The 537,265-nt window shown below is 38.3% G+C and overlaps 3 protein-coding genes, 2 long non-coding RNA genes and 1 other non-coding gene across 11 annotated transcripts; 3 read left to right on the forward strand and 3 right to left on the reverse strand.

Moving 5' to 3' along the window:
* Positions 1-29,510: 29,510 nt before the first annotated feature.
* LOC147584262 (uncharacterized) lies at positions 29,511-204,618 on the reverse strand. 3 transcript variants are annotated; one of them, XR_015247185.1, is made up of 12 exons: positions 204,482-204,618; positions 189,310-189,423; positions 159,723-159,813; positions 154,061-154,140; positions 134,360-134,516; positions 123,417-123,549; positions 88,866-88,957; positions 73,844-73,919; positions 67,436-67,662; positions 34,912-35,232; positions 31,106-31,248; positions 29,511-30,027 (listed from the first exon to the last, which is right to left on the reverse strand). It is a non-coding gene; the product is annotated as an uncharacterized LOC147584262 (long non-coding RNA). The 3 variants fall into 3 exon arrangements; XR_015247112.1 differs by lacking the exons at positions 29,511-30,027; positions 31,106-31,248 and having other exon boundaries at positions 34,122-35,232; XR_015247146.1 differs by lacking the exons at positions 29,511-30,027; positions 31,106-31,248; positions 88,866-88,957 and having other exon boundaries at positions 34,122-35,232.
* LOC112861810 (U6 spliceosomal RNA) lies at positions 57,775-57,883 on the reverse strand. Its single transcript, XR_003223703.1, has one exon. It is a non-coding gene; the product is annotated as a U6 spliceosomal RNA (small nuclear RNA).
* BEX4 (brain expressed X-linked 4) lies at positions 181,562-181,941 on the forward strand. Its single transcript, XM_086718814.1, is given in 1 exon segment — positions 181,562-181,941. A coding segment is annotated over 1 exon segment (354 nt). The 5' UTR covers positions 181,562-181,587.
* Positions 204,619-206,844: 2,226 nt separating the features above from the next.
* On the reverse strand, positions 206,845-377,397 carry LOC147584263 (uncharacterized). 4 transcript variants are annotated; one of them, XR_015246604.1, is made up of 8 exons: positions 377,206-377,397; positions 359,649-359,719; positions 359,025-359,090; positions 327,708-327,902; positions 321,141-321,359; positions 260,918-261,974; positions 220,175-220,347; positions 206,845-207,000 (listed from the first exon to the last, which is right to left on the reverse strand). It is a non-coding gene; the product is annotated as an uncharacterized LOC147584263 (long non-coding RNA). The 4 variants fall into 4 exon arrangements; XR_015246511.1 differs by lacking the exons at positions 206,845-207,000; positions 220,175-220,347 and having other exon boundaries at positions 260,921-261,974; positions 377,206-377,393; XR_015246540.1 differs by lacking the exons at positions 206,845-207,000; positions 220,175-220,347; positions 321,141-321,359 and having other exon boundaries at positions 260,921-261,974; positions 377,206-377,393.
* A 210-nt stretch (positions 377,398-377,607) lies between these two features.
* On the forward strand, positions 377,608-450,921 carry ELL2 (elongation factor for RNA polymerase II 2). Its single transcript, XM_025924379.2, has 12 exons — positions 377,608-377,928; positions 395,351-395,398; positions 420,541-420,662; positions 425,441-425,604; positions 432,178-432,437; positions 435,827-435,951; positions 436,108-436,195; positions 438,030-438,603; positions 441,199-441,265; positions 444,691-444,862; positions 446,901-446,945; positions 447,036-450,921. The coding sequence occupies exons 1-12, from the start codon at positions 377,782-377,784 to the stop codon at positions 447,150-447,152; spliced, it is 1,929 nt and encodes a 642-aa protein (XP_025780164.2). The 5' UTR covers positions 377,608-377,781; the 3' UTR covers positions 447,153-450,921.
* Positions 450,922-505,385: 54,464 nt separating this feature from the next.
* GLRX (glutaredoxin) lies at positions 505,386-513,500 on the forward strand. Its single transcript, XM_025923613.2, has 3 exons — positions 505,386-505,688; positions 510,077-510,196; positions 512,246-513,500. The coding sequence occupies exons 1-2, from the start codon at positions 505,482-505,484 to the stop codon at positions 510,188-510,190; spliced, it is 321 nt and encodes a 106-aa protein (XP_025779398.1). The 5' UTR covers positions 505,386-505,481; the 3' UTR covers positions 510,191-510,196; positions 512,246-513,500.
* The last annotated feature ends 23,765 nt before the right edge of the window (positions 513,501-537,265 follow it).

Below are 537,265 nucleotides of genomic sequence, written 5' to 3' on the forward strand. Positions count from 1 at the left end.
ACAAAGGAAAGGATTGTTATGTGACATAAGAGGGGTTAGTTAATGCTACGGTGGTAATCATATTGCAATATATACATGTACCTCATCAAATTTTTTAATCCACATTTACACATTCCTCTTTGAAGAACACTTCAAGTGACACAGAGGATACCTTTCTAACCAAGAAAACATCTATCAACCTGATAAAGTCTTAAGCCCCTTAGAGAAAAAGAGACTTCTTTCTTCATTTCTACCTAGTCTTCAGGTATCATACTTTGTGTACCTCATGGGTGATGAGCAGGTCTGATAGACTGAGAGACTAAGAGAAAAATTACCAGGTGTACTCACAACTGCAAAGAAAAGACCTTCCCCCCCCCGCCGTTCTGGAACCAGCCAGGGCATGCCCAGTTGTGGTCTGACCTAAAGGCGGGAACCAATCAAGTTCTGCTGAGTGGTTTGAAAAAAGGCGGGAACCAATCAAGTTCTGCTGAGTGTTCAAATTTAAATGTCAACCAATAACAGCTCTGTAACCGCAACAAAATCCCTAACTTGTTTGTGCCTGTCTATAAAAGAAGCTGTAAGATCCTCGCTTGGGGCCTCTTAGCGTCACCGGCAACGAGTGCGCGGAGGACTGGGTTCGAACCTGCAATAAACGACCCTTGCCGCTTGGCTTTGACTCTGGACTCTGGTGGTTTGTTTTCAGGGGGTCTCTCGAATCGGGGCATATCAAGACCCCTCCAGTATTCCAAGTGTGGAAATGATCCTCTAAGATTTGAGTGGCAATGTAGGGAACACAGACAAAGGCTAATCTCAGATAACAGGTTAGGGAAGCACTCAGCCAACAGTTGTTTTGGTCTGTGGTTAGAGGCATTTCTGTTCACTCTGCTTTTATCCTTTTACGAAATCTGGAGAACTTTCCATTTCTTTATACATTTATTATTTTGAAGTTCCAATTCCTCCACCTCCTTCTTTACCCCTAAGCACTTAAAACATTTGATCAGTTTTATAGCAATATGTAGTTAAACATAAAAGAACAAGTGTGTTATTTTCACCTATTTCCAGTGACAATTTAAAGACTATTTTCTACCAATTTTTTCTTGTTACACCCACACTACCTCTGCCCCCCCACAGTGTTTCTTTCTTTTAAAAATGACTCCAGATACATAATACAGATGTGCAATAGAAATATACACCCTTTATCAGTCAAGATAGGTTGACTACGTTGTAGCACCAGCTCCAAACCTCATTGGCTTAAAACAAGAAGGTTTGTATCTTAGTCATAATACATTTCCCTCAAATGCCAGCTGAAGGCTCTGCTTCACATCACTTTGTCCTCACCCAGGGACCCAGCATGAGAAAGCAGCCACTGGCTACATTGCCAGTTGCCAAAGGAGAGGGTGAAAGCAGCACTGCCAAAATGCACAGGTTCTTAAACTTCTACCTGGAAAGGATACATGTGTCACTGCCTTACATTTCTTTGGCCAAAGCAAGGTGTATGACCAAACCTAACTTCAAAGGGGCAGATAAGTACAATATTTTGCAAGTGGGGCACTATTAGTAAACAGTTATACAGTCTATTATACACACTCAACTGAAGAGTTGTAACACATCTACTCTTCTCTCAAAATCCCTAGTGATGGAGGTAATTCCTGTACATTTTGGCCAGATGCTGTTTAGAAAAACATCTCAATCCTGAGATTCAGTTTCAAGTCATTGTCTCAACTTCACGCTGTATGTTTGGCTAACAGCTAATGGGGTCACATTTTGTGGATAAATAAAGGTCATCGTCTCATTAAATGAATGTGTTTCAGACCACAGAAAATGTGTGACATGGTTACCAAGGTTCTTCACTTATAATGAAGGTCTGAAAATGTCACCAGGGGAAACCAGGAGCCAATTTCAGGCTGGAAGAATTGGCTCCAATTGTGATTGTGCAACAGTAATTATGCAGTTGTTTTCCATCCCTCCTCCCTAATGTTATGCATGTCAGGAAACATGCTGTTCCTTTTGAACACAAATTCTACAGGGTTCAGAAAGCTATTTGGGGGAAAACCAGGAAAGAAGAAGTTGGAATGGGAATAGTGAAGAAAATATAAGGTCAGGAATCCTGAGCTTCCCTGTATAAAGTGACCTCAGCTTACTCAGTTGCCAATCAAGTGTGGATTTATATATCTGCAGTTTATCCATCCCCATCAGTGAAACCATGATATAATAATACGCATTTTGTTTTTGTCCCCAGTTTCTAGCACAAAGCTTCCAAAGGCCGTGGGAGTTTCTTTCTTTCTTTTTCTTTTTTTTTAATGTTTATTTATTTTAAGAGAAATAGAGAGAGTGGGGAGGGGAGAGATGGGGGGGCTCAAACACAATGTGGGGCTCAAACCCATGAGATTGTGACCTGAGCCAAAACCGCAAGAGGGACATTTAAGTGACTGAGCCAGCCAGATGCCCCCTTAGGAAATTTCTCAGTAACAAGGGTGAGAGGAGCATCTTTCAGCCACACCTGACTTTATGCTAATAAGGTGACCGTGCCTGGTTTCCAGAGGAACCAAGGGTGAGATGAAAGGGTCGGAAATTTCATCCCCACCCCCTGACCTCCAGGGAGGTAAGAAGGGTTGGGAGTGGAGACAAACACTAATGACCAATAATCTAATCAAGTGTGTGGATGAAATGAAGCCTCCGTGAAAAGCCTCCCCAAAGGGGTTTAGAGAGCTTCTGGGTTGGTTAACACCTGGAGGTGCTGGGAAGGCATAGAAGTTCCACATCCCTTCTCCCATATCTTGCCTTGGGCACCTCTTCCATCTACCTGTTCCTCAGTTGTATGCTTTTATAATAAACCAATACTCTATGTAAGTACATTCTTTTCCTGAGTTCTGTGAGCTGTTCTTTCAAATTATCAAACCTGAGGCAGGGAATTACAGGAACCTCTGATTACAGCTGGTCAGTCAGAACCCCAGGTGACAACCTAGACTTGTGACTGGCATTCTAGGGTTGAGCAAAGGACAGTCTTGTGGGACTGAGCTCTTAAACTGTGAGGTCTGAGCTAACTCCAGGTCATTAGTGCCATAAGTGAATTATAGGACATTTAGCTGGTGTCCAGAGAAGTGAAAAATTGGTTGGTGTGGGAAAAACCCTATATATGTATATATACTTGGTACCAGAAGTGTTGAAGCTAGAGGAGAAAAGAGGAATTTTTTCGTTCACCATTTTTGTAGTCCTGGTCATGTGTGTAGATTAGACTCATGCTATTTTTCACCTAGACTATGACAGCAGCTTCCTACTTTTCTTTCCCCTCCAATCTCTCCCTTTCCACTCCACTTTCCCTGCAGCAGTGAGAATATTCTTACCAAAGCCCAGTTCTCATGGTGTCAGTTACTAAGTTTCAACAACTTAAAGCCAACCTACTTTTCTGTCTGTATTGTTTCAATCTACCTTCTCAGGTTTAATGAAGTATACAATTAAGAATTATGAGGGGCGCCTGGGTGGCGCAGTCGGTTAAGCATCCGACTTCAGCCAGGTCATGATCTCGCGGTCCGTGAGTTCGAGCCCCGCGTCAGGCTCTGGGCTGATGGCTCAGAGCCTGGAGCCTGCTTCCGATTCTGTGTCTCCCTCTCTCTCTGCCCCTCCCCCGTTCATGCTCTGTCTCTCTCTGTCCCAAAAATAAATAAACGTTGAAAAAAAAAATTAAAAAAAAAAAAAAAGAATTATGAAAGGAGAACCTGGGTGGCTCAGTCAGTTAACTGTGGGTATCTTGGTTTCAGCTCAGGTCATGATTTCATGGTTCATCAGTTCAAGCCCTGTGTCAGCTCTCTGCTGTCAGTACAGAGCCTGCTTGGGATCCTCTCTCTCCCTCTCTCTCTTCCCCTTTCCTGCTTGCAGGCTCTCTCTCTCTCTCTCTCTCTCAAAACAAACATAAAAACAAAAACAAAACACACTGTGAACCTAAAAACAAGGCGGCCAGGAAAAAAAAAAATGATGAAAATTTCTCATCTTCAGACATGCCCTTACTTTGCAAGATATAGGTATACCTACTCTTCTCCTCAAGTTTATAGATCTCTCTGACCCAACTGGTTTTTGAAGGACTCATAGTAACAGGCCTTCTAAGAGAATTGGGAGACAAATACATCTTTAGCCAATTCTTGATTAATAGTTACATACATTGTATTTAAAAACAAATGTAGGGGTGTCTGGGTGGCTGTCAGTTAAGCAACCAGCTTCAGCTCACGTCATGATCTTGTGGTTTGTGGGTTTGAACCCTGCACTGGGCTCTTTGCTGACACCTCAGAGCCTGCTTCGGATTCTGTGTCTCGCTCTCTCTGCCCCTCCCCAATTAGCACTTTGTCTCTTTCTCTCTCAAAATTAAACAGACATTAAAAAAAAATTTAATTAAAAAATAAAAATAAATGTAGATCACTTAAAAATTACAGCCAAACATTCAACTATGTCAGGGTGAGGTCAAAGAAAAAGAAGAGAGATGATCATATTAAGTTATAATCACAGCAAAATGGTGAACTGTATTAATGACCAAACACAAATGTATCTTTAAAAACACACCTCAGTTTAGACTTGAGTAGCCAATAAATGTCAATTCTAGTTAGGCTTTATTTTAATTAAATTTTGCAATCCATCCCAATTGACTTGCCTTGGGTAAGGAACAGTTTGTAATAATAAATAGAAAAGAATGGTGTCTTTACTGGTTTGAAGAGAAAAAGAAAGAGAGAGAGTGAGAGAGCAAGAGAGAGAGCAAGTGAGAGAGAAGACAAGAAAAATAAATCAGAGCAGTTTTTGTTTGTTTGAGTAATGCTCTGGGTTTTCTCTATGACCTAATCCCTGTTTCAATCTTTGTTCCCAAACTCTTCAGTTTACTCTCCAGAAACTTCATCTCCATGATAAACAATTCTATATTCTCATTTTTAAAAAATTTTTTTTTTTCAACGTTTATTTATTTTTGGGACAGAGAGAGACAGAGCATGAATGGGGGAGGGGCAGAGAGAGAGGGAGACACAGAATCGGAAACAGGCTCCAGGCTCTGAGCCATCAGCCCAGAGCCCGACGCGGGGCTCGAACTCACGGACCGCGAGATCGTGACCTGGCTGAAGTCGAACGCTTAACCGACTGAGCCACCCAGGCGCCCCTATATTCTCATTTTTATCTTTGCTATACTTTGTGCTCATTATTAAACCTAAATTCCTTTATAGTCCTTTCTAACAGAATTTGTTTATTTCTTAATGTGCCTAGTAATTTAGATGGGAAGTGAGTCCAAGTTCCAGACAACTATTTTCAACCTTCTTCAAACCCTGGAGCTGCTGAGCCTCATGTTTGTTACTCAGCCTTACCACTGTCTATCCCTCTCACAGCTGTTGTCATTCACCCACCTTTTGGGCACTAACTGAGCTTTCCTTCAGACACTGTCCTCTACCCTCAAACGTCTTACTTTCTCTAACCCATAAACTCTTAGCAAATGGCCTTAACTCCTACTCAGGGAAAATAAGCCATCATATTGGAACATCATACCCTCAACTTCCCACCACCAAATCCCTAAACCCTCCCTTTCTCCTCCCTCCTGTTTCAGTGTGGAGGTTGTCTTTTACCATAAAAAACCATCTCTCCATTTTGGCTTAGATTCTTCCCAGAGATCATGCATAATAGTATCAATTCTTCTCCCTTTTATCTCTCTCTCACACACACACACTTCTTCTTCTCCCCACATTTCCCTCTTACCTACTAGCATTAAGCTATATGCTCACTCTCCAAACTTAAATAAACAATGAAAAAAAATCGTCCCTAACTCCATAGCCTCCCCATCCATCATCTTATTTCCTTGCTTCCACTGTTATGTTTTTTTATTTGACTTTATTTTCTCCCCCCGCACCCCCCTCCCATTCTTCATTCTAAATCTGGCTGCTGGGCCCACTGTCCCACTTGACATTGCTTTTGCCAATGTCATCATTTTCCTCCATGATACTACATCCACTGAATACTTTTGAATTCTCAGATTACTTAATGATGTGGAGAAAAAGGGCAAAAAAATGTAGAAAAAGTTAAGTTTCCTTATAACTTACAGCCCACTGACAAGTACGTGGGACAGGAAGAGTGACCTTCCTCCAGGAACTCAACCTCCTAATTGAGGTCTGCTAGAGGCAAAAGGCAACCTTAGATTGACATTAGCCCAACCTCCAGGATCCTGTAAGTCTTCTTTAACATACAAAAATCCCTTTGGAAACTTCATTTATTTCTATCCCCCTCAACCCCCCACTGCCCCAAGATATATGTTAGCAATCATTCTCCAAACATATGGCTCCCTGATATACATCTGAAGGGTCTCATGACTAAGGATTTACTAGACAGTAGTAAATGACCTTATCTTACATGGCAGCTAGCCCCTCAAGGTCCTGAAAACTTTGCTTCCAAATTTCTTAAAGATTTACAGCATTCCTAACCCCCTCTCAATTTATAAGTGTATCATCATTCACTCTTCACAATCCCAGTGCAGCTCTTTCAGTCCATGAGTTCTGTCCTTGTGCTTTAATAAAACCACGTTTTTTGCACCAAAGACATTTCAAGAATTCTTTCTTGGCTGTTCACTCCCAGACCCCCATGTTACATCACATCATTAATGACTCAGCATCTCCAATTCATTGCAATAATCCTTTTCTCTTAAAACCCTGTCTGGGCATCATCTCTTTGCAACTCTTTTCCTGTCTCACTTGTTGGTAATTGCCTCTCATGAACCATTGAATATTGGGGTCTTAAATGGAGGACTATGTCTCAAGTCCTTGCCCTTCTCACCTTACCCTCTCTTTACATCATCCATTCCTAAGGCTTTGTAGTATATACCATTGGTGGTCTGCAGGTCCCCTCAATCCACCTTAATAGTCTGTGGGCATCTACCCTAGTTTTTGTCTGCTTTTGCTTTCACTGGCCTCTGGGAACTGCCAGAAAAGTTTCGGTAGAGTTCTGAGGAAATGATCTAAGGGCCTAGAGATGTGGGCATGCTAGACTGGTTCTGTTATAGAATACTGGAGAACCCATCCAATGATAGAGGAGGAAGAAACCTAGGCCTGGTTGTTGGTAGATCAGTTTGGTAGTTGGTACAAACTAAAAGTAGATTGGTCTACTGCTGGTCTCCCACACACTGTGTAACCCAGACATTGCTGTCATGATGGAGAATGGACCAGTCCCTTGAAGGGACTTTTAAGGTGCCAGCTTAAAGATGATACACTGTGATGCTGAGGTGTTGCTTTCACAATGTAGCATATACTTTATGCCAATGGTCATTATGTGTTGTCCTGTCTCTGATAGGTAGAATATATCAATCTGGAAGCCAAGGAGTGCAATTAGAAAGACTTCTTCAGTAATGTCATTCCCAGTGACCCACTGGTCACTCGGGAAATTTGTGCTTTTTAAAACCAGACCTAAGATACCTCATCTCTATGGTGACCCATATTGGACCCATAACTTTCTTATGAGCTCCAAATCTGAATATATAACCTATTTGATCTTTAAATTAGACACCTCATAAGCATCTGAAACCTCATAGACCCATGGTGACTACACTTATCATGGTGAGCACTGAGTAATGTATACAATTGTTGAATTGTTATATAGTATACCTGAAATTAATATCATACAGTACGTTATTTATCAATTAACAAAACTATCACACTCATGGCAAAAAAATCTTAATATTTGTTTGGTATGTATTCCTTATAAAAATAGTTCTCTATTAAAACATATCTTGTCTCAAGCTGTTATTTAAAAGAGAGACATATAAAGTAGCATTATAAAATGCCTAATAGTAAACAGAATTCTGAGTATTACCAGCCACCAATAAAACTAATCCCAAGGTTCAGAAGTAAATAAGTACTTACAAAATTAAAAAAATACAATACCAGAAAAATAGACCCACACCTGCACATTATATGGAATCTATGAGATATCACTGGAAAAGCAGCAACCAGGTTATCTCCCCTCTGTACACACCTCTATATCCTGCCAATGAAAGACTTTTTGCTGGCACCTGCAGGGTCTTTTTCCTTGAAGAGGCAATGTACCTTCTTCCAAATAAGCGTACTCTAAGAAGGGGAATGTTCTCTCCCAGTGTGACTCAGGAGCTCCCTACTCTACCCTAAGCACTCTGAAGTCAGCATCCTTCTCCCAAGGAGCACATGCCAAAGATCCACTCTGGGGAAAGTCATACACTTCCACGTGCTGTTTGCAAAAAAAACTGCAACACTCAGTTCCTCTCACTCTCCAGTCTGTGGTCAGGAGAGGGTTTTGTTTTATGGGAACCCAATACCGCACTCTCTCAACCCCTCTCTCTATCTTTCCCTTTTGTCTCTCCACAGAAAGGGTTCCCTCCCCTCTGAGACACCACTAGAAGGAGCCCCTTCTGCTAGTACTCAGATCAATTTCCTGCGTGTTCCAAGGTATCTGACCTCAATACAGCTTTGTTTGAGGGACAAGGAAAGCACAACATGCCCCTACTTCTCTTCTATCTTAACTCCTGCCTCTTGAAAGATTGAAATCTTGCCATTTGCAATGGTGTGGATAGACCTAAAACGTATTATGTTAAGTAAAATAAGTCAATCAGAGAAAGACAAATACCATATGATTTCACTCATATATGGAATTTAAGAAATGAAACAGAAGAACATAAGGGAAGTGAGTGGAGAAGAGAGAAGAAAACAAACCACAAGAGATTCTTAACAATAGAGAACAAATTGAGGGTTGATGTAGGGATGTGGGCAAGAGATGGGCTAGATGGGTGATGAGTGTTAAGGAGGGTCATTTGTTATGATGAACACTGGGTGTTGAATGTAAGTGATGAATCACTGAACTCTACTCCTGAAACTAATATTGCACCACAGGTTAACAACAAAAATTTAAAAACAAATACAATCTTTCACATTGCATTATAAATATGTTTAATTAGTTCAAGTCATTTTAAAAATAAGGAAGCGGGCACCTGGGTGGCTCAGTCGACTAAGCTTCTAACTTCCACTTAGGTTATGATCTCATGGTTCATGGGTTCAAGCCCTGCATCAGGGTCTGTGCTGACAACTCAGAGCCTGGAGCCTGCTTCAGATTCTGTGTTTCCCTCTCTCTCTTCCCCTCTTCCACTCACACTCTGTCTTTCTCTCTCTCAAAAATAAACAATAAACATTAAAAAATTAAAAAAAAATAAAGAAGAAGCATACCAAAAGGCATGTCATGCTTTACATGTCAAATGTTTGAGACTGACTGTTCATGTGAATGCCTTTTCAACCTATGATATGAAAGAAGTGTGAGTTATACCAGATATTAGACATTCAAGCACATGTATTTGTTCAGGCATTCCTTCTCTGAATATTTATTGAATGCCTGCTCTGTGACAGGGAACTTTCTAAAGTCTGAGCATCAAAGATAATAAGGAAGTTTCTGATCTGAGTAACTGGGTGAATGGTGATGCTGTTAACTGAGATGGGAAAAACTAGGGAGGGACTGGTTATGGCAAAATAAAAATACTTTTAATAAATTAAAAATATTATAAAATCACACATTGTGGAGTATTATTCTTGTTACTTCTATTTGAAATCCATTATCATTATTTACCAAATGGCAAGAAAATTAGAGTTGACAGTCCTGGAAGGAAAGCCAGAAGACCAGAGATCTACTTGTGGCTGGATAGCTAAATGGCCTTGAGCAAAACTCTTCCTTTCTTTTGGCCTCACATTACTCATTTATAAAGTAAGGTCTAAATGTCACATAAGATCTCTTCTGGGTTAAAAATGTTTTTACTGGGGCGCCTGGGTGGCGCAGTCGGTTAAGCGTCCGACTTCAGCCAGGTCACGATCTCGCACTCCGTGAGTTCGAGCCCCGCGTCGGGCTCTGGGCTGATGGCTCAGAGCCTGGAGCCTGTTTCAGATTCTGTGTCTCCCTCTCTCTCTGCCCCTCCCCCGTTCATGCTCTGTCTCTCTCTGTCCCAAAAATAAATAAACGTTGAAAAAAAAAATTTAAAAAAAAAATGTTTTTACTGGGGCGCCTGGGTGGCTGAGTCGGTTAAGCGTTGATTTCGGCTCAGGTCATGATCTCAGGGTCATGAGGTTGAGCCCTGCTTCAGGCCCTGTTCTGGTCTTGGAGACTGCTTAAAATTCTCTCTTTCTCTCTCTCCCTCTGGCCCTCCCTAACTCGCATGTGTGTGCTCGCTCTCAAAAAAAAAAAAATGTTATTACTGTTTAGGCTTAAATTCTGTAAGGGCATGAACATTCTCTGGGTGCAGGAATCTACATTCTGTACGTGTCTTCAATTTTTATGAAAGTTTGGAGGGTTTTGAAGAGAATGATTAAGCAATTACCCTTGACCTAGCAACTCCACTCCTAGGTTCTTTCAGCTGCCTATCAAGTTATAGGCCACACTTTTTTTTTTTTAAGATTATTTATTTATTTTGAAAGAGAGATAGTGTGAGTGGGGGAGGGACAGAGAGAGAGGGAGACAGAGAATCCCAAGCAGTTTCCACACTGCCAGAGCAGAGCCTGATGTAGGGCTTAAACCAATGAAACCCTGAGATCATGACCTGAGCTGATACCAAGAATCGGACACTTAACCGACTGAGCCACCCAGGCGCCCCTATAGGCCACACTTTTGCATATCTCTCAGCAGCAAAATGAAATTTAACTTCAGCCACTTATGGGTAGCTTCCTTGTCCTGGCCTGTAAAGCACATAATTGTTGCTATAAAAGGAAATGCAAGGAGGAAAGAGTTTATTGTGTACTAACATCATAATTTTGAAATTAAAGGATATTTTAAATAACCACTCCACCCAAAAGAAATGGAAACTTATGCTCACAGAAAAACCTGTGTGTAAATGTTTATAGTAGCTTTATTCATAATCACCAAAACCCAGAAACCACCCAAATGTCCTTTACCTGGTGAGTGGTTAAACAGACTGTGGTACATGCCCATGATAGAATACTAGCCAGCTATTAAAACAACAAGACAACATAGATGAATCTCAAATGCGTTATGCTAAGTGAAAGAATTTAGACTCAAATATTACATACTATCTAATTCAATTTATATAATGTTCTAGAAGAGGCAAAACTATGGGTACAGGGAACAGATCAGTAGTTGCCAAGGGTTATGATGGAGAGGTTGACTACAAAGGTGCAACAGAAAAAAACATTTCGGGGTGACAGAATTTTACCCTCATTATGGTAGTTTTATATACGTCTCTTCATTTGTCAAAACTCATAGAACTGTTTGCCAAAGGGAGTGGATTTTCCTGTCTGTAAATTTTTTTTAATTCTGAGAAAAATATGACATATCCCAAGACATATTGTCTCAAGCACTTGCACTGAGTTAGGAATGGGAAATCAAAGGTCAGATCAAACATGGAGCGATATCGTGGAACTAAGTCAGAAACCCTAAACGAGCCCAGAATCAACATATAACCTCACTAGCCCCATAGCTCCTTTTCCTGGAAAACTGGCATCAATAAAATAGTACCATTCAGGAATAAATGTATCCAGTATATTTATTAAGCAACCATTGACTAAGGACTCTGTGGGTTAAGAAACTGTTTCAGGGAGAGGGAAATTAATGTAAATCAGTAGCTCACTGAAGCTTGCTGAAACCACAGGGACCAGTGAGGCTGCGCAGACTCACTGTTAGATATCATTCCCATGGAAATATCAGATGGATTACATCTCCAAGAAAGGCGTCAACATACTAAACTGGAAAAGAAAGTGATTTGCAAAATACAAATTGAAATTTATTTCCCTATCCACCCTCATACACATAAGCCCATCAAGCCAGTGCAGAGCAGCAGAACTGAACAAGAAAGCCAAGCCATCAAGAGTCATCTATGTTGAAATGCTGACCCCTTGTGTCTGTAAGACATTAAATCATGTGATTCTGTGCTTAAACACTTGATCTGTTTTTTTTGTTTTTGTTTTTTTTGGTTTCTTTTTTTTTTTTAGCTGTTTGTGTAATAATGAAGGAACCAATAAAAACAAATTTCAAATAGAATTCAGTCTGTGAAATTGTGCTTGACACAGAAAACATGTTGGCTCTCTCCATTCACCTCAGCCTATCTGCCATGCACAGGTAGGTAATTCTAGTAACTAGTCACTTGTTCCATTTCTCCCAAGAAGGATACAATCATCAGAAGCAAATTAATCCAGTATATCCCCACAAACCCAAACAAAAATAAATGAAGACATAAAAGAGCCGATTTCTCATTAAGTCACAGTCCAATTGTTAGAATATTTACTCTGCCAGCCACCTGATTTTTACTCATTCTAATCCTAATTCTTTTTGTGGCATAGGAGCCACTACTTGCTTTCATGGCTAATACATGATTTGTTTCATGTGGTTGACGCTTTATTTAACCTTGGACTAATATTTAAAAAAAATAACTTGATTCACGAGAAAAAATTCATAATGGGAAAATTTTTCAAATATCTCATTTGCTCATCCATTCATCAACATGTTGAAATACTGGCTATATGCCAGACTGTACAAGAATAACCTTATTCCTTCCTCATCCCAACACCCCCTGTGCTCTTATAAGTGCCTCCCATCAGCAACTGTGTGTGTTTGCTTTAGGGCTTGTGTACTGTTAATATTGTTCCTTGCGCCATCTCCCAATCTGCCTCAAATGTGGGTCTGCCTTAAAATTATCCCCTTAACCATTCAGGACTGTGAGTTCTATCAAAGCCACAGAGGTAAGTGTAAAATTATAGACAAGTAGGATTTTCAGCCCAAGGCTTTCAGTCATCAATCAACTCAGCACATATGTATTAAGCATGGGTTTATCTAGGTGCCGGGATATTGTTTGATCAAACGTCAATAAAGCAACATCTTTTGTACATCATGCTACTACGTTCTGAACCACCAAGTAAAATAATGCTGATTAAAATGTACTACGCCTAAAATGATAGTCCTCTAGTTTGAAATTTATTTTGTAAATCTTCAGGGATTTCACAATTTTGTCTGCTTTCAGCTGCAAAGCTTAGCAAATTATAGGCCACACATGTGTGTGTATCACCACAATGAAAACTGAGCTTCATCTATTTATGGGCAGCTGGTTTGTATAGGGGCTATAAAACATACAGTTGTTGTTTTAAAATGAAATGTGGAAAAGAAAAAAAGCCTGTTAAGTATAAATATCATAATTTTGAAACTACAGGATATTCTAACTTCCTCCCTTCCAAAAATGTAGAAAGGAACTTATTTCAGAAGACAAGACAGAACTTTATTTTTTTTTTTTTTTAATTTTTTTTTTCCACGTTTTTATTTATTTTTGGGACAGAGAGAGACAGAGCATGAACGGGGGAGGGGCAGAGAGAGAGGGAGACACAGAATCGGAAACAGGCTCCAGGCTCTGAGCCATCAGCCCAGAGCCTGACACGGGGCTCGAACTCACGGACCGCGAGATCGTGACCTGGCTGAAGTCGGACGCTTAACCGACTGCGCCACCCAGGCGCCCCAAGACAGAACTTTAAACCAAAAACATTTTGCTTCATTAAAAAAAAATCAATAAATTTTCCTTCTTTCTCATTTTTCCATGGACCGTCAAAGAATTTATTTTGGCCAGGTGCCAGTACTGCGAGGGTCATTTGGAAAACTGCAGTCTAGAGCTGAGGTCTTCACATTTTTTTGCTCACGCATCCCCTAAAGGAATTTTTAAATCTATATATGTCTTATTTTTAAGGTGAGATTAATATTTTTCACTATCACATCATTTAAATAACTATAAACTATGTATAGGTATTTTGTAAATGTTGCTATCTAAAAGTGAAACTTTTATCATAGCTTGTTTTAAGAATGCTGAATTGCAATCATTCTAGTGGCAAATTATTTGTTTCAATACCAAACATAAGCCCCACTGCCTTATTCCCATGCCTGTCTTCATACACAGTAACATTTTGTTTCAATGCTTAATCATAATATTGTAATTTTAAAGAGATTAAAAATTTGGTTAATGTTTATTTTTGAGAGACAGAGAGGGAAAGGGAGAGAGATAGAGGGAGAGACAGAGAGAGAGGGAGAGACAGAGAGAGAGAGAGCAAGCATGAGTGGGGGGAGGGGCAGAGAGAGAAGGAGACACAGAATCCCAAGCAGACTCTAGGCACTGACTGAGCTGTCAGCACAGAGCCTGATACGGGGCTCAAACCCACGAAGGCAAGATCACGACCTGAGCCGAAGTCAGCCACTCAACCAAGCCACCCAGGCGCCCCTCAAAGACATTTTAAATGACAATTAAGTCCATTCATGCAGTACCAAAAATGTACCTAACTCAGGAAGCAATGATAACTTGAATAACTATAACCGGGTTCCTGCACACTCAGGCATTTGCAGCATGACCAACAATAACTGTGAAACATAGGTCAATATTAGTGAAGTGAAATTCCTGAGATTTGAGAAAATATTGTTGGGTGACTTCAGTGAGAGGCAGATATGTGGGCAGTATGACCAAAGAGCTGATCTCTGCTCACTTGAGAGAGAGAGAATTCAACTCCATCTTATTTATGACTCCAGCTGCCTTTCCATTTTAGAATTATAACCCGGCCCTTAAAGACTCTCGCCACATACCTCAAATATGGGCCTTCAGAAAAGCAGGCAGGCAGTAGACACCAGGCAGTAACAGGTCTCCTCTGGATAGTGGTTCTCCCAGGGTGATTGCCCGGCCAGCAGCCCGAGCCTCACCTGCTCCCTTGTTTGAAATGTAAAGTCTCAGCCCCAACACAGGCCTGTTGAATCAGAATTTTGGGAGTAGGTCCAGCACACCCTCCTTTAATAAGCCTTCCAGGTGATTTCCATGCAAGCTTAAGTTTGAGAACCACTGCCTCTGGGAAACTCCAAACCAAAGAGGAAAAGGAAGACTAAGTCATTCTGTGTGTTTCCTTTTTATTAAGCCATTTGCTTGTAAAGTCTTATTTAAATTTCCAGGAGGAAGTAAGGAGGGAAGCCTCTGTTCGTGCTTGAGCCAGAATGTCCGGGAGGGCTCACCTGGAGGCCATTGTGGTGGCAGCAGCAGCAGTTGGTGAAAATCCCCAAAAGGAAAAAGAATCTTGGAGAATAAGAGCCATGGGTCCAACTTGGCTTCCCTTGGAGAGTTGTACACTATCACCCCCAATTGTTGAACTTAGGAGTTGTTAGATGGCTTTCCTGGGGCACTGTTTTCTAAGGTGAAGGTAATGTGGAGTTTGGGGAAGATGTTCATTCCACTAAATCATATTGTGAGAAAGTTCTTCCCTTTTCAATTTCCCTACACGCCTCAATATGTCTAAAGAAAGTCTCCATTTGGTGTCTTCAACACATCTTTACACTTTACCAAAAAAGAAGGAGAGAGTAAGAGAGACACAAAGTAAACAAAAGAGAGAAAGCCTTAGGCTCAGTGCCTTGGCAAGCTCCAGCTTTTAACTAGTTCAATAATATTTTCTTCTTTTCACCATTATTTCTTTTTGTGGCCCTCATCTATTGTGGCAAAGGATACTGGTTTTCTATCTGAAGTCATCATCTAAAATTCTCACTTAAAGAAAGTTTACTAAAGTAAAAGGTACACCATTTAAAAACAACATGAAGAAAGTTATCGTAGAAGTGTTTTAAGGATATGGTGTGTAAAAAGTAACCAAGGCTGTAGGGTACTACCCTGGCACTTAAACTAATGACACTTCAAATTCAACTCCTCTCTTCAAAGAGACAATTGCTGTTTCTAATTCAGCCTGCAGGCTGGCTTTCAGAAAACCATACACAGACTACCTTGAGCCCTATTCAATCAGTTAGAACAGTTGATTTAAACGACGATGACAACAACAACAAACAAAACAGAGGTAAAGAGAAGAACATCAAATAATAGAAGAATGTGACCAAGATTTTTAGAGTACCATTTTTAAGATAAAAACTTGAATTACATTTATGGTAAACCATTCTTTCTAATGAAAATAAGAAGACACAACTGTCTCCATTACTAGTAGCAATTAAAATGCAAATAATTCCCACTGAGCATCATGATTATTTACATGCTGTGCACAAATTATCTTTCTGTATATAATCTTGTAAGCATTTGGGTTTAACAAGATATGGCTTTATTCATCCTACAACCAGGATTTCTCTACTTCACTATTTCTGTTTTTTTGTTTTGTTTTGTTTTTGTTTGTTTGGTTTTTTTTCATTTAAATGCATCTTAAATATACTCACCGATGCTTCCCTTGGCATATGTGATTATGGTAGCTTTTGGATACAAGTTACTGACTACTCAGTTAAGTTCTATTATCATTCTGCATAAGGTTCAGCATATACAGTTACAGCTGTAATGTAGGTCATTTCTTTTTAAAATTTTTTTGACATTTATTCATTTTTGAGAGACAGAGACAGAGCATGAGCCGGGGAGGGGCAGAGAGAGAGGGAGACACACAATCTGAAACAGGCTCCAGGCTCTGAGCTGTCAGCACAGAGCCCGACGCGGGGCTTGAACTCACGAACCGCGAGATCATGACCTGAGCTGAAGTCCAACACTCAACTGACCGAGCCACCCAGGCACCCCTGTAGGTAATTTCTAATGAGAAAATTGTCATAGCATGTATTTCATAGAGTTTGAAGCAATTCTTACATGCTTACTGGTTGGGAAGACATGGAAGTTCTTATAAAGTCAAATGAGTGATAATAGAAGCGGGTATACCATCCTCCTCTAAAGACTGATCCTTCAGTGAGGGCAGAGGTTCTGCAACTAGAGCTCTTTTGGCAACCAGAGAGGCTTTGACTGGATTCTTCTCATTAACCCTTTGTCCTACTGGGATCCAATAACCACCCAAGTAAATGAACACGATGAATGTTACTGGATTCAGAGCCTATTACGAGCCAGCAAGCTGATTCAATCCTTATTAACAACCCATGGTTCCAGAGATTTTGAGCCAGGATTGCTGAGTTACTAACTCATTAAAAATGAACAGAAATAAAAATGGAACCAGACTGAGTGCGACTCAGAACAAAGATGATAAACGTGTTAACCACCAGAGGGGGTTGAGGGCAGAAGGAGCCAGCTGCTTTTAACATCAAGTTCCTTCTACAAAAAGACCTGAGCTGAAATGGAACTGTTTGCCAGAGGCTCCTAGAGATAAAGATGGGCTCCTGCAGAAAATGTTCCACATTCTGGGAAGTAAACAGCACAAATTAGATAATATTGTGTCCTTGTTTAATTGTTGCCATTATGTGTTGCAAAATATAACTTGAGGCAAACAGCAAAGACATATCTTGCCTGAATTTCCTTCTTTCTCTACACGCTGACTGCTTACAAAGCCTTGCCCAGTCATCTTTTCCTGTTTCATAACCAAATGCTGTACAGTTTTTCTGTCATGCTTTTCCAGCTAAAAGGCCATGAGTTCTGGCAAGACTTTAAGTGGCTGGAGGTGGAAGATACGATCCCACTGCACAGAACTGGAGGCATTTTGTCCCTTTCTGCCTACAGCTTTCCCATCCATCTCCATCAGGAACCTAGGGAGACTTCTCAGAGGGTCACCTGCACACTGCTCCTCCAAGTCAATCACAGAACCCACCTCAGCAACACTCCAAAGACAAGGACTAGCATGACTTCACTTGCATTGCACAATTGTAGCTGTATAATTTGCCTACATACCTGTGACTTCAGGTTCTGTATCAAGTGCTCTTGTTGCTTAAACTCTGGGACTTTGTCCAAATATGGCTATGTTTCTTAAAATCTGGATTTCTCTCTATTTTCAGATTTTCCCCAGCTCATTGTGTGATGTTAGCCTCATCACTTCAGTCTTCCACTCGTCCATGTCCTATCTATGGCATGCAATGTTATGATCAATAATTATGAGACTTAAAATACTTCATGAGGATAGTTGGTATCCTTCACAAAATTCTAATGAGGAAGGTTTTGTTATTTATACTGTTTTTACATTTTGGTTTCATTTAATAGATAACAGACACCAAGATGTTGGAAGGATTTTGCTAGGATAATGTGTTATCGTATTCAACTTGGCACTACATGTTCAAAAGCTTCTGATTGTGCTCTTCCCATATATACTATTCAAATCAAGATGTATAGCTAAAAGTTAGCATTGGCATCTGGCAGTAGTCAAGATGTTCATAATCACCATGAAAGCCAGAGACCTGGCCCTCATTATTTTGGCAAGATTAGGAAAGATGTTTCATTATATTTTTGCTCAAGTAATAGTTTGTATTTCCAAGTTAAGTGCCCGTTTTGTTGCTACTTATGAAATTTAACAGAGTGTCCATGGGCAAGTGCAGGGCCAGGCAGTTGGAGAAGCCTTCACCACCACAACACACACAAAATGAAACCTCCTAAAGAGCCAGAATAGCACATGCATGAAGACAGAAACAAAGAATTGGCCTTGCCAGGGGTACCTGGGTGGCTCAGTCGGTTAAGCATCCGATTTCGGCTCAGGTCATGATCTCGTGGTTCATGGATTCAAGCCCCGCATCCAGCTCTGTGATGACGGCATGGAGCCCGGAGCCTGCTTTGGATTCTGTGTCTCCCTCTCTCTATCCCCATCCCTCACTCACGGTCTGTCTGGCTCTCTCTCTCAAAAATAAATAAACATTAAAAAATGTTTTTTAAATAAATAAAAATAAAAAAAGAATTGGCCTTGCCAAAGTCCAAAGGTCTGGGCAAGAATGCCAGGAGCCAAATCTCTAGGGCACAAACAACCAGGCAGAAGGTCTCCCAGGAACAGGATGTTCTGCAGCATTTCCAATTACCCTGGCCTCTGGGCAGGGCATCTGCTGCTCACAATGCAGCCTCATCCCAGGGCTCACCTCTGGGAAGAGCAACAGGATATACCTCAGAAAAAGCAGCAAGACCATCCACCAAATCACATTTCCACAGATTGAGAATTTAGTCTCCTTAGACTGAATCTCAGAGCAGTTTTCTCTGAGGCAGAAGTGATACAAACAACTTTGCCCCCTCCGAACTCAGTGTTCAATACTTTTCCTTATCTAAATATACTGTTAAGGGGCGCCTGGGTAGCTACATCGGTTGAATGTGTGACTTCAGCTCATGTCATGATCTCACGGTTCATGGGTTCAAGCCCCGCATTGGGCTCTGTGCTGACAGCTCAGAGACTTGAGCCTGCTTCAGATTCTGTCTCCCTCTCTGTCTGCCCCTTCTCCGCTGTGCTCTGTCTTTCTCCCTCTCAAAAATAAATAAACATTAAAGAAAAAAATAAATTAAAATAACTAAATATACTGTTAAGCCCTGTGAGTTACTTGCATTACGACCACACCCTATGGAATTTGAAGTTCTATTAATACGTAGTAAACCAAGATTATAAAGGAAGAGGGAAGAAGGAAATTAATAATAAGTGAGGCAAACCATAGTGAGGGCAGACAAAATAGCATGAGGTAGCATCTAGCATTAAGCCATAAATCAGAATTACGTAGCAGCAAGCAGATTCTTACCTTTGCAATATTTGAAACCAAACTTTGAAATGCATTTGAAACGAGAGCGAGATAAAACCACGTCCTTATTTTATTTATTTATTTATTTATTTATTTATTTATTTATTTATACTTTTTTGGTGTTTTCAGCCTAATGCCTGGAAGATGGTACTGAGAATTTCTTGATGATTGCAGTCTAACAACTGTAGGGCCATGATTTCCAAGAATAAAAATATGGACACTGTTAGTAAAGTCTGTTAACTCCTTTCATTTCTCATTTCAAGACTGTGCCTCCATAAGGGATTCTGAGTAGACTAGGCTGAAACAGCCACACACACACCCCAACACACACACACATTTTTGAAGGGTTCCTTAGCTATGAAATCATAAGAAAGAATTCAGGAACTAATGTCTTGCATGTGTTCAAAATGCTTGGGATAGTCTCTTAGGTTCATCTCTCTGATAATGCCCACATGAGTTTATAAAGTTATACACAGTAACATGATGAAGAGAGAGGTAAAGTGATTGGTGTGATGTCAAAAATCAGGTCCAAAGATATCTAGATCTGTAACTGAAAAAGATTCTGTCTATTCAGGTTGCCAGTCTCATAACAGAGCAGGACAGCCGTGAATTTTGCAGTATCTTTCATCTGAAAAGATGGATGCCAAAGAGGGAATTAACATTCCACTGCATGGAAGCAGTACTATAAGCATACTACACACTGATGCGGTTCCCTGCATGACAGGAGATTTGCCTGATGTCCCCAGATTCCTCCAAGCATGGATAGAGTCACAGGAATGAAGACCTCTTGTCTCCCAGCTTGTGTGTTCCAGGCTTTGTGACATCTTCTTCCCAGTGTGACAATGAACACATATGGTGTCCAAATTATTTGTCCCTTTCTCTAACATACTAAGAAAATCTAAGGAATCGATTGCCATTGTAAGATAATAAATATGATTTTACCTGTCATCAATCATTATTACATAGAAATATAGAAGATCATAGTTGGCTGTTACGATGAAATGAGACTTTCTTCTTCTTCTCTTGGTTGAAAATAGGGGAGGGGAAATCAGGCTAAAGGAGTGTGGCAAATTAAAGGAATGGCATGTTAAAGTGCGTGTGTGTGTGTGTGTGTGTGTGTGTATGATTAATTTCTGCTTTCATACTGGAATAGACTCTTGGAAACCCCATAGTAAGTTTTACTTACAGCTCAGTTTCATTTTCAGGTTTTCATGGTCTCAGGGCTAACGTCCTCTATATAAATTGAAACCCCAATGTTTTCCAAATATCTTTTCAAATACTTTTAACTTTCTAAAGATGAAGTGTAAATCTATAACTACTGCAAAACATCTCTGAGCCTAGTGTCTCGCATATATTTAGTGTATGATTAACACTTCCTGATATTTATGTTCCAATTTATTCCCCAAATATACTTTCTGATAATTCATTTTGTGGATAGGGTCTTGCACACCTTGATTAACAGATGAGAGATCTAAGTTTGCAGACGTTAATGACAGAACCAGGACTAGAACTTGAAATCCTCAACTCCAAATCCAGGGCTCTGAGGTGCACCGTGTATTTTCTCCCCAAACACTATTATTGAAATTGATCAAATATTTGTGAATCATAATTAGTTATCTGGAAAAGCACATTTTGGACAAATGGCAGTAATAGTAAAGGTCTTACTATAAAATTTGCTTTACGTGAGAAACTGCAGAATGTTTTAATCTTTTGCATTTGGTATGTTCCTTCCTGGGAAGCCACCTCTAGAGGGCAGTGCACTCTTCATAACAGATTCTCTGGAGTTTAAAGAACTCCCAGGAGTGAAAACCTAAAATGTTTGACATACTTATTAAGAGCTTTAAATCAAACAGGACACACAAATATCTTAGGTCCTGTACCCTTTTTGCCTGTGTAGGAGAGAAAGACATTGAAATAGGTATGTAGCTTTGGCCTTTTCTCTTCTTTCCTCCTTTCCCAAATCAAAGGCTCTAATATTTAAAATAAAATGAACTTGAAACTTCCCTTATAAGACCAACCTAACACTCTGAAGTAAAACATTTAATTTTAAAAGCAGAAGTAAAATAAAAAGGGAGAATGAGATGAGTGCACAGAACTACCGTCAGCTGAGTATTGCTGGAATCCAAACATTAGGAGCCAAGGCCTAGGAAGTAGGCAAGAATAGCCATGCATGCCTGGAAAGGAAGTTGCACTTCCTCATGTGGAATCCAGGAAGCCATGGAATGGCTTAGCAGAGAGGGACAGGCTCAGATTTGTGATTTATATGGGTCATTTGAGTAGCTCTGCTAAGAGCAGAATGGAGGGGAGCAAAGTTAGAAACCAGGATAACAGTTAGGAGGCTGTTTATTAATTCCACGCAAGAGAAATTACATTTGACGTGGGATGGCAATGGTGGGAGTGGCCTGGAGAGATGGGTTTGAGAAACCCAGAGGAGAAGAAACTATGAGGCTGTAATGCTCAGTTGGGTGAAATGGGCAAGGAAGAAAGAAAAATCCCAGCTAACATTTTATGACCCTGGTCACTGGGTAAAGACAGGTGGAACAACAAATAAAAATTGAGGTTAGAGGCAAGTGCTACTTAGATTTTGTGAAATCAAATTTGAAATATCTAAAGAGAACCCAAGTGAACAAGCCTGACAGGTAATGGAATTGGTAAGTCTGAAGTTTGGGGAAGAAATCTGAGTTGGGGATTAAATTAGAAAGTTATTAGCATACAGGTGGTAGTTGAACCCCTGAGAGTAGATAAATTCACCCAATAAGAATGTCAATAGGGAGACTCTTCTCACTATTGTGAGCTGAAAGTGACACTGAAAGTGAGCTGAAAACAGACGCCTGGAAACGTGAGTATGTAAGTGGTGGGTAGAGAGAGGAGCCTATGGAGGAAAAGAAACAGAAACAAGAGAAACTGGGAAAATATATTACTTTGGGGGACAGTGCTGCACATAACCAACATTGTCAAATGCTCCCTAAATGTATAGAAATACAAAGAAAAACATGGCCACTGAATTTTGTAATTACAAGAATAGTGGTGGCCTTAGGAGAAGATGCCAGGTTTCAGGAGGTGCAGAGTGAATGCATGGCTCATAAAGTGGTCACATTGAGTTCAAATTACTCTTAAGAAATTTGGATAAGAGGAAAGAAAATGTGTGACATTTTCCAGGGGACATGAGGCCAAAGGTAGATTTATTTTCCAGTGAATGGAAGCCGAATAAGCTTGTATTCTGAAGGGAACACACTTGTGCAAGAGAAAAGGATGAAGTTTCAAGAGGGAGGTTGACTGTGGAGCCTGATTTGGGCAAGTATTAAGTGGTGGGCTCAGAACAAAAAGGGGGACCGCATCTTCTCAAACTGGAGAAAGGTAATGAGGGGTATGGAGAAGGCAAGAAATTAAAGGAGCTCATGCTCAGTTGCCTCATTAGCAGGACAATTTATTGAGAATTTTTTTTTCTTACTCTTATTACTGTAGTAGTCTCCAATGAAAGAACAAGTCAGGCTTTGTGTTGTGTTTTCCTGGTCTTGCCTGGAAGGGCTAGAATGACTTTTGTGCTTCTTGGGCAGAAAGTGAGTTTCTGGGATACCAGGATGGCAAGCTTCCTTCACAGGCTTTCCTTTGAAGTTGCTATTTAACTGAGATTCTACAAATGGTCATTAAACTTCCACATGACTAGGTTCATACCTAAGGAAGTGGAGGTAGACGTGGTATTGAGGTTGAAGAGGGTGGGTGACAAGACCCTAGGGGTGACTTTTTTGGAATAGGAAAAGGGGCTAGTGGTAGCAAGTTGTGCAAGTGACTGAAGGCCAGGCCCTTCCCTGAAGCATCACAGGATCTCTGAAGAGGTGGCATATGGTTGTAAGGGGTCCTGAGCTCCCCAGTTGTGAGACTTGGGCCACCATTGTTGAATTGGGCCAGAGGTGGAGCAGGGTGGGTGGCCTTGGGGATTAGAGACTCTAGCCATAGAATGGAGTCTGGCCCAGATAATAAACAACTAAGCGGTGACCATGATAGGCTGCAGAAGGAATGTCTGTCCTCAAATTTTGCTGAGCAATCCTTCTGGGATGCCTGATAGCCCCTAGAGAGAAGGGGTTCCAATAATGACTGCTGCTGAGCACTGCCACTCTTGAGAGAGATTTTTGAACTTAATTTTTTTTTAGAAAGTGCATATGACATTTCTTGCACTTGAATATCATGGAGAACGTTTATTCTAAAATCCCTCTGTTTTCTTGATAAAGCAGAAAGTTTGCAAATAGTAGGGAGAATATGTATGGAATGAATGTTGAATTGATAGTTTGAGACATATAAAATCCCTTTTTAAATGCAGAGTCTTTAGACTCAAGAAATCAAAGAATGTTAACATCTGAAGAGACCTGCTGAACTCTCTAATCTCGACTTTGTGTCTCTCTTCCACACATATATTTATAGATGACAAAGCTCAGAGAAGCTAAAGGTTGTATCTCAGACCAGGCAGCATAGCAGAACTTCAGCCTGTTTTCTCTCATTCTGTCTGCCCTTTCCAGCACCCATCTGGAGTGACACCCCCTTACCCACCGCTATTGCACCACAGACTCTGTCCTGACTTCAAGTCTTACCACAGAAGGTAAGACCAGCTTGGGCAGTCTAGCTTCCTTCTCACAGCTGACCTCTGGCAGCAGGACAAAGGCTTTGGACCTGGTTCCAGGCCTTACCTGATGGCTGGGAGGCTGCCCTTGCCAGAACCAGGCAGATGCAGGTCTTAGCTGTGCAATGCACAGGGAGGAAGGAGGGAACTGCAGACTCAGAGAGCAGAAAAGGCCCTGCGCCTGCCATTCCTTTCCCCCAGTTCACTTACATGAAGGGAACTCAGGTGAACCTAGGGAATCTAAATCAGTAAGAAACGCCTGATCATTCTGGTTTTTGTTTTTCCAAGCTCCTTTTCCAAACATACAGCTTCTCATCTGACTGCAGAAAACAGAAAATGCCTCTCTGTATTAAGATCCCCACCGAGAACACCCTGTACAGGTCACTGTAACGCGGACACACACTGAGTTCAGGAAGTGCTGACAGAGGCAAAGGAACCCTGCGCTCCTGCCTCCTGTTAACTGGCCACTCACTACTTCATGCTGAGGCAGGGGTGGGGAAGCAGCACTCTGTACTTAACTGATGGGACATTAATGGAATCAAGGAATGCAAGGAGAGAAGCTATAAAAAGACTAGGGCTTCCCTTATAAAATTGGCAGCCCAAGCACCAGGTCCTTCAGGAGAGGAAGGGCAAACAACATGGACCAAAGTAGAAATCCACACCGTGAGCGTGAGTGCCGGTGACCAAAAGGAAACCACGTGGCAGAAGCTGACGGCACAGATGGGGTCCAAGTCAGGAGACCAAGTTAGGTGGGGAAGGAGAAGACAGCCTGGGTGCAGCCAGCCAATGCCCACATCAGTTTGCTGTGTGAGCCAGTTAATTTTGTCAATTATCCTTCCCCTGATTTGCACCTAGAAATAAAACCACTCCATTGCTTTGAATTCCTAGAGTTCCTATCCTTAGGCCATCCCCAAGTCAGGACCTATAAGCCAGAATTTAGTCTCAAAGATCTCTAAGACCAGGGCTTGAAGAAGGAAGGTAAAAATATTCTGCATGCAAAATGACTTTAAGGCCACATGATAAATTCTTATTTTAATAGTTATATGCTTATTTTTACAGTCACATACTAATTATAATAAGCAATACTAATTTTCCCCTTGTGATAAAAAATTTTACTCAAGTTAAAAAAAAAAGTTTGAGTCAATTTAGAGAAAATTATCCTGACAAAAATAATGAAGGTGTTATAAAACAGCCTGAAATCTGGGAAATGCTACCAGGGGAGCTTCCCAAACAATGAGCAGTGTCAGCTGCGGTCAGCTGTGTCTCACTGTAAGCCTTGAGAAAGAACGCACAGTTTGACGCATCATGTTATAATAAACAGTGTGAATCTTCCTACCCTGTGTAGACATCCTGGAGGTTTGTTTTTCTTTTGTTTTGTCTTTGGGGGGGGCTCTTTCTTGATCTCTTGTTTAAACTCCTCAGACAGGAGTATTTTGTTTTCCCATTTTACAGTTGGGGGACTCCAGGTCACTTACAGAAATGGTGGTTAGGAGAGCTATGAAGGGCTTCTGGTAAATAACAAAGGCCTCCTACAAAAAAAAAAAAAAAAAGAAAAAAAAAGAACAAAGCGTAAGGAGTAACTGTCCCACCTTCCAATGACATGATGAATGCTAAATACGAAGGCCACATTAATTTGCATAGGTGATATAAGATAGACTTTGGCCCACAAATGGTTATACGTGCATCTTTCCTCTTCATTTCTGACCAGAAATGCAAAACCAGTTAGAGGAGGATTTAATGCATAGTGATCTGTGCATTAGAAAGCATTCCAAATTGGTGACATTTCTGTCTACACACCTAACCAGGCAGAGATATTAACTGGGTCCAGTGCCAGGATAAAGTTGAAATTCAGAAAATAATGTTGTCAAAGCAACAATTTCCTTAAAGTACAGCCTTTGTTTTAGGTAGTTTCTTTCAAAAGAAAATTAATAAAAGCAAGAAGAATTAGATCTACTTCACTGCTGGTGAATATGTAGAAATAAAGAGAATAAAGCTGCGATAGGGCATGAGCTGATCCAACTGAAAAATAAAAACATGAGTGATTTGGTATTTTGTCTAAAGGAATTGAATTTTTCTCAATAAACTGACCAAGTTTATTAATGCTTTTGGTATAATCTCTGCCTGCCTTTCCTGGCTGCTTGCTTTTGAAGTGGGGATCCCACAAAACTCCCCTCTGTCAGCTTCTTCTACCTCCTTCTCCAGTCTGTTTATGGGGTTCTGCATGTAAGAAAGGGAATGACAATGAAGCAAATAATCTGACAAGGAAAGAGAAGAGAACTGGAAGTGGAGATACTAGAACTGAGTGTTAGTCTCTCTCCAACTTGTGGCTGAAAGTTTTATATTCTGGGAGAAGTCACTACATCTGCCTAGTCCTCAGTTTTCCCGTGTATAAAAAAGATGGCAGGACTCCTGAGTCATGGAATATTCACCAGACTCCACAGGTTATGTAAGAACTACCTAAAACTTCTAAAATAAAATTCCCCTAAATGTGATGAATATGTAACTTCACTTTTCTGGATAGAGAACCCATTATTTTCATCTGATTTGCAAGTGTCAATAACCGCAGCCTTAGATGACTTTTAAGGTCACTTCCTGATCTCATATTTTATTATTGCCACAGGCAGAGAATCACAGGAAGCAATAAACGGGCATGGATCAGAGTGACAGAAAACAGGCACGGAAGTTATTGCTGTCCTTATTCCTCCACCAATGCTAAGCATCTATCGGTTTTTTACCTATCCCCAAAGTCACTCCAGGATCCACACACCCATAAATAATGGGCTACTTCCCCGGAATAAGGGAATCCTGTGTGCAGAATACAAGGTGTACTACATTTGTTGTTATTATATAATAAAAGGATTTTTGGACATTCACAAACTAGATTTCCAAGATTCGTGCCACATATTATTTCAATTAGCTTTGTCTGAAAGGAAAATCCTTCATGACTCTATCAAGTGAAGCTACGGAATGAGTGAAGCCATATGTTGATTGTTAGAGGCTTCTTAAAAGCGAATGGTTTTGATTGCCTTCTAAAAGTACAGAGGCCAATAAACTGAAAGGGAACTGGGGAGGACAGGGGTGAGAAGTAGCAACAATAAAATGATGAGCTATTGAAAAGATATGGCAATTAAAAATCCAAAATTGGCACATTCGTCCATAAAGTAAAGCCCCCTGGAGACACCACCACATTCACTCTGTATTTACTAAGCTGAGAAAGGCAAGCCGACACTAACCCTCTCTGCTTCCTTGTTGGCACAGTAATAAGGAAAAGACAGAGGAAGATCTTCTCTTCTATCAACATCTGAAAGCCCAGATAATGCTTACCAGACATGGGAAGAAAAGAGGTCTTAGTTTCAACCATATAATACTACTATGGTCAAATATTGGCAATGTCATATGGTGCAACCTAGTATACAGAATGCCTGCTGAGCCAGGACATTCTAGCTATTTTGGCATTAGCAAGGTGTTCCTGACTCATCTTTCTTTGACAGAAATGATTAAGACTCTAGCGAAAAAGACAAGAGATGGGTAAATTACTGTGAAATCAAGTTGGCCCATTCTTAATGATTATTAAAGTTCTTTAAAAAGAAAGAAATGTTAAAATTTCAAGATCTCTCTGAAAGTAACTCAGGAAACAGAGTTATGCTTTTTACAGAATTCAGTTATTAACAAATCTCTGTCCAGAGCCTATTTTCCACAAAGCACAGGTTGCTGGCTAATGGGATCTTTGCAGTGTTTCTTGGGATTGATCTTAAAGGAATAGAGAAATTCTTCAATAAATAGGGAATAGCCATTACCTTAGAAATTATTTGTGAACAAAGAAAGGCTTCTGGATCATTGGCATCATCTGTGAAATTGTTAGATTTTTTTCTTTTTTTTTTAGTCTGGATATACCATAACTAATATCCAATTGCTGGCTATATAGGTTATTTCTAATCCATTTACATGATCAACTTTTCTATAATTAATAATATTCAAAACTAAAAATAGTAGGAGTTGGCATAAGATTATTCTATGTAAAGGAAGTTTGACAGCTATTAGAGTTTAAAAGTTAGTTTACAATTTCTTATAAGTTTAGGAATGGATGAAAGAAGCATTTGGCCAGGCTGCTCAGCCTCTCCCAAGCAAGGAGTTTCTTGGTTCCTCCCTAATAAGTCTTATCCATGTGGTGAGACTAGGGAAGGTCTTCATCTCCTACCAATCCAAGGGAAAATCAATTACCTTTATAAACTTTGTATTTAAATTATTTTGTAACTCAAAGTTCCTAGGTTTCCCTTAGAGAATTTATCAATTAAAAAGATCATTTTCCAAATAGAAAAATTTCAAGTATTGGGTAGCTTCCGCTGCCCCAGTTTTCTAGAAATATAACTAACATAGAACACTGTATTAGTCCAAAGTATATGACATAATAATTTGATATGTGTATATACTACAAAACAACTATGTAGTTAAGTTCAGTTAATATCCATCACTTCATGTACCTTCAGTATTTTTTTTCTTGTCATAAGAACTTCTCAGATTTACTCTCTTAGCAACTTTCAAGCACACAATGCAATATTCTTAACTATGATCAGCACGTTATACATTACATCCCCAGGACTTATTTATCTTATAACTAGAAGTTTGTACCTTTTGACCTTCTTCCCCCATTCTTCCCCCATGCCCTGCTGCCTCTGGCAACAACCAATCTTTTCTGTCTATAAGTTTGGTGTTTTTGGATTCCACATATAAATGAGATCATATAGTATTTGTCTTTTCCTGACTTATTTAACTTAGACTAATGCCCTCAAGATCCATCTATGTTTTTGCAAATGGCAGGATTTCCTTTTTTAATGGCTGAATACTATACCATGAAATATAAATAAATATAAGAAATATAACATTTATATATAATATATTATGTTTATATTTAATATTAATATAATATTTATATATAATATATTATATATAAACACAATTTGTCCATTTATATCTGTGGATGGACATTTAGGTTGTTTCCACGTCTTAGCGATTGTCAACAATGCTGCAACAAACATAGGGATAACATGTCTTTTTGAGACAGTGATTTCATTTGGAAAATACCCAGAAGTATTGGGGTTGCTGGATCTTATAGTAGTTCTATTTTTAATTCTTTGAGGAAACTCCATTTTGTTTTCCATAATGGTTGTACCAATGTATATTCCTGGCAGCAGTGTACAAGAGTTCCCTTTTCTCCACATCCTTGTCAGTAGTTGTTGTCTCTTGTCTTTTTGATGATAGTCATTCTGACAAGTGTAAGGTGATATCTGATTTCGGGTTTGATTTGTATTTTCTTGATAATTAGTGATGTTGAGCACTTTATCCTAACACCTAGTGGTCACTTACTACTAGGTAAGTGTTTTCTTTGAAAGAATTTCTATTCAGTTCTCCTGCCTAGTTTTTAATTACATGGGTTTTTTTTGTTTGTTTGTTTTTTTGTTTTTGTTTTTTGGGGTTTTTTTTTTTTTTTTTTTTTGCTATTGAGTTGTATGAGTTCTTTATGTATTAGGGATATGAGCTCCTTATCACATACATGATTTACAAATATTTTCTCACATTCTGTGGGTTGCATTTTCATTCCATTGATAGTTTTCCTTTACTGTGCAGAAGCTTTTTAGTTTGATGTAGTTGAAATTGTTAAACCTTGACAGTAACCACTGCAGCTATTGTTGGGAGCAGAAAATTTCAGGGGCATGAAGACTAGACCTCAACTTACAGTGTTAGCATTTCTGGTTACTGGGCCTCTTAAAGAAGGGCAACAGCACAATAAAGATAGGCTCTGGCTTTGTTATTTTTAACTGCAGCTCCCCAGGGTAACTAGGCAGTGGAGCCTATGTTCTAGAGGGGCCACCAGTAAAATTTACAACCTCTGTCAGCAGACGCAGGGTTCTTGTTGGTCGACATTCCAAGGAAGGCCCATCTGTTTGTTCAGGTTTTTCCTGAGGGAGCCAGAAGGGGATTGATTCCGTTTCATAATAAGTTGAAGTCACCTAATAAGAGAAAGCTTTGTGGTTGAGTCAAAATATTAAAAGAGATAATATGCTGACATTCATACAATTTTAAAATTCACAGCTTTCACCAATTTAATCATACACATGTTGTCACATTGTTTCTGAACATTTCTCCTATTAGTGCAATAGTGAGGTCAGTTGTACCCCCACAGGTGTGAGTCCAAGGAGAATTCATACTCTCCACTGGACCCTCAGTTATTATCAGTGAATCCATGGGTATTATTAATAATAATGTTAATAATACAGCACCTGGGTGTCTCAGTCGGTTAAGTGCCAGACTTTGACTCAGTTCATGATCTCACAGTTTGTGGGTTCGAGCCCACATCAGGCTCTGTGTGGACAGCTCAGGGCCTGGAGCCTGCTTCGGGTTCTGTGTCTCCCTCTCTCTCTGCCCCTCCCCTGCTTGCCTCTGTCTCTCTCTCTCTCAAAAATAAATAATCATTAAAAAATTAAAAAAAATATTATTAATAATGTAAAGTAAATAGTAATAATAATAAATTTGGATAACAATTACAAGTCTAGGTAAAATTCTGTACCAATAAGATATTGTTCTTACCATTTGGGTTGGAGAAAAAGAACTCATGAAGCTATTTTTAAAAGTTACCAAATAAAATACAGATAAGCTTTTAGCAACAATTCCTAAAATGTATAATATGATCAATAATTAGTATTGGGGAAAGAGAAAAAGGATCTCAAATGGGATCGGGGGGAACGAGGAAACATTAAGGAGGCAGAGTTTTAACTGATGGCTTCTTGTTTGGTTTCATCTTACCACAGTGAGAGAGAAAAGGTAAAGGGTACCAAGAGGAGAGCCAGGAGAAGCAAAAAAGAAGGAGCAGAAAATGGCATGTTTGAGAGTTAGTGTGTATAGAACAATTTGGCTAGAAATAGAGAACCAAATTATTTCTGGGTATAGGTAAAAGCTAACTCTAGTCTTAAGTTAGAGGGTTTGGAATGCTGTTGGAGGTAATATAACTTTTTCTCCAGTAGTGGGTTAGTGATAAACATTGGTAAAATGTTAACTTGCTTCCATTAAGATAATTGGCCTGGAATCTACCTTGGTTTCTGATGCTCTGAATAGAGAAGTACACAAATGTCCAGAAGAGAAATCTAGTAGCAAATAAAGACTCCATTTTTTAAAGTAGGTATTTCACATCCAAAAAAAAGGAAATAATAGCGAAATTCACTCATGTTTCCAACCTGCAAAGGCAAATCAAAAGATGACTCCATTCAGCACATTAAAAGGCTCATCTAGGCTTTCTGGGCTATTCCCTGTGGTCTGAGAGGTTGGTTAAGTGGCCTGACAGAGATGACAGATGCTTTGAGTTTTTAACAATTTTCAGAAAAGCAGTTAGAAATAGAAATTGGTATCACATGAATAAATCTTTAATAGTCAATAAAAAGGCCAAGGGAAGCTCAGCAGCACAAGAACGAAAGACAGGAAAAGACCAGATAAAAGTTGGGCAATTTTAACTAAAGCCACTCATTTCCTCACTTCTGAAACAGTTGAGTTGCTCATAGACTTCCGGGCTGATTAGTGTCATCTGGTGAAGGAAGCAGGATGGCAGGAAAGCAGAATGATCGTCTTCATAATAACTTAGGTCTGTATAGCACTTTATAAACTGTATACTTTCAAGTATGTGATGTGATTTAAAATGCTCAAGAATTGGTAGGGTCAACAGGATGGGTCTTATCCTCATCATAAAGATATAGAAGCTCTCCGTACCTATGTAAGCAACCATCCTTAGCTATTCCTGGAGTAAGTTGTTAAATCAGTCTTCCAACTTGTAGTTCAGTGGGCTTTTGACCACAAAATTGTTTCCTCTCCCTTAGAGGCACAAAGCAGTTAAAGGGATCCATATAAAGAAAACTTTCTCTTTTATTTTGTTTGTCCCTAAATGTCTTATAAACTTCATAACTGTTTCTAGAAATACTTTTCCTGCCTGAACCCACTAAGTTTAGGCCAGAATGTGGCAATCACTGTACCATTCTCAAAGAAAAAGAATTAATGCCCTAAGGCATACTTTGTATAATGAATTGACATCTCTCCTAGGCAAAGCATGGCACTAGTTAGTACCCATCCTTGGGACAATTGAGAAAACAGTTACTGAAATAGTTGCCTATGTTCTCAGGTTTGGATTAAGAACCCTGGTAGTACACTTATCTTTGAAAAAAGAAGCCCCTTGATGACAGGAAAGCAGTTATACACTTCCTTCCCCACTTATACACTACAGAGGCTTATATAATAAAAGGACTGATAACGATAACAGCTGTCATTTACTGAGAATTTACTAGATGCCAAGGACTATGATTAAGTGTTTTGTAAATGTTACCTGATTTAATCTTCATAATAACTTTGGAAGGCAAGTGTTACCATTATTGCCATTTACAGATGACAACTTTGAGGCTCAGAAAAATCAGTGAACCTCGCCCAAAGTCACACATGGAATAAGGGGTAAAATCAAAATTTAAACTGAGGTCAGTTTCACTCCAAAACTGTTGCTTTACCCATTATACTAAGCTGCGTTGGATGACACACTATTGTTACAACAGGATGAATGCTTCTCTTCTACCTCATTCTCAGCTGTTTCAGAGAAAGAGCAGGCTCATAGGCAGGCTGACAAAAACACTGGTTGGGCATCAAATTGGCCCTAGACTTTTGGATCAAACTGAACGTAAGTATAAAATCATGAATTATATAAGAACGTAACTTGAAGGAATTTCAACAGATCATAGATTCCTTCATTCATCTGAATAATATTCACTGGGAATCTACTGTGTGCTAGATAATGAGCCAGATGCTGGAAAAAGAAAAAAATTATTTTTTTCTCTCTTTCTTTCTATCTTTCTTTCTTTCATCTTTCTATTTTAAATGTGATGAGCACTGGGTATTATATGTAAGTGATGAATCACTAACTTCTACTCCAGAAACTATTACTACACCATATGTTAACTAACTTGGATTTAAATAGAAAGATGAAAGAAAGAAAGAAAGAAGAAAGAAAGAAAGAAAGAAAGAAAGAAAGAGATGAAGGGAGAGAGGAAGGAGGGAGGGAAGAAAGGAAGGAAGGAAAGAAGGAAGATTATTGCAATAGATTGAGAAAGAAAGGATGAGGAGCTGAGCTGAAGCAGCAGCACTAGAAGAAATGGGTTGAAGAGACATAATAAAAAAAGCCAGTCAACAGAAGTGAACTTTACTATCAGAGGAAGCATCTTGGCAGGTGATAGGGAGAGAGGAAGAGTCAGGAGGATCACATCCAGGTTGTTGGGATGGGTGGGACGAGTGACTGGGCAAGGCAGTGAAAAGATGCATTCAGTCAGGAGTAGTTTGAGATAGTGGTATCTGTAGAACCCCAGTCAATGTTCTGCAGGCTTTAGATAACACGGAGAGACCCAGTTATGTAACTCATCAAATTGGAAAATTGTACCCCCAGCAAAAACAAAATCTGCCCATTGGTGGCATCCAGGTGGTCATTTTTCTCATCATGAAAAACACTGGCATTTTGAATTTATATTACTCTTTTTAAAAGATGGGAGCTGACTTGCTGCCAACCACAAATAAACTGTATAGGAATTATCTCTTTAACATATATATGTTTTTCATAGAGATTCTAGTCTTCAGCTCTAATTTTCTACTGATCAACCATTTCTAATGCAAATATACAAAGGATCATATGAAACAATGGCCAACTTATATGTGAGAACCTGTTTACTCTTGGGGACCTGGGTGGCTCAGTTGATCAAGCCTTTCACTCTTGTTTTAGCCTCATGACATGATCTCACAGGTTTGAGTAGTCAAGCCCCGCAACAGCCTTCACCTGCTTGGCATTCTCTGTCTCCCTCTCTCCTGTCTCTGCCCTCCCACACTCACACTGTCTCGTCTCTCTCAAAAACAAACAAACAAACAAACAAAGAACCTGTTTACTCTTGTCACTTCATAAAAGTTAAGTGGAATCTGGTCAAAAAGATGGGGTTAACAGTAGCATACCTTGTTGTGAAGGAAAAAAGAGTCCTTAAATAGCACACATTAAGAAACGATCTTTGTATATAAAAACTTGACAAAAAAGTTGTTTTTAAATGTTTAATTGGTCATCAGGCCCTTAGGGTGCAGTGTTACAGTAAAAAATGAAGAACTAAAAAATACATTCATCTTTACTCACCGTAATTACTTTGAATTGCAAATAAAAGATTACCACAAGGATAATATGAGGGAGGAAATTCCTTCTATGTTAAAGATTAAAGAGTGAAGGTAGGGTAGAAATGAACTGATAAGTATCATGTGTGTCTGAGTAAGCAAGAAAGGTGAGCCACAGAGAATCCTTAAAGAACATTGTAATTATGATTAGGATAAAGGCCCATTCAACTAGGCAGTCACATCTGGCTTCTAGTGATAACAGTCTGCATAATGGAAATAATAAGTTAAGGTAGTGAGATTGTTGAAGTCTCTTGTGAATATTAGACTTATTTCCTCAGTGAGTCAGACTTAGAATGTCAGAGAGATCAATTTTTGTGAATACAATTAATAAGGTAATTAAAAATAGAGACAGCTCAAGAGGATATTGCCTGATAATTAATAACCAGCTGGAAAGGATGAGGATCCTGGGAAACAGTGAATTAAATAAAGATCAGCATAAAGAACTTCTATCAATAAGATATGGGCTATTCTTTAGGCAACCAAAGGTTAGTATTTGAAGGCCATCTGCTAACAAAACATAAACAGGGATTCTTGGAACTGTATGTCCTATAATCTTATGTCTTAGAGAGCCCAGAGGAAGGGTACTATAAATAGGTGGGAAAATAGAAAGGGGGATAACAACGTGCGTAGAAAAGAGCACCTCGTCTGGAGTGAGGGTCCTCTCTCACCTCTGCTAGAGATGAGCTGTAGAAACTGGAATGAAGCACTTCACTTCAGAGCCTCAATTTCTTCATGGTCAAATTGGATGGTTCAACTCTATGACCTTTACGGTTCCTTGCAACTCTAAAATGTGAACTATAAACACAGTTCCTTAACAACGACAACCAAAAAAAGCTAAAAAAATAAGTACTCGAGCCAGAAAAAAGAGTGGTAATTGTTGGCTGTTGGTGTTGAACAGGTACCAACAGGCAATGAAGGCCTGGACTGTAAAGAAAAAAATTAAAAAGAAAAATATAAAAGGAATCATCTCATTTTCTCCAGTCATGCATCTGAAAAACAAAAATGAAAAATGAAGTGTGGTACTGTGGTTTATTTCTCTTTGTGGCTCCTGATACTTGTAACCAGATCACTTACCGTAATAAGCTACAACTATTAACAAAATGTCCCTTGTTATAAGAAACAACATAAAGCATTGACCTCAGAGTTCAATCCCTTAGTGACAATGTACTCTGGGAGCCAAAGGTTAAAAATTATAGGAACTTGTCCCACTAGAAAGTGTCTTTGCTAACCCAACACTCTGTGATTGGGTGAACACTTCTTTGAAGATAGGCATCAGATATCTTCTACATGCATAGGCAAGCAAGGAAACAAACAGGTACCTGTCCAGACCTCAGTTTACCTCCCACTTCTCCAAAATGCTCCAAATCCTGAAAATCCATGGAAATTTCTAGAAGTTCTGTTGCTCAACATGGACTGAAGGGTCAGTGGAGGATCAGGGAAAGGCAGATGAACTATAAAAGTCAATTTCCCTCAGACCAGGAAGCAAGCCTATTGGGGGTGGGGGTGGGGGTGGGGGTGGGTGTCGAGCAGGGAGGGGATTAAAGCCCTGACACAAAATGCTATATGAGAAGAGTAGCAGAAGTAAACTGACGGTCTCTTTCTCCTTGTAAATCCATTGTTAGCAGTTGAAGGGAGTCAAGTCTGGAGCCTGACATCATCTATCTAGTAGCGGAGCTGGGGGAAGCTATACATTCTGCCAAATTTGGTAACTTTTGGTAGTTTGAGGCAACATGAGGGTTTTTAAAACTAGCATGTAAAGGTATCAGAGGCAGCAGCATGGAAACAAGTTACTGAGACAAACAAATAATGAAGTCAAACTGTAGAGATTACTTCAAAGTCCGTGCCTACTGCAAACCAAAAGCATGACTCCACCCCCTTGCTCTTCCTGGGCCAAAGGCTGTTGTGTATTTGGGTAGATAAGAAGATCTGAAATGTCTCAGTGCTGAACTCTACCCAAGCGTCTCTGATGGTATGTTTGCTCTTTCCCAAAAGTACCCAGGCACCAGTAGAATTGGGTGAGAATGAATATCAAGGCCAGTTTTCAAAGGGAAAAGGAGACACTTGGCAATAGGCAGCTAGTTAGGCATGTGTAAGCAGAGAATGGCTCTCTTTGGGGCTGAGGGGGGTGAAGGGCAAGCTGTGAGGTAGGAGGGAAAGCTTCTTGTTGGTATCTCTGAAAATGACCACAGAAGCTTTGGGCACCTTCCGGCAAGACTGCCTCCTCTCCCTTGACTCACTGCACAGCCAACCAGCCTTTATACCACCCTCAGGGCCAACCAGGGACCTCCAAAAATGCCACTGAAGAATCATAATTCCCAGCCTTGAGGTCCCACTTGCATCCTTCTGTCCCAAGCAGGGCACTGGGGCACACTTTGAGAGGTGATATAAATTCTAAGAGTAGAATTAAATTAGTTAATACATATGGAAAGCACTTAGGAAATGGCCTAGCACAAAGTAAGTGCTATAGAGTTAGCCATCAATACCATCATTTCCCTGACAGGGAAACCAAACACAGAGAACCCAGACAGTCCAACTACTGAGTACAGGTTCATAACCCTCACTCTTACTCAACAAGGAAGCCAAGAAACCAAGTGTTGAGTGATATGTCAACCGTCCATCATGCAAGGGGAAGACTGATTTCAAATTTAGGGCTCTTGACTCCAGATCTGGTATCTTTCCACCTTACCCTGTGGCCCTGGGTTATCATAGCATGTATGAGAGAACAAGCGACCAAAGTGAAGAGGTGTCTGCAACACAGCAATTGATCCTGTCTTTGAACAGAACCGTGAATGTCTGTCTCTATGAGATTATGGCCCTCTGGATCCAAGAGATGTAGGAGGAAGAATAGAGTCAATCAGTCCAGAAGCACTGTTTCTAAAAATTCACTGAGCTATTACCATTAAGTTATGTCTGACTGGTGTGTTCTGACACATTAGCAAAGAAGTACTAGTTCCCCACAGGGAGTTCTTTGCATTTAGCCGTATATACCAACTTGTGCTTGAAGTCAAAATAATTGCCCACTCTTGCTCTGGAAAGTTTCAAACACACAGTGACTTGCTACGTGTCCAGAAATTGATCACTTCATCATCAAACGAACCAGCCAGGGGAGCAATTGCTCCAACAGGAAGGTTAACAGGCGAGAAAATGAATAGTCTCATGGTTACAAATGTATTCTGCTGCCATGACTAAAAATTGCCGTGATTTTTTTAAAGTTCATATGCCTAGATATTTTACTGCTGAAAATGTCAAGCCACTGAGCTATTGTTATAATAACTGACCGCTCCACGATAGCATTTCATGACTGTTTTTTCTGTTGTCAAGTAGTCAGCATTATAGATTCTGAATAAATTTGAGCTACTGCTGATCTGCTTTCCAGCACACAGCATTATTGGCTCTGAAGGAAGCATTAATGTTGCAGACTGTGAATGTATATTATGAATAATACCAGGGTACAAATATTACCAAACCTTTATATGTGCTCTTTGTTTCCTAATAAAACTCATGTAAGGTCCTCCAAGGGGCCTGTCTCAGCTAACCTCAGAATTCACTCAGCTTATTAAGTTAATACAGTAACTTGCCAAGTCAGGGCTTCTCTGATTGTTGCTGCATGCAGTAGGATGTGATGGTTTTTAGAAGTGGCTTATTTAAAAGCTTTGCCCTTCCTCGGAAGAAGAGTTCATGTAATATGACTAAGTTATTATAATCATCATCCATATTCATTAAATAAAATTATTTTTCAAGTATATTACAGAATAAATATGCTAGACTTTAATTCTAAAACAGGACAACACCTTTCTAATGCGGGTATGCCTCACTTTAAATAAACCAATGGTTTTCTGATCAGTTGACTGCATGTGAAAGGCTTTCTTGACAATGTCCAAGCTGGGTGAGTCCCTTGTTGGGTATCTGTTCTCTTACTAGCATCTGTTACTCAGGGGCTTTGTTGACTCATATATAGTCCCTCCTTAGGTACCAAGATAACTAGATAATCTTTTGAGACCACCCAGGTTTGGACAATTTTCATCCAACAATATCTAAAAAGAGATGTTATGAGTAACATTTCAGAAAATAAATGACCTTATTTGAGAAGAACCAAAGTAAAACTGGAGACAGAATTACTGGATAATGAAGTTAGATAAGTATCACTTACAGCATATGTAACCCAGGTGTGGCCTTATTTAATCTTTCCTCACAGAGAAATTAGTAAAGTCTTTGGCCCTGAGTGGCTTAGGTTGGAGTGTCAGCCCCTTTCTTGCATCATCCACCTTTGGGATTCCCAATGACACCCTCTATGGGGCTTTTAAGATTCTCTCTGCATTCTCTCAGCTTCTCCCTCTACTTACAGAAGGTTTTTTTGTTTTGTTTTGTTTTTTGTTTTTTGTTTTTATAGCAAATGCTGTTGAATTTCTTACTGCACTCTGCACTGTGGCTTTATCTCATACTGATAGTGTTGGTCTCCAATGGTGTGTTCTCTGCATCTAGTCCCAAATTTGCATATTTCCTCATTGTTAACCCGCCTCCTAGGTTAGGTCTCAGCTATATCTCACAATTCTTTTCAGCTGCACTGCAGAGCATCTCCTGGCTTCTGATACGTTTGGGAAAAGAGATGGGCAGAGAAGATGTCACTCTGAGCTCCTAGCTATGCTTCAGCTGAGGCAGTTCGGCTTTGAGCTCTATTACTTGTAGTGTTCTGTTGAGATTTCATTCCAAACAAGATCTCCTTGCAAACAAACAAACAAATGGAGAAGTTTGAATACTCCATGATTGAAAGCCTCCCTTTCTTCACAAAGTCACCACAGGGTCAGGGAACTCACTGTTTCTATTCATTGTTCTGTTTATCTATTGATGTGTTATAAAACCATTGGAAACTTGGCAGCTTAAAAAGGAAACCATTTTATTGTACCTCCAGATGTTATGGGTCAGAAATTCAGGCTGGGCTTAGCTGGGTGTTTCTTTTGTTCCCTGTGGTATTGAAGGAGTTCACTTGGTGATATCCAACTCTCAGGTGGGTCCAGGGCAGGGGCAAGGGGTCCAAAACAGTTTCACTGTCATGTGGCTTGATGGGGATGGCAGAAAGGGTGGGCTTACCTGGATCTGTCAACACAAGTTCCCACACAAGGCCTCTCTAGCATGACAGTGTCAGGAAAACTAGAACTCTTGGATGGAAGCTTATGGTTCCCTAAAAGAGTGTTCTAAGTGATGGGAAGTAGAAATGGAGACTATCAGGGCCTTGGCTCAGAAATTGGTACAGTGGTACATCTACTATTATTTTATTGGTTAAAGCAGTTACATGGATTCCCACATTCAAAGGAAAAAGATAGATCTCTCATAAGAAGATTAGTATATATATGAAGCCTTCTTTAAGATAGATACAGACCTCTACATGACCCAAATGGCCACAGCACCAGGGACTTTACTTTTCTCCTTTGTTTCTGTCTCGGTTCTCTTCTTGGTCTTGTACTCTACACTGGCCAAGAGGATCATCCACCCGAATTGACCCATACTTGCCAGTCTGGGGGAATAATAGCTTCACAGTGTCCATTATATATTTCTGAACTGACTTCCAAGAACACTGACTATTCCTATCAGTCATTCCAGTATACAAGATGAAGAGGTTTTTCTTTGACTAGGTTTGCCCTATAAGATACAGGACATCTAGTTAAATTTGAATTTTAGATAAACAAAAAACTTTTTTTTAAGTATAAGTATTTCCCAAATATTGCATGGGATATAGTCATACTAAAATATTGTTTGTTTAGTCTCATAGCCTTAATTATTTTGCTGACATGGCTAAAGCAATAACATATATATATATATACATATATATATACACATATATATGTGTATATATATGTATATATATATGTATATATATATATATATCAAAGTGCAATAATGGAGACAAAAATCACAGAATTTTTTTAATTCTTTGACTTTTCTTTCCCATTGCAAGAGGTTTATAATTCACTGAGTGGATGAGGGTGAGAGGAATATAGTTCTATCTGAGGTCAATCAAAGTTTACACCCACCACTTAGCCAAACTATATGTGAATGTCTTTTATTAAACAAAACTTTCTGTTTAGCAGTTGCTTCAATCATCCCCTTTCTAAGCTGAAGAAAATCTCTACATTTAAATATAGCTATATGAAATGCCCAGTCAGTCAAAATTATTTATTGTGTACAATGTGTTAACATAATTAACATGTGGTTCTTGCCTGGTAAGAGTTCAGAATCCAGGGGAGATACATATATCTAAATAGATAATCACATGCCAATGTGATTGATTTTCTAACAAAACAAAAGCAGAGTTCAGTGGGTGTGACTAATAGGACTCAGGGAGTTTGGGATCTTAAAGGAGGTAACAGTTGATCTGATCTTGAAAGACAAGTAAGAAATTCCCAGGCAGAGAAGGAGAGCAAAGAGATTCCCAGCAGGGATTAAAAAAAAAAAAAAAAAAAAAAAAAGTAATGAAGTCATGAAGGAGCTGCTATACTTGTGAAGCAGAGAAGGTTCCGGTCTAGTTGAAACTAGAAAGGAAGGACCAGAGTCCCACTCACTAGGTCTCACTCACACTACTACTACATAGGAAAGATTAGGGATGGCCTCAGTCCACGTCAAAACTCAGTAACAGCAAGACAAAGGGTAATAAGAGCAAGTGATCACAGGGCCCAACAAATAATCAAAGGTAAAAGGAAAGATGCCTAACTTCTGTAAGGATAAAAGTAAATTGCTGCTATAGCTCTAGAAACTTTTATTCCCATCTTGCTGCAGCAAAAGCCAATTTTCCATGTGAGGCTGGTTTGGAGGGTTGCATAAAATAATTGACTACCTTTCAGTTTTGGAGATGATGAGCAGAAACATTCCCCAGGTAGGGATTACCCTGCCACACTGTATGAGGAAAAAAAAAGAGCAAAAGCTTTTAATGATTTCATTACACATCCTGTGTGAGCAAGATTTCAATCTGGCTAGAAAGCAAAGATTCTGTGCCTGCTAAAGCCATGTATACTTGAGTATTGCATAGTCATAATATATGATTAGCAACAGCCTAGTGGTGCAACATCGGTAGGAGAACATCGTGAAGAGCCAATGTCCAAGTCTAACAAAACGACAGAAAGTGTCAATTATTTGATGTGTCTTTCATAACTGATCTTAATAAACGTAACTATTAAAACTTGAAAGACACAATGAGAGACCACTACACATCTACTAGAATGACTCAAATTAATATATATATATATATATATATATATATATATATATATATATATCAAAGTGCAATAATGGAGAAAAAAATCACAGAATTCTTTTAATTCTTTGGCTTTTCTTTCCCATTGCAAGAGGTTTATAATCTCATATAATCTCACTGAGTGGATGAGGGTGAGAGCAATTTAGTTCTATCTGAGATCAATCAAAGCTTACAACCACCACTTAGTCAAACTATATCTGAATGGCTTTTACCATATATGACAATATCAAATGCTGATGAGGAAACAAAGAGGCTAGAACACTTCTATTTTGCTGGTGAGAATTCTACTTTGGAAACAAGTTTGACAGTTTCTGGTAGATGTAAACTTACATGTAGGTTACCCTTAGAGACATGAAAAGCTATGTTCACACAAAGACCTGCATATGAATATTTACAACAACTTAATTCATAAATACTAAAAGCCAAAAACAAAACCAAATTTTCACCAACTAGTCAATAGATAAATTATGTTAGAGCCACATGGTAATAAAAAAGAAAAAACTACAGATACATGCACCAACATGGACGAATCTCAAGAGCGTTATGCTAAGAGAAAAAGGTTTGACTCAAGAGACTACATACTGAATGATTTAATTAGTATGCTATTATAAAAAAGGAAAAAAATTACAATAACAGAAATCGGATTGGTTATTGGTAGCTGGACAGGGGAAAGAGTTTACTAAAAAGGCTTATAAAAAATTATCCCAGATCTTGACTTTGGTTGTAGTTACATGACTATATAGATTTGTCAAAATTCATTAAACTGTACACCTAAAACACATGAATTTTATTGTGTGTAAATTATATGTCAATAAAGAGCAAAATAAACTTGTATCTTTAAAAAAGGAAAAAAAAATAACCAAACAAGATATGAGGGAGCATTGTCCTGAATTTTCATTTGAGTATTGGTTTGACTATTTCCAGCTCTGAAGCTTTTTGACCCTTATTTAAACTTTTATTGACCATAATTATATCCTAAAGATCATATTCAATGGCATACTTGAAAGTCTATCAGTCATTTGTACCAAGTTTGAGAGAATTTATTTCTATTGACTATGGCATCCACTGTATGTAATAAACAAACATCTCTCCTATGCAGCTACAGAGGCCCTAGTTGTGTGCCATCTTTGAAGAGATTGAGGAAATAGTCACTTAAATCATTTTCTGTATTTTATGGTTTAGATGAGGAACTGCAGTTGATTCTATATCTTATATACATTAAAACGCAAAAAAGAGACCTCTTGAGAATATTAACACAGTGGTAGCCAAATAAGTTGTGTATTTTGAGCACTTCATTTTATGAAGTAGTTCTGAATACCACAGAGGGAAACATGGAAAGGTTTCTTTTACTACTTTTTCTCTGCAACAGTGCTTTTGCTTTCTTAGTTAGACAAGTCTCCAAACACAAAGCCAAGACTAATTCACCAGGGCAGCCAGTGTTTCCCTTTGAAAACAGGTTTCTTATCTTTCTTGTTTTGATAGTCCTGGTGTTCTGATGTAAAACTCCTGAGGTGTTCCATCAATAGACTAGGCAGTGGTTATTTTATGAATAGCTAATCTAAGTTAATAAATTGCTCATCAAGGGGCAGAAAAAAATCAGTGGGTCTTGAGAAACACAACAAAGGAGTAACCCTTAGACGAATTTTCTACAGTGACATCTGAGGCATGTCTGGAGACATCTGGCACTAAGTTTACAAACAAGTACTCATCAAGTGAGAGGTAAGGAGAAAATCTTAAAATCCATGTAGCATTGAAATTTTAAAGCACAATCTTATTTAGGCAAGTTTTCCATTAAACTATGTGCTGTGAATGTATGTGTGAACTGCTGGTTATAATATTAGTTGATATCAATGTCTTTCACCCAGTGTTTCTGGCAGCAGTGCTTTTATGAAATATGCTGTGCCAACAAAGCAGTAACTAATGTGCAGTAGAGCAGGGAGGAGGCTCACAGCCAACAGGAGCATGGGGGCTGGGCGGGCATGAAGTACAACTTTACCAAAGAGCAGAACATTTTGATGTTTCCCAACACTGATTTGTTCTCCCAACCATTTCAATATGCTACTGGAAGCCACAGCCAAAAAGTTTCAAGTGACTTTATTAGAATATTTCAGTCTTATTAAACTGCCTTCCTTTTGGGTGCCTTGTTGTTTTGATCCCAGGTACTGAATCAATTAACAAATTAATAGGACTTTCTATAAATAGAGGATTCCTCTATTCTGCATTTAATTTTTCACACACACACACACACACACACACACACACACACACTTAACTTACGGTCCCAAGAACTTTGCATGTTATACAAATCTTCTCCCTGACTGAAATTGTTTAAAGTGGCTAATACCCGGACTCTTTATTCCAGTATTTGGCATTAAAACTATTATTAGTTTAAATTTCAATTTTAGAAGTCCTAAAAGTTGACTTATAGATTAAAGTTTCTTTTCATTCAACCCATAGCCAGTGGTTTCCGGTAGTCAGTGTATTTGTCAGGCATAGTCTGGATTTGTCCTCAGACACTGGAAAATGATGCTAATATTCTTAAATTACAGAATTTATAATAATAGCTAATCTTTACTATGTATCAGGCCCTGTCACTTTACTTGTATTAATTTATTTGGACTTCACAGCAATCCAGAGAAGTAGGTATAATTACTTTAACAATGAGAAATGAAGTCAAACATCCTTCTTGTATTTATAACCCTGTCTCTGCCATCTAGTTGAGCAATTATGCTTATCTTGTGTTAGACAATGAGAAACAAAGACTGCCTAATAGCAATTTGAAACAAAGATGAATTTATGGGATTTCCTGGCAAGGAAGATCTGCATTACTCAGGTCAAGCAGTTCTCTAACCAAGCAACAACTGAAAGGACCTGATTTAGAGTCAAAGGAGAAGAAAGGCAATATTCTAAGTCCAAGCTGCTAAATTGTGGATTATTTCCCTCGCTTTGCAAATAGTCATCTGCTGGTTTTACATCACTGATACAGAGAAGCCAGGTTTCTAAACAAGTCTAGGATGAGTTATGAAAGATTCCAGTGGGCACAGGGTCATCCAGCAAACATGCTAGATGCACATGCTTAAACTGTGGCTAGATTTCTATTTCACATCCAAAAGATACCAGGTGACAACACCACATCTTTATATTGTGGTAGGAATAGCGTCTACCTGGAGTGAAATGGAAGCGAATCAGGTGCTTCTACATTTCTCTATTCTCTGATGACACAGGCACACTCACTACAGAAAGGACCATATGTGATCAGCTCCAGCGATTTCTAATTTGCTTACAAGCTTCATATTTGGAAACTATTCTACAAACAGTGCTCCCAAGATTTATACAAAGTGCATAATAAACAGAGAAGGAATGTTTTTCTTGTGCCTCCTAGGATTTTAAGAACTTGGAATCCTGGCATGGCCATAGCACAACTCAAGGAACAGGGAAAAAAGAGCAGAAACAAAACAAAACAAAAGCAAGATAGCTATTTTGGACTACCTGAGCCTAGTCCACCTTTGGCCCTTTTGTCGCTAGCAAAGGACACCTTTCTAATTCCCACTATTTTAGGTTATTTTTCTTCTAAGTTAACAGCAGTACATAGAGTGTAAAAATATGCTGGCAGCTGGTGTAACTCCTGTAAAATGTCATCCCAAGAACAATGTTTCACATCAAACATGTAGGAGATGAGATAAGCACAGGCATTAATCCAGTACTCTCCCTCACCACCAGCAGAATGCCACAGCGGTAGCAAATCCATGAAACACAAGCACAAGTCTGTGGAGAAAAACCTCACTCAGGGTAGAAATAAGAAAATGTCTAGGGGCGCCTGGGTGGCGCAGTCGGTTAAGCGTCCGACTTCAGCCAGGTCACGATCTCGCGCTCCGTGAGTTCGAGTCCCGCGTCGGGCTCTGGGCTGATGGCTCAGAGCCTGGAGCCTGTTTCCGATTCTGTGTCTCCCTCTCTCTCTGCCCCTCCCCCGTTCATGCTCTGTCTCTCTCTGTCCCAAAAATAAATAAACGTTGAAAAAAAAAAATTAAAAAAAAAAAAAAAAAAGAAAATGTCTATTAGGTAGCTTCCTTCCTTAAGCCCCAATTTTTTCCTTTAGATTGTTCTTTTGTATAAGCAGTTGTTCCCTGAATCTCCCTTTCAAAAACTAATATTCCTGGAAAGAATAAGCACCTAGCCATATTAACTCCCTGGCCTAAACTTTCTGACTAATAGTGACCCTTTGTCAAATGTCACATTTCATAACGTACCAACTGAAAAAGAAAGCAGCCTAAATATGTAAAAACCATAATAATAACAACAAAACAACTAACTTTCAGCTTGTGCATTATAAAGAGTTTCTAAGATTGTTAAGTCATGGTTCACATTGAAATATTGTCTCGCCCTAGAACTCATATGATTTTAGAACTGACACTGGAGGACATAAAAATAATTCAAAATAACACAATACCCAATTACCAAAAAATCCAATACAGAGAAGCAATAGAAAAGTATCAGTTGGTGCCTAAGAGAGTGGTCAGCAAGCCAGTATGGAATGTGAAGTTGGGTCAACTGTCTAGGGTTCCTGTCTCTGAAAACTAGTTAGTCCAGAATGCAAAATGAGGCACAGATAGCCAAGACACATTTTCATTCAAACCCACATTATTGCAATAGTTTGGATATAGCCAGCACAGCTGATCAGACATCATCAGGAGAGATTTGATTCAACTGGCAGACAAGGGGTCAGAACTTTACCAAAATATCTCTGTTCAGTTTTTTTCACAGCATTCTTGGTTTATCCATTCTATATATTTTCAGCTGCTTGATTAGCATAGATTCACTATTCCAGTTGTCTTGCAGGAAACAAAAATTGTAAAGCCCTAGCCTCTGCACCCTGAGAATTTATCCTCTAGATACAGAAGAATGCTTCAATAGAAAAAAATTTGCAAAAGATTATAAGGGTATATGACAATGACCATAAAGTACTATCTTAAAAACAAATGCACAATAGCTGATTTACCTAAAAAAAGTAATCAAGTTAGGACAAATTCAATAAGAAAATATCTCCTGAATAGAGACAGTTTCTCTCACATTTTATTTTTAAAAAATTTTTTTCTCATCTTTTTTTAAAATATAAATTCAAGTTAGTTAACATATAGTGTAGTATTGGTTTCAGGAGTAGAATTTAGTGACTTATCTCTTACAAATAACACCCAGTGCTCATCCCAAAAAGTGCCCTCCTTAATGCTCATCACCCATTTAATCCATCCCTCCACCCACCTCCCCTCCAACAATCCTCAGTTTGTTCTCTGTATTTAAGAGTCTATTATGGTTTGCCTCCTACTCTGTTTTTATCTTATTTTTCTTTTCCTTCCCCTATGTTCATTTGTTTTGTATCTTAAATTCCACTTATGAGTGAAATATGATATTTGTCTTTCTCTAACTGACTTATTTTGCTTAGCATAATACACTTTAGTTCCATCTACATTGCTGAAAATGGCAAGATTTCATTCTTTTTGGTCACCACGTAATATTCCATTGTGTGTGTGTGTGTAAACATATATATATGTATATATATATATATATATATATATATATATATATATATGGATAATCAAATGTGTGTATATACACACACACATACACATACACGTGTGTGTGTGTGTATACACATTGTCTTATCCATTAATCAGTAAATGGACATTTGAGCTCTTTCCATAATTTGGCTATTGTAGATAGCACTGCTATAAACATTGAGGTGCATGTTTCCCTTCGAATCAGCATTTTTGTATCCTTTGGATAAATACCCAGTAGTGCAATTGCTGGGTCATAGGAGAGTTCTATTTCTAACTTTTTGAGCAATCTCCATACTGTTTTCCAGAGTGGCTGTACCAGTTTCCATTCGCACCAACAGTGCAAAAGTGTTCTCCTTTCTTCGCAGCCTCACCAATATCTGTTGTCTCTTGAGTTGTTAATTTTAGCCATTCTGACAAGTGTGAGGTGTTATTTCATTGTGGTTTTGATTTGTATTTCCCTGATGATGAGTGATGTTGAGCATCTTTTCATACGTCTGTTAGCCATCTGGATGTCTTCTTTGAAAAAGTGTCTATTCACATCTTCTGCCCATTTCTTAACTGGATAATTTGGTTTTTGGGGGTACTGAGTTTGATAAATTCTTTATAGATTTTGGATACTAACCCTTTATCTGATATGTCATTTGCAAATATCTTCTCTCATTCCATCGGTTGCCTTTTAGTTTTGTTGGTTGTTTCTTTCACTGTGCAGAAGCTTTTTTATCTTGATGAAGTCCCAATAGTTAATGTTTGCTTTTGTTTTCCTTGCCTCAGGAGACATTTCTAGTAAGAAGTTGCTCTAGCCACCAGTCAAAGAGGTTTCTGTCTGTGTTCTCCTCTAGGATTTTAATGGTTTCTTGTCTCACATTAGGTATTTCATCCATTTTGAGTTTATTTTTGTGTATGGAATAAGAAAGTGGTCCAGTTCCATTTCCATTGGTTTGGAAACCAGTTTTCCCAATACCATTTGCCGGAAGAGACTTTTTCCCATTGGATATTCTTTCCTGCTTTGTCGAAGATTAGTTGGCCATACATCTTGGGTCCATTTCTGGGTTCTCTACTCTGTTCCATTGATCTATGTCCTGATACATTTTAAAAGGGATTTTATAGACATGGATTTTCAGGAAGAGTGGAAGGTACCAGCATAGGCAGAGATACTGTATTGCTACAAGTAGAAAATTTTGTTATGGAGAAATAAAAAAGGATCTAACCAAACCAGAAAATGTAGCAAGCCTTGTAGAAGAAAATGCTGTAATGTGGAATCTGCAATTCAATTAGAGCTTTGTATGTTGGGTAGTTTTATTCTTAAAACAACATGGTTTCTCTTAAAAAGGAAATATTATTCTAAAATTTTGTGTAAGTCTTTAGATATTTTATAGCATTTATTTTCCCTCTAATTAAAAAAGTAACAACTCTTCTTGGTAGAAAATGTGAAAAATACAAAGGACAAAGAAGAGTTTTAAAATCTTCCATAATGCCACTACTTAGACTTCACTGTTAATGCTTACAGCCTTTCAATCATTTTATTCTCTGTGTGTGTGGTTTATATGAGATGCTTTATTGTATACAAAATAGATATCTTACTTCACATATAGTTTTATATATCTTTTCCATTTTTTTTTTTTTTTGAGGGTGGGGAAGGGCAGAGGGAGAGAGAATATCATGACCTGAGACGAAATCAGGAGTTGGATGTTCGAGTGAACCACCTAGGCATCCTGTATCTTTCCCACTTTTAATATTTTATAATTAACATCTGCTTGGGGCGCCTGGGTGGCTCAGTCATTTGAGCATCCGACTTCAGCTCAGGTCATGATCTCCCGGTTTGTGAGTTCAGGCCCCACATCAGGCTCTGTGCTGACAGCTCAGAGCCTGGAGCCTGCTTCTGATTCTGTGTTCTCCTCTCTCTCTCTGCCCCTCCCCCACTCGTGCTCTTTCTCTCTCTGCCTCTCAAAAATAAAGAAAACTAATTAAAAAAATTTTTTTAATTAACATCTGTGTTATGTGACATTTTTTGAGACTTTTTATATTGCTCTGATTTCATTAATACTTTTTCCCCAATTTCCATTATTTTTTACAAATAGGAGAAACTGTAAATAAAAGCTCGTTATGTTGTCTGAAAGGAATAATCCTTAGCTGAATGACTCACTTAGCTTGATATTAGCATATTTTGGTTCCCTAGATTAAAATATTCAGAGATGACTACATTAGTAAAGATTTGATACACCCTGATTCTGTGAGATGATAAGGGACTAACCCCTGACTATTAGTTCCAAATTTCTTCTGGGCTTTTAGAGTGTGTTCCTGTTTTACTTTGGGAACTAGAAGTCTTGTCTTCAAATTAATGATATACTTTTCTTTGCCATTGTCAGTGTCATTATCAAATCATACTTACGAAATAATTGGGTAACAACACCAAGGGCCCATTGGTTCAAAATTTTGTATTGTAATACTACTCTTCCATCACTGCCAAAGTCCAGCATGGCCCTCTTCCAAAATCAGTTGATCCTACTCAGGCACCAAAGCAGTAGTTCATTTTTACTACATCTTCATGGTGGGCATACCATTCAAAAGAGAGATATAAAAAGCACTATTATGTTAAATGTGGCTATCAAGATGACAAATATTTTTCTTCCTGAAAAATCTATCTATCTGTCTATATCTATCTGCCTATCTATCACCTCCATTATTCATTTGAGTCTATTATTGGAGATTTCTATCTATAGTTTACTTGCTTCAGTATTCAACATAGTAACTGACATCAGGAAGTATCTTTTCACTTAACAGTGAATGTTCCACAAATAGAGAAACATAACATTGGAGAATGTTTCCTTATTAACTGATGAAGCTTTCTTCTGGGGATGCTCACATGTCCAGCAGCTTTGGCCAGGTGTCATAAGCAGATAAATATTTTATGCCTTGCTCTCCCTCTATTTCTGAAAACTTAAGGAAAAGTTATGGAATTGAAACATTTCGACATAGGCATGAAAATGAGTCCAGGCAAGAAGGTATCTATGCTAGATGCTACATAGAAGTGTTTACCTTCCTCTATCATGTAGAGTAAGGTGACCCTTGCAAAGCCTGGTGGCTAGAAATGTTCAATGCAAAACTGGCAATTTTGACTGATGACTTAGTTTTGCTTTTAATGACAAAGTGTGTGGAACATATTACTTAGGTTTGGCCACTTGCAAAAATATTGCAAGACAAAATATTTTCAGCACTCAACAAAAATGCTTGCATATTATTCTATTAGACTCTGCAAAGGGAAATTTTCAGAGACTGGCAATTTCCTTTTGTTCATAGCAATATATGTTCCTTCTCTACGGATAGGGAAAAACAAATCAGATTTTTCTCAACTTCCTGGGAAATACAGTGAGAACTGGTTCAGCTATACTTATGTCAGTTGAACAAAAAGAGTCACTTAAAAACTTAATGCAATAGAGTTCACAGAATTTCAGGAGAAAACTAAAATAATCCCTGAGGTGAGCTCTATTGAGGAAGCATACTGCTAAATTTTTAAAATGGGAACAAGAGATTAGTTTTCTTCTCCATGCTCTCTTTCTTGTGTTTGTTCAAACTACCAAGTGAGTGAATATATAAAGGAGCTGTATATACAGATGAAAAACATGCATGCATGCGCGCACGCGCGCACACACACACACACACACACACACACAACAGTAGGAAAGCTTTAACTCAAGTCAATCCATGCATATAGAGCAAGAAAATTGCCCCAATTTTTTTTAAAGTTGTAATCACTTGAACATTTTGTAGAATAATAAATTATAAAGCCTGAGTCACCATGAGTTGATTCAGTAAAATGAATACTTTAATAGAATAAAACTTACAATAAAAATAGTAATTATGTGTAAGTATATGATAATGAGGCTTAAGCTTAAGAACTACACATATTCTAAATACTATTTAGCACAGCAATATTAAATGTTTCTGGCGTTCTCTGTAAGGAGAAGAAGAAACTGTATGGAAGTCCTTAAGAGTAATGGATCCACAATACAAGGTAACATAGAGAACGTGGTCTGCCCACTTTCAGGAAATGGGACTCCAGGGTATAAATGATGCAGCACTAAGAACCACAGATTCTTCTTCACCCCACAGTCATCTTTCCTCAGGGCTGCCCTGTTGCCCACATCCTGGGGAACACCATTAATATTATGTTCCATGTAAATGGTAACCACTGGAACTGTGCTACAGAAAATGATGTCTCCTACCCAAAGAAGAGTATCAGGAGGAGTTGGCTATTTTAATACCCTCTCCCCACGTACACTTCAATCTTTCATTCAAACATATATTCAACAACCATTTGTGGAGAATTGTTATTAGTTGATATTCTTTTAGTTAAGATGTAAGAAAACCCAATTCAAAGTAGCTTAATTAAAAAAAAAAAAAGGAATTTATTGTTTCATGCAACTGAATAGTCCAAGGGTATACTAGCATTAAGCAAATAGCTGGTATCATCAGAATCCTGTGTGATTTTCTCCACTCCTTGGCCCCACTTCCTCTGTGTTGACTGTAATTTGACAGTATTTTGTACATTGTTTAGAGCTGTACAAACTACTAGAAGACAAAATTTTCACTTAATAATCACTTTCTCCTTCCTTTATGAATTCTAAACTCAACATAATTATCTTGTGAGACATTAGCCTATCAGTCAATAGATGAATACACAACTTGAGGAATAAAAGTGACCACACCCATAAAAGAAACAGGCAATTCAGTCTGAATCAGGATTGCTGGGGTGGAGCTTGAGCACCTGCATTTTTAATAGCTCTCTGTGTAATATGTATGCATAAGATCACTGGTCTGCAAATTCAACACATAGCACTAAGAACTAGTTTTCCTACATTTGTGAAATGTCTAAAGGAATTCAATAGTTACTGTCATATCAAAATGTATCTAAGTTATACTACTGCCAAACTTTTTTATTTGTGGCAGTCCTAAGAGTGGATGTTTCACATTTTCTAAAACACATAGGATCCATAGAAGCATCTCAGCTGTTATTAAATTTAATTCTCTGTGTTTACTCCCACCTTCAGATAACTTTTATTCACATATAATTTTAGGGAAAAATCTGGGTAAAACTTGAAACCCCAGTATGAATTGTCAGAAGTATGTTGGCATAGTATTTTTGAGATATTAACATGTATTCCTTTTTTCTCCGAGCATTTCCTCCAACTCTTCCTCCCTTCATTCAAAGAATATGACTGAGAGGCAGGATAAAACAAAGCAAAAACAGAGAAGTCTAAGAGTCTTGCTGGCTATAGTTTTCAAGTACTTAAGAATTTAAGTGAACTGGGCCACCTGGGGTGCTCACTCAGTTGAGTGTCCAACTCTTGATTTTGGCTCAGGTCGTGATCTCATGGTTCATGAATTAGAGTCCCACCTCAGGCTCTGCACTGATAGCACAGAGCCTACTTGGGATTCTCTCTCTCCCCCTTTCTCTGCCCCTCCCTTGCTTGTGCATGCATGTGCACTCTCTCTAGCTCTCCCTCTCTCTCTTTCAAAATAAATAAATAAACTTTAAAAATAAAAAAAAGAACTTAAATGGATAATATCTGGAGTAGAGACAAAATACTCAGAAAAAATAAGAAAGAAAAATTCCATACCTACCACCTCCACCTACCACCTCTACCACACAAGAGAGAGACAATAGGAGACATTTTGGAAAGTCCTATAAGGAAGACCCGATGGGTCCTTGGAGAGAAGGCATAACTGTAATGAGTTTAAGATGAGAATACAGAAACCCAGAGTCTCTAGTGCTTCCTTATCCCAAGGCTTGGCACAAAAACAGCAAAAATTTTCCTGTGCCCCACTCACTCATCTCCACCAACACTAGCACAGAAGTAAGAGAAAGAGATGGAGAAGCTAAGAGAGCCACATGGACACACATAGAATTTTATACTGTCTTGACTCAGCTGACTAAAACTCTTGGTCATTTGACATGTGCTAAATCTGTCTTCCGGAGAAAAAAATGAACTTGGCAAAGATGGACTGTCATTTAAAGAGTGCAGGACCACAAAACTTGAGCCATTCCATTCCCAAAAGATAATCTGTATATATTACCCAGGGAAGAAAAAAAAGGATTATTAGACAAAGATTATTATTAGACAAAGCCTTTACATCTATTCATAAGAATTTTTATATGCTTGTGTATTAGGTAGCCACTGCTGCAATAACAAATTATCCCCAGACTTAATGGCTTAAAATTATAGAAATTATTTATTATCTTGCATGGTTTCTGTAGGTCAAGAATATCAGAGTGTCTTGGTCATGTCATTTTGGCTCAACTATGTTTGAAAGATCCCACTTCAAGATGGTTCACTCACATGACTAGCAAGTGCACCTTTACTGTTAACAATTGGCCTCAATTCCTCTTCTCCACAGAGTTGCTTGAGGGTTCTCATAACATGGTGGCTGGCTTCCCTCAGGAGAGAGGTTGAAGAGAAGGCAAAGCAGAAGCCACAATGTCTTTTATGACCAAGCTTCAGAAACTGTACATTGTAACTCCCTCAAGATCCTATTGGTTACACAGGTCAAGCCTACTGATTATGGGAGGAGATCACATAGGATCAAGAATACCAGAGGGTATGGCTCATTAGACACCACCTTGAAGGTTGACTATCACAGCTTGCTGCTTTGTAATATTTCCACTACATAATAAAGGATGTTTGACCCAAATGAAAAAAAAAAACATTCTAATAAATGTCATCCCTGTCAATCATATCAGATATAAAAGAGAAAAGGAGTTCACCTCACTGTGAAAAGGAAGCAGTGTATAGGTTGTGTTTTTTAAACTTAACTCTGAATGAACTTTTTCGTCCATTTCCCAAAGGCTATCATACCCATATCATGTGGATATAGAAATCTTCATCTTTGTTGCTTAGACCAAAAAAAAAAATAAAACATGAAACCTCGTCAGTAAAGCACTGAGAAACCAGTATGGATATATCTGATTTTAATTTTATTTTCAGTGGAAAATAAAAGAGGCATTGCTATAAAAATTCTTCTGATTGGGGCACCTAGGTGGCTCAGTTGATTGAGCAACTGACTCTTGGTCTCCACTCAGGTCATGATCATGGGGTTGTGGGATCAAGCACCACATTGGGCTCTGCACTGAGCATGGAGCCTGCTTGAGATTTTCTCTCTCTCTCTGCCCCTCTTCCCCATTCACTCTTCTCTCTCTCTCTCAAAAAAAAACAAAAACAAAAACAAACAAAAGTACACACACAAAAAATTAAAAAAAACACCAAGAAAGAAAGAAACAAAAAACCCCAGAACAAAACTGTTCTGATTAATATCCGTTTCCTAAAATCCTAACCTTCCACTCACTGCTTTATGAAAATAGTCAACTAACTTAGGACCCGGCAAGGAGAATGGAGTTTTTCCTGATCTCTGTCCAGAGAATTACCAGCAGCAACTGGTGTTTACCAATAACTAAAAGAGAATTTTTCTACTCCCGCATCTGTGCCCTGGTATTGCATAAGGCCCCCAAGCCTGCATATAACCGTGGAAAGGTAGGTAAAACACAAACAGCACAATGAAAGCTTAATTTTATCTACATAAAACAAAACAATTTGGTAACTTAATCCATTTGGCCACTACATTTAGTCAACTCAATTTTTTTAAAAAAGTCTTCAAAGAAGGTTTTAAACAAAATTATGTAGTAGACTCTTCTATTAAAAATAGCAACAATTGGGGTTCCTGGGTGGCTCAGTCTGTTAGGCATCTGAGTGGCTCAGGTCATGATCTCACGGTCTGTGGGTTTGAGCCCTGTGTTGGGCTCTGTGCTGACAGCTCTGAGCCTGGAGTCTGCTTTGGATTCTGTGTCTCCCTCTCTCTCTCTGCCCCTCCCCTGCTGGTATTCTCTCTCTCTCTGAATAAAAATGTTGAAACATTTTTTTTTTTAAAAAGAATAGGAACAATAATAAAATAAATCACTTGCATGTTAAGCACTATACTAGGCACATTTTTTTCATCTCATTTGTCTCCCCCAAAGAACTGAAAATTGTGCATTATTTCTAATTTTTACATGTGAAATTTCAGAGTTGGAAAGGTTAAATAACTTACCCAATAATATTTAGTAAAGCCAGCATTGAAATTCCTGACTCCAAAACCTATGTTCACTCCACTAAGCACATTATCTCCAATAAAGTGGTCTCCTTTTTGAACACAAGGCAAATTTAAAATATTTTGAGCAAAATATTTACAACAGAAATATCATATGCATAACATAGAAGTAGAAAAAAAAAAGTCAACTTTGTCCAAGCCATACAAATGGAATAAGCTAAAAAATTTTGCTTCATGTATTCAAGAATAGTATTTTACTTGTCCTTGTAATATAGTCATATACCCATAGTGTCCTAGTCCTTTGGAAAATGAGATAGTTCAAATAAATAAATAAATAAATAAATAATTTAAAACTGTATACATTTATTATTTTAGTACATAGACTTTGGAGTCAATATTAATCTATTCATGATTATATGATTACTATTTTATCGCTTCATTCTGTGCAGCTGAATCACTCCTCAGAAATTTTTTTGTTCAAGTATAATTAATATACAGTGTTATATTGGTTTCAAGTATAAAATATAATGATTCAACAATTCTATCCATTGCTCAGTGCTCATCATGCTGTGTACTCTTAATCCCATTCACTTATTTCACCCATGCTCCCACCCACCTCCCCTCTGACAACTACCACTTTGTTCTCTGTATTTAAGAGTCTGGGGTTTTTTGTTTGTCTCTTTTTTTCCTTGTTCAATTGTTTTCTTAAATTCCACATATGATTGAAATCACATGGTTTCTCTGATTGACTTATTTCATTTAGCATTATACCCTCTAGGTCCATCCCTGTTTTTACAAATAGCCAGATTTCACTCTTTTTTATGGTTGACTAATATTCCACTCTGTGTGTGTGTGTGTGTGTGTGTGTGTGTGTGTCTACTATTTCTTAAAATTTTTTTTAACATTTATTTATTTTTGAGAGACAGAGAGAGACAGAGCTGAGCAGGGGAGGGGCAGAGAGAGAGGGAGACACAGAATCCAAAGCAAGGTCCAGGCTCCAAGCCCTCAGCACAGGGCCCAATGCGGGACTCAAACTCATGAACCACGAGATCATGACCTGAGCCGAAGTCAGACACTTAACTGACTGAGCCACCTAGGTGCCCCTGCTATTTCTTTACCCATCCATCTACCGATGGACACTTAGGCTGCTTCCATATCTTGGCTATTGTAAATAATGCTGGAATAAACATAGGGGTCCATATAACTTTTCCAATGAGTGTTTTCATTTTCTTTGGATAAAGAAATTCCAGTAGTGGAATTACTGGATCATATGGTAATTCTATTTTTAATTTTTTAAGGACCTTCATAATATGTTCCACAGTGGCTACACCAGCTTGCATTTCTACCAACAATGCAAAAGGATTCCTTTTCTCTACATTTTTGCCAATACTTGCTATTTCTTGTGTTTTCGATTTTAGCCATTTTGACAGGTCCATGGTGATATCTCATTGTGGTTTTGATTTGCATTTCCCTGATGATGAGTGATGATCATTTTTTCATATTTCTGTTGGTCATTTGTATTCCTTCATTGAGAAAATGTCTATTCAGATCTTCTGCCCATTTTTAATTGGATTATTTGTGGGTTTTTCAGTGTTCTATAAATTCTTTATATATTTTGGATATTAACCCCTTATTGGATATATCATTTGCAAATACTTCCTCTCACTTAGTAGATTGTCTTTTGTTGATGCTTTCTTTCACTATGCAAAAGCTTTTTATTTTGACTTTTATTTCCCCTGCCTGAGGAGACTATCTAGAAAAATTTGCTACAGCTGGTATCAAAGAGATTACTGCCTCTGTTTTCTTCCAGGAATTTTATAGTTCACTTCTCACATTTAGGTCCTTCGGCCATTTTGAGTTGATTTTTGTGTATGATGTTAGAAAGTGGTCCAGTTTTCCCAGCATCACTTGTTGAAGAGAGTGTCTTTTTCCCATTGTATCTTCTTGCCTCCTTTGTCATCGATTAATTGACCATATAAGCCTGGCTTTATCTTCTCGGACTTCTATTCTATTCTATTAATCTATGTCATTTTTGTGTCAGTACCATACTGTTTTGATAACCACAGCTTTGTAGTATATCTTGAAACCTGGGACTGTGATACCTCCAGCTTTATTTTTCTTTTCCAAGATTGCTTTGACTATTTGGGGTCTTTTGTGGTTTCATAAAAATTTTAGGATTATTTGTTCTAGTTCTGTGAAAAATGCTGTTGGTATTTTGATAAAGATTGAATTAAATTTGCATATTGCTTTGACTTGTATGTACAATTTAATAATATTGGTTCTTCCAATCCAGGAGTATGGAACATCTTTCATTTATTTGCGTCATCTTTAATTTCTTTCATCAGTGTTTTAGATCTTTCACCTCCTTGGTTAAGTTTATTCTTAGGTATTTTATTCTTTTAAGTTCACTTGTAAGTGGGATTGCTTTCTTAATTTCTCTTTCTGCTTCTTCATCATTAATGTATAAAAATGTAACTAGTTTCTGAATATTAATTTCGTGTCCTATGACTTTATTGAATTTATTTATTAGTTCTAGTAGTTTTTTAGCGGATTCTTTAGGGTTTTCTATATGCAATATGATGTCATATGCAAATAGTGAAAGTTTTATATCTTCCTTACCAATTAGGATGCCTTTGATTGATTGATTGATTTTTTTTAATATGGAACACTTCATGAATTTGTATATCTTTCATGCACAGAGGCCATGCTAATCTTCCCTGTATCATTCCAATATTTTATTTTATGTGCTGCAGAAGCAAGCACTATTTCTTTTTGCTGTCTGATTGCTGCGGCTAGGACTTCCAGTATTATGTTGAATAAAAGGGGTAAGAGTGGACGGACATCCTTGTCTTGTTTCTGATCTTAGAGGAAAAGCTCTCAGTTTTCCCGTTGAGTATGACATAACCTGTGGGTATTTCATATTTGGCCTCTATTATATTAAGGTATGTTCCCTCTAAACCTACTTTATTGACAGGTCTTTTTTCAAATGTTTATTTATTTATTTTGAGAGAGCACCTGCGTGCATCCACAAACACATAGCACACCCACAAACACATGCATGGGAGAGGGGCAGAAAGAGAGGGACAGCACAGCCTGAGGCGGCTCAAACTCAGGTGCCATGAGATCATAACCTGAGCCTAAATCAAGAGTCAGAAGCTTACCCAATTGAGCCACAGAGGCACCCCATGTTGACAGTTTTTATCATGAATGAATGTTGTACTTTGTCAACTGCTTTTTCTGCATCTATTTAAGTGATCATATGGTTTTTATTCTTTCTTTTATTGGTGTGATGTATCACGTTGATTGATTTGCCAATAATGAAGCATTCTTGCATCTCTGGAATAAATCCCACTTGATCGAGGTGAACAATTTTTTTAATGTATTTTTGGATTCAGTTTGCTAATACATTATGGAGGATTTTTGCATATATGTTCAGCAGAGATATTGGCCTGTAGTTTACTTCTTTTAAAGTGTCACTGCTCAGAAATTTTTAAAATAGTTTTTTTGCAAATCTGAAAGGAGAAACAGTATTTTTTAAGTTGTTAGAATTCAGTTCTCCAATGACTTGTTTTCAGTACTGCTGTACCTCACCAGCAGCAGGCTGGCATTGATGAGAAAACAAAAATAATTATGCAATTATTATGAAACTCTGTTCAAAGGTACTTTTTACTTTACAAATGGCAGAGGAATGGGTGAAGAACCGGTCCCCTTGTCCCATATAATTTCCTCCAAAGTATCTGTAGACATATAAGAAAATTTATAGCATTAGTTCAATGTGCATCCAAGATTTTCGTGCTCTTAAGGGTCAGATTCCCTGTGCAGTTTAATAGCCAAAATCCTTCCCACAAAATAAGAAAAGGATGGAAATTCCATCTGAAACTCAAAACAGCTTTTTGAAAGTAAAAGTTTTTAAAGTTTAGCATATTCATGTCTTATTTCACTATCTTCAGTGTTTGGATAATTCCAACAGCAGAATTAGTACTCAAAAATCCCACCAGAAAAAGGGTTTCTGTTTCTAAGGCTACCAAAAATACTCCTTTTGTAGGATGACTTTCATCACTATTAAAGAGACAACAGATATGACTGCACTTGAAATACTCATCTTGCAAATTCCTCAGTTATTTGAACTTTTTGATCTCTTGTAAGTGCCACTACCTATACAAATGTGATTTTATTTTTTAGATGTGCCTAGACTTTCAATAGAATCTAGAACAGAGGTAGAAAAAGTTTCAATGTCCTCATTTAAAGAGCTTTCTCTAATTCTTACATTCAATAGAGGATTAATGCAAATAAAGCTGACGGTTACATGGAACCCAACACCCCAGGAAAGAATCCCAGAGTGTGCTTATTGGTTTTTCCTAACCATTTTCTTTATGGGCTCATTTCACAAGGATCTCACACCTTGGATAAAATACAGGTCTGAAGGGTCACTTGAATAAGAGATTTTCCTCTTTTAACACTGAATAGAAATTGAAGGCTTTGATATTGTCATGGAAATGACTCTGTAAATAGCACTCAAAGACCTATTTTTCAAACCAGAATGAGCTGGAACAATGTTTTCTTTTTCTTTTCAGATTATGAGATTGGAGTTTGGGTAGGGAGAACCTCTGGTCAAGATAGTGGGAGGAAATGGGGAAAAAAGAATGTGCCTGAGAGAATTCCTCTCACGTATGCCAGCAAATTGTATAGCACAGCTTTATTCAAAAAAGATGTTTGTCTTGTCCTTCAGGTACACGAATACACAGCTTGTTGAGAACTGGACAGGAAAGGTAAGAAAATAAGAAAGAAAAAATGGAACGGATCATTTGTCTCTGAGCCTTAGCTTTAAAAGGCAAGTTTCATGCTGGAAATGACACACACAAACATTAAAAAAAATTCTACTTTTGAAAGTAGGTAATTAATTTTTTAAGTAGGATTTGAGAAAGAAATCGATAATGTTTCAGCAAATATTTAAATGCCTAGTTAAATCAGTGTTTATTTTGGTGTTTGTATCATGTAGAATTTTATTTTCTGTTAACAAACTGTAAATAAATAAAACCTTTAATTCTCTTAATTAAAAAAAAATTAAAAAAGAATAGGTGGAAGCAGGGAAACGATAATGAATTGTTACTTTAAAAAATACCCTCATACAGAGACTATTAAATGGGATTTCAAGTGTTAGGATCTCAATATTATCTTAATTTCTGCCCTTCTTAACAATTTTTAAAAATAAAAATGCAAGGGTCCTCTCCATTTCAGACAAATCAAACATTTTTTAGAGAAACTAACTTAGAGAAAAATCCCCAGATTTAAACTTTGAGGATAATTTAAAGCTAATAATATTGATTACTGGTGCAAAATACGGTGTTTTCAAAGTCACGATACAGTCCATATCCTGCCTCTCACTTTAGGGGCACATTCTTTTATAAAACATTCTTATCAACTATTTTAATATTTGTTCTTTGAGTCCAAGAAAAAGGTATAGGAAATGCTCACAACATCCATCCATCAACCCCTCCTTGACCTTCAAGAAAAAGGTAATGTTTTGTCACTGCTAAACAGGCTTAGGGAATGCTTCTGTTGGTCACCTAGCTTGTGGCAACTAGAGGCAGTCTAAAAAGCATTTAAAGCATCTTAGAATGAGAGATAATGAACAGTTACTATTGAATTTTAACAGTAGGAGTTTCCATTTTAAAGTAGTCCAGCTAAATGGAATGAGTATCTAAATTCATTTGAATTCCATTAACTTATGCCCAAAGGCAACTCATATTATATGGACGCAGTCCTTCCAGTTGGAGTTGGAAGTACTCAGACTCTTAGGTGAGAAGCCTCTGTTTTTGTGTTAAAATCTGCAACTGGCTTCTCAGCCTCACTTTTAATTCAGTTGTGTCCAACCCAGTGAAAGAACAGAGTGGTTCGCTATTCTCTCTATTCAAAGACATGCCTTGCATTTAAAGGTTCATTCATAAATGTTTGAGAAGTGTGCTTTTAACATTAATCAAGAAATTACATAAAATGAACTGAGTGCAACCTCTATTGAAGATTAATATTTAACACAGAGCACCTATAAAGATAATGATTCTATCTTCAACAGACAAAAATAAAATAAAGCACTGAGTAGTTCACAAAAAAAAAGAAAGATAGAAAGAAAGAAAAAGAAGAACAGAGAAATCCAAAATAGCGATTAGGCAAAATAAGAAAAAAGAACTTTCCAATGACATAAAGATTGAAATTAAGATTCAGGAAACATTCAAATCCTAGATATATTTAAATTTGTCTCTATTTTAAAGAGGCTGAGTCCTTTCCTAGAAGCCTCATGCCGATATAAGGACTTAGGTAAAGGTGGGGAAAAGAACCTTCTAAAAAACATTGAACTTACAAAGGGCAGTAACAGGAACTTCTCTTGTAAGGAAAAATCTAATGCACTCTCCAGTGCCAAACACCTTGAGTTTAATCCTGTTAATCAAGCCTGAAATAGGGCAAAATCTTAAGTTTGTATAGGTCTTAATAGTTTACAAAGCTTTTTCAGTAAATCTATCCCCTTTAGCTATCTATTTTCTTCATGGCAATTGTTGATACCGTTAGGGTCAGGCATAAGGCAGGGTAAAGATAGGAGTCAGAGGCTAAAAAATTTTAGCCGTCAAAGGCTTTATTTGGGAACTAAGGTCTTGGGCGAGGTTCCATGACTCACGGAGAGAGAGAGAGAGGAGTCAGGGAAGTCGCACCCAGGTGTGGTGGGGTGGGGTTTTTAAGCTGCAGCGGTTAGGGGTTTAGGTTCGGGTGGGCCTTTTTCGAGTCAGGTCGTGCTGTCGCTCGGTGATTGGTTGACCTCCAATTCGTTCTGGCAGCTACTAGGGGCTTTTCCTTCGGTTGTGCTGGCAAGATGGCTGTCCCCTCTACTGTGGTTCCAAGGACATCCTAACAGATACCTGATATATTAGACATTTATTTTTTTATGTCTTTATTATCTTTGTCCTACTGCTAAAATGTCACTCCATAAAAGCAGGGATGTTACCCTGAATTGTTCAATTCTATATCCCCAGCATCTAGAACAGTGTTTGGTGCATAGAGGACAATAGATTATTTGTGAAGTGAATAAATTGAAGTGAATAAATTGAAGTGAATAAATTGAAGTGAAAAAATTGAAACCCCCTGGGAAAAAGACATGCATTTCTCACCACCTTTACAGATGAGGAAACCAAGACTCAAAACAGTAAATTATTTATAATAGTATAAGCAGTTAAGTGGGGTCAGAGTTATAATTAGAAAGAACCAGGTCCTGGGGCACCTGGGTGGCTCAGTTGGTTGAGCATTCGACTTTGGCTCAGGGGGTTTGAGCCCTGTGTCAGGCTCTGTGCTGACAGCTCAGCCCCTGGAGCTGCTTCAGATTCTGGAGCCTGCTTCAGAAAGATTCTCCCTCTTTCTCTCTCTCCTTTCCCCACTTGCACACTCTCTCTCCTTCTCTCTCAAAAAATAAACATTAAAAAAAAAAAAAAAAAAAAAAAAGGGGGCGCCTGGGTGGTGCAGTCGGTTGAGCGTCCGACTTCAGCCAGGTCACGATCTCGCGGTCCGTGAGTTCGAGCCCCGCGTCAGGCTGTGGGCTGATGGCTCAGAGCCTGGAGCCTGTTTCCGATTCTGTGTCTCCCTCTCTCTCTGCCCCTCCCCCGTTCATGCTCTGTCTCTCTCTGTCCCAAAAATAAATAAATGTTGAAAAAAAAAAAAAAAAAAAGAACGAACGAGTTCCCTTGTAGTACTATTTTTTTTGCTGACCTGTGCAAAGGGACTAGGTTATGGGTAGTCAAAGATTACTGCCGTCAGAATCAACCCATTTTCACTTTCCATGAAGATGAAAAGATTCAAGAAGAAAAAAATGAATAAATTCAAGTCCTCTAAAACAATAGGTACCACCCTTTCTCAGTTTTCTTTCCTCTTTGATCACTTCCTAAATTAAATTGCCCTGCTGATGTGTCTGTTGTCTCAGCACCCACTTTGCGTTTATGATTTCCCTCCTGGTATCTTATTTTCTATCCTATGTGATTACTATGGCTACAGGTATCATTTACTGAGCCCCTTTTACACAATATTAGTCATTTTCACTTGTTCCCTCACAACCAGGAAACTGCAGATCTATCAGGCTTCAAAGACAGGCTCTTTCCCCACCACATTGCCTCTATGAAAAGACCTGGCTCCTAGAGGCAGCTTTTGGGAGGCCTAGAACAGAGTCCCCTCTCACCCTTGACAAAGGAACTCAGCAAAAACTTAACCCTATACTGGTTAGCTGCAGGGGTGTTGTGGCATAGGAGTGTGACATGGGCAAAAGGACACCTGATTATTAGCCCTCCAGGATTCCTAACAGGTTAGAGGTATCTGAAACTCTCCAGCCCATCAGGATTTGATTTACAATTGCAGTGAGAAAGCAGGTAGAGATTCAACCAATAGTTATTTTAGCAGACTCTGACCCTGATGGTAATGGGTGGATCAACTTTATCCTTCTCCTTCATCAGTTACACCAAAACAGTTTTGTAAAGATAGCATGCTATCCTACACTTCCACCCCCTGCTCTTTCTTTCCTTTTCTTCTCAGTGAAACACTAAGTTCATTCCTTTTAGAGCTAATAGTAAGCAGCTGCAGAAGAGGACAGCTCATGATTCTCACATCCCTCCCAATAGCTCATGCAGATTCTGCCTCTAAACTGGTGCCTCCCATTTTCATTAGAGTCCAATCTGGTGCTTTCTAAACAATGGCTGAAGAAAAGAGATGGGGAGACACAAATATTTCATTCATTAGGTTTCTGTCCTTGAATATGCTGATCAGACCATAAAAATAATTTTTTTCTGAACCTGACCTTCAGTTACTAACATTTGGTGAAGTCATTTGAGAAAGGAACCAAGTTAAATAAACAGGTGCACTGGTGGATTTATGACACTGGACAAGCAAGATACAGATGCTTGGTATAAGGCCAAGTTCTGGGCTCCAAGGGGCTTCTGCATATGTATAAAGACAAATAGGAGGAGCTTCAGAAGCATGTCCTAGGACAGGGCTGAGATCAGGGTATTTCTTTCAATTGTTAAACAGTGTGTGCTGCGTTGAGCTTTAGTCTAGACAAGATGGAAATGATGCTAAGACTATTCATCAGCAAGGATGAACCACACAGCTCAAACAACAGAAAAAGCCCTGCCAATCAAAAGGTCAGAGAGATGGGAAAGACAGGGAGGTTTGGATCCTTCTTGAGAGTGAATCCAAATACCCTCAGCTAGGAAGATACTTGGAGTTATTGCATGTGCAGATGATGGAGATATTAGAGAACACCTAAGTCATGTATGTGCCTAGATACAAGGCAAAGAACCACTTTACATTTGAGCCATTGTGTCTTTCATACTCCGTTTTGGATAAATTTTGTTTAGGGAAGACCAATTAACCAACCTAGGCTTCAATCAATGTTAATTTTAGTTGCTTGTGGAGGCTAACATGATGAAAACTATAAACAAACAAACAAACAAACAAACCAGGCCCCATTCCCTGGATACTCTGATTTAATTGGTCAACAATGAAATCTTGGAATCAATTTTTTTCTTAAAATCTTTTAGGTGATTCTAAGGAGTAGCAGCCAAGACTGAAAAGCACTAACCTGACAAAATTAGCAATATTTTAAGTAACATATTTAGTAAATATTCCTAGAGTTGTGATAACCTCACAATGATTTTTTTTAAAAAGACAATATGTGGTTATATTGCAGTTATGATGAATATTTACAAGAGTCATGGAAACTAAAAAGCTTTCCTAGTATTACACCAATGGCTTACTGAGGGATGGCTATTCAGAAAGTTGTAAGAATGGGTACCTGAAGACTTCATGGGACATCGATGTCTTACAAGCCATACATTATTTACATCTAGACCCAAATGTGAGAGGGAAATACCTTGTTTAAGCCATTTCTATTTTACTTTTTTGTTATTTGCAGCAGTAATTAACTGCTAATAAATCCTAGTTAATTCAGGCTGCCTTCATCAGGATGTCTATCACATGAAGAGAGACTGCCCAAGAGTGAAGACAAAACAGAGGAAAGTAGAGCAAAAAGAAGACAGAATTCTGTTGATACAATTTGAGTCACTAGATCTAGCCATGCCTAAAGTCATACATTTCAATTTTTTAGTTGTATAAGTGAACCTATTTACTTTTTAAAGATATTTTAAAGTTGAGTTTCCGTCATTTAAAAGAAAAAGGTCCTGGGGCGCCTGGGTGGTGCAGTTGGTTAAGCGTCCGACTTCAGCCAGGTCACGATCTCGCGGTCCATGAGTTCGAGCCCCGCGTCAGGCTCCAGGCTGATGGCTCGGAGCCTGGAGCCTGTTTCCGATTCTGTGTCTCCCTCTCTCTCTGCCCCTCCCCCGTTCATGCTCTGTCTCTCTCTGTCCCAAAAATAAAATAAAAAACGTTGAAAAAAAAAATTAAAAGAAAAAGGTCCAGATCAACCTAGCAATCGTCAAGAAATATGCTCTCAATAATGTATTAATGTATATGACATTATTTTGATCAATTGTGGGCTATGGAATTGGGAGTAGGAATCAACTTATTCAGATCTCCAGATTGTCAAGCAAAGGAGAGATCTAAACTGACATCTTGGTTACATTAGCATCCACATTATTCCTTTACTGTGGGCATCTTATTTTTATTATTTTAAAATACCATATGGGACTCAAGTGGCTTCCAAGAGTTAAGACATTTCCCTGGAAAATGGTAATTTAAGATTTATCTGCCTTCAAATTAAAGGAGAGACCAAATGATTTTGAACGATGGGACTGGAGGCAGACCAGTTATGAGTAGGAACTGAGAAAATGGAGGCCTCGTGGCACAAGAAATAAATAGGAAGGGACAAAAGTTAAGAAAACAAATTCAATTTTTAGCTTTAACATATTTATGTCCTACTGGTATTTTATATTAGTAAAGTACTTTGCAGTTCATGACATATTTTCACACGCTATCTCATTTGACACTTAGCTATAATTCTTTGGAGTTAGTAAAGCAGGTAATTAGTTTCAGCATTTTACAGAAGTGGATATGAGGCTTAGTGTGATTATGGGTCTCACCCAAAGTCACATGGGTGTCAGGGAAGGGTTCAGAATCCAGATTTTCTGATTAACAGTCTAGTATTGATGTACCAGGTCTCTCTGTACACAGAGATTCACATATAAACAAAGTTTTCTTTTCAGCAACTTAACTCATTTGTTTGTTAATTTGACTTCATTGTTCATTGTTTTCTTTGAACTCATGACCTCTCCTGAGTAGTGATACAGGCTAAAAGACAGAACTTCAGCCTGAGATGAATCATCTTAATAATGCAGTATTAGAACCAAGGTGTGTGTGTGTGTGTGTGTGTGTGTGTGTGTGTGTGTTTATCAAGGGAGGGGAGAGAGGAATTATCAAAGACCCCCCAAAAACACAATCTTGAGTCTCATAGAATGGATTTATGTTAATTTTTCAAATATTTTGTTCCTTGCCTCCTCCAAAATGAGATCACCTCTCATTCATTCTCATACCAGTAGCCCTGATAATTTTACTAATTTGCCATTTCAAGGAGCCATGGGAAAAGAAAGGAAGTTGCTTTTAGACAGTGTCTTATTCAAGCAAACGGAAATGGTTTCTGAACCGCAGAAAACAAATAAACATGCCTCTCCCTGGAACTTCACTAGTGTTTGCCTGTTGTCTGGCACTAAAAAGTGTGCTTTAAAATAATGGTTCAGTGTGGGCCTGAAGATTCTGAATGCTAGTGGGGCTATCTAAACTCTAGAAGAGAGGATGTTGACTGTGTATAGGACCACTGAGCTTGGAAAAACTCCCAAATGCTGGGTGTAAAACCACATGCTAAATGTCTTTCCATACAGCAAAATGAAATGCCAAGTCCTTAATGGTCAGCTTTGCTTTCACAATTTCCCAAGTATGTTTCATTATTGCTCAAAATATAAGGCTAGCATACTATGTATATACCCATAGTATATGACATCCATCAAGACACAGATGCTTGGCATTCTGGTGACGTTGTAAAGCATTCTAAAGAACTATGCATTTTCTGTTATCATGTCCATTGACATACCTTTCATCCTTTACTTGTGAATTAAAAAATGTGTAGTTTGGAATTCTGTGGGATCCCATTGAATTCCTTAGGACCATGGTCAAACATAGCTAAATGGTTATCCTTTTCCATAATATTATTCTTGGGCATGGAAGGGAGTATCTTCTTAATAAAGGAAAATTGGCAAAGAGACTTCTTGCAGTGCAGTCCTGGTCTGGCACAAAATGTGAGGCACCGGGGATGCAAACATCTCATCTTCAGATCCTTACCTGGCAAAGATGCAAGAGGACATATTCCCTGGCATTGCTCAGCAATCTGCAGCACCATGGTAGGTCTCAGGTCTTTGGACTGACCTTCTCTCGGATGGTAGAAATCCAAAGTAAAGCAATGTGACCTGGCAAATGCAGGATCCTGGAGCAGAGCGTGTGATTTCTTCCATTCCTATGGAGATCCTCATTTGGCTGAAAGTCCATCCAGGGACAAAGTGTTTCCAGATCTTTGGCAGAAAAAGAAATGCCCTCTTTTCAACTTTCTTTATTTCAAAGAAGTATAATTCTGAAAAGAAAATGTGAGTATCTTCTATACTTTTGCTATGGCAATAACAGCCATATAGATCTTAATGCTTATACAATACTGGTGTTAACAGTAGCTACTTGTAAATAAAATCATTTAAAGAATATAACACTTGTTTTTTTCTAATCTATAGAATATAAGATGAGATAGTAAATGAAATATGTCTGCATATGTGTATATATGTATACATGTGCAAACATGTATGTGTGACATAAAATGTGATGAAATATGTACATATGCATACATGCATAGTATGTGTGTATGTGTGCACACATGGGGTGCATACATGGGGTGTATTGAGCATGCAGGATGCATGAGATATAATCACAAAAAGCCACTTTGTTTTTGTTTGCTGTCCTTTTTAGTTGGAGAACATCTTCCTCTACCCCTGGATAAAAATAAGCAATCCCATGCCTGTTCTTCCACATGATGTGGAAAATCCTACAATCACTTTAATTTGTAAAATACAATTTTAATCCAGAAACTAGAATTTTCAGGTCAATATATGAATCAGTGTGGTAAAAGCTGTCATTCCTCACTACTCTGCCCTCATCCCGTTTTATAGGCTTGTACATTCTTCTCTCAGCTACTGTGAAAATGGCCTATGAATGGCTCTGAGAGAATTCTCTCAGGAGAACTGCCATCAGCTGACAAGTGCCATCTTTCCTGGGAAGTCATGATACCACTCCCCTACCTCCCCCCCACATATGTATCAATAACTGATTTTAAAGGTACAAGAGGTCAGACCCTGGTTCCAGGGGAGAAAATTCTGTTGTGTAACTAAAGTTGCATGTACCCTGAAATCATACCCTGGCCCCACTTTTTTACTTTTCTTATCCTTAAACTTAATGACTTTTTCTGAAGACTCCTCAAAAATTTGTTAGTTCTGAATTTTACACTCACTCTCTGCTTCTAGAGAACGCAATGTGAGACAAGACAAAACAAAACAAATCTCCATTTCCATTTAAAGTTAAGATTTTCCACCACCCACTCAAGGTAGAGTTGTCTGCAGGAAGTTCACCAGCCTTCAGAGAAGGGGAGGCAGGTTATTTAATATTATATTTCCAGCATACCACTACTTTACTCACCACCAGCTACCACTAATTATCAAGTAATTTTCCTGTATCTCTTGAAATGAATATATTATTTTTTAAGACTACAAATATATTGTAATACACTGATATTTTCTGACACTGCTTCTGGTGGGGACAACATCTTACATAATCATGACATTGTATAGATTTTGAAGCTGTGTTGTTAGGACACACTCTCAACACTTTAGTCTCTGCTTCTCTATTTCCCATCCTATAATCTAGAATTTTACTTTTGGAAAGGTAAGAAGTTTTTGGTTTGTTTGTTTGTTTGTTTGTTTTCCCTTTGGGCTCTGATAATCTTTTGGACAAAATAAGCTTTACCACATTTATCTAATCATCTTTATTTTCCATATCTTTTGCTGTGTCTCCTAGAATTGCTTTTCTTCTTATTGGAATACTTCCTCCAAGAGTGTTTACAATGTGGTTCTTTGTGAGACAAACTTGGTAAGACTGAGAACATCTCCATTAAGCCCTCCTTGGTGCTACTGAAATCTGGCTGTGAGTGTCCTCTGGGTGGCAAGCACCAAATTTGGGGGTCCTTTGAGGGATGCCCCTCACTTTGGAGCCTCCACACTGCAACAGTGCACCTTTTGGTTGACCTCTTGTGAACCCCCCCAGATCTTGACCCAAAAAGTACACCCATACACTCTTGCTTCTGGGGTCTCCTGGCCTACCAAGAAGGGAGGAGGGAGGTTCTTTGAAGACGACACAAACCTGTTTATCTTCTCTTGGCCCACAGGAATCTCATTTATCCTCAGACCTCCAAAATGTTGGTTCCTCCAACTTACTGACTTCTCTCCACACTGGGTCCTTATGGGTGTGTTGTCCTGCCCACCTCTCCAAGGCAGGAAGAAGACACTGAACACACATTAGTTTCTTTCAAATTCTCTTTTATTGCTACTCCACTCTAGCACTGAGGGACTCATGTTCTGCAGCTCAGGAAGCCTTCTTTCATATTTTCACTCTTCCGTTACTGAAGATTAGGAACAAAACGCCTCTGACTTTTCAAGAGCATTACTAAAAAGTATGACAATGGAGTAAAGCCTTCAAAGTTTTGAGGAAAAATGTAATCTGAGGCAAAATAATCTAAACATTTATACTTTGCCAAGTTACGGAGAGAATAGAGATATTTTCAGACATAGAAGATCCCCAAAACTTTATCCAACATGTACTCTTTCTCAGAAAGTTACTAATGAATATATTACACTGAATTAAGGAAATTAAGGCAAGAGAAGGAAGAATGGGATCCATAAAACAATCTAACCCAAGAGGGAAGCAAAGGGAATTACCAGAATGATAACAGGAGATCTCAAGACCAGCCTTTTTACCACCTAGAGAACAACTTGTCCAGATTGGGGGTGAGAAGGCTTTGAGACAGACGTCTTTAAAAAGATGATACTGGCAAATCAAAACCTCAATAAGATATCACCTTACACCTGTTAGAGTGGCTGTTATAAAAAAGACAAAAAACAGCAAGTGTTGAAGAAGATGTGGAGAAAAGGGAACCGTTGTACACTGTTGGTGAGAATGTAAATTGGTGCAGCCACTGTGGAAAACAACATTGGGGCTCCTCAAAAAATTAAAAATTGAACTACCACATGGTCCAGCAATTCCACTTCTGGGTATTTATCCAAAGAAAATGAAAACACTAATTTGAAAAGATATATGTATCCCTATGTTCACTGAAGTATTATTCATAATACCCAAGATATGGAAACAACTTATGTGTCCATCAATGGATAAATGGATAAAGAAAATGTACACATACACAATGGGATATTATTCATCCATAAAAATAATAATATCTTGACATTTGCAACAACATGGGTGGATCTTGAGAGCATGAAGTGAAATAAGTCAGACAGAGAAAGACAAATACTATTTAATCTCATTTATATATAGGAGAGTTAGGGGACAGGTGAAATGGGTGAACAGAGTCAACAGGTACAAACTTCCAGTTATAAAATAAATAAGTCATGGGGATATATGTACAGCATGGTGACTGTGATGAATACCATATTATATATTTGAAATTTTCTAAGAGAGTAGATCTTAGAAGTTTTTATCACAAGAAAAAGAACTGTAACTATGTGAGGTGATGAATGTTAACTAGACTCAGTGTAGTTATCATTTCTCAATGTATACAAATATTGAATCATGTTGACACCTGAAACTAATTTGTTATATGTCAATTTTTTCTCAATTAAAATAATTTTTAAAAGATGACATTGTCAGAAAATGGAAGTGTTTGAACATGAGAGGAGATTTGCATAAGAGGAAGTTTGGAGCTAATTATGTTAAGAACACAAAAAATAAATATATGAATAAAATAAGACTATAACTCCAATAAAAACAAACCAAAAATATGCAGGAAAAGAAAAGTAATTAAACTGTAGTAGTACATAGTACATTTGTAAGTAGTTTACATAATGGAAGTAATGTAAATATGGAATATTTATCAAACCAAAATTACAGTAACACTATTTTAGGAGAATGCAAACAAACTAAAAAAACCTCTCATCTTCCAAAGTTTAAAGTTAAAGAATAATGACCCGATGTGACAAATTAAGAGCTGTTATCACGAGCATACTATTAAGAGATAAAAGTGTTTGTTTGTTTGTTTGTTTTTACTTTATAAAGTCTAAAAGAATAAAATAGTGTTTGTATCTGGGGTGCAGGAAATAGAAGGGAACTCCAATTTTTCATTTTTAAAATAGACTGTAGAATTCTTGAGTATTTGTATTTTGTACCTACATTTGATAGAAAATAAAAACTAAATTAAAAAATCAAAAGTTAAAATATGGATTAATAAATGTCACTGGAATAACTGGTTATCTATGAAGGAAAAGGAAAAGTAGGTTTCTACCTCTCACCATCCATAAAAATAAGTTCAAAATTATTATAATACCTATAAAGCTTTAAGCCTTTAAAAAAAATAGGTGAATATTTTTATGACATCAATCCAAGGCAGATTTCTTTAAAGGCAGAATACTATAAATGCAAGGGAAAATATTGATAAATCATATTGCACATTACAATAAAAATTTTCTGTACTACAAGAAAGTCACCATAAGCAATGCTGAGACAAGTCACAGATTGGGAGAAGATATAATTGCTAGAATATCCAGAATATATGTGAAATTCCTACAAATAATGATTAATGCAAGAAGTTCAATAGGGAAACAAATCAAATAATATAATCAGACAATTTGTTGAAGAAGAGATCTCAGCAACCAATCAATATAAGAAAAGACAGGCAAACATAAGGATCAAATTAAAACAAGGAGAAATCATTATACACCAATGGAATGAAGAGGCTGGGGGAGAACAATATGAAAGCTAATAACTCCAACTGTTGTAAAGAATATGGGGAAAAAGAATTTATGTACCATCTGTGGCAGAACAAATTGGTACAAATGCTTTGGAGAAAAATACACTAATACCTAGGAAAGCTGCAAATGTGCACATTAATTAAAGTTCTGATATATCCTTCAGACCCAGAGAAATTATTGTACCTTTGGCCAAGGGAAAGTCACAAAGATATTCTTTACTGCACTTTTTAAAATAGGGGGAAATGGTCAATAACCCCAATGTCCATAAACAAGGAATGGATGAATAAACATGGTGTGTTCATACAATGGGATACTATGCACCTGTTGAAATGAATGAACTAGATTTACATGGATAAATTTTGGAAACACACTACTGAAGACATAGGACCAAACTGAAGTTGTGACATGGTACATATGATTCCATATGTGTGAAATTTTAAGGCACAGCATAATACTATATATGTTCATGGATAGATACATACAGAGTAAAATCTGAAAACTTGCATGGGAATGCTTCCCAACAAATTCAGGACTGTGGGACTCTTGAGGGAGGGAAGGAGGAATGGGAAAAGAGATTGAGGAAGGACAGTATTAGATGCACTCACAATGCTTGATTACAAACGCCAAAACAAAAATGGTCTGAGGCAAATAAATAGAAGGCTAACATTTGTTAAATCCAAGGAGGTAGATATGTGGGTATCAGTTTTGTCTATTTCCTGCATGTTTAAAATCTTTAACAACAACAGTACAGAGGGATATGTGCCAACTATGAGAAGTCAGGCCTGTTTCTGGTGGCCACTAAACAGGTGCGTGCTCTCAGCCAAATCCCTTAGCATCTTCCAATCTCAGTTCCATTATTTGTAAACGGAGAGGAACAGCATCTCGCCCAGCCAGCTTCAGTGTTTAGAATATGACTAAATGAAATAATATATGTAAAGAGCCATTTCAAAAATTTTTTATAGCTAAATAATGAAAGAATTATTACTGTTTGCATGTTGACATGTAAAAAATGAATATCCATAAAAAATAATAATACTAGTTCAGGGGACTGATATCAACACGTGGTATATCTATTCTATGGGTTTTGTATTGCTGTTTTGACTGTACTCATCATCTTATCCTGCTCTGGAGGCTTGACAAGGAGAGAGAGAAAATGAATCCCATCATGGCTTCCAACTCTATCCCCTAAATGCTCTAAGGATTTGAAAGAGTAAAAGCACAAAGGTCAGCCAGCAACCAGTGGGAGAAGAACACACTGCATGTAAAGATGATATTTTAGGAAATGTCAGTTTAGTGAAAAAGACTGCTTGGCAAAGGAACACAACACTTGCTTCTACTTAGAGCTTTAAAAAATTTATTTTAAATAATAGCATTGGCAAAAATATATGAAGTGAAGAAAGAACAAAAGAAATAACTTTTTGCCTATGTATTCTTCTCAGTGAGGCTCCTCTTAATAAATGAACTCTCCTCAAAAACATTTGCTAGATAGAAGCAATTAAGGCCGAAGCTCTATCCTCTCTTCACTAATTAATTATAGCAAATGAGCCTGTAATGTGCATCATAACAACTTAATAAGCTGGGCCAAACTATTTTAGATTCTGCTATGCTAGTATTTCATCATTGCTGGGCTATTTAAATTAGGTAAGTACTATTCAAACATAAATAGCTTTTGAATTACCTGTGTCCTTCAAAATAAACTCTATGTCTTGAGCAGATGTGCTATTTATGTGGAAGGGGTGACAGCATCGAATGACCTAGAAGGGAAGACCGGGAAAGGAGGAGGAGACAGGACAAACATGTGAGCTCACATAAACTATCATATTCAGTAATATAATATCCATCCCCCCTGCAGCATATCACACTTGCTGACCGGATGCCATTCCAACAAGTTTTTCAGTATTTGTTGGACCTGAACAGTGGAGACTCCGATAGCTACGTTAGCCTCTCTCTTTTGACATCATTTGTTACGTTATCAATTCTCTCCTCAAATGTCTAAGTGAACTTGGATCAAAGGGTGACTAATACAAGCTCTTTAGCAATGTCTCTGCTTTTAATGAAACTTTAAAGGCAGTTAATGACTCACTGAGTCAATGAATAGACTTTGTACATCTGGGGATGAGTTAAAATATGGCTTACTGTCAATGAAAGAGGCGAAGACCCCAGACCAGCTGTGAATTATCTCAAACATAATTATCTGAAACTTTAAAGCGCTGGTTTCTTTCAAATCAAAGGTCATTGTGCCTTCCAGGTAGTTAACATCTGCTACTACCTCAAGGTGGTAATAGACTAACTTCAGCAAAAGTCAAACAGATTCTCATCTCTCCCTCCTTAAAGCACAAAGAGTTCATTGCCGATGATGGTATAACTCAGGCAATTCCAGAAGGGATGGAGAAAAGAGGGTGGTGTCAGAGAACAGGTCTAGGACTCAAGCTAGATCCATCAGGTGGTCTCTTCTGTGGACCCTTCACTCCTGTTCATCACTCATACCAAGTTTCTGTAGGACATACAGCTAGAGATTTTCACCATGGAGTGGAAAACACAGTGTAACAATTCTCTCAAAATGTTTTTGAAACATGAACCATTTAGAGGCAGAGGGAAACATACCAGTTTGAAAGACCAGAAAAAATTTTAAAAGCAAAGGCCAGTGACCAGGAGAAATAACTGTCTCGTTTCCTCTTTGTTTGTTGTCACACCCATCATCTCCATGAAGTAATGGGTGAAAATGGACACACACGCACACACACACACACACCTGATATTGGATCTAAGGACAAATTTTATAATGGCAGAAACTGTATTTCAACACATTTTTTGATGTTCCAAAATACATTTTACCCTCAAATTTGTGATACCCTAGGACAAGAAGTAAATATATATATCTGTGTATGTATATACATGCATATATATACATATATATACACACATATATATATGTATGTATATACACCCACACCTTTCAGGAGTTATTCTTTCAGTAAATTTTTTGGGCAGAATCAGGACTGAACTGTAAAACTGGGGCTCTAACTCATTTCTTCTCTCATGATTTTCCTCTCATTTCTTCCTCTTCCCTATGCAGGACCTATGTTAGCAAGTCCTTGATAAGATGCCAAAAGATAAACATTTCAAGTATACATCTATTTCTTAAAGTCCACTCCAAAATCTCAAATCCTCCAAAACTCAAATGGTATGGCAGTAATGATAGATGGACAGACATAGGGATGAGAGAGTAGACAGTCGAGCCGCAATGCCCAGTATATCACAAGTGACGAGAGATCTGCATTGTGTTCACGCTTGGTCAATGCAGTAGCACATTCAAAGGCATTCAAGCCCTTGAGAAATCTGTTCCTTGAATTATACATTTTTATAAAAATATTCTCTGTATAGAAAAATAACTAAGCAAGCAATTTGGAAAGACTTGGGATCAGTTTAAATCCCATCGATGCCTCAAAGGACATGACGTTTCAGTCAGCAATATACAACCAACTAAATTGTTTTCTCCAAAAAGGAGAGCCAGTACTTTTCTTTTTTAATGTTTATTTATCTTTGAGGGAGAGAGCAGGGGTGGGCAGAAAGAGAGGGGGACAGAGGATCTGAAGTGGGCTCTGTGGTGACAACAGCAAACCTGATGCGGGGCTCGAACTCACAAACCATGAGATCATGACGTGAGCCAAAGTTGGCTGCTCAAGTGACCATGCCACCCAGGCACTCCAAGAGCCAGAACTTTTTATATACCTTTGTCAGTCATTGTCAGGCAATAAATACACTAGGTATTTGCTTAAAATAAGAAAATGAGGACAGGGCCAGACAACCTAGCTTATTTTATTTCTGTGGTTCCTACTATTCTCTAGCCTTTCTTTTCTTGGCTGTCACGCTGCCCGTGTGGTCTTTAGCAGAGCCCAGAATGCTCCAATAACTCTGTTAGTTTAATGAGTTTATCCAACTCACCTAACCATGGAAGGCTTCTCTGAAGTTCCATGACTGTACTTCACAGAAGAGCTTGGCAGCCTTGAATTCCAATAATATAAAAGGCCTATTAAACAATAGCTCATTTGATTTAAATCAACTTTATCAATGTCATATCAACTCTAGAACAGCATTGTCATTTAGAAAGCAAGTTCCATCAGGGTGGGTTCTTCTCTAGGCTTGTTCCTTCTCTTAGTATTAAGGCTGACTGCCTTTTGAGGAAGATATAATTGATATAAAATATTTTCTCTCATCCAAAGACTTACATTAGTTATTCAAATTCCAAAATGACTATGCATAATCTTCCTTGAATCTGTTCACACTTACTATATATCAGGTTATTTAATTTTAGTGAAATCTTCCTCTTGTTTTGAGAGAACAAATGTTGTTCACTTTACTACCAGGTAACAACAATTTAAGAAAACAACTGTATTAGATTAGCCTAAAAGGAGGGAACTTATTTCCCCAATGACATTATATTGGTTAAAAAAAAGGGGGGGGGAGGGGCGCCTGGGTGGCGCAGTCGGTTAAGCGTCCGACTTCAGCCAGGTCACGATCTCGCGGTCAGTGGGTTCGAGCCCCGCGTCAGGCTCTGGGCTGATGGCTCGGAGCCTGGAGCCTGTTTCCGATTCTGTGTCTCCCTCTCTCTCTGCCCCTCCCCCGTTCATGCTCTGTCTCTCTCTGTCCCAAAAATAAATAAAAGTTGAAAAAAAAAATTAAAAAAAAAAAAAAAAGGGGGGGGTATGAAAATAGCTAGAGAAAAAAATAGGATAAGAAATTTGTTTATATGTTATTAGAATAATCGTGTTAGAACAAGTGGCAAAAATTACTTGTATATGGCCAACGAATACAACAGGTGCTCAACTTCCATAATCACTTAGAAAATGCAAATTAAACCATACTGCATCCTGGACATATACCAGAATGCCTAAAATGAGAAGATGGAAAGGAACAAAGAGAGGCACCATAACTCTCATACACTGCTGATGGACCAGAGAATCAGTGCAACTACTCTGGAAATCTGTTTGGCAAGTTATCTATTTAAACTGAATGCTCACATATCCTATTATCTGACAGCTCCACTTCTAGGTATATTCCCAACAGAAATACATATATACATTCACAGAACTACATGTATCAGATTGCTCATAGCAGCAATTGTAATAGCCTCAACCTGAAAGCTACCCAAACGTCCATCAACAGTTGAACGTATAAATATATTTGAGTTTATTCACACAGTGGAAAACACTACAGTTATGAAGGTAAACGATCTACAGTTACACCCAACAAAATGAATGAATCTCACAAATGTTGTGTTAAAGGAAAGAAGCCAGACATAAAAGCCATACACATTCTATGATACCATTTATACAAAGCACCAAAACAGGTGGAACAAATTTATGCTTTGTTGATGTTATTTGTTAACACTGGTGTGAAGAGGAAGTCAGTGCTCAGTGAATAGGAGTGCTTGCCATCCTCTATGCTTCCATGATCTCCTGGTGGGAAGCCCTACCCCAAACACTACACACATGCTAAAATTAAGACAGGTTTCCAAGTGAATTCTGATGTTGAAGCACATGACAAGCAGGCATGAAACCGTGGAGATGTACTTAATGCTGCTTCTAGTGGACAGAAGGACTGTGGGCTCCCCATCCCCCCAACACAGATGCCCTGTGACCCTTACTACTAGAGAAGTTTCTCTTTAATTCTTCCATTTCTATCCCATCAAAGCACAGAAAAATACTTTGATTTAGGCTATGATTAGAAAAACGTGTTGGGTGTGATGTGGTGGGGCCAAGGATTGGCAAGGTGGGTGTGGGGGGGGGGGGTGTACAAGAAGATGAGAAGACTTATTTAATGCATTTGCCAAAAACTATTATAGACATTTACTTCACACATAACACTTAAGGGAAGTTGCAGGTGGAAGTCTCCTTTCAATTTGTTTAAACTCTTCACAAACAGACCACATAAAGGCTAAGAAGATATAACAGAGGCTACTGCTGCAACTGAATACAAGTTACAACAAAGATAGCCCAACACATATTTAATGATGTGTATAAAGCTACTTGTGCTGAGTAATAATGGCAAATGGTACACATAAGTAGTTAAATAAGGATTATTCTTATTTGATCAGGTCTTTCTTATTTTTCTCTTCTTTTTATTAATTCTACACTTGTAATTTATTACATGGCAGGGACCTTTTTTTTTCCTTCTATCTTTGTGCCCCTATGACAGGAGCTGGTGCAAAAGGTTCTCAACAAATGATGTTGAACAGAAGCAATGCCAATATAGATTATTTATCTTAAAGCTCTTTCTCTCATCAGCGTTTCCTAAACTCTACCCATCCACAATGGCTGTGACAGAAGCCTTCCTAGGACCCCTTACCACAACTCTTCTGTCTTCTTTACCTTCTGACACTTTTTCAAGTGCTTATTACTTACCATCCACAACACCCACCCTTTTCCACCTACAATACTCACCTACCTAGTGCTCTGAGTTCAAAAAGTCTGGAATCAACAAAACTCTATGATACAGGCAGATGACCAATCAATAAGGGCTGTGCTTCTTAGCCCTGCCTGCACATTACAGTCCCTTGGGAAACTTTAAAAAATACTGATGGTTGGACCCAACTCTCAGAAATCCACATTCAGTTTGTTTGAGTGAATCTCTGGCAGCTGAGTTTTTAAAAGTGCACCAGTTACTCCTGATGTAGCCAGGGCTAAGAACCATTGCCTAGATGATGAACACATATTCACTAGACATGGGTAAGAACCATGAACAAAGGAGAGCACAGGAGAAAGGACCATAAGTATGGACTCTGGGCATCTTAAGAAATAAAGGAAGAGATGTAGTAGGGGTGGGGAGATAACCAATTCAGCAGAGGTCTGGTATGGCAGAGTTTGGGCTTTAATGAAAAGAAACTGACAACTCCCTGATATATCTCTGCTCAGTCCTAAGCAGTTACTAATATGTGAGATTCTTTCTGATGGTTCTATTCAGTGTATTTAAGTCCCAATTTTTTTCAATGTTCATTTATTTTTGAGAGATATTGCAAGCGCAAGCAGGGCAGGGGCAGAGAGAGAAAGAGAGAGAGAGAATCTCAAGCAGGATCCACGCTGTCAAGTGCAGAGCCCGATATGATGTTCAAATTCACAAACCGTGAGATCATGACCTGAGCCAAAATCAAGAGTCTGACGCTTCAACTGACTGAGCAACCCAGTGGACTGCAAGCCCAATTTTAATCTGGTGAAAAAAGGAAATAGAAAGGACAGAGCACATGTTTCGAGGAGTATTTTAGTAGTTGTCATGATTGCTTTTATTGTGAATTTTGGTTTCTAACAGTAAAGACTACTTTCCCAAGTAAATTTCAAGTGCAGGCTTTAGAACCAAAGAAACCTAAGTTTGAATGCTGATTTGATCTTTTTTAGTCACAGATCTCAGACAATTGATTCTCTGGGACTCAGTTATTTTCAGTCTATTAAATGGGGATGATAAAATCTACCTTGTGAGGCCTTATGAAGATCAAATAAGATAATAAAAAAGAATGTTCCTGACAGTTTGAAGATACACAATATTCTTTACCTTCCCCTCTAGATAAGACCTATCTTTCAGACCTGTATTGTCTAATATGATAGCCATTAGCCATGTGTAGCTCTTTAAATTTAAATTTTAATTAATTAAAAGTATTTACAATTAGAAATTTAATTCCTCAGTTTCCCTAGCCATATTTCAAGTGCTCAGTAGCCACATATGGTCAGGGATATCTACCTATAGTTTATTGGACAGCACATTATAGGCCATTTCCATCACTGCAGAAGATTTTAGTGAACAGCACAGCTATACTACCAGAGCTCACTTACATGCAGCTACATGAGATTCCATCCATAGAATTCACTGGCCAAGCAGAGAGGTACAGAGCTAAATGCTTCTATCAGAATATTCCATGAGTAACACACCTGCTTTTTCTTGGTGTTCACTTCCATAAAGAATGGGACATAAAAAGAAGATGTTGAGAAATTTGAAAATAAGCCTGGCTTACTTAGCAATTGTGCTGAGGCTGAGCAGGTTATGTCAGTCTTTAGCTTTGCAAAAGCAAATAAAGCCATCCAGGGTTGTCAAGCAAAGGCATATTTGCCATCAATTTATTTATTATTCATACACAGCTTCTAGGCACTGTACTGGTCAACTTTGAATTCATTTCCCTGGCAACCTGGGATAAATTAAGCAACATGACAGAGTCATGAGGCAGGGAGCCTTTTGAGAACATCTTAACCCATCATCTCAGACTTTGAAGTTGCCTTTTATCTTAGATACTATGCCTAAACCAGCCTGCCAATGTGTCATCTGAGGCCAACAGTCTCCAGATCACTAATTCAGGTCATGACTTGTTTAAACAAGAAAAGCAAGAATGTGATGGGTCACAGGGTGTGGTTGTGCAGGCTGTGCACTGCACAACTCCATGGAGTGTCATTTACATAGTTATCATAGATTTGAATATTCATTCTGACAATTTGCCCAGAAAATAGCAATAGTGTCTTAAACAAGGGTTTAACTTTTTTTTTTAACTTTCATTAAAGTTTTGTATATATTAGCCACGGGGTAACTGGGTGGGTGGGTTGCTTTAAAGCAGAAACAAACAAAAAAGTAAATATCCTTAATCTAGGGGTAATTCAGCAATGGGGCCGAAGAATGTTCTGGATATCCATAGCAGTCTTTGTTCCAAAGCTGCTGGAAAAAATCTGCCTCTTGATTAACAAAACTGGACCTCAACCGCTGGATTTAGAGATATTCACTGGTTCTGAACAGGTTTTAGCGCTGACACAGTGGTTCTCAAGCCTGGCTCTACAACCACTTAGGGAATTTAAAAAAATACTGTATTCTTAGAAACAAACAAACAAAAATGCAAAACAAAATCACAAACTTATAGATACAGGGAACAGACTGATGGTTGCCAGAGGCGAGCGGTAGGGGGTAAGGAAAATAGGTGAAGGTGGTCAAATTTCGGATTGTGAAATCAATAAGTCACGGGGATGTGACGCATGGTGACTACAGTTACTAACCACTGTATTGTATATTTGAACATTGCTAAGAGGTTAGATCCTGAAAGATTTTATCACAAGAAAAAAATTGTAACTATGTATGGTGATGGATGTTAAATAGACTAATTGTGGTGATCATCTCATAATCTATACAAACATCAAATCATCATGTTGTACACCTAAAACTAAAATAATATGGCAATTATATCTCAGTAAAAAAGAAATACTTGATTCTGAACTCTACCTCAAACCAATAAATGAGAATCTCTGTGGGTCCTGGGTACCAGTATTTTGTAAAAGTATACAAGGTGCAGCACTATGGATAACTGTTCCTCCAGCAGATGGAAAGAAGAGGAATCTGATATCCCCAGTCTGGGCAAGTTGTTAAAATGGAAGAAGATCTCTTAAATGTATTTTATGGAACTTTGAGTCAGTAGAAGCAAAGATAAACTGAAAGGAGACATTTTTGAAAAGTAAGCAATATGATCTGGTATTCATGATTGTGGAGTGGGTCTTTATCATTCAATTTTAAACTTTAGAACTGTACTGCAAATGTAAAGAAGTAGCATCAAACTTCATTGATAAGGTGTTATGGAGTGCTCAGGTTGTGCTTTAAGTATTTGAAGAAGCAGGGAAGTAAATGACCGAGAAGGAGAAGGGGAAGGCCCATTTGTGAATGAAAATGAGCCCTCCACTAAGTCCTTCATGCCAGAGGCTGGTGATGGCCTATAATATACCAAGTGCCCACTGACGTTCCCAGAAGGTGAATGGTCCAAAAGGAACAAAAGCTATAGTGTTAAGGCCTTTGCTTCAAGAATGTACAGAAGTTGCAAAATGCATTCCTGAAAGAATTCAGTAATAGGAGTTTCATGTGAATGAAACATGAGGTTGCCATGATATTGCTCAGGGTCCTTATGTAGCACATTTACATACAGGTCCACAATGATGCATCAGTGGCCAGAATCTGCCTACTCATGATCATATTCTACAAAGCCGTTGCAAGTTCCTTTACACCACTTTGTGTGGAACGTATCACACATGTCTTGTATTATGTTCAGTTGGATACCTATCAGCAGATGGCAGGGAGCATACTTTGTGCACTGCTGTATTTCTCCGGGTGGCTTGCACAGCACCTTCCACATGGTGAGAAACCTGTTAGAGAACTGTGAAGAACAGATAAGCAAAGAACTGACCAAAGGAAAAGCAGTGTAATCATTTAGTTCTGGAGTCAGCAGTTACCCAATGAATCAATAAAGAACAGTGCATGAGATTGTTGCTTTGAAGAATGCTACCAAAAAAAGAATGAGTGGTGGGGCTCTTAGGAGAAGACCCAGGAAGAGTGTCTTCCACCATCCGCTATCTCTATCTGGCTATAAATGGCAAGCAATCCTTAACAACCTTTTAAGCAACTAGTGAAACATCAACACTAAATTCAGTAATCTTGCCATTTCTTTTTTTTTTAATTTTTTTTTCAACGTTTATTTATTTTTGGGACAGAGAGAGACAGAGCATGAACGGGGGAGGGGCAGAGAGAGAGGGAGACACAGAATCGGAAACAGGCTCCAGGCTCTGAGCCATCAGCCCAGAACCTGACGCGGGGCTCGAACTCAAGGACCGCGAGATCGTGACCTGGCTGAAGTCAGACGCTTAACCGACTGCGCCACCCAGGCGCCCCAGTAATCTTGCCATTTCTATCACAAGATATCACAACTTTCTTTAACTGTGAAGTGGACTCTAACGGATATATTTAAATTTTCCAGGTGGGAATCTTTCCCTTTTTTAACCCAAATAGATGTTTAACTTGCTGATGTTCCTCCATGTAACATACAACATATTTAATGAGAAGCCAATAGCTATAGGGATCTCCCTACACTGGGAGTAGTGAACTTGAAGCATAGTAAGCCATGAGCCAGGATCCTTGTAAACTCAGATTAGAGAACAAGTTAATTTTTCCTGTCGCCCTGGACTTTTCTTCTTCATGAAGACCTGCACCTCAGCCCAGAAAAGAACAGCTCACTGAGAGCAACGATCCACACAGCTGCTACAGATGTGTTCCTTCTGGCAGTGCTACACATGCTGCCACCGTGTCCCTCTCCTGTCTTACAATCAATCAAGGACCATGTGGGATGCCTGTCCCGAGCATGCACAATAGAAAAGAAGACAGCATCAGACAGCACCATGTCCCCCACATGGGAAAGAGGCCATAATCATGTTATCAATTAATCAACCAAAAGTACTGCATTCCTGATGCCCCACATCTGTGCAAGCCCTGCCTGCTGCTGGTTTCTCTGGGGGAATACTGCAGAACATTCAGACCAAAGATTAGATCAAATAGTAACAGGAAAATAACAAGGAGGTATGTATATATTTCAATCACCTATACTGGCTTTCAAAATGGAGCAGCTCGTTGTACATCCAAAGAGTATCCTATGAAACAAACAAGGACAACCAAGCTGCTTGGGAAACAGAAAGATATCTTACTCATGTTTGTATCCCCAGAGTGTAACATGGTGTTCATGTTAAGTATCCACGATAGGTATCCAATAATGCTTGCTGAATAAATGAATGAATGAATATCTTACATGAAGATGGAATCAGAATAGCCCTTAAAACTTAACTACCTATTATAGCCTCCATGTAAAGCACAACAGCACTAAAATTCTGTGGATTTGGCCACTTGATATTACTACCTTGGCCACAGCTAATCGGTCCAGAGATTTGTGCTAAGGCCAAAGGATCATGTATAAAAGCCAAACTGCTCTGAGGCACTTTGGTTTAAGACATCTCAATAAAAGTGCCCCAGATTAGATAGTGGCCAGCAAACTCCATTGGATCCTCTCTCTCAGTGAGTACAAACACGAGTCGCACAGAAGAGTGGGTCATGGGCCCTGCTCTTAAATATGGCATGGTGATGGGCTTCTGGAAGACCAGGGTCCAGAGAGGCTGACTGCCAGTTTATAAGGAAGCCTATCACTCCAGGCAGCTTTTCCCTAACCGTGTTCTAGAAACAGAATTCTGAGAGATGTAAGTAGAGACTGCTTGATAATAGTCTGGGAAATGCTGAATGCCATGTCCTTTCTTGATTAGTCACAATATCCATTTGCACATTTAAGTCTCTTAAAAATCTTGCTACAAGAAGAGAGAAAGAAAGAAAGAAAGAAAGAAAGAAAGAAAGAAAGAAAGAAAGGGAGGGAGGGAGGGAGGGAGGGAGGGAGGGAAGGAGGAAGGAAGGAAGGAAGGAAGGAAGGAAGGAAGGAAGGAAGGAAGGAAGGAAGGAAGGAAGGAAGAAACTTTAATCCTACTTAGCAGAGGGCCCTGAAGCCTTTATGTTACAGCACATGTAACTGCTAAAGTGTAGGGTAGGATACCTGATTTGAGAAATGGTGCCCTAAAGTGACCTGGGTGGATCTTTCCTCATAACTTAAGTAAGTCTAACTAAAGTATTGCCTTAGTTATGAGGCTTTAAAATATTATCCCCAGGAAATGAGCCTCCGACTTGTAAGAAATAATCCACAGCCTTGGTCAAAATTAGACCGAACTCTTTTCTATAAAGCAAAGCAGTTGCTCAAATTGTAACATGAGTCAAAACTTTGGGTTCCAAAATTTTTAAGACTTCATGACTTCATTCAGGAATCCTAAAAACAACTGTGGTCATCATCCATTAAAAATGCAACTTTCACAGTGTTCCACAGACAGGGAGATAAAAGTCCTTCGAACTGATTTATTTTCATTAGCGCCTTGCCAGTAAATATGTAAACAATTTAAACCAGGCAAACACACATGCTGAGCATAATAAAACCCATCTTAATTGCTGCTTTACCAAGGAAAAGAACTCTGAGTACTTTGCCCAATAAATAAATGATCTATGATTCTTCTTGTCACTTTTCTTCTCTTCAGTAAGTTTAATAAATAAAAGTGATGGTTTTGGAAAGTTTTAGGTCAGCTCTTCCAATTGTAACATTCCTTCATTTAAATATCACCACAACATTCCAAACTTTGAAGCAAAAACTGTTTCCTACATTTATTTTGACACATATCATAAAGCAGCACTGATAAAGCTCAGTCCATCAGCTCTGGCTGGAATTTTCCCTGATCCATGCCTGCTTTTTACCTTTTACTTTTTTTCAGTTCCTTCCTTCCTCTCTCCAACCCTTACTCTGCCCCAGATTCTGACGCATTAAGCCCCTGGTAGGAAAATGAATTTTGTTTTTTAATCGTTCGATGCCTGCCACATAAGCTACAAGGAAATGCATTTTAACTCATCTAAAAATTCTAGTTAGGATCATGAATAACTGAAAAAGGCTTAGCAATGAGCAAACATGCCTCCCATAGGAGAAAAAAAGGTGAGAATGAACTCTAGTAGTTACAGGAACATAAATTTCCTGGTCTGTTAGAGATCAAAAACAAAATTAGTGTTTTAATGGAGAATTCATAAAGATAGAAGTAAAAAAACAAAACAAAACACCTGGGCGCCTGTGTGGCTCTGTCAGCTAAGTGTCCAAACAGCTCAGGTCATGATCTTGTGGTTCACAGGTTTGAGTCCTCATCTGGCTCTGTGCTGACTGAGAGCTTGAAGCCCGCTTGGGATTCTGTGTCCCCCTCTCTCTCTCTCTCTGCCCCTCCCCCATTCACACTCAGTCTCCCCCTCTCTCTCTTTCAAAAATAAACATTAAAAAAAAAAAAACAACTAAAAGAACAACCATCAATTCTCACTAGCTCCCAAAATAAAATAAAATATTCCTGAAATTAGAGTCTTCTCATCATTCAATGCCTACTTTTGGAACTAACAGAGTAACTCTGGACAAGGTTGTAATCACTGTCCCAGTAGTAAAATTCAAAGTAAATTTTATAAAATTATATATGTACATACATAGTACATGGCCAGCTTTCACTCTTAACAGCTACGGAGGCAACGATTCTTGAATTCAAAAACTGCTATTTAATGTGTCAACATGGTAGTAGGGATTAAATAAGAGGAGAATACAGTAAAGGTGACACATTTGTATAAGTTATTAGGATCAGTGAGGAGAAAGAAGAAAAGCCATCCAGAGGGAAGAAAACATGAGGCCAAAGAAGAAAACAAAAAGAATTTAGTTTCCATTCCTACTCCTTATAAACTGTATTAATATTCAGATTAAGCCCTTTATTGCTTCCACTTGTATTTCGTTTCTGAAATGAGTGATAACACAAAGCCACCTAGATAACATCAGAGCATACTAAGAGAGGAGAAAATATATACAGACGGTCACCAACTTTCAACAGTTGGACTCACAACTTTTTGACTTTTTGATGGTGTGAAAGCAACACACCTTCAGTAGAAACCACATTTTGAATTTTGAATTTTCATCTTTTCCCAGGCTATTGATATGCTGTACGATACGGAGCTGGGTGGTGGCACAGAGCCGCAGCTCGGGCAGCCGTGCGGTCGCGGGGTGAACAACCCAGACGCTCACAACCACTCTGTACCCGTTCAGTCATTCCGTTTTTCACATTCAGTAAATAGTCAAGATATTACATGAGATATGCAATACTTTATTATAAAATAGGCTTTCTGTTGGATGATTTTACCCACCTGTAGGCCAATATGAGTGCTCTGAGCACTTTTAAGGTAGGCAAGGCTAAGCTATGATGGTCAGTAGTTTAGGTGCATTAAATACATTTCTGACTTATGATATTTTCAATTTATAATGGGATTATTGGGATGTAACCCCATCGCAAGTTAAGGAAGATCCTGCAGTAGTTTTGTGCTTTGGAGAAAGGAGATGGACAGGGTCAGCACATGGACATTTTTGTAAAGTGGAAGGTCATTTCTATCTCTACATGCTCTTCCCAAGGTTTGGTCTCTCACCCTGAATTAGTTCAGAGATAAAACTATCTATTAACATTCAGATAAGGATTGGAGGCCATGGTAAAAAAAAAAAAAAAAAAAAAAATCGAGTTTATAGCAACACATTACTGATTTGATCCCACCCCATCCCATCCGACCTCGAGGAATTGCTGTGACTTGCCAGAAACGGCATTTCTCTCCTTTCTAGTGTGCGCATGTTTCCTAGCCTCTCGCATATAGTGTAAGAGGCAGGTAAAATGACATCGATAATGCATATAACAAAACATGAAATTTTATAGTATTCCTTTGAGATAAAATATACTGCTATAGCTTTTGATTTTAGATTTCAGATAATCAAGTTAGTACATTTCAAATACTTGCAAAAGAGAGAAATGCAACTTTTTCCGTTGAAAACTCCTTAATGTCCACAGCAATTATTCATTTGCCTGCAACTTTTTTTTCCTCCAAAGAATTTAATAGCAACAAAAGCAATAATGATAATAATAATTAGCACTTATGTACTAGGCACAATGGCATGGGCTTTACTTACATTATATCTTCCAAACTATAACAAAGGAACTATTATCATTTCTGTTTTACAGATAAGAAAATTGAAGCTTAAAGAGGTTAATGATTTACCTAAGATCACATGGCTCATAAGGAAGCTAAACAAGAATGTGAATTCTGCTCTTTAATTCTACTGCCCACACATCTTGTCCTGAAGAATTTGAGAAATGTAATAGGCATTACCACCTACCCATAAAAGGAGAGTACAGGCATTCTAATCATGAAATGTATAAGTGTTGAAGTTAATACACAGAGAAGTGTAATATATAGGAAAATGCATTCTAGGTAATTAGAAAATCTGACTCTTGATTTCAGCCCAGGTCCTGATCCCAGGGTCATGAGATCAAGCCTGGCATCAGGCTCCATGCTGGGTATGAAGCCTGCTTAAGATTCTCTCTCTCTCTCTGTCCCTCTCTCACTTGTACACATGTACACGTTCCTCTCAAAAGAAAGAAAGAAAGAAAGAAAGAAAGAAAGAAAGAAAGAGAAAATCTGATAAGTATTTAGAAAATTTGATACTGAACCCCTTCCATATTAGCCAAAAATTCCTAAAAAGGCCAATGAGGGTTCCCCACTGATTGTTTTAGGGCATCCATTTAATTTTTTTTTTTTTTAACGTTTATTTGTTTTTGAGAGAGAACAGAGCATGAACGGGGGAGGGTCAGAGAGAGAGGGAGACACAGAATCTGAAACAAGCTCCAGGCTCTGAGCGGTCAGCACAGAGCCTGATGCAGGGCTCAAACTCACGGACCATGAGATCATGACCTGAGCTGAAGTCGGAGGGCGTCCAGTTTATTTTCCTGAATACACACAGCTTTAATACAAAGGGACAAAGATAGATGGACAATCGAGGCTCTGGGCAATCAAACATATTTACATTCCTATAAATTTCATTTTAGGAAAAATCTACTCAAATATAAGCATCAGTTAAGTGTTTAACACATTTGACTTTAGAAACCTGAATTAAAAGCCAGGGTCACAAATGCAAAGCAGTTGTTTAAGTTAGGTGGGATAGTCATCCAAGTGGTGAAATTTAAGGAATACAGAAGACTCTTCTGCTTGAAATATTTTCTGTCCTCACCTGAATGTCTTCATCATACTTTGCCACACTTATGAGAATCTCTGTTAGACACTGATTTTGGAAATTCAAATGACAATATGAGCCCTTTATTCTTTAGTGCCAATTAGCATAACCTGATTATTTTGCTTTCCAACAGAAGTGGGAGTTTCTAGCCATTCTTAGCCCTGGTTGCACATTAGAATCACCTAGGGATATTTTAGAACAATGCCAATGTCTGGGCAACCTGGATACCAGGCAGCAGTATATTTTTCCAGCTTCCAAGGTGGTCCTAGTATGTGCCAGGCTTGAGAGTCACTAGTGTAGACACTCTATCTCCTGTAAAGAGAAAAAATGTTTACTAACCATGTTCACTTTTTCTGTGTTTTTAGCACTATATAGAAAACTCTCTTACAAAACTTAATACATAAATAACTCATTAAAATGTGAAACTTACCAAGAATTAACACTTAGCTCTCTCTGCTATTACCCACTCATCTATATATGGACAGTTGGGTTGCCTCCATATCTTGACTACTATAAATAATGCTACAACATAGGGGTGCATGTATCTTTTCCAATTAATGTTTTGTTTTCTTTGGGTAAATACCCAGTAGTGGAATTACTGAATCATATGGTATATCTATTTTTAATTTTTTGAGGAACCTCCATACTGTTTCCACAGTGACTGCACCAGTTTGCATTCCCACCCACAGTGCACCAGGGTTCCTTTTGCTCCACATCCTCACTAACACTTGTTCTTTCTTTCTTTTTTTTTTTTTTTTTAATTCTAGCATTGTGACAAGTATAAAGTGATATCTCACAGTGATTTTGATTTGCATTTCCCTGATGATTAGTGATGTTGAGGATTTCTTCATGTGTCTATTGGCTATCTGTATGTCTTTGGAAAAATGTCTACTCATGAGACCTTACTATTTGTGACAACATGTATGGACATAGACAGTATTATGCTAAGAGAAATAAGTCAGTCAGAGAAAGACAAACACTATATGATTTCACTTACATCTGGAATCTGAACAACAAAACAAGTGAAAAAAGCAGACTCTTAAATACAGAGAACAAATTGATGGTGTTCTGAAGACAGAGAGTGAGGAAACAGATGAAATAGATAAAGAGGATTAAGAGGTACAAATTTCCAGTCATAAAATAAATAAATCAGAAATGAGAAGTACAGCATAGGGAATATAGCCAATAATATTGTAATAATGTTGTTTGGCAACAGTAGCTATATCGAGGTGAGCACTATGTATAGAATTGATGAACCAATATGCTGTATACCTGAAACAAATATAACATTGTATATCAATTATACTTAAAAAAACATTTGTTGCAATACTTGTTCACTTGAAGAAGTGTACAATAGGGGCGCCTGGGTGGCGCAGTCGGTTAAGCGTCTGACTTCAGCCAGGTCACGATCTCGCGGTCCGTGAGTTCGAGCCCCACGTCGGGCTCTGGGCTGATGGCTCAGAGCCTGGAGCCTGTTTCCAATTCTGTGTCTCCCTCTCTCTCTGCCCCTCCCCCGTTCATGCTCTGTCTCTCTCTGTCCCAAAAATAAATAAAAACGTTGGAAAAAAAAAATTAAAAAAAAAAAAAAAGAAGTGTACAATACAAAGGTAAATTCTCATAAGTGATAGCAGAAACAGTTTCTTATAAATTTTTATATTCTCAGAATTTAGCACAATTCCAAGCATATAGTTAAGGTACTAAGTAAATGAGTAATATTTATTAAGTAGATGAATAAATGAATGTATGAACGAATGATAGTAACTGGAATTCATAAAGAATACAGCCTAATGATTATAAGGCAAAAACAAAAGGCATCCTTGGGCTTTCTTCCCTAAAGTTACTATTGCCTTTATGAAATTAGTAATCATATTCTTGGGGCACCTGGGTGGCTCAGTCAGTTAAGCGTCTGACTTGGACTCAGATCAAGATCTTGCGGTCCTTGAACTCCAATCCTGCCCTGGGCTCTGTGCTGACAGCTCGGAGCCCCAAGCCTGCTTCAGATTCTGTGTCTTCCTCAATCTCTGCCCCTCCCCCACTCATACTCTGTCTTGCTCTCTCTCTTTCTCAAACATAGATAAACATCAAAAAAATTTTTTAATCATATTTTTAATTCTATTTTGTCACTTCTTCCTTGGGTTTGATACTAAAACTGAGAAAAAAAAAAAAAAAAAAACTTCAGTGACTGTGAGTTAAAAATTCTGTTAGAGTCAAGTTAGAATATGGGAAGACCAGACACAACTTGCACTCATCCACCTATTCCTGGATTGTAGTTTTACATTTGATTCCTATTTCAGAAAGATGGGTGTTTGGAAACTACATAGATAATAGGTTGTAGGATTTTAACTCTAACCTGAAAATGAAGAAGAAAACAGAAGAAGGAATATAATCTTTAACTTGGCCTTAATATTGTCTGCATTCCTGGTGCTGAGATCATTTTATGCCTAGAGAGCCCAGATTCAACCAATGGATGCTTTTCTCCAAGTTTTGGGAAAAAAATTCAGTTACTGTACTGTAACTGTATAACCTGTACTGTAAAGTATAACCTATACTCATGAAACACAGGCAAGGCCCTTGTTACTACCACCACCATCTGGCTATAGTCGGCTATAGTAGCACCATAGTTGAGCTAGCTAAGTATGAGCTTCTCTGTAGCCAGAAAGGATATATTTGTTGAAGTCTGTTATATTCCAATCAATCTTCTTATTTCATCCCCTTTCATTTTCAGAGACCAGCTGCGAGTTCCCAGGACTCCTTGTAGAGTAAGCATGCATATTCTTTGGTTTTACTTATAGTTTTTCCCAATGAGTACCACTATGCTTTTGTTTCCCCTCTTCCAGTAAAATCTGAGATCCTTTGGACAGAAAGCAAGGTTGACGGCAAGGTGGTTAGATAAATTTTCTAGGTGCTATCAATCCCAGAAAGACTCTGTACTCTAGAATAATTTCTTAGAACATCTTGGCATTGATACACATATCACAAAGGACTTCATTCACTGACTTCTACCTTCCTAAAATGACCTTACCACTCTACCACTTACTCATAGGTATTTTAGTAAATCATACCCTTAGAAGATGGTTTTTGGATCTACCACATGTGTATGTTGGTTATAGTATAAAGCAGAAAAAAATCCAGGAAAGAGCAGACTTTCAGTTCTCAATGGGTAGGAAGCCTTGGTAAATATTAAGATTATTGACTCTGAGCTCAAATGAGTTGAATAAACAAAGTTCTGCCCAAGTTAGAACTGCTCTCTACTTTTTCTTTGGTATTTCAATTAATTGGTACCATTTTCTAGAAGTCAGATTTCCACCCAGACGTAGTCCCATTCTACCCTTCAGGGTCATCTAGTATCTAGACTGTTGCTGAAACAGGAAAACCAGACTTCAGAAGGAGACTTTTAAGAGAACATCCTGATGCAGACTGCCAGCTGCCTACCTTACATCTAGTCTACCCTTTTTTCTTATTGAAAGGATCCTGCTTTCATTCAGGATGGAATGAAACCTTGCTTGAAAACTACATTTCCTTTCCTCCCTTACATTGGAGTTAATCATGTGGCTTGGTTTTGCCCAAGAAGTAGAAGTTGCTGTTAATGTGTCCAAAAGAAGTCCCTAAAGGGGGAAGCCAATTCAGGAAGTATGCACCCTGATTGCATTAGGCCCTTCTAATTTTTCCTCCCTCAAGAATGAGGATTCAACAGCTAACCAAATGGTCACCTCCAAAATCTGAGAATGAGAATCACACTTACAGGATGGCAGAAGGTCCTGGAACCCTGAGGAATTTGCTGAGTCATCATGTTGCCTCTGGGCTCTCTAGTGCAGAATTTGTTTTATATGAGAGGAAATATACCCTTTTCTGGTTTAAGCCTGTTACTTGTGGCTAAATACAGTTTCTAAATGAAATAAGTTTGGTTCCAAAGTTTATAATGCATAACATTAGAGAATTTGAAATCATGTCGTTTGAGAAAGGTTGAAGTAACTGGGAATTTGTGTCTGCAAAATGAAGGATATGGAGAATGTAGAAAATATATTCAAATATATGAGCCACTGACATATGAAGAGACATAGAAGTCAAAGTAGGAAGGATGGGTAAAGGCAAAAGAAGCAGATTTTCAGCCAAACCTAAATGATCTTTCCAATAACCAAAGCTGGCTCCTCATGGATAGGGTTGCCATCACTGGAGAGGTTCAAGTATTACGATGAATGTCTGCTTCATGGAAATATGGTAGAGGAGATGAAAACACTGAATGAGACAGCTGGGAAGGGTGATGCTTACTTAAATTTCCACATCTAACCTAGAGAGTCTATGAATCTATGAGTTCCTAATACCCAATTTGCTTAAATACAAGAAATAATGACTGAACGCCTGTGAAGTAGGTTTTATTGCTTTGCTTTGTTTATTGTATTTACTCCACCTAAGATGTATGCCACTTGTAGGCCACTTCCAAAGTTAATTTTGGAGGTGTATTGTTTGTCAGAATTTTTACAGAGATTCACTTGCAGCTAGGACAATCTAAGCATTATTTATAAACACTTCTTACACCTTTACCACCTGCTGGGCACTGAGATTCATGCTTTAAATTGACTATCTATAATTTACAACAACCCTATGAGAAATGTAGTATTATTACTTCCCCTGTTACAGGAGAAAAATAAGGCAAAAGCTTAAATAATTTTTCAAGATCATATAGCTAAGAGTGATGCCAGAATGAAACTCAGCAATTAGACTTCAGAATCCCTTGATGAACATATTATACTCTATGCCTACTCCATATCTGGCTTCCAGAGGCATATCCGCATAAGGATCATAATAAATTTGCAAATGAATTACAGTAGTATAAAATCAACCCATAAACTATAAAGACAAATGCCCTATGTATTTGAATAGTTCTTTAGCAATACTTTCTTCTTTAACATTCAATGTCATTTTACCCTTATCTGTAAATATCACCCTGTGAAAAACAAATCTGGAATAATACACATTAAAATAGCATATGGAAGCTATGTGACAAAAGTCATTATTTAGTCCCTGGATAAATTGGTGAAGAGTTATGAGGCCAACCTTTCTCTACAAACAGCTACACTTACCTTTCTAAGGCAGAGAAGCCCCAACAGGAATGCGAATCTTCTTCCACCAATAAGTGAATAGAGGCCGACAAATTTAAAAATCTCAAAAGTGTAAGCAGGCAATAATTTTTCACAATAAATCAAAAACAAAATTAAAAAGCCACATGTCAATTCCATACCTGAAGAGCAAAACATCTCTTTTGCAAACAATTCAGACTCTTACACTGCCAGGTTAAAAATATGAATTGTACAAGTTGGCACATTACAATTATTTCATTGTAGATCATTGTTAGGATTTACAATTTGTCCTTTAAAGGCTGAAATACTTGATTAATTACTTAAAAGAAAAAAGTCACTGATATTACAACTAAACAAACTAAACTTTAATTATTAAGCACCTTTTTATTCTAACCCATTTCCATCTAGTTTTATTTTTAAGTCTTTTTTGAATGTTATCCTATTTTTCCACTTGTTCTAATATATTCTGATTCTGTCTTATTACGATTCTTGTCTTGATTTGTAATGATAAACTCAGGATTGGAACTTTGAAATCACTGACTTCCAACATGGCCAAATATATGACACATGTTTCATCTCCCTTTGGCACAAAAGCCTGGTGCATTCCGCTTCTCTCACCATGGATACCATTCCATTTAGTTCAGCCTGAACCATGCTGACTACAGACGTTGAAAGCCCAATGAGCTGTTAAAATAGTTTTCCCTCTCCTTACACTCAATCAATGTGCACCAAGAGATCAAGTAGCTAAATGAAATATACTTCATTTAGAATAGGTCCAAAAGCTTCAGGAGCAAAGGGGGAGAGAAAGAGAGAAAGACAGACTGAGAGAGAGAGAAGATTTGTAGAAATAAAGGAGAAGACAAGAATGCATGGTAATCTCTATCATATTTAGCAGTTAAGTTTATGGTGTTAATGGCAAAGAGCAGAAAGCCAGGAGGAAGCCCTTCTCACTGACTTCAAAGATATATAGATAAATAATTTGCTTTGGTGATCTGTCTCCTGGAATGAGGTGCCCTGTCTGTCATCACCAAGGGGCTACTGTGGGCTGAGCCTCTAAGCCAGGAATGTCATTCCTCTTGGACTCAAACAGCTGCTCTGTGGCACTGAACTCCTTGCCCAGGAGAGTAACCAGAGAAGTGGTAGTTTTCTTTGGAGATTGGGCATTAGTCCTTCTTTGCTCCCATAAGATAATCCAGCAGGTGCTTTTCTTTGCTCTCATTATCAGCAAACAGAAAAGGGTTGAATTTTCCTAAGCTACCAACAAGCCAAGAGTTTGTGTGGCTATGACAGCTGCCAAGTGATTTTCTGGGGGCAAAAATAAAATAACAGGAAGGAGAGAAGTCAAGTCAGCCCAGGATCCAGTATTGCTGATATCCTGAGAGGGAAGGAAAAATCAATGCTCTGACTGTTTGCTCCAAATTCCAACTAGGCATTTTCTACCTTTCTCTTGACCATGAGCAGGTTAAAAATGAATATGTTGGCACATGTGAACAAATGCTCACTCCAGGTTTTATGTTATAGACAATAACTCTTTAGTTAGTCATAACTAATCACTCCAACAACTCAGTCTTCTGAAACACAGTCATATACCAGTAAACAAAGTAAGCATGTAAACAAAACCTTCTGGGCAGCCAGAACATATGTCATAACAAAACTGTCCCAAAGCTGGGACAGTTACCCCAGGAGAGACAGCCAAACCTTTGCCCAGAATATGGCTCATTCTAAATAAGACCTGGTTCTAAAGTTTGGCTGTTTCATACTGCATCCTGCAAAGGTTAGCACCAGAAAAGCAAAGGGAGGTCCTGTCCAGGCAAGCGTACTGAGAGCAGTACAGAGGCAGCTTGCCCTCAAAGAGATGGAGTCAACGGTACCATACAACCCAAACGAGAACAACAACACAAAATAAAAATTGCAGGAGGGAATGATCTACCTACTTCTTCTTCAACAGCTTCCTTAATACAGTGCACTGCGCAGTAAAAGAAATCCTATTTTAATGACAATTCTGAATCATCAAGAAAAATACAAATGTTCAACACTTTGTTTCTGAAAGCAGTGGAGTTTTAATACTTTTTAAAATAAAGTTTTGGCACTTCAATAGATAAAGTTCCATTTTCTGGAACCTCCACTAATTACTGACATTATCATATGTCAACATCTATCTTTAAGGGATGTGGTCACTTTTCTAGCTGCCTAATATGTGGCCAGCACACAGCCAAGATGGAAAATGGGAAAGTGGATGAAAATGTCAAATTCAGATTACTACATGGTAAAGCTGGCCATTTTGGGGGGGTGGGGAGGACGGAGTCTTTAAAAAGGTAGATGCCCCAAACAGGGGTCTCACTCTTCTAAAACACGCTAGTGCCTATTCTCTCACCACACACAACAGCAACCGTGGTGCTAGAGCGAGGAGGGAGGGTCTTTTCTTTTTCACAAAGGACTTAGATTTGTAGCTTGGAATCCTAGCTGGTCTTCAGATTATTTGTTAAGAAGGCAGATTTCCAGAATCCACTCTTGGACGTGCTAGTTTGAGATATTTGGCAAGGACCCTAGAGTCTGCATTTTTTAAACCTCAGCCATGTTTAAAACCAATGATCTGGATGCTATGCTTTGGGAGACACTTAGAGTGCTTGGGCTTCTAGTTCAGCCACCTCCACCTAGAGGGATCTCTAATCCAAAGGGCAGTTGGTGCTGCTTCTTGAGATATGCTCATATTCCTGGCTCCCACTGTGGACACAGAGAGCTGAGTCTCCCATAGGAGCCTAGTAAGACTCCTAGCTAGCACCCTAAGGAGTTCAAAGAGATAAGACGGAACAAAGAACATAAAACTAGCCATAACTGTTTTTTCTATTATAAGGTGATGGATCTCCACTCACTATTACCACCAGAAAGTGTTTCAGAGGAAATAAAAAGGAAATTGGATACTTTACTATATCTAAACCAGTTATGAGAAAAATAAAGTTTTGTTCTTTAAGTTTTTTCAGGAAGCTGACACTGATGGTCAGACGTTCCAAGTGTAATCACTTTCAAATCTTCTGCCACTCTGCTTAATAATAGCACAAACTCACACTTAGGTACTGCTTAGCCTGTTTTGTCCCAAATAGTTTATTTGGGTATTCATACTCTCTGTCTGGCTTTGTTCTTTTCATCAGTTTAATTTTACACATAAATGCTATGGTCCCCTAGCTGCACAGATTTTTTCAAATACGATCTCATGTAGACCAAGTCTTTAAAATAAAATGAATCATTGATAATGAATTTGAATATACAAAACCATCCAGCATGGGTAGAATCAAAACCTGGTTATGCTTCTTTGGCAATTCAGCTTCCAGAGTGTCTACTCATTACCTTTATGGTTTTTTCCATTACATGAAAAGCAAACATTGATATCTCTGAGCACACAGAAAATTTCTTCTGCACAAACTAAGTAAGTTCTACTGGCAATGAGGCGGTGTGTTTAACCTCTTCCCTTCTATTACTTCACAGAGATAGAATATAGTGTAAGAATAAGGGAGGGAAAGTATTTAATTGTACACTTCTCTGCACAATTCTTATTATGAGTGCTAGAAAAGATAAGGATAAAGATGCTATAGATTTGTCTATAGATGCTACAAAAGTTTCAACACAATCATTAGGTTCTAGCTCCTTAGAGGTGGTGATTCTGGCTATTCACCTCTGGCACTATACAGTTATGCCCAAAACATTAACAACAGCATTGGTGTATTTGGGGCTGTATCCACTTTTTAGAAGTTTCCAGCCTTCTTTATCAAGTGACATTGTTTATATTCTTACTACATAGTAATACCCTAAATTAAGGGAACTAAAATTTTCTAGAACTTAGAAAGATTCCCAAACATAGCACAGTATGAATGTACATTAGATGAGTAGGGTAGATTGGGATTAGGGGAAGAAGGAAAAATAAGAGTTTTCTGGAGTCAACCGAAATAAACTGTGAGCAATTATCTGCACAAAAATGAGAAATACTTATTATCCTTGCCCTTAACTAGTAGACATATTTTGGATGTAATCTAAATAATGTACAAAATTCTCCCTTCTACATGCTAGTTTGTCATCCTTACTTCTTAAAACATACTCCCCAAAGCTATATTTATAATACATTTATGGAGAACTTACCCACATAGTCAGTCAATATATACTTAATGAAAGAAGGATAAACACCACGTAAAAATTACAACCTCACATCCCAAGCACAGAAACAAAGAATTTCACACTTTAAGAAAACTAAAATCTCTCATTTTACAGAGTACAGACTTTGTAGTGAGCAGAACTGGGCTAAAATTCTTGTTAGCTTCTAACAAACAAGTCTCAAACATTCAGCTCTGCCATCTATAAAATGGGGTTAACACTATTCGCAAACTTGCTGTAAAGACAAAAAATAATATCTGTAAATCTCTAAGCATAGTGTCTGACATATGATTTTCACAGTGTTGATAATGAGTTTTCTTTAAGAATACTACTGTGAGGGGCGCCTGGGTGGCGCAGTCGGTTAAGCGTCCGACTTCAGCCAGGTCACGATCTCGCGGTCCGTGAGTTCGAGCCCCGCGTCGGGCTCTGGGCTGATGGCTCAGAGCCTGGAGCCTGTTTCCGACTCTGTGTCTCCCTCTCTCTCTGCCCCTCCCCCGTTCATGCTCTGTCTCTCTCTGTCCCAAAAATGAATAAACGTTGAAAAAAAAAATTTAAAAAAAAAGAATACTACTGTGAGCAGAGTTAGTGATTTCCATCATTTTACATGTTCCAACTTGTTCCTGTATCAGATAATTATCCTATGACTTTATTACTTTCTTGGACATAATTTCTCAGAAAAATAAAGCACTATCTTCAGAATGAGTAAGATAATAAACTCCAAAATACAAATAATTTAAAACATTTAGAATATTACTTAATTCCACCGTTTGGAACTTTACTGAAATCTTGTCTCTATCAATGAAGATTTTTGGATTGCAAGGAACAGAAAGTTAAGTCAAAATACATTTATTAGAAGCATACAAGGTAGCTCATAGAATTGAAGGAAATGCTTTATACTCACACACTGGAGGACAGAACTATGTCACTGTAGGGATCAAGGTAGAGAAACTAAGGGACTATGTCTATGGCAATGTGGGCAGTACAGCTGGAATCATGTTCCCATACTTTGAGTAAAGGGGCACCTTATTTGATAGCCACACCAAAACAGGGTAATTTAACCTGGAAAAAAATCAGAGTAATTTAACCAAAAACAAACAAACAAACAAACCCAAAAACCCAAAAAGTTTAATCTTAGGGGCTGAGAAGACAAAATCCACAGATGTCCACTACATTTGATAAAGCCATATGCTTGGCTCTGGAGGATGCATGTCTCTATTTCTAGTTGGCAAAATATTTTCTATTAGTGATAAGTGCCAACTAGCATTTAGGAAGTCCAAAAATAAAATGCCTATGCTCCAGAAATTGAAGCTATACTTTATGTTCTATTATATATGTGGACAGGAATATAGCAATACTTAAAATAAGTATATGATTGCACACTGATTCCAGTTATTAATAAAATAAAAAATCACATGTATTTAGCAAAAAAATACTTAAAAGAAAATTTAAACTCAGTCAAGTTTAACTTTTCCTGACTCCACTAAGTCTAGGAACCATAAAGAGAGGAAATTCTTCCTCCATTACTCCAGGATTAGTGAGATAAACATTCTCCCAATCTCTTGTTAAGCCCCTGGTAAAATAATTCCTTCATTGATTTACTCAAATAAACAAGATTTCCACTGCCAGAGGGAAAAAGACCTTTCATTATCCTAAGTACTTCAATTTTCCAAAAACAATTCTGATGTCTGACCTGGAAAGGAAAAAAAGCAGTCGCTGCCGATAGATTATCATATTATAATGTGAGGTTCCTGTAGGAGGGTAGGAACCATATTTTATTGACCCTTATATCCGATGTTCCTAACACGGGGAGAGCACGTTGAAGGAATGCAGACAAAATTTATTTTACAAATGAAAGAGTAAATATTTGAACCTATTTCAAGAGCATTTTTTCTGATCACAACCTGATTGTCATTGTTGCCATATGAAGTATCTAAAAATGCGAAGAAACCTCATAGTTTTCAACATATAGAAAAATAATACAAAAGTCCCATAAAGACAGTACCTCTTAAGCTCAAGATGGTATTCATTTTTTGTTCAGCCATTAGCTTTTATTTGTTTGTTTTTTATATGTCTGCTATGTTCAAGTAAACAGGTGGCTGTTAAAGATCTAGATATGTAAATCAGAGCACAGGTGCCTTACACCTCCATTCTCAGATTTCCATTGAAATGTTCAAGGGTTATAAAAGACAAACGAAAATCAACTTCAAGTTAGAAACTGGGAAGATATCATTCACAAAGTAGAAACTGAGAGGAGTTTCAGCCATAGATAAAGTAGATCAGATAAAAGTGGATAAGACTAAAGAATAACTCGCAAATTCTCCTGTGCACAGTCAGCCACTTACTTGGAGGGACAAGAACTGATGGCTGGGGGATCTAAAACAGCCCAGAGTGAACACAGCCCTTAGGCTTCAATTTGCGGAGGTGGAACATTGGCATTTGAAAGGAGTATTTCTTGATGTCCCTGAACTCTGACAGAGGCCATACCAAGCAGTAAGACTACAGCTGGGAAGGAAGCAGGGCACAGGTGCAGCTTATATAAAGCACAAGGCAAGTTGGCTAAGAAACAGGCAGTAAAGAAAGCTGGACCCAGAAATCTGACACCTGCACAGCACCTTCACCAAATATGGAGGGAAAAGTACACAGTCAACATTTCTCTGCCCAAGTACCCAGTGTCCACCTCATTTCTTTCTCCTCACAGGCTGTGGAAGTTGGCTTTGTGGACCAATAACAAAACTGATATCAAGCTGCAGTCAAGGTTAAAAACAGAAATCTGGAGCCTAACCTACCAGTTTGTGAGCAGTACCAAACATGGGTAGTCAAATGTTCACACAAAAATGAGAAGCAGGGAGAAAAAGTACTGAAATAGAGTTATAAAAATATTCTATGGCATAATAAGTTGAAGGCAACATTCAAGATGAAAAAAAAAAAAAAGCAAGGACTATACCTACTATATAGGAAATAGAAGAAAATATTAGAAAATATGTGCTTCATGTCCCCAATAAAATTAAGAAAACATGAACTATAAAAGGTGAAATGAGGTTAGAGTACAAACTATATAGAGGTTTACTTGTGGAAAAGGCAGCAAAAAGAAAAGGGGGAGTGAAAGGGACCAAAAGAATCAATATCATAAACCCGAGAGTAGGCAATAAGGATAGAATCAACACTGCAGAAAATAAAATTAGTGATGTGAAGAATAAAATTAAAAGGTTCTTTAAGAATGCAGAGAAAAAGGACAGATTAAAAGATGAGAAAAAATGTTATTAATGGATGATAAAAAACAAAAATCCAATCTTACTATTATTTACACAGTATCAGAAAAATTAGACAGAAGCAATAAGTAAAGAAATAATATAAGAAAATTGAAACATGTTAGAACACAAAAGATTCCCTAATATGGCAGATTCCCAAAAGAAGACCAACGCCTCTTGAAATTTTAACATTTCAGGAGAAAGAATGAATGCTATGTGCATCCAGGCAGAGAAAAGCAAAGCTAGAAAAGTTAAAATAGAAATTTAATAAATTTCTAATATTATTTATTTAATAAATAAATTTCCATAAGCAGAGATGAGAGATTCAAATGCCACCCTCCTCATTAACTCAAGGGTTCAAAGGAACTCACAATTCCCATTAAAAGACAACTTAAAAACAAATATCAATAGAAAATAAGTAAAGGAGAGTGATAAGCAATTTACAAAATAAAATTAAAATTAATAATAAAATAGCAACATACATCACTTGTTTTGTGCCAGGTGCTGTTTAAATGGCTCAAACATATTACAAGTGTTCACATATATAAATGGCATTTACATAACTAATTACTCAATAAGTTTATCAGAAATTGAACCTCACCAGTAGTTAAAAAAAAATAGAAATTAAAGCAACAATAGGTTGTTTAAAAAATATATTATGCTATCAGATTGGCAATGATTACAACCATTAATTATAGCTATTGGTCCCAGAGCAAACATTCTCACTCATATACGTTGGTAGAAGAGTAAATGACACAACCAATCTGGCAGGAAGTTTGGCAAAACTTATCAAAACTTGATAAACTCATCTCCTTTGACCTCCCCCCCCCCCCCCATATAATTCTCTACCTGGAAACCTCTGCTGAAGAAATAATAAGGTTGTTGCAAAAAAAGTTATGTACAATCATTTCCAATGCAGTATTTTTATAGGTTCCTATCTTTATTCATTTCTCTGTTTTATTACATAGTATAAACATAGATATTAGGAAATATAGGAATAGATATATAAACATAGAATATAGGAAACAACATTAATATTTATCAATAGTAGATACTTTAAACAAATTATGGTATATCTAAATTGTGGGAAATTATACAGCTTTTAAAAATGATGACATAGGTTTGAATTTTATGACATTAAAATATTACCTGAAAGTGAAGAAATGTAAAACTGCGTATATAGCACAATATCATTTTTAAAAATACATATGTTCAGAAGGAAAAAGAGAGCAGAGGAAAAAGAACAATCTAAAAGGATATACCTCAAAAGGTTAAAATTTGTTAAACCTGCTAGTCGGATTACAGATGGTTTTCATTCTCTTGTTTTTACTTTTCTGAAGATCATTTGAAAAAATAACACTGTATCTAATTTTTTAAATTATGTGAGATGCCTTAAGCTGCTATCAGCAATACCTAAGGTTTTATTATTAATAAAAAACAATTAAAATGAAAGAAATAGACATACAATTTCAACAAATTAGAGGGTGAAGCAAATCTAAAGAACAAAAAGAATTAATTAAAGGTAAAAATATATTTTAATACATTAGAAAATGAAAGAAGAACAGAATTAAAAACAAATCTGTGAGCAAATTTTTTTGGATAAAAACAAGCTTTAGGAAAAATTAAGAATGTGTAAGAAAGGAGACAAATCAACATATATAGGAGATTTTTTCAGTTGCTAGAAATATTACATATAACTTTATGAAAATAAACTTAAAGTGTGAATACAAATATGTTTACAGAAAAAAGAAAATTTCTAAAATTGAATCAAGAAAATATAGACAAACCCATAAAGATCAATGATCACGAGAATTTAAAACTTTCTCAAAGATTATTATTAGAATATGGTTCTAGACCCCTTTAGTTTTTATATACAGATTATAGAAAATTTGCAAGGAATTGACAATTTTCAAACTGTTAGTAATGGCTTTCACAGGCTAGAAAAGAATGAAAAACTTCCGATACCATTTTAAGAAACTAATACATCTTATTTTGGACAAAATTAGAACACAGATATATCATCTACCCCACCAAAAAAAAAGCTCAAACTCACATTTGAAAAAAGGTTCATATATGTAAAATTCTAGCAGAGACAAACCAAGAATACTAATCTTAATAGGAAGGTTCTAAGGTGACTCATCATTTCAGAACCCTTCCTTTTAGGGCTATATTTCTCTCTCCCTGAAAAACGAGTCTCTTGAGGGCCGCCTCAGCACATGATGCAGATATGTGAACTCCCATTGTGGGCAGACTTCAAGCAGTTTTAGTTTCTGTTGAACATGAACAAATTTTAATCTTTCTAGGGGAGAGAAACTTCTAGGGTAGTAACTTCACTCGCCAGAAGAATCTGGGTCTCAGTTTCTCTTTGAGAAATGCTTACATAACTACAATTCAAACACACTGGGGTGCCTGGGTGGCTCATTCTGTTAAGTGTCTGACTCTTGATTTTGGCTCAGGTCATGATCCTACGGAATGTGATCAAGCCCTGGGTCTGGTTCTGCACTGAATGTGGAGCCTGCTTAAGATTTTCTCCCTCCCCCTGTCTGTGCCTCTTCCTCACTCTCATGTTCTTTTTCTCTCTAAAACAAAAAACAAAAAACAAAAAACAAAAAACAAAAAACAAAAAACAAAAAACAACAACAGCAACAACAACAACAACAACAACAACAAATATATATATATATATATAAAACTAAAAACACAAAATTACACACAAAACAAAAACCAGGCCATAGAATTCGGAGGAAGAAGATACTACTTCTGATAGGAAGAATAAGGGAGCAGGAAAAGCAACATTTGACTTGGTTCTTCAAATGCAGTGTTTGGACATGTTTGCATCATCCCACATAGAGAAGAATGTAACAAAGACAGGCAAAGAAGAATAAGAACCCAGGTCCAGTCAGTCATGATCATAATAAATACATTGTCCAACTTAGGGTTGCCAGATAAGATACAGGCTGCCAGTTAAATCTGAATTTTAGACAAACATAAAATTTTAGTATAAATTATGTCTAAAACACAGTATTTGGGAGAAACTGCCCGAGGACCGGAAGTGGAATATCAGAAAGTTCAAGAGGAATGTCTTTCACATGCTTTTTGGACATTCATGAAATATTTTGTTTTGACTAGCCTCCATTCCTTACCCCTCAACTCCCAAACTCAGAGGGATACATTGGAAGTGCCCACCCAAACACATTTCAGATACCACTAACTCTGGGCTGAGAAAAGGAAAGGACTCCTAAAGGAGGCAGTCCTAGAGAGGCAAGTGTATGTAGTGAGCCCAACTATAGTCTCTGACCGGGCATGATGCACAGCAAGCTCTCAGAACTGGCAAGTGTATGCAGGTCCAGGCCAGGAAGTAAACTTCCAGACTCAAGGTGAAGAATCTGTGAGTTTGGCAAAGACAGCCACTTTTCTTTGGACACATCGCTGAATTGTGAGTTCTAAAAAGGAAATAGAGCTATTAAGGTATTTGTTATTTCCACAAAACTGTGTCCAAAGATGGCTGTGATAAATATTTCCTAAGAATAGGTAATTCCAAAAACAGCCACAGTATAGCATAGCAGTTAAAAAGTTGAGACCTAAAGTCAGACAGAGCTGGGGGGTGTGAATCCCAACTCCATCCATTGTGGGTTAAATGAACGTGGGCAGAGTGCTTGTCATCTCTGCAGACTTAGGAGGATAATAACAAGGTTGTTAAATTAGATAATATATGTAAAGAGCCTAGCTCATAGTAGTTGCTCAATAAGAAGCAATTATTATAATGTTCCATTGTTTTTGATGATATCAAAAGGCAAAAGAAATCACAAGAAGGAGAACTGTTGATCTTTCTAGAATTTCTTCATTCCATTGGGAGAAATCACGGATCTTGTGGTTTAAAATCAAGGCCCTCATAATTGAGGATAAATTCCAGCTTTCTCAGGTGGTCCAATCTCCTGAGTGCTAGGATTATTCCCAGGTTTCTGCTGCTGGAAAAAGAAACCAGAGTTATCCTCAGAGGAGTCACCAGGGAGGAATGGAAGAAATGAGCTCGAGTCCTTGAATAGCTTCAAAACAGAAGGATTTTCAGAGGCAGGGAATTTCTTAGATTCCAAAAAGATATTTGAGAACTATCTTCCCCCAGAGGGAAGAAACTAGGTCATGTGCTCTTAACCCAATGAGGTTTAGGGTCACAGTTTAGCTGGCCTTAATTAGCTCCAAAAAAAGCCCAGAACTCCTGGGATTAATCCAAAATCAAGCAAGCAGAACTTCTAGTGGAGAGATCCAAGCTCCAAATGTAAGTACTAGTTTCAGGAGAATGAATTCAAATCTAGGACAGCTTCTGAACAATTACCATTTAACTAGCATTTACATGTCCTTCCCACAATTCTTTTTTATAGAAAAGGCTCAGTTGCCACCAGAAAGTTAAGTTCTGTGAAGGGATGGACTGTGTTTGCCCTTTACTGCTGTATGTCCAAGGAATGGCAGAGTACCTGGTACATAGTTGGTGCTCAATAAATATTCACTGAAATAAATCATTTAAAACCATACAATGAGTTAGTAAGAGGAGCTGGATGTTAACCCTGGTCTGACTCTAAAAATCACACTCACCTCTAAGTCATCCTACCAGCCAAGGCAGATGTAGGCCAGAATAGACCCCAAGGCAAACTCCTGTTCTGGCTGTCTCCCTACAAGCCCTCCTGGGGCCTACCAAACTGAACCAGGAGGGCTACTTGGAGGGGTACCCTTGGGAGAATGTATGAATCTTGAAATTCTGGCAGATATCACTAGTTGCCTCTCAACACCTATTTTTCCATCTTTCTCTTGCTACAAGATCTATCTAGATCTTGATCTAGATAGGTGACAAAGTTTCCATTTTAAAATATTCACCTTCTAACAATACTTGGTATCTTAATTATGGTAATGATTTAATATTGCACACAACTGTACACTTTATATGCATGCAGTTTATTGTACATAAATTATAAACACACACACAAACACAAAACACATACAGTCCCAGACTTCCTGTGATTCACTTCTGGCTAATGAGATGTAAGCCTAAGTCTACTAGATGGAACCTGCATCAAAGCCATTACATTACTGTTCAGTTGGAACAAACTTTTCACCTTTTGAGTTTTCCTTTTCTTTCTTCCTAGACATGGAACAACCATCCTGAGAGAGCAAGGACAAAAATCTCAAGCTAAGACTGGTGAAATAGGAAGCTAGAAGGAATCAGTTTTTGATGACTGTCTGGAGATGCTGAACCGCTTTGGTCTTCCCACCTCCTGATTTCGTGTTTTGTAGGCAAAATAAATCTCTATTTGATGACCTGATAGTGTATGGTTTCTTCATATGCTGCTTGCCATTACTCAATGACAATATTCCCAAGGAAAGCATAATGAAGATAACATTGCACCATTACTCAAAAATCTTCAATTGCTGCAGAGTATAATCCAAGGCCTCCCCAGTCTCATTTCCTACTTTTGTCTTCCATAAACATGCCCTTCCAGCTCCAACAGGCTTTTTGCCCTGCTCCAAACAAGTAATATATTTTAAGATTAATGTTGTTCTCTCAACCTGATATATCTTTCTTCCATAATCTTTTGCAGATCCTGGAAGATTCAGAAAGTTGATACAGGCCAGAGTTAGCCAGTGTAAGACTTGGGAAGAAAACTTATGTCTCCTGAATATAATCCAGACACTCTTGCCCTAAAGACCCATTTCTGGACTAGGAAAATCAAATTCTCTGCCAAGAGACATGATTTATTCTTGGCTTTTTTTTAATGTCAAAAGCTCTAACTTTATAGAAATGATTAATAAATTACATTTATTTGAAATATGTCAGAATGGAAAGGCTTATTTACAATAGCAATCATGAGAAAAACTAGAATTCTAAGAATGTATTTTCCTGTTCTACAGTGACTGATTACACATGAAGATATAGGGCTCCTGTTTTAAGTAGGCAATAGAACATATATGTGAATATGTTATGTTGTCTCATAGTAGAAACTATAAAGGCTAAGCATTGTGTTCTCACATTCTGTGTGGTAGCCAAACCCCAAAGTTATTGACCAAAATGTTTCATTTCCAGAGCTACTTATTATGTAACTAGGAGAAAGTAATTAAACCTTCCAGTTCATCCATCTGTCAAATAGAAAGAATATTATATTTGCCATCTGTCCAGCTTTTAGGTATGACAAATATTGATGAAAGGATCTAAATTAAATATGAGGCTTTATGTCACCTCATTTAAGAGTTTATCAGTATTGAAAATTCTACAAATCAATTTTTATTGTTTTTGTTGTTTGAAATATTTCAAATATAACAAAAGCTAATTTTTTGCTACTACTATCAGATGTTAATATTAGTCCATATTTACTTTATATTTATTTATTCTGTTAATAAAGTATTCCAAATACAGCTAAAGTTCTAATCCCACCCACATGCCTTCCCTCTCCTCTTTCCACAGAGGTGTTCTGAAGTTTTGAGGAATCAATTATATGTAAGACTGCATAATTTTACTACATGTGTATGCATAAATTAATATACAGTACTATTTTGGTTTTGAAGTTCCACATATTTTATATCATATATACATAACTTTTAGTAATTTGCTTTTTTTATTGAATATTTTTTCAAATCTATTCATATTGACACATACAGATTGATGTAAGTGCTTCATTTTAATTGTCAAATAATAATAACCTACAGTTAACTTATCCATTCAATAACCAGTGAACAATAGGTTGTTTCTCATTTTTTACTATTCTAAGCAATGGGTACCTATGTACACATACAGAAGTACTTCTGTAATATACATAACTGCTTTGCTACACTTTACTACAGTTTTATAAAATTATTTTAAAAGCCCTCTTGGAATTTTGATTGGGATGGCATTGAAGTGTTAGATAAATTGGAGAGTTTTAATACTTTTAGAAGTCTTCCTATTTATGAACATGGTATATCTCTGCAAATGTTTAAATCATTTCTTCTATGACTTTAAAGTTTCATAGGTGCGCCTGGGTGGTGCAGTCGGTTAAGCGTCCGACTTCAGCCAGGTCATGATCTCGCGGTCCGTGAGTTCGAGCCCCGCGTCAGGCTCTGGGCTGATGGCTCAGAGCCTGGAGCCTGTTTCCGATTCTGTGTCTCCCTCTCTCTCTGCCCCTCCCCCGTTCATGCTCTGTCTCTCTCTGTCCCAAAAAAATAAATAAATAAATGTTGAAAAAAAAATAAAAATAAAAAAATAAATAAAGTTTCATAATTTCATGCATGAAGAAAGGAAAAGTTTTTGTGACAGTTTTTTTCCTAGGCATCTTATACTTTCTCTACCTCTCTCTACACTACTCCCCACTCTCCCTGTCTTAGCTTGTTGCTCTTTTGAGTTATACTATTTTCTATATTGCATTTATACAAGGTCGTCCTATTACATACAAACTCTACTGAACTTTTTTTAATGTTTTTTTAAATTTATTTTTGAGAGAGAGAGAGGAGTGGGGGAAAGGCAGAGAGAGAGAGAGAGAGAGAGAGAGAGAATCTGAAGGAGACTCCAGGCTCTGAGCTGTCAGCACAGAGCCCAATGCAGGGCTCAAACTTGTGAACTGACAGATCATGACCTGGGCCAAAGCTGGGTGCTCAATCGACTGAGCCACCCAGGCGCCCCTCTACTGAGCTTCTTCAATATTGAATTTCTTTGTTAATTTTGTATTCAGAAAATCAGCTGAACACTATTTAAAACGCCATTAAACCACAAGGGAAGAGAACAAGAGAAGAAGAAAGGAAAAGAAAACTATAAAAACAATCATAAAACAAAGAACAAAATGGCAATAAATGCATACCTATTGATAATTACTTCAAATGTAAATAGACTAAATGCTCCAATCAAAAGACATAGGATGACTGAATGGATTAATAAGCCATACCCATCTATATACTGCCTACAAGAGACTTATTTCAGACCTAAAGACACACACAGCTTGAAAGTGAAGGGATGGAAAAACATACACCGTGCAAATGGAAGCAAAAAGAAAGTTGGGGTAGCAATCTAATGTCAGACAAAATAGACTTTAAAACAAAGACTAAAAAGAGACAAAAAGGACACTACATAATGATAAAAGGAATAATCCAACAAGAGGATATAACAATTATAAAAATCTATGCATCCAACATGGGAGCACCTAAAATACATGAAGCACCTATTAACGGACATAAAAGAAGAAATTGACAGCAATACACAAATAGTAGTGAACTTTAATACCCCACTTACATCAATGGATAGATCATCCAGAGAGAAAATCAACAAGGACAACAGTGGCTTTGAATGACACATTAGACTAGATAGACCTAAAAGATATATTCAGAACATTTCATCAAAAAAACAGCAGATTACACATTCTTTTCAAGTGCACATAGAACATTTTCCAGAATAGATCACATGTTAGGCTACAAAACAAGTGTCAATAAATTTGAAAAGATTGAAATCATATCATTCAACTTTTCTGACCACAATAGTATGAAACTGAAAATTAATCACAAGAAAAAGTCTGGAAAGTAAATAAATACATGCAGGCTAAATAACGTGCTACTAAATTATGAATGAGTCAATTAAGAATTCAAAAAGGAGGGGCGTCTGGGTGGCTCAGTCAGTTAAGTGTCTGGTTCTTGATTTCAGCTCCAGTATTAATCTCATGGCTCATGAGCTTGAGCCCCACATCAGGCTCTGTGCTGGAAGTGTGGAACCTGCTTGGGATTCTCTCTCTCTTCCTTTCTCTGCCCCTCCCCAACTCATGCTCGCTCTCTCTCTCTCTGTCTCTCAAAAAAAAAAAAAAAAAAAGAATCCAAAAAGGAAATTAAAAAATGCATGGAGACAAATGAAAATGAAAACACAATGGTCAAAAGTCTTTGTAATGCAGCACCAGTGGTTCTATGACAGAAGTTTATAGCAGGGGTACCTGGGTGGCTTATTCAGTTAAGCATCTAACCTTGGCTCAGTTCATGATCTTGCTGTTCGTGAGTTCGAGCCCTGCATAGAACTCTGTGCTAACAGCACAGAGCCTGGAGCCTGCTTTGGATTCTGTGTCTCCCTCTTTCTCTGCTCCTCCCCCACTCTCACACTGTGTCTCTCTCTCAAAAATAAATAAGCATTAAAAAAAAGATTTAAAAAAATGTAGAAATCTGTTGCATTTCTATACACTAATAATAAAGTAGCAGAAAGAGAAATTAAGAGAACGCATTTATAATTAAGAATACCATTTACAATTGAACCAGAAAAAAACACCTAGAAATAAATTTAACCAAGGAGGTGAAAGACCTGTACCCAAAACCTATAAAACATTGATGAAAAATTGAAAGGCACCTGGGTGGCTCAGTCAGTTAAGCATCTGGCTCTGATTTTGGCTTAGGTCATGATCCCACAGTTCCTGAGATCGAGTCCACAGCACGGGGCCTACTTGGGATTCTCTCTCTCCCTGTTTTTCTGCCCCTCCTCTGCTTTCTCTCTTGCTCTCTCTCAAAATAAATATATAAACTTAAAAAAAAAAGAAAATTAAGATGAGACTAATAAATGGAAAGATGTTCCATGCTCACAGAGTGGAAGAAAAGATTATTGAAATGTCCATACTACCTAAACAATCTACACATTTAATGCAATCCCTTTGAAAATACCAACAGAATTTTTCACAGAACTAGAACAAATAATCCTAAAATTTGTATGGAACCACAAAAGACCCTGAATAGCTAAAGCCATGAGAAAGAATAACAAAGTTAGAGGTATCACAATCCCAGATATCAAAATATACTACAAAACTACAATAAGCAAAACAGTATGGTACTGGCACACACACAAAAAAAGACACATAGATCAATGGAACAAACAGAGAACATAGAAATAAACCCAGGCTCATATGATAAATTAATCTATGACAAAGGACGAAAGAAGCTACAATGGGGAAAAGAAAATCTCTTCAACAAATGGTGGTGGGGAAACAGGATAGTTATATGCAAAAGCATGAAACTGAACCACATTCTCATACCATATACAAAAATAAAGTCAAAATGAGTTAAAGACCTAAATGTGAGACATGAAAGCATAAAACTCCTGGAAGATAACATAGGCAGTAATTTATTTGACATTAGCTGTAGCAACATTTTTCTCCATATGTCTCCTCAAGCAGGGGAAACAAAAATAAAAATAAAATGTTGGGACTACACCAACCTAAAAAGCTTTCACATAGTGAACGAAATTAACAAAATGACAAGGCTACCTACTGAATGGGAGAAGATATTTGTAAATGATATAACTGAGAAGAGGTCAATATCTAAAATACATATAAAAAAACTCATACAACTCAACATCAAAAAAATGGATAATCTTATTAAAAAATGGGCAGACCTGAATAGACATTTTTCCAAAGAAGACACACAGATGGCCAACAAACACAGGAAAAGATAATCAGCATCACTTACCATCAGGGAAATACAAATCAAAACCAAAATGAGTTATCATTTTGCACCTGTCAGAATGGCTAGAATCAAAAAGACAAGAAATAACAAGTGTTGGTAAGGATGTAGAGAAAAAGGCACCCTTGTGCACTGTCAGTGGGAATGCAAATTGATGTAGCCACCGTGGAAAAGTTGGAGTTTCTTCAAAAATTAAAAACAGAATTACCATATGATTCAGTAATTCCACTACTGAGTATTCATCCAAAGAAAATGAAAATACAACCTGGAAAGGATACATGCACCCTTATATGTACTGCAGCATTATTTATAATAGCCAAGTTATGGAAACAACACAAGTATCCATCTATATATGAATGGATAAGGAATATGTGATACACACACACACACACACACACACACACACACACACACACACACACAGTGGAACATTACTCAGCCATAAAAAATAATGAAATGTGCCCATTGGTAATGACATGGATGGACCTAGAGGATATAATGCTAAGTGAAATGAGTCAGACAGAGAACAACAAACACCACATGATTTCAGCCTATGTGGAATTTAAGAAACAAAACAAATGAACATAAAAAGAAAAAAATGAAAAAAATGAAAAGAAATTCTTAAATACAAAAAACATACTGGTGGTTGCCAGAGGGGAGGTCATGGGAGGATGGGTGAAATAGATAAAGGGGATTAAGAGTACACTTCTCATGATGAGCACTGAGTAAGGTATAGCACTGTTGAATTATATTGTATACCAGAAACTAATATAACACTATATGTTAATTATACTTTATTAGAAAAAAAAGAAAACATATTCTAAAGGTTCTCTTATCTACAAATATTTTTGGATTTTCCAAATGTCCTTGTCTGCAGATTGATTCCCATGGATTTTCTTTCAAACAAACATATTAATTGTGGAGTAGTACAATATCACTTCTTTTTAATCATTTTTCAAACTTTAGTTCTATATTATACTATAAATCTTAGCTGATAAAATCAAACAGGAAAAATAAATAAATCACTACTTTAAAAAATGAATTTCAACTACTAACAGGAATTTTAAAAAGTCATCTCACTTGATGAAGCAGCACATAATGAATACCTACTATCTATTAGTACAATTAGCTGTTTTTGTAGGACCTAAGGCCAATAGTCAAAATTAACTGTAAATACTTCAAGCAACTTCTTAAAAATGCAAATCCATGGTAATTTCCTAGTTTATTGTTATTTGTTTATCTAACCAATTTGGGATCATTTTACCAAAGACAGAGACAAACTCTAGACAGCTCTTTTCCCAAAAGATTATCTTTTACTCATGAATAGTTACATATTCATTAAGTAGATTATCATAAACATGAAAACCTTTTTCTAATGGAAATATTATTGTAAATGGTAAATTCCCACACTAATCCATAACATACCAAAATTAAGTACAAAACACCCTCTTTCAACTATATGGAACCATCATATATAACCTATTTTTATAGTGGTAATTTATAGTGCAAACATAGATAATCTTGGGCCATAACCATTTATCTACTTTTTAATTTAGACATTTTAGATAAGTTAAACTATTTTCATTTAATATTACAATACAAGCCTTGAGAAAAACAAATAAGTTTTGTTATTTTCTAGGAACTTTGTAGAACAGAAATCATAAAAATTCAGTCAATAGGGTTTTTCTACTCTGTATCTGTGTTCTCAAATTTAGTTGCTTAAGATAACCTAGACAGGGGTCCCTGGGTGGCTCAGTCGGTTAAGTGTCCAACTTTAGCTCAGGTCATGATCTCATGGTTGGTGAGTTGCAGCCTCACATTGGGCTTGCTGCTGTCAATGCAGAGCCCACTTCAGATCCTCTGTCTCCCTCTCTCTTTACCCCTCCCCCACTCACACTCCATCTTTCTCAAAACAAAAACAAAACCAAAAAAAAGAATCACCTAGATAACTATGGGAGGTGATGGATATGTTAATTAGCTTGATTGTGGCAATTATTTCACAATGTATGTGCATATCAAAATGTCAAATCCAATTCATGATCCTTAAATATATACAATTTTTATTTGTTAATTATACTTCAATAAAATGGGGAGGTGGGAAGAATTACATGGTGACAATATTAAAATTGTACATTGCTTCAATCTTTTGCCACCCTCATCCTCCTGAGATATTGATTCATAGTTCTAGTGTGGGATTGATAAATTTTCATTTTTAATGAGTACTCTTCCCTCAAAATGCTGATAGGAATTGACCGCAGTTCATACTATGAGAGGCACTTCTCTAGAATAAGTGTGCACCCGAGGTTGTGGTCTCTGATTTTCTAATCTTTTTACCACCAACATAAACCAAATTTTCTTTAAAGCATATTGGCTCAATTGGTATCCCTCTCATCTCTCCATCCAATCCTGATCAAGGAAAACAGCTTAGGCACCACTTGTAATTAAGATTAGCACCCTCCCTGCACCAGGTTCTTATTTTACGTAACCTCCTGGTAATTTCCTTTATTCTGACATCCGGTGCCTTAGTGACAGCATCTAAATCTGGAAAATGCCAAAATTCAATATGGAGCTTTTTTTGGCTTTTTTTTTAAGTGCTTTTATTTAAATCCAATCATTTTTTGCTCCACAATGAATATGATAAATCATAAAGTTTTACCCAGTGTCATTGTTTGTATGCTATTATATCATAATTATTTTTAATGGTTTTATTATGATATAATTTATACCATAAAGTTCACCCGTAGAAGTGTGTTCAAGTATACAATTCAATGGTACTTAGAGTTTTTTACAAAACTGTGCAACCATCACCATAATCTAACTTACAAACATCTTTATCATCCCAAAAAGAAGTCCTCCACCCATTAGCAGTCACTTCTCATCCTCACTCTCTGTCCCACAAACCCTAGTCAACCTCTAATCTACTTTTTGTCTCTAATAGATTTATTTATTCTGTGTTTTTTGTATAGACGTAACCTTATAATACGTGGTCTCTTGTGACTGACTTCTTTCACTCAGCATAATGTCTTTGAAGTTCATGCAAATTGTAGTATCCATCAGTTCTTCATTCCTTTTTTGGCCAGATAATATTTCATGATATGGGTATATAACATTATGTCTATCGCTTCGTCAGTTGATGAACATTTAGGCGGTTTCTAGTTTTTGGCTATTATGAATAATACTGCTGTGAACATCCATGTACAAATTTCTCTTTAGCCATATATTTTCAGTTCTCTTGGGTATATATATACCTAGGTATAGAATTTCTGGGTCGTTTGGTGACTCGATGTTTAACACTGAGGAGTTGTTAAAGTGAGGCTGCACCATTTTACATTCCTACCAACAATAAATGAGCATTCCAATTTCTCCACATCTTTAACAGCACTTGTTATTGTCTTTTTCATTATAACTATTGTAGTAAATATGTAGTATCTCATTGTGGTTTTGATTTCCATTTCCCTAATGGCTAAAGATGTTGGGCATCATTTCCTGTACTTTTTGGTAATTTGTATCTTTTTAAAAGAAATATCTATTCTTATACTTTGCCCATTTTAAAATTGGATTGTCATTTTATTATGGAGTTGTAACAGTTCTTTATAGAGTCTGGATTTATTTTCAAATATATGATTTGCAATTTTTCTTCCCAGTCTGCAGACTGTCTTTACACCTTCCTGCTGGTGTCCTTTGATGCCCAAAAGTTTTTTAATTTTGATGAAGCCCAAGTTAATAGTCTTTTATTACTTGTGCTTTTCCTGTTGCATCTAAGAAATCATTTCCTAACCCAAGATCATGGAGATTTACTTCTGTATATTCTTCTAAGTTATATTACCATGATGATGTTTACAGATGTGATTGAATGGGAAGAGAGATTTAAAGCGATATGATTAGAGAGCTATTAAGAGAAAACATTTCAATTACTTAATTTTACAGATAGTAATTACTAGGATTATGGGATAGTTCCTAGGCATTAACTCTAACTATAAATACATTGACAAAAAATAGATAGTACCAATAAAGAAAGAACTGCAAAGTCATGGTAGGCCTAAAGGAACTTCAAGGGTAGGTAGCAAACCTGGATTATTGAGAAGTCATAGGAAGACTTTGTGCCTCAGCACAGGGCAACTGTGGGGGACACTTGAATATAGCAGCTCTGACAGCTGTCAGCCATAAGCAAAAAGTCAAGAACCCCAACTCCTGCTCTCATACTCCAGGGCATTGGTGAGACAGAATGGAGTTATTTCCACGCTATACAAGAAGTAAAGGCTTGGAACTATGCAGGCTTGATCCTTCATTTGTCACTGTGAGAATGGGAGGTTTATTTTTCTTCAGATAGTAGAGAGCTATGTCTAAGCACAAGTAACTATCTGCTTTGTCACCATCCCTGGCACTCTACTGATGCTGGCTATCTCTCAGGCCCAATGGCCAAATGCCAAAGATGATTGATCAACCGTTCTCCATGTCCAGGTTCGAAGAAGGATCCAAAAGATATTATTATTTCATAATAGAAGGAACAAAGGTAAGGATAAAAGAAGAATTTACTGATGACCTGTCAAAGTAACTTTATCAGAAAAATAATTTTGAATCCAGTTTTTCCCCTTTATATTTCCTACATTGTGTGAAGAAGAAATGTCTCCTAATTCAGTGAATAGATTACCTATGTGAAAAATGGCAACTTATGTTGTTCCTTCCCTTCAAAACACAATACAAAATAATCATGCATAACGTTCACTGTGAACTATTTTGCACGACACATTCAATACGCTCATATTTTTCCATTTTGATATAATTTTATCTAGTTGTTCCTTAAAACAATCTTCAGGATAAGAATTTGAGTTTTGAAATACATCCAACTTTGCAAGCATGTTGCAAATTCTCTTAGTATTAATGTGACTCAGAATAGTTACCTCTTCTCAAATCCAGACTTTTAATATAGAAATGAATCATCCCATAATCCCGATCTTATTCTGTCATGCCCATCTATGCAAAGATGGTTCATAAGATTTGTGAAATTTCCTTTAGCTAAAGGGATTGCAAATGCAGATAATAGTCTAAAGGACAAATAAAATGTACTGAAGCAACACATTTAAAAACAGGTTTAATCAAGACAATAGCTCATTTGTTCATGTGGAGACTAACAGGGTAGAAGTAAGGAAAAGATATTAAACAAGAAATTAGAAGATCCAAATTCCAATCAAGACTATGCTACTATGTTCTTTTACAAACTTAAGCAGATTAATTAATTTCTCAGGGTGTAATAATTAGGAGTGTACAGAGATATGAGTAACAGGAAAACTGACCAAAAGTGGCTTAAGAAATAAAGAATTAATTGTCTCATGCAAGAGGAAAAGATATTGATACAGAAATACTAATTTGGTATAGTGGCTGGTTCCAATTATCAAAGATCCAAACTCTTTCCATCCTCCTACTCTATTGTCTTTCTATCCTTAGTCTTGCCATCTCATAGTCTCAAGATGGCTGCCAAGTTCCAGGTATCACACTCCCATTGAAAAATAAGATTCTTATATGTCTACTTTGTCTTTTAAATAATCAAATGGAATTTTTTCCCTGAAATAATCCAGCCGATTATCCCTTATATATTGTTGCCTAAAAGTTGGTCAAATGGCCACCTTTATATATGAGAGAATCTGGGAAAGTGAGTATCTGGCTTATCCAGCCTCTATAAAAGGAAACAGACAAAGGAGCCTCACGACTCTGCCTATAAATGTGAAAGTTGGGTAAACTGATCTCTCGGGTGTGGCTCTAGACTAATGAGTAACTTTTGAAAATAAAATGTCATGAAAAACAAGTGACCTGAATTCTACTTTACATATTTTAAGAGGTGTCAGTTTTTACCAAATCCCTGTGATAGCATTCTCTGTCATCTCTAACACAAAGCAAAACAAACATCCTCCATCCATGATTCCAAAATTCTAAAGTTAACAGTCTCTCCTCTTCCCTAGCTAGAAAAAAACAAAAAAATAAAAACAAAAATCCTTCTAAGTGGTCCAGACACTGAGTCATTCAATTTAACTGTGATGGGACTACATCTATTTTTGAGATTTTGTCATCGTGGTTTAAGAACACTAACTATCTGCAGACACTTTGAATATTTTTCCTAGCACAACTCTGAGTTTATGCTGCACTAAATTTAAAATGCAAAATTAACGATGTAAAAGGCTAAATAAATAATTCTATTATAAAAAGCACAAGTGATCATATTCTTAAAAAATTCAAAGAATTCAAAATGTATTGAATTTGTCCAAATGACATTCCATTTGTGTCTCATACTTCCGTGTGATATTACACGTATCTGTGCTTCATTTTTCTGAGAGTTACACAGCCACCCACTATTATTAAAAGCACTCCATCACCAAATAAATATGTATTCTGAAATTAAAACAAGATACTACACGAGAAAACTTTGGAAGCCAGAATGTTGCCAGCTGTGAGTGCCAGATGTGATTACAGAGCAACAGCAAACAATGATGCAATCAGCCTATTGGTTAGCCAGAAACTGTGAACACCCAGAAAAGGTTCTGTCTGAATACATACTCAATGGTGTGTTCCAAACTACTGTGCAAAAATGCTTGTTTTATCCAGATACTCTATGGGAATATTTAGCTGTTACATTGTAAATGCTGTTATTTTGGTTTCTAAAAATGTCATGACAGGAAATGATTTCAGGGAGGAGTTGCCAAGATGGCTGTTAGGCAAAAGCAAGGGTGGGGGGGGGGGGGCTGTTAAACCTAGAGAACAAGAAGCTGGAAAAGTTGAATACACCACTTACTATTTGCAATAAAGTAGATTCTTAAAATCCAAAAAAAAAAAAAAAAAGAAAAAAATTTTCCCCTCCAATTATCATTGCCAAAAGGATGACTATGGTTTAAAGAGTGCTTACTGCTCATTGTCACAAAGGTTATAATGTTTCTGCTCTTGGACAGTCATCAGGTTAATAAATGACTAAGAGAAGAAAGCCAGTTTATGTAGAGGAAAGAGATGACTCCTACCATTCCCTGTTTCCCAGACAGTACAGCAAATGGGCAGTTGCAGCCTTTTGCTAAGAATTTCTACAGGTTCAGAAATGCCCATTCTCATGGTATTTTTTTATTTTTTCCCTGTTTGAGAAGTACAAGGTGAGAATACCTGAGGACAGGTAAGAATAGAGGTTGGTCAGAAAGTAATTATACTTAATGCCACATTGGGAGTTTGACCTTCCTCAGAGGGCTGCTAAAGTAAATAGTTACAGTAAATATTAACTGAAGAGCTATAGAAATTCAAAGAAAAGAAAGGGGAATGGGAAAAGGAAGGAGGAAGGAGGGGAAACTAATTTTTTTTCCCTTGAAGAGATTCATGTTATAGAACAGCTCTTTAAGTATAAAATTCTTAGTTTAGCCAACTTATTTCTCATTAATGATATTTACTAATTATATGCCTATCTTTAAGTAATAAGTTGTTTTATTTTACTACTGTTTCTGTTAGGTCTGCAAATAGTCCGATATTACAACAGACCCCTAGGAAAATCACTTTAGATATAGAGAAAAAATAATGATTATGCCATAACTCATCAATAAAACTTTTCAGAAAAGGGTTAAACATATCTAATTTTACTTTCCTGTTTTTCAGGTAAACTCAATGTCCTCCCCTCTTCAACAGCAAGATAAATGAACTTTGTCAACCATTTATTTTTAGATTCCCACTTAAGATCCTTTACTATCCAGTGTGTTCCCCATGTGCTTTAAGGTATAAGTTGCATACAATTTTATTACTCAAACTATTATCCCTATATTCCCCCCATATTACACACTGCTTTACACATAAGTGTTGGCATATATATATATATATATATATATATATATATATATATATAATTGGAAGCTTCCATAATCTTTTTTTAGCCCAAAAAAATAGATAGTGAGTAAGGAAAGAGGGAAGGAGAGAAGGAAGAAAAAATAAGGGAAGCTAAGGGGCACCTGGGTGGCTCAGTCGGTTGAGCGTCTGACTTCAGCTCAGGTCACGATCTCATGGTTTGTGAGTTTGAGCCCCATGTCGGGCTATGTGCTGACAGCTCAGGGCCTGGATCCTGCCTCAGATTCTGTGTCTCCCTTTCTCTCTGCCTCTGCTAGCTTGTGTCTCTGTGTGTCTCTCTCTCAAAAATAAATAAACATTAAAAAAAAAAAAGGAAGGGAAACTAAGTCCATAAATATTTATTAAACACCATTGTTGGCAAATGTCAGAAAGGTGAATCAACTGCCTCTTATATTCATGTTCATAAAATGAAGTGATTTTAATTTTATTCCATATATATAATATGATTTTAACACAACAAAAGAGGAAAAATAAGAGCCAACAACACAATAATACAATTATAGGAAAATATTATCAAAAACTTTATGCCAACAAATTGGACAACATGGAAGAAATGGATAAATTTCTAGAAACATATAAACTACTCAAAATGAAACAAGAGGACATAGAAAACTTGAACATACCAATAACCAGCAAAGAAATTGAATCAGTAACAAAAAATCTCCCAACAAACAAAAGTCCAGGGCCAGATGGCTTCAGAACAAATTCTACCAAGCATTTAAAGAAAAGTTAATACCTATTCTTCTCAAACTATTCCAAAAAATAGAAATGGAAGGAAAACTTCCAAATTCATTCTATGAAGCCAGTATTACCCTGATACCAAACAGGGATACCAAACCAGACAAAGACACCACTAAAAAAGCAAACTACAGGCCAATATCCCTCATGAACATGTATGCAAAAATTCTTAGGAAAATACTAGCAAATCAAATCCAATAGTTCATTAAAAGGATCACTCACTGTGATCAAGTGGGATTTATTCCAGGGCTATAAGGGTAGTTCAATATTTGCAAAACAATCAACGTGCTACACCACATTAATAAAGGAAAGATAAGAACTTTCAACAGATGCAGAAAAAGCACTTGACAAAGTATGACAGTTATTCATAATAAAAAATCTCAACAAAAGCAGGGTTAGAGGGAACAAACCTCAACATATATGAGACCATATATGAGAAACCCACAGCTAATAGCATCCTCAGTGTAGAAAAACTGAGAGCTTTTCTTCTAAAGTCCAGAACAAAACAGGGATGTCCACTCTCAACACTACTGTTTAACATAGTACTGGATGTCCTAGCCACAGCAATCAGACAACAAAAAAGGAATAAAATGCATCCAAACTGGCAGAGAAGAAGTCAAACTGTCACTATTTGCAGATGACATGACACTCTATGTAGAAAACCTGAAGGATGCTACACACACACACAAAACATTGCTAGAACCGATACACGAATTTAGTAAAGTCACAGGATACAAAATCAACATACAGAAATCTATCACATTTCTATGCACCAATAATGCACCAGAAGCAGAAAGAGAAACTGAGGAATCAATCCTATTTTCAATTACACCAAAACCATAAGATACCTAGGAATGAGCCTAACCAAAAAGGTAGAAGATCTGTACTCTGAAAACTATAAAACACTGATGAAAGAAATTGAAGATAACACAAGAAAATAGAAAAACATTCCATATTCATGAATTAGAAGAACAAATATTATTTAAATGTCTATACTACCAAAGCAATCTACACATTTAAAGTAATCCCTATCAAAATACCACCAGCATTTTTCACCGAGCTAGAACAAACAATCCAAAAATTTGTGTGGAACCACACAAAAGACCCCAATAGCCAAAGCAATCTTAAAAAAGAAAAGCAAGGCTGGAGGCATCACAATCCCACACTTCCAGACCTCAATATTAGAGAGCTATAGTGATCAAGAGGATATGGTACTGGCACAAATATAGACACATAGATCAATGGAACAGAATAGGAAACCTACAAATGAACTCACAATTATATGGCCAATTAATCTTCAACAAAGCAGGAAAAAATATCAAATGGAAAAATGGCAATCTCTTCAAAAATGCTGTTGGGAAAACTGGACAGTAACATGCAAAAGAATGAAACTAGACCACTTTCTTACACCACACACAAATAAATTCAAAATGGATGAAAGACCTAAATAAAGACATAAAACCATTAAAATCCTACAGGAAGACATAGGCAGTAACCTCTTTGACATTGGCTGTAGCAACTTCTTACTAGATATGTCTCCTGACGCAAGGGAAACAAAAGCAAAATAAACTATTGAGACTATATCAAAATAAAAAGCTTCTGCACAGCCAAGGGAAACAATCAACAAAACTAAAAGGCAAACTACAGAATTGAAGAAGATATTTGCAAATGACCTATCTTATCAAGGGTTAGTATCCAAAATATATAAAGAACTTCTCAAACCCAACATCCAAAAAACAAATAACCCAGTGAAGAAATGGGCAGAACACATGAATAGACAATTGTGCAAAGAAGACATACAGATGGTCAACAGATACATGAAATGATGCTCAACATCACTCATCATCAGGGAAATGCAAATCAAAATCACAATGAGATACCACCTCACACCAGTCATAATGACTAAAATTAACAACACAGGAAACAACAGGTGTTGGTGAGGATGCAGAGAAAGGGGGACCCTCTTACACTGTTGGTAAGAATACAAATTGGTGCAGCCAGTCTGGAAAACAGTATGGAGGTTCCTCAAAAAGTTAAAAATAGAACTACCCTATGATCCAGAAACTGCTCTACTGGTCATTTACCCAAAGGATACAAAAATACTAATTTGAAGGGATACATACACTCTGATGTTCATTGCAGCATTATCAACAATAGCCAAAATATGAAAAGAGTCAATATGCCTATCAACCAATGAATGAATAAACAAGATGTGATATACATATACAATGGAATATAACTCAGGCATCAAAAAGAATGAAATCTTGCCATTTGTAATAATGTGGATGGAGCTAGGGAGTATTATCCTAAGTGAAGTAAGTCAGTCAGTGGAAGACAAATAATATGATTTCACCCATGTGTGAAATTTAAGAAGCAAAACAAACAAACATAGTGGGGAACAAAGAAAGGAAAACCAAGAAACAGACTCTTAACTACAGAGAACAAACAGGGTTACTGGAGGGGGTGGGGGGTGACTGGGGGGATGAGTGAAATAGCTAATGGGGATTAAAGAGTGCCCTTGTGATAAGCACCAGGTGTTGTATATAAGCAATGAATCACTGTATTGTACACCTGAAACTAATATTACACTGTATGTTAACTAACTGAAATTTAAATAACTTGGAAGAAGAAGAAAAAAAGTCTGGCTCAGGAAAAAATAAGTCACTCATAGTTACTAAATTTAGCACTTCACACTTTAATAAGTGTGCTTATCTAATTATTTGTTCATTTATTCATACATAAAAATTAATTTTATAAAAATATTTCAACAATTCAATAATCCCAAATATCAGGAAACTAAACCAAATTATCCCTCATTATTATTCTGGTATGTAATAGTTTTTAAATTTGGTTTTCTTTCTCCTATGTATTCCAAAAGCATCACTTCTGGATAAGCAGGTAAATAGACAATTGGGTTAAAATTAAAGAGTATAAAAAAGTCAACTAATGTGTTAAAAAAGGATTTTTCTTATTTTATTTTAAATAACTATTATAAAAATTAGACTGTTAATGGCATTGATTAATGTGTGAAAGAAAAACCACGCTTTACATTTTCTTTTACAGTGAATGAGAGACTATAACTCAAATAGATCTGGAACTTGATTTTTCATTTCTCCACTGAGTCAGTATTGATTTCTTTAATCTTTTTTAAGTCTTTTTTCATTCAACTAGTGTTGGTCTATTTTTCAGATCTGAGGCATTCCTCATAGAAATGCATTCCTTGTTTGTCAACCAACAATTTAGATAAATGTCAAGTTCACATACCTAAGGAGAAGAAAAGTGTTTCTAACAGCCATCCGTTATCAATGAGGACAGAGTTTGCTGTCATTTAAATGCTATATAGCACCGATACAACTGCCTCAGAAGTCTTGAAAAATAAATTTGTTTCCTGAGGCATCTAAAACACAAACATTAGAGGTCAGAAACAGAGTAATAGGGACTATAAACATACATGACTGCTTAGCTACTATTGTTCAGAAATTAAGTATAACTCAAGGTGTGGTAGGTTAATGAAAAGCTAATTGGATGGAGGAAGTAGCAGAAAGGAAATGTGTACTGTAGGTGAACAGCTTATAGACAAAATGTTACAGAGCTGAGGTTATGTTGCACCGAATGGACCTGAATTTATTCTAGATGTATTCTTGGCTAATTTTACTATTATGGTGAGATAATTAGCACTATAACACTGTAATTTACTGTTATTTATTAATTTAATATTAAATTCAACATTCCAACAAGAAAATCTTATATACAATTTGGGCCACAAACTAAAAACACATCATTAACCTCCAGGAATTTCTCTTCTTAGAAAAGAAACCATATTAAAAATAACAATAACAGGGGCGCCTGGGTGGCGCGGTCAGTTAAGCGTCCGACTTCAGCCAGGTCACGATCTCGCGGTCCTTGAGTTCGAGCCCCGCGTCAGGTTCTGGGCTGATGGCTCAGAGCCTGGAGCCTGTTTCCGATTCTGTGTCTCCCTCTCTCTCTGCCCCTCCCTCATTCATGCTCTGTCTCTTTCTGTCCCAAAAATAAATAAACGTTGAAAAAAAAATAACAATAACAACAGCAACAACAACTAATTGTAGTGTAGTATTTTAATTAAGTGATTTATAAAGCAAGTACTAATGACTGAAAAGAGGGTGACATCATAATATGAAAGCACTCTGGCAAGGATCTTATGGTAGATACTTGCTGGTTTGGTGCCAGCTGATGAAGTTCCTTTGGGAAACTAGGTTGTCTCAGTCCATGTGGATGGGTAGGCCTTCACCTAATACACCTAATACTTAATACAGGAGTCAGAATGCATGGCTCAGATCTGCAAGGTATAACACTTAGTTCCCAATACATATCAACTGATTCAGGGTTGGGTCTGTGAGCCTACTTGGCCACTTCAGACTGAATTCAGCTACTTGTTTGAAAGCCATAGTAACAAATGCTCTTTTCTTCAATCTACATGAACCCTGAGGAAATCTCTGGCAACTATCTTGTCTTCAGGTGTCATCTGAGAAGGTAAATAAGAATACTGTTGTTGCCATTATAAGTCATCACAAATTTGGTGGCTTAAAATAATAAAAATTTACTTTCTCATAGTTCTAGAAGCTAGAATTACAAAGTCCAGAATTAAAGTGTTTGCAGACCTATGCCCCCTCTGAAAACAATGGAAAAATCCTTCCTTGTCTCTTCATTGCTTCTGGTAGTTGCCAAAAATCCTTGGTGTACCTTGGCATGTAGATGGATTACTACAATCTCTGCCTCTGTCTTCACATAGAATTGTACTTGTCTCTCCTGTGTCTCTGTGTCTTGTGTTCAAATCTATGTTTCCTTATAAGGACTTTAGTCATTGCATTTAGGGCCCACCCTAATCAAGTATGATCTCATCTTAACTTGATTACAACTATAACGATCCTATTTCCAAATAAAGTTATGTTCACAGGTATCAGAGGTTAGGATTTTGACACAGTTTTTTGGGGAAACAAATAAAATACAACAAGCTAGAGATGACATGGTGCCTTTGATGTCATCTGTAATAACCCAATACTGCTTAATTTAGAACTAAAAATATATGTTTTGAATGAAATTAATTGTAATCTCCTTTTGTGAAGCATGTGACTGATGACACAATGGCACTTAGGGGTGCCTGGGTGGCTCAGTTGGTTGGGCAACTGACTTCCACTCAGGTTATGATCTCACAGTCTGTGAGTTCTGTGCTGACATCCCAGAGTCTGGAGCCTGCTTTGGATCCTGTGTCTCCCTTTCTTTCTGCCCCTCACCCGCTATCACTCTGTCTCCCTCCCTCTCTCAAAAAAAATAAATATTGAGCTGAGGAATAGAAGATAAGGGAAGATGGCACATAGGAGGACGCTGGGCTCACCTTGTCCAGCTGATCACATAGATTGCACCCACATTGGCCTAAATAACCCAGAAAACTGCCAGAAGACTAGCAGAACAGACTCTCTGGAGCCAAGCATAGACAAGAGGCCGATGGAAGAGGGTAGGAAGGGCAGACGCGGTGTGTGCTACACAGACTGGCAGGAGGGAGCAAGGGTGGTAGAGAGGCAGCCCGGCAGGCAAGGTAGAGCCCCCAAAGTCTGGCTTGCAAAAGTGGAGGGGCCAGACTGCATGAGTTCTGACAGCCAGGGGGACTTAACATCTGGAATGTTAAAAGTCAACAGCTCTGCTCTCAGAGCACGGGGAGGGTGAGAGGACACCAGGAGGGAGAGTTGTTGAGCCCAGGAAGACAGAGCTCAGCTCAGCGGGGGAACAAAGGTGCTGGCAAACACCATTTCTCTCTCCCATCCACCAGCGGAAATTCCAAAGGGAACAAGTTCCTGTCACCGAATTTGCTTGCACCACACAAATGCACAACTCTTTGCTTCTGTGCATCCATCCCTCCGAAGCGGCTTGCCTCCCTCCTGGTGCTGCAGGGCCCCTCCTGCAGGGGACCACGGATGGCAAACCTAGCTAAGCCTGCCTCTCCCGCTCCTGTGCACCTTGAGGATCCACCCCTTGGCCAGATCCCACCAAAGCAGCACCACAAGCCTGGCAGTGTGCAAGCAGCCAAGACAGAGGCCACACCCCTCCACAGTGAGTCCTGTCCCTGGGAGAGGGGAAGATAAAGTACACACCAGTCTGACTGTGGCCCTAGTTGTGGGCTGGGGGCAGACATTGGGTCTGACTGTGGCCCCACCCACCAACACAAGTTTCTCTGGACAGCACAGGGGAAGTGCCCTGCAGCATGGAGCTACTGCAGGGACTAGCCAAAACGATGAAATGGAAGAATTCTCCTCAAAAGAAACTACAGAAAGTAGCAACAGCTAATGAATTGATCAAAACCTATTTAAGCAATATAATGGAAAAAGAATTTAGAATAATAGTCATTAAATTAATCGCTGGGCTTGAGAAAAGCATAGAGGACAACAGAGAATCTATTGCTACAGAGATCAAGCGACTGAAAAATAGTTATGAGAAATTTAAAAATGTTATAAATGAGGTGTTAAATAAAATGGAGGTGGCCATAGCAGGATTGAAGAGGCAGAGGAGAGAATAGGTGAATTAGAAGATAAAAATATAGAAAAAGAGGAAGCTGAGAAATAGAGACATTAAAAAATCCAGGAGTACAAGGGGAGAATTAGAGAACTGAGTGGTGCAATCAAATGGAAGAATATTCATATCATAGGAATTCCAGAAGAAGAAGAGAGAGAAAGGGGCTGAAGGTATACTTGAACAAATCATAGCTGAGAACTTCCCTGATCTGGGGAAGGAAACAGGCATTGAAGTCCAAGAGGCACAGAGAACTCTCTTCAGACATAACTTGCATAGATATTCTGCACAACATATCATAGTGAAACTGGCAAAATACAAGGATAAAAAGAGAATTCTGAAAGTAGATAGGGATAAACGGGCCTTAACATACCAAGGGAGACACATAAGGGTAGTAGCAGATCTATCTACTGAAACTTGGCAGGCAGGAAAGGAATGACAGGAAATCTTCAATGTGATAAACAGAAAAAATATGCAACCAAGAATCCTTTATCCAGCAAGTCTGTCATTCAGAATAGAAGGAGAGATAAAGGTTTTCCCAAACAAAGAAAAACTGAAGGAATTCATCACAACTAAACCAGCCCTACAAGAGATCCTGAGGGGAACTCTGTAAGTGAAATGTTTCAAGGACCACAAAATACCAGAGACATCACTACAAGCATGAAACCTACACATATCACAATGACTCTAAACCCATATCCTTCAATAATAACAATGAATGTAAATGGACTAAACGCTCCAACCAAAAGACATAGGGCATCAGAATGGATAAAAAAAAACAAGACTCATCTATTTGCTGTCTACAAGAGATTCATTTTAGACCCGAGGACACCTTCAGATTGAAAGTGAGGGGATGGAGAACTATCTATCATTTTACTGGAGGTCAAAAGAAAGCTGGAGTAACCATACTTATATCAGACAAACTAGACTTTAAATTAAAAGCTATAGCAAGAGATGAAGAAGGGTATTATATAATTATTACAGGGTCTATACATCAGGAAGAGCTAACAATTATAAATGTCTATGCACCAAATACGGAGGACCCCAAATATATAAAACAATTACGCACAAATATAAGCAACCTTATTGATAAGAATGTGGTAATTGCAGGGGACTTTAATACTCTACTTACAACAATGGATAGATCATCTAGACACAGAATAAATAAAGAAAGGAGGGCCCTGAATGATACAATGGATCAGATGGTTTTGACAGATATATTTAGAACTCTGCACCCTAAAGCAACAGAATATACTTTCTTCTCCAATGCACACAGAACATTCTCCAAGGTAGATCACATTCTGGGTCACAAAACAGCCCTTCATAAGTATAACAAAATTGAAATCATACCATGCACACTTTCCGAACACAATGCTATGAAGCTTGAAATCAACCACAGGAAAAAGTCCAGAAAACCTCCAAAAGCATGAAGGTTAAAGAATACCCTACTAAAGAATGAATGGGTCAACCAGGCAATTAGAGAAGAAATTTAAAAAATATATGGAAACAAATGAAAATGAAATACAACAATCCAAACACTGGGACGCAGTGAAGACAGTCCTGAGAGGAAAATACATTGCAATCCAGGCTTATCTCAAGAAGCATGAAAAATCCCAAATACAAAATCTAATAGCACACCTAAAGGAAATAGAAGCAGAACAGCAAAGACACCCCAAACCCAGCAGAAGAAGAGAAATAATAAAGATCAGAGCAGAAATAAACAATGTAGAATCTAAAAAAACAGTAGAGCAGATCAGTGAAACCAAGAGTTGTGTTTTTTTGAAAAAATAAACAAAATTGATAAACCTCTAGACATGCTTCTCAAAAACAATAGGGAGAGGACCCAAATAGATAAAATCATGAATGAAAATGGAATTATTACAACCAATCCCTCAGAAATACAAGCAATTATCAGGGAATACTATGAAAAATTATATGCCAACAAACTGGACAACCTGGAAGAAATGGACAAATTCCTAAGCACCCACACACTTCCAAAACTCAAACAGGAGGAAATAGAAAATTTGAACAGACCCATAACCAGCGAAGAAATTGAATCAGTCATCAAAAATCTCCCAACAAATGAGTCCAGGACCAGATGGCTTCTCTGGGGAATTCTACCAGACAGTTAAAGCAGAGATAATACCTATCCTTCTCAAGCTGTTCCAAAAAATCGAAAGGGAAGGAAAACTCCCAGACTCATTCTATGAAGCCAGCATGACTTTGATTCCCAAACCAGAGAGAGACCCAGCAAAAAAAAGAGAACTACAGGCCAATATCCCTGATGAATATGGATGCAAAAATTCTCAATAAGATACTAGCAAATCGAATTCAACAGCATGGAAAAAGAATTATTCACCATGATCAAGTGGGATTGATTCCTGGGATGCAGGGCTGGTTCAACATCGCAAATCGATCAACGTGATACATCACATTAATAAAAGAAAACGTAAGAACCATATGATCCTGTCAACCGATGCAGAAAAAGCATTTGACAAAATTCAGGATCCTTTCTTAATAAAAACCCTCGAGAAAATCAGGATAGAAGGAACATACTTAAATATCATAAAAGCCGTTTATGAAAAGCCCACAGCTAATATCCTCCTCAATGGGAAAAAACTGAGAGCTTTCCCACGAGATCAGGAACACAACAGAGATGTCCACTCTCACTGCTGTTGTTTAACAGAGTGTTGGAAGTTCTAGCATCAGCAATTAGACAACAAAAGGAAACCAAAGGCATCAAAATTGGCAAAGATGAAGTCAAGCTTTCACTTTTTGCAGATGACATGATATTATACATGGAAAATCCAATAGACTCCACCAAAAGTCTACTAGAACTGATACATACATTCAGCAAAGTCTCAGGATACAAAATCAATGTACAGAAATCAGTTGCATTCTTATACACTAATAATGAAGCAACAGAAAGACAAATAAAGAAACTGATACCATTCACAATTGCACCAAGAATCATAAAATACCTAAGAATAAACCTAACGAAAGATGTAAAAGATCTGTATGCTGAAAACTATAGAAAACTTATGAAGGAAATTGAAGAAGATACAAAGAAATGGAAAAACATTCCGTGCTCGTGGATTGGAAGAATAAATATTGTTAAAATGTCAATACTACCCAAAGCTGTCTACACATTCAATGCAATCCAAATCAAAACTGCACCAGCATTCTTCTCGAAACTACAACAAGCAATCCTAAAATTCATATGGAACCACAAAAGATCCCGAATAGCCAAAGTAATTTTGAAGAAGAAGACCAAAGTAGGAGGCATCACAATCCCAGACTTTAGCCTCTACTACAAAGCTGTCACCATCAAGACAGCATGGTATTGGCACAAAAACAGACACAGAAACCAATGGAATAGAATAGAAACCCCAGAACTAGACCCACAAAAGTATGGCCAACTAATCTTTGACAAAGCAGGAAAGAATATCCAATGGAAAAAAAGACAGTCTCTTTAACAAATGGTGCTGGAAGAACTGGACAGCAACATGCAGAACAATGAAACTAGACCACTTTCTTATACCATTCACTAAAATAAACTCAAAATGGATGAAGGATGTGAATGTGAGACAGGAAACCATCAAAACCCTAGTGGAGAAAGCAGGAAAAAAACCTCTCTGACCTCAGCTGTAGCAATTTCTTACTTGACACATCTCCAAAGGCAAGGAAATTAAAAGCAAAAATGAACTATGGGACCTCATCAAGATAAAATGTTCTTCACTGCAAAGTTAACAGTCAACAAAACTAAAAGGCAATTGATGGAATGGGAAAAGATATTTTCAAATGACATATCAGACAAAGGGCCAGTATCCAAAATCTATAACAAACTCACTAAATTCCACACCCAAAAAACAAATAATCCAGTGAAGAAATGGGCAGAAGACATGAATAGACACTTCTCTAAAGAAGACATCCAAATGGCCAACAGGCACATGAAAAGATGCTCAACGTCGCTCCTCATCAGGCAAATAAAATCAAAACCACACTCAGATATCACCTCATGCCAGTCAGAGTGGCTAAAATGAACAAATCAGGAGACTATAGATGCTGGAGAGGATGTGGAGAAATGGGAACCCTCTTGCACTGTTGGTGGGAATGCAAATTGGTGCAGCCACCCTGGAAAACAGTGTGGAGGTTCCTCAAAAAATTAAAAATAGATCTACCCTATGACCCAGCAATAGCACTGCTAGAAATTTACCCAAGGGATACACGAGTGCTGATGCATAGGGGCACTTGTACACCAATGTTTATAGCAGCACTTTCAACAATAGCCAAATTATGGAAAGAGCCTGAATGTCCATCAACTGATGAATGGATAAAGAAATTATGGTTTATATATACAATGGGACACTACTTGGCAATGAGACAGAATGAAATATGGCATTTTGTAGTAATGTGGATGGAACCGGATAGTGTTATGGTAAGTGAAATAAGTCATACAGAGAAAGACAGATAACATATGTTTTCACTCTTATGTGGATCCTGAGAAACTTAACAGAACATGTTGGAGGGGAAGGGGAAAAAAAAAAGTTACAGAGAGGGAAGGAGGCAAACCATAAGAAACACTGAGAATAAACTGAGGATTGATGGGGGGGTGGGAGGGAGGGGGAAAGTGGGTGATGGGCATTGAGGGAGGCACCTGTTGGGATGAGCACTGGGTATTGTATGGAAACCAATTTGACAATAAATTTCATATTAAAAAATAAAATAAAATAAAATAAAATAACTAAATATATATATTTTTTTAATTATAAACAATGGCATATCAGCTCTTCTTTCTCTGATAAATCATACTGAACAAGCACATCAGGCAAAGTGTGTTGGGTTTCTCTGCTAGAATAACTGAAATTGTGGTACTTTTATCTCAAATAATTTATTAAACTCAAGGAAGAATCAGAAAAAAAGAATGTCAGATGATCTCATTAAGTAACCAACAAAGCTCTAAAGTATTTAGAAACAAAATGAACCAAATAAGCTAAATCATTTCAGATGACTTACTAATCACAAATATTTTCAATGGCTTAGTTATATCTAAATGATATTTTATTCATTAAGAAATATCTTATTAAACTAAACATTTGATTCAGTCAGAAGACCTAGGTTTTCATCCATACTCTGTCACTAACCAGCTCTATAACTTTAGAAAACACCTCTAACTGCTCTGGGTTTCTTTCTTCTGTAAAATGAAAGGTTAATAATCAAGACAATCTCAAAGGTCCCCTTTCTCCTCAAAAAATGTTTGCATTAAAAAATTCTATTTTTTATCATAATCATTTTAACATTTACATACCCTGTTCTGCACAGATCAATAAAAGCAATTAATAATAGGTGAGTACTACTGTGCCTGAGGGTGTCTTTTAGCATGTGAGAATAAAAAGCATGAGGAAATTCTACGGTCACAAGATGGCTGCCACTCACAAGATGGCTGCCACAGCTCCAAGCATTACATCTTCAGAAAAAAAAGTCTAAAGCAGTTAAGAATAGTAAGGGTAGAGACTCCTTTTATATCTGTGTAAAAACTTTCTGAGCAAATTTCTCCTCAGGTTCCATTAGCCAGGAATGAGTCACAGGCCCATGCCATAGCAACAAAGGAAAACGGGAGAATCAGTATTTAGCATTTTCAGCCTTTGCATGAGAGACAGGCTCTAACAGAACAAAACAAAGAGGAGAAAGAGTTGTTCATTAGGCGACCAGCAAGGTCAGCCAGAGACTCCTTGCCCCACAAGAAGTGACATTAGAACTTTTGTAATAGATTCTAACAGCCCCCTACCATGGTATAGTGAAAGATAAAAATTTAATTGATAACAGTTTTTGTCAGTCATGCTACAACTTTGGTATGGCCTAGGCAATGCAACTTACTACCTGTATAACCTTGGATAAATTATTTAGCATCTCTAAAGTCCTCAGTTTCCTCATCTATAAAATAGGTATAATACCTCAAATGTTTGTTCTGAGGATTAAATGAGAGAACATGTGTAAAGTACCTGTATAGTTCCTGACATACAGTAGATACAAAATAAATGTCAGTTTTCATTCTCTTTTCCCTTTCCCTAACTTAGCCTTCCATGCTCCCCTTAGAAAGAAATCCTTTAATTGATTTATATTAATTATATGTAATCTAATCTATCTCCCTCTCCTCCTCCACCTCTCCATCCCTTCCCTCCCTTCACCCATCTCTGTTTCCTAACTACATACTTCTAGAAAAGGAGCTGTGAGTAAACCATTCTTAAAAGTGGGTTATAAATGGCCTGTGAGAGTATTTATTTTGATGCCTATCTCCAGGAATAAACTGGACAGACATCTCCCTGGTGAACTTCCTTAGGAAAGGCATTAGGAGACACGGTCACAGTGAGATAAGAAGGTTTTTTGGAATTGCTAATCTACTGATGTTGTCCAGAAAGAATCATTAAGAGGAAATTGATTCATGATGAAAAATAACTAAAGGTGACAGGAGAACTTAGAACCCCGGCTGATATTCACCATTTATGGAAAGTATCCCCCTTTCCCACCTCCCATCACATTAGGATAAAAGGCATTGACACATGTAGCTAGAAGAAACTTTCCTCAATCATGAAAAAATATTTAGAGAGCCCACTACATATAGTGACTAAGCTAGGCAATTCCCCATTTATCTCCCCTGGCCAGTTCCAAATCATTCCCTATCCATACAATGGCTACTTTTGGGTCATGAGACAGGAACAACATGGATGAGATGCACCAAACAGTTTTGAAGGAGGACACTGGAAAAGAAATGTATAGGTCCAGCTCATGAGTGTATAACGGAAGTAGAAGGGGAAAAAGAAAAAACAGAGATTTTCTTGAGGAATGTGATTGTATGTTATGCCTTCCCTTTTATGAGTTCAAGATATATAATTTAGAATTTTGATTTAAACTGAGATTACATATTTTCTGTTGTGATGTAGTTCAAACAATTCACCACATGGGCCATGACATTATATACACTTAAAATATAAAAATGTGATAGTATTTCATTTTCACTGAGCACTTATCTGTGCCAGGCATATACTATATGCTCTACACACATTTCTTCATTTACTCCTTCATTTATAATGTGCCTAAGACAGGAACACCTATTATCTCCATTTTCTACTGTAAGAAATAGATTTCCAGAACAAGGTCTCTCAGACAGTCACTCTAAATTCCACCTGATACTGCCCCAACTGGTGCCTTGCCTGTGTATTGCCCAGTTTCCTGTGCTTATCTCTAGGGTCACACTTTACATACTGTTTTGAAATGAACTTTTAACTGGTCTTTCTCGCCAGCTGGTTTAAGTTTTAGATCCTAAACCTAGTACAACGTAGGAGTTATATAAATACAAAAATACAGATCAAATCAATGAAAAAATAAACTGGAAAATAGGCTATATAAGAAGTACTAAGTTCAGAAGAAGGAAGGTAACCACCAATTGCAGAGGGTAGGAAAGGCTTTGTGGGTGAGGCAGGGTCTGTGCGAAGCTTGGAAGAGGGAGAGGATTTAAATGTATAGGGAAGATGGGAGAGGATTCTGGGAAGATAATATTTTAGCAAAAGCCAAATACCTTGAATGTTTTTAGGTACTAATTCTATCTCTTTAAGAGAATATTTTAAATTGTGTAGCTTATTATGCCATAGAACAAATAAACATATTACATTATTTCCGTGTCAGCCAGCCCCTTCTTCTAGACCAAAGGCATGAAATGTGGTTTCTGCTTCATTAAGACCTTTTTCCGCGTCAACAACCCATTGAAAGCATAAAATTGCATTGAGGTCAGAAACCCCATGGACAACTTTCATCTAACCATATATACTGCATTCATAAAAAAAAAAATTAAGGGAAAAATGGTAAATATTTCAAGATTAAGTAATCAAGTACAGTTTACTACACAAAAAAAAGTGAATATGGAATGCCAAATGTAAAACAACAACAAACAAACAAAAAAACCTTAGTGTAAATCAAATAGTGTCCCCAAAATGAGTCTCCCATTTGAAACCCAGGCAAAACCTTCAATTTTTTTTTCAAAATCTTTTAAACAACTGAAAATGCTGATGTTTAAAAAAGCAAGAAGCCACTTATTCTTGATTTTTATTATTCATACTCAGAACCTTCAAGAAACTAGGATAAGAAATAAAACATAAGAAAATAACTCTTGTTTTACTTTCAGAAATTTTTGTTAAAATGTAATATATATACAGAAGGTGTTCATATTATAAGCATACAGCTCTCTGAACATATGCATGTGATAAATGCCTACCTCAAGAACAAAACATTCAGAGCACTCCAGAGTTTACCCTTTCCTTTCACTCAGCCTCCCTAAAGATAACCATCTCCTATTTCTAATACCATAGATAAGCTTTGCCTGTTTTTGTATTTTATATACAATGGGTATATAAGTGGGTCATATATCATGTATTATTTTTGGATCTGGATTCCTTTACTTAACAATATATTTGTGAGATTCAACCATTATTGTTGTGGGTAGCTATAGATCATTCATTCTCATTTTTGTCCAGCAATAATTCTCAAAGTGTGGTTGATAAATGTAGTTTAAAGTGTGGTCCAAAAGTAAGCAATTTTCATAAATATTGTAACATATAATTTATCCTTTTTGCCGTATTGATATTTGACCTGATGGTACAAAAGCAAAAGTGGATAAAATTGCTGGCACGTTAGCATAAATCAAGGCAATGACACCAAATTGTACTAAACATTATCCTATCATTGTTCAACACCATGCACCACCAGTAAACAAAAACATAAAACAAAAAAATGACAACTGTATTTAATAACTTCTTTAGTAAAAAAAAATATTAATTACATTAGCTCTCAACCCTTGAGTACATGTCTTTTTAATATTCTGTGTGATGTAAAGTATGCATAAAGTACTTCTACATAAAGTACAATGGATGAAAAAACTCATTAGGAAAAGCAATGTGAGTTGCAAGCTAAACTAGTCACTTTTGTCATGGAACACAAATTTACTAGAGAGAATGACTGACAGGAAAACAATGGTTATTGAATCTGAGTATTTGGCAGACATTTTCTCAAAAATAAATGAAGGGAACCCTTAACTTTAGGGAAAACTACTGGTAGTAATTTATGTCAATGACAAAACTTCAACTTTTTAAACAAAAATTATGATTTGTACAACATGTCCACCACCATGAATTTGACAGCTTCACAACATTTAAATACTTTACTATATGTGATTTTTAAAATATTATATAAGGAAATATGTAAGCATTTGAAGGCTCTGCATAAATCAGTGAACCAATGTTTTCTGAATAATGAATGCCTAATACAAATCATGCATTAGTACAAGATTAATTCAAAGTCCAGGACAGACCAATGGATTTAACATATCAGACTATCAAATGTTCATTGATATGATTTCAGTATCCACATTACAACTAACCTTTAAGGAACTACCACTTGTCAAGTTTTAATGTATCAAAGAAAGATCCACATGTATTTGAAAGGAAGAAAGAAAGAAAGAAAGAAAGAAAGAAAGAAAGAAAGAAAGAAAGGAAGAAAGGAAGAAATTATCTATCTATGTGAGACTGTATCTTCTTCATATACTTTAAGTAAAATATACAACAATAGATCAAACGGAGAAGCAGAGATTAGAAACCAGCTATTTTCTCATAACCCAGTTGTAAATAGATTGCAAAATGTAAAATAACACCTCTGTTCTCATTAATTTTTTTGTGCAAAATAAAGTACTTTTTATAAAAAATAGCTATTTATGTTACCATGCAATGTGTTTAGTGTTGTTAGCTTTAAATAATTTTATAATAAATATTCTTTAAATTTCTCACTTTTAAATCACAATGTGGTAAACATGAATAGCTATAATCCACATAATCAAAAGCTCTTTAAAGTCCTCAATAATTTTTAACGGCATAAAGTGTCCTCAGATCAAAAAGTTTGAGAACTTCTGCTATACAGTATTCCACTGTAAGCAGAGGTTTAATTTTAACAGTAATTTCTGGGAATATTCTTGAGATAGTATATATTTAGCTTAATTTCCTCATCTGGCCTTTCTACTTGTGGTTTCTTCTTCTCTCCAACCCTTCTTACACTGGGCCAATCAGATCATTCGCCAGTCCAGTACTTACAGCGGCTGTTACATCAGGTGCATTTTCTTCCTCCTGGCAGGAATATCCCAGAAGACTTTACCAAGAATGTAGGACTGTGCTGTGGCTTTAAGGATTTAGCCAGAAGGAGGTCAGAGGAGGACAGAGCAAACTAGAGCAATGTAAGCAAAGGACTTTTTCTTGGATTATGGACATGGTTTCCTGGGCTTCTCAGTTTAACAGCATCTTCTAACACCAAATATAAAACAATTTCCCTGTGTCTCTGCAACACATAACCTAGTTTTATTCTCTTCAAAATGCCTATCACTCCCTGGCTTTTTTTCTCGGTTTTATTCCTTTATTTTCTTTGCTCCCCATTGCTATTCCCAGAATGAGAGCTTGCAAGATTTTTCTACTTTGTTTACTGTCTGGAACTGTCTCTGGAACACAGTAGATATCTAATATATATTTGTTGAATTGATTAATCCCTATCTCTTCAGAAGCCTTTTTAATTTGCAATTATAAAAGACAAAGGAAAATACCAAGATCTAGAATACTGTTTTATTTCATGGGATAGTAGTCTTTCCCCCATTTGGGTATATAAGAAAATAATGGCATAAAGTACTTTACAAAGTTTCCAGGAGCTATATTTTTACTTTAAATATTGCCTCTCCTTTTCTTGGTCTCATCCCATTATTCCTAGCCATATAGACAGTTGCTGCTAAATAACTTCACAACTCTTTGGAAATCTATGACTTAAAAAGAGTGGATTTCCAGCACACTTATTCTAGAGTATTTAAGCTCAATATGTATAGTAATTTATATATTTCATTATAATTTATATTCTCCATTCTGATTGCTAAATGTTTTCAATTTATGAGAATTTTAACATGTGATCTTGTACAAAAGAGCATACCTCCTGAGACTGGCTTTTAAGATTTTTGAAACCAGAAGAAAATATTTTTAATTAAATGTTGGAAGTATGCTCAATATGTACCAACATAGAAATTATCCAAGGTATACACACACACACATAAAGTGAGAGGTAGAATAGTATATACATTTTTTTATTTGTATTTTCTTTTTAAAGGAAAAATTTATAGTTCTATAAATGCTTGCATATGTGCAGACTGGCTTGGACATAAGACAAAAGACAACTGGAGAACATGGTTGCCTCTTGGGAAGGAGATATAAAGGGGGAAAGGGTGGGAGGAGATTGACTTTTTAACATGTCCTTTTTGGTAGCTTTCAAATTTTGTGTACTTATGTTCATCACTTATTTAGAGATTGGCAGAGTCAATTAAAAAACATAACCCAACCAAATGCTGTGTACATGAAACTCACTTCAAATATAATACAGGTAGGTTGAAAGTAAAAGAATAGGAAAAAGATATATCGTGCAAACATTAATCAAAAGAAAGCAGGAATAGCCATTTTAATAACAGATAAAGTAGACCTAAGAACAAAGATTTACCACAGACAATGACATGACATAATGATAAAATGGTCAGTCTACCAGAAGCACAAGGCATTCCTGGATATGTATAGCACCAAACAACAAAACTACAAAATAACTGAAGCAAAAACTAGTGGAATTGAAAGAAGCAGACAAATCTATAATTATAGAAACTTTAGCATTCCTCTCTCAACAACTGGCAGAAATCAGATAGAAAATCAGCAAGGATACAGAAAATTCTATAACACCATCAACCAAAATGTTCCATAAATGAAACAGTCCACCCAACAACAGCAGAACTCACATTCTTTTCAAGAACGATAGAACATACACTGAGAAAGACCATATATAAGGTCACAAAACAACTATCAACACATTTGATAGAATTTAACATAAGACTGTGTTCTCTGACCACAATGGAAGCAAACTAGAAATGAATAACAGAAAAACAATACATTTTTAAACAACTCATGGCTCAAAAAGATGTCTCAAGAGAAATCAAAGATTACATTGAAGTGAATGAATATGAAAGTACAACGTATCAACATTTGTGAGCCACTGTTAAAGCAACACTGAGAGGAAAATTTATAGCACTAAATGCTTACAATAGAAAAGAGGAAAAGTCTTAAATCAGTAATCTAAGCTTCTACTTGAAGAGCCTAGGAAAAGAAGAAAAAAATAAACCAAAATTAAATAGAAGAAGGAAATTAAAAGAAAAACAGAAATCAACTAAATAAAAATTTGATTCGAAGCTGGCGGTGTAGGAGCACACTGAGCTCACCGCATCCTGCGGATCACTTAGATTCCACCCACACCTGCCTAAATAACCCAGAAAATTGCCAGAAGACTAGCAGAATGGATTCTCCGGAGCCAAGCATAGACGAGAGGTCCACGGAAGAGGGTGTGAAGGGCGGAGAGGTGGTGCATGCTACACGGACTGGCGGGAGGGAGCCAGGGTGGAGGGGCAGCCTGCCAGCCAAGCAGAGCCCCCGAGTCTGGCTTGCAAAAGTGGAGGGGCCAGACAGAGTGTGTTCAGACAGTGAGCGGGACTTAACATCTGGAAGCTTATAAGTTAACAGTTCTGCTCTGAGAGCAGGAGGGCTGGAGTACAACTGGAGGGAGAGTTGTTGAGCCCCAGACAACAGAGCGCAGATTGGCGGGGAACAAAGGCGCTCGCCAGTGCCATCTCCCTCACCCATCCCAGCCAAAATCCCAAAGGGAACTGGTTCCTGCCAGGGAACTGGCTTGCACCGTGCAAACACGGAACGCTGTGCTTCTGCGGATCCATCCCTCCGGCGGGTATGACTTCCTCCTGGTGCCACAGGGCCCCTCCGGAGGCAGATCACGGAGGATAAGCAAGCTGAGCCTGCCCCTCCCGCCCCCGTGCACCTTGCGGATCCACCCCAGCTAATACCCAGATCCCCAGCACCACAAGCCTGGCAGTGTGCAATTAGCCCAGACCGGCCACGCCACCCCACAGTGAATCCTGCCTCTAGGAGAGGGGAAGAGAAAGTACACACCAGTCTGACTGTGGCCCCAGCGGTGGGCTGGGGGCAGACATCAGGTCTGACTGCGGTGCCGCCCACCAATGCAAGTTATTCAAGAGAGCACAGGGGAAGTGCCCCGTATTTCCACACCACTCCAGGGACTATCCAAAATGACGAAACGGAAGAATTCCCCTCAAAAAAAACCTCCAGGAAATAACGACAGCTAATGAACTGATCAAAAACGATTTAAACAATATAACAGAGAGTGAATTTAGAATAATAGTAATAAAATTAATCACAGGGCTTGAAAACAGTATAAAGGACAGCAGAGAATCTATTGCTACAGATCAAGGGACTAAGAAACAGCCAGGAGGAGCTAAAAAATGCTATTAACGATCTGCAAAATAAAATGGAGACGACCACAGCTCGGAATGAAGAGGCAGAGGAGAGAATAGGTGAGCTAGAAGATAAAGTTATGGAAAAAGAAGAAGCTGAGAAAAAGAGAGATAAAAAAATCCAGGAGTATGAGGGGAAAATTAGAGAACTAAGTGATGCAATAAAGAGAAATAATCTACGCATAATTGGTATTCCAGAGGAGGAAGAGAGAGGGAAAGGTGCTGAAGGTGTATTTGAAGAAATAATAGCTGAGAACTTCCTGGATCTGGGGAAGGAAAAAGGCATTGAAATCCAGGAGGCACAGAGAACTCCCTTCAGACAACTTGAATCGATCTTCTGCACAACATACCATAGTCAAACTGGCAAAATACAAGGATAAAGAGAAAATTCTGAAAGTAGCTAGGGATAAACGTGCTCTGACATATAAAGGGAGACCTATAAGACTCGTGACCAATCTCTCTACTGAAACTTGGCAGGCCAGAAAGGAATGGCAGGAAATCTTCAATGTGATGAACAGAAAAAAATATGCAGCTGAGAATCCTTTATCCAGCAAGTCTGTCATTTAGAGCAGAAAGAGAGATAAAGGTCTTCCCAAACAAACAAAAACTGAAGGAATTTGTCACCACTAAACCAGCCCTACAAGAGATCCTAAGGGGGATCCTGTGAGACAACGTACCAGAGACATCGCTACAAGCATAAAACATAAAGACATCACAATGACTCTAAACCCATATCTTTCTATAATAACACTGAATGTAAATGGACTAAATGCACCAACCAAAAGGCATAAGGTATCAGAATGGATAAAAAACCAAGACCCATCTATTTGCTGTCTATAAGAGACTCATTTTAGACCTGAGGACACCTTCAGATTGAAAGTGAGGGGATGGAGAACTATTTATCATGCTACTGGAAGTCAAAGAAAGCTGGAGTAGCCATACTCATATCAGACAAACTAGACTTTAAATTAAAGGCTGTAACAAGAGATGAAGAAGGACATTATATAATAGTGACAGGGTCTATCCATCAGGAAGAGCTAACAATTATAAATGTCTATGCACTGAATACGTGAGCCCCCAAATATATAAAACAATTACTCACAACATAAGCAACCTTATTGATAAGAATGTGGTAATTGCAGGGGACTTTAACACCCCACTCACAGCAATGGATAGATCATCTAGACACACGGTCAATAAAGAAGCAAGGGCCATGAATGATGCATTGGATCAGATGAACTTGACAGATATATTTAGAACTCTGCATCCCAAAGCAACAGAATATACTTTCTTCTCCAGTGCACATGGCACATTCTCCAAGATAGATCACATTCCGGGTCGCAAAACAGCCCTTCATAAGTATACAAGAATTGAGATCATACCATGCATACTTTCAGACCACAATGCTATGAAGCTTGAAATCAACCACAGGAAAAAGTCTTGAAAACCTCCAAAAGCATGGAGGTTAAAGAACACCCTACTAAAGAATGAATGGGTCAACCAGGCAATTAGAGAAGAAATTTAAAAATATATGGAAACAAACGAAAATGAAAATACAACAATCCAAACGCTTTGGGACGCAGCGAAGGCAGTCCTGAGAGGAAAATACATTGCAATCCAGGCCTATCTCAAGAAACATGAAAAATCCCAAATACAAAATCTAATAGCACACCTAAAGGAAATAGAAGCAGAACAGCAAAGACACCCCAACCCAGCAGAAGAAGAGAAATAATAAAGATCAGAGCAGAGATAAACAATATAGAATCTAAAAAAACTGTAGAGCAGATCAATGAAACCAAGAGTTGGTTTTTTGAAAAAATAAACAAAATTGATAAACCTCTAGACATGCTTCTCAAAAAAAAAAAAAAGGATATGACCCAAATAGATAAAATCATGAATGAAAATGGAATTATTACAACCAATCCCTCAGAAATACAAGCAATTATCAGAGAACACTGTGAAAAATTATATGCTATCAAACTGGACAACCTGGAAGAAATGGACAAATTCCTAAGCACCCACACACTTCCAAAACTCAAACAGGAGGAAATAGAAAATTTGAACAGACCCATAACCAGCGAAGAAATTGAATCAGTCATCAAAAATCTCCCAACAAATGAGTCCAGGACCAGATGGCTTCCCTGGGGAATTCTACCAGACAGTTAAAGCAGAGATAATACCTATCCTTCTCAAGCTGTTCCAAAAAATCGAAAGGGAAGGAAAACTCCCAGACTCATTCTATGAAGCCAGCATGACTTTGATTCCCAAACCAGAGAGAGACCCAGCAAAATAAAAAGAACTACAGGCCAATATCCCTGATGAATATGGATGCAAAAATTCTCAATAAGATACTAGCAAATCGAATTCAACAGCATGGAAAAAGAATTATTCACCATGATCAAGTGGGATTGATTCCTGGGATGCAGGGCTGATTCAACATTCACAAATCAATCAATGTGATACATCACATTAACAAAAGAAAAGATAACCATATGATCTTGTACCAACTGATGCAGAAAAGGCAATTGACAAAATTCAGGATCCTTTCTTAATAAAAACCCTTGAGAAAGTTGGGGTAGAAGGAACATACTTAAACATCATAAAAGCCGTTTATGAAAAGCCCACAGCTAATATCCTCCTCAATGGGAAAAAACTGAGAGCTTTTTCCCTGATTTCAGGAACACGACAGGGATGTCCACTCTCACCACTGTTGTTTAACAGAGTGTTGGAAATTCTAGCATCAGCAATTAGACAACAAAAGGAAACCAAAGGCATCAAAATTGGCAAAGATGAAGTCAAGCTTTCACTTTTTGCAGATGACATGATATTATACATGGAAAATCCGATAGACTCCACCAAAAGTCTGCTAGAACTGATACATAAATTCAGCAAAGTCTCGGGATACAAAATCAATGTACAGAAATCAGTTGCATTCTTATACACTAATAATGAAGCAACAGAAAGACAAATAAAGAAACTGATACCATTCACAATTGCACCGAGAAGCATAAAATACCTAGGAATAAATCTAACCAAAGATGTAAAGGATCTGTATGCTGAAAACTATAGAAAACTTATGAAGGAAATTGAAGAAGATACAAAGAAATGGAAAAAATTCCGTGCTAATGGGTAGGAAGAATATTGTTAAAATGTCAATACGACCCAAAGCTATCTACACATTCAATGCAATCCCAATCAAAACTGCACCAGCATTCTTCTCGAAACTAGAACAAGCAATGCTAAAATTCATATGGAACCACAAAAGACCCCGAATAGCCAAAGTAATTTTGAAGAAGACCAAAGCAGGAGGCATCACAATCCCAGACTTTAGCCTCTACTACAAAGCTGTCATCATCAAGACAGCATGGTATTGGCACAAAAACAGACACATAGACCAATAGATTAGAATAGAAACCCCAGACAACAAACGTATGGTCAACTAATCTTTTACAAAGCAGGAAAGAATATCCAATAAAAAAAGACAGTCTTTTTAACAAATGGTGCTGGAAGAACTGGACAGCAACATGCAGAAGATTGAAACTAGACCACTTTCTGACACCATTCACAAAAATAAATTCAAAATGGATAAAGGACCTGAATGTGAGACAGGAAACCATCAAAACCCTAGTGGAGAAAGCAGGAAAAGACCTCTCTGACCTCAGCCATAGCAATTTCTTACTTGACACATCCCCAAAGGCAAGGGGATTAAAAGCAAAAATGAACTACTGGGACCTTATGAAGATAAAAAGCTTCTGCACAGCAAAGGAAACAACCAACAAAACTAAAAGGCAACCAACGGAATGGGAAAAGATATTTGCAAATGACATATTGGACAAAGTGCTAGTATACAAAATCTATAAAGAGCTCACCAAACTCCACACCCGAAAAACAAATAACCTAGTGAAGAAATGGGCAGAAAACATGAATAGACACTTCTCTAAAGAAGACATCTGGATGGCCAACAGGCACATGAAAAGATGCTCAACATCGCTCCTCATCAGGGAAATACAAATCAAAACCACATTCAGATTTCACCTCACGCCAGTCAGAGTGGCCAAAATGAACAAATCAGGAGACTATAGATCCCGGAGGGGATGTGGAGAGACGGGAACCCTCTTGCACTGTTCGTGGGAATGCAAATTGGTGCAGCCACTCTGGAAAACAGTGTGGAGGTTCCTCAGAAAATTAAAAATAGACCTACCCTATGACCCAGCAATAGCACTGCTAGGAAGTTACCCAAGGAATACAGGAGTACTGATGCATAGGGGCACTTGTACCCCAATGTTTATAGCAGCACTCTCAACAATAGCCAAATTATGGAAAGAGCCTAAATGTCCATCAACTGATGAATGGATAAAGAAATTGTGGTTTATATACACAATGGAGTACCACGTGGCAATGAGAAAGAATGAAATATGGCCCTTTGTAACAACGTGGATGGAACTGGAGAGTGTGATGCTAAGTGAAATAAACTATACAGAGAAAGACAGATACCATATGTTTTCACTCTTATGTGGATCCTGAGAAACTTAACAGAAACCCATGGGGGAGGGGAAGGGAAAAAAAAGAAAAAAAAGAGGTTAGAGTGGGAGAGAGAGCCAAAGCATAAAAGACTCCTAAAAACTGAGAACAAACTGAAGGTTGATGGGGGGTGAGAGGGAGGGGAGGGGAGGTGATGGGCATTGAAGAGGGCATCTTTTGGGATGAGCACTGGGTGTTGTATGGAAACTAATTTGACAATAAATTTCATATAATAAAAAAAAATTAAATAAATAAATAAATAAATAAATACAAATTTGATTCTCTGAAAAAATCAATAAAATTGACAAATCTCTAAAAAGACAGACAAAGGAATAAAAGATAAGCCACATATTACCAATACCAGAAATTTTAAAAGGGATATCATTACAGACCCTGGATAGTACAGGAATACTGTGAATAAGTGGACACACATAATTCTAACAATTTACAAGCAATGGACCAACTGTTTGAAAAGTACAAAGCACCACAACTAACCCACTATAAATAGATAATTTGTATTGTCCAACAATTATTCGGTAAATGGTTATTTCATGATCTAAAGATTCATCACTTAAAAGCTAAAAAAAAAATAATAATAATAATTAAAGCTAAAAAAAAATCTCCAGTCCTGGGGTGCCTGGGTGGCTCAGTTGGTTAAGTGTCCGACTTCAGCTCAGGTCATGATCTCACAGTCCATGAGTTTGAGTCCCACGTCCGGCTGTGTGCTGAAAGCTCAGAGCCTGGAGACTGCTTTGGATTCTGTGTCTCCCTCTCTCTGCCCCTCCCCTGCTCATGCTCTGTCTCTCTGTGTCTCAAAAATGAATAAAAACATTAAAAAAAAATCGCCAGTCCTAGATGTTGTTACTAGAGAATTCTTCCAAATATTTATAGGAGAATTTAAAAACCAATTTTACACAATCTCCCAGAAAACAGAAGAGATGAGAACCCTCTCAAGTAAATTTATGAAGCTAATATTAACCAAATAACACACAATGTGAGTGTAGAAAAGAAAACTACAGGCTAGTATCACTCATGAAAATACATGTAAAAGTCCTTAAGAAAACATTAGCAATTAGAATTCTGCAATAAATATAATTATATACCATGAAAAAGTAGAGTTTATTCCAAGGATGTAAGGTTACTTCAATATTTGAAAATCAGTGCAATCTGCCATATTAATAGTCTAAAGAAAAAAAATTATATGATCATATCATTTGATGAGAAAAAACATTTGAGAAAATTCAACACTCATTCATGAAAGAAACTCTCAGAAACGTAGGAATAGAGAGGAACTTCTTAAACTTGATGAATTTAATATTACACTGAATGATGAAAGGCTAACTGCCTTCCCTCAAAGATTACGAATAAGGCAAAGGGGGCGCCTGGGTGGCTCAGTTGGTTGAGCATCCAACTTCGGCTCAGGTCATGATCTTATGGTTCGTGAGTTCGAGCACCGCATCAGGCCCTGCGCTGACAGCTCAGAGCCTGAAGCCTGCTTCAGATTCTGCGTCCCCCTCTATCTCTGCCTTCCTCTGCTCGCACTGTCTCTCTCAAAAATAAATAAACATTAAAAAAAATTTTTAAGATTAAAAAAAGGAATAAGGCAAAGAAATATGTACTTATTCAACATAATAGTGGAAGTTGTAACCATTAAAATAAAGCAAGAAAAGGAATTAAAAGGCATACTGATCACAAGGAAAGATTAATAAGACTATCTCAATTTGCAGATAACATAATTATCTACATAGAAAATTTCAAGAAATTCATAAGAAAAGCTTTAATCATCAAGACAGTATGGTACTGGCACAAGAACAGACACTCACATCAATGGAACAGAATAGAGAACCCAGAAATGGACCCACAAACCCATGGCCAACTAATCTTTGACAAAGCAGGAAAGAATATCCAATGGAATAAAGACAGTCTCTTCAGCAAGTGGTGCTGGGAAAACTGGACAGCAACATGCAGAAGAATGAACCTGGACCACTTTCTTACACCATCCACAAAAATAAACTCAAAATGGATGAAAGACCTCAATGTTAAACAGGAAGCCATCAAAATCCTTGAGGAGACAGCAGAAAAAACCTCTTTGACCTTGGCCGCAGCAACTTCTTACTCAACATGTCTCTGGAGGCAAGGGAAACAAAAGCAAAAATGAACTACTGGGACCTCATCAAAATAAAAAGCTTCTGCACAGTGAAGGAAACAATCAGCAAAACTGAAAGGCAACCGACAGAATGGGAGAAGATATTTGCAAATGACATACCAGATAAAGGGTTAGTATCTAAAATCTATAAAGAACTTATCATACTCAACACCTAAAAAACAAATAATCCAGTGAAGAAATGGGCTAAAGACATGAATAGACACTTCTCCAAGGAAAACATCCAGATGGCCAATCGATACATGAAAAAATGCTCCACATCACTCATCATCAGGGAAATACAAATCAAAACCACAATGAGATACCACCTTACACCTGTCAGAATGGCTAACATTAACAACGCAGGCAACAACAGATGTTGGCAAGGATGCGGAGAAAGAGGATCTCTTTTGCACTGTTGGTGGCAATGCAAGTTGGTGCAGCCACTCTGGAAAACAGTATGGAGGTTCCTCAAAAAACTAAAAATAGAACTACCCTACGACCCAGCAATTGCACTACTAGGCATTTATCCAAGGGATACAGGTGTGCTGTTTCGAAGAGACACACGCACCCCCATGTTGATAGCAGCACTATCAACAATAGCCAAAGTATGGAAAGAGCCCAAATGTCCATCGATGGATGAATGGATAAAGAAGACGTGGTATATATATATATATATATATATATATATATATATATATATATATACACACACACAATGGAGTATTACTCGGCAATCAAAAATAATGAAATCTTGCCATTTGCAACTGCGTGGATGGAACTGGAGGGTATTATGCTAAGTGAAATTAGTCAGAGAAAGACAAAAATCATATGACTTCACTCATATGAGGACTTTAGGAGACGAAACAGATGAACATAAGGGAAGGGAAACAAAAATAATATAAAAACAGGGAGGGGGACAAAACCCAAGAGACTCATAAATATGGAGAACAAACTGAGGGTTGCTGGAAGGGTTGTGGGAGGGGGGATGGGATAAATGGGTATGGGACATTAAAGGAATCTACTCCTGAAATCATTGTTTCACTATATGCTAATTTGTATGTAAATTTTAAAAAATAAAAAATAAAATTAAAAATGATAAAAAAAGAAAACTTCTAGAAATACTATGTGAATTCAGAAAGGTCACAGGATACAGAATTAACATTCAGAAAATCAAGTTCATTTATATGTACAAGTATGAACACCAAAATTATAAATATACAATACCAATTACAATCATTCAAAAAATGACATACTTATGTGTAAATTTAACACTATAGTACTGTATTGTATTTGTATTTGTATGATGAAAACGGCAAAATGTTGATTAAAGAAATCAAAGCAGATTTAGATACATGGAAAGACATAATGTGTTCATGGACTGGAAATTGCAACATAGTAAAGATGTTACTTCTTAAATTCATACACAGTTGATCCTTGAACAATGCAGGAATTAGGGATGCTGATTCCTTCCACATACAACTTTTAACTTCCCAAAGACTTAGCCACAAATAGCTTACCGTTGATAGGAAGCCTAACCCATAACAAAAAGAGACCATTAACAAATATTTCTATGCTATATGTATTATATACTATATCCTTAAAGTAAACTGGAGAAGAGAAAATGTTATTAAGAAAATCATACCACTGAAAACTATAGAAAGCTTATGAAGGTAATTGAAGAAGATTTAAAGAACTGGAAAGACATTCCCTGCTCATGGATTGGAAGAATAAATATTATCAAAATGTCAATACTACCCAAAGCTATCTACACATTCAATGCAATCCCAATCAAAATTGCACCAGCATTCTTCTCGAAACTAGAACAAGCAATCCTAAAATTCATATGGAACCACAAGGCCCCGAATAGCCAAAGTAATTTTGAAGAAGAAGACCAAAGCAGGAGGCATCACAATCCCAGACTTTAGCCTCTACTACAAAGCTGTCATCATCAAGACAGCATGGTATTGGCAGAAAAACAGACACATAGACCAATGGAATAGAATAGAAACCCCAGAACTAGACCCACAAATGTATGGCCAACTCATCTTTGACAAAGCAGGAAAGAACATCCAATGGAAAAAAGACAGTCTCTTTAACAAATGGTGCTGGGAGAACTGGACAGCAACATGCAGAAGGTTGAAACTAGACCACTTTCTCACACCATTCACAAAAATAAACTCAAAATGGATAAAGGACCTGAATGTGAGACAGGAAACCATCAAAACCTTAGAGGAGAAAGCAGGAAAAGACCTCTCTGACCTCAGCCGTAGCAATCTCTTACTCGACACATCCCCAAAGGCAAGGGAATTAAAAGCAAAAGTGAATTACTGGGACCTTATGAAGATAAAAAGCTTCTGCACTGCAAAGGAAACAACCAACAAAACTAAAAGGCAACCAACGGAATGGGAAAAGATATTTGCAAATGACATATCGGACAAAGGGCTAGTATCCAAAATCTATAAAGAGCTCACCAAACTCCACACCCAAAAAGCAAATAACCCAGTGAAGAAATGGGCAGAAAACATGAATAGACACTTCTCTAAAGAAGACATCCGGATGGCCAACAGGCACATGAAAAGATGTTCAGCGTCGCTCCTTATCAGGGAAATACAAATCAAAACCACACTCAGATATCACCTCACGCCAGTCAGAGTGGCCAAAATGAACAAATCAGGAGACTATAGATGCTGGAGAGGATGTGGAGAAACGGGAACCCTCTTGCACTGTTGGTGGGAATGCAAATTGGTGCAGCCTCTCTGGAAAGCAGTGTGGAGGTTCCTCAGAAAATTAAAAATAGACCTACCCTATGACCCAGCAATAGCACTGCTAGGAATTTATCCAAGGGACACAGGAGTACTGATGCATAGGGGCACTTGTACCCCAATGTTCATAGCAGAACTCTCAACAATAGCCAAATTATGGAAAGAGCCTAAATGTCCATCAACTGATGAATGGATAAAGAAATTGTGGTTTATATACACAATGGAGTACTACGTGGCAATGAGAAAAAATGAAATATGGCCTTTTGTAGCAATGTGGATGGAACTGGAGAGTGTGATGCTAAGTGAAATAAGCCATACAGAGAAAGACAGATACCATATGGTTTCACTCTTATGTGGATCCTGAGAAACTTAGCAGGAACCCATGGGGGAGGGGAAGGAAAAAAAAAAAAAAAAAGAGGTTAGAGGGGGAGAGAGCCAAAGCATAAGAGACTGTTGAGAACTGAGAACAAACTAAGGTTTGATGGGGGGTGGGAGGGAGGAGAGGGTGGGTGATGGGTACTGAGGAGGGCACCTTTTGGGATGAGCACTGGGTGTTGTATGGAAACCAATTTGACAATAAATTTCATATATATAAAAAAAAAAAGAAAATCATACCAAAAAAATACAGTTAGAGTACTATACTATCTTTATTAAAAAAAAATGTGTTTAAGTGCATATGAGCAGTTCAAACCCATGTTGTTCAAGGGTCAATGGTATAGGTTTAATCCAATTCCCAGACAGAATTTTTATAAATACAGGCAAGCTTATTCTTTATAAAATTTATGTGAAAAGACAAAGAAACTAGAATAGCTGAAAAACCAAAATTTTATTTTTTTTTAATTTTTTTTCAACGTTTTTATTTTATTTTTGGGACAGAGAGAGACAGAGCATGAACGGGGGAGGGGCAGAGAGAGAGGGAGACACAGAATCGGAAACAGGCTCCAGGCTCCGAGCCATCAGCCCAGAGCCTGACGCGGGGCTCGAACTCACGGACCGCGAGATCATGACCTGGCTGAAGTCGGACGCTTAACCGACTGCGCCACCCAGGCGCCCCGAAAAACCAAAATTTTAAAACAATAATAATGGAGGAGAAATCAATCTACCCAATTTCAAGATTCATTGTGCAGCTACAATGAAAGTGTGTGGTCTTTGTGGAGTGACAGACACACAGATTAACAGAAAAGAATAGAAAACCTAGAAACAGACTCACACAAATATGTCCAGCTGACTTTTGACAAAGGTGAAAAGCAATTTAATGAAAAAAGGAAAGTCTTTTCAATCAATGGTGCTGGAGCTGTTAGACATCTATAGGAAAGTAAATAAATAAGAACTTTGACCTAAACCTCACATTTTATACCAAAATTAACCCAAAATGGATGATGGATTTAAATGTAAAATCTTGTTACCTTTTCTTTAAAAAAAAAAAAAAAGTGTATTTATTTATTTTGAGAGCTAGAGCATGAGCACCAGTGGGGGAGGAGCAGAGAGAGGAGGAGAGAGAGAATCCCCAGCAGGCTCAGTGCAGTCAGCACAGAGCCCATTGCAGGGCTCAAACTCACAAACCATAAGATCGTGACCTGAGCTGGAATCAAGAGTTGTACTCTTAACTGACTGAGCCACCCAGGCACCCCTGTTACCTTTCCATTGTTAGTAAAAAACAGGAGAAAATATTTGGGATTGAGGTCTAAGTAAAGAGTTCTTAGGCTTGACACCAAAAGTACAATCCATAAGAGGGAAAACTGATAAATTGGGCCTCACAAAAATGAAAACTTTTGCTCTGCAAAAGACCACATGGGATAAAAAGACAAGCTACATACTGTAAGAAAATATTTGCAAATTATATATTTGGCAAAGGACTGGTAACTAGGGTATATAAAGAACTCTTAAAACTAAACAGTGAAAAAACAAGCCATCCAATTAGAAAATGGGTAAAAGACATGAAGATGTTTATCCTTGTCACAGCAGTTGTTTGCAGAAGACTTGAATTTAAAGACTATAAAAATTATATGCAGATATGAACTTCACATGCTGGACAAGAAACCAAAAAAATAAACAGGCTGTACTTTGGAATTCCTAGTAATGATGTTATTTGGGACTAAATAATTCAGACTGTTTAGATGCTGAACTAATCAATTGTAGCACAATTTCTGTGGGTAGACTAGGGTCTTCCCCATATGGCATTCCCAGTGTCAGTCCCAGGAGGGGTCTGAACTAGAAATGTGGGGACTCTTGAGAATGGCACTTCTACTGGAGAGATGAAAACCTCTCTTCTCCCTTGAAGCTTCTTGGGAGAATTTCAATATTCCCAGACTGAGCTAGCAAGTGAGAAATCATCCCTTTAGTCACCCTGAGACATGGCTGGTCCTAGAAGCTCTGCCATAGATATAAATTATACTTCCCAACATCACTCTGGTCCACTCCCATGTTGGGTGAAGTTTGTGGAAACTTGCAGCCTGGTCTCTGCTGTGTAGAATTAGAAGAACTGGTTTTTGCTTTGGACTGAGTAGCTAAGGGTACAGAAAGGACCCCTGCCTTCCAACACCAGATCGGAAAGATGGTTAAACATCTTTGTACATCAATTTCATAAAAGTCACTGACAACAGAGGCAACATGTGGTGGCTTTGCAGAAAGCCCAAATGAAAGAACACACAAGACATGCTCCATCCTGCATATCCTCAAAACGGCACCTTTGGAACACAGGAAAAGTTGGTGGAACATTTGAGAGTGGTACCAATTTTGAGGCAATCAGGCTGGTCTGTGAGACTAGAGCTCACATCACTTGGGTTATTTAGGGGAAATAAGATAATATTTTGTAGTCATTGGTTGTTGAGGCTGGTACATTTGCGTTTCACTAAGTTAAGAGAAAAGCTCACTCTCCCCTTTTCAATAACACAATGTCTTTTCATTAGAAGCCTGAAATAGCTGGGTTTTTCTCTGCTCTTCCATTCCTTTGAAACCCTACTCATAATTAGCTTCCCACAACTCCTAGGTTTCTTCCACCATTACTCATCATCCTGGTCTATTTGTGTTACAGATTATGATTTTCAACCTCCATTGGCTTCACCAAGGTTAGTACCATTTTGTTATTTTAAGTCCATATTGCTAATCTTTGGGGAACATACCTACTTCTCCCTTATTACTATATTTAGAACTTTCAAGTAAGTCTGATAATCAAGAACAGACGTTCTTAATCTGAGGTCTTGTGGCTATGGAGATGCATGGATAAAATTCAAGCTATCTGTGATTTTGGAGCAGAAAAAAGATCTCATCTTTGTTTTCATTAGCTTCTATTAACTTCTATTCATTAACTTCTATTGAGCATTTCCTATTATTAATGCAAGCAACAAATTACAATGAAATAAATGGAACATAAAAGCTACTTTTATACTGCATTCTAATTGTTTCAAGTATCTCAAAAGTCACTTCGTGTTCTTCACTAGTTAAAATTATGGTTGTTATTAGATGTGTCAATAGATCCTATTATTTAATATGTTATATCATACATAATATCAAATATATATTATAAATTGAAGAAATATTTTGATAACTATTTCAATCAACATAATTGGTTTCTTCTGTAACCCTATAGTTTTATCCAAAAAAACAAAAAACACCCTTATTCTGGGAAAGGATCCATAAGTTTAACTGTCCAAGGGAATAACAATAGCACAAGAATGATTTAATAGTTTTGGAATAGCCAAATGTTTCTACAACACAGTGTCAAAAAACTGAAACCAACCTAAATGCTCAATAACAGAAGATGGGTGAAATAAATTATGATACATACCTAGAGCAGAATAAGATGCAGTTACTCAACGTAATATTATAGAACACTGCTTAATGGCATACATGGGTAGGTAACACAACATGTTATATAAAAGAAAAAGTTGTACATGTAATTATCTTTTTGTAAATCAAACACATATATAGTGTATTCTACTTATACTACACATATATAGAAAATGGGTGTCAAGACACACAAAAAAAATGCAAAGGGTTATTTACAGATGGTGGGCATTATCGGTAATCTTTCTATTCTTCTCATTTGTGAAAATTTTCTATCAACTTATAATTATTTTTTGCAAGAAAAATACATAAAAATTATCTTTCAAAGAAATGAAGTCCTGAGAAACAATCCAAATGAAATGTTAATTTCTACCTTTGATCGGCTGTACATTCATTCATTCAGCAAATAAACTTCAGCTCAGTGGTTAATGTTACAGAATGAATTAATGTTATCTACAGGATCCATTATCATAATGAAAAAAAATGTACTGATTTTCATACAAATCATTTAGCAGCTGAACCAGTAAAAATTTTAATTAATTTAATTAAATTTAATAAATTTATAAATAATATTAATTTATAATATAATATAATAATAATATATAATATAAATTTAAATTAATTTAATGATTTATTAATTTTCTAGGCTGTGGGACCTAAAGTCCAGTCTGTCTTTAGCACAAGTATCAGATATTCATTTCTTTCAAAATTGTGTCCTACCTACCAATAAATAATTTTGTCTTCAGAAAATCCTTTCTGTTTTGTTTTGTTTTTGTTGATTTGAGATTTTGTTTTTCAAGTTTCCTATAACAAATAAAAATAAATTTAGATTCTCATCATACAAATCCTATTAAAAAATAAGCATATTTTATAACAACATATGTTTCTGAATTCACAAGGCCCACAACAAAAACTTCTAATGTTTTCATAATTGTGCCATACTTTAAAATTTTGAGTAAGTCTGAATCTTACTGTCACTGGAAAAGATATTCAGTTATTTTATTTTTATATCTGGGTGTTAGGAATTCAAAAATGCTACTGAAATAAATATGCCTATCATATTCCTTATATATTAACATTTTGCTAACATGTTATATGATAACATTAGCTGGGAAAAATATACCAAGTTTTAAAAATGCTCCTAACTACAGGTCTAACATGTTATATGATAACATTAGCTGGGAAAAATATACCAAGTTTTAAAAATGCTCCTAACTACAGGTTTAAACCTTTACTAAAGGTTTAAAATACAACTCTTCTAAAATTAGACATTGATCTAACATGAAAGATGTGAATATAAAGTAATTGGCCTGCTTTATTGTTTTTGTTCATAAAAGCACCAGAATTTACATAAGAAATGATGTCATCCCCTCTGAGTAGTCACCTTGGGAGACCACACGCTAACTTCCTTGACATTTGCCTTTGCACACAACAATTTTAGCATCTTTCTTTTGGACTTATCTTTAGTCTGTTCCTTTTTTATTTTAAAGAAATGTCTTCAAAGGCAGCCAAATTTTGTCTTTTAAAGTTGGATGTGATCTTCATCGATAGCTAAAAGTAATCTAGGAGATGGGGCCCTGGATGTACCAGCTAGAATGAAGTAGATATGAAAGAAGGATTGAGGAAACACAGTGTGACACTTTATGTTAGGGGTGATATTCCAAGTATCCAACAAAAGGTATTTCAGGACACAGGTCAATCAAAACAGATGTTACTGGAGCAAGGTCCTGGAGTACCCTAACCAAGATCCAGATAGTAACTTTTTAGTAGCTGGGTTGTGCATTTCTCTAAAGAGTCCTGGAAGACAAAATGTAGCAGTGGGGATAAGTGGGCATTTGGGAGTTTCTGAGCTGTGGCATTTACCAGCCAACAAAGATATTTAAGGTATTTTAATGTCCACTGAATATTCCAAAAAGTGAAGAGGCCACTGATGTTTCTGTGTGTCTGGGGCATTGACTCTGAAGGCACTACCCAAGTGTTGTTTGAAGGTGTTGAGAGCAATAGTATTGGAATAAATGTGCAGGAAACCAGGATAACTATTTTGAAGGGCATTGCTTATCTGAATATTTAGAGTCTCTAAATTCTTTAGAACAGGCACCATGTCTTTTTCACTTTTTCTCCCTATAACCTAACATATTAGCTTGGCATATAGTGGTTGCTTAATAAATATGTGTTGAGTGAATGGCATGTTTGTTAAAGAAAAATAACTTCAAAATAATATCTCCTATTTAAGACCTTTTACAATTTTTCTTTTTTAAACCTGTAAACTCTTCATTCTATTAGAGATAACTCTTTTTTGTTTGTTTATTTATTTATTTATTTTGAGAGAGGGCGAGTGAGTGGGGAGGGGCAGAGAGGGAGAGGGAGAATGCCAAGCACAGAGCCAAACGTGGGGTTCAATCCCACAAACCACAAGATCATGACATGAGCCAAAATCAAGAGTTAGACGCTTAACCAACTCCAGATAATTCTACAAATTGCTTTAAAGAGAGAAATCTATCAATATTTATTTCTGACTCAAAATACTTTGGATAGCTGCCTAATTCTCTCTGGAAAGCAGTCCTTTTTATTGCTCCTCTAATTTTTCACATGAGTTTAAAAGCCACAGGTAAATAGGAACCTGTCTCTAACTTCTTGACCTTCCTATCATTTCTAGACACAAAGAATTTTCCTTTTAGCAGATAGGACTTGAGGCTTTCTCAAGGCTAGAGTTGCTATACCATGCTGTCAAATATTTACAAGGCTATGGGTATCTCGTATTATGTACTTAATGCATCATTTGCTTCTCCTAACATCCCCTTTTATAGCTGAGAAAACTGGGTTCTGGAGGACCTAAGCAACTTCCCCACATTTGCACAGTTAGTAAGTGGTGAAGATACGTTCTGAATTCAGGCAACTTGATTCCAGAATTGAGCACCCTTGACCAACACAATATAAGAAGGAACAAAAGCTTATTTACCATTAATCAACATGGTAGAAATTGAAGGATTTCCCATACCTTAGAGCTCTCATTACATTGACTCAAAAAAAGTAGGTTTAGGAAGGGAGATTTCATTTTACATACATTTTATAAGTGATACTGAACACATATGATGTTGAGGAACTGTTCTAGGTTCTAGGAGGGCAGGAAAGAGACCCAGTCTCTTACTGGTTTTAAATATAGTACCTAGAAACTTACTCAAGTCTTCTAGGGCTACTTTTTTCATTACTCCAAATGGGGAGGGAAAAAAAAAAACTGAACTCCTGTGTTCATTTTGAATTTTGGATCCTAAGCAATAATCATCCTTGATGAATTGCATAATAGACATATCTCTAGAGGGGAGGACATCTACTGTTTTCTTCCTTCTGGATTCCCTGGGTGAATATCTGATCACCTTTGACACCCTATGCTTATAACAATAGCAACAGAGGAAGGAGGAGGTGGAGGTCACAGTGAAACATATAGACTGTGTGGAACACAGGTACCATATAATCGTTCCGTTAATGTGGGCAGCATTTTTCTGTTACTCTGGGATTACCCTGTATAATGATGGTATTCAGAGTCAGTTCCCCATAGGCTAATTATTTCATATATGAATTTTAGGTTTTAGGAGGCATTTCAAGTTATACAGTGGCCTTATGTATTATCATAATTTGGAATAATAGAAACATTAACTTTGTACCTTCCTTGAACGATTAAGCTGTACTTTAAAGGGAGGTTAATAAATAACCAACGAGAATGCTACTAAAGAACTAAACCATGAATAGTAACCTGTACTAAATGCCTTAAGCAAGCTGAAAAATATAAGAAAACCCTTTTTATTTTATTTTTTTAAAATGTTTTTATTTATTTTTGAGACAGAGAGAGACAGAGCATGAGCAGGGGATGGTCAGAGAGAGAGGGAAACACAGAATCCCAAGCAGGCTCCAGGCTCTGTGCTGACAGCTCAGAGCCCAAGACTGGGCTCGAACCCACAGACTGTGAGATCATGACCTGAGCCGAAGTCGGACGCTCAACCGACTGAGCCACCCAGGAACCCCAAGAAAACCCTTTTTAACCATAAAGTATCTAAGATGTGCTGTAAGATTGGTCTTTTTTTTTTTAATGTTTATTTATTTTTGAGACAGAGAGAGACACAGCATGAGCAGGGAAGGGGCAGAGAAAGAGGGAGACACAGAATGTGAAGCAGGCTCCAGGCTCTGAGCTGTCAGCACAGAGCCCAACGCAGGGCTCGAACCCAAGAACTGTGAGATCGTGACCTGAGCGGAAGTCGGAGGCTTAACCGACTGAGCCACCCAGGCGCCTCTAAGATTGGTCTTTTATAAGTGGAGTTGGTGACTCCATCTCATGTCTGCCCTAAGATTTCTTTTTTTTTTTTTTTTTTTTTTTTTAATTTTTTTTTTTTCAACGTTTATTTATTTTTGGGACAGAGAGAGACAGAGCATGAACGGGGGAGGGGCAGAGAGAGAGGGAGACACAGAATCGGAAACAGGCTCCAGGCTCTGAGCCATCAGCCCAGAGCCTGACGTGGGGCTCGAACTCCTGGACCGCGAGATCGTGACCTGGCTGAAGTCGGATGCTTAACCGACTGCGCCACCCAGGTGCCCCATGCCCTAAGATTTCAAGGTAAAATAAGAGTTACTAACAACAACAAAACAGTTCTTTTCCATTTTCCTCTAAAACCCAAAATTATCAATATTAAAGTCATCCTAATGTTCTCAATTATTTCTTTTTAATTATTTTTTATTCTATGATGAATAGCCTTAAATCTCCGTTTTGAAACAAAGTACAATATAAACTTAAAAAGAAAAGCAAACGGGGCGCCTAGGTGTCCGCTCAGGTCATGATCTCACAGTTCCAGTTCATGAGTTTGAGCCCCGCATTGGGCTCTGTGCTGACAGCTCAGAGCCTAGAGCCTGCTTCAGATTCTCTGTTTCCCTGTCTCTCTCTCTGCCCCTCCCCTGCTTACACTCTGTCTCTCTCTCTCTTTCTCTCTCAAAAATAAAATAAGACATTAAAAAAAGATCAGACAAATACATAGGTAAATCATAATCAGGATATTTCTTTCTTTCACCTGAAGATTTGATCTGTGGTAAACTAAATTTTTCTTTGGGAGAGATCATGTTTAAGTGACATTATATCACCAGGATGTGAAAGAGTGCTTGACTAACAGCATATTTATCTATAAAATAAAAAGTGAGATATGCCAGCCTTTTCTGAGAGCCAAACGTGCCAGAACTTTCCCTTGTTCTAATTTTGGCCCAAGAACAAACAAGAACCTTTAAAAAGCACCAAAAGCTTTGTCTTTCAAAAGCAAAATGCTGAGGTACATCCATCTTCTACCTTCTGGGAGATAAATCATGTTTAAATCTAATATTTGAAAGAAACCTCTCCCTCACACTCTTATTATACTGCAAGGCAAATAATCAAGTTAGTCATCCAGTAGTCACATAACCCATAAGAATAACATGTTAGAGGAGTTTTGTCAAAGGTATTAGAGAAAACCAGCCCGTTTGTCTCATGGATTGTTTTTGATTTTTCTGATCCTTTAAACTTCCTCTCCTGTGTTTCAGTCAGATCATCAGATCAATAATACCTGATGCTCAAACCTTGAGATTTCAGGCTCAGGAGTGATACAGCACATGCAAAATAGGCATTGCAACACACAATTGGGCTTTGCGGAAACTATGGTGTAATATCCTGAAAAAAATAGTTTCAAGTCATAAAAATGCAGTGCACTGACCCCCTGGAGAGAATTGTGTCCACGGGTCCGGGAACGATGTCTGTTGTCCAACACCCTCACCCCACGTCTGAGCCCTTGTGCTCCATGTGGTTTTTCCCTCAGGGATCATTATTGGGTTTCATAATGATTAGTTTGTGTATGAAAAAGGAAAGCTCAAGACTATAATTTCATACATACTTAAAAAAAAGCGTATAAAGAAAATTCAGTAGTGAGACAAGTAATCTCCTGGAGCCTGCTGTGACCAAAAGTCTACCTGCGAGAAGGCTGAGCTGATAAATGAGTGTCTCTACATGTATGGGGACAAACCACAGAGAGGAAAGCTTTGTGTCCCTTTGGCCTAGGGAGCTCTGCTCTCCTAGTTCCCCACCCTTTCAGACAGAAGGAGAGCACCCACAGAGAAATGGAGAGCAGCTGTTACAGCAAATGAGTATTAGGGCCATCAGAATCAGAAATTTAGTGACAAAAATAGGGGGAGTATTTCTTTTAATTTTGGCAACCACATACTTAAAGAAATACTTTTTGGTAAAGGTGTAAGTGAAGGGTAGATTGAGGAAAAGTGGAGCTGAAAGCAAGGCCTGGGGGTAAAAAGTGCATCAAGCAGAGAGGACCGGGAGGAGGAGGAGTTAAAGCCACATCAGGAGTTAGAGAGGCAGGTGCGCATACCTGGTAAAGGTTCTTCAGCCTTACACATGCAGTCTCCTTTCTCCTTTCCCTGCAGATTCCCAAGTCATCTCACCTGGAGAGGAAGCATAACCTAGAGAGTAGAAAAACCTGGCTGTAAATCCTGGGTTAGCCCCTCACTCTCTGTGGGACACTGAGCCAATCACTTACTAGTTCTGCACCTTAGTTTCCTCATCTGTGAAGAGGAATAACTATAGGAGAATTAATCCAAGAAAATACCTGCAACATTGCTTGACACATAGCTTAAGAAATGTTAGATTTTATATTATATATATATTATATATAATATATATTATATATTTTATATTCTATATTATATTGTATTCTATATTATATTATATTAATTATATTATATTATATTATATTATATTATATTATATTATATTATATTATATTATATTATATTATATTATATTATATTATATTATTTTATTATATTATCAACAGCCATGTCAATATAATTTCCCTTCCAAAACAAACGTGTTCAAAACACGTTGCATCCCCTCCAGCTGTACTTAAGATTTAACGAAAAGGAAAGGTAACTTCCTCTTTTTCCCTTCTTTTAGTAGAATAAACTAAGGAGTTTTCTATATTTTTATTTGTATTCATCTCTGTATTCCTCTACATACAAAAAGTAAATCCTTCAAAACAACAGCATAACCATTAACATCCTTGTGTCTCATAGAGTAGATAGCTTACTAGGGGAGAAGTAGGAGCCTGTGTTCCTTTGGGAACAGAAAATTAAGTGGTAGAAACTGAGAAAAAGAAACCTGTGGAAAGAAGAAAGGAAATGGCAGAAACAACTGAAGATTGGTCTCTGGATTTTTACTGGGATGGATGCCATTTGCCTTGATAAACACCAAACTGTCCTGCCCAGTCATCTAACATAGTGAGTCTCAACTGAAGATGGTAGTAGGCTAAAAGCTGAGAAATGAAACTAGCGATAGTGCTGGACATATGATCATCAGCCTGAAAGATACAAGTTAAGGTTCAATCAGGTTGTAAAAGTCATATATGTGCCCTTCTTGACTGAGAATGTCTGTTGAAAAGGGTATATATGTGATTTTCATATACAACCCCTCAGTTGAAAGCTTTAACAAGCAGTCATCACCTTTAGACTGAACTAACACAACAGCCTTCGAGCTAGTCTTCCTCATTTCACTATTAACCTGACTGTGGTCCATTCTCTACACAGACCCTGAGTTATCTTTGTAAAATATGAAAGTATATCAATCTCTGATTAGAAACTCTCAGGCAATAAATTCAAATTCCTACCATAACCTGTGAGATCTTGCCTTCTCTGGCCCTTGTCTTCTTTGTAAACTTCTTTTGTACTATCCAAGTTTTCATTAAATAGTGCTACACTTGCATCTCAAGTCCCCTTTTTATTATGGCCTCAGTGCCTTTGCACTGGCTATTCTCTCTCCCTAGAGCTCTTCTCTCACAGCTGTTCACAGTGACCAAGTCACTGCAAATATCACTCCCATTTCCAAACTACTCCATCTAGAGAAGGGACCCCCAAAATTCTCTGATCCAAATTAAGTTTCTTTATAGCACTTGTCACTAGATAAACTTTTTATGTATTTTTCTGCAAGTTTATCTCTTTGTCCTTATCATAACACAGCATCATGAGAACAGGAATCTTGTTATATCCAACGTTGTGCCCGGAGTAAATTGTTAGCTTCCACTAGACTTTTGTTGAACACATAAATGAACAATATGCAAATAGAGCCTAGATGCTAAAAGAAGAAAAGGTACATGTGTCTATGAGAATATATTTCTAAAGGATTGAAAGATTCAAAAGATATTAGGAAAATGATATCTCAGGGATTAGACCTTCAAAAACTTTTGAGCAATGTTTATATATCCAATTGATTGATGGCCTCTGTCTAGTTTCTTATGCCTATAATTCAGGACCTAGCCTCCTGTCAACATTTGAAAGCCTTTTAGATAATCTATATGGAGAAGCTTGGGATAGAAACTCAACAAAGACAACAATCCAGATCAGAAGTGCAGACTCTAAAAACAAGTAAGAAGAACTTTGGGCCTGATAATTCTACTAAGACTCAATCTATAGCAGAATGAAATATTCATGAAAATAAAAAAATATTTTAAAAAAATGTCCAATGAAAATCCTTTTTCATAGAAATAAACATATATTTAATGCCATTTTAAGCTAACATGAGATTTGAAACTGGAAATAAGTCATTGATCTTGTAAATAAAAATTTTGGCACAAACACAGTATCTGTTTGGAAAGTTTACATATCTATATTTCATAATTAGATTCATGACTTATTTTCCTCATGTGAGGCTAATTCCTCTTGGAAGCTCAAAGCAAATCTTGTTTTAAAAATAGGTCAGTGTTCTCAGTTTGCACTGATGTTCAGATAACTAGTTGTTTCAGACATAACTTTTAAGTAGCCAATAATAAAGTATGTGATATTAAGTGTATATTCAAATATTGATGCCATAACAAAATGCTAAGACTCTGGTGTTTACTTCATCTGATTGTTTTCTAAGGCTGTAGTCAATTTAACTCAGAATTTTCTGAGAGGCCTTTTAAACATGAAGATTCATGAACCCACTTCATAAAGTTTTGTTGCTATAGATCTGAGATCCAGGAATCTGTATTTGTTTAAAGGGCTTCCAAGGTGTTATGGAGACCTGCCAGGCTTAGAAAATAGTGATTTTAACCCAGCCTCCAACTAGGATGAGAACGCTTTCATACACATTCCTTGTTATTCAGATATGTTTTGAGTTCTTCCAGAATGGGCAATCTCATCTCCATGTAGTTGGTTCACCTTTATTGGAAAGGTCTGGTTGTCAGAAAGCTTTTGATTACATTAAACTGAAATGGGTCTGCCAGTGATTTCCTCACATAGGTCTAGGGCTGCCCTCTAGCATAACAATGGTTATTATATACCAAAGCCCTTCATACATTTTAATATAGCTTTCAGGTCCACACAAGTTTTTCTTCTACTGCTGAACAATCAGCTTCCACAAACAATTACTCACAGATCCTTTATTATCCAAGGTACCCCTGTGTCCCCCACCATACCATCCATATTCTCTTTTCAGAGCCTTCTCCTCCACCACTGTCAGATCTAGAGTCCTTAAAACAACTATGAACCACTTGACCCTGCATAGCAATGCAGCAACATGTTACCAGAGATCATAGGGAACTGAAACATTTCTTATACTGTTGGTTCTCAAATGCTGATATACCAAATGATGCCACAATGTGAGGACATTGTCACCAGTCCTTGATGAAATGAGAAAAGTGACTAAGTTCATTCACTCTAAAAGACTGTACTTTTTTCTCATACTATATCCCGCTCCAATCCTTTTAAAATTTAATGTTTTTAATGGAACGATAAGGGTCATTGGTTGGTTGGCTGGTCTGTTCTACTAGAAAGTCAGCTATCCTAGGTTGATGAGCCCCATTTCTTTAAAAGTTGTATTGTCCATAAAGACCAAAATCTGGGAACCACTGCCCTAGCTTTGCCTCCCTTGGTGACATACTAGTAATCTCCAATCCAACTTTTGTTTCTAGAACACTAACCACATCACAAGCCACAGTGCCTCACAAATCATTAGATCATTAGAATCAATGGAGTTTTATGAAAACACAGATTTCCAGGGCACACCATCAGAAATTATGGTTCAGGAAGTCTGAGGCCCGGTATCTGCATTTTTAAAGGTCCCCAAATGATCCTGCTGATCATCTAGGATTAGAAAGCTCTTTCATGATGTGCATTTATTCAATGGCTCTTTTATATATTTATAACTTAATATCACCAGGAAGCAGGATTGATTAGGAAAGCAGGAGTCTGGTCAAGTGTATTAAAGCAGCCAAGCAGATCTTGATATATAAATATTTAGCCTGCTCCCTCCTTAGGTATGAACACATCTGCAATCGTTATCCTTCCTTTCTTTTATAGCCTTTCCCTTATCAGGCCAGATTCTTTGGTTTAGGTTTAGACCTACTAGCTCTACCTTCCCAACTCCATCCAATAAACTGACCCAAACACCCTTGGGTCATATCAAGATTCCTACTAAAAAGTAGTGCCAAGAATTGGATATAATATTAATACATAATAGTCCCCTTAATATGGACTCTTAACCAAACTCTGTTAATATAGCTTCATATCACCTTAAGTTTTATAGAGGCAGCCACACACTAATGTTATTTAAGGTTTGGACCAATCCATACTATCTGGTTCCACCTGAATTCAAAGAAGTTCTCCTTCATTCATTACAACTGATGCTTACAAATACAACACTTCAAGTTATAAATTTTTATCACATTTCCTTCAGTATATTTTCAACAGATATCATTTTCAATTCTAATTTTACCATCCAACATATTCTCTTTTATAGAGAGTAATGGGTCTTATGTAAAGTTGAGAAATACAACATCTTAGCTGTCGTTCAAATAACTGATGACATGTTTTTCAACAGAGATAGCAGAAAATACAGTGAATCTTGTTGATTCTGCTTGGAAGTAGCAAATGTCACCCCTCACATTCCATTGACCACAGCAAGACACAGCCAAGCCTGACACTGATGGGGTGGGAATTTTTGAAAACTAGGGTCATATGTACCTTTCTCCATTCTTTTGAATGTTTTCCTCTGTTCTCCAAAATTTCTCAAAGAATATGGTAGCACTATGATGATATCAATGAGATTGTTTATTTCCTAAAACATAATTTGTCAGGATCTGGGGATTTGAATTCATCTAAAATATTTGTTATCATTAAACTCCTCTCATTATATATATCATTGTATATATCAATGACCTCTTAATGCAATGGTCCCTCAATGGTACCAGCTTAAAGATCATTCTTCTTGGTATAGACAGAAGAAAAGCGGATGTGTAGTGTTTTCTTTTAACATGATACCATCATTCTCAAGCAATGGACCTATAATTTTCATCTATCTATTGCTCTGAAAATAGCACTAAAATTTGCTGCTGCTGTCTCTAGTGGTTTTTGTGAGCCTCAGCTAATCTTTGGCTTTAACTCTCTTGAAATTTTTATCCTAGTCCCTTGTATTCCCCTTAGTTATGCTCTCCCATCCACAATTTACACAGATATCTTCCAGCTTTATCAGACAAGTTCTCTACCTGCAAATATGCCAGGTTCTCTACTGCCTCCCAATTTTCTTTCCATTGAGAAAATTTTGAATTATGTGACCAGAATTTCATAATTCAACCTTCCTCATCACCATAGAATTACACTCATTTTTTGAGTCTCTTCTGGAAAATGTCTATTTTTTAAGAAAATATGTAATCAGCTTTTATTTGATACTCCACCTTCATTCTATCAAGAGTTTTAATTTTTATTTTTTTCATCATGATAAGTGTACTCTATAATCCCCATCCCCTTCCCCCATGTTCCCACTCCCCTCCCCTCTGATAAACATCAGTTTGTTCTCTATAGTTAAAAATATGTTCCTTGGTTTCCCTCTCTCTTTCTCTCTCTCTCTCCCTCTCCCTTTTCCTTTGCTCATTTGTTTTGTTTCTTAAATTCCACATATGAGTGAGGTCATATGGTATTTGTCTTTCTCTGAATGATTTATTTCACTTAGCATTATACTCTCTAGCTCTATCTATGTTGTTGCAAATGGCAAACTTTCATTCTTTTTTATGGCTAATAGTCCACTATATGTATATACCACTCTTCTTTATCCATTCATCTACCGAGGGACACTTGGGCTGCTTCCACAATTTGGCTATTGTAAATAATGCTGTATTTGGATGCATGTACCCCTTTGAATTACTGTTCTTGTATTTTTTGGGTAAATATCTAGTAGTGTAATTCCTACATAATAGGGTAGTTCTATTTTTAATTTTTTGAGGTTTTCTTAATGGCATGATACTAAGAGGCAATATAACATAAAGGTTAAGAACTCAGTCTCTGTGGTTGAAATTTGAATCTTGTTTTTGTTTGTTTGTTTGTTTTGTTTTGTTTTACTTAAATCAACAAAGTCCTAGGAATATAAAACACAAAATCCTACGAATGAGTGAAATGAAGCACAGAAGACTGCAGTACAGAACAGAAGGGGACCACAGTGAAGGGCAGAGACTAACTTTCAAAGGGAGTTTGGAAAGTCTCCCAGGTCAGAGCAAGTAGGTTATAGTGGTGACAGTAAAAACAGGGATATCACTGAAAGTCCTTCAATAAAGTAGCTGCACTAGTTGTCTCTCTCTCTCTCTCTCTCTCTCTCTCTCTCTCTCTCTCTCTCTCACACACACACACACACACACACACACACACACACACACACACCACAGCCCAGGATCTCTGCATGCACAATAAAAGGCAACACAGTGTTCATTCCTCCAAGATAAAAACAGTGCAGGCACCTAAAGGAATTGAGTAAGCTTCCTGGGAAAAGTACAGGCTGCTACTATGAGCTCTGATTTCCCAGTCCCTTACCTACTCACCCTTAGGCAAATCCTGCAGATAATAAACTCTACCTACAAACAAAGAGCCTTCAATTCAGAGAAGAGACATCATGAGGAAAGAAACTTACCTAAAGAGCAGCCAAGAAAACTTGCAACCCAGACCTGGAATAATCAACCTAAACATGTAGCCTAAAATAAGCACTAATAAGCAAGGACCACCAGACATATGAGGAAGACTAAGAGTATTAAAGAGAAAGATCTAGATAAAACCAGAGTTATAGACTCAGCAGAATATGGTGGACATGCAAGGAACTGAAAAAAGTCTTTCTTTTTAAATTCTTATTAGAATATTCAGAAGTTTGTAAATGATGTCATAATCTTAAAAACAAGAACAACAATCTACAAAAATGGGAAAGATCACAGTAAGAACCAGCTCTTAAAAATTTTTTAAACATAAAAATCAAAAATTCATAAAAGAGCAGTACACATTTTTAAAATATCATAATATAGAATGAAAAAATAAAAAGATGAAACATATGACAGAGAAGATAAGAGACACAAAGTATCAATCCACAAAGTTCAATGTTCAGCAAAATAGGGGACCAGAAGGAGAATAAAGAAATTGGAAAAAAATAAATTATTAAATAAAAAGGAATTGGAGCACATAAGTGGCTCAGTCAACCAGTTAAGCCTGCAACTGTTGAATTTGGCTTAAGTCATGAGATCAAGCCCTGCATCAGACTCAGTGCAGAGCATAATGCCTGCTTGAGATTCTCTCTCTCTCCCTCCATCTGCCCCTACCCTCTCTCTTTCTCTCTCTCTCTCAAAATAAATAAATAAACTTTTTTTAAAAAAGGAATAAAATGCAGAAAGACACAAGACATCACACTGAAAAAGCCACTGAATATTTTCACCATCTTACATAGTATTGAATGAATAGATACATTTAAATTTGAGGGAACAAGAAATAAAACATACTACTATTGTAAATGAAAAAAGTAACAACAGAAAGCCTAAAATTAATAATATAATACCCAACATTGGGAGAAAGAATGGAAGAAAAGTTGAGTAGTGTTTCAACAAGTTAAATCTACAACATTCACAGCAGAAAATCACCAATAATAATTAAAATTGGTTAATCAATAAATAAGTTAATAGGTTATATTCACTATAAACACAATAATAAACAAATTACTATGTTTATATCAGAAACCATTAAAAAAGTTAAAAGTGATTTTAACTATGAAGAATAAGATTTCCAAAAGACAGAGAACAGTACATTTTGCCACTGAATCTTTACAGTAGGTGATTTTTTTTATCGTTTCATTCTCTATTCAGGTTAGCACTTTTTTGGGTAACAGAAAGTCTTAGGCCTATATAGACAGCAAGTAATGAATCATGTGACGAAATAGTATGACCCATGGCCGGGGTCTATGGGAGAATGCAGACAACCCCAGGTGGAAGAGTAGATCACTGACTAGGCTGACAAAAGGTGAACGTCATCCATTGGGTAAATACAAAGGCATCTGAGTCTCCTTCCAAAACCCCAGGCAAGAATGTTTTCAGCTTGACTGAGCCGCCAAGTTTCCCATACCTTAGTAGAGTTGAGATTTTTCATTGAATGCCATTCTGCCTCTTTCAAGCTCAGGTTTCAGTACCTCTAATAAGCTCCACCCTTGTGTTAGAACTTAAGGATATAAAACATGATATTTTCATAGTTGTTTTTAACTTGAGTTGAAATGTTTACTTCAACAAAAATGTCCATATGCCTGCTTCATGCAAGGCACCATGGGAAATACACATGTAAACCAGACAGATTGGGTTCTCTCAGGCAGTTGAAGAACCACTAAAGTGAGAGAGACTTGTACGCAACTAACTTTAATGCAAGACCAAATGCAAGTGAACTGGAGCATAAAGAGGGAAGAGAGAGCTTCCAGTTTAGGAAGGGGTCAAGAAAGACTAAATGAGGAGCTGTCATAAGTGAGCTAGGATTCTGGCCCTTGCGTCAACAGGATGTCTTCAGGCTAGTACTGTGACACAGCTGTGACTTGGGACGCAATCTGAGAGTGATATTATCTGAGTTGTACCTAGCCAAAGACAATGTCGGTATCTCTAGTTTGAAGTGGCTCTGAATTTCCATGAGTTAAATGCTACATTCAATCCAAACACCTTGCTTACCCACACATATGCATTTTCCTTGGAAGATACAAACTGGTAAAGTACAGAACTCTGTATTGTAGTATAAGTGAACCAGAACTCATTGATAACTCCAACTAAATCTAAATTTCTGTGTTGTTTCTATTTTTAATAGCATTTCTCAACATATGTTCATGTCCATGTGTTTACATTCTACCCTGAAATCCAGAAGATTAAAGAACCAGAGAATGTTAAAATTGGAAAGGATCTTGGCTATTAATCAATATAACCCTATCATTTTACAGATGAAGAAACTAGGCCAAGATACAGTAAATATGACTTCCCAAGCTTTCGTAACCATGAAAAGGAAAGACTGGACTTGAACCAAGTTTTGGAATGCAGGACCAGAAGCTCTTTCTCCTGGATACTATGCCAAAAGAAAAATGAGAAGATGGAAAAAAAAAATCAAAGATGATAAAGAAACAAAAAGTAACGCTTAATGAAGTTACTGGAAAACTGGCAATAGATCTAGAATATCAGTGTTTCTGAAATAAATTCTGAATAACTTTTAAGGGATCTATTTTTCTTGAGATTTTTAAAAAGTTTTTATTTATTTATTTTGAGAGAGAGAGAGAGAAAAAAAAGGAAAAAACCAGGGAGGAGCAGAGAGAACCCCAAGCAGACTTTGAGTAGTCAGTACAGAGCCCAATAGCGGGGCTCAAACCCACAAACATGAGATGATGACCTGAGCTGAAATCAAGGGTCAGATGCTTAACTGACTGAGCCACCCAGTTGCCCCTTTTGATATTTTTTTCCACTTGGACAATATATATTGGCTACCAAAATACAAATATTTCTTTTCTATTTTAATTAATTTTTAAATTATTTAAATTATTAAATAATTGTTAAAAAAACAATTTTTGCTCTGTTAAATACAGGGAAATGGTAATTAGCTAATCATCCATTACATATCATTTTTGTTTCATCAAAGCAAAAATAGTGGGGTGCCTGGGGTGGCTGTCAGTTAAGCATCCAACTCTTAATTTTGGTTCAGGTCATCATCTTGCAGTTTGAGTTCAAGCCCCATTTGGGGCTCTATGCTGACAGTGCAGTCTGCTCAGGATTCTGTCTCTCCTCTCTCCCTTCCCCCTCCCCCCCCAGTTCACATGCTCTGTTTTTCTCTCAAAATAAATAAATAAATAAATAAACAAACAAACAAACTAAAAAAAAATAGGAATTAGTTTTAAAATAGGTATTCTAGAGCACCTGAGTGGCTCAGTGGGTTGAGCATCCAACTCTTGATTTCGGCTTAGGTCATGATCCCAGGGGGGCATGGGATCAAGACCCATATTGGGCTCCACGCTAAGATTAAGATTCTCTCTCTCTCTCTCTCTCTCTCTCTCTCCTTTTTCTCCTCTCCCCTGCTTGCACTATCTCTCTAAAAGTAATTAACTAAATAAATAAAATAGCTACTCTTGTATTTTTAAAATAGACTATATTAGAACAAAGACTGTATTATATTTGTTCATTACTATCAGTATATCATCATTGCACCTGGATTATAGAATATACTCAATAAATAGTAGTTGAATAAATAAATTAATTAATACCATATTGCATTGGAATTCTCTGCCAACCTTTGTAAAGCACACATTATGTCCAATACTTCTATGGTAAAAATCTGATATGATACCATTATTTGGATGAGTTCAAAACTTTGCCTACCCTTGATAGAAAATCAATACATCCTTTCCCAAAGCAGACTCCATGATTAAAGGCCTTCCTCTAGACCCAGCTGTAAGTAAATCCCAGGTGAGGCCAGAGCCTGTATAGAAGTAGAACAATGCTACTGCTTTCCTCTCTTCCTTACCCCAACCTGGGGGAGAATTGTGGAGGTAAAGCTCACACCTGTTTCCACACCCTGCTCCTAAGCTCAAATAAGGACTTCTTGACTAGCCAAGAGTCTCCAGTTCAAATCACCAGAAACCTTCTCAGTAGTGCCCTAGAGACCACCAACAGGCTAACTAGGAGACACGTTAGGAATTGTGGAGGGAACTTCTAATCCACAGGGCTGTTTGCCAGGGCATAAGACATGGAAGTATATGTCAGAAAGACAGAAGAGTGGGCGCCTCGGTTGCTCCATCAGTTGAGCATCCAACTCTTGATTTCGGTTCAGGTCATGACCCCTCTGCCCCTCCCCATGCTCTCTCTCTCTCTCAAATTAAAAAAATAATAATAACAATAATAATCTTAAAAAAATTAAAAACTAAAGAGAAAAGAGAGGACTTAAAAAGTTTTATCAAGAATATTAAAAACCTCCCTGTGGGAGTTAATGATGAATAGATACTAAACATAAAGGCATTTATTTAATAATGAAAACGTTTTGCAATGTTATGCATATAAATAAGTTAACACAGCTCTTGTTATTTTCTTCATCCATTTTACAGAAATGACAAAAATGTTTTGAAAACTGATGTCACTGAGGTTTTGTAATTGTTTAAAAAACAACAAATGAAATGACTACTTCTAATCTTTTTTGGTATGTTTATACAATAAAAAAAAGGAATGTTATAAATAGCCTCTAACTTGTCTGTTTTAATGGCTGCATATTTACATAAGTAACTATAAATGAAATATTACATTTGATCTTTTTTTTCAACTATTTGTATGTAAAGTCATTTAAAGTATAAAATGATATTTTCCCCTATTCTCCTAGTGAGGACATAACCAAAAACAAACATTGAGACAAATAAAAACGCAGGACAAGAGTTAGGGAAATCGTGTTCTTCATAAACCGGCTTCTACCACTGAGTCACCAGTGATGTTCTAGCTATCTGCACCTCACTTACCACCATCTGAGAAACAGACCTGAATCACAGAGATGCAATGGAAGGATATAAGGAAAACCGGCAAACAGTGGCTTATAAGCCTTGCTAACTACCTTGTAAGGTTGACTATGGCTCTTCAAGATCATTTGATGCCCCATGTCCCACGTCCATCTCAGAAGGTGACAGCAACACCAGGAAGAAGGCAAAAGACAAGGGCAGGTCTTGATGCACGTGTTCTAGAAACTCATCAGGATTTGGCCACACCCAAGGAAGGAAAACTTGGCACTAACTCCAGAGAGAGAAAAATCCTGATATATAAATTTTGTGGTTTTCTAATGAAATTGAATCAAGGACTAAAAGTAATCTGGAAAATTTCAGCCCGAATAAAGATTTTTAAGAGATTTTTTTCAGGGAATGGAGAAATAACAACTTGCCCATTTTATAAATGTGAATATATTTCCTGTTGTGAATATTGTAAGACACCCATTCCTACTTCTCTGATGGCAAGAAGAGAAAACATCTACAATAAGGGTATAAGAAAAAGAAAAAGAAAAGCAGGATATTCAGTAACAACTTCGTATATAGACATACATTAGCATATAGAACAATTATCTTGAATAAACTGATCATTTGTTTAGCAGTTTGGCTCTTTTGTACTTTAGCAGTTTGGTACTTTTCCAGTAGGCTACAGGATGGATTGCCGAACTTTCCAGCAAGGTCAGGGGGATCTGTTTGCTCAGTAGGTTGATCCGAGCTGGATTTACTTGTTCCTGCATCCACTGTTCGCATGAAGAAATTACACTTTGAAAATTTTCTTCAACTACAGTAATTAAATGTTTCCATTGAGCTAGTGATCTATTTTACCTGAAATGTGAAAATGCTTTATTTTGTTTTTATCTCAAACATTCTTTACCTCAGCAATTTTTTTGTAAACATTTTCTTTAATGTGTCCTTCCTTTTCTATTCTCATTTTTCAAATTTTCCCTTTCCTCATTTTAACTTTTTTTCTTTTTTTCACTTTCTAAGCAGTCAAAAAGAAGTAAAAATGGACATAAGCAGAAAAGCCTCCCTGGAGTAAATGCTTGCAGCATGACTTTCCCAATAAAGTCTTCCACACTCAGGGCAGATAAAGAAATAAGAGGCTGAGAGTTGTGAAGAGACACTGGCTCCTGGCTTATATTTTCGAAGTTGGACCTTTGATATTACCACCCAAAGACGCTCTACATAGTGTCAGAGATGGGCCACAATATTAACAGAAGACATTTATCTCACTACTTTAGATTCACGGCCCATTGCCTGATTGTACCTCTTACATACAGTCTCCTACAAACAAATATTCATTCATATATATATATATATATATATATATATATATATATTCATATTTGTATCCTATAATTGCTAATAAATAACAAAAACATTTAAACTGTATTGTTTTCTGTATCAAAGGGATAATCTGTTAAATGTAAGTATATGGGAATGTTACTTTGCATAATCCTGTTTAAACACTTCCTCATTCTAAACTATACCTAAAGCCTCAAGAAAAGCAAGAAGAGGGCTTTTCAAACTTTGGGATAAACTGGTCACAGATTATACCAAATGTGTTATAACTCTGAACATGGTTCATGCCACAGAATTCTTTTTTTTTTTTTTATGTTTTTAATGTTTACTTATTTTCGAGAGAGAGACAGAGAGACAGAGTGCAAGCAGGGGAGAGGCAGAGAGAGTGAGACACAGAATCTGAAACAGGCTCCTGGCTCTGAGCTGTCAGCGCAGAGCCTGACGCGGGGCTCAAACCCACGAATCGAGAGATCATGACCTGAGCTGAAGTCAGACGCTTAACTGACTGAGCCACCCAGGCGCCCCAGATGCCAAAGAATTCTTTATCTCACTTTTATATTCCAGCAACTCGAAACCACCTACTGTTCTCTAAACATGGCAAGCTCTCTCCTGCTCTTGGACATGTTATTCCTTCTCTCTCAAATATCATTCTCTACTTCATCTTACTTCTCTCCCAAGAGTGATTCAGTTCAACTCCACCTTCTCTGTGTGACTTTCTCTGATAACCCCTACATTCATTCACTTGCCAGGCACCAAACTAGATGCTAAGTTGGCAAAATGAAAACACCACACCTGCCCTTAAGATGCATGCATGACAGGGTCAAAAGGGGTACTTCAGGGAACATTTTGTGATAGGGGCAGAAAGAGGGTCAGGGAAGTTTTCCTGGATGAGGTAACAGCTGAATCAAAATTTGAAAGAGATGTAGAAATCACTTAACAGAAGAAAGGAGGAGGGGAGGTCATTCAAAACAGAAACTGTATTTCTGTTAGGCAAGAGTGGGGAGAAAGAATGCTGATTGAGTTAATATGCCATTCAAGGGAGTTCAGAGTTTTGTTTTTGTTTTTTTCCTTTACTGCAATAGGGATCCTTTTAAGCAGAAGAATGAGATGATCAGATAGATCTATCAGAAACTATAGAGGGTGCCTGGGTGGCTCATTCAGTTGGTTAAGCATCAGACTTTGGCTCAGGTTATGATCTCACAGTTTGTAAATTCAAGCCCCACTTTGGGTGAGCTCAAGCCCTGCTTCTCTCTCTCTTCTTCTCTCTTCCCCTCTCTCTGCCCCTCACTCACTCGCACTCTCTCTCTCTAAAAAAAATTTTTTTAATAAAAAAAGAAACTGTAGAGATCATATCAGAAAGAACAAGGCTGGAGCAGTCAAGAGACTTATTTGTAAAGGAGATAATGTGTGTACTTAGCATGGGAATGAAGAACATGAAAGAGAATTTTACAATTTGAGAAAAATAACAGAAGTGAAATACCTTGGTGATAGATTGGGTGTGGTGAACAAGGCATGGGAAGTAGTCAAGAGGGAACCCCAGGTTTCCCTGCCTTCTTGCTGGGGTGAACAGTGGGACTTTCACTGAGATCAGTAATTCAGGAGGAGGAACAAGAGGTGATTGGCTCGGTTTTGAATATGTTGAACAGGAGAGGCCTGTGGAACATCCACGTTGAGAGGCAAGTGCTCATTCCTCTGTGTGTCCACTACCTGTTGTATTACCTCTTGTTATCATGCTGGGATTGCCTATCTTCAACCTCAAACTTTCCCGAGACAGGAAGGACTGTCCAATCTAAACAAACCATCCCTTTAGGGTGCCTTCGGTGAGCCCATGCTTCCCATTACAAAAAAAGGCTCTCCCATTTTCCCTGTCTCTCATGAGACCAATTCCAACTCAGAACAAATATCATGTAAGGGCGGAAGCCCATCACCCCTTCTAGAGACAGCAAAAACATGCAATGAAGAAAGAAAGGCTATTTTCCCTCTATTTTAATTCAATTTTAAATTCTATTTCCCACCCATTTTCAAAGGGACCATTGTTTCAGAAGAATTGGGTACTTTCTAAGGTAAATAAATAGAGTGAATAACAATCTTGTTTAAGATTCCAACTTATTAACAGAAAACATGTGTAGACTTAAGCATTAAAAATAAATATGCCTTTAAAGATGACCTGGAAGGCTTCTTACCTGCCAAGAACAGAGTTCAAGACCTCAGAAAGTCTGTTTTCCCAGAAACAGTAGATTATATTGCTAATGATGGCAAGGGCAATAAACCATAAGTTTTTTTTTTCTCCCTATAATTTTGGTACTATTTAGGTGAGTTTTGTAATAGACTGAAATAAGAGAAGTACTCTCAAGAATGATCTTGGGTTGTGAAAATTGGGTCTATGATTTCATCCTTTGGGAGAATGTTTTCAGTTCCTGCTTTTCTTTCCAGACATGTACGTTTGGCATGATTTCTTCTTATATTTGAATGATAGTTGAGTGATCTTGGTTGTGTTGGTATGCACAAATATAAATTAGAGCATTTTCTATCATACATACTTTAATTGGGCATTTTTAATAAAGTGTATAGTTCTTTCTTTCAATGTCCTTATTTATTCCAAAGTAGAGGAGGATTTCTAAAGATCATTATGAACCAACATACAGCAGAATGTCTCCAAATGGACCAGGGGGAGTGGCAGACCAGAGGCAGGTCGGTTTGTCGAAGAGAAATTGATGCTGTCCTCTGCATTCATTGACTTGTCTGGTTTTCATAGGACGAATAAACAGATGAGTCAGTTTCTCCTTCTTCTAAGGGACTTTACATGATTAGGGTCAGAAACTCAGCAAAGAAAAATCCTCTCTCATTTTATAAGGGTGAGATGATGAGATGCTACAGTGATTCATTTCAAAGGTGCTGGCTATTTTCAAACAACTGCTGAGAAACCTTGCTGTTCCCTGAACTTGGGAGGTTGGTTCTAGCACATGCACAAATTCTGCTTGCCATATGAGCAAAAGTGAGATCATACGGGTTGATGCTGGCAGAGTCTCTGAGAGTGCAGTAATTCATGCTGTCAGTTACTATCAGCAGCAATTTGCTTCTGGATTGGTTCCTGTGAGCACTCATGTGAGTATTCTGCACAAAGGACCAGAGTGCAATATTCTTTTGGATTTCAGGGACTTAGTGCAGTTTCAACATATAATCAAAAGTGCCACGTAGTTCACCACCTCGCATTTTGTTTTAAAGAGACAGAGGCTTAAAATGTGATTCCTTTCTTCTCTCCAAAACAGGAAGTTGATGGCAATGTGGAACTATCTTTAGAGCAATCTGTTGGTGCTTCAGTGGAATCTATCCAGTTGGTAAACAGTAGAGTAGTTTGTTTTTTTAACTAAATGTCATTCCACTGTCTCCACAATAATAAAAATGAGAACTTTGTTTAATCATAAAACTTAATTTATTAGAATCAACTCTTAGTTACTATATTATATATGATCAACTCTTACTAACTATATTACTAACTATAGGGTAAATATGATGAGACATGAAAAGATCCCTTGAACTGCTTGGTATTGTAATAGCATATTCTTCCAAATTAAGTACAATTTCCACAAAGTTCTGTGGCAGAGAAGTTTGGATGCTGCAGCCCTAGCTTACAGGCACAATATTAACAAATCTCTGTGAAACAATAAAACTTCATTGACTTCCAAAGAGCTTTAAGATATTCATATCCCTCTTGCTACCAATCTATCTACTAGTCTCTTTCTATTTAAAGAATACTTACTATTGAGAATTCATGGGATTCAGGGTTATGGAGCAATCCTGACCAGAAAGGGTATAGGAGGAAGGAAAATATAGTCCTTGTGTGTGAGAAATGGTAGTTTAATTTCACTCAGAAAGTGAAGGGTACGCCAAAATCTCTGTCACTGTCACTGACATATATATTTTTTGGTATTAACCTATAATCTCTCAAGTGTTCCCGGTTGAAAGATTTCTTCCATATTATATCCAGCTCAAAAATCCTCAAAACCTTAGCATTTTACTTGATTAATATTACTTAGCCATAAAAAAGGATGAGATCGTGCCACATGCGACAACATGGATGGACCTAGAGGGTATTATGCTAAGTGAAATAATTCAGACTGAAGAAGACAAATACCAGATGATTTCATTTATGTGTGGAATCTTAAAAAAAATGAACAAACAAAAAGCAGAACGAGGTGTGAAAATACAGAGAACTGATGGCTGCTAGTGGGGAGGGGAGGCTGGGCAAAATGTGTGAAGGGGAGCGGGAGACACAGGCTTCCAGTTATGGATGAATTAAGTCATGGGAACAAAAGGCACAGCATAAAGAATACTGCTAATGATATTGTAATAATGTTCTATGGTGACAGATGATAGCTACACTTGTGGTGAGCATAGCATAGTCTATAAATTTGTCAATCACTGTTGTACATCTGAAACTAATATGACATTGTGTGTCAACTATACTCAATAAAGAAAAGAAAGAAAGAAAGAAAGAAAGAAAGAAAGAAAGAAAGAAAGAAAAAAGAAATGAGGGTAGCCAAAAATAAAAAAGAATTGATGTTTATTATCTACTTTCCCTTGCCTCTAGAATATAGACAGAATGAAGGCAGGGATTTCTGTCTGTTCACTGATGTATTCCCAGTGCCTAGAATAGTGCATGGCGCATAGGAGGTATTTAATAAAAATGTGTTGATGGGGCGCCTGGGTGGCGCAGTCGGTTAAGCGTCCGACTTCAGCCAGGTCACGATCTCGCGGTCCGTGAGTTCGAGCCCCACGGCAGGCTCTGGGCGGATGGCTCAGAGCCTGGAGCCTGTTTCCGATTCTGTGTCTCCCTCTCTCTCTCTCTGCCCCTCCCCCGTTCATGCTCTGTCTCTCTCTGTCCCAAAAATAAATAAACGTTGAAAAAAAAAAAATTAAAAAAAAAAAATGTGTTGAATGAATGAATATTTTCTTTTTCTTCAGCTCTAAAGTCCTACCTCTTTAACAAGTCTTACTAGACCCTCTGTTATTGACTTCTGCTCATTCTGCTAGCATCCTCTCTCTCATTTTATAATTGTGCTTGTGTGCTATATAATTCGGCCAAATGCAGATTATATGTGGTTTCTTAAATGTACCATGTTCTCTCTCCCTGGGGGCCTGTGCACACGTTCCTCCATGTCGAAGACTTTTCTCTTCTGCTCCCCTGCTCCTTTCTCTGGGACACTTCTCTTTGTTCTTCAAGATCCAATTTAGAAGTCTCTTATTTCAGAAAATCTTAACCTGGTCTCCAAAACAGAGCTAGACAGGCTCTAGTATCCTGTGTTTTCCATAGCAGCACTTACCCATTTGGACTGTCATTGCTGTAAGGCAGTGACATAACTAGAGGCATACTGGTATTTGTGAAATTATCCATCAGTATTTAAGTTTCAAAGGAACTCATAAGGAAATTAGCACTGAACCCTTAGAAGTGGCATAAAAATATTTTAAAAGAATAATCAGGATGTACTGTAATAAAGTCAACAGTGTGAGAAAACTATCGCATTTCTACAACTATTGGGTAGAAGCATCACTCTAGACTAACCATTAAAACATAAATAAGCAGCATCTGTGTGAAAGCTAACAGATTGTTCCATAGTTGCCTTTTGTTATCCAAGTCTTAGCAAAATGTCACTGCCTCAGAAGGGACATAGCCAACAATCCCATGTAGATCTACCCTGGTCACTTTTTATCCCATTGCTATGCTTACCACCTTCATTACAAGTCTATGTCTTTGATATTATCTTAATCATTTCTGTGTTTACTAGGTTTTTAGTTCTGCCCTTCTCAATAATAGCCTTCATGAAAACAGGGACCTTGTATGTCTTTTTCAGTACTTTTCATTCGCAGAACTTACATGAGTGTTTGACATTCTAGCAGATGGTCAATAAAATTTTTTTTAAATGAATGTACAACAAAGAACAATTATCATCTTGGCTAGTAGGATGGTTTCACTGGCACTGGTTGCTTGCACTTCACCAAAAATTCACATGTACCAGTAGGTTCTTATCAACTAAAGAATCCTAACCAATGGAAAACTACTATTGTGTATTGTAGTGACTTCATTAACTCAAGTGTGTTATTTTATAATTAGTTTATACTCCATTTTCTGAGGATTATCATTAGAGCACTAATAATAAATGTATTGAAAGTCTTGTTTCATAAATTTGAAAAGCTTTCATTGGTTTTCTTTTGGTTTGATACATGAAAAGATATATCTGAAGCTAAATGGTTTCTTGGATAAATTAAAAATCCAGTCAAAATGTGTTGTCTCCTCACATGAAAAAATGCTCCACATCACTCATCATCAGGGAAATACAAATCAAAACCACAATGAGATACCACCTTACACCTGTCAGAATGGCTAACATTAACAACACAGGCAACAACAGATGTTGGCGAGGATGCGGAAAAAGAGGATTTCTTTTGCATCGTTGGTGACAATGCAAGCTGGTGCAGCCCCTCTGGAAAACAGTATGGGGGTTCCTCAAAAAACTGAAAATAGAACTACCCTATGATCCAGCAATTGCACTACTAGGCATTTACCCAAGGGATACAGGTGTGCTGTCTCGAAGGGACACATGCACCCCCATGTTTATAGCAGCACTATCAACAATAGCTAAAGTATGGAAAGATCCCAAATGTCCATCACCAGATGAATGGATAAAGAAGATGTGGTATATATACAATGGAGTATTACTCGGCAATCAAAAAAGAATGAAATCTTGCCATTTGCAACTACGTGGATGGAACTGGAGGGTATTATGCTAAGTGAAATGAATCAGTCAGAGAAAGACAAATATCATATGACTTCACTCATATGAGAAATTTAAGATAAAAAACAGATGAACATAAGGGAAAGGAAGAAAAATAATATAAAAACAAGGAGGGAAACAAAACATAAAAGACACTTAAATATAGAGAACAAACAGAAGGGTGCTGGAGGGGTTATGGGAGTGGAGGATGGGCTAAATGGGTAAGGTGCATTAAGGAAGACACTTGTTGGGACGAGGACAGGGTGTTATACATAGGGGATGAATCACTGGAATCTACTCCTGAAATCATTGTTGCACTGTATGCTAACTAAGTTGGATGTAAATTAAAAAATAAATTAATTAATTTTTAAAAATAAAGCTGAAGTTAAAATTTAATAGCATTTTTTAAAGGCAAAAAAATGTGTTATCTTCCTATTGACTTGATAGGAAACTATTAATATCAGTTAGCCTAGATGAATCTGAAATGAATAGAAAAGGATTAATTGAGGAGGAAAGTTTTTGAATTTATAGAAGGTTGAAAATATTTAACTGCATACTTGGGTGAGATGTTAGAATACCACACACCCCATTCGGGAAACCAATTATAAGGTGTATGAATGGTCAGATCCAATTAATTCTACAGTAAAACCATGTAATTACAGCTTTTACTCATTTTGATTGATTAGAAAGAGAAGATTAACAAGATTACAAATCATGAGCCAGAAGAGAGAAATTGTATTACCTCTAAAAATTTTTAAACAAATTTGACCAAAAAAAGGGTCCTAATTTTAAATTACCAACTCTAACTAGGGAGGAAAACACATCAAACTAAATTATAACCTGTGTCTAAACATTAAAATTTTATAATTCAACTAGAGGTAGACTTGCCATACAGAGAGATGATTGTGACTTGCTTTTCCATCCCCTCATAAGGAAGAGCAAGAGTGATCTCAAGTGCATGGAGAGGGGAAAGAATAATTGCAAACAACTGGCATAAGATCTTGTTCACAGCTATGCAACAAATGTCTGTGGATTGGTTAGTTAATAAACTGTGCAAATTAGAGGATGAACTTCATAGCAGTAACCTGACCTGCTAGTGTATGGTCCAGGAAGAATCAGAACCAGACTTCCTTTATTGAAACAGAACCAAATAATCAGACCAGAGGAAATTGCTAAGTTTGGGCAGCCCAAAGAGACTCTCAGGAATCTCAATATCTCTCTGCATAATGTCCTCTGTGCTATTATGCTTGATAGCATGTCCTTTATCCAGAGTCTCTGAAGTGGCTACCTTCATGAGACTTGAGTTCAAGATGAATCACTTAGTAGGCACGTGACTTTAAAAAGTTGACCTCTCAGGGTGTCTGGGTTTCTTAGTGGGTTAAGCATCTGGCTCTTGATTTCGGTTCTGGTCATGGTCCCACCGTTTAATTTGTGAGTTTGAGCCCACACTGGGCTCTGTGCTGACAGTGTGGAGCCTGCTTGGGGTTCTTTCTCTCTCCTTCTCTCTCTGTGCTTCCCCTGCTTGTAGGCATGCGCGCTCTCTCTCTCTCTCTCTCTCTCTGTCTCAAAATAAATAAATAAACTTAAAGAAAACTTAAAAAAAAAACCCGTTGACCTCTTCAGTTTAAATTCCTAAACTATAGGGGCACCTGGGTGGCTCAGTCAGTTGAGCATCTGACTTCGGCTCAGGTCATGATCTCACAGCTTGTGAGTTCGAGCCCCACACCAGGCTCTGTGCTGACAGCTCAGAGCCTGGAGCCTGCTTTGGATTCTGTGTGTGTGTCTCTCTCTCTCTGGCCCTAACCCACTCACATTCTGTCTCTGTCTCTCTCAAAAATAAATAAACATTAAAAACATAAAAATAAATTCCTAAACTATAACAATGAAAATAGAAATTCAAATACCTAATAGATTTTTCATGTTCAAAACAGCAACTTACATAAAGCCTTTTTCATATTGTAAAACTTCCATACAATGTAAATTACTATCCCATGTACCAAATAGTTACCAATATCCTCTAAATGCTGTCATAATATCTATCTCTTCTAGACACATTTTCAGAATTTCTGGTATTAGTATTTGAGTGTATTCCAATTGGGTTACTATATTATCTATTTTATGCCAAATGTTAAACTTCTGCAATTTAATTAAAATTCCTTGTCCAGACCTAGCCATCGCTTGCTCCATTGCTCCCTTCTCAGTACCTGCTCTGGGTGTCCCTGAGGGTGTGTGGGCCAGGGGTGGGCCCAAAAAGTAGGAGGCAGAAGGGAACCAGGTGTGGGCATCTAAGTGTCTTAGCACCGCAACGGTGGTTAGAACTAGGAGAAGGAGAAGACTGCAAAGATAGGCCCAGGAGCAATGGTGTCCAAAGAGAAACAAGGGGTGAAAAATGTCAACATGGAAAATGCCTAACAGGAAAATGAAGGAGAAAAAGAGAGCCCCATGCAGGACAGAGAGGAATTATGCAGTTTGGGAGGGAGTGAAGGCCAGAACTGTGGAGGAAATGTCAACCTGGAGTGAGTGACATGACTTGTCCCTAATTTTTGATGAGCCATACCTAACAAGCATATTGATCACAATGAAGTGGGAGATGTTGTGGGAAAGTTCCTAGGACAGATGATGTAAATCAGAAGAAAGAGTAAGGAGCAGCATAGGAGGCACTTCCAAACTCCTGAACCTGATAATTATTATGACTTTTGCCTTATACCTTGAATGCTAAGGTTTCCCTGAGGTTAATAACGTGGCCTATGTTCTATAAGCTTGTAGTTTTGTGATTTACTTTTTCTGTAAACCTTTTGGTGTTTCCACTTAAGAGTTTGTAATTATTGTTTTGTCTCAGTGTAAAACTTACTGTCCATAGGGCAATTTCAACCAGTTTTGGGAAAAACTATTCTTTTCATAATATGATATTAATAAAGCAATTTAAAAAGCAATCTCGGGAAGGGTGCCTGGGTGGCTCAGTCAGAAGAGCATGAGACTCTTGATATCAGGTTGTGAGTTGGAGCCCCACCTTGGTGTAGACATAATATATGTGTGTGTGTGTGTGTGTGTGTGTGTGTGTGTATGTATATGTATATATATGTGTGTATATATAATGTAGAGATTAATATATATATTTTTAAAAATTCCTTGTCAATATCATTATTCCAGTGACAATTTTTCTTGTACTTTTTGCAAATTGTTCAGGTTTTATGTCATAGTACCGAACACATTTGACATTCATGCAGACCCTTGTTAAATCCCACAACTGCAAATAATATAGTATGAAATTTCTACCATTTTAGGTGCTGCATTACCTCCAGTTTAACATCTCACTCTTATCAGTTCTTGTGCAGTAGATCTTTGTCACTTTTTGGGGCCACCCCAAATCTTTTGAACATCTTGAGCAATCTCAAGCTTTTTTGTCACACTTCCACAAAGTAGAAGCCAGAAACTTACTTTCCTAGACACCAGGTACCTATTTTACTATGACTACCAACAAGAAACATCCCCATGCAACTTGGATTCATAAGAGAACACTGTGAATTCATAAGCAGAAACCACCTAAAATTCATCTTCTGGTGAGTATAGTTGGATAGGTACCCAGCATTTGGGTGCAACCATGGTAGAAATTCTGGCATCCACTGACCAGAATCAGCAATGGAAGTTACGGTATCTGTGTTGAGTAATGATGGCAGTGTGGCTTCAGCTGGAGCAATCAGTAGTCTTCTTTAGGCACTGTTCCTGAATGCATGGCCTCTAAGCCTGATTCCTTGGCTCTTCTAGAGAATCTATGAACTACACGATATTCTTTAGTAAATTCCTTTTCTGTTTAACTGAAAAGGAATTTGTTTTTTGCAACTTAAACAACAAATATATATGACTATGAATTATTATTCTCTGTATTTTTTAATTTATTCTGAAATATTTAAGACATGTACAAAAGCCATTTCTTTTTTACTCTTAGAACTTCTCCATACACATCCATCACTGGAGGTAGCAACTAGCCTTCTTCTTGCAGAAAGATGGTCAACATTTTACAAGCATAGAGGCCTATAAACAGAGATGGAAGGGCACTGAATTGGTGGTGATACTCACTCACTTCCTAGGAGACTTGCTCCCACATCCCAGCTTCATATGTGGAATTCATACTTTAGATGCTGGATTACTCTAAACCAATTACATTTGGGATCACTAATGAATAATCTAGAACATCATATTCAATGATCCCAATGGTCTATACTACTAATACAAAACCTGCAATTAGGTTTATTAATTTCTTAGAAATCTGAATGCATGGAGGAGGACAAAAAGTTTGGGACTTGCATGATCTACCTTCTTGTCTACACTATTTGAATCAACCCCATGTGTGCCAATGTTACTCTGCAGTTAAACTATCTACAGTTAAGGGGCGCCTGGGTGGTGCAGTCGGTTAAGCGTCCGACTTCAGCCAGGTCACGATCTCGCGCTCCGTGAGTTCGAGCCCCGTGTCAGGCTCTGGGCTGATGGCTCAGAGCCTGGAGCCTGTTTCCGATTCTGTGTCTCCCTCTCTCTCTGCCCCTCCCCCATTCATGCTCTGTCTCTCTCTGTCCCAAAAGTAAATAAACGTTGAAAAAAAAAATTAAAAAAAAAAAAATCTACAGTTAAGTATTCAACAAACTTTTTGAAAATGAAAATAATTATAAATTCCATCATTTTAAGATACAACTCAGAAGCTTTCCCTTCTAAAAGAAGATATTTGTATGGAACACTTAAGTCATTTGCTTTGGTGGCTCCTGAATAGCCTGTCAAAGCAGAGAGCTGTCCCAGGACACAGAAATTGAGACATGACCTGGAGGACACACTGCTAGAAGGATGGACAGACCCACTGCTGTGCAAAAGGAGACTCATTCTGGCCTAAGAGAGCTGATTGTTGAATTTTCAAGAATTTCTCAAATGATTTGTGAAACACTGCCATTATTAAAAACTAAATCATAGAAATTTACAACTAAATTCATTAAAAATAAACAATAAATTCTCAAACATATATTACAATAATCTTAAAAAATTCAAAAATCATCATTTTCTTAATTATTTTACTACATTTATTGTTATCCCTGCTCTTGGGGTTATTTACATCTACTGTATCTGAATGGAGAAAATACTGTGTAATGGGGTACTCCTGCACTTTTCTCTCCAATTGCGTATGTCGTTGACACCATGCTTAAGTATTTATACCATGGAAATTGACAAAAGCTACCAGTCAGGGCTTGATTGATTGTTTTGTTAATTTTCTAGATTTAAGAAAGTGATGAGAAGTTAATGAATAATGAAAGTGAGAAAATGTGAAGAATGTAGATTAAATCAAAAAGGTGTCATCTTTATGAGTAACTAAAAACAAACAAAAAAACCCAAAAAGCTTCAGGAAATGTTCTTACAGTATTCAAAAATTATTAGCTACTTCAGCATCCATTCATGCCGTAGATGAACTGAAATTCTGACGCAGGTCTTCGCTGAGTCATCCTTGTTTTATCTGTTAATTCACATGAAAATACAAGTGATGTTCATGTCAAGACTATGTTCTTTCATCAGTTGCAACCATAGGTTGGCTAAGAATACTAAGAATACTAGAATACTAAAAATCAATAAAAGCAGTCCATAAGAATCAACTAATATAAAATTTACAATAAAGAATATTTATACTTGGTTATTTGTAACAAATCTTTTATATATACCAGAAGACTTTATAATAAATGTATGTACATACACATGAATTTATTTCCTTGGCAGCACACCACGGGGTAGATGGGCATTTACTTAGCAAGGGAAAAAGAAAAACTTATATACCCTAATCAGTACTTAAAAAAAGAAAAAGGGGATGGAAGGAAGGAAGGGAAGCAGGACTGGAGGGAAGACATGAAACATAAATGGAAACAATACATACAATTGATTCTTACATTATATGACTCTTTAACATTCTTAGTATATTTCCATATAGACTTAGTCCATCTCTACCCTCGCACCCCCCCCCCCACCCCTGTCACACACACACACATTCTCACCAGTGAACAGGCCCTCAATCCAGCTGTGGCTCAGGTTTCTGCTCTACCTTTTTTCTCCATTTCTTCTGTCTTCCCTTACCACCAACCCAAAGACAAAGTTTCTTTACCTAGTGGGAAAAAAGACTGAGGAATCTGCTGAGTTGTCAGATTTCCACTCACACTTTCTCCTCTCCTATCACCCACTTGCCTGACCACTCTCAGAGCCTTTCATTTCTCCTCAGCCACTTCTAATCTTCTCAAAATCAAAATATTTATAAATATAACCATTAAATGGCAGTAACTTCAGTACCAAACCATGTGTACATCCCTTCTCCGAATTCCCAATTTTCATGTCTCACCAAGGCTCCCTTAGCCTTCCTCATGTCAGTCCTGGACCATTCCAGGATCTATTTCCCACTACAACACCTGGTACTTCTTCCTAACTCACAGACTCAGTGCAAAAAGAGAGAGAAAAATGGAAAATATTTGATCCAGGCATATAACATTTATTCACATTCTTGGCCAACCCAAGACAGGACTGCAACCAGGTACCATTTGTTTGCTTCTTTGTTTGTTCTGTCTATTTCCTCTACACACCCTCCTTCTGCTTTCTGGTTGATCATGTTCTTCATTAAAACTACTTCCAGACTGTGGGAGACTATGTCTGTCTGTTCTCTTCTGTGCCCCCATTGCACAGAACAAAACAGAACTCGGTGAGTCAACCATCTTCCTGATCTTATCTTGTAATGCTTCCTCCAGCAAATCTTACTCCTCATGGGTTCTACTGTTTTAGATTCTGCTAGATGATGGGCTAGCCAGATCAGTTGTCCAGACTGGAGCCAAAATGAGGTTGTACCCTGAATATAGCTTCATTTTAATCCATAGGAAAGAGTACTTCAGCTCTTTCCTTTTTATGGCAGTTGACACTCTATACCTTATATTATATTTATATATGACTATGTCTCATCTCCCACACATCTCTGTGAGCAAAGGACTGATATATTTACTTTTTCTATATTCTACATAGCTTGTACACAAATGTACTCAATACATTTTATCACTTGAGTAAATTATACATACATCTATCTATCGATCTATCTGTCTACCTACCAAGCAATTGGTAGATAAGAGTTTAATAAGGACAAATTAATAGAAGGAAAGTAGCATTAGAAAGAAGGCTACCTACTGTCACCACAGGTAAGGTTAGCCCTACCTACACCAGCCTCCCCAGGTAGGGAGAGAGGAAGGCACACAGCAGAAGGTGCTAACGCAAAGGGTCTCCCAAGTACCTAGACTGTAAAGAATAAGCATGGTCCACATCCTCTCTGCTGTTTAGCTCTGAACATGTTGTGGGGATTTCATTAGCATTTTTAAAAAATTACAGTATATTCACCACAGTGGAATCTCATGATTTAATTTTTTTCTTTTTAAGTCTAAAGGTAAGTCCATATCACACTTTAGCTGGGTCCTAGACTTTGGCCAGTTTGAGCACACCTGGCAAGCAAAACAGCTGGCTTGAACAACTGAAGGTCACAAAATGCAAAATTATGAGTGCTACTAAATCTAAGCATTAATCATATAATCAGGGTAATTAACCTAACTTTCAACACACAGACTGTGGCATGAAATAAAAACAACTGCCATTTATTCTACATTCTCCTCACTAAGGGCAGCATTATCTACTTAAAGTAGTGCTGACAATCATTTTCATGAAATACACATTTATCAATCTTTCATAGGAAATCTGTGATTAACTGCAGCATCTACTTCTGCTTACATATCAGATGTCAGTGCTTACTGCACATTCATATGATAAATATAAACCATAAATCGTCAAATGTGCTGTCACCAGTGTTCTCATAACAGTAACCCTATGGGAGAGAAGGCCGCTGTGGCAGAACTGTAATTTACAGTCCTTACCCAGGACAGAAACATAAGATTCTTGATTTTTCATTTCCTGTATAATTACCGCCCATCCCCCTTAATCATATTATAATAGATCCTTAAACATAATGTGAGTAAAGACCTCTGGTCCTGAGAGCAAATGAAATGATGGTGAAGGTGGCATAGAGATGCAGTTATTAAAAACAGGTTAAACAAGGATCCTCCTAGCATTTCAGATCGGCAAAAGAAGCAGTCAAAGGCTGTTGCTGACAGACACAGATTGTATGATAAAAAAAACAATAAAAGGCATTGAAATAAAATTCACTGTAAGTCTTCCCTGGATCAATCTGTGCTTACCAATCCATGACTGACTCTTTTCATGGTCTCCCGTCTCTTTGGTTAGTCATAAGTCTTTCCAGGATACAGACTGGATATGGGTGGCTGCAAAGGTGTGGCAAGATCTTATTTAAGTCCTAGTTGTCATGGTTAGGCCAGTTTTTGTCTCGAGATTTTATTTGGTTTTTGCTTGTTTGTTTGTTTTTCCACTGGTATTATATTTCAAGAGCTGCAGTTTGTTTCTTTTGTGCAATTTTTGCCCTGGGAAAATTAAGAGTAAAGATTATATATGGAACCAATTGGAGACTTCCTTGATCAAAATCTGTTCTTTAGATGAATGGTTATTATTGCTGTCATGCCCTAAATCCACCTGCTTGAGTAAAGAAAACATTTAAAATAATCAGCTTATATTATGTTTACAGGATATGACATTTTGATTTGTATTTTTTATGCATCTATTTCTGTAAACACCATGGCTTGCACACAAAGGCTCAGAAAGTAAAAAATGCTAACATAACACAACCAAGAAAAGTGAGAAAGCCAACTGCTGGTGTATTGGGCTGAAAATTTTTGAACTCAGCTCTCAGCTGAAGTTCTCTTTATGAACAATGCTTTTGCTGGCAGTTTCATGCTTCTTGTGTGTAGCCAGCTCCCTGCTGCCATGATGTTGTGAGTGTGGCATCCGTGGCACCCCGACCTGCTGTCTGAGTGGTGTAACAGAAGGATGGTTTAGGACATCAGGCCTCTAGAGCCAGTGAGTATGCTTTTGGGAGTATGTCTTTTGGGAGTTTTCTAAGAAGTTTTTCCAAATTCAAAACATCCATGGTCAAATTAGGACAGCCTTCTCAAACTCAGAGAATATCCTTCTGGGAGATTTGCCAGATCAAATACTATCATCCAAATTATAAAGCTGGAGCAATCTTAGAAATTATCTAGTCCAAGCCCTTCCTTTACAGATGAGATAATCACGACCCGTGGAAGTTAAGTGGCTTGCTGCTGATCACACAGATAGGGCAAAACCAGACAAGATTCCAGGTCTTTCTGGTCCAAGAAACAGTTAAACGAAATGTTCTGTTATAAATTGAAAATAATATGTCTTAATTTTGGAACTTAATAGTTTTTTCAAACCATTCGAAGGAGGGGGTGTGAACATAATCTAATGAAATCAACAAAAAACAATTCAAGATACAGTAGAAGATTTTTCACAAGGCAGTACACAAAAAATTTCCAAATGAACTGCGTAAACAGTTTTACAACACACATATTATTTTACTAGTAAAAGTATAAAATATATTGTAAGACTTACAGTATTCAAATAATTTTTATGGGTAGAGGAATTTTAACAAGTTAAGGCCTTTGCTTTGGCAACTAAACCCGGTGACATGCAGTTTAAAAATATCACAGAAACTAGGTTTGAGGGGATTGTGCCCCCCAGGGGGGCCTTTGAAAAGAAGGTGTCTGAGAAATTCCAGTCAATTCATCAAGTAGCATAACGAGATGGTGAATAATAAACTTCTTTATCTAGTCCATCATTATGTTTAATTTTTGGACTTTGAAAAAGAGACACAACCAAGATCAGAGAGTGGTTTAAAATATTTTATTTCTTCAATGCCAACATGCTTAATTATTTCTCCCTAATTGGAGCTCAAATTCAGAGAGTTATTTGAAGTTTATTCATCATCCAAATTACATATAACTATTTTTTTTTCTTCAGAAGTTTGTACCATTTTTAAGACATCCACACATTTCTCTAAATTCGGTGGAAGAGACAGTATACTAAAGAAATGAATGTGATTATAGGCAATGAAATCACAGGCTGGAGAGAGATCAAGTGAAATCAATAGAAAATAAATTTCCTGACCTGTGTTCCTTTGAAGGCTGAAGTAGGAAAAGAGTCACTACAGATACATTTCTGTCAGTCCATTTTTAACAATTCTGGTGCTGCCCAGGCGTCATATCATCTCATGAGTTAGTCCTAGGACCATAATGACATAGGCTATTAGGCTTCAGGGGTAAGTTCAAACAGCAACGTGTTAATATTTGGTCACACGGTTGCCCTAATTAAATGGATGCCTTCTTGGAGCTTCAGTGAGTGATTCCACGAGTTGGAAAGACAACCCTGAGAATGTGTAAGCAATATGTCAGTAATCAGTAACTGGAGGCTAGGGCTTAATTCTGGAAAGCTCCAATGACCAACATGATACAAAATATATTTAATAATATTTACTTTCCCTGTATGTTAAAAGATCAAAAACTCCCCTTCGAGTTGATAAATAGCTGTGGTTCCATACCCCCTCACACATCCTTCAGTGATTTCTCTCACACTGGACTCTCTGCACACAGAGGGATTGTGCCTGGCACAAGGCCCAGTTGCATCTCTAGGTCATAGAGTGTCAGATACTTTGAATGTTACTGCTGGTAGAAGTTTCTGAAGCCATACAGAGGCCACAGGGGACTTAGGTTTGAACAAGAAAAGTCCTAAGAGGGTCTTACCCAGGTTGAGGGGAAGGTGGGAAAGAAGAGTTGAGGAGAAAGAGGATTTAACCTATGTGTCACAGAAAGCTGCCTGGGGGCAGGTATGGGGCATCTATGAGGCAGGCAGGAATGTAGGAGAGTGGACCGGGCCCCTCATTGACTGTGGGAAGTGACACAGCATGCCCAAGGCAAGAGCCACCGAGATTTCCTTCTATACACACCTCTCCCAGTCTCTAATAATCCCACGAGTTTTTATGAAAATTTATGTGAAAAAAGGTCTGACAAAACATGAAAGGGAAAATTTGTCTTCTTTTTTAAAATTTATATTCTTAACTTGGCCATGACCATATTTCCCATTATTTCCCTTCAAGCTGAATTAGTTATGAAGGTATGGAACCAACCAAACATACTACTTATTTAAAACTGTACAGCCTCTCATGTGTGATGGGCAGGGACCATCCATTGCTCTGGGAGACAGGCCACCATTATCCCTTCCTACTAGTTCCTATCATTCATTTTTTTTAATGTTTATTCATTTTTTTGAGAGAGAGAGAGCGTGCACGAGTGGGGGAAGGACAGAGAGAGAGGGAGATACAGAATGTGAAGCCGTCTCCAGGCTCTAAGCTGTCAGCACAGAGCCTGAAGTAGGGCTTGAACTCAGGAACCCCAAGATCATGATGTAAGCCGAAGTTGGATGCTTAACCAACTGAGCCACCTAGGCTCCCCCTATCATTCTTTTATAAGGAAACATCACTCATCTCTTCTGTAACCAAGAGTGGGTACACACATGTTGTAAGACTTTTTAAATTTAGATAGAATGTTGGTTCTTGTCCATAATCCCTATCCACAATACTAAAAAATGAAAATAAAATTTAAAAATTCCTTAACCCATTGGCAGCAAAATCTGAACTATGGAGAAGAAGAGATCAAACTCCCATGCAGAAGAATACTAAATAATTCAGATGCTCCACCCTCTAGGACAGGGAACATAATCCCCCACTCCTTAAGTATAGGTCATGCATAGTGACTTCCCTTCCAAAAACACAGAATGAAAAGGGAAGAAAAATGTGTAGCTTTATAGTGTGAAAATATGACAAAAAATACCACAGCCAGGTAATCAAGGTCAACATTAACAGTGATAAGTCATGCTAATAGTATGTACCCTTCAGATGTGATGAGAATGGCACTCTCCCTCTGTGGTCAAACCCATAACCCCAGTCTAATCTTAAACCATCAGACAAATCCCAACTGAAGCATAGTCTATAAAATATCCAACATAACAACAAAATGTAATGGAGTGGCCTAGATGGACTCGAGGAACAGAAAAAGGATATTAGGTAAAAATTAAGAAAACATGAATCAAGTATGAACTTTAGTTAATAATGATGTATCAGTCTTGGCTCATTAATTATGGCAAATATGCCATAGTAAAGTAAGATGATAACAATATTTAAAACATAGGGGAACTGTGTACTATCTTTGCAAACTTTCTGTAAATCTAAAACTGTTCCAAAATATAAAAATGTATTAAAAAAAATAAACTGACCTGGATTAACATGAGGCTATGTATGCTTTTTACTTATCACATAGTGATCAACAGGTTTTGCTATGAAAATGCCAATGTATTTAATAACATGGCCCTGCCTCAAATATTCCCAGTGTAATGCAATATATGGTTTATATACGTATTTCTACAATCCAAAAAAAAGGTATTAATTCGGGAAACATCTGGCCCAAAGGTTTCAGATAAGAGACCATATACCTGAAATACTGTTAGTGCTAATAATGTAATTAGTAATGCATTTCAGTTGTATGGCAGCTTTAGTAGACATTTTCAGTTTAGCCTGAAACTCTAGCCAAGATTGATAACAGTGATAGGAATTTTTGGTTTACTATGTTTCATACAATTATGTTTATATAATAATCTAATTGGACCCTTTTGTAAGAAGAAATTCTTACACATATTTTTGAAGGAGGTAAATGAGGTTCAGAAAGGTCAAGTTGTTTGCAAGCAATGTGACTGAGAGTCAGATATAAAGGACCCTCCCGTGACGTTTTTAGGACCCAACATAAGAGTACAAATGATAGTTCCCCAGCCCAGTGCTCTACCCTGTCTTTCTTCCCAGCCTACATCCATCCCCTTCAGGCCGCATTCTGTGAAAGTTTGGACCATCCTGCCAGCTTATCTCTGGCCCCAGTGTGTTCCCAGTAGCCTGGGCAAGGAATCCAGAATTCTGAGAGCACAGGGACAGTGGTTTCAGGTCGGCATGTGTTCTTGGCCACTCAGAATTCTCTATGAGGAGGGCTGTGTCTGTCAGAGGGTCAGAGTGAAGCCTCAAAAATGGGAATCTAGGGCCTCACCTCAAACTCCAGATATAAGGGTTATAAGGCTGGTATTCAAATTCATGTTTACCTGACTCAAATGTTCATGTTCTTGCTACTATAATGTGTCATCAAGGAAAAAATATGCCTAAAGACCACAATATCAACCTGAAAACTGATTTTTGAAATACATTGTATTGGTAAAATAAGGAATATCAAAAACAGAATATCTTAAGGTCTAATATTCATATAGAATACTGGCAAGAGAGACTAGTTACAAAGCACTCTAACTCAAATTTCCAAAAAAAAAAAAAAAACAATGAAAATCTTAGATCCCTAAATCATAGAACTTTGAGTTTTAAATACATTCATCGAGGACCTTCTGTGTACCTGGCAGCCTGTTTGGGGACTGGCTCCTGTCTAAGGGGCACAGATTCTAATGAGGCAAATTATTTCTCCCCACCAATGGGAAAGGGGGAAAGACTGCACAAATTTCTCTGAAATTCAGAAGTCACTTCTCTATTTACAAAACATTCTTTAATAACAAAAATAGCTGATTTCTTACACTGTCTGAATTTGTCAGTTTCTCTGCTGAGTGCACGTTGCTTGGATGGTGAATAGATATAAAAACTAGAGACATGGAAAACTCTGACAATTTACATTGTACTGTCCTTTCCTGGTCTTCACAGGGAGCATATTTTACCTCTCTCTTTACCTCCTTGGGTTGACTCTGTACATATGACTACTAGATGTGTCGGCAATGTAGATTCTGTCTCCCAATCAGATAGTTCCTTGAAAGCAGGGGCTGTCGGTTACACCTCACTTCCTGGGAGTCCCCACGAGCCTGGGTGCCTTACTCCCTGCCCCAAAATGCTCCATCTCCTGGTGGAGACCGAGTGCCAGCTGGAACGCCAGCAAGGCTGGGAAAGTGCCATCAGCACAGGCACTCGCTGAGGTCACCGTCTGCTTGCGCGATCTCAGCTTTAAATGGTTGAGTCCACATTCCTGCAGAGACTCTCCCCAGGCCTTCTCTAGGCTGCCTATTCATCTTTCTGCTCTTCTTATTTCCTGAGTGAACAAACTTTTGCCAGCAAAGGCAAACCACATTTACAATCATTGTGTTAAACTGAGAAGGTATATCTGCCCCTAGTGACAGAATTGTTGACATCTTACCTCTATTATCTTGGATGGCATGCTTACAAGTAGCCTTTTCTCAGCCTTACACATAAACAAAGCCCTAGAACAAGTTAAAAGGCTTTCCCTCCCTCCAGGGACTGTCAGGGGAGCTCTGTGTTTCTTTCCCCAGCTGTCCCTACACTCCATAAAAGGTCACCAGCACACTAAAAGAGACTGCTTGTCATGGAAATTCTCAGAAAAGGAGAATGTTATCTGGGACCATCAAGAGCTTGAGGGCAGAGGACAGGAGCTTCCTCACTCTTTACAGTTTTAGATCTTACCTTTTATCAAAGTGTTTTTTTCCCCAACAATGATCAATTAAGTCTTAAACCTCAGTGAAGGAGGTATTTATCCTGTTTGTAGATGTGGCATTAAACTCAGTGCCCTGCACAAAGAATGAAAATACCTTTGGTTGAATCCACCCAAATGTTTCCTGGACACTGATCATAGGATTCCACACAAACTTTACACATGCTGTTCCCTCTCCCCTGGACTCTGCAGGCACCTCCCTCCCCCAACTCCCATGAAACACAGCACAACTGACTCCTTCTGATTCATTACCATTTCCTGAAAGGTCATCCTTGTTGAGCTATCTAACTAGGCTCTCTACCACTACCACCCCTCCCCACTATTCTTTAAGAACATAGTTTCATATATATATATATATATATATATATATATATGTTTTGTATATGTTTATATGTGTGTGTGTGTGTGTATATATATATATATATATATATATATATATATATATATATATGTTTATATATATGTTTGAGAGAGAGACAGAGAGCATGCAAGCAGGGGAGAGGGGCAGAGGGAAAGAGAGAATCCCAAGTAGGCTCCACGCTCAGTGAGGAGCCCAATGCTGGGCTCAATCCCACAACTCTGGTATCATGACCTGAAGGGAAACCAAGAGTCAGATGCTCAATGGATTGAGCCATCTAGGTGCCCCCCCATATTTTATATTTTACTCATTTACTAGCATATCCAGGTTAAAGGAACCTGGATCAGTATGTCATGAACCCAAAGTGATTTATCCTCTCCCACTTCTGGGAGATTTAGCCTTCAAATCTGCTCAACTTCCTATGTTCTTCCCTGTTGGGAAGATAATGAAAATATCCCACCAGTCCCATAACTGTCCTAGTTATTTCCCAGTCATAAACAAATAGTCCGTTTTCTTGGGTGACTTTAATATCAAGACTCTAAACCTAAGCTAATCTACAATTTCTCCCCTCTGCCAGCTCATATCTCCTTCAGGCTTGACAGCTTGTCGAGGAAGCCAGCCTTTGTCAGCTTTCTCACTTTACCTCTTCCCATCCTAGGCCCTTTCAAGTTGGGGCAAGGGATGGAGGAGGATAGGGGAAGACAGATCTAACTTGTCAGATTTGGCTGTAATCTGGAGTTGATACCTCTGTACTTGGCAAACACCCAAGCTTCCCAATCCTGCTCTTTGTGAAGTTTTCAGAGGCTCCCATCATAGCAGATGTCTTACCTACAATTGCCTTGCTAGGCAAGACTCTTTCTGGTTGGTCCCATAAGAATTTCCCCCTCATTCCCATTCAGCTGCCCCATTCCAGAGGCCTATCTTTTTCCAGTCACCTCATCCCTCCTTATGGTCCTCTTTGTCAAGTTACCTTCAAGATGACCCCGTCTGGTCTTGTCTCAGTCAATTCTCACCCAGTCAACTTTAAAAGTACTGGCCAATCCCAACAGAGCCATTTTTTTTTTTTTTCTCTCTGCTGCCCTACAATATCCCATTCCTACCCCCACTATGGCTTCTGCTTTGAAATGCCTCAGATATCAGTCCTTAAGTCCCAAAACTCCAGGAAACACAAAACAGTGCTCTCTCAGACTGGTTCCCTAGAAGCCTCCTCCTAACTAGGTTTGAAGTCAGCCCCTTCCTGAAGTGAGGACAACTACACAGCACAGTGACAACTCTTCTTAAAGAAATTCAAACAGCACTTGAATCTCTCAGCATACTAAGCCTTCTCTTCAATGCCCTGAAGGTGGATGATGGGTTCAGGCTGGCAAAACCAGTTCTGAGGTACCCTTTTTTCAAATCCTGGAGAGGTAGTCTAGCACTTCAATTTAAAAAGCCAAAGAACCTGACACCTACTGCTTTGTTCTTTGGTGCCTCAGCGGAAACTGAGACAGAAATATCCTGTTACTCTTGTTTGTGGTCATTCTCCCCCATTAAGCTATGAACTCCAGAAGGGCAGGGACCTTAGCTGTTTTATTCATCAATGTATCTATCAGAGCAGCCTAGGAGAATTCCCTGTGTAGATTCCCAGCGGGTGCTTAATAAATGTTTCTTGAAATAGTGAATATATAATAAAATAAAAATGGTGATGACGCAGATACCACTTTAGTGAAAAATTAAAAAAAAACTGAAGAGACTTTCATATTAATCAATAAAATATCTGATCTTGAAATAAATTACCTTGTGATTCCCTGCCTTGAAAGAACCTCCTGAAAGACCGAAGTCTAAATCTTAGACCAACAGTTTTCATTTTAAGCCAAAAAATGCCTGAGGCACAGACAACAAATGCTTACACAAGAGTTAACAGATTGGATGCTGGCTGATGATGCTAATATCAATTCTTTGTCTAGACATGCAATGCCAGTTCTGCTGACACATTCTTCCAGAGCTTTTTTGCAGGATGTGAAACTGGCCCCTGGGTCAGTGATATTCAGAATTAAGCCTGAACTCTGCAGAGAAAACTCTTCCACGGGACTCCAACCCCCCATACTCTGCCCGTGATGAATTTTTACCAAGCTCTCTTCCACAAGGACAGGTGGAGAAATGGGGAGGCACCACCGTATTTTATTGAGATTGATGCCACATCCTTCTTGTCACTAAGTAAAAGGGTAGGAGGAGACAAAGAAGCTGAAAAAGCAAATTTCTCAAGATTCATTCTATGGGAATCCAACCAAGTACATGGGGGTGAGGGTGTACACGAGGGCTACTACCAAAATAGCCTAGCAAACACTCTCCCTACGCAAACATTTCTTCGATCCATCAGTATGGTAGTGGGTAGGAGGAGGTGGTTTAGAGTTCAGCCTCCAGCTCTGGGAAGAATGGGAAGCAGGGTTGTAGAGAGAGCTTGGCCTTACAAGTTTGTTCCTGCTTTGCACACTCAGCCTCCTCATAGCCAAGCCTTATTCCATAATCCCCTTCTATGATCTTCAGCAGAGCTGATGTCAGAGAAAAGATCCCAGATGCCAAGTCAGAACCAAAGAAACTGTCTCTCATAGCAATTGCATTTAAAAATAAATCTTTAAAAGAATGCTAATTTTGGTTATATTAAGATTTATCTAAGGAGGATCCCTCCTCACACAAATATAATAGTTTCAAAATTCTGCAATAGAAATTGAGACCTTAGGAAACATCTGTTCCGATGCCTCACATTTTACAAGTGAAGACACTTGTAAACTTCGTGAGAGGTTATGTGACATGACCAAGATCACACAGCTCTCAGTGAAATCTGCTTCTTCCAACTGTAGTGTCTTGCTTTTTCCAATTCATTATGCTGTTTTCTGTGTATACGTAAGCCCGTCTTCACCTATCCCAGGTATGGAATTGCAGCTATACTTCTGAAATGGATCAGATGAATTAATTTAAATAGTCTCCAATTTTTATAACTGCACATCATGCTATTGCTCTAGCAAACATTAACATAAGACAGTGTCTCTACCTTCAAAAAGTTAACTTCTAAGTTACACAAGCTGCTTTGGCCTGAGCATTTAAACTAAAGTTTAATCCTAACTCTGCCTCTGACTCACCAGGACGCTTTGGACTAGTCACAAAATTGTCTCAGTTTCTTCATCTGCTCATTGGGAAGAATAATGCTGATCTGTCACTTGTTAATTTAAAGGAGCTGCCGGTCTTGTAGCCACTAAATAATTGTGTGTGTGCAGGGGGAAATCCTATAAAGATTCTAAGTATAAACTGAGACTATGTAACAAAGCCATCAAAGTACATACCTCAGATGCTTTCTAATAATCATGACATATAGAATTTTAGTTTACCAAAAAAGACAGGTGACTGCTACCAGTCAAGCACGTTCCTGCAAAAAACCACCTCTTCGCCATATTGTTTCAACATATCAGAGATGTTAATCAAACCTGTAGAATTTAAGGAACAAAATTGAAATGGAAATTGGCCTCAAAAAGCTAGTGAGACTGGGTGTGTAGCATGTTCCAAAGGTTTCATCTGCCAAATAAAGTCTTCTCATCAGCAGAGGGAAAAAGGAACTGCTTTCCCATGACCAAAGAGTCTCTGTGTGGCTGGGAATCCTGTTCGCCACTATCAGTTTTTGTGGGAGCACCACGAAAAAAGAATTCCAGACAAAGGTAGGCAACAACAGTAAGAGGCAATCCGAAGAATAAAACCTAAATTGTGCTTTGTTTCTCACTGACAATATTCTTTACTATATTACCTAATACTCAGCTAACAATGGGATTTGTACAGATGGGATAAAAATAAATTCCATTCCTTTATTTTCAAAAATGCCCACAAGATGATTTTCAAAGTCCTGATACTACTTATTGCCAATGGAATCCAGCACCATAAATGATTGCTTTAATAATTACCGAAAGAATTATGTGCTTGGCAAAATTGGCAAAGAAAAAGAGATGGCATCTTACTTAATCAGTCCTTAATAGAACAACTAAAATGGCCTAATAACGAGGGTTTACCAAATTATTTGTAACAGGAGATGAAGTTTTCACAATAAATTTTTCTTTTGAGATAATGATATCATTAGACACTGTGTTTAATGCCACACAGACAATTAGGAATAAAACAAAAAATTACTCATAGAAGAGAATGAATATTTTTTAAAGGAATAATAATGTTTGAATAACTATAAGCAGAGGTGTACATATGGGTTTGAGGGCTCATGGGATTCTTTCTACGTCCAGCTCTGCCTAACCACAGAACATGGACACTAAAGTTAGTCGGGTGCCATAGTGGAGATAGTTAGGGCTTACTAGCTAACTGTGTCCCCCCACCCCACATTTCCCCGCCTAATTTGCAGTTAGGTGGGGGTCATGCAACTAGTTCAGACCAATGGACTCTGAGAGAAGGGAACCTGAGTCACTTCTAGGCTGGGGCAGTTAAGAGCTGATGTGGCTTGCTTATCTCTTCTCTTCTCTCTTCCCCTGCATCAGCAGCAAAGAGGCACATGTTCCAGATGCTGTAGCCCCTACAGAGGAACGCTACTGACTCATATTGGACTTGACATAAGTAAGAATAAACCTTTGTTGTGTTAAGCTAATGAGATTTCAGGGGCTCATGTTGTAGCACTAGGATTAATTACCCTGACAAACATAAAGGCCCTATGTTAATATGTTCATTGTGGCCTGAAACTTAAATTTATACTATTGACACTAGGCTTTTTAAAATACTATTAGAGGGAAAATAATATATTTCCGTCTTTTTTCCTCTTTTCCTCACTCTTTCTGGCCCTGTGCAGTCTAAGGCAGTGGTTCTCAAAGTGTGGTTCCCAAGACCATTAACATCAGCATCATCTGTGAGTTTCTTAGAAATGTCAATCCCCTGGCCCCACCCCAGGCCTGTTTAATTAGAAATTCTGGGAGTGTGGCCCAGCAATCTATATTTTAACATACCCTCCTAGTAATTCTGGTGAACACTTAAGTTTGAGAAACAATGAACGGTCTAAGGTAACCTTTCCTTGAGTCCACCTGAATGTGATCAACATGCAGCTATTCTTCCCCTTTATAAAATATGCATTCGGGCAGATTTTGAACTTCCCAGGCCTTTTTATGCCCCTGTCTTTTTTTCAAATGTCAGCTTTTATATTGATTAGCTATAAACAGATTTACTATAGCAGATTAAAGATAACTGCAACATCTTTGTCACTACCTCCACTGAGAAGTGAAGTCTTCTTTCCTCACCCCCTTTGAATAGAAGTGGGGCCTGTGACTGCTCCCGACCAATAGAATGCAGGGGAAGTAAAGTCGTGCACCTTTTAGGCTAGCCTTTAAGAGGACTGGCAGCTTCCACTTCCTGCCTTGTGAAATCCAGCAGCCATGCTACAGGGAAGCCTAAGTAGCCATAAGGAGAAGCGTGGAAGGCCTTGAGGAGAATCAAGACCCCCCCCCCACCAGAATGCCCCCACTGAGCTACCTGCTGATGGCCAATATTACCTGTCCACTACCAACTTGGCCATCTTGCATGCTCTGGCCCAGGTGAGTTCCAAGATAGCTGTATCCCCAAGTGACCTCATGTGAAGCAAAAGGACTCAGCTGAACCCAATCAATCCAGAGAATGAGGAGATATAATATAATGATTGTTGTTTAAAGCCACCAAATTTGGGGGAAGAGGAAAGTTAAGAAGCAATAAAGAATCGAAACATTCACTTTCATTGTTTTTGAAAAGCACTATCTAAGTCAAATTTCAATAAGGTCTGATTAACCAAAATTCTTCTGTCTCAGACAAACTGACTCCTTGGCTCCTTACAATGGTGTTTTCCTAATATTTCCCTCTCCTTAGGTTTAGCTACAATAATAGGCAGCTTCTCCATCCTCAACTCTGAAAGCTTGCAAGGATTTCTCTACTAACTATCCAAGAAGTTTCAAATGGAGATCTGAGTCTTTTGCCTCCCATATCCATAACTATCAAGGAGAAAGAAAAGGAAATAGAATCAGTAAGTTTATAGCCTCATCAGAGGATCTCAATATAGTTGGGGGAGGAGTCAGATTTTACTACCTAAATAAAAATTTTCCTTTCCACATTCACCCCCAAGTATAGTCATCAAATAAGATTAGAACCTGGTTACCAGAAAGCTTATAGCTGCAAAAATCCTAGTTTTGAATTTTTTATTGAAAGAGATACTTGCAAAATGAAAGAAAACTAATATTAAGTGTTCATATCCACTAAATGATGGCTAAAAACAGCTTCCTTCAACGGGCTGACTATTACAGATACATAACAGAATTTAGGAATGAATTATATAAGGCTAAGAGTCAAAAAACTAAGCATTCAAAATGTAAGTACATTCCCAGAAGCTATAAATAGCAAAGGACCAAACTTGCAAAGAAATTGCACCCAAAAACATGATGCTGGGCAGTAAGCTCCTAGACAGTAAGTAACGTATATTAGCTCTCTATTCTCATGATCCAACACCATGTTTGGTATATGTGTTTATGAATAAATAAATGAATGAGAGTCACGCAAAGGAAGAAACAAAAGAGAACAAAGTGAAGAGGAAGGAGTGATAGGAAAAAGAATCAAATATAAATCCCTCTAGGAACAGATATCACTGAATTTTTCAAAGGTGCTTTCTCAACTTCAGCGTTCTGATACATAAGCAATTGGGATATAAACCTTGTCAGCACATGTAAAACACAGCAGCTAAACAGGCCCTGCAGCTTTGAGCTCCCAAGGCAAGTCAGACCTCAGCAGAGGAGCAAGGCTTTCAGCACCTTAAAAGGAACTAAAGGAAGGAAAGTTCTCACACTCCTTCCAGGCCAGTCCCTAACATCTTTAAAAAAAAGGATTTGGTAGTCATTTCATAATAAAAGGGGTCACCTGGAATTAAGAGGAAATCAGTTCTATATGTACAGAAGCCTCTCTCAACCTGGAACTTTTAATACATCAAAATTATTTTTTTTTTTAGTTTATTTATTTATTTTGAGAGAGACACAGACAGTGTGAGCAGGGGAGGGGCAGAGAGAGAGGGAGAGAGAGAGAATTCCAAGCAGGCTTCGCACTGCCAGTGCAGAACCAGACGCAGGGCTTGAACTCACAAAACTGTGAGATCATGACCTGAGCCGAAACCAAGAGTTGGACACTTAAGCACCTGAGCTACCCAGGCACCCCGATACACCAAAATTCTTGATGGTAACTTTCAAACATTAAAATTTCCACACTCCACACCACAAAAGGGACAGATTTTCACTTAGGACAATAGTCATATGCTAACAGTCATGGTTGTTGTTTATCAGCCATTAAAACATCTATTTATCTTTTTTATAAATTTATTTTCATTATTTAATTTTATATAAGTTTATTATTTAAGTCATTGCTCATTTTCTTACTCTAATCCTCAAAGACCATCCTATCAAGTATATGTATATAAATAAACATTTATTTATATATATTTAAATACAAATATTTATATTTACAAATATAAACATTTATTTATATATGTTTAAATATAAACATTTATTTATATATATAACATTATATATATGCGTATATATATATATATATATATTTATATTTGCCATGTTTTACAATACATCAAATCAAAGAGTCAAATGTTGGACCTGTAAGAAAATGTTTTTTACAAGCTAATCCCAATCATTTTATAGATAGAAAAGTCTGAGATCTGCAGAGTTGAAGTAACTTAACCTTGTTAGAGCAAGTAGTTACCAAAGCACTACTGCTGATGGATAAATTCATCCTTCAGCAATCATGAGGGAAATAGGCAGCTTGGCACTCTACCAGTCCCTGGGAGAACAAGGATGAAAATGGAGTCACTCTGTTATTCTCTTACATGTATTGCCTATATATCCATCCAATGATTTCCTAGCATATTCACTGAATTGTATTATTTTCATTTAGAGCAATTTACCTTTAAGTCATTATAATACCTTTATTTGGACACAGGGGCAGATAACATAATGTCCTTTATGGAAACTCAGACACTGTCATGTTGACTGATATTTCAAAGAGTCTGACAAGTAAGTCAGTGGCACCAGAGTGCCAAATGTCAGGGTCTGTACTTAATCCAACTAGATCACACTATTTGAAATAGATATCCTTTTGAATGTCTGATTGGATTGCATTAGGTAATAACACAATAACTAGCAAGCAGCAAGAGCCAATTAGTATGCACCTCATGAAGGTGTTTTGGATGTGCTTCATTTTGAAAGAGGAATGTGAGCTTGCCAAATCTCAGAGAAGTCATGTTTATTCCTGTACCTGAGCTGCTGAATGATACAAAATTTTCTTGAGTAAATTTTTAAATCTTTTTCTGGCTGCAACTCTACCCCATCTCTGCTCACATCAGTGCATTAAAGGATATACAGTCAAAAGCTCGCTGTGGGCTTCAGAAGAAGAAAATAAATTCAACGACAAGTAAAAACAGGAAGTGCCATCCTAGTATAATTTAACATTCACAGTTTTCAAAGTCTGATAAGAAACTCAAATTCCCACACTCTGCTCAAAGGAAAATACTATCTCTTTGCTTAATCTGGCTTTTATTCTGTATCTGTAAAACATGGAGTAAACTGATCTGGCAATTTTATGCTCAATTTAGTCAGTGTAGTGCACAATTCAAGTTTCAAAACATAATATGATATAGCCAATTGGGTGTTTACATTTACCCAATTAACTAGATCATTGCTAAATCATTTCCCTTTGTTATTTATGGGTATTCTCCTAAGCATGGGAATGTATGGGATGTACCTATAGTCACAGAGGTGACAAACAGTTATTCAAGTTGTCAAAAGTTGAATGTACACCCCCCCCCAAAAAACATCAGCATGTAAACTGGCCTGATGCCCACATCAAATACTCCCCTATGCAGCCTTCTAACATGACTACACATAGTCCCTTGGCCCTGTCTCAATGTGGCCAAAACCACATGCACCTGGGTCATGGGGCTGTAAGAGACAAAACTCATCTATTATAAGCCACTATCTCTATTAATAACTCGAATTCATCCTCACAAACTATAGGGCTTCTCAGGAGGGCACAGAATAAATCAACAATACCAAAATCAGCAAGACTATACATAGCTATGGCGATATAAGCTTAACAAGATCAAACATTTTTAAGAGCATTTGATTAGGCTTTCTGGAGTGTGGGGTGGGTGGCTGCCATTGCTTCTTCAGGTAGATCAGCTAACTCTACCTACCTGGGAATGGGTAAAGAGCAGTACTCTTCCTATTCTGCATTAATCAAATCATGTTTTCTGGAGGAAAAGATGAACTTTATACTGGTAGACACATAGAGACACTATTGTGATGCATCTATGTTATTTGAATGGAGAATGGGTCTAATTGAAGAATTCCAACCATTTCTATGCAGCAAGGGAGGTTCAGTTGCTAGATCTCCAAACTTTTCAAGAGAAGCCAGAAATTAAAACTTTTGTTATAAATTTTCCTGACTTATTTTAACAAAATAGGTCTATACTTAGTTTGGCCAATGACCACTGGTTCAGGTGTCTTATATACACAGGGATTTTTATTTACTTTATTTTTTAATGTACTCACTATATACTTATTTGACCAATCCTTATTTATTTATGACGATCCCAACATTAGTTTAATTCTACACAATTTTCTTGAGTCAACTGGCTATAGTTCCACTATGTGCTAACTAAGGAAAATCCACCTATGAATAAGATAACATTTCTGACATCAAAAAGACACAGCGGAGAAAAGTCAGGAAGTAAGGTGTGTTGTAATAAAGGAGTGTATTCAGGATAAATGGGATGAATTTAGGGAGTTAATGATGGCAGATGAAGTGAAAAAGACCAGGTAGCAAAGGCCTTATATGCCATGGAGACGTGGATACCAGCAGCTACCATTTACTGAACACAGAGAATGCACCAAACCCTGTGCTTGTATTGTGCTTATACTACCTAGGTTAACTCTCATACCAACCTCGATGAGGAAGGAACTATTATTATCTCCATTTCATAGACGAGGAAACTGAAACTTAGAAAGCTCAAGTAAACTGCCCAAGAACATGGCTGTATATGGCAGAGTCAGAATCTGGGCTCACAACCTGTATCTAATTCCAAAACCTATGTTTTCAACCACTATGATATTGCTAAGGAATTTGGATTTCAGCCTACAAGTAATGGAAAACAAGTGAAGAATCTTAGGCCCACATTATCCTATTCCGTTCTAACATTCCATGAGCTAAACAATGGAAAATATGATTACTGTTTTATATCTGGAGAAATCAAAAAAGGATAAGCAACTCAAAGCAAGGGAAACAATGGTCTCCCACCACACAAATAGCTCAATTTCTAGCCCACGACTAATTCTGGTTTTATATGGTTGGCAAATATTACCTTTTAAACACTTGGTATGCTTTCAAGCAATCATACTTCTTCAAATTCAGAAATTCCAAGAGCACATTCCCAGTTAAATCTTCTTCTCAGCAGAACCTTAGCTATTTCTAGCCAAGTTCTTCCTAATTTGTGATGTAAATATGAGAAATACAAAATAATTACTGGGACAAAGGACAGCAGTCATCAACCTCTGATCTCTGACAACTGTGTGTGTAGGACATACAAATCCCATCTGAATGTCATAATGAAATAATAGTATACTAAGAATTTACATACTAGTAATTTAATAACATTCCTTGGGTTGACTTATAATTGCTGTGAAGCATTTAAGCACTCAACTTTCCAAGTTATAGCCATAATATTTTATTCATGTATGTGAAAGTTTGTCTCCATCAAGTTTCCCTGCAACAAAATTTAACACCACTTTTATTATACAGGTCAAGGCTAATAGTTAAAAAGAGATTACTTATTTATAACAGTGCTATAACATGGTTGGATCAAAGCTATGACCAAGATATTTCTTTGCTCACAGAATAAAAAAGTTGCATAAATGGAAATATATTCTGGTCACTTCTGTTCCCCAAATATGTCACACAGCTAGAGAGTGTAATTCTAATGCTTTCCAGAATGAAAAAATACAGTAACTTTCTCCATAAAAGATAAATAACAAGCACTTGTTCAGCACTTATAAATATGTCACAAAGATCCTTTGAGAAAGGAATAATACACCAACTTTTTCAGAGAAGCAAATTGAGGCTCAGAGAGGTAAAAGAACTTTTCCAAGATCAAAAAACTAGGAAGAAGTAATCCCTAGAAATTGAACCCAGAAAAATCCTAAATCTATATGTTTGACTGCTTGGAAGTCTTACACATTGGACAGAAAAATAAATGAAGAATGGAAGAAGTGAGTGATACAAAGCAGCTCAAGGTTTATCTAGATTATATATAATCCTAGATTTCCTAGATTATATAATGTAGGAAAATGTTGGGAGGGGCGCCTGGGTGGCTCAGTCAGTTAAGTGTCCAAGTCTTGATTTCAGTGTAGGTCATGATTTTACAGTCATGAGATCAAGCCCCATGTCAGGCTCTGTGCTGGGTGTGAAGCCTGCTTAAGATTCTCTCTCCTTCTAGGGGCGCCTGGGTGGCGCAGTCGGTTAAGCGTCCGACTTCAGCCAGGTCATGATCTCGCGGTCCGGGAGTTCCAGCCCCACGTCAGGCTCTGGGCTGATGGCTCGGAGCCTGGAGCCTGTTTCCGATTCTGTGTCTCCCTCTCTCTCTGCCCCTCCCCCGTTCATGCTCTGTCTCTCTCTGTCCCAAAAATAAATAAAAAACGTTGAAAAAAAAATTAAAAAAAAAAAAAAGATTCTCTCTCCTTCTCCCTTTGCCCCTCCCCACTCTCACATGCTCTGTCTCTCTCTCTGTCTCCCCCACCACCTCTCTCTCAAAAAAAGTATTGGGAAACAAGTGTAAGATGTTTATGAAAAAAGAACAAAATATAAATATAAATTATAGAATGGGGAGATCTGCAAAATCTGTAACAAGCAGAAAACTAGAGACAGAAGGGAAATTCCTCAAACTGATAAATAACCTCTACGAAATAACTACAGCTAACATCATACTTACTGAAAAGATAATGGATTTTTTCTCCCTTAAATCCAGAATAAGATGAGAATGCCCCCTCAAAATTGTCCAGGTCATCAAAAACTAGGAAAGTCTGAGAAACTTTCATAGCACAGAGAAGCCTAAAGAGACATGACAATTAAATGTAATATGGTATCCTGGGTGGTATACTGTAATAGAAATAGGACATTAGAAAAAACAACTAAGAATATCTGACTAAAGTATGGGCTTTAGTTAATAACAATGTATCAATGTTGGTTCATTAATTGTAACAGATACACCATACTAATGCAAGATGTTAATAACAAGGGAAATGGGGCAGGGAGGATGAGGGTCATATGGGAACTTTCCATACTATCTTCATAATTATTCTGTAAATCTAAAACTGTTCTAAAATTAAAAGTTTATTTAAAAACACAAATATAAAATTGCTAGTTCTAAAAGATAAAGAACTATAAATTGAAAAGAAGAAAACAACTCAAAATAAGAATAAGCAAAGGCTATGAGCAGGAGAAAAATCCAAATGGCTATAAAATTTAAACAACCAACCAAAAAAAACAAAAACAAAAAAAAAAACAAAAACAAAAACAGAAAACAAAAAAAGCCCAACCGCATTGACCCCATCAGTGGGCAAAAGGTATAGAAATTAAAACATGATCCTCTTTTTTAAACATCAGTTTAGCCTACATTTAAAAACGTAAAAACATCCTTGGGGTACCTGGGTGGCTCAGTCAGTTAAGCATCTGACTTTGACTCAGGTCGTGATCTCACGGTTCACGGCTTCGAGCCCTGCGTCCAGCTCTGTGCCGATAGCTCCGAGCCTGGAGCCTGCTTTGGATTCTGTGTCTCCCTCTCTCTCTGCCTTCCCCTCCTCAGCCTCTGTCTTTCTCTGTCTCTCTCTGAAAAATAAATATTAAAAAAAAAATTTAAGTAAAAATATCCAGTGTTTAGAAAGATGTAGGAAAATGGACATATTGCTGATGGAAGCATGATTGCTAGAACCTTTCACAAAGTAACGTGGTGATATCCATTGCAAATAAGAAATGCATATACATCTTGACCCAGCAATTATCTTTGGGGAATCTATCCTACAGCATTAAAAGCACCAGAATGAATGGATATATTCAAAAGAGGTCTCACTGTAAAATTACAATAATGTAAAACAGTATTTTTAGTGGTTAAAAAAATTAAAAGCAAATTTAATGTCCATGATAAGGATAATGATTAAATAAACTATAATATATCCATACTATTATGCAGCTACTAAAGAATATGACATATACCTATTAACCAGAGAGATGCTATGATGTAATTTTAAGTGGCAAAAGAAAATTACAGAATAATATACCTAGTAGGAAAGTAAAACCCTCTACATGTGTCTCTATGTTTAAATATTTTTGGAAGACAACACACCTGGCTGAGTTACCACAGGACAGTGAAGTTCTGCTTTAGACTTATTCTCTTATTACTCCTCATACATACAGATAGTAAAATTAAAATAAAATAAAACTTCAAACATAATTGTCCTATGTTGACTTAGCTGCACTGTATTCAAAAAAAAATTAATGTCAGAGCTTCAGAAAGGATTGACATGATCACTTTCTAGAAGCAACAGTGTAACACAGTAAAATGAGAAGATATTCTCCATGGGACCACAGTAACCTATTTTCTGCATCAAGAGAAAAAGCACCAAGTTATTTATTTTTATCAGTGACCTACATAAGGGAAATGAACCCAGTAAGTCTGCATTTGCCTCCATATGTGCGCAACTGTTAATTTTCTAGAAGTTGGGCAAAGGATGCAAATTGTGACAAATTCAGAGAAACAGCATTTTTGAAAATAAAATGAAGTCCAGTATATATGAGTATCAAAACATACACAGGAGAACCAAAAACAATAATTTCAAGCAATAACCATGACATCAATAACCATGGGTAGCAACTGAAACCAGAAGTCCAGTCAGCAAGAGTTGGAAGATATAATAAATATATATAAATCCAACTGGGTAACTCTAGAAAGAAAAAGCCAGAAAAGAGAAAAGCTAGCAGAACATTTATAAACAGCTCTGTTAAAGCTTCATTCAGCAACGCAGATGAAAGATGGTATCTGAAGCTATTCAACCTAACTATTAAACATTTGGCTATATTTAAAATCATATACTGTTTGACACAAAGCAATGCCAATGCATGTTTTGAAGGAAAGGGGACAAAAGAAGACAAGGACAGAACAAGGCAATTAGAAGAAAAGTAAATGATGAAAGTGTTCAATAGAGAAACAGTTACTCTTAAATTTGAAAAACTGTAAAAAGGAAGAATTTCTAGAGTTTTTGTGGAAAGAACAAACAGAAATAAAAACTACAGTTTTCTCGCCAACCTGGTTATCCCTAATCTCGCAAATGGAAGGAAAAGATATCCCCCTCAGAGTAAAACTCCAAACAGTGAGTTTTTATGAGAAAGCTTGAAGCACACCCACTGGACTCCATAGTAACTTTTCTAGACAAGTGGATGAAAGATAAGATACTACAAGGAGCAAGGCACAGAGGACTCTACGTACCAAATAAGTATATCAGTGTATTTCAGATTAGAGCTTCGGAAACATTAAGACAACAAGCAAGAGTCAGGCCCCAGACACAGAAAAATTATAATGATTTCTCTTGTAACCAGGCCTGTCACATAAGGGGTATATATTAACTCCAAAGCATCTCACAAAGGAACATAAAACGTCTTGAAAGCCTTACTTACACCCAGGGCATTGGTTTCGGCAAAAAGAAGAAAGAGTAGAAAAGAACAACCTGTGACCCAAATAAAAGAAAAACTAATATTTGTAGATTTGCAAATGTATATTCTGATTAAAAAGCCACTTTTTTTCTTGTCAGAGATGTCTCAAAACTCTCCTGAAAAAAATAGATTTTTCCCCCAGAAACTTGAAGTTTCTCACAGCAAGATAATTTTGAGAGAAAAGGGTGTGAAGAAGATGCAGAGGGGGCACCTGGGAGGCTCAGTTGGTTAAGTAACCAACTTCAGCTCAGGTCACGATCTCACGTTTTGTGGGTTTGAGCCCCACGTAGGGCTCTGTGCTGACAGTTTGGAGCCTGCTTCAGATTTTGTGTCTCACTCTCTCTCTGCCCCTCCCCCACTCATGTTCTGTCTCTCTCCCTCAAAACTAAAATAAATGTTAAAAAAAAAAAAAAAAAAACCCAGATTAATGGGAGGACTACTGGAACAGGAATCAGGAAGTTGGGTTCTAATCTTGGCTCTGCCTCTGAATCACTGATGGACCCTTGAGTCTAACATTCTCTGTAACATGAGAGAGGTGAAGTATCCTACTGCAATACCCCATGTATTATAACTGAAATGTGTTTTGCTTCATGTTAAATGGAAACTTGCTTATACCTATGGTTCTAAGTTTGAGACAATTTCCTATATTTTGCTTCAAAACGTAAGGGTATAGTCAAATTTTAGCCAGATGATTTTATATACATTCTTGTAATATTTTAAATTCTATACCTAGAACTGCAGTGGTCCAGGCCAGTGGTTTTAAAAACTTGTTTTAAGATACTGAACCCATTGGTCATCAAGTTTATTACAAAGGGGACTGATGTACAAATAGAAAAGGAGAGCTTCTTGGGGTGCCTCAGTGGTCAGTCGGTTGGGCATCCAACTTCGGCTCAGGTCATGATCTCACAGGTCATGGGTTTGAGCTCCATGTCAGGCTCTGTGCTGACAGGCCAGAGCCTGGACCCTGCTTCAGATTCTGTGTTTCCCTCTCTCTCTGTCCCTCCCCCACTCTTACTCTGTCTCTCAAAAATAAATAAACATTAAAAAACATTTTAAAAAGAAAAGAGGAGCTTCTTTATTGAAGACAAGGCAGGGATATAGGGAATGAGGGTGAGGAAGAGTAGAGTTCTTCTTCCTCTACTTCCCCAACTGTGCTTTTCCAGAGACCCTTAAATACTGCCACTGAGAGCCCAAGAAAGTCAACATTCTGGGACAGCTTATCACAAAGGACTAATGTAGGTAATACATATTAGAAACAAAGGGTGAGGAATACAACTCCATTTAAACTACCTCAAAACCTCTGTTTCTATAGTAGGGAAACTAACATCATTTGGCCTTCACTTGGTGTGAATTAATCACCAACACAAATGCAAATGAGGGCATGAAAAGGCCACTACAGCACTCTGTGATAAAGTGGGTTTCCAGGGGATCCACAATATGCTCAAGTGAATTTTTTCAGAATACTATAAAAATTAAAATACAAATACGTACCCAAATATGTATTAGAAGGGTATTAACCAGTAACAGGAAAACATGGAAGAATAAAAGTCACTGGTAAAGGTAAATATATAGTTAAAATTAGAGTATTCTAATAGTAAAATGGTGGTTGGTAAATCATTTATAATTTTAGCATAAATGTCAAAAGATAGGAGTACTAAAAATAAGTATAATAATTGCTAAGGAATATACATTGTAAAAAATGTAAATTGTGAAATCAATAACATAAAATATGTGTGGAGGGCAGTGTAAAAGCATGCAGTTTTTGCGTGTATTTGAAGTTAAATTATTAGTTTAAAATAGACTGTTATAGGGGCGCCTGGGTGGCGCAGTCGGTTAAGCGTCCGACTTCAGCCAGGTCACGATCTCGCGGTCCGGGAGTTCGAGCCCCGCATCAGGCTCTGGGCTGATGGCTCAGAGCCTGGAGCCTGTTTCCGATTCTGTGTCTCCCTCTCTCTCTGCCCCTCCCCCGTTCATGCTCTGTCTCTCTCTGTTCCAAAAATAAATAAACGTTGAAAAAAAAAATTTAAAAAAAATAAAATAAACTGTTATAAATATAAGATGTTTTGTGTAAAGTTTATGGTAACCATGAAGCAAAAAACAGTAGTACATACACAAAAGATAAAAGAGAAAGGAATCAAATCATAGCACTAGAGAAAAGGAGAAGAAGAAGAAGAAGAAGAAGAAGAAGAAGAAGAAGAAGAAGAAGGGAGGAGAAGGGGGAGGAGGAGGAGGAAGAAAAGAAAGAAAATCACAGAAGAAAACAAGAGATAAAAAATGGGATGCCTGGGGTTCAGTTGGTTAAGTATCCAACCCTTGATTTCAGCTCAGGTTATGATTTCACAGTATGTGGAATTGAGTCCTGCATCGGGCTCTGCACTAACAGCGTGGTACCTGCTTGGGATTCTCTCTCTCTGTCTCTGTCTCTCTCTCAAAATAAACATTAAAAAAAGGGAGAGAGATTTAAAAAAAAATGAACAATGAATTATAAAGCAACCAGAAAATTATTAGCAAATGGCAATAGTAAGTCCATTCTTATCAATAATGACTTCAAATGTAAATGAACTAAATTCTTCAACCAAAAGACACAAAGTGGCTAACCAGATAAAAAACAAGTCCCAACTATATGCTGTGTACAAGAGAATCACTTCAATTTTAAGAACAAACAGACTAAAAGTGAAGGTATAGAAAAAGACCTTCCATGCAAATGGAAACCAGAAGAATTCAAGGATAGCTATATTGATACCAAACAAAATAGATTCACTGTAACAAGAGACAAAGAAGGTCATTATATAATAATGAAGGAGTCAATTCACTAAGAGGATGTATTTGTATATATTTATGCATGCAAAAATAGGAGCAGCTAAATACATAAAGCAAATATTACAAGATCTGAAGAAAGAAACAACAATGCAATAACAGCAGGAGACTTTAATACCCCACATTCAACATTGGATAGATAATCCAGGTGGAAAGTCAATAAGGAAACATTAAACTTAAATTATATGTTAGGCTCTGGGCACCTGGGTGGCCCAGTCAGTTAAGCATCTGACCTCGGCTCAGGTCATGATCTTGCAGTCCATGAGTTCAAGCCCCATGTTGGCCTCTGTGCTGACAGCTGGGAGCCTGGAGCCTGCTTCAGATTCTGTGTCTCCCTCTCTCTGTCCCTCCTCTGTTCATGCTCTGTATCTGTCTCAAAAATAAATAAACATTAAAAAATTTTTTTAATAAATTATATGTTAGGCTTGACGACCTAACAGACATATACAGAATATTCCATTCAATTCCATTCAATTATAATACACATCCTTCTCAAGTGCAAATGGGACATTCTCCAGGATAGATAATATTTTAGTCCACAAAACAAGTTTCAATACATTTAAGACTGAAGTCATATCAAGCATCTTTTCCAACCACAAAGGTGTGAAACTACCAATCAATTATGAAAAAAAAAACTGGAAAATTCACAAATATGTGGAGATTAAACAACATGCTCCTGATAACCAATGAGTCAAAGAAAAAAATCAAAAGAGAGATAAAAAAAATATTTGAAACAAATGAAATGGAAATACAACATACCAAAATTTATGGAAAGAATAAAAAGTTTTTAAATGATAAACAAACCAGTCAAACGTTTAGCTAGACTAAGCAAGAAAAGAGGACTCAAATAAAATTATAGATGAAAGTGAAAACATTACAGCCAAGATCACAGAAATACAAAGAATCATAAGATACTGCTATAAACAATTATACACCAATGAATTGAACAACCTAGGAGAAATGGATATATTCTGAAAATGATGCAACCTACCAATACTGAATCATGAAGAAAGAGAACACATGAATAGACAAATTACTATTGAATCAGTAATCAAAAAACTCCCAAGAAAGAAAAATCCAGTACCAATATCCTCACTGGTGAATTCTACGAAACATTTTAAAAACGAACAAATACCAATATTTGAGGAAAAAACTTCCGAACTCATTATATGAGGACAACATTACCCTGATAACAAAGCCATACACAGAATGTATGAGGAAAACAAAACAAAAACAAACAAACAAACAAACAAATACAGGCCAATATCCCTGATGAATATAGATGTAAAAATACTCAGCAAAAATAAACCTGGAGGGTATTATGGTAAGTGAAATAAGTAAAAGAGAAACACCATATGATATCATTTATATGTGGAATCTAAAAAACAAAACAAATGAACAGAGAAACAAACAGAGACAGAATCATAAACACAGAGAACAAATTAGTGGTTGCCAGAGGGGAGAGGACTAAGGGATGGGCAAAATAGATAAAGGGGATTAAAAGGTACAAACTTCCAGTTATGAAATAAATAAGCCATGGAGATACAAAGTACCATGTAGGGAATACAGTCTATAATATTTTAATAACATTGTACGGTGATAGATGTAACTACACTTACCATGATGAGTATAGTATAATATACAGAATTGTCAAATTACTATGTTGTATACTGAAACTAATGTAACACATGTCAATTATACTTAAATTTAAAAAAAGAGAGTGAGACAAGATGAGGATAAAAAGGCAGATAAAAAAAGTTTTCAGCAAAATATTAGGAAAAAAATTCAACAGTACATTAAAAAGATCATACACCATGATCAAGTGGTATTCGTTCCCAGGATGCAAGGATGGTTCAACATCTGCAAATCAATTATATGATGCAGTGCATTAACAACATGAAGGATAAAAATCATATGATCATCTCAATAGATGAAGAAAAAGCATTTGACATCATCAACATCCATTTATGATTAAAATAAATCACTCTCAACAAAATGCGTATAAAGGGAACATACTTCAACACAATAAAGGTTATATATGACAAGCCCAGGACTAATATGATACCCACTTATAAAAAGATAAAAGTTTTCTTCTAAGACCAAGAACAAAACAGGGATTGCCATTTTTATTCAACACAGTACTGGAAGTCCCAAGCAGAGGACTTGGGCAAGACAAAGAAATAATAGGCATACAAGTAGGAAAGAGAGCATTAAAGCTGTTTCTATTTGTAGATGGTATTATATATAGAAAATCCTGAAGATTCCACCAAAAAACTGTTAGAACTAATCAGCAAATTCAGTAACATTGCAGGACACAAAAGCAACATACAAAAAACATTGTGTTTTTATACAACAACAATGAACTACCAGAAGGAGAAATTAAACATTCCAATTTACAACTGCATCAAGAAGAATAAAATACATAGAAATAAATTTAACTGTGAAGAGAAAGACCTGTATACTGAAAACCATAAGACACTGATGAAAGAAATTAAAGAAGACACAAATAAGTGGAAAGATAGTCCATGCTCATGGATTGGAAGAATTAATATTGTTAAATTGTCCCTACTACCCAAAGCAATCTACAAAATCAATGCAATCCTTATCAAAATTTCAATGACATTTTTTCACAGAAATGGAAAAAACAATCCTAAAATTAGTATGGAACCATAAAATATACCAAATAGCCAAAGAAATCTTAAGAAAGAAAAACAAAGCTTGAGGTATTAAACTTCCAGATTTTGAACTATATTACAAAGCTATAGTAATCAAAACAGTGTGGTATTGGCATACAGACAGACACATAGATCAATAGAGCAAAATAGAGAACCCAGATACAGGCCAGGCATATATAATCAATTAATTTGTAACAAAGGAACCAAGAATATACAATGGAAAATGGACAGTCTTTTCAAAAAATGGTGTTGGGAAAACTGGTAGCCATATATAAAAGAATGAAACTGGACCTCTATCTTATACCATACACAAAAATCTACTGAAAGTAGATTAAAGACTTGAACATAAGACCTACAATCATAAAGCACCCAAAAGAAAACATAGAGGTTAAGCTCCTTGACATCCGTCTTGGCAATGACGTTTGGGATTTGACACCATAAGCAAAGGAACAAAACCACAAATAAATAAGCAGGACTACATTTAACTAAAAAGTTTCTGCACAACAAAAGAAACCATCAACAAAATGAAAAGGCTACCTATGGAATGAGAGAAAGTATTTGCAAACCACATATCTGATAATGGATTAATATCCGAAATACAACAGGAACTTATAGCAACACAACATACAACCCAATTAAAAAATGGACAAAGAATATGAACAAATACTTTGCTAAAAATAAAAAAATACAAAATACAGATGGCCAAAAGGTACATGAAAAGTTATTCAACATCACTAATAATCAGGCAAATGCAAGTCAAACTGCAAAGACATATCAGCTCACACCTGTTAGAATGGCTATCATAAAAAAGACAAGAAATAACAAATGCTAGTGAGGATGTGGAGAGAAGGGGAACTATGTACACTGTTTGTGGGAGGAATGTAAATTGGTATAGACACTACGGAAAACAGTATAGGGGTTCCTCAAGAAATAAAAACAGAACTACCACACAATCCAGAAACCCCACTTCTGAGTATATAACCAAGGGTAATGAAACCATTATCTGAAAGAGATAATCGGTCCTGCTATGTTCATCACTGTATTATTTACAATAGCTAAACCATGGAAACAGCCTATATTTCCAGCCATGGGTGAATGGATAAAGAAATTGTAGTTTATACATACAATGGAATATTACACAGTCTTTAAAAAGAAGGAAATCCTGCCACATGTGAAAACTCAGATGGATCTTGAGGTCATTGTGTGAGGTGAAATAAGCCAGAGAGAGGAGGATAAACATTGCATGGTATCACTTACAATGAAACCTAAAACAAAAAAAAAAAGAAAGTCAAAAGTCAAAAGTCAAACTCATAGGAACAGAGAATAGAAAAGCACTTGCCAGGGGCTGGGGGCTGGAGGAAATAAGGGAATTGTTGGTAGAAAAGTAATACAAACTTTCAGTTATAAGATGAATAAAATCTTAGTATCTAATATGTAACTCAATGACTGTAGTTGATAACATTGTATTGTATAATTGGATGTGGTAAGAGTAGAACTTCACACACACACAAAAAGGCCAATATACAAGGCAATGGATCTGTTGATTAAACTTGATAGAGGGAGTCCTTTCACAGTTTATACATATAAAATCATCATGATATGCACTTTATCTTACTATTTCATTTTTCAATTATACCTCAATAAAAAAAATAGAAAAAACTATTAGAATTGCAGATCCACAAGAAAATGCATTTCACTGTCTAGAGTTCTACTAACTTCTCTCTGATTAAAACTGATTTCAGGAAGGACGATACAGTTTTATTTTTCCTTCTCAGGACCCTCTAAGTTATATGACATATTTTTGAAAAGTCACTTAACTTTGGAGGTGAAGAATGATTAACTGGCACAGACTTCAAGGACAAATACATCAACAGCCCATTTCAGCCCAATCTGCGTGCCTACTAGGATTCAGCCATGGCTGGACCCTTATGGCAATAAGAAGAATTGCTCCCCACCCTATCAGAGGCCTATTTACATGACTCAATTTTTAGGAAGTTCGTTTGGTGTGGGAAGCAGAAAAGATCTATATGAAAGTCAAAATATGGGATAAGCCTGTGGATTTCTCTGAGCCATAGGAAGAGACAAGTGGGAAGCCAGTGGTTTTCAAAGGCACAAAAGGACATCCAAATAAAGAATCTTTTTCACTCAACCAATATGTATGGGGTGCTTATTATAAAATGGCAATGGGAATACAACTGTGAAAAAGCCACAGGCTCCCATCTCTGATCAGAAGAGAAATAGCACGTAAGTTATAAATCTTAACAAGTGCTACAATAAATAAATAAATAAATAAATAAATAAATAAATAAATAAATAAAGCAATGTGGTAAACGGGGACAATTTTCAATAGAATAGAAAGGGAAGACCTCCACAAGGAGGGATATTTGAACCTACATGGAAGGATGAGAAGATGGGGATGGAATGAGAAGGAGAAAGACATGTCCAGGAGCAGCAAGAACAAAAACCCTAAGGCAGGAGAAATCTTGGCACCTCTCAGGTGTAGGCAGGCCGGGTGGTAGAAGCCTACTGAGAGCAAGTGGTACTGGGTGAGGGGCCAGCTACTCTCCACCACTGCAGGAGTTTGCATTCCATCCTCAGATTTATGGGAACTCACTAGAGGATTTTTAAACAGAGACTTGATTTTATTTACTGTTTTCATAGATCACTCTGCTATGGAAGGAGCATGGCAAGAGTGGTGAAAGGGTGGTTAGAATGGAGATTACAATTCTTGCAGTTACCCAGGAAGGAAATGATGGTGTTCTAGGATCAGGAATAGTAGTGATATAGAAGACAAGTAAATGACTTCAAAGTTTATTTTGGAAACAAATACAGAATTTCTTTTGGGTTGGTTATGGAAGGTAAGAGGAAAAACATAGTCAAGCATGAGTCCTAGGCTTTGGTATACGTGTTGGGATGTATGGTAGGATTTCAATGGGGACTGAGGGAGAAGTTGGTACAACATTGGGAGCATATAACTTGAGATGCTGACTAATGTTACCCAGACATCAGCTGGAGGTTCTCTAATTTCTGAGATTTAGGTAGTACACCTTTGAACCCTCCATTCTATAGTATGAGGAGAACTAGAACTCCTCAAGATTTCTTTTTTTTTTTTTCCACAAGGGTTTAGATTTTCACCATTATCCTGTGTATCTGCCTCCTGTGTCCTCATCTTCTACCTCCATTCACCCCTGTCAACACTTCAACCTCTTTTTTTTTCTTTCATTTTTTTAAAATATGTGTTTGTTTCCTTGTTTGGTACATTTATTCATAACACAACTAATGTCATTGTATGTAACGTTACAGGGTTGGCATACTGATTTCAACTAATCATAGTTAATTGTAAGGGATGCCATATAATACCACATTCTTGGGGGGAAAAAGATAATTAGGACAATAATATTACACTTAATACTTTTTAGAAACAGCTGTGTAACATTTGGGATTGATTATATATAAGTCTTTATGCTTGTCAAAGCCATGGTACATTTTCTAAATGACTTCAGGTTTTCACTGGAGTCCCTGTCACTGAAGTCACATTGTTCTTAGAACATTTAATGTAGAAAAACATCTCTGATGTCATTCTAAACCCAATTATTTTCAAATGGTACTAGAAATGGTACCAAGTTCTTTATTTCATTCATTCCTCCTGTGCCAGTGACGATCACTCTTATGTCAAGGTCTTCAAATTACTGTGAACAATTTCTTCCCAATAAATGCAGTGACTCATGATAGCTCCTAACAGGAAGCATGTCCTGTTATAATTTCTGCTTCAACTCATCTGCTGCAGAATCAGCCAAAGGCCAGAGAAGCAGGACATCCTGCTTCTTGCAAGAGACCTATGGCAAACAATATGTGCTCCTGTTGATAGTTGCCTCTCTCACCCATAAGTTCACAAAACAAATCCACTCATATCCACTCCATTCAGCATCTTCTGGATCTTTACTCATGTCAATGAAGATCTGAGGTGTCAGCGAGATCATAGCCAGACTCATAACTTATTTAAAATCTCCACAGATTTCAAATGAAAGTATATAAAACTATCTTAGGGAGTATTAAAAATCATTAGATTACATTTTACTTTTACTAAAAAATATTTATTGTACACTTATAATAGGCCAGGAACTCTAGGTGCTAAGGAAAAATAACAGTACAAATGGACACATATGCTACTATCAAGCAGCTAAAGGGTCTGAGGGTCTTTGAGCTTTTGTTTTTTTTTTTTTTGTTTTTGTTTTTTTACATTTTTTTAAATTGAGGTATAAGTGACATGTAATATTATGTTATTTTCAGGTATACAACATAATAATTCAATATTTGTATACACAGTGAAATGATCACCACAAAATAAGTCTAGTTACCATCTGTATTATACTGTACTACACAAAATTACAAAAAAGTGAAGTTTTTTTTCCTGTGATGAGAAACAAGATTTTAAGATTTACTCTCTTGGTAATTTCAAATATGCACTACAATACTATTGATATAGACACTATGCTGTACATTACACATCCATGACTTATTCACTTTATAGCTGGGTATCTGTATCTCTTGACCCCCTTTACACATTTCACTCTCCTTCCAAGTCCCCTTCCCCCCCGCACCCACCATTCTGTTCTCTGTATCTATGAGTTTAATTTTGTTTGTTCTGTTTTGTTTTCCAATGTTTTTATTTGGGTATAATTGACACAAAATGATACCTTCGTTTTAAGTGTATAACATAGTGATAGGACAAATTTATACACCACGCTATACTCACTACAAGTACAGCTGCTTTCTGTCACTATGCAACACTATTAAAATATCATTAACAATATTCCTTATGCTGTGTCTTCTACTCCCATGACTTATTCATCTATAACTGGAAGCTTGTGTCTCCCACTCCCCTTCACCCATTTTGCCCAGTTCCCCCTCCCCTCTGGCAGCCCTTAGTTTGTTCTCTGTATTTTTAGTTCTCATTCTGCTTTTTGTTTGTTTATTCTCTCTCTTTTTTTTTTTTTTTTTTTAGATTACACATGTAAGTGAAATCATATGGTATTTGTCTTTTTCAGCCTGACTTACTTCACCTAGGATAATATCCTCTAGGTCCATCCATGTTGTCACAAATGGCACAATCTCATCCTTTTTTTATGGCTAAGTAATATTAATCAAGTAAGATGCCAAGATTTTGAGGATTTTTGAGCTTGATATAATACGGAAGCAATTTTTCAACTGGGAACACTCAAGACATTACAGGTTAATACCAAAAAATATATGTGTCATTGACAGTGGCACTTGAGATTTTGGCATACTCTTCAATTTCTGAGTGAAACTAAACTACCATGTCTCAAACAAATGGACTGTCTTTTCCTTCATCCTAAACACTTTCTGATCAGGATTGCTCCATAACCCTGAATCTCATGGATTCTCAATAGTAAGTGTTAATTAAATAGAAAGAGTAATGGCTAGATGGGTAGCAAGAGTGCTATGAATATCTTAAATTTATTTGGAACTCTATGAAGTTATATTGTTTTGCAGAGATTCTTTAATAATGTGCCTATAAGCTGCAGCATCCAAACTTCTCTGCCATAGAACTTTGTGGAAGTTGTACTTAGTTAGAAGGAATATGCTAGTATAATACCAACCAGTTCAAGGAAACTTTTCATTTCCCAAAGTATTTACCCTATAGGAATTAAGAGTTGATCATATACGTGAGTTGAATCTAGTAGGTGAAGTTTTATGATTAAGCAAAATTTTTATTTTTATTACTGTGGAGTCAGTGGAATGACATTTAACTTAAAAACAAACAAACAAACATATGGGGGTACCTCAGTGGCTCAGTCGGTTGAGTGTCTGACTCTTGATTCCAGCTCAGGTCATGATCCCAGAGTGGTGAAACCAAGCCCTGCATAGGGCTCCATATTAGAGATGGAGCCTGCTTGGGATTCTCTCTCTCTATCCCTCTTCCCATCTTCCCTGCTCACATGCTCAATTTCTCTTTCTATAAATTAAAATTAAAATTAAAATATTAAAAAGAAAACATTTTAAGCCTACTCTACATTTTACCAACAGGATAGATTCCACTGAAGCACCAACAGATTGCTCTAAATATAGTTCCACATTGCCATCAACTTCCTTTTTTTTTTTTTTTTTGAGAGAAGAAAAGAACCTCATTTTAAGCCTCTGTGTCTTTAAAACAAAATGCAAGGTGGTGAACTACAATGACAATTTAGATTATATGTTGAAACTGCACTAAATCCCTAAAATCCAAAAGAATACTGTGCTGCTTTCAATAGTGGCTGCACCAAAGTACATTTCCATATATCCACTATATTACAAAGGTATAATAATTAACAGACTATTTTGATTACTTAGTTTTATAATATAGTCATTGAATAGTATGACCATCTTAACAACATTAATTCTTCCAGTCCATGAGCATCGACTATCTTTCCATTTATTTGTGTATTCTTTAACTTCTTTCATTAATGTATTAATGATTGTATGTTTCTAGAAATATATCCCTTTCTTCTAGGTTGTATAATTTGTTGGCCTATCATTATTCATAATAATCTCATAATCCTTAGTATTTCTGTGGTATCAGTTGTAACTTCTCTCTCATTTCTCGTTTTATTTATTTGAGCCCTCTCTTTTTTTCTTGGTGTAACTAGCTAAAGGTTTGCCAATTCTGTTTATCTTTTCAAAGAACCAGTTCTTAGTTTCACTGATCTTTTTATATTGTCTTTTAATCCCTATCTCATTTATTTCCTCTCTTATATTATTAAGATTGGTCTTGTTTCTTGAGCTAGGCCTGTATTGCTATGAACTTCCCTCACAGAACTGCTTTTGCTGCATCCCATAGATTTTGGTAAGTTGTATTTCCATTTTCAGTTGTCTTTTATTTCTTTGTTCACCCACTGGTTATTCAGTAGCATGTTGTTTAATCCCACATATTTGTGATTTTTCATTTTCTTTTTGCAACTGATTTCTTGTATTATACCACTGTGAAAAGATGCTTGATATGATTTCAGTCTCCTTAAGTGTAATGAGACTTGTTTTGTGGCCTAACATATGTCCTATCCTGGAGAATGTTCCATGTGCACTTGAGAAGAATGTGTATTCTGTTGCTTTTGGATGGAATGTTCTATATATGTCTATTAAGTCCATCTGGTCTAATGTTCATTTAAGGCTGATGTCTCATTAATGATTTTCTGTCTAGATAATCTATCCACTGATATAACTGGGGGTATTAAAGTTACCAGGGGCTTTATTTTATCATTCCAGCTACAAGAGGAGTCAAACATACTCAACCTAGCCTGGGTCTCCCATAAGCCTTTAAAAAAAAAAGAAAAGATTAGGAAAGTTCTAATAGAAGCATTGCCAGTGGCCTAGCTTTTCAAGTCAAGCCTCATATTAAGTGAGAGAATATATTTAAAAGTCTTCATGCATTACCTTCTGCAACATAGGCACTGAAAGAGTGTCAGTCATCCATCCTTTGCCATCCTTTGTTTGGTATATTCAAAGCAAGTCTTAGTGTCCTTCTCCACTGGAGTCCTACAAGTAAATTAAGCCCTAATGCCCAAAGGCATCCTTTGGATATAATTAATTAACTTCTCTCTTATGCATCTACAAAAGTACTACCTAAGTATCACTCTTGGGAGACTTGATAAAACAAGCCCTCAAATCATTTTCAGAAAGGCTTACTTCTCTCACACAAGCCTCAACTGAAGTTAAGAAAGATTGGAAGACAGTATCACTTTCACCTTCTATTTTTAAAAGCAAGGTTGAACTGGGGGAAATACCTAATTTGGTAAAGGCACCGACCCTAGAACAACAAAAAATAAACGAGAAGCCACAGTCTCTAGAGAACTAAAGACTCAAAAGAGAAAAGTTAGACTCACTGAAGGTGAGTGTTCTAAGGGAAACAGAACTGTGCAGAGGCCAGAGCCAATGAAACACCAGTCAGACTAAAATCAAATATGGTACAGCTGACACTAAAACAAATGCACCCATTCAAGGAAAGAGACCAGAAAAACTTAGAAAATATTATGCTCCTCTGTACTCTTCAAAGGGCCCCGAAACATCTAAGATAAACTGTTACATGCTCACATATTCTACAAACAATGTTCTAATCACACAAAGGGAAATAAGGCATGCCCCCAAAAATCTCAAGGCTGAGAAGTTACCCAGATGAAAAAGGTTTATTGTCAGAAGTTAATTTAAAATTCTAAAAAGGGCTTAAAAACATTTATTCTAATTGCTCAGAGTCTCTTTCCCAGAAAGGAAATGACCTAACTCAAGGACATAGAAACTCATCATGGCCTTTTACAAAGTTGACAAAGACATGACAAAATTAAGTTGTAGAGACACATTAACATTTCTTAAGTAAACATATAATTGCTTACTTCCATATAGTTCAAGTGCATGGACTGGACATGCAGTAATTCATGATATACATCTATCATTACTAGCAAACTTTTACCACAAATCAACTTTATGCAAGTGATGTAAAATGAGATTTATATTTAATGCACTATTGTAAATTGCACCAATTGCCAGTGTTAACACTGGCAACATCAGATGCCAAAAAAGCTCTTAAATGCCTGGAAGGAGAATGCTTTCCAAAAGTGTTAGGAAAATAAATAAATAAATAAAAGGAAATGGGAACAAAAAGAAAAAAAGAACCTTCTTGTCACTTAATATTCTGTAGGAAGTCCATAAAGTGTACTTGAAAATAAAGAAAACAGATATTTGGACTTTTCAGTCAAGGGCAGAAGAAAGCAGGCTGCCCTTCCCTCCTCTCTTTTAAAATTACTCAGTATAACCTGGAGGTCTGGCTAACACAAATCATTCTAGTTTTCAGGTACAGCAAGTGGCAACACTCAAGTATATTACCTCATTTTTAGATGAATTTGCCATTCACTTTTACAGCCAACAAGAACAATAAAAACTGACCCCTTAAAGTACCTGTCTTCATACAAGCAAGTATTGAATTTCACAGTTTCATAAAAATTATAATTGCAGCAAGGTAGCTAATGATCTCCTCTGACCACTCTACAAATTTTTAATCAGCTCAGGTAAAATTATCTTGGGATGATTGCAAATAAAAATGTCTGCTATGCCCTCCATAATCTGTAATTTGACATTTGATAATAATGCTAAATTATTTCACCATATTTTAAAAGCCCAGGACATTGTTCAAGTGCCACTGCCAATGAAGATTTGGATAACCAACATATTTATTCCTTTGACATACAAAAGACCTAAATGTTTTTAAAACATGGAGGACCGACTCACCTTCTTCAATTAGGAATGATACAGACTAGGTGTAAGTTTTAGATCCAACTGAGTTCAAAACATGATTTCCTAATTAACTAATTTTATCTTAACTTCTCAACAGTTTTCTCACCTGTAAAAAGGGGGAAAACCCTCTATATAGCACTGCTAAGGGGATCAAAAGAGATGATTTACAAAGTGTTTTGCACAATTTGTGGCACGTATAGAGATGAACAAATGAGAGCTGTAATTTTATTGTGGGGAAAGAAAGGATGTTTAGAATGCCACAGTTTTAATACCTAAAAACATATCACCTTTTATTATACTACCTTGGTTTCAGGAAATATTTAATGTAGCTTATAAAGATATTTAAAATACAAAGTCCCTAAATCAAAATGTAAATACAAAAAAGAAAAAGAAAGATGAGGTTAATTTTTAAAGGCAAAATGTCAGAAAAGATGAGCTTTATCAGTTATATATAGTATAATTCCTAAGATAAACAGAATGATTATTTAAGAAAATAAATCAATAACTGATTAATTTAATTGACACTAAAGCAAAGCAGGAATTTTTTTTCTAAGAATCTTTTTAAAAGAGGGCAAAAAATGCAATGAAAAATATCTTCAACAATATCCTTACAAAAGACAAATTTCACATACTTTCTCAATATAGGCACCACACCAAATTGCAGTGACACGTTTTTTAATAAAATCAGAAATCCCATACTAGTAACCAAGAGCACTTTTTTGAATTTGAAAAATTAATATTATAAGTAGACTTGGTACTGTGTTTACAAAGAATTCCCCAGAGGGTCCATTCCTGCACGAAGCAGAAATCTATAATAGACAGACATCATCTCATCAAACAAGCTCACCACCCTCTACACTAGTCCACCTGGAAAAGGGTTTTCATAGAAGAAGGAGAAATCAGGCACTTTTTGCCTTTAAATAACTTGAATGAATGGAAATCATTTTTATAAAGGAGATAAGAATTACACTGGAAATCATAACTCTAAGAACTTGGTAGAATTTAAGCTTTATCACCTCTCATATTTGTTAAATTCTGTTTTCTCTTAGGATATATGATCAAAACTCGGAAAATGAAAGGGGAAACAAATTAGAAAGATTGCATTCCATACCACTGCCAGTCTGGAAAGGAGAAAAGGTAACAAGGGGAAGAGACAGGAAGTCCTCTGGAGTAGACTCTGAAATGGTCCTCAGGGTCAGCACTTCTTGGCTAAAGTCAGGCAGATGAAAAAAAAAAAAAAAAAAAGTAGAGACAGATAACAGAAAGAGAATAATAATAATGTTTGATCTTTATTAAGTGGTAACTGAGCACTTTAAGTATCTAATTTCAAGCTCATAACAATCTTATGAGGGAAGTACTATTATTATTCTCCCTTTTTGCCAATAAGGAAACATACAAAATCATTTGGTAGCCCTGCCACATTGTTTGTGAGTGGCAAAGACAGGCTTCAAAGGCAGGCACTCTAGCTCCAAAGCTCTCTCCCAGTGCCCCACACCACATAAAAACTGCACTCACACAACTAATACAGTGTCTCACCACCTAAATCAGCTTTGAACTTTAAAGAGCTAACCTTTAGATGCCTGCCCAACCACTGGGGGAAATCACTGAGGTCAGTGTCAATAAGAAGTTATAATTATTCATATCTATTCATGAAATATGACATTTATAGATTTCTTAATCACCAGGCTAGGAACTCAAAAGTTCACTTTTGAAATTTAAGGGCACTTTAGATATCATGTAAAATGTTAAGCAAAAACCTATCATCAACTCTGGAGCATACATATCCAATAATTGCTTTGCTCTTAAAGTCTGCAAATCCTCCTAGTCAAATAACAGGCTTGGAATAATCTGCACAGAATCTAAACCTGCTTTGGTAACATATGGGCAGTTTAAGATACACATGTCCCTATCACGACATTTTGTTCAAAGAATGGGCATAGTCTTTTAAAAAACTAATCAAGGGTAAAAAGATAACTGCAATACTAGTCATTAAAGTCAACTGATGTCCTATTCAAATACCAAGGGACAGGGTAAACAAGGCAATAGGAAATAAGATAAAATGAGATTGAGATCACTTTACCAGTATCTTCAGTCCACATTCCACATTATTATGCATTAATAGGTGCTGTAATCCTCATTTCTGTAAAACAATTTGCATTGTTCTGTTACTATTCTAACTTGCCTAACATTTATAATGGGATCAATGTTGAAAGTGTTTATTGTTGCTATTAACAAATACAAATATGGGGCGCCAGGGTGGCTCAGTCGGTTGGGCGTCCGACTTCGGCTCAGGTCATGATCTCGCGGTCCGTGAGTTTGAGGCGCGCGTCGGGCTCTGTGCTGACAGCTCAGAGCCTGGAGCCTGTTCAGATTCTGTGTCTTCCTCTCTCTCTGACCTTCCCCCATTCATGCTCTGTCTCTCTCTCTCTCAAAAAAAATGAATAAACGTTAAAAAATAAATACAAATATGAATGACTATTTCTCATTAAGCAAATAACCATGTATAACATTCCTCTTTTGAAGGTACCAGGCACTTAATATGTGACAAGAATAAAAAGAGGAACACAGAAAAAAAAAAAGTGAGGTCTTTGGCTTTAAGGAGTTACACGTTTAGATGAAAAAAGTGAAATTTATAATTAATTACAGTTAAACCTGAGTCAATCATATAGTTGAAGATACTTAGAATTAGAGAGTATTAAAAAGGAGGAAGGATTAAACAATGTTTCAAGTTTTGGGATTAGATCATTTAGAGAAAAGCAAAAGGTACAATTGAACTGCCTTAAAAGTTTCTGGCATCATTAATTAGCTCTATCTCTACAAAAAAATTTAGGAAATGGGGAAAATTTTGTCTAAGCAAAAGTAAGGACAAAGTTGATGATCAGGATAATTAAATTTCGATGAGAAAACTTTTTCATATCTAAAATTCTGAAAAATTATCAGTAAATCAAATAAATACTGCCTGCTTTATTGACAAATCCAATTGGAAAAATTGTTTATGGAAAGAAGAGGAAACGGAATAGAACCTCAGGCCTTGGGACTCTAAGGAGAAGAGAATTAAAAACATCATGAAATAGGCAAAGCAGAGGGGGAAAATTTTAAGTAGACAATTTTAAGAAAAGACAGGCCCCCTTTTTTAATATGTTTGCAAACCTTCGATAATACTTCTAATGTACAAGCATTTACAAAATCATCTCTCAGTTTTTCCATCAGGAAGATGAACAATAGGTATATTAGCCCAATAATTCAGAAGACACTTCCATTATGTTGAATATGCTATTAAAACTATTTTGTGACCTGTGGACCCATACCAACCTTCAGGGATCTCCCACTGAGAAGCCAACCTTGGAAAAAAACAACTTTGTGATTAACCCACCAAGTAAACAATCCTCAAGCATATAGCCCAGAGCTGATTTTTCCATCACGCTGAGCTTTATTTGGAAAATAGCCACTTAAAATAAAATTCTAAAATCCATGCCAACAACATAAAGTTGTCAGAAGCTTGATTTCTGAATTCTTTATTATTTTAATACTATCAACCAATGAGTCTTTAGGAAGGAAATCTTTTATTGGAGGTTAATAATGTGTTCATTATGCCTACCATACGGTTAGCAAAGAAGAGAGAACTGGCTTGGAGTTAGAATAAAGAATGATAATCTCTTAAACTTCAGGCTTCCATGCCTCCTGACTTAATGAAAAGTAGTGAAAACATGCTAAAATAATGGATATAGGTGTTTCTCACAAAGTTGTTCAAATTCAAGGAACTACTATTATAAACCTAATGTATGTATCCTAAAAACTTCTAAATGGCATAATAATAAGAATAGAATATATCAAAGAGATAATTAATGCCACTTTTATAGGTCAAGAAACTAGATCACAGTAACAAACCATCCCATTAGCATTACCTGATTAAGCAGGTATGGAGGACCTATTATGTGCTAGGCATTGCACTAAGCGCTGGGGACAGAAAACTTAATAGGAATGGCCCCTGCCATCTGGAACTTATAATTACTCCACTGACTACAAATGCACACTGTCTTATAAATAATGAAAATGATAACACTGTCTGAGCTGAACAGTTATTTTATTTGGCTTCACATGTACAAGAACAGCATTTATTGAAGCACAAAATAAAATAAAAATGGAAAAGTGATGCTGCCATCTGAGTATCCATTAAAAAGCCACATAAAAATCACATTTACATTAATGTGTAAGATTGACTAAAACAAAAAACAAACAACTGCCCCTTCCCCCAAAAAACTCCAGTGAAATGTTGCTTGGAGGTTTTAGATAATTATCTTATTTCTTCAACTGATATGTGCACATGAAGTCTGGGTGTCAACTCTCAATCCCCAGCAAGATTTCCTCAGATACATGGGTGCAACAGAACCACTCCATCCCCAGGTGGTTTTGATTTGAATTGCAGGTCTCAAACAAGATAGACTTGACCTTAAATGGAATTTATCTAACTCAAATATTTCAAGTGCCATTTATTATTTTTATGAAAAATAAAAAAATTCACAATTCTCTTGGAGTTTGGCAATTCACAATCCAAGCAAGAAATTCTGGGTTCCAGACTTGAGTTATAAAGGAAAAATGAGAGCATCTCAGCATTTCAAAATTGCTAAAATTCAGGAATGAAAAAACTCTCACCATGTTATAAAGAAGTTAATAAGCAGTATTCTCCCAAGTTTGCAGCAAAATCTTTCCTCTACTTCTGATAAGAAGAATGCAAGCTAGTTTTTGTAGCTAAAAAGAGTAGTTTCTCAAAACTTATATTTTTGTCTCTGCGATTTTTTTTCCCAACTAAACTGAAACTGACCAATGAGATTTTGAAAGGACTCCATTATTTAACAGTAACCTATAATCATAGACATTCTCTTCAATCATTGAAATAGCTTAAATAATTAGAAATAATGATTAATACCATTTGAATCCCCGCCAATCTAAAAGGCAGAATTTTGCAATAGGAAAGGAAAATTAGAATGCTTAATTGCAAGAGGAAGAAAAGAAATATTCTGACTGAAAAAAAAAAAAAAAGACTAAATTTAGATTAGAATTATATTCATCTTTTTGTCACAATACCACAACCATTTGGTTTAACTGGTGTATGTTGGGGAAGGGGGAGTGTGGGGAAGAGGATGAAGGGATCAAAACATCTTGCTTAGTATTAGTCCCTCCTCATGTCCTCTAATTCCCTCCAAGGAGTGTTCCTGGGAACACTGCATTGATAGCCCATGGCTGACTGACCAGGCAGGCACAGACATATTTTCCTATCCTGGAAATCTGTGCCTCTAAGAGAACTAATAACATGATCCCATTCCACTTACACTTCAATTGAACTTACAAATGAAATTTGCAGACTAGGATGATCAATTGTATTTCTTGGCTTGATTCAACCTCAGAGCTTCACCTCTAAAATGCTGACTGTGTAAGCTTGCTGAAACTAATCTGAGTCTTTCTTTAAGCAAGTTCTGTCCTGATCAAGTTGTTATTTTTTGGTTTTGATTTCATTAAAATGAATATGAGCTCAAATACTGGGTGGAGTTAGTCCCTATGATTATTAGAAACTACTTATCCAAAAGACTGAAACCATGACAGGATTAGATCCTGATGACTGTCCTATTTAACAGTTATAACATCTAGGGATAAAAACAAAAACTAATATTTATTATATCCCTATCCTGTGACATGCACTGTGCAAGATATTAAGGATACAAGCCAAATGAAACATAACTGTCCCCAAAGGGGCACATCATTTATACAATGAATTAACATGCCAAGCACTATTCTATATGTTGAAGATACAGAACTGAACATTATATGGCCTTTTAAAGCTAACATTCCAGGAACATAGAAAAGCAACTTTTAGAAAATGACATGGTCATTTTAGATGGTGAGAAAGTTCTATAAAATAAAATTTAAAAATAAGCTGGGACTTCCAGGGAAGATAGCAGAATAGGAATACCCTAAGCTCACCTCGTCCCATGAATACACTAGGTAACCCACAACAGTAACAACCCAGAAAATGAACCAAAGAACTGGCAGAATAGACTCTCCACGACTAAAGGTAGAGAAGAGACCACATCAAAGAGGGAAGGAGGGCAGAGACATCGCTGGGAGCTAAAGAGACCTGTGGAACTGTCTACAGGAGGAAAGGAAACCAAGGCATGAAGAGAGGCAAGAAATAGACCTTTATCCCTAAAACCCCAGGCACAGGTAACCTGCATGAGGAAAGCAAATCCCTCAAAACATTTGGCTTTGAAGCCAGACAAGCCAAGAATCTGTAGGGCTTAACACCCAGAACTTTACAAATTAGCAGGTTTGGCTCTGGGACAGCCAGGAGTGTGATAGGAAACTGAGTCCCCACCCTTAAAGAGGCAGAACAACAAACAATGCTATGGAGATACAGCATAGAAGCAACAGTTTGAAAAATGCCTGGGATATACAGGTGGGAGATTTATTTACTGATCTCAGAGTGTGTGCTGGAAGGGTAGGGATCTTTGGGAGACTTTCCCAAGAACAAAAGAGCAGGTGGGCACCACTTCCCTTCCCCATCCCCCCTGCCTAGACACAGAAACCTGCAGGAATCAGTGCAGTGCCAATACTTGCTACCTACTTGCTAACAGCATGCCCCACCCCTGCATTCTCCTGCAGACACACCCCTTCCAATATACTCTTGGCAGGAAACCATCCAAAGAGATGCCACAACCTGGCAGTGTGCAAGCAGCGCCAACAGGGACCTGTCCCGTTCCAAAGTGATTCTGCACCAGGGAGAGGGTAAGACAGCCACACACCCCAGTCCCATTGTCGCCCCAGCAGTGAGCTGAGGGCAGACATCTGGTTTGATTAAAGGCCCTGCCCACCAGTGAAAGTTTCTCAGGGGAAACACAGGGAAAGTGCCCTACAGTTCAGTGATGCCAGCAACATCTCTGGCAAACTCCTGGTTTGACTCAAGACCAAGGCAGCCCCAGACTGGTCCACTAATGACACAGAAACCAAACCCTACCCACAAGGCAAAGAGAGCCATTTCAGAAAACTGAATTTAAGGCAAAATCAAGGCAGCCACAACAGTAGGGCACACATGACACACATGAGACACCCCTGAAGCACAAGGTTCTGATAAACAAGGGACTTTGCACTGAAGGGAACTACAGGACCTTTTCTTCATAAGACACCACTACTTATGGATGGATAGGATATGAATAGGAGACAGCTGAATTTCCAAATACATAGAAACAGACACAGAGAGTTAGACAAAATGAGGGGACAGAGGAAAATGTCCTAAATGAAAGAACAGGACAAGAGACCTAAACAAAACAGATATAAGTAATGTGCCTGGTAGATAATTTAAAATATTTATCATAAAGATACTCACTGGACTTGAGAAAAGAGTGGAGGACCTCAGTGAGACTCTAAACAATGAGATAAAAAAACATACAAAGAACCAATAAGACATGAAAAACTTAATAACTGAAATTAAAAATATACTAAAGGGAACAAATAGTATGCAAAAGGAAGCAGAAGCATAGATCAGTAGCCTGGAGGAGAGAGTCATGGAAAGCAATCCAGCTGATCAGGAGAGAGAAAAAAAAAATACAAAATGAAAATAGACTTAGGAAACTCAGCAACAACATCAAAAGTGTAATAACACCCACATTACAGGGATCCCACAAGGAGAAGAGAGAGAAAGGGGAGCCAAAAATTTATTTGAAGAAATAATAGCTGAAAACTTTCTAAATATGGGAGCAAAAAACAGAAATCCAGATCCAACAGGCATAGAGAGCCCCCCCAAAAATCAACCCAAGGAGGTCCACACCAAGATACATAGTAATTAAATGGCAAAAAGAAGTGATAAGAAGAGAATTTTAAAAGCAGCAAGAGAAAAGAAAAGTTACATACCAGAGAAAGCCCATAAGGCTACCAGCTGATTTCTCAGCAGAAACTGCAGGCCACAAGGGAGTGGCATGATATATTCAAAGTGCCGACAGGAAAAACAAAAAACAAAACAAAACAAAACAAACTTGGAGCCAAGATTACTTTACACAGTACAGCTAACATTCAGAATAGGAGAGATCAAGAGTTTCCCAGACAAAGTTTAAGGAATTCATGAGTACTTAGACCAGCCCCACAATAAATATTAGAAGGAACTCGTTGATTGTAAAGGAAAAACCATAAGTATGAAAAGTAGGAAGCACAAAAGCAGCAAATTAAGTATCTCTATAAAAATCAGTTAAGGGACTCAAAAAATAAAAGGATGTGAAAGTAAGACAAGATGTACCTAAAACATGGGAGAAGAATAAAGAATGGGTTCAAACTTAAGCAACCATCAACTTAATATAGACTGCAATATGAATAATATTTTGTATACAAACCTAATGGTAACCACAAATCAAAAACCAGTAACAGATATGCAAAAAATAAACAGCAAGAAATCTGAGTATATCCCTAAAGAAAGCCAGCAAACTGTGACAGAAGAGAGCAAGAGAAGAAAGGAACAGAGAATAAATACAGAAAACCATAAAACAAGTAACACAATGGCAATAAGTACATATCTATAAATAATTACTTTGGGTTTTTTTTTTGTTTTTTTTAAACAGTTTATTTATTTGTTTTTTTTTTTTTTGAGAGAGGGAGAGAGAGCACAAACAGGAGAGGGACAGAGAGAGGAAGAGAGAGAATCCCAAGCAGGCTGCACATTTTCAGCACAGAGCCCAACACAAGGCTTGAACTGATGAACTGTGAGATCATGACTTAAGCTGAAATCAAGAGTCAGACACTTAACTAAGTGAACTACCTAGGTGCCCTTATAAATAATTACTTTGAATGTAAATGTACTAAACATACCAATCAAATTCCATAGGGTGATGAAATGGTTAAAAAGACAAGACTCATCTATATGCTGCTTAGAAAAGACTAATTTAGACCTGAAGACACATGCAGATTAAAAGTCAAAAGATGTAAAAGCATTTATCCTGTAAATGGAAGTAAAAAAGAAAGCTTGGACAGCAATTTTTATACCAGACAAAATGGACTTTAAAACATAGACTGTAGGAGTGCTTGGGTGGCTCAGTTGGTTAAGTGTTCAACTTTTGATTTCAGCTCAGGTCATGATCTCACAATAGTGAGACTGAGCCCTGCATCTGGCTCTGCACTGACAGTGCCAAGCCTGCTTAGGATTCTGTCTCCCTCTCTTTCTGCCCCTACCCTGGGCACTTGTTCTCTCTCTCTCTCTCTCTCTCTTAAGAATAAATAAACATTAAAAAAAAAAAGACTGTAACAAGAAAAAAGGACACTATATGATCACAAAGGACATAATCTAACAAGAAGATATAACAATTATAATTATTTATGCACCCACCATGATAGCACCAAAACATATAAAGCAACTAATAACAAACATAAAGGAAGTAATTGATAGAAATAAAATAATAGTAGGGGATTTTAACACCTCACGTATATCAATGGATAGATCATTCAAACAGAATATCTATAAGGAAACAATGATTTTGAATCGCACATTGGATCAGATGGATTGAACAGATATATTTAGGACATTCCATCCTAAAACAGAAGAATACACTTTCTTTTTTTTTAAATATATGAAATTTATTGTCAAATTGTTTTCCATACAACACCCAGTGCTCATCCCAAAAGATGCCCTCTTCAATACCCATCACCCACCCTCCCCTCCCTCTCACCTCCCATCAGCCCTCAGTTTGTTCTATTTTTTAAGAGTCTCTTATGCTTTGGCTCTCTCCCACTCTAACCTCTCTCTTTTTTTTTTCCTTCCCCTCCCCCATGGATTCCTGTTAAGTTTCTCAGGATCCACATAAGAGTGAAACCATATGGTATCTGTCTTTCTCTGTATGGCTTATTTCACTCAGCATAACATTCTCCAGTTCCATCCACGTTGCTACAAAGGGCCATATTTCAATAGCCAAATTATGGAAAGAGTCTAAATGTCAATCAACTGATGAATGGATAAAGAAATTGTGGTTTATATACACAATGGAGTACTACATGGCAATGAGAAAGAATGAAATACACTTTCTGTTAAAGTGCACATGGAGGGGCGCCTGGGTGGCGCAGTCGGTTAAGCGTCCGACTTCAGCCAGGTCATGATCTCGCGGTCCGTGAGTTCGAGCCCCGCGTCGGGCTCTGGGCTGATGACTCAGAGCCTGGAGCCTGTTTCCGATTCTGTGTCTCCCTCTCTCTCTGCCCCTCCCCCGTTCATGCTCTGTCTCTCTCTGTCCCAAAAATAAATAAACATTGAAAAAATAAAAATAAAAAAAATAAAGTGCATATGGAACATTCTCCTGAATAGATCACATGTTAGGCCACAAACGAGTCTCAACAAATTCAGAAAGATTAAAGTCATAACGTGCATCTTTTCTGAGCACAACAGTATGAAACTAGAAATTTACCACAAGAAAAAATCTGGAAAGAATGCAAATACATGGAGGTTAAATGACATGCTACTATACAATGAATGGGTCAATGAAGAAATCAAAGAGGAAATAAAAAAATACATGGAGACAACTGAAAATGAAAACAGTCCAAAATCTTTGGGGTGTAGCAAAAGCTATTTTAAAAGGGAAGTTTATAGAAATATAGGCCTACCTCAAGAAACAAGAAAACTCCCAAATAAATAACATCACCTTATACCTAAATGAGCTAGAAAAAGAACAAGCAAATATAAAAGCCAGTAGAAGGAAGGAAATAATGAAGATTAGAGCAGAAATAAACAAAATAGAAAATTAAAAAACAAAACAAAACAACAACAGCAGAACAACAAAAACCAATAGAATAAATCAATGAAACTAGGAGCTGGCTCTTTGTAAATATCAACAAAATGGATAAACCTTTGGCCAGACTCATCAAAAGAGAAAGAGAGAGAGAGAGAGTGAGAGACAAAGAAGACTCAAACAAAATAAAAAATGAACAAGAAGGAATAACAACTGACACCACAGAGATAGAAAGGATTAAAAGAGAATATTGTGAAAAATTATATGCCAGCTAATTGGACAACCTAGAAGATATGGATAAATACCTAGAAACATATAACCTACCAAAACTGAAACAGGAAGAAAAAGAAAATTTGAACAGACCAATTACCAGCAATATAATCGAATCAGTAATCAAAAATCTCCCAACAAACAAAAGTCCAGCACCAGCAGGACTCAGAGGTGAACTCTACCAAACACTTAAATAACAGTTAATACTTATTCTTCTCAAACTATTCCAAAAAAACAGAATAGGAAAGAAAGCTTCCAAATTCATTCTATGTTACCCCAATACCAAAACCAGACAAATATAAGAAAAGAGAACTACAGGGCAATATCTCTCATCAACAAAGATGTAAAAATCCTACACAAAATTCAGCAAAATGAATCCAACAATACATTTTTTAAAAATCATTCACCATGATCACATGGGATTTATTCCTGGGTTGAAAGGGTGGTTTAATATTCACAAATCAATCAATGTGATGCATCACATCAATAAGAGTAATGATAAAAACCATATGATCCTTTCAATAAATACAGAAAAAACATTGACAAAGTGCAACATCCACTCATGATAAAAACCCTCAACAAAGTAGAGTTACAGGGAACATACCTCAACATAATAAGGCCTTATATGAAAAACCCACAGCAAACATCATACTCAATTGGTAAAATTGAGAGCTTTCCCTAGGTCAGGAACAAGAGAAGGATGTCCACTCTCACTACTTTTATTCAACATAGTAGTGGAAGTCCTAGCCATAACAATCAGACAACAAAAAGAAATAAAGGCATACAAATTGGTAAGAGAGAAGTAAAACTTTTGATATTTGCAGGTGACATAATACAATATATAGAAAACCCTAAAAACTCCACCAAAAAACTATTAGAATTGATAAATGAATTCAGTAAGGTCACAAGATGCAAAATCAATATCTAGAAATCCACTGCATTTCTATACACTAATAATGAAGTTGCAGAAAGAGAAATTATGAAAACAGTCCCATTTACAATTACACCAAAAATAATGAAATACCTAGGAATGAATTTAACCAAGAAGGTAAAAGACCTATACTCTGAAAACTATAAAACATTGCTGAAAGAAGTTCAAGATGACACAAATAAGTGGAAAGACGTACTATGCTCCTGGACTGGGAGAACCAATATTGTTAAAATGTCCATACTACCCAAAGCAATCTACACATTTAATACAATCCCTATTAAAATACCAACAGCATTTTTCACAGAACTAGAATAAATAATCCTAAAATTTGTGTGGAGACACACACACACACACACACACACGCACACACACACACACACACACACACACACACACACACACAATAGTCAAAGCAATCTTGAGAAAGAAGAATAAAACTGGTGGTATCACGATCCCAGATTTCAAGATATACTACAAAGCTATAGCAACCAAAACAGTATGGTACTGGCACAAAAACAGACACAGTTTTCAAAAGAACAGAATACAGAGCTCAGAAATAAGCCCATGATTAAATGGTCAATTAATCTTTGACTAAGGAAGCAAGGATACGCAATGGGAAAAACAGTGTTGGGAAAACTTGACAGCTATATGCAAAAGAATAAAACTGGATCACTTCATTACATCATACACAAAAATAAACTCAAAATGGATTACAGACCTGAATGTGATACCTAAAACCATAAAAATCCTAGAAGAGATTTTTCACAGGCAGTAATTTCTCTGTCATCAGCTGTGGCCACATTTTATGTCTCCTAAGGCAAGGGAAACAAAAGCAAAAATAAACTATTGGGTCTACACTAATTTAAAACGCTTGTGTTCAATGAAAGAAATCATCAACAAAATGGCAAGCCAACCTTTTGAATGAGAGAAGAAATTTGCAAATGATAGATCTGATAACAGGTTAATATCCAAAACATATAAAGAACTTATATAACTCAACACCAAAAAAAAAAAAAAAAAACCTAAATAATCCTATTAAAAATAGGCAGAAGACCTGAAGTGAATTGACATCTTTCCATAGAAGACATATAGATGGCAAACAGACATTGGAAAAGATGCTCAACATCACTTATTATCAGGGAAATGCAAATCAGAACCATACAGAGATATCACCTTATACCTGTCAGAGTAGCTAGAATCAAAAATCCAAGAAATAATAAGTGTTATCAAGGATGTGGAGAAAAAGGAGCCCTCATGCATTGTTGGTGGGAATGTAATTAGTGTAGCCACTGTGGAAAACAGTATGGAGGTTCCCCAAAAACTTAGAGACAGAATTAGCATATGATCCAGGAATTCCACTAGTGGGTATTTACTCAAAGAAAATTAAAACCCTAATTTAAAAACATACATGCATTCCTATGTTTATTGCAGCATTATTTACAATAACCAAGACATGGAAGGAATGTAAGTGTCCCTTTGAAAGATGAAGATAGATAAAGAAGATGTGATATATATATCACATAAAAAAAAAAGAATGAAATCTTGCCATTTGCAGCAACATGGATCGATCTAGAGAGTATAACGCTAAGTGAAATAAGTCAGAGAAAGATAAATACCATATGATTTCACTCCTGTGTGGAATATAAGAAACAAAACAAAGAAAAAAAGAGACAAAAGCACAGAATTGTAAGTATAGAGAACAACTTGATGATTACCAGATAGGAGGCAGGTGGGGAGATGGGTGAAATAAGTGAAGGAGATTAAGAGAACACTTATCATGATAAGTACTGAGTAATGGATAGAATTATTGAATCACTATATTGTACACCTGAAACTAATATAACATTGTTAAATATACTGGAATTAAAGTGTAAAAATTAAGTTTAAAAAAAGCAGAGAAATGGGCAGAAAATGCCAATAATGGGAAAGTCTTTACATTTTAAATATAGCGGTCAGGGAAGGTCTCACCATGTAGGTGATATTTGAGCAAAATCCCAAGGTGAGAGAATGAGCCAAAGCAGCTATCTGGAGAAAAAATAATCAAGGTAGACAAAGAAGAAATAAAGTATGCTTGGGGCTGGTTTATGCCTGACATTAGAGGAACAGCAATGAGGCCAGTGTAGCAAGGAGGGAAAGAGTGGTAGGAGATGAGGTCACAAAGGCAATAGGGCACCAGATCATGGTGAACCTTCCTAAAAATCATAAAGATTGTGGTCTTCCCTCAAAGTGAACTGAGAAGCCACTTGAAGGTTTAGAGGAAAGAAGTGACTGATTTGACTTATAAGTGTTTTAGCAGATATATTTATCTATCTGTTTTTATTGGGAAGAAGACTATGTCAGTATTCCAGGAAAGAGACAGTGGGGATGGACTAAGGTAGTAGTAGAAGGGGAAGTGTCAAGACAGAGTCAGGGCTTATATATATCTGTTAGAGCTCTCTGAATATACGGAAGAAAATCCCACTCTACCAAAATGAAATAAAGAAAAGAAAATTAAACAGAATATTGGGGAATCCCATGAAATCAAGAGGGAGCCTGGAGAACCAGACTTGGGAACAGGATAGGAACAAGGTAAGGAGCCACATGACCATCAGAGCAATTTGTACCACTCAGCTCAAGATTCAAATAACCAAGAGAGTTCAGATTTCCAGGCTTGAGTCACATGCCCATTTCTTTGCCCATACTCAGCAGTAAGAGTAAGAACCAATGGCTTCTGTAATGGGAATTCAAGGAGGTTTGATTTACCACCACCACCCTACAAACCCCTGGAACTGCAATAGATGGGAGAGAGATGACACCACAAAAAGAAATTAGGATGCTTTTAGGAAGTAAGGATGAATATGTATGAAGCAATTTATGTCTAGTAGAAAAAGGCAGAATTATAAACAAAATATACCTCAGAATAAATGTGGTCTCAGAAATTCACCCATACTTTTCCATAAAGAGGTATTGGTGTCCGATTGTTATCTTACCACCCTCTAGAGCTAACCATAATTCTGGTATTTACCAGACTACAGTGGAGATTAATTTATTTTGTTTTTAGGTAGTCTCACTAACAAAGTTTTTGCTTAAAAGTCCCAAATATCAGATACATCATTTTGAAAAATATTTAATTTTTTTAAGCCTATGAAATTCATAATACATACACATTTTCCCCTCAGAAAGATCCAAGGATATATATTTGAATCAGTATATTTTGATTTTGAGTTATGTGGATAACCTTGTGAATTATTGACTATAAACAGCTGAATAAAGGTCCAAATATATCCTCTTAAATCACCCTTTTCACTCTCACCCTCTAGCTCCTGCCTTTTGAACAGGAAATAGACATGGGAAAGCATAATAAGAGAATGACTCTTTATCATGTCTCCCATGTCTATTTCCTGTTCAAAGGACAGGAACTACCAAGAGAGAGTGAAAAGAATGATTTAAGAGGATATATTTGGACCTTTATTCTGAGCATGTAAACCCTGCAGATCATATTTCTAGGGAACAAGCTGATAATATGAGACTTCAGATGCTCCAGAGGGACAGCTTGATACTCCAATCTAATCAATTTTGACAAATTTGAAAGCAAAATCCAGAGACATTAGATCTCCCAATTTGTTTTAAACAGCTGAGATTCCAGATTTGTATGTAAAACCTCTGGGTTTTAAGTGCTGAAAACTTTGTTTTGAGATGGATTTGTTTAATTGTTTGGTTTTTAACACTATGTTGGAAACTTCTGTTGTCTTCTGTTTCAGTTCTTGAACACTAAAAATGACCTCTGTTCTCCATTTCAGACACCTTCAAGGTATGACCAAACCTCAACAGAGGTGACCAGATGCCTTGACTTCTTTTTACTGTTTCAATGACAATAGCACCGCATATATCTTCCCTTTGTGGAAGTCAGATGACATCTATGGCAAAGACATGTGATTCCCTGAGAATTCCCTTCATACTTGAAGTGCAACCAAAATGATCAGTGATTTTGGAACAATTTCAAAATGGCATTTCCAGTGAAGATATGGACATGCCCTGGCTTGCTGCTACCTGTATGATGTCAGAACCAGAAAGGGAGAGTTCAGGAACTGCTTATGGTGAGACAACCTTGGTGACAGGGGCAGTTGCTGAGGGATGCAGGAACTCATCTAAAAGAGGAACTCAAGCAACAAGGCAACTGAATCTAAGCAAAAACTATGCTAAAATAGTACGTGGGGGGCGGGGGGAGCCACAATACAAAAGAGGCCCTTCCCATTTCTCCACCCCTACTTTCTTCCTCAGCCCATTCCCCTAGTTTGGTTTTTTTTTTTTTTTTTTTTTTTTTTTTGAGATACGTGGATTGAGTTTTGTGGGGTTTTTTGTTTTGTTTTCTTTTGTTTTAGAGAGAGTAAGTAAGCAGGGGAGAGGGGCAGAGAAAGAAAGAATCTTAAACTGGCTCCTTCAGCACAGAGCCTGGAGTACGGCTCAATCCCAAGGCCCTGGGATCATGACCTGAGCAGAAATCAAGAGTCAGACTTCCAACCAACTGAGCCATCCAGGTACCCCCATGGACTGACTTTTTTCAGTCAACTGAGCACTGTAAACACCAGGCCTCATGCAAGACACAATGGGAAAAAAAAACACCAAACATATGAATTTCCAAAAGAAATTACTTGAGAAGAAAGTTTTATGAAATGTGTTCAGAAAATTGGTTAGTCAATGGAGATTTATGTAAATATTTTTAAAGGTATTTCTAAGTGAACTAATCCAGACAACTCGGCTTCCTTTTACATTTTTTTCCTTAGAACAGTGGAAGCTTTATTCACAAGCTCCACTTGAAAGAAACAACTTTTTCTGTCCCATGGTTAAGGATCTGTAGAATCATTTCCTTTCTACAATGCAAACTTGGCACGTGACTTACCTGCTTACTTCAGATGAGTGACAAACCATAATCATGATAGGGAACAATAGGGCACTGCCCTAAAAAAGTGCTTTTCATCCTCTCAAAACATTCACAAACATTAACCAATTAATTAGTAGGTGAACTGAGCCCTTTTTTTAAAAACACAAATGAAAAACTGAAGATATTTAAAAGCTTTCCCCACAAAGGGATTCAGTGTCTGACTCTGAATTAGAATTTGGACCTTCCTAACATTAGCAGTTCAGAGATTCAACTCATGTAAACATTTGAAAGGTCAGCTGTTCATCAAATACTTTTCCAACTACAGCAAATGTATCCTTATTAAGTTTCTTTTGCAAAAGTTCCAAGGTGCTGAACACTCATCCATTGCCACCAATAATTAACAATCCAAAACAACCTAAATACAGAGAATTTTTTGTTGGAATTTTGAAACTTCAGACTATCTTAGGAACAGTGCTTGTGGGAGTGCTAATGGGCAAAAGGCAGGCTAGGAAAAAAGACATCAGGCTGAAAATTTTTCCCAAGATTGGTCCTTCCCTGTTTCAGACAGTTTTGCAGCAATAAGAAAAGTGTTTGCTCTTTTCAAATAAGAACTCTATGCTTTCTGGAAATGGGCAGAAAATTAAAAACCAAGAAAAACAATATCACTTGGCCTAACATTTAGAAGATTTAAAACTTGGAGTCATTATTAGGCATTACAGTCATACTTTATTCTATCCAGTTAACTTTGATTTGAACATGTATCCTTCTGCCCAAGGTTTAATGATTAAAAAAAAAAAAAAATTACTCAAACTCCATATCTACCATGAGATATTTCCCTCTCATTATTTCTACATACCCCACAAAAAGTCACAAGCCTAATTTAAACAATACCATTTGTGGAACTTAAGAATTGAACAGCTACCAGCTTTAAAGGTTTCCCCGAGTCTCACACCCACACACTGTCTTATACTAGTTTCTACATGGCCATGTGTAACCTGACATGGTTACATGATGAGCTATGTGGCACATCAGCAAGGAGAGAGAACTCTAATAAAAGCAGGATTTAAGGGGCGCAGTCGGTTAAGCGTCCGACTTCAGCCAGGTCACGATCTCGCGGTCCGTGAGTTCGAGCCCCGCGTCAGGCTCTGGGCTGATGGCTCAGAGCCTGGAGCCTGTTTCCGATTCTGTGTCTCCCTCTCTCTCTGCCCCTCCCCCGTTCATGCTCTGTCTCTCTCTGTCCCAAAAATAAATAAACGTTTGAAAAAAAAAAATTAAAAAAAAAAAAAAAAGCAGGATTTAAATCTCTATGTCAAACTCAAAATTACCTTGCAATTATGGTAAACCTAAATATAAAAAACATTAAACTTCTAGAAGAAAATCTTTGTGACATTAAGTTAGGCAAAGATTTCTTAAGCAAGAAACAAAAAGTGCAAAAAAGAAAAAAAATAGATAAAACAAACTTAATCAAAATTTAAATGTTTGCTCTTGAAAAGACAAAATTAGGAAAATGAAAATGCAAGCCACAGGCTATGACAGAAAGTTTGCAACTACCTTTGACCAAGAGTTTATATTCAGAGTATTGCTTTTTTAAAAAACATACATACAACTCAATAAGAAAAAAAACAAGCCAATTTCTTAAATGAACAAGATTTGGACAATGACTGAAGAAGATATGCAAATGGCTAATAGGCCCAGGAAATCTTTCCTGGCCTAATTCAATACCATTAGTCATCAAGAAAATGCAGATTAAAAACACAATGAGCTACCACTAAACATTCACTAAAATAACTAAAGTTAAAAGACTGACAAAATCAAGTGTTGTCAAAAATTGAAGGAACCAGAAATCTAGTACATTATTGAGAGGATGCAAAAGAGGATAGCCACTTTGGAAAGCAATATGGCAGTATCTAATAAAGTTAAATACAGATTTACCATATGGCCCAACAAACTCATTCCTAGGTATTTACCCCAGAGAAATGAAGACATATTTCCACACAAAGACTTGCACATGAATGTTCACGGTAGCATTATTCATTATAACAAAAAAACTGAGAATAATACAAATGCCCATCAACTAGTAAATGGATAAAGAAATCATGGTATTTCTATAACATGTAACACTACTTGTAAGAAAAACTACTGATTAAAAACAACAACACACAGTATGAGAAAATAAAAAAAACTTTTGCATAGCAAAGAAAATCATCAATAAAACAAGGCAACCTACTGATGGGAGAAGATATTTGTAAATGATATATCCAGTAAGGGATTAATATCCAAAATATATAAAGAACCCATACAACTCAACACCAGAAAAAAAAAAAAATAATCCTATTTAAAACTGGACAGACGGCCTAAATAAACATTTTTCCATAGAAGACATCCAGATGGCCAACAGACAACAGGAATGGCTAAAATAAAAAAGATAATAAATAAAAAGTGTTGTCAAGGATGTGGAGAAAAAGAACCCTTGTGCACTATTGGGTGGGAGTGCAAATTGGTGTAGTCACTGTGGAAAACAGCATGGAGTCTCCTCAAAAAATTAAAAATAGAATTACCATATGATCCAATAATTCCATTACTGGATGTTTACCAAAAAACCCAAAAACACTAATTTGAAAAGATATATGCATCCCTACATTTATTGCAGCATTATTTAGTCAAGCTATAGAAGCAACCCATGTGCCCATCCATAGATGAATGGATAAGGAAGATGTGGTATATGTATACAATGGAATATTACTCAGCCATAAAAATCATTGCCATCTTGTCATTTGCCACAACATGGATAGACCTAGAGGGTATAATGCTAAATAAAATACATCAGTCAGAGAAAGACAAATACTACATGATTTCACTTGTATGTGGAATTTAAGAAACAAAACAAATGACCACACAAAGAAAAAAAGAGACAAAAAAACAGACTTTTAAATACATTGAACTGGTAGTTGCCAGAGGGGAGGTTGGGGGGGGGCGGGGATAGGTAAAATAGATAAAGAGTATTAAAAGTACAATTATCAAGATGAGCAATGAATAATGAGACAGTTTTTTAATCATTATATTATAAACCTGAAGTTAATATAACACAATGTTAATTACACTTCATTTTTAAAAAAATAAAAATAAAACCCAAACAACAACAACACAGATAAATCTCAAAAGCTTTATTCTAAGAAAAACAATCCAGACACAAAAGACTACCATATTGTATAATTCCACTTATATGACACTCTGGAAAAGATAAAACTATAGTGACAGAAAGCAGATTGATGATTGTCTGCAGTGAGGATCAGAATTGAGGGTTAACTGCAAAGGGGCACAAGAGTACTTTCTAGGGAGATGGAATTTTTCTATATCTTGATTGTGTGGGAGATTAGGCAGTTATACGTAACTACCAAAATTCTCAAACTATACTTGGATAAGCAAGTTTATTATATGTAAATTATACCTCAATAAGGCTAAAAAAAATGTCAATGTCAGGAAGTCTTTATCCCTGCTATTGTACAAAATCTTGCTCTTTGAAATAAGCTAAACACTTATAACCACAGTTTCATAATAGATTTGAGGTTTCCTTTCAGAAGGAGCACACTAAACATTTTACATCTGTGATTTGTTTTTGGTATTGTTTCAGTTTCATAAGTAATATCAGAAAACTGAACAATGATTTAACTAGCTCCTTTCTCATCTTCAGAACCCCATTTTCTGAAGAGGAAAGACCTCACCTGAAGTTTATGCATTAACAGTATAATACAATTCAAGAAACATTTACTGAAGGTCTGCTAAGGTTTGAATTCTGGAGCCAGATTGCCTGGGTTCAAATTACATGTCTACTACTCAGCAATAGGACCTTGGACAAATTACTTAACCTCATGGTGTTTCAGTTTCCCATCTATAATATGGAGAAAATGGTAATACCCAACTAATGAGGCTGTTTTGAGGATTAAATGAGTAAATACATTAAAAGTTCTTAGAAGAGTGCCAAACACATAAACACCTTGCCTTAACTATAATTATGTGTAAAGTGCTAAAACTACAGAGGAGGAAAAGACAGAGTTCATTTTTGTTGTTATTTGTTTGTTTTCATGAGCTTACGGTTCACTTGAGAGGGAACAAATGAAAAGCACATGTCTAAAATGGACAAAAAGAAATGTTTAAGTACTTATAAGAGCACAGATGCGTGAGCTATTCATGGTGGCAGTAAGGAAGGTTCATCAAGGAATGCTACAAAGAGGGGCACCTGGGTGGCTCAGCAGGTTAAGTGTCTGACTTCAGCTCAGGTCATAATCTTGCAGTTTGTGCGTTCAAGTCCCACATCAGGCTCTGTGCTGACAGCTCAGAGCCTGGAACCTGCTTTGGATTCTGTGTCTCCCTCTCTCTCTGCCCCTCCCCTGCTTGAGCTGTCTCTCTCTCTCAAAAATAAATAAAGGTTAAAAATAATTAAAAAAAAAAAAAGGAGTGCTACAAAGAGTAACTAAGTCTTGGAAGAAAAACAGGAGTTCTGCAAATCAAAAAAAAAAAAGAGTAACAACAGTAGTGATAATTTACGAAATGTCTGCTAAATTCTATGCACTGTGCTATATATTTTACACAAGCCATTTCTCTTGTGACTGTCACAATAACCCCATAAGACAGGTACTACATTACCCATTTTATACACGAAGACACTGAGTGTCAGAGACTGTGAATCACTTGCCTGAGGTCATCAAACTAGTACATGCCTTAAGCTAGAATCCAAACAGCATTGCAGATGCTGAAACCTGTGCAGAGAAAATAGCATGGCCAAGACTGAGGTGGTGAAGTGCTTAGTGAGTTTTGGGAAAAAGCAAAGAGCTCAGTATGACTAGAACACAGATAAAGCTAGGAAGATGAGGCCTTGGGTCCTATGACCAGTTTTCATGTCTCTGACACAGAACTCCATTACACTATTCCTGGACAGGTAGCCTTTTATGACCTATTGCTTCACTAGATTGCATTTAGTAGGCTTAGCCTTCCTTTGCCAGATCTTCGTATCAGTAGCAGAGGTTCCTTAAAGTGTGTCCCAGTGACCATCTGGGCTGGAATCCCTGGGAAATTTGTTAGAAATACAAATTTTCCGGGTACCACACAAGTCTACAGAATCAGAACCTCTTTGATCAGGGCCCTGAACTTGCCTTTTTAACTTCCCTAGGTGTTTCTCATAAATACAAAAGTTGGAAAGCCCTAGCAATTGTAGAAATACTCAGAACCCTGACTCTCAGGACTCCTAGAGCTGAGCTCTAGGTCTATAAACCACCTTGGGAATCCTTTTAACAGTGACATTCTGATTCAGTCTGAGGGGAAGGGGTGACCTGGGTTCACCAGATATTATTGCAGATATCCCTGGCCCACATACTATGCTTGCAGTCACAGGGTTGGAGGATATCCCACACAGGAGGATATTCTTCTCCATTTCTATCTTCTCTCCTGGTCTTGCATTTATCTTCACACTGTCTCCTTGCCTGAGTTTACTACTCCTTAAAACAACCTTCTGTTTATTTACTGTCTAAAAATGTTGTACCTTTGCCACCAAGAGGTGATGGTCAAACTATTTTTATTTTCATATGCTCACTATTAAAAAATAGTACCTTTATAAAAAAAATGTTTCTTGGATGTCTAGAATTGTTCACTGAAATTCTAAGATGACCTAAGGAGTCTGACTAGCAATATTATACAAAATAGACTAATGATGACCAAGGATGAGAAAACATGACCTTGTGGTATAATGTGTATAGTCAGTCATAGGGTCCTACTGACATTTTCTTCAATACATTCTTTTAAATCACATAATGAAACCAACAGGGCTACCGTCTCTAAAGTCATCAAGGATTGACTAAGGAGGAATCTTATAAACAATCTCCTTATTTAGACTTAAAGGAACCTGAGTTTTCTGGTCTCCTGTGCAGACATGCTCTGCAAGCTTCTCCTTGCTGGCACTCCTGAAGGAAAGGAGCTGTGTGAAGCTGCCTGCCAATGCTACAGCAACCTGGCACCAGGCAATGGGAAAAGCCACTCCAGCTGAAAGGCGTCTTTTGCACTCTGGCTGAGAATGGCTCCTTTAGAAAATGGTTTTTTTCAGTTTCTAATGCTATTTTTCTGTGTGCTATCATATTTTCAAAGCACTAATCCTAAAACCTTATGAAGAAGATTCTTTGTAAGATCCCACTTTGTATTTTTGTGGTTGTCTGCTTTAATGGGCTCACCTAAGCCTTTCCTAATGCAAATCCATTAACTTGCACTCATTCTTGGCTTTGCAATTCAGAGTTACTTTATCTCTGTGGTTAAAACCCTTCTGTTTGTTGTTCTCACTTAATTCAGATGAACTACATAGGCACTTTTATAAAGGGGATACATTACCCACTCTATAAAATAGATGGGCCTACATGTCAAGGATTCCCTGGAAACTACAGTCTATTTGATTTGGTACATTTTAGGCAACAGAAAATACAGTTTGGTTGGAGATCTCACATATTGGCCCTGAAATCTTAATTCTAAGACTGCAAAGAATCTACAAAATTACTACCATTGTTGTTAAGAAACATGCTGTCGATGAAAAGGCAAATCTATATTTTGAAAACTAAAAGTAAGTACCTAATAAGCCCTTTTAGATGAAGTAAACTATCTATGACTCATAGGAAAAGACAAGGAGGATTCTATGCAAATATGGAAAATAAATTTAGTTGCAATTTTGAGGTCCTTGTACATCCCTTTTTTGCTTCCCTCCTCACTCTTCACCCTAGTTTCCCATACATTTAATAATTTTTCTCAAATACCAACTATGCATCACATACTTCCGAGTTCTAGAAGTTCAACATTAAGTAAGTCTAATACAGTCCCTGCACTCACAAAATTTATCACTAAATGGGGGATATAGGGGCGCCTGGGTGGCGCAGTCGGTTAAGCGTCCGACTTCAGCCAGGTCACGATCTCACGGTCCGTGAGTTCGAGCCCCGCGTCAGGCTCTGGGCTGATGGCTCGGAGCCTGGAGCCTGTTTCCAATTCTGTGTCTCCCTCTCTCTCTGCCCCTCCCCCGTTCATGCTCTGTCTCTGCCTGTCCCATAAATAAATAAAAACGTTGAAAAAAAAATAAAAATAAAAATAAATGGGGGATATAGGAGTAATCAACGACAATGTAGTATGCTCCACTTTTAATTTACAGTGGTTGCTGGCCAATCTCTGCCATGATTTGCTGTTTACTGTTACTCAGGAGGATTTGCAAGGCTGGTTAATTCTTCTTGGGCAGGATCACTGTGCTTGCAATTTGTGTCGTTGACACTAGGAGACACAATGTAGTCCTTGATTATATTATGTATTCCAGCTAGTTTTCACCAGACAAGTCTCTCAGATTGTTTAGCATACCATTGAGTCAGTTTTCCTTTTTGTATAAAAGCAGCTTTCACTAACGTAACAACACAAATAGAAAACTACTTATCACTGTTGCAGGATTGTTTACCTCAAAACCCAGGATTCGTTGCCTCACCTTTTGGAAGAATGAAGAGGTGGACACAAAATAAAATAAGCAGCAGGCAAAAGTTTATTAGAGTACAAGATTAGAAAGTAAGAATAGTAGGAAAGCTCTCTTTACAGAGAATAGACATTCCAAAGTGAACGCTTGCTGACTATAGGCAGGTGTCCTTGTTTTATAAGGTTCTGGTCATCCCCGCCTCGTCCCTTCCCCCTTGTTCCTTCTCAGGTTCTACCCTTATTGATTTGATAGCTCTAGGTGCTGGGTGGTCCATTTCTGATTGGCTCAATTCCATTGTATGATGGGTAGCCTGTGGCCACCTTTAGGTCTTTTGTTAAATTTCTGAGGGAAACCTGAGGGGGAGTAGGTGGGGTCTGTTGCATTCTTTTTTTTTTTTTTTTAACCTTTATTTACTATTGAGAGACAGAGAGAGACAGAGTATGAGCATGGGAGGGGCAGAGAGAGGGGAAGACACAGAATCTCAAGCAGGCTCCAGGCTCCGAGCTGTCAGCACAGAGCCCCACGCGGGCCTGGAACTCAGGAACCACTAGATCATGACCTGAGTGGAAGTAGGACACTTAACCTACTGAGCCAACCAGGTGCCCCTGGGTGTGTTACATTCTTAAGAGGAACCTTACACCTGAGAGGGTTTGCTATGCTCAGTCATGCCCAGCATTGTTCCAAAATACGTGTTTTTCCCAACCCAGGGACCTCATGTCATAATCTTTCCCTCTCTGCCTACTGAATCCTATCTTTCCCTATCATATTAACATTGCTAACTATAAACAACTCAAAATATAGTTTTAAAACTACATAAAATAAAATTTAAAGAAAGCAAACCCATGGAAATAAATCGGTGCCTTCCATCATGTGATCCTTTGATTCCTGCCACTACCTGTTTAATTTAATGCACTGTTGCTTCTCAGGCTCAAAGAAAATTTTTCCCTGACTTGACTTTTAGAATTGGAAACATTTGGACTACACTCATCCGATTGTACTTCAGAGCTACTAAGTGAAAACTTACCTCTTAAACCTGCTCCCTGGGATCAGACACAGGATCCAAGTTTTTACCCATCTCCTTCCTAACTACCTAGTCAGGGCTCAATACTCCCCTCCTAACATCCCCTACAACTATAATTACACCTGTCTTTCTATCTGAAGAATCCTCCTTCTTCACAGTTGCTCTCTCTTCCCAATCTTGGTGAGATTCTTTGTGATCCTTAACCAGAGTAAAAAAGAACAAGAGACCGATGAATGTAAGGACATCATCCAGTGATAATCTCTTCGAATCAGGAAACGACATGACCTTTGACAAACCCTCCAGCAAATTCACTCTGAGACTTTTTCTGAACAACCTATTTGTTTGAAGGATGTTTTATAGGTAATGGTTTAAGATGACTCTTTGATCTCATGTCAGATTTTGTATCCAAATTTAGCTTTATCAGAGGATTATCTTTATTGATTAAGAACATTTTTTACTTATCAAAGGATTTGAGATGACTTGCTACGTACAGTTAAACCATAAGATCACAGAAGCACAAGGGTAAAAAGAGAAGGAAAGAAAACTTGATAATAAAATTTCCCAGAAACAGCCCACCTTCCTCCCATGGTAATTTGAGGAGATCTAACCTGATAGACCACCTACCACATTGAATAGTGTTCATTTGGTGTTGTGTGTGTCACCCTCACTCTCTACTATATTGTGAGTTCTTTGAGAACTAGAGATGTGTCTTAGGCAACTTTTGTATTCACAGGGCCTTGGGAAAATGCCGGAAACAGGCTAGATTTTCAAATACAGATCTTTGAATTAGCTCTGAATTTCTAAATTTCCACTCTAATTCTTTTAAGAGCTGTGCCTTATTTTTTTAAAATATTTTAACATGCAATTTAAATATACTAAAATATCAGAACCATTTTAAAACAGGATTTTATGTAATTTTCTTTTCCATGATATTAAAATGTTAGTTTATAAAAAATTAAGATGTGACTCTTCCCATGTGATTTCTATTTTTAAAGTCTGGAGGAAAAATACCCTCCCTTTTCTATATCTTCTGTCATTTCTCTGCCCCCAGAATGTCCTGAAATAACCCTAACACCCACCAGACAACCTTGCACAGATGTGTGGAGAACATGATATTTAAGTCACTGTCACACCTGCCCTCTCACTGCTCTTGCCACCATCACCCTTAACTCTTTTCAGACAGGGACATCACGTCTGCAACTACTCAGAAAATCATAATACATAAAGATCTGAGTTTTTTTAATCCAAAATATTGCCAATACCTCTTAGAGGATGACTAATCACTCTCAAACGGTATTTGTAAATTTTGCCCTCATGGAGCCTCAGAGCCACATCAACATTTTCTAGAAGATTCTAGATCACCAGGATAATGTTGTGTGACTTTCATTATTCAGCTCAGCTTTTGAAAATGTGAAAAATATCAAGGTGAGGCTCCTGGGTATCTCAGTCAGTTGAGCATCTGACTCTTGATCTCAGTTCAGGTCATGATCTGACAGTAAAGAGTTCAAGTCCCGTGATGGGCTCCATACTGGGCATGAAGCCTATTTAAAAACAAAAACAAAAAACAAAACAAAACAAAAACAAGAAACAAAAATATCAAGGTAAAAGCTGATTATTATCAATTCATTATATTTGTTGTTTACTAATTCAAATATCACTAATAATATCCAAATTTTGCCAAGTATGTTATTAAATGTCATAATTTTGAATCCTTGATCTGTTTAAACTCTAAAACTTCTTAATCTGAATAAAAATATTTTTTGATTAAAATACAACTATTGATTTTGTGTCCACCTTTGATGGAGAATTTCCATGACTTAGATCTGTGTCTGTTTTATTCATTCATATTCTCTTAAATACCTAGAATAAGGCCTGGTACAAAATAGGTACTAATTAAATATTTACTGAATAAATAGCAATATTCTTTCTCTTCTTTTCCCATCATTATTTCCTTACTTTCACCACCACAAAAGAGGCAGTCTACCACTAAGCTCTCCATAATAGATCAGCAATTTCTTGAGATCTTATTAATTTTTGCAAAATAATGTAACAAAACACAGAAAGTTTTTGGTGAGAGTGAGAGAGAGCATGTTAGAAGCCAAAGAAGAGCTGCATGCTGAGGTTCAACCTGTTAGCACAACCGTGAATGGAGAATCAAGGAGAGCATATAGAGACCCCAAGGCAATCTTTGAATCCTCAGCCTAGTTTGTAGCTTCTGTAAGCCATACTTGGTTTAAGCACCTAAGTGAGAAAATAATTTGGAAAAGGCTTAAAATGGAGGCAAAAAGATGACTGAGTGATTGGAAATTAAAGCAAATGAAGTTGAAGGAACTTGGGCGATTCAGTCAAAAAAAGGCAAGAAAACTGAAGAGGATGAATTGTCATAAATGAGGCTGGTTGAGCAAGAGTTTCACAGGGTCTCCAGAAATGCCGCTGACACTGCAGGGAACAGGGGAGAATAAACAGTTGGGAACTTGTGTACTAGGCAACATAATAGGATGTGCACTGGGCAGCACAGTAGGATGTCCAAAGGATGTGGTGAACTCAACTCCATGTAGCAAGCAGACAAAATTTGTAATCAAGCAGGCAATGGTTTCACAGCTCCAGGTAAGCCAGTAATAATCATGAGAGTAGCTTCCACTTATTAAGTACTTTCTAAACATTTTACATGTGTTGCCTCATTTAATCCTTACAATTCTGTGAGGCAGATACTATTATTTCTCTGCTTTACAGGAAGAAACTAAGATAAGAAAGATGAAGAAAGTAAAGTAAAGAAACCAAAGAATGGTTAGGTCACTTGTGCAAACTATATCCAGCTAGAAGTTGCTTGAGCCACCTTCCAAACAAGGCAGTTCACATCTGGGATATACTGCTAGCCCCACAAGATACTCCACTCCATGCACTGTAGGATTAGTCCGTAGAAGTCCAGAGAATAGGCCACAGGAGAAGAGTCAAGAAAGAGCCAGTCACTAAGGCAGGTGTCTGGGGTAGTAGACTAAGACACATGGTAGGCTGCAGATTTAAATGAAGAATTGGAAAGTTACTCTGATAAACTGAGGCAGAAGTCAGCATGTAAGAGGAAGAAGAGGCTCCAATAGAGAGGTCACACAGAACTCACATCTAGCACACCAGATACAACCTGTGTGTGGTAGGTCTTATGCCAGGTCCAGGACAATAAAGAGTAAGCCAATGATCTACTTCCAAGCCAGGGGAGGACTTTGACAAAAAAAAAAAAAAAAAAAAAAAAAAAAAAAAAAAAAAAAAAAAAAAAAAAAGCTGATCCTGCAATGAGGATCCTGGGAAGATGAGGTAATCAGGCACTTCTACCCCTCACACAGCCCATCAGTTCACATCTGAGAAATTCCAGGTGACTTAAGAAGAACCTGGGCTAGTTGGAAATCCTGATAAAGACCTGGGTGTCCTCCATGAACTTTGCTGCAGATATAACTAATTCAATAAGGGCTAATAGTAAAGAGCTTCCCCATTCATTCAAGATAGATGATTTCTTTGTAAAAGCTCAGTTAGAGGAAAGTCTCCAAGAATCTTTCCAGAGTCCTATCTCAAACTTACAGGATTGGAATATCAGGTAAGAGGGCACAGGAAATTGTAATTTTTTAAGTGTCCTGGGTAATTCCAGTAATGTGTGTGACTCATCTGCATGAACACATGCAAAAGACTGCCAACAGGCATCCATTGGTAGGAACATTCCCCAAGAGCTGCATGTTCTTGCCAGCTATAATGGGGGTCAGTGCCACTGCCCTGCTCAAAGCACTAGCATGAGTTATGACAGTTATGACAGTTATTCAGCAGAAATGATCAGGCCAGTGGCTTGGTTCTGCTTCTATCACCTTGGTCTTGTCTATTATCTTCCTTTGTCCTCTTCTGTGTGGACAGCTCATTTTATTTACTTATTTTTTTAATGTCTATTTATTTTTGAGAGGCATGGAGGGGCAGAGAGAGGAGGACAGAGGATCTGAAGTGAGCTCTGTGCTGACAGCAGCAAGTCCAATGTGGGGCTTGGATTCATGAACTACAAGATCATGACCTGGCTGCTCAACCAACTGAGCCACCCAGGCACCCCATGGAGAGCTCATTTTAAACCCTGGGACTGCTTTCTCTAAACAGTAGTTAATTTTTACCACTGTTGCTTTTTGTACTAAATTGTTTATGAACAATTTTATATTTACTGAGCAACTTCAGGTCCCTAAGATTACTTGAGCAGCAAAAAGTTCTCAAATTATCTATTGTAAGGATCCAAAGTTTCTTTCTCTTATCTTCCTGTACATACAGAGGTTTCTTACACCGCCAAAAGCAAGAAGTTATTTCCACCTCCATTTATGGCAACTTCAGAGGAGGTTTACTTGAATTGCACCCTCAGGGATTGAAATTAGATGAAGGATGAATTTGGTGATAACGAGGTTAGGTCTTTGTGACCTGAGTATCACGTAATCCAGTCCAGTTTGTTCTTCCATGTGAATAGCTGATGTTTACATAATCAATTCAACTGGCTATGTATTGAGCCAAAACAAACAGGAAGAGGACTACAGAGTTGGTCAACCTTGTCATCATCTGATTTTTTTTTCCAGTTATTTAAACACAATCTAAATTGATAAACACTAGAATTAATAATAAAAAGAAGTTGGACTCTCTTTGGGGGCTCAATAAAATGTAATAACTTTTCTGAGGATTTTTTAAATGGATCCATGTCAAGAAGATGCGGCCAAGTTAGAAACAATAAGCTGGCCTCTCAAAATCTTTTAGTCAAGGAATGCAATGATTATATCACAACCAGAAGAAATGCCAGCCAACTTTTCCTTGGTACCTAGCATGCTTTCTTGGAATTTAAAAAGAGGAGCAATGTTGGTGATTTGCCACAGGTTTAAGCCCAGAACATGCCACCATTCACACAGCACTCTATTTTAGAGTGGCAAGTGTCCGAAAGACAAACTGATGAAGACAGCTTAATGGGCGGAAAATGAGTAAAAGCATAGCAAACCACACCAAGCATGTTTGCAACCCAATATTTCCTTCAGCCATGTGGCAACACTGTTCTCAAAATACTGCCCTTGTAAAAATGGCAGACACAACATACACCCTCAACCCAGCCACTTTACCCTTCCCTTGCACAGCCATATTGGCTTTGAGCCAGAGTCCCAAAGTACAGGTAGAAGTTATCATTCCAGGCAGCTGGAATAGTGAGAGAAATTGAATACCCATTTTTCTTCCAAGTCAAGCCAGACCTTGTAAGAAGCAAAACAAGAATTCAGATTGGTTGGATAATTTAAACAGCTGCAAGGATGACTTTATGCAGCAAAATTAGTTCACAGGAGCTAATAGCCAGTGCAAAGAAATATACCACTCTATGAATTATTTGTTGTAATAGACAAGTCCAAACAATCCATAAAGAACTAATGTCACATAATTGAAAAATAAAACATGTAAACAAGTTGGCAGTTTCTCAGAGCCTGATTTCTTGCCCATGGTGTCCACACTGGAGTGAAAAAAATCCAGGATTTAAAGTCAGACAAATGGTTTGACACACATTTTATTTTATCTCTCTCAGACTTTCTCAGTGTCATTATCTGTAAGATGAGAATGACAATTATATCTACCTCTTAAGACTACTGTGAGGATTAAATAATAATAGTAATAGTAATAGTAATAGTAATAGTAATAATAATAATAGTAGTAGTAGTAGTAGTAATATTTTACTACATAAATGTTTGCTGGCATTAGGAACACTTGCAGCATAGTGTTCTTCTAGCTTATCTGTTTTTTAGCCTCTCTCAGGATGGAGACATGGCAGTGAGAGAATGGGATGTCCCTTGGACCAGAAAAAAATGTCACTCTCTTGTACAAGGGCTACAGACTTCTGTACCCTACGATCTTTTTAAATTTCATCAGTTACCCAATGAGTATATCCAAGGTCCCCCAACTAACTCCCTTAGTTATGTATGTGAACTAAACCATTAAATCTGATGCCCCCTGTCCTCTCAATACAAAAACCTTTGGGAACTCATTGGGCATAGAGGGTAGATCAATGTGACTACATTATTAGTCACAGAACAAACAGTCCAGGTAAGTAATTGTGTTTTCTCCCATAGATTAAATACATTCCCACCTGCAGAGACTAATGGGCTCCAGGGATCTTTATATATTTAACAATGAGATAACTAAGTGGCAAAGTCAACAATAATCAGAAGGCAGGTGCAAGGAACCAAGCAACTTTTTTACAAATATTCTTTTTCCTTAAAGGAAATAAGACACACGTTTAATACAATAGCTCTGTAACCTAAAAGAGAAGAGAAGGATTGCTGGCCAGGAATAGGTTCCATTAGAGCAATTAGCTTAAATTCTGGTCTTGGTAGTAAATGAAATTCAGACAAACTTCTGTGAGCTTGGTCACTTCTCTGAGCTTCAGATCCAAATTGGAACAATTCCTTCTCTTCATCTACCACATCTAACCAGTTACCACAGTAGTTATTATTTAGGAATGTCTTTATATATATATTTTTTCTTTTCCATCTCCCCTTGTCTCTGCCATCTTACTATCTCCTGCCTAGATACTGAAATGCCTCATAACCAGCCATCCAGACTCTCAAAACCAAACTTCCCAAATAGCAGTCTCAAAAAATCTCCACAAAGTCATGCTTTAGCTCAAAATGCAAAGTGAGTTCACTGTAGTCTACACGTCTGACCTTTTCTACCTGACTTTCAAAGTCCTCCATAATATGACTCCACCCTACCAGCCTATCCTTATTTTCCAGTCAGACTGGCTTCCTCACCAGTCTCTCATGAATACACAAGACACACACCCACAATTTTCCAGTTCCCATTCTACTGCTCCACACATGCTTCTTGCTCTTGTGTGGAATGCCCTGCTTCTCCAGCTCCATATCTAAACCCTGCTCATTCTTCAGGACCCAGATTAGTCTCATCTTCTCCATGAAGTTTCCTCTCACTCCTACAGTCCTCAGGAAACATTTTCTCTGTACCATAGAATCCATCACCTCACAAAACATCTGATTATCTCTCATTTCATGTGCACTAGACTCATCTCCATAACTAGATAATAAATTAGGTCACCAAATACTGGTTTTTCTGACAAATATGACCCTAACCACATGGTTTGATTTCTCATTTTTGTTTTCTCTCATTTGAGTATAGGCACACCCTTAACTGCCTATGGAATTCCCTCAATGAAATCAATCTTCTGCCATCATTCCTTAACTTATTTAAGTTAAGAGTAACAATATTAGAATATGCATCACTAAAACGTATAAATCTTGAGTGTAGGAGAAAAGGCATTAGGTGTATTAGAAAAATCACTGAACAATGATTTAGGAGATCTGCCTTCTAAGAACCACCCTGCTATTAACTAGCCCTGTGATCCTGGTTAAGTCATGCAGTGTCTCAGCAAAATGAAGGGTTGGAATGAATGACCTCTATGGTCTCTTCCAGCTCTTTGTTTCTGACAACAAAGAAATCAGAGCCTACTATGGTCATGTCTGAAAAGCAGAAGTGAAGAGGTTTCTCTCCAGGAAATAGAAAAGCTCTTGTGCCTTCTCTTTTATAATCATAATATTAACATTTGGGGAAAAGTATGTATCAAATTTTGCCCATTGTATTAGGTAGTATGTTAAAGTAATCTTCTAGGTCAAATACAAAAGAGACAACTGGTTAGTTTTCACTTTTTGAAAGTCACCATATATATTTTGAACTAACTCAGTAGTGACCTATCTTGAATTTGGGTATCATGAAGCTACAACATGAAGCTACATGAAAATTTGAAAGAGGCCCAACTCAAATTTCGATAAGAAAGGGTCTAAAGACAAATGGATAAAGAAGATGTGGTTTATATACAATGGAATACTACTTGGCAATGACAAATATTGAAATCTGGCCATTTATAACAACATGGATGGAACTGGAAAGTGTTATGCTAAGTGAAATAAGTCAGGCAGAAAAAGATAGATACCATATGTTTTCACTCATAGGTGGATCCTGAGAATCTTAACAGAAGACTATGGAGGAGGGGAAAGAAAAAAAAAAAAAAGGTTAGAGAGGGAGGGAGTCAAAACATAAGAGACTCTTAAAAACTGAGAACAAAATGAGGGTTGATGGGGGGTGGGAGGGAGGGGAGGGTGGGTGATGGGTATTGAGGAGGACACTTGTTGGGATGAGCACTGCGTGTTGTATGGAAGCCAATTCGACAATAAATTAGAAAAAGAAAAAAGAAAAAAAAAAGAAAAGAAAGGGTCTAAAGATACATACTGAATGCCACAGTATAGACCTAAGAGAATTGTATGCAAAATTCTGGAAAGCAATTATCTTTCCTACTTTCTAGCCAAATGCATATTTTAAGTAATAAGAAATACTGACAAAATTTGCTATAAATCTCTGAAATCCTTTTTCTTTTTTTTTTTCTTTTCTATTGGTCTTGAGGATGAGAGAATTTCTTTAAGACAAGAAAAAGAAAACAAGTTATAATAAGCCATCCATGGAAGACAATTTATAAAACAATACATAGAAGTGGAAGAGTTTTCCAAAGGCAGAGGAGTGGTCAAGAAGAAAATGATGTTACAAGGGGGTGCCAGTTCCAAGGATGCCAGTCAAATAAGAATGGTACATGTGTCACAAAATCAGCCACATTGTGATTCTGCTTTGGAGAGCTCATTTATTCATCAAGTGCTTAGGCAATGTGCTGGGCACTTGGGATAAAATAAAGGGAAAGAAACAGTGTCTGTCCTGCAAGAACTCACTATCAAGCAAAAAGACAGCCAGGGTCTGAGTTAGCAGTGCCCCTGGCTGAAGGCTTACTGTGTGCCAGACACAGTGGTGGGCACACCAGCCCCATGAAACAGGTATCATTATCCCTGTATCACTGATGAAGAAACTAAAGCTTTAAGAAGATTCCATAATTTACCCGAGTGCTATGACCTGAATGTTTATGTCCCTGCCCATGGCTCCACCCAAAATTTATATGTTGAAATCCTAACCCCCGGTGTGATGGTATTAGGAAGTAGAGCCTGTGATTGGGTCATGAGGGCAGAAGCCATCAGACTAGTGCCCTCTGGGACAAAGGTCCCAGAGATCCTCTGTCATGTGAGGTTGCAAGCAAGAATGCACTGTCTTGAAGAAGAGGGCTCTCACCAGACACTGAATCTGCAGGTGCCTTGACCTTGGACTTCTCAACCTCCCAAATCGTGAAAAAAATATTTCTATTGTTTAGAAGTCACCCAAGTTATTTTATTATAGCAGCTGAAACAAACTAAGACATGAAGGCTACCCAGCTAGAAAGTAGCAAGGCCGGCTTTCATACCCAGATCTGACAGTCTCCAGAGCTAGCACCCTCCACTTCAACCTTCCACTGCAAATTGGTGTAGACAGTGCAATGGGGTGAATGGTAATCGAGACAGGTGTAAAGCACTGTGGGCTCTGTGACTCTCACCAGAGCTCAGAAGAACTCGGTACCTCTCTGTGACTCGAGTCCACAACCTCTGGTTTCAGGTTGTTGTGTGTAAAACTACCCAGGATGTGGTATACTTCAACTAGACCAAGGCCACAGGGGGAACAAAAGCAAAACACTTCAGTTGCTTCAGATTCTCTGGTGATCTCAGAAAAGAAGACTATGTGTACACATACAGGCACATACACTCCTTTGCCACAGCAGTTTCCCTACTAGAGACTAAGTTTATTCAAAAGTATCCTCTTTACCCATAAAAACGGAAACAATTTTTTATACATGTCTGAAAACTAAAATAAAAAGAATGAAAAAAAAAAACTCTTTCTGAATGTAAAGGCCCCAGGAGACTGGGGGAAAATGACTCTGGGTAGCTCAGTGGCTGTTTGGTCCTCCTGGGCTGAGCAGCTGCCAGAACTAAGAGGACCCCAGAGGGATCTAAGGGTCACAGCAGCAAAGAACCTTAAAGCTTCAGGGGCCCTGGGGAAGGTGGTGCAAGCTCAGTGGGACCCTGGCCCCACGTGATCTGATGACAGCCTGAGGCCCTCATCAGAGACCTATTTTGAATCATAACACCAGTGGAGAAGAGGTATTGTTTATTTGCATTATGGTAACTTCTTGTCTTTTTTTTCTTTGTTTTAACCTAGTAAGCTGTAAAACTTCCAGTGGGCTATGAGGGTAAGACTGGCCTTCAAAGAAGGGTACTGGAAAGATTTTTGGCTGCAGCAAGGTGCTAGAAATGTCTGTCCCACCAGGATTACCTCCTGAAGCCTTGACAAGGGCAGGGAATTAGCTTTCTTTTATCAAGGTCCCATTAAAGATTTTGTCCTAGGCATTACGGGAGGGACCTTGCCTTTTTTAAGTCTCCCAGTAAGCCTTGAGATATTATTAATCTCATTTATAAGAAGGAGAAAAAAGATGAGGCTCTGGCAAACACTAAATCATTTGCTGAGTATCACACAGCTAGTCAGTGGGGGGCAGACCTAAAGGTCTATCTGACCCCAAGGACCAGAAAGAGAATCCTTTCTGTGGAAACAAACAAACAAACAAACAAACAAACAAACAAAACAACAGTAAGAAGAAATCCTAACAGGAAGATGAAAAATTAACATCTTTATTTACAGTTTATTTAATTACCTACTTATATGAGTAGGAATTAAATTCACAAGGAAAACATTTTAAGCTTTATTAAAAAGCATACAAAGTAAGACTCTTTCCACCCTCCTCTAAGCTCCTCAGTTCCCTTCACCAGAGGCAACGGCTGATAATTGTATGTCAAGAAAGACTACACATACACAAACATATACATGTATACATAAAGCCTCCTTTTATTTACAAAAATGGCAGCATTGACTGTCCCTTCTTAGATACCTAATATAGCCTGGAAATTTTCTATATTGGTATCTATAAATCTGCTTCATTCTTTTAACAATTTTTTTTTTTTTTACAAATGTTAAAGAATCTATTGTATGGCCCTCTGATAATTTATTTAACTAGTCCCCTATTAAATGGACATTTAGATTGCTTCTAATCTTTTCTTATTGTAAACAATGCCATACAAATATCCTTATACAGTCTTCCTTGAATACATATGGTAGTATACTTTGGGGATACAATAGTTAAAAGTGAAATTCCTTGGTCAAAAGTATGTGATAGAACTAAACTACTTCCAGGAAAGTGTGCACTAAGTTACAATCCTTAAAATATATACTTAATGCCTACTTCCCCCACTGTCTCCAAAACACTGTGTCTCCAAACATTTCCATTCTCTGTTGAAAAGAAAAGCACCCAGATGTTCACTTGCATACTTCCTTCAGAGTGAATAAGGGGAACCTATTTATTCAAGCCTGGGCTTTAGACTCCTGGAGTAAAGGAAGATTTTTTGGAGTTCCTTGAACTGTAGAAGATCCTGACTAAGAGCATCTGTTCCTCAATTAGGTGATATTGGCAAAGTAGGAAAATAGAATAAATCCCTGAAAATAAACAGTTGGCTTTGACTAATCAGCTGAATCCACCAGGGTACTGTCAAAGCCACAGAAGTCACTTCTGGGTATCCGGGTAACCTCACCAGACTGCTGCATAACAGGGCCAGAGCAGGCTGTGCACTAGGAAGGAGATGCCTGCTACAAACAGAAACATTCAAAACCTATGGTCTTCCTCTGCTTGTCGGGGGGGGGGGGGGGGGGGGAAGTATGGGGGGAGGAACATCAGAAACGTAAGACTAAACAGAGACTGCCAAGTACTGAATAATGTTTCCTAACTGTAATGAAATGAGGGAAAAATGGATATAGCAGAAAATAAAACACTCTTTTAGTTATATTTTCCAACATAAAAACTTTCTAGAGTGAATAAATGCCTATTGGATCTGCAGCACTAATATCTTCATCCAGTGGTGCGGTCCAATCAAAACCATAGGATCCGGGCAGGAATCCTGGGCTTCAAAACCTGAGAGATGGTGAAGCACACACTTTATCTTTGTCCAAGTTTTGCTTACCTGAATTTTCTAAAAGTCTGGGTTTGACATTCTTTCAGGATGCATTACAAAATGTTCCTCTTCTGTTTGGCAATCATCTTGCTGAAGGGTTGATTGTCAACACCTGGGGAAAAGAGCCTGCTGGCACCATGGCCTGAAAAGGACTGGGAGGAAGGGCAGTGGCTTAGATAGGCATTGAGGTGAATTGACACGAGAGGGATTTCGTCTCTAGAGGGAGTAAAGAGGAGGTCCCAGGAGTGGCCATATTAGTAACCTTTTGGAGCATGACTTGATTTTTAAGCTGGTGCACACATCCTACATGACTGAAAAAAAAAAAAAAAAGTAAATATGCATTGCTAACACAACACTCCAAAAATTTAAATCAGGTTGTTACCCTATAAAGCTGAATATTTTAACCATTTAGGGGAGAAGCCTTCCAGCAAGCAACAGAATGCCTTCTAATTACTACTTGTGCTTTTTTCCAATTAGCAACCAACAGCATATTGTCATGGAGGCATTGTTGGGAATTGTTTGCCTCTGTTCAGATGTATTCAGATGCTTAAATGCAGGTTTCTAGGCTTGATACATATTATTACAAAAATTACAAGGCTGAAAAAATGATTTCAGATGGAATTGTTTCAATCTATCAGATTTGAAGCAGCCTCTAGGTCAGCTTCACAAGCAGTTGGAGGCTATTGGAAAGAATTTGCTATTGCCCAGCCCACATCCTGTCAGCAATATATACAAGTTAACTTGATTTGCCACTGTTAGCTCTACCTCTCTGAAATCTCTCCAAATCAGTCACTAATTCACTTTCAAGTACCATCCATCATTGCTCAGATGAGCCTTGCTCGGTTCTTATTGAGTTTGATTGACTGATTGATTGATTCTCTTATTAGTCTATCATCTGGACAGAGAAAAAATAATTTGGAATACTCATCTTCAAATTGCATCCAGGGGTCATTTAGCTCAATGTGGGTTTCTATGATTATCTCTCTTCCTCCATTCCACTGAGCCTTTCCTCTATTATGCACTTCCGGTATACAGAAAGGTTTCATGAGCAAGAATGAACAAGAACCTAGGAAAAAACAGAAAGATGAAGAAAATGTACAGTCCTTAAAAAAGGAAGTAATTAAATCAAAGTTCAAATTTGACCTAAGAAAATTGGTGTTCCAAGTTTTAGGTGGGATATGTTAAAAAATAAATAAAAGCATGTACACTCTTAGCTTTTCTGTGTTACATACCTTGAGATGACTGGGAAAATGCAAATGAAGCCTCTGATAATAAAATAATCCATTACATAAATCAAATCTATCAAAATGTCATGGTTAAGGATTTCTCTCCAACACTTAGGGAATACTATTTATTATAGCAGTTATATGAAGGTTAATCATATAACTATTGAACAAGTTGTTCTAAGTTCCTGCAAATGGGAAATCAATGTAACCTAGAATCTATCCCTACCCTACAATAGCCTTTAGAGGTAGTAATTTTGCCTGCATGTTCTTTAAATTAAATTTGAATCAGAGAGGCTTTGACCAAAACATATAGTAGGAATGTTTACTAAAATGAAAAATAGAGCTCATCCAAATGTGTCTATCCTAATATCTCATAAATTATATGGTTTGGGCTGATTTAATTTAAGTAATGGTAGCACTTAAGGCAAATTGATAAGTGACTTGAAGGGATTTCAGAAGGGTAGGGCCAACCACGGCATGCAGAAATTTCCTCAGAGGTCACTTAATCCATCAGGGCCATTCTAGTATTTTACCTAGGCTTACACAGGTAGATGGGAGCAGAGCCAACACACAACTCAGATCTTCTAACTCCTGGTTTATTTTTGGCAAACTAATGGGGCCAACAGAAGCATTTTATAGGACTCTGGATAGTTTTCATTAACTTAAATTAGATAATTATGCAATTTTTAAAAGGACCTTATTTTTTAGAGCCTATTAGTATATTCATTTATTGATTCATTTCCTCTTCGTTTTCCCAACTTGGTCTAAAAGTTGATCTGAGGTAGTTTACAGAGATATGTGCTATGAAACAAGGTAAAGCATACATATTGACATAAGGGAAAAAATATTTTCCAACACTTGAGAAATATTCATTTGCCACAGGAAAATATGCTTCCATTATAAGAGATTCTGACAATATTTTTACTAATTGAGAGTAATCTCCTAATTAGTGAGGCTTTATCATCCTATTTTGTGATGAGATTCTTCTTGTCCATACTCATTTTGAGTTCTTGTTACCATTATATTCCTGACTCTCATTTTAGTTTCTAGAGAAGATTGAGATCCAGACCCAAAAGCACAATAGAAATGAGTTCTAGCCAAGATATGAATGTTAAATGCATAAGCAGTCCTTGTACTAAAAAGTCAGTAGCTGACCCAAGAGCCTTGCGGAGGAGACTCTGACCTTCAAGCTGCCCAGCCAACGAGTGACATCTGCTGAGGAGTTCTAGGAGTCGTAGAGGGACCTGGTACATTTCACATTTAGTTAAGTTCCTGAAACTATGGTTATCAGGAATGAGGCTTTGTTTACAAATAGTTGTAATTTAGAAATGCAATAGTTAATTTGTTTTTCAGTATTTGACTTTCAAGGCATTACTTATGAGCTCACTTCTTAGGCTTAGAAGACTGACGAACAATTTTTACACTGCCAGTAGATAAAATTGGTGCCACTGACAGAGGTGTGAATAATGTCTATAATTTGGGGTCACAATTTTGGTTTTATACTAAATGTCTCAATTTAAAATTATAAATTTTCATTCATTTTTCAAAACTTAGTTCAAATACCACCTTCACTGAAACCTCTTAGGCAGATTTTACAGTGTCTTACTTTATTTCTCTATAATACTATTCTCCACACTACCTTGGAATCATGTAATGTAAGTTTATATGTCTGTTTTACTTCCTTAACTACAAATTTCTGAAAGGCAGGAGATAGGGCTTGTCTTTTACTGATAGATAGTAGACATCCAATAAGTATATAATGAAAGAATATCACCATTTTCATAAAAATCTATGAAGTGTTTCAAACTGTCTAATATTGTGGTAGGATCAGAAGAAAATTCCATCGGAGTATAAAGATTCCTTCGGGTAGAAGTCCAGGATTTGGGGTCTAGCTTCAAGGTCAGAGGAGCAGGCAACCAGAGAGAAAGATTAAAAATCAGTCTTCAGGGTCTCCTTAATTCCATATGCCTTTTGTCTTCTTCCACAGTATCTTGTAGCAATATAGAATAGTGGACATTTGTTGTTTTTTTGCCCATTTTGTTTCCTTTCTTCCCTCTTCTGGTTATAGCACCCTGATTTTGTTTTGGGGAAACTCCTCCATCAGATACAATCAGGTGTGGTTGCCTATTTAGATGCTGTGCCCTCCTCTACTCAAGGTGTAGGCACCTGACCCAAGCTAGGCTGATCAGATTCCTTCCTCTGGAATATGAACAAGTGACAAGAGGCTGACTGACCCTGAAATGGCCATCCTGCATCCTTCAGTCCCTGCTTCCCAGTCCCCCAGTGGCTGTACCTCCCAGTCAATCTACATCTTTTGCCTTGCCTTTCTTCTTGGTTGTTTGAGCTTCCCCACTTGCAATAAATTACTTCTCTGATTCAATTAGCCAGAAGTGGTTTATGTGCTAGCAACCAACAATGGCAACAGAAACAGTGAATCGTATATTAAAATTCTATCTCATTTATCCAAAAGCCTAGCAAATAGGAATAATTCTGGATATCTCCAACCTATTCATAGGCTCAGTTTACTTCTTTTAATAAACTCACTCACAGCCCAGATAAGTATCTGAGAAATCCCAATCACCAGCCCCCCCCGCCCTTCAAATATTCATCCTGTTCCTAAAATAACCCATTTTTCCCATTCATCCCCCCAGACCAGCCCCAACATACCTTGATTAGTAAAGTAACCCATTGAGCTTAAAGACCCTTGCAATATTCAGCCCTAACCTGTCTGTTTCTTGCTTAACCACCCACCCACTATGTCACAAAAACATTGACACTTTCTCATTATTATCAGATGTCCAAGTCAGCCATGTATCATTAGCCCACTCCCAATTAGTTTTTTTACCTCTCATTCACCAGCAAACACAAAGAACCCAATTAAACTACTTCTTGTTTAATACCTTTATAGTTCTTATTCTGTATCATGCATTATTTGAAGTGCTTTACATATGCTAACTCATTTAATCCTTCATAAAACCTCCCTGAGATAAGAACATACAAAAAAATGAGGCATAAAGATCTTGAGGAGTTTGACCACAGTCTCAAAGCCCATAAAGAGTAGAATCAAGATTCACAAGCAAGCAGTGCGGCTCCAAGGCTGTGTTTGAACCAGCAAGCCATGGTTTTGAGATGATGGGTTTATTACATGGCCAATTAAAGGGAAGGGCTAATAATATTTTAATCTGCAGCAGCTGACAGGGTACATTGACATGGAAATAATATTAGTTCCCACATGTCACAAACCTAAAACCATCAAGTCAATTTAGAATGCCCTCCAGGCCTCCTTTCTTAAACATTATGGAAACAAGCCAGAACAATTCTACCATGGTTTCTATTCCCATTGAGAAGATTCTAAAACTTTGGATGGGAGATGCCTTTCTTCTTTAATTGGTCTGAAACAGATACGTTAATTTTCTAGAAAGTATGAAAGGTAAATCTAGTATGAACCTCTTACTCCTTGTTGTAACCAGTGTTTACCCCCTCTGGAGTGGGAGGGAGGTTGCTGCTACACTTGCTCAATCACTGTGATGCTTCTGGCTGACTTTTCTAACCTCTCTCTCTTTAGTTCAAGAGAACAGATGAAGTCATAAATCTGTCCATTGATATAAAGACTACACTGGGATCAGATGGTCAAATCCTTCCTGGATATGAGGCCCCTTCTCTCTCCAGCAGGATTGTTTGGCCATTCATAAACAATGCTTAAGGTGATTTTTATTATCTTTTTGGTATTTCAAACTGCAATTAAAGTTTATTGTGTGATAGTCTTATTGGATTATATGTATATTTTTACTTTCCTTCCTTGAGTCTTTAAAAGTTTTCCGGAAGAGGGGTGCCTGGGTGGCTCAGTCAGTTAAGCATCCAACTTCAGCTCAGGTCACGATCTTGCGATTTGTGAATTCGAGCTCCACGTTGGGTTCTGTGCTAACAGCTCAGAGGCTGGAGACTGCTTCAGATCCTGTGTCTCCCTCTCTCTCTGCCTTTCCCCACTTGTGCTGTCTCTCCCTCTCTCAAAGATGAATAAATAAATAAATAAATAAATAAATAAATAAATAAATAAATATCTTCTGGAAGACTATCTAAAGTAAGAATTTACATACTGAATGTCTCAATTTGCCTGTGAAGTAACTTCTCTGAAGTAAGAACTATAATCTACATAGATTTGGTTTCATGAGCACTAAACACCCTGTGCTATGTAGAACACTCATGATATAATGACATAAAATACTGATATCAATTTTCTAATTTTCTTAAATAAGGGTGAAATATAACTTAAAGTGGGTATCTGCAGGAAGAGGAATTATAAGTGAATTTTAACCTTTATTTATACTTTCTGAGTTTACATATTGTCTACAAAGAATATATACTTCTTGTATAAATAAACAAGGCAGTATTAGCAAGAATATTTAGCTTAATAGGGATCTCGTGGTATCATGGTCATACTATACTATTTTTTCCTAGTTTGTAACTAATAATAAAGGTAAAATGAACAGAGAACTCTACTCTTTATTTTGAAAGTAATAAAGCAAGAAATTGGTAAACATTTACTAAAAGAAGCAAAAATTCATTTTCATCCTTATTCCACAGTTATATTCAGACAATAAAAGAATCACTTTACCCATAAAGGCAGTCTGGTGTCAGAGGACCTAGACTGTGAATGCAGATCTGCCTCCTACTGCCCATGAATGAGGTCTATCAGTTCCCTGTGCCTTAGTAATCTCAACTAAAAAATGGAAATAATAATGCCTAGTTCACAGGCTGTGTAAGTACCTAGGATATGTTGTGGCACAGAACAGCCATCAAATAAATGTCCCTCTACTCATTCAAAAAGCTTACTGCACCCCTCCTCTGTGTGAGTGCTTACAAAGTACAGAAACAAATACATTAGAAAATAAACACTTAGTGCTTTCCCTCAAAGAGTTTGTGATCCGGAGGAGCAGATAATGAATCAAATATTTTTGATGCAATAGAGAAGTATTAGAGGTGCTATAAAACTCCTTCTGCACTTAAGTGTTTAAAAAGTCTAATAAATGTAAGTTCTACCATGGAGTTCCTATTTCTCCAGGCTTTGGAACTAGATCTCATTTGAATTGGGATTTGTGAATGTCTCTGGGGTAAGCTGGGAATGGGTGAGTATCAGTCTAGAGTAGTAGCTAAGATGTTCTCTATCTTGTCTTCAGTAGTTGGTCTCTGCAAATGGCTGCTGATTCTGTTGATGTTCCCTGTCAACAGTACCTTGGGGTCCAACTCTCTTTAACTGCCTTGCCCCTTTAAGGTACAGGGTTCCATCCTGTGGTTCCCACAGCACAATGGGCCCCAGGAAAGTCAGCAGGACCATCCTCAGCCCTTTACCATTTCCATGTTCCTCTCAGAGCACAAGAATATTGTCCCTGCCTCCACAGCATGCCAGGCTCTGTGGAACCTCCCTGCATGCTTCCTCAGGCCTGTCCACCTGGGTACCCTGTAGCCATTTCTACTCTGGGTTCTTCTCACCTCTCTGGGCTCTATCCAGCAAAGAAAACCTAGCCTCTCTCTGTGCTCAGATTCTGTATACCTCTGAGGGATTTCTGTCACTCTCCTTATCCCTGTGCTGTGCTCTGGAAAACACCAGGAAGCCTCACTCCTTTGTCAGAGGCCCACCTTGTCTACTCACTCCACGCTTTCCCCTGGTTAGAGCACTTTCTTTTTTCTGTAGCATGGAAACTCTACTTGCTCAGAATATCTTTTACTGGCAATTAGTTTCTCTATGCCCTTTGCCTTTTTCATTCCCTGAAGGGTCCAGACTTTTGAGACTTAAAATGCAAGAAAAGACTGTGCCATCTCTATCTCAATGTATTAAAAATACAATACCACAACTGAGTCTGGGGTGACAAATAAAAGTTATCAGTTAATCTTTGAAAACTCTTTTCTCACCATGGAACACAGAGACTAAGACAATTCAAAGGCAGAAAATGCCTAACTCAGCTGAGGCACTCAGGAAAGGCTTCACATTGAAGGCCCAGCCTGACCTAAGTCTCTGAGGATGACTCAGAGCTCAACTACAGTCAGACAAGGGGAAGGTCATTATACACAAAGGGAGAATATGTGCAAAGTGACAGTGTTACATAAATCAGGAGTTAAATTTATCTCCCACAATTATCAAAACTATATAAATCACAACTCATTTTGAGAATGGAATAAGCACCGCCATAACTATTTAAATTAGAAGTTACTTTAGGGATTATCTAATCGAATCCCTGCATATCAGAGACAAGGACATTGAGGTCCCAAATGATGATTTTTAATCCATAGTTCAAACACAAATGAAACGAAATTTAGCCTCCCATTTCTATCTCCAGCAGGAACTCCTACTCTCAATTTACCCTCCCACATATCTTCTTTGGCCAGAATTAAGCATCAAGCATATCAATACTTGTAACAAGTTTTGCAGTGAGTTCTTCATTAAAGTTGGGGACAAAAAGTTACTCTCCAATAACTCTCCAATAATGCTGTGCTTGCATTAGCTCCATTAAGACTTATATCTCCAAGGTGTGTAATAGCTTTTATACTTATTTTACAGATGAGGGAACCTAGGCAAAGAAAGTTAAGTAACTTCCCTAGGTTATATGACTACTAAGTGGTAGGCAAGTAGTAGGTATTAAAGTCTAATATCCATGCTTTTAGCCACTACAACACCACATTTCTCTTCATGCTATTATTCAGCTTACAAATATATTATAAATATACTTGCACAAATCCATATGTGTGTGTGTGTGTGTATATATATATATATATATATATATATATATATATATATAAAACCCTCCTCATTGAGTCAGGTTTGTTTTTTGAAAGACTAGAAGTAACCTAAATATGTATTAATCGGGGGCTAATTTGATAAATTATAGCATATCCTCATCACATACTCAGTAAAAACAAGTGGATAAAGTTATCTGTACTGATATGGACCAATCTCCAAGAAACAAGACACAGTTAAATTAAAGGTAAAAAATAATAATAATAATAGAAACAAAGTGTATGTGGTATTTCATATTTGGGTTTTTTACAAGGGGGTCTATAAATAATATTTAAATTTGATTAGCTAAAGAATGTTTCCATAGAATACTAGCAAGAAATGGTAGAGGTTACCTCTGAGGAGAAAAGAGAGAAGGTAACTGAAAATGTGGGGTGGGAAATAAATTTATTTTTCACTGTATACCTTTTTTGTAATGTTTCCATTTTTTACTATGTATAAGACTTATTCAGATTCTATAAACTAGCTAAATTTTTTAAATTATCAACTGATAGAATTTTTTAAATCCTAAGAGAAGTATTGAAAATAAGAATCATATAATTGAAGAATCTAGTTACTTAAAAGTGTTTTTAAACACGCAAGTTATCCTGTTTGTATTTACCTGCAAAACACCCTTTGAAAAAAACAGCCTTCTTGCCAGGATATTGATTCATTTGTGAGTCACAAAAGAAAATAAAGAAGTAGCCAGATATGTAACTAGTCTGATGCCGGTTGGTATGTAGGAGTTTAGGTGGCGAAATGTGCATTGGGAATGAAAGGAAGGGAGAGTTGGGGGGGTGGGGCACAGAGAAGGTACCAAATTGGTAATTCCTAGTACTGCTAAAATCCTTGCATTAAGAAGCTATATCCCAGGGACTCATAATTCATAATTCATGAGTTATAAGACATAAAAATACTTTTCCAAGTGGATTCTTAATCCCAACACATACCACATTACCATAAATACCCACAAGACAAATCATATTTAGTGACTGGCCCTGACATAAAATGCCCAACTATTTTCTTTCCATACTTTCTATCTGTTTCATTTTGTTCCTTATCTACTGATTAGACTTTTTAAAAGTTCAATCAGGTGTTCATGAAATTTTACCTCTGTCATTAACACTCACCAAATTGCTCTTAATTAGGAGAGTGTATCTTGGATAGAAGCTGGAATGACCTAAGGGAGAAGGGCACTGTTACAGATTGAATGTGTCTCCTCAAAATTCACATGTTGAAGCCCTAATCTCCTCCAATGTGATAGTATTTGGAGATGGGGCTTTTTGGAGCTTATTAGGGTTAGGTGAGGTCATAAGGGTAGTGCCCTATGATGGGATTAATGCCCTTATCAGAAGAGACACCAGGGAGCTGAACTGATCTCTCTTTCTCTGCCATGTGAGGATACAGTAAGGCGGGATAGTCTCCTCATGGTACAAATAGTTACTTTAACTAAAATGTAGTGAGATGTTTCAGATAAATCTCACATAAGAAAAAACTATTCTAATATTCTTGGCCTGAAGATCACTTTAGAATAGACAGTCAAGTGTCCAGAAGTCAAAGTGTACTGTTCCTCAGAGAAACTTATTCAACAGGAAAAAATAAGTTGTTAAACTGTCATAGACAATTAACATCCAAATAAACACAATTAGTAAAATCAATAAGACAAACTCCACAATGGAAAATGCTCATTCCAGTAATAATCAAAGAAATACAAATTAAAACAAGCAAATGATAATACCCAATATACATAACAATGCAGAAGTCATATGTCACATTATATTAACACTTCAGAGAGCAATATGTCGATATACAGCAAGAACCATAAAATTATTCATAATCCTCAACCTTCATACCATTTTGGGGAATTTAATTATGAGAAAATAATTCAGCTGAATACTAATAAAATAATGAGTTATGGACATGAAGATGCTCAATACACTGGTATCCATTATATACATCTGTATCTTTATAACATAATTTAATAAAAGTTGAGCTAAGTGGCCAATAGTAGAAGTTAACAAATTAAAATAATATGAAAGAGTAAGCAATCATTTAAAATATCAATTGTTGGTGCCTGGGTGGCACAGTCAGTTAAGCATCAGACTCTTCATTTTGGCTCAAGTCATAATCTCAAGGTTTGCATTGACAACGCAGAGCCTGCTTGGGAATCTCTCTTTGTCTCTCTGTCTCTCTGTCTCTCTCTCTCTCTGCCCTCCTCCCACCCCCTCTTGTGCACTCACACTCTCTCTCTCTCAACATAAATATTTTTTTAAAATAGCAATTTTTAATACAATATAAAAACATAGGAAATTTTAATGTTGGGAGACATATAGAATGTTTCATGAAAAAAAGTGTAATATAAAATACTATAGCTGTAAATATAAAACACGTAGGCCTATGAAAAGAACTAGAAATTATTATGCAAAAATATGTATCATCATATAGGGAACTATGATTATGAATTAATTATTTTTAAATGCTTGTTTATATTGTTGTTTACATTTATTAAAACTCAGAGGGACTTAGGATTCAAAGGTTTATGAGTACAATCTAAATACAAGGGAAAAAATAGCCAACTTTACAAAACACGTTTCAATCATTGAACTTGATATTTATTACTTTCCTTTTTCTTTGTTTCAAAGAATTCACTGAATATTCTTGTGACATAGCAAACTCTTATGACATGGCATATGCTTTCAGCTACAGAGACTGACTTCCGAAGACTCTGTTCTAAATTCTGTAGCTACTAATTATTCAACTTCAGTAGTCCATTATGGTAAGGACGGCTCCAAAGTTGGTTGCCTCACTACAACATCTGCTTTGATCATTGTCTTTTAGTTGTACACAGAGGGACTTGGGAGCCCAGGCCCAGAACCCACACCCTAGTGTTATCAAGAAATACTTCTTTATTCAGGGAGAAGAAGATAAATTCCACAGTTCCACGCCTTTTTTAATATTTGCTTCTGTGGCCTAGAGGAAAGGAGAGGGGTATGTTTTCACTTAATATTTATGACTTTTCATCATATGTTCTTTAGAGCAATATGTCTAGAGCAGGAATACTAGAGAACACTAATGACAGATTCAGTTCCAAACACAAAGTCAACAATCTGACAAAATGTTATTTGACCCTCCTTTACATTTTTATTCTCAGCCTTTGCCTCAAGGTCCAAACGGGAGGTTTTCAACCCTGAAAAAGTAATCTGGAACAGCTGGCCCTATACTGAAAACAAACTATCCTGACCTAGGGTGTGGTTGTCCTGAAAGAGACAAGCTACCAAGCAGACACTGGATGTTCACTCCAGAGCTCAAAAAGGAGTGGAGTACCCAGACAACGTTCAATTCTCACAAGACAGGAAGGCACAGAAGCCAATTAGAGAAATAAGATGAAGTCCCAGTTCCCCTTAGCCTGTTTTCAACATGGATGCACAAACCAAGTGGATTTAATGCGACAAATTCCCAAGGGAAAAAATTCTTTTAAAAACTTTTATTCACAAGGAAATGAGAGAGTGTTTAATTCACCTTAAAGGGATCATTTAACCCATGAAATAAACATGCAGGCACTTGCCCAGAGATGAAAGTTATTTGGCAGTAAGCTTAAAAACAATCCTTCCTAAAAGCACCACCTCTCTGCCTCTTTCCTCCACATGGCTCAAAATCTTCCCCTTTGGCTCAGTGAAATTCAATACTTCGAAAATTTTCTATTTCTTCTTCTTTTCCACTTTTTTCTTTAGTTCAGGCTGAATGGGAACTGCTTTTATTATTTTGGCTTAGTCAATTGGCTGGCAGCTTATGAAAGTAGAATGCATGGTGAACTCGGAATCTGAAAAAGTGTGTTCAAGACTTTATTCAGTTACTAACTATATAATTATTGACAAGCCAGTTACTTCTATAGACCTCTGTTTCCTCATCTGTAAGATGAGAAGGGTGAATTGCATAATTGCTAGGATGCCATCAACCTCAAAATGCTCTGTAACTTATAGGAAAAAATATAGATGGTGCCAAGAAATACTGTTAAGAAGATATAAATCCTTAAAAGCAGATGAAAAGTATGAAAAGGTGGTAAAACCTTGTATTTCATCTTTACCTGGCTTGATTTCTCAGAACTGAATCATCTCATGGAATGTACTACTCAGAGCTAAAAGACATATAGATCAAAACAAAGCTCTAAAAATAAAAGATGAACCTATGTTAGGAAGAGGTGACTGAGAGCCAGTGAATAAATTCCTGAAGTAGGAATTTCTTACATTCTTTAAGACCAAAGCAAATAAGAAGGAAGGAAAAATTTAGGTGCCCATTTCAGGGCAGCTTTTCTTCCTGGCAGACCAGTTTCTAGGGATTAGCTTTCATTACATTAGTCCTGCCACCTGAAAGAGAAGTTATCCTGGGCCAATTTATTTTCTAACTCTGCACTGGCTTATCACAATGTAGACCTAAATCATGACCAAGTTAGGAATGAGGAGTATGCAAACAAAGATATAAGGAGTGTCAGACTAAGTATAATCCATAAGTAATTCCCAAATCCCACTCTATGAAATAATTTCAACTCCCTCCTTATTCACAATTTTTTTCCCCTAAGAGATGATGTTAAGTCACTAAATTTGCTGGTTTTACCTTTGTCCTTCTTTCCTCCTCCTGTCAGAACCAAGGTATTAAAAGCTAAAATACGTCTTCTGGCTAGTCGTTTTGTACAGTAGTCAATTCTTTAGTAGAAAGCAACAGAAACTATGTGTATTAGTCAGCTCAGACTGTCATAACAAAATACTATAGACTGGGTGACTTCAACAACAGGAATTTATTTATCATAATTCTAGAGTCTGGGAAGTCCAAATCAAGGTGCTGGTGAGGGCTCTCTTCCTGGCCTGCAGATAGTTGCCTTCTTGCTGGGCCCTTACATTGCAGGGAGAGAAGAAGCAAGGTTTCTGGTGTCTCTTCTTATAAGGACATTAATCTTATCATGAGGGCTTCACCTTCATAACTTCATTGAAACCTAACTACCTCCCAAAGGCCCAATCTCCAAACACTATCACATTTCAGGTTAGAGCACCAACATACAAATTTGCAGTAAGGGAGGGGCAGAGGGGGAGGGGGAGGGTAAGCGCAGTTCAGTCCATAGCTCTACATAACCTACAAAAGAAATGAGTTTATTCAAGGATATTGAACAGCTCACAGAATCAAAGAGAAATCTAAGAACCAGCAGGGTAGCCCAGAGGGGCTAGGTAGCAGGAGTCAATAGTTCATTCAAGGTGTTAATACTAGCAAAGATTAATTCGAACTAAGTTTTCAATCTTTGAGTCTTTCCATGCAAGATTTAAACAACTCAAAGAGAATGTGGTTATCCTAGTTTGAGTCATGAGGCAGGGTACCTTGATTAATAGTTTCAAGGACACATCATAGAATGGAGTTGGAGAAGGTGGGAAACAGGGGGAGTAATTCTCCAAAAAAGAGAGAAACGAATATAAGATAGCCAAAAAACAAAAACAAACAAACAAAAAAACACAATCAAACAAACAAACATACAAACAAATATCCATGGTTCTCTGTTAAGCAAAGATTTAGAAGAAACCAACGTTTCAATGCTGGCTCGGCCACTCATTAACCGATCATCTTGGGTGAATATATTAGGTTTTTTGAACATTAGTTTTTGCATCATTCAAATAAAAAGGTAATATCTGTCTAATAGCAATACTGTGTTGACTAAACAAGTTACACACAGAACAGTAAATGAGTCCTAAATGCTCAACAAATGTAAGTTCCCTCCCTTCTTCCTCTTAAATATGGCAGCTGGTGATTCACTACATAAGTCTATATATAGAGTTTACTTTTAAAATACAAAATAAAATACAACTCGTACTATGTGGACATGTTATACTATTATAAATGTTTTATATATTAGGCAATTATCTGACATCAAAGGGGTAACAGGCTTTGAGTCAGACTTAAATTATTAACTTTTGGTAAATCATCCTAGACTAAGGTAAGAAGGCCAAGTTTTCACATCAGATGCCTAGAGAATATATAATCTTGGTGACAATATTGCTCATTATTTCTAAAAGCCAAAATAACCCTTCTGTTTGCTAAACATAAATGGACATGTTACTCATTAAGGTTTTCTGCCACATGGCTTGGATCTGGAACTTTAACTGGATCTTTGGTCTTTGAACCCCTTGAAATTATATGCAAAATTTTGCATGTGTTTGTGGATGTGCACCTGCATGCATGCACTTATACACACACACACACACACACACACACACACACACACACACACACACAGGTAACGCTGCCTAAACCAAGGGTGGGGGCACATAACATCTGTGAGCCACTCCAAAAGGCAACAGTCATTTTCAAATTTCTCCTCCCTTTGAGACAGACTCAAAAATCTATCATTGTACAGTATATCCTATGAACACCTACAACAAAAGTAGCAGCAAGTGTATAACACACCACAAAGTAAATAGCTATGCCAGGAATAATGCTTATTTAGTCCAACATTTTAGCAGTGGAACTTTTTTTCAGTAAAAATCTGCCCTCAAACCAAGTACATAAAACAGAATTTTCTAGACAAATAGGTCCCACTGGTAGTTTACATCTTCACTGATTTATAGAAAAGACATGTTTTGCAGAAAACCTGAGGCACCCAGGAGGCTCTCTAGAGTCACTTAAAAGACTAGACTGCTAAGATAATGGAGAGCAACCCCACTGTAGATTCATGTTCTCCCACCTCAGCTGCAGCTTATCTCTAACTGGCTTCCTTCCCCTTCCCTACAATGGCTATCTCAAAAATCTTTATTCAAGTCCTACCTGCTCCCCTTTACCCCCAGAGAGCATATGGAGTTCTTCACCAAGAGAGTCAGACCTAAACAATGGAGTTGCTTAGACTTTTTTCCTCTTTTCTCAAACTTGCTCTATTGTTCTGTATCCCCACTCATTCTGAGATCCTTCTTTATTATCTTAAGTGTTTTTCTCCCTTCAGCTACTCAAATACCACCTTCATGGTTTTTTTTCCATTTCTGATTTTTGCCATATCAGTACCAGTGCCACTTAATACTTTTCTTTATATCAGTTCATTTTATTTACTTACATACATTTAAACTTTTCTCATTAAAATGTTTTTAATGAAAATTTTTAAACATACACAAAAATAGTGATGCAAAAAGCCCCTGTGTGTTCTTCACCTTCAACAATTATCAACTCATAACCAGTCATTTCTCCATTTATACCCACCCACTTGCCTGCATTCCAAATAGTTTGAAAATAATCCCAGTCATCATATCATTGCATCAATAAATACTTCAGTATGTGTCTCTAAAAGGGAACAACTTTTTAGACTTACTTTTGTTTTTAAGTTAGCAAATAAGGAAAAAGGAAAGGTACAGAAGTAAGGACGGATCATAGTTAAGAGAGAATAACAGCATCCAAAGTGAGAGGAGGAACTAGAAATGAGACAGGCAAAGAAAGGAAGGACAAAGGTTGGCCAGCAAAGTCTCCAAGGACTGAGAACAACAGACACAGTGCCAGGAAAGTGGCGGGTACGGGTAAAGGCTATGATACATGAAGTACAAAGGAACTCTGGGGGAAATGGGAGTGCCACTGGTGGATGGGAAGTACAGTCAGGAATAGGGATGGGAAGGATGGAAATTGGGGAACCAGTTTGGACCTAGGAACTGACATTGGGTGCTAGATAAGTGACCCCGAAATTGGGGAAATACCAAATAGAACTGGGGGAGTAGAGCTGAGGAGAAGAAGGCAGGAGCTGAGGGAGCAGTGATACTGGGAAAAGCATAGCTACAGACTCAGATTAAAATGCAGTGCAAATTTGGAAAGGGTTTGTTGTTAGGAATGTAGGGTAGGGTAGTCCTTACCTCCTTGAAGAGAGACAGTGGGTGTTTTAAGAGAAGGGAACCTGAGAACTGGGTAGAGACAAAAAATAAAAGCTGTATATTGATTGACGGCTGAGGAAAGGTACAGAGTCTCTGATTATCATGATCTTGCCCTTAGGTAAAATAACATCTGCATACCACAAGTGATTTTTTTTCCTGAAAAATCCAGGGACCCCTAGCCCCCACAGTACTTATTTCTCTGTAGCATTTCATTGTTTTGATCACCATCTCTTTCCATTCCACCTTTGAGTTTCATGATACTCTAGTTTTCCATCTTTATATTCTCATTCTACCTCCAACTTGTTTCCCTCAAAATCCTTTGGTGGCTCTTCCTCCTCTTCTATCTGCCCTTCTGAAGTAACATCCATCAGGGTTACATACATCCGGATCAATCTTATCTATCCACTCATCTATATATTTGTTCCCAAGTCTACATCTCTATCTATCTATCTGCCATCTTGAGCCTGGGATGCAAATTTCTAACTGTGTATTGTACAGCTGACTCCACACTGATGTGCTGCAGATATCTTAAATCCAATGTATTCAGAAAAAAACTAATTTTTTCAGCCTCAAAAATCTATTCATCCTCCCATTTTCCTTATCTTGGTCCCAGCATCTCCAATCACCCATTTGCTAAATGAAAAACCTTGGAATCAGTTTTGATTCTTCTCCTCCCTCACCACCTGGAGTAGGCATGTTTGTGATCACCAGGACTCTTGTGAAGGTCTATTCTAAGTTTGAGAAACTCGTCAAACAGTCCAAAATGGAAGCTAGAGCCTCTCTTTCCTAGCCTCCTTTGCAGCCAGAGTACAGTGAGGAAACCAGAGCTATACGGTATGCACTTTCATGAGGTCAGACATAGGGGTGTACAGTTTGCAGCAACCAGTAGTGGAGGTTCTGGTATCCTATGTCCAGCATCATGTGTGGTATAATATGCAATGTTCAGGGGTGCTAACAGTGGACTCTTCACCGTAGAAGCCCTAGGGTATGGTAAAAGCATAATTCCTAGCTGCATGACCCACCCCCCCACCCCCAGGCCTAACTCCAGATTTCCTGGAAATCTGTGACCTAGGAAATACCCTTTCGTAATCTTTTTTCTACTTCATTAGCTGAGGGTATTCCTTTGCTTGTAATTAGCACCTGGACACCTAAGTTTCCCCAGTTTCCTAAAATCAGTTACTAAGTTTTATCTTCTGGATATACAGACTGTTGAATCCTTTCTTTCCATTCCCATTACCTCCATCTTGGTTCTGGCTTCATCATCTGCCCAGGCTCCCGGGCCCACTTGCTTCAGCACATCTTGTAATGTATATACTTTTGATTATATCTCTGATAGATCTCATCACTCCATCATCTGTGCCTTAAAGACACCACAATTACAGCAGTGACTCCACTTCTTTGGAGTCATTTACTTAAATCGCTATTTTAGTCTGTCAGGCTGATTTAAAAAAAAAAAAAATCACAGATGAGGTAGTTTATAAACAATAGAAGTTAATTTCTCATAGTTTTGTAGGCTAGAAGTCTAAGGTCAAGGTGCCAGCATGGTTAGATGAGGGCCTTCTTCCAGGTTACAGACTTCTTATTGTGTCCTCACATTGTTGAAGGGCTGAGAAAACTCTGTGGAGTCTCTTTTATAAGAGCACTAATTACATTCAAAATATTCCACCCTCATGACCTAATCACCTCTCAAAAGTCCCACCTCCTGCTAACACATCACATTAGGTATTAGGATTTCAACATATGAATTTGGGAGTAGGGGAACATAAACATTCAAACCATAGCAATCACTGTTTGTCCATTAGCCTGGAGTTAAGGCAGTGTCGGCTTAGTAGAAAGAGCAAAAGTTTTGATGTCAGGCAACTAGGAAATTCCCTTAGACTCTCTAATTCTCAGTTTCCTTGGGATAATGAAAGTGATTAATTTAGTGAAATCAAATTTAGCAAAGAATCAAAGATTATTACAGATTTCATTCTCATAGGTACTGTCAAACAAGCTTCCATCTATACCAGAACAGATGCAGAATCATCTAGGGTGTGAGCTAAGGCTGGGCTCAAGTCTTGCCTGCTCAAGGCCCAGCCCAGCAATGAACAAGATGTGCACTTCAGCCCCAACATCATTGCCTGGCCAACTTCCTGTCCTTCCTATGCCCCAGGAGTATGATCAGCAGTACCTTTTCAGTCCACTGATATTACACTGTACTGGCTGAGCTTCGCTGGCTGAGAACCTTTCCTACAGGGTGGTAGGACAATAATTGAGATAATAAGTATAAACACTTGTCATGGTACCTGACCCATGGCAAGCAGCAGCACTCAACAAAGAGTGACCATTGTCATTATTCTTTCTGAGCAGAGATACAGCCTCTTTGCATTACATCAGTGCCCAGAACAGTAAGACATGAAAATTGCACTCAATATAATTTTAGACAATATATAAACTCATGACCAAATTCTTTTTTTTTACTGGAATAGGATGTTTTCCTTTCCCTCAGCCCTTACCCTTTTATTTAGCAAAATCCTACCCAGCTTTCAACAGCCACCATAAATTGCACCCTTTTGCAAAGCCTTTCTCACTACCCCCAGTCAGGATTAATCATTATTTCCTCTAGATTCCCAAAGCTTTTTGTTTACAGATGATACAGAACTCATCACAAGGTGCATGACCTGATTTATAGTTATTGACTGATTGATGGATTGATGTGAGCATCTCTCTAATTAAACATAGATTGAGGACAATGGCCTATATTACTCTCCTTTGTAAGATTCATAGTACCTGCGACAGTTAATTTTATGTGTTAACTTGGCTAGACCATAGTACCAAGGCATTTGGTCAAACACTAGTCAAGATATTGCTGTGAAGTTATGTTTTAAATGAGATTAACATCTAAATAGGGATATTTCAAGTAAAGCAGATTACTCTTGGTAATGTGGATGGGACTCATCCAATAGTTGAAGGCCTTAATAGAAAAAGGACTGACCTGGTGTTCCTGGGTGGCTCAGTAGGTTTAGTGTCCAACTCTTGATTTCAGCTCAGGTCATAATCTCACAGTTTGTGAGCTCAAGCTCCACGTCGGGTTCTGTGCTGGCAGTGCAGAGCCTGCTTGGGATTCTCTCTCTCCCTCTCTTTGCCTTTCTCCTATGCTCTTTCTCTGTCTCAAAATAAATAAATAAACTTAAAAAAAAGAAAAAGAAAAAGAAAAAGAAAACGGACTGACCTTCCTGCAAGGAAGAGGGCAGGCAATCTCCAGACTGCCTTCAGACTCAAGTTGTAACATCAACTCTTCCCTGTGTCTCCAGATAGCCTGAAAATTTTGGAATTGCCACCCTCCAAAATCTAAGTCTTTAAACTAAATCTAGATTATAGATAGATAGATAGATAGATAGATAGATAGATAGATAGATAGATAGACAGACTGATCGATTCTATAGTGGGGAGGATGTATGTAAATATATATACCAAAATATTCTTTCTTTAATTAATTTTCTATCAATATATCTATTTATCTAATCTATCCATCTATCCCATTGCTTCTGCTTCTCTGAGAACCCTAGCTAACCCTAGCTAATCCATTATCTCTCCAGTAGGTACTCTCTTATGGTAGAGGTTCAGTAACCACTGCCTGGATGGATAGAGCCAGAAGAAAATGAGTGAAGGAAGTGAATGGAGATAAAAACTGGTGAAGAATGCTAGGCAATTGAGTACTGGGACAAGGACAGCAGGGAAAAGTCTGATGAAATGAACACCATCCTGAAAGCAAAGCCTCTGGAATCCCACCCCTTATCCAGTCTTCCTAGATAAGGCCCAGGGCAGACACTGTCTGCTCACGAATAAAGACAGTATGTGAGGCCAGAAGACCTTTTGGCTGAATCTCTAAAAGACCAGAGTTCAGACAGGGTAATAGTGAAGAAACTCCCTAGCAGTGAGTCAGTGCTCAGTAAACGCTGCTGCCTGGCTAAAATGATGGCATGATTATTATTTACTTGTACACCTAAGTTCAGTAGCACAGGCCAGCCCTGACCCTCTGTCCTTCCCATACTATGCTCCTCTTTTAGCTCATCACACCTACTGTGTTGCCTACATCATCCTTCACACTCTCCCCCAACACCTTTATACACAGAGCCCCTTATCTCTCATCACTGTACACCAAGTTCAGTGGCCTGTCAGCTGCTTTGGGCTCCCCAGAATTGCCCAGACAGGGCCACATTTAAAAGCCATATTACTCTCTAGTTTCTGTAAATACAGGAAGTGTATAAGCAGGTTTTTTTTTAAAGGGAAAACTATAAAATGTGGAGAGTAAATTACATTGCAGCTTTCCCCTCCCATTGAAAAATGGCAGGCTGCCAAGTGGTTTGGAGCTCAGTCAGTGTTTCAGATTAAAGGGAGTTGAATGTAAACCTCACATTACTTCTAGAGCATGAAAAAGATAGAACCTTAAATAGTCCCCATAACTGACAGAGGGAAAGGGGGGGAGGTGACTGTCAGTCGTTAATGCTATTTTTATGTTTGTATATAGACGGGAGGTCTCTGGAGCCTTTTAAAGTGCAAGTATGTCCATTTTAAAGCAAGTCAATTTAAGAAAATCCAGTCTAGCAAAACAGATGAATTAGCAAGTGGTTCTCCATACTACAAAAGAATTCTTCACTCCAAAAGCAATTAGGACAGTCTCTATGATTATTAATGGTTTAAAAGTCTACCACAAATGTGTTTCTAATGACCCATCAGAAAAGTATTTCCCTTATTGAAGGGTCCTGGTAATTATTTAGAGACTATAATGAGCTGTATCCACATTGCATTATTTAAAACCTGTATTTACTAGAAGCCTATATTGAAAAAAAGATTTCCTACACATATACAAATGGCCCTCTTGTCAGACTGAACTGTAAAAGGAAAATTAAAATTAAATAAAAAATATAATCGTAAGAATGAGATTACTTGAGATTCAAAATAATATTCTCACGGATCCATTTTTACACACCATTAACTTAAAACAAAAAAATTAAGGGCTTGATATTATAGAAGCCTTGAATACATAATTTTTTCATTCCTCAGGTAAATTTTGATTCCCTAATACCCCTGAAGCCTTGTGCTAACCCCTAAAGTCTATATGAGATAAAGGTGATATTTTCCCTCCACAAAAGTTGAGAAATAAAACATTCATGTGAACCACTTGAGAAATGAGGTCAGAAATTATGTATTGCCACATAGAAAGTTACAGACAGCAAGTACAACAGGAAAGGAGACCAATATGGGCTGAAGTAGTGAGAGATATGACAGTTGAGCTTGCTTTTGGAGGGAGAGACAGATGAGAGGAACAACAGCAAGAATTCACACCCAAGCTGGCTTAAAAAAAATCCAGGGAAAGACTTAAAAATGTGAGGAAAAAGATGGAATGTACATAGATATAAAAAAAAGATATGGGATGAGTTAGAGAAGCTACCATCAAATAGCAGGCAATGGAAAAAATGGAACAGTGAAGACTCAGAAGGATCATAATCGTGAGAGATCAAACTTCACAATAGCAAAAGGCAGCTAGGCCAGCTCGCAGGGCCCTACTGTTCAGGTTGATTCTATCCACAAGATTCATGCTAAATGAACACAAAGTTGAGCCTTGGACAACTTGGAGGTTAGGGGCGCTGACCCCCATGCAGTTGAAAATCCAGGTATAACATGACTCTCCCCAAAGCTTAACTGCTAATAGCCTACTGTTGACCAGAAGTCTTACAGATAACATAAACAGTTGATTATCACATAGTTTGTATGTTATGTGTTTTATATACTGTATTCTTATAATAAAGAAGAGAATGGTAATAAGAAAATCATAAGGAAGAGAAAATACACTTACAATACTGTGCTGTACTATACACTTACTACTGTGTAAGTAGACCTATGCAGTTCAAACCTGTGTTGTTCAAAAGTCAATCATACTATAACTTGACAGTGTCCAAGTAACATTTAAACCTTTTAATGATGGACTTTGTTTGAAACTCAGAATAGTTTTTCTTTACAAAAAAAAAAAAAAAAAAAAAAGATAGTTTTTCTTTTTCCATTAGCCAGCATCAACAGTTCTCTGTCACAAAAGGCATAACAAAGTATTAACACAAATGTCAATGTTCTATTCTGTTCTCATACTCATTACACTCATGATGTGTTCTCTCCACCTCTAGGATACATTTCTTTAATGCAGCCCATGACTCCATGGAATTCCCCTCCAACCATTGGAAACTTTGTCTATGATCATTCTATGTCCATTCCAGCTCATTCCACGACCTGTTTTGTTAAGTCATAGTAAGGTGACAGATTTTGAGCAAGATCTGTAAAATAACTTTTAATTTCCACAGTACAGTCAGAGGTAAGAGTTATCCTGGCACCAAAAGAAACTCTCTCTGGCACCAGGCTGAGACTGAAGCAAAGTTTAAAGATCTGGGATGAGAAGGTAGAGGATAATCCACTCTGAATAATAAATATCCCAGTTACATCTCTAGATTGTGATATCTTTCAGTTGCATAATACTTTACACTTTAAAAATTCTTTCCCTTACCTTGTCTCATGATCTAAACGCTTTAAAATAAAAGACCCTTTGGGGCACTTGGGTGGCTCAATTAAGCATACAACTTCGGCTCAGGTCATGATTGCATGGTTTGTGGGTTTGAGCCCTGAGTAGGGCTCTGTGCTAAAAGCTCAGAGCCTGGAGCCTGCTTCGGATTCTGGGTCTCCCTTTCTCTCTGCCCCTCTCCTGCTCACACTCTTATTCTTTCTCTCTCTCTCTCTCTCTCTCTGTCTGTCTGTCAAAAATAAATAAAACATTTTGAAAATTTTTAAGAAAAGACCCTTAAAAGCTAGAAAATACTAATTTGCTTTATTGTGGTATAACATGTATGCAGCATAAAGCACCAATCTTAAAGCATATAACTCAATGGATTTCTACATATATACAAGTGCAAATACACACACACACACACACACACACACACACACACACACACACACACACGTAGTGCTATCTAAGCACCATTCCAGATCAGCATAGACAGAATTTCCAGCAATTCAGAAGGCTCTCTTGTACTCCTCCCCTCAATAATTTTTTTCTTTATAGAATTGAAACTTTTTTTAAAATAAAAATTAAAGTTAGAGACGATAACTCTCAGCTATGCTCAAACCATTAATGTGTGGGGAAGCTCATTTCAAAGTTTCAAAGTCTTAAGAAGTAGTGATGGGGGGCGCCTGGGTGGCTCAGTCGGTTAAGCGTCGGACTTTGGCTCAGGTCATGATCTCGCGTTCTGTGGGTTCGAGCCCCGCGTCAGGCTCTGTGCTGACAGCTCAGAGCCTGGAGCCTGTTTCAGATTCTATGTCTCCCTCTTCCTCTCACCCTCCCCTGTTCATGCTCTCTCTCTCTCTGCCTCAAAAATAAATAAATGTTAAAAAAATTAAAAAAAAAAAAAAGAAGTAGTGATGGAAAAAAAGAAAAAAAAATTACCTGTGTTCATGGTTTACACCAAGAAAAAAACTATACTACACCAGTCTTCTGAGTTCACTCATTAGGAATTCCTTTTAAATACTTTTATAGGAAAATCATATCTAAGAAATGTTGATAACAGGAACAACAAGTACCAGAAGACAATCATCAGTCTTTATAAAATGTAATCCAGAAATATACCCCACTGTGTAGCCATTACCAACATATGAGGTCAAGAGAGGATGAAGGGAATCAAGCAAGGGGGCTAGCTGGCCTGGTTAGTTTTTCTTATTTTTTGCTAATTTTTATGCTTTTAAATTTTATCTTGTTTAGCAGGGAAATAAGATACCAGCATAGATGTCACTGAGGGCAAGAATCAGAAACAAAAAACAATTCCCAGAAGAGGGAATTTCACACTTTTCTGAGAAAGTTAGGCTGGGTTATTTCAGGAAACTATAGACTTATGACTATTTAAATATAGTTAAGCAAGTGTTTTTCCCCCCCCTGTAGGCCACATAACACAAACCACAGACAATAAATATCACTTGTGAAAATCAGGCAGAATGAAGAGAAGTTTCACAAATGCAATAAACTATAGACAGAGAGTACCAAGAGACTTCACCACAATAATTACCCCCATGGTCAGGGTTTGAAGCACATTCTGCAATTAGTAAAGGCTGAAGTCCTTAAATTAAATCATTATCAATTTACTGAAAATACAAAGATGAAATCTTTATGAGAGCTGCAATTACATACCTTTGCCCATCACTCAACAGCTGTTTGCAGAACTCAAATGGAAATGTTATTTGCAACATGCATGATATGACCAAAGCTAGCTTTGAGCAAAGCTACTTAGATAAAAGCTTGAGACACTGGGTTTATAAGGGTCTCTAACTTTCTCCACTCCCTGGAATAATCTCTTTCAATGTTCACTATTGTTGATGACAACACGACGTAAGAGAACCAAGCTTACCTTCCAACTACCACCTAATCAATAGCATCAAGAAATACTGGAGTCAAAACAGAAAAACTACTGTCCCTTTGCTATCATTTTCTTTCTCATTCTCATGGCCAATAGGACACACAAATATAGATCATTTAAAATCCTTTAACAGCTAAATCCATCCTGAAGAAGTTACCAAGTTAAGTTACTCCCCCGTCTCCATCTGAGGATAAGCCACAATAAATATACTAGACTAGTTCTCCCACAGGTAAACTTATGAATGAATCAAGTCCCACTTGGGAGGCCTTACCCACAGTCTCACACAGTTAATTCCAACTAAGGATGCATTAGGAACCTCTAACAAACACATACTATAGTGTGTTCGAAAAGACTTTGTAACATTATAGTATAGTTGGAGGCAGAATGATGAAGCTCAAACCCCAGCTATGGTGCTAGCTACTTGTGTGAATTCAGCAAAACACCTAACTTCTCTATGCCTCAGTTTCTTCATCTATAAATTGGGAATGAAGGTGGCTACCTCCCAGGGTTGTTGAAAGTATTAAATAAAATAAGACATGTAAAGTGCCTACTCCAGCCCCCAACTAAATAAAACCACATGCCAGGATTGTATATTGAAGCATATTTGCATGTCTGTATGTAATGAGTTTGAATGGGATCTCAGATCTTTGTTGACCTACCTGAATAGGAAAGAGTAGGACTTCAGTTGTGTTCCCTGGGAAATGGGCTCTGGGATGGATGATTCCATGCAGCAAAGTTCTCAGGAAATGCACTCAGAATCAACAATTATGGAGGAATAAAGGAAATAGGAATGGGCAAAAGGAGGAGCTGAACTGTATGGCAAATGCCACAAAGGACTCAGCTAATCCCACAGGGCTCTCTGGAGCTAGGACAGCCCTTCTGAGTTGTACTACATGAGTCAAGAGCTTTATAACCCACACTTGCCAGTCATTTAATGTGGGCTATCCCCTAGAGAGAGGCATAACCTTGGGTAATGTGGCTCCCTTCAGTTGAGGGCAATGCCCAGATAGGGATTCACCAAGAACTATGACCATCAACAGTCCAGTAGCTGAATGCCTCAGTCCTGAAGAGAGGGATCTCAGCAACACATCATATCCACTACAGCCCAGCATTTGTGCCACTTGTATCCACTTGCTTTATATGATAAGTTCTGGGGGCAAGTCCTGATTGGTCTCTTTTCCTGGGGATGCCCATATGAAAGATGTTAGTGGGACAAAATCACTGCAGCTGGTGTAAGGCTGTAGCTGATACTCATTGTCTCCCTCTATTACCCATTCTAGATTCTTCTTACCCTCAGCTAGTTTCTCTTCTGGGGTAGGAAAGTTAACTTGTGGGGTGACCCAGACCTCAGCCCTAAGGTGACTGCATACCATATCATCATGCCCTCCCCAGGCCATGACTGATATATTTTCCAATTTACTCTTAAAATTGGGCAAAGAAAGTACTAAGAAAATCCCCAGTGGATCACCTAAGTGCCAAACACATTTTCCCATATCCCACTGTATAACAGCAGCCTTACCTCTTTCTCTTTAGGGTCAATTACCCCTGCCAGGAAGGTGACTTCTTTTCTTGACTGCTTTCTCTTGGTCTGAGAAACCTGAAGTGATGGGCTTTCAGCTATGCTGAAAGCTAAATAGGACTCTAATACTGTCCCTTGATAGAAGTGTTACTCCTATGGGAAACAGAACCTCTAAACCCATAGATAAAGGCAGTTGTGATGACAGGAAGCTCAGATCATCCAAATGGGCCAATGGGAGAGTTTCTAAACAGGTCTCTTTCTACCTTCAACCTTGGTCCTGGATCCATGTATTCTTCCTCTTGGACACAGAAGTATATAATGATAGTTGATTGAGGGGACATGTTGCACTTACACCCCATTCTTACAGGTTACTGTCTCTAAGCTGGCACCTCACTTGTTCTTCCACAAGGTCATTCTATCACTGTTAATAGGTAGGCAAATTCTGGGTGGTGTGGTATTTAATAAAGCCACTGGATCCTCTGATCGTGCATTCACCTCCACACCTCTCTTGCTGTAAAAAGGGCTGCTTTGTTTGATACAATGTTATGCAAATCATTCACTGATGGATCAAAAACTCTCTAAGCCACAGGATAGTTGGACTGATTGATACACTATATAAGGACGGTAAGGCAACCCCCAACCCAAAACATGCTGATTCCAGGGTGAAAAGCGTCCAGTGTAATCAAGATGCCACCAATTGACAGTCTTTTGAGAGATGGTCCCATACAAGATTGGTCTCTGTTATGAATTGAATGTTTGTGCCCTGCAAAATTCATATGTTGAAACTCTACCCCCCACTGTGATGGCAATTAGGATGTGAAGCCTTTGGGAGGTGATTAGGATTAGTTGAGGTCATGAGAATGGAACCCTCCATGAATGGGATTACTGCCCTCATAAGTGTCATAAGAAAGCTTGCTTTCCTTTTCTCTCTACCATATGAGGATGCAATGAGAAGTTGGCAGTCTGAAACCTGGAAGAGGCCCTCATGCTAACACCCTGATCTCAGACTTCCAACCTCCAGAACTGTGCAATATAAATTTCTGTTGTTTATAAACTACCCAATGTATGGTACTTTGTTAGAGCAGCCCAAAGTGACTAAGATGGTGTCTATTGCTGGATTTGGGGCATTCAGCAGCAGTAGTTACTATAGGAATCCCATAAGTGAGAGCTCATGCTGTCAGGCCCATGGATAGCCTTCATCACTACCACCATGGCTATTTCACTTATGTGCCCATTATGTCAGCATTGGGATGGCCAACAACAGAGATGGGCTGACATCAGGTAAGTCATTTGGTCTACTTGGTTATTCAATGCCTTTTCCATGATGGATGCTCTCTGGTGGAGATGGATATATCTTCACACTATGTGCCCATTTCTGTGTGCTCATCTATATGGATCTCTCTAGACCTCTTTATCTCCTATCTTCTTGTCTTTTCCTTCCACTCCCCTAACTAACCAGAGACACCATTCATTTTCCATACCCTATGAGATTATGAATATGCTTACTTCAAGCTACTTCTCTTTCCAACACAATGGGTAACAAAGGCACACTCAAAACTCTACCCACTAAGAGGATTTCTCCTCACCACTGTCTTTTAGGGCCATCTCTGAGAGGGGCAAAGGAGAAATCTATTTTTGGCTTATACCCACTAATCTTTGAATAAAGATCAGGCTTTTTTGTCTCTGTTAGCTAGTCATCAGGACCCTTGTCCCAGCAGTCCTCTGTGCGAACTGAGAAAGAAGTCCCAGTGCAACAATGCTGAATGGCATGGGCTTCATTAATATACAACTTTTGTTTATAATTCCTGGGCTCACCAGAGTTTAGACTTGGTTGTGTGACCCAATCCAGTTAATGACAAGCAGTTCTGGCTGCATGATCATTTGGTATCCCATAGTCTAGGGACCAGTAGCACCCCAGGAGCTGTTTATTGAATGGTGTATAATTCTCTGTATGGCATGTGATTCTCCTTAGGTGGTGGTTAAAGAATGAATGTTTGTGTCCCTCAAAATTTTATGTTGAGGCCCTAATCCCCATTGGGGATATATATGGAAATGGGTCTTTTAAGAAAGTAAGGCCAAATGAGGTTACGTGGTTGGAGCCCTCACGACACCCAAGTTCTCCCTCACTTTCTTCCTTCTTCTTTCTTTTCTTTCTTTCTTTCTTTCTTTCTTTCTTTCTTTCTTTCTTTCTTTCTTTCTTTCTTTCATCTATCTATCTATTTATCTCAATCTCTATCTCTGCCCATGCACTGAGGAGAGGCCTTATGGTTAGAAGGCAGGCATCTGTAAGCCAAGAATAGAGCTCTCACCATGAACCAATTCTGCTGGTCCTTGATCTGGAACTTCTAGCCTTCATAATTATGAGAAAATAAGTTTCCATTAAGCCACCCAGTCTCTGGTATTTTGCTATGGCAGCCCAAGCAAACTAATACTGGGGATTTCCACAAACTTCACACAGTCTCTTTTCTCACCACCAATACATCTCATATCACAGAGTCTGCTTGGTCGTATGGCCTAAGCAGGAAGGCTGCACCAAACCCAGAAATAGTGCAGAACACTTCCCTACTATAGGCCTACTCAAGTATAGAAGATACTGCTTCTACAATTTTAAGAGGCCTAGCAAATGTTATACTTACTTCTTAGTGCTAGGAGGTTTGAAAATCAAGAATTTGTTCTTTATTTTGGACAGATATTCTAGTGTGCCCCAAATCAATGGACTTCGAGAAAGTCACTATTATGGCAAGCACCTGAATCTTTATAAGATTTATTTTCGAATATATAAAGCACATGTATCTGCCAACACTTACAATATGTTTGCCATGTTTTGTTCATCCAGTCTGATGAGTGTAGCATTATTGATATACAGGATGAAGGTGATATACTGCAGAAATGTCCAGATAGGGTATTCCTTTCGACTCTATCAGAGGGTGAGAAAATTAACATAATCCTGGAACTATTATTTCTAGTGAATGCAAACTGTTTCTGATCTTCCTTCCTATTAGGAATTGAAAAGAACAGAAACACCAAACGAATGCTTAAATACCACGTACCAGAGGCTGTGTTAATCTGTTCCAACACAGATACCAGACCTGGCACAGCAGCTGCAAATGGTCTATTAATGGTGGATTTTGCAGTAGTAGTCTCTAATCCTCCAGGATCTGTATGGTTTTTGAAGAGGCCAGACAAGACTGGTAAATGAAATGTAGATATGATAGGAACCACCTGTATCTGTTAGGTCTTTAATGGTGGCATTAATCTCTCTCTATCCATTGCCTCCAGGATACAATATTATTGTTGAATTATTCTCTTGTATAGGATTGAAGGGTAACTTCAGAGGCTTCAACCGGACCTTCCTTAATACAGTAATTCTTACCCCATAGGCCAAAGAACCAAAGTGGAACTTCAACCAACTACTTATTAGTAGTTCCAGTTATACATTCTGAGCCCAGAAGGGTGATCACATACAGGATCTGTGGACCCACTAGACTCACTGTGAGCCAGACCTGAGTCAGAATTCCATTTATTACTGGCCTTCATACACCTTACCCACTCTTTCTACAGAAGGGGACCATAGGTTCTAGACATCAATGTAAACTTGGACCCTGTCTTGAACACCCCTCAAAATGTTTGAGTATTCCCCTTTTCCCAGTATACAGTTACCTGAGTAAATGGCCTTAGTTCCTTTGGGGAAGGACCTGAAGAAATATTACCACATATGTGCTGTTGCAGGGTGTTTCTTCCTAAAAACCTAGGCTTTCCTTCAATTTATGGCTTCTAACTCTAAAATCTGGCTCAGAAAGCATAAGAGACTCTTAAAAACTGAGAACAAACTGAGGGTTGATGGGGGGTGGGAGGGAGGGGAGGGTGGGTGATGGGTATTGAGGAGGGCACCTTTTGGGATGAGCACTGGGTGTTGTATGGAAACCAATTTGACAATAAACTTCATATATTGAAAAAAAAATAAAAATAAAATCTGGCTCAGGTCCACAAACTGGACAAAGAATTGTGGCTTTTAGGGTTAATGGGGGTGCTTAAAAGGTGACAGGCATTAAAGAGGGAACTTTTTGGGCTGTGCCCTAGATATCATATATAAGAGATAAATCACTGGATTCTACTCCTGAAGCCAAGACTACACTGTATGTTAACTAACTTGAGAATAAAGAAAACAGAAAAAAAGGAAAGGAGAAGAGAGGAGAGGAGAGGAGAGGAGAGGAGAGGAGAGGAGAGGAGAGGAGAGGAGAGGAAAGGAAAGGAAAGGAAAGGAAAGGAAAGGAAAGGAAAGGAAAGGAAAGAAAGAAAGAAAGAAAGAAAGAAAGAAAGAAAGAAAGAAAGAAAGAAAGAAAGAAAGAAAGAAAGAGAAAGAAAGAAGGAAAGGAAGGAAGAAAGGAAGAAAGAAAAAGACAATTGCTCTCTGCTTCCTAATTAGTCATCCTGCTAGGTTCTTCATCTCCTTTTGGGTTTAGTTCCTTTTTTCCTTCTTTAGCAAGTTCAGCACTTCCCTGGCTACATTAAATTTGATTTGAAACTAGCTACTGGTCAAGATCTGAGGGAGATAGTCTATGTGGTTTTGCAAGGCAAAAGCTTCTATGTTGCCTTCAGGTAGAGGGTACAGTCTCCAACAAAGAAAAGGCTACTTTTGCAAGCCTAAAAAGTTGAGGGAGAGTTAAGTTCATTGACACAGATGTTCCCATCTCAAGCTTTAGGGTCTTATTCTTTTCCAAAACTAGGAAATTTTGGCATAGCAAAATATGTCATATGACCTTGGCATAGAAAATTTGCTGGGGATGAAAATTTAACCTTTTCTGAAAATGCGCCATTCTTAAAATTAAATTTTGGTCTTCAGTATTTTCTGCCCTCAAGCTGCAGGAGATGAGTCTCTTTATTTGCTGCTAAGGAGGACTCTGACTTCCATACTCTCTCTTTGATTGGTAATTAATCATTGTCTTTCTCTTATAATTAAAGACACTCAGCAAGAGCCAAATAATCCCATTATCCTTATAATTTACGACTCTCACCTGTCAAAAGTCTGAGATTTGCACCAGCCAGTTCATTCTCCTCCATAGGTACCCCATCCCAGTTCATCACCAGTGAAAGTGTAAACAATGAATGACTACTTCATGGTAGAGATTAAATGTCATTGCCAGCCAGCTGCAGTCGCACAGTTCCAAAATCCCATTTTAGAGTCAGCTTCCTCAGAACACCTCTGGCACCAAATCACTTTGGTCAATTTCCCTAAGAACTACTCTGAAGGAGTTTTGAATGTAGAATGTTTATTGAGGAGGGTCCTTGGAATTGTCACCTGTGGGGGAGTGAAGGAAGCAGGTGTGGACAGAAAGAAGTATTGAACTTCAGTGCAATCACAACAAAGGATTCAGCTATCACACTGGCAATCTCTGGAGCTGAGATGGCCCTTCCTCATAGCAATGAGTTTGAGCCTTTGTTCTTCTTCCTGACCAATCATTGTAAATAGACTGCCCCTTGGAAAGTGGTGTGATCTAGTGTGAGACAACACTTTGGCTGAAGGCAATTCCCAGAGAGGCCTCCAACTTTCTCCAACTTTCAGCCTCCAACTTTCTCACTTACTGGGAGGATTAGTGACTTGGTTCTGAAGGGGAGATCTGGAAAGTACTCTACACTATCCACAATGTAGTATAAATGCACACACACACATAGACACACACACACACACATTTTTTTTTTTAATGAGACCTAGGATAAGGTCAAGAAACAATGCTTCTTTTGATAGATATTTCTAAGAAAAATAAGGCACTTCATCCTTCAAAATGCTGAAAACAGTTTTTCTACTGCCAGAAAAACACAAATGATTTCAATCAAAAACAGGGTCAAGAATTCAAATACTTTTGCCACAATGAAACCAAAATATAACATCTAATACAGATAAATTTCAGTTCAAAATATTTAAATGCACAAACATAGACTAGAGGAGAACTGATATGATAACATTTCATGCAGAAAATATCCAGAGAGGTTAGTTGTTTGTGAGCTTAAAGGGTGTCAAGAGTATAAAGGCAACTACCAAGAAAACAAGTGCATTTAGCCTCTATTAATAGAAATACAATACAGTATTGCCAGCAGATATTATGGTTCTGCCATATATTCCATAAAGCACAACCACATCTGGAGAAATATTCAGTTCTTAGTTTCACATTTGAAAAGACACCATTCAAAACCAGACTGAATCCCAATAATAGTAATCAGAAGTCTGAAAATAATGCCCTATGGAGAAAAGCTAAAGGGTAAGGGGTGGTTACTCCAGAGAAGAAAGGCCTTCATGGGGAAGAAAGGAGTCAGTTGAATATACTGGGTCTGGGTTTCTCCAGAAAGAAGGACTAGGATTTGTGGGTAGAAATTATAGGGAACAGATCTCAACTCAATAAAGGAAAAACTCTCAAACAATTAGAGCTGTCTGACAATGGAGCCAGCAGTGATGGCTCTGCCCTGAAAGTGCCTAAGCCAAGGCTCTTCTCAGGGATGCAGGGTGCACACGCACATGCACACATGGGTGCACACACACATACACACACACTTTAAAATCTTATTTTTCTAAGACCAGGGGTGGAGAACTAAGACTACCAGGCCAGGAAGAGTAAATTTCAAAATGAGGCTAATTTCTCCTTTACTTTTCCTTGAACATCTCTGTTATATATAAAACTTTCCCAAGCTCAGTGATAGGGCGGGAACTCTGCTTCTACTATTCCACCTTCCCAAAAAACAGAAGTATGGATGAATAAATGAATGAATGAATGATAAAATGACAAATAGCTCATCAATAAACAAATACAACTCAGATAGTTCTTATCTCATATTTAGATACACCCATCCATATTCTTTTTCAAGAAGTCCCCAATGAAGTGAGCCATCCATGTGAACTCAAGTAAATTGCCACCTCCGTGGGGTCCAGTTCCCACATCTGGGAATAAATAGAGCAGGTGGAGCTAAATAATCCCTCAGTCTCTTTCAGCCCAAACAGTCACATAGCCCAAGGAAAGGAGGCATTGTTTTTATTAAGAATGCCTTAAAATCATTAATTATCCAAGATAAGCAAAAAATTTTTTGGCTATATAAAAGTAGTTGTGGAAGATTTGTTGTTGAAATGTATGACTTAGTAAAATACCTGGAAGAAAGCAAAAGATAAAGAACCTCACAGGAAGAAAAGGCTCTAGGATAATCAGAAATATTTGTCTGGTTTGTTTTTTCACTCTTAGTTTTTTCTTGTAAGTTCATAGAAAAGTTTCAAAACTCCACTGCTCAATGTTAGGTATTCATGACTAGCAGGAAGTTAGTTGATTTTAGGAACTCTGTATTTAGAAGAATATCCTCCTGAAAAATGATGATTTAAAAAAAAACAAAGACATTGGGGATTTTTTCTTCTTGCAAGAAAACATTGTGTAATACTGTTAAAATTGGAACAGAACTGACTGGGGCTTTTTTTTAAAAGACAGGGATGCCATGTTATTTATGTGTTCAGTACTTGTGTAATATTTTAAAAGTTTATAATCTTGTATTTGAATCAAAGTTCAACAAAAATATTATGTTATTAAAATTGTTTAATATATTCAAGATATTATTAAATAACTTTTCATCTGAATCCAAAACAAAAGGGAAAAAAAGTGTGATGTTTTTTCCATCTAAGGGCAGCACTGTAGTTTAGTACAGTGAGTAGCTGACTAGAAGGTGTACTTTGAATGGTAACAAAAAGCACTTTCTTCCTTAAACATTTACTTCAAGGGGCACTTGGGTGGCTCAGTCAGTTAAGCATCCGACTTCGGCTCAGGTCATGATCTCGTGGTTGATGGGTTCGAGTCCCGCGTCAGGCTCTGTGCTGATAGCTTGGAGTCGGGAACCTGCCTCATGGATTCTGTGTTTCCCTCACTCTCTTCCCCTACCCCGCCCATACTCTGTCTCTGTCTCTCTTTCTCTCTCTCTCAAAAATAAATAAAACATTAAAAAAAACACATTTACTTCAAATCTAACACAGACTTGAATATTTACATTTGTCATTACTGTGGGTTCTGGTACTCTGATCACTGATAAAACACCATATACTTGCTGAAAGAACAACACGATCTAGTAACATTTATTTTGGATCAATTTGATAGATTAGTCATTTAAAATGCTAGCCACAAGCATCTGAAAATCAACTGCTAAAAAACTAGTGTAATTTTCATCTGTATAAATAGATGTGTAATTTCATAATAAATAAAATATAAGACAGGGAAGGAGAATGTCCATATAATTTGGGGGAAGGGTGGGAGTACAGCAAGTGAAAGAAAGAAAGGTCTGAAGATAGAGATTTCCACATGGGAGCACCTACTAAAGGAGCAGCAAAATGGGAGAAAGTAGGAGCCCTGAGACTTTGCAGTCTTACTTGGGACTGAGGAAAAAGATGCCTGACTTGAAGGATAAATTTTAACAACTTCAAGGATGGGTTGTGCAACCAAACATAAACAAAGAATTAGTTAATATTTGTGAGGTGCTTTGCTATCTATGAAGTACTTTCATATTCTTGATTGCATTTAATCCATCCATCCTCTGAAATGGCATCTATCTAGTATCCTCATTTTAAAGATGGAAACTAAGGCTGAGAGGAAATGATTTCCCCTGATTCACACCAGACCTTCTACCTCCAATCTTACACAGTCAGCACATACCACAGTGAAGCTTTAAGATGGTTTTTGGTTTATTTTACTGACTTGGAAGATATCAGAAGGAAAATAAACTGGTTAAAAACAAATTGTACTGAACTCCACTACACTGTATATTTCAAAGTGCTTTCACATATAGTCTACTGTTTGATCCTCAGGAAATTATGATCAGAATAACTCCAAATTCAATAGGAAATTACTAAAGCAGAATTAAAAGCAAAGTACACCAACTCTGGCTTTTCCCATGTCACCACACTGGGTCCCTTTTCTGCTGCATGGTTTTTGCAAAGCTGATCTTAGGACTAGGTCATGATGAATGAGACTTAATACAAAAGAAAATTAGAAGGAGAAGGGACAATCTCCTAGTTTACACAGAAATTTAATAGGATCCCATTGTCAGAGTTACATTAAGCTGGTTTGAAAAATACCTACAAGTTTAAGTATTAACAATAACAATAAGTGCTTTGGAAAGGATAAAACAAGGCCTCTGCTAGAATCACCACATGGCTCTCCTATGGCTGCTGCCCACACCACAAAGAAATGCAATATCAAAGATCAACACATAGTAAAAATGAACCACAATGCGCTTCCAGTTATGGAATGAATAAGTCACAGGGATGAAGGGTACAGGATAGGGAACAGAGTCAATGGTATTGTAGTGGTATTGTTATGGTGACAGATGGTAGCTACACTTGTGGTGAGCATAGCATAATGTATAGAACTGTGGGATCACTATGCTGTACCCTTGAAACTAATGCAAAATTATGGGTCAACTATACTTCAATTAAAATAATAAGCCACAATTGAATGAGTAAGAAGCATTATGAGCCCCATCTGAGCTGTCAAAATAATGATACCAGTTTTTCTAAAGCTGCATTGCAGGTTGGAGAAGACATCTTGATATCATAGGTGGGGAAAATGTTTATACCAACTAACTTCAACATGTGTATGTAGAAAAGACAATCAGAAGGTATTTTAGTTTGTACAAGGTAGTGAGTAAATATTCCCAGAAAAGCTGAATAAGATTGCATTTTTCCTTTTTTGATATATTTCCTTTTTTGAGCTCCCCGACTTGTCCTATTTGATGTTTGGTAACAGATTAAAAGGTATTTGTGAAAAGTCATAAATGATACTAATATTAAAGTGAAGTGACATTCTTCAAGAAGAAGATTGCTTATGTCATGCTGCAGTTGGTTTACTGATTTCAAAAACTGCAAAATAAAGATCTGAGAAATAATTAGCTCAGCAATTCTTGACCTCAATTTAGTAATGCAGTCTTTCTACCCATCTCTCACCAGAATAGCTGCAATTATTCCAAATTCTATCATGGAATTTTTCCAAAAGCCTCAAAACAAACCAAAGGAAAAAAGTTGCAAAACTTTTAGGAGATAAAGTGGCAAGAGAGTGTCACAAAATCAAATTATAAGTAATGCAAGTCTAAAAAAAATCTGAAGATCACTGAATTAGACCAGTGGCTCTCAAGCTTGACTGAAAAGGAGAATCTGTGGGAGTTTTTTTAAAATCCTAATGTCCAAGCTACACCTCAGACCAATTACATCAGGATCTCTAGGAGTGGAACCTGGTCATGAATATTTTTTCAAGTTCCCCAGGAGATTTCAATGTATAGCCAAGGTTCAGAACCACTGGAATAGAACTATTAAAAGGCTAGATCCTTCAAATGGTGCTGTCTTCTGTTAGCAGACAGAAGGCATAAGGGAAAAAAAAATTATGAGAAATGAAGTGAGAGCTAGCGGAATCACTTACTAACTGTATAACTGAGGCAAGTGTTCATTTCTCTGAGTCTCCAGACTTTCTCAGAGGGCTATCAAAAAGAAGACACTAACTGAGAGAACATGCAAAAATATCTAGCCCACTACTTGGCACATAAAAGCACCAAATACATCTCCCTTCCTTCCCCTTCTATCCCAAGTATTTTAGGTAAATACTACTTCCTGACCAAATGGATTAGAGAGTGGTAGATCTAGTTACAGGTCAAAACTCCTCTCAAAGAATTTTAGGCAAATATAACTATGACCATTCTTTTGTCAATAATGGAACAAAAATATGCACAGAGCCTTCAACTCACTAATGACTCCCACACCAAAAGCTCACATAGAAATCGGTTGTTTGAGGCAAAAATGAGACATGATATTTTGCCAGTTGGCCAAGCCAATAGATGGATAACCATTGATAATTACCAGTGTTGGCAAAGATGTAAAAAAACAGGTTGTGGAGTGTATATTAGCACAACACATTTGGGAGAGTAATTTGGCAGCATCTATAAAAAAATTTAATGTACGTACTCTTTCATTCCATTAACCTATTACTGGAAACCCATCCTACAGACACACCTACACATACCTACTCAATGAGGTATTGTTATGCTTTTGGTTTTGTTTTCATGCAACTTAGTGACTTTCTAAAATCCTTTGTTTGTAGTCCATCTTCAATACGAGAAGGTAAATCCATGTGGGAAGAGTCTCTAGAGTCTGTTCGTTCACCAGGTAAGAAGGGCTAGGCTTGCCAAGAGGGCTCATGTCCCGGGCATATTATCTGCCTACAGCGTCATGCCACTTGAAATATATACTTATTTGGCTTCTCGTGCAATATTTCCATCAACCCATTTATGGCTCTCTTTATTTAACTTATTTCAAATAATATATAAACACCTACGAATAGACCATTTAACCCAAACAATGATATTAACAATAACTTATATCTATTTATATGCTCTCTGCCTGCAGTCCTCTGTCTGCCCTCCACCCTTGCCACCTCAGGAGTAACCACTATTCCGAACTTGGTGTTTATTTTTCCTTTGCCTGTTTTTGAATGTTACAAAAATGGTATTGTACTATATATAGTTTTCTGGGATTTTCTTTTTCACTCAGCGTTTTGTGACAGATTCATCTTGGTGTTGTGTATGTACTTTCACTCACTGCAAGTAAATATCCCATTGTGAGAATTCACCATAATGTATCTATCTTTTACTCCTATAGTCAGCATTTTTGTGTTTCCATTTTGGGCTATTAAGAAAAGTGGTACTATGAACACTTCCTGTCATTTTCATGACACGAAGGTTACTTCTGGTAGGAAATTTGGCTGCTACTACACTAACCCCATCGCCCACAAGAGTCAGTGATGGGCTTTCCTAAAAGGCTTAATTTCTCTCCTCACTACCTCCCCCAACAGACCAGTTCAAGGCAACCTAGGGAGAGAACCTATAAAAAGGGCAAGCATACCTTTAAAAAGGCAGCACTCAGCAACAAGCATTTACTGGCATAATTGGCTCCTTCCAAAACTATCCTGCTATCTCCAACACCAGACTGAGTGCTTCCTTGTCCATCTCCTGTCAGAATTTTAAAGATATTTTTACTTGAGAGACGAATTCCTAAACAGTTTGAATTTAATACGTTATTCCGATTATTTTAAAAAATAACTGCAAAGAGAATTTTAGCTACTGATGATAACTCCCACAGATATTCTTGTTTAGTAATCATACTTGACATCCAATGACACAAAACGCAAAGAGGAATCCTTGACACACACACACACACACACACACACACACACACACACACACACACACACACACTGGCCTGAATGAAAAATCCAGTATCAATAGCTACTTATAACTCATTTTATTTTTTCTCACAAAGATAAGATATAAAAGATTCAGGACAATTTAGGGGAAAAAAGAAAGAATAATCCATGCACTGTTTTGTAATGATTTTTTTTTTCACTTAATTTAGAATAGGTCCTGTAGCTATTTGTAATCCCTCTACAAATACTGCTTTTGCCTCACTGATGTTTTTAGATCTTTGCTGTGTCTCATTGTCTAAAGACTCCAAATTGCATAAATTATTTCTTTTAAATTAGGTTTCTAGGGGCACCTGGGTGGCTCAGCCAGTTAAGCGGCTGACTTCGGCTCAGGTCATGATCTCACAGTTCATGAGTTCAAGCCCTGTGTCAGGCTCTGTGCTGACAGCTCAGAGCCTGGAGCCTGCTTCGGATTCTGTGTCTCCCTCTCTCTCTGCCCCTCCCCTGCTCACACTGTCTCTCTTTCTCTGTCTCTAAAATAAATAAACATTATTTTTTTTTTTAAATTAGGTTTCTAAAAGTTGCCACCTCCTCCCAGGAAAGAGAAAACAACAGAGACCACCAACTAGAGACCAATTAAAAATAGCCTTGCAGATAACCCTGTGCCTTTCTGTTCAGATTACAGGTGTTAGAGGAAGGAGGAAGAGAGGCCACTTGACCTCTCTATTCCTAAACATGCACTCACCAGTCCTGCTGTCTACCACAGCACACATCCTCAGAATTCAGAAGCTCCCTTCAACCCTCACCTCCTAATCAGGACCTCAGTACACTCAATACCTTCCCCTTCGCTTCCATCTACCCCTTCCTCAGTCCTGTGGGTACAATGGGGAACACTGGTGGAGGACACTCACCCCCTGAACTATCTTTGACCTGAGGGAAACTATAGCACTACTCAACAATCCCTTCTGGACTGTTCTGCTCCTGGCCTCCCAAACAGCTTAATAAAACCAAGTCTTCCTTCCTAATCCTCATGCCTTATGGCCTGTGCCATTCTCCTCATTGACCTCTTCACACTTATATTGAGATCATCAGCATGAACTTCCTCAATATCTCACACCTCCCCAACCCACACTTTTATCTATTTTAATCTGTACCCATTGATGCCAGCTTTCCCCTCATCCTAGAGGAAGTGACCTCCCTTTTCTGGTTTCTGGCTAATTCCTTCACCTGTGCCAGAAAATTCCACCCCCTCCCACATAGTTCAGAATCACACTTATTCTTTCTCTCTTGTTTGGCTATTTCTCCACACATGCAAGGGTTCACTTCTTAAAACCAACAAACAAAACTCCACCATCCCTCTTTTTCTCTTTCCTCTCACAGAATGAACAGAGGACAATTCCACCCTATGGTAGTGGAATTCATACCTCCTTTCCACTCTTCCACAGACTGCAATATGGATTCAAGCCCTAGTACTCCACTCAAGAATCTCTGGCAAAACTGTGACACCACCCTCACCCCCACCCCCAGTTGCTAAATCCAAAGCATTTTTTTCAGTGTCAACCTTGCCTGACCTCTCTGTGCCAGTTGACAATATTAATCACTCCCTCCCTCTTGAAATTTTTTCTCTCTTAGCTTATAAACTCCTGCTTCCCCTCTTAACATATATGACCATTTTCTTTTCTCATCTCCCGCCCAACCCCTTTTTATGGCTCCTGTTTTGTTGCCTTCCTCTTAAAACACTCATGCTCCCTATGGCCCTCTACTCATTACTCTGAGAACATTTTCCTTAGAAAGTACTATCTCCCCAGTACCCATCATGGATCCCCAACTCTCCCAGAGAGCTACAGACCCAAAAAGCCATCTGTCTTGAGAGCATCTCAAGTATAACAAGTTCCACACTGAGTTCATAATTCCCATTACTCCCAACTTTTCCCCACCCCCTCAACCAATAACTCTGACCTTTTTCCAATTTTCTTTAAGTCGATGGAGTTCACTATCTGCTTAATCCCACCCAAGTGGGATCCCCAGGAAGTACGGCAGCTCTACAACATCATTCCATCAGTCTCTGAGGTTTATACAATCCACCTCCTTAACATCACTGCCACCTATTCTCCCTTCTCCATCCCCACTGCATCTGTCTTAATTCATACTCTTAACACCATGAGAATTAGAACTACATCTGCTGACAGTACTACACACTGGAACTTAACTTGCACAATTCTTGCAACCTATATTTTTACAGATGAAAAAACTGAGACCTGGAGAAGAAAAATAGTTGCCCAAGCTGACACAGTCCAGAAGTAGAAAAGCCAGGGTCCATTCAAACTTGTCTTCCTGGCTCCAAAGGTAATATCCTCTTCTCCATTTTAGCAATCTCCTGTTTCAATAACTTCCTAACTGGTTTCCCTGAATCTCATCTCACATTCCATGTCTAATCCAATCTATACCACAGACAAAATAAGGTTTCTTTTTAAAAACTTATTTTTATTATGAAAATAGTACATATTCAGAAAAAGTATATACAATTAAGAACAGCTTAAATTATTATAAAGTAACCTTTGTAAAATGCAAGCCTAACCTTGTTCCTGACATTTTCCTAATCTTCTCAAAGTCTCCCCACTGCCCTTCAAGAGAAGTCAAACCTTAGCAAAGCACAGAGTTCTCCGAGATGTCACCTCAGTCCACTCCTTCAAGCTCATCTCCCACCAGGCAAGATGGCCCAACCCACACTTTAGCTTCATGGGCTGTATCTCCAGGCTCCAGGCTTTCTTCTTAACTGGCTCCCAACTGAGATTCTGGGAATATTCTCCCCTCCTTGATTTACCCTTTCCATTGCATTCTCACTTTGCTCTCTGGGAGCTATGTCTTAGTGCTTGTTTCAGAAGATGCTGTGTCTAAATGAAATAAAAACAAATCCTCTTGACAAAACTGAATAGCCAAAGTAGTACAGTTCTTTACATCTAGATGGTTGATAGACACATGAAATGATTCTCAACATCACTTATCATCAGGGAAATTATAAATCAAAACCACGATGAGATACCACCTCATGTCTGTCAGAATGGCTAAAATCAACAACATGGGAAACAACAGATATTGGTGAGGATACAGAGAAAGGAGAACCCTCTTACACTGTTGGTGTGAATGCAAACTGGTGCAGCTACTCTGGAAAAACAGTATGGAAGTTTCTCAAAAAGCAAAAAAATAGAACTACCCTACTACCCAGCCACTGTACTACTAGGTATTTACACAAAGGATACAAAGATACATATTCAAAGGGATACATGCACACCAAATGTTTATAGCAGCATGATCAACAATAGCCAAACTATGGAGATAGCCCAAAATGTCCATCAGCTGATGAATGGATAAAGAAGATGTGATACACACACACACACACACACACACACACACACACACACACAATGGAATATTACTGAGCTATCAAAAAGAATGAAATCTTGCTATTTGCAAGGATGTGGATGGAGTTAAAATATATTGTGCTAAGTGAAATAAGTCAGTCAGCGAAAGACAAATACCATATTATTTCACTCACAGGTGGAATTTAAGAAAGAAAACAGATAAATATATGGAAAGGGTAAAAAAGAGAGAAAGAGTGAAATAAACAATAAGTTTATTGTTGATAGAGGGAGGTGGGTAAGGGATGGGCTAAATGGGTGATGGGTATTAAGGAGGGCACTTGTTATGATGAGCACTGGGTGTTATATGTAAATGATGAATCACTAAATTCTACTCCTGAAACCAATATTATATTGTATGTTAACTAAAATGTAAATAAAAAATGTGAAACAACAAAACAAAATCAAAACAAACAAAAAAGAAATTGAAGGACAATTCATTGTTTCATTTGGGAACTTCATCCATTGTAAGGAACCAAAAAAAAAAAAAAATCCCAAATCAAACTGTCTTAAGCCAACAAGAGACTAGTGCCTTGCATAATTGAGATCTCCAGAGGCAGAGCTCCTCCAAGCAAGGATGGATTCTGGGCTCCATAATGTCCCACAGCTTGGTTTTTTTCCCACTCTTTGAGTCTATTCTCTACCAGCTCTATTTTGTTGGCTTCTTGCTCACACTCCAGTTGGTGTCTGGCACCTTCAACTTCTCCCCTCCTGATCCTAAGATAAGAGGCAGCAGTTCCCACCTCACATATACTCAAGTTCAAGGCCAGAAGTTACTTTTCTAACAGTCTTAGAATTGCTCTGATTGCTCTAGGTTAAGTCACTGACCACTCTTGAAACTAAGAAAATAAATTTCTCTGATTCTGGTGAAGGAAATGAAACTCATGGATTACCTCAGTCCAGAGTCACAGGCTCTACCTCTGGAACAAATGTGTAAACCTCCAGCTATATTAACTGGGACTAGGGGTAGAGAAGTAAATTCTCAGAAGAAAATCAGTGGAATAGATGCTATTGTAGATGATCCCCCAATGCACCTCCTGCTACATCTTTTTTAGTCCCCTCCCTCAAATCTGGGCCTTATGACTAGCTTTTTTTTTTTTTTTTCATAGACCTTATTTTTAAGAATGGTTTGAGATTTGGGGGGAAAATGATGCCATCGTATAGACAGCTCTCACATATGCTTCTCCTATCATTGACATACCATTTGCGTGGTATATTTGTTATAATTAATGAATACATATTAATATATATATATTAACTAAAGTCTGTAGTAGTTTATTCAGATTTCCTTTGTTTCTGCTTGTGTCTTTTTCTGCTCCAAGATCTTATGCAGGATACCACATTATATTTATTTGTCGTTGTCTCTTTGGGTTCCTCTTGACAGCTTCTCAGACTTTCCTTATTTTTGATGACCTTGATAAATTTAAGAAGTACTGATGAAGAATTTTATAGGATGTCCTTCTATTGGAAAATTGTCTGATATTTTTCTCACAGTTAGACTGCGGTTTGGGGTTTGGGGAAGGAAGATCATAGAAGTAAAGTGCTAGCCTCATCACATTATATCAAGGATATATCACATTAAATCAAGGATTTATCACTGTTGATACTGACCTTGATCATAGGACTGAGATATTCTTTTCCTCTCTTCCATTCTACACTTCTGGAAGGAAGTCATTATGAGCAGCCCACACTTAAGGAGTCAGGATTCATGCTTCCCCTCCTAGAGAGTGGAGTATCTACAGAAATTAATTGGAATTCTTCTTCAAGGGAGATTTGTCTCTTCTCCCTTGTCGTCTTCCTTTGACTTCCTTTTCTTGAAAAGGATTTATTCAATCATTTATATCAGTATAGACTCAATGGATCCCTATCGTGTACTGTGGGTTGTAATCCAATGAAATTTTATTTATTTTATTGATCAAATTGTTCCTGCTTTGGTCATTGGGGGCTCTATCAATTGGCTCCTGTGTATGATTACCTTTTTGACCAACAGAATGAAACAAAAGTGATGCTATGTGACTTCAGAAGCTGGGTCACAAAAAGCCTTGCAGCTCCTGCCAAAGTCTCTTGAACACTTACTCTGGCAGAAAAGGCTCCCATGTAAAAACTCTAACTACCATAAGACTATAATGCTGTGAGGAATTCCAAACTAACCATGGGAAGAGGTCATGTTAAAAGAGATAGATACCAGCTTCTAGCTCTTCTGGTCATTCTAATTAAAGCACCAGATATGTGAGTCAAGGAGTCCAGCCCAGATGTCTAGCCCAGTCAAGTATTAAAATTACTCTAGCCTCACCAACTATCTGACTGCAACCATATGAGAAGCCCCACAACCAAGAACTCCAAGCTCAGTGGAACCCAGTCAACCTACAGACCATGAGTGACAGCAGTGAGTTGCTCTTTTAAATTTAGCAGTGTTTTGTGATATAGCAAAAGAGAACTGAAACAGATGCAAAAATGTACTAGATATGGTATTAACTCTCAAACTAAAATAAATTTTATTAAACATATTGTGATGGTTCTCTTGTTTTATCACCCAGAAGAAATTACTTATTCAAATCAAATTATTTGATAAAATATTAATGAATCTTTTTCTTCTCAAATAAAGTTATTTAAACTCTGGGGCTCTCAAGGTAACAATGTGATCAGAAACACTGCTCCATACAGACAGTTAGGCTTTCTAAAGACCTTAATGTCAGTTCAAAACCAGTAATATTAGTCTTGAGTAACTCTGCTGTCTACCTAACAATTAGTCATAGCAAAGTAAACTTCTGAATAGGACTTTCAGGCAGCAGAATCTGTAAGCATCCAGAAGCCTGAAATGTCTTCCACTATCATGATAGGAAATATATTTCTACATTTGAGCCAATCTAAACTTCTATTGGCATCTTTACAAGAGTTTGGGGAACAGAGGTCTCCATTCTACCAGAGGACAGAACATGTTGCTTTTCTACAGGAACTGCACATTTCCGGGAGTTTATAGGGTGGGGAGGCTGAGATATGGAAAAAAGCCAAAACACTTCTCCAAAAGAGATAACATTATTAGTATCAAGATTAGATTACCAGATTCAAGGAGGCTATGTCACATTTGTTTTGTTTTGTTTTCTACAAAGGAAGATAGATTGTATTTCTCTTTTATTCCTGGTTCCCCTCCTTTCCTTATTTATATTTTCTGTTTCTCATTTAAACAGTTTGCTCTTAGAAATTTTATTTGCAAATATGTTTAAGCTTCATTAATACATATTCATTTTATGTAGAATGTAAAATAATTTACTTGGCTTGGGTTTATCTTGAGATATTTGCTTAATAAATTAATAAACAAGCCTAACAGAGTTTATTTCAAAATAGCTCAAAATATTTTTTATGTCTTAAACATTAACTATAGGTATATGAACATGTAATCGCTTATCTGAAAGCAAGTCTTACCTGTTCACTGGAGTTTCAACTTAGAAGCACTTATTAATTGGTTTAAATTGCCAAAACAATACAAAGATATTTCTTTTTAAATATTCACCAAGAGGGACCACTAGAGTCTAGAGATAGAAGGTTCCTTAAGGTCAGAGATAGGGCTCTGGCTCTTGAACATGAACATTGAACCTTAAGAGGCATTCAAGACATGTTTGCTGAATGAATGATTCAGACTTCAATGACTTAAGTTTAGGGATTTGTTTAATACACAGGTTTCAAATGGCAATTCATGGGCCGAATTTAGTCCACAATCTTGTTTGGTTTGGCCTGTATATTGTTGTATTTTGCTTTATTTTGTTAAAAACGGTAGTAAATTCATTTGGTTCAAAATCTTTTTTAAAAAGATTTACTCTCACTCTGTCTAACTCCCATCTCTATGTTTTATCTATCCATGTGCCCCCAACTTCTCTCAAGGTAATCTCTTTTATTAATTTTTTGTGTATTCTTCTAGAGTCTCTTTAGACAAATTATAAGAAAACAGTTCTATTATTCCCTTTTTTACACAAAGGTAGAATTATATACACTGCTTTTTAGCAGGCTTTTTTCACAGAAATTACACCTGGAGATCTTTTTCTATCATTCCATCATTTCTATTATTATAAGCCAGTTAGTTTCACTTGTTGCATTTCATGTCCATCCATGGTAGTCATTTAAGTTATAGCTAGAGTTACACTGCCAAAAGCAGAGTGGGAACAGATATACATTTTTCCCTCTTTATCACACCAAAGAAGGTGAACAGGGATGGGGAGGCCACTACATAGTAAGTATCTTATAGGGGACACATCCTACATATTAGTTACACTGAATGAATTCCAAAAACAACATCCACAGATGGTTAGCTGCCCCACTCCACACCTTACACACACACACACACACACACACACACACACACACACACACACAGAGAGAGAGAGAGAGAGAGAGAGAGAGAGAGACCTGGAAATGTTAAATCAGTGACAATGCCAGAATTTCTGAGGGAGAAAATCTCAAAATTTCTTTCCCTTTCCTCTAGGTGCCCAACTCCTTCCACTCCAACTCCCACCAACATCCCACATTACACTTTCCAGAGGTAAATTCACCATATGTAGCATTTCTTAGACTTGTGTGATCTCAAGAATTTTAAAAGTCCTTGTTAAAACTCCAGATTCCCAGCCCCATCCCTTGGGCATTCACATCTAGGTCTGAATCTCTGCTCTTAGGATCAGGAAAGTTTAGGAAGACTGTCAAATACATTCTCATGCCTGTGTTGACACAGTTCTCTTAGGGACCAGTCATTATAATTAGATTCTCAGCACCTTATTATATGTCCTTTCTAATAGCTATTTTAAAGAAATCCTCTTTTAGAGAAGTGTTTCCCCAAGTGTTTCCCACCCTTTGGAAGGATGAGAAGATGAAAAGTGGTATTTCATAGGACAATGCTTGGGAAATTCTGCTTTAGAGTATCTTGAAGGCAAAGAGCAAAAAAAGTAGCATTTGTTTAGCTCTCATATGCCTGACACTATACTTAGAACTAAGGCTTTTATCTTGCACACAATCTACTAAACATAGACAGATGTGCATTAGTTCCTCCATTTTAAACTGAGATAGATTTAGATCAACCTCTTCCAAAGGTAGAGTCAAGAGCTAGAATTTGAATTGCCATTTCTGGCTGCCACATTCAACTTTTTTTTTTTTTTTTTAATTTTTTTTTTCAACGTTTATTTATATTTGGGACAGAGAGAGACAGAGCATGAACGGGGGAGGGGCAGAGAGAGAGGGAGACACAGAATCGGAAACAGGCTCCAGGCTCTGAGCCATCAGCCCAGAGCCGACGCGGGGCTCGAACTCACGGACCGCGAGATCGTGACCTGGCTGAAGTCGGACGCTTAACCGACTGCGCCACCCAGGCGCCCCTCAACTTTTTTTTTTTTTTACCATTGCCTCAATGGTAGCCAATACATGTCTCAAAAATTAAGGAACATTCCAGAAGGACACAGATGACAAAATTTTTCCTGGGGATATTCTGGCTTCTACCCAAGTTGCTGAGTGCTCTGAATACAACACTGTTTGTGGTAGCTAGTCTCCAAGCTGGCCTCCAGTGACCCTGCCTCTTGGTATTCATGCTCTGATATTCTTCCTCCCACATCGTATCAGGATTGGTCTGTATGACCAATAAAATACAAAAAAACATAATGATGTGTGACCAAAAACTAAGTCACTCACCCTGGGAGAAACTAGCTACCATGTGGTAAGGATACTTGATTGAGCAGCCCTATGGAGAGACCTACACAGTGATAATTGCCACCAGTCATGGGAACGGCCATCTCAGAAGCAGTTCCTTTAGCACCAGTCAAGCCCTCAGATGACTGCAGTTCTAGCTGATTTCTTGATTGCAATTTCATGAGACACCCTGAGTCAGTGCCCCCCAGCTAATCTGCTCCCAAATTCCTGACTCACAGAAACTGTGAGATAATATGTGTTTGTTGTTTTAACCAACTAACTGTTGAAGTAATCTGTTACACATCAGTATATAACTAGCACAGGTTTCTATTATATGGACAGAAAAAAAAAAAACAAAACAGAGTAGGTATTTGCCTCTATCGTGATCTACAGTGACATATACCATCGCACCTTAGGGAAGGAAAGCAAGATTTTTGTTTCAATTTTTAAAAATTAAATAAATAGGGTCACCTGGGTGGTTCAGTAGGTTGAAGGCCTAACTTCAGCTCAGGTCACGATCTCATAGTGAGTTCAGTGAGTTCAAGCCCAGTGTGGAGATCTGTGCTGACAGCTCAGAGCCTGGAGCCTGCTTCAGATTCTGTGTCTCCCTCTCTCTCTGCCCATCCTCCACTTGCACACTGTCTCTCCCTTTCTCTGTCTCTCTCAAAAATAAATAGAAACATTTATATATATATATATATATATATATATATATATATATATATATAAAGTAAATAAGTAAAAATAAAAAAATAAAATAACGTGTGTGTGTGTATGTATACATACAATATATATTAAGATTTTTGTTATACTTTCCAAACACTGTTAACTTTTTGTTTTATCAAGGTCTGGTAGTGAAAGTAGAATGAAACTATCAGGGCAAGGTCACTTCAACTAACAAATAAAGGAACACTGATACATGAACTTGATATTTGAACCATCATGACCGAAAAATTAAATAATCTGCCAAGGGTAGGAGAAGTTGTTTTGTAAATCCAGTTCAGTGCTATGTCAAACTCTGAAAATACATGGAAATTCATTTTTCTCTGTCCAAGGTAGATTTTTTTCCTTTTTCCTTTCCTTTTCTTTTTTTTTTTTTCTCTTTTTGGTCATGCTCTAGGAAAAGAAGCCTATAATTGTAATTAGATCTGAAGAAAGTTCATTTAACTCTGATAATTTTTGATCATTCATATAAAAATATTGCCAAGAAAGTAATCACCAACCAAGCACAAATATGGCAAATAGATCATAACAGCATGATAAATAGCTTTTCAATGTATTATAGGGATGGCATATATTATCATGGCACATTCATTTTGCCTTTATTTTTACCAAGCATTTTATAATTATTTTTATCTCCTAACCATTAAAGCTATATGGTATAATAAGTTAAAACTCTCACTCAAAATTATCAAATAAGGAAACTCAGATGGGCTAGATTAAGTACACAAGAGGCTTTTGTAAGCATTAGAAAAAAACCCAATGAATAATTATCTTGCTCTTAGGGACTTGTCTTTAGTGTGGCAAATCCCAGAACTGGGGTGGAACACGAAAGGGAGAAGAGTTGGAAAAGAGTACTAACTACTTAAAAGTAACCTCCTTCCCCTTATCCTCATACCCAGGCATCTGGCATTCTTAAGTTCTTTCCAACCTGCTCTAAATCTTTCATGGGGTAGCAATTAATATTGTTTGCTGTCAGGGCACCTGGGTGGCTCAGTCAGTTAAGTGGCCGACTTCGGCTCAGGTCATGACCTCGTGGTCCATGAGTTTGAGCCCCGCGTCGGGCTCTGTGCTGACAGTTCAGAGCATGGAGCCTGTTTCAGATTCTGTGTCTCCCTCTCTCTGACCCTCCCCTATTCATGCTCTGTCTCTCCCTGTCTCAAAAATAAATAAAAATGAAAAAAATATATTGTTTGCCGTCCATCCTTATGGCCTAACACCAGGCTGTCCACAATCCTATCCTACCAATGATTAACCAAATGAGGCTGACCATGGGCTCCAGGCTACTGTCCAATAGGCAGGTCCATTGCCCTCCATCTAGAATATTTTATATATGTGAGAGAAGCAGTTCACCCAAATATACCTCTAAGATTTTTAAGACTGGGGCAAGAATACAAGTGAAGGGCCATATATAAAATTTATAAATCAGGTTAACAAAACTGTTAGTTAAAACAGGTCTTCTCTTCCTATCTTAACAACTCATAACAACAAAATTTTTTAACTATGGGCAAAGCTACAGGTTTTATATAGCTAAAAGTCAGCAAAGTAACAAGACTACTGAACTTAATTATTATTACACCTGAGTAATATTTGGATGAGCAATAAAGACATCTGTAACTCAAATTATTATATATTTATTCTATAAAATATATTTTCTTGCCTTTGGCCCATCAAGATTACTAATAATGTTGTTAAAATCAAGATTTTTCACATAATTTGAGTTCTACTGACAGGAAATGCCAAACTAGAAAACCTTTCTTGGGTCAAAATTATTACATACTTTTTATTAATTCCATTTGGAAAAACTTGGCTCTACTGAGATAGTGACAAATGGAATTGTCAATACAATTTTTAAAACAGTACTCAATTCAGAATTGAACACTTATTTCACATTTCAAGCTCAAATATTGTAATAGATGTACTTTTGAAACATTTTCATTTCAAAACAATATTATCAAGTACGGTATTTGAATTTCATCGTATAGGTTGCTATCACACCAAGATCTCTCAGGATCTCTTAAGACAGTATCTAGATTCATATCAGTTTTCCTAATTCTTCTGCTTTTACATTTTCCAATTCTGGAATATTAAAAAAACTGAAAACAGGGGCGCCTGGATGGCTCAGTCGGTTGAGCATCCGACTTCAGCTCAGGTCATGATCTCACAGCTTATGGGTTCAAGCCCCGCATTGGGCTCTATGCTGACAGCTCAGACCCTGGAGCTTGCTTCAGATTCTGTGTCTCCCCCTCTCTCTCTGCCCCACCCCCATTCTCTCTCTCTCTCTCTCTCTCTGTCTCAAAAATAAATAAACATTTAAAAAAAAATTTTTTAAACTGAAGACAGCAGTACATTGCTCAATTTGTTCAAATTGTTATTTGGTCTCTATTAGCCAGAAAATAGCATTTACAGAAATTAGTCTGGGGATTTTTTTGTGTATGTGAATTTTCTCCTTTTAGTTCTGTGAACATTTTTATTTCTTCAATTTTCTTATATTTTTTCAAATTGTTGCTTTTGTTGCATATTGCACTTGCAGTTTCTATTTATAAAAATTTTCTTTAAATTTTAAGAGTTTTTTAATCTTTTCAAAAGCGAAGTAGCCAAAGTTAGATGTTTCTTCTAAGCCATTGCTAATATTAATAGCAAGTAAACATTGTTAATCCATGTGTACTACATCAAATTTGATGTTTTTTTTCAATATGTTCCACCTTTGGACAGATCCTGAAGATACCGTATATAACGTTTAAGCTATTCCCCAAAATGTCAATAACATTAGCAATATTGAAGCAATCTCTCTCAGTAACAGAGTCAAACTATGTACTGTAAATTGCATAAAGAATCATGAATTTTTCACCAAAATCATCTTTGTTGTTATCAACCATGTTAGCACCACTATCACAGTTTTCCCCTTGATAATATTCTTTTCTTATCCTTTTTTTTTTTCCTTTGAGTAGAATTGAAACACAATGTAACATTAGTTTCAGGCATACAACATAGTGATTCAACTTCCCTATACATTATGCTATGCTCACCACAAGTGTAGCTATCATATGTCATCATACAACACTATTACAATATTATTGACTATATTCTCTATGTTGTACCCCTTATTCCTGTGACTTATTCATCCATAACTGGCAGCCTGTATCTCCCACTCCCTTTCACCCATTTGCCCATTCCCCGACCTCTCCCCCTCACAGTTTGTTCTCTATATTTACAGGTGTGCTTCTGCATTTTGTTTCTTTATGCATTTGTTTTTTAATTCTCCCTACCAGACAATCTTGTTTCATTATTTTTTTACCTATCTTAAATTTTTGGTCATTCTTTCTTCAAATTTCAAGATCATTTCTACACATCCTACATATTTGCCATTAAGTTCTATAAATATTGTGCTGTTGTGCCATGAAAGGTATCATTAAACGTAGCTGAAGATTGAATATGTGACATTATTCTTTAAAGAACATTATGCCCGTGTACTAGTTTGACATTTGTTTTTGTTTGTGGCATATTATCGATTATTTGCTGTTTGACAATCTTTTTTTCACTTCTGGTAATTACATCTGTACTTTTTGTGTGCAAAGGACATTTCATGGTATTTTACTGAGAATTTAAGTGTTTCCTGTCACAAATGCATTCATTGGCTGAAGTCTATCATGAAGATTGGCTGTGAAACATGTGAACAATGATAGAAAAAAAAAAATGGTTTCTAAGCAGAGAATATAAAAGCCAGTTTCTACACTCTCCTACTTGAAAGAATTTTGGAGTAAAACAAAATATTAGAAATTGTGCCATGTTCATGAAGTGTAAAATTCCAATCATTAATTTGAACCTGAATGTGTTTTACTAGCAATAATTTCAGAAGGACATGGCATTGCCATTTCCAAGATCATCATCCTGTCAGATGCTTGGAGTATTCTTCCTCTGTTTGATAATTTCAAGACCATTCGTTTCTCCATCTTCTTTTTTTTTTTTTTTTTAATTTTTTTTTTTAACGTTTTTTTATTTTATTTTTAGGACAGAGAGAGACAGACAGAGCATGAACGGGGGAGGGGCAGAGAGAGAGGGAGACACAGAATCGGAAACAGGCTCCAGGCTCTGAGCCATCAGCGCAGAGCCTGACGCGGGGCTCGAACTCACGGACCGCGAGATCGTGACCTGGCTGAAGTCGGACGCTTAACCGACTGCGCCACCCAGGCGCCCCGACGTTTCTCCATCTTCTAATTGGCAGGCCAGAGATGCTTATGTTTTTTCCAGGTTATTAAAATGATAAAAAATAGATCAACATTTTCATTCTCATTGTTTTAATTAAAAATTAAATCTTCATTTAATAAAGAATGTAAAGTTGAGAGAGGTTTTTATCTGACCTATTTACGTTGTGGGTTGATGAGAATAATGTTCTTGTTAATTTGCATTGTTTTGATCAGTAGTTAAATAAATCTCCATTAAATAAGAAATTGTAATCTCTTGTTTGCAAATTTTATTAGGGTCATGCTCAACAAAAGTCTGTTCACTCTAATTGTTCCCGTATTTTTATTTTTAACCTAAGTAGACCTTCACTTTGAAAATTCTGTATTTCTTTTTTTTCTTTACAGCTTTTTTGCTTTTCTGATCTCTACTTTTGAATTCCTCATTTCTATCATAATTCTCTATTTTTCACTGGCCCTCATTCTCAAGAATCTAAAGGATTAAAAAGTAAAATGTGTTGTATAAAGGGTATAAAATTTAAATAGATTTTAATCAAAAATGTAAATTTAAAATGCAGAAAATGGAAAACTTTTCATGTGCTAAGTTATTTTTCTTCTAAAATATATAAAAGTATTAAAGTTAAAAGGTAACATATAAACTGATGAATATCAAATTATAAAGCAAAATTAAATGCTCAATTTTATTTTAATTTTTGAAAATTTAAATATGCTCATTAAACATTTTTATAAAAATAAAACTCTGCATTTCTAGCTTTCAATATCCATCTAGTTGCCAACGTCTAAGAATTGATATGACACCACAAAGAAATGGAAAAAGATTCCATGCTCCTGGATAGGAAGAATAAATATTGTTAAAATGTCGATACTACCCAAAGCAGTCTACATATTCAATGCAATCCCTATCAAAGTAACACCAGCATTCTTCACAGAGCTAAAACAAATAATCCTAAAATTTGTATGGAGCCAGAAAAGACTCCAAATAGCCAAAGCAATCTTGAAAAAGAAAACCAAAGCAGGAGGCATCACAATCCCAGACTTCAAACTACACTACAAAGCTGTAATCATCAAGACAGTATGGTACTGGCACAAGAACAGACACTCACATCAATGGAACAGAATCGAGAACCCAGAAATGGACCCACAAACCCATGGCCAACTAATCTTGGACAAAGCTGGAAAGAATATCCAATGGAATAAAGACAGTCTCTTCAGCAAGTGGTGCTGGGAAAACTGGACAGCAACATGCAGAAGAATGAACCTGGACCACTTTCTTACACCATCCACAAAAATAAACTCAAAATGGATGAAAGACCTCAATGTTAAACAGGAAGCCATCAAAATCCTTGAGGAGACAGCAGACAAAAACCTCTTTGATCTTGGCCGCAGCAACTTCTTACTCAACATGTCTCTGGAGGCAAGGGAAACAAAAGCAAAAATGAACTACTGGGACCTCATCAAAATAAAAAGCTTCTGCACAGTGAAGGAAACAATCAGCAAAACTGAAAGGCAACCGACAGAATGGGAGAAGATATTTGCAAATGACATACCAGATAAAGGGTTAGTATCTAAAATCTATAAAGAACTTATCATACTCAACACCTAAAAAACAAATAATCCAGTGAAGAAATGGGCTAAAAACATGAATAGACACTTCTCCAAGGAAAACATCCAGATGGCCAATCGATACATGAAAAAATGCTCCACATCACTCATCATCAGGGAAATACAAATCAAAACCACAATGAGATACCACCTTACACCTGTCAGAATGGCTAACATTAACAACGCAGGCAACAACAGATGTTGGCAAGGATGCGCAGAAAGAGGATCTCTTTTGCACTGTTGGTGGCAATGCAAGTTGGTGCAGCCACTCTGGAAAACAGTATGGAGGTTCCTCAAAAATCTAAAAATAGAACTACCCTACGACCCAGCAATTGCACTACTAGGCATTTATCCAAGGGATACAGGTGTGCTGTTTCGAAGAGACACACGCACCCCCATGTTGATAGCAGCACTATCAACAATAGCCAAAGTAGTATGGAAAGAGCCCAAATGTCCATCGATGGATGAATGGATAAAGAAGACGTGGTATATATATATATATATATATATATATATATATATATATATATACACACACACACAATGGAGTATTACTCGGCAATCAAAAATAATGAAATCTTGCCATTTGCAACTGCGTGGATGGAACTGGAGGGTATTATGCTAAGTGAAATTAGTCAGAGAAAGACAAAAATCATATGACTTCACTCATATGAGGACTTTAGGAGACAAAACAGATGAACATAAGGAAGGGAAAAAATAATATAAAAACAGGGAGGGGGACAAAACCCAAGAGACTCATAAATATGGAGAACAAACTGAGGGTTGCTGGAGGGGGGATGGGCTAAATGGTAAGGGGCATTAAGGAATCTACTCCTGAAATCATTGTTTCACTATATGCTAACTAACTTGGATGTAAATTTTAAAAAATAAAAAATAAAGTAAAAAAAAAAAAAAGAATTGTTGTCACACTTTAAGCATAATATACCTAGACATCGATGCACACAAGTATGAGAGAGCAATGTGAACTGTTTAATATTGCAAAATACTCATCAGCCATCATATGCAATAATTGCAAATATTGAGCATATCTGGAGTAAGTCCAGAACAATAAAGTGCTTTATATGGAGAGAAGCAAGAAAATGGATGTTCAGCACTAGTGGGACATAAAACTTCATTATGCAGATACCTAATGCATTCATGTTATGAGAAGAAGGATTTGACAAGTTAATTAATTTGTCTTTTCTCTTATTTAAGTGTCTCTGCCGTTCCAATCCTCCCTGGACTCTGAAGGATTCTCTTTTTCTCATGTTGGAGGTAGCATAACGCACGCTACGTCACAGCATTCAGATGTAATTGCTTTTTATTTCCAGGAGGTAGTTAAAAGATGTGGGAAAGCATTTCCCTGTAGCATGATGAGTGTTAGTCTACAAGCACAAATGTTTAGTGACAGAAGAGCCTATGGTTTTAAAAAAAATTGCTTCTGTGTTATGTATATTTGTGACTTGAGAGCTGTCAGAAGCACAGGGCTCAGAGCCTCTTTTTCCCAGACCTAAGTATTCCATATTGCTTCTACTTCTTTGTTAGTCCACTGCCTCAGTGTACATCAAAAACCCCTACCCCCACCACAGCCCAGTTTAAGACCCTGGCTGAATAATTTATTCTCAGCCACTGAATTTATTTAGAATTTCAACTGAAAAAGTTCAGACTCTCACATGTTGTGCTACACTACTCGTGAGGAGAGCAGAAGTCTCTGTAGGAAGGATGAACACTCAAACGTTTATACATGCTGCCTGAAACACTGTGCTCTCCTCTCTTTCACTATTTAACTCTTACTTAGATGGATGCTCATTTCTAACTTCCATAGAAGGGTCTTCCTTGGCAGCCACAATTAGTTCAAATTTCCTCTGTCTTTGTTCCCCTAGCATCTTGGTCTATTTAAGAGTGACGATTCTACACTAACTTCTGCAATTTGACTAGTGTTTGTCTCCCTCAATAGAGGAGTACTAACATGAGGACCGTGTCAGAGTGTATTTTGATTGGCCATTATATCCCCAGAGCTTAGGCCATGTTTTGCACAAAGAAGACACACACAATTTAATTAATTGCTAGCCATTCAGCTGCATCTCACACTCTGTTTGCTTCCTTGCTTTTAGACCTCGGTCAATCATGTGGCTAAAAAAATTTATTTGCCTTTTAGATCTCAGCTTAATAGCGCTTTCTTGGGAAAGCTCCTAGACCTCTCTGGCTAATTCAAATCCCCTTAATTTATTTTTATGTTTGAAAAGACTGAAAACTTCATTTGCCCTCCTGATATGATTTCATATCATGTGTTTATACTTGAGCACTGTGCTCCAGGGAAATCTCCCCAAAATTGTGGAAAATAGTGTACTGAAAAGACCGGCTTCATGGGGGGCATGTGCATTATTACAGCAATCTTAGAAATATTTTCACTGGTTTAGCAAAATATTAAGTGTGGCCACAGAGCATGGGCAATTTTAGCAATAGGTGTATTTTCTCAAAATCAATTATTTTGAACACTGACTGACATGGGAATTAGGAAGTACATTTTCTAATGTGATCACATTATTTTGAAGTAGTTCAGGATTTACCCTTAGCATTCAGTTTTACCTGGACACTAAGCAGCCCAGGAAACACAAATATTTCCAGAAAGTTTCTTGACTCCTTTTTTGTAAGGTTTAACTCCATCACCATGAAATCATTTGTTTATTATAGAATAACTTTCATCCTGGTTCTGCTGAGAACTTGAAAAACTAGAAGAACCAACAAATGATGATGAAGTGTCTCTCTACATTTTCCCATTACTCCCAGTAACTGGTGGACATGGAACCAACCTTAATTTCGTTTCCTGCCTCTTCAGCTTTCCCACCCACATTTGCAGGATATCTGGTCTCTGCCTCTTTCCACAATTTTCCTTGTATTTTAAAAGAAAATACAGCAAAACTGGACTATAATAGACATTGTCATCACAACACACAAAATAACTGTTAAGTTGAATCAGCAGTGAAAGTTTTTCAGGAGATAATTTTTTTTTTTCTCTCATTTGAGTCTTCATCTGTTTTAACCAATGGCAAAATTAATCAGAAACGACAAGTCAAGTTGGAGACCATCAAACAGGGCACCTCATTTTCATGAGTTTCTGAGTATCCATGGCCTGGGGGCTCTGGCTGGATCAGTCTCAAACAACTGAACTTTCCACCCAAAGTGTCCCATAAACAAAGAAAGATTTTATTAAACTCAGCTCAGCTGGGGGAAATGTGAAAAAGCATCAGACTAATTACACTCACTCACATGATCAAGTACTAGTTCTTTGGCTCAATCAGAAGCTTTACTAAGTGAGATTCAGGAGCAGCTAAAAAAATTTTAATGTGTCAAGACATAAATTAGCAAAAATATGACCTGGAATAGGACATTTAACCATGCCAGAAAGCCTGGCCTCCATTTGGAATCAATGAGATTATCCTGGCAAAAAAAGTATACCATCAAGTTCTGAGAAAGTGAGCAATGGACACCCTGACTCTGTGGACTTAGAAACAAAAGGGGGAAATACACATTTTTTTTTTCCTACTCTTATTAAGACAATGCTAAAATGTGCTTTGAGGTCGTTACTTCACACAAGAGAGCAATCTGTTTTTAGTCAAGGCAATATGTTATAAGTAGGGAGCCTAATTCATCTATTTTTATCAGGTAATAAAGTAGAAGTAGAGGTCCTAATAAATGTCTATTATCTTGCTCACAGCTGTAAAAGACATACCTCAGTAGTTTTATCTGCTGTAAAACAGCAGATGTTTCTGCTGAGATTCTGTATAAATTCTCTTTGGAGCAAACAAAGCACTTTTCTTTGTGGTTGACAGGAGCCAAACAAGGAGACCTAAGGGAAATCGCGTCCAATCCCCAGGGATTCTAAACAGCACTGCCACATTGCTCCTACTCAGCTTCAACTGGCAAGTGAAGCATTATTAAAAATTTTCAATTATTTTCAAGTGCAGAAATGTTTTTAACCTTTTGCCTTTACAAAGCATCGTGTAAGTATGCTTTTCTTTCTCCTCCCCCAGCTCCCACCTTTGGATTATTTGTTTTTTGGTTACTTTTTAACCACAGGTAAATTTTTAAAAAATGACTGAACTTGCTAAGTGCTGCTCCTGACACAACATGGGTAAATTGAAGTCTTTTCGTTAAAAATAATAAAATAAACTTTGGTGGTATTCTAGAGGTAGAGATGGCTAAAAAGTCACTTGGGGCAAATACTACAAATCTTTCTGCAGAATATTCAGTTTGTGACAATTTGGAGGATTATGGTTTTAGTAAATGCTTTGCCTGCATTAGATGATAGTAACTCTGTGGCTTTTGTTACACATTTCATTTCTTGGCTGAAATTAGTCTGAAATAAAGGAAAGTCTGTGTTTATTTTGTAACAATTTCATTAGTAGGTTTATGTTACATTTTCTCATTGGTAAAGACAGGAAAGTGCTATCTACAGGATTGTATTAGCTATCCATGTAAAAATCTTAAGCATGGCCACAGAGCATGGACAATTTTAGCAATAGGTAAAGTTGGAAACAAAATTTACCTCCTTATCATATTGCATAAATCTTATTTCTTATTTCCACCCTTCATTATTTAACTGGCCTGTTGTACAAAACAGGACTATTTAAGATTATCTCATAACATTGCTATGCCCTTAAAATTTTCCTTGACCCATATTTTGGATTATACCTTCAAGACTTTTAAATAGTGAATAATTTTATGCTTATCCAGGATCTATCTTTCCATTACTGTTCCTGTTCTCTGTGTCCCCGTTAACAGGTTTTTTAGCATAAGGCAGCCATAAGAAGAAAACATATTTCAGAGGTTCTGAAAACAAGAAAGATCTGGAAACCCCAAGTTCCTCACTAGTCTTGAGCCTAGCTACTAGTCTAAGAGTGTTAACTTATTATTGGATATTACAATTTTCTGCCAAGATAGAGGAGAGGCCCAAACAGCTTCCATAAGTGGCATTTCAAAGTAAAACCTTATTTAGACTTTCATCAGCAAAGTGAAACCAAGGCTACCATTTTCACCAAAAAATGATGCCCTTCACTCTAACGCCACAAGAGTTATTTCTCAAGAATCATACTAAAATCACCTAGATCTTGACCTCTTACACCCACGTTTCCCAGAAATGATTAAACCATCATTTCCTAGCTTATCTAGAGCACAGCTTCCCCTCTGCTCCACCAACACAACTGCACAATCACTGGGAAAGTAGTGTGGCAGTGGTCTTGAGGGAAGAAGGGGCAACAGGTGACACCTGTCCTACCTCCTTTCCCAGCCACCCTTGGGCAGGTTGGGCTATGTCTGAAAATTTTCCAGAGACTTCCTTCCACCAGCAAGGCTGCCACATAGAGACTGAGGGATGATTGGTTTATGTGTCAGCTTTGCTACACTATAGTACCCAGTTATTTAATCAAACACTAATCTAGGTGTTGCTGTGGAAGTATTTTTGTAGATGTGGTTAATATCTACAATCAATTGACTTTAAGTAAAGGAGATTACACTCAATAATGTGAATGGGAGTCATCGATCAAGTGAAGGCCTTGGGAGCAAAAACTGAGGTTTCCTAGAAAAGAAGGAATTTTGCCTCAAGACTGAATTTCCAGCCTCTGGACCTGCCTGCCCCACAGATTTTACACTTGTCAAGTCCCACAGTGTCCCAAGCCAGTGTCTTAAAAGAAAGCTCTTTGTATATATATTTATGTATGTATGTATGTATGTATGTATGTATGTATGTATGTATGTGAGTATATGTATATATTATATGTAATATATATAATACATATTGGTTCTGTTTCTCTGAAGAACCCAGACTCACAGAGGGCCTTATTCAAGCCCTATTCCCTCCAAATGAAGTTATATTTTGTGAATTAAGAGAAGGAGTCATGAATAGATAAGCCTGTTCATGTTGGACAAGCATGGTTCTAAGAACCACCCTTAAACTTGGGAGGTTTCCTGAAGAAAACCAAAACATAGCGGTCCCCCATGCTTGGCTATGTATACATGGGGACCACTGTACTTAGATGCCTTTTCTATACTTCCCCCCCCCCCATGTTAAGTATGTAGTTTTATTGGAACTGCAAGCAAGGTCTCACGATTCTGCCTCAATTTTTTTCACAAATAAATTTTACAATAGAAATAAGATTTTTCTTGTTATATGAATCCATAATCTTTGACAATATTACACACATTTAGGCATTTCATTTCAACAGTGTTTAGGTTTAGACGTCCTGGTATAATTATACTTAATTAGATCATTCAAAGTAATTGAAAGTCAGTAATTCTTTTAAGATGAAGTAACATTTCCTAGAAAACTTTGCACAAACTTTAAAAACAAATTGAAGTGTGAAAAATGGAAAACGCTGACCAACAAAGTTCTTTAAATAATACCAGCTTGAAACAACTGAACAAGGATGCTCTTTAGGCACAAATCTTGTTTCCTGGATTCTATTAGAATCCTAAATACTGAGAGGCATCTATAATTTGTTTTAACTATTCTTTCATGTAGAAAAAGTTTCATCATGTCTACAAATTTTTCATCATAAAGTGTTTAGAAATTTATGAAAGCATGCAGTTATACTGACCAAGCTGTCTCCATTCCTTCTATGATACTAAAGTTAATGATTCTTAGTTGAGGGGCACCTGGGAGGCTCAGTCAAGCATCCAACTTCAGCTCAGACCATGATCTCATGGTCTGTGATCTCGAGCTCCACATCAGGCTCAATGATGTCAGCCTGTCACCACAGAACTGGCTTCAGATCCTCTGTCCCCCTTTCTCTGCCGCTTCCCCACTTATGTTCTCTCTTATAAAAAAAAAGTTTAAAAACATCAAAAATAATCATCAAAAAATAAATTAAAAAACATTTAAAAAAAATTATTCTTAGTTGAGCAATCTCACTACTCCCCTGCTCTGTATTAGATGATATACATCCTAGATTTGTGACAGTTTATATAAAGAAACAGGAAAAAAAAATACTAGATTATAACAGAATAGGAAATGAAATTCTATTTTTTTTTTAATGTTTATTTATTGAGAGAGAGAGACACACACACAGAATCCAAAGCAGGCTCCAGGAAGTTTAACCAACTGAGCCACCCAGGCGCCAACCCCCCCTTTCTTTTTCATTTTTTTAAAAGAGTGTGATGAACTCTGTGATGAAACATTAAAATGTCTTTTAAAACATTTTTTTAATATTTTTATTTATTTATTATTTTTTTTTTTAATTTTTTTTTGTTTCAACATTTATTTATTTTTGGGACAGAGAGAGACAGAGCATGAACGGGGGAGGGGCAGAGAGAGAGGGAGACACAGAATCGGAAACAGGCTCCAGGCTCTGAGCCATCAGCCCAGAGCCGACGCGGGGCTCGAACTCACGGAGCGCGAGATCGTGACCTGGCTGAAGTCGGACGCTTAACCGACTGCGCCACCCAGGCACCCCTATTTATTTATTTTTGAGAAAGAGAGACAGAGTGTGAGCAGCGGAGGAGCAGAGAGAGGGAGACACAGAATCTGAAGCAGACTCCAGGCTCTGAGCTGTCAGCACAGAGCCTGACTCAGAGCTCCAACTCTAACTCCATGAAATCATCACCTGAGCCGAAATCAGTCACCTAACTAACTGAGCCATACAGGCACCCCCTAAAATTCTAATTCAGTTAAAACCTACATCGCAAAATTTTAAATATAAACTTATGACTAACCTTAGTATTATCTAGATTAACCACATTAAGTATCTCTCTTTTGAAAACAGAATGTGAAAAAAATGTAGCAATGGCACCAGACTAGAGGACTGATATTTATAACCATTGTCACTTTGGAGATGTATTCTAAGTCTGCCGCTTATTTTTATTAACATTTATTCTGCTTTGTTCTCAGTGCCCTAATGAAAAAGAGGATATACCTAATTTCCAAGCAGGTACTGGCTTAGAAGTGAATCTAAAAAATAATATTATTTCTGATATTGGAAACAATATCATTTCTAATAATGGTTAAATCAACCAGATCTGTTTATAAATATTACCCCCACCACTTTCCAGGTATGTGGCCAAATTAACCAACATTAGGCTTCAGTTTCTTCATATACAAAACAGGGATAGTAAGCTTACTCACTAAGTCATTGTAATAACAAAATTTTATACATATATATTTTAAAATAACTATACACACACACACATGCTCAATAAATGGCAGTCTATTTTAGAAATTGTCTTTACTCAAAATCATTAAAGTTCTATTCTAAAAAAATGTATCTTCTTATTCAATATATTTAAAAAACTAGCATTTAAAATGTCTATTTAGGTTAAGGGCCACTGTAAAACATAAAGCACAAAAGTTTATTATGTAGAAGTTTTTTAGTGATAAGCAATAGAAATGGACTACAGTAGAAAATAAATTTCTGGGTATGGAATAGCCCCAGAAGCCTTGGAGAAGATCAGGAGTCAGACAGTTCAAGGGGTGCAAATAGCAGAAACTAATGACTTTTTCCCTTCTTCAGGATTTTGCTGCTACAATGATTCCATTCCAATTTTTTCAGTCATTTTGTCACTCAAGATTCAGAGAGAGTGATTAGGGGAGGACATCCTTTAAAGAGTTTTGTGCTCCCCTTGCAGAAGTGTTTTTTAACATCTTGCTTAAATGTTGCCACGTTGGGGAAATTATATAGTTTCAAGGCAAACTTGCCTTTTGTACGAGTCATGGGATTAACACATATGTTTAATACCAATGGGAGCAATGCAGAACAGTCATTTTTATTTACTTAATGACCCTTTTGCATTGCCTAAGGAATTGTACAAATAGAACTGCTTTAAGAACAGAATTGTGAGACGCCAGAGTGGCTGTTAGTCGAGTGTCTGACTCTTGATTTGGCTCAGGTCATGATCTCAGGATCATGGAATCGAAACCCGCTTGGGGTTCTCTGCCTTTCCCTGTTCATACACACACACACACTCTGAAAGAAAAGAAAAGAAAAGAAAAGAAAAGAAAAGAAAAGAAAAGAAAAGAAAAGAAAAGAAAAGAAAAGAAAAGAAAAGAAAAGAAAAGAGAAGGGAAGGGAAGGGAAGGGAAGGGAAGGGAAGGGAAGGGAAGGGAAGGGAAGAGAAGGGAAAGGAAGGGAAGGGAAGGGAAGGGAAGGGAAGAGAAGAGAAGAAAAGAAAGGAAGGAAGACAAAAAAGAAAACAGAATTAAAACAGAATTGTATGTTCAACAATAATAACCACTGACATCCCTGGCACCATGTCTATGCTATTTAATCTAACCAAGTAATTTATACTTGGAAGAAAACAAATGAGGTCTGATTCCTACTTTGTTCTTTTGATTGTTTGCATTGGGCTTTCCTGGTTTATACTGCAAAATAGTTTTTCTGCATATTTTCCTTAGTAGCCTATATTGGGAAAAGTTCAATGTGTTCAACTTTATACTTTACAGATTTGCAAAAGCATGTTGGATGTTTACATATTTCCTGCATGACTTCAATGTACGAAATTATTCCTTACAAAATTCTTTCAGAGGAAAAGAAGGAATAGCAAGGGGATTATGTAGATAGATACCTATGTTTTCCACAGGAAAACAGGACAAAGTAAGCAACACAACATGGTACCAGCAGCTAAATCACCTGGAGTAAATTTAAATAACTATCTCAGCTTTTATATTGGCCTTAGGATTTCTCAAAATAAGATGCATGTGGTTTTACTTTCCATATAAAATGAATCTATGCTTTCTAAATTTTAATATAAATTTTTGCAACCTTAGGAAAGTGAGACATATTCCACCTTTTGTGGCTTTGCTCACATAGTCTGTGATCCATCTAAAAAAAATTTCTCAGTCTCTAACGTCAAAAAATTTAAGTTCTAGTCTTAATTCTGATTATGACTGAAGTAAATGCTTAGAGAGGACCTACTATTTTTATATCTTGTTTTCTTAGTCTTTACAATGGCAACAGACATACACTGGTGCCCCAAAACAAAGATTTATTGATTTATGATACTAATAACAAATGTAACATAACTACTAATTGTTTTAAATATGAATCATATATTTAAGAACTATGAAAGAAATGTCATCATAGTATATAAAAGTTAAACTGTAATTTATTACAACTGAAAATCTGCCTGCCAAGTTATAAAAAGGTCTGAGGAAGACTCTTCTCTTAGTAAAGGATGTATCATGTACTTTGAGATTAAATGACATGAGAAAATGTTAAAGAGATATCTTACTTAAGAAACAAAATACAAATAGAGAAAGAGAAAAACAGATATGTGTCTTTTGGACCGATCACTTAATCAACCCATAAGATAACATTTTGACCTTAGAATCAGGGCTTATCTATAGTAAGGAACATGTTCCTTTTATTCCAACTGTACTCATTGGGGAATTGAACGGTTCTGAATTTTACTTGTCAATATTTTTCAGAAGCCCAGACCTGGAAGGACTGCAGCAGAAGTAAAACAGTTAAATGAAATCACCACCAACACTCTGACAGAGTGTTTCTCCCTTTCTCCCACTAAGGTTTTAAATCACCCAGGAAAATCTCTAATAATTGATAACACAGGGGACAACAATACTGACTAAAATTCTAAGCTCCCTAAGTTAAGAATTAAAATAGAAAGGTAAAAGAAAACTTAGAAATAACGGTGGCTGCAGGGCACTGGGTAGCTTAGTCGGTTAAGTGTCCCACTTCGGCTCAGGTCACGATTTCACAGTTTATGGGTTTGAGCCTCACGTCAGGCTATGCGCTGACAGCTCAGAACCTGGAGCCTCCTTTAGATTCTGTTCTCCTCCTCTCTCTGCCCCTCCCATGCTCATGCACTCTGTCTCTCAATAATAAATAAACATTAAAAAAAAAAAAAGGAAATAATGGTGGCTCCCAAACTTGAGAGAGTACAAAAGCAGGAAGGTGAATGACATAGCTTCATGCAGTTATGACAGATACCATTTTGACAACCAAGATGTGGGTCCTGTGTGCATGTTACATAGTACAAGAAAAAATAAGTAAAACCTGGTGTCTGCCTTCAAAATGCTTATCAAGTTGGAGGGTAAAAAATATAAAGCTCACAATACGAGACAGAGTATGAGAAGTGTAATGTGCGGTTCAGATGCATATGCAGCATAGAGCTCCTGACTTAGTTTCAAATTTCTAATTTGTTATATACAAAGAATGAGTATTGCATTCTGGCAAGCCTTTGAGCTTTGGACTTAGACAAATGTATCAGGGTTCAACCAGAGAAAGACAACTGGTAGGAAATTCATATTAAAAGATTTATTGCAAAAAGCTGGCGAATGGCTAGGCAAGTCTGCAATCCACCGGACAGACCACCAGGGAGGGCAGGCTGGAAGTCTCAGGCGGCTGAAGCCACAGTCCACAGGCAGGATTTCTTCTTCAGGGAAGCTTAGCTTTGCTCTTCTGGCCTTACAACTGAGTGAGTTAGGCCCATGTAAATTATCTAGGATAATCTTCCTTACTTAACGTCATCTGATTATGGACTTTAATCACATCTATAAAATACCTTCACAGCAACACCTACACTAGCGTTTCACTATTACAGTGGGGCCTATAGCCTAGCCAAGTTGACAGTTAACCTGAATTAAATTCCCAACACTATCACTTCCTAGCTATATGGCCTTGAGAAAGATTCTAAATTTCTTTAAATCCTATTTTATCATTTGTAAAGATGTAGGAGTAACTGCTCATAGAATTCTTGTGAAGATTAAATAGGTCCATGTAAAGTGGATCTAGTAATGTGCTTGGCATATAGTAAATATTCAGTACGTATTACTCAGTGCCATCATCATCCTCACTATCTGGGTCATACTGAGTCAACCCTTTTCTCTAAGCTTCAGTTTCTTCATCTGTAAAATAAGAATATTAATACCTATAATTCACAGGAGTGATATGAATACTAAATGAATATATATTAGAGGTGATATTTTTAATTGTGGGAAAGCTTTGTTATCTACTTAGATTTCAGGCACTTTTACACATTTTCCAAAACCTATTTTATTTATTTTTTTTTTAATTTTTTTTTTAACGTTTATTTATTTTTGAGACAGAGAGAGACACAGCATGAACAGGGGAGGAGCAGAGAGACAGGGAGACACAGAATCTGAAACAGGCTCCAGGCTCTGAGCTGTCAGCACAGAGCCTGATGTGGGGCTCGAACTCATGGACCGTGAGATCATGACCTGAGCCCAAGTCGGACGCTTAACCGACCAAGCCACCCAGGCGCCCCTCCAAAACCTATTTTAAAAAACATATTTTCTAAAAATGCAACCAATAATTATAACTTCAGAATTTTTTTAATTTTTCTTTAACATTTATTATTGAGGGATAGAGACAGAGTGTGAGCGGGGCAGGGGCAAAGAGAGAGGGAGACACAGGATCCAAAGCACATTCCAGGCTCTGAGCTATCAGCACAGAGCTCAACGTGGGACTTGAAACCAGAAATCATATAACTGAATTTTTAAAGTGAGTCCAGGTCAGGGCCCCTGGGTGGCTCAGTCAGTTAAGTGTCTTAATTTTGGCTCAGGTCATGATCTCATGGTTCAGGAGTTTGAGGCCCACATCGGGCATTGGGCCCTATGCTGACAGTATGGAGCCTGCTTGGAATTCTCTCTCCTCCCTCTCTCTCTTTGCCCCTCCCCCACTCACATGCATGTGCACTCTCACAATAAATAAACTAAACTAAATAAATAAATAAATAAGTACACACATACATACATAAATAAAGTGAGTCCAGTTGATAACGATTTCTTACATATCTTAATACATCTTCAGGTTTATAAGTGGAAATTCACCAGATTTCCATAGGTACAAATACACACACACACACACACACACACACACACACACATACACACACACAAATCATAAATTATTTTATATCATTTATATATTTATATTTTTTATATTTATATATTATATATATTTTTATATATATTAATATTTACATATTAATGAAAGCTATCATCAAAACAGGACATTCAGAAAAAATATTTTAGGATATTATACTAATATTAGTTTCATTATACTATTATTTTAAAAGTAATTTTAGAGAAGTTATGGTTTAGCTGTCTTAGCCTAGGTAAGTGTACATAAGTTAGAATCCTAGCTCCACTACTTTCCACTGAATGAAGAAATCAGGCAAGCCCCTCAGCTTACCTCCACATCAATCTCCTCGTCTTTAAGATGAGGGCAGTGACAGTACCTCACAGAATGTTGTGAGCTTTAAGACGCTGATACCTATAAAATGCTGGGAACTTCCTGGTATATAGGCATCAGCTATCTGAAAATATCATTTCATGTCCTCCTGGAATGTCAGTGGGATGGCTTCCTGTGTGAAATATTATACTGGTCCTGCAGATTAAAGGAAAATGCTGTTAGACATTTACAATATCTCTTACCAATACAAATATTTTTGTTCCTCTATGAAGGACACTGGCAGTAGCTATTCCATCTGTATACATCTTTTTTTTTTGAGAATTTATCCCACAGATACACTTACATTGCAGTAAAATATAGAAAACAAGTGACCATCAATAGGAGACTGTATTCTCTTTTATTATGATATACAATACAGCTGTAAAAAGGAATAAGGAAGCTTTCTATACATGGATACACAAATATATCTAAGATATATCAGATGAAAAAAGCAAAGAATAAAACTGTATAAAATGGTAGGAATGGGAGCCAAGATTATATATGCATGTCTAACTGCATTTACATAAAGAAACTTGAGAAGGATACAAAAGAAACCAATAAAGTGGGCAACTTGCAGTGGTGGGACATTGGATGGGACCCAGGTGAGTAGGGAACAGGGCATGGAGCAAAACATTTCACTGTATGCCTTTTTATATTTTTATTATTGAGCCATGTGAATGTGTTTTCTATTTCAAAATACATCTTGATAGAAGTCAATGGTACCTGTTGTATCAGTTAGGCATCCCAAAAATGCTGTGTCACAGACAACACCAAGACTTAACAAGTATTTATTTTTGAAGATCTACAGGTCAGCTAAGCTGATCCAAGCTGGACTCCATCTAGAGGCTCTGCTTCTCAGATCTGTAAGTCTGCTCCCCATGTATCTAATTCTCCTTGAACCAGCAGAAACAGAAGCACAAGATGACTAGTGGAGGCATATAAGGCCTCTTAAGTCTTAGGCTGAAAAATGACACAACTGCTGCCCATATGTCATTAGCCAAAGCAAGTTAAAGATTGAGGAAGTACACTCTGCCCACAATGAAGCCATGACAGAAGTGCAAATGCAGAGAGAGGCCAATGATTCAATCTGTCCCACCTGTTGGCAACTACAGACATCCTGAATGTTCTAAAACGAGCACTATGAATCACAAGTCTAAGGAGTAGCAAAGAGCAGGCAAAACTTTTGGGCAGCATGAACACTCTATGAGTGTCTTGTCTTGTCTTGACTATTATGTCATCACTGTCCATGTGGATCATGAATGAAATGGAATGGGATGGAATGGAAGGCAAACTTATGAACTCACAGGACCAGCAAAGACTTTGGACCACACTTTAGCCCAACACATTTTACAGATTAGGCAAGTGAGGCCTGGATAAATAAAGTACAGTAAAGAACAGTCATAAAAATCTTAAGTGGTGTATCAAAAATTTGTTAAATACAGAATCTGCTAGATTGATTAAAGTTCCTTAGAGTCCAGGTGATGGGGTGAGCCAGGAAATAAAGAGGGAAAACTGCAGTGACATTAACTACAAACAGCACCCATAATGATAAATCAGAACACATTTCATGCATACAAAGGAATTATTATTTAGAGATAGATGTAAAACAGACATTAATAATAGTGTATATTAAATTTTTATTTTGAAAATATTAGATTTTTTTTAATTTAAACGATTTCAAGAGTATAAAAAAGTAAATCCCTGTTCTTTACCAGACACCCAATCCATCCTTCCCCCAGAGCAAAATACTGTTAGTAGTTTATGTATTTCTCCATAAATGTACTATGCATTATTGGTTTATAAAGAGAAAAACACAAGGCATTTGCATCTTAAGTATGCATTTCCGAAGACCTGGCATAATTTAATACTTATTTTCCCAAAGGACTGTTAAAGTATAATGAGTATTATTTTTTTAACCAGTTCAAGTGACAATGGCATTAAAAACAATTTATAATTCACTAGTCCTACTAGTTTGAAAAGCTATGCAATTCTTAATTAATTCTTTTTAATTTGGGGAAACACAATATATATGGAAATATATATGAAAACACGATTTATATGGAAATGCAAAGGACATAGAATAGCTAACAGTTTAGGAGAACAAAGCTGGCAGAGTCACACTACCTAACTTTTGAGACTTACAGTATAGGTCCAGTCTTTAAAGACAATATGCTTCAGTGTGGCATGGGTATAACGATAGGTAAATAGTTTAATGGAACAGACTACGCATATTCTTGACCATCTCCTCACACCAATAATTGGGACTGAGCAGCCAATTCACTGCAATGACTAAATCTTTTCCATGTTTATCCATGTCAGCCTCACCCTCATTTTGTCCAGCTGATGATTTGGAGCAAATATAGGACTTGACATTTATCACTACTACATTTTATCTTATTAGTTGTTGCTCTTCTTTTTAGCCAAGATTTTTCTGGATTTTGACTCTGTAATATATTCTAATATATTCTCTATCTCTTCAAGCTTCTTACTGTCTGTGAATTTGGTAATCATGTTATTTAGCACTCTTTCAGTTACAGTTAGTAAGGACTCAATTAAAACTGACTTAAGCCAAAGAGGAAATGTACTGGCTCACATGATCAAAAAGTCCAGGGGATATTCAGATACAAACTGGATCCAGGTAAAAAATAAGCTCAGCTGGGTACTCTCACTCTCTCAGCATCATTTTCCTCTTTATGGAAATCAGCCTTTGTCCCAATGATCTCAGTAAGACTTAAACCTATCTCTCATTTGCCTAAAATGAGTCATAGGTCCATCTCAGAACCAATCAGTGTGGTTAGGAGATATATTTCCTCATCTGAATATCACATTCATTCCTGGAGCTATGGATGAAGTAAGCCTTCCTTCAATTACATGGACTGAGGAGTGAAAATGGGGAAAGGTAACTTCCCAGGGAAAACAAGGCACTGTCATCAGGTTGTAGGAGAAAGGATACCATAGAAAGGAAAAATAAGATCTTTATATTACAGTTCTCATCTAGGTTGTTGACAAAAAATGCTGGGCAGGGCCAAAGGAAAGGATAAATAAAATGCTTACAACATATCGTCCCCAAAAATAATCTATTTTTGTATTTTGTTTTAAAATATGCTGCCAGGAAAAATAAGAGGGTATTAGGTCTGAAGGAAATAGGAGAATTATCACCTCCATATGCTCAATACTGATTAAAGTTTAATTGCCCTATCCTATTTATATTGAAGCCAAAAAGTGGAGAAGTTGGAAAAGGCCTATGTCTTAGACAGCCAGGCTGCTGCCATAGGCTGATCTGTGGCTTAAACAACAGGTATTTATGTCTCACAGTTCTGGAAGCTGAGAAGTCTAAGATCAAGGTGTCGGCAGATTCTATTTTTCTTGAGTGCTGTCTTACTGGCTTGTATACAGCTGCCTGAGAAATGTGTGTTCATGGACAGAGGCTTTTCCTAACTGTGTGTTCATGGACAGAGAAAGAGCTCTCGTACCTTTTTCTTTTTTTATAAGGATATTAATTCCATCATGGGAGCCCCACACGTATAACTTCATCTAAACCTGAATATCTCCCCAAAGCTCCATCTCCAAATACTATCATATTTGATATGATAGTATCATATCAAATGATATGAAGGTAGGGCTTCAACATATCAATTTTGATGGGTTGTAAACATTCTGTCTAAGCAGTCTGCAAGAGATCTGTAACCAAGTTCGAAAGTCAGTGGAACAGCCAAAGAAAAGAGGTTTATCTGGCCATTATTCACATAATGAAAATCAACAGAACCAAGGTAGTCAATCCAATATTATACCCAGAAATAGCATTACTTTTAGAGAAGCTTAATCTGCAAGTACACATAAGAATATTCTCTGTACCACCTCCAACAAATCTCACTTGGACCAGGAACGAGTATTAAAGTCAATGAATCAGGAAAAAAGCCTCAAAAGGTACTACTAAACTCAAATGTCCCATAGGCAGGAAGTCAAAGCACAAGAGATTACACTTAATGGAAGCAAACTGGTCAATTAATTGAAGAATATGACACCAAAACCACCTCTTAAAATCCACAAGAATATCTGATAATTATGTGATTGAAGGAAACTGGAAATGCAAGATACAAAATGGGTGATGCCAAAAAGAAAAGAAAATTATAGGTTATTATACCAATTAGGGCTTTTAAAATATGTTTTAGCTTAGATATTTAGCTATTGCAGTGCTTTCATTTTCATTTGCTTGATCTACAGAGAGAAAACAAGTATGAGAGGAGTTTCCTACAATGTCTAGCTCTTAGCATATAAAAAGGGATTTTAAAAGTATAGGAAGTATGAAGGAGATTAGTAAACCTGCACTAAAACATGCTAAGACCTCCATCCAAACACTATATGCCCATCATGGTTTTGCTTCAGGGTCAATCTCACTGTCCTGGAGTTTACACTTTCATGTTTAGTGCCTATTATGATGACAGCAATAGGAGATGCCACTATCTTTGGTGCCCCAGGGTAAAGTTATACCCCTAACCCTGGCATCAGATGGCTTGATTTGTAAGTCTCAGTCTACCACTAGATCAGCAGATAAGTCACTTAATTCCTATGAAACTGAACTACCATTTAGCCAGATTGATGGAGATGAAAATGGGGTGCAATAATGCCCAACAATAAATAGTGCAACATTTTGGAGATGTGGCCTAGCCAGATATGCTCATTGACCACCCAAGCCCTAACTAGTCCTGCCCAACTTCTAATGTGGTCTGCTCTTACTGGTTTAAGATGCTTAAACGGGGGTGAAGAGGTTAAACAGGGGTATTCATTCATTATATAAAAAATCGTAAGTTGAAGGGGTGCCTGGGTGGCTCAGTTGGTTAATCGTCCAATTCTTGGTTTACGCTCAGGTCATGATCTCACAGTTGTGTGAGTTTGAGCCCCACGTCTGGCTCTGCACTGATAGCACAGAGCCTGCTTGAGATTATCTCTCCCTCTCTCTCTACCCCAACCCTGCTCACCCTGTCTCGGACTCTCTCAAAATAAATAAATAAACTTAAAAAAATTTTTTTAACATTTATTTATTTTTGAGAGACAGAGCGAGACACAGAGCATGAGTGGGGAAGGGCAGAGAGAGCAGGGTACACAGAATCCAAAGCAGACTCCAGGCTCTGAGCTGTCAGCATAGAGACTGATGCAGGGCTCAAACTCATGGACCACAAGGTCATGACCTGAGCTGAAGTCGGCCGCCCAACCGACTAAGCCACCCAGGTACCCTGAAATAAATAAACTTAAAAAAAATTTTTTTTAAGTTATAAGTTGCCATGAAAAAGAGTAAATTGGTAATGGTGAATATTCAAAATATAGGACAAATATGTATAGATAAGATTTATTAACAAAAATGCAATATTTTATTTTTAATACCTTGTTTTGAAAATAAGCAATGAAATTGATTTTAGTTTTTGTATATTTGATGTTTATTAATTTTATTATACTATAGCTAGTATATATAGTATGCATTATAGTGTACTTTCTTTCTTTCATCTTTCCTGCTTCTGCAGTTCAATTTTTAAGACTTTAGTTTTTAGAGTAACAGTTTTAGATTTACAGAAAAATTGTAAAGATGAGTTCCCATATGCCCTACACCCAGTTACTCCTATTATTAATACCTTTAGTTTATTTCAGTTTGAACTACTTCTATTTCCACTTGATTATTATTTTTAATCAACATAACTGATATACTGGATAATGTGATCAAATAGTACTAAAAAGCTGATAATCATTCATCAGTCCTAGCTGCATTCTTCCCTGTAAGTAACCATTTTTATCTGTTTAACTATTTCTTCTAGTTATTTAAACTCTGTGCTTCTAAATAATATATTTATAACTAAATTCCTTAAACTAGCAATATTAGAAATTTTGATAATTTTTTTTCCGAATGCTCCATCATATTGATCACATACCCATCAACATTAATTGCTCAGCAGTCTAATGTAATCAAATAATCCATCCACGTCATTTCTTCCCCCTTATTTCCATTATGGAACTTCCATCCTCTTGCTACAGTCAGCTACTTGTGGCTCTCTAGGCTCAATGCAAAGCTGAAATTTCTTTCACCAATTTCCTGTGTTGGATACCCTGGTCCTCGGGCCTTGGGACTTTTTTTTGTTTTTCTTGGGTTGCACCTTCATTTTGTTGGAATAGATCTTCTAGTCACTTCCTAAGAAAAACTTAAAGGAGGTAATTCTTATAAATTTTATTTACCTAAAACTGTCTCTATTCTACCCTCATGATTTATTGGCTGAATCTACAATTCTAGGTTGAAAACCAGTTGTTCTCAGAGTTTTAGTGGCATTGCTTTACTGCTTTCTATCCTCCAAAATTTCTGCTGAGATGTACTGTGCCATTCTATTAGCTATTGTACATGACGTGGCCTTCCAGCATTCTTTTTAATTCTAGGGTGCTGAAATTTTTAAAATTTTTTTTAACATTTGCTTTTTGAGAGACAGAGAGAGACAGAGCATGAGTGTGGGAAGGGCAGAGAGAGAGAGAGGGGGACACAGAATCTGAAGCGGGCTTCAAGCTCTTAGCTGTCAATGCAGAGCCTGACATGGGCCTTGAACTCACAAACCACAAGATCATGACCCGAGCCAAAGTCAGATGCTCAACCGACTGAACCATCCAGGTGCCCCTTAGGGTGTTGAATTTTATGAAGGCTTCCTTTAAAAGTGTCTCTTTTCATTCATTGTGCACTCAGTGGGTCTTTCAAACTGGAGTTACATATTTTAGCATCTTAGTCTTTGCTTTTTATCTGCTAAAATGGTGTTGAATCTCTCATCTACTCATGACTCAATTCCCACATTTCACTGGAAGTCCTTGGAAGTAATATTTTAAGTATATAGTCAACTCAATTATAAACTCTAATGGCCTATATAATGACTTGGGAATATGGCCTAAAACTTTGGAAGGTATAACATTTCAAACCAAATAATAAAACTACTTCAAGAAAATGCAATTGCCTGAGTTGAAGTTATCCAGTGTTCTCATCTCCCTCCACATATAATTACCCAGATAGGACTGGCTGGATAAACAATGAAACATTTATATAAAAGAACATCATGTGATTATTGCTGCTGTTTAAACCACTTGACAGTTAGTGGGAGACATCATGCCTTTTACCACTACATATTTCAGTGTGTATTTCCTAGGAACCAGTCATTCACATAATGCTTCTAATTTTATGAACTGTAGACTCAAAGAACAAGATATGTACTTACTAAAATTAAGCATATATATAGGAATTCTGTATATAATGTATCTACACTGGACATAGTCCAAAAAAGGTTGTATGATAACAATATAGCAGGGCTTTTTTGATTTGATTTCACCTCATCTTTCATCCTGTGATACAGGCCCCATAAAGCTCTAGAGCATGGCAACACAGCATGAGCAGCCAACATCCAGAACGTTTTCTAAAACCAAAATCAACTTACATTTCATTACTCATCTTTGATATGCAAAGAAGTCTAATGTGCTATATTTAAATGTTGATTTGCTCTGTATGTATGCCACCCCTTTTTCTTACTCTATTTTAAAAGCTAGAGGTGTCCTAATTTGTGAATATGAGAAAGAAAAAAAAAAAGATTACTGTATTTGGACTTGCTATTTAAAATGTCTCAATGTAATTCTCTCCTTCATATGTGTTTTGGAATTTTCCCTTATCAGAAAGCTAATCAGGGTCAAGATCTGAGAATTAAAAGGAAAGGAAATGTGGTTTACTGGAAACATAACTGTGGTCACTTAAAAACTCTTTTCTAGTCTTTAAGTAAGGATTTGAAACCAATTCCATCCAAATAATTTTGTTTAATTCCAGGTAATCAAATGCCATCAACACATCGAAATTATCTGAGAACTACCACTTCTTAAATAATCTCTCTCAACTAATATACTTGTGATTTTTATTATGAACTAAACATAGTTTTTGCAAGCAATTACAATGAGAATATTTACAAAAACTTGGTAAGATTTGAAAATTAATTTTAAGAATTGATGCTGTCAATTCAGTAAAAAGACATTTTATAACCATAAGTAAGAAAAAGAAAGAATGAGTTGAATAGATCTCTAGAATATTCGAGATGGTTTCGTAGATAAATACATGTTGCAATACAATTAGCAGCAGCTATGTGTTTTTGTGGCAAATGAAAGCCAGTGCTCCTCTCACTTAAGAGTGCTTAGTAACACCTTACCAAATGTAGTGGACATCTGTTGTTTGTGTCTTCCTGGCATCCACTAGGGACCTGCTCCTCTTTCACCCCATGTGGATCTGGAGAACTTATTAATCAGAGGGCTTTACTCTGACCTGACTTCATGAGCTGGGACAGCTCCTGGGCTAGTCATTCTTTATACAGTAAAATCTTGACTGAAAGTAACTTGTTCTGCAAGTATTCCACAAGATGAGCAAACATTTCTAATAAATTTTAACTTGATAAATGAGTGATGTCTTGCAATATGAGTAGTACGTAACACCAAATCACATGATCACAAGTCAGTCAGTCAACAATTCTCTCTCACTGCAGGATCGTGGTGATTATCTCCTATGCTCAAATGCTTGGTCTCAGGCTGCCATGTTTGGCAGAAATCAGTGACTTTTCAGAACATTGGAAGGTGCTCACCACTGATACTACTGTATTTTTTATCATTTCAAAGCACCTATGGACAGTCCTTTGCTTTTCCATATAAGAGGAAGCTTAGGAATACTTTGCTTCATTCTAGGCAGGCTGCCTGCAGATGTAGATAGACTCTTTTCTCTGCTGCCTTATTGCCAGTTATATTAAATACAGTATATGATAAGACTTCATTAATACTGTACTGTAGTCAACATCCATGTGAGTATATACAATGGCCCTATGCAGAAAAAGGTTGAAAAGAAAGGCAATAGGAAGAAGATGATTATGGTGGAAGTTAAGAAGGAAATCATCAAGAAGTATAAACAAGGTATGTGAGTGGCCGAAATTGCAAGATTTTATGAGAAGTCTACGTCAGCATCTCATCTGTAGAGGAGGAGGAGGGAAAAAAGGTGGAAGAATCCTTCACTTCAAATGAGATTAGGGAGATGTGTAAAATGTGGGAAACAGTGCAAAATTATGTAAAAAAGCACCACCTGAATAAGGTGATAGCAGTGCGAGCGACGAATCTGTTTAAAGCAATGCGATGCCATTTCCACGAAATCCTCAAAAGGAGGCAAAAGTAAGTGTCATTGGATAGGTTCCTTGTTAAAGCTGAACAAAAAGAAAAATATTTCATTGAGCCAATAGTTAGCAGTGATCCTGTTAGCGATAGTAAAAGTCCTCCTACAAAATAACCCTCTTCTGTCTGGTCTCTCTCAGCCATGAAGATTTTCAAAGGTTAGTGCCAGTTCGTTTGTTTATTTTTCTTTATATTTTATATTTTCTTTATTATCTTGTATTATATTACAATATTGTAATCATTTTTATCTGAATATTTTTGGGTTGTGGAATGAATCATCTTAGTTTCCATTATTTCTTATGGGGAAATTTGCTTTGATATACAAATGCTTTGGATTACAAGCATGTTTCCAGAACGAATTATGCTCACAAACCAAGGTTTTACTGTACCTTCCACTGTTCACAGATTAGTACAAGGGGATGAACATATGACCCAAGCAGGACCAATCAGAGTCCCATGATGAAAGGTAATATATGGACACCAAAGAATCTCTCTTCCTCTGACTTTGACTTAAAAAGAACAGAGGAGTCTGGAGGTGCCAGTGGTCATCACTGACTACCATACACACAAAATCTGCTATAGAATAATGCTGATACCTAGAAGAATGCTGAATTGAGTGAGAAAAATCAAGAGAGCCAAGAATTCTGTTGAGTCCCTAGACTCAGCTGTGCTAAGGCCAGTTCCACACTGACACTTTCCAGTTAAGAGAGACAACGAATTCTCTTTCTTGCTTGAGTAAATTTGAGTTGAATTTCCATCTGTTGCAACCAAGCATCCTGACTAATAGACCAAGACAAGGCCTTTTCAAAACACAGTGTATGGTTAAGGCTTACCTAAGTACACTTGAACTATGGTTGCCCCTAAATGGTACATCTGCCAAGACTATAAAGCTATATGAATGGAATGGAATGTTAGCTTAATTTTTTTATAACTTTGCAAACCATTCCACTACTCACATACAAGCAGCCCCAGACTATCTACTGTCAAAAAGAGAAAATATACATGTGTGTGGAAGTAAACAGGGGAGAATTTCAGGGTAAACTCAAGCCAAGCACAGCACCCACAGTCTGAAAAATGTTTCAGATCAGAGGTTTCCTGTCTGTACATTACACAAAAGACTATTAGATTAGGTTCAAGTCTGAAGGTTATGTAGTTCTAAAAGAAACTTCAGGAAATGTATTAGAGAATATAACTCAGAACCTGAAAGAGTCTTAAAAACAGGGGCATGATTTATAGTTGACTTATATCACATTCATGTTCTTGCAATACATTAAAAACATACTTCTTAACAAAATGTCATACTATAGTTTTGCTTTTTAGGAAAACCTGAAATGTAAAAAAAAAAAACAAATCCATTATAATCTTAAATACAATAAAGTGAATTATATACCCAATATCTGCCAAGTTATATACCTTTCCCCATTACTATTCTTAAGGAAGTAAGTATACATTTTTACCACAACATGAAGAAATCCCACTGTACAAAGGTAGGCTGCAGCTGTATAGGCTGGAAGTCCTCTGTCACATGTCTAACATGTGAATTCTCTCCTGCATAGCACATTGTGAAAGCTGATCTTTGGAGTAATTTTCCTTTTTCTTTGTCTTCCCCAGTTAACTCCCTGGTCAGAAGAGCTACGCATTTCTAGACCAAGGGAATTGTAGAACTAACATAAAATGTGGAACATATTATCTTTTAATGATTTGTTTTCTCATCTCTCTCTATAAAAGCATCTGGCTCCTTTGTCTTACCTTTTCTTAATAGTGCCTCACAATGCCTGGCACAAAATGAGTACTCAATAAATGCTGACTAAATGAACAAATAGAACATTCCAAAGTAAAGAGCTTGAAAATGAACTGCCATTTTAAACTGGGAGCAAATTGAAGGTCTCAGAAGTTAGGTGATGTTCCAAAAACATAAAGCCATTTAGTCCCAGAGTAAGTCTCTTGATTCCTAATCTAATGTTCATCCACCAAACCAGAGTTTTCAAGCATTTGTCTAAAATAATGTCCACATGGGAGACATGTTCTCAGGGTATAACCTGAGATATGATGAATTTTAAGGTAGCACTATACCCTCCATTCTAAGAATATCAAGTGTTTTAAAAAAATGGATTTAAAGTCTTTATTAATCATAAGTTTTTAGAAATAAACCTTAAAACAGATGGCAACAAACTAGTGTGTTAAGAGACCAAAGATGATGAAATCATTACACTATACTAGGCTAATATGTATAGGTCTTTTCTCTGAGGACACCACCTCCTTGATTTTATCTCAGAAGTCACCAGATCTTCAGTTGGTGTGTTCCTCCATTCTACACTCCTTGACTATGTTACACTCCCTACACTTGACTTGGAATTGGAAATTATATAATTCATTTTGTATCACCAGTGCCTACCCTAAAACCAAGCACTCAATAGAGGTCAGTTTATAAGACAAGTGAGGGGGCACCTAGGTGGCTCAATCAGTTAAGCCTCTGACTCTTGATTTTGGCTCAGGTCATGATCTCATCGTCATGAGATCAAGCCTCTTGTTGGGCTTCATGCTGAGCATGGAGCCTGCTTGGGATTCTCTCTCTCCCTCTCCCTCTGCCTTCCCCCCACCCCAGCTCTCCCCCCAACAAAAAATAAAATAAAATCTTTAAGACAAGTGAGGACAACTAGCTATCCATATGCCCAGTGATGAACTTAGACCCTCACCTCACACCATATATAAAAATTAACTCAATGGATCAAAGATTTAAATGTAAGAGTTAAAAAGCAAGAAAATATAGGAGGAAATCTCTGAGACCTTATGTAAGGGAAAATTTTTTTAGATATGACACCAAAAACACATTCCATAAAAGAAAAAAATTGATAAATTGGACCTTATCAAACTTTAAAATTTCTGTGCTACACAAGACAACTTTAATAAAATAAAAAAGGCAAGCAACAGACTATGAGAAAATATTTGCAAAACAGGTATCTGATGAAGAATTTATATCCAAAATATACAAATAACTCTTACAACTCAATAATAAAAAGACAACTCAATTTATTTTTATTTTTATTAACGTTTATTTATCTTGAGAGAGAGAGAGAGAAAGCATGAGTGAGTGCAGGGGAAGGGGTGAGAGAGAGAGAGAGAGAGAGAGAGAGAGAGAGAGAGAGAGAGAGAATCCCCACTGACAGCACCAACCCTGACTTGGGGCTGCATCTCAGGGACAGTGAGATCATGACCTGAGCAGAGATCAAGGGTCAGACGCTTAGCTGACTGAGCCACCCAGGTGCCCAAGATAACCAAATTTAAAAGTGGGCAAAAATATATGAGCTGATATTTCACTATAAAGAAGATATGCAAATGATTCATGGCAAATAAAGATACGAAAAGATGTTCAACAACTATAGTCATTAGGAAAATGTAAATTAAAATGAGATACCATTTCGTACCCATTAGAATGGTTGGAACAAGTAAGACAGACAATAACAAATGTTGGTAAGGAGGTGGAGAAATTGGGACCCCATCATACGTTGCTAGTGACAATAAAAAATGAACACTTTAAAAAGAAGTTTCGAAGTTTCTCAAAAAACTAAACACAAAACTACCAATGGCCTAGCAATTCCACTCCAAGATATCTACACAAGAAAAAAGTATAACATATGCCTACACCATGACTGGTAGAGAAATTTTCATTGCAGAATATCAGAAATGTTGATAATAGTCCCAAGCTTAAAACAACCTGAATGTCAATTAACCAGTAAATGGGTATAGTAAGTATGGGATGTCCATAAATGGAATACTCTTTGACAATAAAAAGGAAGGAACTACCAACACATGCCGCATCACAGATGAACCTCAAAAACATTTTGCAAAGAGAAAGAAGCCAGACACAAGTGACCACATATTGTATGATTCCATTTATATGAATGAAGTATCCAGAAAAGGCAAATTTATAGACATAAAACAGATTGGTAGCTGCCTGGGCCTGGGAGTGGGAATGGGAATAACTATAAATGTCTATAAGGGATATTGTTGGGAAAATGAAAATGCTCTAAAAGTGATTTACGGTGATGACTGCACCACTCAGTAAAGTTACTACTAATCATTGAATTGTACACTTGAAATGGATGGATTTAATTATATGTAAAATACATTTCACCAAGTTGTTTTAAAAAGGAAAAGTGAACGAATCATTGCCTCACTTATACCTCTTGCAAAGATCCTTCTCTTCATTGTCTATTTAGTATTCCACTCTATGGGTATACCACCAATTTCCAGAAACTTTCTACTCCCTTATCTTTAAAATTCTTACCCTCCCTCCCCCTCCCAACTCCTCCCTCTAACAAATACTCTCTCAAAACCTCTTAGTACATTTTAGCATGTTCGTCCCAGTCCTTCCATTCACAGCAGGAAAACAGGGCTCTTTGCCAACAGCTCATTCACACTTTTATGGAGTCCTTATTCAGTCCAGTTACCTTGCCATCAGGATGCTAACAGTCTGACAGAAGAGATAGAGGATTCACAGAAATAACTACAAAATAGAGGTTCCTGGCCAGATCTTACTGAATGCAGATGGGGAAAACCAAACAAGACTTTGTATAAGAGGGGCCATCCAAAGGAGACAAGGCATGACAGTCAGAATCCCTATAAGTAGAAATAAGCACTACAAGGCTTCTGTGGGGATCAGGGCCAGTGGTGAGTATACGCATTCTGAGAGATTTCAGCTTCAGGTCTTTGTTCCTGATCTTTCTCTTCTCTCCTCAAACCATGTTCACCTGCTGTTGGCTCTGTTATCATGCCTAACTATTCAAACTCAGGCAGACAAAGAGCCAAAGCTGAAGAAATAAATGAGCTTACATCTGAGCCCTGTGATTATCTCCACATCATCATCAATACATAATTGGGTCTTAGAAGGTACGATTTCACAAATGCTGTTTTTCTCAAACTTTTCTCTTGATACCCTGAGATACTGTCAGAGAGGGGAGGGCTAGAAGAGCAGTAGGAGGGAAAGTCCTTCTAGAACTAAAGCATTCAAGCTCTGGAAGAAGACATCTTGTTTAGCAATAAACATATCAGACATATGGGTACAATTGCCCCTGATAAATACATGAGTCAAAAATTAGTATGTAGAACCTTATATTTGACTATGCATTAAAAATGAATCCTGGATTTAGTGGGAAACCCACTGAACCAGTAGTGTGACTGTTAGAGAACCTGTTGAATCACTGTGTGGAAAAATATTATTCAATTTGCTTCTTTAGTTCCAAAGCATTCTGAGATTTTGAGCTACATATATATGTAAAGTGCAACTGTTTTCAATATCCATGTCCTTTATTATTCATCATATAATAAAAAAAATCAGCCATTAAGCAAATACTTACAGAATACCATGAGTCAGGCACTGAGCTAATGTTGATGAATGAGGGTAAATACAGATTAAAAAAATGTGTAAGGAGTTCAACTATAGTCCAATGTCTATAAAAATATGGTCTGTGGACCACTTGCATCTGAATCACCTAAAAAGACATTCAAATGCAGACTGCTATGCTCCTCATCAAACCAAATGAATCAGAATCTCTGTGGGTAGAGAAATACACATCTTAACAAGCTCTACCTGTGACTGTTAACATACACTGAAGTTTAAGTAAATCATTGCTATGCTAAATCCCACAGAAACTCACTCATATCACAAACAAGTGTAATACAGTAGAAAAGTAGATGTCTCCATTAGATTCAGTGGTGATTATGTGCCAGAATCCTCTTATATAATAGTCTCAGTACTGCTAATTTGTACATGAGCTTTTAGAATAAGGTCTCCAAAAAAGCTACTATAAAATTATAAATATTATAAAATTAACTATCACTGTTAAAATAAGGAGAAAAAGAGGATGAGACTGACCCACTAGAGTCAAGAAAAATTGTTTGAGCTGGATCTTAAGGCTACAGCTTTAAGCTGGGCCAGCCAGTTTGGAGGTTTTGTCTTAGGATTCTGTCAGTACCACACTCAAGAACTGGATGAATGAAATTGGAGCTACAACTGATCCTAAAAAGGTTTGGCTTCTGCCATCCACTCCACAGCCAGCAAAATGACGTGTTGTGACCAGCTTGTTTCCTTCCACAGCTCACCTCTGAGGCAAGGTCTTCCTTAGCTATCAAATTGGTAATACTTAGGTCACATATCTAAACATTAGCTACAAGGGAGACTGGGAAAAGTAAGTTTTTGTTTTTGTTTGTAACTACCTTCCGGAAGTAAAATGCACAATGCAGGAAACTATCAAAACATGTAATGGATGGCCAACGCATATTAAGCTGCTATGATATCATATTCCTACTACACAGTCCATCTCCAGAACCTAGTCTTTTAACCATTCTGCCATACTGCTTCTTACTGTGGCCAGGGGGGCAGGGGTAAGCAATCATCTCATTGACCAGAGCTGGGTCATGCATAGAAATTAGGTTACCTTACTTGTTCCAGCTGCTATAACACAAAAACCATAAACTGAGTGTCTTATAAACAACAAAAATTTTATTTGTCACAGTCTGAAAGCTGACAGGTCCAAGATCAAAGCACCGGTAGATTCTGTGTCTGATGAGAGTGCACTTCATGGTACATAGACTATGTCTTTTTGCTGTTTCCTCACATGGCTGAGGGATCTCTCTGTGGTCTCTTTTATAAAGGCACTAATTCCATGGAGCCCTCATGACCTAATTACTCCCCAAGGCCCTGCCTCCTAATAAAAATGGTTTATTCATGGTCAGTGTAAGAGTCAACAATATAAAGAATATTTTCAACTTCCTTTAGTCCTTTAGAAAATATCGTCCAGTGTGGTATTTAGTGTTCTGATGTGAAGATTTTCACAAATAATTATTCTTTCCTGATTGTAAAAAAGAGTGTAGTCTTCAGACAGGCAAATACTCTTCCACTTATGACACAATAAAAAGTATAGAGCACATGAAGTTTTCATTTTTGTATTATCTACCAAGAACTTTAAAGATAGATTAGTGCTCAATTGCAATAATTACTATGAGCTGGTTTTTAGATATAATTTTTTTCCTTTATTATTTGGTTCATATTCTTTTGATAGTGTCTTGTTAATTTCAAAGCCTCAAATTCTTTTTTTAATTTATATTCCTATTGGTCGAATTTAAAATAAAAGTCACTCACCTTATATGTAGTTTGATAAGTTTTCATAACTGTATGTAATTATGTAGCCATCACCACAATTAAGTTAGAGAATATTTCTTATCACCCTAAAAAATTTCCTCTTTGCAGCTGATCCTCTCTCAGCCTCAAGCAACTAGTGGTCTACTTTCTGTTACTATAGTTTTACCTTTCCTAGAATTTCATATGAATAGAATCATACAGAATATAATTTTGTGACTTCTTTCACTTAGCATAAGGTTTTTAAAATTCTTCCATGCTGTTTTGTATCAGTATTTTGTTCCTTTTTTATTGCCCATTAGAATTTCATGGTATGGTTATATCACTACCAGGGATATCATGACACAATCTTTATCCATTAACCAGTTGATGAATAATTGGATCGTTTCATTTGAGGATACTATGAATAATGTGGCTATAAATAATCACATACAAGCCTTTGTATGAACATATATTTTCGTTTCTCTTGGATAAATACCTACAAAGCAGCAATGCTGGGTCCTATGATAAGTATATGCTTACTGCCTAAGACAGAGCCAATTTGTCTTCCAGAGTAGAACTGAACCATTTTGCAATTCCACCTACAATGTATGAGAGTTCCTGTTGCTCCACATCTCTGTCAGCACTTGTTGCCAGGCTGTTTAACCTTAGCCTTTCTAATGAGTGTGTTGTGGTATCTCATTATGATTTTAATTTGCATTTCCCTGATGAATAGTAACATTGAGCATCTTTTTGTGTGCTTATTGGCCATATTTATATGCTCTTTTTTTTAAACTAATTTATTTATTTTGAGAAAGACAGAGACCGTGTGAGCAGGGGAGGGGCAGAGAGAGGGGGAGAGAGAAAGAATCCCAAGCAGGCTCCGAGCTGCCAGTTGCAGAGCCCAACACAGGACTCGAACCCACAAACTGTGAGATCATGACCTGAGTCAAAACCAAGAGTTGGACACTTAACCGACTGAGCCACCCAAGTGCCCCTATACTCTCTTTCTTAAATTATCTGTTCAAATCCTTTGCCTAGTTCTTATTAGGTTGTTTGTTTTCTTATTATTGGTCATAAGAGTTATCTTTATATTCTGAATCTGAGCCTTTTGTCAGATACATGTTTTACAAATACCTTCTCTCATCCTGTAGTGCCTTTTCATTTTCTTAACTGTATCTTTTGCAGAGCAAAAGTTTTAATTTTTACTTATAATTTGCATTTATTTTTATTTCAGCATTTATTTAGTTTTCTTTTATGATTAATGATTTCTATATCTATTTAAGAAAGCTTTGATTAACCTAAGCTTTCTCAAACTCTGTACTATTGATATTTTGAACTTGGTAACTTTTTTGTTGTAGGGAGCCATCCTGTGCATTGTAGAATATTCATTTGCATGCCTGGACTCTACTTAGATACCAACAGCATGTTCCTCACCCCACTCCAGTTGTGGTAATCAAAAACATCTCCAGACAATGCCAAATGTCCCGTGAAGAATCAAATTGCCCTCAGTTGAGAACCACTGGCCTAAACTAATGCCACAAAAAAAAATTTTTTTTTTTTTGGTAGGAGTTTTATAGCTCTAAACTCTTAGATTTGGGTCTATAGTCCATATCAAGTTAATTTCTATATAAGGGTGAGGTAAGGATCAAAGTTCATTTTTTTTTTCCATAGAGATATTCAGTTGTTTTAGCACCTTTGTGGAAAAGACTATCCTTTAGTGCCTAAGTGCCTTTCACCTGGGCACTTAATTTGAAAATCATTATAAATTGGGATATATTCTAAGCTCTCTATTATGTTCCATTTCTATATGTCTACCCTAAGCCAATACCACACACTCCTGATTATTGTAGGTTTATAATAAGTCTTAAAATTAGGTACTATAAATACTTTATTCTTTTTCAAAATTATTTTGGCCATTCTAGGTTCCCTGCTTTTCCATACTTTTTAGAATAAGCTTGTCAATTTATTTTTTCTTTAAAAAACTTTTTTTTAAGTTTATTTAATTTTGAGAATGAGAGAGAGAGCATGAGCGGGGTAAGTGGCAAAGAGAGAGGAAAGAGAATCCCAAGGAAGCTCTGCTGTCAGCACAGAGCCAGATGCAGGGCTCAAACCCGCCAACTATGAGATCATGACCTGAGTCAAAATCAAGTGAGACCCTTAACTGACTGGACCACCCAGGAACCCCACTTTAATAAACGTTTTATTTTGGAATCACTTTAGATTTGCAGAAAACATGCAAAGAGAGTCCTCATATACTGCTCACCTAGTTTCTGTTTCCCCTAATGTTACCATTGTACATTATTGTGGTACATCTCTCTAAACTAAGAAACCAACATTGGTACATTGCTATTAATTAAACAGATGATTTAAGTTGGATTTCACCAGTTTTTTCTTCCAGGACCCAGTCTAGAATACTATATTGCATTTAACCATCATGTCTTCTCTCTCTCCTCTAGACTATGATAGCGCTTAGACTTTCTTTGCTTTTCATGCATGACTTTTCAGTTATTTTGTAAAATGTCCCCTAATTTGGTTTATGTGATGTTTTTCTCATGATTAGGCTGTACTCATGGGTTTTCAGAAAGAATGCCCCAGAGGTTAAATATACTTCTCACTACATAATGTCAGGAGATACCTGCTATCTACATGGAATCACTAATAAGGTTAACCTTGAAGTCAATTTCCTTTTTTAAAAGCCGGTTAGTTCTCTAAAAATAAATAGTAAGTAAGTAAAAACTTTTAAAAAGGGGGGTGCCTGAGTGGCTCAGTCGGTTAAGTGCCCAACTCTTGATTTCAGCTCAGGTCATGATCTCAGTTTTGTGAATTTGAGCCCTGCATCTAGCTCTGCGCTGTCAGCACAGACCTTGTTTGAGATTCTCTCTCTCTCTCTGCCTTTCTCAAAAAATAAAAAATAAATAAAAATAAAGAAAATAAAAACTTTAAAAGCTGGCTAGGATCTTGACCAGGATTGTAATGACTCTATGTATCAATTCTGGAAGAATTGCCATCTTACCAACTTACAGTTTTCCAACCTATAAATATTGTTTGTCTTTCTACTTATTTAAGTCCTCTTTAATCTCCTTCACCTCCTCCAAGCATGGATTTCTCACCAAGATCTGTCTGCTTCTGTCCATTCTCCTGCCCCTTCAAGTACCTACTTTTTATTATTATTATTCACATGTTCCAGAGTATATAGTTATTACCTGGAAAAAGGTAGTTTAATAAGATCTAATTCAGCCACTAAAAGCAAAATATACTAGTGCCTCAGATACTTTTTAAGGTAGACAGGGAAAAATAATTTTTATTATTATTTTTAAAATACCATCAGACTAGAATCTAAATCACCATCTGTGCTAAGCCAACCTGAAATCTTAAAGTTCACCAACAATTAGCAGCCATATGGTCTATAATCTTGAAACAGAGTATTTCTTTGTGCCAAATGAATTTGACTATACGAAATTATGACCTCCCATTTGGTTATAATTTCAAACTCTAAAAGATACAAACACGAGAGAATCATATTAAAATCATAGTAAAATTGTTCATTGCTATCCACGATGCTGTAAAGTAGGCATAATTCTATACAGTAATATATCTTTAATGGTAATATAGTTTTAATTAACTCTTCTGGAAAGCAAATGTATATGAGCCTTAAAATTATTCATAACTTTGACCTGGTGTATTCTCACTTTTGAGACTCTATCCTATAGAAATAATGCTAAATAGAGTCAGAGGGAAGAGTAACCCTTATGCACAAATATTTCCACCAAAGCATTGTTTATAATATGAAATAATTTGATACTACTTAAATATCCAATAAGAAATTATTATACTTCCATAGCCACAAGCTTTAGTAACACCATAATATTAAGCAAATGTATATGCTATATGAGCTCAACTCTAATTTTTTTTAAAGTATAGAACAAAAGACTAGAAGTTAATATACCCAATACTTAATGATGGTTAGTGGAACTATAGATGTTTTCTTTTTCTTTTTCCTACTTGCTATTTTTCAATAGTGAGCCAAGAAAACAATGAGATTGTTATTAATCTTATAAAAGTTTACCTTATTTTTGAATTTCTGAGCTGGAAAATTTAGAAAACTGGCTCACCCTCTATACTTCATTGGTAAGGAAATTTTTGTTTTGTTCCAGTCTCTATTTCTAAGGCTAAGGAAATGCGCCAGTTCACATCAGCAATATTTCACTAAAATAGTTTTTAAATTATTAAATAAAATGCTGGGGCGCCTGGGTGGCTCAGTCGGTTAAGCATCTGACTTCTGCTCAGGTCATGATCTCACAGCTGGTGGGTTCAAGTCCCACATCGGGCTCTGTACTGATACCTCAGAGCCTGGAGCCTACTTTGGATTTTGTATCTCCATCTCTCTCTCTCTCTCTCTGCCCTTCCCCAATTATACTCTGCCTCTCTGCCTCTTAAACATAAATAAATATTTTAAAAAAATTATTAAATAAAATGCCTCAAGCAAACTTAATTTTAATATGAATGCTCTAGAACCTGGAAGGTGAAAGGAATTTTAGAGTTGTATTTCCAATGAATATTTCAAATGCTGAGCAAAAGTGGAGTTTTATTCTAGAAAACTTTCCAGTTACAAGATTTAAGATGCCTAATGAACTTCTATTACATTTTATTTATTAAAAGCTCCTTGTTCTCTTGTTGCAGTTACTACTGTTTGTTTGTAGTTGCCCAAACAGAAATGACAGAGTACAATGTGATCTTCTATATCAGGACTTTCTGTTACAAACTAGTCCACCTTTACTGTTCAACTCTCCTAGGCTAATGATTTAGTAACAGCATTGCTGATAATTAGCTACTAAATCATACACTGGACATAATGACCTTTAACTTGGTTTTAAATATCGCAAACAATTTTTCCCTGATGTCTCTCTAAATAGGAAAAATAAAAATATTTTTAGTTTAACATTTCATACCACAGGAAGATAATCAGGAAGGAATGTTTAAGGTTAGTATAGTGTTTATCTTATCAAAAGTGGTCTGGTCTGTTTGGGTTGCTGTTTGGATTCCAGCTAATCAGGCCTATTTACTAGTTTAAGAACTTTCAGCAATTAACAGTGTTCAAACAGCACCAATCTGCTGTGTTATTTCAGCTGGGAAAGCAGCTATATGAACCAATACAGCTTTCTTACTAAAAATAAACGATAGCACTTTCCACTCACTGGGGAGTTAGTTTTTAGGTTTGTCACACTGTCACACTGCATAACAAAACAAAAGGGTGTGAAACATCTAAATAATAAAATACCCGAAGACATGCCATGTTTTTAAATTAAAAAAAAATAATAAAGTAACTTTGCCAACAAAAACATCATTGCAGGAAGACAAAACAAATATAAAGTGAATTTAAGAGGTAGGTTGTGGTCCTTTTCCATTGATAACCAGGACCTTCATTGTTTTTAAGACTGCTTGGTTATATTAGCATTTTTTTTTTTTACATTTATTTATTTTTGAGAGACAGAGAGAGACAGAGCACAAGTGGGGGAGGGGCAGAGCGAGAGAGAGACAGGGAATGTGAAGCAGGCTCCAGGCTCCAAGCCATCAGCAAAGAGCCCGAGGCTGCAAAGAGCCCTGAGATCAAGTGACCCTAGCTGAAGTCAGAAGCTCAACGGACTGGGCCACCCAGGCGCCCCTAGCAATTTTTAACATAGTAGCTCGAATCAACAATACATTTGTTCTTCAGACTTTGACACTTCCCAAGCTGCTAGGCCTATGCTTAACCAAACAAGTACAGTAGCACACGTGGAACATTTATGTAACACAGAAACTGTAAAAGAAGCCTACGTGTTCTAGAAGATATGACAAATGGATAAATTTTAAAACAGATTTAACACTCTTATGAGGAATATATTTAGCTTATACTTGTTATAGTTAAAAGTATCACATCATTTGTTTATTGACAATAAAATATTCTTTCTCTAAATAATTTTTTTAATTCATTGAGCACTTATCTGGGGTTATGTCCTATACCAAAGACTTTCCATATATTCTGTCATTTAATTCTTGCAATGATACTATGAGGTGTAGATACTAATATTTTATCTTCATTTTGCAGATGGAAAAACAGACTTAGAAAGGTTAAGTAATCTGTGCAAGGTCATTCAGCTAGTTCATAATGGAGTATGGTTTGGACACAGGAGGTTTGATTTCGGAGCCTGTGCTCTTACCTACTGTAGGTAAATAAAAATGACACTAAAGAATTTTTAGAATAGAAGAGATATCAAAATACCTGAAATAAACATTTCTGATAATAAAATCATAAAATACATCCTATCTATGGCCTTCCTTTTCCCAATGACAGATACTCCCTTCCCAATGCCAGTTCTTTCTCCCGGCTACTGGCCCTTCCTCTTCCACTTTCCACACACACACACACACACACACACACACACACACACACACACACACGCCAGTTGCAGCTTCGCTGATAGTGCCTGTAGTACTAAAAAACAGGGCAGGGAAAAGTTAATGTTCTACTTCAAAAGTGGACTAAATGGTTGGTGAGCGTGGCCTCCGAACTAGTGGGGTGGGGAGGGGAGGAGACATCATTATTTGAACAATCGATTGGATGTTCCCACTTGTTTGTTTACCTGAGGTAAACTCATTTACAGGTATATAGGAACATGAAAAAAGTCTCCATAGAAGAGGTGGTTCCTGGATTTCCTTCACTTCTCTGCTCGAGCCAAAAGGCCTGCTGTTTACCTAACAGAAACAAATGTAGAAGGTTTTCCATAAGAGTTTAAAATGACGTTTCTCTAAATAAAGTTAGGTCTTACTGAAGCAGATGTTATAAATGAGTGTTTTCCAATCTAAAGAACTTTCTGCAATGAGGGAGATGTTTGACATTTCTGCTACCCAGTATGATAGCCACTAGCCATATATGGCTGTTGAGCCCTTGAAATGTGGCTAATGGGACTTAGGGGCAAGTTTTTAACTTTGTCTAATTTTAATTTAGATAGTTACATATGGCTAATGGCTATCATATCAGACAGAATACTGATAGCCTTATTCAGTAACCACTACTCATTGAGTATCTTCTATGTGCTACATAGCTACCTGTAAGGAAGGTACAATTTCATCCTCATTTTACAGATGAGGAAACTGAGGCTCAGAGAGCCTCATAGAGTTACAACTAGTAAGTGGTAAATTCTGGATTTTACACCCACATCTGTCCCTTTCAAGGCCTGACAGTTTCAATACCAGTGGTTTTTAATATCGGCTGTGTATTAGCTGGTGAGCTTTTCAAAAATACTCACCCTCAGGTCCCATTCCCATAATTTATTTAATTGGTCTAGGACAGGACCCAGGTACATACATATCACTGAAACTGTCACTGTGTAATACCACTGGTGTGACTGAGGACCCCTATTATTGGACAACCATTTCTAAAAGGGAACTGCAATGAAGCTCTACCTCTACTTCTTCTCTTAAGCATGATTAACACTTAATGCTAAAAAGAGGCCCTGTCTTTTTTGCACATCAAGGTAAATGACCAACAGCAGCAACTGCTGGCTAGTCAAATAGCTGGTGTTTTGATAGAGCTGAGACCAGGGCCCAGGTAAGGGTTATATGTAAATGCCCCAGCTTCTGGAGCTGTGGAGACAAGTGAGCAAAGGTCAAGAGAGCTCAGCCCAGTGATTTAAAGCCCCATGCAGCAATCCAGAGGCAGAGAAAGCTTGCAGGTGCTATTTGACTATTTCTGGAGGTGAGAATACTCAGAAATCCCAGCTCGTCGACTTTTTCCTCTCCACCCCCTTTCTCCCACTCCAAAGGTCCTGAGGAGTGGTCCAAGGGCCTCTGTCCAGTATTTTTCACTGTGCCAAGGTTATTTCTAACAGATATAACTCTACCCTGTCACATAGTAGGTGCCTAAAATTAACTACGAAATGAATGAATGCAGAGTTTGGAATTCAAGAGAATGAGACTACTCAGCTTCTAGATGGGTTCAGATATCCGAGAATGCGTTTGGTAAATAACTTGCAAAAAATCAAACAAAAAAAGTCCCTTCAAACTGACAGTTACCAGCGGAAAGGGGAGATGGGCAAAATGGGTAAAGTGGATCAGGAGATACAGACTTCCAGTCATGGAATAAATAAGTCACAGAAATAAAAGGTACAGCAGAGGGAATACAGGCAATGGTATTATAACAGTGTATGGTGACAGACGGCAGCTACACTTGCAGTGAGCAGAGCATAATGTCTAGAGATGCTGAATCACCATGTTGTACACCTGAAACTAATGTAACAGTGTCAACTGTACTCAAAAATTTTTAATAATGTTTTAATTAAAACAAATTAGTGTACAATACAAATAGAAAAGACATCTGAAATAAAGAACTTGGTATAGTTATCAAAAGAGATGGGTCACCAATTAATTAATTTTTTTAAGTTAAAAAAATAAATACGTTATACTTTAAAACAAAAACATTTCAACAGTTAAAAAACAAAGTTCCTTTAGAATTCTTGCACTTGCCTCAGAAAAGTGGGTACAAAAGAGGCCATCAGTCTCCAGGACAGGAGTATCTTTTGTTTCAGGGGTTAAAAGGCTTGAAAGTAATGAAATAAGAAGAAGAAATGAGAATATTGACAAAAAGTTAAACAGGAATTTGTCCCATACCCATACATACTCCAAGAGTCCTGTTAAGCACAGGCAACCTGCATTTATCCTGGTCTTGGGCTAGGAGACCACTAAATCAAGTTCTGGGGTTTAGAAAGAAAGTCAACAATGCAGAGGCCTGAAGAAACTGCCATAAAAAAAGAAAATGCTGCTGTAAACATTACCCCTCAGACTAGCCAAGTATGTCTTTCTCTCCTACAATAAAGGAGTATAAATAAACATAATCTGTATTTTAGATTATGCTCGGGAATGGTGTGTGGCTATAAAATACACTGTGGAAATCATCCTTCCATTCAGAAACTCAGTACAGCTGCTCCAGTAAGGAGGCTGTGTATGTTCTGAAGCTAAATAAACTTGTGTTCTAAGAATCTGTCTTTAGAAATAATAGCTCTGGATGCCATGAGCAAAAATCTCAAGGATGATTGTAGCAAATGGCTTCAAACTGAAACATCTAGTCTGTTGGCAAGTGCTCTTTAGAAGGGAGAGCTTGAATTCTCTTGAAACAAAATCACCAATCATTCTCACCGGCCTGTGCTTATAAAAGTAGGGAAAACATAGGTTTTTCAAGCTACAGCTGCAAATTCAAAAATTAGTTTCTAACAGTTGATTTCGCTTTAGTAATGTAAAAAGTAAACCACCCCAAAGAGAACACAAAGAATTAACCAACAGCATCTAGAGATGTGAACAAAGATAATGGTAGAAAAAGCCACTTCAAATATCTCCAAACTTGAATTTCAAACTATGGTTTCTTTTGAACCTTATCTGTCTGCTTCACCCTCCATCCCAGCCTTTTTTCTTTCTTTCTTAATAGTAACACATGTCCAAGTCTTAAAAGTAACACAAAGATGTGTAAAATTGAATGTTAGTCTTCTAACCTCTATTCTCAATCCAAGTCCTTAGAAATGTTTTGGTTTGTTTTGTTTTTTGTTTGTTAATCATTGTCTAGCTCTTCACATGTTAAAGAAACATGATCTCTAATGTGTAGGTGTCCTGAGTTTGATTCCCTGTCCTCAAATTTTCCATTAGGAGCCAACTGTGTAGGGAGACAGAATCAAAAGATGGAAGCTCTATTCCTCGCTTCTGCCCAATCATGTTTGTGCCTTTGTGTTTCCTCTCTGGAATTAGTATCCCTATCTGGAACGTAAGGGAAGTGAAAATGCTGATTCTCGGTTCATTTATAATTCAAACCTTGTACACCAGCACCGTCTAACAAAAGTGAGCTATAAATGGGAGCCACATTGACAACTTAAAAATTTTAATAACCACATTAAAAAATAACAAACAGGTGAAACTAAATTTAATAATTTTTGTTCATCCCAATAGATCCAAATTATTAACATTTCAACATGTAATCAATATTAAGACACTATCAACATTTTAATATTATTATTAACAGTTTATAATCCATTTTTAAACTAAGTCTTCAAATCTGGTGTGCATTTGACACACATCTTAACTGAGACTAGCCACACTTCAAGTGTTCAGTAGCCACACGTTAATTGGTTGCTACTGTTTTAGTCAGCACAGTTTTATACCACTGTTGGACATTATTCCAAAGAAGCTCTATTTCAGTGAATAGCTCACTTCTGCATCTCTGTATTTGATTGCCTCTTTTACCAACAAAACATTATTATTGATTATCATTCGTGGCATTATCTAATTATCAGCAACAAATTGTTGAATCTATCTAGATAAGGTTACTCATGAAGTTCAGTATCAGAGCTTTGATTAATACGAGTGTTGTTTCTGTATAATACATTTAGTCTTTGAGTGAATTTTTGTTGGTTAACTCATTCCTATTGAATTTTAGATCATTTGCCCTGAGCTTTATAACAATTAGGATAAGTATCACTGTTAATTAACAATTTAAAATTGTTAACAACAATTAAGTTTAAAATTAATTTAACAATTAAAATTAACAATTTAAAAGCATTCTATGCTTTTTTTTTTTTTTTTTTTAAGTAGGCTCCATACCCAGTGCAGAGCCCAATGCAGGGCCTGAACTCAAGATCCTAAGATCAAGATCTGAGATAAGGTCAACAGTCAGACACTTAACCGACTGAGCCACTCAGGCACTCCTGTATCCTATGCTTTTAAAAAGCTGACTAAAATACTAACTGGCCTAAAACACTAATAGTTTTTTTCCAGAAATCACCCAGTTGCATCTCATCAATCATGTTCTGCACCTCTTAATCCTCTCACTAAAAAACACCTAACATGTTATAAAAAAAAAAAAAAAAAAAAAAGCATCAATAAGTAGTGAAACCTTAGTGGATGAAATATCGTTTAAATGATACTGTTCTCCAAAAAATTCTACAAATAACTAATACTTTCCACAGGCCAGGAGCCATGTTTGCCTTTAAGGAATCCTGTCTTTGTGATTTAATTTCAAAGATTCCATCAAATTAGCCCATTATCAGAGGCTCTAGCATATGTGTGATGGGCAGGGATGTAGGTTTGTATTCTAGGATATCTTTTCCTGAAGATGAGCCTTCTCCCCAAATTGGACACATTTTTAAGTAGACCTTTTTCTATCCCTCAATGCCTAAAAAACAAAATACGCTGGAATATGCTATATATCACCTTTGGTGTGTGCTATAAATTTAAGATTTTATTTATTTTTTTTTTTAGTTTAATTTTTTATGTAATCTCTACCCCCAATGTGGGGCTTGAACTCATGACCCTGAGATCAAGAGTCACATGCTCTACCAACCGTACCAGCCAGGTGTCCCCCACCCCCATTTTTTTCTTTTTAAGATTTTACTTTTTTTATTATGTGTGCTATGAATTTAAAAGTAGCACATGCTCACTGTAAAAGAAAATGTTCAAATGAACCAGAATTATATAAAGTAAAAGGTGAAAGGTCTCCCTTCTCTTAATTATCCCCAGGTGTACTCCTAAGAGGTAACCACTGTGAAGAGTTTTACAAGTATCATGCCATAATTTTCCAAGCATGTATTACTATGTGTATGCAATGTACACATATGTATACATATGCAAACTTGGAGAAAGAATTTTTAAAGTAACAAGATTATAAACAAAATTCCAATAATACAGTGGCATGTAAAATAAAATGATGTATGTTCACATACAATATTTGAGGGATTATTTTTTTTTTTAAACGTTTATTTCTGAGACAGAGAGAGACAGAGCATGAACAGGGGAGGGTCAGAGAGAGGGAGACACAGAATCCGAAACAGGCTCCAGGCTCTGAGCTGTCAGCACAGAGCCTGACACGGGCTCGAACTCACGGACAGCGAGATCATGACCTGAGCCGAAGTCGGCCGCCCAACCGACTGAGCCACCCAGGAGCCCCGAGGGATTATTTTTTAAAAAGTAACAAATGATTATGAAGAAAATATAAGTAAATAAAATGCAAACTGTAAAATGCAAAGTAAAATGTTCCCTACCCCACATTCCCACTACCCAAAGGTAATAACAATTACCCATAGCTCTTTCTTTTGTGTGTACGTATGTCCTTTGTAAAATTTCTATGAGTACACAGGAATACGTGCACACACACACACACACACACACACAACATATGTAAATGAAGATATAGAGAATATATATATGCCTAATGTAGTTATGAAATATGCGTTAAAAGGTTTTTATTGTGAAATCTAATATACACATAGATAAATGTACAAAATAACAAAGTGAACCCCCTTGCAACCACCACCCAGATTACAAAGTAAAAACCAGGGTGCCTGGATGGCTCAGTTGGTTGAGAGGCCAACTCTTGATTTTAGCTCAAGTCATGATCCCAGAGTCATGGAAATGAACCCAGGATTGGGCTCTGTGCTGAACGTGGAGCCTGCTTAAGATTCTCTCTCTCCCCCTCTGTCCCTCTCTCCACCTTGCAAGCACTCTAGCTCTCTCTAATTAATTAATTAACTAATTAATTACAAGAAAAGTAAAACACTTCCAGCCCCTTAGAAGCTCTCCTCTAGAGTCCTCCTAATTACCACCCTCTTTCACTCTCCCTCTCAAAGGTTTAATTCTTGTTTTTCTTTTTAATTTTACTGCCTAAGCACACAATAGTAAGCAGCATAACTTTTCTTATTTTCAGATTTTTAATAAATGGAGTCAAACCACATGTATTCTTTATGTCTGGTGCTTTTTTTTTTTTTTTGCAATATTTATTTGTTTATTTTTAGCTTAATTCATCTTGGGTACCTCAGTCAACATATACAGAATTACCTCTTACTTGTATCCATGCTATACAATCAACAAATGGCCTGAAATACCAAAGTATTTTCACTCTTCTGGTCATTACAAATAATATGTAAAGAACAACTTAGGTATTCAACTTAATAAATCTATTTTTTAACTTAAAAAGTAATCCTACTGCTGATATAAAATGAGGTGGAATATTAATTCAGAATTCTTGAACAAATTTCAGTTCAAGTACAATAAAATTTTAACAAGGGCTATTCCTATCTTCTAAATTCTAGACCCCTTTCCAAAACTTATATTTTGCTTAGAGACATGGTGACATCTTTAGAGCACATTAGTGTGTGTTTTTCAAAGGCTAGTCCCTGGATTGCTGGCATCACAGTTACTGGGCGATCTTATTAAAATGCCTATTTTCCATCATTCAACATCTTTAGAGATGGTCATGATAAATGAGTTAAGATATAGTCTAAAGTGCTATAACCAGAAGACTCCAATATACAGTAGCGCCAACAAGATAGAAATTTACTTCTTTCTCATTTAACAGCCCTATACTACACAGGCAGGTCAATGTGACATAGACAGGTCTACTCCATAAAGTTGTCCAGAGAATCAAATTAATCTTGCTGCTCCATCAATCTCAGGGTGCAGCCTTGCTTCCATGGTGGAGGCTGGTCCTCTACCTTGTCCATGCACTATCACATTCTCAGCAGAGGAAAGGGGGACACAAGGAACTAGGGAGTAACTGGTCAGGAAGCACAGAAGCTGTACCCATTCCATTGGCAAAAAACATGCAGGCTGGGGAAGTGTGGTTTCTGGCTCTACTGGCGATGTGACCTCCTAAATCTGGCAAGGGGCAGAGTTCAATTATTAAAAAAAAGAAAGGGATGGATATCAGGGAATAGTTCTTGGTCTCTGTAACACATGGGTATCTATACTGTTAGGAGCTCCAGTTTCTATGTCCTCAAGGTGTGATCAATCACCTGGCTGGAGAGAAGCTCTTTTATATTTCGTTTAACATCATCTCTCCCAATAACTCTGGAACTCTGGGCCATGTACACTTACTGGGAAAACCAGATATCAAAAAAAATAACAGCAAATATCAATAACCTGCTAATTACATGCCAAGCACTTTATATAGATTATTTCATTTAATCTTTACAACAAGTTTATGGGGTAAATACTGTTACACTCTCCCTGTTTATAGATAAGGAGACTATGGTTTAGGGAAGTTCCTTGCCTAAGCCCCACAATTAGTCTGCAATTAGTAAGTGCTGGAACTTGAACCCAGACCCTATAGGTTTAACTTTTGTCTGTACAGTGAGTGGTTATATTTAAAAGAACCTCTAACCTTAAAAATCTACACATGTTCAATATAAAAAAGTTGTTGAGGTCAGTGGTTTGGATATAAAGAAGCAAAATCTTAGGCAATTGTTAGTAGAAGTGTGTATTCAAGGCTGACGTAGTCCTAAATAATAATAATAATACCATTAACTGATATTGAGTGTTTACACTCTGCAAGGCACTGTCGCATGTGCTTTACCTGTGCAACAACCCTACGTGATAGGTCCTACACTCATCTCCAACTTAGACATAAGAAAACTGGGCCATAGAAATGTTAAGTCACTTGGCCAAGGTCACACAGTTGATAAGAATAATGTCTTTAACCACCAGGCAATACCACCAAAATAAAAAGAGAAGTTGATAATTATGAGTCATATTTACCAAAATCTGATATATTTTTCCATTTACAAGGCATGTGATAGTTAACAAGTCTTATTTTCAGTGGCATTATGAAGTAAGCTTATTATCATAAAGATGTGTGAAGTTTGAAGTCTGTCTAATGCACAGATAAAGCAATTACCAAGTTCACTGAACAGTATAATGATGAACATCTTACTTTGTCATTATCAATTAATATTTACCAATTCCCACACTGAATCCTAGATATCTCCTGGGTATACCTGGTTCCCATTTTCCTTATGTCTCTTTTAAGTAAAATGATTGTCCAAAATTTGTATTTGACTTTGTTTATACAAGGCACCCTCCAGGATGAGTGCAAGGCACTAGGACAAGGAATGTTATACTTCCCTCCAATGACCAACATTTTTGCCCCCAAAACTTCACCTCACCTTAGTGCTTCAGCGCACTTAGAACTGCCAACCTCATGGTTTGCTGGATTCTGGGGACAACTCTCACTATGAGAAAAGAATAGGCATTGTTATTGTATGAATTATTGAGAACTCCCAATGTATTATAGCCATCTTCAGGGAAGTGGGGGGAGGCCACAAAATAATTCTTCTTCATCAGTTCCATATCCTGATCACAGTGGTAGTTACAAAAATTTATACATGGAATGATATTACCTATAACTGTACAGACACAGACACACACAGACACACACAAATATATATGCAAATAAAAAAATGATAAAAGTGGAACCAGGTCGATAGTCTAATTAACAATACTGTACTGATAAAATAAATTTGTATATCAGGACCAACAAAAGGGAGGAGACCCCAGTGACCCAGTCTATGTCACGAATGTACACCTAAGTCAGCCTACTCTCACAGGAAACACCTGTCAAGGAAACTTAACATACACTAATGACAATCCTCCAGAGACTCTGCTTTAGCTAGCTTACCTTACTCTAGAAAATAGAAACTGTTTGACTTACAAGGAAATCCCCAACATCCTAGCCAACCATGCCCTGCTTCCATTTGCCTCTTGTAACATTCTATAAAACTCACTCTTACCCCAAATCTCTCAGGAACAATGTTCCACTGTTTGTGAGACACTGTATTCCTTCAATCCATGAATGGTTTTCCTTTGAAAAAAGACATCAAACTTATTACTAAATTATATTGTTTTTGTTATCTTACAGTACCAATGTCAATTCCTAGTTTTGATATTATATTATAGTCATATCACATACTGTATTTGTGTTACATATAAGATGTCACCATTGGGAGTTAAGAGAATAGCATACAGGAGTCTACAATTTTTGTAACTTCTTGTAAGTCTCTAATAATTTCCAAATAAAATATTTTTAAGGGAGGCAGGTGTAGAAAGGTGGTTCCTAGACCAGCTATGGCATCCACTGGGAACTTGTCTGAAATGCAGAATCTCAGACCCCAGACCTGCTAAATTAGGATCCACATTTTAACAAGAACCTCGCATATTATTCACATGCACATTAAAGTTTAGAAGCATTGATATATAAGAAATAAAAGTGATATTCAAGTAGTGTCAGAAAGGTTATTCCAGAAGCTCACGGTCTGTTTGCTTCATTGGTATGCAGCCATTTCAGCCACATAGGGTATTAGCTTAGACGACCTTCCTCCAACATGAGGTTAATACTCTGCCTTGAAATACTTAATAATTTTATCTTTGAGGGGTGCCAGGGTGGCACAGTCAGTTAAGTGTCAAACTCTTGATCTCGGCTCAGGTCATGATCTCACAGTTCATGAGTTTGAGCCAAGCTCTGCACTGATGGTGAGGAGGCTGCTTGGGATTCTGTCTCGCCTTCTCTCTCCCCCTCCCCAACTTGTGGGCTTTCTCTCTCTCTCTCTCTCTCAAAATAATTTTTTTTTAATAATAATTTTATCTATGAGTTTGAATTTTCTAAGTGAAGTCCTAAGAGGCTAAAGAGCGTGCACTGGGAGCTTGGAGCCTCAGCTTACCAACCATCATACTTCCCCACCTTATAGGGATGGGTTCTCAGCTGCCCTGGCACTTCAGGACCCTACTCCTCCAGGTCCTCATCCAGTAATGCTGCTGGTCTCCAGTCCCTCTGGGCACAAACAGATGGGCCCTCTTGCTCCCTGAGACAACTCAGGGAGTTTTAATGACAGTCATCCACATCCCAGACTGACAGCACCATGGGGTGATCATCTTATAAGTGGAAGATAAGTCTCTCATCTACTGCTGATCCAGGTACCCAGCATGTTCCAGCATGGAGATTGTACTACCTTCAGAGGTCCCCCATCCACCATGGGTTCCCACAGGTGGCATGCCTAGGGGAAGGGGAGATACTTGGCATGACTTCCCTACCTCTTGCCGGGACATAGGCCAGTCCAGTGGCTGGTGGGGGGGGGGGGGGAATCCAAGAAGTGAGTGGGTGGTATGTATGCTTAGGTACAGAATGGGACTCTGTGAGAATCTGCATTTGCTGGGTGAGTATCCCCATGCCTAAGGACATGAAACATTAAATAACAAATAAAAACATCATTACAGATAGAGAAAAAGACAGTGGAAGAAAGGAAAAAGCTTTATATTTTAATTTTATTGTCTTTTGAAGGAGGGACTCCATATATTTTCACTTTGCATTAGGCCTGGAAAATCATGTAGTCAGTACTGCAGAGGTCATTGGGAATCAAAAGATGAACTGATGCATGGGCCCAGTGGTGAACTCTAATGGGTACCAAAACAGCCTTTATTGTAAGATGGCTCCAGGAATCCCTCACCAACATGTTTTCCTGTCTCTCTCTTTAAAGGAGACTTTCCACCATGGAAATAAGCCAATGCCGAGAATGTAAGCACATATCTCCTAATTCTTTGTATTTATACTATTACCCAGGTATGCTTCCATATTTTCTACATTTTAAAATCAAAGATATGACCAACTGTAACACTTCCTATGCTTTTAAAAATTAAAGTTCCTAAGTGGCAGAATAGGGAAAAAAAAGTGGGGCTTTGGAATAAGTTTAGGGAGAGAGAAAGAGAAATGATTTAAGGATTTAAGGACTATATTGATAGTTGCTATATGTTAAGCTCTCCCTTAATCCATTCATAGAATTATTACTTATTGAGCCACTCCCTAAAAGGTCACTAGTGAACTTAAACCACTTTCCTCTGAAGCACTAGTTCCATAAATAATATATTAATGAATAAAAAAGTCATATTCAGTAATAAAACACATTACTCTTCATTTTCTTCTTTCTCTACTCTGGGCAGTACCAATCTTCCTTTTACTTAAATCTTTTATCTTGAACTAATAATATTATTGAGTATATCTCATATATAACTAAAGAGAAAGCAAAATTTAAAGAGTATTTTTTTCTGGAAAGATGCTCTCAGTGAGTTTGTTTAATGGGATAAATACAAAATTTTATTTGTAGAATGATCTCAGTTTGAATCTCATAAATAAATACAATTGTGGCTAGGAAGAGCTGGTATATAAAGTTTTTTTTTAATATAAAATTTATTGTCAAACTGGTTTCCATACAACACCCAGTGCTCATCCTAACAGGTGCCCTCCTCAATATAAAGTTCTCAGTAATTGTTGTCTTAGGGCATGAGATTACTGGTGGTTTTAATTTTCTTCTAATTTTCTTCTCCTTTCTATTTCTCTGTATTTTCCCATTTTGTCCATAGTGAATATTATAGGGGACATTATCACCATTACATGATAGGGCCCTAATGCCTCTGATACTTGCTATTCTGTAATATGAACCACCTGGATTTTTTTTCAGAAATGTATCTTGATCTTTTGGATACTGCCACCAGCCCCCTGACAGAAGTGAGAAAGCTAAGTGCGAATTTCCCACATTTCAGGGGTGTTAATTCATTCAATAGCCTAATTAAGTCACCACCTGATAACCCAATTCATTACAACATAGCAGACTCTAAACACCCAATTAATTTGCTCCTCTGCTCTACATGAGCCTACATATCTTGACTTTGTTAACTGAATCATGAAGTTTGTTTGTTTTTTAAACCAGTGATTTCCATATTATGTTGTAGGAAGGTGAGTTGAAGCAGCCTAAAAACTCCTTATTACAGTTGTGACTTGACTTACAATCATGAGGAATTTATCCTAATAAAGTGTATCCAGTATGTACATACTAAATAATTGTAACTCTTAATTTTTCATACTTTCAACAGCTTTCAGGTAACTTCTGTATTCCCACTATATTTTCTAGACAGAACATACCCTGAAATGATTAAAATTCAGACAGCAAGTTCTGCTGGTAGTGATCAGGAACATGCTATCATTTATCGAAGGCCATTTTACAGAAAACTAAAGTACAGAGAGGTTAAGTAACTTGTCAAAGGTCATACACCTGGCAAGAGACAGGGCAAGGATCTAAACTGAGCAAATGTGGCAGCCAAACCTGTGCAATAGGAAAATAGGGAATGAAAAAAACCCATCTGCCAATTTATTGATCAAATTCACAAATATTTATTTAGGCCAACTGTGCAAAATGAAGCCTTCCTCCTCAAGAAGCTGAACAATCTCAGGGTGATTAGAAATGCATATGAGTAGGAAACTTCCCCTTAAGAAGCTAATAATTTAGTGCGAGAGTTAAAGTACAAGCAACATAAGTTTCAAAAATTAGGTAAGAGATAGGACTGGATGTTCTTTAAAGTACCTTCCAACTCTGGAAGTTTCTGTGAAACACTTTGTCTTGTCAGTTTTGGTTTGAAAAGTTAAAAAAGGTTCACATAAGCTAGTTACATTTATGAACCCAAACTCCAGGCTTCAAATAAGGAGAAATAAGCTCTGGCTTAGGTGTTTTAATTCTGCAACTGCAATACCAAGTTAGCAAATTTGATTCCCTTCTCATGTACAGAAGAAAACAATTTACATCATATTGTATTTGCTTGTATACTTGCTTTGAATCCACAAACTAGAAATGTTCTGTTTTAGCTACAAAGACAGAAGAAAGCCCTGTCCAAAATATATTTAAGCCATTGGTATGGACAGATGGAAATGATGCCATGCTAGGTCTACAGAATACTGATAGAGAATCTGAATTTTGATTGCTTATGTTTGATGGGATTTTCAAATTACTTTTAAAAGTAGGTCATAGGTGCCTGTCTGAATTAGAGGAAGATTCTCTAGGGATGCCTGCTATGTTTTAAGAAATCTCTCTTGGCCCACAGATGCCTTGTCCCCAGGAAGAAAAGAACCCTTACACAGGCAACAATTTCTACATTGTCTCCTATATGACCAGAATGGGGTGGAGCCACAGAATTTGATACCCCCTAGCTAACGTCAAGGGACCAATTAGTATATTCACAGTTAATTTAATGGGATCCTGACTAACATCATTAAGGGCACAGTAGGCAATAAATGATTATAAAGAACCTTGTGAAATTCCCTAGGTATCTTTTCCTGGTCTACCTCCCTTATCTAATACTATCTGTGGAGGCACAGATGACCCGGAAATGGAAATTGTGTAACTAATAATTTCTAATTGAAAGAAATCTAACAAGTCTGTGTACACTGTTCATTGCATGTTATATCTTAGTTCACACCTAGGGAATCTAAACTAGTTAGTGCTAACCTCTTTGGAACTCTGACACTCAGTCATTAAGTTTCACAACACCTACTATGCTAAGTGAAATAGTATTTTAAAAATTCAGTTGAGGGACAATACTTTTTCCTAGGGGAATTTTGCAACTTCTTGAGAGATGACTCAGAGTACCAAATGGAGTGAGGTTGTTGTTAAAATGCAGATTCTTGACCACTCCCCAGACCTACTAAATCAAACCTTTGAGGGCTAGAGCCCAGGGACCTTAAGTTTTAACAAGTTCCCCAGGGGATTCTTTAGTACACTAAAGTTTGATAACTTCTGCCCTAGGGTATCACCGATCCAAAGCTAAAAATCACTTGTTACTACCAAATGTTATAAAATGTTCTACTTCTAGCATAACTTTGACTGGCTATAGAAAACCAGTACTTGTTAGTACTAGAAAAATTCCAGCCACAATTTGACTTTTCATATTTAGGTGCATGATTCAGCATATAGTATAGATGCAATACAGCACTGCTACAGAAATCTGAGCACCCTGTACAAGGCTGCAGTAACAGGCTCTCTTTCCCACTCCCTGCACACAACTGGTACCAGAATTGTTACCTCCCCAAATTAATCACTGTCTTTCTCTTTCATTATCATCTTCTCTCATATTCCCAAAAGTGAGGATAATGTTAATTTTAGGTAACTCATAAAAGCTAGTGCACTTTTCCCTTATCAGTATTTTGCCATTTATTTTTCTTTTATTGTTCTTTTCAGTGTATTTACTGATCAACTAGCACAAAAACTTGTCCCTATGGTTGCAAATTTCTTCAACCTCCTAACAAATATTCTGCTTTTAAATAATATTCTTAAGTTCATTTTAAGATGAAGTTCTTAAGAACTGACAAAATGACCCCCCAAAAATGTGAAGGCATGAAATTGGCTTCAGCATTCCAAGAGAAAAGCCATGTCCTCATGGTATGTGAGGTTATCCCTTAGGCACCTGAGAATTCTTTCACCAAATCCAAAATGTAACAAGACCTTGGGCAGAGAATTTTTTGCCTTTTGGAGAATATCAGAAGTCTAAAAGCTTATGTAACTACTAAAGAATTGGTAATGCAAGAACTTTTTTACAGAAGTTTCCATGCCTGTTTGTTTTTCAGGAAGAACTAACAGCTGGTTCAAACACTTGATGAAAACATTTATCTATCTAACTGAGCTCATACATACTCTGGAAACTGGAAGGTACCTGTTAAAAAATAAAAAGTTCAATTGCTGAGCCACCAGAAATCAAACCTCTTTCATAAAATTCTCTCAATCAGACATCATTCAGCCTGGCTCTATTAATGTCACTTCTCAAAAGGCAGAAATCTTAAATGGGATGAATCATGACAGCTGGTTTCTACCAACCGCCACTCCACCAGACAGGAAGCTGGCTGTCAATGGGGGTTAGGGTGTCCAGGCAGCTCAGGCTGGGTGGTGGGTTTGTAAGAGGAGGGGAAGCCCATCAGGGGAACTTCTGTAGATGAGCAGCATAGAAAATGGTTCTTTTTAAAAATTTTGCAGTTTGATGGTGATGCAGAGAATGCTATAATTGAATACCATAGTTCACAGCTTTTTCTCTATCTAGGAAAGGGATATAAGAAGTATGACCACAGCCCACGCTGAATTTATAATGAATATGTAAACTGAATGAAGATAGTAGGAATAATCTATTTGTTTGGAAGAAAATTGAAAAGGAATTTGACTAGTGTGCTGCAGAGAACTTGTTTCTTTCTGCCAGAGATGGTTGAAAGCTAATTCTACTATAAAGCTATGATAAGGACATTGTGTGGTATTTAGCAAAAGGATAGACACATAGATCAATAAAGAATAGAGAGTCCAGAAATACAACCATATCATAAATACTATGATCAATTAATTTTGACATAGATGCAAAGGCAGTTCAATAGAGAAAAGATCATCTACTTTGTACAAATCTATACGCAAAAAAAAAAAAAAGGACCTATACATATACCTCACATCTTACACAAAGATTAACTCAAAATGGGCTACAGACTTCAGTGTAAATGTAAAACTATAACACATTAGGGAAAATAGATGCAAAAAATTTTGTGACTTTTAGCTAGGCAGAGTTCTTAGATATAACACCAAAAGCACTATCCATAAAAAACTTATAAACTGGACTTCATCAAAATTAAAAAAAAAAAAATTGCCCTATAAAGACACATTTTGCTTTGCATAAGACACTTTTTTTTTTAAGTTTATTTATTTTGAGAGAGAAAATGCTTATACATGAGCGGGGAAGGGGCAAAGAGGGAGGGAAAGAGAATCCCAAACAGGCTTCATGCTGTCAGTGCAGAGCCCTACACAGGGCTCAAACTCACAAACTGTGAGATCATGACCTGAGCAGAAATCCAGAGTCAGATGCTTAACTGACTGAGCCACCCAGGTCCCCCTGCTTAAGACGCTTTAAAAGAATTTAAAATATGCCACAGACTGGAGCAAAACATTTGCAAATCACCTGTCTGCCAAAGAACTTATATCCAGATTATATAAAGAATCTTCAGACCTCAACAATATGAAAACAAACAACCCAATTTTAAAAATGGACTAAATATTTGAAAAGACAATTCAGCAAAGAAGATATGAGGATGGTAAATAAGCACATGAAAAGATGCGCTACATCATTAGTCATTAGGGGAATTCAAGTTAAACCACGACGTTATACTAATATGGACCCTGTAGAATGACTAAAATTAAAACCAAAAGACTAACAATACCAAGTGCTGGTTAGTATGCAGAGAAACCTGAACTCAAATGCAAAACAGTACTGCCACTTTGAAAACAGTTTGGCAGTTTCTTAAAAGGTAAATATACACTTACTATATGCAGTTAATTCCACTCTTAGGTATTTGCCCAAGAGAAGTAAGACTTATGTTGACATAAAAATCATTTGTGAATGTTTATAGTGGCTCTATTCCAAATCACCAAAAACTGAATACGATGCAAATAAATGTTCTTCAACTAGTGGCTAAAAACTGTGGAACATGCATACAATGAAATACTGATCAGTAAATAAAAAGGAACAAACTACAGATACATGCAACAACATGGATAAATCTCAAATGTATTATGCTAAGTGCAAAAAGTTACACTGAAACGGCTATATCTGTATGAGTCCATTCATACAACATTCTAGAGAAGCAAAACCATAGGGATAGAGAACACATCAGTGGTTGTCACAAGAGTCAAGAAGAAAAGTCTGACTACAAAGGAACAGCACGAGGGAGTTTTCTGGGGGTGACAGAACTGCCCTGCTTGTCAAATGTATACAAAAAAGTAAATTTTACCATATGTAAATTAAAAATAAATTTTAAAGAGTTTATTCTGAACTAACACTTGAATACTTTACAGTAAACTTTCAGAGATATCTGTCATTGCAAACCAAAAAAAAAAAAAAAAAAAAAACCCTCAAATTTTCTATTTTTTTTTTTAATTTTTTTTTTCAACATTTATTTATTTTTTGGGACAGAGAGAGACAGAGCATGAACGGGGGAGGGGCAGAGAGAGAGGGAGACACAGAATCGGAAACAGGCTCCAGGCTCTGAGCCATCAGCCCAGAGCCTGACGCGGGCTCGAACTCATGGACCGCGAGATCGTGACCTGGCTGAAGTCGGACGCTTAACCGACTGCGCCACCCAGGCGCCCCTCAAATTTTCTATTTTTAAAGTAAGTTTACAATGGCATGTTTCTTTTTTGGCAAATATTAAAAAAATAACATCTATCTGTTAAAACCTATATGTGTTTTTTTGTTGTTGTTAATTTTTTTTTTAACGTTTATTTATTTTTGAGACAGAGAGAGACAGAGCATGAACGGGGGAGGGGCAGAGAAAGAGGGAGACACAGAATGGAAGCAGACTCCAGGCTCTGAGCCATCAGCCCAGAGCCCAACGCGGGGCTCGAACTCACAGAACGCGAGATGGTGACCTGAGCTGAAGTCGGACGCTTAACCGACTGAGCCACCCAGGCACCCCAAAACCTATATGTTTAGACTGAGTATATAAAACAAAAAAGGTTAATTTTTTTAATTTTTTTAATATTTATTTATTTATTTTTGAGAGAGAGAGAGACAGAGAGAGACAGAGAGAGAGAGAGACAGAGCACGAGCAGGGGAGGAACAGAGAAAGAGGGAGACAGAGAATCAGAAACAGGCTCCAGGCTCCAAGCTGTCAGCACAGAGCCCAACGCGGGGCTCGAACTCACAAACTGAGATCATGACCTGAGCCGAAGACGGATGCTCAACTGACTGAGCCACCCAGGCGCACCCAAAAAAGGTTAATTTTTAAATCACAAAATAAAAACTTTTTTTTAAAGGTTCAGGACCCTCAAAATGAAGCAAAGATACTGACCAAGTGAAAATTACATAGGACAGACCTCTTCTTCCATGTACAATTTGTCAACATTTAACAAAGTTACATCATGCTGCTTAGCTTTCTATACTATTGAAGTTTGATACAATCCACTGACTGTAGTACCAGTATTTTCACCAGGAGTCAGAGTTATAACAAATCATTAACATTCTGGACAGTTGTTGTTTTTAAGAAATGTGAATATCCCTGTTAGAGGCTAAAACTCTTTGGCAGGTAAATCATATCATACCTTATACCTTTTACATTTTTTAATGTTGGCTCAATTGAGAAATCCTGAAGATAAATCACAATTCAAATACCCAGCATATTTAAATCACCTAAATCATTTTACACATGAGAGAAGTGATTTATTCAAGATAAAGGTTAGAAGGACAGAATCAAAAACAGAGGGCAACTTATCTTATTAATTCTAATGGCCTTGCTTTCAAGATCACAAACACAAAACAAAAACATTTCTGTTAATAAGTTATCATTAAAATAATTTGCTCCGACAACTTAAAGGGGGCATTATCACTTTAAGTACAATGTACACCCAGCGAAATTTATTCAGTAAGTATGCGGCTACTACCAACAGCAATGACCTCTTACTAAATTCTTTTTGCAAATTATCACTTCAGCTTCACACTGTCATTATTCGACTGATAGTACTCTGTTTCACCTTCCAAATGATATATACAGCCACCTCTGATCATTGGTCACCCTGCTTATTCTCTCCCCAATCATCTCATGTTCCCTGTACATTTCAGACCAATGTGCCTTCAGGCTACCCCATTACTGCCTACAACACTTACTTTCTGTCATAATATATCTAATGGATAAAGTGTCCAAGGTCAACACATTCCCATGGGTGTACCCTAAATAAGCACAATGCCTGAGAAGCACCTGTTAATTTCCTACCCTCTTTTTTTTCCCACTCCAAAATACATTTGAATGTAAATGACTGAGAATGATGGTACTACTGGGAAATCTTGGAAATATATACAGGGATACATACATATCGTAGGTATTAAATACTCCTGTCAGTAACAGTGGCCCACCATAGCCATGGTTCTCAATGTGAAAGAGGTGTACAGCCCTTATAGTAGGTGTAGTTTGGGTACACTCCCCTGTTCTTTTTCTTCTCCTCCTCTTTCCTCAAAACTTCCCTCAGAAGACTTGTCCAATTCTATGACTCTTACTATTATTTCAGTGGGATTGACTCCGAGGCCTAAGGCCCACAATTCCAAATGTCTGAACATTTTCACTCATATATTGTACCACCACCTCTAACCTAAATCAGCTCCCCCTTCTGATTTCCTTATTTCTTTTCAAATCAATACTATCTTCTAGCAAACAAACTTGAAGCTACTACTTATTTTTGGTTCCTCATGCTCACTCACCTCTCATGCCCAAATAAAGCTGTCAAATCAGTCAACTCTGCCTTCAGAAAGTCTTTCATATCCTTCTTCTCGTCTCTGTTCCCATTATCAATATCCTAGCATAGGCCTCATTACCTTTTGCCTTTCTAATTTAGCTTCCTTTTTCCAGTATTCCCCCATTCCAATTCATTAATCATACTGCTATCATCTGGATAGTCCTAACCTATGGATTAGAGTATATCACTATCTGGTCAGAAGATGCCAATGGTTCTGCATTGCTCACAGATAAAAGTCCATAGTACTTAATTCAATAATGAAAACTCTCTTCACAATCTGTCATCAACACATCTTTCTATCTGCATCTGTCACAACGGCTTTCATATGCCCTGTATATCAGTTAAACCAGATTACAGTCTTTCACCAAAACACCTTGTGATAGCAAACCAGTATTCTTAAGATCCCTAAATTCGGAATGTTTCAGGGGCACCTTGGTGGCTCAGTTGGCTAAGCATCTGACTTCAGCTCCGGTCATGATCTCACGGTTTGTCAGTTCGAGCCCCACAATGGGCTCTGTGCTGACAGCCCAGAGCCTGGAACTTGCTTCAGATTCTGTGTCTCCCTCTCTCTCTGTCCCTTCCCTGCTCACACTCTGTCTCTGTCTCTCAACAATAAATAAATGTTAAAAAAAAAAAATTAAAAAGAAAACAGAAGCCAGTATCTTTAAAAAAAATAAAAAGAAAAAAAAAAAGGAATGTTTCAATAATCTTATTATCACAACTACAAATCTCTGATGTTCCAAAGCTAACTTTTCCATGAAGCTTTTCCCAACACCCAACACCAACACCTAAGCTGAATATGTTCTAGCAATCCAGAACTTCCTATACCACTGAATTAGTGCCTTTATGGTACTTCTCATCTAATAACACTCATCTTCATACTTTGCCCTGCTTTGTTTCTAATTTTGTAAATATTTTATCCTGTAAGGGTCATGTTGACTCTTAAATTTCCAAAATCCAAAGCAATGGCAAAAGCTCCCAAAATAGTAGGCCATAACAGATCAAAAGATCAAAGATGATAAATATGATACTTGATTAAAAACAAAATGGAATCAAGGCAGCCTGCAATTCTAATTCTTTAAGTAGAAACAAAAAGCCTTCTGAATTTATATGTGTGATATGTTTATTCTGTGCTTTTCACCATAACATGTTCTAGAAACCAGGTCATAAAGTATCATTTTCCCATGGGAACAGTGATATTATTGGGGATTGTGCTTTTCAACAAAGACTCATTATCAAATAAATCATAGATAGGAGCAACATTCAATAAAAACAAAGATATAACAACTGTAAGCCTTTATAATTTAAAATTATAATATGAGCATTTTCAAATGGGTGTCCACATACTATGCATATTTATTATACTGAGGTTCTAATATATCACAAATTATGCTGAACAAAAAAATAGAATTAGTTTTCATAAATCTCAGTAAAGTCAATATGCTAATTATAATGAACCTAAGATGAATTGATCACTTTATTTGCCATCTTACTATTTAATATGATATTTGAAGTTTGTGTGTGGGGGCGGGTAGGTGACTCAAATGACTAGTTTTACTTTCTTTTTTTTTTTTTAATATATGAAATTTATTGTCAAATTGGTTTCCATACAACACCCAGTGCTCATCCCAAAAGATGCCCTCTTCAACTTAGTTTTACTTTCAAGACCAACAACAAAACCCAACAGTGTCTCTGAGTCTCAGGTACCTCAAAGGTAAAATGAATATATAAAACAATGGCTACCTCACAAAATAGGGAGAGAATTCAAAAACACAATGGAACTTTGTTGTTTTTAAGCTGTAAAGTTCCATCAAGAATAAGCTATTATAGAAGGGCCTGACTGGCTCAGTTGGTGGAGCATATGACTCTTGATGTCAGGGTTGTGAGTTTGAGTTTTGGGTGTAGACATTACTTAAAATCAAACTCTTAAAAAAATAAGCTATTATTAATTATCAATATTGTTCTTCATGTTGATGGCATCTGGCTCATTATTAGCATGTTTAAAAGTGAAAAGGTGAAGAGGTGTTTTGTCTCCTCTGGTCTTCCTACTTCCTCAGTTTATTCAGATATACATTTGTGTTCCTTTTTAGTACAAAACAACATGGAAACAATAAGAATTGTGAGGTCACTCTATCACCCTTCCCCTTTTCAGAACTTATTTGACACCTTTCAGGGCATCTTGAATTGCATTGAAAAGCCATAAAAACAACTCTTATGTGCAAGAAAGGGACACTTCGGTCACTATAGTGTGCAATTCTATGGACAGGACATGTTTCTCAATCAGTATGGGAGGGGAGAACTTTCCTCGTGTGCAGGAGAATTAACTCTGAGTCTTTTGCTTCCAAAGAACATACAACTTCCTTGAGACTGCTTTTCAAGTAGGAGAAGGCAAGCAACAAAGAGGGAAAGCAGGCCAAAGAAGTATTAGGTGAATACAGATCATCGCCCTCTCAGAGTTCTGTCTTTGGTATATCTGGAAGATTGAGTGACAGCTCTGCCCACCTGGCCTTCTCTACTCAGCTCCACCAAGAAGAAGGGATCTGAACTGGAGGGGAAGATAAAAGTGTGGTGAGGGGTACTTTCGTCACTCCCACATCACAACTTTTGAGAAGAACCCTACCGTCCTAAGAGAAGGAAAAGACTTTAGAGACTAAGAGAGTGTAGAGGTAGAAGTCTAGAGTTTAAATAGCTCCCCCCAGGATGAGGAAGGGCAAAGGCTGCCAATTCCAGGAAGACTACACCCCAAGTCCCCTTTCAGCTCCTCTAGAAAGACCACACCTGGAGAAGGTTAGACTTGGTCCCCCAAAGTTGCCAGTCTCAGCAAGGTTCCCAGATGCGCATACCTTCCAGAAAATCAAATGGACCATCATCATATATATTTTGTGTCAAGCAGCAGTTAGAGTTTCAGTCTCCCTTTCTATAATTTCCATCAGTGCCACCATCAACCCAACTGCCAAACAAATACATAATCTAAGTAAAACCAGTATGTTTGCTACATAAGCCCAGTTTCAATTCAGGTCATCTAGTTCCTTCCATCTAGATCACACCCAATAAACCCTTCCTGAAGGGAAATTTTTGAGCTTCTCATGAATTATGTCAGCAGTGATAGACATAGACCAGATAGTCTTCCCCATATATTCTGGGACCTTTGTAACACCTGTGGATTTATTGTTCTACCACACAGTGAGATGGGGGGTGGGGGGTGGGGGGCTTAGAGCCAGATTTAGCAATGGTGATGATGATGATAAGCAACACAATGTGACATTTCTTACACTTAAAGGGAGTGGAGTAGAAAATAATCACATGTGATATAATAATTGTTTAGCTTAAAATCTGTGTTTAGGCAACAAATATTTATGTCTGTCCTGTAGGTATTTCACTTTCTCCATGAATATTTAGTGAATTTCTTTTAAAACCATAGAGCTCCTACTTCACTTGTGTCTAAGGATAGGAAGACACTTTTTGCACAGAATTAGGGAAGTCCTTGAAAGGAGAGCAGTGTAATGGTAAAAGGTCAAACATAATGGGGACATGAGGCATCAAGGAGAGAGAATTCCAAGGGGAAGAAGTTCCACCTGGAAATTCTTCTTCCAGAGAGCTCCTCTGCTGTAATTCTATAAAGTTATGTGTTCTCTTTTCCTAACAGGAGCCCATGCATTATATTAAGAAATTAGTAGGAATTGTTTTATAGGTACCTTAAAGAAACACTCACAAAACTACCAAGACAGGTATAAGAAAGAATGGCCTTGTGCACTGGAAATCATTAAAGCAAAGGTTGAAAACCAGAAAGCTGTGGGTTACCTGAGGCCCAAAGAGTTTTTTTAAATATTCACAAAATGTTTATGGAAAATTTCAGGTAGGTGCCAACAAGTAGAAATCAGAAAGCTCACATAAAAATCTGAGATTTTCAAGTTTTCTTTAAAAACTGGACAACACTGGGCCCCTTCATGTTCACCCTACAAAAATCAGCTGGACTAGGAAACTGCTAAACTCTTTCAACACCCCTAGCTCACCACAGTCCAGCACCTTCAGTCCCTGTGGCACTGTCTGGTCCACTTCATTTATCTTGTGAACCTAATAACACCTGAAGGCATCTGAACTGGTGATCTCAGCTCCAATAGAGAAGTAAGAAATGGTCATTAAATACATGGCGATCAGGAAAGAGGCATGGCCTGGCATTTCAAGACGAGCAAAGACTTTGATGTTCACAGTCCTATTTTCATTTTGAAAAAAAAAATTTTTTTTAATGTTTATCTTTGAGATAGAAAGTGACAGAGTGTGAGCAGGCAAGAGGTAGAGAGAGAGGGAGACACAGAATCCGAAGCAGGCTCCAGGCTCCAGGCTTTGAGCTGTCAGCACAGAACCCAACGAGGGGCTCAAACTCATGAATTGCAAGATCATGACCTGAGCCAAAGTCAGAAACTTAACCGACTGAGCCACCCAGGCACCCTGAACTTTTTCCATTTTGTATGCTAAATATAACAAATGAAGCAGGCCTTATATCAGTTTACTTCTTTTTGCCTTTTCTTTGCACTAAATTATCATATAATATTTATTTCTTCTCAGTTATTAATTCCAAAGAGGTACGTAGTGTATTTTTTTTTTTAATGTTTATTTATTTTTGACAGAGAGAGAGAGACAGACCATGAGCAGGGGAGGGGCAGAGAGAGAGGGAGACACAGAATCAGCAGGCTTCAGGCTCTGAGCTGTCAGCACAGAGCCTGATGCGGGGCTCGAACTCACAGACCGTGAGATCATGACCTGAGCAGAAGTCGGAGGCTCAACCGATTGAGCCACCCAGGTGCCCCAAAGAGCTACTTAGTGTATATAGTGACTAGAAAAGCCAATTCAGACCTACCTCTCCAGGTTTTAATAGGGTGCTTTTTAATAAACAAAATCTCAGTTTCCTCACTCATAATATGAATGTGTTCAACTAGAATTACCATTAAGATAATTTTTAGTTGGCCTCTCCCCATCTATACCAGGTCTTCTTATCTAGAATCTACTCAGCCCTATAGAGGGATTCAAGTTCCACTGACTCCAGACTTCTTTGAATTTTTGAGCTGATCACCACCACCACCACCCAAATTAGCATTTACTAATTCTCAATTGCTTTGCTTTGAGTGCATTGGTCCATTTGCCAGATTTAGAGACAAAATTCCTTTAAATAAAAGACTATGCAGTTCAATTTTTAAATCCTCGACAGCATTTTACACTTAATTGGCCTTCAATAATTATTTGCTAATTATTTACTCTGAATGATACAGAAAATATCTATAAACTGGAAAACTTCCCAAAGAGCAACTTTTATCAGAGTCCCCCCTCCCCCAAACCAATTACCCTTATCAGCTTGCCCATCTGATTCAGGTAAGCATAATGGTACTACACAATGAAGAGACACAGTACTAGATTACTGTATTACTTTGTACATGGTTATCGCTTCCTTCCTTATTTGAAAAGCTCAAAAGGGGAAAAATATAAACAAACAATAATTCACTAATAATAAGTGATAACATATTCCTAATATCTTAATAATATTACACAGTGAAATATTATGTTACCTACTAAATCGGGTATGAGAAAAATATTCCTACTGCAACAGAGAAAAAAAAATCAGTTACTGGTAAGGTGCTGCAGGTCAGACATTTGAAAACTACAGTGAAAATCACCCTTGATCTTCCACCACCTTCTGTGTGTCATCAGAAGTTCTGAGTAACAAGAGGCCAAGATGACATGTGGGCAGGGATTTACCCACTTTCACCAGGAAAGTATTGAGACACAGGTTCTCCTTGTTCTGGTCAAATCTCTCCCCCTCATTCCCCACCCCCCCCCCCAGATAATTAAGGTTTTAGATTTAGATATGTGGTCAGTCCTTCCCTATTAAAGTAAACATAAGAAAAGAATAATTCAAATACGAAATTATTTTCAGTGATTGCCTTAATTTCTCTATTCAATGAATTTAAGATAATTTACACTTTAGTAAACTGAATTAATAAATGTTAATCATGTCTTAACAGCTAGCAAATTCTAGTGGGTTGAAATTAAGTCAATTTTAAAAATGCTCTCCTGTGATGTAACCAACAGTTAATACAGATGTTTCCACTTAACCTATACTCTGTGGAAGGAGAATTAGTTCTGTAATTCATTTTACATACATTCAATTCTTGAAGGTCTGAATCAAAAGGCAATGTACCTTTAGGCTGGGGAAGGGATTAATTCAGGTGGGGGGTGGGGGGGATGGGGGATGAATCATGAAAAACTCCCACTTGGATCTTTCGGGAAAATCACAGCCCTATCCAATTTAAAAGGGTGGAAAAACTGTTTAACTGCCTATCAATTTTTCTGGGGAATCCCTATAAAACACAATAAGGTTTTACAATCTGATGGAAACAACAACCGTTATCAATTTTTTTAAAGTAAATTTTTTACACTGCCTTTTAACGGTTTGAATTCTTTCAATGGTTTGTTTTCATCTGGTGTTTCACATCACCCTGTTAATTCTTGCTCTCCGACAGGAAGCCTGTCAGTCTACCCAAACAGAGCCTGAAGAGGGCTCTGGATCAGGCTCTCTGCTTTAGCCACGCCTACACACGGAGCACCGCGAGGAACGGAAAAGTATGCCAGCCTCCGCACACCCTCACACCACCAGCTCCTCTACTTAACCTCCAATTGCTTAAGCCCTAGCTAGGTTTTCCCACATCCCTGTGGAATAAAATGGGCAAAGTTCAAACAAAGCCGAAAAATGACAGCTGTAGATGTATCTTTTAATTTAGGTCAAGCCCAGGTCTAATTTAAATGGTCCTTTGAAAGGAGATACTCCAAATTCCATAAAAAGGCACAACCCTGTCCCTATGGCGACTTCCAGAGATACGGTATATGTTCCTCTGGGATAAGAACCCGGCATAAACTGGGAAAGAACTAGAAGTTCAATTTTCTATAGTATTGTGCCCACCACACCAAAGACACTTAAGTCTTTAGGCATGGTGTTGTAATTAAGGTGCTACATATATTCTAGCACAACTCCTAAAGCCTAGGGTCGATTCACTAATTTCAAGGTTAGGGTGAAATGAAGAAGGGCGGTCTCCTCAATTCCATCTGCTCAACGGCACTAAACTGAGTTTTCAGAAGATGCTTTCCAGTGACCCCGCCTACTTTGTTCTCCCTCACAGGCACACACCCAGCTCCACAAGTTTCCGCAACCGTCGGGGGACGAAGTCCTTACTTGGCCACACATTTGGGGTGGGGGTCTTCCTCTTCAAGGACCACTCGGGGAGGAAGAGATTCCCCTACTCCCCCGACTCTCCACTACCACCTCCTAAGGGGCGGGGCTCCGACTCTAGGTTACCAGGCCAGGCAAAGTGAATACCCAATTAACAAGGGATCCCCGAAGGCAGCCTGACCAATAGCGGCCGGCGAGCCAAGAGGTCCAAATGTGACGTCACATGTGATTAAATTGGCGCGTCACCTTGACGTCAGCCGCTCACCTCGGACGTCCCGTCCCGGGAGCAAAACTCCAGCGACTTTGGGCCCCGCCCCCGTGAGAGTGGAGGACGGCCAATGAAGGCGGTTCTGTGAGGAAACAAGGCCAATGAGACGAGCCCGGGGCGGGGCGCGGGCCGGAGGGTGGGGCGGGTGGCGGCGGTGGCAGCCGGAGGTCTGGCTGCGCTCAGTATATGACAGTACGTCAGCAGCGGGATGGCCGTAGCTGTGGCGGCGGCTGCAGAAGCCCTAGCAGCCGCGGCCGCAGTGGAGGCTAGAGCCCGAGCGGCGTCGGCGTCCGCACCCCTGGGAGTTTAAGATGGCGGCAGGGGGGGCGGCGGGCCTGCGGGAGGAGCAGCGTTATGGGCTGTCGTGCGGACGGCTGGGACAAGACAACATCACCGTACTGCATGTGAAGCTCACCGAGACCGCGATCCGGGCGCTCGAGACCTACCAGAGCCACAAGGTGAGCGGGTCGGCCGGCCAACCGGCAGGGCTGAGGAAGCGAGAGGGCGCCCGTCGCCTCCCGGTGGCGCCACCCTGGGCTCCGAGCAACCGGCGCGGGGCCGCGGAGCAGTGGCTAGCCTCAGCTGCCGTCAGCGTCCGCGGCGGCAGGCTGGGCAGGGCCGGGTAGGGTCGCTGACGCCGCCGTCCCGGGTCGGCCGAGAGCCGGAGCGTTGGGAGACGGGCAGGCAGGCGGCCCCTGGCGGCAGGGCCGAGGCAGCCGCAGCCTCGGCTCGGCTGCGCGGCTGCTGCGGGACTTTCCGACGGCGCCCGCGGGTTTCCTGGCGTTTTCTGTCCCATTGAGGAAGGGAAGCACCAAAGAGACAAGGGAGATGACTACGCTGTCTGTGGCGGGGGAGGGGGAGCGGGTGCGGCGTACCAGTAACGAACTCCGAAGTGCGGAGGGCTTAAGCCGTCAGCGTTTGGGTGTTAACACAAAAACACCGCGGATCCGCAGAGACTCGGACACAGCAGCTCCGCATATGGAGATGGGACACACCTTGTACTCGCAAGGACTTGAGGACACAAACACACCCTGAGGGAGGGGGCACACCACGTAGTCCCAAAGGACGGGACACGACACCCCGCCTACGGGGGGTAAAGGGAAGTCACACCTTGCACTCCCAGGAACTCGGGGACACGGGCGCTTCACCTTCCCAAAGAGGGACCAACGCCGTGTACGAGGGAGCCACACACACACAGCGCTCACCCAGGAACAAGACAAAGGTTCGCGGAGGCTTTTCGTACCCAAAAGACACGCTGGTGTCGGGTTGACTCCCGGCGATAGGAAAGTGGATCGAGGGTGAGGGTGGGGGAAAGGTACATTGTACCCTGGGCAGAGACCCCTGTCTCGCTCCCCACACCGCGTTGGGTAGAGATACCCGTTTACACACGGAACTCGAGTACAGCTAAGGTTCACGTAGACGCACACACACCGCAATTGGGGAGAAACGCGTTTTCTTGTTAGGGCGGAGGGGGAAAAGTGGGAGAGAGACACGGAATAGACGTGCCACAACCCAGGGTGCATAGGGAAGCCGTTTATGGGCATGCAGTACTGTGTGTGGAAGTATAAAAGGAAGGATATACGATATGAGAGATGGATAACATTTAGTCTGAGGGGAGGGACAACCGGAGGGAAATGTAACCCACAGGGCATACTGACAAATAGCCCACTTCATACCAAGGAAACCTGCTTCAGTTAACTGAAACAGGCACAGAGGGCCAGAGGGACACCCGGACGCATATAGTTATTCAGATAAAAGTGGAGAACAGAATTAACATCTGTTGAGCTCCCACTAAATACATAGAAGGAATACACAGAAGGAATTTGGAAAGCAGAGCTTTTGGAAGCAGAACTGCAAGGGAGGTGTGAACCCTGTGGTTCAGTGGGAGCTTGTGAAGCTGGGCAAGGGGACACTCATCTTCAGAGAAGCCCCCTACACATGGGTGCATGCAGGGGGAAGCACACAGTTGTGAACAGCTTGGGAAGTACATGAACTCTTGGTAGTATAGGTGTGAACAGTAGAGACTCACAGAGGAGAGCTTGCTCAGGAAGGCACTGACAGAACTGAGTGGTTACATGGATGTACACTTCAGGGCCCATGTGTTATCCACCAGAGAAGTGTACAGTGAAAAACACTCAGACTGAGGAGGGGAGGGAAGGGTGCATGTAGGAGGCGGGGGGGTGGGGGGGGGGTGGGGGGGTACCTTTCTACACACTGTGAAATCCTAGGGAAAAAGAGTCTCATTTGTGGCTGGGAAGATAGTTGCAGCCCGTAATAGGAATGCAAGGAGATATAAGAAATACAAAACTGCATATGTCAATAACTGCTTCCAGACTGGTATACCTGTAAGGAAAGACCACCAACTAGCATGGAGTAGGAGGCCCATATGGGGGGAAGCCAGATAGGCAAGCAGAGGGACAGAGGCAGACAATGGAGAGAAACTCAGCCCTGAAAGATGGAGAGATAAGCTTGCCAGTTCCAAAGGGAGGGCGTGGGAAGGAACGGCACAGGCAAGAAGGTAGGTCAGGGGTGTAAAGAGAAAAACACATAGGCTGAAGAGGAAGAAGCCAGCAGGAGAAGGCCAACTTCCAGTCAAAAAAAAAGACTGACACATAGAGGGTAGGGAGATTCATCTATGAGGACAGTAGGCCACCATCCACCTTGGGGGAACAATAAGGAAATTGTACAGTTGATTACAGCAAGATTGACAGACTCTGTACACTTGGTAGGGAAGAGATGGATGAGGAGAGCGACACTGGGAAAGGATGGTGCTCAGCAATGTGAGGTGCCAGAGGCTTCCAGTGTTCAATGATCTGCATGACTGCTGGGTCCCAGGAAGGGAGTGTTTTTTCTACCTTCATTTCTGCCTCGTACACCTTAGTGTTTACATGCATGGGATTAAGGTTGGAGTCCTTTGACTCCAGAAACCCTCACATTTATATACCAGTGTCTTCCAAGAAACAGGAAATCAAAAATTCTCTCGGGACCCACCACTTAGTTCTTGATTTTTTTTTTCTTGTTACTTTTTATAGTCAAAGGTATGGAAGTCAATTACTTTTTCTGCTGCTAACTACTTCAATTGCCATTTACTATTGCTCTCTTTTTTCCATCTCTGTGCATGCAGATTAATGGGTCTGATCAATATTTACAGGAGCAGAGATGGGAGACGGAGAACACTTTTTCAAGTCCTTCCGCCTTTCTGAGGTTAGAGCCAGGCAGATTGAGTTAGTCCTGGTAATCCTTTTCTCCTGAAGGGCTGGTGGTGGAAGCAGTGGCATGCAAGGAGAGGGGGAAGAAATAAACTGACTTGGCCTTTGCAATTGGACACTGCCTTGTTTCTGACTTAACCAGCTTAACCAGTGAGTCCGAGGCCTCACTGTCATTTCAGCTACAAATACTTTGTAAGGGGCTTGGAAAAGCAGGAATCGGGGTAAGAATGTTAATCCCAGGTAGTTGAAAAGTGGGAAGAGACTGAAGATAAAGAAATGAGGGACCCTTCAGGTGACTACACTGTTGGTACTTACTGGAGGATCCTCTGGTGTGTTCAGCCAGGTCTCCTACAAATGTGTTCTCATGACCTTCCTCCACGCTAGGCCAGACCAGGGCTCCCCCATCAGGGAGTTGCTGGCAGTAGGCATCTAGCTGGACTTTTATCTAACAGTAGGAGGATAAATTACTTGGTCTTTATACCTTACATCCATATCAGAAGTGGGGCTCATGACTCGAAATTGTAGCAGCTGTTTCGAAATATGTTGACACTTGTTGGCTAAGTGGGAAGTTGTTTCTGGTGATCAAGCCAATTTCTTCTGGGGGGAAAATTGCTTTCATTTTCATATAAAACTGTGCCCACCATTTTTGTGCTCAGATAGGAGGATGCTCAGTGCTTGACAAGTGGCCTCCAAGTGGCTTTGGCCTGTGCAAGGTTATGACTATTAGTCCTCCTCTTCTAATGACTTTCCAAGAGCCAGAAATTTCAACAATTTCCTAAATTAAGCATCAGAAAGTTATTTTTATCCAAATTATTTTGCACACTAGATTTACTCTTATAAATTAAACCACTTGACCTAAGACTTCAGAGAAGTAAATTCATGGATTTTAGTAAACTATGATTTAAGCAGAATACAGAAGTTCTTTAGATATAATTGAATTGAATAAGTATACGAAATTGTTAGGGTGCATGGAAACAATCTTCGATTGGGAATAATTCCTCACTGTTTCAAAAGACTATCAAATGTAATTGACTATCATTATTCAAGTTTTCTATTTTTAGAGAAATGAAAAATGCTAACTTGAGAATCTTTCAAAACAGGGACTGGAGTCAGGGAGAGAGACACTGAATCTAGTGATGGGAGTTTTAGTTGGAGTAAATATCTCCTAGAAGTTGTTTTCCACTAAGTGTGAAACAGTTTCAAAATGATTGTTTATTTAAAAATGTTAAAAAGAAAGAAAATTTAGGCATACTAATACAGATATCTAGGATATATTGCAAAGGTACTTTTTTTTTAACTGTAGATTGTTTTAAGTGAGAGGAAAGTTACTAAATAAAGTCACATATTACCACTTTATAATCATTCTAAATTGATGTTTCTGATTACATGGTTTGTGTAAGCACTACATATTTTAAGTGGACATATATTATTGTAATTACATATTTCTCCAAAATGTATCCTAAAACTGCATTTAGAATTAAAATCCCAAATTTTAAATATATTTTAGCTAATTCAGTAATGTGTAGCTGTCCTATGCTGACATTTATAGTAACAAAAATCTTATCAAAATATTCTTATCAGATTCTGTCATTGCTGAGCCTGTCAATTTATTTTTTAAAAATGTTTATTCAAAATTTCAAAGATGGTGGCTCAAATAATATCATCATGTTTACCTAACTATTACATAAAAAGTCTTGCATAGATGTTTTTGGGGGCAAGGGTTCTTCATGCTTTGTGCTTAAAGATAAGAAAGCAGAAGTGTTTGAGAAGGATTCTGTTAACACAGTCTCTTGTCAACTCTAATTATTGGCTTTAAAAGAATTTTCCTTCTTTGGTAAGTGTCTTCTAGGAAAATGATAGTGTTTTGAAAATGTGTACAAATACACTTACATTTAATTTTGCATGAGGAACTCAGTCTCTCTCAGTATTACCAGATATTATTATTGCCAGTCAAAGCATTAAGTCTAATTCAAATCTCCAAAGTTACTGTCCTTCACAATTGCTCCCTTCAGATCAAGCATTACTTGATCTTTTAAAATCACTAATTCTATAGGTCATGAGGTAGGTGATTTTCTCTCCTAGCCTATCTTTCTACCAGGTGAAAATTTTAGCATTTGATTCATTGTGATTTAAGGCAAAGAAAAAACTTATACCTTCTTCCTTATTCATTTTTCTTCCTGTCCTCAAACAGTTTTGAGTATGTGTGTATGTATTCAGTAATCTTCCTTATAAATATAGAAGACGCTGTTCTTAAAGCACTGCTCAAGCATCCAGAACTGCCAGCACAAACTGCCACTGCCATTGGACATGTTTATTAACTAAAACAAAGAGGTTTGCATTATCAGATTCCTCTTCTTGCACTTTTATGTGTAGCCAGATTTTAAGACGTTAATCTGGGCACCTGGGTGGCTCAGTAAATTAAGCGTCCCACTTCAGTTCAAGTCATGATCTCACAGTTTCTGAGTTTCCAGTCCCTCATTGGGCTCTGACAGCTCACAGCTTGGAGCCTGCTTTACATTCTGTGTCTGCCTCTCTCCTTGCCCCTCCCCTACTCACACTCCTGTCTCTCAAAAAAAAAAAAAAAAAAAAGAAGAAGAAGAAGAAAAAGAAAACATTAAAAAAAAAAAAGTTAAGGGCTGGGTGGCTCAGTTGGCTAAGCTTCCAACTTCTGCTCAGGTCAGGATCTCACAGTTCGTGAGTTTGAGCCGGCATCTGGCTGTGTGCTGATAGCTCAGAGACTGGAGCCTGATTTGGATTCTGTGTCTCCCTCTCTCTCTGTACTTACCCCCCACCCCACCCCCACGCGCGCACATGCGCGCTCGCTCTCTCTCAAAAAAACATTAAAAAGAAAAAAAGATTTAAAAAAAAAGTTAATCTTACTTTTAACTTAGACCCATCTTCAGGATAAACTTGATTCTAAAGTGCTTTTTATCCAGTAAAGTCAAATTTGTACCTCATGTTCCGGTGTTTAAAACATTTATTCAAATGATCAGGTACTCAGTGCAAAGAAGGGTGCTCTTCCGTGTGGAAAGCAGTAGCCAGATTGCCTAAAAGGATAGACAGGGAACTTTGGCACCAGAATTGGGAGGAGAAAGAAAGAACATATGTGAAGGATTGGAACATGTTCAAGAAAAGAGTTTAAAAGGAAAGGGGTGTAGAATTCTTGGAATGATTTACAGGAAAGCTTATGGAAGACAATCACCAGATCCAGCCTTTCCATTTGTTCCATTTACACTTCTAAAAAAACTATGAAAGCTATGCTCATAATGCTTACTAGGTAATTTGTGATTAAATCAGGAAAATTAGAATTTCAGCCTAACCAATGCTAGGTCACTTTTAACAATTTGCAGTGACCACAGAGAGGCTCAGGAGCCTGGCACTGGTGTCCAGTCAATGTATTTGCCCACTTGGGCCAAATGTATTTAGAGTATTTGAGAAGATGTTCCTAAAATGTGATGATATGGGCATTTCTGCATTTAAAATCAACTAAGTTTTAGAATAAAGAAAACAGTGTGTATATAACCCCACATTTGACTCTCTTGCTTACCTCAGATCCATACTACATTTTCCATGACTTAATGCAAAAATGTAGAAAAGCAGGTCTGGAGTACAATACAGTAAATTAGTGGCTGTATCTCCACAGCCAAGTTGAAGCTGAAAAAAAAAAAAAAGATATAACTCAGGTCAAATTTACCAAGGAGAATTGCTCTTTCTTTTGCTCCCTCCCTTCCTTCCAATTTATCTACCCATCTATAATTTCTGTCATGGCATTATGGCCCTTGAGAGCCATGTGAAACCTGTAGGAAAAACTGGTTTAAGAGCCTCCACAATACTTTGCCAGCAAAGGCCAAACTAGCATTTCCATGGTCGGCAGTTTAATATAGGACATAAAAAGAGAGAATCTTATTAATTAGGCTATATGCTCCTTAAAGATTCATGAGTCCTATTAAGCAACTTGAATTGAACTCTACAGTCAGAGCATTTGACTACCAGTTATATAGTAACCAGATTGTTAGACAAATGGCCTAAGTTTTTCTTATTGATGATCTTACATATTATTGGTCTAAAAAACATCCTCAGGTCTTAAAGGATTTTAGCAAGGCAGGGACTAGATGGGGGACCATATCTCCAGCAGAGGGAATGACACAGGCAAAGAAAGGACAGCAGTAGAAAAGCTAGGGTAGGGTGTGAGAGTCCCAAGGAATACTGTGTTCCACTTAACCCGAAGTTAATATAGGAGAGAAATATAGTTGGATTTAAGAGAGGAAAGGGAGATTGGAGCAGGTTAAATTTTATTCTGTCAACACTAACGAGACACTGAGTAGAAATCTAAAGTGTTTTGAAGGTGTGTTTTAGGATTATTCTGTCCTCAGTGTTACATGATGAATATAAAATGAATCCGGAAGGAAATAGACAAATTAGGAGGAATTATGTGGTCCAGGTGAGAGATGATTGGAGTCTAAAGTAGGATGCTGTGGGAGACATTAGAGATGAATTGAATCTATAGACTTTTAACATATTTTAAAGAAATAGGATTGAATTGAGATTTCTAGCCATCATCACCAGAGGTATTCTTAGTAGAAAAAGGAGAAATCAGAAGCAGTTGGGAGAGTGGGTTGGGCACAGGGGCCATAAATATGATGAGTACCATTTTAGTGAACATTCATTCAGTCTCTTGTTTGTTGACCAAGAGACTTAGATTTGATTAGGTGTTTTATATTTGAGAAGTATATTTGGGGGTTTGAGGCTAGACTAGAACAATGCCATATTGTTTATATGTCTCCTATAAACTCTGACATTTGGATGGAAATTTGGATGACAATGGGATTGGTGATATTCGGGAGGAAGGTGAAAGTATTAATTGGAAGAAATTTTGGTTTTGAGAAGGGATTTTTTGTTTATAATTTTGTGTTTATATTTTGTTTTCATTTCCTTTATTTAATAACCTTCTCTATTAATTGCACTTAGACAATCATCAAGCACAGATAATATGAAAATAGAATTTGATTATAAACTGAAGATCAGACCTTCTCTGGTTTCTGTCCTTAGTGATTATTGAAACATTGAGAAACTGTGTATAAAGTACCTGGATTTACTTTTCAATCATCATTTTGAAATGATTCTGAAGGCCTTGAGTCAGTGTCTTCACTTCTTCCAGATTGTCTCCATTTCTGTTTTGGTGCTTTGAAGCTCTTCTTTTTTGTTGTTGTTGTCATTGTGGAAAAACAAAACAAAAAATAATCCTTACTACATAAAGCTTTCCTTATACCTATACATTGTAATGGATTAGGTATGGGTGCTTAGTTCATGGTTCATGGAGGTAATCTTGTCTAGAGGACTTTTCCCCTCAACAGTGAGCTTATTCAAAGGTGAAACCAGGCTTAAACTTTTGATAAGATTCACTGAGATACTTCAGGATCTAGATAGGCTTATCTGGAAAGTTAAGTGTTAGCATATTTAAAAAAACTTTTTTAATGTTTATTTTTGTTTTTGAGAGAGAGAGATACAGAGTACAAGCAGGGGAGGGGCAGAGAGAGAGAGACACACAGAATCCAAAGCAGGCTCCAGGCTCTGAGCTGTCAGCACAGAGCCACACTTGGGGCTCGAACTCACAAACCATGAGATCATGACTTGAGCCAAAGTCGGAAGCTCAACCCACTGAGCCACCCAGGCACCCCCAAGTGTTAGCCTATTTTAAAATAACTTGTACTTAGTATCATTGTTTTTGGTTTCCATTATCAGAAACCATGATGTCTCAGAGAAACAGAAAATACATCCATATAGTAGAAACTTAGTTGAGTGTCTTAAGTTTGCTTTAATAAAAGATTAAGAGATAGGAGTCCGAATTATAATTACCAAATTTTTTTTATTCATTTAGCAAACACTTTAAATTTTAAGACATGTGCCAGGCACACAACTACACAGTGAGGATATAAAGCCAATTAAGTCCTTGATGGTCCTTGCCTTCAAGAAAGTGCTTGTGCTTTAGTAGAAACAGACAGACATGTGAAAAAATAACTGCAATAAAGTCTGTGTTTAAGGGGACACCTAAAGAGAGAAGGATGATGTTTAAGGATGTATCTGAAAAGCAGTGTCTGCTCCTTTACCTCCCATCACTTTGGGTTGTCTCCACCACACCTGTAAGATTACACCTGACTAGGTCCCTTGTTGCTCAGATCAGTGGACATCTCTGTTCTTCCCTTACCTGACCTCAGCAGCATTCCATCCTGTTAACCACTCCTTCCTGTTATGAAACTGATTTACCGCCCTGCCCATTCTTAGTCTCAGCTGGCCATCCCCTGTTTGACTGGTCTTTGAATGTTGGAGATCCCAGCTTCCTCCTCTTTATCTATTCATTCCCTATAGGTGACCTCATCTAGTCCTATAGATTTAAATGTCATCCATATGTTAATGACTTCCAAATATTTATCTCCAGCTCTGACCTTCCTCCAACTCCAGGCACTTACTTCCAACACCTCATCTCCTTATCAAAGTTTAAGAGACATCTCAAATTTAACAAATCCAAACACAGTTCTTGCTTTCACTCCTCAAACCTACATCTTCAGAAGTGTTCCCCATGTCAGTAAGTGGCAGCACCTGTCACCAGTTGCCTAGTAATCAACTAATAATCCTTGATTTCTCTTCTCATTTCTGGGCTTATTTGATTCATCAACAAGTCCTATAAATCTCCAAACTTTCAAAATTTAACCCCATCCTTCACCACTACTCTAGTCTCAGCCACCGTGCTCTCTTAGGACCAATACCATGGACTTCCAACCAGCCCCCAAGTATCCATTCTTACCCCCATAGTCCATCCTACACACAGCAGCCAGAGTGATCTTTTTATTTTTTTTTATTTTTTTTAAATTTTTTTTTCAACGTTTTTTTATTTATTTTTGGGACAGAGAGAGACAGAGCATGAACGGGGGAGGGGCAGAGAGAGAGGGAGACACAGAATCGGAAACAGGCTCCAGGCTCCCAGCCATCAGCCCAGAGCCTGACGCGGGGCTCGAACTCAAGGACCGCGAGATCGTGACCTGGCTGAAGTCGGACACTTAACCGACTGCGCCACCCAGGCGCCCCCAGAGTGATCTTTTTAGAACATTAAGTATGCGTGCACCTGGGTGGCTTGGTTAAGCGTCCAACTCTTGATTCTCTTGATTTTGTCCCAGGTCATGATCTCATAGTTGTGAGATCCAGGCTCTGTGCTGGGGGTGGAGTGGAGCTTTCTGAAAATATTCCCTCTCTTCCTCTCCCTCTCCCTCTCCCTCTCTCTCCCGGCCCTCTTCCACTTACTCATCCTCTCAAAAAAAAAAAAAAAACCAAAAAACAAAAAAAAAACATTAAATATGAAAATGTAGTTTCCTGGTTTCAAGCCTTCTTAGGGCTCCCTTTGTTTTGGATGTTTTATTTGGATGTTTTGGATGGTTTATTTTATAAATTTCTAGTACTTTAAAAATAATCTCAGTCTTCCCTCCCAAGTTTATTTTATTGCTTCTGCTTAGACTTAATGTTCTAGAGATCATGATCCCAAGGAAGAAATCTTCAGTTGCATTTATAGTCAGATTTGACATGTAAGCTTTTTATATAATCACAAAGCCTACATCAGACTTTCTTGGAAAAAGATAATGGGATATTATGCTTCAAGTATTGGTGTTTTAAAGGCTGGTTACAGTAACTAACTTTTTAACTGGTTCTTCAGTTTAGATTTGCCTTCTATGTTTCTTTAATAACTGTTTGAAATAGTAAAATATAAGATATATATTTTTAATTTGGCCTGCACCAGATAACTACAGTTTTCCAGAAGCTATCTTTAAAAACAAGGATTGTGTTCACTAGTTTAGGTTTTGACCTCTTCTCATTACTGTTTTGACAATCCTTTTATATTTCATTCTTTTCAATGCTATAATGACCAGAAATAAATTATTCTTTATTGCACATGCACTTTAATCTTGTTCTTCCAGATCTGCAGAGAAGTTTCTCATATGTGTTAGGTTGGATTGACTCACCAAGCAAAATACTAGATTTTGTGAAGCCTGGTGACTCTTTTTTGGCATCTAATAAAATATTGGGGACAAAGAAGGAGATAATGTTTATTTAAGGTAGCTTTGGATTATCAGTAAATTTTACATTCATGGTATCTTTCTAAACATTACCAGCTTTTGACAAGCGCTAACTATATTGGATTTCTTCAGGGTCAAGTGTTTGATTTCCTGCACTGTTTCCTGCTTTAGCTACAGTTTTCTTTCTTCTTCTGTCCCTACGTAGATATATATATTTTTTTAATTACAGTGGTTAAAATATAATTATTAGAGTCTTTGGTTTCTCTGTAAGGTGATGTTTTAAAGAACAGAATAAAATGATTTTCTAAATGAAAAAAAAAAAAACAAGTTCTTAAAATGGTGTAGTACCTCTTTTAGGAAGGAAAAATGATCTTTTATATAAATTGTATCCCAAGAAAAATCACAAATACATTTTCTTATTTACTTGCATAAGTGACAACAAATTCAAGTACTTGGTATTTTCCTTAAGCTGTAGTACAAAACTAAAAATCTATCAATGCTTATCAGTTATTATCAATTCTTAATTTTCTAACTTTTAGATGTTTCACATGTTATGTAACCATTGTTAAGAAGTGGCAAGAGAGGCTACTGTATAAAGTGGTAGGTAAGAGCACATTTCTTAAATTGAGACTGGCCAGTATTTGAGTCCCAGGCCACTCACTAGCTATGTAACCTTTGGTAATTCATAGGACTTAACTGAGAATTGGAAATAATAGTATCTACCCCACAAAAGTATTCTTAGAATTCCTGATGATGATAGTAAAAATGATTATAGTGACTGGCACATTTTAAGCACTCAATAAACAGTAACTAAGTAGCTATAAGCAATTCCACTTAAAATAATCACTTGACACCATTTCTACAAAGTTTTCTGGTTTGGGCAAAGTTCCGAAATTACATTTGACTTTTGAATCTTTTTGCACTATCTTTATCATGACTTATAATGCACCTTAGGCACTCAGATAAATACCAAGTATTTAATAAATGTCTGTTGATTGCTAAAAAGTTGAAGTTAACTTTCAGTTAAGTCAGAGACCCACAATGGGTTCAGAAAGAAAGCTGGAGATGTTTCAAGTAGACATCTAACCCAGGGGAATAGAGTTAGGTCTCTATAATGTGTTTCTTAGAGAAATCACTCTTTTCTAGGCCCAGAATGCTATTTGTTATGTTTGCATATTCACAAAACCAACAGTGGTTGATAGAGTAAAAGTAACCATAGATTTAGTTTGTCTATGTCAATAAGCAATATATAAAAAATGAAGAGATAGTTATAACAACTTTTATAGGATAAAAAACTTTGTTTTATGCAACTCAAAAAAACCTTAGCTTTATTCCTTCTCTCCCACCCTCTAAGTATCATGTCAGAAATGAATATTATGCAGCAAATTAAGGTTCCTTAATAAAATTACTTAGGAAATTACATATTACTGTTATAGACCTGATATATTGTGAGGAATAGTTTCTGGATATAAATGGGCATATATTTCTTTGGTCACAGAGAAGTTTTTGTTTCACTAGAATTGGCTTGTAATGGGCAGATGTCAAGAGTATAACCAAACTTCTGAGCATTTTAGTGTTGCCTACACTCTAGTCTGCTTAAGAACGTCCTACATTTCCTATGAAGTACCGAAGATTAATTCAAGGGTCTGTAAAAACAGTGAAACAACTACGAGTTTAACAAAACCTTTTGACTACAAAACACCACCTTTATGAGATTGTTGAACCATTTGTCTAAAGGAGTTTCCCTAGCCAGTTTCAGTCTATGTTGTTTCTTGACTGGGTGAAGATACCAGATCACTTTCTTACTTATAGCTCAACCACTATTCAATTAAACTCTAGAGTTACTTGATTTTCAAATGAGCTACTTGGTGTATATATCTAATAAAAGCTAAAAATCAAAAGTTGAAGCCCTTATTGAAACTCATTTGTAATGGGAATGTGCTTAGTAAGTTAAACATTTATTTTAAAACATGCCTTATCACCTGTAATTGCTTTATCTTTTAAAACAGAATTGAGGTCATGTTTGTGCAGTTAAACTTAGGCTAAAGAACACTTAGAAAAACTAACATGCATGAGACTTTTACTTATAATGGTATTGAATTTTAGAATTTATTCCTGGTAGCTATCCCATTAACACAAGTGGTCAGATGCATACATAATAAGTGGTATAAAGTTCTAACTATCTCCTCTTGTTGCATTTTCAAAGTGTTCAAGAGCTAGTAACATCTGGTAACTTAGTAGCATCTTCTTGTCTAAAATCAGGATTAAAATCAATAATGCATTGGCCTTTCTTTTATGTATTTTTCTCCTCTGGGTTGTTGGATAATCTTAAATGATTTTTTCAGTAACTGTGACCTTATTTTGTCCTGTTTGGATAAGCACCCGTAACTATCCCATAGATGAGGGTTTTATTACTTTTTAAATGAAAAATGATAACACGTATTTATATATGTTCCTTTATTATACATGTTCCTTATGGCAAAAAAAAATATTATCGGTTAGTTTTTATTCAGAAACTGAAGTTTGGGGGTGCCTGAGTGGCTCAGTCAGTTGAGCGTCCGACTTCGGCTCAGGTCATGATCTCGCAGTTTGTGAGTTTGAGCCTCATGGTTGGGCTCTGTGCTGACAGCTCAGAGCCTGCTTCGGATTCTGTGTCTCCCTCTCTCTCTGCCCCTCCCCCTGCTCATGCTCTGTCTCTCTCTCAAAAATAAATAAACATTAAAAAAAAAAAAAAGAAACTGAAGTTTGGAAATTTTAATGATTTTATGAAATTCATTTTCCTTGGAAACAAAATGCCAGAACTGAATGAGCATTTAAGAATTTTTAGATGTTCAGCACTGAAAGGTAACCTGTTAACAGAGGCAAGAGAAGGAAAGGAAAATGTTCTGTATTTAGGATTCAGAGGACTGGCTTTGAAGTGCAGCTTTGCTAATCACTAGGTTGGTGTCCATGGGTAATGCCCTTTACCTGTTAGAGACTCATTTATCTCCCTCTGAAATGGGTAACAATGATATTTTCTTACCACCCAGGGCTGATTTTAGGAGGCTCACTTGAGACGATGGTTATAAAAATTGCCCAACGCATTACAAAACTAAACGAAAGTTATCATTTCTGTTGAGGAATCATGCAAGACAGATACAGCTATACGTATGTCAGGAGGTTAGGTTCTAAATTCAAGTCCTGAAACAAAAACTGGTTAAAGTCAAAATTATTCTTGAAAGTTCCCAAATGGATGTAAAGTGTGATTGTATTGTCTATATAATCATGAATAATAACCTGTAAAATATATCTGTATAGTAGTATACTGCTATAAAGTAGTATAAAAGGAAGATGGCCAAAATGATTTTACAATAGATTTTTTTTTTAGTTGAGCATAATGTAAATACATATAAGTTAAATATGTGTTAGACTCCTCTGTATCATAACAACCAGGAGTAAAGCAGCCTATGAAAATAATACACCCCCCAATGTTTTGGAACCCTACTAGGCACAGGCATCTGGAAAAACAACAGCTTATGAGAGTTAGCTCAAAGTGGGCATATTTCAGAGTTAGCAAAATGGTGGCATCAGTGTTTGGTTTGAATGGGAAAGGTTTAACATTTTAAAATTTGAATCCTTTCTGAGATGGGCATTTATTCTCCCGGTACTTGCCACTCCTTGTTGCATGACATTGTCTCTTCCACATTTATCTGCCTTGGGTCCTTAAATACATTTGAGTCTTTGATTCCTGATTTATCCAAAGGAAGGCCTAGCTGAAACTTGAATGTTAAATACGTTATTACTATGGATTGACAAAACAGTGTTTGGGAAGGTATGCCATCTGGAAGGAAAGGAAGGAGGTAACAATAGAGGGGAAGAGGTGCCTGGCTGGCGTGCCCAGTGGAGCATGTGACTCTTGCTCTCCTGGTTGTAAGTTTGAGCCCCATGTTGGGTATAGAGATTACTTAAAAATAAAATCTTAAAAAAGAAAAAGAAAGAGAAAAGTGGCTGAGGCACAGTTGAGAGGAAGTGGAAGATGAAACTGGTTGGTCCTGTAGATGGAAAGGCTGTTTTCCAAGTGGAGGAGTTTGCTTTGCTTTGATAGAGCCCACTGAGAAGGAACCCACCGCAGCCTGTGTGCTATGCTGAGATGGTATCCCAGAGAGCTTCTGCTAGTTCTTTGAATGATGGGCAGCATTTGGAAGGAATTGAAGGAAGGCCTTTATCTAGGTGTTCAGTGGTAGAGACCTGAAACAGTCCAGGGGTTTTCAAAGCAGAGACTAAGAGCCTAATATGAGGGAATTTGGGGCTGACTGGCCAGAGATTCAGAGCCCTGAAGCCACTTTTGCTTCATTTTCCTTTGGTGCCTGATATTCAAGCTTTCAGCACATTTTATCATTCTTCCTTGGGAAAGTCTGCTCATTCCACCATCTCGTTTGCTGTGGATGAAGTCATACTAATTTAGGCCTTTATCACCAGAGTATTTCTAAATAAAGCATCCCCAGGAACTGATGTCTAATCTTTTTCCCTAGCCTCAATCCATCTCTCTCCCTCTTTCTTACACATGACGGAAAGAGCTGCTTTCCCTGAAACACTTCTTTCAGCAACTCACTTTGTTATTCCAAAAATTAGAAGCCCCTCCAATTGTTTATCTTGTCAAAGGCAAGACTTAAAGACCATCCCTGAGGGAGTAATAGAGGAGATTAGGGCAGGGTTATTTCACAGGGTGATAAACCTTTTGAAATCCTGAGATCTGAAATTTAAATTACTGTCCTATTTATTCTGTAGTGTATAGAAGCTAAAACTGAAGACAAATTTTGAGGTCAAGGAAAGATTAGGCAGGTCCAATTCTCATCCTTTGTATTGTATTTCAAGTGTGAAAGAACTCTGTATACACACAGAGACCTGCCCTTTGCTCACACAATATCCATTCCTGTGTCCTTGCTTTTTTGTTGAGGACACTCCCTTTCCTTGAATTTGTTTTTTTTCAAAATTGCTACTAAGATTCATCTTTTCCATAAGCTCTTTGTCTTTTCTAGTATTTCTTCTAACCCATATTCTTTTCTCCTTTTTTGAGAATTTTTAGTAGTACTTAACCTAGTATTTAATCATTCTCTCCCATGTTCCCCAACTAAATTGTGAACTCTGGCATGAAGGAATGGGCCCTCATACTCTTGAATCTCCCATAGCAGATGTGTGTGGAGCACAAGGTAGTAGAAGAAAAAGAGCCTGGCAAAATAGGATTGAGTCCTGGGTTCTGGTGCCAATTTAGTTATTAATGGGATGCAGGGCTGGTGGGGGATACGCCTTGACTGTATTATCTATGATTCAGAATTCTGTAATTCTAGCAGTGTATAATGGCCTAATAGAATATGGTTGGGGTGAGGGAAAAGAGACTAGAAATTAAATTTAACGTTACGAACCCAGAGAACCAAAAAGATAGAAGTACCCTTGCCAGAAAAGTAGGAAACCGGTGCCATTTTGGTTGAGGGAGGGCTGGGGAAGGGAAGTTAATTTGCCAGTGTTGCTGTTATTAAGAGTTTCTAATGCAAAATGTTCCTGGGCAGTGATAAGTACTAGGCTGTGGAGAGAAGAGAATTGAGGAATAGAGATTCAAAGTCATCACCAAACAGGTGAGGTGAGCCTCCAGGAGGGAGAGTGGATCCAGAAAGCGGAAAGCAAAGAGTACTGCTTTTGAAATGAAAGATGATAAAAGAACCAGGAGGACTGGTGTCTCTAAGTGTAAGGAAGTTGTGATCTCCAAAAGAGAAGTGAGCGATTTGAAAATTGAGAGAAGTTAGCATTTGTTTGACCAAGAAGAACTGATGACATTGATAGAGAATTTCAAATTCCAGTGGTGAGCTGAAGACAGCTTCTGGGTTGCAAAGAGTAAAGGAGGAAATTAAAACTAGCCTCACATGAGTGCAGAAAAGCATTCTGGTAGGGAAACATACTGGTGACTTTGGATACAGGAAATCGTGCCTGAGACTACAGCAGATATTCACAATTACCGCATTTCTTCTAAATACACAACTCTATGATAAAATATTAAAGTTATGAGGAGGACAAAGCTCATAAAAAAAATTGTTCTAGAAATTATATTCTCCTGGTGAAAACCTTGTGAGAAAACTGGTCATCTGTTTGACCCTCAAGTAGAAACTAACCTCTGGTAAATTGTGAGAACCTGGGAACCACAGTTCATTATCAAATACTTCAATTTTACATTTATAGCATCCTGTTAGAGTTTTATAAAGTTCTTCCAATTAGCTCTTCCCTCTCATTACCCCTTTTAGAAACATATTTAGAAACTAAGCAAGATACGTTTTTTTAATGTAACATTGAGTTAGTGTAGCCATCATTTTTGCCAAATTGTGTCAGTCATTTAAAAAAACCTGACTACACTGCCAAAATATACCTGTGGTTGTGTGATTCAGAGAAATGTCAACAGTGTGTGTGGTATTGTTCATTAAGGCATTTTAATATGATGATATGTAAACTAAGTATATAATGAAAAGATACTTTCACAGACTATAGCACTGACCAGATACACAGATTTAAAGTTTAAACATTTAGTTCTGTGACACAATAACCAAGGTTGACCTGTTTTTTTCTTATGTTTCTTTTAATAGAATTTAATTCCTTTTCGACCTTCAATTCAGTTCCAAGGGCTCCAAGGGGTGAGTACTCTTACTGATGTAGCAAGAAAATCTAATATTCTTCTCACATACTATGATATTGAAACTCTTAAAATTTGTTTTCATTTGTGCCTCTTAATATAAGATCACTCATATTTTGTGAACTTTATGACTAAATGTAAATTTCTGACACCTTTAATACACTTGAATTATATTTTCTTAATTTATTTAAAAAATAATTCAGAGACTTATTGAGAGTAGATTTTCCCCCCTAAATCATGAATAATAGGATTTTTTTTTACCTTGTTTCGAAGTATAACACATGAGTCAGTATTATGAGAAACGTTTTGTTTGTTTGTTTGTTTGTTTCTTTTACCACAATTGACCAAACATAAGAGGAATTAATTTCAGGCAAGTTCTGATTACATGATTGTTATTATTAGTGAATTTTTGCTATCTGTAGACTTAATTTCTTGGATTATACATACTAAGAAACAAAATGTACAAAGAAATTTGAGTTTTTCCAGTACACAGAATAAGCAAAGTACTGTGTCTTTTTTGTTGTTGTTGTTGCATTTAAAAGCATAATAAACTCCTAATAAAATATATCTATGAATTTTATGTTTATGTTGGATGATAAACTTTACAGGAGTGTTCAGTATTATTTTAAAATTATTACTATTAATGTTTAATAATAAAGACTCAATCATCCATTCCCTTAAATTAATATGTGTTTCTGAATTTGTGTCTATATATTGACTATAGTATGGAGATTTGGAATATCTGTAAATGGATTTTAGAGCTATAGAAAAAAAGTGCAAGCTGAGGGAGAGAGATCGTATTCCTACATTTATAAATAGATTGTAGATCTACATTTGTGAATTTTTGTTTGTCACAAAATGCAAAAATTCAATGTAAATACAGTCTTTCTAAACTTTATAACTTGAAAACATTTCAAGAGTCAAGAGATTAATTATATCATTCAATACCAGCTAAGAGTACTTCTAAGTAATGCTAACTTCAAGGAGGTGTTTGTATGTGGACGTCAGAGCTTTGCTTCTACATGATAGCTTTACAATGAAGTTTTGTTTTTCTTTCTCTGCCTAGTAACTGAGTGTTCATGAATAGGATCCTAATTATTATTAGCATTCTTCTGAATTTTGTTTTATAGCTTCATAGGTGGTCTTTAGCACCTGCTGACTCTATTTTTGAGGTATTGGTTTTGGTTGTTTACTTAAGGCTTCTTAAGTTTTCTCACAAAATTTAATGGTATCGCTAATATCTGAAAGGGTGTTCCAGAGGCAGGCCTGAGTCTGTGAGCCCTGGAGGGATCCAAGTATTTTCAGATAAAAGGTTATCTGAGATGAGAGGGCAAGACCTGGGAGAAGAGAGTAACGTTTGAGCTGCTCTTCCCTCACTAGCAGCTGTTACCTTGTTTGGGATCAGCCTCTTCCCTTAATTCCTTGTTTTCCCAATCAGGACATGAAGGCCAGGGAAGTGCAAGACAAGAACATTTTCTTAGAAGGGAGGCATCAAGTTAGACTGAATAATGAGGAACCAACATGTGCAGCCTTCCAAACTCTTGATTCAGGCACATGCAGCTTTTAGCAGTCTTCGAAAGAATTTTTTTTTTCTGGCATCCCAGTTGCCCCCAAAAAGGCCCCAGGCACCATTGCAAAAGTGGCTGTTTTTATTTGAGAACTTGGACATCCTTTTCTGAATTCTCCTACCTGCCTCCCCCAAGCTTTCCTGTCTCATGTGTCTAGGCTTCCACAGTGTATCTTTGCTAGCTCCATTCTCTCTCCTTACTCCATTCCTTGCCTGGGTGTAGTTCACTGATAAAGATAACTTAGATGTAAATGACTGATAGGTTTAAATCTTAATGGTGTTTGAATTTTAACAAATAAGCTTTTTAAATCCAAATGAATGGCTATTGGATTGGGTCGGGTGTTGGTGCAGGAGGGTGTAGACTGAGAGCAATGGAATACTTGGCCCTACCTTGCTTACTTTGCTTTCTGTCTCCTCTACCCCTCCACCTCCACCCGTGGCCCCCTTTTTATTATTCTAACTGGGAACAAAATATATGGACTCAGCATTGTTTCTGAGCCTGCAGCTGCATTCCATCCACCCTTCCCCCCCCTTCTCTTTGCAGAGCTCTCACCAGCCTTTTGGGACTTAGTAAAAACAAAGAGTCATTACAGGGGAGAGAGTGGGTTGGCACAGCCTACAGGGAGTATGCAGAGCCACAAATGTGAGGGTCTTATGTACAGTGCTCCTCTGTTATTCTCGAGAGCCATGATAATTTAACATTGCCTGTGCTGATTGCTTTAAAAGCTCTGAAGAAGTATGCTTACAGTTTTCCTATGTGGAAAATATTTAGAACTTTTAAGAACGCTTTAAGAAGGTTTAAATTTAGATTTCCCACAAAAGATAGTTTTTCGTAATGAGAAATTTTAGTTATATTTTAATACAGTGTTTCAGAAACTTTGAAAGTTTTCCTAGAAAGGATTTGGCGAATCTAAGAAATTTATAGTCTTTTTACATCATATGTGATTGGAAATAGACATGAACTATCATGGTAGTGTCAAATGTATGCATATTTGAAACATAACTAAAGTACTGTTAAAACATCATTTCTAAAGTGAACATTTAGTGTTAAGAGTAATTCGTTTCCCTGATGCTAAGCACGGCATGGCTATTGCTGTTCCTAGTAACTAATTATAGGATTTTTCTTGCCTCAGTAATGTCTTTAGAAGGTCAGAATTTAGGTCTTGGCAGGTTAACTTTTAAGCATATTTATTTTTGTGCCTGAACATGTTCTCTAAGGTTGAATTTTCCTCTAAATAAATGTAGCCTGGAACATTAAACAAACTATAGCAGTATGCTGTTAAGGAGTGAAAATGCTGAGAACCATTGACTACCTAGATTTTTATCACCGCAGTTGGCCTGCAGCTTTTATATCATAAAAAAATGTAAATTGTGTCTTTCACAATCCATCTCATCCCTTTCTCTTAGTGGAAGAGGGTGCTCAGTAAATTGAGTGGTCATTGAAGGCATTTTCTGGATTCAGAAAGATGAGGAAATATCTATGGGAGCAGTTGAGTATGATTTCTAAACTCATAAATATCAGGAGCTGAATAAATCAGCCAAAAATGCCTTGTGGATTCTGAAGGGTATGGATCAACCAATTATCCTCACAGTTCTGATGATACCTAGGAAACTCATAACTAAAGGTTTATTAGGATTATAAATTTCTAAGGATTATTCTAATTGAACAGAAAAGGTAGCAGGAAAGATTCACATGGGCTATAGTAATAAGGTGTTTTAAGTTATAATGTTCAGAGAGTTGTGTTGGTGTAATGTACCTGGTTTCCAAAAGCCATCTCCTGATTGTCAGGTAAGCTTTAATACAAATCATTTGTATTTTTATAGAAATATAGAAATACAGTTATCTTGTATTTTAGCTGGATTCTGCAAATGTAGCAGGGGAAAAATTTCCAAAAGTGTTGGTTCCAGTGAAATTTTAAAAACTACACTCTGTATTCTTATGTTTGCTGAAAGTTTCTTGTCTAAAGATGCAACAGAGACAGAGCATAGTTACGGTGTATGTCTTGACACCATCAGGGGAAGTTCTCCCCAGTATACTGTACAGCTTTGAGAGGAAAGGCACTGGGAGCAACTGAACTCATGATTTTAAGTGATGGCAGTTGTCACTGATGCAGCTATGTGCTAACCTAATTTTAAACACATTTCTAATCAATGGTTGTGCTAAAAGGTTTGTTGTGCTATTTATTTCTTATTTACTGCACATTCTTTCAGTCCTTACTGGTGCCAAGTACTTTGCTAAGTGCTTAGTGTGCAAAGATACAAGGATGTGTAAGACATGGGTTCTGCCCTCAGGGAACTCAGAGTCTGACAAACACATATACACTAATACTCAGGAAAGAATTAATAATGTAGGACTTATCCAGAACCTTCCATTCAGAACTTCTATATAAATGGTACTGTCGGAAATAGGGCTTATGTGTATATTTCTGATTGGTATGAATCAGCATTTTAAACAAAGATTTCATTAAATGCAAAATATCACATCCTGGTGATAGGTATGTAAAATTCCTGAGGGCCTACTAAAATCTATGTACATATACATAAAAAGGTAAATCTGTGGTATCATTCAGATAAAAACTGAAATGGCAAGGTTTTCAATGGCAAATAATGGCCACATCCCATGGGCCTTTGGTGGCCTTGCAGAGTGCACTTGGCTGCAGCCTCAGGGACTCATGTCCAGGGAATGACTACCCCAGGGCAGTGAGAAATAATGTTAACTTTGTCACAGTAAATAGGATTCCAGACTTCAGTATTTGTTGTGAGAATGTTCCAAAATTTTCTAATAAAATTGGTTACTTCAGAATCAGCAGTCCCAGAGGCTTTAGAAAATAGAAGCTAGTTTAGCATACATAATTTAGAAATTTTTTTTTTAATGTTTTTATTTATTTTTGAGACAGAGAGAGACAGAGCATGAGCAGGGGAGGGGCAGATTGAGAAGGAGACACAGAATCCAAAGCAGGCTCCAGGCTCTGAGCTGTCAGCACAGAGCCTGATGCGGGTCTCGAACTCACAGACTGTGAGATCATGACCTGAGCTGAAGTCGGACGCTTAACTGCCTGAGCCACCCAGGCGCCCCTAGAAATTATTTTTAAGAGGAGACCTGAAAATAGAAAATATTTTCTGTAAGTACCATGTAGTGTCTCCTGTAAAATAGTGAGTCACACATGCGTTTCCAGGAATGAACAAGGAATAGCCAGCCAAACAAGTTTAAAATGTATGTCTTCCAAAAGGCACTGTGACCTTCTGAAGATTAAATCAGCATTTAACTGCTAACTTTAAAGGCTTGAATAATGCTATAAAACTCTTGCAGTAGAGTCATTAACCCTAAAGAACAGAGGGTTGCATTTTCTTGTAAGCATTCAGAAATACTTTGTCAATTGCTTATTTTTCTTTGCGGGGCTGGGGAGATCAGGTCTGAAAAACTAAATTATACAGCATTTGAAATTAGTAGGCAATTTCAACCCACCTACAAATGCTTTCTGCAGACTACCCTTCTCTAACGTACTTGATACCTGGGAAGCAAAGATAACTATCCGTTTGAAACAGCAGCAAAGATAAAAATAAATCCCCAACACTGCCATTCCTTCTTAGATGATACGCCTGTACTCTGACTGCTTTCCCCTGCTGTTTTTGGTTTGGCTAGCCCACTGATTTGGCCAATGGTTGTGTTTAGTCAGTCTGCTCAAAGGTTGCTGACTAACAACTACCTTTATACACTCAGCTCTGAGTGTAATTAATACTAGAAGGATGTTAAAATTATATCTTTTTGTAATGGCAGTTGTGCTTTAATCTTTTTAATGTTACAGTGGTTGACATGAATAGATAGCATTTTAATATCTGATTGAATTATAACTCTTCAACCATGTGTTAATTTACTAAGACATTAATACAATAATTTAATTTGAAAGAAATATTTAACTTCCATATATAAGATTATATTATATATAACATATTATAATTTTACATATCATATAATATATGACATAAAACTTATACCTATATAAAATCTCATTTCACCAGGAATATGGGCTGACATTGTAGAAACTTATTTTATTTCACGCAATAATTGAATCAGACACAGTTTGAAGCTATTGTAAATTGACCAATTTGTATATTTTATACTGCCACACCTCTGCCCTCCTTTTCTTCTAGATAAGAACTAGCTTCAGGGTTTCTAAAGAAGGAGAGCAGTGAGCTAAATTCACCATCCATGCCTCACATGATGGCTGGGTAACACTACAGGCACCAGGCTCCAGGCCCATCCCCTGCTCTGGAAGAGTGCAAGATGGCAGAGGGTGGGAAGATGACTTTGACTTTGTGGTACGTGCAGAAACTATCTCGAAGTGCTTGCTTACCACACCCTCACACAGACTCAAATGTAGGCTACAGCAGGACAAGCCTCCCGAAATATGATGACAAACAGGAATGAAGGCATTCTGCTCTGTCCTTCACCAAACTGCAGTTACTTTGGAAAGCAGCAATTGGAACTATGATTGAAATCTGAAGCAGCCACAAATACCATAAATTGCATTCTTAGCAGTGAGTTAAGCTTACTGTCTGCATTCAATAAGTATTTATGAATACTCACTGTGTACCAGGCACCACAGCAGATACTGTGTAGACAAAGGTAAATAGGACTTTGAAATGCCAGCTCTTGTTCCTAACTGACATCATCTGGTTGTCAATAAAATCTGCCACTGATGGCTTTGCCTTTTTGTTTCCCACCAAAAACTGAAACTTGTGAAGTTGAATCACCTATGTTACAGAAATTGTCACTTTAATAGCACTCACTTGGGGCCCCTGAGTGGTTTAGCATCAGGCTTCAGCTCAGGCCATGATCTCACAGTTTGTGGGTTCAAGCCCTGGGTCGGGCTCTGAGCTGACAGCCTAGGGACTGGAACCTGCTTCAGATTCTGTGTTTCCCTCTCTCTCTCTGCCCCTCCCCCACTTATGCTCTGTCTCTCAAAAATGAATAAATGTTAATTTTTTTTTTTTTAAATAGCACTCATTTAAGCCTGGAAAATAATATTTTGCCATTCTATAATACCTTGTGGTTCTTACAGCCAAACCACCCCTAAATTTGGATCATGAGCATTACTTAAATATCTTTTGACCTCTTACTATGTTCAAGACACTATTCTAGGCATACAAGATGAGCTTATAAGAGCTTTATTTAAAAGTCGAAATTTAAATAAGCAAGAAAAACAATTTAGTAGAATATGTCCAAGCCCTGGATCTTATTTCAAACAGTGTTTTGAGATTTTCTTTAACATTTAATGTCTTTGGAATTGGAATGCATCTCATTGGCATCTTAGTATTATGTCAAAGTTTGTCAGCATTTTATATTATGTGGTAGCACATAAAATCATAAATAGTCTTACAATCGCTGGCATTGTAGACTCAGTGAATTACAGCAGAGCAGTGGAAGTATTTAGTGTCTGTGTGTTGTGTGATAAGATTTTATCTAAATAAAATCTTTTCAAAAGTTTTCTCTTCTGACCCCACCCTTGACTAGCTTCCATGGTTAGCTCCCTGTGTTAGATAATCTGGAGAATTTACAGGGAAGAGTATATTTTTACAACCATTCTTGAATTGTGATTTAAACTGGAACGGGGGCACTTGGGTGGCTGAGTCTGTCAGGTGTCTGATTCTTGATTTTGGCTCAGGTCTTGATCTCGTGGTTCTTGAGATCGAACCCTACATATTTTTTCTCTTTTTCTTTCTCTTTCTCTCTCTCTCTCTCTCTCTTTCTCTCTGCCCTTCCCCCACTTGTGCATGCACTCACTCTCTCTGCCTCTCTCAAAATAAATTAAAAAAAATTAAACTGGAAGGAACAAAAATTTGAAGCTAAAATCTCAAATTTGTTTTTAAGCTAAAAGTCTTTACTTATAAAAGTAACTTGTTTTGAAAACAAATTTAGATTTGAATTATTTTTCAATAATTACAATTAAAATTAATATTTATTACAATAAATATTTAGTACTAAGTACTCTATACTAAGCACTTTACATATATTACTCTAGTTTAATCCTCACAGGAATGCTGTGAAGCAGATACTTTCATTTTCCTGGTGTGTATACATAGCAGGGCTCTGAAGTTAGTTTTTGAAGTTCACACAAATTAGTGAATAAAGGAGCCTACAGTCCACTCTAGCATCTGATTCCAGAGCCTGTTCTCATCACTACAGTGATCCTCACCTGCTTATAATAAATGTTTACCAAGCATTTTATTCATTCTCTCATTCATGTAAACATTTGTTGAGCACCTCCCCAACCAGCAAGAGGAAGAGCAAAAGTCAGGAAGGTCTCAGAGAAGAAATAATGTTTGAATTGGGCTTTGAAGGATTACCAGGAATTGGCTGATCACAGGAGGAAGAAAATGCCATTCAGTCCAATAGTTCAGCGTGAGCAAAGTGGTAAACAGGTTTCTCAAATGTTCCCACCTTCTTAAAGAATTTTAATTTTACCTTGGAGATCAATGCTTCTTATTTATAAAATTTCCTGAGAGTCTGTGATGAGGTCTGGAAATCATGACTTTAAAAATTTTTTCCCTAGGCTTTCTTATGATAGCTACGTTCACTATAATGAAGAACATGATAAGAATATGTGTATGTAAAGGTGTGTATGTACATTCTGTTCTCAGGAGAAGGTTCACAGTTTTCATTATTTTCTGGGTGGAACCTGTTGCAGTCACTGCTTTCAAACACATTTAGAAACAATTCATGGTAAGAAAAACATTTCACATTATGAACCTTTACACTATAGGTGTATTCATTCACCTAACTTGAAACAGAAGTTTCACAGCACAATATTTATTATCTGTGTAGTTTGATATATTCTATTCTATTTCATTTTAAAAGAATCATAGTCACAATCCACTAAATTAATGTCATGACCCACCAGTGAGTCACAGTCTATGGTTTAAAAAAGCACTGCAGGAGATTATCCTCTTTTTTAAAAATTTTAGCTAGGGAACCATGTAGTCAGACTTACACTGTAACATGCATATTCAGTACCTCCCTGACTTATTCTTTTTATTTGGGAAGGATGTAAAGCAGGAGTCAAGACTCCATATTTATGGTGAATATTTGGTTGGATGATGGGACTATTATACAAACCCAAAATAGATTAAAAAACCAGATTGAGACAGGAGGCACAGGGGGTATGTTTTGTTTGGGACATGCTATACGTGAGATGTTTGGGTAATAATCCATACCTCATTCTGTCAGGATGGAGCTTTCTAAGAATCAGTGGCATCTGAGAATTTAGAACAAAAGGATTTTCAAGAAACAACTCCAAAGGACATTTTATAGGATTTAATTATACTTGGAAACTCAGTAGTAAGAAGGAAGAAAGGTGTATTTACAGATGGAATTCTGGTACAAAGCTATATTTAAAGAGTTATTTTTTTTTAACTGTTAAAAATACTGGTTAACTTATGAATACTTATGTGTGTTGGTACTTTTAATTATTAACATTTAGGGAATTTGAAGCTCCTTTTGCCAAATTTGGTTCACACTAATTAAGAATAATGGCAAACTAATAGAGATAAACTGCATATTGATTCAGTGGAAGAGTATACAACAGAACAAACTCATGTGGGCAGAAGACTGCAGATGGCATCACAGCATGTTTATAAAGCTTAGTAACAAGCAAAATTAATATGTTGTATAAGTATACACACATGTGATAAAATTATTGAAAGCAAAAAAAGGAATGATCATCATAAAAGTTAGAGTATTTGTTACCTTTGATAGAGAAAGGCAGGCATAAGTGTGGAGCACATGGTTAGATAGATCATTGCTAATGTATTTAAGTTGGGCAGTGACTTCATAGGTATTCATTTTATCATCAAACTTCATGACTCTCAAGCTATATTTATTTTGTAGAAACAAATAATACATAGTTTGTTCTCATTATCCTTAACCTTAAATGTGATTTGTCATCTTTATAGGTTAAATGAGAAAATCCAGAACTATTTCAACAGATACCAAAAGGCATTTGATAAAAATTCAGTATTAAATCTGAATTAAAATTTAAGGCAATAAGTAGAGAATAGAATGAATTCTTCCTTAACACGATTGAAAATATCTTTATCAAACTAATAGCCAATTACCACACTTAGTCATAAGACAATAGAAATATCCTTATTAGTGTTAGCAATAAAGTACACATGCCCACTACTCTCTCTGTAATATAACATTGTTCTGAGAATGCTCAGTAATGGAAAAGAAAATGAAATAAAAGCCATGGATAATCGATAAGTTTGCCAGTAACTGCAGGTAATCCAAGTACACCAAGTAAAAAACTTTAAAAACTTAAGGATTTCTTCCAGTAAAGTAGTCACTTGAGAAATAACTTTTAAAACCATTGGGTGGCTCAAGTGAAGAGACGTTTCTTTCAAAATGGAAGAGAGAACAGGACATTTGTAAATGGATGGGAATGATCTAGTAGAAAGCAAAAGTTGATAATGTAAGAAAGACTTGCTAGAGCAGTGCCCCTTTGTAGGTTGGAGAGATAGTAGCTCAGAGGAGAGATTGGCATTAGATAGGAGCAAAGAAGGTTTGTGTATGGAGGCTAGTAGGAAGGCATGTATATGAGTGCAGATTTTGAAATTCCTTTTATTTGTTGGATCATTTCTTTGGCCTTATCTCCTATCTAAAGACAAATTACATAGGCCACTGTCCAGTAATGTTAGAGCTTAGCAATGTGTTGGCACATGAAACATGCCCAATAAATGATAAATACAATTTTTAAAAAAATCACTGGCCTCTCCAAGTGCTAGCCATTAGAATTTCAACATAAAAATGATCTCATTTATGGTAGCAACAAAAAAAATTACCAAAATGAAATACCAAAAATTAAGTATAGGCCATATTATTCTAGACCCTTCTAAAGGGCTATATTACTTTCCTAGTGGGTATAAAAGAACATGTAAGTGGTAAATGGCAAGACTGTCCATGTATGTAGGTAAGAAATTTTTTAAGTTGTCATTTCATCTTCCTAGTTAATCAGTAAGTAATAAGATATCCTATATATACTATTTTTTTAAATACATAAACACAAATGTAAACCTACAAAGTAAATATGAAATGCTCTACACCAAAATGTCATTGCTAGTAATTTACATGAGCTATATATATATATATATGTTTATATTTCCTAATCACTCTATAAACATAAATGTTTTGAGATGCCAAGTTTAAATATGTCAAGGATCTAGGAGAAAGGCTGAATATTAAAGGTTTAAAAAACATGTTGACAATGAAAATAAAGAAGGCAGGTCTTGAAAAGTTATCTATAGCTGGACACCAGCTAAATATCTTGCTCGTCAACTACTTGATAGAGTTGCTTTGTCATCTATCAATAGAGAAAGAAAGTTTTCTCTCCATCTGTGATCTTTCTCCCCATTGGAAAGAAAGTACAAGCTGACTTATTGGTGTTAACAAGGGTATGGGAGGAAAGGCCACTTTTCTTTTGGCGTTAACAGTTGACATTTTGGAGCAGTAGTATTGTGACATGCCCTAGGAATAGGTCTTGTCTAGAAAGGACAAATTATGGGAATGAAAAGTAGCAGTCAGCTGAATTTAAAAAAGATAAAATCCTTAGGGATTTTTAGGTAATAAACTCAGAATGCAGTAGAAAACTGCAGTAGGATAACTAAATTGGGCCCGTAGTATTATTAGAGGGTTGGTACTTATAGTAGCCATAGAGGAAAGGGGCAATCTTTTATAATATTTACACAGCTTAGTGTTTAATCATTCAATAAATTAATATTGGGGATATATTATTTTGGACTGAGAATATAAAGCATAGCCATATTCACAAATATGGTAATACTCTACTAATTAATACTAAGAAATTCTTTGAATGCTTGCTAATTTTCTCTTGTTGGTAATTCATTCAAGTCAGTTTTCACAGGTTAGGAATGAGGGATGGTACTTAACAATGTTCCGTTTTTCACATTTCCACAGTTATTCATAAGTTTGTTCTAGGGAGGCTTGGTATTTTGTTTTATCTTTTTTTTTTAAGGAAGGTAGTGTTTTTTTTTTGTTTTGTTTTTTAAATTTTTTTTTTTTTCAACGTTTATTTACTTTTGGGACAGAGAGAGACAGAGCATGAACGGGGGAGGGGCAGAGAGAGAGGGAGACACAGAATCGGAAACAGGCTCCAGGCTCTGAGCCATCAGCCCAGCGCCTGACGTGGGGCTCGAACTCACGGACCGCGAGATCGTGACCTGGCTGAAGTCGGACGCTTAACCGACTGCGCCACCCAGGCGCCCCAGGAAGGTAGTGTTTTGTTCCTTCATAGAGAACTTGAAGCATAAGATAATCATGCATTCAGGATTAATTTTGGATAGTCTTACATTTCACGATTTCTAATTCTATAAAAAAAAATCTCTAATTAAAAAAATATATTTAAAGTGATAGTGTCATGAAGGGCAAATGTCATTGTGATAACTTAAAATCTAATTATTTTTAAAGCAGTCTTTATTGTTTTTTGATTGAGAAACAAATGAATGCACATGTTAGGATTGTATGTAAAGTACATACAAGGACAAAGATGAGTAAATGTCCTGACAATGAAAAACAGCTGGTGTTGCTGGATTTCTTCTAGTCTTTTTTTTATATTTACACCTAAGTTTTAAAAAACTGTAGTCACGGTGTATTTGCTGCTTTTTAATATCCTACTTTTTCTTTTTAACATAGGAGCATTTTCCTATGTCACAAAATAGGAAAAGTTACTTCTAAATAGTTACCTAGAGGCACCTGGGTGGCTCAGTCGGTTAAGCATCTGACTTCGGCTCAGGTCTTGATCTCACAGTTCCTGAGTTCAAGACCTGCATCGCACTCTGTGCTGACACCTCAGAGCCTGGAGCTTACTTTGGATTCTGCGTCTTCCTGTCTCTCTGCCCCTACTCCCCTCACACTCTGTCTCTCTCAAAAATAAAAATAATAAAAACACTGAAAATTAAAAAAAAAATAGCTACCTAACATTTCATTTTATAGATAAACTAACATTTCTTTAGCTATTCTCCCATTACTTACATAGTTTCTATACAACCGTGATGTGATGGTTTGATAACCAATTTGTGTAAATCTTTATTTTCATTTCTAATGATTTCTTCAGGTTAGATCCCTAGATGCGGAATTACTGGGTCGGAACATATGAATGTTTTTAAAATTTTTGATAACTGTTGCTAAATTGCTACCACATGTTCCCCTCTATCCCCCAAAAGCTGCTGCTGTTTATTTCCAGAGCTGTTTGAAAATACCTGTCACAAGGTGTTTTCCCTTACCAATACTGAATACATGTTCTTAATTTCAAAAATAATCATTTGATAATGTTTAAAAAGTGTTTGACATTGTGATTTGCTTGATAATATCTGGCACAGGTAAAATGCAATATTTTAAGAAATAGTTGAAATACTGTCATATGTTTTACTGTCTCCACTGATATTGCTAGGAGTGGTTTTGAGTACTCATTATATTATTTATCTTTCCCAATATAGTGGGGAAAATTTTTTATTTTGGTAATTTTATTTTGGTAATTCAAGGACTTTCTTTGAAATATAAATACTCTATTTCTCTAACTTTTAAAAATACTCAATTCTCTAACTTTGTATATATTTTGCTATTTTACTGTTTCTCTTTCCCACTGTTGATAGTCCTCATAATTTAGTGCTTTTGAGTTTTCATCCTCATCATTAGATGCCTATCTTCCTGCAAAGAACATTACAGACTTCTCAAGAAACCTACTTTTTTCATGAAACCCATGCTTTTTTTTTGTTTGTTTTAATGGGTCAGTGCAGTGAATTATTAGCAAGGGGATAAAATATTTTGCTACTTGATAACAGTTTCAGTGTTCTAGAGGAGCCTGTGTTGTGTCATTCTGCCTCTTAAAATCACATAACCATCTAGAAGATAATTAAACACTTTTGTGCTACGAATTATCTAAGTACAGTAATTAGCTGTCTATATGTAAATCTTTGCCCTTTCTTTGACAACATATATTCCTTTATTTGAAGGCAAAGATTTGAGGGCTTTGCCAGTAGTAGCTCAAGCATACCGTCCTTAAAAATGATTCTTTTTAGTCATGTATTTCTTACAACCACACTAGAGTTGATCTAAGAGATTTGAAATGTTCTCTTATTTACATCAGACCTGCTAAGTGTCTTAGAGATTAGAACTGCAGTTTCTAATTCAGCTTAGCTCTTGATGCACTGTATATATCAATAGCTTTATACCCATTAAACCGAATCATTTTATTTCCTTTATAGTCCTGAAGAAAATTAGCATGTGAAATTGACATATGAAAACTGAACAGAAATAAATTTTATGAAATAGACCCTATCTCAGCAATGTATTTTCATGGTACTTGTTTGAAAAGACATCCATAAAAATTAAAATACTATATAGGCTTTATTCATCTTTAGGACCACCAGTAGCTTTGACACTAAAAATCCCTACAAACTTTAAAATATTGTTTGCATTTATGAAGATTGAATGCTTTAAAGTCACAAAGTTTTGGTCCTCATGAGAACTCTTAATTCTGTTTTCTTTGTTTCTTTGTTGTGCTGTAGCGGCTATCTAGGGCTCTGAAGGCAGCATATTTTTTTTATAGGTAGGGCACTTGGGAAAAGTGTTTGCTCCCCTTCTAGATTAGCACCAGGTATCTGTAATTGTTCAGCCTTTCATGGACACCTTTTTGTGGCCTATTCATTCTTGTACCTAATATCTCTGTACTTTGAGTTTGAAATATTTAGAAATTTTGCTAGTCTTTTTGTTGTTTTCCCAGATAGTTTCCTTGACTTCTATTTAAGCTAACACTAAAGTTTGACCTTGAAGGTTTCTAATCCCTTACTTTTGTAAATACTGAGGATTCAGAATATTTGATTATCCATAGGACACTTATCATTGGTCCTTTGCCATTTGAACATTACTTTAAAAGTCAAACACATCATTACATATGTGTTTGAATCAAACAAGCGAAAATCAGAGCGGGAGCTCCCCAATAGTGTCTTTATATCACCAGAGCAAACATTTTGAGGCACATACTGGACATTGTGCCAAGCACCTTGAGGAGGGCTATTTCTTTAGATTTCACGACAGTCCTATTAGGTGAATAATATCATTATCCACATTTTACTGATGAGGAAACAAGGGATGAATAAGGCTAAGTTATTTACTCAAAGTAACACAGATGGTAGAATCCGGGCCCACGTTGGAAACTGAGCAGTCTGCTCCAGAATATATAGCATGCTAGATATGGCCAGTTTGCACTGCTCTCTTTTCCTCTGTATGTAAAAGATACGTACATACAGAGGAAAAAAGAGCAGTGCAAACTCACTCTTCTCTTCTTAAGCCATTGAGGAAGACCCAGCTTAGAACTGGAAATACAAAGGGATCCAATAATAAAGAAAGCATTTTATTTTAGTTTAGTTTAGTTTATTTGAGAGAGAGAGAAGAGAGCAGGACAGGGGCAGAGAGAGAGGGAGAGAGAAAATCCCAAGCAGGCTCTGCACTGCCAGTGCAGAGCCCAGCCTGGGGCTTGAACTCATGAACTGGGAGATCATGACCTGAGCTGAAGTCAGAAGCTTAACCAGCTGAGCCACCCAGGCCCCAAAGAAATCATTTTAAAAAGGAAAGAAGAGAACAAGGCAGCAGAACACTAATTTTTATCTTTGGTATCCTTCAAATATTTGGCACTAATTCTCATCAAAATATGGCACATAAAAGTTCATATTTTGTGTATACTCTTTTCTAAGTGTCATTTAAGATGTGACTAAAATGTAATTAATAAAATTATAGCCCCCAACTATTGTGCATCTTTTTTGCTGTTTCTTTTTCCTTAGCTTAGAGCCTTGATGTTGTGTCTTCGGTCCCCCAGAGCCTGGGGGTTCTGTGATGTCACCACAGTGGCTGCCTCAGCAGTCCCAGTCCCTTGTCATCCCTTTCCTCTACCAGAGCAGTGCTGACTCTCTTTGTAATACATGGTAGATTTCTCTGTAAGATTTATTTTGAAAAAGCATTTGGTAGCTTTAAAAAAAAAAAAAAAAGTGTGATTACTGTTGGTGTTGAAAAACAGATTTAAGAATTGAATATACTTCCAAATCTATATGAAAATATTCCTCAGACTTTGATACTGTTTATGTTATTGAATTTAATGAGTTTTCATTGTAACTTTGACTGGTTTGGGATAATACCATGTGTTTTGCAAAATCTAGGGCCTAGGCCACTTTTAGCAATTTATGTTAATCTTGAGGATTCACATCTGTCAGGTACCAGTCTCTCCCCCAAATTTACACAACTGTTGCTGATGGCCATGCATGAATTCTATTCTTAACTTCCACTCAGCAGCAGTTCCTTCTGGCATATGCAAAGAGTGCTTTCCTCAAGACTCCAGGAGAGCAAGAAGGAGAGAAGATTGGCAGTGAATTTGGAAATTGACATTTTTATTTAGGATTTTTTTTTCCCCCTGTAGAATTCAAGTTTGGGCTTTGTTTCCAAGAAACAAATCATTTTTTTAATTAAAATTCTGCTTTCTACTTGACCAAGAGAATTACTAAACTTAGAATTATTTAGTGTAGTCTCCCTAAGTCCTTTGAAATGCAAAATGGTCTTAAAAACACTCATATTTTCAAATGGAATTCAGTGAAGGCAGAGTATTCTGTGAGTATTTTAATAAAGATGAAAATACTTTTAAAAAAAATGTATATTGTAAATTTAAGTTCCACAAACCCAGGCAACCACTTGGTCTGGGTTTCAGGGCTAAACATAGACCAAGACAGGTCAGAAATTTTCTCATCCTGACGTTTGTACCACACAGCACACAGCTGTGTGGGACTTTTTTTTTTTTTTTTTCCCTCCGCCTTTCATTTTGTTACTTGTTTTTGCCTGCTCTGGGGACCTCTGGTTTTCCACAGACTCTTAAGTGATCTATTTCAGATACGTCTCTAGTTTTTTAGTATCCCTGGCATAAGGCTTCATCTGAATGAATGTAATCTACTCCCAAGTTTCTTAAAAAAAAAAAAAAAAAAAACCCAAAAATATTTATAAGGTATCTGTTGTGTTCCAGATACATATGAAAGTAAGACCATGGTCTTTGCCCCCAACTAACTGGTGGGGAAGAAGACATATAAACAAATACTTATGCATGCAGTGTAGTAAAGGCAGCACTAAAGGTGCACCCAAGGGGTTATGGGGACCCAGAAAAAGAGTTTTAAACTCACCTCACTGGGAAAGGAAAGGTTCCCTGAGAGAAGAGCTCCTGAGCTGAATCTTAGCACAAGCTTAGGCAAGAAGTGGGTATATCATACACAAGGTGGAGAGTGAGGGCTAGGTCTATTGGGAGGAACCTCATATATCCTATTAAGGAGCTCAGACTGGGTGGTAGATAAATAGTAACAGAGACTCATGAAGAAATAAATGTTTGGAAATGACATGGTCAGATTGGCATTTTATGAAGGTAGTTTTGGCAGCCAAATGGTTAAAGACAAGACAAAAACAGACAAAAATAGATGCTGAAAGACAGGTTCAAGTAAAAGGTGATATTGAGCCAAAGCAGAGGAAGGAGATGAGGACATATATTTGAGAGATCATTTAGGAAGTGAAAGCAGTATGATGTGTGATTATCTGGATATTGAGGGGTGTGGGGTGGTGTGACAGAAGAGTCAGTTGACTCCCTAGGATGCCAATAACCTCAGTAACTATATAAATGGTGGTTTTTTAACTGGGAGATAAACAGCATGGGAGAGTGGACAGATTTAGGGATAAAGTGAGAATTCTGTATACACTTTGATTCTGTAGAATATAAATTTTTGAAAGGGCTAGTTAATATAAAGAAAATGAACAACAGTTTCATGATAAGAGTTATGGAACTCAGTGGGACATTTTAATTTTTGTTGCTAAAGACAGACTTGTGGATTAGCCCAGCCATGAAGTTTGAAAAAACTTCTCAGATTCTCCCAGTGGTTCTCTCACTTTCCTTCTAAAAGCTTTGGCATTTGCTCAATTTTGTAGTCATTTTTTAATCCAAATTTCTATTCTGTTATGCTCCATAGTCTGTATACCTTTTCCTTGATACAGTAACTCTAGTACCTGCTGTTTGTGTCTTTCCCCTGCCAATAACTGTCATCCCCCCCTTTTTTTCCTGGAAATAACCAGGTACCAACCTACTATACCCAGCCACCTGGTCTCTTCTAACCATGAAGCTACAAAATGAGTCATAGCAAAACTCACTTTGAAGCCTCTTTTTAACTGGTGAAACCAGTATTGGTTAATTGTATTTTAGTGTACTTAGCTAGTATGAATTCAGTTATATTAAGGGTACTCATAATCATATCCAAGATACTGTATGTATGTATGTGTGTGTGTGTGTGTGTGTGTGTGTATACATTTATATATACATATACACACATACACAGACAACATGCACACTCATACTCAATCAACGTTATTCTTTCAGGGGAAAACACCTTGGTGTCATCCTTGATTTCTCTCTTGTTTTCATTCCTCGCACTCAATAGCTGTAGGAATCCTGTTTCACCTACCTGCAAAACGTATCCTGAATACCTCCATGCCTCCCCATCTCCTGATCCAAACCACCATCATCTTGTAACCAGTTAAAATTAGTTTTGAAATGTTGCTATCAGTGATGTTTTCCCATGATGGCTATAAATTTAAAAGAATACATTAGAGATGAGAATGCAATTCTCAGAAATGATTTTTGTAATAAGACTATATCCCACAGAAGTAACAGAAACAAGGAAGTTCCATATTGGCCTACCCTTTCATGGAGAACTTTCTAAGAAATTCTAATACTGAATCTAAAGGAGCTATATGAAGAATAATAGGGAAAACTATTCCACTTTACTTTTTTCCATAACTTCTTGATAAAGAGGAAGAATGCAGGAAATAAATGGATTTATTTTGTCATAAATTATTCATATTAATTGCTACCTGGCGTAATTTTTTTTGGATAACTACCAATATTTCTCTTTGTGCTAAAGTTAGCATATTTCACAACTATCCTCAGTACAGTATCTATCATGTGGAAATTTCAGATGTATCTAGTACGTGTGGGATCCTCTTCAACTCCTGCTCTTCCGTGTCAGTAGGAATATTTAGTTCTTACTGATTTCCCTAATACTTAACTTTTTCAATTGATGGTGAAAGATACCCTTCCATCTCTGCTCCCCCACATCCACCCCGGCATTGGTTTGCACATCTGGGCTGATCTGACAGGCTTTTTTTCCTTCCCTAAACCCATAATGTTAGGCCTCAAGTCATAACTGCTGCTCTAGCTTGAAAAATAGGACTTGTGGCTTTCAGGTTGAGGTTTCTATTTTCTGTTCTGATTCTAGATTATTCATTCTGCCCCCAAACTCTGGAACAGTACATGCAAATACATTTCTCTAACTAAACTGAATTTTCTAGATTTTTAGGAAATCATAGAATCGTTGAGAGGGTTTGAGAATAGAGAATTCTAATGTTTAAATATTTGTAGCATTTTTTTAATCCAAGCTAAAACATATTAGTTTATATATAGTAAAGTAATAGATGTACTACTAATGTAACAGTAATATAAGCTATTCATTCCCCTGAGATAGTATAGAAATGGAGGAGGTTGATTCTACAAATGGAAAAGTATTATTCAGTATGAAAGGACCTACAACAAAGAAAGTCATTTTATTTAACCTGGCATTTCCCTAATGTATTTTAGGATACACCTCCTTTTTCTTGTAAGGAAATTTTTCAGCCTACTTTGGAAATACTGGTGAAAAGAAAGCAGATACTTCAGTTCTAGTCCTGGCTCACACATTAATCAGCATTTTCATTCATTCAACAAACATGTATGGAGCGACTACTTTGTGGTAGTCACTGTTTGAGATGTTGGTGATATATTCAGGGAAAAAAAACAGAAGGCTCTGTCCTTCCAAGGATTATTTTCTGGTCGGGGAGAAAGACAATAAACATAATCTGTAAGTAGTACAGTCACCAAGTGTTTTAGGCAAATATGGAGCAGGATCAGGGGGTCAGGAGTACAAGGGTTACAATTTTAAATAGTCATAATCTTGAGTAATCACTGAGCGTCTGTTTTCCTAATCTCTAAAATGAAGAAATTCAACTAACTTATTTCAAAGCCCTGCCAGAACTATAGGTTTCCTTTAAGGACCAAGAGCTGTCATATCCAAGTGTGTTACTGCTGGCTCATGAGCATCTTACCGAAAAGGTTGGATATGAAAATTCAAAAAGTCTGTAAGTTTAATCATTTTTTAATACCCACAAAAGAACAAAGCATTCATTTTAAATGAATACCAAAAAAAACCCAAACAAACAAACAACAACAACAACAAAAACCCTTGATGGTCCCATTTTTAATCTGGCATGTACCTCAGTCCAGTATCAAGTAGATAGTGTTTGACTTAAGGGTAAGAAATCTCTGCAGTAAAGGTATGAATGGCTTTTAAGCAGATGTTAGCATGTCTGTATGAGTAATTTGCAGCAGTGTGCAGATTGTGCTACTGTTGTTGTAGTCTTTATGTAAATAGGAGGTCTGTGACTTGATGTTGAAATGACCTTCTAGATAGTATTCCATTGCTATATGCCTGAGCTTGTATCTCAGAATAATTAGAAGTTTTGACTTATACATCTTGGTATACAGTGTTTAAGTAAATTATAAATGTCTGAAAGTTTCCTGAAACTTTCTGTGTAGCTTTTTATCAGAGACAGACTGGAGTTTGGAAGGAGGGCTATGGACTGTGGTCCCAAGCCTTTGATTTTCAGCCCCTCATTTTTGGAATGAAAATTAGAATCTACTTTTCCAATTGCCCAGAAAATGATGGTATATTTTTATATTCTTCATCTTGAATAAGTAACTGTTTGTAATCATAGTCTTTGATACTTATTAAGTAGTATTTCATTCTTAAGGCATTTAGCTAAAAATTTCAAATAGACCCAATGTGTCCCTAAATATGATGGCATTCTCACTGACCTGTAGGAAAAGCTTAAAATACTATAATTAAAACTGAGAAGTTCCTATCACACAATGGGATGTTCTTCCAAGATGGTTTCTAAGTCAGATATCAGTATTTCTTTTCCTGTGATGGTAGCCCAGTCCCAAGGTGAATGTGATTTGCCCAGAGACCTGCCCCTGCCCCCATCTGCACAGTGCTCACTTAGAAATACACCCACAGAGTGGAATAGTGGTTAGGAGAGATTGTTGAGAATCTCTGTCATTCTCCATCATGCTCCCTTTCTTACAAAGAACTGATGACAAAGCTTGCTTGTCTCTGGTAATTAGCAGCCTGAGAATGTTATCTACATGTGTGATATATGTGTGAATAAGGAGGAATGGTAGGGACTACAAACACTCTCCAGATAAGTCTTTGTTTTGTTTTTCTGAAACAAAGTTGAAAACTATACCAGTCTTTTCTAAGCGTTATTGATTGCCAGCGAAGGTTTTGGAACTTACTAGGGGAACAGAATTGTCAGAGACCATCACTACAGAGATTCATTTTCTTTATTCCAAAGCTATCCTTTCACATTTTGAGGGTTCTTAGTAAATTATTATCTCTTTGTAAGAACTTCTTTTTTTTTTTTTTTTTTTTTTTTTTTTTACTGATACCTAAAGTAGGCATTCCAGGGGTGCCTGGGTCACTCAGTCAGTTGAGTGTCCAACTTTGGCTCAGGTCATGATCTCATGATTCCTGAGTTCAAGCCACACATCAAGCTGTCTGCTGTCAGTGTAGAGCCTACTTCAGATTTTCTGTCCCTCTTTTTCTCTCCACCTCTCCCCTGCTTGCACTCTTTCAAAAATAAACATTGAATAAAATAATAAAGTAGGCATTCCAAAAGTACTTATTTTGTTTGTTTTAATAACTCCCATTAGGACTTTTGCTAATCTGGGGTGCCTGGGTAGCTCAGTCATTTGGGCGTCTGACTCTTGATTTTAGTTTAGGTCATGGTCCCAGGGTCATGGGTTCGAGCCCCGCATCATGCTCCGCGCTGTGAGCATGGACCCTGCTTGAGATTCTTTCTTTCTCTGCCCCTTCCCCACTCGCGCATGTGTGTGTGTATGTGTGCACACGCACGCATGCTCTCTTTCTAAATAAATATTTTTTAAAAAGACTTGTTTATTTGACATGCTTAACTTCATGATGTTTAGAAGAAGTTGCAGAAATTAATTTGTAGTAGGTACTTAAATCTTCATTCTTTAAATATACTTTAAATATGGCTCAGGTGCACTTATTTGCCTTTCGTTGTCTTCTGATCAGAATTTTTAAAAAATGGTGTTTCAAATAAGTTAAAATGGCCCCCGCCATTTGATTAGGAACTTTTATTTTTTTAAGATACTATTTTTCCTTCTACTTCATTAATCAAAAGTCACTGAGAATTCTAATCCATAATTTCTCACCTTTAGCCATACTGACATTTTAGACTGGGTAATTCTTTGTTGTAGGGGCTATCCTGTCCACTGTAGGGTGTCAGACAATGTTGCTCCCCTCCAGGAGGTACCAGTAGCACCAACCCAGACCAGATGTTTCCAGAGGGCAAAATTTTACCTTGTTGGGAGCAACTGTTCTGATATATGCGTAATACACGCTTCCAAAATCTTCAGTGGATGTGTAGCATGGGTTGTGTATGCTTTTCTTTTTAATCTGATTCTTTCCTATTCTGTTTATATTTTTTAAATGACTATAGGGTTTTTTTTTCTATTCAAGAAACTTTTAAAGAAAGAGAATATGAAAGCCTTCTGTGCCCACCATCAAGCCAGACCCTAATATTTTGAGGGGTGTACACAGTAATTGATCCATATGAGATATTTTTTTTTGTTATTGAACCTTCCAGATTTACACAAGACACTGTGTGTGTTAAAAAAAAAAATTTAATATATAGATCATTTTTTACCTTAAAAAGTGTTAAGTGTTACTTAAGAAGAATCATGGTTTAGAGGATGAGAAAGGAAAACCCTACGTTTAAGTAATAAAAAGGTTTGTTAAGGGCTTTCCTAAAATGCGTGTTTCATAGGTGTCTGCGCTTAAGGACTCCCTTAATTAAGGTAAAACGTTTTTAGCGGAAGAATACTGAACATTTGTAGAATTTGAGTAAAAAGTCTAGTCACTCTTGAAAAATAGAAAAAACTGTGCAATTTAGAATCTCCCCAAAGGGACAAACTTCCATACTTTGCTGGGTGAAATACTCCTGCATTTCTAGACCTGAGCTGCACAGGAACGAAGACCTTAGACCTAAAGTGAAACCACAGCCTGGCCTTGAGATGAGCCTGCGGCCACTGTGACAGTGTCCCCAGCCAGGTTCTGCACATCTCTGTGAGGGTTAACAGGGAAGGGGAATGGAAGTTAAGTAATTAACAGCTGGAGAAGGCATTCCATTCAAGTGTTCACACCTTCTTTACCTGTCCTCCTCTCCTAGGCCTTTAAGGAGGCTTTAGCTACAGCGCACATTCCTTCTCTATCCCAGCAGAGAACAGCCCTGCAGTTCCTCAAAAAATAAAAGCAGACAGACATCAGTGAATGCTGTTACACTAGCCTGAGGACAGACTTTTTGTTCCCTTGTGTCTCACACAGCTTTCCATTGGCTCCTGCTCTCCCACACCTCTATAGGATTAAGAAGTAAAACATTAGATTTAAGACTTGCTCACCAGGTTCCAACATTTTAGAACTAGGGGAAATTTTGAGAAATAAAAGTAACTTTAGGGACCCAAAAAGGTATAATTTATAGAGTAGATAATAAATGTAGAAGCTTATTACCCTAGCAACTGGAACTAATTTATAATAAGGAGTCAAAGATAGTTGAAATTCATGGATGATGGAGGCTCTATGGAGTACTATTATGTAGTACTCAACATCTTTGGTAAAATTTGGCCTCTCAGACTTTACATAGTATTCTGAATCCCCATCTGTCAAGATGTTTTTCTTTGACTTTTTTTTTTTTTTAATGTTTATTTATTTTTGAAAGAGAGAGAGAGAGAGACCAAGTGTGAGCTGGGGAGGGCAGAGTGAGGGAGACACAGAATCCGAAACAGGCTCTAGGCTCCGAGCTGTCAGCACCTGGGGCTTGAACCCGAGAACCATGAGATCATGACCTGAACCAAAGTCAGATGTTCAACCGACTGAGCCACCCAGGCACCCCTTCTTTGACTTATTTATTGCCATTCATTCATTCCTTCAACAAACATTTGTTGCATATCTACTATGCACTAGACACTACAAATTATCTCCCTTTTTACCTTTCTTTACTTTTTTTTTTTTTTTTTTGGTAGCATGGGGGTTGGAATTGTTACCTCCAGGTTCTTTTCTGTCAGTCAAAAGTTATCAGTCTTTTAGAGCGAGGAAGTCAGAGTTGCCTGCAGTGTCAGTGTCCTCCAGAGCCAAGCAGAAGTTATACATGTTTATCTTTCTAGCACATTCATGAATATTCTCTCCTCTATCTATCTCCCTGGCAGCCAGTTAGTTCTGAGTCTTAATCTACTATAATGGAAACTTGGGGGAAAAGAATGAGAATTGAAAAGTATTTCCTCCTCCCCCCACCCCCAACTTTTCTACTAAATTGCTACAACCCTGTGTATTTGGGGGCTGGAGAACAAGAAGTCATATTTTACTAATTCTTACCAATGAATCCTTTTTATAATTATCACTTAACACCATGGTAGCCCCTGCAAAACCAAGGTAAGAAAGGTCTTAGGAGCTGGAAAGGGTGGAGCATTTGAAAGACAGAAGTTTTCAGTTCATTTGTTCACAGATGATTATTGAGGTCCTACCATGTACCAGGATGATGTGCCTAATACAGGGGTGCACTGATCTAGAGCAACCCCATCCCTTCACTTAATTGGGCTTCTCGTCTAATAGAGAAATTAGACCTTGAGTAAGAGCATAAAAACATTTGCCTTTTCCACAGTGTTGTGTGGGGCTCAGCTTTGGAGTGCCCTACAGAAGCATCTCTCCAGGCTGCCAACCCTGTTCAGTAAACATGAGGATGAGTAAGAGAATCTTAGGGCAAGGAGAAACGTCCATCTGCATTTTGGTGTGAATGGAATTATGGCATTCACCTTACACTGCTAGTTATTCTTCAAAAATATTACTCAAAGAAGCAAGAATTAAAGTTAAAAGTGTATATAATAAGAGGGTAAAGAGTGAAATATAGATTCTGTCTCAGAGACTATTTAAATATCTAGAAGATATTCAGCAGGGAGGCATGCCAGCCAGACAGAACCTGTAGCACAAAAGAGGAAGAGCTTTTTAGCAAATTCACTAATAACTGTTTCTTGTGAACTGTAATCATTTGCTAGTTTGAAATGAAGATGGTTCCTCTTAAACTATTGAGCAGAAGTGACTACTGATACTTAAGGGTAGAAAAATGGAAATAAGAGTGTGGTGAGTTATAGGCATACTTGCTAGATTCCTTCAATGATTTGGTGATTTAAATGCTATGAATTTAAATGCTCAAGAGGGCTTGCCTATAAAATGGATGTCACTTGAAAACAGTTAAGTCAGTCATCAGATCATGGTATGTCAAATTTGTAATTTGAGGTGTTTCTCTTTTTCCCTCACTTTAGCTTGTCAAAATCCCTAAAAATGACCCCCCCAATGAAGTGCATACCTTTAACTTCTATTTGTCAAATGTGGGTAAGGACAACCCTCAGGGCAGTTTTGACTGCATCCAGCAAACATTTTCCAGGTAAGTACATGTCAAGGTATGCTGAAGGGAGAATACTTTTTCTTTGAGAGGTTTTTTTTTTTTTTTTTAATTAAACAATAAAATCTATAATAGCCATTCCATAAATGTTTATTGAATTGAATTATAGAGCTCATTTATTAAGAAATATTGAGCACCTATGTGCTACAAATTACATTTGTCACTGTGGATACAGTCATAAAAATTTTAAGATTCTTGCTCTCAGAGATTTTTTAAGGTATAGATTTTTTATCTATAAAACATTTTTTAATTCAAAACAAGTTTAAGCATTTTTTTAAAGTTTGTATTCACTGTATTTAAATAAGAGTGGCTTATAGTAATATTCAAGGGTAAAGGAGGGGAAAAAAATAAATACATATCCCTTTCTTTCTTGCCTGCACAAGCCTTGTTTTAAGATAGATTTTCAAACTTTTTTATGCTGCAACATAATGGAAACTAGAAATTAACCCCAGGATAGCAGTCACTTCTAATTAAAAAGGGGGGGGGGGGCAGGGAGGAAGACAAGAATATATACCCATATATATCCCAGGGTACCATGGAACCCTTATCTACTCAGGTCTTCTGTAAACAATAAGCTACTTGTTTGACTCTTCTTTGCTATGGTTGTTTCTGATTTAAGAATGTGCCCCTTGAGGAGGGGGAGTTTGTTCTGCCCATGGATAAAGACAAGGCCTTAGAACCCGCAACATCCCGAGAACATTGAAATTGGCCCAAAGTGCCCCCAGGACATCATCCATGCCTATCTCTCCTCTGTACAGTACTTGAAACTGTGTAAGCGCTTGCTGTGCGTGGGAGAGAGGAAAAGAAAGCTATGTTCCAGGGGAGCATAGGAGTCAGAGATACAAAATAAGACACTTCACTGAAAGAGTTCTAAATTTCTCTTCCCATTTAGGGTACTAAATAACTTTCTATTCTATCTTAATATGCGATTTTCCCTGAGTATATGTTAATTTTGCTATATAAAAGTTGCCCACCTCAAACATATATTCTTTGGTATAAATTGTATATGTTACAAATTATCTAGATCTTTCTTTACTGTCCACTGTGATAGCTACTGGCTGTATGTAGCTATTTACATTTCAATTTATAAAAATGAAATAAAATCGACATTTTAGTTCTTTGCTTACATTTACCACATATTATAACTCAATAGCCACATGGCTCGTGGCTATCATAGTAGACAGCACAGATACAGAACATTGTCAACATTGCAGAAAGTGCTCTAGGACAGCATTGTAAAAGATGACAGAAGCATCAAGTATGAGGGCCCTGAGTGATTGTATAGTTCAGTCCCTTCATTCCACAGATGACGATTTTACAGTCAGACAGGTGGTTAGTTGATGACAAGGCTGAATGAGAACTGGGTTCTCCTGGTCCAGTGTCCTTTACATACCATAAGGCGCACTGATTTCTAATGGTGGTGCTATCACCTATTATGCTTGTCTTTAGAGAATTTTATTATAGTAAGAACACTTTGACCTCAAATTCAGCTAAATGTCCCATTAGGAATTCTGAGCAACAATCCCCTCTTCAAAACCAGTGATAGCATCATAGGTAATATGGTTTCTCCCTCAGATCATAAATACCCTGTGTATTTATTTCTACCTTGCTTGTTTGGAGAATTGAGTTAAAGTCACTTACAAAATGCTACATGATGCAGCAAGGGAAATGAAACAGTTATTGTGAGAAAATTGGGTCAAATACATTAGTATGATCCAAATGTGTTTTATAAAGTATGATCCAACTATGAAAGTGTTTAAGGTGCTTTATAAAATGGTCTTCTATGGGTATAAATTGAAATTTGCCACTATGAAAACAAAAGCACTGAAGCTTTCAGTTCTCACCCTGGCAAGCATACTTTTTTATAATTTTGTTCCACCTTTTCTGTTGAATTGAATTTTTATTTTTCCCATGAATCTTGTCTCTCTTGTAGTTGTGCAGCCTCCTCTAGGGCAGAGGCTTCCTTATACCCCTTTTCTAGGCTTACTATGCTGGCTGAGCTCAAACTAAATGCTATAAGTAGATGTTCACAAAATAGATACTAACTAATCTCCTTTCTTTGTTTTTACATCTCCTTGAACCTCACTTTAATCATATCTAAAATGAGGAAATCCCAAAGTCAAAATTACCTTTAAAAAATTCCTTAAATCTCTCCATTCACAGGCCTCTTGAACAGTAATACACACTCTATTACAGGAAACAGTGAGCTAGGCTAGAGAAAGACTCTAGGAATGTTTACATGCATATGTCAAAGTAATTAAACTTTTAAGGTAGCTCAGTTGAAAAGGGATGAGTGGACAGTTCTACAAGAGAGTACTCGTTCTTGCCTGCAGGGTTTAGCTCAACGGTGTTTTCATGTAATCATCTGGTTCTTACTTGGTATAAGCTGTAACTTCATCATGATTGGCAGTAGGTTCAGCTTATTCTCACTGTGTAAATTACTTAAATTATTTGGTGGGAGATATTGAAATCCAAACTTCCTGTCACCAGATCTTCATACTGTAGTTTTTCTTCTCACTTATTCTTCTTCCCACTTTCTCTGAGAGTTAAACCTTCCTCCCTCCTTCCCTTCCCTTCACTGGTCTTTCAGCATTCAGACATGTGCTAGTCTGTCTCATAAAAAAGAAAATAAGAGCAAAAACAACCACCCTCCCACTCACTGTGTACCTGAAATCTGACTTCATTCCACACCATTCAGTGGAAACATGCACCCCCCAACAGGGCCTTGACCACTGGAGAAGAATCTATTGGATGCTTATTGGTTCCTATTGTTCTAGACTCATTGCCAGCATGTTACACTGTAGACCACTCTGGTTCTTGAAACATGCTATTCCAATGGCTTCCATGACACATTGTTCTTAGAGTTTCCCTCTACCTCTTCAGTTATACTTTTTCAGCCTCCTGTGGTCATCTTTTCATCTTCCTCTTATTTTAAATGTTAGTGTTCTTCACAGTTGGTTCCCTACTGAGACCTCGCCTTATTTCTTCAAAGTCATCATGTCCAACACTGAACTCATTTTCTCTCTTGTAGTTCTACTCCAGTGCCTCAATAAATAGCAGCTCCACACACCTAGTAGCCTAGGTATGATCTTTAACTTCTGTCTCTACCTGTGGCTAATCACTTATCAGATCCTGTCAACTCTGCTTCTCCTCACTGTCTGGACTCTCTTTACTGTTCTGCATTCACACTGCCCTACACTGGTTCAAGTTCTCACTTCTTGCCAGTAATCCTTCAGTAGACTTCTAACTGGTCTCCTGCATTCACTTTTGTGCCCCCTACCTCCCAATCTGTTCTTCATCCAGATTGATCTTTTTACAGTACAAATGAGATATTTTCTCTCCCCTGTTTTCAGCCTCTGGTTTTCTTGGAATAAAATCCAAAATCTATGCCATGACCTCCAAAGCCCTATATGACGTACTTCTCATGCCCTCTTCAGACTCATCTCTAATTGTCCTTTCCAACTCCCTTTGGCCAAACTGCAGACTTCCTCCACACTTCCCCCTGGGCCTGCACAGGTTGGTTATACTCCCAGAAAACTTCTGTCCTCCCTGCCCCTCCCTCTCCTTTCTAAAGGCATCACTTCCTTTTGAAAGCCTCCACCTTACCCACAATCCTGATGAAGTACCTTCCCGGGGTTCCCTGTCTCTCCCCCCACCCCGCCCCCGTTCCCAGCATCTATCACACTGTGTCATAATTTCTAGTGTGCTCATCCTTGTCACACATTAGAGAGCTCCTTGAAGGAGGGACCACATCTGTCTTAGTCCCTGTCTCTTTCTGTCCCTCACACATTGCCTGGCATGCAGTCCCTGCCTAAAAAATATTTATGAGATGAAGGAACTGTTTTGTTTTGTTTTTTTAAATAGCATTTGTACAGTTACTCACAATTTATAAAAATTTTATTAATCCTATTTCTTGACATCATAACAAATCTGCTTCCAAGTAAGTTTGGAAATAGACTATCAGAGCTATAGTGACATTTTTATTACTTCTATATTCCAGTCTGTTTTAAGGCCATAGCAATTTCTTTTTAAAATACCAGTACAACTGTTACCATGATCCCCTAATTTTGCCATAATACTTTGAAACAGAGCCATCTTCTAGGCCAGTGTTAATATGCATGATTTTTAAATAAAAGTTTTCAAAAAAATATTTGCAAAAGCCTCTTGTCCAGAATGTTCTTCAATATTTGCCATACAAATAAGTCATCTTCTATAGAGATTTAACAAAATGGTAAATATGAAGGATACAAATGTTTAGGATCTTTGGGCTATTAAGAAATCCCAGTGTTGAACAATATTTTGGTCTTAAAATTAATTATCTTACTGAAAATAAAAAGCATTACAGTAGGTCTGTGTCTTCTAGTTAGTTCTAAAGCATGCATATTATGGTTTCTATAGGGGTAAACTAAACATTTTTCGTATCAGTGGTAGATAATTTTTTTTAAAAATGACAGAACTACAGTGCTCATTGAGACTCTGGTCTTCAACATAAATACTAATGTTTTTTCAGAATTTTACAGATTTGGTCTCTGAGAGTTCATTTTACCTGTTCTATTCAGATTATGAAAAAAAAGTGATATGAAATGAAGGAGAGAAATTTAAATATTTTAAATTTCAACATCTTAAGTTATTAATATTAGTTATTTCCAGATTGCAAAGCTATTATTTGGGCTGCTGATTTTAGGGTTATACAGCTCTCACTTGCTTTTAGTGTACAAAATGAGGGATGTCTCTAACAAAGCCACTGTCTTACTTGACAGCTCTGGAGCCTCCCAGCTCAATTGCCTGGGATTCATACAAGATAAAATTACAGTGTGTGCAACGAATGACTCGTATCAGATGACACGAGAAAGAATGACCCAGGCAGAGGAGGAATCCCGCAACCGAAGCACAAAAGTTATCAAACCCGGCGGACCATATGTAGGTTTGTATAGATATCGTTCTCCTTCTCATTGAATTATTGGAATAATTCAAGACCACTGTAGGTAAATACTGGTAATATTAATTTAATTTTAACATAGAATTCGTTTCTAGAACATTTTAAATAACATAGTCAAAAATCATCTCTTCTCTTTACACTGATAGTAAGTTCAACAGGTAGAAAATCCTGAATCCTTTGTTAGCTGTTTGTTATTATTTCACAATACTGGGATTTGGCCATGTTACTTTTGAGGTTATAATAGTGGTACCATTGTGTTTTCTTTGACACTGGGTGATGTCATTTCAGTGATGGACAGTATAGGTCTTGTTTTGCATTGTAGGGTTATTTTTACAGTAAAATCCATTGGTAGAATTTCAGAGGATCTTTTGCACAAGGAATTTTTATTGCAAAATATAAAATGTGCTTATAGCAAAGCATTAGGGTGATGCCTTTTTGGTACCTCAGTTGTGATGTCGTTTATGGATTCTCATCCTCATGTATCCATTAATTAAGAGTCTGCCCCAGCCCCATCATCTTTATCATCAGCTCACACAAATATCCATCAGAATGAAGGGAAGTAGGACCAGACCAGCAAGATGAATCTCTCCTTTATGAGCAGTGACCCTAACAATTTTAAAGAGTTGATTGACAGTGACTATTAACAGTAATAGGGAGAATTATCAGGAGTGAAGAAGAGCTCTTTGAGGCTTTGGTCAGTTTAATGACATAAGTCACCATACATAAATGATGAAAGAATATTAATTTGGAAATGTAAGTGCACACAAAAAGAGTCTCTTGAATAACCAAATTCTTTAATTAACATCTTTCCATGGTTTGGTTTAATTTTACTTCTGCATTTTCCCATTGCTGACCCAGCTACAGTACATTCAGCTTTGAGAAGCTCCACTGGTGTCTTTAATAAGTATTTCTTTGGAACACAGCCAGTGCTCTTGGGACTTGGTGCTTAGCTTAGATACATTTAGTTTGGTTTAACAACAATTCATGGACTCCCCAGGTATCTGTACCCATGGGGCCCATTCCCAACCCACTAAGTTACCAGCAGTGAGATTTTTCACCTTCCCTTTCCTGCTGAGTGAGGTAACAACTTCCAACTTCCTTTCTTTCTCTTTATGCTCACAAGTAACTTAATTAACTTTCTCTGTAGTAGGCTAAATCTTAAATTGTTTTAAAAACACACACAATCTGGCACACTTAAGTACAAACTGTGAAATATTTTTCTACTCTGTCCAATACCACCATTTATAAACAGTGAGACAAATTGGTGTGTTTGACAAAGGAAAAGAAGACTGAAGCCATCAAAATGATTTTTTTCCCCTCTCAATGGAACTAGCTGAAAAACTTTACCTTGATTTGTTCCAAAGTCTGCAAGTAAGCAGTGATTGTACCTTTCCATAGAATTATCCTTGGGTGTCCCCTCTGTTTGTGTGTTTGTTTGTTTTGATAGGGTCAGATACAGTTTATCTGCACAGCATGTTACACAGCAGAATTTTCAACACATAAAATCACATAAACCATACCCTTCAAGGAATTTTAGAACTTGCAGGGTTTCTTATAGGCATTACAGATAACTTACATACATTTTTTAGGAGTGACTACATAAAATTTGAGGTTATCTAAGCTTAAATTTGAACCAGATTACATCCATGCCATTTTCAGACAAGCTGGCCTCCCTCTGCACACACATATGTTTGCCCCACAGAGCCCTGTAGTGATATCTGCCAGCCTACGTGCTCCACTCTGCTTGTCCTCGGTGCCCCAGTGGCCCGCCAGCACAGTACAGTGTTCTTCTCTGGTCTTAAATCTTGTCATTAACCTCCTCAGCTTTTTACTCTCTGGGTCAAATAACCTCAGCTCCTTTTAACTTTTCTTAAGATGGCCTGTATCCCAACTCTTTAATTATTTTTATTGCTCTCCTCTGCACTGCCTCCATTTCCTCACCTCAGAATTCAAAACTTTTTAATTTTGTACTCTTCTTTGTTAATGGTATATTTTGACCTTTTTCTTTTAATCTTATTCATTGCTAGTCCTTTACCATGTTTCTTTCTTTTAGGCAGCTCAGTTTGTGTCTTCCTGCCTTTTTCAGTACCTCCAAACTGACTCATTCATTACTTTGGAATGCTCATCATTCACCCTTCAATACTAACAGTACCCAGTACTTACGGAGTACTTGCTATGCAGAGACACTGGTTAGCACTTTACATGTAGTTACTCATCTAGATCTCAAAATCACCCCATAAGGGAAGTTATCATTGCCTCTCCATTTTACGTATCACATAGTTAAAATCAACAAATATCAAATACGGGTTTGGCCTCTTAACACGTTGTGTTATTTCCTTTAGTTCATAATTGAATATATCATATAAAATGATACCAGAAGCTCACCTCTGCCACCTTAGAAGTACCTGCAGAACAAGGCTTCTTTCAACAGCGTCAGCCTGGGTGGAGGACAAATAGGAATAATGCTAGTCTCATTGAGGGGCTGTGGTGGCACAGTGCCAGGACAGGCCTCTGGCAGCTGAATTGGGCCACAAGCTCAGTGTGAGAGGGTGAAGACTGCCCCTAGGGGTCACCTGGCCTAGTCACCCAAAAATATAAGCTTTTGCGACCCTCTTGTAGACTGAGCAAAACCAAAATCTATTTTGCCTGGAGAGGAGCAGGAGAGGCTTTAACCTAGAAAACATCATTAGTATTTCTTCAGAATATTTCCACTTCTAGTCATGACATTTATATCAGTGGTGAGCATTGTTGTGTTGTCATAATCCTTTCCCTTTGTTTAAAAAAAACAAAATCACTAATCACTGCTTCCATTTTACTAATAAGTCTGCTCACTGACTTGTACCTAAATTCTGAAATGTTATTGAATTGTAAATTGGTAATACATGCTAATACTTATTTAGGTTTATAAAATAACCCAACCAATCTAATTTCTAGGATTCTTTTTCCAATTTTCCCAACTTCTGCCTCATCCTGCTTATTTTTGATGATGTAGTACATGTTTGAATGACCTTCGACAAATCATTTAACATCTGTGGACCTTAATTTTCTCAGTTATTAGATAAGGGGTATTTGAACTGGATAACATCGAAAGTCCTTTGTAATTATAACATTTTTGACCATTACGAATATATATTTGAATAATAAACCTTTGGAAGAAGTGATCATAAATGCCAAATGTGGAGATGGTTTCCATTGCATTGGCTTATGTATTTAACCATGACAGTCACCCCGTCATCAAGGTCCTGCCAGTGTTTTTAAAGCATTGGGTCCGTGTTGCCAGGGCTTCTGATCAGGTTCCACAGAACAGAAAAACAACTACAGAAGATGGCAGTCCCTGCTCTCTTTCTGATGTACTATTTTAACACCTTCCTTTCAGATTGTTTACTCACAGCCGTTAGACGAAGGGATAAATACTTTCACCATCTCATATTGAATGGAGAAGTTAGAAGTAGACTCCTTGTTATGAAACAGCAGTTCAGATATAGTCCCAGATTACCCAACTCTATCAGACCCACTGCTGCTGTTTATATAAGGAGCCTAGGGAATTGATTAGCAGTTGGGTCTGGGAAGAGAATTAAGTTCTCCCATGGGCTTTATTAAAAGAGCTTTTCTGAAGCAAATGTAAAGAAATAAAGCCTTTCTTCTGCCCACTTTGAACTGACATTTTCTTGCTTTTCTTTTTAGCATCTCAATTCTGTAACTACTTAGAGTACTGATGTTTTCTTCATCTGTAGCCTGTCCTACCTTGAACTAGAGAACTCCTTCCTGGTTAAATAGGCACAGACTGATGGGGCGGCAGTCTTTGTGTGAAACTCAGTAGCCTAGTGTGGCTCTGTTGTTCTTTTAGCATTTAAAAGAAATGGGTTACCCCACAGGTGGCTGTTCAAAGGGAAAACAGGGCATCTGGCTGGCTCAGTCAGTAGACCATGGAACACTCAGGGTCCTGGGTTCAAGTCCCATTTTGGGCATAAAGCTTACATTAAAAAAAATAACAAGTAAAAAATAAATAAAGGAAAAATGAGATAAAGGTGAAGTGAGTGTACTAGGGGTAGGAGATTCATGTACCAGTGACAGCCTAGCATTAGGCCCCAGGTGAGACTCCACTGCTGTCATATCCCAGACCAGATTCTAATTTTTGGTCAAACATCATACCCATGCTCCTCTTAGAGAGCCTCCCTTATTTGTCTGCCCTATGCTTACTTCAGGGAGGGGCAGGGGCAAACTCAGGAAACCTTGGGGCTTTCTGGAGACTGAGAATCGGAGGTGGGTCAGACATACAGAGGAGGTAGGGCAGCCTGGAAAATACTGGTAGTACTGTCACTTTTTGTTTTTATTTGCCTTCCTTGCTGGCTTGAATTCATTCTAAATGACCAATCATGGTGTGTGTGAGCCCAGCTAAAAAACATTCTCTGTCCACTCACCTCCCCAGAGAAGAGTGGTGGGCAGGGCTCCATAGTCAGCTTTGTTTGGTGAAGTATAAGCTAAACAGGTTACAAAGGGTAGGGTAGGAGTGTGGGATTTATAGCACTTCCTAAACTTTTGTGACCCTGGATTTTTTTCCCCACAAATTCCTATTCAAATTTCAAGGAACAGTAGTGTTTGTTAATACAATTATAACTAAGAAGTGGTAGATTGGAAGGTTTATGTTTGCTGTTTTAGAAATTTTAGTGTGTCTTCATATGCTAGCATCCTGGCAGTGTGGGAAAATACAGACCACATTGATTCCGGCTTCTCTGCTGTCTACTTGCTCTCTTGCTGTCATTCACATTGACATTTTGCTAGTCATCAAATACTGAATCAAGGTCTGCTAGTGGACAAAGCAGCCACAGCCCTGCCCATATGGAGTTTACAGCCTAAGATGAAACAATGGCAGACATTGGGCATTTGTTCATAATGCCTTTCCCACAAAGAAGTACATGTAGGAAAACTTAGGTACTAATTAAGAACAGAACCTTCCACATGTTAAGTGAGCACTTTACCGTTTGAGCTTATCCCATTGAAAGTCTCAGTTTTCTCATCTGTGAGTGGGACCATGCCTGTTTCATCAGGTTACTGTATTGTGAGATCTAATGAGTGTAAAGGTCTTAATATAGTGCTCCCCCACCACATAATTGTTTCATGATAAATATTAGCTCCCTGCCCATCTGACATTGATCTATCTCTAAGAAAAATACAGAAACCAAATCTAAATCTATCTCCAAAACTCTAATTGCACCTTAATAGCTTTTCTTATCACTGAGTAGTGCTCCTTTAATGTTGAGTTCTCTTGTTGTGCAATATTTTGATCTGATATTTACAATTTGTTATGTCCAGGCAGTAGGGAAATACAAAAGCCAGTGAGATCATTCACCCTTTCTCCTCTATTCTACGTAGGATTGTGTCAAACTAACAGCCCCTCTGGCCAGGCCTCAGGACCCCTGCATGGACAGAGTTACTATCAGTACTGCTCCTGCTCCATTAAGCTGTTTTCACCCCAGACTGCAGCACTTAAGAGACTGCTTTTGCTTATCTGCTGTTTCTAGTTGCTAGTCTTGTTCCTAATGCAGTTGTCCTACATTATATGTTATTAATATCCGCCCCCCAACCACATGGCATAGAGTTGGAGGTTCAGAGTGTATGAAAGGTGCTATAAGAGTCCACCTCAAAAATGATAAAATGAGGGTCTTACACAGCAGTTTAATTCTAATTTTTTCTTCAACAAGGAATTGTTACCAGGTTTTGTTTTTCTAGAAGGAAACATTTGCCACTTCTCAGTGTTAAGTTTAAGCAGAAAGTGGGTTAATTACCAAATGGCACTCGCCTGGCAGGAATGATGGGAAGGCCTCATTTTTACCATTTTCCATTCCTCTAATTCACCTGTGTAGCTTCAGCCCTGCAGAGGAGGTATCTGCTTGTCTGGCCCTCTGAGATTTTTTGTTGGTTTTGGTTTTGTCTTTTGACCCCTAAAATTTGTTATGGCCTATTGAAAAGGAGTATGTCTTGTGGTTGCCCTTGTGAATGTTGACCCCAAATTATGTCTGACTCCCCTCTTTGTGGTCCCTGAATCTGTGAGATTAAGATAATTTTTCAGCTCAGCCAAAACTGTGTTCTTAGTGAGATACAACAGGTATTGCTCACATTTCACATTTGTTATATTCATTTCTGCCAAAGAAATGACATATAATATGTACATATAAGGTCAGTAAATAGCATGGGTAAGCATGGAAATTACTTTATTTGCACTTAACATGAACTACCTACAACCTTAAAATTCCCAACCACTTGCTACAGTTTGTGTCACTAATTAATATCCATATGTAGCTAAATGGACAGAATGATTCTATATACATATTTATTCCAATAAATGCTTCTATCAAGACAATTTCAAATCCATAATCTTAGGCCATTTATTCAAAAAGCTTTCTGTTTGCATATCTCTTTAATGTAAAAACTGAAACAAAGCGGCCTATAATTCCCTCCAGAAATGAAGAAGTACCTGAATCAGAGTTGAGGAAACTGAGATGCTCATTATAATCTTACCCACAAATGTGTAACAATGTCATTTCCACTGGACTTTAGGGAAAAGAGTGCAAATTCGGAAAGCGCCTCAAGCTGTTTCAGATGCAGTGCCTGAGAGGAAACGGTCAACCCCCATGAATCCTGCAAATACGATTCGAAAGACTCACGGAGGCAGCAGTGTTTCTCAGCGTCCATATAGGGACAGGGTGATTCACTTACTGGCACTGAAGGCTTACAAGAAACCGGAGCTCCTGGCTCGACTGCAGAAAGATGGTGTCAATCAGAAAGACAAGAACTCCCTTGGAGCAATTCTGCAACAGGTGAGACATGCAGAGAGAGTTCCTTCTGTGCGCCTTCTTGTTGAGAAGTTCATTTCAGAAGGCTTGTTGTTAGTATTATTTAAGGTAGAGAAATTTCAGGATCATTTTGATCAATGTATATGAATTATAACTCTTGAATATTAAGCCATCTTGTTTTAAAAACACCTAATGAAAAGCTCATTGAAATGTGGTCATTTATAGTAGGTCTTATAAGCTAGAAGCTTAAAAAAGGCTTTAAAAATGAAGTTTCAAGTCATTATCTTCATTTGGGTTAAACAAATTTTGCTCTGAAATTCCATTATAAAAGAAGTTTTTTTAAGCTTATTTATTTTTGAGAGAGAGAGAGAGAGAGAGAGAGAGGGAATGCACATGCAGGGGAGAGGGAGAGAGAGAAAATCTCAAGTAGACTCAGCACTGGCAGCGCAGAGCCCAGTGCGGGGCTTGAACTCATGAAGTGTGAGATCATGACCTGAGCCAAAATCAAGAGTCAGATGCCTAACCGACAGAGCCACCTGGGCACCCCAAAAAGGTAAGAAGTTTTTGTTGGCTGATTTTGGTCTTGGGTCACTAAAGTACTGCTGTAATTTTTATTGTTATATAGGTGAAGTTGTACAGTTTATTCTTATCAGTCTTTGGTTTGTATAAGCTAGAATATGTTTACCTACTAAATAGTTTCAAATGTGTCTTGCCCTGCATGCTTTTTACTCTACCTTTTTTTGCCACTGAGTGTGCTGAGATCATTCAGTTGTCTTTATTAAGGGATATGAATATGTAAAGTATTACCTTTGATCAATTACCTTATAATCACAAGCTTAAGTATTAAAGTAGGTTGTAGATTTTGTTGATGTCACTAGTTTGTCAAACTATAACTTGCTATATTTTTCATATTGATTTGGGGTCATAAATATTGATTACTGTTCAAATCAAAGAATTTTTTTTCTAAAGCAGTAACATTTCCACAGTTCTTAAATTTCACCATTAAAAAAAATAAACCTATAGGTTTTCATTTATTATTCAAAGAATGACACTTTTAAGTCCCTTTTTTTCATCTATTCTCTTACATTCAAGTCATGATACTAAATATTATGAAAGAATAAAGCCAAAATCTCCAATTCTAGGTTAATCAACCCCCAGTGTATCTTGGACATTCTCAAGGATCTTATTAAATTGTTTGAACACTTTTTGGAAACACTTAATTTAAATCCATATGTCACATAGCAGTTTTAAGAGCTCAAAAGACAGGGTGAAAGAATGAATGAGTGTCAGAGTGTGTATGTGTTTTAATTTTTTTTTGGTGGGGGGAAGGAGGGAGGTTCAGGCTACATATCACAAAATACCTGATGACTGAATCTCCAGGGAGGTTGTAAATTACCTCCTAAGTTTATACGATAAAATGTAAAATGATGGCCGAGGCAATTCATTCACACAGAGGGTATTATTGATGTCAGTAGTTATGTGATTCTTTATATGTATATAGACATAAGTACATTAAAATGTAGGTATGCTTAATTCAGCAGCAAATGGGACATGAGTGTCTTTATGTTAAATCATTTGGCAGAATCTAGAGCATAATCTTAACTGCACATTGTAATCTTCTGGGGAGCTTTTAAAAAATGCCAGTGTCTGCACTCTAACCCAGACCAACTAAATGGAGCAACTGAATGGATACTGACCATTAATTGAGAGGGGGAGGGATGGCAAAGGAACAGGTGTATGGAGGGGCACTAGGATTTCTGTTCAGGAGATGTCTGTTAGCCATAACCCAATAGTGATAGATGTTTAGTAGTTACATATAAGGCCATGGTGTTGAGACAACAATTGGAGGTAGAATTATAAATTAGGAGATAGCAGTATATCAATTGGCTATTGAAAGCCTTATAGCTGGCTCAGTTGGAGGAGCATGGGATTCTTGATCTCAAGGTCATGAGTTCCAGGCCCATGTTTGTTGTAGAGATGAAAGAAAGCAAAGAAGAAAGCCCTAAGGCTGAATGAAATAATGATGGTAATGAAGAATACAAGGCAGACAATAGGTCCTAAGCACTCCAGCATATAGAAGAGTGCACAAAAAAGACAAAAAGGCAGAAGGAGGAAAGCAGGAGAAGGTCCCATTATGAGGACCTGAGGATAGTCTGTAGTCCTGAGGATAATAGGAAAAAGCTAAGCATTGTATTTTTCCACTTTGAGAAATCTGGTTTTGTGTCATCTTGTTTGCAAATTTGAATCTTAAGCCTACCATTTTCTACTTTATAACAGTATTAATGTTAGATTAATGTTAAGCTGTAAAAAAACCATAAACTATCATAGTATATTTGATAGTACTTTAAAAAGACACAGAAAGAAGTCAATTTATTAAAAAGAGCATTTTTGGGACACCTGGGTGGCTCAGTTGGTTGGCTGAGTGTCTGACTTCAGCTCAGGTCATGGTCTCGTAGTTTGCAAGTTTGAGCCCCACATCAGGCTGTCTGCTGTCAGCACAGAGCCTGCTTTGGATCCTCTGTCCCCCTTTTTCTCTGTCCCTCCCTGCTCACTTTCTCTCTCTCTCTCTCAAAATAAATAAACTTAAAAAAAAAAAAAATTTCAGTAGGAAATAACTGGAGGATTACCTTTCCACCAGCCTTAAACATGACTCTTGCTTTGGCACCTGAATCTGTACATTTTTATTGTTGATGGAATCTAGGCCTGGACACTGTACGAATTGCAGTTAAGCAATAAGAAGAGATTACACTTGAGAATAAACTAGCTGACTAATAACAGTAATTTGGGGGTTATTTTGCTGTACGTTTCCATTTATTGGTTTTCGGGAATTTCAAGGACTTTGAATAAGTGGTTCTTCAGGAGATCTGGCAACTACAAGAAGCAAGCTTAGCAAGCCAAGGAAATGACAGACAAGGGCATCAGAATTGATACTATTTATGGAGATAATTTCTGCTGATTGCTGAAGGGAAAGTTTATAACCCAACATTTGGGCACTATTTGGTTTGTACGTAATACAAATGATCAAAGATTTTTACTGTGATTCACAAGTAACGGGAGTTAATGGCCAGAAGTAAATAATGAAGTTGTTAACCTAACTCCTTTGACTAGAAAAACTTGACTTAAAAATATATATATAAATAAATAAATCTTCCTCCACTTTTTGCCTCAGTAGGCTGTTTGAATAGAAATGTCATGTGGTGGACATTCAGGGAAAAAATATTTAGCTGCATATATAAAGTTTTAATTCCCCAATGAAGTCAAACAGCATTTATTGAGACCTGTCATATGCAAAACTGGCAGTCCCTTTGTAGCCAACTGGTACAGTTGTTTTCAGTGTAAATGCAAAATGTTGCCTGTTTTGGGTTAGGAAATAGCAAAAACGGCTAATGCTCTGTTTTCACACTATGTGCCAGGTAGCCAATCTGAATCCTAAGGACCTCTCGTATACCTTAAAGGATTATGTTTTTAAAGAACTTCAAAAAGACTGGCCTGGATACAATGAAATCGACAGACGGTCATTACAGTCAGTGCTCTCGAGGTAAATTTTTCTTCTTTGAAACCGATCAAGTAAGTGATAATATTAGTTATTGTTATTTTAGTGTTGAGAAGGAAAAGAGAAGCAAGAGTAAGCTTTTTATCATGAACATTTGAAAATTCTCTTCATAACTGGAACATATGTATGTATCCTTTACAGAAAATTAAATCCATCTCAGAATGCTGCCAGCACCAGCCGTTCAGAATCTCCTGTATGTTCTAGTAGAGATGGTGCATCTTCTCCTCAGGTATTCCTAAAATTACATAACCATAGCCCCTATGTGAACTCTAGGGACCAGCTAGTTCACGTGGTCTGATTTATGCATGAGAGAAATGAGGCCCAGAGAAGCCGCACAGCTTGCCTACCCAAAGTCACATGGCCAGCTCATGGCAGAGCTCTGTTTAGAATTCAGGTCCTGGCTCACAGCCCACACCTCTTTTTCACTACACAGCACTGCTTGTCAAAGTGCTTAATATCTACTCTGCTTTTCTATATTTGAAGTTTCCATTTTATTATAAGATTATCTACTTTTTTATTTGGTCACTACCTAGAAGACTTACCCAGTCCTGTATTCAGTCTCAGATTATATTGAAAATTGGAGGCATTTAATACTACCTGAAACATGTTCCAGAAAAATATTCTTAAGGAAAAATGTTTATAAAATAAGCAAATAAAAAATTCTGTCCTTTTCTTAAAATTTTTTTTTTTCAACGTTTATTTTTTTTATTTTTGGGACAGAGAGAGACAGAGCATGAACGGGGGAGGGGCAGAGAGAGAGGGAGACACAGAATCGGAAACAGGCTCCAGGCTCTGAGCCATCAGCCCAGAGCCTGACGCGGGGCTCGAACTCACGGACCGCAAGATCGTGACCTGGCTGAAGTCGGACGCCTAACCGACTGCGCCACCCAGGCGCCCCTGTCCTTTTCATACATGTGTGTCCTTAACGTATTTTTCAATTAAATCCCAGTCAGAATATTCCAATTAGACCTCACTCCTTCCAGCTTAAAATTTCCCCCAAAAGATTCTTTATTTCCCTGATTTGGGGATTGACAGTGGGACAAACCTATCTACCCCAGTGCTGCTCACACAGTGCTCCTCTCTCTGGACCCTCCTCCCAAGGATTCGGGAGACAGGACAGATGTGTGGACAACAGTAAGCTTGCTGTGGGCAAAAGGCTACTCACATGTCAAAAACTGTTAGAAACCTATTGTGAGGAACAGAGGGAGAACAAAATAAAAGCAATTTTGTCCTTGCATGTACATTGTCTGTAGAATCCTCACTTTTAATGCCAACTGCCATGAAGTTATTTATACTGTAATCTAATTAATTATGTAATGGCTGCCAAATCAATGGTGCTAAATTGGAAACAGAATAATTAATGGGATGATTAACTGTTATTTTTTTTCAAGGTGAAGCTTAGGCCACATTATTACATTGGATGTATGCTTTGTACTTTTCGACTATCTGAATTCCCTCTTTAATTTAAATATTGTTATTGCTGGATTGGGACAGTATTAGCATAATTTTTTAAATTTCTGAAATACTAATTCCATATCATTTTTATGGACTAGTTATTAAAACTTACCTTCCAATCCGATGAAGAGATATATTTAGAGGGGAAAAAAAACTGAATAGCATTTCAGCAATAATAGAGATACTTAGAGAAATTACTTTGAAGTGCTGGCTGTTCCCATTTTAAGACAGATAAAATAATAAATGGCAGCCAAAATATTCATAAGTAGAGCATGTTAGCACATTAGAGGAGGTTAAATAAGTATAGGCTTTTGTTGCCCTTTACCTACCCTTCTTAGTCCTCACCGAGTGAAATGGTACAAACTGCTTTCTCCTTCCTCTCTTTTACTATAACTAGGTCAGCCACAGCCCTCAGAGGAAGAAGGTTACCTCTTCTTAGTACTCTCCTAAGTGGTACAGTCCACATAAATGGCATAGTCTCTCCAAGAACTTAGGGTGGGCTATATGATCAGAAAGTATAAGTACAGTTGTTCATATGGTAGCCAATGATGCACATATTGAGTTTTAATGCAAAGTGGCTCGGTTTTTTTTCTGCCCCTCCCCAACAGAAACGGCTTTTAGATTCAGATTTCATTGATCCTTTAATGAATAAGAAAGCTCGAATATCTCACCTGACAAATAGAGTGCCGCCAACATTAAATGGTCATTTGAATGCCACGAGTGAAAAATCTGCTGCAGGCCTCCTGCCGCCTCCTGCAGCTGCTGCCATCCCTACCCCTCCACCACTGCCTTCAACCCACCTGCCCGTTTCCAACCCTCCTCAGACTGTAAATTCTAACTCCAATTCCCCTAGCACTCCAGAAGGCCGGGGGACTCAAGACCTACCTGTTGACAGTTTTAGTCAAAACAGTAGTATCTATGAGGACCAGCAAGACAAATATACCTCTAGGACTTCTCTGGAAGCCTTACCCCCTGGTTCAGTTCTACTAAAGTGTCCAAAGCCTATGGAAGAAACCCATTCAATGTCTCACAAAAAGTCCAAAAAGAAGTCTAAAAAACACAAGGAAAAGGACCAAATTAAAAAGCATGACATTGAGATGACTGAAGAAAAGGAAGAGGACCTTAAAAGAGAAGAAGAGGAAATTGCCAAGCTGAACAACTCCAGTCCAGATTCCAATGAAGGTACACTTTACATTTGTAAAACCAACATGTGTTAAATGATCGGGCAGAGCAGACTATCGTGAGGGACATTATGCTGTTTATATAATTAGTAATGCTTTTTTATCAAATGACCTTGTGTTAATAATCTTAGTGTTGTGCTTTGGAGCAGATTTTTCTTTTCTTATATTTAACATCAGTAATTTTTGGTCTCTTTTTAGCCAACTATTAAACATAGTTTCTAAATTTGATAATAACATGGTAACATTTGAAAATGACTGTTATCCTCTAGAGACCCCCTCTTAAAAGGTAGACTTTGTTGCTCTTTTCCATAACTGTCAGGGTATTGCACAACCTCAACGTGACCTATTCTCTGCCATTCTTGAACTAATTTTACCAGACACACAATTAGCGATAAAAATAATTCTTTTCCTTCTTTGCCAGAGAAACAGGGTCACCCCTGCCTTAATTAATGTTAACACAGGGGAAATGTCAAATTCTTTATAAAACCAGCAAGGTAAGATTGCATATGCAGATCCATAACATCATCTTTATTCAGAGGGAAAGCAATTTGTCTTATGCAAGGCTGTTGGCAATTTGCTTGTTAGAGCTTAAGAAATTATTTTTTCAATTTTGAGAACACTGTTTTAGTAAACTAGCATTAGTAAAATTTAACCATTTCAAGCTTTTGAAAACTTAAAAAGCCAGATAACCTAAAGATGCAAAGAAGCTTAAAATAATGCTTTACTTCTAAAGAAAAACTAATCATAGGAAGACCACTTACCTAAGGTGTAATGATTTTTAACACCTAGTAACAAAATTATATTTTTCTTATTTAAAAAAAAAAAGTTGTGCTCTAAACCTTAATGTCCCCCAAACAGCACATCCAAGATTCAAGCCCCTCATTTAGCATTGCTGCCAATTTTAAACTCAGCATAACCAAAGCAAAATTCTCGAGGAAAATACGACTTTAGAAAAGTTACTTTAATGAAGAGGTTAAAGAGTGTTGCCTTTCTGTAATTTGCCCATAATACTGGAAGTCTGTAATTCTTAGATTTAACTGACCATTTTTTACCACATGAGAGGAGCTTTGCAGCATAGTAAAATGCAGTGCCTTCACTGACCTGGATTGACTATACTGCACATCACAGCTTATCTGTTGAAATATTTAGATCAGTGTGATACTGTATAGTGACCCAAAAGGTAGGTGTAAGCTTTTTCCCTCAAACACTGTTGTACTTAAATTTGCCAAGTCAGGAAGAGGCAAGCAGTAATAACACCTTGTGTTCAGAGTTAGTATACCTGGGTATATCCCAGTCCACACACTTCCAACGCTGAGATGGTGATCCTGAGTCAGGCTAGTGCTGGGAGGATTGGATCCCAGTATGTTGAGATGTACAGCAAAGTTTGAGTGTTCTCAGAGTTGGAGACTTGAAGAAACAGACTGAGTCTCTGAATCCTTCACTAAGGATGTAGTACCTTTCAAAGCCATTTGAGATTATCACAAACTGAGGATAGATCCAGACCCACATCCCCTGAATCTGTTGGAATTTATCTAGGTCTATGGCAAAGAAGAAGCCAGGTTTACATGCACTCAATGCCTTTTCCTTTAAGACTCAGGCTATTATTAAAAAAAAAAAAAAAAAAAAAAAAAAGGAGTGGGGGGGAGTCTCAAAGTCTACACACACACACACACACACATATAACAATAAGGCCACAGAGTTTGCATAATTTATTTCGTATACTTGGTCTTTTAAAATGTTGAACTAAGGAATTATCAAATATTCCCTTTTGTTTTATATTGAACATGTCCATTTTGCCAGCAGGCAGGGTTAGGATGTGAGTTATTAATTTAATTCTAGTTTGAATGATAAAAAGTTACCCTAATAAAAAGTCTAAACTTACCCTCAGGAACTGTTGGTTGTGTTCAAACAAATAGAATCCTGAGTGAGGGATTTTACACATTTTCATAGCATAGCCATGAATGACTGGCACTTTATTTGTCTTTTTTTTTTTAAACAAATCTGTGTAGTAATATGAGATTTAGAGATAAGAGACCAGAGGAGTGTACATCGGTGTTCAGTAATGACTTATTTTAAATTACTTCAAAACCCATATGGGAAAACTTCCTACCCCTTCCACTGTCTGCATACAAAAAGGGTAGCAATAAAATACAGTGACTGAAGCGGTCTGCTACCTGACTTCATTGTCTCATCTGCCTTGTTCGAATCCTATGAAAAGTAGATGTTGATGTAAAATTTGTATCTTCCATTGTGTGGCTGCATCTGCCAGCACAGTCTTTGAATTGCTGGGCAGATGCCACAACTGTTATTGAAAGAATAGAAGACTGACCTTGGGTTAAGACGGAATTCCTTTATTGTGCAGACACTGCGGTAGCCAGGGCGCTTTCAATGCCTGGCGTCAGTTCTGCTGGCCCTGCTCACAGGGCCTCTGTTGTTCGTGTGCAATTGTATTCCTTGCTCACTGTTGCTTATTGAGATGGAAGAATAGAATTTGAGGAAGAGTGTTCCAGATGTTTCTGATCTATTTTAGAATTATAGGCATTTTATAACCATACTGTTGAGTGAAAGCTTGATTTTTTTTTTTTTTTCTTTGTAGGAGTTAAAGAGGGCTGCACTGCCTCCATGGAGCCTTCTTCAACAATTGAACTCCCAGATTATTTGATGTAAGTTCAGATGTCTGCCAATGGGAGAGAACTGTTTAATTTTAGAAAGTTTGCAAATTCTTTTCCCATAATTTGCAAATGAGAAAAGAAGTTCCAGAAATAGAGTCCCAGAGCCACCCCTGCATTTGAAAGGCTGCCATTAAGCCTGCTCGTCCCAAATCCACCCCTGTCTGCCTAAGCAGGTTGTGTCTCCCCCAGTGCTGAGTTCTGTTCTGTGGCCTTTAAGTATAGAGAAGCCTGTCCTTTGTTCTGTGGCCAGGTCAGGCATTTGATTGTGGAAGATTTCAGGGGTCTGACTCTTCAAAGCTGACAGTCTATCAATGCACATTCACTTGTTGACCCAAAGAGAGAGTTTATTACTGATAAAGTGCTTAAATCTCCACAGTTAATACAAAGTAGAGATAGACTGATTTTCATTTAAATAAAGTTCTGCCATGGAATTAATTTTAAAAGGAGAGAAGAGTAAAATCAGATCATTTCACTTTAGTACCAGTTATAATGTTTTTCTTGTTATGACAACAAGTTGCTAAACGCTGAGCTGGGGACATTTTTGTAACTGGTTATCTCAAAAATTATAACTTGTAGACATAATTCTAGCTTTTTTATAGACTCAAAGGCTTCTGTAAGAAGAAATAATTAAGTTGCAAGAGCCTGGAAAAATGGAGAGTGGAAGAACAAACAGATTTGACTGCAGATAGCTTTGAAAATGAACAAGTGTGCAAAATAATTTGAATGTAGATTGGAAAATGGACTCTGAGCTGTATGAACGTTTTTTCTCTATTAGCATCTCATGGTGGACAAAGTTAAACTATGCTGTTTAGCATTCCGTGTACCACAAAATGTTGATTTCCAGAGTAGAGAATATACTTAAAATGTGTTACTTTTGCTTAACAGTAGTGTGAAAGCTATACTTATTGGGGAATGATACAGCATGAAACCATAATGCTGGTTATCATCTCTTGACTAAAAAGAACCCAAGAAACCATACCAAGCACTCTCTCATCGGAGGCGGTATTTGGTTTTAGAGTTCGGGGCGTGGGGGAACTTTGAAAAGTGGCCACCACCAAGCTGGCCCAGGGAGGGTTGCTTGGGGGACAGCATAGCGTCTGGCTCCACTGATGAGGGGGTTCGCCTCTCCTACTGCAAACCCACTTCTCCTTAAAAGTCTTGCGGAAGTTGGCCCCCTCCGTTGACAACTGCAGGACTGTGCTCTCATTCTCTTGCGGTGGATTTTGAATTCCTCTTTTTTGTAATAGTGATGTAAACTAGTTCTATGTGACAGAATCGTGTGGGGAGGCTAAAAAAGAATTCTAACCCTTTCCTCATGCACTCAGGATGTTGCTGTGCTTTGTCAACTTAACCAGTTAATTCTATATTTAAAAACTGGTTTTTAACATCCTAATCTAAGGGATGGTCGCTGCATCTGCCTCAGTGCATTTTGGCACATTTGTCACATTTCTGGCTCTCAAAAATCACAAAAGTATGTAACCTGTGTAATCGTTTGCTTAATTTATTAAAGTAAAAGCAATTTATTTTGTCACAAAACTGTCTTATATGATTATAGCCAATTTTCTTAAAATGGTGAGAAAGCATGGATTTTCAGAAAAATCACTGCAATTACAGAACTTAAGCTGTTTCTTAAGAAAACCAAAAAGACATACAATAAAACCTTAATGATCAGCCTCTGAATAATTCATACCTAAACCACAATATCCCTAATTTTTATATAATAAGAATACTTTTGTTACTTGTGGCTGTGAAATATCCAAACCCTTTAAAATTTTATTCCATCATTACATTTAGAGCCAGCTGTAGAACCATAATAATTTTTGTTAAAAATAGTGAAATGCCTTTCATTAAAGTGCCAATATAACCAAATAATCTTCTATAATAGCAACACAACTGTTGGCCAGATTGGTGTTTTTCCCTAAGGAAATTATTAAATAAAATACTGAGGGTGTAGCCTTGTGTGTGATCTTGAGAAAGCAGGATATTTCATAGAACACATTAAGCCAGAGTTTCTCGAGCAGTGTAGCCATTTTGCTTACCTGCACTTGTCCCCAGGAAGCTCTTTCCTGCCCTGGGCTTCCTCCGCTGTGACATCAGGACAGCCCTGCGTCACTGCTTGGCTCACCACACTCTTCTTACATCAGAGACATCAGCATACCAGTGCTGTCTCCCTCACACTTAGAAACCGAACCTCCACAGAGGCTAACTTGGCATGAATAAAAATATTAATGAGGACATTAAGTGCTCAGTTGCATCGCTTTTCTCACATTGCCAACCAGACATTTGTGCCATCTCATTTTAAATAAAACTGGTAAGGTTATCTAAAACCATTTTTGTGAAGGACTGAACTCCAAGGTTTTCCCACAGTTAAGAATATCTGTGCATGTCCGGGAGTGCTGAAGCACCTGCCCCTGATGGAGATTGCTATGGAATGTCAGTTTTTATCTCAGAAAGTCAAGGGAACTTAGCATTCCATGGCAGGAACGCAGAGTACAGAGACCCAGGCCAGCCCCTGGTGTGATCCCACTTCCCAGAGCCACAAACAAATAATACTGTGTTTTAATATTAAAATGATGTTTTAATTTGCTTACCACTGAATAAACTGACACGCTGGGAAAATGGCCTTCACTCACCAGTTCCCTAGAGGTATTTACATCCTAAAGTAAAACAGATTCGTGAAGAAACTAAGTTAGAATAATACTGTGACACTGACGTTCAGTTACATAGAATATGACACTTTAGGGCTGAAAAGACCTAGAGAGATATGCCCTTTTTTCTTTTTTTTTTTTTTTTCTTCCAGTCTGTCATTTCAAAAGAAGAAAATTATTCATTCCCTTTTGTATTCTATACATTTGCCTAGTCAAACATGGGAGGAAAGAGGCAGAGGGAACAAGCCTCAGGTGCCTTACTGGCAGCAGGTGTAAACGGCCAAAAGACAGACCTCCTCTTAGCCGCACAACTAGAGAGAGCTTTGACTTCAGCGTTTACTTAGTGACTGGGTGACAATCTCCTGGTTTCATGTTACCCACCGAGTCCTTCTGTTTCCGTGTGACTCGGAACAGATGGGTTGGCCTCTGCCGCTAGAGTGGTGGTGAATTATTTTGGATAGAGAAAGGTTTAGGAAGCTAAATCTGTATAAGCCTTGTTTTCTAGTCACACTTCAATTCCATTGCCACCGTGTTCTTCTCACATTTAACTTTCCTTCACTGAACATCTTAAGCTCTCCTGTGGGATAATTTCACCTGAAAGTTCTTTGAAGGAGTGACATGGCAGCAAACAGTGGCAGGGCAACTTTCAATCTAGGGAAACATGCTTGGATACAGTTTCTAAATATTTGTTTTAAATGTCAGACTTGTGCATTATGTTTATTCTGTAGTCTGTCTCCATTTATATATTTTTTTCTTTTTTCTTATTAGAAAATACATTGCTATCGTCTCCTATGAGCAACGCCAGAATTACAAGGATGACTTCAATGCTGAATATGATGAATACAGGGCCTTGCATGCCAGGATGGAGACTGTAGCTAGACGATTTATCAAACTTGATGCACAACGAAAGCGGCTTTCTCCGGGCTCAAAAGAGTATCAGGTAAACATGTTTGCTCCTAGACAGGCTCACTTCCATATTTTACCTTCTTTGTTCTCTACCCAGTCCACCCCCAGGCATCCCACTGGCCTTTGGAGAATGTCCTCTGGCAAACCAGCCTCTCTGCAGCTTTTGGTCTTCATTGAAAATTAGCTAGGAAACTAAATACAGTATTTGAAATAGTTCTCTAAAATAAGTAAACACAACGAACTGTATTTCTGTCAGTGGAAAATAACTTTATATAACATAATATGTATAAAATATTGTAATAGAGGCTTATATACTTACTGTAACATAATAGAGTATCAAGGTAAAAAGCAAACACAACTAAATAGGAAAAAAGTTGATTTGGAATTCATTGAAATATTTAACTGCATTGCCAACTCAGACCATAGCTGTTAGATCTTGTGCTGTTCCAAAAATTGCTATTTCAAGTCTATGTTTTTTTAGAAAAAAACTCAATCTGGCCTAGAATAGGGAAGATATAGACATAAGATATAAAAAGGGTTTAATACCACAGAGATTTGGGGCTTAAGTGAAGAAAAGCTTGGTGTTTCCAGCTATTCCAAAGACTGACATTTGTTAACAGATACTAAGCCATTTTCCCTTCCTTACTTTAATTAGTAGTATTACCATAGCTGGCAAACCAGTAAAAGCCAGACCCACATACTGGTTGTTCTTTCTCATAGTTATAAGCAAAAGGATTAATACAAATGAATGTGTCCCTCCTTATGTAGGCCAGATAAATTTGTCACAATTCACAACCATAGACGATGCCTTCATTCTGGCCTAGTAACTGTTGTTCTGACAGGGACCCACATGAGAGAACGTGAATGGGTTTCCCACAATTGGCAAAACAACCTGAGAGCATCTGTGCTCTAAAGACCATGCCTTCCATTAGTGGGTCTTAATCTTTAAACAGGCTGCCTAGAGTTATGGAAGACTTTGCCAGAGGAATTTGTGTTTGAGGGTGCAAGAGGTCATTGATATGGTGGGGTGTTTTTTTCTTTCTTTCTTTCTTTTTTTTTTTTTTTTTTTAACATGTAGTTATTTACCAGTGTACCATGATTATATTTAAACTAAAATGTAATTCCAAGGATTGCTTAGTGGTTAGGAGCAGGCTACGGAGCTAAACTGCCAGGGTTTGATTCCCAGCTCTACCATTGAATATTTGTGTGGCCTTGGGCAAATTACCTAACTTTCTTCAGAATTCCCATCCATAAAATAAAGTGATTAGATAGAGTTGTGCAGAATAAATGTAAGTATTTGGAAACTGCTTAGTCCATAGTACATAAGGTTAGATAAGTATTAGCCATCTTCCCTAGCCACCCAATTTCCCTCCTGAGAGGCAATCAATGGTACTGGTTTCCAGTGCATTCTTTCAGAGGTTTGTGTGTGTAAGATGTATATACACATGTATATACACAAGCAAATTCACCTGTGTGCTATATGTAATTGAATCTAAGATGTCATCAGTTACAATATGTACTATTGTCTTCTGTTCCAATAAGTTAAACTGTCACACATTATTTGATTGCATTAAAATGAGAGGAAACGTGCATCTTAGAAGGAAGTTGTTAGAATGTATTATATTTCTTCTCAAATGATATCAAACTGTATAAGTCATTCTGCACTTTGCTTTTTTTCACTAAACAATATAATGCATCTTAGAGAACTTTATATAAGTACATGAAGCACTTACCCCTTTTAATGGCCTTTTCGTATTCCTTTGTATGGATTAATGGACATTTAAATTTTCTTTACTGTCTTTTGCTTTACAAACGGTACTGCAGCAAATAACCTTCTACGTGCAGCATTTCACTCAGGAGCAAGCAAATCTGATAGAGAGGTATAAGTGCTGAGTCAGTTTTGCATTTGCTATTTTGATAGCAGTTGCCAATTGCCTTCTTTAAAGAGCGTACCAATTTACATTCCCATCATCAGTATTTCCCCACCCTTGCTGAATGTGTGTTAGCTGTTTATATTGCCAAAAAAAAAAAAAAAAATTGTTCCCTTCTGATTTTAATTTTTAATTTTGTAGAATGTTCATGAAGAAGTCTTACAAGAATATCAGAAGATCAAGCAGGTAGGAATCATCACTGTGGGTTTCTGACCCGTAGTTGGGGCAGTATTATAAATTCTGCAACCTAATTCCTCCCGTCTGTTTCCTCTGCAGTCCAGTCCCAATTATCATGAAGAAAAATACAGATGCGAGTATCTTCATAACAAGCTGGCTCACATCAAAAGACTAATAGGTGAATTTGACCAACAGCAAGCAGAGTCATGGCACTAGATCTCTGCTTGGACCAGAAGATGTGAATAAACTTAAGCTTATTTATTTAAAATTCCAAATGAGTTGCTCTAAGATGCTAAAAAAATGAAACTTTGCTTGTTGAAAGTTTCAGTATTAGTAAACTTGAGTTATTTACTTTTTTTTTTTTTTTTTTTTTTCCATTTTACTTTGCTTCCCTGCATTTTTGAAGCTGCTTTTTCTGGTCCTTCTTCCCATGCCTACCCCACCCCCAAGACTTATGTTTGTCAATAGAAATAATTTTTTTTAGATATTGGAGATCCAGTGTCTATACTTCAAATCAGCTCTTTTCCTTAAAAACTTATGTTTGTCATTAGAAATGATTTTTTTTAAGATATTGGGGATCCAATGTCCATACTTCAAAGTTATGTGTGTTTAAAAAAAAAACAGTAATGTGCAAGGTGAAATGCTTTTGGATAAACATAAGCCTATTTTCTGACCTTTCTTAACGCAAACTCTTTGCCTTAAATGGTAGAATATTTAGAAATTTGCACAAAATACAAAAAAAAATTTTAAAACATTGTTTTGGAGGGTTAAGAAATAGAAAGGTGTATGTGTATGTGTATAAATATGCACACATATGTACATACAGGCTGACTTGATCTAGAACAGTAAATCCGCCCTGCAAGTTAACCCCCCATTGCAATGGTTGCCTTAAGGTGTTTGCTAGTTGTGTACATAGTGTGGTTAATCATTAGCTACACTACTTCCCACTTGGTTAGAGCAATGGGAAGTATACTGTGGCCTACCAGCGTCTGAAAGCGTGTGCTCGACCAGTATGTGTGCAGAGGTGGTGTGGATGTGAGCGTGCATGGAGGAAAAAAGCTGCTACTCTCAGTAGGCCAAACGCTCAGGTTAAACAACAGACGAGTGTTACTGTAGGGTTTTTTGTTTTTGTTTTTGTTTTTTTTTTCTGTCAAATTGCTACTTCTATCGTGGAAGACAAAAGCATTTCCATTTCAACAGTTTGTCAGCTTTATTAATGTTGGGCAAAATCAATATGTTATGAAAATGAAACAGATCTATAGTTTTGGGGCAAAATTATAAAATTAAACATGTAGGTAACCTATTTATATACTGCTATAAAGTATTTTTTGAAGAGAGATATGCAAAGAAGCTATTACCTACATGAAATGTATATTTAAAGATTTTTTTTCATCCTGGGAGCCAGGAATATAAAAAAGAGCAGATATATTTAACCATAACATACTGTGATTCATCAAACAGCACAAACTTTCATTTCATGGAGTTTATCTGTTGACGTTGATTTAAACTATCATTTGTTTTATCATGTGGGAACATAAGTTATGTGGTCAAAAATATAAGGATTTTGAACTAATGTTGATTCAAGTTGTGTTGTCTTATCGTATTGTCTTTTCAAAGTGCTGCCAGTTGAAAAGGGAAGCATTATGTTTACAAATCTGTTTTGAAATGTTTGCCAAAATTTTGGTAGTATCTTTAATAAAGATGTTTGTCTCCAGCATCCAAAAAATAAATAAATAAATAAGTAACTTTGTTGTGTATCGGTATAAACCAGAAAATGTTGGTATCTAGAGAACCTGAGAGCATGTAGATGAACTTTTCTCTTTGAATTCTTCTAAAACATTAACTGGAAAGAGTAGATAATATAGAAACGTATGCAGAAGTAAAAGACGATACAAAGACTGATACAAGGCCCTGTACACTGTAACTCTGTAACATTACTACAGGAATTTGATTTTTCTGTAGCACAGACGTCCTAGAGAATTGGTTTCTTTTAGCATTGAGATCCCTGGTGCTCTTCCTTTTACCTCAGAATTGGTACAATCATTACTAAATGTTCATTGATTTCAAATTTTGAGTTGAAAAAAGATAGGAAATGGGAATAAATGTGTTCCTTATATTATGGTGGAGTCTCCTGAGGGATTTGTCTATAGGTAATGACCTCACTGGTGTCATTTCTTGGACATCTTGGCCTTTTAATCAAAGATTGCTGCTATTTGCTATGAGCAGTGTTTTTCAAAAGCAAGGTACTTGGACAAACACTTGCATCACCCAAATTAGAATCTCTGGGTATAGGGCCCAGGTATCCACATTTTCCTAAATATGCTCCAGGTGACTTTTGCAAGTCAAAGTGTGAGGACCATTGGTTTAGTAATGGCACTAAACCTTTAGGTCTCTAAATCTCATGCCTATCCATGTCAGCAGGTACAAATCACTCTTCCCTCTACATGATAGGAGGCATCCTCTCAATTGCTTCACTGCCAACTCTTATTTCAGATCTTGTTTACGAACAAGCCTTCCCTGGTTGTTAGCCCTTGGAGCTCCCACCTACCCACAACAGCACATCTTCTGGTTTACAAATTGGGTGATAATGGAAGCTGGAGATAGGTCATGAAAATCCAGCGTTGCACAGTCACAGACCTGACCACCTACCTATAAAAGCCTTAATTTAGATGTTTGTTATATACATTGGGCAGATCCTTGCAAAATGTGTGTTTGTCGGCGCAAATTTGAGCTATAAATCTCTGAATCTGCTATTTTGAAGATGGCCATGAGCCTAGTAAAATATTTATAGTCATCCTTTATCTCCTACTGCAAGATTTTTAGATTCCCTCAAATAATTGCTACAGGAATGAGTGGCCACTTAGTACCAGTTACTCTAGTGGAAAGATTTATTTAGTTGTTTTGAGAGACACAGTAAGTATAAAACAGCATTATCAAGATGAGAGAATGAGGGGTGTGTGTATGTGTGTGTGTGCGTGTGTGTGCATTTGTCACATTTCATCTAAAATAATTTGAAGCACTTTTGGAAATTTTTACCAACACCAGATTAACTCCAGATTGAATGAGCAGCTGACTGAGTACAAACCAAAAGGAACAGTCACTAGATGTGGTTTTGTTTTTTAAGCAGAGGTTCTGTTTCCTATCTATCTTGTTATTTATTTCCCTTGGAATACTTGGGGGTAACTTCCAACTCTTGAGTTTGATGGTGGTTCAGTACTTGCTCTCACAAAAATAATTGGTGTGGTCAGTTTATATCATTGCTCCATGCACAGTGACTGTAAAAATTCAGTATTCATTTCCTTTCATCTCTGATCTTTTAAACTTAATAGTTTTCTTTTCCCTTAAAGCATTTCACCTCATGACGTAAAACAAATGCATACTTGCATGTTGGAAGCAAGATGCTGAAATGGTTAGACACAAGTGGTCCATCAGTTCCAACACTCTCCTTGGTTGCCTTACCCCTTCCACTAGTGCATTCTCTGCTTCTGGAACTTGGCTGAAACTCTTTAGCCAGTTCACTGTATTTCTGGCAGTGTGAGTGTTGAGTCATGTATGCGTGGTATATGCCCTTACTACTATTGAAGTTCTTATGGTTTATTACTTGCCTAAGTGTTATTGAATCCTTTTCTTACGTGTACCGGATGGGGGGGGAAATTCTAGCCAGCATTTTGAGGAACTTTTTGTGAAAGAATATTAACTGACACTACTAAATGAAGGCAACAGAAGATGTTATCATTGTTCTTTGTAACCCAAAACTAAACAAGGATGCGAGGCTCATTTCTAAGTATTTCTGTGTATGTGTGTGTGTGTGTGTGTGTACACACACACACACGCACACACACACGTAACACACTGTTTCTCAGTTGTTCCACCCAAACCATGTTAGGACCCTCAAAGGTAAAATGTCACAAGGACTTTTCAGCAGCTGTGGTGGTCCCTTTTGTTCTACACCAATTTCAGTTCAATAAAAATGTTAACTTTGCAATTCTGGGAATTGTTTTTCCTTTGTCTCCTTTCAAGGCTCTTAAATTTATCTTTCAAAACAAAAACAAAAAACCCCTAACAGAGTGCTCTCTGATGCCCTAATGTAAATGATCCTCCTGGGACAGAGCTATTTCTTGTTGGCGACTCTAGGAAGTGGGGGCAGGGTATTTGTTCCAGGACCTGCCTGTTTTCAAAGTGTAGGGCATGCCCTCCAGAGGCAACATCTACTTGGAGAACAAGAATCACTTACCGATTGTTTCCTATACGTGCATTGTCCCATTACTCCTCACCTCAACCCTGTTATCTCCATCTTATAGGTGAGTGAACTGAGGCTTAGAGAAGTTAAGAAACTCGTCCATGACACAGCTAGTAAACAGTGGAATCTGGGAAACCTGACCCTGGCATCTGCGTTCTTAACCGTTTCTCCATATTGCCCCTCATGTGCTGGTACCTTACAATGAGCTTCACAAAGTGACCGTTCCAGTAACACCACACAGGCTAGACAAACTCTTGATTCAAAGGAGACTAGAATGTGGGGGGTGGGGTAATATATAGATTATTGTCTGTAAGTTGATTTTGTCAGAAATGGTAAATGTGAAGGAAGGCCAAGTACTTTTTAAGAAAAAGTATGTTTCCCTTGTTTTTGAATGTATGCAGTCTTAACAGGCTATTTGAAGGAGACTGGGACAGTGCAGGTAGAGACAGGAGGCAGGGTCTGGAATCACACGATCTCTTCTTCATAGTAAAAAGCTATCTCAGGGGCCCCAGGGTGGCTCAGTCGGTTAAAGCATCCCGACTCCTGATTTTGGCTCAGGTCATGATCTCACAGTTGTGAGATTGAGCCTGCAAGCCCCACGTCAGGCTCTGTGCTGGGTGTGGAACCTGCTTGAGATTCTCTCCCTCTGCCTCTGCCCCACCCTCGTTTGTGCTCACTATCTTTCAAAAAAAAAAAAAAAAAAAAGCCATCTCAGTAACAGACTCCTGCTCTAGAGGCTAACCAGTCTGAATTAGACATAAGGATATTCTCCTAGCTAGATCTTTAACTTCCAAGTTTTACACATTTTCTGAAGGAATAATAGGAGGGAAAGGAAGAAATCCTCAACTAAACACTGACATGAAAACCTAGAACAATCGGTCAGTCGGTGCCAGCAGTGATTCTGGTTAGGTCTACAAAGAGCCTCACGAGCAAATGAGGTCCCCAATGTTAAGATTGTGTCCATAGCCCTCCCCCACTGAACATTTAACACTGTACTTGTCTTTTAACCCCTTCCTCAGGTAAAGTGAAAACATGCCTTCTTACTGGGGCATGGAAGAGGCTTCATCGTTGTTTATAAAGCACAGGGGAGTTCCATGAAAAAGAGCCATCTAAATTATGGATTGTCTGCTGAAGGCAATAGGGAGAATTTGCCTCAACTGATTTTCAACTGATTGCAGCGGGGGCAAAGGCAGAGAGAGGCTTGAGGCTTCCAGGTGGAGTGTTTGGGGTTCGTTTTATTGAATGCCAAGACCTATGCAGACCTGCTCCACTGGTTTTACCTTTCTGAGATTGGAACAGGAGACTGGCAGTGGCCGGAAGTAGCTCTGTTATTTTATGATTGCTCAATTCTCAAGCTGGGGTCAGATGATTCTGCTATGCATGACAATAGAGATGTGTCATTTATAACTCCTGCCTGCTGAATTCAACTGGCCAGCCAGGCTGGTTTGTCTTACTGTAATTAGATCCTTGATGCAATATGGGTATTTGTAGATGAAGAAGAATTCCATTTCTGGGTTTGTGAAATGTAGGAGAGTGCTTCCTAAAGATGAGCTCATGTGATTAGCCACTACGCTTGGGTTCTAAAGCTTGGGCTTCCAGAGGAATGGCCACCTGCCTTCCTAGACTTAGGGATTCCTAAGGGCTTACAGAATTCCACTGTGGTATCAATAGGCAGCGTGATTCACCTCGCCAGCCTCATCACCTGCTGATCCCACCCTCTGAACACCACACAGACCTGCCTTCAGGTGCTCCTATCCCAAGGCCTTACTCAGTACTTGCTGTCCCTTCTGTCCCACAAGGTCCATCTTCCACCCCTTCCTCACTTAGCTAAGTCCTCCCCACACTCAAGATCTCCCCTTAACATCACCTCCTCCAGGAAGCCTTCCCCAACCTATCTCAGATTAACTCAGGCCACAATGGTATATGCTCTCTTTCATCTTCTACTTCCCCTTTGTGGCATTTATCACAATTATAACTAACAACTAGTTGTATTATTAAATAAGTTCCAAGAGAGTAGAGACTATCTTGTTCTCTAGGCTGTTCCCAGATCCTAGCCCAGGATCTGGCACAGAGGAGGTGTTCAATAATAATTTATTCAAAGAATAAATGAGGCAGGCTATTCATATATGTCCTATTTAAAATTAACACGGCCAGAGTATTTGGATTACTGCAAGAGTCTGCTGTGTCAGTTAGGTCTATGTGCCTTGCCATATCTTCCCCAATTCGTGATTTAGGAATTAGTTACCAATGGCAGACTGACCTTACTTTGAGAGTCCCTTTGTCATGTTTAACAAACTGGACACCTGCATAGGGGATGTCTCTTTCCAACTTTGGCATTCACACCTCTAGTTGCCTCTGGAATATTAAGCATCTCAACAGTATATAATGGTTTGTAATATAAAATGAACTGATTTTAAAAGTTACTTTTATTTATAATAACTGACAGGTTCTGATTTCATTTCCTACTATATTTTTTCTATAGCTTTTCTCCCACTTGTCAAAGACATGGTAGAGGACAGCAGTCTACAGATGTTATATATCATTTTTTTATCTTCATTAAAGCAACTCTGGTCTGACATTTCTTTAAATTCGACATGAGATTTGGTTATACTTATTTTATGCCTAGCATTTCTGTAATCTTCCAAGCATAGACATTTTGAGGACAATTGAGGGACTTAGGGATTCCTGTAATGATAGAGCGAGCAGAGCCCGTTAACAGCATCCAGAACTGTCTGGATTTCATAGATGATGAAACGAAGATGTTTAAACGACGGCCACACAGAGCAGGATGAGACCCCAGGAGCTTATACACTCTTCCTTGGGAGGGACTGAGAGCAGCCCATAGCTACAAATGGCCAACAATACAAAGAGTCATAAAGTCCAAACAAGGCACACCATACACATGTGATTCAGAGCGATCAAGCCAGACAGCCTGGCTTAGAGTCCTGGTCTGCCACTCACAAACTACAGACCACAGGCAAATTTATAAAGCCCTGCAGCCTGTTTCCCATCCGTGAAGCGGACGGTACCTACATCAGAGGATTATGATAATGTATAGGTAGAATGGTGCATGGGACCTACTAAGTTTTCTATATATTTTTCACTATCTTCTAATTATGTCTTTCCATCTTTTATTTGGATTTGCAAAGTTTTGTTACAATATACCTGACAAACAAGCAGCCTAAAAGCAGGACTAAAAATCCTATTAGGTTAATTTAGATCTTTGTATCACTGTGACTGAGCCCCTATTGTATGATAAACACAGCCCAGAACATTTTCAAGACTCTACAACTTATTGCCTTGTGAAGTACGTTTTCTCTGTGAATCTTTCCAAGTGTCAGTTAGCTTCACTTAACAACATGGCTACCAGTAACTTAGTGCTGATGCACTTCTTCCAAACTTGAGCTTAACTTTGAATATTCTATTAATTATTTCTTCCATTTGTCTTCATACAGGAGAGTTTTAAAAAGAGCCTTGTTGTCTGTAAGCCTGAGTGCTTCTTGCCCAGGCAGGTGCCACAGTGGGTTGGCACAGTTCATTTCAGGTAAGAGGCTTTGGGGAAAAGCCTGCTATGGAAAAGACTCTCTTACACCTGGAAGCTTTTCCTTCTCCTCTCAAAGGCAGAGTTCATTTAAGTCATCCTTGTCAAAGTAGTGCCAAGAGGGTCTCCAGGGGTCTTGGGGCCACCTGAGCCACAGAACTGTGCAGCTGAGAGCAGCTATAAGAGCACACTGGGGACTGTTGGCAAAGTCACCTCCTCACCTCCCTCATCTTCCTTCCTCTCTCTGCCACTGATGACAAGTCTTTATTGCCCTGGTAACCAGTCATCACCACCTCACCTGCTCCTCCCTTCTCTTAACTCACTGCTCTTGCCTGAATGAACTATTATGGCTCCTCCCTTCTGTTAACATCTTAGCATTTTTCCTGTCATTGGTTACAGATGACTTGGCTTATAGATGAGAAAGCGAGTTCAGAACCAAAGACCTGTCAGCAAGACGTGAAAGTGCGGGAAGTTGAAAATGCTTTGTGGTATAGAGAGTAAAGAATAGAGTCCTAGATCTGAGATCCACCAACCTGTGACCCAGAGCAATTTGCCTACTCCCCAGATCTCCCTTCCAACATCTCTGATAAATTAGGATAGTACCTATCTTCCGTAGTTGCGCAAGGATTCAAGAGAGATGGGTGCATTCAATGAGAGGGACCGGGTGGGGCAATCATAAAGCAACACTATGTATTCTCACACGTGCCCCTGCAAACACACTCTGGCAGCTGTTTCCTTGCCTTCAGGGAAGAAATCTCTGGCAGATCTCAATCCCTCCAGGACAGTTGCTCTTGATAAGCCCTGTGGTCACTCTTCGAATCAGTTTCCTTTCAGTAACTACTAAGTCCAGCCTTCTGTAACAGCCAAAACTCTGAAATGCATTTAACATCGAAGTATCTCCCCTCTTCCAGCTTAGGCTTGCTGGAAGCCAAGTGCTTCCTGCTACCCTCCCTACTGTCCCACCACTCAGCCACCTCCAGGGTTGATGGAGGAGATGGTAGGGAGGAGAGTTAAGGGCCGCAGAGATCTTAGCACCTCCCGAACCTGGACTTGACTTCCTACAGGCATCATCAGAACCCATCCCAGGTACCTTGGAAGGTGCCCTGCTGAGTTCCTCCAGCCTTGCAAGGTTTTGACAGGGCCTCTTTAGCCAGCCTTTCCAAGAGCGTGCTTGTGTGCGCAAGCATGCCTGCACACGTGTGTGTGCGCACGCACACACACACACACACACACACACACACACACACACACACCTTCCTCTTCAGGTAGGAAGCCAGTTGCCTATGGCCTCATTCTGAACCACACCAACACGGCAACTAGAAGTCTTCCATCTGGTCTCATCCACCCTCCCACCCCAGCCATAAACAAAAATTAGCACTTTGGGCCTGCCACCCTCAGAGTGCAGCAACTTCCCAAATGCATCCTCCATCCTGCTCTAGGGGCATTTTGTGTATTTTTTCAGGCAAATACCAGTCCTCTGTGTCCCCCAAACTTGAGGAATCACAAATAAGGGATTTTGTTTGTGTCTTTAAACCACTTTATTGAAATATGGCTGACATGTAAAAAGCTCAGTAAGTTTGGGGAGAAGGATACACCTATAAAACCATCACCACCATCAAGGCTACAAACATACCAAATCATCTCTCAAAGTTTCCTCTCACACCCTTTACTAACATTATTTTTGTGTATGTGGCAAGAATGTTTAACATTAGATCTACCCTCTTAGGAACTTTTTTAAAATATTTATTTTGGCAGAGACAGAGGGAGAGAGATAATCCCAAGGAGGCTCCACGCCCAGCACGGGGCCCAATGCTGGGCTCAGTCCCACAACCAGGAGATAATGACCTGATCCAAAGTCAAGAGTCAGACGCTTAACCAACTGAGCCATCCAGGTGCCACTACCTTCCTGCAAAATTTTAAGTATACGATATAGTACTGTAAGCTATAGGCACCATGGTGTATAGTGAATCCCCAGAACTTGCATAACTGAAATTTTGTACCCTTTAGCCATCACGCCTCTTCATCTCCTCCTTCCACCAGCCCCTAGTGATCACCATTCTACTTTGCTTCTATGAGTTTTGCTATTTTAGATTACACATGTAAACGAGAAAATACAGTACTTGTCTTTCTCTGGCTTTTCATTTAGCACAATATTCTCCAGGTCCATCATGTTGTTGCAAATGGCAGGACTTCATTTTAAGGCTGAAATATTCCTGTGTGTGATGTGTATACATACATACCACATTTTCTTTATCCATTCGTCCATCTATGGACATTTAGTTTCTTTCCATATCTTAGCTATCGTGAATAGTGTTGCAGTGAACATAGGAGTGCAGATTTCTCTTTGAGAACTTAATTTCCTTGGATAAATATCCAGAAAGCAGGATTGCTGGATCATATGGTAGCTCTATTTCTAATTTGCAAAAGAACTTCCATACTGTTCTCCACAGTGGCTACACCAACTTACATTGCCACCAACAGTGCACCAGGTTTCTTTTACTCTATATCCATGCCAACATCCAAGTGGTCTTCAGGAAGCTGCTATCATTAACCTGTGGTAAGGGGAAGCACAATCCCAGCCCTCTATGGAAGCCCTCGGATTTCTCACATCAGCTGACTTCTCAAATAAAATTCCTTATGCCAGTGAGAGGAGCCAAAAGCTAAGGGGAGCAAAACTGGGTATTTTGACAACTTCTGCAAGCCCTGCATATGTGAGGCAGCATCGTGCTTTACAGCTGTGGGTGCACAGCAATCTGGTGCCTTGTGACTTCCACCAAAGCTGTCAGAAGGAGTCCCATGTTCACCCTATTATATGTGCGTGTGGATTTTCAGTCATGGCCCCAGTGCATTAACCCAGCAAATATTTATGTGCACCTAGGCACTGTGCTAGGTGCTGGGAATCTCTCACTGAACCAGACCAATGAGAATGACACAGATTATTTGATTCCACTTGTGGTAAATGCTGCAAAATCAAAGGGTAGCTATGAGAATGAATAATGAGGGGGCATAAGGCAATGAGGGAATGGAGCAGGGTCTCCCTGGGGAGGTGGCATGGAAGCTAATACCTGGAGGATGAGGAGAAGCAGGATGAGAGGAGACTGTACCAGAAAGAGAGAACACGCTGGCAAGTCCTTGAGAAGAAGGCCTTTACCACTCACTGAATGCATGTTCCTCCAAATCGCTTCTCATTAACAAAAGCCATTTAGGGTCTTGCTTTTTTGTCGTTGAACTTTTCTCAATTGCTGCTTCGCCCTTACTAAGCATTTCTGTGGACACAAAGCCCAGATGCGATTCACTCCTCAGGTCCAAGCACTTGAGGTTATAGCCTTATCTCAGGCACTTTGGTACTTGGGGTTCTTATCTGGTGGCCTTCTCATATTGCTAATAGTTCTGAGGAAAGTTTCCAAAATAGACCCATATCAGTTTAGTGGCCAGTCGATCTCAGACGGGCCCAAGAGCTTTCACATGGCAAAGTGTAAGCTGGGGAGGAAAGTGACCGCCTTACCCAGGAATTAGCCAGACCACCTTCTTCTCCCCTGAGGTTGGAGAATTCCGCTAGTGCAGAATGAGTGCACAGAGAGCCAAGATTGGTGAGTGCCCTCCACTGATAGAGGTTTCTGGGGTTACAGCAAGAAGTTTTGGCCACAGGGATAGAGCCCTATCAGCCAGAGGCAATTTCTCTGAGAAAAAGAAGTAACAGCCAGCCTTTTCTCTCTGCCACCAGCAGCCAGGCAAACCATCTGTATGGTGTGATTCTAAGGAGGTAATTGGTGGGCAGAGAGGAAACCGAAACAAGAGGAATGGAGAAAGAGGCCAAAAGGTCAGAGAAGCTGAAAAAAGAGCACTTCTGGTAATCAAAATGAGCAAAAGTTGGGAAGCAAGGTGGATGTTTTCTGAGAGACCATTTTACAGCCTATGTTGCTTTGTGCCATTTCCAGGCATTTTTGCACATACTCTCAATCCTACCTTTAAACCTTTGTAGCATGAGGTGGGATATCCCACCAAGAAAAAACAGGCCTAGAGGGGTCACATGCTATCAACACCAGGGCAAGAATGCCAATCTGGTTGCTTTACTCTTCCCCACTTCCTGCCTCAGGGGCTTGCCCTCTTGGACTTGGTGCCGACCCTCAAGACTTACCTAGTTACTAAGGGGACCCAACAAGGTTCCTCACAGCCAACTCGTGTTCTGCTTCCTTGAGATTTAGTTTCCCTGTAAGAGTGTTGAAATAAACCCCCATTTACAGAGGATGAAACTTCCATTCCCCTCTCTGCACTCTGAATCAGGTATTCCTCATTGCCTTGGCTTCTTCAACCAGGTTAGTCTCCTCAGTCTGCTATGAAAATGCCCCTTTCTGCTAACACCACCCTTGAGTTCAGGCCATTCCACATGACGGGCAGCCCTCCCAAGCTCCCATCCATGACTGTAACCATCCCCTTCTCCTGTATTCTACTGGGCGGTGGGATGCCCTCCCTCATAGCCAGACTAAGTACCCCCGCCTCCCCCAGCAGTGGGAACAGAATCTTAAAGGACACTCTTAAGCAAATCTATTTCCTAACTCATAACATGACTGTTATGGCCACCCAATAACAAATTAACACATGTCCTTTGTCTTTTTATCTGTTCTTTAAAAAAAAGTCCTTTCACCTCTTGACAAAAATTTCCAAAAGTACATAGTAAATAAAAAGCAGAAGCCCCCTGTTCTCACTCATCTCCCTCAAGCTCCAGAGCCACTAAACACACACAGTATCATACACAGTTCTCTCTTCTGTCCAAATAGGATAGCAAACTACAATCTGCCACTTAATTTTTTATTCAGTAACCGCTACTTGCACATCATTCCATGTTAGTCCCTGTTGGCTAAATTCATTATTTTTAACAGCTGTATGGTATCCTAGCACTTATACCCTAACTTTGTGATTTCATCACCCGTGAGATTCAGGAGTATTCCTAATAGTGAAAAATTGAAATCTTCACCCACAATGGAAACATTTAAACTGGACAGTTTGACATTTTAGTCAGTAACCCTGCTGACATCCCTACCTTACCTTACCTCACTCACCAAATCCTCTTTAAGCATGAGAGAACCGCAAAACATAAAGAGTGTTCAGAGGATGTTCAGAAATCATTTACAAGTGCAAAAAATTTAAATATTGTACATCAGTCTCTAAAAAGTCATCAAGTACATTTTGTTTCTTGAGTTCAACAACCTTTGATGATAACTATATCTCCATGCTATGAATGAGAGAAGCAAAAAGCAAATTTCCATACTGACAATTTTGGACTATTATATGTTTATATGATACTTTATGTTTAGGATTTACATTAGTTATGTTGTGTTCTTAAACATAAGTGTGTGCATTTGGTTCCATTCTATAATTAAATGGATTTAAGGGTCCACTTCAGTTTTTTGACTCTCCCCCTTACCTTTTCCTGAGACTTTTTTTTTTTTTGAGTCATCTCATGGTTAACCAGATTTTGTTGTGCACTTTTTTCCCCTAATTAAATATCTCTACTGAGAAATGTGAGGTCAGTCTGTTCTTTCCCCCTTTTGTAGGAAACATGCTTTTTCTGCCAAGATGCCCATGGGATTCTTATACTGTCCTTAAAGTTCAAGTAGCTTCACTGTGTATCTTTGTGTTGATTATTCTGTTACGAGTATTTTTCCCCTTAAGATCTCTTTCCATGTACAGAGTCAGATCATGCTTTATTTCCTTGGAGTTTTATTTCATTTTATTTGTGATATTTTTATTTCCTGCTCCATGTGTTCTGTTCTCTACTTCAGGAACACCATCATCCCATATGATGTCTGGCTGTCATTATCTACTTAGTTTTTATTTATTTGGCAATCCCTCCCATAAATGCTATTTTATTCTCTTTAGTCTGACCTCTGCATCACTGGATATGTTTTCAGCAAACATCTATTCTAATGTGATCTTCATTTCTAGGATAGTTTTATTATCTTCCATTTCTTTCATCACTCTTAGCTTACTCTGTCTTCTTTTGCCTATTCTTCATTGATCTTATATTTCACCTTAGAATTATTTCACAAAGACCTTGTGTATTTTTTTTTAATTTTTTTTTCAATGTTTATGTATTTTTGGGACAGAGAGAGACAGAGCATGAACGGGGGAGGGGCAGAGAGAGAGGGAGACACAGAATCGGAAACAGGCTCCAGGCTCTGAGCCATCAGCCCAGAGCCTGACGCGGGGCTCGAACTCCCGGACCGCGAGATCGTGACCTGGCTGAAGTCGGACGCTTAACCAACTGTGCCACCCAGGCGCCCGAGACCTTGTGTATTTTTAAAAGTTCTTTCAGGGTGCAGGTAAATATGCATCTGAAATGCTTTGGTTTGCTGCAATAATTCTTCTAAAGAGTATTCTTCACTTGCCTTCTGATTTTTGAGTTTCTTTGCTCCTTTTTGTTCCTTATTTTTATTTGCTTTTGGTATTATTAATGGACCTAAGTCTACCTGAAAACATAGACTCTGCTCTAAAAGGAATGCTGTTCTCTCCTGAACTTGCTATTTCTTTTCATTATGGAGACGAGTCAGGGGGTTAGCTAGAGCAGCCACAGGCTTCAAATCAGATTTTTATTGGGTTTCAATAGTTTTTAGCCATATTCCCAATGTTCTCTGACCTCTCGGGTGAGCAGATTGCCCAAGCAAAATATAAAGACCATGGTGGAGTCTCCCAGCTCTCTAACCTTTTATTGGGTTATTTATGTTTATCTATAGCTGCTTGTTTGAATCAGCCAACTACCACAAAGCTGGCTGCCACTTACACCTTTTCATCCTTCCTGCCTCACCTCCTAAAGAGGAATTCTACTTTGGGAAATAAGTATGTCTTGCCCAGTAACTCCTTTCCATCTGTCTGACCATCCTCTCCTCTGCATTGTAGAGCAAACCCCTGAAGGGACGGTCTGGATTTCTCCTGTACCCCATCCACATACTCAGTCCTTGCTCTGAGTAAAAGAGCATCACCTGAAACCCTGATATCACTTGTTTTCAGAAAACTCTGAATCCTAATTAGAACCCAAAAGGTGTGTTTCCGCTCTTTCCAGTCTCCCTTGACTTGGTCCAGATTCACCATATTTGGATGACAATGTAATTTTAGCAATTTCCTAGTTTTACTTAAGGTGGACTTTTCCCATCAAAATTTCATCCAGTCTAACTTCATCCATTTTGTAGGTTTCACGGAAGGGTTACGTTTACAGAACACACAACTTTACACCACCATCTTTTAGCTAGATCACTTCCCCCGCCCCCAACCCCGCCCCAAACTCCCTTCTTAACAGGCTCCCTGGATTATGAGCATTTTGCTTTACTTAGTTTCATTCAAAATCACTTACTAAACATTTATTATGCTTATTGAAGGCTCCCTGCCCCCAGCACAAATCATCAATAGTACTAGAATGTAACGTTGGCATGAGTCATTTACACCACTAAATAACTTAGAATACAAATGTATTGAGTAAATACTAGATGCAGAACAGTATGTAAGATGCTGCTTAAAACATAAAAATGAGTAAGACTCAAAGCCTTCTTTCAGGGAACGCTACAGTATGACATGGTAAGATGAGAAATCTCTAAGTAACAATAGTAAGATGCATTAAATAAGGCCAAGGAATGATCACTATTATTATGATGCTGTCATGATGATGACAGGAGCTATGGAAGAGTGTGATCCAGGTCAACTGAAGGGAGGACAAAAATCAAAGGGAAAGAAAAACTGATAAGCAACATGCACCCTACATAACTTGAGGTAGGGTGACGTGATGACAAGACAATGTGCTTTGGAGTTTTACAGACACAGGCTCACCTCTCAAATCATACAATTACCATGTCTCTCAGTGAAAAAACTCCTCTGTCAGTTTTGCCTTTGGTAAAAATACCCAATACTACCAACCTGTTTTAAGGACCAAGTGGAATGATGCATGTCAACATCCCCTCACAGTGCCTGGCTCACAGCAGGTGTTTTTATAAATGTTTATTTTCTGGCCAAATTAACTCTGTTTATCAGGCTTCACCCCTTAATTGCCATATCTGTTATATGAACTATTTAATACATGGGAGGATTTTTTTTAAATGAGTGTTCTCACCCCTTGTTAATTATACCTGCCTGCCATATAATTGCATAATTCTTAACTATATCATTGCTTTATTAATTCTATCTCTGAAAAATCAAATGAGACCATCATGAAAGTGCTCCACAAACTGTTAAGTAATAACCAGTGTAAGGAAATAGTATTATCATAATGTATACCTGATGTTATGCTCCTTCCTTTATTAAGAAATCCCAGCCCTATGAAAGAGAGACACCTTTAACTGACTTGAACTGGGTTTTACCCTGCTGTGTATTTAGACAATTTCTGTACTGACTGGAGGCCATTTCTCTGAGAATATTTAGAGTCTGTTTGACGCTGCCTTGGGACCCTGCCAGTTTTCCATAGACATGCAACATTATACACACAAAAAGAAAAATAGGTCAGAATCTCCTCTAGTTGAGCGGCCTCTTTCCTCCGCTAAAGGTCATTCTTAATCCTCCCCCCAGCTCCCAGAACGCTGTGTGCAATGGTTTTTCAAATGTTCCAGGAAGGAAAGAGCTTCTATAAAGAAAAGCAGGGAATACATTCTTCATGGCAGCAAGGGCCCCTAAGTGTGTCACAATTCCATTTACAGCACTGCAAAGATGAGTTCTAGGGAATCTTCATGTTGGTCTATTTTCTGTAGTTAAATTTTGAAATTCCATCCCTGGATACAACCATGGCGGGAACTTTAACCATTAGCCCTCTGAACAGAGAATGGAAAACAAGAGGATTCTAGAGGCCAGTGTCACCACACGTGAGTGCAGAGGATGGTGCAAACACGGCTGGAGAGAGTTTACACTAAACCATCAAGCTGGGACCAAAGTGAGACTACGCCACATCTCAGAAGCCTAGAAACCAAAACAAACTCTGAGAATTCCATGGGGCACACAGAGACTGCTATGAAAGACGCAGCGTTGAACAAAGCACACAGATGACAGCTAGGCTAACCTGGAAAGCAGCCTCCTTGCTCCCTCAAAACACCCATTTCTCAAGAGGAACACCAGCTTTCCCAGATCTCTGCCTTCGGCAGAGGCCAAACGAGTCCACTTCCTGGAGACACTGGCAGCCCTTCCATCACCCCGAGTACTGTCCACTGGCTAGGCCACACATTATTTACCATTTTAGAAGTTATTTTCACAATTTCCTAAACCTACCACACAACTTGAATTCCCTTTTCTATTCATAACAGTTCGCTCATCTGGTTTTGACTCAACCTTTATCAAAGCATGTGTCACCCTCTCAGACATATGTCTGGAAATACTGTGCATGTGACTCAGGAACAAACAAACAAGAGCACTCAGTTATCATCCCTTTGTTCTACTATCCTTTATTTGCTAAAAGTGATGCTTTTCCAGGTATTTGCTAGTAACACATACAAAGACTATACAGGGGCGCCCTGGGTGGCTCAGTCAGTTAAGTATCCGACTTTGGCTCAGTTCATGGTCTCATGGTTCAGGAGTTTGAGCCCTGCATGGGGCTCTGCACTGACAGCACAGAGCCTGCTTGGGATTCTCTGTCTCCCTCTCTCTGCCCCTCCCGCCATCAAAATAAATAAATACCCTTAAGAAAACAAAACAAGAAAAAAAAAAACCCTACAACTATACAGATATACATACATATACATATGTGCATATATAATACATATTTTGTGTACATACATATTTATGTATGCATATGAAATTTGGTTGATGCTAATCTGCAAAAGATGTACACATTAACAGAAAGCATGGTAGCAACATCTCCTAAAACAAAAATGCTGAAATTTAAAACTACATCACTGAAAAGATGAAATAGAACATATTATTTCTAGGATCTATTAAATCCTTCTGGGGCCTTAAGTACACTATATGTATATTGCCAAATTGTGGATATTAGTACATATTTGCCTCCTTTTAGGCTCCCCAACCCCGAAAAGAACCAATGCTCCCAAACCAAGAAATGGCAGGTTTTGTGTTTACTTCTACTCATGTGGTATTTCCATTCACGCTGGGGAAATGATTATAAATGTGTTCACTGTGAAACTGGTAAAAATGTCTGTTTGGCCCACACTGTGTGGCTGCCCAGGCCTGGGAGCTGGAGTTCTAGAAGACTCTGCCCAGCCTGGGCTCCTATCGATGCCTGGGCTCGGATGTCTCCTGCCTCTTCTGGCTCCTACTTTCATGTCAGATCTTTACTTGGGGCCTTCACTCACCTTTGTCTGGCTGTCAGCCCATGTTTGTACTAATCTCCTCAGCTTTCCTATGGGGCCTGGAAGCCCTCAAATAAAGTCAAGATGGCCCTGAAAGTTTATTTTGTCAAGTACTCTAATACTTTGACTACCTGTTATAGGGATATCTGGTCACCATAGTAAAAGCACAAAATAATTATACATTCTAGTTACCAAATGAATTTCACTTTCATTTCTTTCCATTGAACAGAAGTATGATGTTTGGGAATCAGCTGGTAGAGTTGGGTTTTTTAAGTAGATACACTAAGAAGATGTTAAGTAAAGCTGTTCTTCCTAGTTCGTGAGTCTGTCCTTTGAATCAGCAGCAAAGACACCCCTCTGGCAGGGCTGCTTACCCTCAGGTCCACAAACACCCAAGGGGCTCTTGGGATAGAGTTTAAAGGGTCTAAAAATTTGGATGGGGGAAGAAAAACCCACTTATTTATCTTCATTACCCTGTAACTGAAATTTAGCTGTTCTTTTAATTATTAAGATAGGTAACAAACTACAATAGTTCCTTATGATTTTGTCACCATTAGTATTTGCCAGTACCTTGAAATATCATTACTATCCATCGACACTTTGAAGGTACAATTTTTACTAAACCCACCAGATCTTATTTAATGTATTAATAAAGCAGCATCTATATTACTGTCTCACATACGATTTTTTAAAATATTCTTCAATACAATTTGTTTCCTTAGCATCCTATCTATTTTATTTTGTACTTTTAACAACATCATTCTTAGGAATGGTCCATAGGCTCCACCAAGACTTCCCAACAGGACTATGGCTCAAAATCAAAGATTGAGACTTCATGCACCAGAGTTTCACAGATGAACTTGAATTGCTAGTTTATAAATACATCATCTCAATTGAAACATGGCAAATGATAATGACTAATGCTGAAGAAATCTGATTTAGACATGGGCTTCTAACAAGTGTTCAACTCTCCTGGGTCAAGGAACTTCAATGAAAGGGTGGAGAGAAAGAGAACCTGCCGTCAGCAAGCTTTCAGAACTGCAAGGCAAGCTATTGCATAACCATAGGCTTGATTTGCTGGTTGGCCTCCTTTATTCAGCTTGCTGAGATTATGATATTCTTGTCCTCAAGAATGATTATAGGTTACTAGGCCTGCAGGTTCAAAATTGCCCTCTGCAGCTATTTGTAAATTCCTCTGGCTCTTTGTTTATTGCCCATTGAGTTCCCTGGTCTTGGCCCTAGAAGTTCTAGCTTATTCCTTTGACTCAGGGTTTCAGTTAGAACTTTACAATGAAAGAAGGTTCTTTGTTTCCAAGAGAAGTTGACTCCATAGTGTCAGGTCCTACTGGACTTGAGATAATTCTTCCCTTAATTTCAGCTGATTCATATTTTCAGTGGCTGACTCAGAGTCATGATTCAATAATGACGACATCGTTTTAAACTTATAAAATTTGAAGGGAACCATGGACAGAAATAGAAGGGAAAACATGTAAAATGAATGATAGGAATAAACTGTATAACAAATGAATGACTACCAGTGGCTCTTTGTCTTGGAATAAAATAGAAACTTTACTAAGAATAACACATAATTTACATGTGAGTAGGGTTTATATGGTCATTATTTGGTTCAATGTCCTTAACAACTCCAAAAACAGTTACAAGAGCTGAATATCAGAGAACATAAGGAACCAGCCACACACCCCAAATTAGAAAGTGGAGCACCAGCCAGAGCAGAGGGCTAGGCTTTCCACTCTCGGGGTGTGGGCTTCTCCACACAACCCCAAATCTGAAAAGCCCAGAGCCCTTGAGGGTACTGCCCTAGAAAAACTGAACAAAGAACTGTGTACTAATGGAAAACTAAATGAGACTCAGAAGCAAAACAGTAAACATAAGCACTTCCTAATGTTTCTAACACTGACTGAAGATAGAGAAGGACAGAGAAGCAATGTTGGCCATTTAAAGCAAAAGAAACTGCTTTAAAGCAAAAGAAACCATTTAGAATCTACTTTAAGTTGTATCTCAATTTTTAGCAAGTTTATTGCTTATCTACTCATAGGTTTGGTTTTCATTTATATGTATTGGAACATAATATATGTATATTGTATTACCCACTAGGGAATATGACCTATGATACAAATAATAATAATGTCTTCAGTGGTTTTTAAATATACAGTATTTCCTATGTAGTTTTCTGAATAATATCCAACAAAAATTATGTAACATTCTTTGACTTTATTCAAATTTAAGTAAATAACTTCATCTTTTGGTTGTTTTGTTTTTTAATCTCTTTCCCAACTACAGGGAAAGTTGGTGTGCATATAAAGGAAGAAAAAAAAAAGGAGGTTGGAGGGCCCTGCCGGTCTCTAAGCAGTGTGCATGTGAGTGGTTGCTACACAGGTTTCCAGATCCTGATTTGAATCTCAGGGGCCAGAGCTGTGTGTGTTCCACAAAAGGCCCTTTGAAACTCTGTTCCCTTCCTGGTCTGACAAAGCCCTAGAGGGTTGACCTTTGAGGGACAGACACATTGGTTTGGCTTGGCCTCTGATCTGCCGTGAAGGACTGTGAGCCATGCTCTTCTGTCTGGGACCTGCTGCCTACTTCCTCCATTATATTTAGCTCTTCAGTTATTTTCCTAATGAGCTGTCTGTTTGCCTCCAGCCTTCCAGCCAGAAAATGAATGTGTGCAAATTATAAACTAAGTACCCAGTGCTTGAGACCTACAAGACCTATTCTACACATTTTGAAATCCACCCACTCTAGAGTTCTTGCCGGCCGTGTCTTTATTCTGTTTGCCCCATGGCTGGGCAGGAACATGACACTCCAGCTAGAGCCCTACATTCTGTCAAATGACCACCTCCATAGGTGCTCTTCTCCTCATCTCCCCACCTTGCTAGTGTGCTAAGGTAGCTAACAGGCGGACCAAGCGCGTACTGACGGTGGCAGCAATTCAGAGAAAAACGAAGAATTAAAAACATTTTAATCAACCAGGTGATTACCGGGAGAATTTTTTGCATTTCTGACGTGACTTCAAATGATATATTTATATATATGGTGGGATGAGAGGAGAATAAATCTTTTTTTTAATACGAAATTTATTGTCAAATCGCTTTCCATATAACACCCAGTGCTCATCCCAACAGGTGCCCTCCTCAATGCCCATCACCCACTTTCCCGAGAGGAGAATGAATCTTAATATTTTTTACTTGTGGGGACTCTAAAGCCTTTAGGCTTCCTTGTGTCCTACAGTCCTTTTTTTGCACCCCCCCCCCCTTAGTACATCTTCTGCCCAATACTAATGTAACTCAGAGAATTTATTCCTGCTGGAAATGTGGGACTTTGTGAGCCTCAATCTGCCTTAACATGAACTTTTCAGCTCCTGTTGTTTTACTTTTGCGTGGCCCCAATTATCTAAGGAAATTATAGAAACCCACTACTTTCAATGTTCAAAGCCAAATGATATTTTGGTGGTTGTTTGGAATCTTTATCTTCATGGAGTTGATGAGCACCAAAATATACCTGGTTATGTCTTCACAGATAGAACATTGCACAACCCCTACCTCTCATGTCTTATAAAAGACTTATGTGCATATTTTAATTAGGTCCCACAAGATCCATTATATAAAATGGACACTGATATTTTTAACTTTAAGACCTAGAAGGTGCTGTGTAACCAAGCTCTCTGCAAACCATGAGAAGCAGTTTGCACATTATGGTGGAAAAGCTCATGATCAATATATCCATGAGAGTCAATATGGATGGGCACACGGCTGCCCTGAAAAAGTGGTTTTCTGCTCAAGGTGACACCAAAGGGTGAAAAAACATAGAGAAGATTTGGGGTTGATTTAGTAGCTGTTAGATATTGTCAAATATGGAATACCTGGTTTTAAAACTTTAATATAGAGGGGCGCCTGGGTGGCTCAGTCAGTTGAGCATCTGACTCTTGATTTCAACTCAGGTCATGACCCCATGGTTGTGGGATTGAGACCCAAGTCCTTGGGCTCTAGGTTGGGTGTGGAGTCTGCTTAAGATTCTCTCTCATCCTTGGGGTGCCTAGGTGGCTCAGTCGGTTAAGCGTCTGACTGTTGAGCTCAGCTCAGGTCATGGTCTCACTGTTCGTGGAATTGAGCCCTGCATTGGGCTCTGCATTGACAGCATGGAGCCTGTTTGGGAATCTCTCCCTCCCTCCCTCTCTCTCTCAAAATAAATAAATAAACATGAAAAAAATTTTTTTTAAAGATTCTTTCCTCCTCTCCCTCTATCCCTCCCCAGCTTGTTCTTGCTCACTCTCAAAAAAATGTGTTAAAAATATATAGATAAATTTGTACAAAACATGAATCACATGGACAGGGCACCTGGGTAGCTCAGTCAGTTAAGCATCCAACTTCGGCTCATGTCACGATCTCACGGTTCATGAGTTCCAGCCCCATGTTGGACTCTGTGTTGACAGCGCAAAGCCTGGAGCCTGCTTTGGATTCTGTGTGTGTGTCTGTCTCTGCCCCTCCCCCACTCGCTCTCTGTTTCTCCTTCTCTCAAAAATAAACATTAATAAATAAATAAATCACATGGAGAGTATATATCTTTTCTTAATGTTTATTTATTTATTGAAAGAGACAGAGGACAAGAGGGGGAGGGACAGAGACAGAGGGAGAGAGTCCCAAGCAGGCTTCATGCTGACAGCACAGCTCAATGCAGGGCTCGAAACCATGAACCATGAGATCATGACCTGAGCTGAAACCAAGAGTGGGACACTTAACCGAATGAGCCACTGAGGCGTCCTGAGAGTGTACATCATTTAGAGGACTCACAATAGCACTTCTTACAAAAAGAGAAAAGGGGGCACCTGGGTGGCTCAGTCGGTTAAGCATTCAACTTCAGCTCAGGTCATGATCTCACGGCTTGTGAGTTCAAGCCCCATGTCGGGTTCTGTGCTGACAGCTCGGAGCCTGGAGCTTGCTTCGGATTCTGTGTCTCCCTCTCCATCTGCCCCTTCCTCGCTCATGTTCTGTCTCTCTCTCTCTCTCTCTCTCTCAAGAATAAATAAAACATTAAAAAAATTTTAAAGAAAAAAAAACCCTACATTACCCAAAGCATTTAAAATACAGTGTACATTTTTAAATTCAATTTATATTTGGCTTTTAGAAATAGTTTTGGAAAAAATAAAATTATAGGCAGAAAATCCAGTGACTTTTCAGTGAGAATTTTAAAATTCTATTTTCAGGGCTCAAACAAGTACATCCCTCACCTCACCTATACCTATTTTTTCCCTGGTAACTTTGTGCTGGGCAGGAACGAAGGGACAGCAGTTGCAAGGTCTACTTGACATTATGTGCCTACTTGTTCTCCAGACCTGGCAGGAAGAAATCATGGGGCTTGGGGATTTTGTAAACATGAGGTTCTTACTCAATGCTCTAGGGATGGTAAACTCCAAGTCCTGACAGACGGGAAAACGCCTCCCAGTTTCCAAAATTGGACAGTCAGGCCTAGTTTGAACCATGGGATCCAGCTGCACTGGAGTAAGCCTGGGTGGCCACACTGTGGCCACATCAAAGCAGAACACACATGCAATTTGGGGACATTCGCCCTGCAAGTTTTGATGGGAATGTGAGTGGGAGGAGAGGCTGTGGCAGTCCCTACCTCTTACCATCCAGGTCCCCCGTCAGCCTAGGACCTCCAGGATAAACTGCTCCCCTCTGTGGTCTGGGACTCACTTGTTGAGACAAGGAGCTTGTTCAGCCTTACACATGAATGAGGAGCAGATAGAGAATAAGCCTCACTGACCACTGTTTCCCCGAGTGATTCCTCTCCCACACCCCTCATGGAAAGCCCTCCACTGAAAAAAAATCAATCCTTCTGGCCTTTAAATCTGCCTTCTGTCCTAGTCAGAGGATGCCAAGAACAAAGCACTATGGGGGCTCCTATCTCAAAGCTAACAGGGCCTGAGCCACCGGAAGAAGAGAGCTGCTCTATAAAAGCTTTTAAATGCGGTTATATTTTTACAACCACTTACTGAAGAGGTGAATTATTTTCTACTCCTCCTTCTCCAGAAGCACAGCCATTAAGGTTACCTAGAAACCTGTCCAGGAAGCGTGTAGCAAATAGCAACCAAGCAATAGAAACATTCATATCTGTCATCTAACAGGAGATGGTATCAACAAGGTCATATCTGGGTAGAGGTGGAATAGGAAACTTCACTGGTTTGCATGTCCTGGCTATTTTCAGGGGTTGTTTACACACACAGTTGGCAAAGGAGTTCGTTTTCAGCGTGGCTAGGGGGCATCTTGATTGGTCTAAGTTGGAAAAGAAAGACATTTGAGACTGGATGCTACTCATACTACAGACTGCCCCATGGAAGGAAGATGCACAAAGAGAATAAAAAGGCATTAGAAGGGATGCCTGGGCGCTCAGTCAGTTAAGCTGCCCAGCTTGAGCTCAGATCATGATCTCGTGATTTGTGCGTTTGAGTCCCACATCAGGATGTCTGCTGTCAGCACAGAGCCCACTTTGGATCCTCTGCCCCACTCGCTCTGCCCCTCCCCCACTCACACTCTCTCTCAAAAGTAAATAAACATTTAAAAAATAATAATAATAAGGCATTAGAAGACACTACCTCTACTCTAGAACTTCCAATCTGTTGGAGATGTGATGTACACAGAGAATGACATGAGAACAATTTTTTAAGATTCAGAAGCACAATAATGTACCATAAAACAGTATCTCCTAGGGAGACAAGATTTCATGTTGAAGGTGATTTTGACTAAGGTCTTGAGAGACAGTGAGAACAGCAAAGAAGATGGGAGAAAAGATGGGGTGGTGGCAGCTGGCATAGTAGGTTATCCAGGCATGTGCAGTGAGGACATTAAACAAAACAACTAGAAGAGGGTTTGATGAGAAATGTATAGTGTTGCTTATTTTGATGTTTTCATTTTCATGATTGCATGGGTGAGAAAGAGAAATGACTCCTCTGTCTCTTCATGACCTTAACAACCGGGGCGGCGGGGGAGACCCTTCACTCTGTGAAAGCTGTTTTTTGTATGGATTTTGTTTGTTTTTGTTTTTTTGCTCTATCTAAAGAGCTTATTCCTAATGTGTGTTTCATTTACAACCAACACCCTTTCTATGTCAGATGAGGTGATAAAAATTTATAATTATAGAGAAGCAAAGCTGTGACTCAGCTCTTTCACCATGTAGTCTTGCCCACAGACGCGGGGCTTGGGGAACTCCAGCTGGCATAAAAGCAGCAGCAAGGAGAGGGGACACTGAAAGAAATGCTGTATGAATATCTGCTGCGCCCAATCCCTTTTGCTTTACCCCAGAATATCGCCTTTTTTCCCCCCAATTTAGCATGAAGAAAGCTAACAGAACTCTGTAATTCTCAAAGTTAAGCTCTCTGCAAACCCTGTTCTGAAAAATCAGCTGGAACTAGTAAGGCAAGCTATGGGGACAATTCCTGGCTTTCCACGCGGAGTGCTTTCCATTCAGCAGTCATCAGTTTTATCGGGGGCATCAGGACATCTGCGTGAGTCAGTAAAACATGGCCACAGATACTTGAGCAATCATGGAGAATCAGACGCTAAAAATACAGACCCGGAATCTCAACAACACAAACAATTCTCAGGAAGGGGAAAGGGGTGAGTGATAAAAGCCTGGCTGTCATGCCACACACGTCTCAAATTACATAAAACCAATGCTGTCAACCTGAGAATACTCAACACAATCCTAACCAGCCTACTGCCTGCATGCTTCACAAATGCTCCATTCATCACACACTGTCACTCAGAGCATGCTCACCTGAGCACTGGGGAACATGGCCATCCTCTTGGCAAGCCCTCTTGACTTGTAGGAGACACGACCTCAGCCTCTCTGAAAATGGAATGAGGCACGATTCAGACCTGCACCTGGTCTTCCCCACTCACCTCCCAAAGGGTAAGAGGTGTTTAAAGGCATAAATCAGAAGCTGAAATACCCCATTGCACTTCTGACATACCATGGACTTAAAAAATTCACATAAATCCTCTAAAAGTCTTTGTTTCATCATCTCCAAAATGATGTGAATTTGCCTGACCTATTTACTCTACAAAGGTCACATATTACAAAATGCCACACAAAAGCATGGTTCTTTGTGTGGGTAACTGTTGTTTTCTGGCCTAATTCTTACCTGCTATCCTGATAAACTGGGATCAGTCATAATGTCTTAGCAAAGTTTCTGTCTCCATTTGTTTCCTGTCTCATATAAAACCCACTCAAACAGACATGCTTACAAAGAGTCCAAATTCTTTCATTTTCTTCAACTCCAATACATTTCTCTGAGCAAGAACAGCATAGAAGTGACATCACAAGCCAAGAATTACTCATAACATTGCATACCTCCATGAGAATATATTACACACACAAGCATCATTCTTCCTGTGTGCCCTAAGGGGTGGGGATGGGGGTGAGTTTATCTGGACCAAGCTAAACTCTGCTGGACTTGGTTTTCAAAGTGTCTGTGTTTTTGTTTGCTCACTCACCTGACACATCCACATCCTCGTGTCTGAAAGGAGCTCAGCGCTTGCACTCACACCTCTCCCATGGGCCCCTATCCAATTCCACTAAAGCAGTAGACCTTGGGGCAGCTGGAGAGCTCCTCCCTCCTCCCCCACCAGGGAGCCCTGGAAGGTAAAGGGAGCTCAAGAGAAACCAGGGTTTCCCTTACCTTTTCCAGTCCCCAAATACCATTTTTCTCAATAAAAACCTACAAGAACCCAAAACCAGGGGGGGAAAAAAACATAAATAAAAGCACAAAAAAATTAACCAGATATATAGATTTCTGTAGGAGAATTTTTAGGGAACAATGAGATTGGCGATTACACAAGGTGTAAAAGGTGTGAAAGGGGATTGGTCAGGGTAGGAAAAATCCAGGAGGAACAACTAGCTGAATCTAAGAATGAGGATGTGGGGAACTTCTCCAGAATTGGTTTCCCTCTATGTGGGAGAAGGAAGAGTCAGAGCAACATGCTGGCAAGAGGCAGATAAGAGAATCACATTTGCAAGGCCCAGATGCTACCCAGTGTACCTTCCTGTCCAGCCCGGCTGCTGCTCCCACCCCTCTCCCGCAGGTGAAAAGCTTTCCTGGGCCACCCTCCTCCCAAGTTAATTCAAGTTAATTCTCTTCAGGTGCTTCTCCTGCTGTAAACCCAGGCTTACAGGCTCCCAGATCACCTGCTCAATCCCTTTCAGATCCTCTCAGGTGTGTTCTCTCTCTCCAATACTAACCCCATCTTGGGTCTTTTCCCCAATACCAAAATTCTGCCATAATCCTCAGAACAGATCAACTCCAGTCATCCACCTTTTTTCTTTAGGTGTAGAAAAAAAAAAAACCTCTGGGAGGTCCCCTCAGTTCACTCCCTCCTCACCCACATTTCCTGCTCCTGCACCAACCAAATCATCATCTTGGAGAACAATCCCCTCCTGGGCTTCCTGCCAGAATAGTATTTCGCAAGTTTCACTTGAATTTCTAAATGGCACACTTTTGAACATGTAAATAATATACAAGGCAAACCTATTTTGGAGCTAAGAGTGACATATCTCAAAATACATATCTGCCCCAAGATGGTTTTAAAAAATGAAAGTACCCTTTAAAAAAATAAAAGTGCTTAGGAAATACTCAAAGCTCTTCAGTGAGCACAAATACAATGGGTCTCCTAAAAGTTCAAGTAATGGCCCAAAGTGAGGGGAAGTGTAATGCTGACTCTGGTTTACAGAAAGTGAATCTGAGTCATGACAGGGCCTGAAATTTCACATGAACTCATTCTGCCTGTAAATGCCCCAGAATCAATGGTGAGCAAATGTGAAATCTGGCCAGGCAGGCAAAGCACTTTGTTTTCCATTGTGCGGTGACGCCAGATCCCCCGTGCCTCTGACAAAGGCCCTCGTCAAGCCGGTGTGTCAGCATTTGCGTTTGCCGTGGCTGCAGCTCTGAGTCCGCCGAAAACCCACATCCCGACTTCCCAGGAACTCTTGGGCCTCCTAGGGAGCGTGGGCCGGCCGGTCGGGGCCGCGCGGGGTGCAGCGCCACCTGCTGGACGCCGGCCGATGGAGCAGCAGACTGGAGCTGACCGCGGAGACCCGAGCGCTGTCGGTGCCCTGTTTGCTCTGAGGCAGCAGCCAGGCCTGACGGGAAGGAGAACAGAAACACTAGCGGAAATACGCACTTGTTATTCAAACCAGCCCTCAAGGGCAAACGCGATCCTTTCTTCACTATAGAATGCAGTGTGGTGTGTGCGCACACGCAGGTGTGTCCAGATACAGTGTGGTTGTGCATTTGAGGGTGTCTGTAGGTGATCTCTCAGAGGTGGGGAAAGCGTGATCATCGTCATCTTCCTCGTTGGATTTGTAGGAAGGTCTACAGTGGACAGACACTCTTTCGTAAATTATCCCATTTAATCTCCCACCACCCTGTACAAGTAGATAAAACAGTCTCAGCCAAGTGCACGCCCAGGGCCCTGGCTCTCGTGGCAGAATTACTCATAACCTAAGCACATTTGAGGATGACAGCAAACTAATGAGTTTTCTCCCTTTTCAAAAGACTTCACCCGCATGGAAGCAAAGACTGTCACAATCCCCCTGGCCAGGCAAGACTGGTCGTCACGGGGGAGGAAATCAAGGGCAGACTCTGACATGAAGTAAACTCCAGCCAGCTGTGGGAAGAAGCCAGCGATCAAACCTCAACCACCTCCAACAGGCTGGTAGTGGGTATGTCGGGAAACTCAGACAAACCTGCACGTGTGGGTTTTTGCCAGAACCTCTTTGGCGCTTCAGAGATATACTCACATTTGTCACAATTATGAGGTGACTCTCCCTACCTACATGTTACTGACCTAAAACTGTGGACATTTGTTGAAGCAGGAAGCCTGAAAGACAAAAGCAAAGGTATTTCGTGAAGAATATGGCCGCTTTGACAATGTGGAAGTGTTTGCAGACAGTTCTAGGAACACCTGTGACCCAACAGATTGATTCCTCTGGGTTTTCCTGGTGACTGAATAATAAAAACAACAGTATTATGAGGGCTTACTCATGCCAGGCAGTAAGCTAAGTACTTTACCTTGTTTTCCCTCATGTAATCCTCTATACGATAGAGGCGGATGTGGAAACTGCTCTATACGATAAGCACTAGGCTTAGCCTTGCTTTACAGATATGGAGACTGAGGCCCAGAGAGTTTATTTAAGTGGCCTAAGGTTACACAGCTCAGAGGTATAAAGGTAGGACTCAAACCCACGTCTCTCTGGCCCAAAGACTATGCTCCTAATGTTTACTGCTCCCCAGCTGTTAGTGCCCGGATAGGCCCTGAACTATAGAATATTTTAACTTGGTATTTCGGGGCCAAAATGACTCATCAGCCACATGACCACACCGCTCATTTTCATTGACCCCTTGAGTATGAAAGCAGGGCTTGAAGAGAGAACTTTCGCTCACTTTGTTTTGAGCCAGGATGACAGCCTAAGAGTGGCTGGAACAAATAGTTCTAGGTCAGAGGTCAGGGTACAGACCAGACTCCCAGGGCAAAGACAAACAAGGCCTCTCAAAGTGGCTCTTGGTGCCCTGTGGGGGCCGTTAGGTTGGGGCTTGCACACGTGTCTCGGAATGGGATCCCTGGGTATGAAAGGTGGCCTGCCCCGTTCTTAGGCAGCTGGGGCGGATGAGGAAAACGCTGTCCTGGATTCAGCTTCCAGTTCCTCCACATACCAGCTGTGAACCCGTGGGACAGACGTGAAGGGCGGCCTACGGCATATGGCGGCATCTCTGAGAACTTGAGATATACCAAAGCTTCTCACTTTGTAAAGTGGCAGTAATGACCTCCAGCACGCTAAACTGTTGTCAGGTAACGTGAACCAGTGTATGAGCAAGTGCTGTTATGTTCCAGGGCTCTGCAGATATAGCTGTACGGTTATCAGCTCCACAGCTAAAACAAAACAAAAACAAACAAAACACACACACACACAAAACCCAACTTGTTCTCATTATTTCTGGCATGCACTTTTATGAGAAATAGTAAAGGGATATTACCTTCGCAGGCTTTTGCCCTCTGGTGAAAACTTTCCAGATGGAGTTATATAGTTTGGGGTTTCTGTGAGGCAGTTTGACCCGGCTAGCTCACCAGACTGACACGCTCATCAAAGCTGTCCTGTACAGCCCAAGGTCGCTTCTGCCAACCCCAGTGCTATTTCCCCATTAGGCCAATCAGTCCTAAGAGCAAAAGAAAATAGTGAAGGCTCTGAGGAGCGCTGGAGGGAGAAAGGTGAGAGGGGAGTGAATGCAGAAGCCTGAGTTTCACTGTGGAAATGGGGTGCTAAGACGCAGCTAGTCTCTCTCTCCCTGGCCTCCTAACGAGGCCCATCCCCCCATCTCCCCTCCGCCCCCCACACTCCAGCAGCGAGCAGGAGGATGCTGGTACTCTAGGTGGCACAGGCCTCAAGCCTTCACACAAAAGCCTTTTGTCTAGGAGGTGCCGGGAGATGCCACACAACACATTTCTTTCTAAAAATATTTTTTTTTCTAAATGTTATCTACATCCTGAAAGCTATTTCCATGAGCTGATTTTAAAATACCTTATGACATCTGAAAAACTGTCAGCGGCATGAATGTCCACCATTAGGGGAACGGTTAAGTATAGGCCGCTATACTCTGCGATGTTTGTGAGAGTTTACTACCACATAGAGGAGAAGCGCCATTGTGTAAAGGAAGGCTTGTGTCAGGCTGTGACAGAAAAGCAGAGAAAAACAGCTGTGTGCATCTGAATGTACAAAACATAAATGGTGAACCTAATGAGTAGGATACAGTAATGGTGGATACGTGTTATTATGCATTTGCCAAAACCCACGGAACCCTATAACACAAAGATAAACCTTAATGTAAACAAAGGGATATCAGTTAATAATAGTGTTTCAATATTGGTTCATCAATTATAAAAGCAAATGAGGCAAGTTGTGTGCAGGGAAGAAGTATATTTGGGAAGTATTTATAAAGTCTGCTCAACTTTCCTGTGACCCTAAAACAGTGCTAAAGAATGAAGTCCATTACTTTTGCTAACAAACTAAAAACAAATAAATGAAAAACCAGAAGGAAATAATCAAAATGCTAACAGTACCATTTTTTGGATGATGCAATTATGACTAATTTCTTTTTTGTTTTTACTCTTCAAATTTGCTACATTACAATTTTGTCTGTTTTTATTATGTATCACTTTGTCAACCAGGTGAAACAAATCTTGTCTGGGTGACTAGTCTCTGTGGCAGAAAATATATTTGCTCCAAGTGTTCTGTTGTCTAGTTCTTTATACACAGTAGGAACTTAATACATTTTGCTAATAAAACACAAGGACCTTTACATATGTCTTCACCTCTGTCAGCTTTGGAGTCTTACAATTTGTTGCCTCGTGGCTCAGGAGAGGGCAGCAGATTAATAGAAACATTTTGAGGGGCCTCTGGGTGGCTCAGTCGGTTAGGTGTCCAATTCTTGATTTCAGTTCAGATCATAATCTCATGGTTCCAAGACTGAGCCCTGCTTCGGTTCCGCACTGACAGCACCAAGCCAGTTTGGGATTCTCTCTCACCCTCTCTCTGCCTCTACCCCCCTTGTGTGCACTCTCTAAACAAACAAACAAACAAACAAACTTTAAAATAATGTAAAACAAAATAAAAATTTTGAGAAGAAGAAATCAGAGCCTTGAGAGATTAGCTGGGTGAGTCACTATGAATTGAAAATCTTTCCTTAAGTAGCCAGAGGCCTGTCTGGGCATCTTGAGAAGCATCTATAAAATGGTGTTGATGGGCAGTAGAGTGATGGGTGCTGATATCTAACAAGATCTCAAGATGTGTAATTAAGCAAGAAGCATTGATTCTACTGTGTACAATTTGTAACTGAAGTGTTCTTTTGAGACGTAGGGAAAATTATGCTGGGAAAACTCTTAGCTGAGTTCTTGATTCCTGGCAAACCAGTCAAGAAATGGTAACTGATATTAGAGAGCATTAGAGGAGTCTGTAATATCCTATTTTAGAGCAAATCTTCATAGTAGAGGTGTTTTGCGATTTACAATGCATCTTTGCTTTGATCTCATTTACTACTTTCATTTGTTTTGTTTGCCATGTAACTGTGACTTTGAGCTTCTTGAAGACAAAGCCATGTCTTATTTATTTTCGTATGGCTATGCATGCCTGGCCCATAGTTGGTTCTTACAATGGATTAAAGGTGGCTGCAAATTCTTTGACAACTCTCAACAAGAGATGTAGTCTATTTCTCCTTTCTTTGAATCTGGGCTGGCCTGTGCTTTGACCAACTGGGTAGAGTAGAAGTGACATTATGCCAACTCCAAGCCTAGCCTTAAAGAGAACTTGGTGTTGGGGTGTCTGGGTGGCTCAGTTGGTTAAGTGTCCGACTTTGGCTCAGGTCATGATTTCACGGTTCGTGAGTTTGAGCCCCGCACGGGGCTCTGTGCTGACAGCATGAAGCCTGGAGCCTGCTTCCTATTATGTGTCTCCCTCTCTCTCTACCCCTCCCTCACTCATGATCTGTCTGTCTCTCTCTCTCAAAAATAAATAAACATTTAAAAATATTAAAAAGAGAGAGAGAGAGAGAGAGAACACTTGGTGTCCTCAACCCCTGACTTTTCACATACAAAATGCAGCTATCCTACTGGACAGTCCATGTGGAGACCACATGGAGAGGGAGATGAGCCCAAATGATCCCAGCCTTCCAACCACCCCTTCCAAAGAATCAGAGCCATTTTGAACTATCCAGGTCAGATCAGCCACCAACTGAATGTCCCAAAGAACCCCAGCTGGCTCCACATGGAGCAGAAGAATCACTCAGCTAAGCTTACCCTGCCTAAATTCCAAATTCATAAAATCATGATATATAATAAAATGGTTGATTCAGTCACTAAGCTTTGGGGTAATTATAAAACAATAGATAACTAGAACAGCTCTCAATAAATGTGTGCTGATGGATGGATAGATGGATGGATGGATTGATGACTTCAAAGGGTCATTGTCTTTCCTAGAGAAATGATGCTCAGAGAGCTAAAGAAACTTGCCAAAGCTACCATAGTGGACATTTGTCATTCACCCTCCTCCAGGATCTGAACGTCCTCCTTCTTTTGGAAAATCCCCCCCCCCCATCTGAATGTGGCTGGAATACAAGGGTCTAAGTTGTCAGTGGGTTACTCCATTTGTTAACTATATCCAGTACTGTTGTGAGAAATCTGTTGTCATCTGATTCTTGCTCCTTTACAAGATGATTGCTTTCTCTCTAGCAGCTTTCAGACTGTCCTGTGGTTTATGAAACTTTTAATTGCTCTAAAATTTGTGTAGGGATGGGTTTTTCTTTCTCTCTGTGTGGTACCCCACGAGTCTAGTCAATCTGAGAACCTTTAAAGTTCTTTAATTCTGGGAAATGTGGCTCCATCACTTCCTCAAATATTTCCTGTACTTGGTTTTTAGTTCTTTCTCTGGGACTCCTGTGATCTGGATGTTATTAGCACCTCTTCTTTCCTCCTTATATCTTAGCTTTCTTTTCATACTGTTGTCTCTCCTTTCTTCCTCCCTTCTGGGAAAGTTCCCTTAACCTTATCTAATTCATTCTTCAACTATAGTTATCCTATTATTTGTCTTATATATTGTGTTATTTATTTCAACTTTTTTAAAAATAATATTCCCACTTGATTCTTATTATGATTTCCTATGCTTGTTTCAAATTACTAATATATTCTCATTTCCTTCAGGATGTTTACATCAACCTCATTTTATATCCTCGTTCTGTTTGTTCTAATATTTTTGCCTTGTGTAGTATGTACTGTCCAGTTTTGGTCTTTTTTTCCTTTGAGCTTATATTGAAAGGGGGACTCGGCTGCTCTCTGGTACTGCACATCAGGAAAAGCATTTAAGAAAAGGGAAGGTGACGGGGCTCCTGGGTGGCTCAGTCAGTAAAGTGTCCAACTTCTGCTCGGGTCATGATCTCACAGTTTGTGAGTTCGAGGCCCGCGTCGGGCTCTGTGCTGACAGCTTGGAGCCTGGAGCCTGTCTTTGAATTCTGTGTCTCCCCCTCTCTCTGCCCCTCCCATGTTCATGCTCTGCCTGTCTCTGTCTCTCAATAATAAATAAATGTTTAAAAAAAGAAAAAGAAAAGAAAAGGGGAGGTGATGAGCCCCAAGCACTAGAACCATTGCTCCTATTCATTCCCATTTGCAACACCCTTAAGAGAAGACTATGGAGGCGGGTGGTTTCCTGATAATTTTTAAAAATCTGTTTCTTTCTTGCTTCTACGGTTTCTCCAGTGTTGATCTGGGGAAAGGAGCTGCAGTCATGTCAGGTGAACAATTGTCAGGAAGTGCAGATTCCAAATAATTAATTAATTTCAACTAAAAGGACAATTAGAAGCAGAAGAACTCACATGTGAAGCAAAGCTGATTCCCAGCTTGTGATGTCCCTCAGTGTCCCTATTATCGTCTTTGTCATACAGTCCCCAATGGTCCTATACCTGATATGCAGAAGCAGGTTATCTGACCACAAGGCAATGGCATCTAGAGTCCTGACCTTGTCAGTGACCCTGGCCACATCTGTGTTTGAAGTTTCTGCCACACTCGGAGACTGATTCAAAATTGCCTAAGACCTTTCTTCATTAGTCAGTTTAAACATGTGCCACAACTGCCTGAGAAAGTAGGAAGAGAAGGTGGATTGTCAGCTATGTGGTGGACTTGACCAAGAAAGCCTGGATTGGTTGCTGCCACCATAGCAGTGATGGGCCAGGTGGAGAGGGACAGGACAAAGAGCTTCAGGTTACACCAACCAGCAGGTCTAGGAAATAATAGGGCCTTGTTCTGTATCACTTACTGAGAAGTGTCCTCAATATCTCTTTGCTCCGAGAAACAGTCATTTCCTTGGTAACAAAGGCATGTCCTTGTGTGCTGTGCTAGGAGTCTACAGCAAAAGGCTAAGGCTATGTTGTGTGCACGCACGCATATGCTGAGCTTTTGAAACAGGTTTTTTGTAGAAGCTCGTATACCAACAAACTGCCTTTTAACCCTGTTTCTTTAAAGAGTTCAGAGTTATAATTTTCAAAAACCCGTAAGTTAGAATCAGAATGACAGATCTTTTGAAGGTCAGTGTCTGACCCTGAACTTAGACCTGAATGTGTAAGCCTCATCCTCACTGGTCGGTCAGACTCAAAATCTTACTAGCCATTTCTCTAGATGCTAAATGAGGCTCCTGTTCCTGCTCCTGAATACCACATCATACTTACAAATTTGAGTTAGAAACATTCTATCATCTAAAGTCTGTGTTATTATTCATGTATACTTGTACAGAGATAGAATTAAAATATTTCAGTGACATGTTGTTGTTATAACATACACAAGATACCAGTGAGTGAATAAGATAATAATAACTGTCACATTTCAGTGCTTTACATACGCTAATTTATTTGTGCCTGTCAACAAGTAAAACAAAGACCATCAAAGGTAAGGGGTGCCCGGCTGACTCCATCAACAGAGCATGCGACTTTTGGTCTTGGGGTTGTGAATCCAAGCCGCACTTTGGGTATAGAGATTACTTAAAAATAAAATCTTTTAAAAAATTATTTTAAAAAGGCCATCAGAGGTAATGAATAAGTGGAGAAGAGATAGATGGATAGATATATGGATGGATAGATTGATGGACAGATGGATGGATAAATAGATAAAAATAAAAGCTGAGTCTATTGATTTGCCACACAAAGGAACACAGGCTATTGAAAAAAAATTCACTGAGTAAATAAGAGGTCACTGAGAGGGAAATGTCAGAGTTTTGTTTTTTTGTTTAAATGTTTATTTTTCAGAGAGCACGAGTGGGGTAGGGGCAGAGAGATGGGGACAGAGAATCTGAAGCGGGCTCTGCACTGACAGCGGAGAACCTGATGTGGGGCTTGAATTCATGAACTGCGAGATCATGACCTGACACTCAACCAACTGAGCCTCAGGTGCCCCAGAAGTCAGAGCTTTTAAAGTCCTGAGGGTAAGGACGTATTCATGTGGTTATTGCTAACCAAGGACTGAAATCTAGTACTCTGGAGAGGACAGAATGAGTCCACGGCTTGAAACACAGCTAAAACAAACCATAGTGCCCGTTATTTAGGAAAATCTTCAGTTAGGACCACAAGTCTGATGTCTCAGGGTCAATCCAAGGTCATGGTCCTTTATCAGCTCCCGCTAGTCAGAGCCAGCTGTGAAAAACACATTGCCAATTGTGATCTCTCCTAAGCAAGCACTGCCGTAAGCAGAAGAGTTCCCTTTACATTCTTCACCACATCCTTTTAAGATAGTGCGGTTATTATTATCCCCACTTTACAGAGCAGTAGATTGAGGCACAGGAAATGTTAAGTATTTTGCCCGACGTCAAGAATTTGAACCTGGGTGGGGAGTTGAGAGCCCACACTCAACCTCTTAACAGCTGAGCACGGTTCTAAACCAATTATTGATGTAGGTTGCTTATTTAAAATAATTCAAGTTATTTAAATTATATTTGTAAAGCTTATTTTTCCATTCCACCTAAACTAAATGAACAAATATTAATTCAAAGAGTACTGTGATTAGTACTATGACTATATGCTAGGTTTAACTAGAGATCTGCCTTTAACCTCGGCAAATTGCTTTGTTCATGTTGAATATTTTATGATGAAAAGAATATATTTGCCTTTTAATTTTTGCATCTTCTGTCTCTCTACAATGTTACACATTATACCAAAACCATCTGGAAGGAGTGAGTGGGATTCCTCTTTTTAAAGACTTTCTCATTGGCATCCCCTCCACCCATCCTAGACTTACCCACTCCACCATTTTAAAGCCCCACATGAGGAACATCTTCTAAGTGGAAATTTATTGCACTTGTTTGCCCGTCTATCCCTTTCCTTGCATCTTAAACTCCTTCTCTTGAAGCATCTGTTGGAGTTGGAGGAACAGTTCCATTGCCTCATTTGGGGAGATTGAATTTTTAGAAATAAACAATCTCTAATAAATGTGATGACTAAGAAAGTTGGCCAAGTTGCATAATGGAGTTTTTAGCTCCAAAGGAGTATGGCCCAAAGTAATGTGATTTTCGCCTCACCAGTGAAAACTGATAAAGAGGCAATTCCAAAAGAGGAGTCCCCAAATTTTAAAGATCAATGACATGCCATTGGAGTAAATGAAGTGCCTCTCAAGATAATTACTTTAATGATAATTATTATATACATCAGTATGTTTGTTGTAAAACTCTGATGCAGCACAAGATATACCTCATATGTACACTGAATTCAAACAGACAGACAACTGCATAGCTTCCCCTCTTGCAAACGCTATGGGTTACAAACGTAAATATAGAGTGCAGAATAAGATTTCATTAGAAAAGAGTTCCATGGCCAAGAAAACAATAAGTACAGGACTGTATTAACTTTGAGACTTTTTACAACACAAGGATTCTAAGATTCAATATTTCAGAAGAGCTTCTGGCAGCTTGACTTATTTTTGAGCTGTGAATTTCCACTGAATCAGCTATATTCTTTCTCCTAATTTCTCTTATAAATGATGATAGTCATTTATAGGCTGGTATTAAGAATCTTGTCACTGAGAACCCTTTCCTTAGACTCATTAACATTGAGCTCTAGGCAATTGAATTAATTAGCTTGGAAAGTATCTTCAACCCCACTTCTCCAGGATGCAAATAACCAAAGAGCTCAAAGAATCAGATTTATTTTCTGCATACAGCTTTTCTAGGAGGAAGTGAAAACTGACAATATTATGACTATTGCTAATACTGCTACTACCAATAACCATAATAATGGCTACTATTTATTGATAAGTACTATTAAGCACTTTATATTTAAGTTTTTTCTTTATTCGATATGTAACATATTATTTGCCAGAATACAAAAGTTATAAAAGAAACAAAGCATCAACAAATTAAATGTGTGTGTGTGTGTGTGTGTGTGTGTGTGTGTGTTATGTATGTGTGTGTTTTCTTTCAGTTCCTTTCCTCAGTCCCTTGGTTCCTTTCCCCAGAGACCACCACAATTATTGGTTCATTAGGTATCCTTCCAGGATAACAAAACAAGTATGTATTAATATATTGTAAATCCCACATATATACACATAAATATATATGTGTGTGTATATAGTATATATGTATGTATGGATTTCTATACATATATATTTTTTCTGTGCTTCCCATGTGAATTGCAACGTTCTACTGATACTGTTCTACATCTTACATCTATCTTTTAATATCTCTTAGTCAGCTCTTTATATAAGCCTCTTTTTTTCAATGGTTACATGGTACATTATTTCTGGAAGTAAAATTTTTTTTAAAAATAAAACCTTAGATGGGATGGCATTTCTTATAGATTTTTTCCCCAACCTGTTACATTTACAGCATTCTATAATAATAACCGGTCTTCATTATGGACACTCATATGTCTTTGGAATCATTCAGGAAAAACTAAAATTATGTTTATGTTTAGTATAACTAGTGTATATAATTTAGTATGCTTATTATAATTTTTCTTTAAAGCATATTCTCAACACAACTGTTTTTACGGATCAAAGATCCCTGAGTACTATTTATCTTACTATCCACCCATTGGCAAGATTCCTCAGATTCATTCATCGCACACATTATTCTTCACCACCACTAGGTGGTGCTCACACATTAACGTCTCTACCTGAGCATCTGCCTTTCACCAGGTCCTAGGTTAGTCCCCACACTGGACACGGCCAGATTTTAATGAAACTGCACCATATACCCTATGAAGTATGTTTCTAAGCCCGATAAACTTGACCCAGATCCCCAGAGCGAGGACGATAGTGGTAAGGTACTCTATTCAGAAAAGCAGACGTCTACCCACAGTGGTAAGGAAATGACTAAGGCGGGTGAGGTAGAAGTGACTGGCCCGGGCTGATCTTCCTGGTCATGCTTTCAATAGTAAGTTAATCTCCCACTCCAGGGACTGGCCCAGTGATGCTGAACGGTGAGGCCAGCACCCAGCTCACAAAGAGCTCTTCCATGACCTTCCAACTACCACAGCCTGGCTGGCATGTGCACTAGGGAAAGAAGGTCTAGGCAAAGGACCACTGTGGGAGCCTCCAGTAGGATGGCCCTGCTCTGCCCTGGTATGTGGTCTGGGGTAGAAGCTCAGCCTCTGCCAGGACAGGCGGCTTGCCACAGGAGGCAAAAATCCAGATTGCCCCAATCTGTGAACAAAGCTTCTCTCCCCATTTCCTGGAGTTCTTTCCATTACATTCAGTCTCTCAAGTAACTTTTGAGCCACTTTCCAAAAGAAACACAAGGACAAACTAACTTCAAAAAAAGACAGACCTCCATATCTAGGTCAGGGTACAAACATGGGCCACGGTGTGTGTGCTATACTCCCAAATGCTACAGCAGCACAGAAAAAGATGTGATCTGCATGGACCAGGGCAAGAAAGAAGTCTCATGGGAGGTGGCACTTAGAATGACAGAAGTGTAATGCTTGGAGCTGGAAAGGCCTTGGCAAACATCTGAGGGGAGGGGGCATCCCAAACAGTTCCTCAGAATCCTAGGGCTTCGAGGAGTTACCTCAGGAGTCCCCTGGGAAGGCTGAGTTCTGCACAAGCCATGTTTGAAGAACCCTGACGCTTGTTTCTGGTTTTTGTTTGTTTGTTTGTTTGTTGTTTGTTTGTTTGCTTGCTTTTTAAGCTGGAACCACTGGTCTAATCCAAACTTCTCATTTTACAAATGAGAACACTTAGGATAGGAACCTTCCCTAAGTCACACACAGTAGGGAACATTTTGGATATGATGAAAAAGAGAGAAGAAGGAACAAGAAAGAACCAAATTTCTTCTGACCCACGGGCTAAAGAAGAATATTTTTGGGGGCACCCGGGTGGCTCAGTCAGTTAAGTGTCCGACTTTGGCTCAGGTCATGATCTCACGGTTTGTGAGTTCAAGCCCCACATCGGGTTCTGTGCTGACAGCTCAGAACCTGGAGCCTGCTTCAGATTCTGTGTCTCCTTCTCTCTGCCCCTCCCCAACTTGTGCTTTCTCTATGTCTCTCAAAAAATAAATAAACCTCAAAAAAATTTTAAAAAAAGAATATTTGTCAAGCCAGGTGAACCTAAAGGCAGTTTACAGTTGCCTCACAGGTTCAATTAAGATATACATTTTTTCTTAGCAGAGACACAGGCATGGAGCCTCAGATGCAACATATATTTCATACTTACTAAACCCAAACACACAGCCATAGAACTTGAAAAGTAACAGAATACTCACGTCCATAGTCCAGATGCATTTTTTTTTCTTTTTCATCTTTTTCACTTACTTTCTTAAAGCCATTTCCTACTCTTTGTCAAAATACAACGAAGAAAAAGGCAACATTCCTTCCTGGGAGCCTGATCCAAGCTTGATCAAGACCCTGATCCAGGCTTGGCAGTGGATACACTAGCAGACATTGGCAAAAAACAAAACAAAACAAAACAAAACAAAACAAAAAAACAACCTATCTCAGTTTGAATTTTTTTCCTCATTCTCACCAACTTCTGTTTCCCCTTATTTTGGAAAATGTGAAATTATTTCCAGAGTAGGTTCAAGACTTTAAGTCAAGACATGAGTTTGGAAAACCAAGAATGAGCACAGAAAGATCAACTCTTTAAAAATGGTGGGAAATCTATTATCTAGGTCACAAGGAAAAGGACCCTGTTGCTTTTCTATTACCCTTGTGAAAAGAAAACAGAAAGTTCCTCCTAAGTTTCCTGCTATACTTAGGTGAAAGAAGCCCACCTCAAACCAACTTCAGCCAAAAAGAGACTTGATAAGCCCAGGCAATGGAAAGGTTCAGGGTTGGATCATGCTGAACCAGAGGCAGGTGTTCCAATAAGTTTATCAGGTATCTATTTCTCCCTCTCTTGTCTCCACTTCATTCTGGCTGATTTCATCATCACTCAGACTTTCCTGAAGGGAAGGCAAAATGTCAACAGTTGGAGGTATACAAATGTAAAGCCTTCCAGGAACAGAACACCTGTATCCCAATAGCTCCAGGGAGTTGCATCTCATTGGCTCTGGTGGTATCACGTGCCTCACTTTGGACATACTGGTTTGGTTCTGATGGGCCAGCCTGTGTCGCATGCCCACCCCCACAGTGGGATTTAAGAACTCACCAGAGGTCGTGTCCTGCTAGAACCGAGTCTTAAAGGGTAGAACCTAAACCAAGGGCCACTAGTAGGACAGGGGCAGTTCTCCAAAAGGGAAAGATAGGTTCTGCTGCTGGAAGAAGGGACTCCGAGCAAGCAAACACCACAGCTGGCTACTCCCACCACCTGCCCAGCTCTGCTGCCCCCTCTGCTGATTGGATAATACACACCTGATACCTTTGGCAGTCAACAGAACCATTAGCTAAGCTACCCTGCCCATTCAACTATGCGATCATTAAACAAACATTTTTTTTTGTAGTAAGCGCTGAACTTGGACTGAGCTCATGTGGGGAGGCTTACTTCCAGGATCCACTGTGTCAGGAAGTACCACAGACTGACCACATCCTCAGGGCCACATTTTGAGCCTTGACTGATTGTCAGCTACTTTTTCTTCCTTCCTATAGGTCCCGGTTACCAGCTGTTTCGTTTTTCTTTCTGTTTCCTGGGAGTTTTTTCCTCTGCTAATTTTGGGCCTAGGACACATTTTTCCAGCTACCTTTGACACTCTTGAAGACGAGGAGCAAGATTTTCTTCTTCATTAGAACTAGAGATATACTGAGGACTGGGAACTATCAAAGATTCAGAAGTCTTGGGGTGTCTGGGTGGCTGTCAATTGAGCATCTGACTTTGGCTTAGGTCATGATCTCATGGCTCAGAGCCCCCTTTGGAGACCCCGTCTCCCTCTCTCTGCCCCTCCTCACTAGTGCTTTCTCTCTCTCAAAAATAAATAAACAAGCTAAGATTCAGAAGTCTTCGTCTTCTCATGCTCATTATTCCTGATCACCACCCTTTGCAGGTCCCTAAACTTAAAAAGTTCCAGAACCTTCAAAACATTTCTGTCTTTTCTTACATGCATGAAAGTGGAACCCCCAGAATCTCTTTTCCACCCCGGATATTAGCAGTACCAGCTACCACTTACTGAGCACTTACTGTGGGCTGGGCACTATGGAAAATACTTCAGTATATTATGTCATGTAATCCTCACCTCTCCTCTGAGGGAGGATCCCATATTGTCCAATCTAATATTGTCCATCAAAGAGGACACTGGGGGCTGGAGAGATGAAGTCACCTGGCTGAATTCACATGACCAGTCAGTGACGGCAAGGGACTGAAACTAGGTATGCCTGACACTCAAACCATGCTCCTGCCCACTATGCACTGTCCTCCATGGATCTCTGCTTCAGAAAGCCCCTTTTCAGCATGGAAGCCTAAAGGCACAGAATGACAAGACCAGACAAGGGTATATTGGAAGACCACTTAGGAGCCCCCAGACTCAAGAACACCATTTGCACCTCCAGTGGTTACAGGGATGAGTGATTTCAGTCCCGATGTCTGACAATGTACCCCTCCCCCACAGTCAACATACACAGAAGAGGTTATTATAATAAGGTTACTTTCCACCTGTTACCCCAGCTGATGCCTAGCCAAAATCACCTCTGTTTTATGTAATTGAGAGTTTCTCAACCTTATTGCATTCAAGTGCCCTTCTGATAAGTGCAAAATTCTTACTACCACTGTCCCGAAGTCTGGATTGGTCCCCAGTAGTCTCTTCCCTTCCATCTGTCTTTTGCTTTACCCCAATGTCACCATTGTCACCAGCCAAAGGATTTCACTGAACTTCACTTCCTGTAGTTTGAATTACAAGAGAAATCCCCTTTTCTATTTCCATCTATAAAACTATTGTGTAAAATTGAATATGATTTTCACAATATGCCCAACTATACCTAAAATATTTAACAGCTCAGATGGCATGGGTCCCAACCAATCAGAACTGCTCCTGGTCCTTACAGCATGCTGGTGACTACCACCAGAACATCTGTCCGTCCACCCAGCCAGGAGTCCTGCAGTACTACCTGAGGGCACCGCTCCCGCCACCACAAATGCAAACAACTAAAGCAGGTCCTAGTGTGTCTGCGAATATAGCCACAGACCTCCACCAAGTAAGGAAGAAAAAAAACTGGAGGTTGCATGATTCTCTTTCTCCTTTCTTTTACATAAAACTTCCTTCCTTAACAATTTCTTCTTGTACGAGGGAATGGAATTTTCCACCATGAGTAACAACAGCCAAGAGGGCTACTGTGTGTCAGAATGAGGACCTACACTCCATTGTGTTTCTATCAGGGGGCATCACCCTGCTACTCATCTCAAAATTCAACTATTAGGAAACTTAGTGGGTTTCTATATAGCATACACCCACTTAGTCCTCCCAAAGGAAGCTTGTGAAGTCATGAGGGGGTGTGCCATTTGGTTTCATAATCCATGAACATTGACCCAGTCCTGAGAGAAGCCAACACCCAAACCTGAGCACTTCTGCTCTTGTATGGATGAAACGAGGAGCTTGGTGACATGGCTGGGACCTAGGCCCCTCCTGTGAACATGCCGGCATTGAGCCTTCAGGTCATGTCAGAAGTGAGGAGCACTGCTCAGTCCAGAGCAGGGGCACCTGGGTGGCTCAGTGGTTGGGTGTCTGACTTCAGCTCAGGTCACGATCTCAGGGTTCGTGAATCTGAGCCCAGCGTCGGGCTCTGTGCTGACAGCTCAGAGCCTGGAGCCTGCTTCGGATTCTGTGTGTCCCTCTCTCTCTGCCCCTCCTCCGCTTGCACTCTGTGTGTGTCTCTCTCTCTCAAAAATAAACATTAAAAAAAAAAAAAAAAAAAAAAAAAAAAAAAAAGCAGAAGGGCTCCAAAGAGGTGGGGCCAGAGTCAGAAGGAAGGTTAAAAACTTTCATGGATACAATGTGGCTGCTGAAAGGATTTATTATTAAGTCCATGTGAAGAACCCTTTGTTGATTCCCAGAAATAACTAGAAGGTCTTCACAAGGACCACTTCTCCACTGGTAGATTCAGAGAAAAAGAAATAAATAAAAACACTAAAACAGATGCTGTATTTTTGTTCACAAAAAATAAGGTATATTTAATGCCATCAAACTGTATGGAGAATCTGTGGGTAAGTGTTCCCGGGAATGTAAAGGCGAGCTCCCTTCCTCTAGATCCTACTACAGGCATGTTAGAGGAAGGTAGTCAAGGTACTTCTGGGATTCTGAGGAAGCAGAAACCTGAACAATCAGCTCTTGAGATCTCTTTAGGATGACGTCAAATCTCCAATTCCTGGGCTTTTGAAAAAGCCCCAAAGTTCCCCAATATTAACAATTCCTGGGTTTAATCTCTCTCAGTCGTCTGACTGAAAGCTCCCGACTCCCCTCCGACTGTGGGTGCAAAACCCCAGCTCCCTTTCAGTTCTGGGAAAGAACACACTCGTGTGACCAAGAAATAAAATAACCCAAAAACTCCAACTGTAGGAAAATGGCTACATGTGTTAGGGTTCATTCATTAAATGGAACTAAGCAGCCTTTACAAAGCTGAATTGGAGGGACAGAAGTATAGTCTTCCTGACCCAAGCAAGGGCAGAACAGTGAGCTTACTCACAGTCCTATGCTACTGTTTAAGAAAAAAATACATAAACAACTATCTCCAGAAATGTAGTTGCACTTAGAGAGAGGCACTTGAGGCTTGGGGTCAGGAGTAGGAGGAATCATGTCTTTTTAAATGATTTTTGGTAGCAATGAACCAGAGTTAACTTTGAAACATTTCTAATGAGGAAGAAGGGGAAGCAGCTGCCCACACAAAAGCATTAGGGAACAAGTTGCAACTTCACTGAAGATGTCCTGAAAGAGGCAGAGGAGGGCTCTCCATATCTACACCCCGCAGAAAACTGTAGAGATTTCTGGTCCCACAGTCCCTCTTTGAACACCTGCTATCAGGAGCTCCTCTGCCAGCCTTTCCCAATCACACCGTTAGCTCTGCGGGCTCTGTTCATGCATCCTCCTTTCTCTGCACATCAAACGTCAATTCTACCCCCTCTTTTAAAGCCACAGATGGAAACTTCCTCCCTCAATGACCTACCAGTAAACCAATAAATCTCTGTGCACGGTGGGAATCATCCCACTACCTTAGGGCATAAGAATCACCACATCGCTTAGTTTCTCTAATGAAAATGAAATCTGGATGTGCCCCATCCCTCCTTTGGGATCATCAAAGAACTCTAGAGTTCTAAAGTTTCTAGGATCCAGGAACATTGGGCAGGAGCCCTGAGGGCACCATGGTAGCCATCCCCATCTCCCTGCACATTGTCCCAGGCCCTCAGCTCCGTCTGTAGCATCCTCAAATGGGCTCAACACCTCCAGGCCACCTTCCTGCACTTCACACTGGTGTATCACAGCTGAGGATGCTGGATGGTGAGAGGCACACAGGTTCCCAATTCTCAAGACCTGCCACCCTCCCCCTGCCATCAGATCCAGGCCCCTCTCTTCTTCCCTTCAAAGCCCACTTCCCATCCCCTCCTTTTTCCAGCTCCTAATGTTTCAAAACTAGTACTTCCATCATAAAACCCAATAGAGCATACACTGACCCCTTCCCAATCCAGGACAAGATAATCCGGAACTCAGAACACAAAGGCCTGATTGTCCTGCCTATAAGGGGGGAAAGGAAGTTAACTGCACCACAGAAAATCTCTCCATGGTGGTTATTAATCCAGTACGCTGGATGAATGTACTCAATCTTTGCTTGATAAAAAGAGGGAAATACTTTCGATAAATAAATAGGGATACTTTCACAAGGAGGTAAGGGCACTTCTTAGCTAGGGTAGCTGAGACCCATTTTCCTGAATTTAGTGTCAATTTACTATTGACTTCAGGGAGAAATTTCCACTGTAAAAAAAGCACCTCACAGGGGAGGTAAGCTTCCCAATGTCTGGCAAGTGAGCCTGAATGCAAAGAGGATTTCCTGCCTCCTGGAAGGGACATATCTCTGAGTCTTCCTCTGAGGAAGGAAGGTCTTGAGTGGGAGCATAAACCCAAGCAGTTCTGATTCAACTAGTCCGGGGTGGGACCCAGGCAGGTATATTTTTAAAGCTCCTCAGGTGCATCTTATGTGCAGACAGACCCATATAAACCTAAAGCTGTTAATTTCACCAGTGCCATAGGTTGGTTTCCTAATCCCAATCTCTATATCCCCCCAGCATATCCTCAAGTAAACATTCTGTGCGTGTTCTCCAAGAATTCATGCTCTACACAGTGTCCAGAGCAACATATTTAGATGCCAATGTCCCCTTTTTAGTGTTAGGGCCCTTTTTCCTCCTGTGTCTCCCTTTCAGTACCAGGTGTTGGAAGTGGAGGTCCCAGTCACCCTCATTAGGACTTTAGAGGAAAGCTGAGACCCTTCTGCTTCGGTAGCTAGGTAGGACGTGGCAGAGCAGGGCAGTGATGAAATGGCAGAGCAGGGTTGCAGAAAGCTGTGCATTGGGGATCCAGGGTCTTGACAACTGAGTTGCACACCCTCATCTCCCCAGCTGGCCAGGCCCAGACTTCCCTTCTGTGCTGCACTCCCCACATCCACAGAGACAGATAAGCATGCCAGCTCTCTCCCCTTCCTTCACCAGTTCCGCCAGCTGTGAGTTCTACACCAACTCCCCTGCTGTTGACACGATGTGACTATTTACTCATGAGGCAATGAAGACCTTAGGAAGGGTTTGAAGTCAATCAGGCTTGTGGAGGATGGAGACATCACTCAAGTTGTCCCTCTCTGTCCTGCTATAAATGGACAGGGCTTGTCCCTCCCCTAACCTTCCCTAATGACAATGCTCTGCACCAATATTTCTAACCTACGTGCTCTAACAAGCACATTTCCCCAGACTTTCAGAGGGGATTCAGAAGACTTCCGTGTAGCCCTTTCCAGTTCCCAGCTCTCCGTGTGCCTGAGGGGTCCCAGAAATCCAGTTAGAGTCAGGTGATGCTCACCCTGAGCACAAGAAAGGCCTTGAAGGCTGGGTCTCCAAGCCATTTCATCAGTGCTATTGTTTGAGACCCTTGAGACAAGCCACTCATGCAACATCGTAGTTTGAGCCAAGACTCAGATGTTCCCTCTTGCGGGATGACTTTTTCATTTTCACAAAATACCCTCAGTTTCTGAGCATGTGCTATTTCTATCACACACAAACTGGCCTTTGTTGGCACCTTTCCCTACACTACAGGACCACAGGACAGCCTCATGTTCTGGCTCCAGCACTGCAAGCCATGGGGTGACAATCTGCCTTCTCCAAAAATAGTTCGATTTTTTAGTAATTGAGAGTCCAAAAGAGAATCCTTAAAATTCCATATTCTGAAAACTGTACAGAAATTACTCTTCCACAGTCCTGATAAGGCTGCAGTTGGTTTCTCTTCCCTTCCCCACTGCCCTCTAGCTGCTGAGGGATTCTGACTGTTTGATCCAGACTTTGTCATTTAGCCTCTTCGCAGCTTTCTGGTAGCCTCATAACTGAGGAAGTGAGGGATTTTGGCCTGGGGCATTCCCTCTCCCTTTTATGACCCTCTGTTGGTCAGTTCCCACCACAGTCGTGATTAATAAATGTGGGATGTGTCCCCTCATGTCTGTATTATCACCTTTCAGTTCTCCAAGTTCCCAAGAGGGTTTCAAGAGTGATCACACAGTTTTCATTTTTGGTCTTTGTTCTTCCTTATTTTTCTTTTTTTTTTAAAAATTTTTTTTTTTCAAACGTTTTTTATTTATTTTTGGGACAGAGAGAGACAGAGCATGAACGGGGGAGGGGCAGAGAGAGAGGGAGACACAGAATCGGAAACAGGCTCCAGGCTCTGAGCCATCAGCCCAGAGCCCGACGCGGGGCTCGAACTCACGGACCGCGAGATTGTGACCTGGCTGAAGTCGGACGCTTAACCGACTGCGCCACCCAGGCGCCCCTGTTCTTCCTTATTTTTCTTACATCAGTAAGACATGAAACAAGTTCCAAATAATACAGACATCTACAGAGCAAGGCTGAGGACCTGCGCCATCCTTCCCATGACCTTCCCCCTCAGAGGCTACTCTACCCACCATTTGCAATGCATTCTACGACCCTCCTTTCTAGGCATTGACATCGTACGTAGTGGATGGATCCATGCACTGATATCATTTGTTTCTTATATTTTATATACAGATATTATTTTGCATCTTGTAATACTTGATTATGTTTTTCACTCAGAAATCTTTCATGTTAGGATACATAGATATATCTCATTCATATATATGTGTATATATCACACACAAACATATAATACTCCCATAGCCTACACTTTTATATTTGTACAGAAGACACTGTCTTATATATATGATTCTGCCATTGGGTTTTCAGACTCCAGAAAACTCAGCACATACGTAGCTCCCTCTTCATTGTTAACAGCTGCACCCTCTTCCAGCCTATGGATGTGCCAAAATTGACCAGAAGCCCAATGAAGAACGTTCTTATTACAAATAGACTTGCCGTCTATCTTCAGTCAAGCCTCATGTTCTGCGGAGGAAGTCTGAACCCTGCAGGCTGTTGTGTGGGGCAGGATGCAGGGCAGAAGGGGATGACAGGAGGGCCCGCAGGCAAGGAAGGGCCAAGGGGCAGCTGTTTCCTCTTGATTCATCTCCTACCGTTCAGGTGATTTTGTTCAATCGTTCCTGTCCGCTCAGATCTTTATTTGCCAGTTTTAGCTCCTTTTAGGTTTACCCCAAGCGCCCTGGACGAGTCCCTCCCAATGGCACTCCATACACTTGTGCCCAGCAGTGGCCTCTGCATGGGTGCAGCAGCTGTCCTCCCATTACAGGGGTTCCAGCCCTGTGACTCACTGCCTTTGGGGCTTGTCCCTCAGGGCTCAGGAATGTTTTTCACAACCGGTTACACCTGAATGTAGCTTCTGCCGCTACAGAAGGCAGGTGCTGTACATCTGATAATCCGAAAACATTAATTTAAGATTTTGACGTATTGGTGACTAATTGATCTAGGAGGTTTGCTTTCCTCTAGTACTGCCTCCTTGGTCAAACAGACCTCAGACCTCAGTTCGTTGTAGGGTCATTTTAGCCAAAGAAAAGTGGGTTTCCCAAGAATGGCATGAAACTGCTTTTGTTGTTGTTGTTGTTGTTGTTGTTTTTTAATTTTGTTTTGTTTCAGCTACTCATATTTAGTCATGCAGTCAAGTATCGACCAGGTGTCCAGGAGCCAGAATTCCCTGTCATTGAGCATAAACTTCTTTTTTATTTAAATATGATTCTTAATCTCTGCTAACCACAACCAGTTTTTCATCTTCATTTTGCCATTAATTCCTCCCATTCTGCTCCTTCATGATCTACTGGCTTCACCTGGCTCCTCACCAGCCTGGAGGCCATGGTTCACTGTTGCAGCCAAGTGTCAGAGTCGAGAGTCCCCTGTCTCTTGGGCTCTCACTGTGGTCCCCTGACTTGCCCATTCTTGGCCCCAGAAGCACCCCTCAAGTCGGTCCCTGTCACCCCGGCACTGTCCCTGGAGATGCGCCCCTTCTTCTTGCCAAGGTTAACTCCACTGCCTGCCCTCTGTCCCTGATCCTCAGTTCTGGTCTGTGACCTTGCTCCATCAACCACCCTCTCTTTCACTCATATTTTCCTCCTTCAACTGGTTCCTTCCTCTGCAAAAACAGACAAACAAATGTACTTAATGCTCCCTCATACTAAACACTTTTTCTCAACCCTGCTATTTCCTTAAACTATTGCCCTATTGTCACTTCTCTTTCTGCCAAAGGTCTTGAAAGGTTACTTTGCACTGCCTTTCTTCACTTCCTTACTGCCAATCACTACTTTAAATAAGTAAAAAATTAAACATAAGAACAATACCTTCAGGGGCACCTGGGTGGCTCAGTTGGTTGAGCGTCGGACTTCGGCTCAGGTCATGATCTCGTGGTCTGTGAGTTCGAGCCCCGCATCGGGCTCTGTGCTGGCCGCTCAGAGCCTGGAGCCTGCTTTCGATTCTGTGTCTCCCTCTCTCTCTGCCCCTCCCCTGCTCATGCTCTGTCTCTCTGTCAAAAATAAATAAACATTAAAAATTTTTTTTAAATAAAAAAAAAAAAGAACAATACCTTCATACAGTAAAGATTCAATGAAGAAGGTATGGAATGGAAAATAAACAGCCTTTGCCCGGGAGGGAGATGAATAAGCAGAGCATAGAGGATTCTCTGGGCAATGAAACTTCTCTGCATGGTAGACATAAGCGATTATACATCTGTTAAACCACATTCAATGGGTTGAATGTGCAGTACCAAGAGAGAGGCCTAATGTGAACTATGGGCTTTAGGTGATCATAATGTGTTTATGTAAGTTCATCAATTGTAAGAAATGTATTCATCACTCTGGTGGGAGATGTTGATAATGGGGAGGTTATGCATGTGGAAGGGCAGGGAGCATATAAGAAATTTCTGTATCTTCTACCCATTTTTTTTTCTGTGGAATTAAAACTGCTCTAAAAAATAAAATATATTTTAAAAAAACATACACTTGAAACTTATATAATGTTACATGTCAATTATCCCTAAAAAATAAACAAACAAACCTGAGGAGGTGTCATAAATAAAGTAGGGTTCATGGTTACCGTGGAGGCAAAAGGCAGAGAAAACAGGCCTTTTTTCCCTTATGGAGGACACAAGGAAACAGCATGAATTCACATACCCACATATACACACTCCACGTGTATGTGTACACACACACATACTGCCCCATCTCTTCCCCGCTGTATGCGCTGAGGATCTTTAGACTGAATGTTGACCAAACCCTAGGTTGATCCCATGTGAGCAGCTTAGCAGAAGACTTACCCTGACCTGAAAATGATGCTGGAGTCATCTTGGAGACATATTGATGCTGTCCAGCCCCACTCTGGTATGTGGGGTGGGGTGCCTAGACCTCTGTGTTAGTTCTCCATTTCAGTGCAAAAATTCCCCCAAATTTATCCACCTAAAACAACAAACATTTTTTTCTTTTATTTCATATAGTTTTTGAGAAGCCAGAAACACTGGGTGGCTCAGAGTCTGTCATGAGATTGCAGTTAAGATGTTGGCTGAGATTTAAGTCATCTGAAGGCTTGACTGGGGCTGGAGGATCTACTTTCAAGATGGCCTCCTCAGTGGTTATTGACTAGAGACCTTGGCTTTACTAGAGACTTATGACCTGCTCTCAGAAGTCACATACCTCATCTCCACAACATTCTGTTGGTTCATAAATGTCAACCCTATTCAATGCAAGAGGGAGCCACACAGGACACCCATTCCAGGACCCCAGTATCACTGAGGGCCAGCTTGATAATGGGGAGGTTATACATGTGGAAGGGCAGGGAGTATATAAGAAATTTCTGTATCTTCTACCCGTTTTTTTTTTTTTTTCCTGTGGAATTAAAACTGTTCTAAAAAATAAAATCCCTCCCTCAGCTTTACAACTGTACTTCTGTATGGTTCCTAGTGTTCCACCAGTCCTTAATGATTCTTGGGTGGCATCCTTGCTCTCTCTAGTGGACCTCAAACTGCCAACTCAACAGTCACTTGAGACTTTAAATAGTCTTCACACCTCCCTAAGTGTGCTTTCCTACCCGCAAATGGCAGATACCTACCATAGGGGGATACTCATTGGTTAAATTGTTTTGATAACCTACCTTGGGAAAGGCATAAATGACAGATATGAAACTGCTAAAAACAGTTAGGCCTGGAGGGAATTGCACTCAATCAAAGAAGTAGATAAAACAGTCTGTGGAACAAGAGAGACAGCCATGTTTTCTTTCAGTGTTTGACTAAGCAAGATAGTTCCTACTGGTGACTCACTGCTTCTAAGAAGTTTGCCCTGAGAGTTGGTCATGAATACTGTTTGTTGCCTCCCTGACATGCCTTTTCTCCTTCCTTCTTCCTAGAGAACTCCAGCTTTCCTAGGGAAACTACTCCTCCTCAACATAGCCCATTCCCTCAGGAGAAGCTAAAACCATCTCCACTCCAGGTGTGGACCAGATCTTCTCCAAAAGTAGAGTTATCCCATTCCTTTTCATAATCTTCAAGTCAGGAGTGATCCTGTGAAGAATTTGGACCAGTAGCACAAGGTGAGGTTTACTGTGGGAACACTTCAGAAGTGACCCTCACTAGCTTCCTCGGGACATTTTTGTTCAGAGATGAGGCATCCCACCATCAGGCTGAGGGCGAACCCATCACATGGATAAGGGCAGCGAAATGGAGAATGGATCAGGGAAAAGCAGACCCCTGCTCTTGGTGGTGAAAGGGGATAGTAGACAATAAAATCAGAGTGCCACATGTGGTACAGAATAAGGTTGACTGACTATCCAACAACCTTACAACCAACTGTGCTGTCTCGTCTTGCTGGCCAAGAGAACTCAGCTATCAAGCACACAGCAATGTGCTTAGGCAAGAGAGACCCTGACTTCGGGGTGGGCATTTGAACCAGTACCAGCCCAGGAGATATAAGGGAAGTATGCTGGGGGAAAAGAATGAAAGGAGGAATGCCCTGCCTGTGCCACCCTCTGCCTTCCACCTTTGAACACAGCTGTGTAAAGATGGGTGCTTGCACCTGCTACAGCATGTTCACATGACTCTCTGAAATATCAATCTATGTGCTTTTTCTCAAAGTACCCTAGAATTCCTTAGAGGAAATCCAAGTCACAGCCTGAGGGGAGTCCTCAACCTTCCATCCCCTTCCAGCCACATCCATCCCAAAGGAAATAGGCATAATGCTCTATAAGATATCCTACGTTGGCACCAAGGGCTGGGAAAGAAAGAAACCTAATGTCACTTCCTTATTGGTGCCCCTAATAAAGAGATTCCTAATAAAAAGCTTGGTGTGTTTTGACATGATTAGGTTGAAGAGATCAGAGGAATGGGGCTTATTCCTTCCCATGAAGCCAATAGCCAGAGTAAGATTACCTGTGGTAAAACACCTGGAAAGGTCAAAGAACCAGTTTTGAACTTAAATGATAATAATAAACCTCAGTGGGACAAGGGGACTCTTCAGTCACCAGTATTAATAGATGATACACTATTAATACTATACAGAGACTGGGCCTGGATCTTAGAAAAAGTGGCAACAAGGGAGACTTTCCAAATATAATATGGTGGAGCCTGTTAGAAAGCAGCCTAGTCTTCTGACCTTGGTTGAACTTCAAGTCCTCCAAGTTGGGGACCATCTCCTTATTCCTCTAGTCATTTGGGATCCAAAAGTATCCAAAGTATCTGCCTTTAAAAGTTGCTGTGAGGATTAGAGATGATGTATGTACAGCCCCTAATGCTGAGCCTGGCACACAGTAGGTACAAAGTAAGTGGTAGCTACCTGTGCTACTGAGTTCAGCACTGAGCAGCCCTGCATAGAGGTGGGAGGTGAAGAAACAATCCAACCAAAGGGACTACAGTTAGAATCAAAGTCAGTGGTCCTTTGTGGTCAAATCTAGAGAGTCCAGAGAGAGAACACCAAACAGGATCAGACTAGACTCTGATAAGGGACACAGCTTCACACCGGAATTTGGATGTGTCTGAGTTTGGAAAGGGCTGCTGGTAACATGGTTCATTCACCTGAACTGCTACAGTGGCACATCACAAGGGCTGAGAGCAGCCATGATTAACCTGGGAAGTCTTGAGAGCAGCTCAGAACCATGGCAGCCTGCTAAGCTGCCCCTTTTCACCACCTCAAGCCCTGGAGAAGCCAGGACTGGTCCCAGGGTGAGCTCTGAGAGACCCTAGAAGGTTTGGCTGCTTCAAAGCATTCCTTGGAGCTTTTCTGTGGTCAAACTGCATTCAGGTACCCACTGTGTTACTTGGGAGATATGATATAGTCATTAATTGATCATTTAACTGCAAATCTAGCCATGCTTAAAATACACCTATTATGGCTCTTCACTGCCCATGTGTAAAGTCCTCAATATTTAGCTTGGTAAAGGACACCCATCATCTGCCCATCATCAGCTGCTCTGCAGCTGTCTCTCTCCCTTTCCCCCACCTCACAATCCTTATGCTCTATCCACACACAACTACATTCAATACCAAATGCTATTTATGTCTTTTTTGCTTTTCCTGCTTCCTCTGCTTGCAACGCCCTTTCCTCCCTTGTAGACTCACAAACACCTCATCTCTCAAGATTCAGCCTAGCTCACCTTTGTCAACATTTCCCTAAGCGCACTCAAGGCAGGAATAAACCATTCTCTTTTGGTCAGTCTCATGCCATACATACTTCTATTACACAACCTAGAATACTTTACAATACTTGTGTCCATTTATTGTGTCTGTATTCCCTACTCGACTATAAACTCCTAGGGACTGGGGCTGTATGAAATGGATGCTTGTGTCTGGCCCAGAGTAGTTGATTTAAAACATTTGTTGGATGGAGGCATGGGTGAATGGATAAGGGCCAGTGTGGATCTGTTAATCTTCTCAGTTAGGGTAATACAAGGATGAAAGCCCTTTCCCTACCCTCAAAGAGCTCACTGCAGATGGTTGAAAAGGGGAACAAAGGACAATGAGAGGAAATTAAGTCAGGGCACAGCATGAGAGCCCAGCTGTGGGGGTTACCAGCTCAGGCTGCGGTAAAGAGGTGGGTGCTCATGGATACTTCCTAAAGAAGATAACACATCATCTGGATCCTGTTGGACCAGGAGAGTCAGCCATATAGGGGAGGAGGAGCACTTTAGGCAGAGAGATTAGCAGGTCCAAAGCAATGTGGGTGTGTGCAGCAGAAGTGTGGAAATGGCTCAGTTTCCACAGAGCTTGAATAAAGGAGAAATGTGGGGGAAAGGCAGGGATACAGCTAAAGAGGCAGGGAGGACCAATCACACGGGGCCATAACCCCACTAGGGAATCTGGAGTCTTTCCTAAAGAAAAATGTAAAGCTTCTAAGAAAAAGAGAGAACATGGTAGGATTTGCAAATACAAAGAGCACCCCAGGATCTGTGTGGGGCCAGGCCTTGAGTCCAAGATGGAAATTCTAATAAGATATAGCTGAGAACTGATGAGGGCTGGTCCAAGACAGGGCAGTCAGGATGAAAAGGGTGCTCAGACCAGAGGGGTACAGAGGATGCAAAATTTGTTAGCATTTGGACACTCGGCATAAACAAAAGCAGGAGGTTGGGGGGAAGTAGCAGCACAAATGCCCACGGTTTTCTGCCCTGGTCGACACGGCAGATGATGGTACTCATGGGAACACGCACAGGTATGGAAAAGAGGAGGGTGGCTCCAATTTTGTTCACACTGAGGCTGACATGCCTTAGGAGCCCCCGGATGGGTCTTCTCAGTAGGCAATGAGCTATCCATTTCTGAGGTTTAGGAGAGGAGTCTGGACAAGAAAAATAAACACAGTACTCATCAGCAAACAAGTAACAGCTGAAGCCACATGGACAGATGAAATCTTTCAAGGAGGGTGTGTACCTAGTGAGAAGAGGATCAAGCCCCAGGATACATCACATGAGTAGGCAAAATTCTTGAGAAAGAGTCTGAGAGAATACCCAGGGATACAGGAAGAATTAAAAAAAAAAAAAAAAAAAAAAAAAAAGAGCAAGCTGCAAATGACCTTTTGAAGCAGAGAGCTTCAAGACAGGGCAGTTTCTTGTGTGGTCAAGTTCTACAAAGCGGGCAAGTCATGAAAAAGCCTGAAAAATGTTCATTTGTGGCCAAATTTTCCCAGCCCTCATCAGCCTGTGGGTACACATGAAGCCACACTAATAGAACTAGCCACTGTTTCACACACATCACTAGCTTCTTGCCAACCATCTGTATTAGCAGGACTTCTACTCCCTGAATAAAAGTCCTCACTTCCCATTATTTCTGGGAGTGCCTGGGAGTGTGGCACCCAAGCCCAAGAAACGTGCTCACGTACTCTTCCATACACACCGCCTCTTGATGTCCACAGCACTTGAGGACAGGGCCTCCCCACAGCCCCGACACCCACCGCCAAGACGGCCCCGAGGTCCACAGGTTCCATCTCTTCACGTGCCAAAGCTACACACCTTCATGATGCCAACACACAGAGTATTCTATGCTCTTCTTCCCTGAGCTGAAGCCACAGCATTTTCTGAGGAATTAAGAGGACACCCACTCTTTGCCATCTGTTTGTGTTCCATGTCTCACATAGTTCCTCGTGAAAATACCTTCTCCAGCTAGGGGGGCCGTCTGTCCTAAGACTTCAGACACCAGCTGCTGGGATTGAGCTGTGGAGCAGATGACAGAGTCCTCCCCCACCCCACGTACCCCAGTCTCTGCCGTAGGTACCCAACCCCCAGGGGACCCTGTGTACACAGATCTTTGGGAAGATCACTCCACCAATTAACAAAAATTCCACACCCACATTTTTGAGTTAGTCGGTCAGGACACCTGGCCACACAGTGACTTAGCAAAGGAGTTTGAGCAGAATGTCTGATAGGAGTTTGATAAGGAGGTCAGATTGCAAGGACACGAGGAAGGAGTGGGAGGTGGGGAAACTAAAGACAGCAAACATAACAGCAAGTTTCGTACAACTTGGCTGTTGAGAAAGGGCAGACGCAAGAGAGTAGGGTCAAAGGAGATGAAAGGTGGTGGTGGTGGTTTTTAACAAGGAGGGACTTGAACAGAATCACACACCGGTGAAAAAGAGCCAGAAGCGAGGGCCAGGCGAATCCCAGACACTGAGAAGACACAGGCTCTGAGGGAATAGCCAGGTACAAGGCCTGCTGATGAACCTTGGGCCCAGGGAACAGAAGGTGGCTGCCCTGAGGTCCCTGAAGAGACCCAGGGCCTGAGGGAGGAGGGAGGCCACAGGAGTGGGAGCTAAAGGAAGGGGAAAAACAGAGGTAACCAACTCTGGGTTCTGCCCCGTGCTTATGCAGGAGGGAAGTGAAGGGCTGGGCTGGGCAGTTCCAAGCCCAGAGCAGGACAAGTTCCCCCAGGCCTCTGGAGCCTAAACACATTCTTTTTGTTGACAGAGATCTCACTTATCAGCTCCCTGTGTGTGACTCAAAATCTGGGTTCTTCATTTTGCCATTTAACCTTAGTAATAGTTAGAACAGCCTCTAGGAGCCCATCTTCTTCCCTCTGTCAGTGACACGATGTTGGGGATCCCACCAACAAAACAATCAGTGGAGGTGTCCAGCACAGGCCCCAGTCCCACCTCTTGGAAAAGCATTTCAGTATAAAACTTCCTAGGGGCACTGGGTGGCTCAGTCAATTGAGCATCTGACTTCGACTTCGGCACGATCTCCCGGTTTGTGAGTTCGAGCCCCACATTGGGCTCACTGAAGTCAGCCTGTCAGCATAGAGCCTGCTTCCCATCCTCTGTCCCCCTCTTCCTGCCTCTCCCCAACTTGTGCTCTTCCAAAAGTGAATAAGTATTTTAAAAATAAATAAAATAAGATAATAAATAAATAACTTACTTCCCGGGGAAAAGGATGATTCACCTTCAAAGGTGGCTTTTCCTTGATTTATGTATTTAACTTACTGCACACAGAGGGGTCAGAACTGAACCTAGAACAGAAGACTCCACTCCCCCCCACTAGGGACTGTGGGGTGTGCAAAGAACATCACAACTTCCTGTCTTACAGCCCTTGCTTCATATCTTTGTGTCTTCATATGCTTCAGGTGAAGGTGGTAGGAAGGGTCACAAACAGAGGGTTAAACAGAGAAATACACCCTCATTAAGCCTGCAGTTGAAATCAGGGCGGATGTTGAAATTTGCTTTCATGGAAAACTGATGTTCAAGGGTCACAAAAGCAAATGCTTCTGGCGGTCAAGGAGCTAGCCATCGGTAGTAAACCAGAGTCCCTATCTGCCCTGTGGGGATGGAACGCAGTTACTCAGCCCCAGCAGCTGCCACAGGTCACTGAGACCAGACTTTTCAGAGAAAGGTTGCAAGTCCAGACTCTTTTGTGAAATCTCTGGATTTCTATGTGTTGGGAACTAATAACCATCAACCAGACCAAGCAAAATGCCCAGGGGAGCAACCTCAAGATGGATGCAATTCACAATTTCAGTTTCACTTCCTCTAAAGTGATTTCACTGTGTTCTGTTTCATGAAAGATTCTGTCTCTGTGTGAGTTTTTGCCATCTCTGGGAGGGAAAACAAAGATTTGACTCTAAGGAGTCACTGCTGGCTCGGCCCCCTCCCTGGGGCTGGTCTGCATACTTTATATGCTTCTCCAAAGGGTAATTTGACTGTGCTCTCTGCCAAAGGGCAGGTGCTCCTGAAAGAGCTGAGGTCACACTGCCACCCTGGGCACAGCCACTGATTAAACAGAAGTATGCATTCTTCTCTGCATCTCTAGCTGATGAATCATACGAGACTGACATGACATTGGATCTGTCCCTTTAAAAATCCAGCACGCTGCTGGGCAAACTCCTCCTCCAGGGAGGTTCCTTTAAATAAGCGCCAGTTGGCCAGGCCACCGGTTTACACTCGGAGCATTACCTGCCATTGAGGATTCCTCCCCTGGAGGCGGCCGCCTGTCAGCATGGCTGAAGAGTTTGTGAACTGCAAAATCCAGCCCGGGAAGGTGGTTGTGTTCATCAAGCCCTCCTGTCCCTACTGCAAGAGGACCCAAGAGCTCCTCAGCCAATTGCCCTTCAAACAAGGGGTTTTGGAATTTGTCGATATCACAGCCACCAGTGACACTAGCAAGATTCAAGATTATTTGCAACAGCTCACTGGAGCCAGAACAGTGAGTTCTCAAAGGCTGGGCGAAAGCTCTCAGATTCCTTTATCTTGTGGGGGCTGTGCACAGGATATGCCTGCCAGTGCCTTTCTCTAGGACACCGCTAGGGCTCCGTCACTCAGTCGTCACTCAAGGCGCGGGAGGGCTCTGCGGGGTGGGGGAGGGCGCCAGAAAGAAGACACTGCTCCAGGGACCAGGCAGCTGGACTGCAGCCAAAGGTCCTCGCAGACCCTGTGCTGTGCGTCTGGGAGCGCGGGTCCAGCAGCTGTCTGGGGAGTTGTTGAGCCATCCCGAGTCTTTGTTTCAAGCACTGCCGGGGAAATGACAGTTTTCAGCTTGCAGGGCTGGGGCTAGAAGGTGGGGTGGAGGGGCCGAGTGTGATCCGTACGGTTCTTTTATGAACATGGGAATCGTGTGCGCTCTTTGTTCTGTGTTCACTTGGCCAAGTGGGATTTGCTGTCCTTCAGTCTTTTCTCTGAGCTCTCTTTATTACCCAATTAGCTCATTCTTCCATATTTTCTCTAACTCCTCCCATTGGAAAAATCTAAAGGCTCATTATTTGTCCCTTCTTCTGAACTACAGAAGTTTCCAGGCCTGTCCTGGTAGGAAGTTCAGGGGCCAGAGTTTCAGGCTGGCTCTCACAATGGCTTGCTGTGTGACCCTGGGCAAGACCCCACCTCGATGATCCTCAAGGACCTCCCTGGCTGCAAGATCAGTCTAGCGCAAGGCACCTCCAAGTCCCCTTTGCTCTTAGACCGTGAGCCCCACTAAGAACTGCTGTTCTCTACTTCAAAAGGTTTCCTCTTCCTCAGCATCCATGGCTTCTGGTGGGATGGACAGCCAACCAGGTAGCTTCTACCAGTTGTGGTACTGGGTGTGGTAACTGCCTGTCCACCAGCTCACGCCAGCCCTTCTCGGGATGCACGTTCTCAGACACAGCATTTGCAGAAGCACGTACCCTAGTTCCATTCTAGTTTGACTCAGGATTTTCTCTGGGTTCTGAGTATAAAGCGTTAGAGGCTGTTTCTCCTTTCCTCTCCTGTCAGAAATCAGTATTTTGGTACAGAGGGAGGCTAAACCTGTTAGCCTATTGCTTTCAGGGTGCCAGTTGTGAGCTGAGAACTCTTGTCTCTGCAGCGGGAGGGCTCAGTGGTCAGAGACTCTTGCTGCTAGGCTGGACCGCCAGCTGTGCAGGCTGCCTGGAGTCCGGAGAGAAAGCGGTGCCCAGGACCCCGCAGTGACGGGTGGATCCCTCTCAGCCAGTGGTTCCCAAATGTTGCTGCACATGAGAATCACATGAGGAGCTTTTTACAAAATCTAGATGCCCGAGTCATTCCTCATACATGTTAAATCACATGTCAGAAGAAGCAGCCAGCAATAGTTTTAAATCCCCAGATGAAAGGATACAAACTCTCGGTCTTAAGATGGGTAAGTTCTGAGGATCTCGTGGACAGCATGCTGACTGCAGTTAAGAATACTGTACTGTGCTCTTGCAATCTGCTATGGGAGGAAATCTAAAGTGTTTTCACCACACAGATGCAAAAGTTAACTATGTGAGGTGATGGATGTGTTCATCAACTTGATTGTGGTAATCATTGCACAGTGTATATGTATATCAAAACATAATATTGGAGACCTTAAATATGTACACATTTATTTTTCAATCACACCTCAATAAGGCCGGGAGGGGAAAATGTTTGTGATCCTCAGGTAATTCCAAAGTCCAGCAAATCTTGGGAGCTACTTCTCAGCCTGGCATCCTCTATTCTTTAGCAGGAGAAACCTCTTCATTCAACACATTTTTTTTTTTCCATTTCTTCATAGAGCAACACTTTTTCATGTGGTCTTAAGTCTATTTTTGAAGTTTTAAAAATACTTCTCACAGGTTCTTGAGTCCTGAACGCATTCCTCCAAGGTAAACAACAGATCCTTTTAAGGCGTATGCTTCCTGTTCCCTAAGAGTGAAGGGTTTATATGCGAAGAGGCTGGAGACCTGGAAATAGTTGCTATCTTACTTACCCTGTAATGACCTGTAGTGACTGCCCACAGTAAGAGCCGAGCAGGACTTGACTGATGACAGAAACCTAGGTCTTCAATCAGGCCCTGTACCTGAGCAATCGTTTTGGTCTTACTCTGGCCAAAGCTCCTAGATTGGCATCTTGGCTTATTCTTTCTCTAATGCCCTTCTTTAAGTAGATCCAAGTTCATGAAGTTGATCATTTTCCTTCTCTCTGAAGAACTTCTTTGAACATTTCTTGCAAGGCAGATCTATTGGCAACGCATTTCCTCAATTTTTGCTTGTGTGACCAAGTATCTCTCCGTCACTTTTGAAGGAGAGTTTTGTTGGGTACGGCAATTTTGAAACCACCAACTACATACTAGACACTCTACTGGACATTGGAAAACTGTTGTGAACAGAACAAACAAAAACTGTTGCCTTTGTGGAACTGACATTCTAGTATACGTGAGAAGTAAAACAGTATGGCAGAGGGTGGTCAGTGATAAGTGCTATGGGGAAAAACTAGGTAAGAAAGGGAGATAGACAGTAGGCAGCAAGGGACAGCTTTCAATGGAGTCATCAGGGCCTCACTGATGTTAGTAGATCTCAAAAGGAGGTGAGAGAGCAAGGCATGCAGAAATTCAGCAGTAGAGTATTCCAGGCAGTGGGAACAGCACATGCAGAGGTCCTGTGGTGGCTGCATGCCTGGCAAGCAGGTCTGTGTGTCTGGAGCAGTGTTGAGTTAGCAGGAAAATAGGAGGAGATGAGGTTGGAGAGGTAATGGGTGACAGGCTGGGAAGGCCTTTTCAAGCTATCATAAGGACTGTGGCTTTTAAAGTGCAATGAGATTCCACTGAAGAGTTGTCAGCAGAAGAATAACCTAATGTTCGTTTTGAAAGGGTCTCTGGTGGCTGGGGGGGAAAAGTGACTGTAGGAAGGCCACCTGAAGGCTGAAGCTGGGAGACATCTGGAGGCTAGAGCAGTTCCTCAGATGAGAAGAAATAATGGTGGCTTGTCCCAGGGACTTAGCCAAGGAGGTGGTGACGAGTTTCGGCAGTTGCCGAGCTGGGTCTGAGCAGCCTGGAGCACAGAGGAGGAGCCGAGCTGGGGCCCCTAGAAAGGTGTGCCAGGAGAGTACAGGCCCCAGTAACAGCAAGCTTGCTTTCACGGTGGCAGTTTACTTTCTGCTCCTTGATGGTAAGAGACTCTCAGGTTCCTGGAAGAGGCGGCTGGGGCCAGGAGGGGTGCGCACAGAGCACGTGTTTCTCCTTCCTCAACTGAATCAACAGATTGTGGTTCTGTCACCACTGTCCCCCACGCTGTCACATGCAGCCTGCAGTCAGCTCTGCGTGTGGGTTCCAGTCAGTCACTGCCGTGCCTCAGGTGGTTTTGCTCTTGCCTAGAGGGTGGGTGTAAGGGCAGAGGGGCCTCTCAGCTCTCGGGCAAACCCCCGTCTTTGCCAGATGGTGTGCAAAAACTCCACCCTGGAGACAGACCGATCATATTTCAGAACCTGTCTCAGGTGGCTGGGGGCTGTTGCTGAGCTTTGGGTTTTCAAAGCCTCGCTTACTGGAGAGGAATAAACTGCTCAGTGTCTACCAGTCATTTGCAAATATGATTCCTGAAGCAGAGGAGTCCACATTACCTGGGAACTTGTCAGAAATGCAAATTCTTGCGCCCTACCCTAGACCTTCTGTATGAGAAATTTGGGCAGGTGGGGGAAAGGTAGTAGAAACCTATGTTTTAACTAACCCTTCGTCAGTTATGATGCCTTCGATGACTCATATGTGTCAGAGGGATACCAAAACAGGTGAGCTACAGCATTTAAACATCTTATGATAGGCCAGGAATGAAGGGAGAGTCAGATATCACCACCCCTTCACCAGCTGAAGACAGAGCACACAACAGAGAGAAATGACTCTAATATACTGTGAATCTGAACATCAGGGACAGAGATCTAATGCAAATACTTGTCTGGCTGTATTTAGAAAAAACTCCTTCCTGGTTGTCCTGGCTCAGTCTGCATAAAGGCTCAGGTGTGGCGCCAACTTCAGAGAAACCAGCATTCAATCAGGGTGGTCTCCCTGCAGCCAGCCGAAATTCTTTTCCTGAAATGTGTTTATGTGGAGTGAAATTTTTAGGTCATGGGGACAAGCTAGACAAACCTGTGCACAGCATTCTCCAGCTGACAGACTTGTTGGCTTGAAAATAATTGTTTACTGAATAATTTCATGCTTCTAACCAAGTTCTAACTGGAAAGAATATACATGAGGAGGTTGTAAAGTGATTTTAAAAGCTTTGGGTCATGGGAAATGTTAGAGGAAGGATAAGATGCCATTCTTTCTAACCTAATGATGAAGGGCCTTACCTATCTTGGCTCATTTGCTTTCTTTAGGTACCTCGGGTCTTTATCGGTAAAGACTGTATAGGTGGATGCACTGACCTAATGGATATGCATCAGAGTGGGGAGCTGCTGAAGCGGCTAAAACAGATTGGAGCTCTACAGTAATTACAGGTGAGTGAAGGGCAGCACGCCCGGCCAGGAACAATGAGAGATGGTGTAATTCTGCTGTGGGTTTTTTTTAAGTTTATTTATTTATTTTGAGAGAGAGAGAACACCTGTGCGTAAGTGGGGAAGGGGCAAAGAGAAAGAAAGACAGAATCCCAAGCAGGCTCCGCACCCTCAGCGCAGATCCTGCCATGCAGCTCAAAGGGACTCAGACCCACAAACCTGGAGATCATAAGCAGAGCCAAGATCTAGAGTCCAATGCTTAACTGACTGAGCTACCCAGGTGCCCCTGCTATGTTTTATTATAATTCAGAAAGACACTTTGGCTAGAGAAAGAGTGATGTGGGGTGATCTCAACAACTGTGATGTCAGGGCACCTGGGTGGCTCCGTCGGTTGAGTATCTGACTTCGGCTCAGGTCATGATCTCACAGTTCCTGGGTTTGAGTCCTATGTCGGGCTCTGTGCTGATAGCTCAGAGCCTGGAGACTGCTTCGGATTCTGTGTCTCCCTTTCTCTCTCTGCCCCTTCCCTGTTTACACTGTCTGTCTCTCTCTCAGAAATAAATAAGCATTAAAAAAAAATTAATTAAAAAAAAAGAACTGTGATGTCATTTATGAGCTTCCCATTTTACAAAGAGATTGTGTCAGTGGGAGGAAATGCTTTCACTCGCTCTTCATTTAACAAATACTTATTGAGCACTTACTACATGCCAGACACTGTACTAGGCCCTGGGAATATGGTGACAAACAAAAAGATACCATGGAACTTACATTCTAGAGAGGTAGACCAACCAAAAACAAGTAAGTAAATAATTCCTGAAACAAATTACTAGAATAATGTGATAGAATGAGGCAGGGGTTACGGAGCCAATTTAGCTAATAAGCTAAGGGAAGGCCTTTCTCAGCTGGTGGAGCTGAGACCTGGTTGACCAGAAGGGGACAGCCGTGTAAAGATAAAGCCAAAAAGGTTTTCAGGCAGAGGAAAGAGCAAGTGCAAAGGCCCCTGGGTGACAAGTATGGAATATTCAAGGAGCAGAAAGCAAGCAAGAACAGACTGAGTGAAGTGCATGAGAATGAGTAGCAGCAAGAAATGTGGGTGGGGGCAGGGTGCACAGGCCCTGGTAAGTAATTTGATTATTTTACATGCAATGTGAAAGCAAGGTTGTTTTGCGTTGCGTATGTTCGCACTGAAAATCAATTCAATTTAATTGGCTTCCCAAACATCGAAACAAAGCTTTCTACAGCTGTCACCCAAAGGAAATCATTGGCTGAATGGAAAGCCAGAGGGTGATGACCTCCTGAAAAAGGAACCCGGGTACTTGTGGGGTCTGACAAGCTCCTCTTTCCGCCAGCTCTTGTTACTGTTAGCTAGCTGTTAGGTAGGCCACACAGAGAGACTCGGTGGTTTTGATCAGTCAAAGGAGACTTTGACTAATGTATAGTTCTTAGACCAAATGTTCTTTGAGGGGTGTTTAATAAAAACTTACATTTGAGCAATGCACATATGTAATTTGTGGTGGTTACTCAAAATAGAAACAGAAGTTTTATAAAAAAGTCTGAAAAAGTGTAATTGAATACCTTGAAATAAAGTGGCCAATATCAGAAAGCTCCTAATCACAATTCTACTGCATCACCACAGCCAATGAACACTACGTCTGTTTGTGTTAGCCTTCTGGCCTCACCCTGTGTACCAAAGCACTTAAAAGCCATTAACTGTGGTGCCAAATGTTTCCTATTCCGGAACACTGTTTAGCAATGTAGGCTTAGATTAAAAATAGAAGAAAACTAATGACTTACCTGGAGAGATGTGAAAGACCACTGCCCCCACTATGTCTGTGTTGGGGTGGGGATTCGAGTACCTTTTATTCACAAGGTCTCTTTATTTGCATTGTCCTTCAGCATTATATGATCTCAGCATTTTGCTGCCAACTGTATCTCAAGGCTGTAACAGATGTGCTTAAATAGCAAGAGTAATTGTTCTGGTAATGAAAGAAAAATGAAGGGAATTTACCTTTCCAAGAAAATCCACTTCTTTGTATTTTGTTTTCCTGGCAGGGCAGACACCAGGATGATACCCCCTTGAGAGCTGGATGGCATTTCAAAGGAGGACCACACTTCCTGGCGGATGGATCTGGGGCTAACGGCCACAGCAACTGTTTACTTAAAATTCTGAAATGTGTTCACCCAAAAAAAGGGGGGGGGGTGGATTTTTTGGCAAAAACAGCTTTTCCTTCTTTTGACTCAGTATTAAAAGTGGACCAACTTGCCCCAAACCACAGGTTGGAGAAGGTTGATTGACATTTTGGGTTTCTTCTCCATTGGCACTTTGGGTTCCAAAAGACCATGACAAGTTATAGCTTAGGATTGACTCAGTGACCCAAAAGACGTTCTTTCTCTTGGGCACATGTCTCTTATGTTCTCCATATGCTAGGACCCCTCTACCTCTAAGCCAGTGTTTCTCAACCAAGATTACTCCAATCCTCTTTAGGATTAATCTATAATTGGTTTCCTGCTATTGCCTGAAAGTTACTTGGTTGAGTTTAGCTTGATAGAATTTGCATTACAAAAACAATAGGTATTTTGAATGTGCTTTTTCAAGTTATATGTGTCTCCCAGTCATTATCCCCAACCCACCCCATCCTATCTTGGGAATCACTGCTCTGAATCCGTGTTCTAACCTTGACAACTCACAGATCTCATAGGACATGTTCAACAATTCTGTTGAACCAGTACAGAGACTCTGTACTGGGTCTTAAGGACCCAACTTGGGAAACACCACATGAAACGTTAAGCACTGTTGGTCTTCACTTGGTGCTACAGGGATCAGAGGTATCAGTGTAGCTGCTGCAATCACGGGGCTCCTCTGTTATGGAAGATGGTCATCCAGGCAATCCGGAAGAAGAGTGTATTGTTTAGATTATGAACAGAAGTGAAATGCAACATTTAAAATGTTACCACAGGAAATTTACAAACCCCTTCCCCAAAAGTATGTCTGTAAAAGGGGCCAAATTTGAGAAACATGGTCCTAAATGATTGTCTCTCCCTCCTTTGTCCTTCACTCTGAAAACTTAAGAGTTCTTCACTGTGAAGTTTGATCTAGAACTGCAATATTAAGTTAATTTCTTTCTGTGGTCTCTAGTGGGAATGGTTAATTTCTTTTCTAATATCCAGAGATGACAGTGATTTTTGCCTAATTCTTTTCTATGTTCCCAGTATCTTAAGGAATGGTATTGTGAAATACACCAAATTAAAACTTTATTCATGTTTGTTCTCAATCATTATAAATAAAGGCACATGCTCTTATCCTTCACTAAGTACAAATGGTTGATGTGATTTTTAGATTTCATATTGAAATGACAAATAGTTTGAACATGTCAACACTAACCTATTGAATAATGTTTAGAATTCAAAAACAGTCTTTTTCATTTCACATTCTATTTTTCCATTTCTTACCTAATACCCTTCAACCAGATTGCTGTCCATGATTGTGCAAGTTACACACTGCACAACACTGTGCCCTCCAGAGGTTGTGCGGTATTCAACCTGCAGTCTGTGATCCACTCCAGACCATTTGCTAACACTTTCTTTCACACTTCATCCTAAGATGCCCTTTCTTCCCCTTTGATTTACTTTCAAACTTCTCCTTCAAGGCCTGATTAACAGACCATCTCCCTTGTACATACCCTCTCTTCTCACTGCCTTTTGACTATAAAAAACTATTGCTCTCTCTTCTGTATCCCAAAGCACTCTGCATATAGGTACTTCAAAATTCTCACTGGGTTGAATTGAAGTTAATCCTCTGTACTGGTCTTGCCACATTCAGAAATACTCAAAGGGAGGAGTCCCAACTTAAATATCTTTGTCCAGACTCTAGCACAGAAGATCTATTTTATCAAAGCAATACATGCATGAGGTTTAAAATCTCAAACAATACTGAAACACTTAGGTGGCTCAGTCGGTTAAGTATCCGACTCTCGATTTCAACTCAGGTCATGATCTCACGGTTCAGGGGATCAAGCCCCACATTGGGCTCTGCACTGACAGTGAGGAGCCGGGTTGGGATTCTCTGTCTCTCTCTCTCTCAAAATAAATAAACTTAAAACAATGTCAATACCTAAAGTACTCCTGACTCCACCCATCACAAAAACCCCTGTCTGACCACATATTTATCTGTTTCATTTAAGCCTATCTAGAAATACTGTAAGACATATTAGACATATATAAGAGTGTATAGAATGCATAGCTCTATTTAAATTACAGCCATGTATCTGCCTCCTAGGTAAAGAAATAAAGCACCTATATAACAGAGTACTTCTAAGGTACTGATAAAGCACCAGAGAAGCCCATGTGCCCTTTCCTAATATATCCCCTTCCTCTCTCCACAGAGGTAATCACTAGCTCACTCTTGTTGTAATCATTCTGATATTTCCCTATGGTTTTACTCCCTAAATATCCCTAAGCGACACATTTTAGTTTTGAAAAGCAGTAACAAACACCAACCCAGCTGAGTAAGGCAAGGACAACATTATCATAATCAGATGAATGGCCCCAGGAGAAGATAAGCTGAATAGAGGCTCCGGGTCCTAGACTGGCTTCAGCTTCCCTAGGAGTTTACCAAAGGGGCAGCCCCTGAACACTGGGCACCCCATGGTTGGGAAAGCTAGTGTGTGAACAAATACTGGGCGTCCTCTAGAAACCGAGTCAATGGAAGGGGGCTGCTCTGCCTTCTCTCCTTCCATGGCCCAACTCCATTTGTCAGGAGCAGGTCAAAGCACACCACTTCTATGTGAGTGTGGCACGCCTGTGCCCTCTCCTAGCCAAGTGTGTGGTCTGAAGAAATGTCATCAGCACAAGGCAAGCTAAGTACAGTTAAGGATCTGCTTCAAGCTCATTTGGGTACTCTGTGCTCAAGTTAGGGAAAAAAAAAAGGATACAAACTGGAGAACCACCAAATGGATAATTACACTGCTCTGGTCTGGGCTGGTTGCCCTCTATGTCTGGGCACACCTCTCTTCCCTGTGAAGGAAGGATCTCCTTTGCTGTCATTCTGGGTACTCTGTTTCTCTCCTGGGATGGATCTCCTATTTCCCACTCTCCGTACATATTTGTTACAGCTAAACTGCTTTAACAACGATGTAGTATTATTATAGATAGAAGCTTGTTTCTCTCTCTCATGACACTCAAGAGACAGGCAGGTGGCTTTACTCCACAAAGTCACAATCAGCCAAGGGTTGAATGCACCATTTCTGCTCACATCCCATTGGCCAGAATTGATCTATGGTCCCTGTTAGCTGCAAGGGAGGCCAAACAATGGTGTCCCCAATGGGAACCCCTTGCTCTGCTATAATTCAGAGGTGTCTACACCAAAAGAAAGAAGGGGAGAATGGTTATAAAAAGCAAGTTATCAGATTGTGACTTTCTCTTTTTTCAGTCTTTTTTATTTGGGAAGGCCGAATATCCTCCATGGTTTTTAAGAAAGAGAACGGGAAGTAAAGTTGGAAAACCTTGCTTGGCTAAAAATGCTTTTATCCTACGCTTATATTTGATTGATAGTTCATCTAACTATAGCTGCTAGTTGGAAATCATTTTCCTCCAAAAGTTTGAAGACACTGATCATTGTCTATTGTTTTCAGTGCTGCTGTTAAGAAGTCTGTTAGGAATCATTTTGATTCCTAAACCTTTATAGATGACCTGCTTGGTTTTCTTACTTGTTTTGTACTGTGGAAGCTTATAGAATCTTCCCTTTAAGACCTGTGCTCTGAAATATTACGGTGATATGCTTTGGTAAGGGTCTATTTATCTTCATTCATTTTGGGGGCTCCTTGAAGGTTTGAAGGGTCCATCCACAGTTTTATTGGATTATTTCATAGATACCTTCCTCCCCTCCATTTTCTCTGTATACTCTTTCTGGAACTCCTAGCAGTCAAACATTGGCTTTCCTGGACTTGTCCTTTAATTTTTGTTATATTTTCTCTTATTCTTTCCCTGAGGGATTTACTCATCTTCATCTTACTTTTCTATTGAGTTTTTAATTTCTAATATTATGTTTTTAATTGCCAACAGCTCTTCAGTATTGTCTGAATGTTTCTTTTTTGTAGAAATGTTTTTGTTTCATGAATGCGATATCTTCTCTCTCTGAGGTTATTGTGTTTTTTTTAAACTTTTACTGAACTTTTTCCAACTATTATTTTTTCTTATTTCCCAGAGTTCTTTCTTGTTCTTAGTTGTTTTCATTTTTTCTTTTTCCTCTTGTTCTTGTTTATGAATGCAAATGTTTTTTTTAATCTCTCAAAGATACTAATTATAGTTGTGACTTATTTATTTACTTATTGACAGAGAGTGTGAGCCAGGGAGGAGCAGAAGAAGAGAGAGAGAGAGAGAGAGAGAGAGAGAGAGAGAGAGAGAGAATCCCAAGCAGGCTCCATACCCAGAATGGAGCCCGAGGTGGGGCTCCATCTTACAACCATGAAATCATGACCTGAGCTGAAATCGAGTTGGACTCTTAATCAACTGAGCCACCCAGGTGCCCCCACTTAGGGTTTTTTTAAAAAGCTCTCTCCTGATTCTTACATTTTCTCTTTTCCCTCTGAGTCCCTATCTTCCATTTCTGCTTTACATTTGAAGGCCATTCAATGTTCTGCTCTGAACAGGTGACATCTGGCCATCTGTGCATATTTAAGAATGAGGCACCAAAACCTGGTTAGACGATTTGTGTGCACAGATTGGGCTCATCAACTGGTGGCCTTCACCACAGTCTTAGTTCAAATGCTACCTTCTCAACAAGGCCTCCCACAACACCTGACTTATAATTTCACGTGGCATTCCCTATCCCTCTTCCTTGTTTTGTTTTTCTTTACAGAATTCATCCCCTAATACAATGCATAATTTATTTTGTTTACAGTCTGTCTTCACTAAAATATAAGCCCCTTGAGACCAGGATATTGTGTCTGTTGATTTACTGCTCTATCTACAGCATCGAGAAAACTGGCTGCACGTAGTGGGCATTTTGATAAATATCTGTCAGATGTTAGGATGAATACATCAATGAATAAATGACTCAATCAATGAATGAACGATCATGTGCAGATCCCTCAATGGTTAGTTCCTGGGTGTTTTTCTTTTAAGCTGTTCGGTTTCCCCAGTGTCAAAGCTGGGGCATTGGGTCTTGCTGCCAGGTGCTGGCTGCCGAGCAGGGGAAAGGGATTTGGCAGCTTCTGGGCCAGGGTGCAGTCTCTCATGTCCTTTCCTGGTTTCTGTCAGCTCCTGGCTGAATAATTCTCTGTGATACTTAGGGAGAAAAAGGAGTATCATCCAAAGGACACCAAGGCATTGGCACAAGGGGTTTGCAAAGAAGGCAACAAGAATAACCAGGCAAAAAAAAAAAAAAAAAAAAAAAAATCGTAGCCAAAGCTCTACTCCTTCTGTTTACTTTAAAAAGAAAGCGATTCAACCTTCTGCGGGTGTCTCATTTTCATAACGGCCTGCAGTCTGCTGCTTCCAGCCTGGGCCCTGGAGTGGGACACCTAACAGCCATTCCTCCAAATTCCAGGGCTGTCCAAAGATGGTCCTTATGGGGAGACAACTCGCAGGGTGACAGTGTGGTCTGTATGGCCCAGACCACACTATTTATATCCCCAGTGACTATTTTTAGGCCATTTTCTTAATATTTGGTTGTAAGAGAAAGCCACACGCCCTAATGCACTGTACCATAGCAATTGTTAGTAGGTCCTGGGATGTATGTTACAGAACCTGGCTCCTGAAATGTTTTAAGTAAAATTTCTTTCTTTTCTTAATAGCCTTTTCTTATTAAATACATTAAACATTTGAAAGAGTAGAATTTAATCTTGCCAATTAAAGGGAGAGAATTCTAGCCTGGTCGCTTTAAACCCAGGTGATATTTAAATTCAGGTCTATATTTATACACAGATTTCTATTTTCTGTCCCCAGGGGACTTTTCTGGTGAGCTGTGCAGAGCTGAGGGGGGAGAGGAGAAGAAGGGGTGTTAGGAGAGCCAATGAAAGTGCAGAGCTTCGTGTCACCCTCTGGGGTTGCCCCTAGTGCACCTGGGGTTTGATTCTTTATGGCTCTTCCTGCCCAGTCAAGGCCCCCTCCCTGCTAGCAGGGCTGAAGTAGCCTCCGGGTGCCTGCAGCTGAGCTCACTCAGGGAGAGAGAACTGCCTTCTCGATTTTCTCTTGTGTGCCTCATAAGACTTCAACTACTTTATACATAAAATTACAAGTTGTTTTTAAGGTGGGGTATGAAGGTATTTATTTTTGAGAGAGAGGGAGAGAGCACACAGGCAGGTGAGGGGCAGAGAGACAGGGAGGTACAGAATCTGAATCTGAAGCAGGCTCCAGGCTCTGAGCTATCAGGACAGAGCCCGACGTAGGGCTTGAACCTGTGAGCTGTGAGATCATGACCAGAGCTGAAGTCGGATGCTTAAGCAACTGAGCCATCCAGGCGCACCCCCCCACCCCGCCCCTTATTCTTTGTTAAAAAAAAAAAAATTAATGTTTATTTTTGAGAGAGAGAGCGCAAGCAGAGGAGGGGCAGAGAGAGAGGAAGATAGAAAATCCAAAACAGGCTCCAGGCTCTTTGCTGTCAGCACAGACAGCCCCAACATGGGGCTCGAATCCACAGAGGTGAGATGATGACCCGAGCCAAGCCAGATGTCCAACTGACTTAGCCACCCAGGCACTCTATTTGTCTTTTGCTATTATTCTTCCAAGTCATCCTAAGGATCGGGTATGAATGTTCTTTAAGACAATCTGCCCTGCCTTCTAACCAGAGGTGTCAGACACAGACCAGAGGATCCACTCTGGGAAGGAAAAACCAACAACTCCTGGGAAGACCAAATCAGAGACTTTGGCTGGAAGCTGTGTCCACAAGGCCTGTCCCCTAGCATCTAGAATGCAATCCCCCTCTGTGGCAAGAGTGTGCACACAGGGTTGACTCTGATTGCCTTTAACCAGTCACCTGAGTGGAAGATGTCACTCACAAACACAGTCATTGGATGACCAGAGAGTGCAGAGTGTGAGGGAAGAAAAGGATGGATTACAGGCTGCCCTCTCAAAAGAGAAGAATGTGAGTAGCCTGAGACAGAAAAAATGTAAGCTAACCTGAAAGTTGCCGTAGTTCTTTTCCCAACCCAGAAAGCCTGAGACAGGCAGCACCAGAGAAGGGATAAATGTGGCTCTGGGCCATTTTTGATGACAACTTATCCCACTCAGGTATGTCCCAATAGACTGTCCTTAATATAACAAGGAAAACTCCCCTTGTCCAAGTGAGGGTTGGAGCAATGAACACAAAGTGCCCCTTCACGCACACCTGAGCTGGCATGAGAAGAGAAATATCCCTTTGTGAGAATCTGGGGAGTGAGGGCTATGTGCTCCCCATAATGAGATGATCTTTAGTATGAGGCCTCTTCTCTCCACTGATTATTCTTTGGCTTGTGGAGAGTGGACCCTGTGACCTACAGAAACCTGGCATGGTCTCAGGGCTGTTGACAGGGTCAGAACATCCACAGATGTTCCCATTTTCCACAGGTATATACAAAGACGTACCTTTCTATGTATCTTTTACTACATCTATTTTTTTCTAGTATTTCAAAAAAAGTGAACAATTGGTGTACCTAGTTAGAAGTTTTTCTTGGTTTATTTTCTTGTATGGCAACAGCAGCAGGGAATAAAAGATAAATTCATTTAAAGGATCACTGCATGTACATAGAATTATCTCTTCAAAATAGTTAATTTACTTAAAAAGAAAAAAAGCATCTCAGCAGTTATAGTAGCTTTTGACCATTACTGTTTTCTCAGTGGCTAAAGCATAACCACTATATGTGGAGAGGCTGTGGTCTGTCCCATCTTTTAATATCGAAAAAATGGGGAGGGGAGTATCCAGAAGTTTGGAAATATCAGAAGCTATTGTCCTATACCAAAGAGATGGCTAACACCTGATTCTCAACCTTCCTATTTGCACAGATCAGAATCTAGAAAACAGCCACAGACTAAAGGTAGTAGCAAATAATGGTTAACTCCTATCAAAGTCAGTGTATAATGAATTTTATCCCATGTTTCCCAGGCATTTTTAAAAGGTTATAGAATCTACCCATTGGCTGGAATAGGAGAATATAAAAGTCTGCATGCTCTGATGAAAGCAGCTTAGATAGACTCAGCTGCTATCACCGGAGGCCAAGCTCATTCTATGTTTTGAACATGTTTTCACTCATGTGATCCTCCCAGTGGCCCTATAAGCCAACTATTATTGATGAGAGAGCGTGGGGCAAGCTGAGGGCAAAGTACAGGCTAACAGCACCCCCAACCCCAAGGTGTAATATGTGATGTTCCTCGGACACTCCTGGCTACCCAAGAACATAGGAAAGAGCTTTAAGTGCTTGCCATGGTGATGCAAGAAACAAAAGCAAGTGAAAAATTAAATTCCCTTACTGCGAACAGCCCACTGACAAGTCCTTGAAACCAGCAGAGTGACCTCCCTCTAGGAGCTCGTTGTTTTGAAAACATTTTGCTAGGGGCAAAAGAGCATCTTGGCTTCACATTATCCCAACCTTGAGCATACTGTAAGTCTACTTTAACATATAAAAATTCCACTGGAAACTTCCTTTATCTCAACTCCCCCAGGGTATATGCTGGCAATCATACTCCAAGCCTATGGCCCCCTGATATACATCTGAAAGTCTCGTGACTGAGGTTTTACCAAACTGTAATAAATGGTGCTTCCCTAGCAACAGCTCACCCCCCTCAAGATCCTGGAAACCTCGTTTCCAAAATAGCTTAGAGACCTACTCTATCCCTGACCCCCTCCCAACCTGAGGGCACATAATCAGTTACCCATCATGACCCCAGTGCAGCTCTTTCTGGCCACGGGTCCTGTCCCCATGCTTTAATAAAATCAACTTTTTGGATGTAAAATATCTGCATGCTGAAAACTATAGAAAGCTTATGAAGGAAATTGAAGAAGATATAAAGAAATGGAAAAACGTTCCATGCTCACGGATTGGAAGAATAAATATTGTTAAAATGTCAATACTACCCAAAGCTATCTACACATTCAATGCAATCCCAATCAAAATTGCACCAGCATTCTTCTCAAAGCTAGAACAAGCAATCCTAAAATTTGTATAGAACCACAAAAGACCCCGAATAGCCAAAGTAATTTTGAAGAAGACCAAAGCAGGAGGCATCACAATCCCAGACTTTAGCCTCTACTTCAAAGCTGTAATCATCAAGACAGCATGGTATTGGCACAAAAACAGACACATAGACCAATGGAATAGAATAGAGACTTCAGAGTTGGACCCACAAAAGTACCGCCAACTGATCTTTGACAAAGCAGGAAAGAATATTCAATGGAAGAAAGACAGTCTCTTTAACAAATGGTGCTGGGAGAACTGGACAGCAACATGCAGAAGATTGAAACTAGACCACTTTCTCACACCATTCACAAAAACAAACTCAAAATGGATAAAGGACCTGAATGTGAGACAGGAAACCATCAAAACCCTAGAGGAGAAAGCAGGAAAAAACCTCTCTGACCTCAACCGCAGCAATTTCGTACTTGACACATCCCCAAAGGCAAGGGAATTAAAAGCAAAGATGAACTATTGGGACCTCATGAAGATAAAAAGCTTCTGTACTGCAAAGGAAACAACCAACAAAACTAAAAGGCAACCAACGGAATGGGAAAAGATATTTGCAAATGACATATCGGACAAAGGGCTAGTATCCAAAATCTATAAAGAACTCCTCAAACTCCACACCCAAAAAACAAATAATCCAGTGAAGAAATGGGCAGAAAACATGAATAGACACTTCTCTAAAGAAGACATCTGGATGGCCAACAGGCACATGAAAAGATGCTCCACGTCGCTCCTCATCAGGGAAATACAAATCAAAACCACACTCAGATACCACCTCACGCCAGTCAGAGTGGCCAAAATGAACAAATCAGGAGACTATAGATGCTGGAGAGGATGTGGAGAAATGGGAACCCTCTTGCACTGTTGGTGGGAATGCAAATTGGTGCAGCCGCTCTGGAACACAGTGTGGAGGTTCCTCAAAAAATTAAAAATAGACCTACCCCATGACCCAGCAATAGCACTGCTAGGAATTTACCCAAGGGATACAGGAGTACTGATGCATAGGGGCACTTGTACCCCAATGTTTATAGCAGCACTTTCAACAATAGCCAAATGATGGAAAGAGCCTAAATGTCCACCAACTGATAAATGGATAAAGAAATTGTGGTTTATATACACAATGGAGTACTACGTGACAATGAGAAAGAATGAAATATGGCCTTTTGCAGCAACGTGGATGGAACTGGAGAGTGTGATGCTAAGTGAAATAAGTCATACAGAGAAAGACAGATACCATATGTTTTCACTCTTATGTGGATCCTGAGAAACTTATCAGAAGACTATAGGGGAGGGGAAGGAAAAAAAAAAAAAAAAAAAGAGGTTAGAGTGGGAGAGAGCCAAAGCATAAGAGACTCTTAAAAACTGAGAACAAACTGAGGGTTGATGGGGGGTGGGAAGGAGGGGAGGGTGGGTGATGGGTATTGATGAGGGCACCTTTTGGGATGAGCACTGGGTGTTGTATGGAAACCAATTTGACAATAAATTTCATATTAAAATAAAATAAAATAAAATCACCTTTTTGTACCAAAGACATCTTCAAGAATTCTTTCTTGGCCATCGGCTCCAGAGCACTCCACCATCACCCCAAAACTTCATCACTATCACCATCATTTCTGTCTAAAGATGCAACACACAGAGAGGTTAAGTAGATTACCCAGGATCTCTCAGCAGAGCCAGGAGTTGAATCCAGCAGGCTTCCAGGAGCACACGTGCACATACTTACAACCACACTGTCCTTCACTAGGCCTTTCACCGTGAGGAAGACCTACAGGTATTTTCTGGTCCAAAGGAATGACTGAAGGGCCTTCGCAGGCCTCTGGGTGCTGAGCCACAACCACAAGAAATGATCTGATACTTCTCCAGCATGACTGTCTCTTAGCTCAGGGTTTCCCAGAATAGATTCTTCAGAACACTGGCTCCATGCCACATTGATAAATGTTACATGAAAAAAGGGGTCTGATGGTCAAATGAGTCTGGGGAATGCTGGGCTGCACAACTGGCTGGCTGCAGGAGTTGCACTCATTTTCAAAGTCTATGCATTTTATCTGATAAACTTTAAGAACTTACGCACTTGAGGATTTCCAGCATCCAATTCAATATGTAAGAAGCTTAGAAGTTGACACTCCACTTTAACAAGTGAAAAGCTGAATAAACCGAATCATTAACGGTGTTTCTTAGATCCGTAAGAGAAATGAAGTCACAGGTTAAACCACTGCCCTCCACACTGGAGAGACTGACAGGCAGATACAGAGAATCACAACTGACCAGAGCAGGGAGCTCCATGAGGATTAGTGTGGGTGCAGGGAGACCTGAACTATAATCAGTGATTTGCTGGAGGCCCAGTGTGGACAATCTAAGAGTTAAAAACTCCAGGGAGCCCCCACTTTTTATGAGGTCTGCTTCCTATTTTTCTAAAGAGATTCTCACAGTGAATATTGGAGAAAAGTCCCCTCATGCTTCCAGCAGGGGGAGGGGAGAAAAACAAAAACAAAAACAAAAACAACTTTGACATGTGCCACTGTCAGTGCCACATGAACACTGTTTTTCTTAACAAGGTCTATTCTCTCGGGAGTTAACTCTTTAACTTGGGCCTAAACTGCTGGGCTTTTATCAGAAACTAACTGACCTGGGGGAGGCGAAAACCCACCTGTACTCCCTGTAGTCTTCGACAAAGGAAAAAGGAAATGCCCATCTCCATCCTAGCAGTCCTATTGTACCTGGCTAGGGGAGGGGGGGTGACGTGTGAACTTTACAGTGCAGAAGCACAGGCTCACTAAAAACTGACACCTACCAAAAGGACTGTGGAAGGCTTCCCCTCCCCCCACACATCATATAACCACATTATTGAAGTCTTATTTACAACATTTACCCAGGACATGTGAAAAAATGATAAGGTGTATTAAAAGGCAAAAAGCACAGCTGGAAGAGAGAGAGAGAGAAAGCCTCAGAACCAGATTTAGATATGGCAGGGATGTGGGGATTATAATTTAGAACTATGATTAATATGCTAAGGGTTTTACTAGATAAAGTAGACAGCACACAAGAACAAATGGCAATGTACAAAATGAGTTGGAAATTCCAAGAAAGAAACAAAAAGAAATGCTAGAGATAAAAAACACTGTAACAAAAATAAAGAATGCCTTTGATGGGCTCATTAGTAGACTGACATTTGCTATGGTCTCAATGACGCTATCCCCCAAATGTACATGGAGGAATTCTTATACCCAATGTGAAGGTGTTAGAAGGTGGGGCTTTGGGGAGGTTATTAGGTCATGGGAGTGGAGCCCTCATGAGTGGGATTAGTGCTCTTATAAAAGAACCCACAGAGCTCACTAACCTCTTCCACCATGTAAGGACACAGTGAGAAGCCAGGACCAAGGAACAAGGTTCTCACCTGGCATCTTGACCTTTCTAGCCTCCAGAAATGTGAGATACAAATCTCACTGTTGTTGATAAGATACTCAGTCTATGGTAATTTGTTAAGCAGTTCAAACAAACTAAGATGGAGGAAAGAATCTCTGAGTTTGAGAATATCTCAAAGGGAACTTCCCAAGCTGAAAAGCAAAGAAATAAAAGACAGGGGGAAAAAAATAGAGAGCAGGATATCAAAAAACTATGGGACAATTATAAAAAATGAAATATATGCAAAATGGGAACACCAGAAAGAGAAGAAAAAGGAACAAAAGAAATACTGGAAACAATAAGGACTAAGAATTTCCCAAAATTAATATCAGACACCAAGCCACAGATCCAGGAAGCTCAGAGAACATCAAGCAAGGTAAATGCCAAAAAACTGTCTCTAGGCATATAATTTCGAACTACAGAAATATAAGATAAAGAGAAAACCCTGTAAGAAGGCAGAGGAAAAAAATATCTAACCTATAGAGGAACAAACATAAAAATTACATCTGACTTCTTTTCATAACCCATGCAAGCAGTAGGCTGAAAAACTTAAAATGTTGAGAGAAAAATCCCACCAAGTTAGAATTCTGTGCCCTGTAAAGTTACCTTTCAAAAGTGAAAGAGAAATAAAGATTTCCTCAGACACACAAAAATGGAAGGAATTTGTTGCCAGTATTCATAACTGAACCAAGAGATAGCAATTTATCCAAAATAAAAATAGCAACAATGTATTTGATTGCACGTGCTTAGGTATATAGTATATGGACATACGTAGGCTTATGTGTAAGTGAATCAAGTGACAGCAATGATACAAGGGAGGGAAGGGAGAATGAGGATTTGTTTGTTAGTTATGTGTGAAGCAATACAGTGTTCTTTGAAAGTGGATTTGGATTAGTTGTGAAATGCATACTCAAACTCTAACACAACCACTAGAAAAGGTAAGGAAAAAAATTGATATGCTATGAAAGGAGAAAAAAACTAAATCTTATAAAATGCTCAATTAAAACTAAAACAAACAGGGGCGCCTGGGTGGCTCAGTCGGTTAAGCGTCCGACTTCAGCTCAGGTCACAATCTCGCGGTCCTTGAGTTCAAGCCCCGCATCAGGCTCTGGGCTGATGGCTCAGAGCCTGGTGCCTGCTTCCGATTCTGTGTCTCCCTCTCTCTCTGCCCCTCCCCAGTTCATGCTCTGTCTCTCTCTGTCCCCAAAAAATAAATAAACGTTAAAAAAAAAATTAAAAAAAAAAAAAACTAAAACAAAAAAACAACAGAAAAAGAATGGAAGACAAAAAAAATAGGAACAAAGAACAGGGCAAAAAATAAAAAGTAGTAACAAATCCAAGTATACCAGTAATCACTTTGAATGTCAATGGTCCAAATGCACTGATTTAAAGACATTGTCAAAGTGTATCAAAAAACAAGGCATATGCTTAAAATGTAAAGACACATACATTAAAACTAAATGAATGGAGAAAGATATGTCATGCTAACACTAATCAAAAGAAAACAGATAAAAGCTATACTAATTTTAGGCAGAGCAGACTTCAAAGACAAGAAAGTTACCAAGGATAAAAAAGGGCATTACATAAGTATAAGGGGTCAATTCTCCAAGAAGACACAACAGTCTTTAACATATAGGTAGATAGAACAACAATTAGATAAAGCTACCATTATTTTTTTAAGTTTATTTATTTTGATAGAGAGGGAGAGCACGAGTGGGAGAGCAGCAGAGAGAGAGGGAGAGAGAGAGAATTTCAAGCAGGCTCCACGCTCTGTGCTGAGCCCAATTTGGGGTTCAGTCTCATAACCATAAGATCATGACCTGAGCCGAAATCGAGTCAGACACTTAACCAACTGAACCATGCAGACACCCCAATAAATCTACTATAATTGAAGAATTCAACACCCCTCTACCAGAAATAGATCCAGTTGGCAAAAAGTCAGTAAGGACATAGTTTAACTCAAATCACATTTAAGCAACTGGATATAATCAACATCTATAGACTACATTCAAAACAGCAGAATACATATTCTTCTCAAGTTTACGTGAAGCATTCATGAAGATAAACCATAAAACACACTTTAACAAACTTAAAAGAATAGAAATCATAAAATATCTGCTCTCATACCAAAGTGGAATTAAATTAGAAATCAATAACAGAGGGGTACCTGGGTGGTTTAGTCAGTTGAGTGTCTGACTTTGGCTCTGATAATGCTCTCACGGTTCATGAGTTTGAGCCCCAAGTCAGGCTCTGTGCTGGCAGCTCAGGGCCTAGAGCCTGCTTCAGATTCTGTGTCTCCCTCTCTCTCTGCCCCTCTCCTGCTCACACTCTGTCTCTCTTTCCCTCAAAATAAATAAACATTAAAAAAAAAAGAAATCAACAAAAGATACCTAGATAATTTCAAAATACATGGGGATTAAACAACACACTTCCCAATAACACATCATTCAAAGAAGAAATCTCAAGAGAAACTTAAAATATTTTTGACATATATAAAAATAAAAAAGAAAAATGATTCATCAAAACGTGGGATGCAGCAAAAATGGTATTTAGAGGTAAATTTATAGCATTGAATATATATGTATATATATATAAAGAGACAAAGATCTAAAACCCATCATCTAAGCTTCTATCTTAGGAAACTAGAAAAGATGAGGAAATTAAAGCCAAATAAAGCAGAAGATAAGAACAATACAAATAAGAGCAGAAATCAATGACACTGAAAATAAAATCAATAGACAAAATCAACAAAATCAAAAGTCTGTTCTGTGAAAGATTTGTAAAATCAGTAAGCCTCTAGCCAATCTGCCCATGAAAAAGAGAGGACACAAATTACTAATATCAGAAATGAAAGACAGTACATTACTACAGAGCCCATAAATGAATACTATGAGCAACTCTATGCCTGCACCTTTGATAATCTAGATGAAATGGGCCAATTCCTTAAAAGACACAATTTGCCAAAATTGACACAAGAAGAAATGGACAATCTGAATAAGCCTATATCTGTTTCAGAAACTGAATCAATAATTAATAACCTTCAAAACAGAAAGCATCAGGCCCACATGGGTTCACTGGTGAATTCTACCAAACAAGTTTCTACAATCTCTTTGAGCATAAAAACTGAGGGAATATACTTCCTAACTCATTCTATGAGGCCAGAATTACCCTAATAACAACAAATACATCATAAGAAAACTACAGGTCAATATCATTCATGAACACAAATGCAAAAGTCCTCAACAAATTATTGGCAAATCAAGTCCAACAGCGCATAAAAAGAATTATATACTTTGACCAAGTGGATTTATCTATCCCAGGTATGCAAGGCTGATTCAACATCTGAAAGTCAATTAACATAATCAATCACATTTACAGGCTAAAAGAGAAATCACATGATCATATCAATAAATTCAGAAAAAGCATCTGGCAAAATCCAGCATCAATTCATGATAAAAACTCTCAGTAAACTAAGGATACAGGTGAACCTCCTCAACTTGATAAAGTATATGCACAAAAAGCCCACAGCTAACATCATACTTAATGGTGACAAACTTGAAACTTTCCCACTAAAATCAAGTACAAGACAAGAATGTCCCCTCTCACTACTCCTTTTCAACATCTTCCTAGAAATTCAATAAGACATGAAAAGAAATTGAAAGTATATACATTGGGAGACCCAAAAAGTCCTGAAATTAATAAGCAATTATAGCAAATTTGCAGGATACAAGATTAATATACAAAAGTCAATCACTTTCCTATATACCAGCGATGAACAAAAGGAATTTGAAATTAAAAACACAATACCATTTATATTAGCACCCCTCAAAAAAATACTTATGTATATGTGTAACAAAATATGTAAAAATCTACATGAGGAAAACTATAAAAGTCTGATTTAAAAAAAAAACAAGAAGAACTAAACAAATGGAGAGATATTCTATGTTCATGGATAGAAAGATTCAATATTGTCAAGGTGTCATTTCTTCCCAACTTCATATATGGATTCAATGCAATCCAGTCAAAATCCCAGCAAATTTCTTCTTGGATATCAACAAACTCATTCTAAAAGTTTATGCAGAGAGGCAAAAGATTCAGAATACTGAATACAATATTGAAGAACAAAGCTGGAGGACTGACACCATTTGACTTCAAGGCTTACTTACAAAGCAATAGTAATCAAGATGGTATTGTTAAAAGAATAGACAAATAGATTAATGGAACACAACAGACAGCCCAGAAATTGACCCACATAAATGTAGACAACTGATTTTTGACAAAGGAGCAAAGGCAATGAAATGGAACAAAAACTGTCTTTTAAGCAGATGGTTATGGGACAACTGGACCTTGTTTTGCACATGCAAAACAAAGAATCTCGACACAAACTTTGTAATCCTCACAAAACTTAACTCAGAATGGCTCACAGGCCTAGATGCAAAATACAAAATTACAAAACTCCTAGAAGATAACATGGTAGAAAACTAGATAACCCTGGGTTTGGGTATGACTTTTTATTTTTTTATTTTTTCATCTTTGTGATGGGAGGAGATGACTTCAGATACAACACCAAAGGCACAACCTATAGGGGAAAAAGTGATAAGCAGGACTTAATTAAAATTAAAAATTCTGTTCTGTGAAAGACACTGTCAAAAGAATGAAAAAGCAAGCCACAGATTGGGAGAAAATATTAGCAAACAATGTATCTGATAAAAGACTGTTACCCAAAATATATAAAGAACTCTTAAAACTCAATGTTCAGAAAACAATCTGATTTTTAAATGTTCCAAAGAACTTAACAAATACCTCACCAAAGAAAATATACAAATGGGAAATATGCATATGAAATGATGCTTCACATCATCTGTGATCAGGACAATACAAATCAAAATTAGATACAACTACACACCCATTAGAATGGCCCAAATCCAGAAAGCCGATACCACCAAATGCAGGTAAGGATATGGAGCAAGAACCCTCATTCATTGCTGGTGGGAATGCAAAATGGCCTAGTCACTTTGGAAGATCTGACAAAACTAAATATACTTGTAACATATAATCCAGTAATTGCACTCCTTGGTATTTACCCAAAGAAGTTGAAAACTGATGTCCACACATCAGTTTGGTGGCATCTGACAAAACTAAATATACTTGTAACATATAATCCAGTAATTGCACTCCTTGGTATTTACCCAAAGAAGTTGAAAACTGATGTCCACACAAAACCTGCACATTAATGTTTATGGCAGCTTTATTCATAACTGCCAAAATTTGAAAGCAATCAAGATGTCCTTCAGTAGGTGGTAGTGAAACTAAACTGTGGTATATATAGACAATGGAATATTACTCATTGCTAAAAAGAAATGAGCTATCAAGTCATGAAAAGACAGAGGAACTTTAGAAGCATAATACTAAGGAAAAGAAGCCAATATGAAAAGGCTACATACTATAGGATTCCAAATATATGACATTCTGGAAAAGGCAAAACTATGAGGCAGTAAAAATATCAGTAGTTGCCAGGGGTTGCAAAAGAGGGATGAATAGGAAAAGTGCAGAGGACTTTTAGAGCAGTGAAACGATTCTGTATGATACAATAATAATGGATGCATATTATATTTGTACCAACCCACAGCAAGTACAATACCAAGAGTGAGCCCTAATATAAACTATGGACTTTGCGTGATTATAACATATCAATGTAGGTTCATCAACTGTAACAAATGCACCACTCTGGTGAGGGATATTGATAACGGGGGAGGTTGTCTATGTGTGAAAGCAGGAGTATATGGGAAATCTCTGTACCTTCTGCTCAATTTTACTGTGAACCTAAAACTGCTCTAAAAAATAAAGTGTATTTAAAAAAAATATGCTCTTAGCCTCACCAAATCCTACCTACATACAAACTTAGAACTTCTCTCCCTTTGCCAAGCTATAGGAAGGGGACAACAAAGGATAAATGGTAGGGAAACAGCCTCCCTGAAAGGCATCTCCAGCTTGGAGGATATGGGGCAGGTCACTTAGGGTCCTAAGTAGGTGGGCTCAACCACACTCTAAACCCAGTCTGACACCCTGGACCATCCAGATGTACTAGATCAGCATCTGTGATGTGTTAGATGTGGAAGTTTGATTTGTCCTGGGCATTAGCAGCAGAGCAGTGGCAATAACATGGAAAGAAAGGCTCTCAGGCTATCAAATCTCTCCAAGAGACACCCATACAGACACCCATACAGACTCTGCCAGCCCTTAAGGCCTGGCAGTTTTACCTCAGAACTTGTCAGAGCCTTTAATATACCAATGTACATTTTGAATTTCCAAAGTAATAATAAAGTACTCATTACTTCTCAAAGCTTTTAACCAGCAGTCCTTTCCTCAAGAAGCACCTCTCAGAATTTAAGTCACAAGCATTGAGAATGCTGATTTATTACCCTTTCACTTCCCTCCCCTGATTTTGCCAATTCTCATGTGCTTTTCTATGCATTGCACGTAAAGGATGGTCAACTGGTACATCACGTCAATGATATCTTCCATGTTAGTGTCCTCTAACCTATTTATGCCTTTACGGATAAATGGTGTAAATCCTGAAGTTCTCAATAGTGAAACAAAATCCATCAAAATCCTCATCTGCTAGAGCAATTCAAGCATCATTGTAACTCAGTCTGTGCCGAGAGTTGTTAGACCCTATGATAGCTGATTTATCAACATAGTCTTAGGCATTAGCAACTGTATAAATGGCATCGTTAAGGCTGAAATCTTTCAGATTTCTGTTAACTGCAGCAAGCATGCCACTACCAACACACACACACACACACACACACACACACACACACACACACACACACAGGTGTTTATGCTTTTTCTTCATGGAATGTAAAATCCCCTGGTCACAAGGCTGTGTTGCAGGTATGACATGGAAGGGAGGGTTAATAACTTCACTAGGGGCATGGAAATCATTTCTCCAGAAACAAAATTTTTCTGTTTTTATCCAGTTTTGCTGCTCTTCACTGAACTCATGTCACAGGTTTACAGTGGTTACTGAACCAGTTGGAAAACATTTTTCTAGCTACTCATGTTTTATTTTCTTTCCTTCCTTCCTTCTTCCTCCCCTCTCTCCATTCCCAACTTCTTTTCTGCCTTTCTTTCTATCTTTCTTCCTTCTTTTCTTGTTTTTTATTTATATGACTTTATTCAGGCATATATTATAGGCCATGTAATTCATCCACTTCACTTGTATAGTTCAGTAAAAGAATGTTCATCAAAGCTGTATAGCTCCTGGGGCACCAGGGTGGCTCAGTTGGCTAAACGTCCGACTCGATATTGGCTAAGGTCATGATCTCTAACTTGTGGCATACAGCCCCACGTGGGGCTCTGCACTGACATCTCTGAGAACAGCTTGGGGTTCTCTCTCTTTTTCTCTCTCTGTCCCTCCACCATTCGTTCTCTCTCTCTCTCTCTCCCTCCCTCAAAATTAATACACATTTTTAAAAAATGCTATAAATTTTATGAAAACTGAAACTGAGAAAACTGGTTATTTTTATCCAGCTTTAAACTTATTAAAGTAAAAGTAAAAATAAGACTTCCAATCAGGAGGAGGAAGGGAAAAGCATGAAGTCCAAAGTAAGCCCACGTGAAGGGGACAGTTGGTTACTCAGTAACTCCCTGCCACCTGTGGTAAAAATTCCTGAGGCCCATAAAACTGGTTTAACCAAACTTTGTCCTTCTAGGACCTTCAGTTTAAAGTAGATTATTTGTGATTATGCTCTAATGCTGTTTCCAATTCTTACAGGACAACTGAATTTTTTTTTTAAATCAGAAGATAACAAAAAGTAGGTAATTTTCAGGAAAAAATGCATACTGTGAGACTAGCAAAATCTGTCATTGTAAACAAAATAGATCTAGGGACTCACATTTCCTACTTAAACTCTCTCAAGAGTACACATACAGACTGTCTAAGGCTTTCTGAAAGTTAATTTTACTTTAATTCATTGAGAAGTCAGAGCCCTGCATCACCTCTTGGGCAAGAGAGTCAAAGGTCCAGCACACGGCATCAGCCCAGGGAAACCTCAAGCTCAAGAGGAGACTGGAAGGCCAACAGTCGTGTGAAATGAGGCCTGCAGGAGGCTTAGTGGGTGACCCTGAGTGTCTGAGTCCAGCCTCCCTCCCCTGACTCACCACCCTCAAACTCTCCCGCCCGCACTAGGCAGAAATAGTCCTAGGAGTCTCTGCTCTGCCTGGCTGCCCCATAGGCCGAGGCTTAGGGGGAAACTGTTGGCTTTTGGACAAACTCTTGTGAAGCAAAAACAGAAAATGAGGAAATGGTGAAAGAGCTAGAAAAACTATCAAGGAGACAGAGGAGGGACTTGGGTCTAGAGGTCAACGTTCAAACTGAAAAAGGAAGGGGAGGGGATAGGCTCTCAAGTAGTCAGGTGCTTCAGATCCAAGAGAAATGATTTGTTTAATGGTTCTCAAAGCATGTTCTGTGGACCAGCAGTATCAGCATCACCTAGGAACTTGTTTCAGATGGAAATTCTCAGGCCCCAACCAAGACCAGCAAAGTCAGAACTTTGGGGCTGAGGCCTAGCATTTTGCTTTTAAAAGCCCTTCAGGTAATTCTGGTAACTGCTACAGTTTGAGAACAACTGGTTTAATGAACTACTGAGTTAAAGGTACTGGACTCTACTCAACCCCCCCCCCCCTTAAATGGTTTTGAGAACAAAGGATGTAATTCATGACACCTTTGTATGAAGGAAAAGGGTATATTAGTTTCCTACTGCTGCTGTAACAAATGAGCACAAACTTAGTGGCTTAAAGTGACACAAATTTATTTTCTTATAGTTCTGGAGGTCAGAAGTCCAAAATCAGTCTGACGGGGCTGAAGTTGTCAGCAGGGCTGTTGCCCTCTGAAGGCTCAGGGGAGAATCCATTTCCTTGCCTTTTTCGGCTTCTAGCAACTACCCTTCTTCCTTGGCGCGTGACCCCTTCATCTTCAAATCCTTCCTCTCTACCTTGCCTCCTGTTGTAACTCTTACTGTACTGCCTCCCTCTCATAAGGGCACTTGAGGTTATAAGGGACCCATTCAGGGTAATCTTTCCATCTCAAGATCTTTAACTTAATCATTACCTGCAAAATCCCTTTGCTGTGGAAAGTAACATTCTCAGGTTCTAGGGATAAGAATGTGGATATTTTGGAGGCAGGGGGGCATTATTCTGTCTACCACAGGAGGAAAATGAGAATGTACATTTTCATTGCTCATATTCACATAAGTAAACACTGTAATGACACCTAAGAAACTAATGTAAATGATTACCTATGGGGAATGTGGGAAATAGGGCAAAGGGAAAGAGATGGGAGCAAGGCCTCTTTTCCCAAAGTATACTCTATGTTGTTTTGAACTTTCAGCCCCACAGACATATTACCTATTAGAAAAAGTTAACACTAAACAACAAAAAGAATGAGAAACTTTTTAAAAACTCTTGGCCGTTGAAATGTTCTACTTGAACATGGGACATCAGAGACTAAACCATGGCAACTCTGTAATCACAGAAGTTGTAAGTATTAAAAGAAAAGTGTTCTAATGGTGATGTGGTTACTAGAGGAAAAGGAATTAAGATATCAGAACACCCATTCTTGGGAACAAAAACAAGACAGGCATGAAGAAATAGATGAGGGGCTAAGCTCAGCCTTTAAGAACATCAAGCTCTGACAGTTAAGCAGGGCAACCAAGAGTTTGAGAACACAGCTTCACATGCCAGGAAAATCACTTACATGCAGTTATAGGATCATTTGCATACAAACATGCACAACACTGGGAGCTGCTTCCCCTCTGTTATTCACAACAGAAACCCTTCTGTTACCCCCTCAGCTCTTTCTGCTGACCTCCAATGGCAACTCCCGGGCAGGACCATTGTGTATATGTTCTGCATCCCCCTCAATGGTCCAGTACTTCTCTCTCTTCCATTTTGTTCAAGTCCCCAGAGAGTCAACCACCATGGTCACTCCAAGTCCCACATGCCAGCTGACTCTGCCTACTCCTGGACAAACAAAGCCTCAAGTGTGAGGGTACTACTCACTTGCAATAACAAGTTTTTGATTATTGTTCCAACAGAAGCAATTTGGCCTTCTCAAGGGCCATTTATTATATAGAGTCTATGTCAGTCCCATGCTTGTTGGAGGGTTTGGGAAGGGGTCACAACGATAAATCAAGACATGGTCCTTGTTCTTAAGTTATAGCCAAGTTTAAACCACCAATATATTAATATCTAAAATGCAGTAAGTGCCATAAAAAAGGTATGAGTAAAGAGCTATGGAAAGACACATGTAGAAGCAATTACTTCTTACTCACATGCAGAAGCAATTCTCAAGTCCTAGAAAGCAAAAGAGATATGATGTGTAAGTGGGGTTTTACAGGATCTGCAGAAGTCTGCACAATAGGGAATGGCAACCCAATCCAAGCCATGAGAAGAGTATGAGCTGTGTAAGTACACAGGTGATGTGGATGGATTCCACGTGTCCAGGCAGGACAATGGGGCTGGTTATGAAAGGCCATGATGGCAGTAAAAACTGTGGAGGTTCTTCTATAGGCAGTAGGGGTCCTCTGGAAGAGAGTGTTGCCAGGTCAGGTTTGTGGTAGGACCATAATTCCAGGGGAATTGTAGAAGCCTTTATTTGTTTAGACTTTACTGGCAATTTAGTAACCTGGGGAGGGACTGTATTATATAATGCACACTCCATTTTCATGTTATGATTGCCTCATCTTTCTCCTCCTCCTATCTGACCTCCTCAGCCCTGAAAAGTTCCACGCTCTTTTTCTTTTTCATTTTTTTTAAATTTACATCGAAATTAGCATATAGTGCAACAATGATTTCAGGAGATTCCTTAATGCCCCTTACCCATTTGGCCCATCCTCCCTCACAACCCCTCCAGTAACCCTCAGTTTGTTCTCCATATTTATGAGTCTCTTCTGTTTTGTCCCCCTCCCTGTTTTTATATTATTTTTGTTTCCCTTCCCTTATGTTCATCTGTTTTGTCTCTTAAAGTACTCATATGAGTGAAGTTATATGATTTTTGTCTTTCTCTAATTGCACTTAGCATAATACCCTCCAGTTCCATCCACGTAGTTGCAAATGGCAAGACTTCATTCTTTTGAATTGCTGAGTAATACTCCATTGTGTGTGTGTGTGTGTGTGTGTGTGTGTGTGTGTGTGTGTATATATATATATATATATATATATATATATATATACACCACAACTTCTTTATCCATTCATCCATCAATGGACATTTGGGCTCTTTCCATACTTTGGCTATTGTTGATAGTGCTGCTATCAACATGGGGGTGCATGTGTCCCTTCAAAACATCACACCTGTATCCCTTGGATAAATGCCTAGTAGTGCAACTGCTGGGTCATAGGGTAGTTCTATTTTTAGTTTTTTTGAGGAACCTCCATACCGTTTTCCAGAGTGGCTGAACCAGCTTGCATTCCCATCTTTTTCTTTTTTAAATTGAGGTATAGCTGACATGTAACATCCTGTTAGTGTCAGGTATACAAATAACGATTCAATATTTGTATACATTATGAAATGATCACCACAGTAAGTCTAGTTACCATGCATCACCACATAGTCGTAATTTTTTTTCTTATGATGAGACCTTTTAAGATCTATTCTCTTAGTAACTTTCAAACAGAGAATACAGTATTAACTAGCCACCATACTGTGCATTACATCTGATGATGACATGTTATAACTAGAAGTTTATATCTTTGGGCTTCCCTTTACCCATTTCACCCATCCCCAGTCCCCAACCTCCACCTCTGGTAAACACCAGTCTGTTATCTGTATCTATGAGCTTGGTGGCTTCTGTCGTTAAGATTCAACATATAAGTGAGATCGCGTCATATTTGTCCTTCTCAGTCCGACTTGTTTCGATTAATGTAATGCCCTTAAGGTCTATCCATATTGTACAAATGGCAAGATTTCATACTTTTTATGGCTGAATAATATTCCACTGTGTATATACATTATTTTCTTTATCCATTCATTCACTGACACTTAGGTTGTTTCCATGTCTTGGCTGTTGTAAATAATGCTGCAGTGAACATGGAGGTACAGATATCTTTTCAAGTTGCTATTTTCTTTCTTTTCTTTCAGATAAATACCCAAATGTGGAACTGCAACATCATATGGTAGTTCTATTTTTGATTTTTTTAGGAACCTCTACACTGTTTTCCACAGTGGCCGCACCAATCTACATTCCCACCAGCACCACATGAGGGTTACCTTTTCTCCACATCCTCACCAATATTAGTTATCTCATCTTTTTGATAATAGTCATTCTGACAGGTGTGAGGTGATACTTCATTGTGGTTTTGTTTGCATTTCTCTGATGATGAGTGATGCTGAGCATCTTATCATGCTCCTGTTGACCATCTCTATGTCTTCTTTGGAAAAAAAAATCTCTATTTAGATTCTCTGCCCATTTTTCAATCACATTGTTTTATTTTGTTTTGTTGCTATTGAGAC

This window comes from Puma concolor, chromosome A1, assembly GCF_028749965.1.
Source record: "Puma concolor isolate L17-30 chromosome A1, mPumCon1.1.hap2, whole genome shotgun sequence".
Taxonomy (NCBI): domain Eukaryota; kingdom Metazoa; phylum Chordata; class Mammalia; order Carnivora; family Felidae; genus Puma; species Puma concolor.

Bases quoted from the DNA above. Each gene is read 5' to 3' on its own strand.
- ELL2 (XM_025924379.2), top strand. From the start codon at position 377,782: ATGGCGGCAGGGGGGGCGGCGGGCCTGCGGGAGGAGCAGCGTTATGGG. The intron at 438,604-441,198 runs GTACACTTTACA...TTTTCTTTGTAG, and splicing joins CAGTCCAGATTCCAATGAAG to GAGTTAAAGAGGGCTGCACT. The intron at 444,863-446,900 runs GTAAACATGTTT...TTAATTTTGTAG, and splicing joins CGGGCTCAAAAGAGTATCAG to AATGTTCATGAAGAAGTCTT.
- GLRX (XM_025923613.2), top strand. From the start codon at position 505,482: ATGGCTGAAGAGTTTGTGAACTGCAAAATCCAGCCCGGGAAGGTGGTT. The intron at 505,689-510,076 runs GTGAGTTCTCAA...TGCTTTCTTTAG, and splicing joins AGCTCACTGGAGCCAGAACA to GTACCTCGGGTCTTTATCGG.